This window comes from Saimiri boliviensis, chromosome 1 (assembly GCF_048565385.1).
Source record: "Saimiri boliviensis isolate mSaiBol1 chromosome 1, mSaiBol1.pri, whole genome shotgun sequence".
NCBI classification, from domain to species: Eukaryota; Metazoa; Chordata; class Mammalia; order Primates; family Cebidae; genus Saimiri; species Saimiri boliviensis.
This window is the reverse complement of record NC_133449.1, coordinates 233,395,429-233,944,901: the sequence shown is the minus strand read 5'-3', so window position 1 is coordinate 233,944,901 and position 549,473 is coordinate 233,395,429. Positions and strand designations below refer to the sequence as shown.

General features: G+C 38.3%; 5 protein-coding genes, 1 long non-coding RNA gene, 1 other non-coding gene and 4 pseudogenes across 15 annotated transcripts; 4 read left to right on the top strand and 7 right to left on the bottom strand.

The window, feature by feature from the left end:
- Nucleotides 1–37,460: 37,460 nt before the first annotated feature.
- LOC101034988 (cyclin-dependent kinase 1 pseudogene) lies at nt 37,461–38,018 on the bottom strand (annotated as a pseudogene).
- A 1,605-nt stretch (nt 38,019–39,623) lies between these two features.
- Nucleotides 39,624–41,201, bottom strand: LOC120363584 (protein SET pseudogene; annotated as a pseudogene).
- Nucleotides 41,202–67,717: 26,516 nt separating this feature from the next.
- On the top strand, nt 67,718–95,207 carry HMGCR (3-hydroxy-3-methylglutaryl-CoA reductase). 2 transcript variants are annotated; one of them, XM_003920837.3, is made up of 20 exons: nt 67,718–67,825; nt 73,232–73,419; nt 74,508–74,619; nt 74,895–74,982; nt 76,195–76,279; nt 77,819–77,924; nt 80,519–80,625; nt 80,736–80,852; nt 81,598–81,758; nt 81,877–82,124; nt 82,233–82,411; nt 87,060–87,254; nt 87,631–87,789; nt 87,934–88,091; nt 89,040–89,145; nt 91,420–91,590; nt 91,990–92,130; nt 92,217–92,375; nt 93,131–93,285; nt 93,427–95,207. In XM_003920837.3, exons 2-20 carry the CDS (start codon nt 73,255–73,257, stop codon nt 93,479–93,481), a joined length of 2,667 nt encoding a protein of 888 aa, XP_003920886.1. In that variant the 5' UTR covers nt 67,718–67,825; nt 73,232–73,254; the 3' UTR covers nt 93,482–95,207. The 2 variants fall into 2 exon arrangements, with proteins under 2 accessions (XP_003920886.1, XP_010339420.1); XM_010341118.3 differs by lacking the exon at nt 67,718–67,825 and adding an exon at nt 67,939–68,228.
- A 9,097-nt stretch (nt 95,208–104,304) lies between these two features.
- On the bottom strand, nt 104,305–245,412 carry CERT1 (ceramide transporter 1). 3 transcript variants are annotated; one of them, XM_010341099.2, is made up of 18 exons: nt 244,886–245,411; nt 239,763–239,897; nt 196,354–196,470; nt 163,496–163,603; nt 162,480–162,618; nt 153,713–153,796; nt 151,561–151,718; nt 144,979–145,071; nt 136,310–136,396; nt 133,859–133,951; nt 132,946–133,023; nt 123,346–123,441; nt 119,490–119,622; nt 118,228–118,298; nt 115,575–115,703; nt 114,705–114,834; nt 112,945–113,081; nt 104,305–107,365 (listed from the first exon to the last, which is right to left on the bottom strand). In XM_010341099.2, the coding sequence occupies exons 1-17, from the start codon at nt 244,979–244,981 to the stop codon at nt 112,954–112,956; spliced, it is 1,875 nt and encodes a 624-aa protein (XP_010339401.1). In that variant the 5' UTR covers nt 244,982–245,411; the 3' UTR covers nt 104,305–107,365; nt 112,945–112,953. The 3 variants fall into 3 exon arrangements, with proteins under 3 accessions (XP_010339401.1, XP_010339404.1, XP_039324737.1); XM_010341102.2 differs by lacking the exon at nt 132,946–133,023 and having other exon boundaries at nt 244,886–245,410; XM_039468803.2 differs by lacking the exons at nt 112,945–113,081; nt 132,946–133,023 and having other exon boundaries at nt 244,886–245,412.
- A 141-nt stretch (nt 245,413–245,553) lies between these two features.
- On the top strand, nt 245,554–342,179 carry POLK (DNA polymerase kappa). Of its 3 annotated transcripts, none has more exons than XM_003920842.3 (15): nt 245,554–245,670; nt 290,307–290,454; nt 296,411–296,530; nt 311,866–312,018; nt 315,384–315,515; nt 318,922–319,075; nt 322,812–323,033; nt 324,525–324,649; nt 326,375–326,541; nt 329,027–329,059; nt 332,062–332,158; nt 336,190–336,361; nt 338,528–339,481; nt 340,059–340,101; nt 340,243–342,179. In XM_003920842.3, exons 2-15 carry the CDS (start codon nt 290,320–290,322, stop codon nt 340,325–340,327), a joined length of 2,592 nt encoding a protein of 863 aa, XP_003920891.1. In that variant the 5' UTR covers nt 245,554–245,670; nt 290,307–290,319; the 3' UTR covers nt 340,328–342,179. The 3 variants fall into 3 exon arrangements, with proteins under 3 accessions (XP_003920891.1, XP_074240750.1, XP_074240755.1); XM_074384649.1 differs by lacking the exon at nt 245,554–245,670 and adding an exon at nt 245,726–245,749; XM_074384654.1 differs by lacking the exons at nt 245,554–245,670; nt 290,307–290,454; nt 296,411–296,530 and adding an exon at nt 310,144–310,378.
- On the bottom strand, nt 279,491–279,547 carry LOC120365730 (U7 small nuclear RNA; annotated as a pseudogene).
- A 105-nt stretch (nt 342,180–342,284) lies between the features above and the next one.
- Nucleotides 342,285–408,706, top strand: ANKDD1B (ankyrin repeat and death domain containing 1B). 3 transcript variants are annotated; one of them, XM_074384660.1, is made up of 15 exons: nt 342,285–350,188; nt 355,976–356,079; nt 359,359–359,457; nt 368,067–368,165; nt 368,259–368,363; nt 375,188–375,286; nt 376,109–376,207; nt 383,878–383,976; nt 390,257–390,355; nt 393,087–393,185; nt 396,088–396,186; nt 399,882–399,977; nt 403,295–403,496; nt 406,034–406,165; nt 407,728–408,706. In XM_074384660.1, exons 1-15 carry the CDS (start codon nt 349,813–349,815, stop codon nt 407,787–407,789), a joined length of 1,869 nt encoding a protein of 622 aa, XP_074240761.1. In that variant the 5' UTR covers nt 342,285–349,812; the 3' UTR covers nt 407,790–408,706. The 3 variants fall into 3 exon arrangements, with proteins under 3 accessions (XP_074240761.1, XP_074240757.1, XP_074240768.1); XM_074384656.1 differs by having other exon boundaries at nt 368,067–368,363; XM_074384667.1 differs by lacking the exon at nt 390,257–390,355 and having other exon boundaries at nt 368,067–368,363.
- Nucleotides 408,707–410,778: 2,072 nt separating this feature from the next.
- On the bottom strand, nt 410,779–449,903 carry POC5 (POC5 centriolar protein). 2 transcript variants are annotated; one of them, XM_003920834.4, is made up of 12 exons: nt 449,787–449,903; nt 443,574–443,671; nt 438,164–438,302; nt 435,852–435,935; nt 433,000–433,205; nt 431,154–431,330; nt 428,701–428,805; nt 426,731–426,910; nt 425,311–425,464; nt 421,769–422,046; nt 415,006–415,182; nt 410,779–411,328 (listed from the first exon to the last, which is right to left on the bottom strand). In XM_003920834.4, exons 2-12 carry the CDS (start codon nt 443,655–443,657, stop codon nt 411,185–411,187), a joined length of 1,728 nt encoding a protein of 575 aa, XP_003920883.1. In that variant the 5' UTR covers nt 443,658–443,671; nt 449,787–449,903; the 3' UTR covers nt 410,779–411,184. The 2 variants fall into 2 exon arrangements, with proteins under 2 accessions (XP_003920883.1, XP_010339383.1); XM_010341081.3 differs by lacking the exon at nt 435,852–435,935 and having other exon boundaries at nt 411,001–411,328; nt 449,787–449,893.
- LOC120365670 (U6 spliceosomal RNA) lies at nt 440,188–440,294 on the bottom strand. Its single transcript, XR_005580557.1, has one exon. It is a non-coding gene; the product is annotated as a U6 spliceosomal RNA (small nuclear RNA).
- A 2,254-nt stretch (nt 449,904–452,157) lies between the features above and the next one.
- Nucleotides 452,158–476,610, top strand: LOC120364649 (uncharacterized). Its single transcript, XR_012513452.1, has 4 exons — nt 452,158–452,208; nt 467,269–467,364; nt 468,106–468,198; nt 476,058–476,610. It is a non-coding gene; the product is annotated as an uncharacterized LOC120364649 (long non-coding RNA).
- A 70,076-nt stretch (nt 476,611–546,686) lies between these two features.
- Nucleotides 546,687–548,228, bottom strand: LOC101048678 (importin subunit alpha-8-like; annotated as a pseudogene).
- Between the last annotated feature and the right edge of the window lie 1,245 nt (nt 548,229–549,473).

Genomic DNA, 549,473 nt, shown 5'->3' with positions numbered 1-549,473 from the left:
TATTTTTAATTAGCAGGGCATGTCAGCATGGACCTGTAGTCTCCTGTACTCAGGAGGTTGAGGTGGGAGGATCGCTTCAGCCCAAGAGTTTGCGGTTACAATGAGCTATGATTGAGCAAATGCACTCCAGCCTGAGCAACAGAGTCATATTATGTCTCAAAAATAAAATAAAATAAACTTACTTGAATATTCCTCACCTCAACTATGTAAATTAGGCAGAACAATAATAAATAATAAATATGCAAAGAACTAGACCTCTTTCTTTTTTACAGTAGTCTATTTATATCCTCCATGTCTAAATCAGACCTAAATTTCTATCACCTTTCCTGCTCACCCATTGTTTAACTAACTCATTAGTTCATTCTTCTGTGTTGCCCAAGCTGGTGTCCAACTCCTGGGCTCAAACTGTCCTCCCACCTCAGCCTTCCAAACAGCTAGAAATACAGTCTCATGCCACTATGCCCACTTTACCCACTGTTTTTAGTCGTCCAGCTCTGCTTTCACAGGAATTGGGGGATCATACCCCGTAAGTAATGGTGAGTGGCTCCATTTGCCCCACAGTGAAAGATGACTCCACTAATAACAGCACTTGCTCCTAACAGCTGGTAGCAAGCTAAGTACAGTAAGTCCTCACTTTATGTTCGTTGGTAGGTTCTTGGAAACCGTGACTTTAAGCAAAATGAGTTATAAGAAAACCAATTTTACCATAGTCTAATTGATACATTTGGTCACAAAAACATTACCAAACTTTTAAATAACACAAAAACACCTTTAATATTAAACATTGAAATAAATGTGAGCTATACATATATTTAAGAAAGATTAATAAAAACAAATAAGGTAATTATTTACCCAGTTATTCCAGTTCAGGGTTGAGGGTGGGTGGAGCCTATCCTGGCAGCTCAGGGCTCAAAGCAGGAGCCAACCCCACACGGGAGGCCATTCCATTGTAGAGCACACACACACACACACACACACACACACACTCTCTCTCTCTCTCTCTCTCTCTCTCACACACACACACACTCATTCTGAGACCGTTTAGACAGGCCAATGAGCCTTACATACACATCTTTGAGATGTGGGAGGAAACCAGAATACCTGGCGGAAACTCACGCTGACATGCGGAGAACATGCAAATTCCACATACACAGTGGCCCTGGCTGGGAAGTATAATAATTTTCTTTTTTCATCAGTGTTGAAACACCGTTGAAAGAAATGTTATTCGAGGATCTGCTATGAAAAACTTCTGAGCCTGAAATTTCACATTCTTTTTAAAAATGCTAAAATCATTCATTGAAATGATGATGGGGAATTTTATAATAAATGGATCAGGTTGGCAACACTTAAACCCACTGATCAATCTTAACATCACTAAAAGTAAGACTCCCAGATATGCCCCTCCTGTCATAACACAATAGGAACATATAGCACTACCTATGAAGTATTCTAGGCCAAAAAAAAAAAGTTAAAAATCTAAATTTAATCAAGCCTCTAGATCTAACTACCAGTTATTTATAAAAGGCAGGGTAGAGAAATCTGTAAAACAATATAAAAGGATAAAATTAACAGAATTCAGAATGTGGGAAACTCTACAGGACAAATACACTTCCCAAAAGAATCACTATCTCAAAGACTTAGACTTTTTTAAATAAAAATAAGTTAGTCAAGGTATCCTCCTGCTTCAACCTCCCGAGTAGCTGGGACAAATGTGTACCACCACTTCTTCCTAGAACTGTAAGAGATGAGACTTTCATGGAAGACTTGATTTATCCTAAGTATAACACAATATGAATCTCTAAGAGACTAAATCCAACAGCACTTTTCACCTTAGTAATATTTCTCTCCAAAATAAAGCTATATGTAGTATTTCACCAAGGATTCAATGATAAGTATTTCAAAATACACTTTCCCAGCAGGGCACAATGGCTTATGTTTGTAATCCCAGTACTTTGGGAGGCAGAGGTGGGAGGATCACTTGAGCTGAGGAACCTGGGCAACATAGAGAGATGCCCATTACTACAAAAATAAAAATAAATAAGCCGGAAGTGGTGGCACACGTCTGTCACAGCTGTTTGGGAGGCTGAAGCAGGAGGATCCCTTGAGGCCAGGAGTTGCAGTGAACTATGATTGTGCCACTGCGCTCCAGCCTGGGTAACAGAGTGAGACCCTGTGTCAAAAAAAAAAAAAAAAACAACACTTTCCAAAAGAATCATTTTCTCAAAGATTTACACTTTTTTTTTAAATAGAAATAAGTTACTGATCCATTAACCCAAGCAATTCACATGTTTAGCACAAATTGAAACTGTCATGTAAACTTTTTAAATGAATGGGAATAAATATGTAACAAACATCAAGATATGTGAAATATTTTCACAAAAACTGCAAAGTTTTGGAGCACACAAAGGCAAGTTTACGTTAGGTGTTGGTTAAGTACCTAAATTTGTTTTTATATTTATTTATTTATTTCTAAGACGGAGTTTCACTCTTATTGCCTAGGCTGGAGAGCAATGGTGCAATCTTGGCTCACTGCAACCTCCACCTCCTGGGTTCAAGTGATTCTCCTGCAAGTAGCTGGGATTAAGGTGTGTGTATTTTTTTAATAGAGTTGGGGCTTCACCATGTTTGCCAGGCTGGTCCCAAACTCCTGGCCTCAGGTGACCCGCCTGCCTTGAGCTCCCAAAATATTGGGTTTACAGGGGTGAGCCATTGCACCAGCCTTAAATTTACTTTAGCAGTCATTAAAGCTAACTCATATGTGTGGTTATAAGCCAGCCACAACTCCTATAGGCCATCCCTTCTTCGTGCAGAATTTAATAAGGTCAATTTTACTTTAAATGGCATAAAATGATATAAAACACTTTAGAAACTTTCAAGAACTGTAACCGCCCAATGGGTTCTCCTTGCCTGCTGCCTAGACAGTGCCACTTTATCAAGACAGGGGAATTGCAATGGAGGAAGAGTCACGAAGAGCCAGCTGTGCAGGAGACTGGAGGTTTATTATTACTCAAATCAGTCTTGCCGAACATTTAGGGATCAGAGTTTTTAAAGATAATTTGGTAGACAGGAGCTTGGGCAGTGGAGAGTGCTGGTTGGTCAGGTTGGAGTTGGAATAATTGTGGGTGGAAGCGAGGTTTTCTTGCTGTCTTCTGTTCCTGGGTGGGATGGCAGAACTGGTTGAGCCAGGTTATTGGTCTGGGTGTTGTCAGCTGATCCATCAAGGGCAGGATCTGCAAAATATCTCAAGCACTGATCTTAGGTTTTACAATAGTGATGTTATCCCCAGGCTGCATGACCCCTAAATTGTAATTTCTAATCTTGTAGCTAATTTGCTAGTCCTAAAAAGACAGAGTGGTCCCCAGGCAAGAAGGTGGTTTTTCAGGATAAAGGTATTTTCAATTTTGTTTCAAACCATGAACTGAATTCCTTCCCAAAGTTAGTTTGGCTTACACCCAGGAATGAACAAAGACAGCTTAAAGGTTAGAAGCAAGATGGAATTGATTAGGTCAGATTTCTTTCACTGTCATAATTTCCTAAGTTATAATTTTGCAAAGGCGGTTTCAGTACTGTGAAATTTCAGCTGATAGCCTATATATAATTAGTATTTCCAAGATGAAAAACCTCTGAAGAATTGCTAATGGCATCTGTTACTCTGGCAATTGATTAAAAGATTTGTTATACTGAAGCCCATAAAGTCAGCAGAGGGTGATTGAAAAAGCACTTGACATTTCACAAATGAGAATCAGAGGACTAGACACACCTAGAGGTAAATTACAACAACCCTCCCAGCCCATTGCCCCAGGATGCTTGCAAGATGTTGCTGCTATTCTATGTGGTCTCTACTATTACAGTTATTTGTTGTTCAGTCTTTTAGACTGTAAACAGTGTTTCTTTAAAAGCAGAAACACAAAGGGTACTTGTACACTGATCTTCTGTCTCCGAAGAAATACCTTACAACATTTTATAATTTTTCATGATGTAAAAAAATAATATTGGAACACAGACATTGAACTACTATTATATATCATCAGGATTTTGTAAGGATTCTTACATTACTTTCTCCTTATAAACACAATGTAATGTTGGCATCAAAAATTGGCGATCAAAGTAATAAGGCCATGACAGTCCGTCAAAAAGAATTACAGACTCAAATGCAACAGCCTAGTGAAGATGACACTGATTGTTTCAACTTGTTTAACAGGTTTGACAGCTTCTTCCTTGTCTGCTTGTCCAGGCAAGTAATACTCATTGATGGCCAGAATTCTAAGAAGTCTGTATTTCTATGTCTTTCCATTTCTATTCCTCCCCACATCTGGTCTTTTTCTGTTAGAGTAACTGATCAACACATTGGACTTTAAAACACACTTAACCTAACTCATAATTCTAGAAATATACATTAAAACAGCCATTGACACATTTATTGGTTTATTTAATCTATTAGTCTGGCAAAGATTTAAAAAAGATTGATAATGCTCAGCACTGGCAATGACCTGGGGAAAATAGATGTTCTCATATACTCTTGGAGGGACAACAGATGAGTTCAATCTTATTTGGAGAGCAGTTTGGCAACATCTATCAAAATGTTTCACATGGGCCGGGCACCAAGACTCACCCCTGTAATCCCCACACTTTTTGGGACACCAAGGCAGGCAGATCATCTGAGGTCAAGAGTTTGAGACCGGCCTGATCAATATGGTGAAAACATGTCTCTACTAAAAATACAAAAATTAGCTGAGCATGGTGGTGTGCGTCTGTAGTCCCAGCTACTCAGGAGGCTGAGGCAGGAGAGTTGCTTGAACTCAGGAGGCAGAGGTTGCAGTGAGCCGAGATCACACCACTGCACTCCTGCCTGGGTAACAGAGAGATACTGTCTTAAAAAAAAAAAAAAACTTTTACATGTGCATACCCTTAGAGATAGCCTTTCCACTTTTAGGAGTTTATTCCTATATTGCCAATATGCTTGGACCAACTGCCATTTTGAAAGTTGGAAACACACTAAGTGTTCATCATTAGGGGATTATGCAGTGAAATACTCTGTTGTCATTTCAAAGAATGAAATACAGCTGTATATTAGGACGTGTAGCTGCCCATTTTACATTGTTTATAGAATAAAGCAAAGAGCACAACAGTGATAGCTCTGGAATTTCATATAGGAAAGGGTTACAGGTGAAATCTCCTTGGAAGTGAGGGCTCTGAAATGACACCAAAGCTTGCATTTGAATAGCAAACACGGTTTTCACTTAGCTGCCTACACAGCATATTTGTGGCTTTATCTTAGATTCTGTGTTTATTTGTGGTTGTTTAGGAGGGTTAAAGAGATAAGAGTGTGTAAATAAAGCTCTCCACACATATCAAGATACCACCTGATCCTGATACTGCAGAACAACACAGTCTTTTTTATTTCTTCCTTTTTATTGAGGAATAATTGACATACAATGAAGTGCACAAACCTATGTGTTCAGTTCAGTGTGTTTTCTGAGCCATTCTATATTTCTGTATTTATTTCTTATAAAAGCCTACTCTGAAGGAACAGAATGGGAGTTGTAGGTGGAGAAAAAAGGTAATACACAAGCAATAGCTTGAATCTTAAAAGTAAAATTTGCATGATTAACCCATAATAAAAGAAGAAATTTTAATAGTTTCTGGACTGATAAGATTGCGAAATACATACATAGTAATGAGATCTTCTTTATGTAGAATTGAAACAGCCATATAAACAGGTTTAAACTAACCTGTTAGTAGGTCTGCCACTGCAGAAAAAAAAAAAAAAACAGGAATGCTGGGAAGATGGCCGCCTAAGAACAGCTCAGGACTTCAGCTCCCAGTGAAAGTGCAGAGGGTGAGTGAACGCCGCATTTACAGACGAACTCTTATTGCCCACAGACCAGGAGATACCCAGGCAGAGGGGTCGTCAGTGTCGCAGTCCCAGCTGGTGTGGCTGTTTTGGCCCCTGTGGGGCTGATTCCGCCCGCGCGGCTGCTGTGACCACTCCCTGTTGCTGCGGTTCTCCGTACAAAAACCACTGGTCTGGGAGCCCTCTTAGCTGGCGAGCAGAGCCCTGAGACGGCAGAGTTGCCCATTCATCTGAAATAGCGAGTCAGGCCAGGAGATTCCTAGGCAAAAAATCCGCCAGGAGCCGGCGCCGCGGTTCGAGCCGACTCCGTGAGTCGCAGCACGGGAGATCCCGGCGCCTTTTCAACAAGCGACCGGAACTTGGGATCGTTCAACTTAAAAGAAAAGACTCAGAGTCAGGGAGCCAGGTGATCAGGCTCGGTTGGTCCCAGCCTTCCACCCCCAACAACAACGAAAACAAAAACAGTAATTGGAAACCCTCTGGGTTGAGCCCTTCAAACCAAGCACAGCTGAACCTGGACGGCCCGGCTCGGTGGGGGAGGGGCTTCCGCCATTACTGAGACTCTCCACCGCTACTGAGGCAGGCCCCCGTTGCCGAGGCAACCCGCCGTTGCCGAGGCAACCTCCCACAACAGAGAGAGTCCGCCATAACAGAGGCGGGGCCACCGTTGCCGAGACAGTTCTAACCACGCCCATATAAAAAGGACTACAGGGAAGAGCTCAGGGCAGCTGGGCGGAGCCCACAGCAGCTCAGCAAAGCCCCTGCGGGCAGGCAGTGGCTAGGCCTGCTGCTAGCTGGGCGGGTCAGACCTGAAAGAAAAATCAAAAAAGGCAGTAGTGCAACGGAAACTCATAAAGCTCCAACTCCCTGGGACAGAGACAGACAACAGGGGGATAATCCCACAAAAATGGGAAGAAACCAGCGTAAAAAGGATGAAAACTCCCGAAACCAGAACACCTCTCCTCCTAAAAGGGATCACAACTCCTCACTAGCAACGGAACCAGACTGGATGGAGAAGGAGAGTGATGAAATGACAGAATCAGACTTCAGAAGGTGGGTAGTAAGAAACTACAGCGAGCTAAAAGAACATGTTCTAACCTCACGCAAAGAAAATAGGAACCTTGAAAAAAGATTGGACGAACTGCTGACGAGAATGGACAGCATAGAGAGGAGTATAAGTGAATTGATGGAGCTGAAAAATGCAACGCGAGAACTTCGTGAAGCATGCACAAGCTTCAACAGCCGAATTGACCAAGCAGAAGAAAGAATATCAGAGGTCGAAGATCAACTCAATGAAATAAAAAGAGAAGGCAAGAACAGAGAAAAAAGCACAAAAAGGAATGAACAAAATCTTCAAGAAATGTGGGACTATGTGAAAAGACCTAATATACGTCTGATAGGTGTACCTGAATGTGATGAAGAGAATGAATCCAAGCTGGAAAATACTCTTCAGGATATTATCCGGGAAAACTTCCCCAACCTAGAAAGGCAGACCAATATTCAAATCCAGGAAATACAGAGAACACCACAAAGATATTCCGCAAGAAGAGCAACCCCAAGGCACATAATCGTCAGATTCACCAAGATTGAAATGAAAGAGAAAATGCTAAGGGCAGCCAGAGAGAAAGGTCGGATTACCCACAAAGGGAAGCCCATTAGACTCACAGCAGATCTCTCAGCAGAAACCCTACAAGCCAGAAGAGATTGGGGGCCAATATTCAACATCCTTAAAGAAAAGAACTTTCAACCCAGAATCTCCTATCCAGCCAAACTAAGCTTCATAAGCGAAGGAAAAATAAAATCCTTTGTGAACAAGCAAGCGCTCAGAGATTTCATCACCACCAAACCTGCTCTACAAGAACTCCTGAAAGAGGCTCTACACTTATAAAGGAACAACCAGTACCAGGCACTCCAAAAACACACCAAATGGTAAAAAAGCATGAACACAATCAAGAATCTGCATCAACTAACCAACAAAACAGCCAGGTAGCATCAAAATGACAGTATCAAAATCACACATAACAATACTATCCCTAAATGTCAATGGACTAAATGCCCCAATCAAAAGACACAGACTGGCAAACTGGATAAAAAGCCAAAACCCATCAGTGTGCTGTATCCAGGAAACCCATCTTACATGCAAGGATACACAAAGGCTCAAAATAAAGGGATGGAGGAAGATCTACCAAGCAAACGGAGAGCAAAAAAAGGCAGGAGTGGCAATTCTCATCTCTGATAAAATAGACTTTAAAGCAACAAAGATCAAAAGAAACAAAGAAGGACATTACATAATGGTAAAAGGATCACTGCAAAAAGAAGAGCTAACGATCCTAAATATATACGCACCCAATACAGGAGCACCCAGATACATAAGGCAAGTTCTTAATGACCTACAAAGGGACTTGGACTCCCACACAATAATAGTGGGAGACTTTAACACCCCACTGTCAATATTAGACAGATCATCCAGACAGAAAATCAACAAGGATATCCAGGACCTGAATACAGACCTGGAACAAGCAAACCTAATAGACATTTACAGAACTCTCCACCCCAAATCCACAGAATATACATTCTTCTCAGCACCACATCACACCTACTCTAAAATTGACCACATAATTGGCAGTAAATCACTCCTCAGCAAATGCAAAAGAACAGAAATCATAACAAACAGTCTCTCAGACCACAGTGCAATCGAGTTAGAACTCAGAATGCAGAAACTAACTCAGAATCACACAGCTTCATGGAAACTGAACAACTTGCTCTTGAATGTTGACTGGATAAACAATGAAATGAAGGCAGAAATAAAGATGTTCTTAGAAACCAATGAGAATGAAGACACAACATACCAGAATCTCTGGGACACATTTAAAGCAGTCTCTAGAGGAAAATATATAGCAATGAGTGCCCACATGAGAAGAAAGGAGAGGTCGAAAATTGACACCCTATCATCAAAATTGAAAGAGCTAGAGGAGCAAGATCAAAAAAACTCAAAACCTAGCAGAAGACAGGAAATATCTAAGATCAGAGCAGAACTGAAGGAAATAGAGACACAAAAAACTCTCCAAAAAATCAATAAATCCAGGAGCTGGTTTTTTGAAAAGATCAACAAAATAGACAGACCACTAGCCAGATTAATAAAAAAGAAAAGAGAGAATAACCAAATTGATGCAATAAAAAACGATAAAGGGGATATCACCACAGATTCCACAGAAATCCAAACCATCATCAGAGATTATTACAAACAACTCTATGCACATAAACTAGTAAACCTGGAAGAAATAGATAAATTCCTGGACACCTGCAACCTCCCAAGCCTAAATCTGGAAGAAGCCGAAACCCTGAATAGACCAATAACATGGTCTGAAGTCGAGGCAGCAATAAAGAGCCTACCACCCAAAAAAAGCCCAGGTCCAGATGGGTTCACAGCTGAATTCTACCAGACATACAAGGAGGAGCTGATACCATTCCTTCTGAAACTATTCCAGACAATCCAAAAAGAGGGAATCCTTCCCAAATCATTTTACGAGACAAACATCATCCTGATACCAAAACCCGGCAGAGACTCAACAGGAAAAGAAAATTTCAGGCCAATATCCATGATGAACATAGATGCAAAAATCTTCAATAAAATACTGGCAAACCGATTGCAACAGCATATCAAAAAGCTCATCCACCATGATCAAGTAGGATTCATCCCGGGGATGCAAGGCTGGTTCAACATACGCAAGTCCATAAACGTAATTCATCACATAAACAGAACCAAAGACAAAAACCACATGATTATCTCGATTGATGCAGAGAAGGCTTTTGACAAAATTCAACAACCCTTTATGCTAAAAACCCTCAATAAACTAGGTATTGACGGAACGTATCTCAAAACAATAAAAGCTATTTACGACAAACCAACAGCCAATATCATACTGAATGGGCAAAAACTGGAAGCATTCCCTTTGAAATCTGGCACTAGACAAGGATGCCCTCTCTCATCACTCCTATTCAATATAGTACTGGAAGTTCTAGCCAGAGCAATCAGGCAAGAAAAAGAAATAAAGGGTATCCAAATTGGAAAGGAGGAAATCAAATTGTCTCTATTTGCAGATGACATGATTGTATATCTGGAAGACCCCATCATCTCAGCCCAAAATCTCCTGAAACTGATAAACAACTTCAGCAAAGTCTCAGGATACAAAATCAACGTGCAAAAATCACAAGCATTCCTGTACACCAGTAATAGACTTCAAGAGAGCCAAATCAAGAACGAACTGCCATTCACAATTGCTACAAAGAGAATAAAGTACCTAGGAATACAACTAACAAGGAACGTAAAGGACCTCTTCAAGGAGAACTACAAGCCATTGCTCAATGAAATAAGAGAGGATACAAACAGATGGAGAAACATTCCATGTTCATGGTTAGGAAGAATCAACATCGTGAAAATGGCCATACTGCCCAAAGTAATTTACAGATTCAACGCTATTCCCATCAAGCTACCAATGACCTTCTTCACAGAACTGGAAAAAAACACCTTAAACTTCATATGGAACCAAAAGAGAGCCCGCATAGCCAAGTCAACTCTAAGCAGAAAGAACAAAGCAGGAGGCATCACACTACCGGACTTCAAACTATACTACAAGGCTACAGTAATCAAAACAGCATGGTACTGGTACCAAAACAGAGATATAGACCAATGGAACAGAACAGAGGCCTCACAGGAAATACAACATACCCACAACCATCTGATCTTCGACAAACCTGACAAAAACAAGCAATGGGGAAAGGACTCCCTGTTTAATAAATGGTGTTGGGAAAACTGGCTAGCCATGTGCAGAAAGCAGAAACAGGACCCCTTCCTGACACCTTACACCAAAATTAACTCCAGATGGATTAAAGACTTAAACATCAGACCTAACACCATAAAAACCTTAGAGGAAAATCTAGGCAAAACCATTCAGGACATAGGTGTAGGCAAGGACTTCATGACCAAAACGCCAAAAGCAATGGCAACAAAAGCCAAAATAGACAAATGGGACCTAATCAAACTCCACAGCTTCTGCACGGCAAAAGAAACAGTCAGTAGAGTGAATCGGCAACCAACAGAATGGGAAAAAATTTTTGCAGCCTACCCATCTGACAAGGGGCTGATATCCAGAATTTACAAAGAACTAAAGCAGATCTACAAGAAAAAAACAAACAAGCCCATTCAAAAATGGGCAAAGGACATGAACAGATACTTTACAAAAGAAGACATACAGGAGGCCAACAAACATATGAAAAAATGCTCATCATCACTGGTCATCAGAGAAATGCAAATCAAAACCACATCGAGATACCATCTCACACCAGTTAGAATGGCGATCATTAAAAAATCGGGAAACAACAGATGCTGGAGAGGATGTGGAGAAATAGGAACACTTCTACACTGTTGGTGGGAATGTAAATTAGTTCAACCATTGTGGAAGACAGTGTGGCGATTCCTCAAGGACCTAAAAATAGAAATCCCATTTGACCCAGCAATCCCATTACTGGGTATATATCCAAAGGATTATAAATCATTCTACTACAAGGACACGTGCACACGAATGTTCATTGCAGCACTGTTTACAATAGCAAAGACCTGGAACCAACCCAAATGCCCAACGACGATAGACTGGATAGGGAAAATGTGGTACATATACACCATGGAATATTACGCAGCCATCAAAAAGGATGAGTTTACGTCCTTTGTAGGGACATGGATGAACCTGGAAACCATCATTCTCAGCAAACTGACACAAGAGCAGAAAATCAAACACCGTATATTCTCACTCATAGGCGGGTGCTGAACAATGAGAACACAAGGACACAGGGAGGGGAGCACTACACACTGGGGTCCGTTGGGGGGAAATGGGGGAGGGGCGGGGGGTGGGGAAGTGGGAAGAGATAGCATGGGGAGAAATGACAGATACAGGTGAGGGGACGGAAGGCAGCAAACCACACTGCCATGTGTGTACCTATGCAACAATCTTGCATGTTCATCACATGTACCCCGAAACCTAAAATGCAATAAAATGCAATAAAATAAAATAAAAAAAAAAAAAAAAAAAAAAAAAAAAAAAAAAAAAACAACTATACACTAAAAAAATACCAGCCACAAGAGGTTAATAAGAATCTTCACTTAGTAGAAGAATGCAGTTCAATGATTTTTTGACTCACTCTCTCTTTGTGCATGTGTATGTAAACACACACACACACACTCAGGTAACCACCTAAGTACTTAAAACAAGATCAAGAGTATTTCCATTACTCCTACCCTTTCCTCAAAATTCACCCACAAATAGTTTTTTATATAAATGGAATCATACTGTATACATCTTTTTAAACTGGCTTCTTTTACTTAGTTTTATGTTTTTGAGATTCACCCACATTGTTTACACCAGGTTTTTCCTTTTTATTGCTGAGTATTGCTATACTGCACAAATAGACTGAATTTGTTCAGTACATTCTCTTGTTAATGGACATTTGAGTTATTTTCAGTTTGGACACTGTTATGAATAAGATTGCTATGAACATTCCTATTGAAATCTTTTTGTGGGTGTATGTTTTCATTTCTCTCTGGGTACATAAATACCTAATGAGTAAAATTCCTGGTCATATGATAGGTATATGTTTAACTTCATTAAAAAACTGTCTTAGAGTTCTCCTAAGAGAGTACCACTCCCAAAAGCAATGTATGAAAGTTTCTTTTGCTCCATATCTTCACGAACATTTGTTATTGTCAACCCTTTATGTGCCAGCCATTTAAACGAATATGAAACAATATCTCACTGTGGTATTAATTTGCATTTCCCTCATGCCTAATAATACTAGCACCTTTTTTTGTGCTTGTTGACTGTTGGTATACCCTTTGTGAAGTGTCTGTTCAAATATCTTGCGTACTTTCCCATTTCGGTGTTTGTATTTTTACTGTTGATTTCTAACATTCCTTTACATATTCTCCGTATGAGGTCTTTGTCAAATATCTGTATCATGAATATTTGTTATTAGTCTCTGGCTTGTCTGTTTTTTTTTGTTGTTGTTTTGTTTTTGTTTTTTGAGACTGAGTTTTGCTCTTGTTGCTCAGGCTGGAGTGCAATGGCAGGACCTCAGCTCACCACAACCTCCACCTTACAGGTTCAAGCAATTCTCCTGCCTCAGCCTCCTGAGTAGCTAGGATTACAGGAACTCAACACCACGCCCCACTAATTTTGTATTTTTAGTAGAGACAGGGTTTCTCCATGTTGGTCAGGCTAGTCTCAATCTCCCGTTTTCAAGTGATCTGCCTGCCTCACCCTCCCAAGTGCTTGGATTATAGGCATGAGCCACCTTGCCCAGCCGGAATTTTGCTCTTGTTGCCCAGGCTGGAGTGCAATGGCATCATCCCAGCTCACTGAAACCTCCGCCTCCTGGATTCAAGCAATTCTCCTGCCTTAGCTTCCCAAGTAACTGGGATTACAGGCATGTGCCATCATGCCCGGTTAATTTTTTGTACTTTTTAGTAGAGATGGGGTTTCATTATTTTGCCAAGCTGATCTCGAACTCCTGGGCTCAGGTAATTCACCCACCTCAGCCTCCCAAAGTGCTGGGATTATAGGTGTGAGCCACTGTGCCCGACCTCAAAGATTCTTTGTTTCATCCTTGGAATACAGAACACAAAAGTGCATCTCCATCTTCTCTACTGAGAGCTGTTCACCCTTTGGACTGCCCTATGAACAGGATTTAACCAGGCTGATTCTCACCTGAGCATATCTCCTGTGTGGCTTATAAGGAATAGTTGTTGCCCGAATTAATTCTGGCAGTGCACACTGATCATTCTCTTTGCTCTACCATCATACCATTTATGATCAGAGCCAATCATAGTTTCTTATCCATTAGGTTTCTCAAGTGTGAATAAATAACAGCCTATCTGCAGCCCACCTGCGGATTTCTCTAAATAAATCATCACAAAAATCCCCTGCACACCTCTCCTCTCTCAAACATTTAATATCCTCAGGGTTGATGATGGTTGTTGGTCATCCAGTGTTTAAATTCCTATAGAGAGGTTGATCTCACAATTAGTTACAGTATATGATACCTATTATTTCCTTGTGCCTTATTCAAAACTTTCAATTTAACATAATAGAATATCTTTATAAATTCAGGACAAGGAAAGACTTCTTAAAGAAGATACAAAATCATCATACACTCAAAAGAGTCAACATTGATTAAATTGTACACAAACCATGTGGTAACCTGACCTCCTAGGCCAGGCTAAGCCACGACAGACAGTTCTTTTTCTTAAACTAATGTTTATTTTTTTAAAATACAAGAAATTGATAAATTCTACAAAATGAAAATTAAGAACTTCTGTTTATCCAAAGACATTCTCTTTCCCAGTTAGAGATGCTTAAAATACATATAACTAAGAAAAGATTAAAATCCAGAATATATGAAGAATACCATGCCAAGTGTGGTGGCTCGTGCCTGTAGAACCAGCACTTTGGGAGGCCAAGGCAAGTGGACTGCTTGAGCCCAGGAGTTTCAGACCAGCCTGGGCAACACAGTAAGATCCCATCTCTACATAAAACACAAAAAAGTAGCCAAGCATAGTGATACACATCTGTAGTTTCAGCTACTTGGGAGGCTGAGGTGGGAGGATCACATGAGCTGGGAAGGTTGAGGCTGCAGTGAGTGAGCCATGATTGCGCCACTCCTGGGTGAGAGTGAGACCCTGCCTAAAAATAAAAATAATAATAAAAAAGAATGTCTGTACATCAACATTGACAAGAAAAAGATGAGCAACCCAGTAAAAATTGGGCAAAACTCTTAAATAGGCATTTCAAAGAAGAAAAAACACATGTGACTAATATATTAAAAGATGAAATCGGCCAGGTATGGTGGCTCACGCCTGTGTAATCCCAGCACTTTGGGAGGCTGAGGCAGGTGGATCACCTGAGGTCTGGAGTTCGAGACCCACCTTGTCAACATGGTAAAACCTCATCTCTACTAAAAATACAAAAATTAGCAGGGCATGGTGGTGCATACCTGTATCCTCACCTACTCGGGAGGCTAAGGAACAAGAATCGCTTGAATCCAGGAGGTGGAGGTTGCCGTGAACCAAGATCACACCGCTACACGCCATCTCAAAAATAAATACATAAATGAATAAATAACTAAATAAATAAACAAAAAGATGAAATCATAGAAATGCAAATTAACACCATAATAATATGCAATTTCACAATCAGCAGATTGACAACAATTTAAGTCTAAGAACACCAAGTGCTGGTTGGGCAACAGAGCAACAGGAACTCTTACACACCACTAGCAGGAATGTAAAGAGAGATGGAAGCACTGTGGAAGCAGTTAGGCAGCACTTCCTAAACTGAACATGCATCCTACAACCTAGTAATTCCGCTCCTAGAAAAATCCCTACAGGACACCAGGACACATGCACACCATGTTTTATAACAACCATAATGTATCAGCAACCCAACTGTCCTTACATGGGGGGAATGGACATAAATAGTCATCAAGAGGAGCATGGAAAAATAAATTGCAGTACTTTATATGACAGGGTATCTTATGGCTGAGAAAATGAGTGAAGACATTAACATGGATGAATTTTAGAAACCATTCTGTCAAAGTTTAAAAACAAAAAAACTAAGTAATATGTCATTTAGGACCTATTTATTTGTGATAAAACTTGAAATAAAAGGAATAAATTATATACAAAATTTAGAGTGGCAATTACTTCTTGGGAGAGGCAGATAAATGGTATGGGGAAGAAGTCTCAGGGCACTCAGAATGTGCTCTGTCTTGAGTTGTATAGTACATCACAGGTGGGTTTTTAAAATTATTCTTCATTGCTTCCAAAGGATGAAGATACACACATATAATATATAATTAATATGTTATGTTTGTTAATTATAAAGTATATAACCATATATGATCTATACTATATAATTAATACTAATATATAATATGTTATTATATATTAATTATATATAGTATATTAGTATTAACTATGTAGTATATTATATAGTCACCTTGCGTGGTGAGGTTCTACATTATAATTTTCTATATTTCCCATGAGCCAGGCACAGTGGCTCACACTTGTAATATCAGCACTTTGGGAGACCTAGGTAGCCAGATCACTTGTAGTTAGGAGTTCAAGAACAGCCTGGCCAACATGGTGAAACCCCACCTTTACTAAAAATACAATAAAGTAGGGGCATAGTGGTGTGCGTCTGTAATCCCAGCTACTCAGGAGGCTGAGACAGCAGAATCACTTGAACCTGGGAGGCAGAGGTTGCAGTGAGCCAAGATCACGCCACTGCACTCCATCCTGCATGACAGAGCATAACTCTATCTCAAAATAATAACAATAATAATAATTTTCTACATTTCCCTAATTACTTGAATATTAATGCAATACTGTCATAATCAAAAGACGGTGCTTTTTTAATAATGTCTAGAATGTTTGCACAGTTTTTTGAAACCTTATCTGAACCTTCAGTCTAGTTTCATGCTGTGGGAGAGACAGTCTCTAAAGATTTGACTAGATTGCTATCGAGTTGACAAGTAGGTGTAAAAATGCTAATGCACAAATTTCAACTATGCCAACATTGCCTTTATTTTTTTATTTAATTTTTTTTTAGACTGAGTTTTGCTCTGTTGCCCAGGCTAGAGTGCAGTGGTGCTCACTGCAAACTCCACCTCCTGGGTGCAAGCGATTTTCCCCGTCTCAGCCTACCAAATAGCTGGGATTACAGGCGCGCGCCACTATGCCGGGCTAATTTTTTCATATTTTTAGTAGAGATGGGATTTCACTGTGTTGGCCTGTTGGTCTTGAACTCCTGACCTCAGGAGATCCACCTGCCTCAGCCTCCTAAAATGCTGGGATTACAGGCATGAGCCACTGTGCCCGGTCTCCAACATTGTCTTTAAATATTCAGTATTCCTTAGTCAGTATTCCTCCCTTCCTCTTTTCAAGATATCTTTCCATTTTTATGTTGAGGCTTTTATCCTTACTATTTCCAACATCTCTAAGGTTCCCTTGAACTCTAAAATTCAGTTAACTCAGAAGCCTTGCATGAAAAGTCTTTTTTTTCCCCCAGCCCTTTAGCAACATCTAGTGGGTATTTAGAGACAGGACGAGACAAACATTTTCCTACATAAGGATCAACCATATAGATGGCAAATCCGACTTAGCAAAAAAAAAAAAAAAAAAAAAAGCCTTAAGTCCTCAAAACAAATAAAATCTCTCCTGTGATTAAATAATTTTACATGCATGAGTGTGTATGTAAACACTTAATATAAAGTACAGCTGGCATTTTCTCATTTAGCTTGCTGTAAACAGAGACAGAAGTTTGTTACTACATTACATAATGGCCATTATCATGAAGAACCTTATGAAAGGCCTGAAGCAAGAGTACCAGCACAGTATGCAAACTTCCAAAAGCAAAAAGGAAGAACTTGTGTAGAATGGCATCTTTCAGGAACAGAAGTCTCTAGTAGGCATAGAAGCAGAGAGTAACAGAAGAGAGTGGGCTAGGGAGGGAGCGCAAGAAGAAAAGAATAAAGCAGAATCATTGGGATGGATAGATTATAGAATCCAGAGTTCTTATCCTAAGATAACTGCAGCCCAGTCATTGCTCACTTAACCAAGAGTAGGTTTCTCTTCATCCTTCAAGCCTGTTCTCCCAAAAATCTTTGCCATCTTTCCCTTTGACTTGCTACATTACCTATTTCATCTCACTTTCATTGGGGGTTCTGGTCCTAGGTAGATGATGGATGACAGCTGATAACTGAGAGGAAGGAAGCTCCTAACCTCTGCCTGTAGAAGTAGATAAAGAAACTATGTCTGCAACCTCTTCCGTTCCCATCAAAACTTGAGTCCTAACAAAAGCAGCCCTTTTCCTAGAAAGCTAGTAACACATTCCTAAAAATAGTTTGCATCCTGAGCTTTGTATCATAGATGGAGATTCTCTCCACATTGTCCGGTTATAAGAAGGGGATGGCCTGAGAGTCAGGCACCCTGGCCTCTTTAGCCTCATTACTTTTTAACCCTATTATCGTAGACTCTTTATCTAAGCTCTTTGTGCCTCAACTTCTCTATCTACAAACTAGATGTGAATCATATCCTTGCAATTTTCATAGACAGTTCTCCATGATCAATTAACATTTATGATGTTTTACTTATAGAAAAAAAGTCCGTGCCTAGATAATGGTATTAGCATTCCCATGCACACGCGTGAAACAAATATCTGTTTATGGCTATTCACAGTCGGTGCTGGGCTGAGCTCCACACAAGCTCGGTAAACCCAGTTTTGCAGTCTAGGACTATGTTGTTCCAATTTGGCTTATGATGGGAGAACATAGAACATTATTAAGGAATTTTTGAGGCAGTATGTTGGGGAGTCAGCAAATGTGAGTTAGGGGAAGGGAGGAATTGTCCTATCAGATATTAAAATATATTTTAAAGCTCTGTTGTTTAAAATATCATGATATACTGGGTCAGGGATAGACAGATAGTTCAGTGAAAGATAATGGGGACCCCATAAACAGATCTATGCATGTATAAAAATGCTTGGCAATATAGATCGATAGGGAAAGGAGGAAATATTTAAGGCACAGTGTTGGAACCATTAGTTATTTGTGTGTGAAAAATTGAATCTGGATCCATACCTCAAACTGTACACAAACTCAATTCCAGCCTGATCAATGAAAAAGCCAAATTTTTTAAAAATCTGGAAGAAAATGCAAGATATTTTTATATAATCTGCAGATAGAGAAGATTTCGTAAACAAGACACAAAAAATTAATAAAGAAAAGATTGATAAACCATTTGCTCCATAGAAATTAAGAATTGTGTTCTTTGTTGCTGTTGTTTGAGATGGAGTCTCTCTCTGTCACCCAGGCTGGAGTGCAGTAGCATGAGCTCAGCTCACTGCAGCCTCCATCCACTGGGTTCAGGCAATTCTCATGCCTCAGCCTCCCAAGTAGCTGGAATTACAGGTGTACACCACCACACCCAGCTAATTTTTGTATTTTTAGTAGAGACAGGGTTTTGCCATGTTGGCCAATCTGATTTCAAACTCCTGACCTCAAGTGATCTATCTCTGCCTCCCAAATTGCTGGGATTACGGAAGTGAGCCACCAGGCTCAACAAGAATTATGTTCTTTGAAAAGACAAGGAGAGAGTAAAAAAAAGGCAATGCATAAGCTGGCAAAAAATTTTGCAGAACATATAACCAGGAAATTAATGTCTAGGTTATATAAAGAACTCTTCTAAATCAGTAAGAAATCAAACAATCCAATAAAAAAGGGGACAAAGATTATGAACAGGCATTTCTCACAAGAGGAAATATGAATGGTGGATAAATAAATACATGAAAGGATGGTGAACTTCATTTGCAATGAGTAAAATGTACATTGAAATTAAAAGTAATATCATTCCACATTTACATATATCTAGATACATTCTCTTGGAAGCTTTTACACAGATACATTAAGAAACGAGTTCAGAATATTCACCAGAGCCTTTTTTATTAACAAAAACTGGAAAAAAGTTTAATAAAAGAATAAATAATAAATTGTGATATGTTAATATAATACAACAGCTAAAATAAGTGAACTACAGTTGTATCAATATAAGTGACTTGAAAACATAAAGTTCAGTCAAAAGGAATGTATGGAAGACCATATCCATTTATATAACCTTCACGGAAAAAAAGACAAAGCTACTCAAAATATATTGCCAGGCCAGGAGCCACTGGTGGCTCACACCTAAAATCCAAGCACTTCGGGAGGCTGAGGCAGGCAGATCACCTGAGGTCAGGAGTTCGAGACCAGCCTGACCAACATAGTGAAACCCCATCTCTACTAAAAATACAAAAATTAGCCAGGGGCGGTGGCACACACCTGTAATCCCAGCTACTTGGGAGACTGAGGCAAAAGAATCGCTTGAACCAGGGAGGTAGAGGTTGTAGTGAGCTGTGATTACACTGCAGCACTCCAGCCTGTGCAACAGAGTGAGACTGTCTAAAAAATATATATATATATATATATATATATATATATATATATATATATATATGTATATATACAAATATAGCCTAAAAATACACAGATTGTGATAATATTATAGAGAAAAGCAAGGTGATGGCAGTGACAGTAGCACAGGTTTTCTATATGTGTGTATTACTAAGATATAAAGTATATTTTCTTATAGTTGGTCATGAGCAAAAGTTTGAAACCATACTTCAATGGCTTTCCAAAGTCATCATCTTCTTCCTGTTGTTTTTTTGAGACAGGTTCTTGCTCTGTTGCCCAGGCTGGAGTGCAGTGGTGTGAACATGGCTCATGGCAGCCTCAGCCTGCTGGGTTCAAGTTCCTCCTGCCCCAGCCTCCCATGTAGTTGAGACCACAGGCACTCACCACCACATTTGCTGACTTTTTCATTTTTTGTAGAGCTATGATCTCACTTTGTTGCCTTGATCTCTTTGTTGCCTTGGTTGGTCTCAAACTCCTGGACTCAAGCAATCCTCCTGCCTCAGCCTCCCAAAGGATTGGGTTTACAAGCATGAGCCATGGTGCCAGACCTCAAAATCTTCTTTTTTTTTTTTTTTTTTTTTTGAGACAGAGTCTTACTATGTCCCCCAGGCTGGAGTGCAGTGGCATGATCTCGGCACACTGCAACCTCCACTTCCCAGTTCAAGCGATTCTCTTGCCTCAGCCTCCTTAGTAGCTGGGACTACAGGCACCTGCCACCACACCAGACTAATTTTTATATTTTTAGTAGAAGCAGGTTTTGCCATGTTGGTCAGGCTGGTCTCAAACTCCTGACCTCAAATGATCCACCCACCTCAGATTGCTAAAATGTTGGGATTACAGACATGAGCTAACCATGGCCCCAAAGTCTTAATTCCAATCTTTCTTACTCTGCCTTCAGAATTATGTCCCTAAAACTCTCATCTGGTCTTTTGCTTATCTCCTATCATGGTCTGAGTGTGTCCCCAAAGTGTTCATGCATTGGAAACTTAATTCTTCAATGTGGCAGTGTTGGAAGGTGGAGCCTCATGGGAGGTGTTCAAGGGTTCCACTCTCGTAAAGGGATTCATGAAGTTTCACAGGACTGGGTTAGGTCTTGAGAGTGGGTTTTCATAAAGCAGGTCAAATTGGCTTCTTTGACTCCCCTCTTTTCCATATGCTTGCCTGGTCTTCTGATTTTCTACCATGTTATGATGCAGTACGAGAGTGCTTACCAGAAGCTGCTGCCATGCTTTTGGACTTCTCAGCCTCCAGAACTGCAAACCAAATTAACTTCTCTTCTTTATAAATTACCCAGTCTCAGTCATCCTGTTATAAAGACAGAGAATGAACTAAGCCATCTACCTACAGATTTTCATGCCACTATTTCTCTAAGTGAGATCTTGTGCGCAAAAATCACTGGGGATGCTCTGTTACAAATTCAAATAACTCAGGCCTCTTCCTAGACCTGCTAAATCAACATCTGGGGGAATGAAACAAGAATCTGCATATTAAACAATTCTCCCCACATATTCTTGGGCACAACTAAAGTTGGAGAACATTTAAGTCCTGTTAACTTAAGCATGACCTAAATAGGCCCCTGCCTCCACTCACCAGGCATGCAGACACCATTAGATACAGGACAAGGATGTTTCTGTGGAAGATGGCAGGAGGAAGTAGGAAGAATTGGGGCTTATCTGTTGGTCTTCTCAACCAAGTTTTGAGTACCACTGCTTTAAAATGGATCTTGGTCAAACTAAATACATAAGAGAACTTTTTAATTTGAGCAATAGGTCCTGATGACAATGCAGATTCAGTTTCTATTTGTTCTGGCTTAGATCTACTTGTAGACACCAAGTGCAGAGATGCCAAGCAGCTTTTTGATACATTAACCAAGAAAAGATGTAGAAAATAGTGAAAAATCCTGTCCTGAAACCAAGAGGGGTGAGAGACATTCCCTTTCCCCCCTTTCCATGTTAAAATATCACACAAGTGAAGGTAAATTTGAGTCTTTGACAGAGGGTGAAGGTAGGGAGAAATGGTATTTTTCTTGAGTCCTTTCATTGGGTTCCTGGTGCCTTCTATCAGTGCAGCTTGCATGATCCACCCCAGTAATGGCATCCACTTTCGTATTTTGGTAAAGCATTTAAAAATATATGATCAGCTCTGATATATCAACAAACAAGGACTAATCACTCAGGAGAGATGTGCAACAATTTGAATTTGAAACAAGCATTCCATAATATTTTATCATCATGGAAAAATCATCATTGTATTAATTTTTATCATCAATTTAGGACACTCTGGCCTGAACATAGAAAAGCTGATTAAGAGAATAAGCAATGTAAAATTTTTTATTTCAACCTTTATGCAGGTCAGAGTGAAGGCAGGTGTCCAAGTTGCCATTGTACCATAGATTTGTACAGTTTGTGTGATGTTCACAAGTCAGATTTATTGCATGATAAAGGAAGCAGCAGTGACATGCTTATTTGTACTTGTATCTTTATCTGGTGCCAGCTAATGGTGAAATCCAGCTTCTCTTCTCCAAGTTACACCAGCTAGGAGCACAGCCAAGCAGGAGTCTTCTACTTAGCTCCTTCTGGTAAATTGTGTGAATGATACCACCCACTCACCCACCTCAGTTAAAATCCCTTTGAAATAATAAAGGAAGTCACTGGTGTCCCTTGATACAGTGCCACAGATGGTGGCTTAACAACAGGCATTTACTCTCCCCCAGTTCTGGAGGTGCCAGAAGTCCAGGATCAGGGGTTGTGAAGACAACCCAGGCTCTGGGGCTCCGGGCAGGACCCTCTTGGCATCTTCACACTTCCAAGGTGCCTGGCAATCCTTGAAAACCTCACTGTTCTGTTTGTCTGTCTCTGCTGTTGGCTGAAGGATCCTAGGCCACTGTTTGACATTGCCTGTCACTGTGTGGCTCCACCTTAGATTTCTGAGACCTTCTCCGGTTTCTGGTGTTGATTGCATAGATCTCCCCCAACCACAGCACAATTCCACTGTGATCTGAGAGACTGCTTATTATGATTTCCATTCTTTTGCATTTGCTGAGGAGTGTTTTACTTACAATTATGTGGCCAATTTTAAAATAAGTGCCATGTGGTGCTGAGAAGAATGTGTATTTTGTTTATTTGAGATGGAGAGTTCTGTAGATGTCTATTAGGTCCACTTGGTCCAAAGCTGAGTTCAAGTCCTGAATATCCTTGTTAGTTTTCTGTCTTATTGATCTGTCTAATATTGGCAGAGGGGTGTCAAAATCTCCCACTATTATTGTGTGGGAGTCTAAGTCTCTTTGTAGGTCTCTAAGAACTTGCTTTATGATTCTGGGTGCTCCTGTAATGGGTGCATATATATTTAGGATAGTTAGCTCTTCTTGTTGCGTTGATCCCTTTACCATTATGTAATGCTCTTCTTTGTTTTGACCTCTGTTAGTTTAAAGTCTGTTTTAGCTTTCCATTTGCTTGGTAAATCTTCCTCTATCTCTTTATTTTGAGCCTGTGTGTCTCTGCACGTGATGTGTCTCCTAAATACAGCATACAAATGGGTCTTGACTCTATCCTATTTGCCAGTCTGTGTCTTTTAATTGGGACATTTACTCCTTTTATGTTTAAGGTTAATATTGTTATGTGTGAATTTGATCCTGTCATTATGATGTTAGCCGGTGATTTTGCCCATTAGTTGATGCAGTTTCTTCACAGTGTCAATGGTCTTTAGAGTTTGGTATATTTTTGCAGTGGTTGGTATTAGTTTTTTTCTTTCCATATTTAATGCTTCCTTCAGGAGCTCTTGTAGGGCAGGCCTGGTGGTGACAACATCTCTCAACATTTGCTTGTCTGTAAAGGATTTTATTTCTCCTTCACTTATGAAGCTTAGTTTGGTTGGATATAAAATTCTGGGTTGAACATTCTTTTCTTTAAGAATGTTAAATATTGGCCCCCACTCTCTTCTGGCTTGTAGGGTTTCTGTTGAGAGATCCACTGTTAGTCTGGTGGGCTTCTCTTTGTGACTAACCTGACATTCCTCTCTTGCTACCCTTAACATTTTTTCCTTCATTTCAACCTTGGTGAATCTGATGATTATGTATCTTGGGGTTGGTCTTTTTGAGAAGTATCTTTGTGGTGTTTTCTGCATTTTCTGAATTTGACTGTTGGCCTGTCTTGCTAGGTGGGGAAGTTCTCCTGGATAATATCCTGAAATGTGTTTTCCAGCTTGGTTCCATTCTCGTCATCACTTTCAGTTACACCAGTCAAATATAGGTTTGGTCTTTTCACATAGTCCCATATTTTTTGAAGGCTTTGTTCATTCCTTTTCATTCTTTTCTCTCTAATCTTGTCTTCATGCTTTATTTCATTAAATTGATCTTCAATTTCTGATATCCTTTCTTCTGCTTGATCAATTCACCTATTAATACTTGTGTATACTTCATGAAGTTCTCGTGCTGTGTTTTTCAGCTCCACCAGGTCATTTATGTTCTTCCTTAAACTGGTTATTTTGTTAGCAATTCCTCTAACCATTTTTTCAAGGTTCTTAGCTTCCTTGTGTTGGGTTAGAACATGCTCCTTTAGCTTGGAATAGTTTGTTATCACCCATCTTCTGAAGCTTACTTCTGTAGATTCATCAAACTTCTTGTCTATCCAGTTTTCTTTCCTTGCTGGTGAAGAGTTGTGATCCTTTGGAGGTAAAGAGGCATTCTGGTTTTTGGAACTTTTAGATATTTTCCACTGGTTTTTCCTCATCTCCATGGATTTATCTACCTTTGGTTTTTGATGTTGGTGACCTTTGGATGGGCTTTCTTTTTTTTTTTTTTTTTTTTTTTTTTTTGAGACGGAGTTTCGCTCTTGTTATCCAGGCTGGAGTGCAATGGCGCGATCTCAGCTCACCGCAACCTCCGCCTCCTGGGCTCAGGCAATTCTCCTGCCTCAGCCTCCTGAGTAGCTGGGATTACAGGCACGTGCCACCATGCCCAGCTAATTTTTTTTGTATCTTTAGTAGAGACGGGGTTTCACCATGTTGACCAGGATGGTCTCGATCTCTCGACCTCATGATCCACCCACCTCGGCCTCCCAAAGTGCTGGGATTACAGGCTTGAGCCACTGCGCCCGGCCCTTTGGATGGGCTTTCTGTGTGGATGTCCTTTTTGTTGATATTGATGCTATTCCTTTCTATTTGTTAGTTTTCCTTCTAACAGTCAGGTCCCTGTGCTGCAGGTCTGCTGGAGTTTGCTGGAGGTCCACTCCAGACCCTGTTTGCCTGGGTATCACCAGTGAAGGCTGCAGAACAGCAAAGGTTGCTGCCTGTTCCTTCCTCTGGAAGCTTTATCCCAGAAGGACATATGCCAGATGCCAGCTGGAGCTCTCTTGTGTAAGGTGTTTGTTGACCCCTACTTGGAGGTGTCTCCCAGTCAGGAGACACAAGAGTCAGGGACTCACTTAAGGAGGCAATCTGTCTGTTAGCAGAGCTTGAGCACTGTGCTAGGAGAGCCACTAATCTCTTCAGAACTGGAGATGGCAGGCAGGAACATTCAATTCTGCTGAAACTGCACCCACAGCCACCCCTTCTCTCAGGTGCTCTGTCCTAGGGAGATGGGAGTTTTATCTATAAGCCCCTGACTGGGGCTGCTGCCTTCCTTTCAGAGATGTCCTGCCCAGAGAGGAGAAATCCAGAGAGGCAGTCTGGCTATAGCAGCTTTGCCAAGCTGTGGCGGGCTCTTCCTAGATCGTACTTCCCAGCAGCTTTGTTTACACTGTGAAGGGAAAACCACCTACTCAAGCTTCAGTAATGGTGAACCCCCCTCCCCCGACTAAGCTTGAGCATCTCAAGTCAACTTCAGACTGCTGTGCTGGCAGTGAGAATTTCAAGTCAGTGGATCTTAGCTTGCCGGGCTCCATGAGGTTGGGATCCACTGAGCTAGACCACTTGGCTTCCTCGCTTCAGCCCCCTTTCCAGGGGAGTGAACGGTTCTTTCTTGCTGGAGATATAGGTCCTACTGGAGTATTAAACAAACAAACAAACAAACAAACAAAAACTCCTGCAGCTAGCTGGATGTCTGCCCAATGGCCACCCAGTTTTGGGCTTGAAACCTGGGGCCCTGGTGGCATAGGCACTCAAGGGAATCTTCTGTTCTGCAGGTTTCAAAGACCATGGGAAAAGTGCAATATCTGGGCTGCAGTGCACTGTTCCTCAAGGCATAGTCCTTCATGGCTTCACTTGGCTAGGGAGGGAGTTCCCAGCCCCTTGTGCTTCCTGGGTGAGGTGACACCCCACCCTGCTTTGGCTCACCTTCCATGGGCTGCACCCACTGTCTAACCAGTTCCAATGAGATGAGCCAGGTACCTCAGTTGGAAATGAAGAAATCACCCATCTTCTGCGTTAATCTCACTGGAAGCTGCAGGCCAGAGCTGTTCCTATTCCGCCATCTTGCCCACAATCCTCTGCTTACTTTTGTATTGTGTTACTGGCTTTTTTGTTTGTTTGTTTTTGCTAAAATAGTTATTGCAACAGGGATTACTCGAATTTTTAAGGAAAAGTGTAGTTTATAGTTTAGACACTTAGAAATGACTTGGTTTAAAAAAATTATTTTTTTTTAACTTCACTGTGAAAGTGGTCTAACCTCATAATAATTCTCCCTTTTTGGAGACCCAAGATTCAGTGTGGGCTCTGTCCAGAGCTCAGAGATACAGTTAAAAGGTAGATAGTCCCTATGTAAAATTGGTCTCTTTACAATCCTATGATAGATTTCTATAATTTTATGTTTGATTTGGCATTCATCTTTAATCTCTCTCTAGCACCACCAGACTTTTTCTCCTTATGAGGTAAATTTTGCTATTTGATTTTCACTTGAGTTGTTTCCTTTGATATGGAAATTTGAGGCTATTTAACTGACAGTTGCCTAGGGTTGTGAAATAGTTTATCAAGAATCTGAAAGTATAAGATAGGAAAAGAAAGGATTTTATTAATTTATAGGATGTTGTTCTCTCAGCATGCCGAATACATCTACATATTTATGTGTGTGTACACAGTGTTTTACTACTGAAAATATATAAAAAAGCACTAATATTAATTGGCTTCAGAAAATAAAAACACTTGAATCAAATGCTTTATTGGAAAAAAAAAGACTAGTCAAATGCTTTTTCACATTTATTTAACTTAAGTAAAATCTGAAATAAATAAGCTAGCTTTAAAAATGTTGGTAAAGTAATATTAGAAACATCTTAAGAATTGTCAGCATACATTTCCATTTGTATTTATTAATCAAGCAGTTTTATACTGATTCCTGCCAAATACTATACGATGTCAAAATTTGGCATAGGGGTTACAAGACTATAAACCCAGCCAAAGACAATATGATCTTTGCTTCTGTAATCGTTAATAAATAAGACATTGATACCAGTTTAATACAAATAGCTACATCTTGAATTTAGTAAGAATACCATAACTTCTAATCTTGTGGCTTTAGATGGTCTAGTCCCAAGGCAGTAAGTTTTGTTTTGGGAAAGGACTGTTATCATCTTTGTTTCAAAGCTAAACTATAAAATAAGTTCCTCCCATAGTTAGTTTGGCCTATTCCCAGGAATGAATAAGGACAGCTTGAAGGTTAGAAGCAAGATGGAGTCAATTAGGTCAAAATTTTTTCACTGTCTCAGTTATAGTTTTTGCAATGGTTGTTCAATAACTTTAAATAATGACAATCGAAGTTTTTGTAAACAAATTAGGACAACATAGAGAGGAATATAAGTGAATTGATGGAGCTGAAAAACACAACACGAGAACTTCGCGAAGCATGCACAAGTTTCAACAGTCGAATTGACCAAGCAGAAGAAAGAATATCAGAGGCCGAAGATCAACTCAATGAAATAAAATGAGAAGGCAAGATTAGAGAATAAAGGGCAAAAAGGAATGAACAAAGTCTCCAAGAAATGTGGGACTATGTGAAAAGACCTAATCTACGTTTGATAGGTGTACCTGAATGTGATGGAGAGAATGAATCTAAGCTGGAAAATACTCTTCAGGATATCATTCAGGAAAACTGCCCCAACCTAGCAAGGCAGGCCAATATTCAAGTCCAGGAAATACAGAGAACACCACAAAGATATTCCACAAAAAGACCAACCCCAAGGCACATAATCATCAGATTCACCAGGGTTGAAATGAAGGAGAAAATGCTAAGGGCAGCCAGAGAGAAAGGTCGGATTACCCACAAAGGGAAGCCCATCAGACTCACAGCAGATCTCTCAGCAGAAACTCTACAAGCAGAAGAGAGTGAGGGCTAATATTCAACATCCTTAAAGAAAAGAACTTTCAACCCAGAATTTCATATCCAGCCAAACTAAGCTTCATAAGTGAAGGAAAAATAAAATCCTTTGCAAACAAGCAAGTACTCAGAGATTTCATCACCACCAGGCCTGCTTTACAAAAGCTCCTGAAAGAAGCACTACACAAAGAAAGGAACAACCAGTACCAGCCACTCCAAAAACATACCAAATGATAAAGAGAATCAACACAATGAAGAAACTACATCAACTAATGGGCAAAATAGCCAGCTAGCATCAAAATGGTAGGATCAAATACACACATAACGATTATTAACCCTAAGTGTAAATAGGCTAAATGCCCCAATCAAAAGACACAGACAGGCAAATTGGATAAAAAGCCAAAACCCATCAGTGTACCATATCCAGGAAACCCATCTCATGTGCAAGTATACACAAAGGCTCAAAATAGAGGGAGGAGGAAGATTTACCAAGAAAATGGAGACAAAAAAAAAGCAGGAGTTGCAATTCTCATCTCAGATAAAATAGACTTTAAAGCAACAAAGATCAAAAGAGACAAAGAAGGACATTACATAATGTAAAAGGATCACTGCAAGAAGAAGAGCTAATGATCCTAAATATATATGCACCCAATACAGGAGCACCCATATACATAAAGCAAGTTCTTAATGACTTACAAAGAGACTTAGATTCCTACACAATACAGCTAGTGCTCAACTTAACGACCACGATTGGTTCCGACAGACCAGTCGTAACACAATTTGGTCGTAAGTTGAGTTTGCTCTACCGAATCTGGGATAACAGTTGAAATGGTGCACGTGGAGATGGTAGTGCTGCTGGAAGCTGATCCGCACTGTCGTAAGCCCAGCTGGGCAACGTTTGCGCTGCCAGACGTGGAGCAGTCATGGTTAGCGATTGTGGTCATAAAGTCGAATGGTGGTAAGTTGCATAGGTTGTAAGTCGATCAATACCTGTAATAGCGGGAGATTTTAACACCCCATTGTCAGTATTAGACAGATCAACAAGACAAACTTAACAAGGATATCCAGGACTTGAACTCAGACCTGGACCAAGCAAACCTAATAGACATTTACAGAACTCTCCACCCCAAATCCACAGAATATACATATAGCACCACATGGCACCTACTCTAAAACTGACCACATAATTGGAAGTAAATCACTCCTCAGCAAATGCAAAAGAACAGAAATCTTAACAAACAGTCTCTCAGACCACAGTGCTATCAAGTTAGAACTCAGAATTCAGAAACTAACTCAGAATTGCACAGCTTCATGGAAACTGAACAACTGGCTCCTGAATGTTGACTGGATAAACAATGAAATGAAGGCAGAAATAAAGATGTTCTTCGAAACCAGTGAGAACAAAGACGCAACATACCAGAATCTCTGGAACACATTTAAAGCAGTGTCTAGAGGAAAGTATATAGCAATAAACACCCAATGAGAAGAAAGGAAAGATCTAAAATCAATGCCCTATCCTCAAAATAGAAAGAGCTAGAGGAGCAAGACTAAAAACACTAAAAACCTAGTAGAAGACAAGAAATAACTAAGATCAGAACAGAACTGAAGGAGATAGAGACACAAAAAACCCTTCAAAAAATCAATGAATCCAGGAGGTGGTTTTTCAAAAAGATCAACAAAATAGACAGACCACTAGCCAGATTAATAAAAAAGGAAAGAGATAATAATCAAATAGATGAAATAAAAATGATAAAGGGGATATCACCACAGATTCCACAGAAATACAAACCATCATCAGAGATTATTACAAACATCTCTATGCACATAAACTATTAAACATGGAAGAAATGGATAAATTCCTGGACACTTGTATCTTCCCAAGCCTAAACCAGGAGGAAGCCAAAACCCTGAATAGACCAATAACAAGGTCTGAAGTTGAAGCAGCAATTAAGAGACTACCACCCAAAAAAAGCCCAGGTCCAGAAGCATTCACAGCCGAATTCTACCAGACATACAAAGAGGAGCTGGTACCATTCCTTCTGAAACTATTCCAGACAATCCAAAAAGAGGGAATCCTTCCCAAATCATTTTATGAGACCAACATCATCCTGATACCAAAACCTGGCAGAGATTCAGCAAGAAAAGAAAACTTCAGGCCAGTATCCATGATGAACATAGATGCAAAAATCTTCAATAAAATACTGGCAAACCAATTGCAACAGCACATCAAAAAGCTTATCCATCATGATCAAGCAGGCTTCATCCTGTGGATGCAAGGCTGGTTCAATGTATGCAAGTCTATAAATGTGATTTGCCACATAAACAGAACCAAAGACAAAAACCACATGATTATCTCAATTGATGCAGAGAAGGGCTTTGACAAAATTCAACAACCCTTTATGCTAAAAACCCTCAATAAACTAGATATTGACAGAATGTATCTCAAAATAATAAAAGCTATCTATGACAAACCAACAGCCAATATCATACTGAATGTTCAAAAACTGGAAGCATTCCCTTTGAAATCTGGCACTCAACAAGGATGCCCTCTCTCACCACTCCTATTCAATATAGTATTGGAAATTCTAGCCAGAGTAATCAGGCAAGAAAAAAAAAATAAAGGTTATTCAAATAGGAAAGGAGGAAGTCAAATTGTCTCTATCTGCAGATGACATGATTGTATATCTAGAAGACCCCATCGTCTCAGCCCAAAATCTCCTGAAACTGATAAGCAACTTCAGCAAAGTCTCAGGATACAAAATCAATGTGCAAAAATCATTAACATTCCTATACACCAATAACAGACTTAAAGAGAGCCAAATCAAGAACAAACTGCCATTCACAATTGCTACAAAGAGAATAAAACACCTGGGAATACAACTAACAAAGGATGTAAAGAACCTCTTCAAAGAGAACTACAAACCACTGCTCAATGAAATAAGAGTGGACACAAACAGATGGAGAAACATTCCATGTTTATGGTTAGGAAGAATCAATATCATGAAAATGGCCATACTACCCAAAGTAATTTATAGATTCAATGCTATCCCCATGAAGCTACCAATGACCTTCTTCACAGAACTGAAAAAAAACACCTTAAACTTTATATGGAACCAAAAGAGAGCCCACATAGCCAAGTCAATTCAAAGCAAAACACAAAAAACAAAGCGGGAAGCATCACACTACCGGACTTCAAGCTATACAATAAGGCTACAGTAATCAAAACAGCATGGTACTGGTACCAAAACAGAGCTATAGACCAATGGAACAGAACAGAGGCCTTGGAGGCAACGCCATACATCTACAATCATCTGATCTTTGGCCAACCTGACAAAAACAAGCAATGGGGAAAGGAGTCCCTGTTTAATACATGGTGTTGGCAAAAGTGGCAGCAGTGTACAGAAAGGAGAAACTGAACCCCTTCCTGACACCTTACACTAAAATTAACTCCAGATGGATTGAAGATTTAAACATAAGACCTAACACTATAAAAACCCTAGAAGAAAACCTAGGCAAAACCATTCAGGACATAGGCATAGGCAAGGACTTCATGACCAAAACACCGAAAGCATTGACAACAAAAGCCAAAATAGACAAATGGGACCTAATCAAACTCCACAGTTTCTGCACAGCAAAAGAAACAGTCATTAGAGTGAATCAGCAACTACCAGAATGGGAAAAAATTTTTGCAGTCTACCCATCTGACAAGGGGCTGATACCCAGAATCTACAAAGAACTAAAACAGATTTACGAGAAAACAAACAAACAAACAAGCCCATTCAAAAGTGGGCAAAGGACTTGAACAGACACTTTACAAAAGAAGACATACATGAGTCCAACAAATATATGAAAAAATGCTCATCATCACTGGTCATCAGAGAAATGCAAATCAAAATTACATTGAGATACCACCTCACGCCAGTTAGAATGGCGATCATTAAAAAATCTGGAAACAACAGATACTGAAGAGGATGTGGAGAAATAGGAACAATTTTACATTGTTGGTTGGAGTGTAAATTAGTTCAACCATTGTGGAAGACAGTGTGGCAATTCCTCAAGGACCTAGAAATAGAAATTCCATTTGACCTAGCAATCCCATTACTGGGTATATATCCAAAGGATTATAAATCGTTCTACTATGAGGACACGTGCACGTGAATGTTCATTGCAGCACTGTTTACAATAGCAAAGACCTGGAACCAACCCAAATGCCCATCGATGATAGACTGGACAGGGAAAATGTGGCACATATATACCATGGAATATTATGCAGCCATCAAAAATGATGAGTTTGTGTCCTTTGTAGGGACATGGATGAACCTGGAAAACATCATTCTCAGCAAACTGACACAAGAACAGAAAATCAAACACTGCATGTTCTCACTCATAGGTGGGTGTTGAACAATGAGAACACATGGACACAGGGAGGGGAGCACTACACACTGGGGTCTGTTGGGGGAAATAGGGGAGGGACTGGATGTGGGGAATTGGGGAGGGATAGCATGGGGAGAAATGCCAGATATAAGTGATGGGGAGGAAGGCAGCACATCACACTGCCACGTATGTACCTATGCAACAATCTTACATGTTCTTCACATGTACCCCAAAACTAAAATGTAATTTAAAAAAAAAGAGAAAGAAAACATCAAAGAAAAAAAAAGAATTGTTTGAACAATGACATTTTCTTAAGGGATTGATTTACTCTTAATAAATTAAAACAGATTTTAATTTTTAATTTTAATCCAAAGTTTAACTTTTATTGCGTCTCTCCAGTTTCTGTATTCTCTCCTCTTTTAAAAGGTGTGAAATAGTAACACTCTCCTTCAACTCATTTTCAGTTTATACAAGTTTTTTTTCCTCCTTGAGTTCTGTTTTTGTGGTCTGATACTAGCAATGTTTTCTTGAGAGATCCAAGATGGCTGAACACTAGCAGCTTGGGATTGTAGCTCCCAGTGCAAGCACAGAGAACGAGAGGACACCACATTTTCAGACAAATTTTTGTTGCTCACACACCAGGAGATTCCCAGCAAAGGAGCCCCACGGGTCACCAGCACAACTCTTGTGGCTGTTAAGGCGGTTTTGCTGGCGCCTTGGTTTGGCAGTTCTTGGTGCAGAGTCAGAAAAGCACCATCAATCTTTACGCCACTGTTTTAGCTGGTGCAGTGGGTTGCTCAGATTCCGGTTCTGGGAATCAACAAGTTGGACCTCCACTCAGAAACCCAATTAGAAAGTCGGTAATTACAAAGACGACAGATGGATAAATTTATAATGAAGTGAAGAAAACAGGCTAAAAAGGCTGAGAATACCCAAAATCAGAACGCCTCTCCCTCTACAGGGGATCACAGTTCCTCATCAGCAACGGAACAAGGCCTGATGGAGAACAAGTGGGTTCCATTAACAGAAGTAGTCTTCAAAAGGTGGATGATAAGAAACTTCTGTGACTTAAAAGAACTTGTTCTAACCCAATGCAAAGAAACTAAGAACTTTGAAAAATGGTTTGATGAAATGCTAACGAGAATAGACAACTTAGAGAGGAATATAAGTGAATTAATGGAGCTGAAAGACACAAGAACTTCGCAAAGTACGCACAAGTTTTAACAGCTGAACTGATCAAGCAGAAGAAAGGATATAAGAGGTCAAAGACCAACTTAATGAAATAAAACGAGAAGACAAGATTAGAGAAAAAAAATAAAAAGGAATGAGCAATGTCTCCAAGAAATATGGGACTATGTGAAAAGACCTAATCTACGTTTGATAGGTGTACCTGAATGTGATGAAGAGAATGAATCCAAGCTGGAAAATACTCTTCAGGATATTATTCAGGAAAATTTTTCCAACCTAGCAAGCCAGGACAATGTTCAACTCCAGGTAATACAGAGAACACCACAAAGATATTCCTCAAGAAGACCAACCTCAAGGCACATAATCATCAGATTCACCAGGGTTGAAATGAAAGAAAAATACTAAGGGCAGCCAGAGAGAAAGGTCAGGTTACCCACAAAGGGAAGCCTATCAGACTTACAGCAGATCTCTCAGCAAAAACCCTACAAGACAGAAGAGAGTGGGGCCAATATTCAACATCCTTAAAGAAAATAACTTTCAATCCAGAATTTCATATCCAGCCAAACTAAGCTTCATAAATGAAGGAAAAATAAGATCTTTTGTGAACAAGCAAGAACTCAGAGATTTAATCAACACCAGGCCTGCTTTACAAGAGCTTCTGAAAGAACCACTACACATAGAAAGGAACAAACAGTATCAGCCTTTCTAAAAATATACCAAAAAGTAAAGAGCATCAACATAATGAAGAATTTACATCAACTAATGGGCAAAACAACCAGCTAACATCAAATGGCAGTATTAAACTAACATATATTAGTATTATTCCTAAATTTAAATCGATTAAATCTCCCAATCAAAAGACACAGACAAGCAAATTGGATGAAAAGCCAAAACTCATCGGTATACCGCATCCAGACCCATCTCACATGCAAGGATACACAAAGACTCCAAACAAAGGGATGGAGAAAGATTTACCAATCAAATGGAGAGCAAAAATATATAAATAAATAAAAAGCAGGAGCTGTAATTCTTGCCTCTGATAAAATAGACTTTAAAGCAACAAAGATCAAAAGAAGCAAAGAAGGACATTACACAACGATCAAAGGATCAATGCAACAAGAAGAGCTAAAGATCCTAAATATATATGCACCCAATACAGGAACACCCAGATACATAAGACTTATAAAGAGAAGTAGACTCCCACACAATAATAGTGGGAGATTTCAACATTAATATTAGATCAATGAGACAGAAAATTAACAACGATATCCAGGACTTGAACTCAGATCTGGAACAAGTAAACTTAATAAACATTTATAGAACTCTCCACTTTAAATACACAAAATACATACTCTTATCAGTACCACATCACACCTACTTACAGGTTTAAATGAAATATTGGTTGGCTACTTGTTTCTTATTTTCTTCCCTCATTTTTTTAATGTCTCTATTATTAAGCACAATTATAGGCATACCCATTTTTAGACTGCATTCTAGCCCGGGCAATAAAGCAACACTCCCATTCTCTCTCCCTCTTCCTCTTCCTCTTTCTTCCTCCCCTTCATTCTTTTTTATTATTATTATTTTTTCTTTCTTTCTTTCTTTCCTTCTTTCTTTTCTAAACAAAATTAAAAAAAAAATTCTGAAAGGCTGGCATGTCAACTTGGGACAGCTAGGAAAATTATTGTCTTCACAAGTAAAAATAAGGACACCAGAATTGTGGGGCTAAAAGACTAAGCATAATTTAGAGACTTAAGTCAGCTAAGTCTCCAAAAGCATAAACCAGCTGTCGTGTTGTTGTAGGAACTCCATGGGCCCTGGTGTTTATGGTGACAGCATCTCTCTGTCCCTGTCTTATTACCACCCATCAACCATGTCACCCATTTCCTCAGGTCTATCATACTAATACTTTCTGCTCACTCATGGCTCTGTACGCTATCTTCTGAGTATCTTTTGGATTCTATTCCTGCCAACTGCTTGAGTCTTTCCTCAGATCTACAGTTTAAATTTTCTAGAAAGAGAGTTGGCCTAACGAAAGGTTGTCCCTATTGGAATAGAATTTTCTAATCAGGGCACTTAGCTGGCAGCAGGTCAGTTTCTGGAATGGCTGCCTCTAGGCAGGTGTTCACTCTGTATCCAGTTGTCTGAGGCAACCAGTGGATGAGGGTAACACCTAGGCCCTCTGCAGTCAGCACGATTTTTTTTTTCTGAGACAGAGTTTTGCTCTTGTTGCCCAGGCTGGAGTGCAATGGCGTGATCTCAGCTCACCACAACTTCCGCCTCCTGGGTTCAAGTGATTCTCCTGCCTCAGCCTCCGGAATAGCTGGGATTACAGACATGCACCACCATTCCCGGCTAACTTTTATATTCTTAGTAGAGACGGGGTTTCGCCACGTTGGCCAGGCTGGTCTTGAACTCCTGACCGCAGGTGATCTGCCTGCCTCGGCCTCCCAAAGTGCTGGGATTACAGCCGTGAGTGACTGTGCCTGGCCGGTTAGCACAATCTTTAGGGGAGGGGACTCGCTATCGCAACGTAGAAGCCTATGGACATAGCCACAGGCCGTGCTTGTTCTGGCTGGTACTACAACAAGAAGGAAGGGCAGCTTGCTGGAGTGGGAGGCAAGGGGACACGAGTTAAGTTTTGGTCATGTTTCATTAGAGTTGCTTGTAGTGTGTCCCCATAGATATGTCCTGCAGGTGGCGGGAAATTCTGGCCCCAAGGCTGGGAGCCTCTGTAGCATTTTTCAGGTCCCTCTTGTAGTACCTACTATATTATAATCTAAATGTACTTGTTTCAAGACACCAGATCATTAGCTCCTTGAAGCCAAGGCTTTGGTCCAATTCACCTTTGTGCCCTCAGTGCCTGACACACAGTAAATGCTTAGTAAATATCTGCTGAATGAATAAATTGGATGAGTGATTGTGGGTTGGAGACAATTAAGTTGGTAGAGATAATAATAAGCTATTTTCTCCATCTTGTACTTGAAAAGTATTAGAAGGAAAAAGAAATGCATTCTAACTTTTAACCTCTTTCCGTATATAGGTACAATTTATATAACCTCAACTCAATAAATTCTTTAATTTATATTATCTTTATATGTTGTTCTTTTTCCTATGTAACATTATTTTGTACATGGATTTCTAAATATTGGTAGACTCACATAATGTTATTTTTTCCCCAGTTCCTGGCATCAATATTATAGTTTTATTAGAGTAACAAATAGTTGCTACAGTGAGACCTACGCACATATACAGAATTGTATTTAAATCCATATAGATATTTACATTATACTTTTGAAATTAGAAGATGAAGTACAGCTTAAGTTTGACAACAAAGAAAAATATAAAAGACAAAAATAGAGCTAACAATAAAAACATAGCTATCTGTTCTTGATATAACATGTGGAAACTTTTCGTCAGAAAGCTACATCTTCTTAACCTGATTGTCCAAATCATTAAAATATGGATGATTCAGTGCCATTTTACCAGAAATTCATTTGGCTGGATCATAGATTAACATTTTTTAGAGCAAATCCGGGCCATTTTCATCCAGGCTTTTGACGTGAGATGCTAGGCTTCCTGGTTTCCACTTGGGAAATGTATTCTTATAGTACTGTAAGGATTCCACTTCTGGCCACACTTCATTATTGGGAGTGCCCAAAGCTCTGAAAATCTTGAAGAGTTGATCAACTTCTGAATCCCCCTGGAAAAGTGGTTTCTTAGTTGCTAGTTCAACAAATATGGTGCCTATACTCCAATCACTGGAGTCAAGTAACTAGGTGACCCCAGCAATACTTCTGGCAATCTATACCAGAGTGTTACTACCTCATGTGTATATACTCTAATAGGTATTCCAAAAGTTCTGGCAAGGCCAAAATCAGTGGGTTGAATTGTTCCTTTGTCATCAGTCCAGAGATTTAGAGGTTTTAAGTCTCTGTGAAGAACTCTTCTAGAGTGAAAAAACACAATCTCCTGTAGGATTTGGTACAAATAACTCTTAACAAGTGAAGAATCCATGTGTTGACCAGGAGGAGTAGAATCCAAGTATTTCTTCAGATCCGTGGAAAGAAATTCGAAGGTGAGATATAACCTGGAATCCTCCATAAGCACATCCTGAAGACTGACTATATTTGGATGACGAAGTTGTTTTAATAGAGAAATTTCCCAAATTGCAGTACTAGGAACCTCTTCCTCTAGTCGGATTTTTTTCATGGCTACCACTTGACCTGTAGTTATGTGTCTACCCTTATACACAACTCCATAGGTACTTTCTCCAGTTTTCTCTATTTTGGTATAATCTTCCATAGTTAGTCAATAGGTATGGTAGATCCTGGCTTATTATATGGTGGAGCCGTAGAGGCAACTACCACATCCAAGTCACTTTCTGCTTAACTTCTGAGAGCCCAATATTTATTTTTATGAGCATCCATTGTTTTTTATCTGCTTACCCATATCCTATTTGTTGCACGTTGGGAAACACAATGTCTGATAGCATAAAGACCGTTGTAAATGTGTAATTAACTTTAATCTCACCAAGAGGTAATGTTAACATTTAAAGTATTCATATCAGGAATCCACATTTCCCTTTCCCTTCTGTTCTAACAAATTTCTTTTATTTTTGTCTGATTATAAAAAGAATCAAGAATCATGGTAGAAAGTATAGAAATCACAGAAAATTACAAAGAAACAGATTTTTTAAAAACAATCATAATCTAACTATTCAGAGGCAACTACTGGCAACATTTTGATGTATTTCCTTGGTCTTTTTTGCTTCTCTATGGTGACTTGTTGCTTTCTCCACTCTTGTTCTTCCCTGCATGCCATCAGCGTGTCTTTTATTTGTTTGTTTCTTTGTTTGTTGTTGTTGTTTTACGACAGGTTCTCGCCCTACTGTCTAGGCTGAAGAGCACTGGCACCATCATAGCTCATTGCAGCCTCAAACTTCTCAGCTCAACTGATGATCTTCCCACCTCAGCCTCATGAGTAGTTGGGACTACAGGTATATGCCACAATGCCTCATGATATGGTTTGAATCTATGTCCCCCACCCAAATCTCATGTTGAAATGTAATCCCCCATGCTGAAGGTGGGGCCTGTTGGGAGATGAGTGGATGATGGTGGTTTCTCATGAATGGTTTAGTACCATGCCCCTTCAAGTTCTCATTTCAATAGTGAGTTGTCATGAGATCTGAATGTTTAAAAGTGTGTAACACATCCCCTCTTTTCTCTCTCGCTTCTGCTCCGGCCATGTAAGACATTCCCGCTTCCCCTTTGCCTTCCACAATGATTGAAAGTTTCCTGAGGCTTCCAAAGAAGCCAAGCAGATGCCAGCATCATGCTTCCTACACAGCCTGCAGAACCATGAATCAATTAAACCTCTCTTCTTTATAAATTCCCAGTCTCAGGTATTTCTTTCTTTTTTTTCTTTTTTATTTTTTTAGCAGAGATGGGGTCCCACAGTGTTGCCCAGGCTGGTCTGGAACTCCTGATCTCGAGTGATCCTCTTACCTTGGCCTTCCAAAGTGTTGGATTACAGGTGTGAGTCACTGTACCTTCAGTGCATCTTGCTTGACACTTCCCAAGACAGTTCCCAAGATAGCTATACAAGCATTTTAAATATAGTAATTTGCTGAAATCTATACAAGAGTTTGTTAACTAGCTAGGGGATATTAGATATAATTTTTCATTGGTTCAAAACAGAAAGACTGTGCAGACATCACTGCCCTTACATGAACAATTTTTTTTTTGTGTGTGTACACATTTAGTTTTATTGTAACAAAGCAACTTGTACACTTTTAACGTTTAAAACTGAGCATCATCTTTCCTTTCCAGTGGAACAAAAAGAAAATTTAAAAATAAACAGGAACAAAATTACAATAGAGAATGGCAATTCCAAATAAGATCCTACAGGTTCTGCTGATTCTCCCATTGAGTGGCAGGGCTCAAGTCATCATTAGGAGAGAATTTATTTTAAAAGTGTCATCTTAAACTGCAAGGATGTCTGTCAAATGTCACAATTAAACATGCCAAAGGAGAAGCCATGTTGTCAAAATGCCCACTTACCCCACCCAAACATCTCAAACCCACCCTTTGCTGACCTTCTATAACCCCATTTTTTTAAGTTTTTTTTTTCTTTTTTTTAAACAAGAGAAAGTAGACAGATACATGTTGGTAAATGCTAACTGTCCATATTCACATAGAGACACAGTGTACTCTCAGAGCCCAATATACAGAGAAAGGAGGAAAAAAGCTAGAATTCTATGCACTACTACACAGGGGCCTCGCACCCTCCAGCTTCCAGCAGAGCGAAGGGGGCAGGTTTTTCTTTTTTCCCGCAGAGCTCGGTGGTGTTGATTCCATACAGTTTTTGTTAAGACAGGAAGGGATAAAATGAATTTCAAACAGAAAGGGGTAGAGACTCTTTTCCCATTGTATCCTGCTCAAGATATTTCCCCCAAAATAAGTTGAGAACCATGGTGTAGAGAAAAGAGACCTCAAAAACAGGGTGACTGAGCACAAGAGGGAAGAAAAAAAAAAAAAAAAGAGACTGCAACTTGCTCCCAGGGACTGGAGAAAATTTAAAAAAGGAAGGTTGGAATCCATCAGTGTTCTATTAGTCATCTTCTCCTTCATCCTCCTCTCCTTCCTCCCCTTCATCATCATCTTCATCTTCTTCACCTTCATCCTCATCCCCTTCTTCATCAATATCTTCTAATCCTTCCTCCTCTTCATCATCATCATCATCTTCTTCTCCTTCTCCTTCTTCATCATCCATATCAGGAACCAAGTAGTATTGTAATGGTTTTGGCCAAATATCGTCTTTGATGACCTCTCCTAATTCATCAGCACCTGCATCAGAATGGTCAGTAAACCAGGTAAAGAAGCTCTCTGGTTCCTCATGCTGCCTCTTCCTGCTGGCTTTATTCTGCGTTTGACTTGAACGTTTCGTCAAATCCTTTCCAGATTTCCATTTGATTTCGGTAGACTTTGAAGATGGATCACCACTCTCATTCAGATGAAATTCTTTGGAGAGAACTTTATTTTCAAAGTAAGGATTTTCATCAAAATAAAAATCTATTCTGTAACCTGATTTAATATCTTCAAATTCTGTCACTTCAACTCTGGTCAAATAATGCAGTGCCTCTTCGTCCTGTGCAGACACTTGTGGATGGTTGACAAATGTTGTTACCCAAAAATTTGGGATTTTGGCGATCAATTCTGACCTCTTCTGAAAAAACGGTTGGCGGAGTTTGTTATATTTCTGTTCTACTTTCAAAATCTCCTCACTGGCTTGTTCATTAAGTCTGTCTATTTCATTTTGTACTTCATCAATGTGTTCAATTGCTTCTTGCTGTTCTTTTTCTCCCTTCTTCGGCAAGCCTGCAGAGGCCGATGTCTCCTCCAGTCCCTGGGCAGGAGGTGGTCTTGGTTTCTTCTTTTGAGGCGGGAGTGGAGATTGGCGTTTGGGGGCCATGCTGCTGGGGAAGTCCGAGAACCGGAGCACAAGTCTTATAGCTCGTCCGGAAGCAGGCAGAACCTTACATGAACAATTGTAAGAATCCAGCAAGCCCCACGAGTTATTACCTTATGTGTAGTATCTGAGATCTAGAGCTCTACTTTATCCAGTAGCTGTCACTTCATTAAGGAGTCTATTTCCTGAACCAACCATAATATTGGCAGCTCCTGAGTCCTCAGAGTGAAACTCTCAGGTTGGAGAAAGAGTGCCTGAAGCCAGACACTCTTTTGGAAGGAAACCTGAGCTTAGAAGATCTTGTTATATGATTGCTTGTATTTATTTTATTGTTTTATTTTATCTTTTAGAGACAATATCTTGCTCTGTCACCCAGGCTAGAGAGCAGTGGTGTGATCATAGCTCACTGTAACTTTGAACTCCTGGCCTCAAGTGATCCTCCTGCCTTGGCCTCCTGAAGTGCTGGGATTACAGACCTGAGCCACTGCTTACAAATGTGGTTTGGCAGAATTTGTTTTATGATTTGCCTTTATCATAACCTTGCTTACCACCTAGAAACAAAATTGTGAGAGAGAGGCACAGAGACACTCCACCTAACCTTAATTGCCAGGTTATTGACTTTTACGTGACAATTCTGGAACAAATTGGCTTATGCTGACTCAAAATAAACTGCTTGCAAATGTTTCCTGTCATAAATTGCTGACTAGAATGAGACATTTTTGAGACAGGCTCTCAATCTGTCACTCAATCTGGAGTGCAATAGCACAGTCACAGCTCATTGAAACCTCACCCTCCCAGACTCAAGCCATCCTCCTACCTCAGCCTCCTAAGCAGGTGGGACTATGGGTGTGTACTACCATGCTCAGCTAATTTTTTTTTTTATTTTTTGAAGAGACAGGTTTTACCACGTTGCCCAGGATGATCTCAAATTCCCGGGCTCAAGTGATTCTATTGCCTTGGCCTCTGAAACTGCTGGGATTACAGAAGTAAGCCACCACACTTGGCCTAGAATGAGATTTTTTTTGGTAGGAAAGCACAATACTCTGAGATTAAAGTACAAGCTATACATATAAGCAAACTGAGGTCTCGAAAGTTAAGTGATTTGTTCAAGACTCACACAACTTGTTAGGGCAGGGCTGAGGCTAAACCATAGGGTCTCGTAGCCTAAAATAGTGAAAACACGTATCTTCTCCTTCCATCTTTCCGGGATCATCCAAGTTTTTTTCAACAAAGGGCTATGCGGTGATTCTGAAGGCTACATGAAGGTTTAGTTGGTTAAAATCTGTGTCAAGAAGTTCCAAAGTTGGTATGAGGGTCTGAGTTATTTGATGTCTATGTGTATAATTTGGAGGTTTCTTAAATGCTTATTTTTCTTTTTAAGTTCATTAACCTGCATAATCTCAATTTCATGGTCTAATTTTTAACACTAAACTAAAACAGAATAAAGTCATATAATCATGTTCAACTTCAGTTGTCATTACTACTTAGTCCAGACTGCTACCATGATTCCTGGCTCTAATCAGTTATGCAGCAGTTAATGCCCCCAGTGACCTAAACTATTCATATGAGTTACTTTAATGGACAGTTCTGAAGGTCTAAAATACTTCAGATAAGCCACATATTATATACCCACAAACTATACAATGCTCATTTTTATAATATATCTACTAATTACATCCCAGCTGAATCGTTGCATGAGATGTGTTTTTAGTCTGGCTTCTGTCATTAATGACTCCTAGGTGAGTCATTTAACCTCTCTGGACCTTCTATTGAGAGAATGCAGGTAGACAATCTCTAAGAACAATTTTAGCTTCCAAACCTCCCTTCACTTTGCACAATTTGGGAACCCTTCCATTCACATTTACTTCCAAAAGGGTGCTCTAGATCCCTGCCTTCTTTCCAACTTAGTTTGAGTCTTTTTGAAGGAAACCTGAACATCTCCCTCACTGTTTCCTTTGATTCTAGCACCAGTCCTCAAAAGCCTCAAACTCTTTAAAGCCAAAGGCACAAATAAGGAAGAGAAAACCCTCTTTTCTCATCCAGTGTCTAAATCACTACTCTAGTCAAATTACTTCTTCCCACACCCTCCAGTTTTTCTGGGATTGTAATTTTTTTAAATACTTCTGGGGGAAAAAAAAAACCATTTCTCTGTAAATGTTTTCTACTTCTAAGAAAGGAAGAAGAAATCAACTACCGTCTCTGCCCAAAAGGGAAGGTTTAGTCCAAACTTCAACCAATTTTTTTTTTTTTTTTGAGACGGAGTTTCGCTCTTGTTACCCAGGCTGGAGTGCAATGGCGCGATCTCGGCTCACTGCAACCTCCGCCTCCTGGGTTCAGGCAATTCTCCTGCCTCAGCCTCCGGAGTAGCTGGGATTACAGGCACGCGCCACTATACCCAGCTAATTTTTTGTATTTTTAGTAGAGACGAGGTTTCACCATGTTGACCGGGATGGTCTCGATCTCTTGACCTTGTGATCCACCCTCCTCAGCCTCCCAAAGTGTTGGGATTACAGGCTTGAGCCACCGACTTCAACCAATTTTTAAATCTTTCTTACCAGTTTTCACTCTTTCATCCTTGTTCTATTTAATTAAATTTCTTGTATTTTGTCTCATTACAAAAATAATCAACAATCATGGTAGAAAATATGGAAATTATGGAATACTACAAAGAAGGAGTTTTCTTTAAAAGGTGATAATCTAACTACCCAGAGGCAACCACTGGCAATGTTTTGACATATTTTCTCAGTCTCCTTGCTTGTCCGTAGTGACCTTGTCTCTTCACTTGCTTTTTCCTGCATGCCTTCGGTATCTGGGAACTCTCCATCTACTCAAGTAAGCAGACTAAAATGGATTCAAGAACTTGGAGGGAAATGTGTTCTGGAATATGCAGAACAATTCCTTCATTTTCAGATCATGATTCCTCCCCAATTTTTTTTGATTATGAACATTTCCAAACACACAAAAAAGTTGAAATGGTAGTAAAATAGACATCTGGGCTGGGCACAGTGGCTCACACCTGTAATCCCAGCACTTTGGGAGGTCGAGGCTGGTGGATCACCTGAGATCAGGAGTTCAAGACCAGCCTGGACAACATGGTGAAACCCTGTCTCTACTAAAAATACAAAAAAAAAAAAAAAAAAAAAAATTGGCCAGGCATGGTGGCGTGTGCCTGTAATTCCAGCTACTCGGGAGGCTAAGGTAGGGAGAATTGCTTGAACTGGGAGGTGGAGGCTGCAGTGAGCTGAGATCCTGCTATTCTACTCCAGCCTGGGTGACAGAGCGAGACTCTGTCTCAAAAAAAAAAAAAAGTAAAAAGTATCATAAGAACCCTCACTAGGATTATGAATTTGTCTGTTTCTCCATTTAGTTGTATCCAGTGTTTTTTCCTTTATCCAATTGGAGCTATATTATGGATGTACAAAGATTTAGAGTTGTTATCTTCCTACTGTATTGACTACTTTATCATTATGAAATGCCCCTCTTTTATCTGGTAATCCTTAATTTGTTAATGTAATGCATTGTATCTAGTAATGCTTCTAGAAGGATAAAACATTATATTTAGTAACGCTTTTGTTCTGATATTACTATAGACATATCCACTTGCTTTTGGAAAGTGTTTACTTGATATAACTTCTTTCATCCTTTTACTTACTTTTAACCTTTCTTGTCCTTATATTTAAAGAAGGTCTATTATAAACAGCATATACTTGGGTTTTTTAATCCAGTATGACAGTCCTAGCCTTTTACTCAAATTTCTGTGTAATATAGCTAATGATATGATTTAATTTATATCTTCCATCTCTCTGTTTTGTTTTTAATCAACCCATTTTATTTTCCTTTTTTAATTCTCTTTTGCCTTCTTCTGAATGAATCAATTAGTTTTATTATTTCATTTTCCCTCTACAAACTTTTTATTTATTTATTTTTTTAGACAGGGTCTTGCTCTGTCACCCAGGCTGGAGTGCAGTAGCAAGATCTCAGCTCACTGCAACTTCCATCACAGTTCAAGTGATTCTCCTGCCTCAGCCTCCCGAGTAGCTGGGCTTACAGCACATGCTACCATGCCTGGCTAATTTTGTATTTTCAGTAAAGATGGGGTTTCACCATGTTATTCAGGCTGGTCTCAAACTCCTGACCTCAAAGGATCCACCCACCTCGGCTCCCAAAGTGCTGGGATTATAGGCATGAGCCACCACACCTGGCCCAGTTATATGCTTTTTTGCTGTGCTTTTAGAGATTATCACATGCCTCCTTGACTTCTTATGGTCTAACACAAATTATTGCTTTTAGGTCTTAGTTGATAATGGAGAACCTTAGAACATATTAACTCTCTTTATGTCCTCCTGCTTTTTGCCTTATTAATGTCAAGCATTTTCATTCTACATATATTTTAAATTACACACACACTACTAGTATTATTTTGTGCACTCAATTTTAATTTATATTAGCCACATATTTACCATTTCTGTTGCTCTTCATGCTTTCCCACAGCTCCATGTGTACATCTGGGATTACTTTCCTTATGCCTATAGAACTTTCTTTAGTATTTATTCTAATGCAGCCCTGCTGGTGATGAATTCTTTTTCATTTTTTAACATGTTTCAAAACATCCTTATTTGGCTGGGCATGGTGGCTTACACCTGCAATCCCAGCACTTTGGGAGGCTGAGGCACGTGGATCACCTGAGGTCAGGAGTTCAATACCAGCCTGGCCAACATGAGGAAACCTCATCTCTACTAAAAATACAAAAATTAGCCAGGTGTGGTGGTAGGTGCCTGTAATTCCAGGTACTCAGGAGACTGAGGCAGGAGCATTGCTTGAACTCACGAAGCAGAGGTTGCAGTGAGCCAGGATGGTGCCACTGCACTCCAGCCTGGATGACCAGAGCAAAACTCCATTCCCCCCAAAAAAATTCTTATTTAATCTTCATTTTTGAAGAATATTGTGCTTGGCATAGAAATTGAAATTGGTAGTTGTTTTCTTTCAGCCATTTGATTATGTCATTTTTTTTTTCTTTTTGTCTTGTATCATTTTTGTTGAAAAGTCACCTGTCAGGCACATATAGTCAAACAGGTGAAAACCAAAGACAAAATAAAATCCTAAAAGAACCCAGAATACGAAAGACTGAATTCCTCCAAAGAAGCAACTGTAAGGCTAAGTCTATTTTTCTTAATATTTATCTTTATTTGTGGTAAGTGTTCTTGGGGCTCATTGCTGGGGTTCACTGAGCTTCCTAAATGTGTGGATTTTTTTAAATTGGGATTTGAAAAGTCTTGACTGACAGATTTTCAAATATTATTTCGAACTCATTCTCTCTCTCTCGTTTTTTTTTTTTACTTCTGAGTCTCTAATTTGCATGTATGTTAGACCTTTAGACTGTATCCAAATTTATGTTAATATATTTTTTTCATGTGATTTAGTGTAGACTATTTCTATAGATTCATCTTTAAGTTCAGCAATCCTGTCTTCAGCTGTAACCAAGACACTGTTAACACATGTATTGAGTTCCTAATTTCAGATAGTGTATTTTTTCATCTGTAGAATGCCCATTTGACTTTTAATAGGTTCCTTTAATTCTCCATTTCTTATTAAAATTTTTTCATCTATTTTCTTGACTATATTAATCACAGATATTTTAGAGTCTTTATCTGCTGACTCTAAGGGTGATCTGTATCACCTATGTGTCTATTTATTGCTACTTTTCCTCTTGGTCATCTGTCACATGATTTTCACGTGCCTAATGATTTGTATTGAATTCTGGACACACACATAAAAATTGTAGTGGCTTCCAAAGATGTCATGTGCCACCAAAGAATTTCATCTTTTCCTTTGCTAGACAGAGTAGGGGCCAATTCCATTAATCCAATAGTGAATGAGCTATATTGAGCTAGTGTCACATTTTTAGTAAGACTTAATTTACCATGAATTTTCTCTTATTCCTGGGATGTGATTCCCGAAGGCTTTCAATGGAAGCCCAGGAGGGTTTCGGGTCTCACATGAAGAGACAGTGGAAATTTTATTATGCTTTTCAGAGGATTTTGCCTTAGTTTCCAAATAGTATACCATGACCGACTCTTATTTTGTTGGATGTATAGTCTTAATAAATTATTTTATAATGAGAAAGAGTTGGGGGGAAATTTTCTTCTTTTCCTTTGAGTTCTGTTTTTCTTTTAGAGTAGATACATTATCATCCTTAATTTGTTAGCTTCTTTTCTTTAATTCCTTTATTTTCTGAATATGGTATGTTTACCAAGTTACCATACCATTTCTTTCCTTTTTGCTCGTAGAAGCAGTGGGCTGTGTATCTAGATTCTAGAGTAGTGGTTCTCAACTTAGGGTAATTTTGCCCCTAGACAACTTTTGATAGTGTCTGAAGACATTGTTGGGTGGCTCAACTGTGCTGTTGAGGGTGTTGCTACTGGCATCTAGCAGGTACAGATTAGGAACGCTACTAAATATTCTGTAAGGCATAGGACATCCCCTTCCCCCCACACACAAACACACACCCAAAAGAATTATCTGGCCCCAAATATCAAGTGCCCAAGCTGAGAAAACTTGTTCTAGGGCCTTCTATTTGTATGATATATTATATGAAGAAATTGTTCTTATTACTATTCCCATATTAGAGACCTATTTGCCTTCCTCTATGAACAAAAACTTTAAAGCCGAATGCTGGGTTCTATTCACTATTGAGGACATTGAAATGGGGAGTACTTTTGGTACTACATGTATCTGTTACTATGTCACCTGGGCTTTGCTCTATTTTCTGAGATTTCTTATATCCAGGAAGCCTCCACCTGATTGGAGCAGGCTTCAGATCACTTCCGTAATTCAGGCCACTTTCCTAATTCAGCATGGACCCATAGAAAATGTGAGCCCTGGCAGTTCTTTCTGCTTCTGCTGACATGCTGTGGGTGCTAGTGGCCTCTCTCCTGGGTTTCTTTGACATTTCCCTGGGGTGTCTACTGGCTACTTCAGTTCATTTCTCTCATAAGTAGAAGTTATTAAGGAACATTAGATCAAATTCCCTAATTTCTCTGTCTTGCTTAATGGGAAAAGGGCGAGGTGGGTTTAAAAAGAGGTGAGGGGTAAAATCTCCTGTTTGGTTCCTTGAGCAGTACTTTTTAAAGCTTATGACACAAAATTGTACGTCTCTCCTTGCTTTGTGGCTACAAGTGAAATTTTTGCCTCTTTTTCACTATCTTTTGAAGATTTTGTTAGGTAGTGAGGAAAGGAAACTTTTGTGTCCAGCCTGTCATGTTTAACCTAAATGTTTTTACTATAGTAGTAGGTATTCAAATATTCCAGACTCAGCATTTTATTACCCTAATATTACCTTATTATTGATCTTAGATGGCTCTAAAATTAGGCCAACCAGGAAGCACTAGGTCTGGAAATTTACCCATGGATAACAGTGAGGCAGAGCTATAATCAAGGAATCATGATCAGGTGGAAAGTTTATGTTTGTTTATTTGAGACAGGGTCTCACTCTGTCACCCAATCTGAAGTGCAGTGGTACAATCACAGCTCACTGTAGGTTTGAATTCCTGGGCTAGAGTGATCTTCCTGCCTCAGCCTCTCAAGTTAATTAATTAATTAATTAATTAATTAATTTTTTGAGACGTGGTCTCACTGTGTTGCCCAGGCTGATCCTCCTACCTCGGCCTTCCAAAGTGTTGAGATTACAAGCATGAACCACTCTGCCTGGCCTAATATTTTTTTTACTTTTTTTTTAAAGATGAGGACTGACTATGTTGCTGTGGAGGAAAAGTTAAATATTAAATTCGAACTCAATTAGAGATGGACACAAACAACGGTCACCAAGCCCCGGAACAGGTTGTGTGAGCCCCTGAGGCATTCATCCAGCACTGTTTTGGAGAAATCTCTATTTCAATTTATTCCTATATGTTAGTTACTAAAAAACAATAGACAATCGCAAAAACAAGTTGACCTTTCTGTGTTCCTTGAGCCCAGTGGCGAAGGGCCCTTGTGACTGTGCCTTATGCCAAACAACGCGTTACAAAAGGAGTTAGGGTCCCAGACCGCACCAAAGCTTCACGAGACCTCTCCTCGCCTGTGCACGGACGAGTGGCCAACTATGGAACCCAGGCTGCTGCTTCCCGGTCTGCTGGTGAATCCTCCGTAGTCTGGTGAGTGCAGTGTCCGACTCTGGAACTCAGGCTCTAGCTTCCTAGTCTGGTGGTGAATCCTCTGCCATCTGGTGAATGTAAATCTCTTTTCCCTTCTCCTCTTCCCATTGCAATTTGCTTATTATATCAATCTGCTTATTATATCATTTGCTTATTATTATATCATTTGCTTATTATGTCTGCATTGCCATTTACATGGGATAAAGGTTATTTAACCTTAAAGGTATTGTGTGTGTGTCTTTTCTTCTCCCCTCCAGAGTTTCCTACACAGAACTGTTGCCCAGGTTGGTCTTGAACTTCTGGCCTCAGGCAATCTTCCTGCCTTGGCCTCTCGAAGTGCTGGAATTACAAATGCAAGCCACCATGCCTGGCTGAAAATTTTTTAGAAGAAGCTTGTAGGCCAGGCACAGTGGTTCACACCTATAATCCCAGCACTTTGGGAGGCTGAGGCAGGTGGATCACTAGGTCAAGAGATTGAGACCATCTTGGTCAATACGGTGAAACCCCGTCTCTTCTAAAAATACAAAAATTAGCTGCGCATGGTGGCACAAGCCTGTAGTCCCAGCTACTTGGGAGGCTGAGGCAGGAGAATTGCTTGAACCCAGGAGGCAGAGGTTGTGTGAGCTGAGATCACGCCATTGTACTCCAGCCTAGGTAACAAGAGCGAAACCCTATCTCAAATTTAAAAAAAAAAAAAAAAAAAAAAAGAAGAGGCTTGTAAATACCACCTAACTAGGAAGAAATAGAGAAGTCAACCTAGAAATAGGCAAGTCAGGTAGAATTCCTGTCCAATAAGTCAGGCAAATCAGGGCAAGAAATAGGGTCTTGAGGGTTTGACCCTCAAGATCACAGCTGCTCAGGAGATTGCGTTCCTCACATACCTGTAATCAGTTCTCCTCCCTTTGAAGCACATGACACCTCTTCCTCTAATGCAGTTTACTTCCCTTTTTTTTTTTTTTTTTTTTTTTTTTTCCCGAGATGGAGTCTCACTCTGTCACCCAGGCTGGAGTGCAGTGGCTTGATCTCTGCTTACTGCAACCTCCACCCACAGGGTTCAAGTGTTTCTCCTGCCTCAGCTTCCCCCAATAGCTGGGATTACAGGCGCCTGCCACCACACCAGGCTAATTTTGTATTTTTAATAGAGATGAGGTTTCACCGTGTTGGCCAGGTTGGTCTCAAATGCAGATATAATAAGCATTCAAACTCCTGGCCTCAAGTGATCCATCCGCCTCAGCGTCCCAAAGTGCTGGGATTGCAGGCATGAGCCACCGCGCCCAGCCCCAGTTTACTTCTCAGACCATTCCAGTCTTATTCCACCTAGCTTTCTTAGAGGACAGGGAGAGATGACTTAGAGGACAGGGAGAGATGTCTAAGTTTTCTTGCAAGTCCAGCTCTCCTACCCTGCTCCTAATTAGGTTTTCTGTTTCTGTGGCTGGGACTTCTCTACCTCCAGCTTGGTGTGTTTACTTCTCCCAAGCAACAACTCCGTTTACTTACTTCTCAAATATAGTTTTCAAAACACGTGGAGGAATCCACAAACCTCTGTGCATCAGAGTAGAATTTTCCTGTCCTGAAAAAGGCACGCAGCTGTACACCCAGCATGTTTTGATACCTGGCAAGAGCTTTCTACCTGCCAAACGCTTAAAATCATTAACAGTCATTTACCGAGAATGGCAAGATGTAGGGCACCGTTTGTCAATAGCTATAGTCTTCCCATCTTCTCACCACCCTAGGCAAGACGCCTAGGAGAGAGATTTCCCACACAGATGACCCCAGTCAAGAGCCAAAATACCTTGGCAAGAAGAAGCCACAAAAACACTCCACTCCCTGTAAGTTCTGCATTTGGAACGTCTCTGCAGTTTGCTAGACTGAGTAAATAGAGCTAGCAGCTAGAAATAAGTATCTATTTTCACAGCTAGAAGAGGGACAACTCCACAAGTGTTCATCTCTGTCTGCCTTTGGCTCACTGGTTTTGTTTCCCCAGCTTTGGTTCATGAGGGAACGTCACGCTGGCCTAACGCAGGTGGAAGTACTTCTGGAGGTGCGGGCCTAGGGAGGAGAGATAAAGAGCAGGAAAAACACATCAGCACTTTTTCTCCTAAGAGCGTATGTTCCCAGAAGGCTCTGAAAATTTGAAGAACTTCTGTGAATTTCTCAATCTGTGGTCATAGCTATGTAAGCGGCCACAAATTAAAGGGGAAGTAATTTTGCAGTTACGTTTTTCTTGAAGTTCTAGTGACTAACCCGCTTCAGGTAGGCTGGGGAGATTTGGCCACATTGGATGGTCAGACCCAAAATATCCAAGCTTTGGTTTCTAAAATTAGGAAGATGACCCTGACAGCCCTGCAGATTTGTTTAAGGTGTTTGGATGTTTTTCAGCAAATTGGTCAATTTGGCACATTGACTTTTGAAAAACTTACATTCAGAGATATGACAGAGCCCACTTTTCTCCTTGACCCTGCATCCTCATTACCTACTCGGACCCTAAGTGTGTCCCCCATCCTAGGGTCTGACTCTGCCAAACCACTCCAGCTCTTAGTCTGTTTCTCAGGCATCAGACCTCAGCCGAACAGCTGGCTGAAAACACCTACCTCAGAGCCATTTATCAACTTGCTTGCCATGCCTTAAGGCTTAAGCCCTTCTAACTCTTTATCCACAGCTGTCATTCTTGGTCTCTCTGAACCATGGTCTCTTTCTTAAAGCTCACTGTTGTTTTGGATTCCATCACCACTGTCTCTGACTCACTTTTCCAAATCAAAGCTACTATCCTCTGGCTGAGTAAGCTGGGAGGAGGTCTCTTTTGTCACAGCGGGAGGCCTCCAGGGTCATTCTGACTCCTCCTCTCCTCATTTTGCTTTGTTGGTATCTATCTCTGTTCTGCTTTCACTTACAAAATTTATACATCGAGTGGTATCTTTTCCCACATCACTTCACCAAATTTCCAACACCAACTGGGCATTCTACAATTCAATTCAATTCTAATACTATTTACCTGGAGTTAGCTTCAGATCCCACATGTTAATGAAGTATAACCGAATGCACTTTCGGCCACTCGCCACTTGCAAAGTCAAATAAAAAGAGCAAGGAGTGGTGGAAAGAAAGTCACTTCATTCCAGAGCTAGCAGTGGGAAAATGGCCAAGTTTTCATGCCTTAGAGAAATCATTTCAGGTAGGGCTCAGTGGCACACGCCTGTATCCCAGCACTTTGGAAGGCCAAGGCAGGTGGATTGCTTTAGCCCAGGAGTTTGAGAGAAGCCTGGGCAACATAGTGAGATTCCATCTCTACAAAAAATACAAAAATCAGCCAGGTGTGGTGGCATGACCCTGTAGTCCCAGCTACTTGGAAGGCTGAGGGAGAAAGATTGCTTGAACCTGGGAGGTCAAAGCTTCATTAGAGAGAGGCCCTATCTAAAAAAAAAAAAAAAAAAAAAAGTCAAATTTTGGGCAGAATGCAAGGGGTTAAAAGGGGAAGCTTGCCATGAGTGGAGTTGGGGTGGCAGGCATGCAGAAGGGGCAAGAAGGTATGAGTCTATTTCTTTTCTTTCTTTTGTGATGGAGTCTTGCTCTGTCACCCAGGCTGAAGAGCAACGGCATAATCCCAACTCACTAAAACCTCTGCCTCCCAGGTTCAAGTGATTCTCCAGCCTCAGCCTCCCAAGTAGCTGGGATTACAGGCACTCACCACCATGCCCAGTTAATTTTTGTGTTTTTAGTAGGGAAGGGATTTTGCCATGTTGGCCAAGTTGGTTTTGAACTCCCTACCTCAAGTGATACATACAACACCCTTTGTCTCCCAAAGTGCTGGGATTATAGGCATAAACCACCACACCCTGCTTAAGGTATGAGTCTGTTAAAGGACTTGCCCTGATGACTCATATTGGATTATTGCCCTTTATTGCAGTGAATGGCCTGGTGCCATCTCTAGCACAATTGGGTTGTAAATTCACTGTGGCCTTGAGGTAATCTCCTGGTAGGGGAGAATTCTGTAGGTGACTGAATTGTTTTAAAATTCAGTCCCTGGAACTTTTAAGCAAGCATATAATTTGATAAGGGGAACACTGTGCTTGGTGGAAAGAAAGAGAGCAAAGATTACCATTTTATCCTTAAGAAGTTAAACACTGGCAGGGTGCAGTGGCTCATGCCTGTAATCCCAGCACTTTGGGAGGCCAAGGCAGGTGGATCACGTGAGGTTGGGAGTTTGAGAACACCTTGGTCAACAGGATGAAACCCTGTCTCTACTAAAAATACAAAAATTAGCCGGGCAGGATGGCACCTGCCTGTGCCAGCTACTTGAGAGGCTGAAGCAGGAGAATAGCTTGAACCCGGGTGGTGGAGGTTGCAGTGAGCCGAGATCGTGCCACTGCACTCCAGCCTAGGCGACAGAGCAAGACTCTGTCTCAGAAAAAAAAAAAAAATAGAGAAAGGAAAAAAATTTTGTAAATAGGGTAATTTGGTGGTAGGATCAATCCAACAAGACTGCTACCACTTCAGATGCCAGCCACAAGTTCCAGATTGTCACTGGTACTTCTGACTATCTGGCTATAGATTTATGAGCTCCCACAACCTCCTCCTCAGGTTTGATAATTTGCTAGAACAACTCACAGAACCCAGGAAAGTGCTTTATTTGCCATTACTCGCTTATTATGAGGGATGTAACACAGGAACAAGCAAACAGAAGAGAGGCAGAGGGCAAGATAGGGGTTTGACACTTCCATGTGCTCTGGGCACACCATTCTCCCAGCACTTCATGGTGTTTACCAATCCAGAACTTTTCTAAACCCCGGTGTTTAGCGGTTTTTATAAAGGTTTCATTAAGTAGGCACAGTGGATTAAATAATTGGCCATTAGAGATTAACTCAATCTCTACCTTCTCTTTCCTCCCTGGAGGTTGGGGTATTGGCTTAAAAATTCCAACCCTCTAATCATGCCTAATCATGGTCTTTCTGGTGACCAGCTCCAATTCTAACACTATCTAGGTGTCTCCAGTTGCTAGTCATCTCATTAGCACATAAAAGATGCTAGTAGGCTGGGGGCAGTGGCTCACACCTATAACCCTAACACTTGTGGAGGCCAAAGTGGGAGGATTGCTTGAGCCCAGGAGGTCGAGACCAGCCTCCTCAACACAGTAAGAATCCCATCTCTACAACTTTTTTTTTTTTTTCTTGAGATAGAGTCTTGCTCTTGTTGCCCAGGCTGAAGTGCAGTGGTGCAATCTCAGCCTACTGCAACTGCTCCACAGGTTCAAGCAATTCTCCTGCCTTGGCCTCCCAAGTAGCTGGGACTTTTTTTTTTTTTTTTTTTTTTTTTTTAGTAGAGAACAGGTTTCACTGTGTTAGCCAGGATGGTCTAGATCTCTTGACTTCGTGATCCACCTGCCTCAGCCTCCAAAAGTGCTGGGGTAACACGTGTGAGCCACCACACCTGGCCATTTACTTTTAAAAGTTAGCTGAGCATGGTGGTGCACACCTATAGTTTCAGCTACTTGGGTGGCGATGGCTGAGGTGGGAGACTCGCTTGAGCCTGTAAGGGTGAGGCTGCAGTGAGCTCTGATTGTGCTACTGTACTCCAGCATGGGCAACAGAGCAAGACTCTGTTTCAAAAAAAAAAAAAAAAAAAAAAATAGGTAGTCAGGGAGGGGATTCCAAAGATTTCAGTTTAGGAGCTATGTGCCAGGAACCAGGAACAAAGACTAAATTTTCTTTTTAGTATATCATAGTAACCTAAACAAAACAGAACTAATGAACTCATCACCTGCTAAATTTCTGAAACTGGGAATGCATACACAACCCTCTATTTAAAAGGGCAGTTGTCTTCTCTGGGTTTCTGCATCTGACAACGTACAAGCAGTTATTGCATATCAACATACCAAATTGCTTAAATTTGTATGTAATTTATACTTACATAAACTAAAATATGCCATCCCTTTGCCTCAGGATCTCCAGGGATAATCCCTATGCCCTCAGGCTGGCACTGCATGATCTGACCCCTGCTGTGCCCTGACTAGGAATGGGCAGCTAACCCACACTGGCCCACTTGGCTTCTCATACAAGCATTTGAGCTGAGGGACACAGAAACCAGGAGCTGGAAGCTGCATGCTATTAACAGCAGAGATCCAACGGGAAGATCTCCAAACTGATGCATCTAGGTTCCTTTTCTCCCTGAATCCTGCTTATTTAACTTTTGCTTAGACTTCATAAGATCTGATGCACCATTGCAGACTTGTACCATTCTAGGTATTGTTTGCAGCAAACGGAAATGAGATATGTACCTCAATGTGGCAGATTCATTGGTTAGCCATTCCCACTATCTCTCCCTTGCTATTTCTCCTAACAGAGGTTAGAAAACATCAATATTCTATTTCTCTGCTTCTCTTGCCTTTAAGGGTGCTAGAGCTCTGGTCAAGTACACATACATAGAAGTCTTCCGAAGAAGTTTAGGGAAAGGGTTTTTATGATAAATGAGTTAGGTGCCGCTGGAATGCCTCTTCACCTTATTCCTCCTTTGAACTAAGAAGTAGTACTAGGAGCTTCAGCACCCACCTAGAAGCTATGTGGCAAAGGCCAACAGAATTGTAGAGGTGCTGTCCCTGACACTGTGGAGGTGCTAAATCAATGCCAGGAACCACCTACCTCCAGATTTCTTGATATGAGAGGGAAAAAATGTTTAAGCCCCTGTGAGTTAGGTTCTTCATTGCCTGCTGCTGAAATGAAGAATTCAAAAGCAATTCCTCCGTGAAGACTGATTGCCTTCACGCAAAGAAAAACTTCCTGCTATTTAAGCAGTAACTCAAAAAATAAAATACATTAATTCTATGCTGCCTGCAATTATTTTCTGATCATTATACATGCACTTCCACAAATTGAACTTAATCATGGGAACAAAATCGTCCACTTTATTTAAAATTTCCACAATCCCTGAGCAGGCCGGAATATCGGAAAAACGCTTTTAAAATTCTTTCCATGAGGCACCAGGGCTTCAAATAAAGTACATCCCCAGAGTCAGTAAACAGTTTCAGAAAGTAGTACCTTTGGAAATAAACAAAACAACAACAACAACAACAAAAAAAAACCCTGTGATTCACTACAGGCAGATGTGTTTCACACTGAGAAAGACCTTATAAATGTGTGGCTGCAGGGAACAGAGTGTTTTATTTATAAAAACAAGGATAAAACCACTTGGTAAAAGAAAAAATTGCATCCACACTTCACACCACAAGAAGAGACTACAAAGGGATCAGAAATATTAATATAAAGGATGAAATCAAACAAGTACTAAAACATACTTTTTTTATAACTTACGTGTGGTGAAAGGCTAAGTATAACTCAAAATCTAGATGCAACAAAAGGAAATACTATGTATTTTTAAAATTACAAGTTTTTGCATGGCAAACAGCACCATAAATAAGCAAAGTCAAAAAACAAATGACAAACTGGAAGAAATATTTGCAAAACACATCACAACAACAAGCAAATCTCAAATGCAATAGCATATAGAGGAGTAACAGTGACACAGATTTAGGGCCACCCTGTAGGCAAGCAAGAATATATATTAACGCCACTTACCTGACTTCCATTCATTTAAGGATTTATTTTATTTATTTGTTTTTATTTTTATTTTTTGAGATGGAGTCTTGCTCTGTGGCTCAGGCTGGAATGCAGTGGCATGATCTTGGCTCACTGCGACCTCTGCCTTCCAGGTTCAAGGGATCCTCGCACCTCAGTCTCCTGAGTAGCTGGGATTACAGGAACTCACCACCATACCTGGCTATTTTTTATATTTTTAGTAGAGATGAGGTTTCACCACGTTGGCCAGGCTGGTCTTGAACTCTTGACCTCAATTTATCTGCCTGTCTCGACCTCCCAAAGTGCTCAGATTACAGGTATAAGCCACCAGGCCTGGCCACCATTTTAGGATTTAATAGTGAAATCTTGAAAGCAGAAAGGTTGGAATACTTAACTATTTGTAGGTAGACTCCTTCCAATAGCCAGAGGGTTTCCAACTTAGTGTGTATAAGAATTTTTGTCAAAGCCGTAAAAACAAAATTTGCATACTGTATTTTAAGAAATATAAAGAGATTTCAGCTGGGCGAGGTAGTTCACACCTGTAATCCCAGCACTTTGGGAGGCCAAAGCAGGCAGATTACCTGAGGTGGGGAGTTTGATACCAGCCTGACCAACATGGTTCTACTAAAAATACAAAAAAGTAGCTGGGCATGGTGGCACATGCTTATAATTTCCGTTACTTGGGAGGCTGAGGGAAGAGAATCGCTTGAACCAGGGTGGTAGTGGTTTCGGTAAGTCAAGATCACGCCATTGCACTCCAGTCTGGGCAACAAGAGTGAAACTCTGTCTCAAAAAAAGAAAGAAAGAAAGAAAAAGAACAAAGAAACACAAAGAGATTTCAATGATATTTTTCACTCTGACATTTTTCCTCCTCATTTTTTTTTTTTAAAAAAGGCCTTGAGATCCTGTTGGAGTTAATTGTTATTATTATTATTTTTGCATTGATTTTAGAGCGAACCTAACTCCCACAAATAATAAGCCTCCTCTGTGTGACAAAATGAGATATTAGATGTTGGAAACACAGTAACTCCACCTATATGTCGAAACCATAAAAATCCCTACTTAACTACCCATTAACTCTCTTGTCCTTTCTTTAAAATACTTACTGAAAGAAATATTTGTTGGTTTCACTTGGCTAGAGAAATTCTTGCTTAACAGTATTTACAAAAAGAGTCAGAATTTCACTAATGTTAGGAGCATCAACAAACATACATATTGATCACTTTCCATGAATAATCCATTCATTATTATCCACACTTACTTGAAAGCTTAAAAATGTTGAAGGATACCAGTTATGGAGACCAGGCCTATTCAGAGGCCAAGGACAACCAGATTGAGAAGGGAGGCCTTTAGAATGTGGTCTGTGTATGAAACACTCTTGTCCAAGCTTTAGGAAGGAATCACAAAAATCTCAGGGGGAACAGGGCTTCTGAAACAACTTAGGGCTTGCCATCAAAAGAGGCCCAATGAAAAAGTAAAAGAAATGAAAGTCTGGCACGGCAGCCCATAATGCATTTCCCACAGCAGACACAGGACTCTGCTACGTTTCCTGGCCATGCCTCCTCTTCAGCTGTAGGTGTGGTAGAGTCTACCAGGCAGACAGTTCCTGGCAAGCTGAAGGTTTCCCTGCTCAAGTGCCCACCATTGTCTTTCACCGTTCCTGCCTCAAGACTTTTCTTTTCTTTCTTTCTTTCTTTTTTTTTTTTTTTGAGACAGTCTTGCTTCCTCACCAGGATAGAGTGCAGTGGTGCAATCTTGGTTCACTGTAACCTCCACCTCCCGCATTTAAGCAATTCTCCTGCCTCGGCCTCACAAGTAGCTGGGACTACAGGCGCACGCGCAACTAATTTTTGTATTTTTAGTAGAGACGGGGTTTCATCATGTTGGTCAGAATGGTCTCGATCTCTTGACCTTGTGATCCACCTTCCTTAGTCTCCCAAAGGGCTAGGATTACAGGCGTGTGCTACCACACCCCGCCCACCTCAAGCTTTTTCTAAAGCCCAAATATTGCAGCCTTCACACACACAAAGCTGACAATGTGCCTTAGAGGCATTTCTCAACCAAAGAGAGCTGGAGTTGATGGATAAATGTCTCACCCCACCTCCACCCCCCATCCTTCAGAGGTGCATTCTATACTGTTTTTTAGAGGGTCCCCAGCAGTATTGAGCCCAGTTGCCCACAGTGGTAACTAGCTAAATAATATATCCAACAATGGCCTTTCCTTCTTCCCTGTTAACCTCTCTTTTCATTCTTATTCTGACTTCCTGGGATCATCCCCCAAAGATACGATTACACTCCAGTTTTTTACTCTGTCTTTGTTCTGGGATACCCAAACCAAGACAGTCCTACTCATGGTAGAGAAAGAATAAGATCAACTGAAGACGCCGGTGCAGTGGCTCACACATGTAATCCCAGCACTTTGGGAGGCTAAGGCAGGTGGATCACAAGGTCAGGAGTTTAAGATCAGCCTGGCCAACATGGCGAAACTCTGTTTCTACTAAAAATATAAAAATTAGCCAGCGCATGCCTGTAATCCCAGCTACTCAGGAGGCTGGGGCAGGAGAATTGCTTGAACTCAGGAGGCAGAGGTTGCAGTGAGCCAAGATCATGCCACTGCACTCCAGCCTAGACTGGATTTTTTGAGACAGAGCAAGACTCTGTCTCAAAAAAAAAAAAAAAGATCAACTGAAGAAACAGGGTAAAGTTTCAGACTCAGTTTTCCTTTCTTGAAAAGAATAATAATACGAAGAGAAGTGGGTCTATCTACCTATGCAGAGAAAGAGTGGAGAGGAGTGCTTCTGCTATATTTAAGGCCTGCCAAAAGCAGGATGCCTTTCTTCTCTGTACCAGAGTATATTTCTTTTTCTTTTTATTTCTAGAGGTAGAGATCAGTCAAACTGTTTGACTCTCTTCATGCCCTATTAAGTACATTGCTAAGCAATGACCAGATATTGCCATCTGTTCTTTGAATTCTTTACCAAAATTGGGATTATCTGGTAATCCAAGCAGACTTAGATTCCAAAAGAAAGTTGGTTTTCTTCATAAGGGTTAGGGTAGAGACAGAAGAGTTTGTTCATAGCCTATGGACAAGCTCCTGTAGGATTTCCAAAGCAATTGTTTAAATAAATGGCTGTCAAGAAGAGAGGCTGTCCTGGCTGCTTCCATTACCTTCCTTAGGGCAAAAATTATTGGCTTATTGTGACATCACTTATGCATTTTTAAGTTTCCTTGGTGTACAGGTCACATTTCTTCCTAATTTATTTATAGTGACATATATATGTGCATGTGTGTATATATCTGTATCTATATATCTACATCTCAAAAGAACAAGCAAGCAGGAGTTCTCAACAGAGAGGCACTGAGCAGAGTCTTTGCAGACATTTGGTGTTCTTTTCCTTTGGGGAAGACATGCAGTCTATCATTCTGGAAGAAGCACCAAGGACACCTTGGTGATATCTTGCTTGAGAAAGGTGAATAGTTTGTTAATCCATTTCCTTTTCACGAGAAGGGAAAAATTAGTTTTAGGAGTGAGCAGACCTAACTAGGGAGATTTTACCAAGCATATCTCATACCATGCTGTCATTGAAGTAGCACAAGTTACCCAAAGTCCAGAAAGTACAAAGTAGAGGGGGGAATAGTAAGATTTTAGGGATAAACCCAGCCAGAAAACTTATCAGGGCTCATTGTGACCCCAAAAACATGGGCTTTGGAACCACAGATAACTGCAACTTTGCTTCAGTGCAGCTGGGACATATACGGAAAGAACTGGAAGCCTTCTCTGGGAGGCAGGACTCACAGGCCTGAAATTTCAGAGTGGGAGGCGGCCTGTGGTACAGGTTCAAAGCAGCACTGAGAACCTGCTGGGTATTAAAAAATGCAAATGAAAAAGCAAGAAATCTGGATCAGAGGGCGATCAAGACCACACATTGTTTGGAAAGTGGCTGTAATTCATTCATTCATTGACTGCTATAGGTCGTAGAGCTACTAGAGCAACGAATAAGACCAGTGACGACCTTTTTTTTTTTCTATTTTAAGAGGCAGAATCCCAGTGTATTTCTTTATGGTGCATCAGTTGTAACATTATATATTTTAAGTAGATTTAGCTAAAAATCAAGTCTAGGTGTTATTAAGAGTTCCAAGACCGGGCGTGGTGGCTCACGCCTGTAATCTCAGCACTTTGTGAGGCCGAGGTGGGTGGATCACCTGAGGTCAGGAGTTCGAAACCACCCTGACCAACAAGGTGAAACCCCGTCTCTAAGAAAAAAAAAAGTTCCATCGGCATTTCAAGCTAATGCTTATAAAATAATACATCTTTGATATTAGGCTTATCTCCTTTCCTATCCTCCCCAAATCTTGATAGTAAAATTGTTTCCCATTTTTGAGTTAGGTGCTCAACAAATATATTGTATACTGACTGTGTGCTTACCCAGTATGTGGATAGTATGGAAGATGCTTTCTTCAGTTTTGAGCTGGGCATATTGTTGCAAAAAATAAAGATTATGTTTCCAGCTCCTTCATACTTAGGTATGACCTCTTGTAGTTCTGGCCACTGAGGTATAAAATGTGAGATATAAAATGAGATATTAAAACACAGCTAAGATAAGAAGGGCCTTTTTCCCCCGCTTTTGTCTTTAACCTGTTCCTTCCAGAGGGACTGAAATGCAGATACAAAAGTTAGTGCACCAGTTGCCATCTTGGACCACAGGTGACCCTCGGGATGGAAGCTGCATACTGAGCATGGTGGAGCAGAGAGACAGGAGGGTCTCTGAAAGCGTCATGGGCTGCCAGGCTAGTACTGGATTATCTATCTCCAGTTTCCTTTACCCAAGGAAATAAATAAATGCTATATATATATATATATATATATATATATATATATATATATATGGGGCTTCATCATGTTGGTCAGGCTGGTCTTGAACTCCTGGCCTCATGATCCTCCCGACTCAGCTTCCCAAAGTGCTGGGATTACAGGCATGAGCCACCGCGACTGGCCATAAATACTTATCTTTTTAAGCTTCTTTTATTTTGAGTTCTCTGTTACTTATAGCCAAATTTGTTACTTTGCAGCAGATAGAGTTCCGTAGCCTGTTTGGGTCACTTTTACTTATGAGTGACAGTAACTTTGCATTAAAAGATTGCCTAGCGGAGGTTGCGGTGAGCTGAGATTGCGCCATTGCACTCCAGCCTGGGTAACAAGAGCGAAACTCCGTCTCAAAAAAAAAAAAAAAAAAAAAAAAAAAAGATTGCCTAGCTAGGTATTGCCCTGAGCAATTACTGTGAGGCTACTCCTTCAATGGGGTTGCTCGGAAAAACTGAAAGCCGGTCCCCTTGGACCATTACCCTTCCATCATTTTTTCACAGTTGCTTGGTAAGATCTTATCCAGCTCTTTTCCAAGCTCTTCCTTACTTCCTCCCTCCGTTTCCATTTCCTTCTGATCTCTCTCAACTGATTTCACTATCTGGGAGCTTATATAAAGTTAGGAATGGGTTGGCCTATAATCTCAGCACTTTGGGGGGCCAAGGCGAGTAGATCACCTGAGGTCAGGAGTCTGAGACCGGCCTAGCCAATATGGTGAAACTCCGTCTGTACTAAAAAAATAGAAAAGGGTGTGGTGGCGGATGCCCGGCTACGCAGAAGGCTGAGGCAGGAGAATCGCTTGAACCTAGGAGGTGGAAGTTGCAGTGAGCTGAGATTGTGCCATTGCATTCCAGCCTGGGCAACAAGAGCGAAACTCTGTCTAAAAAAAAAAAGCTGGGAACTTGGCTGAGCCAGCTAGAAGGAGAGGTTGGGATTGGGAAAATGAAAGGCAATGGGAGGAAGGGGGTTGAGACTTGGTAACTCAGCTGCACACAGCCTTTGCACTTTAGTCCACTCCACTCTTATCCACTGGGACCAGAACAAAGTTTGCTCTTTTTTTCTTCTTCTATTATTATTATTATTAATATTAACTGAGAAAGGGTTTTGCTATGGTGCCCAGGTTAGTCTCAAACACCTGGGCTCAAGTGATCCTCCTGCATCAGACTCCCAAAGTGTTGGGATTACAGGCATGAGCCATTGTGCCTGGCCCAAAGTTTGCTCTTGAGGGAGAAGAAGTGGTGCTGATAATTGGGTCAAAATTAGTTATTCTTTGTTCCATCCTTTTTTTTTTTTTTTTTTTTTTGAGATGGAGTCTTGCTCTGTTGCCCAGGCTGGAGTGCAGTGGTATGATCTCAGCAACCTCTGCCTCCAGGGTTCAAGTGATTCTCCTGACTTAGCCTCCCGAGCAGCTAGGAATACAGGTGTGTGTTACCACACCCTGCTAATTTTTGTATTTTGTATTTTTAGTAGAGAGATGTTTCACCATGTTGGCCAGGCTGGTCTTGATCTCCTGACCTTATGATCCACCTGCCTTGGCCTCCGAAAGTGCTAGGATTACAGGCGTGAGCCCCTACACCCAGCTTTTCTTTCTTTCTTTTTTTTTTTTTTTGAGATGTTGTCTCCCTCTGTGGCCCAGGCTGGAGTGCGGTGGCACAATCTCGGCTCACTGTAACCTCTGCCCCCCAGATTCAAGCCATTCTCCTGTCTTAGCTTCCCTAGTAGTTGGGACTATAAGTGCACACTACCATGCCTGGCTAATGTTTGTATTTTTAGTAGAATCGGGGTTTCACCATGTGGCCAGGATGATCTTGAACTGACCTCAGGTGATCGACCCACCTCACCTCCCAAAATGCTGGGATTACAAGCCTAAGCCACTGCACCCAGTCTGTTTCGTTCTTTCCTGACCTTTCATTGACTTCTTTGTGAACCAGTCACCTTGGTCAAAAATCCCTAAGAATCTCAGACATGGACACTTACACATTACGATAGTTACAGGGTTTCTATGTTATGAAGTGTTTCCCAGAGAAAAATTAATTCCTTAAAAGAAAAAAAAATGTATTCTAATACAATTTGTTGCTACTACCCAACTTATTCTACAAAGCTTGGGCAAGGCCTAAAGAGAGGAATGGAGAAAATAAACAAACAAGACCAGTTAAACAGTGAAAGCTGGCTCAGTGGACAGCAGTAATCTTTCTGCGTATCCATTCTTGAAGAGACTTTAGTTCCTAATATCAAGAGAGGCTTCCCCCATACATTTCCTTTTGGGAAGTTTTAGGAACAAAGAAGCAGAACGTTTAGTTTTGTTACTGAGGAGCAGCAGCTGAGACTTTGAGTGAATGTAAAATATCACCAGTAAGGACTTTGAGATCTTCTGCCAACCTGCTCATGACTTCCTTACCTTTTAAATTTCTTGTATTCTATAGTACTTTAGGATTTCTGCCCAATTAAATTTTCTTCTATCTGCATCACCTCCATTCTCATGCTCACAGTATTAGCCTTTGTGCCCAGAATAACCTTCAAACAATTTTCTCCTCTTTTTCAGAACACAACCCAAACTTTTCTCACTGGACCCTGTGTATACCTCACTCCATTGACCATGTTATTTGGGAAGGGTTAGTTTGTATACGTTTTCCTATCTAACTTTCTACCTTGGGCCTAACCCTTTGTCTATCACAGAGTAAGGCCCTCAGTAAATATTTCCTGACCTTTGGCAGCAGTGATAAACAGTCATCATATCTGCCAAGAGCTATATGTGCGATCAAGTATCATTTGCAATACGCTAAAAAAATTATCCTGAAGTTTAAAATTATGAAACAAAACAAAAAAACATTGTGCAGGACAAAGAGAAAGAAAACTGCCCAAAGATGGAAACTACAAATATGAACACAGTTGGAACCTGTGAAGGGAAACAAATAAGTACAACTCTTCACTGATATTATGAGAAGTCTTTTGTAATAAAGCATCAGAAAATTAAACAATCATATGTGTATTAGCACAAAACAGTGCATACTATGCTAATGCAAAAGATAAGACTGTGAAGTGGTTTAGGGCATGTGCTTAGCAGCCACATTCCAAAGTTCATATTCCAGCTCTGCTACTTCCAAGCTATGTGAATTTAGGTAAATTACTTAATTTCTCTGTTTCTATAGCTTCATCATTTGTAAAATGCAGGTTCTACTAATGTTTTCCTCATTGGACTTTTAATAAAAGGAGTTAATATGTCAAAAGCACTTAGACAAGTGGCTAAGACATAGAAACAGCAATATAAATATTTGTTTTAGTATAATGGTTGTTGTTTTTGTTGTTATAATTCCCTGTAATCCCAGCTACTCAGGAGGCTGAGGCAGGAGAATCACTGGACTCAGGAGGCAGAGGTTGCAGTGAGCCAAGATCATGCCACTGCATGCCAGCCTGGGCTCTGTCTCAAAAAATAAAAATAAAAATAAAAATTTTTTACTTTTATAAACTCTGCTTGGAAGGTTAAATGCATATGAGGAAGTAGCACATAGACTTCCTTGGTGCCTCCCTGACCCTCCCATTCTATGTTGTGTTCATACCAAAGTTTTTGATTTATCACTAAGTACAAATTATTAGTTAAATGCTACAAAGATTCTTTTGAATTACCTTTGGGAATGATATAGAATTTATTTTAAGAGCATAAAACTAGACAACTGGCGTTTCTTTATTGCTTGCTTTTGAACTCATATTCCTATTGGAGTTCTCACTTAGGCAGCAGTTTGGGAATGAAAATTTCTAAGTCTTGGGCTAAAGCCTGTTTTGGTAGCAGCTTTATAGTCCTTATTTAAATTACATTAGTGAGCAGGTGTACAATCTGTAATTTCTGAGATATTTGTCCTTTGAGACTTCTAGTGGCATTAAAAATATGACCGCTTCTAAGCTCTTGGTACTTACATTTCTGTCTCTCTCTCTCTCTCGCTCTCTCTCTCTCTCTCTCTGTCTCTCTTTTGACAAGGCTGCTAAGAGAACATTGCAGTCTTTGGGTAGTTCACCTGTTTTCTTTACTGTGCAAGATTCATAAAGGCAGGCACCATGTATGCCATACTGGTCACTACATCTCCCGTGCCAACCACAGTGCACTGCTCATGAGGATTTCAAAAGCACGTTTGGGAAAGAGATATGAATGAAGGTCTTAAACTGGAGCAGTGGGGAACAGTAGAATTAGCGACTAAGTGTTAAACCTGGGTTCAAATTCCAATTTTACTCATTATCTATGTGATCTACAGCCAGTTGCCTGACAAACTTTAATTTTTACTTTTTTGTAAAACGGGAATAATACTTATTTTATAAGGATTATAAGAATCAATAATTATTTATTAAAACTAAGGAGTGCTGGCCGGGCGCGGTGGCTCAAGCCTGTAATCCCAGCACTTTGGGAGGCCGAGGCGGGTGGATCACGAGGTCAAGAGATCGAGACCATCCTGGTCAACATGGTGAAACCCCGTCTCTACTAAAAAAAAATACAAAAAATTAGCTGGGCATGGTGGTGCGTGCCTGTAATCCCAGCTACTCAGGAGGCTGAGGCAGGAGAATTGCCTGAACCCACGAGGCGGAGGTTGCGGTGAGCCGAAATCGTGCCATCGCACTCCAGCCTGGGTAACAAGAGCGAAACTCCGTCTCAAAAAAAAAAAAAAAACAAAAACAAAAACAAACAACAACAACAACAAAAAAAAAAAAAAAAAAAAAAAACACTAAGGAGTGTTTAGTGTTTTCCAGGTACTGTGTACAAAATATAGGCTTTAAAAATTGAGCGAAATACAATTCCTGTCCTTGATAAATTTCAACATATTATAGTAAGAAAAGTCAAAAAAATATGGAAATTTTATGGGTTTTCAAGATAGGGAGTGATTATGTGTTTGAGGGAATTAGGAAAGCAGGTGGTATACGAAAAAGTCCTTAAGGGATAGTTAGGACCTCAACAGTTAAAATGGGTAGGCATATGCAGGGTAAACAAATATAAGCAGTAAGGTAAAAAGGTACTGAGTGTGACTGAAGAAGGGCCAGTTATTCCTGGCTGAAACATAAGCTTCGCACCAGAAAGTAGAGATACGTCAGAAATGTGGGGTGGGGCCATATTAGTGGTGACAGGTTCTTTAATCCAGTAGACAATGGGAAACGCTGATTTGGGCCTATGGCATAATAGGAAATAGTATGCCACATACTGCGTGTGGGAGTTGTGCAGGACAGTCTTCCCCTCTAAGACTGGGAAGACCAGTTAGGAGAGGCTATTGCCGTGTTTTAAGTTTAAGAGATAATAAAGCCCTGCACCAGGCGGAGAGCGGAGGGAACGCAGAGAAGATGCAGGAGAGACACATTTCAGAGAGAATCTAGTATGCAATGGATGTCCCACACAAGAGAGGGAGACGCGGGTAACTGGAGCCTTTTACACTAATGGGTAAATCTCAGGAAAGCGTTGGTTTCAGCTACCGGCCAGCTACAGGTTTGAGGTGCTCGTCGCTGCCACCTTCCCTTTTTTTAATTCCTCTTTTTTTTCAGGGCCGCCTCCACTTCCCTCCAGCTCTCCTCCTCTAGTAACCGCGCTTTCAGTCATCGACCTGACCCCGAGTTTTCCCTCACGCTGCAATTCTGCTTCCTATCACTGCCTCCCGCTGTACTCTCACTGCCAGGACGACCACGGGTCAGGCCCTGGGGCTGTGGGACACTCCACCCGCCAGGTCCCCTATCGCCTTCGCCTAGGCAGCTGCCATGCTTGCGCCCCCAAGGCTCTTGGACCAATAGGCAGGCCCTAGTGTTGCGACTCGAACGGCTATTGGTTGGCCAAGCCATGGTGAGAGATGGTGCGGTGCCTGTTCTTGGCCCGGCAGAGAGCAGTGGGCGGTTGTTAAGGCGACAGTTCGTGACGTACGCCGTCAGGCCGAGAAGCCCCCAGGCGATTGGCTAGACGATCGAACGATCCTCTCTTATTGGTCAAAGGCTCGTTCGGCTCTGAGCGTGCGTAAAGCGAGGGTTCCTGCCTCTCCGTGTCTCCGTTGACTGGAGACAGGCGGAGCGCCGGCGCCTGCGTTCGGTGGCCTCTAGTGAGATCTGGAGGTGAGGCGGGCGGTGGCTGAGAAGGGGGGCCGTGGTGGCGGGGAGCGGGGCAGAGGTGGGTGGGAGCGGGGTTTGGGCTGAGTTGGTGGCAGTTCTGGAGCTTCGCTCGGCCTTAGGAAGTGGCTGCAGGCAGCTCCCGCGGACCTGGAGGGGGCTGCGGTTGCCCCTTGTCGATGTGGCGGCCCAGACCTGCAGGGACTGTAAGGAACGTCCTTGAGGCCCTGCGGGCCGAGCGGCAGCCGGCACTAGTGCCGGAGGAATCTGGGGGCGCGGGCTGGCCTCTTCCGGACTGCGATCATCATCGGTGGTCCCGCGGGGCGTAGCCGCGTTCATCAGCCCTGCTCAGAGTAGGCAGTGCTGGCTGCACGGTCACGATCATCGGGACGGAAAGCGTGTCAGGCAGGTAGGCCTCTGGATTCGATAAATACCAGGGGGCTTTAGGGCTACCGGGGGCAGCAGCTCGCAGAACAAGCGGGAGAAGCGAATGCAGGATCCAGGCATTCACGCCTAGAGCTGCTGTTCGTCAGCATCTTTCTTTTACGTGACGGGAAAGATCTCTGTAAATGCTGCTGACTAACTTAGAGTCATGAAAGAACCGTGGATTGGTGTAGCTGTGTCCAGTTACTTACAGGAGAACGGCTTGAGAGGACGCGGAGCCCAACGTGGGGATTCGCACAAGGACTCAAAGTATTCTTTTTTTTTTTTTTCCCCCCATAAGGGGCGTAGTCTCCTTGGTGCTGATGTCCTTTTAAGAAAAATGTACTTTGGAGATACAGAACTTAATTTCGGCAGTAGGAGGAGATGGATGTACTCCATTCTCAAGTAGTCATTTGAAATATTTCAGGATTTGAGGAAATGCCTTCTTAGACATGGTCCTGCGGAGTCATAGAAAGCATTTGCTTCTGGGCTGTACTAAATGTGCATAATTTCGGCGTCCCGCAAGGTAGAGAATGTACTTTGGTTTACTTATGAATTTATTTTCCTCTCCATGCAATGAAAGGCATTTTGCAATTTAGAAATTATCTAGCAAAGTGCTGGACAGTACAAAATTGCACATAGGTTACAGCATTAACATGAAAATTGCCAGGTGTCCACATTTCAAGATGAAGTGTGTATGCGTGTAAGCACATACTTTTTATTTCTTTATGGTTTAGTTTCTAGACTGTAGTCACATTATGGAATCACATTATGGTCTACTTAGGTTAACCCATGTGAAATTGCCAGTATTTACAATTCGACTTTTTTTTTTTTTTAACCCGACAAAAATAGCAGTTTCATATGGTTCTATTTAATGCTTATCTTTGTCAGAGAACTTTGGAGCTCTAGCTTCATAAGTGAATGAAGAGAGGAGATGGGACTTAAAAACAATATGTAATAGAATATAATATAATTGATTATAGAATTCAGGTTTCCTGATTGCCAGTGCAAGATTTTTTTCTTCTTCTTTCTGGAATATCAGCTTGAGCAGCAGAATGCTAGATCCTGTTGGGATTGAAAATGACTACCATATAAAATGTGGTTCTTGCCTTCAAAGAGACAAAAAGTATTCATTAATTAATTTGAGAACACTGTAAGATAGTATATAATCAAATACTGGAATGTGTAATGCAGATGGTGTGCTGAGTAGGAGGAAGTAGGATGCCAAAGCATCCTTTTCTGCAGTTGGCCATGGTAGGTGGTTTCTATAGCAGACTGGAATAACATTTAAGAATGATCCATTTAAGAATTATCCAATTATCCAGACTGGATTAACATTTAAGATTTATCCTAGGCTGGATGTGGTGGGTTCACACCTGTAATCCCAGCACTTTGGGAAGCCGAGGCAGGCAAATCACGAGGTCAGGAGTTCGAGACCAGCCTGGCTCACATGGTGAAACCCCATCTCTACTAAAAATACAAAAAATAGCTGAGTGTGGTGGTGGGCGCCTTTAATTCCAGCTACTCGGGCTGAGGCAGGAGAATCGCTTGAACCTGGGAGGCAGAGGTTGCAGTAAGCTGACATTGCCCCGCTGTACTCCAGCCAGGGCAACAGTGCAAAAGTCCGTGTCAAAAAAAAAAAAAAAAAAAAAGAGAGAGAATTTTCTATTCTTTTAAAGAATTTGTAAAATGCTGCATACTTTTTAGTATGAATGAGTAAGGCATACCTTGCCTCTTTACTTTCTTTAGGTAAAATTAATTTTTATTGCAGCGTGTCATAAATACTGTCAACTGAATTTGCAGGAGCTATCCTGTAGCCTGCTTGTGTCATTTGCAACTGCTGACAAAGGTGGAAGATTGGATTCTATGGCATGTAAATGCTTTGCATAATCACAGGACAATGAGGAGGATGTTCGTGGGAAATGAGACTGTTTATAATTATGGTTACTTTTGACACACCCTCATACTCAGTTTGATTGCAAATAGGTGGGGTTCTCTGTGTTTAGGAGTGACTGACAGGATCATGTGTAATTTTTTCCTTGAATATTGCAAAGATGACTTTACGCCTAGGAAGAAAAGTCCCAGAATAACAATGCTGCCATGAAATCTTAAGGGAAAACGTAATTTGTCTAATATAATTATGGGTTTATGATGCTAAGCCAATTTGTTCACAAAGTGGTGTTCCTTCTGGTTGCAGCTAAGATTTTAATTCAAATGAATTAATTTTTTAATGACAATGAATCTGATTGACATAATGAGGAATAATCTGAGCCGAAGTGTTTTTTGCAGGGAAGGAGGGTTAGAAATAATTTTGATTTAGTTTTGAAACATGTAGTTAATTCACTTTCTGGAACTTTGATGCTAGTTGATCCTTTAGACCAGCTGGTAGAGTTGTGTTTTAAATGTAAGAAAGAAATTATGTGATAGAATACCGTCATGACAATCAAGCCTTTTAATGAGGCTTTTGGTTATAATTAAGTAGAGTTCAAATCTAAGATTTGATTAAAGATTTCTAATATTTTAAAGTCCAAGTGCTGCTAATTTAATATAAAGTATTTTGTTGCTATTGTTCATTTTCCAGGATGGTTCCAAGTTGACTGTCTCTAATCTGAAGATCTGAAATCCAAAATGCTCCAAAACCCGAAACTTGAGTACCAATGTGACACTCAAAGGAAATGTTCACTGGAGCATTTGGAGTTTGGATTTTGGATTAGGGATGCTAAGCTAGTAAATGTAATGCAGATATTACAGAATTCGAAAACATCCCAAATCTGAAATACTTCTGGTCCTGAGCATTTTGGATAAGGGATACTCAACCTGGAATAGAAAATGTTTCTCCTTCTCCTCCACCATTAATATGTTCCCTGAATGGTCTGCATTCAGCCTTAAACTAGAGGGCATAGATTACATCCATATCTAGGTGCCTTTTAAAAAAGTTATCTTTAGGTCTGTTTCAAGATGTACTGTAAAACACCTGCTACTGTTAAAGAACTGAAGATAAGCCGGTATTCGCTGAGCAATGCTATATATAAGTGCAATGTGCTGGAGGGTAAACTGATGGTTAAGACTCAGGGTGGAAGGTTGAAAAAGCATGAGTAAACACGGGCAGGTTTATATTCCATTAGGTACTGCCAGGCTTTTAAAACTGTGACCTACATGTTAAGTTGGAAGCCAGACACACACTTATATATATGTAGTTTCTTTAAACATAGTATTAAGAAATAATACCTACCCATACTACCTGGCTTACCCAACAGCTATTTTTTTTTTATAATATTGTTTTCTATTTTATTTCATTTAAAAATGTTTGTTCATATTGACAAAGTTGATGTCATGATCTAATTGATCCAGTGAAGGGTTGTGACCAGCAGTTTGAAAACTGTTTAGCTAGTGTTGTGGTATGGTTGAAATGTAGAGAACGTCGAGTCATGCAGTGAGATGACACTTGGTATTTGCTTTGGTTCCTTAAAGCTACTCTTTTTTTTTTTTTTTTTTTTGAGACGGAGTTTCGCTCTTGTTACCCAGGCTGGAGTGCACGATCTTGGCTCACCGCAACCTCCGCCTCTTGGGTTCAGGCAATTCTCCTGCCTCAGCCTCCTGAGTAGCTGGGATTACAGGCATGTGCCACCATGCCCAGCTAATTTTTTTTGTATTTTTAGTAGAGACCGGGTTTCACCATGTTGACCAGGATGGTCTCAATCTCTCGACCTCGTGATCCACCCGCCTCGGCCTCCCAAAATGCTGGGATTACAGGCTTGAGCCACCGTGCCTGGCCTTTTTTTTTTTTTTTTTTGTCTTTCTCCTAACCCTTTATTAATAGTTTAATTCTTTCTTTCTCTTACTTGATTGCGTTTTTATAGTCTGTCTTCAACAAATCAAACACTTTCTTGGTTATTACTAAATGTGAGATTCATTTGAATTCTTGCTAGAGTGGCAGTTAATGAGCTTACTTTTTAAATCTTTTTGGTTGATTTTTATAGTTTACTAATATGCTTTATCACGCATTAATTTTAGTGAAAGAAGTAAGACTTGCAGGTTTCTTGTTGGAGACCAATCATAATATAAGATTTTTTTCAAAATCAAAATATCAGAATTATTATTTAGCTAACAGGAAATTTAGTCATGGTAGTCATTAGATCCAAATCAGCTGTATGTTCTGTTGGGAAATTTTTTGAATGCTAAATGCAGATACTTCAGCCAGTCATCCTCTTCTACTACTGTTCTAGCTTTTGATTAGTTGTGAAAGTTGGGAGATTTTCACAGCTAATGCTTTTCCATTGATCTTCTAGCACTGTTGTTGATGATTCTGCTAGAAGAAAAGCAGCCACCATAACAAAATTCTTGCCCTGTTTTATTAATGTAGAAACTTCAGTCAGAAAAGATCTTTTTTTGTTGACAGCAATGTTAGGAAGGTTTATTAAACATCCTTTTGGTGACATTATGCCATATGTTTTACGGAATGAAAAAGTTTAAAAGGTCCCTGCCTTGAGGATCTTATAAACTAACATGATTTATGGCAGGACACGCAACAAGTAGATTCTTTGGTGTTTCCTTTTGTGTAATCAAATGTAGATGATGAAGAAGGTACTTACAAGCATTTTAAATCTAGGTAATTAGAAAATGGGAATAGCTGTTTCTCACTTATGTTTTCTGCTTTACTGCTCTTCTACTTGGCTCAAATAATAAGGCCAAGATATTTATCTGGTTTGATCTTAAATGCTTGAATTCATATATGTTTTAAGAAATGGCTGCTTTAAAGTTGGTTGCCAGTGAGTAATAAAGGATTTAAGTGTTTGAGTGAAGAAGTAATAACAGAGTTCTCTTAATTTTATAATTATTTTCCAGAATTATAAGGAACACTATCCAATAGTCTTATGTATAGGACACTGTGCATACGAAGCAGGATTTACAGCACACTTTTCCTTAAAATCTTTTCCTAAAAATACAATCAGCTGTATACTAAGTGTTCACATTTTATATTCCTTCCAGGATCCAAGAAGTCTGTAGCCACAATGTTGTCAAGACTTTTTCGAATGCATGGCCTCTTTGTGGCCTCCCATCCCTGGGAAGTCATAGTGGGGACAGTGACACTGACCATCTGCATGATGTCCATGAATATGTTTACTGGTAACGATAAGATCTGTGGTTGGAATTATGAATGTCCGAAGTTTGAAGAGGTTAGTGAAGTTAATTTGGTATTGACTACATTAGTAAATTACATTTTCAATTTCTAAAGAGCCCTTATATGGTCCTTTTAGAGACCACATAATTTTTAAGAGTTATGGTAAAATCTTTATTTTAGTATTTGGGAACTTACCTCAAATTTCTGTTTACTTTTATGGAATGTACTAGAAATACTATTATTTTGCTTTCTCTTCACAAATGAATGTGATTGACTTTATTTGAGAAATAATGTCTAAGTGACTGATAGTGAAAAATGATTGTGGGCCAGGTATAGTGACTTATGCCTGTAATCCCAGCACTTTGGGAGGCCAAAGCAGGAGTTCAAGACCAGCCTGGGCAACCTGGGCAACATAGTATGACCCAGTCTTTAAAAAAAAAATTAAAAATTAGCTGGGTGTGGTCGCATGCACCTGTAGTCCTGCTACTTGGGAGGCTATGGCAGGAGGATCCCTTGAGCCTGAGAGGTCGAGGCTGCAGTGAGCTGTGGTTCCACCACTGTACTCCAGCCTGGGTACCAGCATGTAACCCTGTCTCAAAAAAAAAAAAAAAAAAAAAAAGATTATGTTGATATATTGGCTCACCACAGTGATTTGTTTAAAAGTTGGTTTTAATTTTTGATTTGTATGTTTGATATTTTTATTGGATTTGTATTGTGCTTACATTTGTGTTCTCATGATAATAAATAAATGAATGACACATGCAAAATTAAAATTCTTATTTTTGATTGCCTTTTTTTTTTTTTTAGACAGAGTCTCACTCTATTGCCCAGGCTGGAGTGCGGTGGCACAATCTTGGCACACTGCAACCTCTGCTGCCAGGTTCAAGCAATTCTCCTCCCTCAGCCTACCGAGTAGCTTAGATTACAGGAGCCTACCACCATGCCCAGCTAATTTTTGTATTTTTAGTAGAGACAGGGTTTCACTATCTTGGCCAGGCTGGTCTTGAACTTCTGACTTCGTGATCCACCCGCCTTGGCCTCCCAAAGTGCTGGGATTACAGGCATGAGCCACCATGCCTGGCCTTGATTGCTTATTTTAAAAGTCAAAGCTATTGAAATTTCCTTTTCTGTCTCTCCTATTAGGATGTTTTGAGCAGTGACATTATAATTCTGACAATAACACGATGCATAGCAATCCTGTATATTTACTTCCAGTTCCAGAATTTACGTCAGCTTGGATCAAAATATATTTTGGGTAATAGTTTTACATATTTAACTTGTGGTGTCATCAGATTTTTTATTTGCTGTGGAAATAAACCTGTTGGTTCAAATGATGTATTTGGAAGTATGTGTATTTCTGAAAGCGTGCTGCATGCATTTAATAGTTTCCTTATTATTCGCAATTAGACATTCTGAAATTTGAGATCTTAATCTGGAGAAAACTAGTATCTCGGAATATTGCATGAGGCTGTTACTATTTGTGTAATAAAGGATAAAGTTTTTTCAGTATTGAACTTTTTGTCATTTTAGGAATTGCTGGCCTCTTCACGATTTTCTCAAGCTTTGTATTCAGTACAGTTGTCATTCACTTCTTAGATAAAGAATTGACAGGCTTGAAGTAAGTATTTAAAACCTAAATATACTCTCTGTCAAAATACATTTTAAAAACTTCTTCCCCATGTTGTAAAGATATATTTTCAAAAGTTAAGGAAATAAGGGGAATGTTTTTGTGTAATTTTGCTATTGGCTAATTTCAGTAACTATTAACATTTTGGCATATATCCTTTTCTACTTTTTTTTAATCACTTAAAAAATTTCTGAGATTATATATATTGTTTTATAATTCATTTATGCATAATAATAGTTTATCAACATCTTTCCTTGTACTTTTTTTTTTTTTTTTTTTTTGAGACAATTTCGCTCTTGACATCTAGGCTGGAGTGCAATGGTATGATCTCAGCTCACTGCAACCTTCACCTCCTGGGTTCAAACAATTCTCCTGCCTCAACCTCTCAAGAAGCTGGGATTACAGGCACCTGCCACCATGCCCAGCTAACTTTTGTATTTTTAGTAGAGTTGGTGTTTCCCCATGTTAATCAGGCTGGACTTGAACTCTTGAACTCAAGTGATCCACCTGCCTTGGCCTCCCCAAGTGCTGGGATTGTAGGCATGATCCACTGAGCCTGGCCTCCATGTACTTAATGATAAACTAAATTGTTTGTAATGGCTATATGTATTCTCTTCTATCTAAACATCTTGTAGTTTATTGTCTAATGTTGGACTGTTTGTTTATTTTTTCATTAATAACAATACTGTGTTGAATGTCTTTGTAGCTAAATTTTTGTTCATATTCATAATCATTTTCTTAAGCTGCATTCTTAGGAGTGAGACAGTGGTTTTCCTTTTTTTTTGAGACAGAGTTTCACTCCTGTTGCCCAGGCTGGAGTGCAATGGCATGATCTCCGCTCACTGCAACCTCTTGTCTCCCAGGTTCAAGCCATTCTCCTGCCTCAGCCTCCCAAGTAGCTGGGATTACAGGCATGTGCCACCATGCCCAGCTAATTTTTTATATTTTTAGTAGAGATGGGGTTTCTCCATGTTGGTCAGGCTGGTCTGGAACTCCCGACCTCAGGTGATCCGCCCACCTCTGCCTCCCAAAGTGCTGGGATTATAGGCGGCAGCCACTGCACCCGGCTTTTTAGAGCTTTTTAGTGCTATTATTGCCAATTTAGTCTCCAGAAAGTTTGTTTAGTTTATCCTTCCACAGTTAGTGATTAGTGAAATCATTTTTTTCCCATTAAATGTATCTGATCATTTTGTTCTTTTCCAGTGAAGCTTTGCCCTTTTTCCTACTTTTGATTGACCTTTCCAGAGCAAGCGCATTGGCAAAATTTGCGCTCAGTTCCAACTCACAGGTGAGTATTACTTATAAGCTAGGAATGTGAATAGTACTCTTTTTTTCAGTTTATATTAGTAGGAAGGATTAATAGAGTTTCTTCATAGCCCAAGATTTAAGAATTGCCCAAAATTTTAAGTTTAATTCTCAAATCCCAAGACTGATCTTCATAAGTCCCAGGAACAGTCTCATTTATCTAACAACTCAATTAAAATTATGTAGCTACTGGAATTTGGAACTGCTCCACTTTTCTTTTTGAAAGTTTTCAGAAATTATGGTAATAATAATTTTGGGATAAATAAGAATATTTACCTAGTGAAGCAGATCTGAGAGCAGAACAGGATCTAATGGAAGAGAAACCCAGGGTAGATTGATTGAATTTAATTTTTGTGAGATGTAGTCTCACTCTGTCTCCCAGGCTGGAGTGATGTGGCGTGATCACGGCTACCACAACTTTCGCCTCCTGGGTTCAAGGAATTCTCCTGCCTCAGCCTCCTGAATAGCTGGGATTACAAGTACTCACCACCATGCCCGACTCATTTTTGTATTTTTAGTAAAGACAGAGTTTTGCCATGTTGGCCAGGCTGGTCTCCAACCGCTGAGCTCAAGATTGCCTGCCTCGGCCTCCCAAAGTGCTGGGATTACAGGTGTGAGCCACCGTGCCTGACCAGATTTATTTTTAAACTCTTTAAATTAACCCGGCATTATTTCCTATTTTAAGTTTCATCTTAATATTCACTAGTCACTTTAAAGAACCTAACCTTTTTAACAATACTGTATCAGAGTATCTTGAGTATAAAATAGCACATAATAGCACATAATTCTGCCCTGGTTATTTATTTGATCAATGTTTATGATTTGACCATGTTGACAAGGAAATGAGTTGGGTTTTATAATACTAACATGATCTCATAAAAAATTTGCAACTAAGTTTCTGTCAATGGTAGGCAAAAATATAGAATATTGTAGGATTTAATTCTGTGGGATTAAATGACAGAGTTAATGTACCACCTCAAAGGAATATTCCTAAGAAATATCTTATTCAGTGGAAAGGGAATGAGGGCACCTTAATCTGTTCTTTTTTAAAAGTTGGCTGCGTGTGGTGGCTCACGCCTGTAATCCCAGCACTTTGGGAGGCTGAGGTGGGCAGATCATGAGGTTAGGAGTTCAAGACCAGCCTGGCCAACATGGTGAAACCCCATCTCTACTAAAAATATAAAAATTAGCTGGGCATAGTGGTGCGCACCCATAATCCCAGCTACTGGGGAGGCTGAGGCAGGAGAATGGAACCAGGAAGTGGAGGTTGCAGTGAGCCAAGATCGTGCCACTGCACTCCATCCTGGGTAACAGAGCAAGATTCCGTCTCAAGAAAAAAAAAACTTTATATTACTATCATACTTTCTATCTTGAATACCTGTTTTATCATATTGTGTATTTTACTCTTTGAATAGTAATTTGATACTATTATTATTTGATACTAATATAAGCCATAGGATGCTCTAACATTTTAAAAAGTTTTTTGCACCTTGCCCTCATTGATATGTTTGATCTGTTTTAGGATGAAGTAAGGGAAAATATTGCTCGTGGAATGGCAATTTTAGGTCCCACGTTTACCCTTGATGCTCTTGTTGAATGTCTTGTGATTGGAGTTGGTACCATGTCAGGTTTGTAAGCAATTTCTATGTTTTAAAGTAGGTATGTCACTAAAGAGGAAAAAGAACATCTTGGATTTGCATTATTTATTGTTAAATTCTGACTTTTAAATTACTCTTAGAATAATTTTATCGTATTAGCGTGTGGGTATATCTGGCCTTGTGTCAGTTGGCTTTGGTGAAAACTTAGCAGCAGGTCACTGATTAATTTTTACTCCTGCCATCCTCTGTGTTCTACTTTTTGATATTTTTGTTCATTTGCTTGCTTTTGTTTGATTTTTAACCAATATTATATTCCAAGATTGGTCTGGAAAACACCTTCCAGATCCTGCTGTTACTTAGAGTTCATTTATGACTTGGTTCCTTTGTTTTAATTGTCAGGTAGGGAGACAAGAGTCAGGAATTGGACAGATCTGAGTAAGATTCATCTAATAAGGTGATTGGAGATATTTAATCCAATAGTAAGCAGTACATCTCAGCAAGTACCTAGCATTAGCCTCAACACGTTTCTTCATTCTTAATTGGATAGTAGAGAATTAGATATTAACATCAAACATAGAACTTCATTATGTAGAATAAAAATTACGGCCTGGCATGGAAATTTGCCAGATTGAACGTATCATGCTGTGTGAAGGTCTCCTAATCATTAGGACTATATTTTATGGCTTTCTCATAAAGACCATACTTAGTTAACTACTGTGTATTTCCTGGTACCTTAGAGCCCTCGATGAAATAAATGTCTCATTCTTTCAGAAGTAAATTGTCTAACTTTTAAGGAAGTAGTTGGTTGTCATTAGTTTAGATCTCTTCAGTGGATAGTATATTAAAAATGTAATATTGCTTCTTAGTTTCTAAGAGTAAATTATTATTTAGTTATTCTTTTCAAAAAATATTTTATTTAGCAAATATTTTATTTGCTAAATAAAATATTTTTTGATTTAAAAAATTTACTTACCTTAAAATTCACTTTTGGGAGTACAATTTTATGAGTTTTGACAATGACGTAGTCATGTAACCACCACTACACTCAAGAATAAAGTTGATTAGATGAAAATATACTTGTATGGTTTTATTCAAGCAAAAGAACATATGAGGAAAGGATTAGCTAGAAAGTAATGGTTTGGTCATCAAACCAAGGGATTATTCATGGAAACTTATGTGGAAGGCAGTTGGGTGATATGGTTAGAGAAGTAGACAAAGGAGGTGATTAGATCTGTGGTTGGAGAAGGCAGTGAGACATTTACAGCCATATAGAAATGGTATAGTTAGAGACTTGGGTTAGGGTAGAAAAGGACAGATTTAACACATATTAACTTGGAAGTAACCCTTTGAAAAGGCCAGTACAAAAAGAAGAAAGTCTTAGCTTCGTGGATGTATGTGGATTGGTACTGTTCCTTTGCGTACAGAGAGACTTACTTGAAACACAGTAAGGAAGAATGCCTGGAGAGCGTATGCCAGCAACATGAATGAATATTGCGCAGAGAGAAATAGTAGATAGGTTGTAAAAGCATTGGTCAGGTATAGTTTCAATGGCTTTAAGTTTGAAAGGATTACATTCAGCTACTATTTAAAATGTAGTTTGATTTATAATGCTTTTGTTATTGTGATTTCGTAGTCTCTTGAATTTCCATATTTGAGAGTAATTGTGGAATTAAAAAAATACAATATATGCTTATTCTGGTCGGTCATGATATCTTAAAATTTAGAAAATAAAATATAATTTTCAGTTTTTGATAGTAGTTTTTCTAGTGAGCAGCTTTTATAGGACATTTTAAACTTATGTTTCAAAGCATTGCTATATTTGGGTGACATCAGAAATTTATTTTATATTATACTCAAGTTTATTTGTAAAGTGAGGGAGAAGGATTTGGTGGCAATTTAAGGTGTCTTCCAGCCTCTAAAATTTTGTTGTTTTCTATTTGAGATTATCAGATGATACTTTATACATTTTGTAGTGGAATGTGTTTGTTAATTTTTAATCTTGAGTTGCCATTTTGTATTATATTATTTTCGAAACAGATCAGTGAACTAACCAAAATTATAAGAACTTCAGTAGGCATCATAGAGGTTGTATTGAAATTAGAGTTTGGTGGTACACAAAAAATACTATTTTGATCTATATCAGGACTGGCATAACTGGCAGGATATTCTACTTCTAAGAAATAATCCTTGGTTCATAAGCAAATTGCTTTTCTACTAACAAGTGGGATTAGATCAATAGTGTAACTGAGGTTTTGTTCCATTAGAGTAGCCTGTCGTCTATCTTCTTATTTCATAACAAGGCATTACTGTTGGACAAAAAGGAATTGGAAACATGTATGTTTATCAGTTGTGTATTAAACACTACATTCTGCCTGGTATTGTGATACTAGAGACATGTGAGAAGGCGAGATCTTTGCCCTTGAAGGACTTAGAGTTCTGTGGTTATTCCTGCTGTTACCTGAAGATTGGCATCCCCTCTGAGTTGCTAATTCTATTTCCAGTAAATGTACTAATATTTTCATGTATTTGTCTACCTGCAGGAAGACAAATATATCCTTGTAATATATGCTGCATCAAAAATTTGTGCACTTTACTAGTTATATATTTAATTTTTCTCTAACCAGGGGTGCGCCAGCTTGAAATTATGTGCTGCTTTGGCTGCATGTCAGTTCTAGCCAACTACTTCGTGTTCATGACTTTCTTCCCAGCTTGTGTGTCCTTGGTATTAGAGGTAAGACCAGTTCTTACATATGGCACTAGTAGAAAAGTAAGATTTCTGCTTACATCAGTTTACCTAAACAGAATCAATACCTTCTAACGTCTCACTGACTTAATTTGTAGCTTTCTCGGGAAAGCCGCGAGGGTCGTCCAATTTGGCAGCTCAGCCATTTTGCCCGAGTTTTAGAAGAAGAAGAAAATAAGCCAAATCCTGTAACTCAGAGGGTCAAGATGATTATGGTAATGACATAGTTTTCTTCTCCTTTTAGTATTCTCAATTCCAATCTCATTCTTGTTAAGATTTCTTTTTCTTTACGATTTTTGGTCCATTCAATGATATTGCACCTTTTTCTTCCTTTTTTTCTTAACGTATTCATTTCTTTGAGGCTCCTGGTCTTTACTAGTCCCTCTCCCCTAAACCGACTTTTTATTTTTTATTTTTTTATTTATTTTTATTTTATTTTTTTTGAGACAGAGTTTCGCTCTCGTTACCCAGGCTGGAGTGCAATGGCGTGATCTCGGCTCACCGCAACCTCTGCCTCCTGGGCTCAGGCAATTCTCCTGCCTCAGCTTCCTAAGTAGCTGGGATTACAGGCACGCGCCACCATGCCCAGCTAGTTTTTTGTATTTTTAGTAGAGACGGGGTTTCACTATGTTGACCAAGATGGTCTCGATCTCTCGACCTCGTGATCCACCTGCCTCGGCCTCCCAAAGTGCTGGGATTACAGGCTTGAGCCACCGCGCTCGGCCTAAACCGACTTTTTAAATTCCTCCACCTTATGTCTCTGAAAACCTGTTCTTTGGGATGTTTTCAGTATTTCAGCGGAGTCACTACTTTAGTTAGCTGCATAGCAAGCTAGGGGCTTTCTTTTCATGGTAAGGGGAAGCTATGAGAGATAATGTCTGGTTGTCCAGTTGCTAGAGATAAGAAACTTCGGTTCTGTTGATATGCAGAGGATATATCATTTAAAATTTTTTATTTCAGTCTCTAGGCTTGGTTCTTGTTCATGCTCATAGTCGCTGGATAGCTGATCCTTCTCCTCAAAACAGTACAGCAGATACATCTAAGGTTTCTTTAGGACTGGATGAAAATGTGTCCAAGAGAATTGAACCAAGTGTTTCCCTCTGGCAATTTTATCTCTCTAAGTAAGTTAATCGAAATCTACTTTGTGATATATTAATCATAACACTCTATGCTAATATAAGTTTAGATTTTGACCTTTACATTTCTGAATAATATTTCAATTTGCTTTCTTTTACTCAGAATGATCAGCATGGATATTGAACAAGTTATTACCCTAAGTTTAGCTCTCCTTCTGGCTGTCAAGTACATCTTCTTTGAACAAGCAGAGACAGAATCTACACTCTCCTTAAAAAACCCTATCACATCTCCTATAGTGACACAAAAGAAAGTCCCAGACAATTGTTGTAGACGTGAACCTGCGCTGGTCAGAAATAACCAGAAATGTGATTCAGCAGAGGAAGAGACAGGGATAAACCGAGAAAGAAAAGGTAACTTGTTATTCTCTTCACTTTCAGTCCTTCACTGCTTTGTCAAAAAGTAGTTCATATTCAAAATTATGTGCCATGTTGTGAGATTTCTTTTGATCTCTTGGACAGTTGAGGTCATAAAACCCTTAGTGGCTGAAACAGACACCCCAAACAGAGCTACATTTGTGGTTGGTAACTCCTCCTTACTCGATACCTCATCAGTACTGGTGACACAGGAACCTGAAATTGAGCTTCCCAGGGAACCTCGGCCTCACGAAGAATGTCTGCAGATCCTTGGGAATGCAGAGGTGAGGACGGTAACGGAACTCAAATGTGGCATTTTTCTTTAAAAAGGGGCTTTTTCAAGGAAGAAAAATCTAGTATCTGCTGAACACTACAAGTAAGTTTTGGGTGCCATGTAACATGACTAACAGATAGTGCCTTCTTTATTTCTCACAACCTTGAGAGGTAGGTAGAATTATCTGTTTTTCAGATGAGAACATTTAGGCTCCAAGATGTTTAATTTCCCAAAGCAGTACATCTAGGAAATGGCAAAGCTGGTAGAAGGGTCCAAGATTTTCTGACTCCAGAGTCAAAACTTTTTCTAGTTTATTACTGTTTATCATAGAGACGAGTGACTACTGTATTCTCATAGGTATGTTGAGGCCTACAAAGAATTTAACACAGAGACAAGTTTCAAAGATAGAAGAAAGTTTGTTTTTGTTTTGTTTTGTAAGCTTGATACCCATGAGGAAGCTTACTTTTCTTTCTGAGATTTGAAAAGGATCTTCTGCCTACATGACCATATGAACCTACTTGTGCTTCAGTACAAATTATCATGTTCCATTCATGTTTGCTTAATATGGTTAATTCTTTTTTAAAAATATATTTTAATACATTTATTGGTAAAATGTAATTTTTTACCAGCTTTGTTGAAAAATACCTGACAAGTAAAATTTTATTTTATTATTATCATTGTTATTTTTTGAGACAGTGTCACTCTGTTGCCAGGCTGGAGTGCAGTGGTGCCATCTTGGCTCACTGCAACCTCCACCTCCCAGGTTCAAGCGATTCTTGTGTATCAGCCTCATGAGTAGCTGGGATTACAGGTATGTACCACCATGTCTGGCTAATTTTTGTATTTTTAGTAGAGATGGTGTTTCACCATGTTGGCCAGGTTAGTCTTGAACTCCTGACCTCAAGTGATGCACCTGCATCAGCCTCCCAATGCGCCAGGATTACAGGCATAAGCCACCACGCCTGGCCAAAATTTTATATATTTAAGGTATACACTTGATGTTTTCATGTATGTATACATTGTGAATCAGTCACCACCATCAAGGTACATACACATCACCTCACACAGTGATCTTTTCTTTTTTCTTCTTTTTATTTCTTCTCTCCTTTCTCCTGTCTCTCTCTCTTTCTTCCTCCCTCCCTTGCTTTTCTTCCTTTTATCTGTCTTTCATTCTGCTTTTTGGGAAACATTTAAAATCTACCCTCTTACCACATTTCAAATACAAAGTATTGTTAACAGTGGTCATATTGTTGTACATTAGATCTCCAGAGCTTATTCATCATGCATGACTGAAATTTTGTACCAACATCTTGACCATTTCCTTACCATCTCCCCATTTCTCCTTCCCCAGCCCCTGGCTACCACTATTCTACTCTCTGCTTATATGAGTGTGACTATTGTAGATTCCATATATAAGTGAACTCATGTGGTATCTTTCTGAGGTTAATTTTTTATTTATGTGCATATGAGTAAGAGAGAAGGTGTGTTTTCCTTTCCTTTCCCTCTTTCCTGTTAACATGTATCAGTAACTCAGCTATTTTGCTATATGCAGAGTTAGCAGAACTTACAGGGTGGGCATAGAATCTTAATTATAGATTTTTTTTTTTAAAATGAATCTCACTTGGAAATTTTGATGTTTTAGTCTTACTTGTTTTAGTTTTTATAGTTCTATAAAGAATTTACTTTCCTTTTGATATTCTGATTTCTATTTAAATCCTCTCCCTCTTTAGAAACCCAAAACTCCTCTTACAGTGCTTGTGTTTCAGCTCTGTCAAGTGCTAGTCTCCTCAGCTAGACTACATACTACATAGCCAGGACTTGTACATGAAAGCTTTTAAATAAATAAATATTGATTGCTTTCTATTGATCAGCCCATGGAATAGGCAAATTTATCTTACAGATGAGGTCTCAGGCTTGCAGAAGGCAGGCCTGCAGTAGAGTAGGTGAGCTCTTTGTTTGTTTTTGAGGCAGGTTCTTGCTTTTTTGCCCTGGCTGGAGTGCGGTGGCATGAACACGGCTCACTGCAGCCTTGACTTCCTGGATTCAAGCAATCCTCCCTCCTCAGCCTCCTGAGTAGTTGGGACTACAGGTGTGTGCCATCACACCTGGCTACTTTTTAAATTTTTTGTAGATATGGGGTCTCCCTATTTATAGACCAGGGTGGTCTGAAACTCCTGAGCTCAGGTGATCTTCCTGCCTCGGCCTTACAAAGGGTTGGGATTACAGGTGTGTGTCATCATGCTTCCCAGACATTGGCTTATTTTCCCTTCTACTTAAAAGGATTTGGTATTGAGCAAGGTTTAACGGCTCATTTGTTCTATATTTTTTTATAAGAATATCTGAAGTTTGGAATTTCCAACTCTAAAGATAAAAGTAATCTATTGGTAAGTTAGCTGCTAAATTTATCTGCACTCAACATGAAAATTATTTTGGTTAAGCAGAATATTATATACTTGAATATGTTTCATCTGCAGTTTTTTTTGAGACAGTGTCTTAACTCTGTCAAGCAGGCTGGAGTGCAGTGGCATAATCTCAGCTCACTGCAACCTCTGCCTCCCAGGTTCAGGTGATTTTTCTGCCTCAGCCTCCCAAGTAGCTGGGATTTCAGGCATGTGCCACCACACCTGGATAATTTTTTATTTTTTTTAGTAAAGACAAGGTTTCATTATGTTGGCCAGGCTGGTCTCAAACTCCTGGCCTCAAGTGGTCCACTGCCTTGGCCTCTCAAAGTTTTGGGATTACAGGAGTGAGTCACTGCACCTGGCCTGCATTCTTAATCATATACTTTTTAGCTGAATTTAGTCATTCTTTAAACGTAGTTCTCCACTCTGGGTTCTGTTGTTCCTGTCATGACTTGCCCCCTCTCCAGGTGTTCGTACCTTTAGGGCAAATGTTAGCATCTCTATGAAACGTAGTGCAATTCCTCCAAACAGAAGTAACCTTTCTTTTCTGATGCCTCCTTTATATAGAGACTGTGCTTTTTTTTTTTTTTTCAGACGGAGTCTCACTCTGTCACTTACCCAGGCTGGAGTGCAATGGCCAAGTCTCGGCTCAACAACCTCTGCCTCCTGGGTTCAACTGATTCTCCTGCCTCAGCCTTCTGAGTAGCTGAGACTATAGGCATGTGCCACCACACCTGGCTAATTTTTTATTTTTAGTAGAGACAGGGTTTTACTATGTTGGCCAGGCTGGTCATGAACTCCTGACCTCATGATCCGCCCACCTCAGCCTCCCAAAGTGCTGGGATTACAGGGGTGAGCCACCGTGCCCGGCTGAGACTGTGCATTTTTAATGGTAGTTGTACCTTGTTGCTTATATCACATTTACATGAATATCTTTGAAGTCTGAGTCCATGTCTTAAGAGGGCTTTGGATGTCATAGATGCTCAGTAAATTTTAAAAGAGTGAATGAATTTGCCTTGATAATACATAAACCAGCTAATGTTTATCTTAATATTCTTTGGAAAAATTAGGCTAATATTAACATTTGCAAAGAAAATCCTTGAATAAACCCAGAGGTATTAGTCACAAAATTAATTACTGGTACCAGTTTTGTAGAGGGTAGTGATTATGAGAGTGTGTGTGTGTGTGTGTGTGTGTGTGTGTGTGTGTGTATGTGTATGTGTATTACCACCACAAGCAGAGTGAAGAGACAGCTAATAAACCAAGAGAAAATATTGGCAATTTATATTTAAAGCTAAAGGGCTCATCTCTCTGAGTGCTTACAAATTGATGAGACTAAATTTTTATCTAATTTTTAAGAAGAGCAGATCATATAATCAGTCTGTTGTTAGGAAAAAAGTACATATGGCTCTTAAAAATGTGAAAAGGTGACTAACTTCATCCTAAGAGAAATGCAAATTAAAATTGCACTTGAGATATTTTCACTCATCAGATTGACAGTAATCCCAAAGTTTAGTAACATAATCTATCGAGGTTGCAGAGAAAGGTCTTTATTTACATTGCTGATGAGAAGGCAGTTGGACAATGTTTATTCCAATTAATAAATTTGTGAAAATCATAAAAATTTATAAGCTTATAAATGGTCATACCCTTTGACCCAACACTTGTGTGAATTCATACCTATATGTGTGTGTATATATTTATGCATATTTATAATTACGCATAAAAGAATCTCTGGACAGATAACACAATAAAACAGTGGTACCTATTGATGTGTAGGTGGCAAAGAACTGGACAGATGGTAGACAGGGATGGGATGAAGACTTTTTGTTATATGTCTTTTAATATTTAGTTTTTTAACCATGTGAATATATTGCCTGTTCAGAAAATTAAAAATTGAAAGCTTACTAGAGTTTAAACAATAGCTGTTACATGTAACACACACTTGAAACCATGCTAAATTCATATTTATTTTTCTTTTTATGGTGTATTAGTGCATGTCTGTCTTTGTATTGTGAAGTCTAATGATAGGGTATTTATATTATTTTTGTTTGGTATTATTTGTCTTAAATGAATTGTTTATTTTGCAGAGGTATCTTTTAATTAAAAGCTACAGTAATTTAATAGAAAAAAATCACATTATTGTAATTTAGCATTGTTTGTATTAGATGGTTTATAACATGAAATATAGTCCTTCAAGTCTTCTGTTACCTCTCTCTCTCAGCCCCCCTTTTATTTTTTTCTCCATTTTTTTAGAAAGGTGCAAAATACCTTAGTGATGCTGAGATCATTCAGTTAGTGAATGCTAAGCATATCCCAGCCTACAAGTTGGAAACTCTGATGGAAACTCATGAGCGTGGTGTATCTATTCGCCGACAGTTACTTTCCAAAAAGCTTTCAGAACCTTCTTCTCTCCAGTACCTACCTTACAGAGATTATAATTATTCCTTGGTATGTTATTTTCTTAAGAGAGGTTTGCTTTGTATGTTTTTAATCTTTTTCTTTTCTTGATTAGTTTTGTATATGTGCATAGTTTTTTAAAACATTTTCCTTTTAAATCATTTCCATTTAAAAAAATTTACTGTAATTTTTAAATTCTGCTTGTGATGTAGGTCATAGAAATTAAAAGTATTTTTTCCTGTTTTTATAGTCATTACTCAAAGATTTTAGTATTGTAAACACTTTTTAAAGGTAAATCACAAATTTTGCTTAAAAAGAATACATACTAAAGGACTAAGTTGGAAGATAGTTACTACTGACGAGCTGAGATGAGTTTTTGTGCATTCACTGTATAGATTTTCATTTGGTGCCTGACTTTACCTTTTAGGTGATGGGAGCTTGTTGTGAGAATGTTATTGGATATATGCCCATTCCTGTTGGAGTGGCAGGACCTCTTTGCTTGGATGGAAAAGAATTTCAGGTTCCAATGGCAACAACAGAAGGTTGTCTTGTGGCCAGCACCAATAGAGGCTGCAGAGCAATAGGTGTAAGTTGACATTTATGTATTTGCCAGTTTTAAAATACATCTTAGGTAAAGCAATGAGAAGAGTTTTGGAGACAATCAGGGATACCTTTTGGGTGCAGTAGAAGTGTTTTTGGGTAACGTGGTTCTCTGACATATACCATGTAGCTTGGCGGAGGTGCCAGCAGCCGAGTCCTTGCAGATGGGATGACTCGTGGCCCAGTTGTGCGTCTTCCACGTGCTTGTGACTCTGCAGAGGTGAAAGCCTGGCTCGAAACACCTGAAGGGTTCGCAGTAATAAAGGAGGCATTTGACAGCACTAGCAGGTGTGTGAGTGGATTTGTTTGTACCTTTATCTCTTGTTTATTTTAGAACCAGTGTCATTTTCTGTGATTCCAAACATAGTTGTTAACATATTACCTGCTTAAGAGAACATAACAGAATATCATCGTTAAAGCCCTTTCATTTAAAATGAGTAATGTTTATGATTGGTTGGGGAAAAAAAGAATGTCAATTCAAATGAATAGCTCCATAGAGGTAAATGAGTAAGGAATAAAAAAAAGTGTGAGCTAGCAATTATGATTAGTCTCTTATTTTGCCTAGGAGAGAATTGTCTTAGAAAAAAAGATTTTCCAAATAGGAGAGAAGTATTAGTATAATAGATTTACTTTAAATAAAGTTAAATTTATAAAGTAGCATAATCAACACAAATGATAACCGCAATATAGTTCAAGCTAACACATTTGTTTTTATGCGAATTGTAAGTTTATTAAGAAATAATTGCCTGTAGCCCTCCTCTTGTAGCATTTAGGAATGAAACGGAGTAGAAATAGTACTTAAAGTAAGTAATTTCCATTAGTTTTTCTCTTATGCGTGAAATGAAGTGACTGAACTAGATTTCGAGATAATTTTCATCTTCTTAAAAGAATAAAATACAAGCCAGGCACAGTGGTTTATGCCTGTTATCCCAGCACTTTGGGAGGCCAAGGTGGGCAGATCACTTGAGGCCAGGAGTTCGAGACCAGCCTGGCCGACATGGTGAAACCCTGTCTCTACTCAAAATACAAAAATCAGCCGGGCATGGTGGCCCACACCTGTAATCCCAGCTACTCAGGAGCGGAGGCAGGAGAATCGCTTGAACCCGGGAGGCAGAGATTGCAGTGAACCAAGATCACGCCACTGTACTCCAGCCTAGGCAAAGGAGTGAGACACCATCTCAAAAACAATAAATAAATAAAAGAATAACATATGGTCTTTCCATCTTTTATTTATAGATTTGCACGTCTACAGAAACTTCATACAAGTATAGCTGGACGCAACCTTTATATCCGTTTCCAGTCCAGGTCAGGGGATGCCATGGGGATGAACATGATTTCAAAGGTAAGTGTAGGCAGAGTGTCTGAAAGTACTTTTATTGAAAGGTAAATATTGATTGATATAACTCATGTTGATATCAATAAGGCATTTTTTTGATTGGTATTCCTTACATTTGATATGTTTAATTTAAACTTGGCATTACATATATCCTGGGTTTACTCAGGATTGGGAAGGATCTTAGTGTTGACAGTTCAAAATTTTATCCAGTCAAGAGGTCACCTTTGAAGCTGACTTCTTCCAGAGACTTCAAGATTTGTCTTTAGGGACACCAATATAATCTCAGTGCTTTGGGAGGCCAAGACAAGAAGATTGCTTGGGATCTGGAGTTCAAGACCAGGCTGGGCAACACAGTGAAATGCCATTTCTACAAACAATAAAAAAAAAAAAAAATAGCTGGGCGTAGTGGCACACACCTGTGGTCCTCACTATAGGTGAGGACCTTCCGCCAAGGTGGGAAGATAACTTGAGCCTAGGAGCTTGAGGCCAGCTTGGGCAATGTAGCAAGATTCTGTCTGACTCCATTCATCCATCCATCCATCCATTTTCACTTTAGGATATTTTCTACTTATGTCGGGTTTACAGCTTAATAAGTCTATCAGAAGTCAAGGAGCATCTGTATAAGCTTTAAAATTGCTAATAAACAGTATGACAATTCAACAACTTAAAAATGCAATTACCATACGATCCAGCAGTTGTTATTTTCGGCATATACCCAAAAGAACTGAAAGCAGTTCTCAAAGAGATATTTGTACAACTATGTTTGTAGCAGCATTTTTCATAATAGCCAAGAGATGAATGGACAACAAATTAGATGTATTTGTGTGTGTGTGTGTGTGTGTGTGTGTGTGTGTGTGTGTATGTGTGTGTATGTCTATATGTATATAATATATAAAAATATATGTGTATATAATATATAAAAATACATAATATATATTTGTGTGTGTATGTATATGTCTATATATTTTGTATATACATTTATATATATAATGGAATATTCAGATTAAAGAGGAAGGAAATTATAGCACATGATGCAATATGGATAAACTTCGATGACATTATGCTAAATGAAATGAATTAGTCCCAAAAAGACAAACACTGTACGATTCCACTTGAATGAGGTGTCTACGATAGTCAAACTCATAGAGACAGAGAGTAGAATGGTTTTTATCGGAGATTCTCAGAAAACTAACACAAGAACCGAAAACCAAATACCACACATTCAGACTTATAAGTGGGAGCAGAACAGTGAGAGCACATGGACATAGAGAGGGGAACAACACACACCGAAGCATGTTGGGGGGCAGGGGACAAGGGGAATGAAGGCATTAGGACAAATACCTAATGCATGCAGGGGTTAAAACCTGTATGACAGCCGGGCGCGGTGGCTCACGCCTGTAATCCCAGCACTTTGGGAGGCCGAGGCAGGTGGATCACGAGGTTGAGAGATTGAGACCATCCTGGTCAACATGGTGAAACCCCATCTCTACTAAAAATACAAAAATTAGCTGGGCATGGTGGCACGTGCCTGTAATCCCAGCTACTCGGGAGGCTGAAGCAGGAGAATTGCCTGAACCCAGGAGGCGGAGGTTGTGGTGAGCTGAGATCGTGCCATTGCACTCCAGCCTGGGTAATAAGAGCAAAACTCTGTCTCAAAAAAAAAAAAAAAAACCTATGACAGGTTGATAGGTGCAGCAAACCACCATGGCACATGTATACCTATGTAACAAACTGCAGTTTCTGTACATGTATCCCAGAACTTAAAAGAGTTCTGAGGATTAGTTACATGGCAGTGTGAATATAATTACCACTGTACACCTAAAAATGGGTAGGATGGTAAATTTTATGTGTCTTACCACAATAAAAAATTTTTTAAATTGCCAACAAATATGTTTTGGTTTGTTGGTGTATGAGTTAATTGAATTAATTCTATTTAATTGAAAGTCATTGGAAGGCTTATTTGTATTTTATGTATTACAAGGCCCTACGACTTTGTTTTCACAAAGTATTTTTAACATTATCATTTTTATCTACATCCTATTAGCAATGACCTCAAAGAACTTGGTTTTCATACCTAGAGAGAAACACATTAGGAATCTATACCTGACCAAGAAATTTGTAATTGTGATGGTGAATAAAACACCTGTTACTTTTGTGCTCAGTTTCTTTGAAGTATAGTTATTATACTTAGAAATAGAGATACAAATAAATTATTCTCATCTTATAAGGATAAATACTCATGCATTTTCATGTGTGTATGTTTTGGGTTTTTGTTAATAGGGTACAGAGAAAGCACTTTCAAAACTTCATGAGTATTTCCCTGAAATGCAGATTCTAGCTGTTAGTGGTAACTATTGTACTGACAAGAAACCTGCTGCTATAAATTGGATAGAGGGAAGAGGAAAATCTGTTGTTTGTGAAGCTGTCATTCCAGCCAAGGTTGTCAGAGAAGTGAGTGATTGGATGGATATTTTATCTTTTTATTTTGTAATCTTTAATTGTATTTAAAAATGGGGGAGAGGCCGGGCGCGGTGGCTCAAGAGCGAAACTCCGTCTCAAAAAAAAAAAAAATGGGGGAGAGGAGTATTAACATTTTAAATACAGTTAAATATATGGGACGGTGTTTTCCATTTGTTGTGCCTTGCCCATCTGTTTGTGTGTGGCATCCATAGGAAAAAACTTTACTGATTGTTTTTTTTTGGAATTTTTTTTTTTTTTTTTGGAGGGCAGGGCTTAAATGGGGCCACATCTAAACTCCTTTGTTTTCTGGAGATGCAGAAAGATAGATTTGGGTAACATTTCCCTGAGCCTTCTGGAGGAACATCTAATGTACACAGCTCTGTTTTCTAGGTATTAAAGACTACCACAGAGGCTATGATTGAGGTCAACATTAACAAGAATTTAGTGGGCTCTGCCATGGCTGGGAGCATAGGAGGCTACAACGCCCATGCAGCAAACATTGTCACTGCCATCTACATTGCCTGTGGGCAGGTGAGCTCTCCAGCCTCCACTTCTCTTCTATTATGTTTTTCTAAATGAAAGAAGTATATTGTATATTTTTCTTTCCTTTTTTTCAGGATGCAGCACAGAATGTTGGTAGTTCAAATTGTATTACTTTAATGGAAGCAAGTGGTCCCACAAATGAAGATTTATATATCAGCTGCACCATGCCATCTATAGAGATAGGAACAGTGGGTGGTGGGACTAACCTTCTACCTCAGCAAGCCTGTTTGCAGGTATGATGTACCTGGCATAGAGTCCGCAAGCCCAGTTCTGACTCTCTGTCTGGGACTATGTATCACTTACCTCTGTATTTTAATTGGTCTTTTCAAAACTCTTTTGTCTCATACCAGCCTAATCCATTGTGTCCAGATAAACATGTTTTTTTTTGTTTTGTTTTGTTTTTGTTTTTGTTTTTTTTTGAGACGGAGTTTCGCCCTTGTTACCCAGGCTGGAGTGCAATGGCGCGATCTCGGCTCACCGCAACCTCCGCCTCCTGGGGTCAGGCAATTCTCCTGCCTCAGCCTCCTGAGTAGCTGGGATTACAGGCACGTGCCACCATGCCCAGCTAATTTTTTTGCACTTTTAGTAGAGACGGGGTTTCACCATGTTGACCAGGATGGTCTCGATCTCTCAACCTTGTGATCCACCCGCCTCGGCCTCCCAAAGTGCTGGGATTACAGGCTTGAGCCACTGCGCCCGGCCCAGATAAACATGTTTTAAGCATATGCTTAGGTAAGAAAGTAGATGAAGAGAGCAAATGAATGTTCACCTACTGAGCTAAGGGTACTGCCAGTCAGGCTGTGAATACGATGCTGGCTGTGGTATTACACACTGTCAGTCCTGGCTGTCGAGTCTTGGAAAGGTAGTACTTCAAGTGGAGCCTAGTTCTATTCCAATGCCAGTATAGTTACCCTGTTTTTAGTTGATTTGGTAAGAAATTGTTCATGATTTTAAGGGTGACTCTTGCTGTGTCTCTCTCTGGCTACAGATGCTAGGTGTTCAAGGAGCATGCCAAGATAATCCTGGGGAAAATGCCCGCCAGCTTGCCCGAATTGTGTGTGGGACCGTAATGGCTGGGGAATTGTCACTTATGGCAGCATTGGCAGCAGGACATCTTGTCAAAAGTCACATGATTCACAACAGGTAAGACTCAAAGATATATTTAACATGTTTTCCCTATACTTCAAAACAGATGCAGTATAAAAATTTATTACTCAGATACTGTAGTCCCAAGTTAAAATTCTGCATCCTGATATTTTATATATTCATTATTTTCTACCATAGGTCAAAAATCAATTTACAAGACCTCCAAGGAACTTGCACCAAGAAGACAGCTTGAATAGCCTAACAGTTCTGAACCGAAACATGGGCATTGGGTTCTAAAGGACTAACGTAAAGTCTGTGAATTAAAAAAGCTGAGTGCGGTGTCTTGTTGAGGATGAGCAGATGTGATCAGTGAGACAACCACTTGGTTTTTGGCTGTTTCAGAGAAGTCAGGTTCTTTCCATACAGACTCATCAGATCTGAACACAGTTTAGTGCTGCCTGCTATGCTCTTTGGAAGGATTTCAACATGAATATTGTACGTTAAAGCATCAAAGATGGTAACCTACACCTCATCTCTGAAGGCAAATACAAGCTGGGAAAAAAGTTTTGATGAAAGTTGAAGTTCATGGCGATCAGTGTGCGATTGGCCTTCTCCCTCACCCCTGCTGGTTGAAAATGAATTTTTAAATTATACTGTAGCTGATGAAACTCCTGATTTTATAGTTAATTTATTAAGTCTGGGATGTAGAACTTCCAGAAATAAGAGCTAAGTTCATATTTGTAAATTAATACTTCATTTGGTGCTGGTCTATTTTGATTTTGGGGGTAATCAGCATTATTCTTCAGAAGGGGACCTGTTTTCTTCAAGGGAAGAAACACTCTTATTCCCAAACTACAGAATAATGTGCTCAACAGTGCTAAATAGTTCTATCAGGAAAACAAATCACTGCATTTATCTCCGCAGGCTATTTGTTCAGAGAGGCCTTTTGTTTAAATATAAATGTTTGTCTAGATTGGCTGTAACATGTCTTTCAGCATTAGGCTTTAAGAAACACAGGATTTTGTATTCTTTACTAAAGATGTCAGAGCTCTTAATGTTGCTTAGATGAGGGTGACTGTCAAGTACAAGCAAGACTGGGACCTCAGAACTCAGTGTAGAAACCCAGTTTTGAAAGAAAAACAGCATTTATTTAAGCCAACTTTAATTGCTTAAAAGACATTTTTATTTAGGTGAAAAATCTAGGGTTTTTTTTTTTTTGTAAACTGTATCAAATCTGTATATGTTGTAATAAGCTTCTTATGCTAGTTTATTGAAGGTATTCAAGAAATAAAAATCAACTTGTGTACTGATAAAATGCTCTAGCTTGGGCCAGAAATGATAATGTTCTTTAATTTTGTCCAGAAAACCCTGGCTTGCTTGCTGAGCCTAATGAAAGGGGAAGTCATCTTGCAGAGCCAGTGAAGGAGCCACGTGAATGGCCCTAGAACTGTGCCTAGTTCCTGTGGCCAGGAGGTTGGTGACTGAAACATTCACACAGGGCTCTTTGATGGACCCATGAATGCTCTTAGCTTCCTCAGGGGGTCAGCAGAGTTACTGAGTCTTAATCTTTTTTTAATGTACAAGTTTTGTATAAATAATAAAGAACTCCTTATTTTGTATTACCTCTAATGCTTCAAGTGTTGGTCTTGGAAAGCTGATGTCTCTTGTAGAAGATGGACTCTGAAAAACATTCCCGTAAACCACGGCAGCATGGAGAGCCTCTTAGTGATCGTGTCTGCAGTATTATTGTGGAAGATTTACCTTTTCTGTTGTACGTAAAGCTTAACTTGCTTTTGTTGTGACTTTTTAGCCAGTGACTTTCTTAGTTTTTCATGGAAGTGGCAGTGAAAAGTGTTCGCTGTAATTAATACCATCTTGCTAAATTAATGTTTTGTACAATTACTAAATTGTATACATTTTGTTATAGAATACTTTTTTCTAGTTCCAGTAAATGATGAAAAGGAAGTTAATACCAATAAGTGTAAGCAGTAACTTTTTTTTCTTTGGATTAACCCTAGCCCTGAGGTTTGGAAGCTTGTAAAGTCTGGTCATAGTAGTAACCTGTAATTCATGCTAGGAGTCACATGACCATCTATTCTCAAACTCTACAACATTGACAGCAGTATTCTATTGCATTAAAATGAGCTTTCTTAGAGGGTTTGATTAGTTCAGATTTATCGTCTCAACTGGACATCTTTTGGATAGCGAGAGTGGGAGGGCTAGTGAAGGGGAAGAGGAGCAGCCACAACCAAATGGCCATTGCAAGCATTTAAGCAGTGTGAGCTGAACTGTAGAGGTACAGCTTAGTGCAGCTGAGGATGGCCTCTTTAGGAGAGCTGACTTACATTTATATGAAATTACTGTAGTTAGAGGTAAAAGTATGTATGAGCCACTAAGAAAGAACCAAGGCCCGGATATTAGAGAATCAGTTTGAATTTTTCTCGGAAATGACCTGTGATCACCTGCATGCTCAGTGCTCTCCAGGGTGCAACAGGCTGGACAGAGAGAATTAAAGATCTTCAAGCCTGCTTCTGGCCTGGGTGATTTGCTGAGCAATGAAGATACATGTGGCAGGACAGGATGTTTCATTTCAGGAGATGATACAGGATTAAATCCAATGGGCGCATCTCACACTGAAGGATCTGAGCTCAGAAGAGGGCAAAGAAGAGCAAAACACATCAATACTCATCTCCTGAGCATTATGTTCATTGTGGAGATGTTTTTCAAGACCAGTGTTTCTCAAAGTATGCTCCCGTGCTGGAAACACCTTGAATTTATTTTTGAGACGGAGTCTTGCTGTTTTTGCCCAGGCTGGAGTGCAGTGGTGTGGTCTCAGCTTACTACAACCTTCACCTCCCAGGTTCAAGCCATACCTCTACACTGGAAGCTGAGAAAAGATGGCAGATGATTTAATTTACAATTATGTGTTTAAAGGTTAACGGGTGAGTTTTTTCATTTTGGTGTGCTTGCGACACAGCCCTTCTACCCCCATCCCAGCCATTGTTTCCCATCCTGAGCAAGTTTGAGAGCTACGGAGGGAGGTGCGGGCACTCGTGCATCAGGATGTGTTTTCTCACACCTGCTCCCTAAAGCCAAAAGAGCCTCACACTGACAGCTGGAGTTAGGAGGCAGAATGCAAAAGATGGCTTCAATACTGTAGCTCTAAAATGAGTGTGCATCCACGCAGAGGACCTGCCTAAACAGACTGGTGGACCCTGACCCAGCAATTTCTGATTCCCTTGCTCTGGGGTGGGGCTAGAACTTCGGGAGTTAACAGGTGCTGCTGCTGCTCTGATAGGTTGGAATTTCAGTATGAGGTGCCTGGTGGGGCTGTGAATGAATGGTATTTCAAAATTGGGTTTATTCAGAAGTAGAAGGTTGGAAAACACCAGGGAGAGACCAAGTGTTGGCTAACAAAAATTTAATTGGAATTAACCCAAGAGAGATGTAATAACTGACTAGAAAAATGTTATTTGGATTTAGTGCTCCTCACACGCCCGCCTCCTGCCCCAGAACAACACCGAAGGTCTTCTCCACCTCTTCAACCTGTGGAGTGACTGCCCCAGAGAGAGACACTTACCACCACCTAGTCCCTTCACCCTCCTCCTTGTTCCCTGCATTCTCCTGCAAAGGGCCAAAGAAGAAGGGGGGAGATGTAGTTCCCGTTAGAGGTTTGCATTCATGTATCACTGTCCGCTCCCCATCCTCACCCCACCTGCCCTATGAAGTTTGACTCCTTTGAACTGTAGCTTCCCAGGATTGTAGCACTAGAGCAGGATTACTCTCAGGCAACAGCTTGAAACCTCGGCAGGAAAGCATCAGGAAGTAATCCAAACTAGAAGGGCTAGGGTCATCTAGTCTGTGTTGATGATGGAAGTCCTTTGCTTTCATGTCACTTGCAAATTTGAAGTGGGCCGGAGTGGAGGTGGGTAGAAATTGAGGGGACAATTCTGTCTGTCTCCACTCTAAAATCAGCTGGGTTTATGCTCAGTAGAAGCCTTGGGCACAATCAAGCAAATTCAGAGTATTGATAACCCTGCATGATGTGTGATGGAAGAGTCTCACTCCCTAGTTCTCATGTAGCACTAAAGCTCATAAAGGAATGAACAGAGAAGCCTCTACTTTTCTGCACATTTCACTGTCTAGACTTGGGCTATAACCTCAAAGCGCTCTTATAATGAAATCAAGTTTTGGTGCACTTCTTCAGTCTTTTCTGATCTAGGACAAAGGCTGTGAGCTCTCGTTCTTAAAACTTCATCCGCTAGTAACAAAAGATTCTCAGATCTGTGTGGAGAGTCGCCTGCCTCAGGCCAAGCCTCTTTCAACACATCTAGATGCTCTTACCCAGCGGTCCCCAACCTTTTCTGGCACCAGGGATCAATTTCATGGAACACAATGTTTCTACAGATGGGGTGGAGTTAGGAGGATGATATTGGGATGAAACAGTTCCACCTCAGATTAGGTATTAGATTCTCATGAGTGCAAAACCTAGATCCCTCACATGCGTAGCTCACAATAGGGTTCTTGCTCCCGTGAGAATTCAGTGCTGCTGCTGATCTCACAGGAGGTGGAGCTCAGGTAGTAATGCTCACTCTCCAGCGGCTCACCTCCTGCTGTGTAGCCTGGTTCCTAACAGGCCACTGACCTGTACCTTACTCAACTGTACAACAGAAATAACTGAAGCTGGCTGGTATAGCCAGGAGAGTAGTCATTTTAAATGGAAAGTTCTTGGGGGAAAAGCCATCTTTAACTTGCTCAGGACGGCACTTACCTATGCCAGTAGAATTCAAACCTTGAACACCCCATCAGAAAAAATTTTGGACACACCCCTCCAACAATATTCTGTTTTTTGATACAGTCTCACTCTGTTGCCCAGACTGGAGAGGAGAGATGCAATCTCAGCTCACTGCAACCTCTGTCTCCCAGGTTCAAGTGATTTCCTGCCTCAGCCTCCCAAGCAGCTGGGATTACAGATATGTACCACCATGCCTGGCTAATTTTTGTATTTTTAGTAGAGATGAATTTCACCATGTTGGCCAGGCTGGAAATATTTATTTCTTGACAAATCATACTGAATTATATACATTATGAAACAAAAATTAAATGATAAAAATATATACAAATAAAAGTTGATTTTCTTTTTTTTTAATTTCCTGTGCTGCAGAGATAAATCTTGCCCACATTTTCCTCTGGACTGAGGTCTTAGGAAGGCAGGGACTATGTCTTTTCTTGTTACCTTAAACAAGTGTCTTACATTAAAGGTCCTTAAAGTTTGTTGAATGGCTGATGCAACAAATTAATACACTTAGCACTTATGGCAAACAGAAAAAAGTCACAAGAGAAAGGCAGGCAGTGTTGAGGGAGCTGGAAATCCAGAGACTTCCATTCCAGTCCTTGCTGTGAGACTTTATGCTAACCACTTCCTATCTTGTCATCACTTTCCTTAATTGTGAAATGAGCCGGCTGGATTCACTGACTTCTAAGGCAGTGTCTGTCTAGCTCTACATAATCTATGAAATGCTGTATTTATTGTGTCCTCATATGTAAACACAGAATCAGTCTATTATCCAAAGATGGAAACATGAGGTGTTTTTGTAGTGGTTGATATGAATCTTACGCGTATTGATACTTTAGGGGACAGCCTCGTACCTTCCACAGAGCACCACAGGGATTGTCAGCAGAAGTGACTCAGCGAATCTTCATTTTCATCATCTCTCCTCAGCAGCTGCACAGCTGACAATAACTCTTTGCAGCTCAGACCTGCTGTGGGCTACCCGGCATTTCTTTAGACTCCTTGCTCATCTGCCACTATCTCAGGGCTGGGAGATATGGCATCTCTTTATAAAGCTTAAATCCTGGGGGAAGAAGATAATCGTGTTCCTTTCCTTGGATCTCAACCTTGTACCTTCTCATTGAAGTTGAAAACTCTTCTGCTCCTCCAGTTCCATTTGCTCCTTCTGTTCACAAGCTATCCATATTTTTTTCCCCCGCTTTTTTTTTTGCCACCTCAAACACTCTATTGAAACTACGCTCTGACTTTAGGTGGGGTCCTGTGTTCTACTGGTCAGTTGAGCGAATAAGCTAGAGCCTAGCTTATTAGTAGAGCTTGCAGACTAATACAAGCAGTGTCATGGTAGTTATATAATCCAAATTCAAAGGAAAAGGACGTACAATAGAACTGAAGAACAGTTGGGGAGGTTGACATAATTAAGTTCAGAAGTTGGGACCCCGAAGTAGGTTTTAGCTATTGACTAAGAGGAGGAGAGCAAGCAAGCATTTCCTTTGAAGGTAAGCATGGATTGCCGAGTGACACAATAAATCTACCTGGCTGTGACGATTTATCTATATAGAGGACCAAGGAGAGTCAGGCTAGTAAGACAGATGGGGAAAGGCCAAACTGCTTCAAGATGTCTTTGATGTGAGTCTGAAATCAAGGAGTATGGACTCATTCTTGGAGATAAGGGCACTGTTGAAACATATTTAGCAAGAGGCATGATGTACTATAGTGTCATCGAGCAAATGGGCTCACTGCCCAGTATACACAGAAGCCAATAACTGGCACTGGCTTGAGAGAAAAGAAAGGTTTTATTGCAAAATTGGCCATCAAGACAGACAGGAGTTGGGCACAAATTTATCTCCAAAATTTGGGGTATGGGATACATTTTACAGATCAGAGGGCAAAGGGAAAGGACTCTGGAATGTTGGCTTGGCAAGGTGAGCCTGGCGGGCTTCAAATTTGACCACTTACAGTATGTTGAGGAAGACATGGTCCCCAGATCTTCTAGGCAAACGGACCCCTTGCTTCTGAGAGTCCTGGTCTTCTTGGTTCTGAGGGCAGGAATTGTTTTGGGTGTTGTTAGACGTAAAATCTTTTTCTATTGTGCATACTTGGGCTATATGAGTGCAGTTTTTGGCCGTTATACCTAAAAGGTAACTTGACATTTTGTTATCAACAGAATAGGTCCAGTTTGGGCTGGTCCTGCAGTTACAAATGGATAGTTTGATAGTGGCAGGCGGAAGTGAGTATCAGGAGAAAGTAAAGGCAAATAAAACACTTAGGAGAGTCTCATTTCTACACTGATTCTACAGCTCTGAACACTTATTTAGCTAATATTTTGTAAATATTAGAGTGACTACTGGGCAGCTAGTTTGAGAAACAACCATTTCCACTTCTTGAGTTTGAAAAACTATCAGCTCTCCTAGTCCTCTCTTACTGGTTATGTCCTGGAGGTAGACTAAACCGTAGATAAGCCAAGTAACTTACAGTTCTGCTCAAAGCCCCCAAATGTCTGCAATTTGTCATTATTCTTGTATCTTGCTCATCTTCCTATCTCTACCATTCCAGACTCAGCACCTAGCACGTATTTGTAGTTGCCTTGGTGTTTCTTTGTATTTACATAGCACTTTCAAGTTTTTAAAGCACGAAAATACATGATCTTGCTCTTCCCCAAAGAATCCTGTGATGTAGCCATAGTAGGTGGCTTTGTATTATTTTATAGAAGATTACAATAGACTTAAGACACATTAAAATGATTTGCCCAAGATCAAAGCTGTTCAAGTGAGAGAGCCAGAGAACCTTTGGTCTTCTGGCTTCTAAGTCTCATTCTTCCTCAGTAAGTGGAAAACATGGTACCCAGGAACTTGGAAATTTACTTAGAAATAACAATAACAACAAAAACCTACCAGATGCTAGGAATGAAGTCAGTCACAGGCTAAAAATTGTAGTTTTAAATTAAAATGAATACCATTAAGGTAGTGCTATCAATCTACACAGAGGTTGTTAAAACACAGCAACAACCCTTTTTCTATCTACCTTCTGAGACCCGAGAATCAAGAATTAAAAGACTTTTGTACATCTCAAACGTGACTAAGTCTATTGTTCAATGTACCTCATTCAAATGCTTCTGATCTCAAAGCCTATTTCCTTTTTTCTTTGAAACAGTCTTGCACTGTCGCCCAGGCTGGAGTTCAATGGTGCGTTCGCAGCTCACTGTAACCTCTGCCTACCAGGTTCAAGTGATTCTTCTGATTCAGCCTCTCAAGTAGCTGGGATTACAGGCAACTGCCACCACACCATTCATTTTTGTATTTAGTAGAGATGGGGTTTCACCATGTTGGCCAGGCTGGTCTTGAACTCCTGACCTTGTGATCCACCCACCTCAGCTTCCCAAAATGCTGGGATTACAGGCGTGAGCCACCATGCCCAGCCCAGTCTATTTCCTTTAACTTTGGATACATTTCTTAAAAGCTTGGCTATATGCTGCTCATTGCTGTATCTCCAATCCTTCATGGCATATAGTAGGTGTTCAATAAATACTTGCTCTGGGAACTGTTTCAGGGTGCTGGGGAATTACCGATATCCAAATTGCTAAAGTGTTTTGGACACTGATTACACCTTGATTTAGCTGCTGCACACAGATCCCCCGCTGCTGGACCCAGTTACCATTTAAGCCTCACAACCCTAACAACATTAATACAGAAAAGAACCACAGTAAACGGAGTTGGAGTGAATCCAAAGCTTGCTTTATTTCCTCAGTGGTCCTTCTGTGGCAGGTAGCCAACAAAACAGTGATAGTTACATTGTAGCTCATCCTTGGGTTGAAATTCTGGGATAAAATCCTTGGACTTGTTTGTAGTGGTGTTTTATGACTCAGTTCCCCGTTTCTTCCTCTGAGCTGGAGGACAGGAAAAGTTCAAGCACCAACTGGTGATCAAATTTCATCTTTACTGACCTCCCTTCTGTATCTGGTGGGTTTTATAAGACACTTTGTTACAAAAGACCCTTGACTTCTGATGGGGTTACATACTGATAAGCCCCCACTGTAAGCTGAAAATAAGTTAAAATAATGCACTTCAACAGAAGCCCCTTGATTTATGATCTGGCTATGTACTGATCAGCCCACTCAAGTTGAAAATATCGTAAGTTGAAACTTTTTTTTTTTTTTTTTTGAGATGGAGTCTTGCTCTGTCGCCCAGGCTGGAGGCAGTGGCATGATCTCAGCTCATTGCAGCTTCTGCCTCCTAGGTTCGAAAGCAATTCGCCTGCCTCAGGCTCCCAAGAAGCTGGGATTACAAGTGCACGCCACCACGCCCAATTTGTATTTTTAGTACAGACGGGGTTTCACCATGTTGGACAGGCTGGTCTCCAGCTCCTGACCTCAAGTGATCCACCCACCTCAGCCTTCCAAAGTGCTGGAATTACAGGTGTGAGCCACTGCCCCCGGCTGAAAATGTACATTTGACTCACAGTATTTTCCATTTATGACTGGTTTATCGGAACATAGTGCCACGCTAAATTGGAGGTACTGAATTTGTAGTGCTTTGCATAAAGTCGAAGGATCATAAATCAAACTATCATTAAGGGACTATCTGTATTTGGAATTGTATGAAGCCAATATTGAAGTGTGAGAATAAGACCCACACACCAAAACTGCTAGTCTTCAAGCATGTTGGCTCTTTCTAGTCCATCAAACACTATTCTAGATACTAGACATAGGCATTAAAAAGTAGTCTAATGGGAAAAAATCAAACAGGAGTTAATCAGTAGGTTTGGAAGCCCAACCTCTTCCCTCATCTGTAAAACAGGTGGTACCAACCACCACCACTATCAACTCCCAGGAATGTTGAGTGGGGAGGAGTCTGAAAAAGCAGTCATAGTGCCTGATACACAAAGAACAGAGATACCATCATACAACACCTCATCACCCATAGAGCCTGCGTGACAGGAAAATCCCAGTTCAGCATCTTCTAATAACTTCAGGGATCTTAAAAGATTTGTTCTAGTACTAACCTCACAGAATTCTATGGAGAGAATGAAGAGGCCAGATAAAGTAGCTTCACTTGTATTTGTGCAAGGCTATTCAAAGTATACAGATGCGGAAGGTTCATAGAAAATGTGTTTTAATAGGTAGACGATGTAAATGATAGTATGAACTCTGTTGTAACCAAGTTCAAATAATGGCAAGAAAATCTGGAAGATCTTATAAAAGCAACCCCACTTGAAATTGCCAGTTAGAACTACAGCTTATTTGTGGTTATATTCCAAAGTCAAGCCTAAAACAAAAACTGCAGTTAAAACTGTCCTAGAAAATTCCTCTAGGAATGAGGACCACATATTTATCTGTGAACAAATTCAACACAAGTCAGATTTTCCCTCCAGCATCCCACCAGATTAAGCAGTTGGCTTTTGTTTGCAGATCATATTGTTTGGACGGCATGTATCTTTGAACACTAGGAAAGAAATATGCTCAGTGACTTTAAATAAGAATCCACTGATTCAGTGAACTGCACGCCCATGCTTCCCATTTCAATCCCTGAGTGCAACAAGTGGAGCTGAGATTATTTAAACGAGATTTAAATAAATGAGATTATTTATTTATGGTTAAGTGCATACAGCTCAATTACAAAATCAGTATGTATCATTCACCAGTATGGTGCTTCCATTTATTGACACCCAAGTGAATATGGCTTCATTTTCTAGCAATCTTTTAAAACTTTTGGACACGATCCACAGTAAGAAATTCATTGTAAAATATAACCCACTACACACATATGTGTATAATACATATGACAAAAAGATATACAAAGTATGTATTACATGCCATGTACTTGATGTATTCCATCCTATTATATTTTGTTAAAAAAAAACTGGGCCAGGCATGGTGGCTCATGCCTGTAATCCCAGCACTTTGGCAGGCCAGGCGGGTGGATCACCTGAGGTCAGGAGTTCGAGACCAGCCTGGCCAAGATGGGCAAAACTCCATCTCTACTAAAAATATAAAAATTAGCTGGGCGTAGTGCTTCGTTTCTGTAATCCCAGGCACTCAGGAGGCTGAGGCACGAGAATTGCTTGAACTTGGGAGGCAGAGGTTGCAGTGAACTGAGATCATGCCACTACACTCCAGCCTGGGTGACAGAGCAAGACTCTTAAAAAAAAAAAAAAAAAAAAAAAAAGGCTGCAACTCAGTAGTTTTCTTGATCCCTAACTGGGTTACAGGAAGAACACTGAATTTCAAGCTCTTAACTACTCAAGAGTAGGGCAACATCTCAGGGTTAAGGAAAACAAACCAAGCAAGCACATTTTTCCATAATATTTTAATACTTTTCCACTTTAAATACTGGTTTTAATTTTGTGATTGTAACATGGAAGATCCAACTTTATTATGTTTAAAAAACATCATCAGGATCATAAAGCTATTATAGAAGTTACTCTACACACTCCCAAGGTACTTTAAAATGATTATGTTTTGAGTCTGTAGATGAACCATGACAAAATCCAAATACATCGTCTATACAACTCAGACTAAATACTGGTGAAAAGTGTTTAATTGGACAAATAACTGATAAGCTTAAAGATAACCAGCACAATTTCACAAGAGAACCAGCTTAGCCCAACTAAAGATTTCTTAATAGCAAGTGACACTGATGTTGTACTAGGTGTACAAATTAGTTGATGAAACTGAAGAAAGAGAAAACCCATTCCTCCTTTTCCATACTTTGCCTTCTTATACCTCCCTTGCAGATATAACTTCCCCTTGGTTTAGCTGCTCCTGTGGCAATATCAAACCAAGTACTGCAGTGATCATGCTCCACCTCAAAACCAGGAGTCCTGGATTGCAACAGAAACACTGTGCTCTCTTGTTCTGTACAGTGGGCAGTCAGGGACAAAACCCCACATCACCAATGTATTTCAAGTTTCTAACATAGCACAAAAGAGTAACTGAGTAGAAAAGAGTCAACGGTAGTTTTTTCTTTTCGTTTTGGGGAAGACAAAAATCTGCAGATGAGAAAACATGAATATTCAATACGTAGGAAATAGCTTAGTAATCCTAGAGGGTCTGAATGTTGTCCAGAAGGCCAGTACCTCTTCAAATTCTGACCTCTTTTGTACTCTTTCCATATTCCCCAATTTATTTCTCAATCTGATTGGGTTGGATTAACTCTAGTGAAGTACAAGTGCGGTTATCTAAAGGTAAAATGTATCTTTTCTTCTTTTAATACAAATATTTTAGTGTAATCATTTTATGTACAGAATCAGTTGCAAAAGTGTATCATCACATTTAGTCCAAATGCAACTAATGATAATTAGATTTAGATATTGCTTTGTAAACTTTACATACTTCTGTAAAATAAAGCTATCCAATTTAGTTATGAAAGAGTTAACTGTCTGTGTTCATGATAGTTACCAGAAATGGCAAACAGAGAAACATTTATAGTGAGCATATAGAATTTTTTTGAAGATTCTAATCAGCGGCTATGGTGAATAAATCTTCCCTCCCTAGCCCTCCCATTCTCCCATTCCAACCCCATACCCCACAGCTGATTGTAAAATAAAATACACATTTGAGGTATAAACTTTTCTTTTTTAAACATCACAATATAAAATGTTAACTGGTGATGTAGTAAACCAATATGATAATTTGTCTTATTTGCCTTACTAGCATTACCACCATATAGGCACTTTTCCACATAGTCAAATTATGAACAGCATTTTTCTATAAGGCATATTCCATGCACATCATTTACAGAAAGGTAAATTAAAAAATAGAAAAGATTATGGAGCGTGAAATCTGCGTGCATGTAATGTAAGCGTATGTTTTATATGTATTTTTCTCTCTGTACAGAATAATAAATATCACTACATCTGATGCAAGTAATTCACTTCCAGGATTGTGCATATTAAGCGATCAGACTAATCCCATCATTAAATTATTATCTTGCACTTATCATTAAGACTCCATTACCATGTATGTGATATATACAGGACATGTTCTATGTGACACGACTTTCTGCTTTACAAAATGGGTCTGATTTCTGTGTTTTTACAGAGATAACAAGTCAGCAAAGCATCTACAAAATGCCTCTGATTTGTATAAATACACTGGTGTGTAAACACAGTGAAGATTTTGAAGTGGGCAGTCATTTCAACTTCAGTGAGTACTATTCCTTGCCTCAACTCCATGCTTCAACATTGTTTACAGGACTTAAACTGAAAAACGTATTTTACATTTTAAGTTCTCATAGCAACAAAGAAGAGCATTTCAGTTTGAATCATGTGGAATCCTTACTGCTCTGCTGAAGTTTCTGATCAAGAGGCAAAGAGAAGCACTGCTCACCTTTTCTATGTATACTTTGCAACGTATCTTTTAAACTGACCCAAACTGGAACATATATACCCGTTACCGAATACCAGAAGTACTGAATTAAATGTCAAACTCAGTCTGATTTGCTTTGAGTAATACCATATACTATCTTAGAAATTTCAAGAAAACATAAGCTTATTTTATCTTGACCATTTTCCAGAAAGTAGTCTATACCAACAAGATTTGTACAGATGTTTCTGTTTGGAGACAGGCAGAACCAATTTAGGGCTTACCAAACTGTGTAACAAACTGAAAAAATCTCTAGCACACAGTACACAACTCAAAAATATATTAGAAATATAAAGATATCTGGGGGAAGAAATAAAGCTTTTCACTTTCTCCATCAGAACCAAGGGAGGTTCTTCATGAGAGTAAGACGATAGAAAAGGCAAAATCATAGGTTATTGACAGCCCTCAGTTATTAAGAGACATGTGATAACGAATATAGAAATCAGCAGCAATGGATTCTATGATTATACAAAGCAAAAAAAGTCAAAAAATTCTGGACACAGATTTGACTGTAGGCCTGAGAAAAGAACCTCATCCAGATATTTGGTGCACCGAAAGCACATGCCCCATGTGCGTTCAACTTTTGTGCTTTTCTTCTGTGCACAAATCCTGATACAACAGAGGATCTTAGGCCGGACCATAGTAAATTAAAAATTCTGAAAAAGTATCCAAAAATTAAAGCATCAATTCCTAGTTGTGATTCAAAGTTGATTTTTTTCTCTTCTAGGAGCAAGCAAATAAAAATATAGCCATATACATGTAGTCTTACATGTATTTATAGTTATATGCTGAGCGAGGAAATCTAGCAGGAGATAGCTAGTGTTAGATGTTCAGCTTTGCTATTGCAATTTTTTTGTCATTTTTGTACACAAGGCCAAGGTCTTGGGCCACAGACAAGGCTATAGATCCTATGTTCCAGCTTAGAGCATTCAGGTTTTTTTCTTTTTTTCTCCAACATGGAATGTCACACAGCCTTGCTTCAGTCACTGAAGGGGGAAAAAAAAGACAAGTAAAAAACTCAGTAGTATGTTACTAACAGCTGCAAGACTACCAGAACAGAGTTCTCCCACCCTCCATATTCACAGAATGCATAGAATCTCTATTAAAATTTATCATTATGAATGCAAAACTATTAACCTTACAAATTTAAACTTACTCCATTAGCAAGGAATTGAAGGTATATTTAATCTTTCAAAAGTTAGAAAAAATTAAACAGTAGAATAGTCCTCTCTACGTTCCGGGCCTCCAAGACGACAAAGAAAATAAGAAACAATGGTTATGCCAGAAAGGGCTGTGGCCATGTGCAGCTGCTGCACAAGTTGGCTGCACAAGATCTGTGCCTGATGTGTGCCCAAGGACAAAGCCATTAAGAAATCTGTCATTCGAAACATAGTGAAGGATGCAGTAGTCAGGGACATTTCTGAAGTGAGCATCACTGATGCCTATGTGCTTCCCAAGCCGTATGTGAAGCTACATTACTGCATGAGTTGTGCAATTCACAGCAAAGTACTCAGGAATTGATCTCACAAAACTCACAAGGACTGAACACTTACACCCGGATTCAGACCTGCAGGTGCTGCCCCAGGACACCCACCAAAACCTAGGTAACGAGCTGAGGTCTTAAAGACTAAAGACAAACTATTCTCTGGAGAAAAACAAAACGAACATTGTACTTAATACTGCATGCTGAGTGTATCTGTGCCACACAGAGTGGGAATTTTGTGTGTGTGTGTTAAATCAAGTGTGAAGTGACACAAAGTATTTTCACGGGGAAGAAAGCTTATTCACGTAAATTAAACCTTAATTGTTTGTAGTTACAACCTTGGCCTCATAATTTGCATAGCTGGGTGAAATAAGGGGGTTTAGGCATCTGGGGGAAAAAAGGGCAATATAGTCAAGCAGAGGGAATCAATGAAAGGTCTCTGGATTTTTACCCTACAACATGGCATTTCTTTCCTCTTTAGCCTGCAATAACAATTATGCCATATAATACTATTTAAAAAGAATTTAAAAAATGTATTCAAGCTATCAGAGAGAGGCCCGCCAGAAAACAAACATGCTCAGACCTCTTTGTCAAAAGAGTTTAAAAGTTTTTACTGGCTTGGCTACATGGCTCACATCTGTAATTCCAGCTACTCAGGAGGCTGGGGCAGAATAGCTTGAACCCAGGAGATGGAGGTTGCAGTGAGTTGAGATCGTGCCACTGCACTCAAGCCTGGGTGACAGAGCAAGACTCTGACTTAAAAAAAAAAAAAAAAAAGCCAGATCTGAGGTTGGGCCAATGAATTTTTTCAGTACAGCTTTGCACACATATATATGTATTCACAAACAATCGACCTCTCTTCCCCAGAGATGATTTTTTTTTTTTTTTTTTTTTTTTTTTGAGACGGAGTTTCGCTCTTGTTACCCAGGCTGGAGTGCAATGGCGCGATCTCGGCTCACCACAACCTCCGCCTCCTGGGTTCAAGCAATTCTCCTGCCTCAGCCTCCTGAGTAGCTGGGATTACAGGCACGCACCACCATGCCCAGCTAATTTTTTGTATTTTTTTAGTAGAGACGGGGTTTCACCATGTTGACCAGGATGGTCTCGATCTCTTGACCTCGTGATCCACCCGCCTCGGCCTTCCAAAGTGCTGGGATTACAGGCGTGAGCCACCGCACCTGGCCATGATTTTTTTAAAAAAAGATTTCAAGCTCCTCCCTCCTAGGTCCACAAATGAAAAACTGCGTATCTGTGCACATACAGATGGACGCACACATACAGAGTCAATAAAACACTGCTCGAAATCCAACAGGACGCTGCTCGAAATCCAACAGGATATTAGCAGCAAACACTATCTACCATGTACCTTTAAAATGTTTGAAAAAGTTATTCTTCTCAAATATAATCAAGAGCATGTTTTACAACTGCATTCTGGTTTCTCTTGCTTTAATACAAAGTTGCATTTTCTGTCTTGCTTAGTTGAATATCCAAGCCCCTCTCGTAAGGAGGTCATCATAAAGCATCAAGCGAAATGCTCTTTCAGTGAGGTCATGGTGAAGAAGAGAGAAGACAGATAGAGTGAAACCATATCTGGTCTTGGATAGAGTGGAACAGCACCACTTTAAACACCTAGAGGCCATGACAAGAGACACAGCTAAGCAGGGTGACAAGCTTGTTGCTGTCACATGTCATCAGTTTTCTGGTTTATTTGATAAATATGGCACAGACTCAGAATCAGTAAGAAGTATGTATCCAGGTCTAGCTATAACAATTCTAAAGTACAAGATAGTATAAAAATTGTCAGCACACTTAATGCAATATACTTGTGCCTGAAGAAAGAATCCCTAAAGAGTCAGGCTATATTTCAAAACACCAATCATTCAGGTAAGTAAGACTGGAACCTGTTTAATATATTTAAATGCCCTTTTTTCCTGGGAAAAAGCTAAATATCTAAAACATCAATGCAATGTCCCCTATGTTAGTATCAGACAACAAATTTAGCCTTCACGTTTTAAAGAAAGACATACTGTAAACATCATCAGAAATCAGACTTGTTTAAAATTATTTCATTATATAATTATTATTTTTAGCTAAAGAGAAGGACTCAAGAATATACATTTCTCAGCCAATTATATAACATTCAGTGTAGGTGAGAACGAGAGAATATTCGTATTGCTTTCCATTTGTGTATCATAATGGGCAATATCTACTAATGTTTTAAATGTTAACATAAAATAGAATTGATAGAAACAGTATTATACAAAGGATTCTCAATGGACCGAAGCAGGCTTAAACTCAGTCTTAAGAGGAATACAATTAAAACTACACTGAGAGGGGCCGGGCGTGGTGGCTCACGCCTATAATCCCAGCACTTTGGGAGGCCGAGGTGGGTGGATCACAAGGTCAAGAGATCGAGACCATCCTGGTCAACATGGTGAAACCCCGTCTCTACTAAAAATACAAAAAAAATTAGCTGGGCATGGTGGTGTGTGCCTGTAATCCCAGCTACTCAGGAGGTTGAGGCAGGAGAATTGCTTGAACCCAGGAGGCAGAGGTTGCGGTGAGCTGAGATCGCGCCATTGCACTCCAGCCTGCGCAACAAGAGCGAAACTCCGTCTCAAAAAAAAAAAAAAAAAACAACTACACTGAGAGGGTATTTTTCACTTAATGAGTTGGCAAAATTGTAAAGTTTTGTTTTACAGATTATATGAAAAACCATGAGAAATAGCCAGTCCAATCCATTATTGCTGTTGAGATGGTCAATTAATATAACCTCTATGAAAAGCAATATCTAAATTATAAATGCACATACCCCTAGCAGGGCCAGTAGTACCACATCTATTAATTTTTCCCACATATAAACTTGCAAGTACAAAATGACATATGGATATGACACTGTTCTAGCAAAAACTCGAAACTGTAATATTCACCAAGGTAGAACTGATTAAATAAATTATGTACATCTATACAATAGGATACTGTATAACCATCAAAATGAGGAAGCTCCTTACAAATATGTGAGACCTTCAAGATAAAATGAATGCAAATATAAGATGACGAACAGTATTTACAGTATGCTGCTGCCTCTTTAACAACAACAAAAAGTGTATGTGTGTAGAAAATACACTTGAATTTGTTCACTCAAGCGTTAAAAACTTCCTGGAAGAAACTAGTTAATAGTGTATGTAATGGTGAATGCAGGACGGGGTAAATTTTGTTGTATAACTTTTTCATACTTTTGACTTTTTTTATTTTAAAGAGACATTACCTCTGTTGTCCAGGCTGGAGTGCAGCTATGTAATCACAGCTCATTGTAGCCTCAAACTCCTGGACAAAGCAATCTTTCTGCTTCAGCCTCCCAAGTTACTAAGAGTACAGTTGCATGCCACCACACCTAATTTTTTTTTTTTTTTTTATGACAAGATGGAATCTTGCTATGTTACACAGGCTAGACTCGAACTCCTGGCCTGAAGCCAGCCATTCTCCTACTTCAGTCTCCCAAAGTATTGGGATTACAGGTGTGAGCCACAGTGCCTGGCCATTTTGGCCTTTTAATCATGTTAATGTATCACTTATTTTAAAAAGTTAAAGATTCCAGGCTGGGCATGGTGGCTCACGCCTGTAATCCCAGCACTTTGGGAGGCCCAGGCAGGCAGGTCACCTGAGGTCAGGCATTTGAGACCAGGCTGGCCAACATGGTGAAACCCATCTCTACTAAAAGTACAAAAATTAGCTGGGAGTGGTGGCAGGCGTCTGTAATCCCAGCTACTCAGGAGGCTGAGGTAGGAGAATCACTTGAATCCGGGAGGTGGAGGTTGCAGTGAGCCCAAATTGGGCTACTGTACTCCAGCCTGGGCAAAAAGAGAGAAACTTCACCTCAAAGGAAAAAAAAAAAAAAAAAAAAAAGGAAAAGATTCAACCTCCTTGCATAAAGGTGTTTAGTGCTATACTGGTTGACAGCAAAAACATGGAACCGAGACATTAACATGGGACTCGTTAATAAATTCTGCAACATGCATATAACAGATGTTAAAAGAATGAGGTATTTTACACATCTCATGTCTTATAAAGAAAGATAGTCAAGATACATTGTTAAGTGAAAAAGCAGGCTATAAAACAAGTATTTTGTTATAACAGTAATCTCAAAAACATGTCAGTACATACAAAGAAAAATCTGGAAGAATATGCAACAAAAATAACAGTAATTTCTAGGAAAGAAAAGAATATAGGGAGTTTGTACATGTGCAGTTCTATAATATCAAAATTTCTTTTTTGTTTTTTTTAGATGGAGTCTTGCTCTGTCACTCAGGCTGGACTGCAGTGGCATGATATTGGCTCACTGAAAGCCCCACCTCCTGGGTTCAAGTAAGTCTCTGCCTTAGCCACCCGAGTAGCTGGGATTACAGGTGCCTGCCACCACACCTAGCTAATTTTTGTATTTCCTTTTAGTACAGATGGGGTTTCACCATCTTGGCCAGGCTGGTCTTGAACTTCTGACCTTGTGATCCACCCACCTAAGCCTCCCAAAGTGCTGGCATTACAGGAGTGAGCCACTGTGCCCAGGCAATATGAAAATTTCTTTACATAAGCATTAGAAGAAAAAGTAAACAATAAAACAATTAAGTTTTAAAGGCTATAAACTACAATTCTCAAGACCAGGCGTGGTGGCTCATGCTTGTAATTCCAGCACTTTGGGAGGCTGAGGCAGGAGGATTGTTTGAGGCCAGGTTCAAGACCAGCCTGGCAATACAGCAAGACCCAGTCTCTACAAAAAATAAAAAAATTAGCTGAGTGTGGTGGCACATGCTTATGGTCCCAACTACTGGGAAGGATGAGGTGAAAGGATGGCTTGACGCCAGAGGTCAAGGTTGGAGTGAGTTGTGCTGGTGCCACTGCACTGCAGCTTAGGCAACAGAGCAAGACCCTGTTTAAGACAACAAAAACCAACAAAACAACAATACTCTATCGAGAAACATCAACAAACGCAGCAACTACTTACAACAACTAAATTGTAGTATCGACAGAGTTATACTAGTTAAATAAAGTTTAGAAACAAAAAAGGTAAAACCTATCTTCCAGTACCTGTTAATACTAGAACAAAATAGGCTTTCCTGCAGTTTTTTCTTGGACGTAAGAAGTAAAACGTTTTAGAAATTTAGGATACTCTCGCTTTGCCACTGCTCTTAACACTGAGGCTGGTGCCCATCCTCCAGGGTTCACTGCAACATAAAAGGAAAATCAAATGTATTAAGATACAATTCTCCAAACACATGTGAAGCACTTAAATTTGTTCTCTTACTTTAAAAATATTCCTCACATTGGACCAATTAGCATCTTTTTTTGTTTGTTTATGTTTTTAGACGGTGTCTCGCTCTGTTGCCAGGCTGGAGTGCAGTAGTGCAGTCCTGGCTCACTGCAACCTCCGACTCTTGGGTTCAAGTGATTCTCCTGCCTCAGCCTCCCAAGTAGCTGGGACTATAGGTGTGCGCCACCATGCCCAGCTAATTTTTGTATTTTTAGTAGCAACGGGGTTTCACCATGTTAGCCACGATGGTCTGGTATTGATCTCTTGAACTTGTGTTCCATCTGCCTCGGCCTCCCAAAGTGCTGGGATTATAGGCGTGAGCCACCAAGCCCGGCTGGACCAATTAGCATCTTTTAAAGTCCCAACCCTTCATTCCTTAACACTATCCATCAGACATAATCAGACAGCACATAAGAAAGCATTTATAACCTTTCTAAAATGTTCTTGGTTCCCAAAATTACCTGCAGAAGTTAGTAGAGCAGTACTTAAGGTCATTTAGGGCAGATTTATTCATAAATCTGTAATATAATTAAATAGTAACTTACTCAGGTACAACTGTTTCTTTAAACATACTAGCAGTTATGGCCCTATATAAAGAAGGCTTGACTTTCGATGAGAAAGGTTGGTGCAAAGTGGGTGAAGTAAGGACCCAAAGCAAGCAATGAAAAGGGCTACCCAAAGTGAAATAAACATGTAACTAGTAACTAAGAAGGACTAGGAGCACTGATTCAGAAAACAAAAAGCCTGACAATGAATGCCAAAGAGAAATAAATATGTAACTAACAACCAATAAGGACTGGGGTGGGGTGGGGAGGGCACTGATTCAGAAAGCTAAAAAGCTTGACAATGAGTAAAATAACTGTTAATTTCCTTACCTCTGGAGCTTATATTCCTAACTATAAATACCTTCTATTAGGCAAATAGCTAAGAAAATTATGCTTAAAAATGAAGGCTAAGCCGGGTGTGGTGGCTCATGCTTGTAATCCCAGCACTTTGGGAGGCTGAGGTGGGTGGATCGCAAGGTCAGGAGTTCAAGACCAGCCTGGCCAAGATGGCAAAACCCCATGTCTACTAAAAATACAAAAAAATTAGCCAGGCGTGGTGGCGGGTGCCTGTAGTCCCAGCTACTCAGGAGGCTGAGGCAGAGAATGGCTTGAAGCCAGGAGGCAGAGATTGCAGTGAGCCAAGATTTTGCCACTGTACTCCAGCCTGGGTGACAGAAGGAGAATCCAGCTCAAAAAAAAAAAAAAAAAAAAAAGAAGACTGCTATATCACAGTGACCTAGGGATGAAGTTTTAAGATTTACCTATTCAGCTCCAGCTTCAGAAATAATCATATGGTAGTAGTTTCAGGGTGAAATTCAGATATCTGTATTTTCAAAGATTTTCTAGTAATTCTGATAGACCTTTCTCCAAATTAAAAATTAGTATTCTAATGGATAAGAACTAAAAGGGCATTTGTCCAAATTGTTTTCATATAGGTCATGAACAAGAACAGCCACATTATCAACCATACAAAAAAACAGTAAAATACATACCATTAGCTACATATGTAATCTTGCATAGAATGTTGTCCCTGCTAATCTCCTGGTTTCCCTCTGGTGGGCTTACCAAAGTTTGACAAATCATAGCAACATTTATTTTGGCACGGACACATCGGTTGTTTAGCTGCCAAAACAAAAACCAAAGCATCAGTAGATACCTAGCATTTTGTAATCTCTGCTGGTCTAACAGTATACTAGATTAACCAAAACTCTAACTCTTAAAAATATCTCCAGTGAAATCTTACAAGCACCAAGCTGATATGACACCAGGATTCCTCCCCATCCACTTTTTTTGAGGACAGGGTCTTGCTCTGTTCCCCACTCTGGAGTGCAGTGGCACCATCATAGTTCACTGCAGCCTCAAACTCCTGGGATCAAGCAATCCTCTCACCTCAACCTCCAGAGTAGCTGGGACCACAGATATGTATCAACAGGCCTGGCTAATTTAAAAAACTTTTTTTTTAAAAATAAAGACGGAGTCTCACCATGTTGCCCAGGCTTCCTTCCTCTTAAGTAGTAAATGGAGCTAAATTGTGGTAAACCACAGAGGTTTGGCTGGTAGTTGATAATGGCTTAAGAGATAACTGTGGAAAGCAGCCGACATACACTACTCTTTTGGCTGTTTCACCAAACCTTAGAAGGAAAGAAAAATAGCCCTGGTGGAATGTTAATAGCCATGATCGCTGTCCTCAGACAACACATGGCCCATACTGTTCCTAGCAGTCACTCCAACATAAAACAAAATCTAAGAAGCGTTAACAAATTAAGTATTGTGTGTGGGTTATGTGTTTATCCTCTATGTCCTCCATTGTGTATTTAGCTTTATATTGTTTACTTATAAACATTTATATACACTGTACTTACAGGAGCACTGTCATGATCCACAGAAAAATTACAAACTATCCAAGTTTCAGGGTCATTTTCAGTCAAGGCTGATATCTTTCGAATGGCAGAAAGATATAATACGTCTCGCTGGGAAGCAGGCCACACCCTCTGTGGAGAAGTAAAAATCTTCTGAAAAACAGGTCTAACATGGAACTAACAAGAGAAACAAATGTAAAGCCAAAAAAGTCTTAATTGAAGGCGAAAACTCAAATTTTAAATGGAAACCATCTGAGGATATCTACCAAATGAGGAATTATGAACAGTTAATAGCTTTGCAGAACAATATAATCAAAGGAATAATGTTCTATTTTTTTGAATTGTAGTAAAATATATACATGTATAATTTGCCATTATAACTGATTTTTAGGGTACAACTCAGAGACATTAATTACATATACAATGTTATATAACCATACTGCTATCTCTAAAATGTATCATCATCCCAAAGAGAAATTCTGTATCCATTAAGCAACAGCTCTCCATTCCCCTCTTCTCATACTCCATGATTATGTTCCACTTAGATTCAAAAACTTAAAAAAAAGAATCAAATCACATTAGAAAGAATTTTAAGTCACTTAGATTGAATACTTCAATATTAAAGTATGTAAGGAGACACATACACTATGGAAATGACATGGAAACTAGGTCTCCAATAACTGGGACTACCTACTTTAAATGAGAAAAAAACAAACTTTTATCCTGTTTAAGTTACTTTTATTTTGTTTATCTTGTATACATACCTGAACTAGTCCTTATTATGCAGTGTCATTCCTGATTACTGAGTGTAATAAATAGTATACAATACAAATCATTTGCAAAATGGAATAATTCATTTTTTAAAGATGCAAACGTTCAAGCAGTTGACGAAGACAGTGTTGGGTAAATTGTGTGGAGACAGTAATACATGAAGATTTGGCAAATTTAGACCTAATAAATACAAATCCACAGGATAAGACAGAAATTTAAAGAATGAGAATGACTTAAATATCACAAGACTAGTAGCCCTCTTTTAAGACCATATTGTAAAATAAGTCAAATTTAAAGGGAAAAAGATGGTAGCGTAACTAACACTATAGACTGAGCCTAAGCAGATTATCATGGAGTCTGAGGAGAGGAGAATGGAGAGTGTTACTTAACGAGTGCAGAGTTTCTGTTTGGGGTGATGATAAATTTCCGAGATAGTGTTAGTGGTATGGTTACATACATTGTGAATGTAATGTGATTTTCCTGAAAAAAATTATTCCAGGACAATTTGTTTGTTCCAAGAATTGACAAATCCTAACTGTAACAAATTTTGTTACATATAAGATTTTAATAATTTTTAGTTTCATTTTTCAATCCTGATCCTCCCTCCATCTACTATTTATCTAGCAGAATACCTTCAGCAGATAGTTTTCCATAATGGATTATTTTCAGATAATAAGGTTATTTTGATTCTCAATTATTGGGCATTCATCTTCATTCCAAATTATAGGGTGATTAACTGATATTCTGACATTTACTAAATTTAAAATTTAAAATTTGACTTCAAAATTTGTATGCTGAAACAAAATCTTAATTGTTATGCATTTCTGAGCAGCTACTGTGTAAAATGAAGTATGGCTCATAATTATTAGATATAAGATGTCTCAAATGACAAAACTGAGCTTAAGAAACTCGTAACAAACCTATAATGTTTTCATATATTCCATTCAATTAACAAATTATTTAAAAAAAGAAAAATAAGCACTCACTGAATTGGAAAAACAAAGTACTTATTAAGTCATTATATTTCTTTTATAATGTTTAATATCGTTTTTGGTGGATATCTCCAAAATTTTAATTCCTTTTATTATGCTATACACAATATATTATATTACTGGGTGGTTTTCAGATGAGAGAGAGCAGAAAAAGGCAAGAGAAACATTAATTCTATAATTTTAAATATCAAGAATAGCAGAAGAAGAAATAAGGTGAAACGGAACTAATTTAAATCCTGTTTCTATGTGCTCTGGTGTATGACTAACCTCTCAAGTCATGTTCTGCAATTTTTCTTTGCTTTCAGATAATCCATTTACTTTTATCTCTATTAGTCTTAACATAGGCTGATACTCTACTTGCCTTTACCCTCTTGTTGTCACAGAAAGCCATAATTCACTTTCATATTTGGTAATATCACTTACCTCTTATAGAGACTAGATACTAGAAATGTTTAAATGGATTCAGCATTTCAGAAGGCTCTTTTCTAGCCTAAAAATTTGTATAAAGAAAGCCGAGAGTGTGGCATACACCTGTAGTTCCAATTACTTGGGAGGCTGAGGCAGGAGGATCACTTGAACTCAGAAGTTTGAGACTAGCCCGGGAAACATAGCAAATCCCTGTCTCTTTAAAAATCAAAAGTGCATAAAGAGAACTAACTGTTGATCTTTACCGAGCACTCTGTTTCTAGATTGTATCTCTCAGATTCTTGCCTGCACACATTTCTGTTCAACAGGTTGATACACTTTTCAAATACATGCCATTCATGAATTATTAATAAAGTCTTTGGATTTATGTGGCTTTTAATTTTCTGCCCAATTTTACTTCAGATAATTTTTATGTCTGAGTTTGAACTACACTGAAATCCTTTTAGGATGAATAAAGAGATCTTTACCTTGTGTGTTTGATAAATGATGATTGCATTATCAGCTAATGTTTCCACCACATGAAAGTTTTCTATAGTTGCTGAAATGAAGAGAATAATATTAGTAGCGAAAAAGATAATACATTATCTTTTCCTAGAATGTGATCAATTAACTTATGTTGAAAGTCAAGTACGGATGGATAGTACGGTAAATTGAACAGGATCCTGCCCTATCTAGGCTATATTCAAAATGAAAGGTTGCTAATACTTAGTATCATAGCTGCAGATGAGGGAGGTGAGGTCTGATCACCAGGAAGCCTGATTTTCTTTGGCCCAGTATCTACTTCCACAGCAAGATAGCAATTCTAATCACTACTGCATCACTCAGGCTCAAATAATTCCCTAACACTAAAACCCTTCTCTTTTCCCTGATTCATTATTAAATAAATTGTTATATCTAATCTTAGGTGACTATTTCTGTGAAAAAGTGATGTCAAACTCCAATAATAAATGTCTTATGATGTTGAGAACTATCTATACTTAGAAAATTTTGTGTCTAAGGGGAATATACACTAAGAATAATTCTAGGCTGGGTGCAGTGGTTCACGTCTGCCACTTCACTTTGGGAAGCCGAGGCTGGTGGATCACCTGATGTCAGGAGTTCAAGACCAGCCTGGCCAACATGGCAAAACCCATCTCTACTACAAATACAAAAATTAGCTGGGCGTGATGGTGGGCGCCTATAATCCCAGCTGCTCAGGAGGCTGAGACAGGAGAATTGCTTCAATGGGTAGCTAAAGGTTGCAGTGAACTGAGACTGCGCCATGGCACTCCAGCCTGGGAGACAACAGTGAAACTCTGTATCAGAAAAAAAAATATATAGAGTAAACATAAAAAAATTTACCTAGGATTTACCATGGAAATAGTTTAGGAAAGAGTAGATGAAACAGAAATCTTCAATTTCAGTCTTGGCTTTTCCACCAAATAGCCCTGCTGCCTTTGACAAGTCACTTTGCCTATTTGAATTTTACTTTATTTGCATGTAAAATAGGCAATAATAAGTACCTATCACTGTAGGATTACTGAGGTTATTGGATCAAATTACATACTGGGAAGCATTTTTGTACACTAAGAAGCTCTATATAAATGTACTGTTAGCCCTATATATGATTTTTCAAATATTTTCTATGTTGACTTTGTAAACTATGTATGAGACGCAGAAAACTAGGCTGGATTTGATATTAAATACAAAACAATAATTAGATTAAAATATATTAATAATGAAAGCTTACTTTCCCAGTCATTGCGAACGTCAACATTCCAGAAGTAATTGCAGACCTCGTGTCCTGTGACACCTTTAACTGCATGGGTAGCTTTTAAAGGATCCAGTACAATCCCATTTTCTTCTACTTCTCTTCTATATACCTAAAGAGAACATAATTTTAAAACTGTTTGAAAATTAAAAATCAATCCCTTAAAAGCATAAACTTGAAAGCATGCTTTTAAATTTGGCTGCTCTTTACATTTTTATGAAAATTTATTTATAGAACATATTCTGCTAAAAGAAAACTAAAAATTTCAAACAGACAATAAAAAAATACTTAAAATTACAAATCCAAGGTAAAATTCATATGAAAACATGCATGTGATAAATGACTTATGAGTTGTTTAAAAATAAACATATCAATTTGAATTAGCTATTATTTACTAAACATTCTCAAAGACTGTTTAACATGGCTAAGAAAGCCAAATAAACCTGGTTAGAATATATTCTCCTTAAAGATACTGAATTAAGGCTGCTTTGTTCAATGTAATATCCCAAACATCTAGAACAGTATCTGAAACACAGTAGGCACTCAATTATTTGTTAAATCAATGCATGAAAGCTAAGAGGGCAAAAATAGAAATATAGATCTTGCTTTAAATACTGAGGTTATACACTTAAATGCTAAGTAAAATGAATTATTTTAACATTATGGGGAGTTTGCTACTTTAAATAATTATGTGATAAATACTATTGAGAAATGAAGAAACTTGTCATAATGGGGGAGAACCAACTGTCAATTTATGAAGGACCTATGGGGCTAGACACTCTTAGGCATTTCACATAGTTTCTCTTACACTATCTCTCAACAGACTATTTATTTACTTGCTTATTTATTGAGATGCAGTCTCACTCTGCTGCCCAGGCTGGAGGGCAGTGGCACCATCTTGGCTCACTGTGACCTCTGCCTCCAGGGTTCAAGCAATTCTCCTGCCTCAGCCTCCCGAGTAGCTGAGATTATAGGGGTCCACCAACATGCCCAGCTGCACCAATATGCCCAGCTAATTTTTGTATTTTTAGTAGAGACAGGGTTTCGCCATACTGGCCTTAAACTCCCTGACCTTGTGATCCACCTGCCTCGGCCACCCAAAGTGCTGGGATTACAGGCATGAGCCACTGGGACCAGCCATATTTATCACTCATTATTGGGACCACTGTTTTCCCAGCTACCCAAACTAAAAACTCTAGACTTCTGATTCCTCCCTTTACAATTCACACAGCTAGTAAGCTTTTTATTAATCTTTTTTTTTGAGACAGAGTTTCACTCTTGTTGCCCAGGTTGGAGTGCAATGGCACAATCTTGGTTCACTGCAACCTCTTCCTCCTGGGTTCAAGCGATTGCCCGTCTCAGCCTCCTGACTAGCTGGGATTACAGGTGCCCACCACTAAGCCTGGCTAATTTTTGGTATTTTTAGTAGAGACAGGGTTTCACCATACTGGCCAGGTTGGTCTTGAACTCCTGACCGCAGGTGATCTACCCGCCTTGGCTTCCCAAAGTGTTGGGATTACAGGCATGAGTCACTACGCCCGGCCTACTAATCTTCTCTAAGACATCCCACACTTGGACTTTTCTACTGTTCTAGGTAGGCTTTCATTACTTTGTGCCTGACTCTTTTAAGTAGTCTTCTTGTTCTCCAGTTTCTTCCCTGTTAGGTTGATCTTAAAATAATACTTTTTAGGCCAGGTGTAGTGGCTCAAAACTCCATCTCAAAAAAAAAAGGATACTTTTCATACAGTGGCTAATATACTGTTACAGGCAAAGAGTATTCTCTTTAGCGAGTAACTTTATGCTCCCCATAATCTAGCCCCAATTTATCTCTCAACGCTGTGGGCTGTAGGAATACTTCTTTTCTTTTCTTTTCCTTTTTTTTTTTTTTTTTTGAGACGGAGTTTCGCTCTTGTTACCCAGGCAGGAGTGCAATGGCGCGATCTCGGCTTACCGCAACCTCCGCCTCCTAAGTTCAAGCAATTCTCTTGCCTCAGCCTCCTGAGTAGCTGGGATTACAGGCACGAGCCACCATGCCCAGCTAACTTTTTGTATTTTTAGTAGAGTCGGGGTTTCACCATGTTGACCAGGATGGTCTCAATCTCTCGACCTTGTGATCCACCCGCCTCGGCCTCCCAAAGTGCTGGGATTACAGGCTTGAGCCACCACGCCCGGCCCAGGAATACTTATTTTCTACTCCTCATTCCAGGTGGAGGAACTTCATCTAGACCATCACTCCTGGCTTTCCTTCGGTGCTTCACTTCCTCCTTCCTAGAAGGAGGGGACTCTGCGGTGACTGAATGATGACTACAGAAGAGGAAATAAGGCAGGTCTGGCTCAGTCCTTTCTTCAGCAAAGAACACACATCCTGACCTGCTTCTGTAGTGAAGGTCTGGGATTATCCAGCAATGCCAGAAACATGTTTAATTCTGGGATAACAAGACCCTGTGGCAGCTGATCTCAAGGTATTTTCTATAATCAGCTTCTCAGAATTATAGCTAACATTCTGGTATCTCATTAATCTGTCTCTTTTATCTTATGTCTTAATTTGTTCCTTATTCAAGAGGAGAGGAAATCCCAGTATCTATATTATATCTCATTTGCTAGAATAATTCTGGTCAATACATATTATATAAAAATCTCGACTAAAAAGTCTGCTTTTAAGTTTTTGCTACATTATTATTTTTGCCTAAAATGCCTTCACCTCACCTAGTCACAACTTTGTTTCTATTTCTAGATGTGGTTCAAATGCTTCTTTGCATTGTAAAACAACCTAATTGTTTCAAATCAGAGATCTTTCCTTTCTCTCTCCACCACTCATCTACACTCTGCACTCAGTACATTATCAGCTGGAGCCAAGTAAGAGTGTGTGTGTGTGTATGTGTGTGTGTGTATTTCAAGACAGGGTCTCACTTTGTCACCCAGGCTAAAGTGAAGTGGCACAAATGTGGCTCACTGCAGCCTTGACCTCCCTGGCTCAAGGGATCTTCTGCCTCAGTCTCCTGAGTAGCTGGGACTAAAGGTGTGTGGCACTGGACCCAGCTAATTTTTGTATTTTGTTGTAGAAATGGGGTTTTACCATGTTGCCTAGGTTTGTCTTGAACTCCTAAGCTCAAATGATTCACCTGCCATGTCCTTTTATCTGCTGGGATTACAGATATGAGCCAGTCAGTCTGGCCAATAGTATCTTTTAAATATCAGTATTATTTTTCCTCAACTAAAGCTTTGGCTTGGAGTGTCTTATTATCTTTGTATCTTTATTTAGCATAGTTCCTTGGGCATGAGGTAATCCAAAATTCAATGTTGCTTTTGCTTTTCAAACCATCTCTGTATCTCTCATTCTTTGCTCTTATTTTCTGTCTCTGTGTTTAGGGATATAAGTAAGATTAACTGACCAATATCCAAACATCAAATAAAGGTGCAGTAAGAGAAGGGATAAGAAGGAAGGTATGGACCAAAAAGGGAGAGAAATAAAAGTGTCATCTGGGCACAACATTCAATATGTTAAAAAAAAAAAAGGAAATATCCAAATAGAGGACCATCAGCTAATTGTAACCTGTTCATAGCTAATTCTCCAAATTTTATTTTCTTCATGGCCTAGTCAAAACAGAAAAGTTATAATCATATATTTACATTATAATCATAAATAAATTTTAGTAAAGGCAAAACCAGGGAAGCAAAGACATTTTATTGCTCAGTATCTGGTGCTTCTTTGATCACATGTAATAATTTGTTTTGACGTTAAGTTGAAAGTGCTACTGTTATTCATATCAATAGTAATGATAATATGACTGAAACAGCTGCAGTTGGCAATCTATAATATTTCAGGGGGAATTACCTTCATTTCTCCTTCTTCTACAACCAACTGCCAATTGGCATCTCCGCCTACATCTTGTAATGAATATGTCATGTGGTTCTGCACCATCTCTTCAACCTTGTGAGGGGAGGAAAAAGGCATGAGAATCCAACAGGTATATCATAATCTCTAAAACAGAAGGGTACTCAGTTAACTTCAGTTCAGAAATGGTGCTCTTAGTAAGCTGAGCAACCAAATGCACAAAGTTTAGTAGGTTTTACATAGTGTTTGAAGAGTTTAGTCCACATTCCAGATACCCAGGTTAGTGACAGGAGAGAGAAATGAAATGAAGAAGATGGGTCACTCAAGTAACACATATTGGCCTAATGTGTATCAAGTGACCAAAATAAGCATTTTCTGGAAAAAAGAAATATTCCATTCTATATCATAAAACAGAGATGATGTATTAAAGTATAAAATCATGGAAGAGTAAGGACAAAGGGGGCAAAGAGATCATCCAGTTGAATGTTCTATATTTAAGACTATGTAGAGATAGCAGAAAGGTTCGATATAAACAAAGACATATGTATACAGTGTACCTTTGCTCATATATCTGCTCTCATATGAGCAAAGATACACAAAGATGAGCAAAGATATATATGTATATGTCAAAGATTTCAATGTAAAAAAGGTAAAAAAAAACCTTACATCACTGATAAATCTCTTTTATCATGGAATATAAGCCAATTAAAAAATAAACCTTTACTTATTTGATTCCGGTTTCATTGTTTTAAATTCTTTTAGGAACAATGTTAATATTCATATATGCAAGCATTTACACATAATCACCTTTTAGTTCATTCTTTTTTTTTTTTTGAGACGGAGTTTCGCTCTTGTTACCCAGGCTGGAGTGCAATGGCGCGATCTCGGCTCACCGCAACCTCCATCTCCTGGGTTCAAGCAATTCTCCTGCTTCAGCCTCCCGAGTAGCTGGGACTACAGGAATGCGCCACCATGCCCAGCTAATTTTTGTATTTTTAGTAGAGACGGGGTTTCACCATGTTGACCAGGATGGTCTCGATCTCTTGATGTCATGATCTACCCATCTCGGCCTCCCAAAGTGCTGGGATTACAGGCGTGAGCCACCACGCCCAGCCAGTTCATTCTTTTTAAATTTCTAACAATATCCTCTAAAAAATTTTAATGTAAATTTCTAACAATTTCTTTTACTGATATTTAAATGTAACTTTTAATTATCACAAATTGTCCTTATACATTTTGTGTAAATAAGCAAAGAAAGTTAAATATTTCATACTACCAGAATTCCCAGATTTATTGGAGAATTGAAGTGATACAAAGATTGTGGAAAAAAGTAATTTCATTTTATGTAATAAATATATTAGAGAAGACAGAAGAGCTGGAAAATATGTATATTTCCATTAAAATTATGTCCTGAAGTTTGTTTTATATAAAGTCTATTCTGTTCATTAGGAATATAGAACAAGAATCAGTTTTAAACATATTTTGAAGTAAATAATCAACTCCCCCCCCCCAACCCCTGAGACAGGGTTATTCTGTCACTCAGGTTGGAGTGCAGTGGCACAATCAAAACTCACTGTAATCTCTAACTTCTGGGCTCAAATGATCCTCCTGCCTCAGCCTCCTAAATAGCTAAAACTACAGGCCTGTGCCACAACGTGCAACTAATTATTATTATTATTTTTTTAAGAGACAGGGTCTCACTTTGTGGCCCAGACTGGAGTACAGAAGCATGATCATAGCTCACTGCCACTACAACTTCCTAGGCTCAAGGGATCCTCCTGCCTCAGCCTACAAGGAGCTGAGGCTACAGGTGGGCACCACCACATCCAGTTAATTTTTTGTAGAGACACGGTCTTGCCATCTTGCCCAGGCTGGTCTCAAACTCCTGGCTCCAAGTGATTCTCCCACCTTGGACTCATTAACAGTTTTAAAGAAGAAACTCACTCTGGGAATATAATTTTTCTATACTGAAAGATGTTATCAATATGTTATAGTGGTATATACTTCTGCCACCTTAAGTTTCTGGATCTTAAATGTATTTTTTATTACTGAAAGCAGGTATGGCCTTAAGTGTCCCCTGATTTGTCAATCAGCACAAAGAAAATTTTAGATGAAAATGTTGAGATTCTATAATCTATTTTTTGTACTAAAATAGTTGTACTAACAATATTTTATTCCTTTATTCATACTTCTCAAAACAGTGTGAGTTACTGACTTGAGAGAAATTAAAAAAAATTAACAGAACATTCTACAATTTTACAAAGCCTTAGGAAACATAACTTTTGGTGCAGCACGGAGAAACCGTACACCTTTGGAATTTCAAAATGTGCTTTGAGAGGGCAAGGATAACTAATGCAGGATTCCAAGTTACTAATACATACAAAATGTATCTGATTTCCAAAACAGGAAGAACAAGACAAGTTCCAGTTAGTAGGCACAAATAAAGGTAGCATTGGCTTAATTCATTTGTCTGTATCACATTGTGATTAGAAGAAATGTTTACACTCTTCAGATTCCAAAATCTTAAAAATCTGAAGACTGAAGCATGTGCTTTGAGGTAGGAAACTAGCGGTTAAGCACAGCTGTATTTATTATGAGATAAGAGACAGAAAGAAATGCTTCCCTCAAATAAACCCTACTTTTAATAGGTTACTTGTGAAAGAAATAATGTGAAGAACAGGATTTTATTCTGTTAAAAATCAGAATTGGGTTTAAAATAATTTTTTAATGCTACTTAGCTCTGACGTCAAAAAATACGCAGGTAGTTCTGTTTCTGTTTGGGAGATTATTCCTGAATTAGGTATTTCAAATGTCTGAGAAATGAGGTGTTTTTGATTTGCGGTTTTGTCCAAAAGAAACCAGATTCCACAAATATAAAAAAATAGTAGGCAGCACAAGTTAAAAAAAAATAGAAAGCACATTTAACATTGTCTTTCTAAACAGGCAAAAAATGCAATTCCTTCAATGGTAGGCCACGAAGGAGGCCCAGGTTCAATTTTCAGTCATGCTGTATAAAAATGTTTTAAAAATGATATATTCCTGTAACAGTTACACTGAATCAATGGAAAACCAGTTTTCAAAAGGTCCAGCAGGGAAACAAACATTCAGTGCTGTGCTCCTAAAAAAACTAAAGATTCTAATAAAGTACTAAATTACTGTAATAAACTCTGCGAAGCTTTCATCATGGAATCGTCATTCATTATAGTATCTTCCTTGAGGTAATAACATTAAGGTTAAGAAGAGAGGTGTACAGGTAAAAATCTCACTATAACAAATTTTATATTTGCTGTAGGAAAATATGAAGTAACCAATATTGCCATAGGGCCAGTGACTTGGGCACTGGTGACCAGACTGATACTTCAGATCTAACCTAATAATCTCCCCACTTTACTGTTTGGTTATGACTCTACATATTAAAAAGAAGTGAGACACAAGGGAATACTAAGTTTCATTACAAGAACAAATATACAAAATTTACCATGCTATTAGGCTCAAAATTTGATATTCTAGGAAATAATGTTATAGTAACACCTCCTGTCACTTATAAATGAAAAAGACTCAGTCAAAAACATTGAAGAAGGTGAATAGTGTTTCTAACTTTTAATTAGGCTAAGTGTAATTTCAGAAATCATGCCCTTAATTTTTCTGGAACTAGAGTTGAAAATGATGAGCTGACATACAAAGCATCTTCATACTAATAAACTATGAAATAAAGTGAAGATAAAATACATTTGAGATAAGAGGGCACATTGGCTCCAATTCTAACCTTTTCTTCCATCTCACATTTGAATCACTCACTAGGATGTAATTTCTGGTGGCTACCAAGTAGGATTTTTCTAACACTATTAACCCAGAAATTTGAAAAGAAAATTGCCTTTTGATGGTAAGACAAAAGTCTATGTTGGACATGGCGGCACACGCCTGTAGTCCCAGCAGCTTGGGAGGATTGCTTGGGCCTAGGAGTTTGAGGCTAGTCTCGGCAACATAGCAAAACCTAATCTATTTATTTATTTTTTAAAGCGAGTCTAGAAGGGTTCAAAAACAGCTCAGATCTCTTTCTCTTAAGCATGTAAAAGAAATACAACTATGCTGGTCAGGCGCAGTGGGTCATGCCTGTAATCCCAGCACTTTGGGAGGCTGAGGCGGGCGGATTATGAGGTCAGAAGATCGAGACCATCCTGGCTAACATGGTGAAACCCTGTCTCTACTAAAAATATAAAAAATTAGCCGGGTGTGGTGGCACACTCCTGTAGTCCCAGCTACTCGGGAAGCTGAGGCAGAAGAGTCGCTTGAACCCAGGAGGTGGAGGTTGCAGTGAGCCAAGATCACACCATTGCACCACTCCAGCCTAGGCAAAAGAGCAAGACTCGGTCTAAAAAAAAAAAAAAAAAAAAGAATAAGACTATGCTTACTACAGAGTCACAAAGCCATAGAGGGGCTTGTTAGAATACCTTATCAATAACAAATTAATAGTGCACTGTTAACCCAAAAGAGAAATGGCCAATAACTTAGCACTTTTAGTCCATCGGACTGACAAAATTTAACTGAATTATAATATTCAGTGCCAATTTATCAACAGAAAACTGGCCTGGGAGTATAAGCTGGTTCAACTTTTCTAATGAAGTGTTTGACAGTAAGAATTTTTAACACTTGGCTGGGGACTGTGGCTCATGCCTGTAATCCTAGCTAGCACTTTGGGAGGCTGAGGTGGGAAGACTGCTTGAGGCTAGGAGTTTAAGACCAGCCTAGGCAACATAGTAAGACTCCCATATCTACAAAAAATAAAAAATAAAAAATAAATTAGCTGAGAGTGGTGGTCCTTGCCTGTAGCCCCAGCTGCTCAAGAGGCTGAGGCAGAAAGACTGCTTGAGGCTGCAGTGAGCTATGATCGTGCCACTGCATTTCAGCCTGGATGACAGAGTGAGACCCTGTCTCCTAAAAAATAAATAAATGCCAGCCTAGGCAACATAGTGAAACCTCATCTCTGCTACAAATAAAAACAATCAGCTGGGCATGGCAGTGTGCGCCTGTAGTTTTTAAGTCCCAGATACTTGGGAGACTGAGGCAGGTGGATCGCTTGAGTCCAGAAGGTCAAGGTGCAGTGAGTGGTGATTTCACCACTGCACTCCAGTCTGGGCAACACAGCGAAACCCTGTATCAAAATAAATAAAAATAAAATAAACACTTGAAAATGTTCATGGCCTTTGTTCCCACAATTACGTTTCTAGGATATTCTAAGGAAATAATTAGATAAGGGTACGAAGATATATATACAAGGATGTTTTATATTCCAGGATGCTCACTGTAGCACTATATGTAACAGAGAAAACCCGAAAATAAGCTAAATGTTCAATATTGGGTGAGTAGATAAATCCAGCCATGCATATGCATAAATCGACAAAGACATGTAAACTTCTATTTACTGATGGGAAACAGAAGTTTAAGATAAAGATTATAGAACAGTTTATATAGAGTTATCTACTTTGGTGGAAGAAAAAAGACAAATATTAAGGTGTATGTACTTATCAATAGGTGCCTGATTCAAAAAAATGTCATATATATATAAGAAGATAAATGGGATATTAAGTAAATTATTATTTTAATTTATCCTACTTTCAAGTTCTGTTAAAATTAGCATGTATCCCTTGTACACTAAAAAAGGGAGAGGGGTGAAATAATCACCACAACAATAATGTGCTCCTATGGACACAGAATGGGAAAGAGCTTCACACAGAACCATTTTTTTTTTTTGCAATGATGCTCCCCACTGATTAAGCTGCAAATGTACTATATATCCTTTGATTTCCGATTCCTTTCTTTTTCAACACAGGATGATGCTCTTTCCCCTTTGATTTCTGAGGTGACATCTTTAAATGTGAACTGTGTTATGCTAACAAATGGACTAAAAAGATCAACTTATAAATCTAAGTTCTATTCTCTGTAAACCTTAAAATTATTTTCTAGTTTGTGGCTACAGCCATTATTTCAAGAACTTATTTGTCAGCCTGGGCAACATAGCAAGACCCTGTCTCTACAGAAAATAAAAACAATCAGTTGGGTGTGGTGGAATACCTGCAGTCCCAGCTACTTGGGAGGCTGAGAGACAGGAGGATCACTTGTGTCTAGGAGGTCACAGGTCAGGTTATAGAGCTATGATCATGTCACTGCACTCAGCATGGGCAACAAGTAAGACCTTGTCTCTTAAGAAAAAAGAAAAAAAGGCTGGGCGTGGTGTCTCATGCCTATAATCCCAGAACTTTGGGAAGTTGAGGCAGGCGGCTCACTTGAGGTCAGGAATTTGAGACTGGCCTGGCCAACATGGTGAAACCCCATCTCTATGAAAAAATACAAAAATTAGCTAGGTGTGGTAGCACATGCCTGTAATCTCAGCTGAGATAGGAGAATCACTTGAACCTGGGAGGTGGAGGTTGCAGTGAGCTGAGATCGCATCACTGCACTCCAGCCTGGGTGACAAGGCCAGACTCTCAAGAAAATGAAAAAACTAAAATAAAAACAAAACAACAACAAAAAAACAGAACCTGCAGCCCTTTACAACTTTAATGTCTCAGATTTGGAGTGACTTAATTCCTAATATCTGCCCATCAGACAGATTCATCTGTTGGAACTAATTTCCTAGATTTACATATTTTATTTTAAGTTATTTTCAGGGCATCTCTCAGTGGTACATTTAATTATTTCCACCAATTCAAGACTATACAACATAATTTCAACATGAACAAGATAGTCATGAGCCAACACTTATGTAAACAGTGAAGTGAAATTAACAGAGGTTTAGACAGCTTTTGTATGGGAACTGATATAAATGATCAAGAAACTAGATATGATACCTGTATCTATTTGGACTTTAAACATTTGTTGGAATAAATAACTGATTATATTATGCTTATATAATATTTTGGCAAATCATTAAAAGTGATTAAAAATGTTCACTTAGTTTTTAAATTAATTATGAAGATACTACAAAATGAAGAATTTGGCTACTTTGACTATTTCAAGTGTTGTGGAGTAACTCATATATACTTATGTATTAAGAATGATGTAGGCTGGGCACAGTGGCTCACGCCTGTAATTCCAGCAGTTTGGGAGGCCAAGGCAGGTGGATTACCTGAGATCAGGAGTTCAAGACCAGGCTGGCCAACATGGTGAAACCCCATCCCTACTAAAAATACCAAAAATTAGCTGGGCATGGTGGCAAGTGCCTGTAATACCAGCAACTTGGGAGGCTGAGGCAGGAGAATCACTTGAATCCAGGAGGTGGAAGTTACATTGAGCCAAGATCATGCCATTGCACTCCAGCCTGGGCAACAAGAGAGAAACTCTGCCTGTCTCGAAAAATCAAACCAAAACAAAAAACAAACAAATGATGTAATATAACATATGTGTTTCTAATGTTAATGAATAACCTTTGAGCCTCTTACTTTGCCTAATTCGTAAGTCTCCGTAGGATGTGAAAACTGTAAAATGTACCACTACTGTACAGTCACTACTATACTTACTACACTGTGTTGAACTGAAAGAGTTTTCCAGGTAACACAATGTTTCTCAGCTAATATTAACTCTGGATCTACATCCAATGCTATATTCTCAAGCGTGACTATGAAGAATCAATTTGCTAGATCCTTTGACAATGGGTGATAAGGCAGTGGAATATCCTCTGAAACAAGCAATCTCATCAATTGGGAATTAGTCATCTCTTCTAAAGGTGCTGCCGAACATAAGGTACAAAGTTTAATCACAACAGTTAACTGCTAGAGCCCATGGTCTGCTGATGACAACTAATGCTTTACCAAGGACAATAAATACTCGAAGACCTTATTTTATTCATTTTTACCTTTTCTGGCATATAAAACAGTATATAATCAAAAGCTAAAACAAGATCTGATCAATCATGAGCACCATATATTAGAAAAAAGTCTGCAGCAAGATTTCTCTCAACTTATATACATCAGTTTTACAAAAAATTCTATGAAGAAGTAAGCTGTAATTCAGCAAAATCTTGTAAAAATATAGGCACCTGCTTCTCAGTGATATAGTTACCTGTACTTAAAAGCCATTCAGCTGTTCTACAGCACTATAGCGAGGGCCCTGGTTTGGGTTCTGAACTCCTAATTCTTAGGCATTCTCTATCACTGGCTTACATTCTTTTCTTGCTGACACTGTATTTTCTTTCATTTATAGCCTATGTATTCCTACATTTTTGGTTAGTCTGTGATATTATTTTAAAGCAACGTGGAGCTTAGTAGAATAAACCAAAGTCTCCTAGTATTACGTAGTTTTGTCACAGATTATGAATATGAATCTCTTTTATTACAAAAGTGCACAGATGGACAAGCAAAAGGTTAAAAAAAACCTGTAGTATATTTGGTTATGAATGATTTCTCATCCACAATTGCTAAATCTTTTTCTTAAAAGTATTCAAGGAGAAAAAAGCTACACAAGTCAGAAAAAACCAGTAAGTCTTAATATTCTCTACCGCAGGTTAAAAACATAAATTTTATATATGTAAAAATAATAGAAATTTGCTTTAAACTATGACTTTTACAAACTTTTACAGGAATATTCTCATAGAGGAAAAATATAATGATGCAGATAACTTTTATTAGCTCAAAGAAATCACGTTACAATGCCAATAAAAGGTCACACTTAATGAGCACTTACTATGTGTCAGGCTCTAGCTAAATCACAAAAATGAAGCACGAAAAGTTAGAAAACTTGCCGGGATCATATAGCTAACCAAAATTTAAACTTAGTCATTCTGACTAGAGAGCTCAGGTTCTTAATATAAGATTAATGTAATATAATCTAATTCAATAAAATGCATTCACCAGAAAGATACAAAGTTGAATGGCAAAAATGTGAAGATTAAGAAAATTAAAAAAAAAAAAACGAATGCTGACACCAAAAAAAAAAAAAAAACAATTATTCAATGGTATTTGATTTTATTTTGAGGGTAGAGACTGCAAGCACTCAGCTTCTTGTCTTAAATTCCTAAACTCTTCCCAATGCTAAAAACTTAAAACAAATTTCCATAGCTTTAGCATATAAACAGAAATATTCATTTATAATACCCAAAGGTAATTTGCATAAGGAAAATGCAATCTGCTCAATGGACCTTAGTATTATAATGGAAACTAAACATTATTAAAAAGTAATTTCCTTGCTAAATATAATTTGGAAGTACTTTAAATCAGATTAAAAGTGAGAGTGCTGAAACCTGCTTTTCTGCTATAATGTATCATATACACCATGTCCATCAAAACTGCTAAATCCTGTCTGAAGAAACAGATATTACATGATATACAAAATCCAGTATCTTGTATTTGTTTCAATTCAGTTTGAAAATCTTTCTGGAGTACCTCCTATATGACAAAATTCCAGGCTGTGAATAGTAAAGGACACGTGCAAGCCTGACATAGAAACTATTTAGTAGACAAGGAAGACCTTTTTAATGCTTAATGTTACCATTTAAAATTACTATTTAGAATCAGTGGCCTAACCAAAAGATTTCTAGGAACTGGGAAAGCAGGCTGAAATATAGCACAGAAAGACTCAAGTCCACTCAATACATTCATACAGTACCTGGGAGCTGAATCTGTGAACATCATCAGAGGCACTGACTAGATCAATGGAAGACATGGAGGAAGAGCGACTATAGGGCTACCAGAGACAGACAAAGAAAAAACCAAGTAATCAGAACAAAGGCACAACAGAGCATTCAGTACCAACTTCCAAACACAAGATAAAGGGAAGAGAAAACAAAGCACTATATGAAACAAGCACAGCAGCAACTGCTGACTTCATGCACCTATTATGTATTATGTTCCAAAATCATTCCAAAAAGAATGTAGTGCTGCAACTAATGCAAAGTAATACCATTTAATACCAAAGAAGAAATAGGTTTAGTATAAAACTGGAAATACTTCTGGTTAACTATTTTGGACTAGTCACTCCCTATTTGCCCACCACCCACTTTCCCCTTAAATAAAAATGAAAGAACATTATGTTCAGAACAAGATTTCTAACTGTTTTAGAGGATGAATATGGAATACAATATATAAAAGCAAAAACAATCTCATTATTTAAATTCATGAAAAGGGGAGAAAACTTATACTACAAGGTATTTCCGGCTGGGGGCGGTGGCTCATGCCTGTAATCCCAGCACTTTGGGAGGCCAAGGTGGGTAGATCACAAGGTCAGCGGATCGGGACCATCCTGGCAAACATGGTGAAACCCTGTCTCTACTAAAAATACAAAAATTAGCTGGGTGTGGTGGTGCGTGCCTGTAATCCCAGCTACTCAGGAGGCTGAGGCACGAGAATCACTTGAACCCAGGAGGCAGAGGTTGCAGGGAGCCAAGATCGCATCACTGCACTGCAGCCTGGCAACAAAGCAAGACTCCGTCTCCCCCCCAACAACAACAAAAAAAGGTATTTCCACCAACAGTGAAGAACAATACAAGGTGTACTTTTAGTAAACTCTGACATTAGCTTACCTTTTGGACAAACCTATGTGTCCCCACAGAAGAAAAGGCATCTCCAGATGGCAAGGATGTAGGCCAATGTAATCTCACCTTTTCACTCTGTGACTAAAAAAACATATAATGGTAAGATGGGAAGGTTTTAAAGCGTATTTTGCAACTGAAGAATGGATAATGTAACCTGGAACTACCAATATTCAGTGAATGCCTTAGTGCTTACAATCATTAGAATTATGAAACTACTATACAGACATGGCAAATCCTGATACTTGCCTCAGATATTCCAATTCAATCTCTTTTTTCTGACTCCACCGATACTATGTTAGGCAAGGGATAAGTTCTTTGATTTTGCTCCTAGTCAGACTCCCTCCTACCTGCATAGCATTATTTATCATGGGTCAACACTGCTGCCAATTTCTCCTATCCAAACCCTGGCCAAATCATTCCAATCATTCTACCTTATCAGGCCCCTGGAGGGCTAACCCACAGATTTATCTATAATTAGAAATAATACCATTGTATGCTTCAGTTATGGTTCCTAAGAGCATGTCACATATATCTCTTTGCCTCCTCTCCATGAAGGTATTCTGCCCTTCATTTCATCATCCTACTCCTGTTAAGCTGACACTTTACCTCCTTCTTCATCTTTAGTTTGCCTCAGTTGTTCTCATTTATTTCAACCAACTGCTAACATCTCATTTCTCATGCACCAGTTTACTGCATGTATCTTTCCCGATGTTTGCAAATAACGTAAACTACAAAAAATGTGTGATATGAACGTCACTTGGAGAATGTCTATTTAATGGGCGTGTTGTTGAGAGCTCTGAAGAGGGAAATGATCTAAATCTATGGAACTGATTTTACGGATTACTGAAGCTTACTACACTATAGAGTACTACCACACTGTATCTTTGTCATATCAACGTGCCTAACTATTAGGCAAGAAGAACAACGGTCTGTTCAATGACTATTTTGCAGAGCATCTACTATAGTGTTAACAGTAGAAAGAAATTAAATGATTTGATGGCCCCATGAGTATTTCTTTTTCTAAAGCTTACAGGTTTCATCAATTCTCTCAAACCCACCTCAACCACTGTGCTGATATTCAGTAGAGTAGCATTTTAGAGAGAAAAGATGTTTTGAATCATCTTGTCTACCTTGTTTCACAGATTAGAAAACCAAGGCCCAGAGAGTTCAGTGATAAGTTCATAGCTACAAAGTTAGTTAGAGGTAAAATTAAGAGTAAAACTCAGGTGTCTTGACCTCACAGTTCACTACTTTTTCCCAAAACAGCAAATCTAGACAAAAAATGAAGGGAAACAAAACAAATAATGCTATTTCAGGTAGTAATTTAGGTTTCCAAAAGTAGATCCTAAATGAGGAACTGAAAGTTCCCACTCTTCTTGAGTGGTACATAGCATCTTTTGGGTATAAAAAAATGAGCAATAAGTTTTACAAGTTAATGTGACATAAACTTTTTATTAATAATTTTTAAAAAAATAATGAAAGTTAAACATGAGAAGCAGTTACTACTGCAGGTGATTTACCTGTAGCTAGGTAGACCAATATAAAGGCAAAATAGCTACGACTGCCTTAGCAATGACAGGAAATGAACAAGCTAACTTTTCTATGCAAATTCATTGGTAGTATAAAACTGACACATGATTATTTGGCAAGATACTCTGTAGCTACAATGTATTAATACTTGCCACCCCCCACCACCTCCCAAAAAAGGTTAAGTTTCCACCATAAGTAGTATAACTTAAACAAGGGGAGGAAATAACAAAACTCAATCCTTAAGTACCACCTAGTGGTAACATACAGTAACTGTATTGTTGCCAAATTAAAGAAGACAAAGTATCAAAGTAATCTTGAAGCTAATCAGTTTAAGAAATACTTTTCTTCAATTTCCACAGCAGCTGTGTACAACGGCTATAAATTCAATAATGATGACAAAATACTGAACAAAGTAAAAGTGAGGAAGAAACTGAAGATCAAGGCAGGGAAAGCAATAAAGCGGTTAATAAAAACAATGATACTAATATAGATGAAAACCTTTAAGTTTTTGTCATCTTCCTTTTCATATTGTACTTGGTGAAGACAAATTCAAAGAAGCTTTTTACTTAGAATAAATATATGCTTTATATTAAAAGAATGGTTCAAGCTGGACACTTGAAGGGAAATAAGCAGAAAAAACATTTCTATTTAAGTTCATGTTAATTATGCATGGTTCCTTTAAACAATCATGGTCTTCTTTCTACAGCTTGGAAATTCACATATAAAGGAACTGACTTATAAATATTATTTTACATATGTGACTCAATGTATTCACAGTTAAGTTTCTAGGTTAAGTTCAGAATTTTCAAATTCTATTTACGTGAAATAATATAAGTCAAGGAATGCCTAGAGTGTTAAAATAAATTTCAGCTTAAAATTTTCAATAATAGATATTGAAAATACAAATACCTGTTCTTCTATCTTATCTTGTCTGTCAAGAGCAGCTTCAACGGCATCAAAGAACTCTTCTTCTTTAATGAGACTGTTAGGGCCTTCCTATGCCAATACACGGGGGAAAAAAGCAGTTGGTTTAAAGAAACAGAAAACTCTAATAAACTCTGGTACTAACTGGAGGTTGAAAATGGACCTAATAAACATTTATTGAACACATATTTATAAACCAGTCAGTATACTGGGTCATATATCTATATGTGTGTGTGTGTGTATATATATATATATATATATATATATATATATATATATATATATAATCTATGTAAAATCATGAGTGTTACAATTAATTCACTCAGTACTCATATATTTACTTACTCCATATTGACCAATATTGTGTTGGGATAATAGTCTAGAGCAGGGATTGGCAACATGGTGGCCCGCAGGCCAAATCCAGTCTGCTGCCTACTTTTGTATAGCCTATGAGCTAAGAATTTCATTTTTAAATGGCTGGAAAGAATAAAAGTAATAATATGACATGTAGGAATTACTTGAAATTAAAGTTTCGTGTTCATTCATCTATATATTATCTAGGGCAGGCGTCCCCAAACTATGGCCCGCGGGCCACATGCAGCCCATTAGGCCATTTATCTGGCCCCTTGCCGCACTTCAGGATGGGGCACCTCTTTCATTGGTGGTCAGTGAGAGGAGCACAGTATGTGGCAGCCCGCCAATGGTCTGAGGGACAGTGAACTGGCCCCCTGTGTAAAAAGTTTGGGGATGCCTGATCTAGGGCTTCTTTTGTTGTAGCAGAGTTGAGACTTACGACAGAGACAACAGAGATATAAAACTGCAATGAGGTAAGTAAAAAGGTACAGAAGAGCTCTAGCTAATGAGTACAACTAGGCATCCAGAGGAGGATCTTCCTAAGCATGGGTAATTGTTTCTTGGGGAAAGAAAAGTTGAGCTGATGCCTGATAGTCTGGCTAGATGGCAGAATAATGGCCATCAATCACCTGGGGAATTGTCTGGAGGGCTTCTTACAATGAAAATTCCCAGGACTCCATGCCCATAATTACTTCTCAGTAGGTCTTCAGTGGAGCCTTGGAATATACATGTTTAATAATTCCCCCAAGTGATTCCCATAACAGCAGAACCTCAGCTGCATCAGAAGATAAACATATAAAGAACAACAGCAAAATATAAACAATCAACATGTTTCTGCTGTAATGAACCAAGTAAGTGGACAATAAGTGGAACAATAGATAGCTTTGTATTACGATAAAAGAAGATATGCTTTTGTATTATGATAAAAAAAAGAGGTAGGCTTGTGTTTAGAATTTCTTAAATGTTAAAATATATAAAATAAGACACACAATTGGTGAACTCTTCCCAGTTAAACTGATAACCCCAAGTTATCATTAGTCCATTAAAAATTATCTGGCAACATCATCCTATCCCCATCATAACCTGGAACTATACTGGAAGGGTAGGAGGTATGGGGTAATGTTCTTGTCATTTGGCGTATAAGAAATATTGACTTAATGCAGTTCTTCTTTTAGGGTTATGAGGACTCAGTCCCTCACAACCTACTTCAAAAAAACAAAAAAAACAAAAAAAGCTCCAACTTTCTATTCAGATACAACAAACATACACAACAGTGCACATCTCAGTGAAGTATCATAATGTGAGTATAACCATCAAATAATATCATAAAGTGAGTATAACCATCTGGGACAAGAGGGTCATAAAAAAATTATGACCCTAGAGTAAAAATGGGTCTAGGAAGTCAAAACATTTCAAAGACACTCAAATGACAGCAAGATAACTTTGCTCTCTATTGATCAGAGAAAACACAAAATATCCAAACTCAAGCATATTTTCTAATAATTTTTAAAACTATTAAAATCATAACCACATCTACATTTTAAAAATATTACTTATTCAATGTACAGCGATTTAGTACATATGGATTTCTAATCCTTAAGCAATCATGTCAGAGCCTCAGGAGTCTAACTGAAAATTACAGCATTTAAAAACTCTGGCTGGGCATGGTGGCTCATGCATGTAATCCCAGCACTCTGGGACTCAAGGAGGGCAGATCACATGAGGCCAGGAGTTCAAGATGAGCCCAACATGATGAAACCTTATCTCTACTAAAAATACAAAAATTAGCTGGGTGTGGTGGTGCACATCTATAAACCTAGGTACTCAGGAGAATGAGGCACAATAACTACTTGAACCTTGGAGGCGGAAGTTGCAGATGTTGCAGTGAGCCAAGATGGCGCCAACGTACTCCAGACTGGGTGATAGAGCCAGACTCAGTCTCAAAAAAAAAAAAAAAGAGAAAAGAAAAGAAAATCTATTTTGCCAAATGAAATGGTTTTTCCTTTAATGGCAAATCTTTGGGAAAAGAACTAAAGGAATTGGCATAGAATTTTCTTTGTTAAAAAGAACTTAAAAAAAAAAAAAACCCTTTCATCTCAAAGGGCAGGAGTTACTTTGCCCCGTTAGAACAGCATTTCTTATGTTAACAACTCTTCTTGAAGAGTTCTCTACCGTTAGATTCCTAAATTCCCCCCTTCCTCTCTAAGCACTCTTACAGGGCTCCTTTGTAGGTTTCCCCTTCTCTGCCTATTCTTTAAATGTTGGTGTTCCTCAGGATTCCATACTTTCTCTCCCCATAGCATTCTTACTTATATCCAAAGCTTCAGTCATCCTTTGATGACTCCTAAACTCACAAGCAGACCATCTGTCTTCTATCTTCCTCATGTGACTCACCTCAACTGCAATCTCTTCTTCTCCTATCTCCACACCTATCTGCAGAAACCTGGGTCTAATCATGGATTCCACCCTTTTCCTTCATTCAATCATCATACCTTTCAATTCTACTTTCCAAATAAAATAGCCTCCCCCATCTGTGGTTTTGTTTTCTGTGGTTTATATACAATGAGATATTTTCAGAGAGAAAGCGACTACATTCATGTAACTTTTTACTATAATATAGTATAATTGTTCCATTTTATTAATTTTAAAATAAAAAAATTAAACTTTATCACAGGTACATACACACAGGAAAAATTATTGTGTATACAGGGTTCAGTACTATGTGCAGTTACTGGCGGGGGGGTGTCTTGCAATGTATCCCCCCCCAGCCACTGATATGGAGTGATTACTATATCTAATTTGTCAGTGCCTCTCTATTCCTCCTCCTTTGACTATAATTTAGGCCACCTTCAACTCTCCTCTGTATTATACAAAAAGTCTCCAAGACCCTAGTCACAATTGTTACCTTCAATCCATTCTTCTACTGCAGGGAGAATGATTTTTCTAAACCGTAAATCTGAAAATGTCATTTTCTTGCTTAAAATCTATTGTTTCCCTGAAATCCCAGCACTTTGGAAGGCTGAGGTGGGCAGATCATGAGGTCAGAAGATTGAGACCAACTTGGCCAACATGGTGAAAGCCTGACTCTACTAAAAATACAAGAAAAAAATTAGCCAGGCGTGCTGGCACACGCCTGTAGTTCCAGCTTCTTGGGAGGCTGAGGCAGGAGAATTACTTGAAACCAGGAGGTGGAGATTGAAGTGAGCCGAGATCATGCCACTGCACTACAGGCTGGGTACAATGTGAGACTACGTCTCAAAACACAAAACAAACAAAAAAAAGCAAACCTATTGTCTCAGGATCTGAACTAATTCTTGTTGATCCTTCCAGCCAGTCTCTTACCGTTCTTTCCTCTCAATTTTGTGGAGGCCCTACCTTCCACAGAGAACTACTTTCAGCTCCCCTGAAACAAAGTACTCTTTTGCTTCTGACCTCCAGAAAACACTCTCTACTCAATTTACTCATTCTTTTTTTGTTTTTGTTTTTGTTTTTCTTTTGGCAAATGATTAGCTGGTTGAATTTACTTATTCTTAAGGTTTCTGCTAAGACGTTCTTTCCTCCCAGAAGATGTCTCTGATTCAACACCTTCTCTGTGTTAAAACTGTTTCATAACATACATTATGATAATTGCCTATTAACTAGTCTTTGTTGCCATTATACATTTGGGTAGGGCTCTTAGGCAGGATCCTTGAAAGCCTCATTCCTTGGTGTATTCTCCATGCCTAGTACAGTGCTCTATATTACGGTAAGTCTGAAGGAATTTAAGATTATAATTTCTGAGGCTATAGATGTCAGAAACACTTAAAACTTTTTTTAATAATCAGAACATCATGAATGTCTGATTATAACAAAAAAAGTCATAGTTTGGATTACTGTCTAAAACCCATATGACTATAATATCAATACAAAAAAAGATGATTTGAAACTCTAAAAGCAAGAAGGGGGACGTGTAAAAACAGGCCCCAGTTTATATAAGAATTGTATATTTAATTTAACTTAGTGAGAAAAAATACAGAGTACCCTTAACCAGTTTCTTCATTAAGAAAGAGTAAAGTGTATTTTGAATAGGTGAATAAAGGATGTTTATTCAACGAATGCTGGTGAAATAAAATAGGTTTCTATATCATACCATCATTTTTTTTTTTTTTGAGACGGAGTTTTGCTCTTGTTACCCAGGCTGGAGTGCAATGGCGTGATCTCGGCTCACCGCAACCTCCGCCTCCTGGGTTCAGGCAATTCTCCTGCCTCAGCCTCCCGAGTAGCCGGGATTACAGGCACGCACCACCACGCCCAGCGAATTTTTTGTATTTTTAGTAGAGATGGGGTTTCACCATGTTGACCAGGACGGTCTCGATCTCTTGACCTCGTGATCCACCCACCTCGGCCTCCCAAAGTGCTGGGATTACAGGCTTGAGCCACCGCGCCCAGCCGCATACCATCATTTTAAAAACTCCAGATGTATTAACATATTTAGAAGACACCACTGGAAAATAAAAAAAAGTGAGAGAAATAAATAATTATTCAAAGTAGAAAATGCCTTTCTAAGCATGATACCAAATGTAGAGAAAAGTGTACCAAATGACTGAGAAGTTAATTACGTGAAGGTTTAAAACTTTTACATGGCAGGTCAGGTGTGGTGGCTCACACCTGTAATCCCAGCACTTTGAGAGGCCAAGGTGGGCAGATCATGAGGTCAAGAGATTGAGACCATCCTGGCCAACATGGTGAAACCCGGTCTCTACTAAAAATACAGAAATTAGCTGGGTGTGGAGCCAGGCGCCTGTAGTCCCAACTACTTTTGAGGCTGAGACAGAAGAATTGCTTTAACCTGGGAGGCGGAGGTTGCAGTAAGCCAAGATCGCGCTACTGCACTCCAGCCTGGCAACAATGCAAGACTCCGTCTAAAAAACAGAAAACAAAAAAACTTTTATATGGCAAAATCTACCAGACTTTTTAAGCTATGAAAGAAAAAAAAAATTTTTAAGCAAATTCTATACATCTTCTAAATCAAAAGGGGGAAAAAACCCTAGTAAAACAACCAAAGGACATGGCCAAGTTAATCATTAAAGAAACATGGCAGCCATAAAAAAGAACAAAATTGTATCTTTTGCAGCAACATGGATGGAGCTGGAGACTATTATCCAGAGTTAACTTGTCACAGTCCAGGTCTCACTAACAACCATTTCAGTACTGACTGAGTGGTTAAGTTAAATATTAAAAGCCAGCGCCCTTATACAAAGGTTGGGATATAACAAAAGTCCATCATGAGTTTTGCCTAGGCCTTTCCTGGGCCTTAAGGCATGACAAAGTAACTAAGGAATTCTTAACAGGATTCACATAGGTATCAACAAGTTTTATTCTGAGTCTGAAGAAACTCCCCAGGCCTCCACAAACAAGTTTATTAGGAGTCTGAAGGATCTCCTCAAATCTATATGATTTAGTAGGAGACAAGGGTAATCATCTCAGTACTTTACTAAGTCTCCAGGGGAAGGTCTTCAGGACTCAGACGTTAGTTTTAGATTCAAAGATGTCAATCACTTATATCTTTAGATGAATGCACACTTACAGGTAGACATATAGCTTGGAAGGTATATAAGCTCTGGAAAACTTTGTAATTTGAAGTTGGTCTGGTGATAATTTTCAGCCTTTCTTACTGTAACCAGTTACAGAAATAAAAACCCTCGGCCGGGTGCGATGGCTCAAGCCTGTAATCCCAGCACTTTGGGAGGCTGAGGTGGGCGGACCATAAGGTCAAGAGATTGAGACCATCCTGGCCAACATGGTGAAACCCCGTCTCTACTAAAAATATAAAAATCAGCTGGGCATGGTGGCCTGCGCTTGTGGTCTCCGCCATTCGGGAGGCTGAGGCAGGAGAATTGCCTGAACCTGGGAGGCGGAGGTTGCAGTGAGCTGAGATTGTGCCACTGCACTTCAGCCTGGCGACAGAGTGAGACTCTGTCTCAAAAAACAAAAACAAACAAAAAAAAACCTCTCTTCCTCCCCAGTTCATCTGCATCTCATTATTAGGCCATGAGAAATAGCAGCTGGACCCTCAGAGTTTGGTCCCGGAACAAATTAACTCAGAAACAGAAAATCAAATACTGCATGTTCTCATTTATGAGTGGGAGCTAAACAATAGGTACACAAAGACAAAAAGATAGAAATAAGACACTAGGGACTCTGAAAGGAAGAAGGGTGGAAGGGGTGAAACTTAAAAAATCAGCAATTTAGGCTAATGCCCTTTTCAGCCTTAGCCCACCTGCACCCAGGTGAATATGATTATTAAAAAAAAAAAACTGGAAATTTGATATAACGTTTACTGTTTGAGTAATGGGCACACTAGAAGCCTAATCTCTACCAGTATGCAGTATATTTATGTAATAAACATGCATGTGTACTTCCAATGTAAAATTAAAAAAAAAATGAACGTCTGTTAAACATAATTTTTAAAATGCTCAGTTACATACATAAAGCAATTTTTTGGCTTTGAAACTAGTAAATGCAGGTACTTAGCACAAGGCCCCTCTTCCCTTCACCCTTGTCCTCTCCCCCTGGAAAAAAAAGAAAAAACCTGTGGTGATGGAAGCAGGGATGAATATGTATACGAATTATACTTACATATTGCTGGTAGGTAATAAACTGTACCATATATTGTTAAATATAAAACAGCTTCAGTGGCCTATTTACATTTTGTATAATCTTCCTATAATGAATATACATTTTATTTATAATATTAAAAAATAAGGTACTTTAAAAAGTTGGTATTCCTTCCAAAAAATAAACCTAATATGGCAAAACAATTGCTTAGTTTCAGAATAAAAATCGTCATGATAATACCTTATATTAAAACCTCAGGGGATAGCTAATTATGTGATTTTTAATGTATTTTAGAAGGGATAAATTGACAACATTAATTAAAAAATATTTACAGTTTCAGTCTCATCAGAATGCACTCTTAGTTGGAAATTGACTCCAACATAAAAAAAATTCAGCCAATAGTAGAGCAGCTATTTAGTTTTCCTTTCTAGAGCAGAAGTGGCAAGAAATTTTTCTTCTGTTTTCATAAATATAACTACAACTATTTTATTCTTCTGTTCCACTGCAATGATAAGTCTTTGATACCCCATTTTTAAACTGCTTATTTCAGGAATATCAACACTGTTTTTTTTTTTTTGAGACGTAGCCTTGCTTTGTCACCCAGTCTGGAGTGCAGTGGCACTATCTCAGCTCAATGCAAACTTTGCCTCCCAGGTTCAAGTGTTTCTCCTGCCTCAGCCTCCTGAGTAGCTGGGACTACAGGTGTCTGCCACCATGCCTGGCTAATTTTTGTATTTTTAGTAGAGATGGGGTTTCACCATATTGGCCAGGCTGGTCTCAACTTGTGACCTTGTGATCTGCCCACCTCTGCTTCCCAAAGTGCTGGGATTACAGGCGTGAGCTGCCACACCAGCCAATGCTTTTTTTTTAAGAGACAAGGTCTCCAACTGTCACCCAGCCTGAAGTGGAGGGGTGCAATCATAGCTCACTGCAGTCTTGGGCTTCTGGGCCTTGGCTTTCTCAGTAGCTGGGACTATAGGCATATGCCATTACAACCAGATATTTTTTGTATTTTATTTTGTAGAAGTGGATGAGGTCTTGCTTGCTGTCTAGGTTGGTCTTGAACTCCTGGCCTCAAGTAATCCTCTTGCCTTGGCCTCCCAAAGTACTGGGATTATAGATAGGAACCACTGTGCCTAGCCTCAACATTGTTTAATGACAATTACCAAATATATTTCTTATGCATTTTTTCCCTTAAGAAATACAGAAAGATAGCTTATAAAATTTTAATGTATGTGTGTATATACATGGAGAAGGAGAAAAAAGCTAGTTTCAGACATTTCCAAACATAAAGGCAATTAGAATAGTTTATGTTTGTCTATGGATAAGATCTCACAGTATAGTATAGACTAAAATCTTCCCTCTGTAAAATACTCAGATTTTTTCCTTTATAGCTTGCTTTTATGTTAAAAAATAAGTGGATAACATTAAAAATGATAATCTTTACAGGGGAGATACACATTTGTTCCATGAAGTAAACAGGCCTAATATTAAGCCTTTTAATGCCTAAACTTTGTAGGCAGTAAGAAATATATATTTGACTATGCCACACATTTATATATCACAAAATATACACTGAATTAAATGCTGAGGACAAATTATGTATTTAAAATATTTAGAGGTGACAAAAGTATTATTAAAAAATCACTTTTGTGATAGACATTACTTATGTGTTTCTCTAAGACCAAAATATAAAATCATACTTCATAATCTGGTCCTCCAAAGTGGGATTTTTTCTTGAGTTCCGTCCTTGCATTTTTACATGATTCCTCTGCTCTTCTTCTCTTCTCTATTTCCTATTAAAAAAGAAGTGAAAAATTTACAATTTGAGGCAGGCATTTTAATTACAATGAAATCTTTTAGGTGGAATTCCTCTATATTTCATTGAAATTTTACAATTTGATCAAAAAATAATTCCACTCCTGTGAAAAATAAGATTATTCTGCCCAAGAAAACACTTTTCTCTAGGCTATAAATTGCTTATAACCTCGATCAATTGACTGATTGACTGATTTTTTGAGACGGAGCCTCACTCTGTCACTCAGGCTGAAGTGCAAAGGTACAGTCTCGGCTCACTGCAACCTCTGCTTCCTGGGTTCAAGCAATTCTCCTGCCTCAGTCTCCCAAGTAGCTGGGACTACAGGTGCGTGGCACCACACCTGGCTAATTTTGGTATTTTTAGTAGAGACAGGGTTTCACAATGTTGGCCAGGCTGGTCTCAAACTCCTGACCTTGTGATCTGCCCGCCTCAGCCTCCCAAAGTGCTGGGATTACAGGTGCGAGCCACCGCACCTGGCCAGGACCTGTGATTTAAATCACTACTAAGATTACCTTAAAAGTAGATTTTGTGTTTAAATGGTTAAGTAACTGCATGTATACTTAAACAAAAACAAAAAAAAAAAAAAAAAAAAGAAAGAAAGAAAAGAAAAGAAGAAAAAAACCCAGGTAAATTAGCACCAGAAAAATACCTACTACACATTCTTATATTTTCCCCCTTCCCACCAACCCTAGCAAGAGCTATATTTATTTTGGTATGAAGAGAAACAGCAAGTAATACCAGAAAAGAACTCTGTAGGTGGGATCAATGAATGCTAAAAAGATACTCTAAGAAAGAAAATCTTCTTAATACTTCTCACCTCTGCTTAAGACTGTTTTAGAGTTGAAAAGACTTTAGATATCTATTTTAACTCTCTCCTTTTAGTGATAGGGCCTTTAGCTCTAACAGGTTAAAAGACCCAAGGTCAACACTTAAAATAACAAAGGCTGACCCCTTATAAAACTTATTTCCACAACAATGGGGTCCATAGGGTCAATACTGACACTGAAGTCCAGCAAGTCCAGCACGTTTATAAATAATCTAATGCTGTTATTTATTTCAAATACAGGCATACATTGCATTTTATTTTATTTTTTCTCTCTCTCTTTTCCCTTGTCCAAATTCCATTTTCTAAAAGACTGATTTGCTTGGTCCCACTACTGGGTAATCTAAGCATGATGCTTCTGAGAGTAAAAGGGAATGTTATTAATAATCTTGCCAAATCAGGATGCATGATCACTCTGGCTATAGGAAATGTAAACAGTTCTTCCTATTTCTCCTTATTCCCAAAAAACCCTTACTCTGAAGAGTATGATCATCAAAATCATAATAGATTATGCTTGTGATCTAAAGTAGACTGATGAGAGCCACATGAATTGACTGTCACATGTTACTTCACCATGGGGATACAGTCTGAGAAATGTGTTACTGACGACTTAATTCTTGTACAAACATCATAGAGTGTACTTATATAAACCTAGATGGTATAGCCTATTACACATCTGGGCTATAAACATTTACAGCATGTGACTGCATTGAATACTGTAGGCAATTTTGACACGTTGTTAAGTATTTGTGAATCTAAACATAGAAAAGGCACAGTAAAAATATGATATAAAGAATAAAAAACAGTACATTTGTGTAGGGCACTTATGAATGAAGCTTGCAGGATTTGAAGTTCTTCTGAGTGAGTCAGTGAGTGAGTAGTGAACTTTTAAACACTGCATACTTAGGCTACACTAAATTTATTTAAAAATGTTCTTTCTTCAATAACCTTAGCTCGCTGCAACTTTTACTTTATACACTTTTTGTTTAAACGTTTTGAGTCTTTTGTAATAAGATAGCTAAAAACATAAACATATTGTATGGTGGCACAAAAATACTTTTTTTCTTTATACTGTATTCTACAAACTTTTTTCTATGTTTAAAAATTTTTATTTTATTTTTTACTTTTTAAACTTTTTTGTTATAAATGAAGAGACGACAAACACATTAGCCTAGGCCTAACACAGGGTCAGGATCATCAAGATGTCACTAGGCAAAAGGAATTTTTCAGCTCTGTTATGTTAAGGGACTACAGTTGTATATTTGGTCCATCATTGACGGAAATGTCATTATGCAGTGCATAACTGTACTTAATGGCTAAATTAAAGTCTTAACTGAACTCACACAAAGCGAATTACTTCTAAATACCACATCAGCATTTAAAATAGTGGCAATCAATGAATCGATGGGTTTAGTAAACCCAAAGATTTCATTGATTTTTGTGTACTAAAGAAAAAAAATGGGACTACAGACCTACCAGAATGACCAAGCCAGGTGCAGTGGCCTGTGCCTGTGGTCCCAGTCATTCAGGAGGCTGAGGCAGGAGGATCACCTGAGCCCTGGATTTCAAGGCTGTAGTGTGCTAATGGCTGTGCCTGTGAATAGCCATTCCATTCCAGCCTGGACAACACAGTGAGACTCTGTCTCTCAGAAAAAGACCCCGCCCCCCCAAAATCAACACCACCACCACCACACATAAACACACACACAATACTAAGTACTGTCAAGAGTGAACAACATCAACAACACCCACACATCCTTAACAATACCAAGTGCTGTCAAGAATTAAAAGCAATTGGAATCCTTCCTTACTGCTGGTAGAAATATTAATTTAATCACTCTGGAAAATTGCCAGTATCCACTGAAGTTAAACATATACCCCCATGAATTAATAAGTCTACTCCAAGGTATGAGAAATATACCTAAAGATATACCCCCAAGGACTCTCATAGCAGTTTTATTCACGATAGCAAAAAAATGAAAACAACCTAAATGTCCATCAACAAGAAAACAGATAAGCAAATTGAAGTCATACAATGAAAAGTTACCATACAATAAAAATACTGTATAGCAATAAAAAAGAAAAACTATTAAATATAACAACATGAATGAATATCACAGTCAATGTTGAGGAAAAAAGAAGGCCTGACTCAAAAGTATATTGTATCATTTCGTTAACATGATATTCCAGAACAGGCAAGACTAATCTGTAATAATAGGTTAAAACTATATGATCATCTTTTGGGATGGTGGTATGATATGGAATAGGAAGGGGCATGAAGGCACCTTCTAGGGTGCCTAGAGAAGTTATACATATCTTGGTCTGACTGTGGTTACAGGGGTGTATAGAAATGTTAAAGAAAAATCAAGTAGTATACTTAAGATTGGTATACTTCACTGTATGTATGTTATACATTAATTTTAAATTAATTAAACAAAAATGCACAGCAATAATATTAAAGACTTACGGGAAAGTGAAAATGTATGTAAAATTATACACCTGTGAATCTATTAATGTAAGCAAATGTATCTTCAATGAAAAGATTGTCTCTTATTAACATTGTTAACCATAATTGCCTATTTTTAGAATTTTTGGTCTTCCTGGACATGACTGGTTAACAATTAAGTACACCACTTCTACGGTAGAAAGAATTATTATTATAGGTAACCAAGAAAAATCATCATTACAAAATAGCATTTTCAATTAGCTGAAAGAATTCTGGAACTGACATTATAACAACATAAAAGTATCATATAGACAATTCTTCTATTAAACAGCTGTTACTATCACCTATTTAATTTTTCTTATTAGATTTTAAGCTCCTTGAGAGACTTTTTCCTGCTTATCACTGTTTCCCCATTACTAACTTAGAGTCCAGCACACAGCAGGCATGCACCTGAATGAAACAATTTCAATGAAATCATATTGTTATGATTGTACTTTCTTTCCCAATTCTAAGAATTACCTGAAAGACATATTTGTTGATAAACAACTTTATTCAAGAACTTTATAGTCTTTAATGTGTGTGTATATATATGCACACACACACACACACACACACACACACACACACTTTCTCTCTCTCTCTCTCCCCACACACAAAAGATTAAAAGTTCTTGAATAGAGTTGCTTACCAATAAATACACACATACACTGCATATATGTGTATATATTTATGAACACACATATACTGTGTGCACGCACATGTGCAAATACACACACACTTACATTCCATGTAAAATGTAACTGGGATCCAGTTATTTCAACCTTGAGAAAAAATTACAGTGGAAAAGGTTAATAAAATTTGACATCAGCTAGATCTGTAAGAAGACTATAAAACACAGTAGTGTCCTGATTTCAACCAATACTGCTATATTTTCTGGCCGTTCTTTGGTGAAGAGTGTTGCATGAGAAGCAACAAAAGTGTTTTTTCCCCACAGATGTTTGGTTTGCTCTGCTTATTGCTACCCAATAAAAGAGAACTGGTAAGATTAACAACGCTGAAAGCAATCAAAACTCTATCTCCCTTTTTCAACATAGCAAATAAACTTGAATGCTAAAATAATCAGGATGTCATGTTATATAATGTGCAAAGGTTTAAAAAAATTTTTTTTAGGCAATGTGGTTAAGAGTATATGACTGGCCGGGCGCGGTGGCTCAAGCCTGTAATCCCAGCACTCTGGGAGGCCGAGGCGTGTGGATTACGAGGTCAAGAGATCGAGACCATCCTGGTCAACATGGTGAAACCCCGTCTCTACTAAAAAATACAAAAAATTAGCTGGGCATGGTGGCACATGCCTGTAATCCGAGCTACTCAGGAGGCTGAGGCAGGAGAACTGCCTGAACCCGGGAGGCGGAGGTTGCGGTGAGCCGAGATCGCGCCATTGCACTCCAGCCTGGGTAAAAAGAGCGAAACGCCGTCTCAAAAAAAAAAAAAAAAAAAAAAAAAAGAGTGTATGACTGAAGAATACGATCCCTTAGTGAAGGAAAAAGAGACTAAAGAGAAAGTTGCCCAAAAGTTGTAAATAAGCTAGTCTGAACAGGTTGAATGATTTTCTTGAACCGTTACTCTAATGTATTTAGGGAGTTGTCCTGTTTTTCAATACATTATTTTTTGTGTAAACAGGGACTATTCTAATAATTCGATTTGATCCACACTGAGTATAGAGTTGAAATCTTTGAAGATATAATAGTTTGGCTCCAGGACGATAATAAATTTTCTATACCTTAAAAAAAAGTTTTCATTGCCTATTTTAAAAGAAGACATATTGCTAGTCAAAATGCCTTACTCTCACCTGCACTTGCGCATTCTAAACAGTTCTTTCTTCTAAAACATGGGAAACTTCCTAAACACATAGTGCTAACATTGCTTTCCTTAGTGTCCCGACCAAATTCAAAGGCTTTCAAACTCTGCAAGCAATATAGCTTGAGAATGAATATGATTCTGGCTAATGTCTAATTTGGTGTCCAGAGCTGATATAGAAGACTAGAGAAAAATTCCTCTAACTCTGTTAATCAACTTTTGATAAGCTTCTGAGCCTCACTCAATTCCTTCTATAAAATGATGGCACTGGATTAGAACTTTAAGGTATGTTTCAATTCTAACATTTTACTATTTTTCTAAAGTTGAATTATAAATAGAAGTTTTCCTACTTAAATCCACTGAGCCATACCTCACACTAGAAACTAAAGAGTCATACTGTAATATTATTATCAGTGCTGTGTTTAAATAAAGGTGGGAAAATGTGAACATAGGGCAAATGATCAAACAACATAATGTATGTTAAATGTTATCACTGATCATTGAAAAAATATGTAAGTGTTGCTGTAATAAGTAAATGTTTAACTGTGTAAATTGGCATATAAGTTAGTTCATATACCTTAAATGCAGTTTCATTCGTCATACACTTAAAGGCAGGTAATGTTCAAACACCGCATATTCTAGCTCATAGGCGAGTGTTGAACAATGAGAACACATGGACACAGGGAGGGGAGCACTACACACTGGGGTCTGTTGGGGGGAAATGGGGGAGGGACGGGGATGGTGGGGAAGTGGGGAGAGATAGCATGGGGAGAAATGTCAGATACAGGTGAAGGGGAGGGAGGCAGCAAATTACACTGCCATGTGTGTACCTATGCAACAATCTTGCATGTTCTTCACATGTACCCCCAAACCGAAAATGCAATTAAAAAAAAAAAAAGACAACCAAAAAAAAAACCCCATTTTCACATGGAAGGGCAGTGGGTTGAAAGATCCTCATTATTCAAGAGAAAGGAAATTTATGAAGGCAGAAATTAACACCAAACCCAAACTGCTCATTAAATAAATAAATTAAGAAAAAAAAAAAGGCAAGTAACGTTAAATGGCTTAACACTTCTATTCCAAAGCATCACTAACATCAGCATAAAATGAAAGAAAGCTTTCAAGAAAGCATTGTATAGTAACAAAACAAGTAATCGGTGAATCCTGTTACACAAATGAGTTTAAGATGCCCATAAAGCTTCAGAGGAGTAGTATCATCGGAGATTTCTATCAACCCAAGATTCTTCCCTAAGAAGTTAGCTTGGCTTAAATATCCAAACAATCTATAAAACTTAAATAAAATATGATTATTTTTAAAAGGAAAAAAACCCTAGTCTTACCTTATCCATTCTCTTCTGCCAGCTTTCCTCACGTTTAACCATTAGTTCAATACAATGAGAAAGTGTTGCAAGGATTCCAGCAGTAGTTGCTTTAAAAGTTATTGCTTCCCCTTTAAAGTCTATACCATTAATTCCTTTTGGTGTCACATGTGGAAATACTGAAAAAGAAAGTTATTTACTGAAAATATTTCCAATAAAGAAATAACTCATCACAATTTAAGATCAGAAAATGTTTAGAAAATTAGCAAATATGAAAACAGGTTTTGGGGTTTTAATTTTCCTTCTGTAGGCCAACATTTAAAAACCTCCTATCCAAGCTCTATGAGCAAAGAAGCTTTGTGGCAGCATACGTACTTTCAAGTCCATTTTTCTAGATTCTGTTTCCTGAAAACTTATTTGCTGTGCTGCACCCAACTAATCAAGTGGTAAGAGGAGTAATACTTTAACAATAACATTCTGATAGCTTAGAGTAACACCTAATTATGGCAAGAACTACCTTGTATTTTGAGAAACCTAGAATTTATAAAATATCTTAAGATAAACTACAGAGTCTAATAAGGTAATATACAATTTTAAAATGAACATACAAATTTAAATCTAGGACCAATGCACTATTTAAACTCAATGCCTTTTATGGTTAAATTTTGTTTTAATTCATGGTTAGCTTTTGAATTAAACAAAAAAATCTTAAAACTCACAAGATACAAACAAGAAAGCGTAATATTCTATAGTTAATAAGAAATCATTTTAGTAGAATCCTTATAAATTAAATAATGACACTTCCGACTTTAAAAACTATTAGAGACAGAACAGGAAAGATATAACCCATCAAGAACAGACAGACAAACTTAATCAAAATGTAAAATTTCTGCTCTTGTAAACGTTGTTAAGAGGATAAAGAGATAAGCCACAAATTGGGAGAAAACCGTTGCATGGCATATATTTAATAAAGGACTTCTATCCAGAACATATGAGGTAATCTCAAAGCTCATTAATAATAAACACCACCCCCTATATGAGCAAAAAATGTGAACACACATTTCATTAAATAGAAGATAGAAATGGCAAATAAAAACATGAAAAGATGCTTAATATCACTAGCTAGTAGGGAAATGCAAATTAAAACCACAATGACATATCACTACACACCTATTAGAATGACTGAAATTTGAAGACTGACCATCTTAAGTGTTGGTGGGGATGTGGAGGAACTGGAACTCTCATAAATGGCTGATAAAAAGCAATCTGGCATTTTCTTTAAAAATTAAACACATACACCTGCCATATGATTTGGACATTCTACCCCTAGGTATTTACCCAAAAGAAATACAATAGATGTCCATGGAAAGAATTGTATATGAATGCTCATAGCAGCTTTATTTGTAATAGCCAAAACTGCAACCAACCCAAATATCCACCAATGAATGAACAGATACACAAACTATGGTATATCTATACAATAAAATACCACTCAGCAGTGAGAAGAACTCAACTACTGATACATGCAACAATAATCATGAATCTCAAACTAAAAAAAAGCCAGGTCAAAAATGAATACATACTGTATGAGTCAATTTACAATAAATTATAGAAAATACAAACTAATCTATAGTGACAGAAAATAGATCAGTGGCTGTTTGGGAATGGGGGAGAGAGGAATGACAAAGGGGATGGAGAAAACATTTGATTGTTCTGATAGTTTCATGAAAATATCCAAATTTATCAAATTATACACTTTAAATGGTACGTCAATTGTATCTCAATAAAGCTTTTTTTAAAAAACTTGTATTTTCTTAATAAGAATAGACAAGTACATCAACTTAACAGAATTGAGAGTCCAGAAATAAACCTTCACATTTATGGTCCATCAGTTTTTCAAAAAGGTGCCAACCAATTCAAAGCAGAAAAAAAAAAAATGTCGTTTCAGCAAATGATGCTGGGACATCTGGACATCCATATGTAAAGGTTACCATTATTACATAATGTCAGAATGTGATATTACCTACATGTCTTGGAAGATATTTTCACTTGGATTCCAGCAGTTCTATTGCTTTTTAAAAAATTACTCAATTAGGTAATTATTCTTTGTGAGTTGTTACGTAACTTCTGAAAGTGTATTTTATCCACCTGAGGTGAAAAATGTATTACTTACACTTTTCTTTATTGCCATTGGTATTATGCAAGAAGTCACTATCAGAACGTGTTGTAGGGAAGTCATCTTCATCATCTTCTACCACTAAATAAAACACATTTAAAAAATTAGGATAAAAAAATAGAAGTTAATGTCTATTCTTATGTTCAATGGAATCATTTTACTTTGGATTCTGATTCTGTGAGTAAGAGGTCTTACTAAAGCTTGTATTTTCACTGGTAATCAAGGTATGCTCAATAAATATGCGGTGGAATGTCTTTAGATACATTATTTTTAAATCATATTCATTCTCATTTGTGTAAGGGAAGGTTACTGAGCTATGAATTATTTCACCCTGTAGTCATCCTATCTCTTACTCCCTTCAGTGAGGACACTTCAACTCTCTAAGAGGACCAGAGGGCTGAAGAGCTCTATAAAAAGTACCTTCCATACAGAAGACACCTTAGCTTGCCTCTGAGAGTTCTTTTTTTTCTTTTGAGACAGTCTCATTCTGTCACCCAGGCTGGAATGCAATGACATAGTCTCGGCTCACTGCAACTTCTGCCTCCCGGGGTCAAGTGATTCTCCTGCCTCAGCCTCCCGAGTAGCTGGGACTACAGGTGTGTACTACTACACTTGGATATTTTTAAATTTATTTTAGAAGAGATGGGGTTTTACTATGTTGGTCAGGCTGGTCTTGAACTCCTGACCTTATGATCTGCCCACCTCAGCTTCCCAAAGTGCTGGGATTACAGCCGTGAGCCACCACGTCCAGCTGAGAGTTCTTAAATATACTATTTCTGGACGTGCAGGGAAAATATAACAGATATGATATCAATTTTCATTCATCCCAGTATATATCTGTTCCTGGACATCCCTTTTAACTTCTCTAAGTCCAGAAAAAAACAGAATCTCTTTTGTGCTACTTTAATGTAACTCTTTCCTCTATGTGCTGTCCCTTTTTCTCTACCTAACATACTTTAATTCTTGTACTATGTATTCCATTCATAATGCAAATTCCTGCATCGTAGCTCCCAAGGTGATGTGCTGCTTTTATCAAGCTTTTGATGGTTTCATCTTCTTCTTCTTTGTGAGACAGGGTCTGACTTCGTTGCCTAGGCTCAAAGTCAGGCTCAAAGATGAGTGGCATGATCTCATCTCACTGCAATCTCCACCTCATGGGCTCAAACAATCTTCCTACCATAGCCTCTTGAGAGGCTGGAAACACAGGTGTACACCACCATGCCCTGCTAATTTTTTTTGTAGAGACGAGGTTTCACCATGTTGCTCAGGTTGGTTTTGAACTCCTGATGTCAAGCAATCTACCCACCTCTGCCTCCCAAAATGCTGAGATTACAGGTGGAAGCCACTGCACCCAGCCTACGTAACTCCTTAATTTATCTTCTGAGGAACTCCCTTTCTAAAGAAGGAAGATTTGTTTTAAACTAATGTCTTATTTATAGCCTGTATCTTTTTACCTCAGGAGTACTTTGGCTCTACAAGAACATCTCATTTACTTTAGCTGTCTTTTTTATGGATGCAGAGTCCCAGTCGATACCTCATTTCCCTCCTTTGACTAAATGGTAAGAATCACCATGGAAAATCTTCCCTACTGCCATTTTCTAACTACTGGACTATTTAATTTTTTAATAATCACTTGAAAATGTTGCCAATCATCTGTAACAATTTTTACAAATCACAAACTGCTATTACTTTGTATTCATTTCTACCTGGCTGTGATCTCAATATGCAATTGTTTTTCTTTTCAATTTCCAGCATTCCTACAGACTTCTATATGAGTATACCTTGATTACCAATGAAAATACAAAGATGAGTAAGATCTCGTATGCTCAATAAATATGCTGTGGAATGTCTTTGGATACATCATTTTTAAACCAAATTCAGATAAAAAAAACATGCTGACCATCAGCTGAAGTTACAATACAACTATCCCCAAATTAGTTCTCTGGCATAATCCCATAAAGATGACCTTCAAGTACCTTTTGAGATCTTTACTTCCTGGGGCCTTTTAAAATTTCCCTATTTTTTTTTTTTTTTGCATATCAATGAAAAATTAAAGCAGTTTGTTACTCTTCAATTCTACCTTCATGCATTCTTTTCTACAGAAGCAGCAAGTATTTCGTTTGCTCTACATCTGACATATTCACAATTTGATGGATTTGTTTTCTCGGAAAACTCGAAAGCCTTCGGTAGAGTATTTGTTTTCCCCTTTCTGCTGTGCTTTCCTTCTGCCTTCAGAAGGCTTCTTTACAACGCTAGCTTATACTTCTACTACAAGAGGGTATCCACATATCAAGGAACATTTGGTTATCCACCTATAAAGGAACTTTTAAAGAACAAAACCTTAATCTCTCTCTCTCCCCTCAACCCCTGAATGTTCTGGTTTAGTGGGGCTATGGTGAAGGGTATGGTATAATTGTTTCCTTTTTAAAGCTCCCTGAGATGATTACAATATCAGCCAGACATTTATTTATTTTTGCCACCCAAATATTTCTCAGCCACTAGCACATTAAATCTTCCTCTCCAACTACACCTTTAACCATAACCCTCCACCCCCAAACAGACACAGAATAATTTTTTCAGGCTGAGTGTTGTCACGTCTGTAATCCCAGCACTCTGGGAGGCCTAGGTGGGAAGATCACTTCAGGTCAGGAGTTTGAGACCAGTCTGGGAAACAGCAAGACCTCATCTCTACAAAACAGCCCAGGTGTTGAGGCTGCAGTGAGCTATGAGTACACCACTGCACTCCTGCCTGGGTGATAAGAGCAAAGCCATGTCTCAAAGAAAAAAAAAAAGATTTTTCAAAGGTTAACGATCTTTTAATAAAATCTGTTTTTATGGTTTGCCCCCATCTCTTTCTTGACTTCTATGCTGTATTTGACACTGCTCATGCTTACATGTCAAATTTCTACTTGACAAGACCAAACAGTCTTGATGATTCTCACATCTTGCTAACATGACCCTAATTTTATGTTTGTTTTAAAAATTAAATTTCCTTTCCCTCTTTAGCTGTGGGCGAACTTCAAGTCTCCTTCCTTAGATATTTGTTCTTCTAACCCATGGGAATTTATTCACCATTATAACTTCAACTATTTTTTATGCTAATGACTCCTTAATTTATTTTCCTGTGACTTCTTATACTAACACCACGTTCACATCTCTCATAGAATTTCTCCAAAGAAATGTCTACTACTAAAAATATATCTAAAAGTAGCTCCATAATCAAACCAGCTATGCAAACATTGCTGCTTAGCTTCTCTGGGCAGTTCTCTTATCTATAAAAAGGGTTTAAAATATTTATACCTACATAATAAGGTTATTATAAAATTATATCAGATAACTGAAGTATTTAACACATTACATAGTAAATACTATAAAACATTACAAAAATTAATCATGACAACTCTCCTCTATGGATTTCCTCTATTTTTCATGCTTGATCCAGAGGCTGATTTACAGATGCTCACATTACTACAATGATTTTCTCCTATCTAAAGTTTCTCACCATTCTAATCTATGTTACAATTACCTACAATCATTAATCTTTTAAAAATATTAACTTCAACTTATATCCTTGCCTAAACAGTAACTTTTCAAATTACCAATGTGAACATTATTTTTTACATTAAATCGTTAACTGTTCTTGTGTTCAATATTCTCTACCTAATAGCCTACTAGCATCAAACAGGGATTTTCAGCTTTTGATTAAGGCCAGTAATATATAAAACTGATGAAAATAAGCTACTCTTGGCTGGGTGTGGTGGCTCACGCCTATAATCTCAGCACTTTGGGAGGCCAAGGCAGGCAGATCACCTGAGGTCAGGAGTTCAAGACCAGCCTGGCCAACATGGTGAAGCCCTGTCTTAAAAAAAAAAAAGAAAGAAAGAAAAAGAAAAAGAAAATAAGCTACTCTCACTAAAAGAGTGGCCTTCCTTCCCTGCCCCTCCACTGCCATCAAAGAACTCCTTGTGCATCCCTGAGGCAACTTTATATCTTAGGGATATCTCACATGGTTTGAAAGCCTCATCCTAATACAAAGTTCCTCCATTCTAATCAGACTGGTGTCCCTTACCAACATTTGAGTCTATTATGCTGAATTCCACCTTTGGACCTTGTACATTCCTGCTTCCTGTTACCCCAGCAACAATTCAAATTAACCATATTAATAATAACAGCTATTATTTATTGAGTTTTTGCTTTTAAATATAGTGCTAACATATATATTACCATTTAATCCTCACAATCACAGGTGCTAGATATGATAACTATTTTATAGTTGAGGAAACAGGTGTTGAGAAATGTAGATTTCTACTTCAAGTCATTAAACAAAAAATAGAAGAGCAAGATTAGAAGAAATTTTACTTTTAATGTGGTATATATGTCTTGTTTTTAAAATTAAACCATGTGTTTAGGTAAGAGGTGATGTCTTCCACTTCTGTAATCCTCACAGTATCCAGATTTAAAGTGTTAATTAAATATTACTGAAGGAGACACATAAAGAAGGACAATGATTCTTAAAATCATCTAAGTCATTAAATTAGTTTTGATAATTTAATGACAGTATATTCACAGAGATTCTTAAACTCAGGTCAGCAACTCTGCTCTGCCAAGTAGGAAATTATGGTCCATGTCCTTATTTCTCCTTTATCCAGCATGTATTCTCAAAAACATCAGCATTTCAGGCTGGGCATGATGGCTCACACCTGTAATCTCAGCATTTTGGGAGGCAGAGGCAAGCAGATTGCTTGAGCTCAGGAGTTTGAGACCAGCCTGGGCAACATGGTGAAACCCTGTAGTCCCAACTACTCGGGGAAGCTCAGGTGGGATGATTGCTTGGGCCTAGGAGTGGAGGTTACAGTGAGCCAAGACTGTGCCACTGCATTCTAGCCTGGGTGACAGAGGGAGACCCTGTCTCAAAAAATAAATAAATAAAAATCAAAGGATCAGTCAATCAATCAGTATCTCATAAATAACATTTGTAGGGAAATCAGTTATGGTCTGAATTGTATCTCAGAAATTCCTACGTTGAAGTATTTAACCACCAGTACCTCAGAATATGGCTGTTATTTGGAGACAAGGTATGTAAAGCAGTAGTTAAGTTAAAATGAGGTCATTAGGATGGGCAATAATCTAGTATGACTATATAATATGCAGAGGAAATTTGGACATAGACACATACAAAGGGAAAGATGCTGATGTGAAGACACAGGGAGAACATGGCTACCTATAAGCCAAGGAGAGAAGCCTGAGATAGGTCTTTCCCTCACGCCCCTCAGAAGAAACCAACCTGCTAATAGTATCTTTATCTCAGAACTGTGAGAAAATAAATCTGTTGTTTAAGCCACCCAGTCTGTGGTACTTTGTTATGGCAGTCCTAGCAAACTAATACATTAGTCTATATTGTTGCTATTTATTTAAACATGCAGCAAAGATTCACTGTAATGTCTAATATTATTTTTCAAATCATCTACACAACCTGGTTATCACTGCATTCCAACTTCTACTTTTTTCACCATCACTTTTGTCCTTCAAATACTATACACTATTGGTATGGACCATTAAAAGATAAATAAGGCATCATATTCTATATGTATCTTGTTTTTGCTTAAAGGGCTATTTGCAAGCATAATAAAGCTAACATGTAATTTTTAAATTGATTAAAAGGTATCCTTTTTTAACGGAGAAACAGAAGTTCAAGTGTTTTTTATTCTTAGAGGAAAAAAAAAAGTCACACATTAATGAACCAAAAATTTCAATACAAGTTTTTACATTAACAGAAAAAACTTCAAGGCCAGGCACAATGACTCAAGCCTGTAATTTTAGTACTTTGGGTAGTTTAGGTGGGAGAATCCCTTAAGACCAGGAGTTTAAGACCAGCCTGGGCCACATGGCGAGACCTCATCTCAACAAAAAATTTAAAAATTGGCCAGCTGTGATGGTGTATGCCTGCAGTCCTAGCTAGTTGGGAGGTTCAGCCCAGGAGTTTAAGGTTATAGGAAGCTATGAACATTCCACTGTACTCTAGCTTGGGCAACAGAAAGAGACTCTGTCTACTACATCAGTCAGTCAATGAATGAATGAATGAATCAATCAATCAAACAGAAAATAACTTCCAGGCTACTAAATTTACACAAAATTGAGAACTTTAAGAGGAATATGGATATCTGCTTCTGTTCAAGATGAAATAATAGGGACTGAATTTACTCTCTAACATAAAACTAAAAAAACTGGCAATATATGAAACAATGCTTTTCAAGACACTGGCTACCAGACAACAAAGGTCAATGATTCCTAATAGGAAACAAATGAAGTGAGCTCTATGCCTGCTCTAGCTCATTGTTTTGGGAGTTTCCAAACTATACAATAAGCACAGGGAACCCAGGAGGAGCCTTGTAGATTCCCTGTAATGAGGAGATGAAGCTGAGTGTCCAGAGACAAAGGCAACTAGAAGTAGTTTACAAGGCAGAGTACTGGAGAGAAGAGAACTGGACAGAGAATGCTGGAGATCGGCAGAAAGATACCCCTGGGTATTCTGCAGAGTACTGACAGCACGTGCAACTGAGCAAACAATAAAGGCAAGGGCGTGCACGTGCAACTGAGCAAACAATAAAGGCAACCTTCTTAAAGGATTCTAAGAAACAGCACCTGAAGCGTACATGGGAGCAGGGAAAAGTATCTGCCCTACAATGCAGACTGGAAAACCTAATAATTCACAGAGAATTGTTGAGAAATCAGTAGAGTCTCACCTTAGGACTGAGGAGAAAGAAATATATTTTTGGAAGGTTCTGATACTACACATAAAGTGGTAATTACTTGAAGGTAGACTGTAGTAAGTTAAATATGTAAACTATAAACTTTAAAGTAGCCACTAACATAACAAAACCAAGAGTTAAGAAGCCAACAAAGGAGATAAAGTGGAATTATTAAAAAAAAAAAAAAGAAAAAAGAAAGAAAACTTAATCCAAAGAAGGCAGAAAAAGGGAATATAGAATAGAGAAGACAAAAAGAACTTGGATCCAGATCAAACACATTTAATAAGAATGAAAAATGAAACCACGTCAAGCAACCTAGTTATACTGGGGATGAACTAAGTCCTATATGGTAATAATGGTACAGCAGTTCATTTTTGCCATCACAATAAATTATGTGAAAAGCTGAAGAACAATGTTAACATCAACAGTGTTTTCAGCACCAACGAAGGAAAGTTAAACTATAAACCTAACACTAAAAGTTAATTGAAGATACCTTGTTTCTTTTAAATAGAAACTCAATAAAATTACTATTATTATTATTATTATTATTTTTTTTTGAGATGGAGTTTCGCTCTTGTTACCCAGACTGGAGTGCAATGGCGCGATCTCGGCTCACCGCAACCTCCGCCTCCCGGGTTCAGGCAATTCTCCTGCCTCCACCTCCTGAATAGCTGGGATTACAGGCACGCGCCACCATGCCCAGCTGATTTTTTTGTATTTTTAGTAGAGATGGGGTTTCACCATGTTGACCAGGATGGTCTCGATCTCTTGACCTCGTGATCCAGATCCACCCGCCTCGGCCTCCCAAAGTGCTGGGATTACAGGCTGAGCCACCGTGCCCAGCCACTATTATTATTATTATTTGAGACAGTCTCATTCTGCAGCCCAGGATGGAGTGACGTGGCACGACTTTGGCTCACTGCAACCTCTGCCTCCTGGGTTCAAGCAATTCTCCTGCCTCAATGTCCAGAATAGCTGGGATTACAGGCACTTGCCACCATGCCCTGCTAAGTTTTTTTTTTTTTTTTGGAGAGATGGGGTTTTACCATGGTGGTCAGGCTGATCTTGATCTCCTGACTTTGTGATCTACCTGCCTTGGCCTCCCAAAGTGCTAGGATTACAGGCGTGGGCCACTGTGCCTGGCCTCAATAAAATTATTTTTAAATGTACATAAAATTATTATTTTCATTTCTATTACTGATTTCTTCTTCTACGAGAAAAAAGGCAGAGAAAGGGAGAGATTAAGAGAGAGAGGAAAAGACAGAAAGGAGAGGGAGAAAAAGAGAAACAAGAGGGCAAGAGGGAGAAAAAGAGATCAACTGGTTGATTTCAGATCTGAAGGATTTAACAAATGCTTGTCTCTGGGGCTCATCATGGGGTAAATTTATCAGACACAATAATAATAATGTGAAATGCTCCATATTACCAAGATAATAGATGCCATTTTAAAAAAATGAAATAAAGAGTATAATTTGAAAGTCTTCGCCTGGTGTGGTGGCTCATGCCTATAATCCCAGCACTTTGGGAGGCTGAGATGGGAAGATTGCTTGAGGGCAGGAGTTCAAGACCAGCCTGACCGACATAGTGAGTCCCCATCTCCATAGAAAATATATAAATAAATTAGCTGGGTGTGGTGATGCCCTAGCTGTAGTCCTAGCTTCTTGGGTGGTTGAGGTGGGAGGACTGCTTGAGGCCAGGAGTTCGAGGAGGCTGCAGTGAGCTATGATCACGTCACTGCACTCCAGCCTGGGCAATAGAATGAGACCATGTCTCGATAAAAAAGTAAATAAATACAATAAAGATCTTCAATGGAATCTGGTATGGATGATCAAAATGAATTAGTATGTGTAACTGAAGTACTCAAGTTACAAGGACACTGAAATCTGTTACACTGTGGGTTTGTAGCAAAAATGACTATAAATACCTTTATCACGTAAAGACATTACCCTTTGAGATCAAGAGGCTTTTAATCCATTCATTCTCCAAGTAAAAATAGTGGTAATAGCCTAATTAACCTTTATCCCTTTGAAGTTCATCCTTAGAGACAGCATCAGCACAGACATCAAAGTACTTCTGTAGCGTGTCAACTTGTCTACATAAGATGTCTCTAAATGTTTCCATTTCAGCCAACTTCTCACGTAAACTGTGGCCTTTCTGCAAAACACAAAATAGAGGGATGTAATTCAAGTAAAACAAAACTGGATTTTATTTGGTCCTATGGTATTTTATCAACCTTTAAGGTCTGCACCTTATCACTGAGGGCATGGGATAAGGAGAGCTGTTTAGTTCAGTATAGTACTTCTAGAAATAGGCTTGAAACTTAATCTACTGTCTTGATAGTGATAAGCCACTTCTGAGTGATAATCTGGTAAGTGATATCACTTATAAATGATAAGCCTTATTTTTTATAAAAAATAAGAAAGCATTAATACCTGACAGTCTGCTAATATAACATTTGATATTTTCAAATTAAATAAATTGTGAGAAACAACTGTGAAAGACTTTGAAATGGGCAAAAATATTAACAGTGTCCTTTCAAACTAATGGTGACTTGTCACCTATGCTACCCTTGGGAGAGTACTGTTTGATCATATAGACATTTTTGCCTTTCATTGCATTTGAGCTATTTTGCAACTGTTTTAGTAGAAAACTGAGTAGTATAAATAATTCTTGTTCATAGAGATGCAAATAAATTTTGTTTGGTGCAGAGGCATTGACTAGTAATCTGAGGATATTGACCAATTTTGCACATATTCACAAATCATTTCAGTATTCTTCACATTTTCCTTTGAACCAGTTTTTTTTTTAATAGTTTACAATGAATAAAATAAAATCAGTGACAAAAATAAAATCAGTGACACATGTTCATTTTTATGAGTTATTATTTTATACCTTAAGAAGTACTTCTCTAATAAGTTCAAATAAATTATATTAAAGTTTGTTAAACAATTATCAAATATGTTCCTTTCACACATCCAATACTAAACTCAATTTACGTTGCTTTAACTTAAGGCATCCATTAACTACACACCTTGAATGAAGAGGTGGATGTTGCAGAATAGCCACTTGCTCCAGATACCAGTGACACCATTGAGCCATGTCGACGCAAGCTGGACTCAGATCCATATCCAGATTCAGTCTAAAAAAAAAAGTAAACTAGGTGAAAAAAATTTAAATAAAAAATACTTGAGAAAACAAAAGGTTTCCTACAAATTAACACGATTATTATAACAATAACTGGCAGTTTTGGTGCACATAAGATATACAGTCAATCCACTGACATAAGCCATGCCTTTCAATTCCTAATTGACATTTAATTAAGAAATTTATTGAATACCTACTATGTGCTAGGCTATTGGTCAAAAAGACTGTTTAATAATAGGAAAACTAGCCAGAATCATAGACAGAAAATAGAATAGTCGTTACCAGGGGCAGGGAAAAGAAGAATGGGGAGTTACTATTTAATGGACATAAGAGTTTCAGTTGGGGAAGATAAAAAAGTTCTGAAGATGGAAGATGGTGATGGTTGAAAAATAGTATGAATATACTTAATACCACAGAACTGTATATTTAACAGTGGTCAAAATGGCAAATTTTATGTATTCTCACCCACTGTTAACACATGACGATTATAACATTTGCCATTCACTTACAATATAGTTTGTGTTTTGTTATTACTACTGGACTTAGATATTTCTGGAAGCAGCTTGTACCTTTGATTTTTGTAACCACCTCAACAGTTCACGGCACAAAGTTTTCAATTTTGCTAGTCTGTTAAGTCATCATTCCATAGAAGATAATTGATGGGAATGATACACTTCAGAGCATGAATTTTATTATATTTTACCTTCTCTAAAACAAATGCAATATAACAATATAGACAAAGGAATTAAACATTTGAACTTCCAAGTAACTGAAACCAGGTATTTTGAATCTCTGATTATTTTCCACTGTTACTTTTTAAAAGTACAGTGAATTGGGTCGGGAGCAGTGGCTCATGCCTGTAATCCCAGCACTTTGGGAGGTCAAAGTGGGTGGATCACTTGAGGTCAGGAGTTCAAGATCAGCCTGGTCAAAATGGTGAAATCCTGTCTCTACTAAAAATATAAAAATTAGCTAGATGTGGTGAGTGTCTGTAATAGGTGGCTGAGGCTGGAGAATTGCCTGAACCCAGGAAATGGAGGTTGCACTGAGCCGAGATCATGCCACTGCACTCCAGCCTGGGTGACAGAGTAAGATTCTGTCTCAAAACAAAAACAAAAACAAAAAACCAGTCAATTAATATGCTTGTGTGGAAAAACCAAGGAGGCATCAGTAATATATCCTTTGACAATATATCACATCATATCATTATCTATTATGGTTTGACTGATTGATTTCAATCCTGCTCCTCTTCACTATTATGGTTCTAGATAGGTATTCATATTTAGCAGCTTTCCTTCATTTGAATGGGGAAAAAAACCCTAGGCTTGGTAAACATTACTTTTTTTTAATACTTAAAGAAACAAAAAGCTACACTGTATTTAATTTTAATTCTACTCAACAAACGAGGTAAAATAGTATCTAATTATTTTTAATATCAAAGCTATGGTGACAAAAATTTTAAGTTACATAAATTTCAACATTAATATTAGGAAACAAAATTACATACGATGTGTTATGGAAAATATATCCATTCACATTTTAAATCCTCTGTGCTCCAATTCCTGAAAATACATTACATTTCCTATACAGCTGTTGGTTTACCCATGATATTTTTCTCATTAAAAAATATTCTTTTTAGCTATAAGAATACTACGCTTCTATGGTTTAATATATAAAATCTTTGTCCTCATTTTTATGTAAATGATATTAGCACTAGTTCAAAACATTTTCCTGGTAGTATCACTTCATTTATCTTAACTTTAATATTCTAGAATCTCAGAGCTTCTGGAGTCAATTAAAAAAATAATAATAAATTAATGGGCAATTTGTAACAAAATGGAAGAAAGCAAATTTACAAAGAAGGGAGGAGACTCTGAGCACACATTAATTTTAAAAAATAGTTACAAGAGGCAAAGATTATAATCAACACCAAGAAGGAAAGAAAACGAACTCTCATTAACTGAGTCTGGGCTTGTAACTAACAATTACAACCAAATTGTTAATTCATTGACCTTAAATTCATTTAAAGTTGCAGAGGACTAAGGGTACCTAAACTTGAACTAAAGCTGTATCCCAAAAATCTTCCCTTGTGTATCTATTATCTCTTCAAGGTAGATTGGCTTTATATTTGTATGAGAATTACATTTTGTTTCTTATTCCAAATAATCTCTCATCTTTATTATCTTTATCCAGAAAAGAAATGTTTATAAGTCCCACATTACACTAAGTGATAGAAATTCAGTGTTCTAGCCATCTAGGATCTTATTAGTAACCTCTGGATTTTCCACTTCTCAGACTAACAGTCTTTTTGTCTGTTATTGTCAAAAACTATCCCTATCTCTCCACCTCCACCTCCAACCTACAGTACATAAGATTCAGGTTATCTGGGATCTTGAAAACTTCTAAACAGAAACCGAATAATTATTATTATCATTGTTTTTCTGAGACGAAGTCTTGCTCTGTCTTGCCCAGGCTGGAGTGCAGTGGTGTGATCTTGGCTCACTGCAACCTCCGTCTCCTGGATTCAAACAATTCTCCTGCCTCAGCCTCGAGTAGCTGGGATCACAGGTGACCGCCACCATGTCCAGCTAATTTTTGTGTTTTTAGTAGAGACAGAGTTTCATCATGTTGGCCAGGCTGGTCTTCGAACTCCTGACCTCAGGTGATACACTCACCTCAGCCTCCCAAAGTGCTGGGATTACAGGCATAAGCCACCCTGCCTGCCCCAAATTATCCTGGAATTCTTTAAACAATCTGCCTTGGACCAGTGTGGTGGCTTGTGCCTCCAGTCCCAGCTACTTGACTGAGGCAGAAGAACAGCCTGAGGCCAGGTGTTTACCGCCGTAGCAAGCTATAATCACACCACAACACTCAAGCCTAGGTGAAAGAGCAACAAGATCCTGCCTCTTAAACAAACAAGCAAACCCAAAATAGTCTGCCATCCTCTATATTACTTTCAAACAGTAAGAGCCCATAGTCACCATGAAGTTTGGTTCCTGTTATGTGCTGAAAAGCTATCAGAAACTATATAATATCATCCAAATGTAAGAAAAAATGAAAAAGAAAAGCAAGAGTAAAAAGAATAGTAGAAGGCCGGGCACGGTGGCTCAAGCCTGTAATCCCAGCACTTTGGGAGGCCGAGGCGGGTGGATCACGAGGTCAAGAGATCGAGACCGTCCTGTTCAATATGGTGAAACCCCGTCTCTACTAAAAATACCAAAAATTAGCTGGGCATGGTGGCACGTGCCTGTAATCCCAGCTACTCAGGAGGCTGAGGCAGGAGAATTGCTTGAACCCAGGAGGCGGAGGTTGCGGTGAGCCGAGATCGCGCCATTGCACTCCAGCCTGGGTAACAAGAGCGAAACTCCGTCTCAAAAAAAAAAAAAAAAAGAGAATAGTAGAAAATAAAAGTGTAGTAACGAATAGCAGCAAAGCGGGACAATTCCATGAAGGTACCACAGTAACCACCTCAAAGGAGGTGCAAACCTGCCCCTACCACCAACATCAATAATTGGATGGGTTTGGGTTACAAAAACAAAAACAAAAAAACGGGGTGGGGGGTGAGAAGGAAGAAAAGCAAAGGAAGGGAAGGAATCTATAACTAAAATAACGAAACAGCTTATGAACAAAGAAATGGACATCTTCAAGCAGACACTAGGAATTTATCCTTACGAAAACAAGTGGCCTCTTAAGTTTCAAACCAACACCTATCAGCTGCCAAAATAAAATGGTCACACTTTTTAACAATGCTTGCTTATAATACATTCTATCTATAAAAGTACTTCAATATGTTCTCAACTCTGAATTGACTAACAAATTACATATAACTTTAAGACAAGGTGGAATCAAAGCTCTTCTCTGAGACTTACATGGCTCTACATCTTTAAGTAATGTCTTAGTGGTGAAGGAAAAGAAATGTTCTGGTGACAGGAAATGATTAATGAAAAGGCAATCAAAAGGATGTACTTTATAGTATGCAAATTACACCTCATGGAAACTGATTTTTTTAAAAAAACAAATCTATGACAAGCAAGAGCAGGCCAGAATAGAACGGGGGCACTGAATACAAAGAGGTAGAAGAAAATGTGGAAGTGTAGACTACATTTGTCAAAACTCAAACTGTACAATTAAAATGGGTACTTTTTAAGAATGTAAATTGTACCCCAATAAAGTTGATAAAGAAAAAAATGTAAGCCTGTTTCAACGTAACAGAATCACAGCAAAAAGGAATTCAAACCACAGCAATCAGACAGCTCACAAAAAAAGGGCTCTTGACTAGGTGCGGTGGCTCATGCCTGTAATCTCAGCACTTTGGAGGCCAAGGCTGGAGGACTGCTTACGCCCAGGAGTTCAAGACTAGCCTGAACAATAAAGCAAGACACCATCTCTACAAAAGTTTTTTGAAAAGTTAGCAGGGGGGGCCGGGCGCGGTGGCTCAAGCCTGTAATCCCAGCACTTTGGGAGGCCGAGGCGGGTGGATCATGAGGTCGAGAGATCGAGACCATCCTGGTCAACATGGTGAAACCCCGTCTCTACTAAAAATACAAAAAATTAGCTGGGCATGGTGGCGCGTGCCTGTAATCCCAGCTACTCAGGAGGTTGAGGCAGGAGAATTGCCTGAACCCAGGAGGCGGAGGTTGCGGTGAGCCGAGATCGCGCCATTGCACTCCAGCCAGGGTAACAAGTGCGAAACTCCGTCTCACAAAAAAAAAAGAAAAGAAAAGTTAGCAGGGCATCATGGTGTGGTCCAGTAGTCCCATTACTTGGAAGGCTGAGGCAGAAGGATCCCCTGCGCCCAGGAGTTCGAGACAGCATTGAGCTAAGATTGCAGCACTGTGTACTCCAATCTGGGCGACACAATAAGACTACTTCAAACAAACAAAGGCTTATTGTTTCTTTTTCAATTTTAATTTTAGGTTCAGGCAGTACATGTGCAGGTTTCTTACACAGGTAAATTACATGTTGCTGGAGTTAGTTGTAAAATAATTTCATCAGCTAGGACATGAGCATAGTACCTGATAGGTATTTTTTTGTCCCTCACCCTCCTCCCACTTTACCCTCAAGTAGGGCCCAGTATTTATTGTTTCCCTCTTTGTGTCCATGTGTACTGAATGGTTACCTCCCACTTTTAAGTGAGAACATGGTGTTATTTGGTTTTCTGTTCCTGTGTTAATTCACTTAGGATAATGGTCTCAAGCTGCATCCATTTCATGAAGGGAATTAGCACCCACTCCAGACTTACCACACTGAAGAGGGTCCAGAGGGCGGAGGGAGCTCAGGAAGCACTTTGGATGGATCATGCTTCAGTGGCCCTGCTACGTGGGCTCTGCCTGGCTTCTATGACAGAGGAGCAGGAATTGTTGGCATCACCCATCTGATTCCCTCCATAGGTTACAGGGTTGGAAATGAACTAATTAGAGCTAATGTTGGAAATAAACTTATTAAATAAGCTCTACGATTTGGTCCGGGTGTTCTCATTATTGAGCTCCCACTTACAAATGAAAATGTGCAGTATTTTTTATGTTCCTGCATTAGTTTGCTAAAGATAAGGGCCTCCAGTTTCATCCATGTTGCTGCAAAAGACATGATCTCATTCTGTTTTATGGCTGTGTAGCATTCCATGGGGGGTATATGTGCCTCATTTTATTTATCCAGTCTACTGTTGATAGGCATTTAGGTTCATGCCATGTTTTTGCTATTGTGAACAGTTTTGTGATGAACATACACATGCACATGTCTTTACGGAGGAATGATTTATTCCTCTGGATATATACGCAGTAATGAGATTGCTGGCCAAATGGCAGTTCTGTTTTAAGTTGAGAAATCACCAAACTACATTCCATAGTGGCTGAACTAATTTACATTCCCACCAACAGTGTATTCCTTTTTCTCTGTAACCTCACCAACATCTGTTATTTTCTGAATTTTTAATAGTTACTCTGATTAGTGAGATGGTATCACAGTGTGGTTCTGATTTACATTTCTCTCACAAACAGCGATACTGAAACCTTTCTCATATGCTTGACGGCAGCATGAATGTCTTTTGAGAAGTGTCTGTTCATATCCTTTGCCCATCTTTTAATGGGGTTGAGTTTTGCTTGATTTAAGTTCCTTATATTCTGGATATCAGACCTCTGTTGGATGCATAGTTGGCAAATATTCTCTCCCTTTCTGGAGGTTGTTTGTTTACTCTGTTGATTCTTTTGTTATGCAAAAGCGCTTTAGTTTAATTAGGTTTCATTTATCAATTTTTGTTTTTGTTGCAATTGCTTTTGGAGACTTCCTCATGAAATCCTTGGCAAGGCTTATACCTAGAACAGTATGTCCTAGATTTTCTATTTGGATTTTTATAGTTTTGGAACTTACATTTAAGTCTTTAATCCATCTTGAGTTAATTTTTGTACAAGGTGAGAGAAAGGTATCCAGTTTCAATCTTCTGCATATGGCCAGCCTACCACATACTGAATACAAAGCCTTTTCCCTATTGCTTGTTTTTGTCAACTTTTTTGAAGAACAGATGGTTGTGGTTGTGAGGCTTTATTTCTGGGTTATCTAACCTATTCCATTGGTCATGTGTCTGTTTTTGTATCAGTACCATGCTGTTTTGGTTACTGCAGTATTGTAATATCGTTTAAAAGTAGGCAGTGTGATACCTCTTGTTTTGTTCTTTTTGCTGAGGACTGCTCTATTTGGGACTTCTATTGGTACCATATGAATCTTAAAATGTTTTTTTCTAATTATTAGCAGTTTGATAGGAGTGGCAATCAATCTGTAAACTGCTTTGGGCACTACAGCAATTTTAACATTGATTCTGCCTATCCATAAGCACCAAATGTTTTTCCATTTGTTCGTGTTGTCTCCAATTTCCTTCAGCAGTGTTTTATGATTCTCACTGCAGAGATCTTTCACTTACCTGGTTAGCTGTATTACTAGGTGGTTACTGTGAGTGGGACTGCATCCCTGATTTGACTTTCAGCTTGGACGTTATTGGTGTACAGAAATGGTACTGACTTTTGTTTTATTGAAATAGGGTCTCACTCTGTCACCCAGGCTGGAGTGCAGCAGTGTGATCACAGCTCACTGCAATCTCAACTTCCTAGGCTCCAGTGGTCCTCTTGCCTCAACCTCCAAAGTAGCTGCAACTATAGGTGCATGCCACCACACCCAGCTAATTTTTTGATTTGTTGCAGAGACAGGGTCTCACTCTTTTTGCCCAGTCTAGTCTTCAACTCCTGGGTTCAAGTGATCCTTCTGCCTCAGCTTCCCAAAAAGCTGGGATTACAGGCATAAGCCATGGTGCTTGGCCTCTGGGTACTGATTTTTGTACACTGATACTGTACCCTGAAGTTGTTCATTGGTTCTAGGAGCCTTTGGGCAGAGACTATGGGGTTTTCTAGGAACAGAATCATATTGTCTGTGAAGATAGTCTGACTTCCTCTTTTCCAATCTGGATGCCTTTTATTTCTTTCTCTTACCTCATTGCTCTGGCTAAGAACTTCCAGTATTATGTTCAATAGGGGTGGTGAGAATGAACATCCTTGTCTTCTGGTTATCACAGGGAGTACTTCCAGCTTTTGCCTGTTCAGTACTACACTGGCTGTGGGTTTGTCAAAGATGGCTTGCATTGTTTTGAGGAATGTTCCTTCAACGCCTAGTTTTTTGAATTTTTTTTTTCTTTTTTTAATCATGAAGAGATGTTGAATTTTATCTACAGCCTTTCTGTGTCTATTGAGATTATGTGTTTTTGTTTGTTTGTTTCTAGTTCTGTTTATCTGATGCATCACATTTATTGATTTGTATACGGTGAAAAATACCTTACATTCCAGGAATAAAGCCTACTGAATTGTGGTGATGTTTTGACGTGCTGCTATATTCAATTTGCTAATAATTTGGCTGAAGATTTTTGCATTTAAGTTTATCAGGGATATTGCTTGAAGTTTTTATTTTTTGTTGTGTCTCTGCCAGGTTTTGGTATAAGAGTGATGCTGGCCTCATAAAATGAGTTAGTGAGGAATATATACTCCTTGATTTTTTTTTCAGAATAATTTCAGTAGCATTGGTACCAATTCTTCTTCATTATGTCTGGTAGAATAGAGCTATGAATTCATGCAGTCCAGGGCTTTTTCTGATTGGTAGGTTTTCTGTTTTGTTTTGTTTTGTTTTTCAATTACTGATTCCATTTCTGAACTTGTTATTGGTCCATTCAAAATTTCAGTTACTTCCTGGTCAAACCTTGGAAGGTTTATGTTTCCAGGAATTCATCTATTTCTAGGTTTTCTAGTTTTGGTGCATAGAGGTGTTTATAGTAATCTCTGAGGGTTTGTTGTATTTCTGTGGGATGGGTGGTAATGCCATCTTTGTCATTTCTAATTGTGTTTATTTGAATCCTGTTTTCTTCATTAGCAGTCTAGCTAGCAGTCTATCAATCTTATTTATCTTTCTTCCAAAGAACCACGTTTTCATTTTGTTGATCTTTTGCATAGATCACGTCTCAGTGTCATTCAGTTCAGCTTGCATTTTATGTCTTTTCTCCTGCTAGCTTTGGGGTTGGTTTGGTCTTGTTTTTCTAGTTCATCATAGTGATATCAGGTTGCATTATTTGTGATCATTCTAACTTCTTGATATAGGCATATTTTTTGGAGGTTTTGTTCATTATTTAAAATTCTATCTCTTTTATTTTTGTCTGTCTGCACAGATTCAAAGAAGTGGTCTTCAAGCTCTGATATTCTTTTCTCAGCTTGGTCTTTTCTGTTATTAATATGTCCACTGTGTTCTGAAATTCCTGTGGTGAATTTTTCATTTCTAGAAGTTTTGTTTGTTTTTTTCCTAAAATGGCTACATCATGTTTCAACTTTTGGACTGTTTTACTGTGTTCCCTGGAATTCACTTCAACCTTCTATTATTTGTCAATGACCTTCCTTGCCATCCAGATTCTGAATTCTGTGTCTATCATTTTAACCATTTCAGTCTGGTTAAGAGCCATAGCTGGGGAGCTAGTGTGGTTTTTAGAGTTGCTAGACTTCTTGTGCTAATTCTTTCTCAACTTTGTGGGCTGGTGTTCCCTTAATCTTTGAAGCTTCTGTCTTTTGGATAGGGCTTTCTTTTTTTAAAATACTGTTTGAGGCTCTTGAGAAACTGTGGTATAAGTTGGGTTTAGTTGATTAGCTTCATCATTTCTGGACACTTTAGGGGGGGCCAAGGCTTAGTTCAGTACTCCTAGCAATGTGTTCTAATCCTAGGGGGCTGAGACCAGGATTACTGTCTGGCCCCTAGAGATTAAGCTGTGCTGCAGGGACAAGGTGCTCCCAGTCTGCTGGTAAAAACACTCTGACAGAGGCTGCTGGCCAACACACTCTGGGGTAAGGTGGTAGTCTTACCTTGCACATGTGCACAGGTGGGGCAGTGGGGGTCCTCAGTGGTGTGCACACCAGAAGGGTACCCACAGGCATTCTCATACATTTGTGTATTTGTAGGGGTCTGTGCATGCATGCATGCCAGCTAGGGCAGTGGCAGATCTCTGTGTGAAAAATTCTTATGAAATAATGAGGTGTATTAAAATTCCTAGAGCAAAGGTATCATGTTAGGTCCTTTACCAAAAATAGCTCTAGTTGTTCCTTTTCTCTTTTGAGACACAATGCTACCCTTGTAAGTGTGGTACTCTATTTCTTATACTGGTTTTGGTAAAAGTTTCTTTCTTTCTTTTTTTTTTTTTTTTTTTTTGAGGTAGAGTCTCGCTCCATCACCCAGGCTGGAGTGCAGTGGCATGATCTCAGCTCACTATAGCCTCCGCCTCCTGGGTTCAAGCAATTCTTGTGCCTCAGTCTCCCAAGCAGCTGGGACTACAGGCATGTGCCACCATCCTGGGCTAATATTTGTATTTTTAGGAGAGACAGGGTTTGGCCATGTTGGCCAGGCTGGTCTCAAACTCCTGACCTCAAGTGATCTGCTCGCCTCGGCTTACCAAAGTGCTGGGATTACAGGTGTGAGCCACTGTGCCTGGCTTTATTTAATTTTTTTAAAATTAGATTTAAATACGGAAGACTATAATAAAAGAAGAATTTCTCTGTAATAGATAAAAATATGTTTCAGAAATTACTTAAGACACCTTTGTGTGATTCATTTCTAAGCAAAATCTGAATTGCCCTTTTAAATATAATATCCCCTATAACTTATAATCCAAATGTATAAACAACATTTTGGACATTTATTTGAAAATATTCAGAATTCAATAGTTTGAATACATATATTTTTTCTTTTGAGACAGGGTCTTGCTGTTACCCAGGCTGGAGTGTAGTGGCAGTCATGGCTCACTGCAGCCTTGGTCTCCCAGGCTCAGACAATTTTCCCACCTCGGCCTTCCAAGTATGCTGCATGGTGGGACTAATGGCATGCAGCAAGATGCCCAGCTATTTACTTATTTATTTATTTATAGACAGAGTCTCACTCTGTTGCCTAGGCTGGAGTGCAGTGGCACCATCTTGGCTCACTGTAACCTCTGCCTCCCAGGTTCAAGAAATTATCCTGCCTTAGCCTCCTGAGTAGCTGGGATTACACAAGAGTGCCACTACGCCCCGCTAATTTTTGTATTTTTAGTAGAGACGGGATTTCACCATGTTGGTCAGCCTGGTCTTGAACTTCTGATCTCGTGATCTACCTGCCTTGGCCTCCCAAAGTGCTGGGATTACAGGCGTGAACCACTGCACCTGGCCTTATTTTTATTTTTTAAAGACAGAGTCTTACTATGCTGTCAAGACTGTTCTCAAACTGCTGGGCTCAAGCGATCCTCCTACCCTGGCCTTTCAGAGTCCTAGGATGACAGCCAGGAGCGACTGCACCTGGCCCAGTTTGAAGTTTAAATCCAAATGAATCCACCCTATCCATATCCATATCAGTGAGTCTTAAACAGAGCAAATTAAAACTACTGATTTGAAAAATAATCTTAAAATAAAATATAAACATTAAATGCTTTACTAAAGATGTCTTCACTATCTGCCTTATACCCTTAGGTATTTCTTCAAGTTCCACTATTTCAAAACAGGTAACATCATCTTTCAAAAAAGACATGATAAAACAAGACTCCATTGCAGCAAAATAGATGGAACACATTTTAAGTAATCGGTAACAAATAAATGTGGAGGCTACAAGTTTGGTACACTTATATTTGGAAGTCTAAAATTTCATCTAAATAAGCTCCATTATATATTGTATAAATAAATCCAATGAAAAGGAAAACAGGCCAGGCATGGTGGCTCATGTCTGTAATCCCGACACTTTGGGAGGCCAAGGAGGGTAGATTACCGAGGTCAGCCTGGTTAACATGGTGAAACCCTATCTCTCCTAAAAATACAAAAATTAGCTGGGTGTGGTGGTGCATGCCTGTTATCCCAGCTACTCGGGAGGCTAAGGCAGGAGACCTGCTTGAATGTGGGAGGCAGAGGTTGGTGGGAGGCAGAGGTTGCTGTGAGCCAGGATTGGACCACTGTACTCCAACCTGGGCAACAGAGCAAGACTCTGTCTCACTAAAAAAAAGAAAAGAAAAAGAAAAGAAAATATAGTACACTAATGAATCCTACTTCCACTGTTATGCAATAATGAAGGTTCATTATTCCAGTAACTACAATAACTATAAACATAAATATTTTGAGTTTTTAACAAATACACATATGCACACAAATACACCCTCACTGTTTAAAAATTAGTCACTCTGCTAATATCTACAATTGTGCTAATGATGCTGTTGTTGTGTGAAATTTCCCTAATAGTACTAGGATAACCATATTGAGAGCAATTTATTACACAAAATCCAGCTATTTCAAATCATTTCGGTAATTTTAAAATAAAAATTAAAGTCTCATCATATTAAAGGAAGAGCTTAAATTGATAGTTTTTATATGACATGGCTCTGAATTAGTTTTCAATTTCTTTCAAAAATCAAATCTATTATCAAAGACATCAATATCTTTAAAAAGTATTATAGAGACCAAAAAACAGTTCTAGAAGAGAAGTTATCAAACTATTCTGAAAAGTGATAAAAATCTGTTAACACATCTCTTTGGGTTCCCAAGATATCCACTTTGAAAAATGACAATTTTTATTTGCATATATAAGGTCTGCATTTTGAGGGTGAAGCAGGGTTAAGGAAGTAAGAATGAAAATGAGAGAAAAATTACTTAATGGTCATAACTGATACAGTGTTAAATGTTCTTAAAATTTGTAACATGCTTTCAAAATCCCAATGGCATGGTTTTTGGGGACAATACTTTAAAGGCATGCTTGCTTTTTCTTAATTCCACTTACTCTTCCACACACAAAAGAAGAAGAACTCATGTACAACCTCTAATTACCAATTCATTATTTTGAAAACACCAAATTCTACCAAAATTAATAATCTGGAATTCAAATATAGTTACTATAGTAGTATGTTTCTATTTCAACATTTCTGTTTAAGATCCCTCATACAAATTGTTTTGCAAAAAAATTCCTTCCCAAATTTGCTAGTGTTTTGTAAGCAGTATTCCTAAGCATGTTCTGCATGAATGTAAAATAGTATCTTGGGTTGATGAAGTGCTTATTGAAACACCTCCTACATAAAACATTGTTTTATGTTCATAAAACTTCTGAATACTATAGTAATGAGACTACACCTTTGTTGCATTAGGACATGCCTTTTTTTTTTTTTTTTTTCCTTTTAACAGCAATACTAGCTTCAACATTTTTTTACATGGCAATCTTTTGGCCACTAGAGGAGGTCAGTAATAGTTTTCAATTAGTAGTACACTTTGAAAGCTGATACAAAGGTTACTACCAGTCAAACAAATATAGTAACCTTTAGACTAAATCTGATATATATCTTTATGCTTTAGATCTTGACTTTTTGAGAACATTTAAAAGCATTTCAAATTACATACAGTTCAAAGTTACCCATTAAATAAAATGCCTAAAAACTGATTTGAACAAAAAGAAAATGACAAAAAAACCTCTCTTAAAGTTACAACTAAATTTAGTAGCTTGGTTTAGTTATGTAGAAGATAAACTTGTACATTATCATTGTGCACAGTCTGTTCATCAGTCTATTTACCCTCCAAAGAAAGTGATATAAAACATAGCAAAAAGGTTGGCTTTAAAAAAAAGTAGCACTTGCCTTTTGAAAACCTTCTTCTTTTTCCTAATAACACTCTGTAGCAAGAAGCACAGCAAAGAAATTGAGAGAAAAATTAAGTAACTTCCTCATGGTGTCAAAAATTACCTAGTTATTAACGTCACAGTTCCTCACTCCCACTCCCTCCACCTAACCTACAGTGTCTCTCTCCATTTTAATTATGGAAAATGAGAAAATACAAGATTAAATGTTAACAAAGGAACAATAAAGGATTTTCCTGAAAATAAAATTCTGAAACCCATAATAAAATCAAATAAGCTGACTGTGTTGTAAGCATCCATACATTTAACTTCGATATTATTATTTAAAAGTAAATAACATGAGAATCAGATACAATATCTAAGAAAGCAATTTAACCAATAAAATTGTAATGTAAAATACACAATGGGGCGGGTGCGGTGGCTCAAGCCTGTAATCCCAACAGTTTGGGAGGCCGAGGTGGGTAGATCACCTGAGGTCGGGAGTTCGAGACTAGCCTGACCAACATGGTGAAAGCCAGTCTCTAAAAAAAAAATAAAAATAAAATAAAACAAAATAAAAATTAAAGTTAAAAAAAAACCAAAAAAATATGCAATGGGAACAATTTTAGCTTGTCCACGTCAATATAAACATATTATGTGAGATAAAATTTAGCATGACAACTTCATACTCATTAATATTAAAATTTATTTAGGCTTTCAAATGCTTATCAGTCCCCCAATAGATAAATTATACTCTGTAACAAAAACCCCGACAAGACTATGAGTGAGAAAATGGGCTTCTGAATTACTGTAACAGACAATTAGACACATTACTTATTACCTTGCCTGGGCTTCATTTTATCTTTAAAAATGATATGGCTAGTCTAGAACTGTATTTCTCTATACTTAACCTAAATACCAGAACTCGGGCTACAAATGTACATATACAGTGGAAACCATGTAAGACAGTCCCTTGCTGAACTAGTTGGGGAGATACAACACACAACTCATCAAGAAAACTAACTTTATAATGTATCACATAAGAAAAGGCTCAACTGACAATGATTTCCAAGAACTGAACCACTAATGAATCAAATAAATTTTAAAAGACATATTTTCAAATAGTATTAAGCAGGATTTTTATATTTCAATGGTCTAAAACCTAGGTACAGTACAATTAACTTCACTGAGTACAGTATTTGCTTACTGTCAAGATACTTTTCTCAAATCATGCTGAAAATCAGAACATTTGTAAAACTTAGCCCATAAACTACCATGAGAGAGTTTTTCCAAATCCTAGTCTTTCCTGTATCATAATTTAAAAACTAGTAAAAAATATAGTAACTCATTTGAAGGTCATTTATGGGACTTGGTTATTCACTTGGCATTTTCTTCTACTAAACTAGAACATGACATAAACTTTCCTTTACAGAAATATCTGAATAGGCAAAATGCTGAAGTTAGATGAAGCTGGAAGGATTAACCAGGACCTATCAGAAACTGTAGTTCCTGTGTCTTAAACAACAACCTACCTAAGTCAGGGCTAAAAAGCTGAGTGTTTCAAGTATACTAGAGAGGAAGAAGATAGTAAGACATTGCTTATGACCATCCAAAGTAAAAAAATGCCCAAATATAATATGGTACCATAGAAGTAGAGGGCCATAATAGTTGCCTCCATTCTCTGCTTGGTTTCAACCTTCTTTTGTTTTTTTTTTTTTTTTTGGAGACGGAGTTTCCCTCTTGTTACCCAGGCTGGAGTGCAATGGCGCGATCTTGGCTCACCGCAACCTCCGCCTCCTGGGTTCAAGCAATTCTCCTGTCTCAGCCTCCTGAGTAGCTGGGATTACAGGCACACACCACCATGCCCAGCTAATTTTTTGTATTTTTAGTAGAGACAGGGTTTCACCTTGTTGACCAGGATGGTCTCGATCTCTCGACCTCGTGATCCACCCGCCTCGGCCTCCCAAAGTGCTGGGATTACAGGCTTGAGCCACCGCGCCCGGCTCTTTTCTTACACTTATAATTCAGGGCTTTTGATTCCATAACATAATGTCTCTGTATCTATGGCTCCCTGATTCTCTTAGGACCAAGTTTACACATTGTTAATAAGGTCTTGGTAGTGGTAGAAATACAATTACACTCAACTATCAGCCTCTATATTCATTTGGTATCCAAAATTTAAAATGTGTCACAACAGTGTTGGTGTAACAGTGTTTTGTTCTAGCAAACAGTCATGTACAGTTGTGTACTGCATAATGTTTTGCCAATGACAGACCACATATATGATGATGGTGCCATAGGATAACATCGTATTTTTATTGTACCCTTTCTATGTTTCAATACACAAATAATTACCATTGTGTTATAATTGTCTACAATATTCAGTACAATAGCATGCTATACAGGTTTGTAGCCTAGGAGCAGTATGTTCTATCATATAGCCTAAGCGTGTAATACACTACACTATCTAGGTTTGTGTAAGTGCACCCTATGATGTCTGCACAACAACAAAATCACCAAACTACGCATTTCTATGTATCACTATTGTTAAGGATGTGAGTATTTGTTATAAGGATATATTACATGTTTTAAAACAGTGGAACTATCTTAACCATTAAGAGTGCAGTTCAGTAGTGGTAAGTCTATCCACTTTATTGTATAATCAATCTCCAAAACTTTTTCGGCTTACAAAACTGAAAGTCTATGCCCATTCAACAGCAACACCCCATTTTTCCCTCCCCAGTCCCTGGCAACCACCATTCTACTTTGTCTCTACGAATTCAACTACTCTATGCACCCAGTATGGGTAGATAGTATTTATCTTTTGATGACAGGCTTATTTCACTTAGCACAGTGTTCTCATCATTTGGTAGCATGTGGCAGAATTTTCTTCTTAAGATTGAGTGATATTCCATTTAATGGATGTATCACATTTTCTTTCTTTATTTAATCATCTATGTATCCACAGGTTGCTTCCAAGTTTCTGCAATTGTGAATCATGCCAGGAAGATTTCTCTTCAAGATTGCTCTTTCATTTCTTTTGGGTATATACCCAGAAGTGGTAGATCATATGCTAATTCTATTCTTCATTTTTTTTTCAGAAGTTGCCATACTATTTTCCACACTGGCTGTACTATTTTACATTCCTATCAACAGAGCACTGGGGTTCCAATTTCTTCACATCCTTGCCAACACTTGTTATTTATTTGATAATAGCCACCCTAATGGGTTTAAGGTGGTATCTCATTATACTATTCATTTGACTCTGTCACTCAGACTGGAGTACAGTGGCGTCATCTCAGCTCATTGCAATCTCTGCCTTCCAGGCTCAAGCGATCCTCTCACCACAGCCTCTCAAGCAGCTGAGACTACAGGTATACACCACCATGTCCAGCCAATTTTTGTATTTTCTGTAGAGATGGGGTCTTATTATGTTGCCCAGGCTGGTCTTAAACTCCTGGGTTCAAGCGATCCACCCGCCACTGCCTCCCAAAGTGCTGGGATTACAGGCAAGGGCCACCGTGCCCAGCCTTTCTGATTTAGTCTTGGTCAGTGTTGTTTCTAGAAATTTGTCCATTTCATCTAGGTTACCCAATTTTATGGCATACAATTTTTCATAGTAATGTCTTACAATTCTTTTTACTTTGCACAGTCAGTAGTACAGTAATCCCCTCTTTTCCATGGTTTGATGTGCATAGATTTAGTTACTTGTAGGAAATTCTGATCCAAAAATAGGTGAGTATAGCATAGTAACACATTTTGAGGGAAGGGAAGAAGGGAAGGGGAAGATGAAGGGAGAGCAGGGAGAGAGAGGAAGAGAGCCAGAGCGAGCACACACGTGCTCATATTCATATAACTTTTACTACAGTATACTGTTACAATCATTCTATTTTATTATTTGTCATTGTTGGCAATCTCTTACTGTGCCAAATTTCTAAAATAAACTTTATTATAAGTATGCACGCATAGAAAAGAAGATTTTTATATATAGGAGAGTTTGGTACCATCTGTGGTGTTTCAGGCATCCACTGGGGGTCTTGGAACATATGCCCTTGTGGATAAGGTAGGACCCCTATAACATTCCTACATTAATTCCTGAAGTTAGTAATTTGAGCGTTCTTTTCCTTAGTCCATTCTGCCTAAAGGTTTGTCAAACTTCTTGATCTTTTTAAGTAATCAAGTTTTAGTTTCAATGATTTTTCTCTATTATTTTTCTATTCTCTTATTTTGTTGATTTCAGTTCACATCTTTATTATTTCCTTCCTTCTGCTAGCTTTGGCTTTACATTATTTTCCTTTTAATTTATAAAGCTAGGTTGTTGATCTGAGGTCTTGTTTACTAATGTAAGTGTTTACAGCTATACTTCCACCTTAGCACTGCTTTCACTGTGTCCCCAAAGTTTTGGTAAGTTTTTATTCAACTGTAAGTATTTTCTAATTTTCCTTGTAATTTCTTCTTTGATCCACTACTTGTTTAACCTCCGTGATTCTGTAAATCACAGTTTTATTTCTGTTACTGATTTCTCAAGTCACTCAGCTGTGGTCAGAGAGGATACTTTACATGGTATTTATCTTTCAAAATGGAGTAAGATTTAATCTGTGTTCTAATATATGATCTATCCCAGAAAATGTCTCATGTGCACTTGAGAAAAATGTATATATTATAGTCTGGTACAGTGTTTTGCATATGCCTTTTTGACCTAGTTGGTATACTGTGTTAAGTTCACTGTTTCTATACTTAATTCTGTCTGGTCTATTACTGAAAAAGGGCATTGAATTATTGTTGTAGAATTGTTTATTTCTCCTTTCAATTGTTTTTGTTCATATATTTTGACAGTCTGTCATTAGGTATGTAAATGTTTATCATTATTAAAGTCTTCTTGCTGCAGTGAACCTTTTATTAATACACGATGTCCTTATTGTTTCTTAAAACATTTGTTAACATAAAGTCTATTTCCTCTGATATTACTATAGCTAACCTTGCTCTCTTTTGTTTGCTATTTGCATGAATATTTTCTTCCATTCTTTCACTTTCAGTCTGTTTGTTGTCTTTGGATCTGAAGTGTAATATAGACAGTGTATAGTTGATCTTGTTTTTTCATTTTCTTTTTTTTCTTCTGTTGCCCAGGCTGGAATGCAGTGGCACAATCTTGTCTCACTTGCAACCTCCACTGCCCGTGTTCAAGTGATTCTCCTGCCTCAGCCTCTGGAGTAGCTGGGATTGCAAGCACCTGCCACCATGCCTGGCTAATTTTTGTAGTTTTAGTAGAGACAGGGTTTCACCATTTTGGCCAGGCTGCTCTTGAACTCCTGACCTTGTGATCTACCTGCTTTGGCCTCCCAAAGTGCTGGGGCACCTGGCCTGATCATGTATTTTAATTCATTCTGTCAGTCTCTTTCAACTGAAGAGTTTGATTCATTTACATTTAAAGTAATTACTGATAAGGAAGAACTTACTCCTTTTTGCTATTTTCGACATGCCTTATTAGCATTTTTTGCCCCTCATTTCCTGCATCATTGTCCAGTTTATCACTGTTCAGTTGATTTTTCATATTGAAATGTTTGCATTTTTTTCATATTTCCTTTGGTGTATTTCTATAGCTATTTTCTTTGTGGTTATCATCGGGATCATATTTAACATCCTGAAGTTGTAACACTATAATCTGAACTTACACTAGCTTAACTTCAGCAACATACAACAACTCTACTCTTTTGCAGCTCTGTCCTCACCCCTTTCAATTGTTGATGTCACAAAATTACATCTTTCTATTCTGTGTGACCAAAAAAATAAGCAAATATTCTTTTAAATCCATTAGTCTACTACACAGAAAACAAAATCTAAAATTACAAACAAGTTACTATACTACTAGCTTTTAAATTGTGTTATTAAACATGTATTTTTAAAATCATGTAGAAAACAAAAAGTAGAATTACAAATTGTTGTTACAATAATTTTAACTTTCATAATTGCTCATGTATTGACTTTTACTATTTCTTCATACAGCTTAGAGGTATTGTCCAGTATGCTTACATTTCACTTCAGAGGACTCTCTTAAGCAGTTCTTGTAGTGCAGGTCTAGTTAGTGGTAGACAGCAAATCTTACTCCTTTAGTTTCTGTTTACCTGGGCATGTTTTAATTTCTCCCTCACTCTCTCCTACTCCCAACTTTTTACTGCTGAAAAACTAACTTTTTTTTCTTTCTCTTTCTTTAAGAGACAAGGACTTACTATTTTGCCAGGCTGAATTTGAACTCCTGGGGCTCAAGTGATTCTCCTGCCTCAGCCTTCCAAGAAACTAGGACTACAGGCACACACCACCACACCTGCAATTGCCTTCCCTTTTGAAGGACACTTTTGTCAGATATAGAATTGGGTTTTCACTGAGATAGGGTATTGCTATGTTGCCAAGGCTGGTCTCAACCTCCTGGCCCCAAGTGATCCACGTGACTCAGCCTCTTGAATAGCTGAGATTACAAATGCAATACCACCATGCCTGGCTCCACAAATACAGGAATCCTGGTTGACAGTTTTTTCCTTTTAGTGCTTTGAATATATTGGCCCAATACCTTCTGGCTTCTAAAGTTTCTGACAAGAAATCTGTTAATAATTATATTGAGGATTCCTTTTATACAATGAGCTGCTTCTGACTGACTTCAGGATACTCTATGTCTTTTGAAAATTGATTATATCTGTGAATCTCATTGATTTCATCTTATTTGGAGTTTGTTAAACTTCTCACATGTTTATATTCATGACTTTCATCAAATTTGGGAAGTTTTTGGCCATTATCTCTTTGAACATTCTTTCTGATCCTTTCTCTCTTCTGGTGCTCTCAAAATCTGTATGGAAGTCTACCTGATGTGTCTCATAGCTCTCTAAGGCTCTGTTCACTTCAATCTTTCTGTCTTCAAACTCGGTCATTTCCATTGTCGTATATTTAAGTTCATTGATTGTTCTGTTTGTGCAAATCTGCCTTTGAATCCCTCTAGTGAATTTTTCATTTCAGTTACTATAGTTTCTAGCTCCACAATTCCTTTTTGGTTTCTTTTCAAGTTTTCTGATTCTTCACTGACATTTCTATTTGTTCATTTAATCTTTTCTTAACTTTCCCCACATCCTCCTTCAGTTATGTGAGTATTGTTAAGGTAGTCACTTTAAAGTCTTTGCCTAGTAGATCAGCCATCAAGTCTTTTTCAGGCACAGCTTCTGTTGATCTACATTTTTACCTTGAAAATGCCACACTTCCCTGTTTCCTTCTATGCCTTGTGTTTTTTTTTGTTGTTGTTGTTGTTGTTGTTATTGTTGAAAACTAGAGCTTTGAATTGACTCTGGAATTCAAGTTCTTTTTTTTCCCTCAGGATTTGTTATTTTTAATTGTTGTAGGCTACTTCTGTTCCAAGGATTCAGACTGAAGTGGAAAGGTAAGGTCTTCCTTTTTTTTTTGAGACGGAGTTTCACTCTTGTTACCCAGGCTGGAGCGCAATGGCGCGATTTTGGCTCACCACAACGTCCACCTCCTGGGTTCAAGCAATTCTCCTGTTTCAGCCTCCTGAGTAGCTTGGATTACAGGCATGTGCCACCATGCCCAGCTACTTCTTTGTATTTTTAGTAGAGATGGGGTTTCACCCTGTTGACCAGGATGGTCTCAATCTCTTGACCTCGTGATCCACCTGCCTCGGCTTCCCAAAGTGCTGGGATTACAGGCTTGAGCCACCGTGCCTGGCCTGTAAGGTCTTCTTAGAGTCTCTTCTAGGCCTGCACCTTTTTCTGAGTACATACTGTCATCATTTTCTAATTTTTCTTGTATATGCAGTTGTTTATGAATGTCCTAGTCTTTAATGTCTGGCTCCAAAAGGAAAGGAAAAACTAAGGAGAAAGAGGGCATCAGTCCTTTACATCCCCTGGAAATCACTTCAGCCAGAGGGGGAAGGAGCTGCCAACAACAATGGTTACTCACCTCTTAGTCTGCATTTCTGTGATAAGAAGTCATAACTGGCAGTGAGAGCATATATCCCTGGTATTTGGAGGAAAGGATCCTTTGTGCTCACTCTGGCTCCCATAAGTTGTATATATAGATTGCTCTAGAACACATGCACACCTGCCTGCCATGGGGTTGGGATGGGTGGAGGTATAAGAAGCTACTACTGTGCTAAGAGCTGAAATTAACTGAAATTAACAGTGATTTACCGTTCAAGCCTTCCTTGGAACTTGCAAGCCTTCAGTAGACTCCAGAATTTGAAAATAGTTATATCAGCCGTATTTGGCTAGTGGAATTGTTGTCATAATTGGCTAGTGGAATATGTCCAAAAAATATCACACATACTTGGCTAGTGGAATTGTTGTCTAGGTGGGGAGACAGATTCTTGGTGCTTTCTGTTCTGCCATCTTCTCCAAATCCTACCTCCATCCATAATTTTTTTGAAGGAAAAGGTATACAGAAGAGGAAAATATACTACTGTCTGGGTTATAAGACTGAAGGTAGTTTCTATATATTGTTGTTGGTTTTTTTTTTTTTTTTTTCTTAAAGAGACAGGATCTCATTGTGTTTTCCGGGCTACAGTGCAGTAATATGATCATAGCTTACTGCAGCCTCAAACTCCAGGTTCACGCAATCCTCCTGCCTCAGGCTCCCCAGTAGATGGGACTATAGGTATGTGCCACCATGCCCGGCATTTATTTTCCTACTTTATCATTAACAAATATTACTTTAAAAAACCATGGTTGAGGAGTCAATAAAATTTATTTAATTCAACAATTTGCAGGAACAGTTTTAAGACTTGATAAGCACTGTCAGAGCTAACTGTATGAGTATTTAGGTTGCTGTTCTTGAAATAATAATGTTACCTACCACTTATGAATCAATGTTCTCATAATCCATTCAATTTCATTTTTATGTAAAATGGGGGCTTCTATGAGAATTAACACATTAAAGTACTGAATTATGCCTTCTAGCCCTCTACAGATCATAGGAGTACTATTAAAAAGAACAAAGGCTAAGAACTGAACAGTGATATAACCATTCCTGTATTAATCATTATTTGCCTATGAAGTACATGGCCTTTCTGTGTGACTGAAAAATGACAGAATTGTTTTCAGCTAGGGTAATATTTTAACCTGTGGGATACTAATTTACTTTGCTTCCTATATTTATTATTCCTACCCCAATGTTGTTTTTCATTCTCAGTATCAGACAAGCTGAGAATATGTACCAAGAAATAAAGATAATATAAGCACAATACTTTTTTTTTTTTTGATATGGAGTTCGCTCTTGTTGCCCAGGATAGAGTACAATGGTGTGATCTTGGCTAACTGCAACCTCTGCCTCCCGGGTTCAAGTGATTCTCCTGCTTCGGCCTCCTGAGTAGCTGGGATTATAGGCATGTGCCACCATGCCTGGCTAATTTTGTAGTTTTAGTAGACAGGGCTTCTCCATGTTGGTCAAGCTGGTCTCAAACTCCTGACCTCAGATGATCCGCCTGCCTTAACCTCCCTAAGTTCTGGGATTACACTCATAAGCCACTCTGCCTGGCCAAGCACCATACTTTTAAGCGATTGGTTAAAAAGATTTATTTGATGAAAAAGAGCAGTTCTGTGTTGACTCTGGGAAACATTTTCCCCCAGATAATGTCCAATATATTCAGCAAGTAAAATTATTGCTATCATTTTGTGTTTCTATTGCTATCATTATGTGTAAGCCATGTCTCCCACCATTACTTTTCCATATTAAATATAGAAAAAAGCAGAATCTGTCGGGCGCAGTGTCACGTGTCTGTAGTCCCAGCTACTCAAGACGCTGAGACTGGAGGATCGCTTGAGTCCAGGAGTTCGGGGCTGTAGTGTGCTATGCCTATTGGGTGTCCGCACTAAGTTCAGCATCAATATGGTGACCTCCCGGGAGTGGGGGACCACGAGGTTGCCTAAGGAGGGGTGAACCGACCCGGGTTGGAAATGGAGGTCAAAACTCCTGTGCTGATCAGTAGTGGGATTGCGCTTGTGAATGGCCACTGCACTCCAGCCTGGACAACATAGCAAGACCCTGTCTATAAAAAAAAAAAGCAGAATCCCATTTGTCCCACTGACTATCCGAAATCTTTCCTCTTCATTAAATAAAAATTTAAACACAACATTAGGACATTGTACAGAAATAACTCTGGCAGTATATACCTTATTTTCTTTAATATCTTCTGTAAGAATTATATGGAACAGTTGACTCTACATTAACTGTTTTTTTAAATAACTTGTTACCTAAATAGTTTACAAATTACAGACTAAAAAAGGATAGAGAAATAAGCTGAAAATCTAGTCACAGTAACTTGTTAGTGACAAACATATAGTAAGCATTGTAAAAATATGAAAACCTGGTAAACTCTTATGTATAATTATAAAATGCATATTCAGGACATTATACTTGTATAACTGCCAATCCCACCCTTTCCTTTAAACTTCCTTTTTTTTTTTTTGAGATGGAGTATCGCTCTTGTTACCCAGGTTGGAGTACAATGGTGCAATCTCGGCTTACTGTAATATCTGTCTCCCAGGTTCAAGTAATTCTCCTGCCTCAGCCTCCCGAGTAGCTGGGACTATAGGCTCGTACTACCATGCCCAGCTAATTTTTTTGTATTTTCAGTAGAGACGGGGTTTTACCATGTTGACCAGGATGGTCTCAATCTCTTGACCTCGTGATCCACCCACCTCGGCCTCCCAAAGTGCTAGGATTATAGGCGTGAGCCACTGCGCCTGGCCTAAACTTCCTTTAAAACTAAATAATTAACAATAGTAATGTGGTGTGAAATGGTAATTAGACATTTTTCTTTTTACTTTGGAACATGCTAAGAGATTAAGGCAGTTAGCAGTTGAAATCAAAAAATAGAAAAATGACAAACCAAGCAAACAAAAACAAAGAATAGGAGAGTAAAAGTTATGAATAAACAGGAATTACAAATAAGAGAAAAGAAATAATCAGATGAAACAGATACATTAATTGTAGCTGCGGGTAGTTGACTGGAGTTTTGTTAACAATAGAGAGCACTGGAGTTAAGTATACAATTCAACCTTTCCTTGCAGGTAGGGTATTCTAAATTTTCTTGGTTGCTGGGAATTTTCCCATTTCTCAAGGAAATACAGGTTGGCCTCTATTCCTAAAGAGCTTAATTAAAATGCATGGACCTATGACATTAATACTTGTGAGATTTTCAAATTTTTAATATGCATCTGAGCAGAGGGCACATCTATGCTCAGCTTTAGTAGGTACTGCAAAATTGTTTTCCAAGTGTGTGCACTATTTACAACTTCCATCAGCACTGTACGAGATTACTTGTTGCTCCACATCCTCATCAATACTTGGTGGTTTTTCTTTTTTTTTTTTTTAAAGCCATTCTGGTGGGTACATGGTGGTATCTCACTGAGGTTTAAATCTGCATATCTCTGATGATTAATAGCATGGAGTACCTTTATTCATGTTTATTACCCATTTGGACATCCTATTATGAAGCAGCAGTCAAATCTTTTGCCTTTTTCCCCCCTTAACTGAACTGCCTAAACTTTTTGTATTGATTTGTAAGAATCTCCCCATCTTTTTGACATAGTATCTTACTAAGTTACATCTCTTTGACTGGCTTTATTAGTTAATATGATTAACTCTCTAAGTACCTTCTTTCTTCACTATTCAACGTACAATCTTTCCAATCCTTTTACCATCTTGGTAAAAGCTAACCACCTTCCCAGACAGAAGAACCCACTAAAAAAAAATCACTGAACTTTCTTCTCTCTCCAAGATTTACTTTTTGAAGTATTTAGTTGTAAACCAAAAATAAAATTCTAGGCACCCCCCACAAACGGCTTAATGTATCCTCTTCCTTGCCAAAGGGACTCAACTAAACTTGAAAAACTAGTTCAGACTATGACTGAAATGGAGATGGGTCAGGCATGCCTCATTGGGAGTTCAGGTTTGGGCTGACCAGCATTAATATTAAAATAGAGATTCTATGACTTGACAGAAAAGACTCCATAGCAAGAAGATACCAAATTCCAATCTGACTCTAGTATTAACATCACATAGCAGAGAGTAGGGCCCTGAAAGAAACCAAAGTGTTTTACGTCAAAATACATTCCTACATATTTTAAAATGGCCCCGCAAAACTGTCTCTTATAGGGGAAACTTACTTCCTATAGGGAATACTTTTCCCTTTCCAGGTCTTTTTCTGATACTGAAGAAACTGAGTCTAGAACCTTTTAAGGGTGTGTATAAGAAACATTTGCCTTCTACTGCCTCTGGTGGGGCAGCCACCTATGAGACTTCATCTACCTAAGAAAGAACCTTAGTCTCCACAATCCCTTATCTTAACACAGCCACTTCTTTCTATTGATTCTAAGCCTTTAGATAACTCTTTCAACAAATGGCCAATCAGAAAATCTTTGAATCTACCAATGACCCTGTAAACTTCCCACCCCTTCCAAGTTTTCCTGCTTTTCTGGACTGAATCAATGTATGCCTCACATGTACTGTTGATATTTTATGTCTCCTAAAACATAATCCAAGCTGTAACCCAACCACCTTGGGCTCATGTTCTCAGGACCTCCTAGGGCTATGTCATGGGTCATGATCCATAACCTTGACAAAATAAACTTCTAATGTCTCATATACCAGTTTTCAAATATTGCAGGCAAGAAAAACTAACAAATATGAAGTTACTTTATAAGCCTTTGACAACTGAATTATTTTTATTCTAGATAAAAACTAGAGGGTTGGTTGGTACCTTATTTTTCTCTTTGATTTCACCAACCTCAAAAATGCTGGTAGTTTAATATTATCTACTTTGAGGCGTTTTTAAAAAATTTAACCATGTATGGATTATTGCATGCAATTTAACAGTTAACTCCCATTATTAGGAACCAAATTGTTGATTTTAATGACTGAAACATCCAGAGACAACATGAAGTTTCTTTGCTGGGTAATAAAGGTCAGTTGTGATTCTATGTACTGATTTTTCTACAACTTAAATGAGAAAATGGCAGAGCCCTAACCACTGTGAGAACCATGTATTTATACTTCTCTCAAGATTTAAAACTCTTGAATGTAGGTAGGAAGTAAAATGTGATCCTCTGTCACCATCATATGATGCTAATAGGTAAATGGAGACTTGGTTCTAATACACCCATGAAATTAATTGTATGAAGTGTACACTCAAAATAATGTTATATTTGCATTCTTAAACACTTTCCAATTAAACCATATTCAAATGCAAAGCTAAGTTTTATATAATTTATAAAGCAGACAAGTAAAGAAAGGATATCTGTTAAAATCTAATATTGATTTAAAATGGCATACACTAACAGTATGACTTTATATGACCTTGATATTTAAAAACTACTAAGAATTAATAATTCTGCCACCTAGCTACTTTAAAACTTTCCTAAGCTTAAGTCGAATTTAAGACAAAAGAAATGAAAGTGTCAACTAAGTAGAAATTGCTCCTGAAATTAGAAAAAAAAGTAGCAAGTCAAACAGACTCTGACAGAGCATGGGGGAAATATTTCATTATGGCAAAGCAACAAAACTTGTGTAACCAATGCTTTGCTGATTCCTACAAAGAAGTTTAATCAGAATATATCTGAGTCTTTAAGAAGCTACGGTCTAAATAATATAGATATGAGGAATAAACAGAAAATATGAGAATATTGTGATTCAAGAAGCCCATGATTTATGTCAACAAAACATAATTCACAGAAATACATACTTAAAGCACAGAATTGTTTGCTGGCCAAAAGTCCTGGTTCTTGGGTCAGGAAGACCTAGGTCTGAATGCTGGCTCCTTCGCTAACTGATTGACCTTGGATAAGTTATTTAACCTCTCTGTGCCCCAATTTTTAATCTGTAAAAATAGGATAATAATGCTAATCACATGATAGTGAGAAAAAAATGAGATAATATATATAAAGATATAAAGAGCTTATCGTATTAGGCATATATGAATCCTCAAAAATGTTAGCTATCTTCACACCATCATCATTATTATTGTCTAGAAGTCCTGTAAAATAAAACTCCTTTTGTTTGCACATGCGTATGTATGTATGAGTAAGTGGGGAGTGTGTGAATGCGCATGTGTAAAATACATCAGTACAAAGAGCTTACAATCAGTATAAGAGTCTCCAGAGAAGGAAGGAAAAGAAACTCCCAACCTTTTCTTCCAGATGTTGAAAATAACTAAAATCTGCCTGGTAAGCCCTAACAAAAGCCCAACAACAAGAAAAGGCATTAAAAGCCCATCTAATGGCATCAGAACTACTAACGTCAAGTGTACTACTAATGTCAAGTGGTACACTGATGAAGTAACTGAAATGAACTGAATAAGCTGAAATGTTGGTGCCCAGGCTAACCACAAAGTACAATACTCTTGGTTTATCATGGATAGGTTATTTTGTTTGCTTGTTTTTGTTAGGGTGTGAGAGGGTGAGGGTATGGTAACACATACCATAAACTATCAATTTTTCCTCCTTTAAATAACTTACCAAGGCCACTCAGCTAGTATTAGGTTGGTGCATATGCAATTAAAGTTTTTGCATTGTTGAAATTTGCCATTTGATAATGGAATACATTCTTAAATAAGTGTGGTTACATTATAAATCATTTTAATGCGCATTTCTTGCTTTTTTTCCTAATGACTTAGTACTGCTGTTTATGTATTTATTTTAGACTATGAAAATGAAGTTAGACAAAAAGCAAATAAAGCAAAGTCAAGTGATTTTCTTATTTGAGTACAAAATGGGTCGTAAAGCAGCGGAGACAACTTGCAACATCAACAATGCATTTGGCCCAGTGCTAATGAAAGTACACTGCAGAGGTGGTTTAAGAAGTGTGCAAAGGAGATGAGAGCCTTGAAGATGAGGAGCGCAGTGGCTGGCCATCAGATGTCGACAATGACCAACTAAGAGCAATCATGGAAGCTGATCCTCTTACAACTACACTAGAAGTTGCCAAATAACTCAATGTCAACCATTCTATAGTTGTTCAGGATTTGAACAACTTGGAAAGGTGAAAAATTGGAAAGGTGAAAAAATCTGATGAGCGGGTGCCTCATGAACTGAGTGAAAATAAAAAAAACTGTAGTTCTCAAATGTCAGTCATCTTCTCTTATTCTACGTAACAACAAAGAACCATGTCTTGATCAGATTCTTATGTGTGAAGAAAAACTGGATTTTATCCAGCAACTGGTGACGACTAGCTCAGTGGTTGGTCCAAGAAAAAGTTCCAAGCACTTCTCAAATCCAAATTTGCACCAAAGAAAGGTCATGGTCACTGTGTGGTGATTTGCTGCCGGTCTGATCCACTACAGCTTTCTGAATCCCAGTGAAACCATTACATCTAAAAAGTATGCTTAGCAAATCGAGATGAACAGAAAACTGCAATGCCTGCAGCTGGTTCTAGTCAACAGAAAGGGCCCAATTCTTCCCCACAACATCTGACTACACGTTGCACAAGCAATGTTTCAAAAGTTGAATGAATTGGGCTACGAAGTTTTGCCTCATCCGTCATACTCACTTGACCTCTTGCCAACCGACTACTACTTACTTCTTCAAGCATCTCGACAACTTTTTTTTACAGGGAAAACGCTTCCACAACCATCAAGATGCAGAAAATGCTTTCCAAGAGTTCACAGAATCCCAAATCATTGAGTTTTATGCTACAGGAATAATCAAACTTATTTCTTATTGGCAAAAATGTGTTGACTGCAATGGTTCCTATTATGATTAATAAAGATGTGTTTCAGCCTAGTTAAAATGATTTAAAAAATCATGGTGTAAAACTTCAGTTACTTTTGTACTAATCTAATACACAGTAGTGCCAGGATTCAAATCCGCATTTGCCAGACTTCAGAATCCAGTACTGAAACAGTTACCAATATAATATACTCGCCTTTTTGACAATCCATAGGCAAAAAAGAAAAATAAGTTCGTATTTATCTCCCATTGGTATAGTAGCATAGAACTCAGATGATACACTCTTAATTCGCAGGAGGTTAGCTCATGGGAATTGTTTATAAACAACTGGTTTATTAATGGTAACACATAGACAAGAGAATTAACACAAAATTGAATTCTCAGAAATCCTGAACTAAAAGACAGCACAGTGTTAGGTAAATTACTTAATTTGAATTTAAATCTCAGTTTCCTCTCCTGCAAAATAATACGTCTTTTATTTTTCAGGATAGTAGGGAGAAAACAAAACACACAAAACACTTAATACAATAATTAGTCCTTGCTGATCTTCTGTAAGTGACAGCTCCTACCATTATCACTATTATGCCTGTACAGTTTTACAGAGAGTATCAAGACAATGATGCATACTTAAATAGTAAAATTACTAAACTTAGCTTCTACAGTATTGACTTAATGATACTGAAGAATGAATCAAGAAACATCTCACTAGCCCTGGTCTATGAGAGAGAAAAGACCAATTGTGTTTGGTGATAACATTTGACATTTCTCCCTCTTACATGTTAAATAACTCAAAAATTTACTTTTAGAATTCGTATCCTAAATATAAATTTACTTAAATATTCACTGATAGGCTGCTCAGTCGGCATACATACATATTTTACTTTAGTACGTTAAATAACATTAACAACAACAATTAACAATAATTTCTCCTTGTCTATGAATAAATTTTCTTTAAAAATAAGAAAGGGCGGCTGAGTGTGGAGGCTCATGCCAGTAATCCTAGGACTTTGGGAAGCCTACTCCGGCAGATCACTTGAGTTCAGGAGTTCAAGATCAGCCTGGGTAACATGGTGAAACCCTGTTTCTACCAAAAATACAAAAAATTAATTAGTTAGGCATGGTGGCATATGCCTGTAGTCCATCTACTTGGGAGGCTAAGGTGAGAGGATCACTTGAGCCCAGGAGGCAGAGGCTGAAGAGAGCCGAGATCTTGTTCCATGTTAGGTGACAGAGTGACCTCATATCAAAAAAAAAAAAAAAGAAAAAAGAAAGAGCAAGAGTGTACAATGTGTAACAACCCTGCAGTTGAATATTTTTTTCAAGAACTTAAAATCACTGGAAATTTGTTATCTCAGCTTAAGTCCCACTGTTCTGAGGACACCCAAAGATTAAATGTATCCATTGTTCAAAGATGTAAATAAATCAATAGTATAGGACAAATAGATGCTTTACGCATAATCTTCACTAAAGGAAAAAAAACACAAAACAGGAAACTTGCAAAGGAACTGCCATTGAACTTTACTGAGAAAAGTGAGCAAAATAAAATATGTTTAATTAAAACAAAAAAACTAGCCCTGTAATTTAAATAAACTGATTAAAATTGCCCTTAAAGGTCATCTCAGTTAGAAATATAGAAATTGTGGGCCGGGTACGGTGGCTCAAGCCTGTAATCCCAGCACTTTGGGAGGCCGAGGCGGGTGGATCACGATGTCAAGAGATCGAGACCATCCTGGTCAACATGGTGAAACCCCGTCTCTACTAAAAATACAAAAAATCAGCTGGGCATGGTGGCGCGTGCCTGTAATCCCAGCTACTCAGGAGGCTGAGGCAGGAGAATTGCCTGGACCCAGGAGGCGGAGGTTGCGGTGAGCCGAGATCGCGCCATTGCACTCCAGCCTGGGTAACAAGAGCGAAACTCAGTCTCAAAAAAAAAAAAAAAAAAAAAAAAAAAAAAAAATATATATATATATATATATATATATATATAAATTAATTCTACTTAATAACATCTTTAATCACTAGTGAGACAGCCAGCCCTGATTAAATAACATGAAACAGGCTGTTCTCCTTATATGCACATTTAGCTACTCTCAAATGCAAAACCCTTCATCCGAAACAAGATGGTATAATTTAGTGAATTTAGTTGGGACTCCAAATCTCTTGCTTTTCCCTATATGCCATAAGTGGGAAAATATATCAGTCATTCTGGTAAGTAACTTTGCATGTTATCTCATTTATATCTTACAACAACTTTGAGCAAAGAACCAGCATTGGCAGCTGAGAATAAACACTAAGAAGAGGTTAATTACCATAGCCAAGCTCACACGTCATACATGGCAGATACTGTTGCATGTAAGGCCTGGCTCCAAAGCATTGAGATTTTTGGAATACTAGCTCATTTCTCTCTTAAATAATAGAAAAATAGTAATTGTTTTTCCATGTTTAGACTTTTCTGAAGTAACATTACAAAGTTAACTAAGACTTAGAAAATGTTTAAACATTTAATATTAAAGTTTAAATATATAGTCCTAAAGCTAAAACAAAGAAAAACAGAAAGGTAACACAGTCAATTTTGTTTAGGTTGGGGGAAATCTTTTTTTTTTTTTTTTTTTTTTTTTTCAAAGACGGGGTTAGGTGATCCGCCTGCCTTCACCTCCAAAGTGCTTGGATTACAGGCATGAGCCACCGTGCTGGGCCTTTTTATTTTTATATTTAAAGATGTGAAGCTGGGGGAAATCTTAATCAATAAACCAAGAAACAAAGGTAACATGATTGATATCAAGAAGTATGTAATTGTGAAATCTCAGGCCAGACTGGTTTTTCTTGGGTGTATGTGTGTGTGTTTTGTGACTGTTAAAAATAACCAAAACAGGTGTTTCAACTACAACTTTGTGAAACTCAAACGAACAAGTACAGGCAAGTATATAAACAAGCAAAACTTCTTTTAAGTCATACTTAAGAATGACATGGTGGATTTAGAACTTTGTCTGTTCTTTGTTTTATCTTGATATTATTGAATTAGCTAATAATGCAGATTTAGTAATATATATTTCTTTAGTCTACTTAATATTTATTAACAAAAGACAAAGACTAGCTTTAAATTATATAAATGTACCTTATATATTTATATAAAAAAGACTTTCCATAGGTTTATCACTAGATAGCTTCACATTTACAAAGATTAACTGATTTACAAATGTTTGCACTAAGAATTTACCCAAATAGTTATTACAAAAGTCAACACTGAAGCTTTTACAAGTTAGGATTTTATAATCCAATGTTATTTCAAAAATCCTTTTCTTTAGATCATAAAAAAGGTATTTATTATGAATCAAATCCTAAATGAAAAATCAAAATATGTTTTATGAAAAGGGATGTTTTTGTTTTAATTAACAATGAAAAATATTTATCTTTTTTTTTCTTTTTAAATGAGACAGAGACTCGCTCTGTTGCCTAGGCTGGAGGGCAATAGCTTGATCTGGGCTCACTGCAACCTCCACCTCCCAGGTTCAAGCAATTCCACTGTCTCAGCTGCCTGAGTAGGTGGATTTACAGACATGTGCCACGACGCCTGGCTAAATTTTGTATTTTTAGTAGAGAGGCGGTTTCACCATGTTGCCCAGGCTAGTCTCAAATTCCTGACCACCTAGGCCTCCCAAAGTATTTGGATTACAGGCATGAGCCACTGTGCCCAGCCCAAAAATATTTATCATAGCAACTATCCTTAGTACAACTAAAGTGTTAAAAATAAAATCATTTCAAAAATTTACATATGAACTGCTTTAATCTTTACCACCCAAATAGTGTTCAATGTTTCAGTAACTAATGCCACATGTCAATTTTTTTTTAAGGCAGTGTCAACAATCTCTTACCTCGTCCTCCATGGACAGGTAAACATTAGGGATCTTACCTTGTGCTGTTCAATGGCATCTATCCATTGCTGTCTATGATCTGGATCCTGAGCACGAAGATACCAAACACTATCATTTACACTAATATCAAATCGACATTCATCAAAATCATGAGGCTGTGGAGAAAAAGTAGAAAATGAAAAACAAAGCTAATTATATCCTTATAAGTGCTACAGCCCAAAGCCAAAACATGAACATATTCATTCTGTGCTGGTGGGAGACTTGTTACTTTTTATTTTTCCACTCAAATAACTTATCTGAAGATGTCTCAGATAAGAATGCATAGAGGCACAGTTAATGAAAGCCAAATTTCACTCACAACTCTTACAAATGAGTTGTCACATATGCTACAAACATCTACTTCTAAAACAGAGCTGAGATTTTTTCATCAAATGCTTTGAGTTGACTAGTTAGAATACCACCAAATGGATACCTTTTATTTTTATTTATTTTAGAGATGAGGGTCTTGCTTTACTGCCTAGGCTGGAGTGCAATGGCATGATCATAGGCTCACTGCAGCCTTGACCTGGGATCAAGTGATCCTCACGCCTCTCAAGTAACTGGGACTATTGGCACACACTACCATGTCCTGCTAATTTTTAATTTTTTTTTAAAAAGATGGAGTCTTGCTTTGTTTGCCCAGGCTAGTCTCAAACTCCTGGCCTCAAACAATCCTCCCACCATGGCCTCTCATGTTACTGGGGTTACAAGCAACAGCTACTTGTGCCCAGCCAACTGCATACTTTTTTTAAAAAAAGCCAAAATAAGTTTTAGAATAGATATTTACTACTTTTTTCTTACTCCATTATTCAAAAGTAAATTCCCATTTTTAATAATTTTATTTCATGAAGTATTCTTGATATGTCATTTATCAAATTTTATGAAATTTAACAAAGCAAGATAAAAATAATGTTAACATTGTCCTTTAAGTATCTAAAATTAACCTCTAGGTTTTTACATGTGTTTGACAGTAACTACCAGGAGCACTTCCAGCTAAAGGAAAAATAAAATGATTATCACATAAGATCTATGTGAGCTATCTAGAGCAGGCATCCCCAAACTTTTTACACAGGGGGCCAGTTCACTGTTCCTCAGACCTTTGGAGGGCTGCCACATACTGTGCTCCTCTCACTGACCACCAATGAAAGAGGTGCCCCTTCCTGAAGTGTGGCGGGGGTGGGGGGGGGCGGATAAATGGCCTCAGGGGGACGTATGCGGGCCGTAGTTTGGGGACGCCTAATCTAGAGAAACTCTGCACTAAGGTGTAAACATTCAGTGAAAATGTCAACTTTTTGATTCAGTGCTCTTGACTCTTAAGAATATGTAAAATGAGTGTTTTACATCCTTGCTTTTAATTTCAATAAATGAATTAAAATAGGATAGGAATACATCACATTTACCACCTCTTCTTCCACTGGGAGAGTCAATCAACATCCTTTCCTGAAAAGGTTCTTAACCTTAGAGAGAAAAGAATCTGCTCTGGGCAACAAAACAAAAAACTTATTTGTTCAACAGAATTGCTTGTACTCCTCCCAGGGTTTACTTTTTATTCTCTCCCTCCCTTAACAAAATCCATCTTTTATCTCATCAGTTTATTTAGCAAAAACAATATAAACTAACTCTACAATCTTCTCTAGGCTATGAAACAATTTCTCTTTTAAGATTAAGACAAGAAATCACAGTTCAGACTGATTGAAGGATTCAGATTAAGTATTTCCTGAATCAGTATATGCTGGGCGGTAAGACTACAGTGAGAGGTAGAGTGTGTTAGAAGCAAAAGGAAAAAAACAAGACAATACATATCCTGCTTCAGTAATTATAATTACAGAAAGACGTAAGTGATAATGTCCAACATTCATAAAGAAAATAATGATAATAAATTTAACCAAATTCTAATTATTCAGGAATTTAAGAATCAAGTCTAATTATTGAGAATAGCTTCTTGGAGAAAATGAAACATATATGCTATGTAAAGCAGGGGCCCCCAAACTCTGGGTCACAAACTGGTACCAGTCCATGGGCTGTTAGAAACCGGGCTGCACATCAGAAGGTTAAGCAGAAGGCAAGCAAGCATTACCACCTCAGCTCTGCCTCCTGTCAGATCAGCAGCCACATTAGATCCTCACAGGAGCACGAACCCTACCATGAACTGCGTGTGCAAAGGATCTAGGTTGTGCGCTCCTTATTAGAATCTAATGCCTGATGATCTGAGGTGGAAGAGTTTCATCCCAAAACCAACCCCCACCACCCATTCCATGGAAAAACTGTCTTTCATGTAACTGGTTCCTGGTGCCAAAAGACTGGGGAATGCTGATCTAAAGAAACAAGTAAAGAAAATAAAGCAGATGATCAGTCTAATGCTATAAGTAGCCCAGGAGTTTTAAACTTTTACTGCATGATCATTCCCATTAAATTTTCAGCCAGTAGTTCTGAGAATGTTTCACATTTTGTATTGTGTTAAACATCCTTATTAAAGCTTTAGAAAAATAAAATAACATACAGCTCATAATTCACCATTTTCTCTGGCAAACACCTTCCTATGCAGACAAGGGAGCCATTTCTACCATGAGTGATCTGAAGCATAGGTGATGCAGAAGTGAAAAGCATGAATTTTAAATGATGCAGAAAGTCTGTGAATAACACAGAAGTTTTAAATCTCAACAAAGTGAAAAAAAAGTAAGAATGAGTCTAAAGGGCAAAGGAAATGACAGATTTGGTTAAGAGGATATGTTATACAATAAAGCTCACATCACTATATTACACACACATATGTTCCCCAAACTTGTAATAGATTGCTTCATTCAATGACAATTGATCCTGTCTTTATATAAAATTTTGATATTTTGCTCACATACAGTAATTTAGTCTTGTGAAAAATATTGCAATGAAATATTTATCTTGATTATTGAGTTTTTTCTTGCTTCCTTTAATTTTGTGATTGAGGTAAGTCCCTCACTGGTCTCATCCTCCTTGTCTTGGTGCTGACAGGTAATTATTAGAATGAAACAAATGTAGGATAGAAGCCAAAATTAAATGGAAAACATTGAGAGGTGATAAATATATGATCTAAGGCAGCAGTCTACAAACTCTGGTACCAGGGACCAGTTTCGTGGAAGACAATTTTTCCTCAGACAGGTTGGGGAGATGGTTTCAGGATCAAACTGTTCCACCTCCAATAATCAGGCATTGGATTCTCATAAAAAGTGTGCAACCTAGGTCCCTTGTACACACAGTTCAAGATAGGGTTCGCACTCCTATGAGAATCTAATGCTGCTGATGATCTGACAGGAGGCAGAGCTCAGGAGGTAATGCTGGCTTGCCCACCACTCACCTCTGGCTGTGCAGCCTGGTTCCTATCAGGCCATGGATTGGTACTGGTCCATGGCCCGGGGTTTGGGGACCACTGATCTAAAGGCAAAAAAGACTAAAAAGTTTAAAGAATTAAGGTGACAAGTGATGAAAAGACAAGGGATGAAAAGATAGCCGACAGAGCTAAGAAAAAAGAAACAGAGTTAAAAATGTGGGAAGCAGCAACAAAAAGCCAGGTTAAAAAAGTCATGGGCATGTTAAACAGATTTGAGAAAAGCACAAAATGAAAGAAATATAATAATGAGTATCAAAGGAGATAAAGCAAATACTTTTGCTGGTGTTTTCAAATGTGAGAATATAACACTTATAACAGAAAGATACCCTATGCCCAGGAAAAACAGACATAGAAAGATCAATACAAATATATATTCGGTAAAGTTAATTTATTTCAAGAATAAAGGAAATGCTATAGAACACTGTTTCTCAAGCTTTTTGCATCACCACACCCTCTACCCCAAAATTAAATACAAAGGATAAGATTTTTGTCCATTAGAATTTCGGGGGCTATAAACCACTGTTTTATCTAAGATTTCATCCCTCCTCAAGAACCAAGTATCACCACCACTGAGAATGCCATGCTACAGGAAAAAGACATCTATAAAATGGTAGGTTGCATATTTTCTCATGTAACATTCATTGTTAAGGACAAAAAAATTTCAAAAGGTGAATGAATACATGGCACTTATATCTATTCCCTACCAAAATAACCTTACAGGAACAAAAGAGATATAAATGTCCAAAAGAAAAACAAAAAACTTATCACCAAAATTCACAGTTAGAATGTGGTAAATGACTTAACAGGTGTTATCAAAATACCAGGGGTTTCACTAAGTCCTGCTGCTCACAGCACAGCAAGCCAATCACTGAGACGATTACTGCTAGGGAAGAAGCCTTTAATAGGGTGCTACAGTTGAGGAGATGGGAAGTCATTCTCAAATCTATCTCCCTGACTGACTAAAATTAGGGGTCTATGGAGCAGGGAAGACATATAACCATGTGTGGAAACAAGAATTTGGGTGGGGGTAAGGAAAAGGAGTTGCTCAACAGGAAGTAGGTGGTTGGTTAGGCACTTACGACAGGTAAAAGTTCTGGCAACTCATTGCCCAGGTGCAGTGATCCGTAAGTTTCCAGTTCTTTGATACTACCCAGGAGGTCTGATAGATGGCTTCCAGAGAAAGCACTTCAGATAAGACAAATGTAACTTTCTCAGGTTTCAAGACTAGGAGGGTCAATTGCTAGGTTTATGCAAAAGAAATCATAAACATCAGTTCTATGGGAAAACTGGGCCAGATTCACAGGCCTGAGAAAACTGAAAATTAAAAATCTACAAGAGAAAAGACAAAAATATCAAGCCAATTTGCAGACAACACTGGAGAAGTAAGGGAACTGGAGGCATCAGGTAGCACTAGAGGCCAAGGCATGGATGGAGCTGAGACCAGAATTAATTGAGTCATTAAAAGGTGCAACAAGACCCCTTAAATCCCACATGGCCATCCCAAGCATTGGTGACTACTCACCTACTGCCACATAGTAACATTAGAGGCCCACTCTCCACCCTCTGGAGAGATTAAATTAGACATCCCTACACAGAATAGGATAGAGGGTGCTATGGGAGACGGGGGTGAAAGGAAGCAGATAAATAAAAGTCTTCATATTAAAGACTTCTTTCCCCTTGTTGGCACCCAGAAGGCTAGGGCCCACACTTGCTATGTTGTGCAGGGTGGTCTGATAAAGACTTGAGCACTGGCGTGTGTGTGTGTGTGTGTGTGTGTGTGTGTGTGTGTGTGTGGTGTGTTTGGACACAGTGTCTCACTTTGACACCCAAGCTAGAGTGGTGAGATCTTGGCTCACTGCAACCTTTGCCTTCTGGGCTCATGCAGTCCTCCCACCTCAGCCTCTGGAGTAGCTGGGAGCACAGGTGCATGCCATCACATCTGGATAATTTTTGTATGTTTTGTAGAAACAACGTCTTGCCATACTGCCTAGGCACGGGTCTTGAGCTCCTGGACTCATACCACCCACCTGCCTCAAGTGCTGGAACTACAGGTGTGCACCACTGCAGCTGGCCCAGAGTTTTATAATCAGAATTTAAGGTTCTCTTTCTCGGGCACTCTAATTTAGGATTATCTCCTAGGTTCTTTTGCCTGGTTCCTATAGAAAAAATGATGGCAGGTTTTCTTTAATGGAGTTTGAGCTCTCTCACATCTCTGCCATGATAGACAGTGACTGAGATCATGGTTCAGGATACTCTGTCAGGTGAACACATATGTGGTTCAGAAGTCAACCAGAGACTTGGGGAAAGTTTATATATACAATTTTGAGATCCCTGTCTCTAGCTCTCTCCTTTTTTTAAGTTTTGAACTTATTTTCTAATAGCACTGGTTATGCCAAGTAACTTTACCAGGTTCTACCAGTTAGAAAAATGGTTGGCTGATTTTTCTGTATGAGTTATAGACAACTAGCCCCACCAACACAATGGAGATTTGACCCTATTCTACCCTGACAGTAGGATACCTCATAATTTCCAGATACCCTGCCAAACACTTGTGAAGGCGAAAGACTTAAAATTGTCTAAACCTAGCATCTCTCTTTTTTGTTTTAACAAATAAACGCAAAGTATTAAAATTTCTTTACTCAACAAGACAGTTAAATAAATCCTATTAGGTTCAAACAAGATGACTCAATCAGTACTCCAAATTATAAGCCACAAAAATTGATTCTTGCTCACTTAAGAAGGAAAGAAATTCATTTAGAAGGTATTAGCAGTTCACATTGCTAAGAAATACAAAGAACTGAGATCAGAAAATGGAAAGGAGCCAGGGTGGACTGGGCAACAAAACCCCTGCTAGGACTGCACCACAGGTACCATTTGTATAGACAGGACTGCTTCCATTTCTGGACCTTGTAAGCCTCTGCTGGCACTGCTGCTACTGGAAACTTCATACTCCTGCTGCCAGCAGTATCAGAAGAAAAACTTCCTGTCTCTTGATTCTCTGTATTGGTCCGGTTACAGAATCAAAGTAAGGCAGGAGAGGAAAACAAGGTGAAGGGGTTGGGGATAGAGAAGGATAGCACAACAGTCTGATAGGTTAGGCCTAATTCATATGGTCTATATGCTAACTAAGGGGAGTCAACAAGATGGGAGACTATAGGATGGAAGAAGCAATTAAGTATCTGGTCTTTACAGATTATTTGAAGGAGATCTTCCACTCATGTGGTGGATAATTCCTCAAAAGCAAAAAGAGGATTTTTATGAGCATGTTACTTAACAACCTATTATTTCTCTTAAATCCACCCTTCTATACGGTTTTGTGCTACTGGAACTGGGATGCTGCAAACTACATTTTTCCTTTGCCAGCTGCCTTTTATTTGGTTCTGTCAATGTGGGAACATTAGTTAAGGATTAGAAGCCAGGAACAAGATAGAAAGAACTTGCACATTCCTGTTTGCATATTGTTTCCTTCCATCAGCATCTGCCCAGCAAAAGTCCTTAACTCTGGCAGTGACAGTCAGTTCTACTCAACAGATTCTTTTAAAACTCCCTGAACCAGCTTCATCTAGACACCTCAGAGGTACCAATAACAGCTATGCATGACCCACTTCTTAGTTACATGAGGTGTCACTCCATAACATTTCCTTTACAGATTAGTGGGATATTAGAGTATAAGTTACAATGGGTATAATCTCCCTTCTAGATGTCTGAGACCCAGCTGCACAAAGCATTTCCTTTAAGCTTCTGAGACAACAACAGCAGATGAAGAGCAACCCCCTCCAGCTGAGCCTCAACTCTTCAGAGATCCTTTCTCTGAGTTCCAGAAGAACTCATCAGCTAGATGGCCCTTTCAATTCAGAGGTTTAAGCCTCATTCCAGGCGGGTCCTAAGGTAGGTTCTTTGTTGTTATACTGACCACGGTAGTTCTAGGTGTAGAAAGTCTAATGCCAGCAGGCAGCAACTTTTTTTTCTGTGTCACATCTCTGTAGGACTATCCCTCCAGACTTAAAGGTTCTGATAATCCTAACTACTTCCCTTTGTTCCTACAGTTTAAGAATTAGAAGCTGGTCCTTGAAATGATCACCTCTGTATTACCTCAATGTTTTTCTTTCATTCTTTCACTTCTCCCACAACTGTTTGAACAATTTCCTATATTAAACACTTTCTGTTAAAATACCTAATGTGGTTTCTAGTTCCAGGTGACCCTCTTAATTGAATGCTGAGAATAAAATTCAGAAAACTAATGTCCACACAAAAACATACAGAAAGATATTCATAAAAGCTTTATTTGTGGCCAGGCACAGTGGCTCACACCTGACATCCCAGCACTTTGGGAAGCCAAGGCAGGTGGATCACAAGGTCAGGAGATCGAGACCATCCTGGCCAACATGGTGAAACCCCGTCTCTACTAAAAATACAAAAAAACTAGCTGGGCATGGTGGCACATGCCTGTAGTCCCAGCTACTTGGGAGGCTGAGACTGCAGTGAGCCGAGATCACGCCACTGCACTACAGCCTGGGCGACAGTGCGAGACTCTATCTCAAGAAAAAAAAAAAAAAGCTTTATTTGTAACAGCCCCAAACTGGAAATAACCCAACTGGTGAATGCCTAAACCACGGTACAGAGATGGAATACTACTCAGCAATAAAAAGGAACCAATTATTGATATATTCAACAACTTAGTGGATTCTCAAGAAAATTATACTGAGTGAAATAAGCCAATCTCAAAAAGCTATATACTGTATGATTGTATTTATATAAAATCCTCAAGATAATAAAATTATAGAACTGGAGAACATCTTAGTGGTTTCCAGTGGTTAGGGATTAGAGAGTAGAATGAAGGGAGAGAGTTGTAATTATAAAGAGGTGGCATAAGAGGCTGGATGTGGTAGCTCACACCTGTAATCCTAGCACTTTGGGAGGCTGAGGTGGGCAGATTGCTTGAGCTCAGAGTTCAAGACCAGCCTGGTCAACCTGGCAAAACTCTATCTCTACCAAAAATACAAAGGTTAGTTGGGCATGGTGGTGTGTGCCTGTAGTTCCAGCTACTTGGGAGGCTGAGGCCAGAGGACTGCCTGAACCAGAGAGGCAGAGGCTACAGTGAGCCAAGACTGCATCACTGCACTACAGCCTGGGCAACAAAGAGATCTTGTGTCACATACACACACAAAAAGTGTAGCATAGGAAATCTCTGGGGTGATAAAACAGTTCTGTAATTTGATTGTGATGATTTTCATAAGAATCTAAGTGATATAACTGCATAGAATTATTCAGATGCACAGATGAGTATATGTAAGACTGGTAAAATAGAATGTACAATTATTTTAAAATTTTGCAGAAGATTTTTAAGTGAAAAACTAGAAATTTGTTTTTAAGTGGAAAACTTAAAAATTCAATAAAATGAAAGCGGTGGTTGGCCCTTAGTGTTAGAATTACAAGTGGTTTTCTTTTTTTAGAAATTTTTGTATTTGATAAGAGTTTGATAATGGATAGGCATTACTTCTGAAATGAAACAAATTGATGTTATAAGAAGGCAGAGCCAGACGGAGAAAAAGGACTCTCCAGTGATTATCCCTCTGCAGAAACATCATTTGGAATAACGATCCATGCAATGAAAACCCTTCAAAAGAGCTAAGAAAACCAAGTAAAAGTTCACAATACCTGTTTATGGCATACTAATAAGAAAATATCCATTAAAGACGGTAAAGGATAGTTTTACAGTATTTGTGTCAACACTCCCACAATGCAGAGATATCTCATCTAGGCAGCAGAATGCAGAGATATCTCATCTGCTTGGGGTAAAAAGAGAGAAGTGTAGGACTTTCCCTTGGTCCCCAATACTGGGTCTGCCATAGTAAAACTCCAGTGCCAGGCAGACCCACCACGGTACCTGCATCCAGGTTGGTATCTGTGAAATGAATCTCCTCACTTATCCCAGTGCTGGGTGGTAAACTGTAGCCATTGTAAAATGGACTCAATTTTTGGCTCCCATCACTACTGGATGATGACAGTTGCCCCAGGTTTCAGTCAAACCTCAGCCACAGGCAGGCCTCATGATTTTCAGATGCATCCCAGTGCTGTGCCAGCTGTGCTGGCAACAGATTTTAGTCTGCTGTTATACTGACCACGGTAGTTCTGGGTGTAGAAAGCCTAATGCTGCAACAGTTGCAATAGTCATGGGCTTAGAGATCACACCAGACAATCTGCCTAGGTTCTACCAACTGGCTTACTGATAAAGAGTCAGATAAAGCCAGGTTGCAAAACTTGCAGTAAATACCTACTTCTTCAACATGCAGATATAGATGCATAACAGCAAGGATCAAGAACAATCAGGGAAACACGACATTATTAAACAGACAAAATAAACTTCCAATGACAAATCCAAAAGAGATGAAGATGTTTCAAAAGTCTGACAAAGAAATCAAAATAGCTGTTTTAAGGAAGCTCAATGAACTTCAAGAAAATGCACAGCAACACTGAACAAAATGAGGAAAATAGTAAATGGCCAGAATGAGAAAATTAACGGATTGTAATAGTAATTAAAAGAAAACGGGCCAGGCATGGTGGCTCACGCCTGTAATCCCAGCACTTTGGGAGGCAAGGTAAGCAGATCATGAGGTCTGGAGGTGGAGACCAGCATGACCAACATGGTGAAACCCCATCTCTACTAAAATGACAAAAATTAGCCAGGTGTGGTGGTGCACTCCTGTAATCCCAGCTACTCAGGAGGCTGAGGCAGGAGAATTGCTTGAACCCAGCAGATGGAGGTTGCAGTGAGCCTAGATCTCGCCACTGCACTCCAGCCTGGGCGACAGAGTGAGATCATTTCAAAAGAAAAAAGAAAAGAAAAGAAAATCAAACAGAAATACTGGAGGTGAAAAATAAATGAATAAAATGAAAAATGCAATAAAGAATATCAATAGCAAAATCAATGACTCAAAAGCATCTGTGAACTTGAAGGGAGGTTATTTGAAAATTTATGGTCAGAAAAAAAAGAAGACTGAAAAGGAATAAAGCAAGCTTATGGAATTTATGAGACAGCATTAAAAGAGCAAATTTTTGAGTCATTAGAGTTCCAGAGGGAGTGGTAGAGAAAGACAAACAAGTAGAAAGGTTATTTCAATACGAACAGAAAACTTTGCAAACCTAGAGATATATAAATATTCAAAATTTGGTAAGGCATATATATTGCCAAATATTCAAAATTTGGCAATAATGATGAAAATTGTAACATTAAAAATTCAAAACATTGAGGGGTAGTAGAGCAGAAAGAATTTATTTTTAGCTTGTTATCAGTTTAAAATAACCTTTTATAACTATGCTTTTTGTAAACCTTATGGTAATCACAAAGCAAAAGCCTGCAATTAATACAAAAAATAAATATAAGGCAAGGTATCAAATGTACTATTAGAGACGATCACTTAGCCACAAAGACAATAAGAATGGAAAACAATTAGAAAGCAATTAAACAAGTGGTAGCAGTATGTCCTCACCTATCAATACACAAACATCTTAAATGTAAACAGATTAAATTCTCCAATCAAAAGACAGAGAGTGACTGGTTGGATTTTTAAAAAGGCCTATCTATATATTGCCTATAAGGGACTCATTTCAACATATATATACTGAAAGTAAAGAAATTTAAAAAGATATTCTATGCAACTGGAAGCCAGAAGACAGCAGGAATAGCTATACTTCCATCAGACGAAATAGACTTTAAGTCAAAAACTGTAAAAAAGAGACAAAGAAGGTCATTATATATTGATAACTCAGCAAGAGAATATCAATTATAAATAATATGCACCCAACGTTGTAACACCTAAATATAAGGCAAATCAAATATTAATAGATCTGGAGAGAAACACTACACACAATAATAGTAGAAAAATTCAACACCCCACTTTCAGCAATGGACAGATGATCTAGAGAGTAAATCAACAAGAAAACATCAGAATTAAACTATACTTTGGACCAAATGGACCTAACACATATGTACAAAATATTTCAGCTACAGAATATATTATCCTTCTCAACTACACATAGAACATTCCTCACAATCGATCATATATTAGACAACAAAACAAATGTTAACAAATTTAAGAAAACTGAAACTATATAGAGTATCTTTTCTGACCATAATAGTATAAAACTAGAAGTCAATAAAAGGAGGAGCTTGGAAAATTCACAAATACATGGAATTTAAACATCATAATCAAGTGATACAATGATGCAACAATGGTTCATCACAAACAAATCAATAAATGTGGTATAATACATGAAAATTGATGGACAAAAACCATATAATCAATAGATACAAAAACAGCACTTGACAAAATTCAACATCCTTTCATGATAAAAACACTCAACAAATTAGTTATAAAAGAAAGTACCTCAACACAATAAAGGCCATATGTAACAACCCACAGCTAATACACTGAACAGGGAAAAGTTGAACTTTTCTTCCAAGATCCGGAACAAGACAAGAATGCCAACTCTTGCAACGTCTATTCAACACAGCACTAGAAGTCCTAGCCAGACCAATTAGGCAAGACAAAGAAGTAAGTTAAATTTTCCCTGTCTGTAGATTACATGATCCTTATATATAGAAAGACCTAAAGACTCCACCAAAATACTGTCAGAACTAATAAATGAATTCAGTAAACTTGCAGGAAACAAAATCAACATAAAAAAAATCACCAGTGTTTCTGTACAATAACAGTGAACTATCTGGGGGAAAAAAATGAAGAAAATCCCACGTAGAATAGCTACAAAAAGAAAAGGAAATACAAATCAATTTAACCAAGGAAGTGAAAGATCTCTACACTAAAAACTATAAAACATTTAAGAGAGAGATCCAAGATGGCTGATCACTAGCAGCTCGGGATTGTGGCTCCCAGTGAAAGCACAGAGAATGAGAGAGTGCCACACTTCCAGACGAATTTTTCTTGCTCACATACCAGGAGATTCCCAGCGAAGGAGCCCCATGGGTCACCAGCATGATTCTTGTGGCCAGCGAGGTGGTTTTGCAGCTGCCTTGGTGCTGCGGTTCTTGGTGCAGAGTTAGAAAAGCACCATCAATCTTAACGCTGCTGCTTTGGCTGGCGCAGTGGGTTGCTCAGATTTTAGTGCTGGGAATCAACAAGTTGGACGTCCACTCAGAAATCCAATTAGAAAGACAGTAATTATAAAGACCACAGATGGATACATCTAGAATGAAGGGAAAAAACCAGCCTAAAAAGGCTGAGAATACCCAAAATCAGAACGCCTCTCCCTCTACAGGGGATCACAGTTCCTCATCAGCAAGGCAACAAGGCCTGATGGAAAACAAGTGTGTTCCATTAACAGAAGCAGGCTTTAAAAGGTGGATAAGAAACTTCTGGGAATTAAAAGAACTTGTTCTAACCCAATGCAAAGAAACTAAGAACTCTGAAAAAAGGTTTGATGAAATGTTAACAAGAATACACAATTTAGAGAGGAATATAAGTGAATTAATGGAGCTGAAAAACACAATACGAGAACTTCTTGAAGTATGCACAAGTTTTAACAGCCAAATTGATCAAGCAGAAGAAAAGATATCAGAGGTCGAAGACCAACTTAATGAAATAAAAAGAGAAGACAAGATTAGAGAAAAAAGGATAAAAAGGAATGAGCAAAGTCTCCAAGAAATATGGGACTATGTGAAAAGACCTAATCTATGTTTGATAGGTGTACCTGAATGTGATGAAGAGAACCAATCCAAGTTGAAAAATACGCTTCAGGATATTATTCAGGAAAACTTTCCCAACCTAGCAAGGCAGGACAATATTCAACTCCAGGTAATACAGAGAACACCACAAAGATATTCCTCAAGAAGACCAACCTCAAGGCACATAATTGCCAGATTCACCAGGGTTGAAATGAAAGAGAAAATACTGAGGGCAGCCAGAGAGAAAGGTCAGGTTACCCATAAAGGGAAGCCTATCAGACTCACAGCAGATCTCTCAGCAGAAACCCTACAAGCCAGAAGAGAGTGGGGGCCAATATTCAACATCCTTAAAGAAAAGAACTTTCAACCCAGAATTTTACATCCAGCCAAACTAAGCTTCATAAGCGAAGGAAAAATAAGATCTTTTGTGAACAAGCAAGCACTCAGAGAATTCATTACCACCAGTCCTGCTTTACAAGAGCTTCTGAAAGAACCACTACACATAGAAAGGAACATCCAGTATCAGCCTTTCTAAAAAATACCAAAAAATAAAGAGCATCAACATAATCAAGAATTTACATCAACTAATGGGCAAAACAGCCAGCTAACATTAAATGGCAATATTAAACTCACATATATTATTATTAATTCTAAATTTAAATCGACTAAATCCCCCAATCCAAAGACACAGACAGGCAAAAAAAAAAAGCCAAGACCCATTGGTATGCTGCATCCAGACCCATCTCACATGCAGGGATATACAAAGACGCAAAACAAAGGGATGGAGAAAGATTTACCAACTAAATGGAGAGCAAAAATAAATAAATAAATAGAAAGCAGGAGTTGCAATTTTTGCTGATAAAATAGACTTTAAAGCAACAAAGATCAAAAGAAGCAAAGAAGGATATTACATAATGATAAAAGGATCAATCTAACAAGAGCTAAAGATCCTAAATATATATGCACCCAATACAGGAATATCCAGATATATAAGACTTATAAAGAGACTTAGATTCTCACACAATAATAGTGGGAGACTTCAACATCAATATTAGACAGATCAATGAGATGGAAAGTTAACAACAATATCCAGGACTTGACTCAGATCCAGAACAAGTAGACTTAATTAACATTTATAGAACTCTCCACTTTAAATACACAAAATACATACTTTTATCAGTACCACATCACACCTATTTACAGGTTTAAATGAAATATTGGTTGGCTGCTTGTTAGTTATTTTCTTCCATCATTTTTTTTTCATGTCTCTATTATAAAGCACAATTATAGGCATACCCATTTTTAGACTGCATTCTAGCCCGGGCAATAAAGCAACACCCTGGTTCTGTCTCCCTCTTCCTCTTCCTTCCTCTCCTTCATTCTTTTTTTTCCGTTTCTTTTTCTTTCTTCTTAAAAAAAAAAATTTAAGAAAGAGAAGACAAAAATAAAAGGAAAGAGATCCCACGTTCATGAATCAGAAGAATTTATATAGTCGAGTTTCACTTAACAATGGGGATATGTTCTGAGAAATGTGTCGTGTGGTGATTTTGTCAGCTACACATATCTAGATAGTATAGCCTATTACTTCTACCTCTCAGCTAAGCTATGTAGTATAGCTTATTGCTTCCAAGCTATAAACCTGGACAGCATGTTACTATACTGAATACTGTAGACAATTATTATACAAGGGTAAGTATTTGTTTATCTAAAAACAGAAATAGTTATGTATTAAGCTGTGACTTTACCATGGCAACAACATCATCAGGTGATAGAAAATTTTCGGCCCCATTATAAACTTATGGAACCAACAGAAATAGTTATGTATTAAGCTGTGACTTTACCATGGCAACAACATCATCAGGTGATAGAAAATTTTCGGCCCCATTATAACCTTATGGAACCACTGGCTTACAAATGGTATGCTGATGACTGAAACATCTTTGTGAGACACATGACTGTATTGTTAAAATGCCTGCAGTACCCAAAGCAACCTATAGATTCAATGCAATTCTTCTTAAGATACCAATGACATTTTTCATAAAAACAGAAAAGGTAATCCTAAAATTCACGTGGAACCACAAGACCCCAAATAGCCAAAGGAATCTTGAGCAAGAAGAAAAAAGCTGGAGGGATCACACTACCTGACTTCAAAATATACTACACAAAACTATAGGAATCAAAACAACAGGTAACTAGCATAAAAACAGACATAACAGAGAGCCCGGAAATAAATCCGTGCATTTACAGCTAAATAATTTTTGACAAAGATGTGAACAACACACAATGGGGAAAGGACACTCTCTTTAATAAATAGTGTTGGGAAAACTGGATATCCACATGCAGAAGAATAAAATTAAATGCTTACTTTTCATCATATGCAAAATTCAACTGAAAATGGATTAAAATCTGAAATATAAGACCTAAAACTATGAAACTACTAGAAGAAAGCACAGGAACAATGCTCCATGACATTGGTCTGGCAAGAATTTTTCAAATAAAATCTCAAAAGCACAGGCAACAAAATAAAACATAGATAAATGAGATTTCAACAAACTAAAAAGCTTCCGCGCAGCAAAAGAAACAATCAACAAAGTGAAGAGAAAATCCATAGAATGGGAGAAAATATCTGCAAACTATGTATCTGGCAAGGGATTAATATTAGAAAAGTATCAGGAACTCACCTCAGTAACAAGAAAACAATCTAGTTAAAAAATGCACAAACACTAGAACTAACATATATCAGAAGAAAACATACGAATTGCCAACACGTATATAAAAAATGCTCAATGTCATGAATCATCAGGCAAACGCAAATGAAAACCATAATGAGGTATTACCTCACTCCTGTTGGAATGGCTAACAGCAAAAAGATGAAACAGAGTAAGTGTTGGCAAGAGTAATGAGAAAAAGGAATCCTCCCACACTTGTTGGGAATGTGAATTAGTAGAGCCACAAAGAAAAACACTATGGAGGTTCCTCAAAAAATTAAAAACAGAACTACCATATCATTCAGTAATGCCACTCCTTGGTATGTATCTAAAGTAAATAAATTCACTATGTTCAAAAAACATGAGTACTTCCTACTTTTATTATATCTCTATTCACAATAAGCAAGACATGGAATCAACCCCAGTGTCCATTAACAGATGAATGGATAAAGAAAATGTAGTATATGTACACAATTGAATACTATGCAGCCTGTTTTTTTTTTTTTTTTCCAGACATAGGGTCTTGCTCTGTTGCCCAGGCTGGAGTGCAGTGGCATGATCATAGCTCACTGCAACCTTGAACTCTTCGGCATAAGTGGTCCTCCTGCCGTACCCTCCTCAGTAGCTAGAACTCCAGGCACATTCTATCACGCCTAGCTCATTTTGTTTGTTTGTTTGTTTGTAGAGACAAGGTCTTGCTATGCTATGCTGCTCAGGCTGTCTTGAATACCTGGCTTCAAGTGATCCTTCTGCCTGGACCTCCCAAAGTACTGTAATTATAGGCATGAGCCACCAAAGCTGACTGATTCACAATTTAAAAGAAGAAAATTCTGTCATTTTTGACAACATGAATGAATCCAGAGGGGATTAAGCGAAATAAACCAGGCACAGAAAGACAAGTAATGCATTATTTTCCTCATACATAGAATCTTACAAAAGTTGATCTCTTAGAAGTAGAGAATGGAATGGTAGGTACCAGAGTCTGGAGAGTTTAGCGGGTGAGGAGGGTTAGGGAGATGTTGGTTAAAGGACAGATACATACTTACAGTTAGATAGGAGTATTAAGTTTAAGAGATCAATTGTACAAAATGGTAAATATAGTTAATGATTACATACTATATTCTTTTTTTTTTTTGAGACGGAGTTTCGCTCTTGTTAACCCAGGCTGGAGTGCAATGGCACGATCTCGGCTCACCGCAACCTCCGCCTCCTGGGTTCAGGCAATTCTCCTGCCTCAGCCTCCTGAGTAGCTGGGATTACAGGCACGCGCCACCATGCCCAGCTAATTTTTTGTATTTTTAGTAGAGACGGGGTTTCACCATGTTGACCAGGCTGGTCTCGATCTCTTGACCTCGCGATCCACCCGCCTCGGCTTCCCAAAGTGCTGGGATTACAGGCTTGAGCCACCGCGCCCGGCTACATACTATATTCTTAAAAAATGCTGAGAGTGGATGCTCAGGCTTCTCACTGCGAAAATGGTAACTGTGAGTTAATATATTTGTTAGCTAGATTTAACCATTTCACAATGTATACGTACTTCAAAAAAGCATGCTGTATACAATAAACAAGTACTTTTATATCAACTTTAAAATTAATAATTTTTTTAATGTAAAAAAATGTTACTTTAAAGTAAAAAGACTGGCTGTCAATCTTAATCATTGTTATATGTTGGTGAAATAAAGTTGTAATCAAAATACCTGCTAGTAGAACCCACAGCTTAATCAAGTAGAAGAACTATTTTCTTAGTACGTCAGGAAAGTCAGTTAAAAATAAATGACTTTAGGCACGAATCCAATCTGAAGAATAATGAATTTAGCCTTAGTAATAATGAAATTAGCCTGCCGATGGATGAGGAGGGTGGGACAGGAGGATCACTTGAGCCCAAGAGTTCAAGGTTGCAGTGAGCTATGACCATGTCACTGCACTCCATGTAGTCTAATAGACTAGATGAGATTATCATACACCAGGCAGGCTAATGACACAATGAAGACTGAGGTGTTAAAAGGAGGCCCACTGGCTATATCCAGTACCTAACATACATGGTATGATCTTGGGAAAATACCCACAGTCCAAAGCATGTAAAGTTTTACAAATCCATAAACTAGATCTTGTCACTGCTCCAGATGTAGAGAGACTTTAAGTCTAACCTAAGATGCTTCGAAGAGATTTAGGAATGTATCAATAAACATACCATACTGACAATTTAATGATTTATAGCAAGGGAACAAATGCCATGATAACCAGCCATTTCAATTTTCTGGTAAATGTGCTCCTTGTAAGAATCCTATCCAGAAAAATCTAATATAAAAGCTTCAACATGGGATCAAGATAGAGTGAAAAAACTTTTAGTGGCCAGTAGCCCCCAATTTAGTGTTTTTTCCAATTTCCATTTTAAGTGATAGAATCCTGTCTGCTACTGCCCCACCTTCCCAAATCTTAACTTTAATACCTACCTATTTTTAAAATGTATGGGAATGGGCAAGGAAAGAAGAGCCCTATTAGTTTTATTTTCCCCTCAAGATCATTGCCACTCTCACTAAATGGCCCCTGAGGCATTTTCACAAAAAGGGTGATTAACATGTCCTTTGAAAATTATATTGTTCCTAGGTCCCTTTCCCTTAAACTTGACAAAGGGTCTGTTCTTTCAGATATTTGTTTTCCTGCTTAGGGGCTTACTATTAGCTTTTTTTTTTTTTTCTTTTTTCAACAATTACCAATTTAGCTTTCTCTGTAATCAGTATATTCATATACGGAACTCTTCTATGTTACTTTCCAGCCTATCAAAGGTTAGAGATGGTATACAGACTTTTGTAACCTTAGGCAAATTCACTTAAACTCCTGAAGTTTCAATTCCTTATCTATGAATGTGGGGGTAATAATAAAACTTATTTCATTGGATTTTTGAGAGGGCTGAATGTGATAATCTACGTTTTCTATGTGCAAACAGTGAAAACATTTTGAGCAATGTTTGGCATAGCAAAAGCACTCAAATGTCAGCTACATACTTTAAAAAACCTATTTTTAATTTATTCAAAAAAAATAAAATCAAGCTTTAAAAAACACATTTAGCTTTAAAACAATACAATCTTCTCTAAAACATCTGTCTCTATCAATTCATAGGGATTATTTATGTAACATAAAAACACAAACAGGTGGAAAAAGGAAACATGTTTTCGATAATCTGGCAGCATAAAGCATTTTAAATTGTAGATGAATTAAATGATAAGTTAAAGAGGTTGTATTTTTTATTCCAATTTGTAACGCTGGGCTTCAGAAAACCGTATCCCAACTCTGGGAAGACATAAGAGCACAGAAATCGTGATTTTTTTTTTGTACCTATCACTACCTATTACCATATATTTAGTATATACAACAGAATGATTAAAAGGAAAACCAAATCATGTCATTCCTCTGTTCAAAGTCCTTCAATGCTCTCCATGACAAACTCTATACCCCTGACTTAATCTCAGAGCCACTCTTTCCTCTTCCTAGAATACTCTTCTCCAAATACATTCATTGTTTATCTGTTGCTTCCTGAAGGTACTGACTCAAGTGAATCCCTTCCTTTGTAACCTTATCTAAAATTTCAACCTCTAACTCCCACCTCTTCACATATGCTTCCCATCCAATTTAACGGCTTGAAAATAAGAAACTAGAGCAAAGGTAGTTAGGTGATCAAAATGATAACTTGTTGGATATAACAAAACCGTAAGGACTGGATAGTAAAATATTCTGGCTGGTCAGGGAACTCCCTACTCTAAATAACACTGGAAACAGTGAAAAATACTTATGCTTTTCTTTTCCATGCGTAATGTCCTTCTTTGGAGACAAAACTGATGCCTTGTCCTGTGTAATTATGGAAAGTCTGCACATTACACTAAAAAAAATACTGTGTACTCTGAGATGGAGGAAAAAAAAATCCAGTCATCCCACTTAGATTTAAAGTCCCCCAGATTCCCAAATTAACAAAACCTTGAACTATTTCTTTAACTACTGACTCCCTAACAACCCCTTTATCTTTGACTTCTGCAAAGCGGTTATCTGAAGATCTATGATGACCTTTGCAGATATGATAATCAGATGAAAAGTATGAAAAACCCTTGTTTTTCCTACTATGTAGAGACTAGATGTAAACTTTGGAATCTTATTTCCCCCCCTTTAAAACTGACAGTATTTTTATTCGGGGAGTTGGTTCTTTGGAAGTCTGAATTCTCTTGTAAACCTTCTTTGTAAGTAAATTTCTAAATCTCTTGGTCTCATTTTGATACTGCTCTGCTTATTGGCTCTCCCTTTACTTGTCTTTCCCTGATCCATAACATCAAGGGTACAGCTGGGCTGAAAACAGGGCAGGCTGAAATATGTGACACAGAAAGTCTTTTTTTAGATAAAGTATAGTAAAATTGGTTAGGTTTTCTCTCTCAGTTGTGTTTCCATGAAACTACATCCTAGTTCATGAAAGACATGAACTATAACACTATCAAAATCTCCTCTGACACAGTCTTTAAAACCTCTTAGTGTTATTTCTAAAAATTTCTGGGGTTTTGTAACTGCCTTATTGCTTACCCCCAATGTCCCAACCATAATGATATATAGCACAAATAAGTTCACAGAAGGTCAGTTCAATGAGAGCAAAGGTCTAATAAGACATAAAACAAACAAACAAAAAACCCAAAAACTAATAGGATACCAACTCCATAGAATATTATCCAGCTATTTTAATAAGCAAGTTTGTATGTATAAAAAAACACATCAAGGATTAACAATAACTACCTATAAACTATATGAGTAGAGCTAATTGTTTTCATTTGCTTACCTGTATTTTCCATAAATCATACATAATACTTTTGTTAAAGGAGAAAATGTTCATTTTAAAATCCCTAAGACTGAGATGGGCGTGGTGGCTCACGCCTGTAATCCAAGCACTTCGGAGGCCAAGGCGGGCGGATCACCTGAGGTCGGGAGTTCAAGACCAGCCTGATCAACATGGTAAAATCCCGCCTTAAAAAAAAAATAAGTAAATAAAATAAAATACATAAAAGACTGGTGGTTAAATATGGCAGATTAATATATTCATCTTTACTTACCTAACAAACCCCACTTAAAAGATAAGAAAAGACATCAAACTAGAAATAAGAAAATAAGGAGGAAGAGGAGGCTGGGCACAGTGGCTCATGCCTGTAATCCTTGCACTTTGGGAGGCTGAGGTGAGCAGATCAACTGAGATCAGAAGTTCGAGACCAGCCTGACCAACATGCAAAACCCCATCTCTACTAAAAATAGAAAAATTAGCCAGGTGTGGTGGCGCAGCACCTGTTAATCCTAGCTACTCTGGAGGCTGAGACAGGAGAATTGCTTGAACCCTGGAGCTGGACTCTGCAGTGAAACAAGATGGTGCCCCCGGGCAACAGAGAAAGACTCTGCCTCAACAAAAAACAAACAAACAAACAAAAGAAAAGAAGAAGGAAGAGCACAACAACAACAAAAGAGAATTCAATAAATTTCAGATATCTGAAAGCAAATGAGCAAATTAAGATGTTACAGGTAACTAGGGAAACCTGTGTGCAGTGAGGGAGGACAGGATAAGAAGCAATCCTATGTGTTCCGAAGACCCACAGAAAGAATAAAAAGAATGAGAATCAGCAATTTCTAACTTCAGATTCCTCTGAAGCTATAAACAGAAGAACCAATTAAAAGTAAGAAGCAATTAGTCTGCTCAAACACCACCCTTAAAAATAGCCAAATTACCCTTCTAGCAGGACTAGAGGTTTTCTATTTGGCTATGTTGAATGGAAAGAACCCTAAAGTAAGTGCTATCAAAGAAAGCTGAGGAAAGGGTTCAAAACAAATAGATCAAGGCAAAGCCTAACTTGAGTAGTGAAACTCTCACCCTCTACCCCCATCTGATACTATTTCCCCATCCAAAGCAAGCAAGGCTCCTCAGATAAATGGCTAACTCCAGGAATGGGGCAGGGGAGGTATAAGGTAAGATGAATCTGAAAAATCCTGAGCTTGAAAGTAAGGGGAAAAAAAAAAAAAAAGCCATAGGGGTATGTCAAAAGGACCAAGGAATCAGCTCAAAGGTGCTTCCATCTAAGACAATTTGATTATCAAAATATATGAGTACAGTAATAGATAACACATTCAATATTAAGTAGAAACAGGTAAGTCCCCTATGTTATTTAACAGGACAAAAAAGGACTGGATTTTGTTTATTTTTATTTTGTTTTTTTCTCAAATGACTGATTTGTACTGTTTGCTTTTTAATAGTAAAATGCTGGCTGTTTAGTTTTCTGTTCTTGTGCACCCCAAAATCTAAAAGGCAATAAAATATGTATATAAAAAATGCTGGCTGATAAACTCTGCAATGTTTGCAGCATTGAAAAAATCACTACTTTGCAAACGTTAAAAAAAGACTGAGTCGGGAATGCGTCATAAATAATTGCTAAATAAGAGAAAATGATGATGAGGGAATAAGATTATTATAGTCTTTTTTAATTTTAACTTTTATTTGGGGTTCAGGGGTACATGTGAAGGTAGGTGAATGTGTAGCATAGGGATTTGTTGTACAGGTTATTTCACCACCCAGGTGGTAAACCCAGTACCTAATAGTTACCTTTTCTGCTCCTCTCCCTCCTCCTACCCTCTACCCTCAAGTAGACCCCAGAGTCCATTGTTCCCTTCTTGGTGTTAATGAGTTTCCACCATTTAGCTCCCACTTATAAGTGAGAGTATGTGATACTGTTTCTGCATTACTATGCTAAGGATAATGGTCTCTAGCTCCATCCACATTCCTGCAAAACACATGATCTCATTCTTTTTTATGGCTGCATAGTATTCCATGGTGTCTATGTACCACATTTTCTTTATCCAAACTGTCACTGATGTACATTTAGGTTGACTCCATGTCTTTTTTCTTCTTTTAATTGTGAACAGTGCTGCAATTAACATTCAAGTACATTATGTCTTTACGGTAGAAGGATTTATATTCCTCTGGGTATATACCCAGTAATAAGACTGCTGGGTTGAATGGTAGTTTTGCTTTTAGCTCTGTGAGAAATCACCATGCTGCTTTCCACAAGCGTTGAACTAATTTACACTCCCACCAACAATATACAAGTGTTCCCTTTTCTCTGCAACCTGAGCATCTGCTGTTTTTTTGACTTTTTAATAATAGCCATTCTGACAGATGTGAGATGGTATCTTACTGTTTACACAGTTTTAATGTATCTTCCATGGACCTTACCTTCTAGTTTCAAGGATACAGAAACTACAAAGCAGAAAAACTAGACAACCCTTGGTCCTTTGCTGAATTATTGAAATTAATGTCAAATGAGGGATCAACACTATGTCTCTGATGTGATACTCTGAGAAAAACACTACATCATTTATATAATTGTCTGAACTTAGGTACTTATAAGTTAGATACACCATTTTTGCAACTCTTCTATGTGAAATGATTTCAAAATAAAAAGTTAAAAAATAAAAATGATACTTAAAAATAGACCATTGGTTAACTCTATTCTTTCTTCCTTCACAGAAGTCCTTTACAGAAGCCAGCTGCTTAATCTCTCCTTATACCTCATTGCTAAGGACAGCCAAAGCTCATCAGACATTTGAAGAAAACCTCTAATGATAAAATCACAGAAAACAGAAGGGGAAAAATGGAATTCTGAAGCAACAGTCAACAATGCAAGAATCAAACGATAAACTCTCACACATACATGCCCTACGTCAGGCGTCCCCGAACTTTTTACACAGGGGGCCAGTTCACTGTCCCTCAGACCATTGGAGGGCCACCATATACTGTGCTTCTCTCACTGACCACCAACGAAAGAGGTGCCCCTTCCTGAAGTGCGGCGGGGGGCTGGATAAATGGCCTCAGGGGGCCGCATGCGGCCCGCAGGCCGTAGTTTGGGGACGCCTGCCCTATGTTATACACGCACACGTGTGCACACATACATATAACTCCAACTGGGCCCTCTACCCTCGTCTCTAGACTTTTACTCAGTTGCTCTATTAACTTCCTGTAATGCCTAAGAGGCTTCTCAACATAATCCAAAACTGATCATCTGATTTGCCTTCCTCAACTTCTCCGGTAGGATTCCGCATTTCTCTAAATGGTAACAATACGGTTGCTTAGACCTGAATCATCTGATTCATCATTTCTCTCATACTCCATAGGAATTCATTAGCAAATTTGCAAATCTTGTCAGTTCTGCCTTCAAAAGAAATCCAGAATCCAAGTGCTTTTCATAATCTCTACCACTGTAACTCTGATCCAAGCCACCATCATCTCTCATCTGGATTACCTGCAACAGCCTTCAAAGGCTGCCTGATTCTATTTTCCTGCTTCCATCCCTGTCTCCTACAATCTATTCTTAACACAGCACCCCAAGTGATCCTGTTGCAAGGATGAAATCACTCCTCTGCTCAAACCTCCAGTAACTTCCCATCTCACTTAGCATTAAAGTCCAAGTCCTTAAGGATGATCCGCAAGGCTCTCCACAACCAGGCCTCACTACAACTTTCCTTTCCCCAGTCTACTCTGCTCTAGCCATACTAGCCTTCTTTCACTAGCTGTGGTTGGCCTTTACAACTAATATGCCTTCTTATCTGGTCACCACTTCCTCTAAATGGCATGGCTTCTCAAATTCCCCATTTCACTCATTATAAAAACTCCCCCAACACACACATTTTTACATCTCTGAAACAAGCATGTGTTTTACACCTGATATAAACTTGAATAGTTAATAAAGTATATAATTATATGGTGCACCTTAAGTTTGGTGGCATCGAACTCATTAAAATACACTAATACTTTGTCAGAGAAACCTTCACAGCCCACCCTACAATAAAAGATGTTAAGATAACAAAAGCTGGGCCGGGGGCGGTGGCTCAAGCCTGTAATCCCAGCACTTTGGGAGGCCGAGGCGGGTGGATCACGAGGTCAGGAGATCGAGACCATCCTGGTCAACATGGTGAAACCCCATCTCTACTAAAAATACAAAAAATTAGTTGGGCATGGTGGCGCGTGCCTGTAATCCCAGCTACTCAGGAGGCTGAGGCAGGAGAATTGCCTGAACCCAGGAGGTGGAGGTTGCGGTGAGCCGAGATCGCGCCATTACACTCCAGCCTGGGTAACAAGAGCGAAACTCCGTCTCAAAAAAAAAAAAAGCTACTTAATAAAAATGTGCTAACAGCCTAAGAGGAATGGACTCCCCAGACAAAGTTAGTCTGAAAAATAACATAACTCCAAGTGTAAATATCTTCAACAATTTGTTTTCTGTTTGTAAACCTTACTTGCATTTCTTTTCAGGAAAATACATAGGAAAGCTAAATATAACTATTCATTATTCATTTCCAATTCTTTCATATAACGCATTGACTTGATGTATCTACCTCATAGTTTATTCAATTCTGAGAATCTCTAAATAAAACAAAACCCTGTCTTTAATTTTTACTCTCAAATAAAGGCATAATATGGACAAATTATATTACTGTGATTTTTGGCTACAATGATAATAAAAGAAAATGTTAATTTTGTGGTTATACATGATCTCTCCTCTCATAAGAATCACAATCTAGTAAGACTAGCACCCAAAATAATTGGATGTCAGAGATCCCAAAACATATTTTTGCAATGATACTGGAATGCTACAGGACCTTACCAGAACTGATTTGATTATAATTACTTGATAAAAGCGTTATTTTGATGACCTTAACTTAAAGTTTCTAAAACTACTACTTTCCTGGGACAGAGTACCATATGGGCTCCTGGAGTCCTCAATTCCAGTCCTTGGCTCTGGGATGCCATTTCTAGACCAGCCCTGGGCCAGAAGGGACCTCACTACCCTAAAAGGAGAGACCCAGGCCTGGCAGCATTCACCACAAGATGACTAAAGAGCCCTTGGACCTTGAGTGAACATCAGCAGTATCCCGGCAATACTAATTACAGGTCTGGGGCAGTGGCTGACACAGGACGACATTCTATCATGAAGAAAGGTGAGAGAAGAGTGGGAAGGACTTGGGCTTGAGTGCTAATTCAGCCCCAATAGACTAGAGCATCAAGTAGATACCTAAGGCTCCTGACTCCAGGCCCTGGCCCAGGGGGTAGCTTGCCACCCTGAAGGGAAGGCAACAAGCCTGGCTACATTTGTCACCTATTGACTGACACCTATTGGGGAGCCCTTAGGCCTTGAGTAAACATCAGCAGTAGCCAGGCAGTGGTCACTGTTGGCCTTAGGAAAGGCCCAATGTTGTGGTGGCTTTGGGTCTGACCCAGTATAGTCCCAGTGGTAGTGGCCACAGTGGTGCTCTGTGTCACCTGTATTCCAGCCCCATGCAGCTCAACACAAACAAACTCCATTTAGGGGAAAGGGTAAAAAACAAGAGTTTCTGCCTGGTAATCCAGGGAATTCTCTTGGATCTTACCCAAGACCAGCAAGGCAGATCTCATAAAGTCTGCAAGAGTCACAATATTACTAGGCTTGGGGTACCACCTAATGCAGATGCTGCTGCAGCAACTAGAGACTTAGATCACAACAGTCTGTTCCCATTGAACACTTGGAAAACCTTCCTAAGAAGAATGCATACAAAGAAGCCCACACTGCAAGGACTATAAAAAATACCTAACTTTTAATGACCAGAAATCAGTGAACAACCATAAGTATTAAGAACATCCAGGAAAAGAGATGACCTCACCAAACAAACTAAATAAGGCAAAAATGATAAATCTTGGAATGACAGAGATATTGGCTTTTAAGATACAGTATTCAAAATAGCTATTTTTGAGTTAGCTCAATGAAACTGAAGATTGTGTAACTCAGATGAAATTCAGATTCCTATTAAATAAATTTAACGGACTGCACAAATTTAATAAAATTAAGGAGAAATTCTGGAGTCGAAAAATCCATTGATATGATGAAATATACATCAGGGTCTCTCAACATCACAATTTATTGTGCAGAAGATACAGTGAGTAAGCATGTAGATAGACTATTTAAAAATACAGAGTCAGAGGAGATAAAAATGAGTAAGAAAGAAATTAGCAAGCCTACAAGACCTACAAAATACCCTCAAAAGGGTAACTCTAAGAGTCACTGGTCTTAAACAGAAAATAGTGAGGTGAAGGTATGAAGTTTATTCAAAGGTATAACAACAGAGAAAGAGATCAATATGAACATATAAGAAGGTTATAGAACATCAAGGAGATTTAACCCAAATTAGGCTACCTCAAAGCACTAAATAATCGAACTCCAAAAGATTAAGCATAAAGATGCTAAAAGTAGCAAGAGAAAAGAAACAACATACAATGGAGCTCCAATACATCTGGCAGAAGACTTCTCAGTGGAAACTTTACAGAACATGAAATATTTAAAATGCTGAAGAAAAATCTCTTATCTTAGAATAGTTTACAAATCTCCTTCAAATAAAAAGATTTTCACGGAAAAACAAAAGCTGAGGGACTTCAACACTAGACCTGTCTTTTAAGAAATGCTCATCTGGAAAAAAAAGGACATTAACAAGCAATAAGAAATCATCTGAAGTTACAAAACTCACTGGTATTAGTATGTACACAATCACAGAATATATAACACCATAATTGTGGTGTGTAAACTATGCATATCTTGAGTAGAAAGACTAAATGATGAACCTACAAAAAATGATAACTATATCAACTTTTGAAGACACAGACAGTATAACAACATATAAAGAGAAACAATAAAAAGTTTAAATGTGGGGGGGTGATAAAATTAAAGTATAGAGTTTTTATGAATTCTCTCTGTTTCTTTGTATCTTTTTGCAACCAACGCTAAGCTGTTATGAGTCTAAAATAATGGTCTGTTATTTGAAAGCCTCATGGCAACATCTAATCAAAAAACCTACAGCAGACAAAAAGCAAAAAAGTAAAACATACCACCAGAGAGAATGACCTGCACACATACACAAAAAGAAAACAAACAGGAAGGAAAGAAGAAAAAGAAGACCACAAGGCCGGGCGCGGTGGCTCACGCCTGTAATCCCACCACTTTGGGAGGCTGAGGCAGGTGGATCACGAGGTCAAGAGATTGAGATCATCCTGGTCAACATGGTGAAACCCCGTCTCTACTAAAATACAAAAATTAGCCGGGCATGGTGGCGCACGCCTGTAGTCCCAGCTACTTGGGAGGCTGAGGCAGAAGAATTGCTTGAACCCAGGAGGCGGAGGTTGCGGTGAGCCGAGATCGTGCCATTGCACTACGGCCTGGGTAACAAGAGCGAAACTCCGTCTCAAAAAAATAAAAAAGAAAAAGAAGACCACAAAATAATCAGAAAACAAATAACAAAATGGCATAAGTCCTTGCTTATTAATAACAATATGAATGTATATGGATTAAACTTGCCAATCAAAAAACAGAGTGACTGAATGGATTTAAAAAAAAAAAGCAACACCCAATGATCTGTTGCCTTCAAGAAATACATCATCTATAAAGACACAGACTGAAAATAAAAGAATGGAAAAAGATATTCCATGTCAATGGAAAGCAAAAAGAAGCAGGATTAGCTATACTTATATCATATCAGACAACATATATTTCAAGACAGAACCAACAAGTACGGAAGGTTATCATATGATGATAAAGGGGTTAATTCAGAATGATATAACAAAAGTAAATACATATATGCAACCAACACTAGAGCAATGAGATATATAAAGCAAATATTAATAGAACTAAAGAGAGAGACAGCCATAATACAATAAATGGAGACTTCAACACCCCACTTTCAGCACTGGACAGATCATTCAGACAGAAAATCAAGAAACAAACATCAGATTTAATCTACACTATAGACCAAATGGACCTAAAAGATAGTTACAGAACATGTTAATACAACAGTTGCAGAAGACATATTCTCCTCAGTGCACATGGATCATTCTCAAGGAGAGAACATATGTTAGGCCACAAAATAAATTTAAAAATTCAAAATAACTGAAATTGTATCAACCTCCTTCTCTGACCACAGTGCAATAAAACTACAATTCAATAACAAGAGAAACTTGGAAATAAATGATATGCTCCAAAATGACCAGTGGGTCAAATGAAAAAATTAAGAAGAAGAAAAAAAAATTGTTTAAACAAACAAAGATGGAAATACAATATACAATAACCTATGGAAGGCCAGGAGTGGTGTCTCACACCTGTAATCCTAACATTTTGGGAGACCAATGCAGGTGGAGTGCTTGAAGGCAGGAGTTTAAGAAAAGCCTGAGCAATAAAGCAAGAGACTGTCTACACAAAGAAAACTTAAAAAAAAAAAAGAAAGAAAGAAAGAAAAAAGAGCCTACAGTATACAGTGAAAGTATTACTAAGAGTGACATTTTTATCAATAAGCACTTAGATTAAAAAAAATGTAGAAAACATCCAAATAGACAGGCTAATGATGCATCTTAAAGAAAGAAAAAAGCGAACCAAACTCAAAATTAGTAGAAGAAATAATACAGATCAGAGCAGAGACAAATGAAATTGAAACAAAAAAATACAAAAGATCAATGAAATACAAGTTGTTTTTTTTTGTAAAGATAAACAAAATTGACAAATCTTTGATAAACAACCAAAGTAAAAAAGAGAAGACCCAAACAGATAAACTCAGAGATGAAAAGGGAGACATTATAACTGATACTGAAGAAATTCAAAGGATCATTAGAGGCTGCTATAAGCAAGCCAAGAACTGGAAAACCTAGAAGAAATGGATACATTCCTAGACACATACAGCAACCAATACTGAACCAGGAAGAAATTAAAAACCTGAACAGACCAATAACAAGTAGTAAAATCAAAGCTGTAATAAAAAGTCTCTCAGGAAAGAAAAGCCTGAGGCCCAATGGTTTCGCTGTTGAAACTTACTGAACACTTAAGGAAGAACCAAATGAATCCTACTCAAACCATTCTGAAAAACAGAGCAGAAAACACTTCGAAACTCATTCTATGAGGCTAGTATTACCCTGACACCAAAACAGACAAAGACACATTAAAAAAAAAAAAAAAAAAAAAAAAAAAAAAAAAAAAAAAAACCCAAAAAAACTGCAGGCCAATATCCCTGGTGAACAGTGATACAAAAATCCTCAACAAAATACTATCAAACTGAATTCAACAAAATACTAAAAAGATCATTCATCATAACCATGTGGAATTTATCCCAGGGAAGCAAGGATGTTTCAACATATACAAATCAATGTGATATATCATATCCACAGAATGAAGGACAAAAACCCTAAGATCATTTAAATTGATGTTGAAAAAGCTGATCAAATTCAATATACTTTCATGATTAAAAACTCTCACAAAACTGGGCATAGAAAAATCATACATCAACACAACAAAAGTCATACACAACAGACCCATGGCCTGTATCATAATGAATAGAACAAAACTGAAAACCTTTTCTCTAAGATCTTAAAGACAAGGATTTTCACTTTCACCATCGCTCTTCAATATAGGACTGGAAATCCCAGCTAGAGCAATCAGAAAAGAGAAAGAAATAAAGGGTATACGAATTGAAAAAAAAGAAATCAAATTATCCTTATTCGGAAATATGATCTTATATTTGGAAAAACCTAAAAACTCCGCCAAAACTATTAGAATTGATATTCAGTAAAGTTGCAGGACACAAAAATTAATACACAAAAATCATAGCCTTTCTATACGCCAACAAAAAGTTGAAAAAGAAATCAAGAAAGTAATTCCATTTATAAGAGCTAGACCTCTAGGAATAAACTTAACCAAAGAAGTAAAAGATCTCTACAATGAAAACTATAAAACAGTGATGCAAGAAACTAAAGAGAACACAAAACAATGAAAAGATATCATGCATTCAAGGACTGGAAGAATCAATATTGTCAAAATGTCCATATGACCCAAAGCAATTTGCAGATTTGATGCAATCCCTACCAAAATAACAATGCCATTGTTCACCAAACCATAAGAAACAATCCTAAAATGTATACAGAACCACAAAAGACTCAGAATAACCAAGGATACTCTAAGCAAAATGAACAAAACTGTAGGAATTCCACTACCTGACTTCAAATTATACTACATAGCTATAGTGGCCATAACAGCATGGTACTGGGATATAAACGGATAAACAGACCAGTGAAACAGAATAGAGAGTTCAGAAACAAATCCACACACCCTACAGTAAACTCATTTTTGAGGAAAATGCCAAGAACATACATTGGGGAAAGGACAGTCCTTAATAAATATTGCTGGGAAAACTGAATATTCATAAGCAGAAGAATGAAACTAGACCCTTATCTCTTGATATATACAAAAATCATATCAAAATGGATTAAAGACTTAAATCTAACTCCTCAAACTATGAAATTACTAAAAGAAAACACTGGGGAAATGCGCCAGAAAATGGTGATGGTCAAAGATTTCTTGAGTAATACCCCACATGCATAGGCAACTAAACCAAAAATGGACAAATGAGATCATATCATGTTAAAAGGCTTCTCTACAGTAAAGGAAACAATCAACAAAGTGAAGAGACAACCGACAGAATGACAGAAAATATCTGAAAGCTATCCATCTGACAAGGGATTAATAATCAGAATATACAAGGAGCTAAAACAAGTCTAAAAGAAGAAATCTGGTAATCTACTTAAAAAATGGTTGAAAGATCTAAACAAACATTTTTCAAAAGACGACACACACTGGGCAAGCAGGTATGAGAAAAGATGTTCAACAATACTAATCATAGAAATGCAACTCAAAACCACAATGAAATATTATCTTATCCCATTTATAATGGCTGTTATAAGTGTCTATTAACAGATGAATGGATAAAGAAAATGTGGTAAATATAAACAATGAACTATTAAGCCCTTAAAAAGGATGTGATCCTGCCATTTCAAACAACATGGAGGACATTATGTCAAGTGAAATAAGTCAGGCATGGAAAGACAAACTTTGCATATTCTTACTAATTTGTGTAAGGTAAAAATGAAAAGAACTGAACTAATGGAGATAGAAAGTACAATGATGGTTGCCAGAGGCTGGGAAGATTACAGGAAGGGAGTACGGAGGGTTAATAAGTACATAAATATAGTTAGATAGAATAAGATCTAGTATTTGATAGCACAACAGAGTGACTAGAGTGAACAATAATTTACTGTACATTTAAAAATAACTAAAAGTATAATTACAACATTCATAACACAAAGAAATGATAAATGCTTGTGGTGGATGTTGCATTTACAGTGATGTGATTATCATACACTGTATGCCTATATCAGAATATCCCATCTACCCCACAAATATCTACTATGTACCCATAACATTTAAAAAAAAAATTCTTTCCAAGTGTTCTAAACAGCAAAAATGGCAATGGCAAAAAGCCAAAATTGACAAATGGGGTCTAATTAAACTAAAGAGCTTCTGTGCAGCAAAAGAAACTATCATCAGAGTGAACATACAACCTACAGAATGGGAGAAAAATTTTGCAATCTACCCATCTGACAAAGGGCTAATATCTAGAATCTACGAGTAACTTAAACAAATTTACAAGAAAAAAACAAACCCATCAAAAGGTGGGTGAAGGATGTGAACAGGCACTTCTCAAAAGAAGACATTTATGCGGCCAAAAAACATGAAAAAAAGCTCATCATCACTTATCATTAGAGAAATGAAAATTAAAACTACAATGAGATACCATCTCACCCCAGTTAGAATGGTGATTAAAAAGTCAGGAGACAACAGATGCTGGAGAGGATGTGGAGAAATAGGAACCCTTTTACATTGTTGGTGGGAATGTAAATTAGTTCAACCATTGTGGAAGACTGTGTGGAGATTCTTCAAAGATCTAGAACTTGAAATACCATTTCACCCAGCAATCCCATTATTGGGTATATACCCAAAGGATTATAAATCATTCCACTGTAAAGTCACATGCACACATATGTTTACTGTGGCACTGTTTACAGTAGCAAAGACTTGGAACCAACCCAAATGCCATCAATGATTGACTGGATCAAGAAAATGTGGCACATATACACCATGAAATACTAAGCAGCCATAAAAAAGAATGAGTTCATGTTCTTTGGAGGGACATGGATGAAGCTGGAAACTATCCTTCTCAGCAAACTAACACAGGAAGAGAAAACCAAACACTGCATGTTCTCACTCATAAGTGGAAGGTGAACAATGAGAACACAAGAGCACAGAGAGGGGAACATCATACAAAGGGGCTTACTGGCCAGGGGAGAGGCAGAGGAAGGGGAGGAAGAACATTAGGAGAAATACCTAATGTAGATGACGGGTTGATGGGTGCAGCAAACCACCACGGCATATGTATACCTCTGTAACAAACCTGCACGTTCTGCACATGTTTCCCAGAACTTAAAGCATAATAAAAAAATTTTTTTCTTCAGACTCCTGTAATATGAAAGAAAATCAGTGCTTCTTTGTTTGTTTTCCATTTTCAGTAATTTTTCTGATCCTTTCTTTCATTCTCTTGGTTGTTATCTATTCCTTCTTTTTTATTTGTTTCTTTTCTTTTCTTTTTTTAGAGATGGGGTTTCACCATGTTGGCCAGGCTAATCTCAAACTCCTGACCTCGTGAATCCACCCACCTCGGCCTCGCAAAGTACTGGGATTACAGGCATGAGCCACCACGCCCAGCCGTCTATTCCTTCTTTAACATCTGCACATATTTTCATTTGACTCTATTTTCAGTATCTGGCATCTTATTTTCTTCATTTAAGATAATCTACTGTTATTTTCTTTCATCTCTTTGAGGACAATTCTTTTTTTTCATTTTTTTCCTGTTTTTTTTTTGTCCATTTTTGTTCTTGATTTTGAATTTCCGACTCAAGGTGCTTCTTCTTATCTTCAAACCCAAGTGTTGTATACTTTGAGTTCTATTTGGAGTATATACTAATAGTTTTCTTTTGCTTGATAAGTCATTTTACGGGATTAGAATTTTCCTTACTTGATTTGTATGAATTTTTTCCCAATTTCAAGCACTAAAGGAAGGATTTAACTTTCCTTTTGTTTATTTTTGTGATTGGGGACATTTTTACAATATCCTTAGTATAATGGCATCTTTTTCTTTCTGCCATTTGCCAAAGTCTGGATACTTGAGTGGAGTTTTGTTTTGATAGCAGAGAAGAGAATTGTCGGACTTCTATTTTTTTTTTTTTTTTTTTTTTTGAGACGGAGTCTTGCTCTGTTGACAGGCTGGAGTGCAGTGGAGGGATCTCGGCTTACTGCAACCTCCACCTCCCGGGTTCAAGCGATTTTCCTGCCTCAGCCTCCTGGGTAGCTTGGACTACAGGCATGCGCCACCATGCCCAGCTAATTTTTGTATTTTTAGTAGAGATGAAGTTTCACCATGTTGGCCAGGATGGTCTCAATATCTTCATCTCATGATCTGCCCACCTTGGCCTCTCAAAGTGCTGGGATTACAGGCATGAGCCACCACGCCCGGCCTGGGACTTCTAATTTTTTGGTTTCTTTTTTTCTTGCAGGTCCTTAAAATTTTTCCTTGACCATCCAATTTCCAAAGAACTCTTCTGTTTTCAGTCTTCCAGAAGCTATACATATTCAGAAATCTAACTCTTTAAATCATACTTAAATGGCTGTCTAGTCCTTTAAAGTGCTCATACTTTGAAATCCTTTTCCTATAGCTCTGTTCTGATCTGCCTGGTTAGTTTTTTGTATTAAAAAAACACACAAAAAGGGTAGATTTAATCTTTCTGATGGTTCTTCCAGCTCTCCTCACTAATGTTCCTTCTGTCTTCTCAAAGAACGTATGTTGATCTAACTTTCCTTGCCACAGTGTCCTCTTGTGGCAGTGGGGTAAAAGTGTGTAGGACCACTGCACTGGAGTGTGTTACCTTTTCCTTACATGATTATTTTGCAGTTTTGGCATTACCTATCTACAAGTAACGCTGAAGGTGTTGTTTCATGTAGAAATGATATACACGTGGAGTTATTTTGTATCTTTTAGGGAGAGAACATTTTGGGATGCTGCTTACCACAAGCCTACCACCTACCACTTTCTTCAGCTACCTGGAAGCCCATGCACAGTTTAAAGCAGGTGTCCCCAAACTTTTTACACAGGGGGCCAGTTCACTGTCCCTCAGACCGTTGGAGGGCCGCCACATACTTTGTTCCTCTCACTGACCACCAATAAAAGAGGTGCCCCTTCCTGAAGTGCAGCGGGGGACCGGATAAATGCGGCCCGCAGGCCATAGTTTGGGGACGCCTGGTTTAAAGAGTTAAATCATCTAGGGCTGGGCACGGTGGCTCACGCCTGTAATCTCAGCACTTTGAGAGGCCGAGGCAGGCGGATCACGTGAGGTCAGGAGTTCAAGACCAGCCAGGCCAACATGGTGAAACCCTGTCTTAAAACAAAAACAAAAGAGTTAAATCATCTAAACTCTTTGAATTAAGGTTTGATACAAAAACCAGTTGTAGCTCTTCTCACCTTTACTTCTCTCTCTCCCTAATCATCTTCACCTTTTTCCTGATAATACATAAAATAGCTAGCACAATGTATGTCACAGTTGCTCAGTCCCTATTTGTAGTTTTAAAAATCTGATAGTAATGGCCAGGTGCAGTGTCTCACACTGTAATCCCAGCAGTTTTAGAGGTCAAGGATGGAGGATTGCTTGAGCTCAGGAGTTTGAAACCGGTCTGGACAACATAGTGAGAATCAGTCTCTACCAAAAAAAAAAAAAAATTAAAAAATAGAATAGCCAGGTACAGTAATGCACCTACAATCCCAGCTACTATGGAGGCTGAGGCAGGAGGATCATGAGCCCAGGAGGTGAAGGTGGCAGTGAGACATGATTGCACCACTTCACTCCAGCCTGGGTGACAGCACCAGGCCTTGTTTAAATAAATAAAAATCTATAAATCTGATAGTAGATTCAGAAAAATGAGAATGAGATCTAAAGTGATTCCTTGAAAAGCTGTGGTTTAGTTGATCCCAGGTGGAAAGATAGGCTTTTAATAGTAGAGGAGGAAAAGGCATTCCAGATTAATAAAAGTTTCAATTGGTAAAGTCAGCAAAGAATGTCAACGTGCCAGTTAGACAAGCAGCCAGGTTGGTATAGGACGTGTTCATATGTTCCCCTCATACCTCTTCCCATTTCTAATACAATCACTATACTTGAGTTCCTTAAATCTGAACTTTTGCATCTATTTTTCAGATTGTTAGAACTAGTAGAACAATGTAGTATTTTTTATGTATAACAACTTGATTGATTTAATAAATGTCAGAGCAACTATCGAAGTCTAGAGCAAGCAGTTAAGAAAATGAGATGATACAAAACAGCAGTCATGTCCATTCTCTGCTTGAGCACAGCTATTTTTCCTGCTTTAAGAAAGTCGTTCTCAAATTTTAGGATGCATCAGAATCGTTTGAAGGGTTTGTTAAAGACAGAATGCTGGACTCCATATCCAGAGTTTCTGATCCATTAGGTCTGGGGCAGAGCCTGAGAATGTGCATTTCTAACAAGTTCACAGCTTACACTGATGTTACTGCCCTGGAGATTACACTTTTGAGTACAATAACCTCTATCACATCTTCCTCTTGTTTATTTAATTCTTCCTTGTTTTGATGGGGCATATCTTTCAGCAGAAGACAGATGTCTGTGTTTTACTTTTTATTATGAAAAATGTCACATATATGTAAAAAAAAAATAGAACAATGAACCCTATTACCACTATTTAGTTTCAATAATTATTAACTAATGGTTATTCTTTTTTAAAATTTATATTCTCAATTCGCACCCTTCCAAAGGCATTATTCTGAAGCAAATTCTAAACATATGTAAGCATGTATCTCTAAAATATTTTTTAAAACAACAAAAGGTAAATTTGTAGAGACCATATTTTAAAATGCTTTTAGTCTGTCCTTATACTCGCTTGGTGGTTTGGCTGAACATGTAATTTTCACTGTTGAAAATAATTATTCTTCAGAAGAATGTAGGCATGATCCACTGCATTTTAGCTTCCAGCATTGCTTTTGAGAAGTCCACAGGCATTTTGAATCCTTATCCTTTGTTGTAATGCTTTTTCCCTCTGTAGGCATCCAAGATCTTCTTCCCAGTGATCTGACTCGACACAATGTGTCTTTAACATCAGTCTTTTAAAAATCTATTACACTGGATCTTGCTCAGCCTTTTCAATGTAAAACTCCTGTCCTTTATTTCTGTGAATTTTTCTTTTATTCCTTCACTGATACTCCTGTTCTTTCTTCCTGGAGCTCCTACTGTTCAGATGTTAGAACTCCTTGATCATTCCTTTAATTTTTACCTATGTCCTATTTACTACCTTTTTGGGGGTTTTTGTTTGTTTTGTTTTGTTTTTGTTTTTTGAGACAGAGTCTTGCTCTGTTGCCAGGCTGGAAGGCAGTGGCACAATCAGCTCACTGCAACCTCTGCCTCCCTGGTTCAAGTGATTCTCCTGCCTCAGTCTCCTGAGTAGCTGGGACTACAAGCATGCAACACTACCATGCCCAGCTAATTTTTGTATTTTTAGTAGAGATGGGGTTTCACCACGTTGGCCAGGATGGTCTTGATCTCCTGACCTCGTAATCTGCCCACCTCAGCCTCCCAAAGTGCTGAGATTACAGGTGATTTAAAAAAATATTTTTCTTTATATTCTGCGAATGTCTATAATTCTACCTTCTAACTCTTTCCATTTCTTTCACCACTGCTACCATATTTATAATCTCCAAGTGCTCTTTTTTTAAACTCTTCCTTTTTTATATAGTTTTTTCATGACTTCAAAAACTATTCTCTTTAAAAATACTGACAAATTTCCTTCTTTATTTTTGTTGGACATCTGAATAATTTGTCTTCTAGTGTTGCATTTATTCTCTGGATCTCTTTCATATTGAAAACTTTCTTCATATGACTGGTAATCCCCGGCTGTCTGCTCATTGTTAAGGATAGGGAATCTTCTGACTGGAAGCCCAAAGGCTTTGTAAGAGTTTACCAAAAATGAGCTTCACAATAGGATAATCCAGTTGGGCTACCCTTTTATGGAAGCTATATTGTTATCCTCAGGTCAAAACTCTTAGACCCCAGCAACCTCCTGTCCTGATCCTATTTCCAGCCTCTGAAACTGTGAAACAATAAATTTCGGTTGTTTAGGTCACCCAGTTTATAATGCTTTGTTATAGCAACCCTAGCAAATGAATACATTTTATAATTACATAATTTAAATTATAATTTTCTGTGACTTATTTCTACATTCTGAGCCCCAGATTTCAATAGGTATCCTTCTTCATGTTTTTCTTCTTCAAGACTTCTTAGCAAATATTTAAAATACTTTCTACTTCATTCATGCTATTTGAGTTACATTAACTGAATCATGTATTATTGAAAGATGGAATATATTCTTTTCAAGTGAACTGTTAAACGGATAAATTATGAGTTCTTCAAGGCATAAATCTTAGCAGAGCAAGATTCTTACTTCTTTAAAAATTCACTGACAAATGTTCCTCCAACGAGAATTAACAACTAGTTTCTTATCTAGTGCTTTTACTTGCTGCATACCTTCCTCTTTCCTTTAGTTCTCACTAACACAGTTCAAAACAGTAAAACTGTACACTTGAGAAAATGCCTACTTCTTGGATTTCTCACTAATTCGGAGTTCTTATAATGACTATTTATGGCACTGTCATCTTTGGTGATATCCAATTTGGTGAACATCATTTCCATAACATAATTTCTCATTTTACAATTCCACATGCAAAAACTTTTTAGATCTGACTATTCTTTATCTGGCACTTTATAAATTTGTTTATTTTTATGGTTGTCTTCAATTTTGAACACTTTCTTCCCTTGCTTTTGTATCTTGTCTTTTTTGGGGGGACAGGGTCTCACTCTATCTCCCAGGCTGGCAGGTAGTGGCACGATCTTGGCTCACCGCAGCCTCCACTTGCTGGGCTGAAGCAGCAGATCCTCCCAACTCAGCCTCCAAAGCAGCCGTGACTACAGGTGCATACCCCTACGCCCAGCCGATTTGTGTATTTTTTTTAAATGTAGAGACGAAGTTCGATCAGTTTCTTTAATTTTTCCAAGATCTTTCAACCTCCCCTCTTGCAGCACCACCCCCTAACCAACTTGCCTAATCACTATTGGTCTTAATTTTTTTTTAATCCAACAGTAACATTTTCATTACCTTTCAGTTTTCCTTCTAAAAATATTAAAACATGAAATTGGCAAATAAATTTCCCTAAAACCAACCTATAATAAGAATAATAGGAATTCTACTCATTTGGTGATTTCAAAAGTTTAACAAGATATTAGGTATACAAAGGCAGATGCCCAACATGAGACATCAAACTACAGAACTTATGAAAATCAATTCTATCTAAAGTTATTATACCAAAAATCTCTACCAATTTTGCAAAGTGTCTTCTAATTTTAGTAACTGCAAACAAATTACATCAATTTTCACAAATGAATCATTAGTAATTTAAGGAACTGGTTGAAGAAATACTCACAATATAATTTTAAACATGGACTAAGAAGGACAAGCCAAATGCCCAAAAGAGAGTCCAGAAACAACCTTAAATAAACACGGGACCGTAATATATAATAAAAGTGGTGTTTCAAACCACTTGGAAAAAGGTGAGTTATTTAATTAATGCTACTAGAATACATAATTAGTCATTTGGAAAAAACTAAAAACATCAATATCACTCCTTAAGCTAAAATAACTTCCACAGGAATCAAAATTCGAGTGTAAATTTTAGATGAAAATGTATCTACATTTATATAGAGAGATAGTCTTTGAGAGGAAAACACCTATCTAAACAAGTAAACATAGAAGCCATAATAAAAGATGTCAATAACAGTATGTAAAAAATCTAAGATTTTTGTAGGGCCTAATATAGACTATAAAAAGAGCAAAGAAGAAACAGACCAGTGACAACGGGGAAAATATTTTCAACAAAAGTGCCAAATGGCTAATTATCATGTAAGTAATTTCTACAAGTCGACAAGAAAAACAAACACAAAAGTGCATAAGCAATTGGAAAAGAAAAAATAAATAAAAATGGGCTGTAAATTATTAAGTTACTCAACCTTATGGATAAGAAGTGCAATTTAAAATAAGATACCATTTTAATACAGCAGTTTGACAAATACTTTAACATTTGCCAAAATCCAACTTCCTAAATACTTGAGGATAGGGAGAAACAGAGGCACTCATTCACTACTGGTAGGAGTGACGAGCGTTACTCTTTTGAAGGAGTATTTGACAATAACTAAACTAAAAACAAATTTTAAAGTACATATTTGTTTCAATAATGGTTGTAATAAAAATGAGAAATGATTTAAATGTGCAAAAACAGGGAACAAGGCAAATAAACATAATATATCCATATGATTCAACAGAACATAATAATGTAAGATGTATTAAAACAAGGTGCAGAACAATAGACTTAATATGATACCATTTGTGTAAATATTTATCAAAGACATAAACAAACACATCCTTGTACAGACCTACACATTTTCTGAAACAACAACCAGAAATTTTCAGTGTAGTTGTCTCTTTAAGTGCAAGACTAAAAAGAAGCATGTATTTCTTAAACTGTTTAATGCCACAAATTATATTTTTTATCGTGTACTTTATTTAAAAGATAGAATTTAAAAAGTAAACAGTGTAAATATTCCATAAACATCTGCTTTTAATTAAAACAATTACGACTAACATATTGAGAGTTATCTACTAGTGGCAAATTTTGTAGCAGAGGCTGGGTCTTCTAAGCATCAAGCTATAATAATTGAGCAATTCAACTGTCTTTCTACAAACGCTTATTCTACATACAAACAGCTCTTTTTACACAAAATAAGGGAATACTATTTTTCCTCTCACCTACTTACTCTCAATCCCTTCACACTAAGGAATAAATTCTCCCAAGATATACTTTGTTCCATGAAATTATTTCACCCACTTTATTATCACACAGCTAAAGAAAACTGTTTTTATAAATTAGGAATGATTTAATCATTAAACTAAGAATGAATTTAAAATGGATCAGGCTCTATCAGGAATATGGGCTCAGACGCTAGGTTCACCAACACCAACAAATAATAATGAATGGTTATAGTAAAGTCACATCAACTCTTCAAGCCCAGATTTCTTCATATGTGAATATTATCAATTTCATAAGCGTGCCATAGAAAGAAATTAAACATTAATATGTATTCTTTGTATTAAGTGATATAAGCAATAGCTCATGTTTAAGGAAAAAAATACCAAGAGATGCCTATTAAAATTTAATGATGACTATTACTATGACATTTATTTATTTAACTAAAGTACATACTCTAATTTGTAAACTTTATCCTGAGTTCACTGAATTCAGTTCTATTTTGTAATTTTCTTTAAATATGTAACATGCAGTCTGTGAACCCACAGGGCAAGGAAAGTTCAAGTTCAATAACATAAACGCTTGTGTTTCTTCCTATCATGTTTCACTGTACCTACAACTATGATACAGATTTTGCTGCCTCATTCATCTTTTTACCTTTACTTCTGTATCTCTCCTTCAAAGAATTCAAATTGTTTCATGTTCCTCCCCATGTCTTTTACTATGTGCCACAATGAAAGTTATGCATGTAGATATAGTTATAACAAAAACCATTTACAATGAAGTAAGTTTTCTTCCTGAGAAGATGGAATTAAATGTTTATTAAAAATTTTATTTTCTCAAAATAAGCCAGGCAATAATATTATAGTCCATAATTCAAGACAGAATAACAACATTTAAATCCACAGAAACTAGCATGGTACTACAGGAATACTACTACTTAGGGAACAACAAAGATAAAATTTAACTCCTCCCCATTTTTGTATCAATCATTATACTATTTTCAAAGAGTTAAGCATTGCAACTAATAAACATCCAATAATATGTAAAAGAAGGGGAGTGGAGGACCACAGAAAAACACTTCAAGATTGCAAAGTACATTCTACAAATGCAGAGTACTAGTTTCATTATCAATACTACCAAATGTTTCTTCTGTGTTTCTCTAACTTGATATTCAATTCTAAACTTTTCAAACTCTGAATATACAAGAGGGGAAACAATGTATGAAAAAAAATGCGAAAATACTGTAAGATTTTCCCTAAATGCATAACAAATGTTAAGTCAGAGTAAGATATTAACAGAAATCTGAAGTATTATCTTTCACTTTTAGAAGCAAGATAAATTCTACCACAAAAAGAAAACTGACTTCTCTTTGAATGGGTTAGTAAAATCTGTATTTTTATTTTAACATACCCATTTTCATATTTTAACTACAAGATTTAACTGTCTGGCTTTAGCCAACACCTTTTTGTTTTTGCTCAAGGCATGCAGACCATTCTTAACTAGTATGCTATTTTTGTATAATCAGGCACTTCTGTTCTCACTAGTTGGGTTACATGCTTAACAAGTCAGTTGGTTGTTCCCAAACCTGTTTATGCCCGTTTACTTGTTACAATCCTTATATGACTTAAATATTATTTAAGCCTATGTACTGTAAGTGCAAAAAGGAATAATTGTTTCTGTATAAGTTAAATGTAAACTAAGTAGGCCGGGCGCAGTGGCTCATGTCTGCTATCCCAGCACTTTGGGAGGCTGAGATGGGTGGATCAGTTGAGGCCAGGAGTTTGAGACCAGCCTGGCCAACACAGTAAAACCCCATCTCTACTAAAAACACACAAATTAGCTGGGCATGGTGGCATGCACCCATAGTCCCATCTGCTTGGGAGGCTGAGGCAGAAGAATTGTTTGAACCTGTGAGGCTGAGGGTGCAGTGAGCTGAGACTGCACCACTGCACTCTAGCCTGGGTGACAGAGCGAGACTCTGTCTCAAAAACAAAACAAAACACAAAAAAAAGGACAATAACAAAATATAAACTATATTGAATGACTCAACAAAGGTGAGTTACTCTTTTAAACTGTGTTGAATTAGATAAAAGTGACATAACTGCAAAATATAAGGGGAAATCCTAAAAAGTTAGAAGGAGCCTATACTTAGGTTTTTCAAAAGTTATCTTTAGGCTTTTATTCCATGTTAGAGAAATCAAAACTGGAAATAGCAAATCGTGTATTATGAATATAAGAAAAACTTCTCTCAACTCCACAAAGAGACGGCATTAGCTCAATGTTAAACAGTTTATAAATGAATGTACATTTACATGTTTTAAGTTAAAATTTTAAAATGTTACCTATAAGATGTATTATTTTAAAATTTTCAGTAACCTACAAAGTAACTGTTCCAGTCTCAACAAATAGAAAGGTTTCAAATATTTTTTTTCCTGAAGCCCTTAAGCTGGTTTGATATACCCACTAGATAAAAACTACATGTCTATTTCCAAGGAAACCGAGGATTAAAAAATAAATAAAAATACATAAATAAGATAAAAACTACATGTCTATACAAAATAACAATATTTAGCAAAACGCAAAATAATACAACTTTATGGAAGCACAATAAAATAACTTTATGGGAAAAAAGTATTAGAATGTATGTTCTACAAGGGCAAGGACCTTTATCTTATTCACAGATGTATCCTGAACATGTAGAACAGTTCCTGATATGTAGTTGACACTCAATAAATATTTGTTGAATGAAGAAGAAAAGGAACTTACTGTGATGACAGCCTTGCTAAGACAGATGGATCCCCTGCAGCCATACTCTGTTTCATCTTCAGATTTGTAGTAACTCAGAGCATTATTTTTCAAAACTACCCAACGATCCTGCCATCCATGAATGTAGTTTGTCCACTGGGAGTGGGAAGGAGAAGGGAAGGAAGAAGAAAACAAAAAATAGAAGTATTTTAGAAATCCAAACTGTTTGAAACAGCAATCTAATTTTAAAACCAAAATGTGAAAAGTCCAACTTAATTCTAAGCATAAACAGTAAAATGATTACAAAAGTGAAAAGCTGACATTTTCTAGATTGCATTGTGATTTTCAGTGATTTTTACAATATCATATATAAATCAGTAAGAAACAAAATATACCATTTTCTTTTAACATTTTAAGAATAAAACCAAAGCCAGATTTTGTTTAAAATTATTGTTTGTTGTTTATGTGCTTTCATCCTTTTTTAAGTATCTTCATGATACTTGTTTTGGTCCTTGTCATAATTAACATATTCAACAGAGAATTATGTTCAGTTAGGTATGTATGTAGTCTCTCATTCTCTGACACCAAGGGCTGCAGGAAGCTTTCTAAATCAACACAAGTATAAAGTCAATTACTGCTAAAACTTTAGTTTTGTTATTCCCATATGAAAATTTATAATGGTCATAACTATATCGAAGTAAAAATAATAGATAACTAATCTGTAGTAAGCCGTCATCAACTTTGACTTTTCCTCCACAGAACTGAATAATATTTTATATGGCTAATTCACTTTCCAAGTTTCTCTGAACATATATTTTTCAAACCCAAGAGTAAAAATACCAAAATAAAATTGGTTTTCAAAAACATATTGGATTGTCTGTCTTCAGTATTCTGAGTTTCTGTGTTGCTAAAGTCTTGCTGTACAGTGAAGACCACAATAAACTGGAAAAGACAGAAATGTAATCTTTATGGGAATACTTATTTTTGCATGTTTTTTATCTATGCTCTGGGGTTTGAAGTATAGAAAAATCCCAAAACCATCTGCCAATTCCAGAAACTAATTCAAAATGGATTGCCAAAATATACTGCATTTGCTCAGGTTCTTTATCCACTGAGAAATCTTCATTTTTCTATTCTCTAAGCATTTTTGAGACTGACTCAGTTCTTAAATTTTCTTTTATTTTGTATTTTTTTGAGACAAGGTCTCACTCTGTCACCAGGCTGGAGTGCAGGGGCACCATCTCAGTTCACTGCAACCTCCACCTCTTAGGCTTAATCCTCCCACCTCAACCTCCTGGGTGACTGAGGCTACAGGTGCACGCCACCAGGCCTGGCTAATTTTTTGTAGAGTTGGGGTTTTGCTGTGGTGCCAATGCTGGTCTCAAACTCCTGGGCTCAAGTGATCTGTCCTCCTCAGTCTCAAAGTGCTGGGACTACAGGTGTGAGCCACCATCCCTACTCAGTTCTTAATTTTTCTAAGTCCCATCATTATAACTCTTCTCTGAGAACTCAACCATGCTGACAATTTAACTCATTCCAGTGGCTCCTAATTACCATTTCCTTATGTCTAACTGCATGTGATGTACCACCACTTAGACACAGGCTTGAAATAAATGATAGTTACCAATAAAACTGAATTCAACTCTTTCTATAATGTGTACTTCCTTTCTATTTTCCTATTTCCTTGGCTGGACTGCCACTTCTGCTCAGTGTTAGTGTATTATATATACAATCAGATTAGCGGATACAGGATTAAATAGGCTCAACTACTTTACAATTCATGTGAAGAGTTTTGACAAGTTACTTTTGTAAGCTTCAGTTTCTTTGCCTACTGTTTGAAGGCTGAATAAAATAACAAAATTGCCCAGCACAGTCACAAATGATACTCAATACCTGAGTATTCCTTCTCTATTTTTATAGCCCATTACCAAAACCCGCTTATCTTTCCTTCATAGTAAACCCTTAAATTTGCCTCCTCTTTTCATTTTCAACCATTCCAATCAAATGATCCAGTTCCTGAATTCCTTAAAAGACTTAATAATCTTTTCTTTAGTATCTTGTTTTTTTCATAATTTACACAAATTTATTTACTTACTAAGCATATTTGCCTACTTTTCTTACATATTGATGGTATGGAGTCCCCAGCTCTAAAATTCCATGGACGACTTCCCACTGACGGTCATACAAATTGTTTAGTGCATTCAACACACTCCATGGATTAATCCTGCCTCATTTACAATTACCACACTTCATAAGGCTAAACTGTGTGACTATGGTCAAGTTACTTACTCTGTGTTCTTTTCTTTGTCAAACACTATCTCTTAGAGTTAATTTTAAACAAGAATAGACTTAGAACAGTGCCTGGACACAGTATTTTCTGAGTGTGAGGAAGAGTTATACAGAGCTAATGAAGCTTAACCTTCAGCATTTCTCAATAGAACAGAACTCTTTCAAAGTTAGAGGAGGGGCTCCAGCATTATGTATCCATAACTTAATATCATGTTCTTATAAGGGACTGAACAAATTATAACAGCTTCAGTACTCTTTAATCGGTAAGTGTTAGCTGTCATGAAACCTGGAAGGCAGGTTTTTGTCTTTTGTCTGCTCTCATAATGTTCCCTCACTCTTCCCCATTTAACAAATACAGACAAGGCAATATGCTAGACACTGCAGGAGAATCAAATATTACTGTGGCCAACAGGACAGCAAACCACAAATTCAAGAGAAAAAAATATATTTAGAATAAGAGTCAGAAGCAAGCCACAAACAAAATGCTATGGGAATTCTAGTGAAGAAGATCTTGAATGATGGCAAAATAATAAAAGCCTTTATGGAAAAGACAGTATTTGACTTAGACTCTTAAAGATGGATAGAATTTCAAAAAAGGTGTGTAGAAAAACAGAAGAAGGTAAACACTGAGGGACGGAGGAAATTCAGAAATTGAATGAGACTTATTTTATCCAGACTTAGTTGCTTTTAAGTCCAACTAAGGCATGAATCTTTTCCACACCATGATCCACCATGATATTTGTTATAACCAGATAGAACTATTGTATATCCATTATTTTTGGAATCTATACTCAAGTGATTTCTAAGAAATATGCCTCATTGGTATTTTCATGTATTTCAGACTACCAGATGGAAAATATGCTTTGAACTGTATATTTTTAATATAAATTTACCTCAGCCCATTCTAAATCCACCCCATTTTGAGGGAAAACAAATTGCACTGGGACTTATTTTCATTACTCAATAAAAGAAAAAGAACAAAAGCCGAGTTCTGACCCTTGTTTAAATTACCGGGTGAATACAAAGAATTCAAAATATATAGTTTACATTTAAAAACATGTACCATACTCGGTATAAGTATACATATTCAATTTAGAATACCTTTGATTAAAAAGCTTCCAGAAAACACTATATGTAACCATAAATTGGTAAATCTCAGGAAAAATTTCCTTCAAAGCTATTACCAAGAATAATATCAAAAGCTTTATTCCTATTGATTCTACATAAGCATCAACAGTCAAAATTTAAGTTACTCGCCTTCTATAGAGGTGTCAAATACATTTTTACACATTTAAATATCGAGATTGGTCTTCCGTTTTTTGATCTATAGTATACCTACTCCACATACAGTAAATACTTAGAACACTGGTGACTTTTCCCTCAGTCACTCCACTCCCCCAACCCCTAAAAAAGTAATTATCAGTAGGTTAAAAGTACAATTTGTTTTGTAAAATACTTAACACACCACAGTACTAGTATGGCAGTCGGCTTCCCATCTTATGAGAAGTGATGAAACTATCAAAGGCACTGAGAAGCAAGTAACCCATTTCACAACTACTACCAACTGAAAGTGTATACCTATTACAGAATGTGTTCAATAGAGATTCCTAAATTATAGGATACATTTAATCTAAAGAAATCCTGAGGAGCTTCACTTTACTGAAAACCTTGCACTGAAATTTCAAGAATGATCACAGCATCAATATATAACATAATTTTTCTGCTATACAAATAAAAGTCAACACTTGTAATCCTTAGTTCTGACTACTCACGCCTTTCCTGGTCCCCTTTCTAAAGACATTATAAAAGCCTAATATGAAACAATTCCACAAATAATGTCCAAGTGATTTGCCAAAGTACGAATACTGGAAACAGGGTGATTTCTTAACAGCCAGTCTGCACATGACATAGTATCTTATGACCAGCTTGTTGTGGGACTGGCCCAGCTCTCCCTTTCCAAGTTAACTGCTAGCTCCAGCCATTTCTAAAAAAGTTTAACAGGAAGGGAGAGAGAAGTCAAAAAGGCTATGTGAATCTTCTTATTGCAAAAACTTAAAAATAAAAAAACAAAACAAAACCCCCCACACCCATGTATTATCAAGAGGTCACCCATCTGAGGTCCTAGAAATGACTGCTTTGCTAAAATTTTGATACAGGGATTGTAAATAACATATAAAAGGTAAAATATCTTTTCCTTACCCTGGACCCCTTACTGCAAAAATATTTTATTATTAAATAATGCTCTTCTTCCTGGACTAAAGATCATTCTCCATTCTCAGGTGTTCCAAGTTACTATGAATATTTCTTGTGCCTATCAGGTGCTGATTCAGTATCTCTATTCTAAACTGGGGTATAGGGTGAGGGAGAAAGTCCTCCACATTCATCTGTCTCACTACATCTAACCTGGCATAGTTTAGCACCTCAGATTTCAACACCAAGCCGAGTCGTTCCGGCTTCCATCGAAACAGTTGCGTCCGAAGTGCCCCCAAACCTACTCAACTTGGCATCGTCAGACAGACCAACCTCTTTTAAGAGGTCCGACCTGAACCACTCCCAGTCGTTCGGACACCACTGAAGCCCAACCCGGATTCCTTAGACCCGAGACAGCTGCTGCCCTGGGTCCCAAGTCATCTCGCCTCCCAAACCGGATCCCAGGTTGACACACGCTTTCCCTGGTCCTCGGCTGCCCCCGACAGTACCCCGATATCCCCACCTCATCCCCAGTCGCTGCGGCAGTACTCAGCCCCGCACCCGGCACGTTCCGCGCCTCCTGCCAGCCCCACCCCACGGCCTCAGCGGATTGCCTTGCGGCAGGTGAGTCTGGCCAGGATCTCTTGGCACCGCGGGTTGCTCACCTTACTGAGGACCCCGCAGCGCTCCACAGGCGGCCCAGACTCCGTCTCTGGATCCTCCTCCGAGCCCGACGAGTTCCAGCTCTGATTATCCGACATGGAGGCGCGACAGCCGAGCAGGAGACCGGCCCCCACTCCCTCAGCTGCGCCGGAGGAGGCGCCCAGTCCTCGGGGTGAAGGGTCGGGGATGGCGAAGCGAAGAGTGCCCGTTCCGGTGTAGGGGTGAGCAGGAGGAGGAACGGAGTCCGCCCGCCGCGCCTGACACCGAGCGGAGCGGGGAAGGAGGACAAGCGGTGAAGGAAGTCTACCCTTCCAGCCGTCAGCTGCCGTCGCCGTGACCCCTGCGTTGCGCCCGGCGCCGCCACCTGAACTTAGCCCCCTCGATGCCAATTTCAAATAGGGAAGGAAAAGGGAGAAGAAGGGAAGAGAAAAATCCGGCCGCCGAGACCCGCGTCCACTCACACCTCCGCTACAGCCGCCATCTTCCTGCCTGGCCCACTATTTACCCTCCCCTCCCCTGTCCTTTCCCCTCCTCTTCGTCCTCCCATTCTCCCTCCTACTCCCCGCCCCGTTCCCCTCCCGGCGTCTGACGCAACACGCCGAGCGTTCGGGATCCTCCTCCAGCACCCTACCTCCGGCTCTCCTGGGTGACGACGGGTATTAAAGTAGGAGGAGCGGCGCGAGGAGAGGGCGGGAGAGGGACGCCTCTCTGTGGTATTCTGGGAAGGGCGCTGGTTTGTCGCTCGCGCAGCCTCCTGGGAGTTGTAGTTGCGATCTCGAGGTAACTGGTGAGTATCCCGCGCGGGCATTGAAGCTTGTTGTCTTCGGGACTTGTCAGTCGGTGGGTGGGCTTCGTTTGACAGTTGTGTGAGTTGCCCCTCGGCCTCGTTTCTACCCTTGCCTTATGTGTTTATGACAAACTTTCCGGGCTTGCGGGCCCGGACGCGAGGGAACTTTCTGCTGAGGATGACGGGCCTGCTTTCTTGGGCGGCTTTTCGAAAGCCCGGGAGCATCTGGCCGCTTCCGCTTCGACCACGAGCTGAGGGTTTTCTTTCCGCCTAGCCGTAAATCTCAAGGGTCTTGCTAATTAGAAGTGAGACTTCACATTTGACGTTTACCGTATTTAAAGGCAGAATTTCCTCACTCCCTTCTCACAAGCACGCACTTCCCATTTTTTGATTTCTAGAGTTTTCTTTGTGGAAAGTAATTTTGAGGTTTTCAGATAATAAATGACGTTAGAAGAGTTGTGAAAGTAAAACAAGGCTATCGGACGATAGCCTGGAATTTTCTTTTAATTGTAAATGGATATCTTATTGAGAAACAAATTAACCATGACTGCCTCTCAAAGATAGGAAAGGTTGGACATCCAGGAACTTTTCGTGTTAGGAATACCTAAGTGCAATGGTTTTGTGTACACAAGGGATTTGGCAATAGGAGGCTATTTTTGTTTTAAGACTAGGGTTGAATTAGCTGAAAGACCAACGGAAGATCTAACAGGTTTTGTCGGTTATCAAGGATAACTTTGTGAGACCTTTGACTTTGTAGCTTCAGTAATATCCTCTCGTTAGCTATTTTAATATAGTCGATTTCCTGATAATTGACAGGAGTAAAATTTGTTATTAAACCTTAGAAATAATACTTTCTTATTACAGGGATGGGACAATAGGAGCGAAATTTCGAGTCTAAGGGAAAACGCTGGCCAGGCGCGGTGGCTCACACCTGTAATCCCAGTGCTTTGGGAGGCTGAGGTGGGCGGATCACTTGAGTTCAGGAGTTTGAGACCATCCTGGCCAACATGGTGAAACCCTGTCTCTACTAAAAATACAAAAACTATCTGGGCGTGGTGGCACGCACCTGTAATCTCAGCTCTTTATATTCTGGTTTCAAATCTAGGCTTGATGACGTTTTACCATATACCAGTCTCATATATTTTGTTTCCTCCATGAAGAATTAATTACGATTCTAAAGGTTAGTAGCATGAAGCTAGGTTATCCCTATCATGGCAATGGATAGTTAAGTAGGCATTGCCAATATTTATCTTGCTTTCTTTTATTTCTTTTTCTGACCATCCACACTCCAACTATATTGATGAGTTCTTTTACTAATATCAATGGTTGTAATATTCTCATAGTCTTATTCTGCAGCTTTGATTTTTAAGGTGCCTTTGCATATCTGTCTAAGATTCCTTCATCTGTTGATTTTTTTTTACCTTTTAAATCTTCAACGGCAGTTGTATTTTTGGAAAAGTGGGAGGGAAGAGGTAGATGGGGGTACTCACTGATACCTTAATGCACTTCACAGCTACTTGAGAATCTGTCAGATCTCATAAAAAGTTCTAACATTCGAGAATAAGGCAGTGATTTCAGAAATGGAATTTCAAAAGTTGTGTAGGCCAGCGTTTTTATCTTATTTCCTGTTGTACAAATGAGAGCCAGGTTAGGCATGTTTCAAGCAGAAATATTCTTACTATTGAATGACATTGAAAATATATTTCAATATCTTTTAATCTGTTTGGTTTATGGGATTAAAAACTTGTTAGGGTAGTTAGTATTTCATAGGCTTCACTATAACATTGAAAAATCTTTTAGTCTAAAAAGCACACAGTACACTACACATTTATAATAGATGAACAGTATTAGAAATTATAATACAAATCAAAACATAGCAAACCCAAATTTTTATTCCTTATTTTCTTGAAGTAGGGAGGCCTCAAGCGATCTTCCTGCTTTGGCCTCCCAAAGTGTTGAGATTTGACATGAGCCAACATGCCAGGCCGAATATTCTTTTTTTATGGCTAAATTGCATTGTGTGTGTGTGTGTGTGTGTGTGTGTGTGTGTATGTGTATGTATATATATATATATATTTTTTTTCTTTATCCATTCATACATTGTTGGTTGATTACATATTTTAGCTATTGTGAATACTAGTGTAATGAACATGGGAGTGCAGATATCTCTTCAATGTATTGATTTCCCCTTTGGGGAACCCCCATACTGTATTCCATAGTGACTGTATTAATTTACATTCCCACCAAAAGTGTACCAGGGTTCCCCTTTCTCCACATCCTCACCATCATCCATTATTCCCTGTCTTTTTAATAAAGCCATTTTAGGCCTCACATAGTGGCTCATGCCTGTAATCCTAGCATTTTGGGAGGCTGAGGTGGGAGGATTAGTTCAGCTGCTCAGGAGTTCAAAATCAGCCTGAGCAACATAGACCTTGCCTCTATAATAATAATTAAAAAAAAATTGTAAAGCCATTTTGACCAGGGTAATATGATATCTCACAGTGGTTTTGATTTGCATATCTATGATGGTTAATGATGTTGAACATTTGTTAAATTTACCTGTTGGCCTTTAGTATGCCTTCTTTTGAGAAATGTCTATTCTTTTTCTCATTTTTAAACCAGATTATCTTATTGAGTTATTTGAGCTCCTTATATATTCTGCTTATTAATCTGTTGTCAGATAGATAGTTTGCACATATTTTCTACTGCTCAGTGGGTTGTCCCTTCACTTTGTTGATTGTTTTACTCTGCTGTGAAAAAACTATTTAGCTTAATATAATCTTGAACTCCCGACCTCCGGTGATCCGCCCCCCTTGGCCTGCAAAGTGCTTGGATTACAGGCATGAGCCACCGCGCCCGGCCGGAGCTTAATATAATCTAATTTGTTACGTTTGCTTCGGTTGTCAGTGCTTTTGAGGTCTTACACAAAAAAGTCTTTGGCCAGGCAAGGTTCCATGCCTCATACCTGTAATCCCAGCACTTTGGGAGGCTGAGGCAGAAGGACTGCTTGATCCCAGGAGTTTGAGGCCAGCCTGGGAAACAGGGAGACCCTATTTCTGCAAAAAGAATTTTAAAAGTTTAAAAATTAAAAAGTTAAAAAGGTAAAAATAAAAAAGTTTTAAAAATTAAAAGTTTAAAAATAAAGTTAAATAAATAAATAAAATTAGCTGGATATGGTAGCACATAATTGTGTTCCCAGCTTCTCAGGAGGCTGACATGGGAGGACCGCTTGAGCCCAGGAGGTCAAGGCTGTAGTAAGCTATGATTGCGCCACTGCATTCAAAATTTGGGTGACAGAGTAAGACCATGTCTCAAAACAAAACAAAAAAACCTTTGACCAGACCAATATCCTGGAGTATTTCCCTAATGTATTTTTCTAGTAGTTTCACAGTTTCAGAACTTAGATTTAAATTTTTAATCCATTTTGATTTGATTTTTGTGTGAAAAATCAAACAGAGATAGGGAAGAAATATCTTTGAGAGATAGTCTTATTCTACTCTGGTTATCCAGTTTTCCCAGCACCATTTATTGAAGAGACTATCCTTTTACCATTATCTGTCCTTGATTCCTTTGTCAAAAATTTGTTGGTTGTAAATGTGTGGATTTATATCTGGGTTCTCTATTCTGTTCCATTGGTCCATGTGTCTGTTTTCATGCCAATATTATGCTCATTTGGTTACTATAGCTTTGTAGTGTATTTTGAAGTCAGATAGTGTGATGCCCCCAGCTTTGCTATTTTCCCCTAGGATTGCTTTGGTTATTCAGGGTCTCATGTGATTCTATATATATTTTAGAATTCTTTTTCTATTTTTGTGAAGAGTGTCATTGGTATTCTGATAGAGATTGCATTGAATCTGTAAGTTGTTTTGGGTAGTATTGTCATTTAACAATATTAATTCTTCCAGTTCCACAACTTTGGAATAGTTGTCTCAGTTGTTATGTCTACTTTTTCATTTTTGCTTTTATTTATTTGAATTTTCTCAGTCTAACAAAAGTTGTGTCAATTTCATCTAGCTTCTGAAAAAAACTTTTGTTGATCTTCTGGAATTTTTTAGTCTCAATTTTATTTACTGCTGCTCTTATCTTTATTATTTATTTTCTTCTACTAATTTTAGATTTGGATTGTTTTTGCTTTTCTAGTTTTTGAGATGCATGGTTAGGTTATTTGAAATCTTTCTACTTTTTTGATGTAGACATTTATTATTGTAAACTTCTCTCTTAGTACTACTTCTTTGGCTATAGCCCATAGATTTTGGTATATTGTATTTCCATTGTCATTTGTTTCAGAAAATTTTTAAATTCCTTTCTTAATTAGAGGCAGGGTCTCAGTTTGTCATCTCGGTTGGAGTGCAGTGGTGCGATCATGACCCACTGCATCCTCAATCTCATTGGCTCAGGGAATGCTTCTGCCACAGCCTCCTGAGTAGCTAGGACTATAGGCGCAAACCTCTAAGCCCAGCTAGCCCAGGTATTGCTATGTTGTCCAGGCTAATCTCAAACTCTTGGCCTCAAACATTCCTTCCACCTTGACCTCTCAAAGTGCTGGGATTACAGGCATGAGCCACCGTGCCCTTCCAGGAACAAGTCATTTGATTTGAACTTGCTTGAAATTAAAGCAAGCAATTAATTAATTTTCTGTATTGTTTCCCAGGTTCCTCTTGTTAATGATTTCTACTTTTATTCTATTGGGGTTACAAAAGATAATGTGATATGATTTCTACTTTTTTGACTTTGTTGAGATTTGTTTTGTGGCCAAGATGTGGTCTGTTCTGGAGAATGTTACATATGCTCGTGAAAGGATTGTTCTGCAGCAATTGGGTGAAATGTTCTTTAAATGTCAATTAGGCCTATTTGGTCTAGTTTAACCCCCTGTTTTTTTGTTTATTTTCTGTCTGTATGATTTTTCCTTTACTGAGAGTAGGGTGTTGAATTCCCTTACTGTTATAATATTGCACTCTATCTCTCCCATTATGTCCATCAATATTTGCTTTATATACTTGTGTATTCTGGTATTGGTGCTTAGATATTGTTAATTGTTATATTCTTTTGCTGAATTGACTTGTTTATCCTAATATTGTGATCTTCTTGGTCACTTTTTGGAGTCTTTGACTTACAGTCGTATTTTATCTGATAAGATAGTTACTCCTGCTCTTTTCTGGTTTCTCCTTGCATGGAATATGTTTTTCTACCCATTGACTCTAGTGTTACATGTGTATCTATAGGTGAAGTGGATTTATTGTGGGCATTGTATGGTTAGGTCCTGTTTCCTTATCCAGTCAGCTACTCTATTTGGAGACTTGAGTTCATTCACATTTAGTGTTGTTATTGTAAGTAAGAACTTATTGTTACCACTTCATTGCATGTTTTCTATTTTCCTCTATTTTCCTTTCTATGTTCTTTTATGGTTAAGTGATTTTCTCTCATAGTATGTTTTCATTTATTGCTGTTTACTTTTAGTGACTCTATTACAGGTTTTTGCGTTGTGGTTACCATGAGGTTTATTAAAAAGTTTTAGAGCTATGACAAGTTATTTTTATTTTTATTTTTATTTTTTGAGACGGCGTTTCATTCTTGTTACCCAGGCTGGAGTGCAATGGCGCGATCTTGGCTCACTGCAACCTCCGCCTCCTGGGTTCAGGCAATTCTCCTGCCTCAGCCTCCTGAGTAGCTAGAATTACAGGCACGAGCCACCATGCCCAGCTAATTTTTTGTATTTTTAGTAGAGACGGGGTTTCACCATTTTGACCAGGATGGTCTCGATCTCTTGACTTTGTGAACCACCCGCCTCGGCCTCCCAAAGTGCTGGGATTACAGGCGTGAGGCACCGCGCCTGGCCAACAAGTTATTTTTAAATAATGACAACTTATCTTAGATAATGAAGAAAAAATAGAAACTAACAAAGAAAGAAACTTAAAAAAAAAAAAAACTCCTGCACTTCAACTCCATCTCTCCCAAAATTTTGACTTTTTATTTTCTCAACTTATATATTTTTATATTGCCTATCTTTCAACAGTTTGCTACAGCTACTATGGTTTTTAACAAGTTTGTCTTTTAGTTCATACTAGAGTTATGAGAGGACCAACAACAATTATAGTATTATAGTATTTGAGTATCCTGGGTTTATCTGTGTACTTACTTTTACCCGTGGATTTTATTTGTTTTATTTAATTTATTTTTGTTTTTAGAGACAGGGTCTTGCCTCATCACACAGGCTGGAGTGCGGCGGCATAATCATAGCTCACTGTAGCCTCAAACTCCTGGCTCAAATGATTCTCCGCCCTTAGCCTTCCAAGCATCTGGGACTACAGGCATTTGCCACCACGCTCAGTTAATTAAAAAAAAAATTTTTTTTTTTTAGAAATAAGGTTTTACAATGTTGCCCAGGATAGTCTTTAATTCCTGGCCTCAAGCAGTCCTCCTGACTCAGCTTTCCAGGTAGCTGGTATTACAGGCATGAACCACAGTGCCTGTAATAGACTAGGAATGGGTTTTACACCTTTTAAGTGTTTTCTTTTTGCATACTTTTTTTCTTCTGAGACTAAAGAACTCCCTTTAGTATTTCTTGTAAAATGAGTCTGGTGATGGTGAATTTTTTCAGCGATTGTGTGGGAGAGACTTTATCTTTCCTTCCTAGTTGAAGGATAGCTTTTCTGAATAAAATATTCTTGAATGGCAGTTTTTCTTTTTCTTTCAGGGCTTTGAAAATGTCGTCACACTCCCTCTTGGCTTATTTGGTTCCCATTGAGAAGTCTGTTGCCAAACAAATTGAAGCTCCTTTATATATTATTTTCTTCTTTTATCTTGCTGCTGATAAGATCCTCTTTTGTCCTTGACATTTGAGAGTTTGATTATTATATGCCTTGGAGTAGTTTTATTTAGGTCCAATCTGTTTGGTGTTCTGTGGCCTTCCTGTATCTGAATATTGACATTTTTCTTAGATCTTGGAAAGTTTTATTTCTTTGAATAAGCTTTTTACACCTGTTCTTGCTCAGCTCCTTGAATACCAGTAATTCTTAGATTCGGTCTTCTGAGGTAATTTTCTGTATGTTCTAGGGAATCTTCATTCCTTTTTATTCATTTTTTTTCTTCCTCTATGTTTTAAAATAGCCTGTCTTCTAGCTCACGAATTGCTTTTTCTGCTTGGTCCACTATGTTGTTGACAGTTTCTAATGAATTTTTTATTTCAGCAAACATATCTCTCAGTTCCATCAAGATTTGTTTGATTTTTTTTTTATTGATTGAAACTCTTTGTTAATTTTCTCTGATTTTTTTTTTTTTGGTGTTATTTTGAATGTCACTGAGTTTCCATAAAATCACTAGTTTGTATTTGTGGTCCAAATATTCACATATCACTGTCTCATTAGGATTAGTCACTGGTTCCTTACTTTTTCCATTTGGGGAGATTGTGGTTTCCTGTTTGCTGTTATTTCTTTTGGATGTATATGTATCTTTGCTGTATCTTTGCACTGAAACATTATTTATTCATTTTAGTCTTCTCCGAGTAGTTTGGTTTTATTGGACATTTTTACTGAGAGATTCTTTGTGATTTACCTGTTGAATTTCTTTTCTTTTCTTTTTTTTTTTTTTCTGCTAGGTCATTGCCTCTTTTTTGGCACTAAATGAAGGCTTAATTCCAGGTTTGCCTCTGGAAAAGTAAAGGATCAGAGTGTTGCCTGTTAGACATTGAGGAGGTCCCAAAGGGGATATCCCAGTAGTGTAGAAAGGCTGGCTAAGGGTTTGTGCCCAGGGCACCTGTGGAACATACCTCCTACCTAGTGGTCCTGCTGAACAAGTACTCTGGTTTGGTGTCTCCTTTGACTAAGTTAAAGAGCAGAGTTTCCAAGACTGGGAATGGTAGTCCTGACTTTCCCCGTTGTCTCGGAGTATCCTCATGGCTATTTCTCCCTTTGGGTACTTATGATGCTTCCCATGGGTTGAGTCAGGGACAGGTCTCCTGTCAGGACCCTAAGATGTTTGGGGAAGCTGGTTGTCTACTTGAGTCTCACTGTTTCCAGTTTAGGCAGTGTAAGTTAGGGAGATTTTCCACATACTTGATGTCAGGCAGGTTGTGGGGAGGAGTGTCATAGACACTGAATTCTGATTTGTTTTCTGTCTGCTTGGAGTTTTTGTGTGTGTGTGTGTGTCCCTGGGAACCATTTCATCTACATATTTGAGTTCTGGGATATTACTGGCAATAATCTCAGCACCATACATTTTTTTTAGTTTTCTGTAGTGGGAGATTGAAGCCAGCTTGCTTCTACTTACTGTTTTGGAACCCAAGACTGGTTTCAGAACTCTTGATGGTGTTAATGAAAGCCACTAAAAAGAAGACTGCAAAAATGGGGCTTCTATGGTTTTTCTGCTTTTAAAGATGTTATACTGTGGAAAACACAATATGAAAGCTATAGTATGGTATAAAAATGATTTCTTTTCCTATTGGATCATGTTTTTAGGTGATTCCATTTTATTTTTTAATTACTGTATTTTTAGCATATCTCCTAAGAAATAATTGATGAGTAATGGTTAAATAAATCCCAGGATGATGAAATACTAAAATATAGAGTATAGGTAAAATAGGATCCCTAAGATTATATTGTGCATCTTAAATTTATAAAGGGGATTAATAAATTCATATAGTAAATGTAGGATAGAAAGAATTTTATTCTGTTAAATGAATCCTTTTTTTGTTCCTTGGATGACTTCTAAGAAAATAAGATATGAAATATTAATGTCTACAAATAAAGTTGCTCAAAGAAAAACCTCAAAAGTAAAAGACCCTTGTGGTATATGAGGGCTACTGCAACTACATTCTTCAATTTTTAAAAAAATTTTACAGCCAAACCTGAGCTGGTTTATATTTCCTTCCTCTATCTCAGGGTTAGCTGTTGTAATTCATTCCAAAATAAGAATAATTTGCCTAAATAAGGCACTGTTTATCTTAAAGGTCAAAGCACATCTTTATTTTTATTCTTTTTAAAAAAATTTCATTATTTTTATTTTGTGTGTGTGTATATATATATATATAATTGTATATATTATATATATATAATATATAATTATATATATATATATATATATAAAATTGCACTTTAGGTTCTGGGGTACATGTGCAGAACATGCAGGATTGTAGCATATGTACCTACATGACAATGTGGTTTGCTGCCTCCATCCTCCCATCACCTATTTCTGGCATTTCTCCCCATGTTATCCCTCCTCAACCTCTCTACACCCTGCTGTCCCTCCCCTGTTCCCCTGCGACAGACCCCAGTGTGTGATGCTCTCCTCCCTCTGTCCATGTGTTCTCATTGATCAACACCGCCTATGAGTGGGAACATGCAGTGTCTGATTTTCTGTACTTGTATCAGTTTGCCGAGAATGATGATTTCCAAATTCATCCATGTCCTTACAAAGGACATGAAGTCATCGTTTTTGATGGCTGCATAGTATTCCATGATGTATATGTGCTAGATTTTCCCTGTCCAGTCTGTCATCAGTAGGCATTTGGGTTGGTTCCAGGTCTTTGGTATTGTAAACAGTGCAGCAATGAACACATGTGTGCATGTGTCTTTATAACAGAACAATTTATAATCCTTTGGATATATACCCAGTAATGGTATTGCTGGGTCAAATGGAATTGCTATTTCTAGGTCCTTGAGGAATCACCACACTATCTTCCATGATGGTTGAACTAATTTACACTCCCACCAACAGTGTAAATGTATTCCTATTTCTCCACATCCTCTCCAGGATCTATTGTCTCCAGATTTTTTAATGATTGCCATTCTAACTGGCATGAGATGGTATCTCAATGTGGTTTTGATTTGCATTTCTCTAATGACCAGTGATGATGAGCATTTTTCATATGTTTGTTGGTTTCATATATGTCTTCTTTTGAAAAGTGTCTGTTCATATCCTTTGCCCACTTTTGAATGGGCTGGTTTGTTTTTTTCTTGTAAATCTGTTTTAGTTCTTTGTATATTCTGGATATTAGCCTTTGTCAGATGGGTAGATTGCAAACATTTTTCCCCATTCTGTTGGTTGCCAGTTCACTCTAATGATTGTTTCTTTTGCTGTGCAGAAGCTCTGGAGTTTAATTATATTGCACTTGTCTATTTTTGGCTTTTGTTGCCAAAGCTTTTGTTGTTTTAGTCATGACGTATAAAAACCCTTCAACATGAAGTTGTTGCCTATGCCTATGTCCTGAATGGTTTTGCCTAGGTTTTCTTTTAGGGTTTTTATAGTGATAGGTCTTATGTTTAAGTCTTTAATCCATCTGGAGTTAATTTTAGTGTAAGTTATCAGGAAGGGGTCCAGTTTCTGCTTTCTGCACATGGCTAACCAGTTTTCCCAGCATCATTTATTGAACAGGGAATCGTTTCCCCACTGCTTATTTTTGTCATGTTTGTCAAAGATCAGATGGTTGTAGATACGTGGCGTTGCCTACAAGGCCTCTGTTCTGTTCCATTGGTCTATATCTCTGTTTTGGTACCAGTACCATGGTGTTTTGATTACTGTAGCCTTGTAGTATAGTTTGAAGTCAGGTAGCATGATGCCTCCAGCTTTGTTCTGTTTGCTTAGAATTGTCTTGGCTATATGGGCTCTGTTTTGGTTCCACATGAAGTTTAAGGTGATTTTTTCCAGTTCTGTGAAGAGGGTAATAGGTAGCTTGATGGGGATAGCATTGAATCTATAAATTACTTTGGGCAGTACGGCCATTTTCACAATATTGATTCTTCCTAACCATGAACATGGAATTTTTTTCCATCTGTTTGTGTCCTCTCTTATTTCCTTGAGCAGTGGTTTGTAGTTCTGCAGGTTTGTAGTTCTGCTGGAAGAGGTCCTTTACATCCTTTGTTAGTTGTATTCCTAGGTATTTTATTCTCCTTGTAGCATTTGTGAATGGCAGTTTGTTCTTGATTTTGCTCTCTTTAAGTCTGTTATTGGTGTATAGGTATGCTTGTGAATTCTGCGCATTGATTTTGTATCCTGAGACTTTGGTGAAGTTGTTTATCAGTTTCTGGAGATTTTGGGCTGAGACGATGGGGTCTTCTAAATGTACAATCATGTTGACTGCAAATAGAGACAATTTGACTTCCTCCTTTCCAAATGAATACCCTTTATTTCTTTTTCTTGCCTGATTGCTCTGGCTAGAACTTCCAATACTATATTGAATAGGAGTGGTGAGAGAGGGCATCCTGTTTAGTACCAGATTTCAAAGGGAATGCTTCCAGTTTTTGCCCATTCAGTGTGATATTGGCTGTAGGTTTGTCATAAATAGCTTTTATTATTTTGAGATACTTTCCGTTGATACCTAGTTTATTGAGAGTTTTTAGCATAAAGGGCTGTTGAATTTTGTCGAAGGCCTTCTCTGCATCTATTGAGATAATCATGTGTTTTTTGTCTTTGGTTCTCTTTATGTGGTGGATTACATTTATAGACTTGTGTATGTTGAACCAGCCTTGCATCCCTAGGATGAAGCCTGCTTGATTGTGATGGATAAGCTTTTTGATGTGCTGTTGCAATTGGTGTGTCAGTATTTTATTGAAGAATTTTGCATCTATGTTCATCATGGATACTGGCCTGAAGTCTTCTTTTCTTGTTGAGTCTCTGCCAGGTTTTGGTATCAGGATGATGTTTGTCTCATAAAATGATTTGGGAAGGATTCCCTCTTTTTGGATTGTTTGGAATAGTTTCAGAAGGAGTGATACCAGCTCCTCTTTCTATGTCTCGTAGAATTCAGCTGTGAACCCATCTGGACCTGGGCTTTTTTGGGGTGGTAGCCTCTTAATTGCTGCCTCAACTTCAGCCCTTGTTATTGGTCTATTCAGGGTTTCGACTTCTTTCTGGTTTAGGCTTGGGAGGGTCCAAGTGTCCAGGAATTTATCCATTTCTTCCAGGTTTATTGGTTTACTGGTTTATGTGCATAGAGTTGTTTGTGGTAATCTCTGATGGTAGTTTGTAATTCTGTGGAATGGGTGGTGATATCCCCTTTATCATTTTTTATTGCATCTATTTGATTCTTCTCTTTTTTCTTTTTTATTATTCTGGCTAGTGGTCTGTCTGTTTTGTTGATCTGTAAAAAAAAAAAAAAAAAAAAAACAGCTCCTAGATTTATTGATTTTTTTGAAGGGTTTTTTGGTGTTACTGTCTCCTTCAGTTCTGCTCTGATCTTAGTTATTTCTTGTCTTCTGCCAGCTTGTGAGTTTTTTCATCTTGCTCCTCTAGCTCTTTCAATTTTGGTGATAGGGTGTCGATTTTAGATCTTTCCTTGCTTCTCATCTGGTCATTTATTGCTATAAATTTTCTTCTAGACACTGCTTTAAATGTGTCCCAAAGATTCTGGTACATTGTGTCTTTGTTCTTGTTGGTTTTGAGGAACATCTTTATTTCTGCCTTCATTTCATTGTTTATCCTGTCAACATTCACGAGCCAGTTGTTCAGTTTCCATGAAGTTGTGTGGTTCCGAGTTAGTTTCTTGATCCTGAGTTCTAATTTCATTGCACTGTTACGATTTCTGTTCTTTTGCATTTGCTGAGAAGTGATTTACTTCCAATTATGTGGTCAATTTTAGAGTAGATGTGATGTGGTGCTGAGAAAAATGTATATTCTGTGGATTTGGGGTGGAGAGTTCTGTAGACGTCAGTTAGGTTTGCTTGGTCCAGATCTGCGTACAAGTCCTGGATATCCTTTTTAATTTTCTATCTCTGTGATCTTTCTGATATTGACAATGGAGTGTTAAAATCTCCCACTGTTATTGTGTGGGAGTCCAAGTCTCTTTGTAGGTTGTTAAGAACTTGCTTTATGTATATGGGTGCTCCTATATTGGGTGTGTATATATTTAGGATCATTAGCTCTTCTTGTTGCATTGATCCTTTTACCATTATGTAATGCCCTTCTTTGTCTCTTTTGATCTTTGTTGGTTTAATGTCTATTTTATCAGAGACTAGGATTGCAACCGCTGCTTTCTTTTGCTCTTCATTTCCTTGGTAAATCTTTTTCCATCCCTTTATTTTTAGCCTCTGTCTGTCCATGCATGTGAGATGGGTTTTCTGGATACAGCGCACCAATGAGTTTTGACTGTGTATCCAATTTGCCACTCTGTGTCTTTTGATTGGGACATTTAGCTGGTTTACATTTAAGGTTAATATTGTTATGTGTGAATTTGATCCTGCCATTTTGATGCTATCTGGTTGTTTTGCCCATTAGTTGACACAGTTTTCATTGTGTCAATGCTCTGTACCATTTGGTATGTTTTTGGAGTGGCTGGTACTGGTTGTTCCTTTCTATGTTTAGTGCTTTTTTCAGGAGCACTTGTAAGGCAGGCCTGGTGGTGACAAAATCTCTCAGGAATTGCTTGTTCGTAAAGGATTTTATTTCCCCTCTGCTTATGAAGCTTAGTTTGGTTGGATATGAAATTCTAGGTTGAAAGTTCTTTTCTTTAAGAATGTTAAATATTGCCCCTTACCCTCTTCTGGCTTGTAGGGTTTCTGCCGAGAGATCTGCTATGAGTCTGATGGGCTTCCCTTTGTGGGTAACCTGATCTTTCTTGCTGGCTGCCCTTAGCATTTTTTCCTTCATTTAAACCTGGGTGAATCTGATAATTATGTGCCTTGGGGTTGCTCTTCTTGGGGAGTATCTTTGTGGTGGTCTCTGTATTTCCTGGACTTGAATATTGGCCTGCCTTGCTAGGTTGGAGAAGTTCTGGATAATATCCTGAAGAATGTTTTCCAGCTTAGATTCATTCTCTCCATCACATTCAGGTACACCTATCAAACATAGATTAGGTCTTTTAACATAATCTGATATTTCTTGGAAGCTTTGTTCATTTCTTTTCACTCTTTTTTCTCTAATCTTGCCTTCTCTTTTATTTCATTGAGTTGGTCTTCAATCTATGATATCCTTTCTTCTGCTTGGTCGATTCTGCTATTGAAACTTGTGTATGCTTCACGTAGTTCTTGTGCTGTGTTTTTCAGCTTCATCAATTCATTCGTATTCTTCTCTAAGCTGTTTATTCTCGCTAGCATTTTGTCGAACCTTTTTTCAAGGTTCTTAGTTTCATTGCATTGGGTTAGAACATGTTTTTGTAGCTCAGAGAAGTTTGTTATTACCCACCTTCTGAAGCCTGTTTCTGTTAATTCATCAGACTCATTCTCCATCCAGCTTTATTCCCTTGCTGGTGAGGAGTTGTGATCCCTTGGAGAAGGAGAGGTGTTCTGGTTTTGGGTGTTTTCATCCTTTCTGCACTGGTGTCTTCCCATATTTGTGGATTTATCTACCTGTGGTCTTTGCAGTTGGTGACTTTTTGATGGGGTCTCTGAGTGGACAACCTTTTTGTTGATGATGAAGTTTTTTCTTTCTGTTTTTTAGTTTTCATTCTAACAGTCAGGCCCCTCTGCTGTAGAACTGCTGGAGGTCTACTCCAGACCCTGCTTGCCTGGGAATCACCTGCGATGGCTGCAGAACAGTGAGGGTTTCTGCCAGTTTCTTTTTCTGTTATCTTCATCCCAGAAGGATACCCAACAAATGTCAGCCTGAGCTCTCCTTTATGAGGTGTCTCTTTGGATATATAGGGGTCAGGGAGCTGCTTGAGGAGTCTGACCCTTATAGGAGCTCAAGTACTGAGCTGAGCTCTGTTGGTTTTTTCAGAACTGCTGGGCAGGTATATTTAAATCTGCTGCAGCAGAACTTATAACCGCCTTTTTTCCCAGGCGCTCAGTCCTGAGAAGGTGGGGTTTTATTTATAAATTCCTGATGTGCTGCTGCCTTTTTTCATAGATGCCCTGCCCAACGAGGGGGTAGCCTAGTCACAGTCTGCCAACAGAGGTGTTTCTGAGCTGCCATGGGCTCTGCCCAGCTGCTATGTCAACTTCCTTGTGGTTTTGTTTATAGAGGTATAGTTAGAACTGCCTCAATAATGGCAGTCTGCCTCAGTAATGGCGGATTGCCTCTGTAATCGTGGATTGCCTCGGTAATGGCTGATTGCCTTGGTAATGGCAGACGGCCTCGGTAATGGTGGACTGCCTCAGTAATGGTGTACACCCTTCCCCCACAGAGCTGGACCATACCAGGTCCAGCTGCACTTTCTATGAAACTTTCAGTCCAGAGTGTTTCAGATTGCTGGTCTTTGTGGGGGTGGGACCTGCCGAGCAAGATCACCTGGCTCCCTGTTTCAGCCCCCTTTTTTTCAGTTGAATGGGCGGCTCTGTCTCCCAGGCATTCCAGGTGCCAGCTGAAACAGCTGCCCAGATTCATGTGAGTTCTTGTGTGGAGACCTGCTGTGCCAGCTGAAACAGCTGTGCTGGAAACTTGTGGTGTTTTTCAGCCCAGGAAGCTCCTGGTCTGTGGGCAGTAATAACTCGTTTGGAAATGCGGTGATCACTCACCCCCTGCATTATTCTCACTGGGAACTGCAATCCAAAGTATATCTTAATATACTACTAGTTGATTTATCTTTGTCCAATCTAGTAAAAATTTTTTGCATTACAAGTAGAAAGTCATATATATGATGTATTTAATAAATAGTTGTCCATTTGGGATATCTGAAAGTCATTTTCTTAGAAATACCTAAAGAATTAAAATCATTTTTCAGGTTTCCACATAAGAAAGGTATGTCTGTCATGTAGATTGCACTGTAGAAATCAGTTGGTAGTAGAACCATCCTGTGTAAATTGCAATCTAAGATAATTATCAAGGACCAAAGTAAAGTCAAGGGGATCAATGACTAATGTGCAGTAATACTTACCTTAGCCCTCAGGCAGATATATGAAAAGATGTGTAAAGAAATACCTGTAAACTCCAGAGACAAAGGCTTTCTGCAAAGGCCTTTGCTTCTTTCTAGGGATTATTGCTGGTTTTATTGTGGAATGAGAACCCAAAAGTTAAACAGGTACATGATTTAAGCAGTAAGTTTTGTAGTTCGTATTCTTGAAAGAAAGCCTGAGAATTTAAGCCTTGTTTTTTTTTTTTTTTCACTAGAGGGTGTTTTTGAAAAATAGAAAACAATTTAAATATATGCATAATGTGGATGCTGGGGAGGTGAGGTGGACATCTTTGCTGCATGTCAGAGACAGATTAAACTTTCAGATTGTAAGCTGGGCCGAGTGGCTCAAGCCTGGAATCCTTTGGGAGGCCGAGGTGGGCAGATCACCTGAGGTCAGGAGTTCGAGATCAGCTTAGTCAACAAGGTGAAAACCCATATCTACTAAAAATACAAAAATTAGCTGGGTGTGGTGGCAGGCGCCTGTAATCCCAGCCACTCAGGAGGCTAAGGCAGAAGAATTGCTTGAACCCAAGAGGTGGACGTTGCAGTGAGCTGAGATTGAGCCACTGCACTCCAGCTTGGGTGACAAGAGTAAGACTTCATCTAAAAAAAAAAATATTCAGGTTGTAAAAAGGGCAGATGAGAGGAAGCAGTAGGAGGATGTTCTCATGGAGAATACGATAACCTGTTTTATTTCTGTATTTGAAGGCAGGGGTGGACAGTTCACTGAACAGGTTTAAATCTAGGAACTGAGTCAGTCCCAAGTGCCTCCCTTAAATACTTGAGAGTTTGAATGAGCGTGTTAACCCATCTGAAACCAACATAGGATTAAAATTTTAGAAGAGACTGGAGTTTAATTGGCTGCTCTCTTCCCTTTGGATCTTGGAGAAAAGTCAGTGCTGTCAGCAAACATTTGTTTAAACATGTGGAATGGCCACACTATGGAGAGCAAAAGTTATTTTAGTACTTTAGGAATATGAATTAAATTATGTATAAATTTGCTTTTAAATTTTTGAGAAACTTTTACTTCCAGTATGGTTAAGTAAGCTCCTACACATGGCTGAAAACCTAGAAAAAATACAAAAATCAATTACTTGAGGGGTCTGGAATGAAAAACAGATTTTAGAGGCTATCAAACTTGGACAAAATAGCCCTTAAAGAATGAGAGTTTTTTGTTTGTTTGTTTGTTTGTTTTTTGTTTGTTTGTTTGTTTTTTGAGACGGAGTCTCACTCTGTAGCCCAGGCTAGAGTGCAGTGGCATCATCTCAGCTTACTGCAACCTCCACCTCCCGGATCCTGGTTCAAGCAATTCTCCTGCTTCAGCCTCCCAAGTAGCCGGGATTATAGGCATGCGCCACCATGCCCAGCTAATTTTTGTATTTTTGGTAGAGACAGGGTTTCACCATTTTGGCCAGACTGGTCTTGAACTCCTGACCTTTTGATCCATCTGCTGGGATTACAGGCGTGAGCCAGTGCGCCAGGCCAGCATTCTCATCCTTTGCAGCTTTGCCCTGAGGGCAGGAACAGTATGGCATAACTAATGTTCCATTAGAAAACCCACCATTATTTTGTCCAAAAGAACCAGGGGAAGAGGGCCAGGGCTACCAAAGAGTAGAGAAGGAACCCAAGAAAACAGAGAGCCAGAGAATGGAAATTCTAAATGCCATATAATAGCTTCACCTGCCTCTCTGACTGGCATAGTCTACATTCATGCTCAGGGCAAATTGAAAGCAGTCTGAGCTGAGATCTGAGTCTCTCTCTCCTCACCAGACATTAGAGAGTTTTCAGTTAGAGTTTATTTGCCTGCTAAAACCAAAATATTAACACTCTTCAGAAAGATGAAACAGAATCCAGAGTTTTCACAACATAGCATTTACAATATCGAGGATATAATCTAAATACTTGATATATGAGCCAGGAAAATGCGAACTGTTTTCAAAGATAACCCCAAGGTGATCCAGATGTTGTAACTATCTGACAAAGACTTTAAAGCAACTATTAAAACTGTGCTTAACGAAGTAAAGAAATATGTTCGTATCGCTAAAAAGAAAGGAAATCTCAGCAAAAAAGGAAAATGTAAAAAAGTCAAATGGAAACTTTAGAACTAAGAAATACAATATCTGAAATCAAAATGATGTTACTAGATGGACTTAATAGCAAAACGGAAACGACATAGGAATTGGTCTGTCAGTACCAAGATAGAGCAATGCAAAATAGCCAATATGAAGAAGAGTAAGGGAAAAGAGTGAAAAACTGAAAAGGAAACTCAGGTGTGGAACAATTGTAAAGGAGAAATAACAGGAGTAACAGGTAATTGAACCTCCAAATGGAGATGAGAGAGAGATTGTAGGAAGAGGAAGAAATAATAATAATGGCCACAACTTTCTCAAAATAGGAACACATACATAGAAGGAACAACAATTTGAGTGATCATGGCCTTAGGAGAAATAATAGAGGCTAGAAAACAATGGAGCAACATCTTTAAGATACTGAAAGAAAAGAAATTGTCAATTCAATTCTATATCTGATGACAATATCGTTATTTGAGAATGAAGATAAAATTAAACTGGCATCTTAGGTGTAGTTATATATTTGGCATACTGATAAAGAATGTGGGCTCTGGAGACAGAATCTAGATTTGAGTTTTAGCCTGGGTACCTCTTGTGATCATGGGTGAATTATATAAATTCTCTAACCTCAATTTCCTTATGTATTTTATTAAAGATTCTTTGTTGAAATATCTATACTAATGAGTAATCATGAGTAGCAATGAGAGGATGCTTTTTGAGTACTTAATATCTGCTTGGTGTATGGTAAATTGTTGGAAAATATTAGTTACCATTTATATATGCATATTTTAGCTTTCATAGTAAATACAACCAACCTTTATAGAATTTCGTATTTTCCATTTTTATCTGTTTCATTTTTGTTCAACTTTAGAGAGATTGGCTCTATTTCGAAAAGGGAAGAGCGAGACTCCGTCTCTAAAAAAAGAAAAGGGAAGAAACCACTAGTAGTATTGTAAAAGAGAAATCACTTTTGCTACTGCTTTGACTTCAACAAAAACAAGATTTAGGAAGCTCTCATTTTCAGAAAAGGAAATGAGAGGGGAAATTTTTCTCTCTTAGAAAACAAAAAAACCTCAGTACCTAATTATTAAGACTTTGTTACTATGTAAACTAAACTTGATCCAATCATCCTTTTGTTCATTTGCTGCCTTTTTGTTTGTCTCCTAATTTCTTTTTTAGAATTTTTTTTCATGGTATTTTCAAAGCGTGATTTAAACAGTTGGAGATAAACTTCTGATTTAATGTGATTTTTTTTTTCTTTTCTTTTTTTTCTTTTTAGACAAAGTTTCCCTCAGTCAACCAGACTGGAGTGCAGTGGCGTGGTCTTGGCTCACTGCAACCTCCTCTTCCCAGGATCAACTGATTCTTGTGCCTCAGCCTCCCGAGTAGCTGGGATTACAGACGTGCACCACCATCCCTGGCTAATTTTTGTATTTTTAGTAGAGACATGTTTTGCCATGTTGGCCAGGCTGGTCTCGAACTCCTGGCCTCAAGTGATCTGCCTGCCTCAGCCTCCCAAAGAGCTGGGGTTACGGGTGTGAGCCAACACACCTGGCCTAATGTGAATATTTTAAAACCTAAAACCATTTATTTTTCTTTGATGTAAAAGGTAGAGATATCTAAAGTAGATAAAGAGAGTCGCCTAGGTTTGTTAAGTTTCTCTCAGTCTGATTTGAGTTTTAATGTTCATAAGTATAAACCATAAGATGCCCCTTTTGATTTTGTTTCTGTATTTGATACGAATGGTAGTGAAAGATATTATGTATTAAATTTGGCTTTTTAAATACATAATTCATGGCATGAAAAGTCTCCAAGGAGGATATGCTTTGTTTTGTTCCCGCTAAAAAGAATTATATAATCAAACATGTTTTTTATTCCATTTGCTGGAAATCTTAAGATGTAGTTTTGGCCAGGTGTGGTTGTTCGCACCCCTAATCTCAGCACTTTGGGAGGCCAAGGCAGGAGGATTGCTTGAGCCCAGGAGTTCTAGGGCCTGGGCAGCACAGTGAGACCCCGCCTCTAACATTGCTTGAGCCTGGACAACACAGTGAGACCCCACCTCTAAAATAACTAACTAACTAAATAAATAAAAATTAGCTGGTCTTGGTGGTGCACGCTTGTGGTCCCAGCTACTTGAGAGGCTGAGGTGGGAGGATTGTGTGAATATAGCCTGAGTGACAGAGTGAGACCCTGTCTCAAAAAAAAAAATACATATATATGTATATATATGTATATCATGTATATACACCTGTACATACACATATATATGTGTGTATGTGTGTATGTATAGTTTTATTCTTAGGTCAACTATTTGCACTTTACTGTTGACATACCTGCTTTTCTTCTCTTAACCTGGTAGTTTTACTTTCACTTTTATATTTAATTCTTTTTATAAGGTATCTCAAAATCATTTTGCAAAGAAATAGATAAACAGGCAGGCTGATAGGTAAGAAGACCACTTGTTAAAGAATTCCATGTGTTGCTTTTAAAATGTCTGTCTTATTAAGACCAGTGCCTAAAAATCTATGGGCTTAGATATTCATCCCAGCATTTTTTATAATAGAGAAAAATTAGAAACAACTCAACTGCTGTCATTAGGGATCTGTTATATAAAATGTAGTTCAACTATACAGTGTATACTGCACAGTCATTAAAAATGATGTTAGAATATTGGTAATCTCAGATAAAGATTTTGAAGCAAGAAGTTAAAATTCAGCCATCCCAAAATGGCTAAACTCAGATGCCCAGACACATCATGATGGCATGGAAAATTTCCCTTCATACAGTCTTAAGTAAAGAACATAGACTAAAGTATTATATGTAGGATGAAAACTATGTCTAAAATATATAGATGATATATTACATATAAGTAGAAAAAATTATGGAAGAAAAAATGATTCTGTAGTTCTATAATTATTTAAATAAAAATAATTCCATGTTTAAGAGGGGAAAAAAAGGTTACAAAGCAGTATGAATAGGATGATATCATTTTTGTATAAAATGTATGGAGAAATAGACATAGAAGAAAGTAATGAAGTATCCCAAAATATTTTATTAATGATCATTCTTTCTGGATTGTTGCATGATATGTTTATTTTCTTTGTTTCCATTTTATGCATTCTGATATAAAACTTTTGTAGCAAGCATGAACTTTTATCATTGGTAGAAACATTGGTACTGTATTAAAATTAGAGTATAGTGGAACATCGTGGCTCATGTCTATAACTCCAGCAATTTGAAAGGCCTAGGCAGGAGGAACACTTGAGGCCAGGAGCTTGAGATCAGCCTGGGCAGCATAGCAAGAACTCTGTTGTACCAAAAAAACACAAATTTGGGCATAGTGGCACTTACCTGGAGTCCTGCCTACTCTGAGTCTGAGTCAGAAGGATCACTGGAGCCCAGAAGTTCAAGGTTACAGTGAGGTATTAATGTGCCACTGCACTTCAACCTGGGCAACAAAGCAAGATCCTGTCTCTTAAAAAAAAACAAAAAAAAAAAAAAAACAGAGAATGTAATGAAATAGATATTATAAAATATAAAATTATGTGTTTTTATGACATTAGGTAAGTACAGTTATCCCTTAGTGTCCATGGGAGATTGGTTCCTGGACGTCCCACAGATGCCAAAATCCATGAATGCTCAAATCCCTGATATAAAATGGGATAGTATTTACATATAACCTTCATCTGTTCTTCCATAGATTTTAAATCATCTGTAGATTCCTTAGAATACCTAATTATGTTAGTCCATTTGTATTGCTTTAAAGAAATATCTAAGACTGGGTAATTTATAAAGAAAAGAGATTTATTTTGACATATGGGCTATAAGTTCTGCAGGCTATATAGGAAGCATGTGCCAGCATCTGCTCCTGGTGAGGGCCTCAGGAAGCTTCTAATCATGGTGGAAAGCAAAGGGGAAGCAGGCACATCACATGGAGAGAACAAAAGCAAAAGAGAGAGTGGGAAGGTGCCACAATCTTTTAAACAACCTGATCTCTTGTGAACTCAGAGCAAGAACTCACTTATTACCACAAGGAGGGTGCTAAGCCATTCATGAGGGTTGTAGGTCATGACCTACCCCCATGACCCAAACACCTCCCACTATGCCCCGCTTTAACATTGGGGATCACATTTCAACATGAGATTTGGAGAGGAACACACACATACAAACGATGGATGCATAGTTTGGATGCTGTATAAGTATTTGTTATATTGTTACACAGCATATGCTATGTAAATAGTTGTAAATGCTGTATAAATAGTTTTTATACTGTCGTTTAGAGAATAATAACAAGGAAAAATGTCTGTACATGTTCACAGATTTTTAAAAATTTTCTTCGATATACAGCGTGTTGAATACACAAATGTGGAACCCATGGATACGAAAGGCCAGGTATACAGATTATAATCTTGTAATATATGTATAAACATATCAAAATGTATACTGGAGTATATAGAGACCTTTTACATTGAAATAGAGTAAAAAATACTTAAAACATTTCAATTATATAAGTACATACAAGAGGCATTTAAGTATAAACATGTACACATAGATGAAATTGTTCCCTTCACATCCAATCTTACATTCCAGGAGATACAGTAGAGCTATCAGTGCAGATTGTGCGGTAAATCTTAGTTCACTCAAATTCGCATGAAATAGCTAACAACAATAAAAACTTTCTTTTTGTGAATAATGCATTCCCTTTACTTTCCCTTTTCCTTTAAATAGAAATATGGGGCCCCTTTTTCTTGATTGTTGATCTTTCGGTTTTTAAGTTAGGTAATGTCTGGTGAAAATAAGCTGTTTTAGATGCCAAGATTGTTGAAGAAATTACCCCTTGGGTTACTGGGAAGATCTGCAGTTGATCCAAAATCTGTTTTTCTTTATGCTTCTCAATTTGAGGGTATTCAAAAAGCTGAATCTATTTGTATTTCTTTTTTGTTTTTTTGAAATGGAGTCTCGCTCTGTCACCAAGGCTGGTGTGCATTGGTGTGATCTAGGCTCACTGTAACCTCTGCCTCCCGGGTTCAAGCAATTATCTTGCCTCTGCCTCCTGAGTAGCTGGGATTACAAGCATGTGCCACTGTGCTAGGCTAATTTTTGTGTTTTTAGTAGAGATGGGGTTTCAGCATGTTGGCCAGACTGGTCTCGAACTCCTGACCTCAAGTGATTCGCCCACCTCAGCCTCCCAAAGTGCTGAGATTACAGTCGTGAGCCACAGCACCCAGCCTTTATTTGCATTTCTTAAATCATTCCATGGTTTTTAGTAAAGTCTAAATGGACATTGTATTTTCATAGTTTTATTTGCGTTTTCTTGTCACTGTTTCATATTCTTCATTTTAAGACTTTTAGAAAGTTGTAAAAATCATGTCATTTAAAAATAAATTATACATTTTTTTGTTACAGAATGTATATTTTGTCTATTATTCATACCACTTTCATGTTACTTCTGTTATCAAGCTACTGTTTTACTGCTCTTTTTCTGTATGAGTTCACTAACTGTATTTTACCCTCTTTATATTTATAGGGTAGTGGTTAAATGTGAGATTTTAACTCATTTATATCTAATGTTCCATTTTTGGAATGCCAAGCTTGTGGGAGTTATTTGTATCCTACTGCTCAAGGTCATGGTCAAGGTCTGATTTTTCACACACAAAAATTGCAACCTCCAGCATAAATGGGTTAAAGCCACTGAAGTACAATCCCAAACCTGCCAATGATTAACTATATTACCTTATCCAAGTTACCTACTAAATTCATACCTCAGTTTCCTCATCTCTGATGAATACTAAATCATGCATGTAAATGACTATAGGATCCAAATGTTAACTTTTACAATTATTCCATTTATAAAAACTTAACTGATATATTGTTATTATTTTTGTCCGTATATTAATCTGTTCATTCAACAAACATTTAATAATTAACAGGTCTAATGGCCTAGGACTGTAGCAGTTTTTGCCCTCTTGAAGTTTATATTTTAGTTGAAATATAACTAAAATGAAAAACGTTTTCTTTTTTGCTTGCACAGATTCTAGGGGAAAAAGTTATTTGGCATCAGTTATTCTGTTGGATCAGTTCATTACTGTGCTTTAAATTCTTACCTTCATTCAAATGAAAACTGTAATCTTCCATATATAGCTATTTATACCAGTGCCACCCAAAGTGTTGGCTGTGGACCAGTGCTAATCCATATGAGATAATTATAAAACTTCAGAGTAAGCTATAAACTTACAGTTTCTGAGGGTCAAGGATTTGAGCATACCATAGCCGAATGCCTCTGGTTTATGAGGGTCCAGTCAAGTTATTATCTAGGGCAGTAGTCTTATTTGAAGACTTGACTAGAGGAGGATCCACTTCTATGGTCACTCACATGACCTCCTCACAGGGCTGTCTCACGTGGCAGCTGGCTTCCCCAGAGGTAGTAATCCAAGTGAGAATAAGAACATCTAAAATGGAAGTCACATTCCTTTATAAACCATTGTAGTTTTTTTTTTTTTAACTTTTGTTTTAGGTTCAGGGGGTACATGTACAAGTTTATTAGATAGGCAAATTGCATGTCATGGGGTATGGTGTACAGATTTTCACCCAGGTAATAAGCATAGTACCCAATATGCAGTTTTTCAATCCTCTGCCTCCTCCCACCCTCCACCTGCCCAGTGTCTGTTGTTCCCTTCTTTGTGTATGCAAAGTTTAGCTCCTACTTTTAAGTGAGAACATGTGGTTTTTGGTCTTCTGTTTCTACGTTAGTTTGCCTAGGATGATGACCTCCAGCTCCATACATTTTGTATCAGAGGACGTGATCTCATCCATTATTATAGCTGCATAGTATTCCTTTATATATATGTACCACTTTTTTAAAAAAAAGTCCAGTCTACCATTAATGGGCATTTAGGTTGATTCCATGTCTTTGCTATTGTGAATAGTGCTGCAATGAAAATACACATGCATGTATCTTTTATGGTAGAACAATGTATATTCCTTTGGATATATACCCAATAATGGCATTGCCAGATCAAATGATAATTCTGTTTTAAGTTCTTTGAGAAATCGCCAGACTGCCTTCCCCAATGACTAAACTAACTTTCATTCCCACCAATAGTATATGAGTGTTCCCTTTTCTCTACAACTTTGAAAGCATCTGTTATTTTTTGGTTTTTTTAAAAATAGCAATTCTGACCTGTGGGAGGTGGTATCTCATTGTGATTTTGATTTCCATTTCTCTAGTGATTAGTAATGTTGAGCATTTTAAAATATACTTGTTGGTCACGTGTATGTCTTTTTTTGAAAAGTATCTGTTCATGTTTTTGCCCACTTTTTAATGGGATTATTCCTTTTTTTTTTCTACTTCTTTTTTTTTTCTTTTAAAGATGGGGTTTCACCATGATGGCCAGGCTGGTCTTGAACTCCTGACCCACCCACCTCAGCCTCCCAAAGTGCTGGAATTACAGGCGTGAGCCACCATGCCTGGCTTGATTATTCTTTTTTTGCTTTAAAATTTTGTTTCAGTTGCTTATAGATGCTGGATATTAGACCTTTGTTGGATGCATAGTTTGCAGATATTTTCTTGCATTCTGTAGGTTCTGCTTATTCTGTTGATAGTTTCTTTTGCTGTGGAAAACTTCTTTACTTTAATTAGGTCCCATTTGTCAGTTTTTGTTTTCATTGCAATTGCTTTTGGCATCTTCATCATAAAATCTTTGCCAAAGCTTGTGTCCAGAATGGTATTTCCTAGGCTGTCTTCCAGGGTTTTTGAAGTTTTAGGTTTTACATTTAAATCTTTAATCCATCTTGAGTTGATTTTTGTACATAGTGTAATGAAAGGATCCAGTTTCAGTCTTATGCATCTGGCTATCCAGTTATCTCAGCAGCATTTATTGAATAGGGAGTTCTTTCTCCATTGCGTGCTTTTGTTGATTTTTGTCAAAGATCAAATGATTGTAGTCATGTGGTCATATTTTTGGGCTCTCTATTCTGTTCCATTAGTGTGTATGTCTGTTTTGTACCAATACCATGATGTTTTGGTTACTGTATCCTTGTAGCATAGTTTGAAGTCCAGTAATGTGATGCCTCCAGCTTTGTTCTTTTTGCTTAGGGTTACCTTGGCTATTGAGGCTCTTTTTTGGTTTCATAGGAAATTTAAAATAGTTATTTCTAGTTAAAGTTTTTTGAAGAATGTCATTTGTAGTTTGATAGGAATAGCACTGAATCTATATTTGCTTTAGGCAGTATGAGTCTTTTAACAATGTTGATTCATCCTATCCATGAGCATGGGATGTTTTTCCATTTGTTTGTGTTATCCCTCATTTATTATAGCAGTGTTTTTAAATTCTCACTGTAGAGATCTTTCACCTCCCTTTCAATACCTGGTTAAATGTTTTATTCTTTTTGTGGCTATTGTGAATGGGAGTGCTTTCCTGATTTGGCTCTCAGCTTGGAGGTTATTGGTGTATAAAAATGCAACATATTTTTGTATATTGATTTTGTATCCTGAAGCTTTGCTGAAGTTTATCATATCAAGGAGCTTTTGGGGTCGGACGTGTTGGCTCAAGCCTGTAATCCCAGCATTTTGGGAGGCTGAGGCAGGTGGATTGCTTGAGGTCAGAAGTTCAGTACCAGCCTGACCAACACGATGAAACCCTGTCTCTACTAAAAATACAAAAATTAGCTAGGTGTGGTGGTGCATTCCTGTAGTCCCAGCTACTCAGAAGGCTGAGGCTGTAGAATCACTTGAACCCAGGAGGCAGAGGTTGCAATGAGCCGAGATCATGCCACTGCACTCTAGCTTGGGTGACAGAGCGAGATCCTGTCTCAAAATAAAAAAAATAATAAAACAAAGAGATTTTTGGCTGAGACTATGACGTTTTGTAGGTATAGAATGATATTGTCTGCAAAGAGGGATAGATTGAATTCCTCTCTTCCTATTCTTCTATATGCCTTTTATTTCTTTCTCTTGTCTGATTGCTTTGGCTAGGACATCCAATACTGTATTGAATAGGAGTGGTGTGAGAGGGCATCCTTCTCTTTTGCCATTTTTCAAGGGAAATGCTTCCAGCTTTTGCCCATTCTGTATGATATTGGCTGTGGGTTTTTCATAGATGGCTCTTACTATTTTCAGGTATATTCCTTCAATGCCTAGTTTGTTGAAGGTTTTTAACAGAAAGAGATGTTGAATTGTAACAAAAGCCTTTTCTGCATCTGTTAAGATGATCATGTGGTTTTTGTTTCTAGTCTGTTCATGTGGCGAATAACATTGATTTGCATTTGTTGAGCCAACCTTGCGTCCCAGGGATAGAGCCTACTTGACCCTTGTGGATTAACTTTTTGATGTGCTGCTGAATTCTGTGTACTAGTATTTTGTTGAGTATTTTTGCATCTGTGTTCATCGAGTATATTGGCCTAAAGTTTTTGAATTGTGTCTCTGCTGGGTTTTGGTATCAAGATGTTGCTGGTCTCATAGAATAAGTTATGAAGGGGTCCCTCCTCCTCAACTTTTGGAATAGTGTTAATAGGAATGGTATGAGATCTTCCTTATACATCTAGTAGAATTTGTGAATTCATCTGGTCCTGGTCTTCTTCTGGTTGGTAGGCATTTTTTTTTTTTTCTGATTCAATTTGGAACTCATTATTGGTCTGTTCAGGGATTCAGTGTCTTCCTGGTTCAATCTTGGGAAGATATATTTTTCCAAGAATTTGTTTCTTTTATGCACATAGAACCATTAGGTTTTCTAGCTTACCTGCGCAGAGGTCTTCATATGTGAATATTCACTTAGGATGGCTGGCAAAATATTAAAGATATATTAGGAAAAGTTATAGATTAGTCTCAAACTGTTTGGAATGCTGAAAGGTTTTATTGGAGCAGGCCAAAGGTGGCCGGCTGGTCCATTAAGCTAGGGAGAAGATAGTGACCAGGCTTTCCCAGTTAAGTCTGTTTACTCCCCATCCCTTTATCTCTAACTGTTTACTCATGTAAACTTTGTGCTGGATAGCCCTCTGAGTGGGAGATCAAAGGGAAATTACCTGTTAGTAGTGTTTACTCTGTGCCCAGAACCTAAAGCTTTTATCATTCATAAAACCACTCTTTTAGCCATGTTAATTATCCACAAGTGTGTTAACTTAGAACCTCTGTTGTAAAATCTTGATGGAGTAAATGTGTGGATGGACAGAGGGCTTTGGTCAATAGGTTGCATTTTGCCCTCTGAAAGCAGCCAATGGCCATCCCTAGCCCATTTGTATCACTGTAACGGTGTGAAAATGCATTCATTCATCTGTTGTTGAGTCTGGGTGTGCAGGTCAGACTTCCTCAGGTGGTTGATGTCTCATTCATAATGACCTCTGATGATTTTTTGTATTTCTGTGGGGTCGGTAGTAACATACCCTTTGTCATTTTAAATTGTGTTTATTTGGCTCTTCTCTCCTTTTTTCATTATTAGTCTAGATAGTGGTTTATCTGTCTTACTAATTCTTTCAAATAACCTACTTCTTGATTCACTGATCTTTTGTATGGCTTTTCACGTATCAGTTTCCTTCAGTTAGGCTCCGATTTTGGTTATTTCTTGTCTTCTGCTACTCTTGGGGTTGGTTTTCTCTAGTTTTTCTAGTTTCTGTAATTGTGTTTTTAGGTTGCTTATTTGGGATCTTTTTTCTTTTTTCTTTTTGATGTAAGAAAAGAGAAGAAAAAAGTAATTTCATGCTATAAACTTCCCTCTTAACGCTGCTTTGGCTGTGTTTGAGAGATTCTGGTACATTGTATCTTTTTTCTCATTAGCTTCAAAGAATTTTTTGATTTCTGCCTTAATTTCATTATTTGCCTAGAAAACATTCAGGAGCAGATTATTTAATTTCTATGTAATTGTGTGGTTTTGAATGATTTTCTTAGCATTTATTTATATTTTTGTTACACTGTGATAAGAGAACGTGGTTGGTGTGATTTAGGTATTTTTGAATTTGCTGAGGATTGTTTTATGCCAAGTGTGTGGTCTATTTTAGAGTATATGCCTGTGCCAATGAAAAGAATATGTATTCTGTTGATTTGGGGTGGAGAGTTCTGTAGATGTCACTGAGTCCATTTGGTCATATGTAGAGTTCAGATCCTGAATATCTTTGTTAGTTTTTCACCTTGATGAGATGTCTAATATTATCAGTGGGGTGTTAAAATCTCTCACTATTATTGTGTGGTTATCTAAGTCTCTTCATAGGTCTCGAAGAACTTGTTTTATGAGTCTGGGTGCTCCTGTGTTGAGTGCATATACATTTAGGAAAGTTAGGTCCTTTTGTTGAATTGAGCCCTTGGCCATTATGTAATGCCTCTCCTTGTCTTTTTTGATCTTTGTGTATTTAAAGTCTGTTTTGTTGAAATTACAATAGCAATCCATGCTTTTTTCTGAGTTCTGTTTGCTTTAAAGATTTTTCTTCATCCCTTTACTTTGAGTCTGTGGGGGTCATTGCATGTGAGATGGGTCTACTGAAGACAGCATACCATTGGGTTTTGCTTCTTTAGCCAAGTTATCATTCTGTCTTTTAATTGTGGTGTGCATTCAAGGTTAGTATTGATGTTTGCAAATTTGATGCTGTCATGTTGTTAGTTGGTTATTATGAAGACTTGTTTTTGTGGCTCTTTTATAATGTCACTGATCTGTGTAGTTAAATGTGTTTTTATAGTGTCCACTAACAGTCTTTCCTTTCCATATTTAGCACTTCCTTCAGGACCTCAGTAAGGCAGGTATGGTGGTAATTAAATCAATTAGCATTTGCTTGTCTGAAAAGGATCTTATTTCTCTTTTGCTTGTGAAGCTTAGTTTGGCTGGATATGGAATTCTTGACTGAAAATTTTTTTTTAAAGAATGCTGAATATAGGACCCCAATCTCTTCTGGCCAGTAAGGTTTCTGCTGACAAGTCTGCTGTTAGCCATTTAATAGGGTTCCCTTTGTAGGTGCCCTGCCTCTTCTCTCTAGCTACCTTTAACATTTTTTCTTTCATTTTGACCTTGGAGACTCTGATGACTATGTGCTTTGGGATGGTCTTCTTGTTCAGTATTTCATAGGGATTCTCTTCATTTCCTGAATTTGAATGTTGGCCTGTCTGGTGAAGTTGGTGAAAATTTCATGGGCAATATCCTGAAATATGCTTTTCAAGTTGCTTACTTTCTCTCTCTCTTTTTCAGCATTGCTGATGAGTCATAGATTTGGTCTCTTTAACATAATCCCATATTTCTTGGAGGTTTCGTTCAGTATTGTTTTTTTTCTTTATTATTGCATGACTGGATTATTTCAGAGAGCTAGTCTTCAAGCTCTGAGATTCTTTCCTCAGTCTGGTGGATTCTGCTATAAATACTTGGGGTTGCATTATAAAATTCTTCTGGTGTGTTTTTCAAGTTTTATCAGTTGAATTTGGTTCTTTCATATAATGGCCATTTGATCTATTACCTCCTGCACTGTTTTATTGTAATCCTTAGATTTCTTGGATTGGGTTTTAACCATCTGCTATGATCAGTGATCTTTGTTCCTATCTATATTTTGAATTCTGTTTCTGACATTTCAGCCTAGTTAAGAACCATTGCCTGGGAACTAGTGTGGGATGATTTGGAGGTAAGAAGACACTCCGGCTTTTTGAGTTGCTAGAGTTCTTGTGTTGGTTCTTTCTCATTTGTGTGGGCTGATGTCCCTTCAGTTTTTGATATTGTTGTCCTTTGGATTTTTTTCTTTTTTCTTCTTTGATGCCCTTGGGGATTTGCTTATGGTATAAGGTGGGTTCAATTGACTAGCTTTGATTCTAATCTGCTCCTGGGTCTTGGAGGAAACCCCTCTGATTACTGTCTCTATGCTTGCATTTTTTGGGGGGTGTTCTTGTCATCAGGGGCCTCAGTTGGCAGACAGACTGCACTCTTGCCACATCAGCCCTAATCTGCTATTTGTGTGCTTCCTGGGAAAACATGGGGTTGCGCTTGCTTACAGAGTTCAGGTGGAAGTAGGAACCCTGGGTTGGAACTTCTAATAGATGTGGCCCATCTGGCTAAAAGAGGCAGGGTGGGTGAAATTGCCTGCTCTGATATCTGGGTGTTTCCAGGGCAACAGGAGGCTGTACCCCTCAGCAAATTCTCGCAGAAGTAAGACCTCTGGGCCAGAAGCTCTAGCAGGCATAGCTCTCCTGACTACCAGTGGTGGGGGTGGGTAGAGCCACCCACCCTTACCCCTGAGTGTTTGCTGGGACAGACACCACTGTGCCCACCACTAGCTGAGTTCCCACAGAAGCAGGACCCCTGGGCTAAAGCTTTAGCGTATGTTGAACCCCTGCTCCCCCAACCCACCCCAGCTACCAGAGGCAAGGGTGGTGGTAAGGGTGGCACACTTTCCTGTCTGGGTATTTACTCGGACAACAGGAAGCTGTGCCCTCCTGCGAGTTCACACAGATGTGGGGCCTCTGGGCCAGAAGCTCTTGCAAGCATCACCTGCCTGGCTACCTGTGACAGGGGTAGGTGGAGTGGCTGGCCAAATTCTGGCTGAAGCAGGACCACTGGGCTGGAAACTGTTTCTGAGCCCCATCCAGCAAGGAGTAGTAGAACAATCTTAATGCTTTCAGGCACTGCAGCTGCGGCCCTTACTGGGGCTATAAAGCTGGTGCTGGTCTTCTCCAGGGCCCAAGGCTTGTAGAGGCCCTTGGACTTCAGAGTTACCTTTACCAAACATCCCAGTGGCTCTCTGCCTCAGTCTAGAAGCGTGGGGAGTGAGGAGATGAGGGGGCCAGGGAAAATCTCCCAAACTGTCTTGCACAGGACCCTGCGGAAAGTGTAAATCTCGCTGAGGCCTCACTCACCCATTCCAGTGTTGGTTAGGTTCTCTTGGCTCTGTGCTCAGCCCAGACGGGGTACTTAGCTTCATTTCTCCTGCTCTCTGTGTTCCCCTGCTGCCTTGATAGATCTCAGCATTGTTTCTCAGATGATCAGCCTGCAGGATCAGTGTTCATGAGCTGTTTTGCTTATTCTCTGTGAGAGCAGCACACATGAGCTGCTTCTAGTCTGCCATCTTGGCCCCACTAACCTAACTCATTTTTGGATGTTACATTCCATCACTTCTGCTTCTGCTATATTCTATTTGTTAGAAGCAAGTCTCTTAATTACACATTATGGCATTAGTTTGTTGTATCTTTCTTGCCTTTCCTAGCATCTGGGAAGTATTACTGAAAGTAATTATTTTAGTAGTGTCAGAAAATGTATATTTTATAATAATTATTTTAGTAGTGTTAGAAAAGGATATTTTCTTTGCAGTTCAGATTTTATTTTCTAGTGCATTTTGTAGTATAGAAATAAGTGCTTTATATGCTGGAGGTTGCTGTTAACACTTTATGAATTTTCATAATGCTATACCATGTGCACATAGCAGTGTCAGAATTAGCCTTAAACAATTTATTGGCATTGGGCAAATGGTTTTTCTCAAAAACATTAATTCAGTGGGCTTTGCCAATATGCTAATGCCATTGTGATTTAAAATTCTGATCTGATAAATTTAAGCTCTTGCCTTTTAATAAAGATGATTATTTTGACCTTTTAGAAATTATAGACACATAGCCAAAACCAAAAAAGGAAGAATTTTTCATGGCTTTTAGAGCTTTAACATTGACATTATCCTAAAATTGAAATCCAGGTATTTTAGTTTAATTTAAATTAAAAAACCATATTAAGATAACCAAATTTAGGCCACGTGAAGTGGCTCACACCTGTAATCCCAGCACTTTGGGAGGCCAAGACAAGCAGATCACCTGAGGGCATGAGTTTGAAACCAGCCTGACTAACATAGTGAAACCCCATCTCTACTAAAAATACAACCGTTAGCTGGGCTTGGTTGTATATGCCTGTAATACCAGCTACTCAGGAAGCTGAGACAGGAGAATTGCTTGAATCCAGGAGGTTGAGGTTACAGTGAGCTGAGATCACACTACTGCACTCCAGCCTGGGCAACAGAGTGAGATTCTGTCTCAAAAAAAAAAAAAAAAAAAAAAAAAAAAAAGATAATCAAATTTAGACACATAAAAATTTTGAAACTAATACCTAATGTTGAATTTGATCTCCTGATGTTTAACTGTGTTAATGCATTGTCATAATGTGCTTGGAATGACTGATTTAAAAGTCACACCTATGACTGTCTAGAATACTTGTAAAAACACTTTATATTAATGAAACCTGATTCACTTGTCAATGAAACCTGACAAGTGAATGCATTTTTATGGAGTAGGTACCATTTGTTCTTTCTTACTTCCCTAAAGTTAGTTGGTACTTTGTGTATGTGTGTGTGGCAGGGGATAGAGGGTGATATTTTTTCAAGTCATTTATTTAGCAATAAAGATTTTTGTTGGTGTTCTGTGATTTCTCAATTATTACATGCTAATATTTGCAGCCAGCCCTGTGGGCTTGATCACGTTTTAGAGAAATAAGTAATAATGAAAGTGAGTGGAGAGAATTCACATCTAATATATGCTTATTGTGTGTTTATGAGGTACATGTTATCACACATTTACGCCTCAACAACCCTGAAAAGTAAGTTTTACAAACAAGAATACCAAGATTCATAGTCTTTGAAATAACTTAAATTGCCCAGGAAGACACAGCTAATAGCTATCTAAGTAAGTTTCAGAGTTTAAATTTAAATCCAGGTCTATCTGGTTTCAAAGCATATACTTCTTACGGTATATCATAATGTCTCTTTGGGACTAAACTTTTTAAAAGTCTTCTTAAACAGCATATTTAGATCTCATTAATTTAAAAAAAGTTATCAGTAATCTGGACTGCTTTTTCTTTTATGAAAAAAATTAAGCTAACATAAACCACATGTTACGCTAACATAAACCACATACTGTGATAACTTATGCTCTTTTTCATAAACCTTCCATTAGTGTTTTTTGAAACTTCAAAAAAAAATTACCAAATAAAAACCAAGTTATGGTATCTCAAAGGTGAGAGAGATATCATCTCATCAATTTTTGAAGGGACAGGGTGTTGGGAGCTTTCTGGTGAAGACCAGAAAACCGACTAAATTCTAAAAAACTGTAACATTCATCTCATCAATTGAGAATATTTTTACTAATTTAGTATAAATCCCAGATGCCATTGTTTAGTATCAGATGCTTTTTATGTAATATGGGTTTAAGTGTTTTTGTTTTGTTTTTTTTTTGAGAGTTTTGTTCTCGTTGTCCAGGCTGGAGCACAATGGCGCAATCTTGGCTCACTGCAACCTCCGCCTCCTGGATTCAAGCAATTTTCCTGCCTTAGCCTCCTGAGTAGCTGGGATTACAGGCCCACACCACCATGCCCAGCTAATTTTTTGTATTTTTAGTAGAGACAGGGTTTTGTCATGTTGTCCAGGCTGGTCTTGAACTCTTCACCTTAGGTGATCCACCTGCCTCAGCCTCCCAAAGTGCAGGGATTACAGGCATGAGTCACTGCGCTCTGCTGTTTAAGTATATTTTTATAGCACAGGGTTAATAATAGTTTCCAAATTGACTATCAGTATTTTAAAAGTAGAGCTCTTTTTTTAACAGTATGATCTTGGAAAAAATTTTATCAAGGATTTTTGTTTTTTAATTTATTGGGCAGGAGGAAGGTGTGTGAGTATGTTTTTAAATCATTTTGGCTTAATCACTCTAAGACCACAACTTCTTGCTGGTGGTTTTTTTTTTTTGTTTGTTTTTTTTTTTTTTTCTTCTGCCATGTTTGGCAAGTTCTGAAGCAGCATATTTGAGATGTTTCATTTTTTTTTTGTTTTTGGTATTTAGGCATGTATGATACGACTAGGAAGATAACAATGATTTTCAGAGTTTACTTGTGGAAACCATCTTTTAAAATTCTTCAATAGTAAACAGCTGTTACTTGAAACTGTTATTGCAGTCTTTGAGTTGGTAACAATCTCAGTATGTTAGTGTTCACACAAATACTTCTTACTTTGTTTCTTTCTTTTCTTTTTTTGAGGTAGAGTGTCACTTTGTCACCCAGACTGGAATGCAGTGGCACTTTCATGGTTCACTGCAGCCTAGACCTACTAGGCTTCAGAGGTACTCCCACTTCAGCTTCCCAAGTAGCTGGGACTGCCCAGCTACTTTTTAAATTTTTTTTTAGAAACAGGGGTCTCACTCTGTTGCTGGGGCTGGTCTTAAAACCCTGGGCTGAAGCAATACTCCCACCTCAGCCCCGCAAAGGACTGGGATTACAGGAATAAGCCACCACACCCTGCCCGCATACATGCTTCTAAGGAATTTGGAGAATCAAATCAATGAAGGTTACTATGAGTGTTCCCCTTTTTGTAGGCTATCCATTTATTCTTTTATATTAGTGATAGAATACATATGAAGAAATTATAGAAGAGCTGTAGAGTAGCATTAGTAGAAAAGAGATCTAAGAAAATATTTGAGGTTTTTATCTAAAATTTCATTTGAACAGAGTTATGTTGCTAAGGAGTTTTAAACCCCTACCATACACTATTAGACATGTAAGAAAACTAAAAAATCAGTAGCAGTGGATCAAGAAACAATATCAAGATTAGAACTCAGAAGAAACTTAGGAGCAGTTTGGCAAAGGGGACAATTGAAAGGATCATTTTTTCAGGACAGGAAAATATTAATAGCTTATACAATTCTTTTTCATTTTATTAGATATCTTCCTTCCAATAGTGTGGAGTGTAGAGATAAATAGTACAATATCTCGATTTCTTACTCATAGTGTAATGCTAACCTATTATCCTGGCTTCTGTTGTAATTTTTTTTTTTTTTTTTAAAGACACAGGTCCTATCACCCTGTCTCTTAAAAACTCTTGCTCTGTTGCCCAGGCTGGAGTGCAGTGGCATAACCATGGCTCACTGCAGCCTCCAATCAACTCCTGGGCTAAGTGTTCCTCCTGCTTCGGGGACCCAGGAAGGTAGGACTACAGGCACATGTCAACACACCTGGCTGGTTATTTTTTTATAAAGACAGGGTCTCACTGTGTTGCCCAGGCCGGTATTGAGTTCCTAACCTGAAGTGGTCCTTCCACACTTAGCCTCCCAAAGTGCTGTAATCACAGCCCTGAGCCACTGCACCTGTCCTAACTTTATATTAAAACCATAATATTCTAGATTATAGAACTTAAAAAATAACAGTACCAAAAAAGGTACTACAGGAGAAACATTTTCTCCTTTTCTAAGGACATAGTATGAACTATCCCTTAAGACCTGTACACTTTACTGAAACAAAATTAGTCTGTTTAGCATCCCTTTTTTATAGATAGATATTTTTGCTGATATCTACTGTCCAAAGAAATAAACTCCCAGCCTGTCTCCTTCATGTTGAGTCAACATTCCAAGAAACAATCAACTTCTATAAGATAAAAACTTAAATTTTCACAATTATTAAATGTCTTAAGTATGTTTATTTCTGAGTTAAAGTTTTCATTGTTAAAGAGCCTGGAAGAATTTTTATAAAATATGCAACTCATCATCCAGGTAGAAATTTAAAAACTTGGAGCTTGGGGAATTTGCCTCTGAATTGACACAGTAGGTAATATGTTTCTATCAGATTATGTTCATTCTGTCAAAAGAAGATAATTTCTGTTTATTGTTCTATAAGAATGAATTTAATGTCTTTAGGATGAGATAGAGTGTAGGTTTTTAAATTGCCCTCTGTCCCATTCTTCTTCATTAGAACCAATTAAATGAATAGAAAAAGGAAAAAGTCAGAAAAGAATATAGGCATGGTTCTCACAAGACAGGCCTTCTGTCTCTGGTAAAAAACTTGAGTTTTCTTTTAGCATATATGTTCTTGGTTTAGGATCTATAGGGTTTCATTATTTCTGTTATTTCTCTCAGTGACACATATAAATGAGAAAATCTTTCAAATCCAGTCTAAAATATTTTTGAAAGTTTTTGCCTCTTATTTTGCAAAAATATTAAAAGCTAAAGTTAAAAATTCAAAGTCGCACCTGTACTTTTATTCCTGTCATGTAAAAATTGTGGCCATGTGGTTTCCATGTTTGTTTTCTTGTATCTGTTTGTAAAATAACTGACGAACATGGAAAAATAATTTGTTAAAGTCTTGAGATTGTGATTTTTTATTTTCTTGAAATTTCAAAAAGTATTTTTACAATAAATGAAACTGAAAAAGAAAATTTTAAAGTAGATCATATAAAATGTATTGGTTTGAAACTTACTACTTTAAATGTAGAGTAATATTCCTAATTCAATTAATTTTATTTATGGAGAGTAAAAAGAACATTTAATCACAGTCTGAAATTTTGTGTTGGGTACTTAATCTGTTCAGAGTATTAAATATTTGAATATTTGGGAGATTTAAAATAGTATTTGTTCTTAAGTTTAATAAAGGTTTTCTGAGGAAATTATTACATTTGATTATTTACAGTGTATTAGAAATAGAAAACAAGCTCCACCTAGGAACTTACTGTAGTTTAGCTTTTCATATTCATACTTCTTACCTCTCTCTCCTTCTCTCTCTCTTTCTCTCTCTCCCTCCCCCTTTCCACCTCCCCTTCTCTCTTATTACTTGCGGTGTGTTTTGCATATTTTCTGGTAGATTAATTCCAGGTGACTTTGATCACAGTGTGATATTTTCTGCATAGTTTTGTTTACATTTCATAGGTAGAAGGACCCCTACCAACCTAAAACCTTTTCCTTGGAATTCCTTCTTAAAAATCCTAAGTTTCATTGTCCAACACCCACCTATGAGTGAGAACATGTGGTGTTTGATTTTCTGTTCTTGTGTCAGTTTGCTGAGCATGGTGGTTTCCAGGTTCATCCATGTCCCTACAAAGGACACGAACTCATCATTTTTTACAGCTGCATAGTATTCCATGGTGTATATGTGCCACATTTTCCCTGTGCAGTCTATCAGCATTGCACACTGGGGTCTGTTGAGGGGAAGTAGGGGAGGGACAGCAGGAGGTGGGGAGTTGGGGAGAGATAGCATGGGGAGAAATGCCAGACATAGGTGATGGGGAGGAAGGCAGCATATCACACTTCCATGTGTGTACCTATGCAACAATCTTGCATTTTCTTCACAGGTACCCCAAAACCTAAAATGCAATAAAAAATAAATAATAAAAATTTTTTAAAAAATCCTAAGTTTCCATCTTTACCACCAGAAACAAAAGTTTGCCTTATATGTGTGTATATAAATATGTGTGTATATTATGTATGTTTGTGTGTGTGTGTGTGTGTGTGTGTGTGTGTGTGTATATATATATATATATATTTTTTTTTTTTTTTTTTTCTGAGACGGAGTCTCATTCTGTCTGGCCCAGGCTGGAATGCAGTGGTGTAGTCTTGGTCCACTGAAGCCTCTGCCTCCCAGGTTCAAGCGATTCTCCTGTCTCAGCCTCCCAAGTAGCTAAGACTGCAGGTGTGTGCCACCACACTTGGCTAATTTTGTATTTTTATTAGAGATAGGGTTTCACCGTATTGGCCAGGCTGGTCTCAAATTCCTGACTTCTGGTTATCCACCCACCTTGGCCTCCCAAAGTGCTGGGATTACAGGCATAAGTCACCGCTATGCCTTATATTTTTAACTAGTAACCTGAGTAGTCAGTGGTAGAATTAGACTGGAAAGAATTTGAGTATGTTCAGAGAAAGCATTCTTTTAGACTAATATGCTCAGAGTTTGTTCCTTTGAGTTGTGTATTACTCTTTGTGCTTCTGAGCTGAAGTTAAACAAACTGTATTCTGTAATATCAGGCTATAAAGATGTTTGATCTACCGATGCAACAATCTTGCATGTTATTCACATGTACCCCAAAACCTAAAATGCAATTTAAAAAAAGATGTTTGATCATTTCCTCTTCAAAAAAACTTGTTTATAAAGTCGTAGTTAGGTCCACTTATAGGATTTTTGGACTTTGGATATGATAGTGCCTAGTGATCATATGAAAAATACTAATTTGGAAGCAAAACAAAACAAAAATTCATCTGTAATATCTGTGAACTTTGACTTTTTCTTGGGGATACTTACATTGTACCCTGTTCCCTTGTATAGTCTCTGGTCTTCATTGTAAAGGGAGAGAATTAGGAAAAGTGAGACCAGTGATTTTCACAGTTATACACATTTGGCTTAACTTTTTTTATTATTATTATTATTTTAGAGAAAGGGTCTCACTGTTGCCCAGACTAGAATGCAGTAGCACAATCATAGCTCACTCAAATTTTTTGTGGAGATGGTGTCTTGTTTTGTTGCCCGGTGTGGTCTCAGACTGCTGGCCTCAAGGAATCCTCCTGCCTTGGCCTCTCAAAGTTCTAGAATTACAGCCCTGAGCCACTATACATGGCCTGGCCTTAACTTTTAATGGTAATGACAACTATTGACTGAACACTTATGTGCCAGATACTATACTAGGCACTTAACTTACATTATTTGCTGACCTCACAAGGCCACATGAAGTAGAACGAAATCTTCTTTTCCAGGAAAATACAGAAAAATCATTATACTTTGTAGTATTGTATGATCATCTCTACTAGGAGCTCGCTTTCAATTTTAGGATTTCTAGAAAAAGAAATTCATTGAAGAACTAATGGGAAAAACGAGGGTAATCAGGACTAATGAGAGATTTTGGAAATCTGAAAAAATAAAAGAAATACTAACCAATAAAAAACAAAAGCAGGCTCAGTACAGTGACATAAATGATAGTGCTAAAAGAAACTCATAATGATCCCAATATATTAAACTTTAGTATGTTGTTTATTACCTTTGTTGTCCAATGTTTTTTCTTTGGTTTACAAATAATCGAAAAGGATTGCCAGGCGCGGTGGCTCACGCCTGTAATCCCAACACTTTGGGAGGACGAGGCGGGCAGATCAAGAGGTCAAGAGATCGAGACCATCCTGGCCAACATGATGAAACCCCGTCTGTACTAAAAGTACAAAAAATTAGCTGGGCGTGGTGGTGCGTGCCTGTGGTCCCATCTACTTGGAAGGCTGAGGCAGGAGAATTGCTTGAAACCGGAAAACAGAAGTTGTAGTAAGCCAGTATTGTGCCACTGCACTCCAGCCTGGCGAGAGAGCAAGACTCTGTCTCAAAAAAAAGAAAGCCGGGCGCAGTGGCTCAAGCCTGTAATCCCAGCACTTTGGGAGGCCGAGGCGGGCGGATCACAAGGTCAAGAGATCGAGACCATCCTGGTCAACATGGTGAAACCCCGTCTCTACTAAAAATACAAAAAATTAGCTGGGCATGGTGGCCCGTGCCTGTAATCCCAGCTACTCAGGAGGCTGAGGCAGGAGAATTGCCTGAACCCAGGGGGCGGAGGTTGCGGTGAGCCGAGATCGCACCATTGCACTCCAGCCTGGGTAACAAGAGCGAAACTCCGTCTCACAAAAAAAAAAAAAAAAAAAAAAAGAAACAAAGAAAAGGATTTAATCAAGTAAATTATACAACATAATCTCCATAAGAATAAATGTAAAGTAGACTCTTAAATATTCTAATGTAAGTCCCTAAAGGCTTTGATAAATCAATGTGCACATCAAATATCTGAGGAAAGTAATATTTATAAACTGTGAGGTTATTTAGCACATATACTTACTGCATGTTTAATGTTGAAACAAGGAAACACTAGAAGTATTTTTAAATTATTAGCTTCAAAAAACCAGTTTTTCTCCTGATTTTTATTGTGATTATGTGATCTTGCTTTGTGAATTAGAGAATGAGAAAAATGACATAAACTGAGATTGTTCAGTCATTCAACAAGTACCTGTTAAGCACCTACCCTATGCCTATGCCAAGCATTATTTGAAGTATTTTGGATATATCATTGAAAAGAAAATGAGTTCCCTGTCTTCATGGAGCTTACATTTTCACAGGGGAGATAGACAGTAAACATAACATATCTTAGAAAGTAAGAGCTGTGAAAAAAACAGGGCATTGGGAAGAGCAGGTGAGAGGGGCAATTAGGCTATAATTTTAAAGAGGGAGGTCAGGGTATGCCCTCATTGACATTTAAGCAAAGGCTTGGAGATGAGGGAGTTTAGTCAAGAGGACATCTGGCATAAGAACCCTCCAGGAGAAGAACAGTCAGTGCAAAAAGACCTCAAGATTACAGTGTACCTCAGAGAGTTGAGAAACAGCACAGAGACCAGTGTGGCTGTAGAGTAGGGTGCAAGGCAGAATATTAGACAGACAGGAGAGTAGACAGGTAGCAGGGATCCAGATTCCACAGGGCCTTGAAGGTCACTTTAAGGACTTGGGGTTTTATTCTCAAGTGAGATGAATGGCACTGTACAGTTTTCAGCAGAAAAATGACATGATCTTACTTGTGATTTGAAACAATTCATTGTGTTATTGTGTTGATAATTGGCTATAGGATAAAAAGGGCAGAAGCAGAGAGACTTATTTAAGAGACTACTGCAATAATCCAGCAAAAGATAATGGTGGTTCAGATGAGAGTGAATGCAGTGAAGAGAATGAGAAGTGGTTAAATTCAGGGTGATTTTGAAAGCAGAGTCCAAAGGATTTCCTGATAGTTTGGATGTGGGTATATGAGAAAGAGAGGGGTCAAAAATGACTACTGGGTTATTTGCATGAGCAACTGGAATGGATTGGAGTTGCCCTCAGTGGAGACCAGGAAGGCCAGAAGTGGATGGAGCTGGTTGGAGGGGTTGGGGGCAGATTAAAAGATTAGTTTTAAACATGTTAAATTTGAAATGTCAGACAGGTATTTGGATTGGTGCTGTAAACCTGTAAGTCACTGGCATGTAGATGATATTAAACATATGCCTATGAAACTGGACAAAAATTTCATGGTAATTAGGTATCAGTAAGCAGGAAGGTAGTCAAAAACTACCTATCACAATTTTGCCTTGTCCCAGGATTGCCAGTAGCCTAGTTCTTCTGACTCAAGCACCAAAACCAACTCTTAAGAGTTTTTTTGGTTAGGTTTAGTTTCACTGAGACAGGTTCTTGCTCTGTTGCCCAGGCTGGAGTGCAGTGGCATGATGGCCTTGACCTCCCAAGCTCAAGTGAAACTCCCAACTCAGTCTCCAAAGTATCTTGAACTACAGGTGCTCATCACCACACCTGGCTCATTTTTTACTTCGATTTTTATTTTTGTATAGACAGAATCTCACTGTGTTACCGGGGCTGGTGTTCAACTCCTAGGCTTAACCAATCCTCCTGCCTTGGCCTCACAAAGTACTAGGATTACAGCCATGACATGAGGCACCTAGCCTCTTCTCAGTTTTTTGGCTAAGGCATTAATGTATCATATATAAGGAAAAGGCATTAATAATATTTCTTTACCTTTTATACATTTCATTATTTAAAGGGCAAGACAGCCAGGATTTGTGGCATGTGCCTTCAATCCCAGCTATTTTGTAGGCTAAGGTGGGAGGATCACTTGAGCCCAGGAATTCAAGTCCAGCCTGGGCATCCCACTCCTGTCTCTAACAAACATCAACAGCCAGGTGCAGCCTCCCAGCTATTTCGGAGGCTGAGGTGGGAGGATCACATGAGCCCAGAAATTCGAGTCCAGCCTTGGCATCCCACTTCTGTCTCTAAAAGTCATCAACAGCCAGGTGCAGTGGCTCACACCTGTAATCCCAGCTCTTTGGGAGGCTGAGGCAGATGGATCACTTGAGGAGTTTGAGACCAATCTGGCTAACATGATGAAACCCCGTCTCTACTAAAAATACAAAAATTAGCCAGGCATGGTGGTGTGCGCCTGTAGTCCCAGCTACTTGGGAGGCTGGACTCAATATGATAGTTGAAGACAAACAAAAATCAAATGATGAAAACAAAAAACTAGCTTATATTCCCCTGGGCACTGCGAAACAACATCTATACCAGTGGTTCCTGTACTTTGGGACACGTTGGAATTACCTGGACATCTCTTTAAAATACTCTTGTGTGGCTCCTACTGCCATACATTTTGATTTATTTGGTATCAGATGAGCTTTGGCATCACAGCTCTCCAGGTGGACCTAATGTGCAGCAAAGTTTGAGAACTACCAAGATGTACACTTTTTTTCCTAGTGGAACTACCAGTAATAGCCACAGTATTCACAGTCCCAAAATTCTTTTTATTATTTGCTGATGCCAAAAACAGAAGAAGCATTGTTAAGGGAAGATCCTCAAGGCAAAGTGGAGCAAATGAGCCCTCTCTAAATCATACAAATAAGTCACAATCATAATTTGTTTTAGATTCATGACTACTGTTCACCTGACCACTTATTTGTAGCATACAGGAACCCCAAATAGGAGGCAACTATGATGTCATGGAGTCTGCATCAGAGTTGAAATAAGAAGGCTTGCATTCAAATCCCAATTCTTCTACTTACTAACAGTTATGATGGGCAATCCATTTAATCTTGCTTAAGTTCTCATTTTTTTCTCCCTCATATGAGAATAACCAGATTTGTTTTGCATGGTTATAAAATATCTTTAAAAGCTAATGTATGTGAAGGTAAACTATAAAGAAGTATATAAAGATATTCAAGAATTATTATTTGAAAGGATTTTTTAAACCTTAGAGGTGACTTATTTTCTAGGTAATATTTTTCTATATTTTTTCATTGCCTAAAAATGGAGATCTGCATACAGTAGATAATAAATACACTTGAGCTTAACATGTGTAGTAGAGGAAGTATTATTCTGTATTTCTAAACCATGTTTTAATCTGGGGGGAAACTTAAGTTTTTGACTGATACTTGGGTTCCAACACGTGTGTGGCCACTTATGAGCAAATTTGTGCCAACAGACATGTTCTAAGTCTCAGTTTGTTATCTTTTTGTATGGAGAATAATATCTATCTTTCAAGGCTATTATGGCCCTCACATGTAGTGCCCCTAAGCATAGTAGCTAGAACAGACCATACAGAAAATGCTAATTCCTTTCTTCCTTCCAAGAATATCATAATCTTTTGATAGTACAGATGACCCTTGAACACCACAGGTGCTAGGGACCCTGCCCATGCACAATCAAAAATTCACATACAAGTTTTGACTCAAGAACATAACTACTTATAGCCTATTGTTAACCGGAAGCCTTACTAATAAGATATACAGTTGATTAATACATATTTTGTATGTTATGTGTATTCTGTACTCTATTTTTACCAGAAAGCCAGAGAAAGGAAAATGTTATTAAGAAAATCATAAAGGAGACAATATATTTACTATTCACTAAGTGGAAGTGGATCGTAAAGATCTTCATCTTCATTGTCTTCACACTGAATAAACTAAGGAGAAGAAAGCACTGGGATTGATCTTGCTGTCAAGGGTGACAGAGGCAGAAGAAATTCAAATATAAGTGGATCCTCTCTGTTCAAGCCTGTGTTGCCTAAGAGTCAACTGTAATTTTTAAAATCCGAGTAATAATTTTTAGTAGCTAAAAATTCTTAACGGTCATTTAAATTTTTGTTTTGCTGATTTCTATATCATTTGATGTTTTAAAAACATTTTTTGTTGACGCATAATGGATGTACATGGTGTCCCCCGCCCCTCCCTCCAACAGATGTTTTTTTTTTTTTTTTTTTGGAGACGATTCTCGCTCTGTTGCCCAGGCTGGAGGGCAGTGGTACCATCTTGGCTCACTGCAACCTCCACTTCCCAGGTTCAAGTAACTCTCCTGCCTCAGCCTCCTGAATAGCTGGGACTACAGGCACACGCCACCATGCCCAGCTAATTTTTTATATTAGTGGAGACGGAGTTTCACCATGTTGCCTAGGCTGGTCTCCATCTCCTGAGCTCAGGCATTCCACCTGCCTTGGCTTCTGAAAGTGCTAGGATTACAGGCGTGAGCCACTGCATCCAGCCACAGATGGTTTTAAAAGCAGTGTTTATCTTTATGTTTTTTCAGATAAGTTTATACCATGGATGGCACAAAGGAGAAGAATGATGGTTACAAAGATGATCTTCTGCTTAGGATGGGACTTAATGATAATAAAGCAGGAATGGAAGGATTAGATAAAGAGAAAATTAACAAAATTATAATGGAAGCCACAAAGGTATGTTTCTTTTTTCTTTTGATATGTGTAATTTAATGACCTTTTAACTTTCTGTTTCAAAGAAAATCATTTGAATATCATTTTTATTTAAAATTTTAATATTTATTATTTTTAAACTACAAAAGGTTATGAAATAATCTCCCTTCTATTCTGTTGCTCTTGCCATCCAGCTTTCTATTTTACCTGCATATAACGCGCATATAAAAGCAAAAAAAGTACATGTTCCTCTTCACTTTTCTTTTTTTTCTTTTAACCCCAATGAGAGAAATTGTTTTGGTGTTTGGATTTTTTTTCAGTTAATATAACTCACAGGTCTTTCTCTACAAGTAATTAAAGATCTTCATTCTTTTTATGCCAGAGTGTGTGGATATAATGTAATTTATTGAACCAGTCCAAAAGTTAATAAACATGTCATTTGTAGTCTTTTATTTTTACTAGTGAAGTAGTGAATAACCTTGTACTTTATAACTTTCTATATGTGCAAGTGTAACTGTAGAAGAGATTCCAAAAGTGGATTTGTTCCAACAACTACACATAGCACAAAAGAATATATGCATGTGTGATTTTTATGAATTGCCAAATTACCCTCCGTGGTGTTTCTGTCAATTCACACTTCCACGACAAATCTGTGAGAGTATGTATTACCATACTGAAACTGTGCCAACACTGTGTATTACTAAACATTTGTATTCGTCAATCTGAGGTAATATAGTATGGCATTATTTTGCACTCCTCTTATGAAAAATGATATTGCATATCTTTTCTTTTCTTTTTTTTTTTTTTTTTTTGAGACTGGATCTCACTCTTCCACCCAGGCTGGAGTGTAGTAGCACAATAATAGCTCATTACAGCCTCACCCTCTCCGGCTCAAGTGATCCTCCCACCTCAGCCTCTGAAGAGTTAAGACAATAGGCACATGCCACCAAGCCTGGCTGTTTATTATTTAGTAGAGATGAGGTCTCACTGTGTTGCCTAGGCTAGTCTTGAACTCCTGGCCTCAAGCAGTCCTTCTACCTTAGCCTCCCAAAGTGCTGGGATTATAGACATGAACCACTGTGCCTGGCTGCTCTTTTGATATCCTGAAAATTATTTGTATTTCCTTTTTTACGAACTCTGATTATATGTTCTGTACACATTTGCATATTCAATAATTAGTTATCTTTTGACTTTGCTTATGGTAGTGTCTCCTTTGCAGAAATTTTTTGTTTGCTTCATTTTATGTAGTTGAATGTCAACTACATACGGCTTTCTTCAAGGGCATAAACGAATTCTTTAAATTCTTTAATTTTTTTTACCACTTTTTTGTTTTATTTATATATTATAGAATATATATGTATTAATGTATTATCAATGTATATCAATATTAATATACATTAATATATAAATAATATATAATGTATATTGGCATGTTATATATGTTATGTGTATCAGTAAACATAATACATGTATTAATATGCATGTAGAAAGATGCAAACTGTAAGATTCTTAGGAAATGCATGCTGATGTCCACATCATCTTACTTTCAAATGGTTTAGCCAAAAGGAGGGCAAAGTGTGTGTGTGTGTGTGTGTGTGTGTGTGTGTGTGTGTATGTGTGTACGTGTACACTCTTGCACACATACATACACAGAAGTTGGGGAAGAAATCAAATGTAGAAGGATATTAATTGATGAATCTAGGTAAGGATATATAGATGTTCATTGTACAATTTTTTCAACTTTTGCAGATTTGAAAATTCCAAGATAAAAAGTTAAGGAATTATCGTTAATTTTGTTTGCTATGAAAATGTTTCTATGATGAAATGGGAAAATTGCCTTATTTTTAAAAATGCATACTGAAATCCTCTGTGGAACAGCTAAATATCTTGATATCTATAATTTCTTATCTCTGTGGAGCAGCTAAATATCTTGATATCTAAAATATTTCACTTGTAATGAAGCATATACACTACAATGTTAATAGTTGTTAAATTTAAGTAATAGTTTTATTTGTGTTTATTCACGTTTTTTCTGTGTTTGAGAGTTTTTTGATATTCTCATCATAAAAATGTTCAAAAAAAGAAAAAGAATAAACCTATGGATCTAGTTTTTAGGTCAAGAAATATATTATGTAGGTTATCCTAGATGTCCCTATCTGATCCTCCCTTTCTATACTCTGTCCAGTACAGTTTATTGAACAGTCCATTATTTTCCTACTGATCTGCTGTGCTTTCTCTTCTGTTCCACTGAATCATTTGCCTATCTTTGTATGTATACATGTTCTTTATTGTCTTACTTTATAATAAGTCTTGATATCTGCTAATACAATTTCTTTTTTTTACACTTTGTTCTTTTTTAAAGAATATCTTGAGTATTCTTAAAGCTTTGCTTTCACATAAATTTTATGTGATATGTGTTAAAAATATATAGGCACATATATGATCGATATAGATTACATGACTGGTATATAAGCATATATAGAATAATACATATTCCTCTAGTGTATAGTGAGCTTATCATAAATGGTATCTTGTTTAAATTGCAATTTTCTAAGTGTTACTATTCCATGGCAATGCAATTTACTTTTTTAAAGCTCTTACCAGAAAATTTAAAATATACAAAAAACTGTAGAGAATAGTAAAGTAAATCCCTATATAATCATCACCTACCATCAACAATTACCAACATTTTTGCATATATAGTTTTATCTGTCTTACCCTTCCCCTACTGACTATTGGAGCGGGCAGTAGAGTATTTTAAAATAAATCCTAATAAATTGGACATGTTTCTAGAACTTTACAATTTTTCAAAATGGACTCAAGAAGATACAGAGAATCTAAATAGACCTACAGTAAGGAAATAAATTAGTAATTAAAAATCTTCCCATCAAAGAAAAAAGACCAGGTCATGTTGGCTTCTATGGTGAATTTTATCAAATATTTAAAGAAGAAATTATACTAATATTCCAGAAGCTCTACTAGAAAATAGAAAAGAATGGAACACTTTCCAACTCCTGTGACGCCAGTATAACCCTGATACCAAAGCCATTATGAATGCAAAAGTCCTCAAAAAATATTAGAGGACTGATTCCAATAATATATCAAGAAGATTAAGTACCATGACCAAGTGGGATTTATTTTAGTAAAGCAAGATTGGTTTAAGATCTAAAAATTGGCCAAGCTCATGCCTGTAATCCCAGCACTATGAGAGGCTGAGGCGGGTGGATCAACTGAGGTCAGGAGTTCAAGACCATCCTGACCAATATGTGAAACCCCATCTCTACTAAAAATACAAAAATTAGCAGGGCATGGTGGTGTACGTCTGTAGTCCCAGCTACTCCCAGCTACTCGTGAAGCTGAGACAGGAGAATTGCTTGAACCCAGGAGGCGGAGGTTGCAGTGAGCCGAAATCATGCCACTGCACTCCAGCCTGGATGACAAAGCAAGACTCTGTCTCAAAAAAAAAAAAAAAAAAAACACACAATCTAAAAATCGATTAATATAATACACCATATTAAAATAAAGGGCAAAACCTACACGATCATCTCAGTAGACTCAAAACAAGCATAGTTGATTAAAATCCCACCACCATTCATGCTAAAAACTCTTAACAGACTTGAAGTAGAAAGGTACTTCCTCAATCTAGTAAAGGGCATCTATCAAAAAACCTATAGTGAACATCATACTTTATGGTAGAAAGCTGAACACTTTCTCCCTAAAATTAGGAACAAAGCAAGAATGTCTACTCTCATCTGTTCTATTCAACATAGTCCTAACGTTTCTAACCAGTGCAGTCAGGCAATACAAATAAATAAAAGGGCCAGGTGCAGTGACTCATACCTGTAATCCCCCAGCACTTTGGTAGGCCAAGGTAGTAGGGTCACTTGAGCCCAGGAGGTTGAGACTAGCTTGGGCAACATAGTGAGATCCCATCTCTTAAAAACAAAGCAAAACAAAACAAAACCCTCACACCATACACAAAATTAACTCAGAATAGACTTAAAGAGCCCAAACAATACAACTTTTAGAAGAAAATGTGAGAAAGCCTCTGAGAACTTCAGTTAGGCAGAAATTTCTTAGATACGATACCAAAAACACAGTCAATAAAAGAAAAAGTTGAATTAGTCCTCATTAGAATTTAAAATGTTTATACTTCAAAAGACAGCAATAAAAATAAAAAGATAGGTCAGGTGTGGTGGCTCACGCATATAATCACAGGGCTTTGGAAAGCTGAGGTGGGTGGATTGGAAGTTTGAGATCAGCCTGAGCAAGATAGCGAGACCCCCATCTCTTTAAAAAAAAAAAAAAAAAAGAAAGAAAGAAAAAGAAAAAGAAAAAGATGAGCAACATACCTTGGATAAAGTATTTGTAAAAAACATATCTGATAAAAGACTTACATCCAGAATATACAGAAAATGTCTATAACGCAGTAAAGCAAGCAACAAATCAAAAAAATGTTCAAAAGATGTGAATAGACATTTCAGTAAAGATGATATACAAATGGCTCTAGGCACATGAAAAGGTGGTCAGTATCTGCTGGGCATGGTGACTCATGCCTGTAATCCCAGCATTTTGGGAGGCCAAGGTGGGTGGATCACAAGGTCAGGAGATTGAGACTATCCTGGCTCTACTGAAAATACAAAAAATTAGCCAGCATAGTGGCACGCACCTGTAGTCCTAGCTACTTGGGAGGCTGAAGCAGGAGAATCGCTTGAACCAGGGAGGCAGAGGTTGCAGTGAGCCAACATTGTGACACTGCCCTCCAGCCTGGGCAACAGGCGAGACTCCGTAAAAGAAAAGAAAAAGAAAAAAGATGGTCAGTATCATTAGTCATGAGGGAAATACAAATTTAAAAACCACAAAAACATGTCATTCGTGCTACTGTTGCTTAGAATGGCTATAATAAATAAGATAGTCACAAATGTTGGCAAGGATGTGGAGAAATCGAAACCCTCCTACATTGCTGATGAGATTATAAAATGGTTCAGCTACTTTGGAAAATAGACCGCCATTTCCTCAAAAGATTGCATATAGAGGTACCATATGACACAGAAACCTCACTCTTAGGTACATACCTGAGAGAAATGACAACATATATCCATGCAAAAACTTGTGTACAAATGTTTATGATAGCATTTTTCACTGTAGCCAAAAAGTAAAAATAAGCTAAATGTCTATCAGCCAGATATATGGATAGACACTATGTTCAGTGATGGAATAGTGAGCAATTTTTTGAATTATTTTCTACATTTTCTTTAATGACTTAACATTAAATATTTGAAAATACTTTCTAAGGAGTAAATTCTTTTTCTTTTTTTGAGATGAAGTCTTGCTCTGTCACCAGGCTGAAGTACAGTGGTGTGATCTCGGCTCACTGCAACTTCTGCCTCCTGGGTTCAAGTGATTCTCCTGCTTCAGCCTCCCAAGTAGCTAGGACTACAGGTGCATGCCACCATACTAGCTAATTTTTTGTATTTTTAGTAGAGACGGGGTTTTACAGTGTTACCCAGGATGATCTTGATCTCTTGATGTTGTGATCCACCCGCCTTGGCCTCCCAAAGAGCTGGTATTACAGGTGTGAGCCACTGTGCCCAGCCTCTAAGGAGTAATTTTTAATGCAGCAGGTAACTGATGATCCAACCCACTAAGGCCTTTGTTATGCCCTGTGGATCCTAACTAGGATATACTGTTCTTTTCTGAATGCAAATGCGTGTTCATCTCAGAGAGCTTGTACTGTGCTAAGTACTGCCTCACAATAATCCTATGATTTAGTTAATTACTAATGAATTCATCTTATGAATAAAGAAAGAGATGTAGAAAGATTAAATAATTTTAGGGTCACCTAGCTCGTAAGTAGTAGAGCTAAGTTTTACATTTAATCTTCTGGTTCCCAAGTTTGTGCTCTTAGCCACCAGGTTATACTACAGTGATGCTTTCCTTCAGACATTTTTCATATGCTTTGTTTCATTTTCCTCCGTAGGGGTCCAAATTTTATGGAAATGAGCTCAAGAAAGAAAAGCAAGTCAACCAACGAATTGAAAATATGATGCAACAAAAAGCTCAAATCACCAGCCAACAGCTAAGAAAAGCACAATTACAGGTATTAATTAAATTGTTAAATAGAGCAGAAGCTGGTAGAATAGTAATTGACAGTTAAAATGCATTATCAAGTCATAACTGAAAACAAGATGAAATATAAATCTTCATTATATTGTAAAGCATATTTATTCAGCAAATGAATATACTGTGCTGAGTGTTGCTCTATTCACTTACATGAAGACTCCACACCTAGACATTGTTAGTTCTGTTATACAGAAGAGTAAATGAAATTTTAATTAGGTCAAGTAACCTGCCCAGGTTGATAGGACAGGTAGTTGGCAGTTTAGGATTTAATCCAAAGCCTATGTTCTTTTTATTATATATGTACTTGGCAGCTAGAAAAGACCACAGGATAAATGTAGCATGTCTTCTGCAATGCTGATTTTGCAAAAAATATTTGAGGAATATGTTAATTAAATTGGAGAGTAACTTAAAACATAATCAGGTTATAGTAAAATAAAAAGTCACACTATAGATTAGAATGCCAAACATACATGAACTTTTAAGACAAAACACAAGACTTCTAAAACCTTGGAGGCTTTTTGCCTTCTCCAGGATCTTCAGGAAGTAAATACTCAAAGTTTCCTCTTATGTTAAAAGTTATTTCAGGAGAAAAAAAAAAGAAAAAGTTATTTCAGGAGAAAAGTTTGGGAAGATCCAACTTGCCAGGGCACTGTGTGGTAGGTTGACAACTCAAAGCAGTCAAAGCAGTCAAATTTCTGCTAGCAATACAAGTCATGGCAAGAGGAGTTTACTCTTTATCAGAATCTGATCCAATGTTAACAAAGCTCTAGTCTGTAAGGTAACAATAAAATTGTATTAACCTAATATAATACAAAATCATTCTCTTGTGATAAAGAGTTCAGAGACCATAAATTTTATGTTTTCTTTACCAGACTATAATGTGTCATTTTTGATCATATGCCTTCTCAGAACACAAGATAATTTTTAAGTGGTCTTTTATTATGATGAAAGATGATTTATTTGTTATATCATTTTTAATGCTTCACAGCATTCCACTGTATGGAGATACCATAATTTGTTTACCATATCCCACCTTGATTTCAATTTTTTGTTTCATAAGCAACCCTGTGATTATCATGCTTTTTTGTTTTTGTTTTTGTTTTTGTTTTGTTTTGTTTTGTTTTGAGACGGAGTCTTGCTCTGTCACCAGGCTGGAGTGCAGTGGCACAATCTCGGCTCACCGCAACCTCCGCCTCCCGGGTTCAAATGATTCTTCCGCCTCAGCCTCCCGAGTAGCTGGGACTACAGGTGCGTGCCACCACCCCTGACTAATTTTTGTATTTTTAGTAGAGACAGGGTTTCACCGTGTTTACCAGGATGGTCTCAGTCTCTTGACCTTGTGATCCGCCTGCCTTGGTCTCCCAAAGTGCTGGGATTACAGGCATGAGCCACCGCCCCCAGCCTGTCATTCTTCTCTTTGCACTCTAGTGCTGTTATTTTGACCAAAGATGCTGTCATTTTACATTTTCTGCCTGAGAGTATTGATTTCCTCTTACAGTTGTAAGCCATTAATATTTCCTTATTGTGAAAATTTCCTCTTTTATTTTGTTTGTTAGTATATAGCCTAAGTTGCTAGCACAAGAGAGCAAAAATGTACTATTTTAAATAAGAGCTACTTTCTTTCCCACATAAGTAAGTAGTTCTAGCTGGTCAGTGACTCTGATCATCATTTAGAGACCGAGGTTCTTTAGATCATGTTGTTCCATCATCCTCCGGTGTTATCTTTACCTGAATAAACAAAACCGAATTATCTCCAATCCATATTTCATCTTCTGGTTAAGAAAGAAAGAAAGAGAAAAAATTGAAGGCAAGCACAGTAATTTGCTATTAAACAAGTGAAAAATAAGTTGCACACATTACTTCAACTCACATTCTTTGGCAAGAATTTAAGTTTCATGGCCACACCTAACTGCAAGAGAAGCTGTAACTTTAGCTGGGTGGCCATGTGCCCAGCTGAAAATCTGCTGCTATGGATGGAAGGAAGAATGGATTTTGGGGTTCAAGTGGCAATCTGAAGCAATATCCTTTCCCCACATTTCTAGGGGATTTATATCTATTTCTCTTGACTTATAAGGTCTTATATGTTAGATATTTTTTTCTTGCCATTTGTTATGAATATTTTTCCAATATATTATCTTTTAATTTTACAGTTTTTCTCATATAATTTTTAATGTTTATGTAATCAAATCCAGTGATTTTTTTTTTAAAAGACTGTATATCTATCTAGATTTCCCTTTCACTTCAAAATTTATTTTTTTAACTTTTAAGTTCAGGGGTACATGTGCATGTTTGTTATATAAGTAAACTGGTATCATGGAGGTTTGTTCTACAGATTATTTTGTCACCCAGGTATTAAGCCTGGTACCCATTAGTTATTTTTCCTGATTCTCTCCCTCCTTCCACCCTCCACCCTTCACCCTCCAGTAGACCCCAAGTGTGTGCTGTTCCCCTGTATGTGTCCATGTGGTTTCATGATTTAGCTCCCACTTATAAGCGAGAACATGCAGTATTTGGTTTCTGTTCCTTTGTTAGTTACTAGGGATAATGGACTCCAGCTCCATCATTGTTCCCTCAAAAGACATGATCTTATTTCCTTTTTATTGCCACGCAGTATTCCATGGTATATATGTACAACATTTTCTTTATCCAGTCTACCATTGATGAGCATTTACGTTGATTCCATGTCTTTGCTGTTGTGAATAGTGCTACAGTGAACACACACATGCATGTATAAAAAGACCTTATTTTTCAAAGCAGTTTTAGGTTCACAGCAAAATTGAGCAAAAGGTATGAAGATTTTCCATATACTCCTTTCTCCCCACAGGCATAGCCTCCCCTACTATCATCATCCCCCACCAGAAGGGGTACATTTGTTACAGTTGATGAACCTATGTTTACACATTATCACCCAAAGTTGATAGTTTACACTAGGGTTCAATATTGGTGGTGTACATTCCATGGGTTTAGACAAATGTACAGTGAGGTGCATCTGGCATTATAGTATCATACAGAGTAGTTTCACTGTCCCCCCAAGAAATACTCTGTGCTCCATCTATTCATCCCTCCCTCCCCGACTAACTCCTGGAAATCATTGACCTTTTTACTATCTCCATAGTTTTCCTTTTTCCAGAATGTCATATGTTAGAATCATACAGGATGTAGCCTTTTCAGACTAACAACTTCTACTTAGTAGTGTGCATTTACCTTTCCTTCATATCTTTTCATAGCTTGATAGTTCATTTATTTTCTGTGCTGAATGTTATTCATTTGTCTGGATGTACCACGGCCAATTTTATGTATTTATTTATTTTTGAGATGGAGTCTCTCTCGCTTTGTTGCCCAGGCTGGAGTGCAGTTGTGCGATTTTGGCTCACTGCAATCTCCACCTCCCAGGTTCAAGCTATTCTCCTGCCTCAGCCTCCTGAGTAGCTGGGATTACCCGTGCCCACCACTATGCCTGGCTAATTTTTGCATCTTTTAGTAGAGATGGGGTTTCACCACGTTGGCCAGTCTGGTCTTGAACTCCTGGCCTCATGTGATCGCCTGCCTTGTCCTTCCAGAGTTCTGGGATTACAGGCATGAACCATACCACAGACAATTGAATAATATTCAGCAGGTAAAATAAATGAGCTATCAAGCTATTTGTCCATTAACCTACTGAAGGTCACGTTGGTTGCTTCTAAGTTTTAATTTGCTTGATCATTTATTTTATGTGCTGAATGTTACTCATTTGTCTGGATGTACCACGGCCAATTTTATGTATTTATTTATTTTTGAGATGGAGTCCCTGATGACATATGATGTGGAGCATCCTTTTGTGTGCTTTTGTATATTTGCCATCTGTATATCTTCTTTGTTGAGGTGTCTGTTAAGGTCCTTGACCATTTATAATCAAGTTGTTTGTTTCCTTATTTTTGGTTTTTGAGAATTCTTCGTGTATTTTGGGCAACAGACCTGTATCGGAGATGTCTTTTGCAAGTATTGTTTCCCAACCTTGGCTTTTCTTTTTATTCTGTTGACAGTATCTTTCACAGAGCAGAAGTCCAGTTTATCAATTCTTTCTTTCATGGATTGTGCCTTTGATATTTTATCTAAATAGTCATCTTCAAATCCAAGTCCATTTAGATTTTTTCTTCTGTTCTCTTCTAGGAATTTTATAGTTTTGCATTTTACATTTAGATCTGTGATTCATTTGAGTTTATTTTTGTGAAGGATATAAGTTCATCTTTTTTTTTTTTTTTAACATGTAGATATCCAGTTGTTCCAGCACAATTCGTTAAAAAATTCTTTTCTTGCTAGGTGTGGCAGCTCATGCCTGTAATCACAGCACTTTGTGGGGCCAAGGCGAGAAGATCGCTTGAACCCAGGGGTTCAAGACCAGCCTAGGCAAAATGGCAAGCCCCTGTTTCTACAAAAAAATATAAAAAATTAACTGGGTATGGTGGCACATGCCTATGGTCCTAACTATTTGGGAGGCTGAGGTGGGAAGATTGTTTGGGCCGGGGAGATTGAAGTGGCAGTGAGCCGTGATTGCACCACTGCACTCCAGCCTGGGCAACAGAGTGAGACTGTGTCTTAAGAAAAGAATAAAAAAGAAACTCTTCTGCATTATATTGAGTCATTGCTCTTTTGTCAAAGACCAGTTGTCTATATTTTTGTGAGTCTATTTCTGGGCTCTGTATTCTGTTTCATTGGTCTATTTGTCTTTTCTTTTGCCAATACCACGCTATCTTAATTACTGTAACTTTATGGTAAGTCTTGAAGTCAAGTAGTGTCAGTTTTTCAGTTTTGTTCTTCTTCTTCAATATTATGTTGGCTAGTTGGATCTTTTGCCTCTTCATATACATTTTAGAATAAGTTTGTTGATATCCACAAAATAACTTGCTGGGATTTTGACTAGGACTACATTGAGTATATAGATGAAGTTGGGAAGAACTGACATTTTATAATAGAGTGTTCCTATTCATAAACATGGAAAATCTCTCCATTTAAAGATGCTCCTTGACTTACAGTGGAGTTACATTGGGATAAACCCTTTATAAAGTTGAAAAATTGTAAGTCAAACCCCATCATAAGTCTAGATGCTCCCTGACTTACGTGGGGTTATATCCAGATAAACCCTTCATAAAGTTGAAAAATCTTAAGTTGAACTATCATAGGCCAGAGACTGTAGTTAGTTCTTCTTTGCTTGCTTTCTTCAGACTTTTGTAGTTTTCCTCATGTTGATCTTGTATATATTTTGTTATATTTGTACCTAAGTATTTCATTTTTGGAGGTTCTAATGTAAATTGTAATGTGTTTTTTTGGTTTGGTTTGGTTTTTGAGACAGTCTCCCTCTGTTACCCAGGCTGCAGTGCAGTGGCATGATCTCGGCTCACTGCAAGAGATTCTCGTGCCTCCACCTCCTGAGTAGCTGGGAATACAGGTGCCCACCACCAAACCCAACTAGTCTTTATATTTTTAGTAGAGACACAGTTTCACTATGTTGGCCAGACTAGTCTTGAACTCCTGAACTCAAGTGATGCACCCACCTCAGCCTTCCAAAGTGCTGGGATTACAGGCATGAGCCACCATGTTCGGCCTGTGATGTGTTTTAAATTTTAAATTTTACCTGTTCATTGATGGTATATAGGAAAGTGGTTGACTTTTTTATATTAATCTTATATCTTATGACTAATTATTATCGCTTATTGGTTACAGAAACAATATTATAATGGTTTTTATTTTTATTTTTTTGGTACGGTACTTGGAAAAGTATTCCTTACAACCATGCCTATGTCTTTTTTTTAGTATTTTTATAGCTCTTGGCATACTGAAGTCTTTAGTCAATTTGGAATTTGTTTTGCTGTAAGGTGTGAAGTATGTTTTTCTTAAATGGTGTGATATTTTTCTTACCATATATTAGTATTATTTTCCCTAAATGGTGATTCACTTGTCCCAACTCCATTTATTGAATCACAAATCCTTTCTTCATTGAGTCGAAATGAGGCACTTCCAAATGAAAAGATTCTCGTTGTTCTTTGATTTATTTCTGGACTCTCTCTTCTAATTAATTCAGTCTTTTCCTGTATCAGTACCATACAGTTTAGTTGTTGAACAGTAGGAATATAGTTTAATATTCTCTCTCATAACTCTTTAAAAATATTGTTTTGTTTTTCTCATGCATGTTTCTTTCAAATAAACTTAGGCATTATTTTATCAAGGTTTTAAAAAAATCAGTTCTAGCCACAATCATATTATTTTTAAATTGATATTAATCCTTAAGTAATGTACTTTCTGGACATTTTTGTTTTATTGATCTATAACCTACAAATATATTTAACAGTTTTAATGATACAGTATGTGAGTGATGCCAACAACTGTTAGCTATTCATACTATTTTTAAAGCTCATATCCCTAAATATACTAATAATCTGAAGGAATAAAAAGTATCTTTCACTGTGTAGTAGAATTTAAGATTTCGTTCCAGTTTTGGTTGACTATTTCTTCAGAGGCTCTCTGGCATCTTTTGCAACAGGAATGGCAGGAAATGTGTTTTATGTTGATTGTTGGAGTGTTTCATGTGTTGAGCTTCCTCCAAAAGAAGTTGTATAAATGGGAGAGGATTGAGGAAGTTTAAGAGTCAAGAAGGTCTGAGAGAACTTGTTTTCATAGGAAATGTGTTTCTATTTTAGAGTCTTAAAATTTCCAAGTACTCGATTTTATTATGTGTGATATGATAGTATGAACTATTTGCTAGCTGAGCTGAGGTAAGCAACTTCTGCAGGCATGAACTCCCAGGGTGCTGAAAACCTCTCTAAGTATACTCCACCCTTTCCCACTCCCATTGGACTTCTTAAAGGCACCATCATTTTTGTAACTGACAAATTGTCATACAATAACATGGGTTCATAAATTGAGTAGCCAAATGTTCATGTTCTGTTACATGACAGCTATACAGAAAATCAGTGCATTTTGACCATTTTAGCAATTTATTGATTTTGGTTTTTTTGTTTTTTGTTTTTTGTTTGTTTGTTTGTTTTAGAGAGAGATAAGGTCTCTCTCTGCCACTGAGGCTGGAGTTCAGTGATGCTATTATGGCTTACTGCAATCTCCAACTAATGGGCTCAAACAATCCTGCCTTGGCTTCCCAAGTAGATGGGACCATGGGTACACACCTCCACACCCAGTTAATTAAAAAAATTTTTTTTGTAGAGACAGGATCTCACTACGTTGCCTGACTCCTGGCCTTAAGCTACCCTTCCAATTCAGCTTTCCAAAGGGATTAGAGGCATGAGCCACTGGGCCTGGGCAACAATTGATTTTATTAACTCAGATTTATTCAGTAGTCTTGGTAAAATACTAAGTTAAGAAAACAAACCAAAAGTTATTTCTGAAATAATCTCCTCAATGTAATAGAAATGGGGGATTTTTAAAGAAAATAAGATATAATATGGATAGAAAATATACTATTACGGTTTCATTTGAGTGTATTTCAACATTACAGACTTTTAAAAATCTATTACAGGGAAGTATTATAACATAATCAAAAACAGACTTCAGAGTAACCTGGTTTCAGTGTTTAGTGCTAACATTTACTAGCTCTGTGATTTAGGGCAAATTACTTACTCTTATTTACCTTTAGCTTCATCTATACAATGGGAACAATAATTATGATCTCAGAATTATTTTGACCAGTAAATGAGTTAACATAGGAAGCCCTTAGCATATTATATGACAGATATAATATGCTCAATAAATGTCACTTCTACTTTTATAATTACAGATAATATCATTAAACCCTTATTGTATCCCTAGATAGGCGCATTTTATGAGTGTCTCTTTTAATTCTTTCAATACCCTGTTGAGGTTGGTTTGGTACCACTTTACAAATAAGGAAAGTAAGCATAAAAGGGGTTAAATTGCTCCCTGCGCTGTAACTAATGAGTTGCACTACTAGGACCCAAACCAAAGTCCTTAATTCTTTTGATTGATTTCTTTAAAAATTTTTTTTATTATTATACTTTAAGTTCTGGGATACATGTACAGAAAGTACAGGTTTGTTACATAGGTATACATGTGCCATGGTGGTCTGCTGCACCCATCAACCCATCATATACATTAGGTACTTCTCTTAATGCTATCCCTCCTTTTGTTCTCCAGACCCTAACAGGCCCCAGTGTGTGATGTTCCCCTCTCTGTGCCCATATGTTCTCATTTTCACCTCCCACTTATGAGTGAGAACATGCAGTGTTGGGTTTTCTGTTCCTGTGTTAGTATGCTGAAAATGATGGTTTCAAGCTTCATCTGTGTCCCTGCAAAGGACACGACCTCATTCTTTTTTATGGCAGCATGGTATTCCATGGTGTGTATGTGCCACGTTTTCTTTATCTAGTCTCTCATTAATGGGCATTTGGGTTGGTTCAAAGTCTTTGATATTGTGACTAGTGCTGCAATAAACAATAAAATAGTGCATGCCTTTTTATAGTAGAATCATTTATAATCCTTTGGCTATATACGCAGTAATGGGATTGTGGGATCAAATGGTATTTCTGATTCTAGATCCTTGAGGAATCATCACACTGTCTTCAACAATGGTTGAACTAATTTACCACCAACAGCGTAGAAGCATTCCTATTTCTCCACATACTCTCTAGCATCTGTTGTTTCCTCACTTTTTAATGATCACCATTCTACCTGTCATGAGATGGTCTCTCATTGTGGTTTTGATTTGCATTTCTCTAATGACCAGTGATGATGTGTTGTTTTTTCATATATTTGTTGTTTGTTTGTTTTTGTATAAGGTGTAAGGCAGGGGTCCAGTTTCAGTTTTCTGCATATGGCTAGCCAGTTTTCCCAAAACCATTTATTAAATAGGGAATCCTTTCCCCATTGCTTGTTTTTGTCAGGTTTGTCAAAGATCACATGGTTGTAGATGTGTGGTTGTGGATCTGAGGGCTCTGTTCTGTTTCATTGGTCTATGTATCTGTTTTGGTACCGGTGCCTTGCTCTTTTGGTGACTGTAGCCTTGCAGTTTAGTTTGAAGTCAGGTAATGTGATGCCACCAGCCTTGTTCTTTTTGCTTAGGATTGTCTTGGCTATACAGGCTCTTTTGTGGTTTCATATGAAATTTAAAGTAGGGTTTTCTAGTTCTGTGAAGAAAGTCAGTGGTAGCTTGATGGGAATAGCATTGAATCTGTAAATTACTTTGGGCAGTATGGCCATTTTCATGACATTGGTTCTTCCTATGAATAGGCATGGAATGTTTTTCTATTTGTTTGTGTCCTCTCTTATTTTCTTAATCAGTAGTTTGTATTTCTCCTTGAAGAGACCCTTTGCTTCCCTTGTAAGTTGTATTCCTAGGTATTTTATTCTCTGTAGCAATTGTGAATGGGATTTCTGTCATGATTTGGCTCTTTGTCTTATTGGTGTATAGGAAAGCTTGTGATTTTTGCACACTGATTTTGTATTGTGAAACTTTGCTGAAGTTGCTTAACACCTTAAGGAGTTTTGGAGCTGAGATGCTGGGGTTTTCTAAATTTGCAGTCATGTTATCTGCAACTAGAGATCATTTGACTTCCTCTTTTCCTATTTGAATACCCTTTATTTCTTTCTCTTCCCTGATTGCCTTGGCCAGAACTTCCAGTACTACGTTGAATAGGAGTGGTGAGAGAGAGCATCCTTGTCTTGCACCAGTTTTCAAAGGGAATGCTTCCAGCTTTTGCCCATTCAGTATTATACTGGCTGTGGGTCTGTCATAAATAGCTCTTATTATTTTGAGATACGTTTCATCAATACCTAGTTTATTGAATGTTTGTAGCATGAAGGGGTGTTGAATTTTATTGAAGGCCTTTTCTGCATCTATTGAGATAATCATGTGGTTTTTGTCATTGGTTCTGTTTATGTGATGGGTTACGTTTATTGATTTGCATATGTTGAACCAGCCTTGCATCCCAGGGATGATGTCACCTTGATCATGGTGGATAAACTTTTTAATATGCTGCTGGATTGGTTTGCCAGTATTTTATTGAGGATTTTCGCATTGATGTTCCTTGGCCTGAGATTTTCTTTTTTTTGTTATGTCTCTGACAGGTTTTGATATCAGGATGATGCTGGTCTTATGAAATGAGTAAGGGAGAAGTTCCTCTTTTTCTATTGTTTGGAATAGTTTTAGAAGGAATTTGTACCTCTGGTAGAATTCGACTGTGAATCTTTCTGGTCCTGGGCTTTTTTGGTTGTTAGGCTATTAATTACTGCCTCAATTTCAGAACTTGTTTTTGGTCTATTCAGTGATTTGACTTCTTCCTGGTTTAGTCTTGGGAGAATGTATGTGTCCAGGAATTTATCCATTTCTTCTAGATTTTTTATTTATTTGCATAGAGGTGTTTGAAGTATTCTCTGATGGTATTTTGTATATCTGTGGGATCAGAGGTGGTATCTCTCTTATCATTTTTTATTGCATCTATTTGATTCTTCTCTTTTCTTCTTTATTAGTCTGTCTAGCAGTCTGTTTTGTTAATCTTTTTAAAAAACCAGCTCCTGAATTCATTGATTTTTTTGAAGGGTTTTTTTGTGTCTCTGTCTCCTTCAGTTCTGCTCTGATACTATTTATTTCTTGTCTTCTGCTAGCTTTTGTATTTGTTTGCCCTTGCTTCTTTAGTTCTTTTAATTGTGCTGTTATGATGTCTGTTTTAGGTCTTTCCTGCTGTCTCCTGTGGGCATTTAGTGCTATAAATTTCCCCCTTAACACTGCTTTAGCTGTGTCCCAGCGATTCTGGTACATTGTGTCTTTGTTCTCACTGGTTTCAAATAACTTGTTTATTTCTGCCTTGATTTTGTTATTTATCCAGGAGTCATTCAGAGCAGGTTGTTCAGTTTTCAGGTATTTGTGCAGTTTTGAGTGAGTTTCTTAATCCTGAGTTCCAATTTGATTGCACTGTGGTGTAAGAGACTGTTAGGATTTTCTTTCTTTTGCATTTGCTGAGGCATATTTTATTTTCAATTATGTATTGAGTTTTAAAACAAGTGCTGTGTGGTGCAGAGAATATGTATATTCTGTTGATTTGGGGTGGAGAGTTCTATAGATGTCTATTAAGTCCACTTAGTCCACAGCTGAGTTCAAGTCCTGAATATCCTTGTTAATTTACTGTCCCTAATGTTGACAGTGGGGTATTAAAGTCTCCCACTATTATTGTGTGAGAGTCTAAGTCTCTTTGTAGGTCTCTAAGAACTTGCTTTGTGAATCTGAGTGCTCCTGTGTTGGGTGCATATATATTTAGGATAGTTAGCTCTTCTTGTTGCATTGATCCTTTTACCATTATATAATGCCCTTTGTCTTTTTTGTTCTTTGTTGGTTTGAAGTCTGTTTTATCAAGACTAGGATTGCAACCTCTGCTTTTCTTTTTTTTTTTCCCTTCGCTTGACAAATCTTCCTCCATCCCTGTATGTTGAGCCTATGTGTCTTTACATATGCGATGGGTCTCCTGAATACAGCACACCAATGCGTCTTAACTCTTCATCCAGTTTGCCAGTTTGTGTCTTTTAATTGGGGCATTTGGCCCATTTCCCTTTAAGGTTAGCATTGTTATATGTGAATTTGATCCTGTCATGATGCTAGCAGGTTATTTTGCCCATTAATTTATGCGATGTCTTCATAGTGTTGATGATATTTACAATTTGGTATGTTTTTTACAGTGGTTGATACTGATTTTTCCTTTCCATATTTAGTGCTTCCTTCAGGAGCTCTTGTAAGGTAGGCCTGGTAGTGACAGAATCTCTCAGCATTTGCTTGTCTGTAAAGGATTTTATTTCTCCTTTGCTTATGAAGCTTAGTTTGGCTGGATATGAAATTCTGGGTTGAAAATTCTTTTCTTTAGGAATGTTGAATGTTGGCCACCACTCTTTTCTAGCTTGTAGGGTTTCTGCAGAGAGATCTGATGTATTTTGATGGACTTCCCTTTGTGGGTAACCCAGTATTTCTCTCTGGCTGACCTTAACTTTTCCTTCATTTCATCCTTGGTGAATCTGATGATTATATGTCTTGGGGTTGCTCTTCTCTAGGAATATCTTTGTGTTGTTCTTTATATTTGCCTGCAGCTTTGTTTACACTGTGAAGGGAAAACCCTTCTGCTCAAGCCTCAGTAATGGTGGGCACCCCTCTCCGTGCCAAGCTTGAGCATCCCAGGTCGACTTCAGACTGCTGTGCTGGCAGCGAGAATTTCAAGCCAGTGAATCTTAGCTTTCTGGGCTCCTGGGGGTGGGTTCTGCTGAACTAGACCACTTGGCTACCTGGCTTCAGCCCCCTTTCCAGTAGAGTGAATGGTTCTATCTTGCTGGCATACCAGGTGCCACTAGGGTACAAAAAAAAAAAAAAACTCTGCAGCTAGCTTGGTGTCTGCCCAAATGGCTGCCCTGTTTTGTACTTGAAACACAGGGTTTCAATTCAGCCAATTCCCTCAGGTGCCAATACCTAATGGTATTGGCACCTGAGGGAATCTCCTGGTCTGCGTATTGCGATGATAGTGATAAAAGCTAGTATCTGGGCCGGATAGCACCATCCCTCACTCGTGGCACAGTCCCTCATGGCTTCCCTTGGCTAGGGGAAGGAGTTCCTGACTCCTTGGGCTTCCCATGTGAGGAGACACTCCACCGTGCTTCTCCTCACCCTCTGTGGGCTACACCCACTGTCTAACCAGTCCCATTGAGATGAGCTAGTTACCTTTGTTGGAAGTGCAGAAATCACCCACTTTCTGTGTTGATCTCTCTGGGAGCTGCAGACAGGAGCAGTTACTGTTCGGCCATCTTCCCCAGGAATCAACAAAGCCCTTATTCTTAACCAGTGTGGCACATACCAGTTTTGAACAGTAGCAAAAGGAACAATGTGCATGTTGACTCAGATCAGAACTTGAAAGTTATTGGAAACTGGAATTAAGAGAGGACAATATGAATGGGGATTTCCGTTGAAGAAACTTTTAAAAGCAATAGTGACATGCATCTGGTTGATGTAGAAAGAGAAGAGTTCAGAGAAGGATGACTAATGAGAGATAGTAAAGGAAAGTGGAATGTATGAGTCATACAGTGGGGAGGTTTCCTTTTGGCAGCTATGCTTGCTTTAAGCACAAAAAAAGAGAATAGCTTGCTGAAGACATTATAGTTACATTAACATATTAGTCTGAGGAGAATTTTTTCCCATTTGTCTATTATCTTTTTCTTTTCTAGATGATTCCACATCTAAGCATCTTAGATGCCACTTCCTTATCCTCACTTGACTCTTATATCTTAGGTATATTTTCTGGATTAAGGTAGAGTAGCTTTTAGCTTACATTTGCTTTTATTAGTCTCCATAATTTGTTTATATCTGGTCATGATGCTATTCTCTGGTTTAGAATTGAGGTACTAAAATAAGTAGGTTTTAATTAGCATGTTACATTGTAGCAGTATTTAAAAGTTCCATGTATTAGGTGTAGGATTTTACTGTAAGAAGTTAGATTTCTTCAAGATTTTTCTACTATTACTGCTTTCTGTTTTTAAACTACCTTTAATATACTACTATACATTTTATTCTTTTTCTTCTAGTCTCCCCTCGCTATTTCTCTTGTGAGAAAATAATTTGAAGTCAAATAAGGTTTTTCTCCTGAAGGAACTCACAATTTAATATCTAATACAATAACTGCCATGCAAGAGCAGGAAAACAAGGAACATTAAATTCCATGGCACAGAGGACAGAGATTCTGTTGGGTACCAAGAGATATTTCAGCTGATCCTTGAAAGCTTGTGACAGAGCTCAGAAAGGCATTCCAGACAGAGGAACAGCCTGAGGAAGGCATAGAGCAACCCAGGTCATTCGGTGAGCTGTATCCTAAACAAGGGGAGGCCTTCTGCAGATTTCACTGTGCTTTTTGGAGACAAACATGAGTCAGGGTAATTGCCTCTAAAAAAGGAGTTACAGTTTTGACCTGCGACTAGTGGGCAGTTAGTGTCACAATAACACTAAGAAGGAGGGACATAAAAAAATTCTGCATAGTAGAGGCAAAGTTGGAGTCCAGCATGAGGGAAAAAGCCACATATACTTCTGTAGCTCTCCACTTTTGAGAAAATTTGCTAGAGGGAACTCCACATGACAGAAGTTATTTTCATTCTATAGATCACCCCACTTGCTCATTGCTGGCTGGTTTTCTCTGTTTTTGATGTTTTATTATACAGCTATCCATTGATCCTTTAAATAATAGATGCATTTATTGAACTTGTACTGTGTACCTGGCACTGCTCTATGTTCTCTATGTTTTCCAGCTCATTTAATAGATTTCTTCTCTTATGATTTTACTTTAATGATCTTGGTAACTTCCTTATATGTTGCGTAGATCACAGCTGTTACACAGCCACCTCTGGCTGCAGGGTAAGCTGGAAAAGTGAGTATTTAGCCTTTCTTGCCTTGATAGTGGAGGCTGGCCACAAAAATGGAAGTTAGAAATGAGTATGTCAGCTACATACTCACTTTTCTTACTTGCTTCCTTTGTTTATTTCTGTCCCCTTTCATTTCTTTCTTATTGTAAATCTAACTCTTTTTCTCTGAAGAAACTAAAATTCTTTAAAGGTTAAAATTCTTCACTATCATGTTTGACATATAAAAGTTCATGAAGAATAAATTGCAGCTTGGGTTTTAAATTTTACATGTATAGATTAACATCAAATTTTAACATTATAAAAGCAGTTCTGCAGAGGGAATGTTTACATTATGCTTCAGTATTTTCAGTTGTTCCTTACTGTTCAACATAAGCATCATATGCCAAAGAAGTATAGTTTTTTGTTGTATATTTCCTTGGTTGCTCTTTTAAGACATAAATATTATGAATCAAATGGCAATCTTACCTACATTGAAGCTTTTAATTGCAGTGAGTTGAACTCCAAATTTATAAAGCAGTAGAATCATTTGATAAAAACAGTTGGATTAGCTCATTCAGTCATTCATTAAATATTAAGTTTCTGTCGTGTGCCTGACGGTTTGGAGAGATGAAAGGGTTGATAGGGAATGATATTTGAGGACAGGCTGTCTCTACGAAAATAAAAGCAATTACCAATTTTAATTTTAAAAAAGTAAAATATATATATAAACACTCATAAACAGTAATAAGATATAAACTCATAAACACCCTTGAACAACAAAATGTACACCCCCTAAATAAGTAGGTGGGTGGATGAATGAATGGATGGATAGATGGGTGAGTGGACAGAGACTGATAGATGAATACTTACTAAATTAAGATTACTGTTATGATTAATGGTGTTTCAATATTATGTTGTCTAAATATGTGTTAACTTTTTAAAAAAATTAAGGTTGACAGATTTGCAGTGGAATTAGAACAGAGCCGAAATTTGAACAATACCATAGTGCACATTGACATGGATGCTTTCTATGCAGCTGTAGAAATGAGGGACAATCCAGAACTGAAGGATAAACCCATTGCTGTAGGATCAATGAGTATGCTGGTAAGATCAAAAACAAAAAGGAAATTCTGTAACATATTCTTAAGTTTACTGGTTTATGAAAGGGGAATTCTTTATTGAGGTCTACCAGTTTGCTGAGTATTTTTCTGGGTGCCCTATACATGACTGAATTACTGAATCCTTTTAACATACTTTAAGGCAAGGGTCCAGCCCCCAGTTCACAGACTGGTATTGGTCTGTGGCCTGTTAGGTACTGGGCCTCACACAGTAGGTGAGCGTCAGGCATGCGAACGAAGCTTCATCTGTATTTATAACCACTTCCCATCACTTGCATTACTCCCTGAGCTCCGCTTCCTGTCAGATAAGTGACAGCATTAGACTCTCATAGGAGCACAAACCCTGTTGTGAACTGCACATGGGAAGATCCAGGTTGCCTCCTCCTTAAGAGAATCTAATGCCTGATGATCTGTCACTGTCTGCCATCACTCCCAGATGGGATCGTCTAGTTGCAGGAAAACAAGCTCAGGGCTCCCATTGATTCTACATTATGGTGAGTTGGATAATTATTTCATTATATATTATAGTGTAATTATAATAGAAATAAAGTGCACAATAAATGTAACATGCTTGAATCATCTCAAAACCATCATCCCTACCAGTTCATGGAAAAATTGTCTTTCACGAAACCATTCTTTGGTTCCAAAAAGGTTAGGAATTGCTGCTTTAAGGTACTAGTTTTTATTTCCATTTGAGAAAAAAGAAAAACTCAAAGATGTTTAATTACTTGCCCAAAGTTACAAACCTAATAATTTACAAGGCAAATTAAATTTTTCCTTAAGTAACCATTCTAGTGAAAGAGAGTTGAAGAAGAAGAAAAAAATTATATTCTAAAGTATTAATAAAGATTTTCAAAGTGGTCTACAGGCCAAACCCAGTTTTTTATTGGAACAAAGTCACACCCATTTATTTATTACTGTTGTTGCACTAAAAGAGCAGAGTTCAATAATTCAATGATCTGCAAAGCCTAAAATGATTACTATTTGGACTTACACAGAAAAGAAAAGGTTTACCAATCCCAGTTCTGGAATAACATATTTTGTTAATATAGTACATTTAGAATGCAATTAAATTGTTTTTCCCATGACTTGGAACCTTTGCTTTTCTGATTACTATATTGCTCTTCCTTTTTACCACTCTAACCTTAGAAGGTAAAAATGACCAGGATAGCTCTGTGTGGCTGAAAATGTGTTGGGAATTAAAAGTAGCAACTGGAATAGATGGGTTTTGGTATTTAAAAAGTATTAGATAAACAAGAAGACTTTTTCCCTGTTCCTAACTCCTTCCCATGCCTTAGATAGCTATAAAACTAATTCTTACTGAGTTATGATTTTATTATAAAACTATAATCTGTTTTTTATGTCTGCCTCTATGAGTATGCAGCCAACTGATAACTCTGATTCCAAAACACTGTTTTTTGAAAGGAAACTCCCCTTTCCTATAAATCATCAATAAATATTTGAAAAAATATATTTAATTTTATTAAAATATAACACTAAATTTATGTATGCTTATGTATGTATATATATACATTCAAACTTGCTGTAGGCATGTTAAAGCTAAACCAACTGCTTTTGAAATCTACAAAATATTTCCTTTCCTACAATTTCTGTCCTCCTAAAAATCAGTTATTGTTTCAAAATTCAAAATTACTATTTGTTATAGTTAAACAAAGATTACCCCTTTTGTATGTTGAACAAATTGGTTTCCCTTCTAATGAGCATAATTTTTTGTCCTGTTAAACCTTATTCCTACAGGTAAAATTCTTTTTTGGTGAATTTGATAGATTTTTGAAATGTTCTAACTTGGCACTGAGAGTTGCAACTGAGACCCTGTAGCAGTGATCTATTGCTGCATAACAGTATTTAGTGGACAGTCAAAATTTATTTGCTCATGATTCTGTAATTTGAGCAGAGTGCAATGGTGATGGCTCAACTCTACTGTATCTGGAATTGGCTAGGGCAATTTAACTGACGCTAAAAAATCCAAGATGGCATCATTCACAGGTCTGGCACTGGGACTGAGGAGACTGGAATGGATTCCAGCCTTAGAACTTTCTCCATTGTTGCCTCATCGTTTATTAATCTACCCCAAAATATTTACAGTAGTTGCTGGATTACAAAAAGCAAAAGCCTAGGTTTCAGAACTCAGTGTCACGACCCTCACATTATTTTCATCTAACCAAGTCACAGGACAAGTCATGTGGCATGAGGAACTAGAACCCGTTTTGAAAAGAGTAACTATAAAGCACTATGGCTGTGATCTACAATATACCACACATCTAAAAGTTAGAGAAACTCTTATTTAAAAGTTTGTTTCTCCTCTACCATAGATCTAGCTTTTATATCAATTCTATTAAACTTATTTACTTAAGCACTGGTTTTGTTTCCAGCACTATCTGCATTTTCTGTTCCAGAACACTGACCAAGGATTAGTATAGTTTTGAGTACTATCAAGATGTTTTAATTGCCATTTGAAAATCATTATTGGAAAATTGATATTATTCTGAAACAATTCCTTCATTTGGTTCTGTTTTGCATTTTTTGAAATTTCACTTGAGATTCCAAATAAGGATTCAATTTGTGATAGAATTCATTTTATAAATAGTATTGTGGTCTACCACATTCACATAGACTTTTGTCAGATGTCGTCATCAACAGGATTTAATAAATAATATTCTCCTTTTTACTCTCATACTTTTGTAGTTCTATCTCCTAGTCAGAATGTTTTCAGCAAAAAAGATAATTAAACCTTAAGGAAAAAAACCTTAATTTCTAAACTTACTTTAAGCTTCAATCACTTCATTTTGGAGACTTAATTCGGCTGACCACATAGTAGACCTTATATTTTTGTTCTAGATGAAAAATTTCCAAAATCCCAAATACAGCAAATTCCAAAAGTATACTGTTACGCTATACTATTACTTTGTATAATGTAACATCTATACTATTTGTACTACACTATTATTTTATGACTATTCTTTACTATTTACTATACTATTACTTTCATGTAATGTAACTCACTACCATCCAAACTTTGATATTTATTCTATTGCAAGTAGGCCTTAAAATCAATGAAGTTTAGTTACTGGAAATATAAGAAAATATTTTTATTAGCACCGTCTTGCATATACCTGGTATCACATTATAAATATAGGGATAGTAATGAAAGAGGGTCATGGTATCAAAATACCATGACAGAATAAGTGAAAACAGGTTAAAACAGTGGCCTATAAATGAAATGTCCTTGAATTGAAAATGCACATATTAATATGTCTTATGAATGCATTGATCAATATATGCTCATTTAGGTTTGTATATATTTTTTCCATGTGGTGAATTCTCTTTCAGACTACTTCAAATTACTGTGCAAGGAGGTTTGGTGTTCGTGCAGCTATGCCAGGATTTATTGCTAAGAGACTCTGCCCACATCTTATAATAGTGCCCCCAAACTTTGACAAATACCGAGCTGTGAGTAAAGAGGTAAGTTAATGTCTCACCCCTACTTTAGCCTTTCACTGATTTCCTGTCACCTGGAGAGTCAAGTCCAAGTGCCTTAGAACGTCAGAATTTGGTCTTAGCTTATCCTTTCAGTCGAGCCTCCTACCACTTTTTCAGCTTGTATATTGAATACTGAGCTGCATATAGTATCCAGAATACATCATTCTGTTTCCCAGTTCTTTACCTTTCCATGCAGTTTTCCTTTGCTTAGAAAACTCTTCCTGTTTCCTCAAACATTGAACTGCCTTAATGACAATATAAAATTAAATTTAGCTATTTTTTTTTAATATACATTTTTTTCTATAACCACATTTTATTTATAACCTACAGAGTCTGCTCATCATTTAATAGTATCCAGAATACATCATTCTATTTCCCAATTCTTTACCTTTCCATGCAGTTTTCCTTTGCTTAGAAAACTCTTCCTATTTCCTCAAACATTGAACTGCCTTAATGACAATATAAAATTAAATTTAGCTATTTTTTCTTAATATACATTTTTTCTATAACCACATTTTATTTATAACCTACAGAATCTGCTCATTTAATTTCAACATATTTTCTGAGTAATTCTTTATTAATGTTGTTAAACAGTGATAAAATTCAATTTTGATTAGTCTATTTGCCCCACAATTATTTACTAAGAGACTGATAATTAAAAAGGGAGTAATCCATTGCTTCAGGAATGATCTTTGAAGTAGATCTGAATATTTACTAAAATTGCCAAACTGTCATATGTGAAAAACTGCCACTTTTAAATTTTTTTATGACAACTAGCCTTTCATGCAGTGCTGGAATTTAATTTTTGAATTAAGATTTTAGATTGCTACATCAAATACTTTTAGACTGCTATAGTAAAATGTGTTAAAGACTACTTTCTGAATAGAAACACTTAAAAAACTGTGGCCTAATACTTACTACTCTTTAGTTATGCCAGGGGTCTTTAAATTCACCCCTCTTACTTGTATTCTACCTCATTTTCCGTAGAAGTGACACTATCCCAAGTTTAAAAACAGGTGTTTTTTTCCTTCCAAGGCAGTCTTTGACAGCAAGTGCTTTGTGCATACCTCTGAAAGGGTGATGGGGCAAGAAGGGAGCACACTCATGTTTGGTTCCTGTTTATCTCTTTTATTGTATTCCTAATTAAAATGAGAAAAATGCTAATCATAAATATAGCCTATTAAGTTTTAAAAGTGCTACAAAAATTTAGTAAGAAGGGGTGTTTTTTAAAGTTGTGGTTTAACTCAGTAAAACTTCTGGCAGTATGCCAGTGAGAACCAAAGTACTTTTAGTTAGTTTAGTCTGGTTACTTATGTAAGTCAGAGAACTCTTCACATTTGAGCAGAATCTAGCCAGTTTATTAGCAGATAACAAATGAGTTCTTACGTGTAAATAAACTGTAGAACAAATTTATCACTGACTTATGGATACATTAATATTCATGACTTGGTTAGAAAGTTTAAGAAGGCTGGGCTAGGTGGTTCACACCTGTAATTCCAGCACTTTGGGAGGCCAAGGCCATCCTGGCTAACATGGTGAAACCCTGTCTCTACTAAAAATACAAAAAAAAAAAAAAAAAAAAAAAATTAGCCGGAGGTGTCATTCTAGCTACTTGGAAGGCTGAGGCAGGAGAATCGCTTGAACCTGGGAGGTGGAGGTTGCAGTGAGCTGAGATTGCACCACTGAACTCCAGCCTGGGCAACAGAGACTCCCATCTTAAAAAAAAAAAAAAAAGTTTTCAGAAAAAACTCCTCCTTTCTTTTTTTGAGACAGGGTCTCACTCTGTAGCCCAGGCTGGAGTGCTGTGGCTGGCTCGATCATACCTCACTGTAACCTTAAACTCTTGAGCTAAAGCAGTCCTCTGGCCTCAGCCTCCTGAGTGGCTAGAATCACAGGCATGCATCACCACACCCTCTTCATTTTAAAATATTTTGGCAGAGTTAGGGTTTCCCTCTGTTGCTCAGGCTAGTCTTGAACTCCTGGCCTCAAAAATTAACCCACCTGGGCCTCCCAAAGTGCTGGGATTACAGGCATGAGCCACCATGCCCAGCTAGCCATTTTTGTTTTATCTAAAATATCAGAGCATTAAGTGCTTGATTTTTACTGGAATGTGACTGTTTTAATCCTTTGCAGTATCCTATGTAAAGGAAGTTAATAAATACTCAACAGTGTCTCTAGGGAGTACTTTTCATTCAGAATCTTAGTAGGCTGCCAGTTACAGACTTCCCAGAGTTTCATTTTCATTGGAAAGATTCTGTTTGAGCACATTATAACAAGAACAAAGCTAATTAAGGCACTCTCTGAGTAAAACTTGGCCAAGTTCATATCACCATTTTCTAAAATACCTTTTGACTCTGCTGTTCATAATTATATTAAGCTAAAAAGCTTTCTTTTTATAAAACAAGGAACAGTTTTCTTGTGATACAGCAGACAGTTTTAAAAGCTAAATGGAAGCATAACGTAATTCAGCAAAGATGTTTTCTAATATACATTTTTTTTGAGGCAGGTTCTCACTCTGTCACCAAGCTGGAAAATATGCATGTTATTTTGAGAACCATTGCCCCCAGTTATAGCTGATACTTCAGCGATTAGAAAAAAAGTCATAGTTTTATGTAATAACACTATCTTATATAAAAGGCATTTCTGAATTGTAGCATCTATATTTCTAATCTTTATATGTATTTCTTTTATCCTAAGATGTAACTCCAGACTGTTCCCCATCATTTAAGGTATTCATGGAAGTACACTGCAGATTGGTCATTTTTCCCACTCAGGATCCTAATAAGTAATAGGAAATGGAAAAACATTTTTCTGTATGGATTAATGCATTAATTAACGTATGTAGTAAGTGGATTCATGCATTAATTAATGTATATAGTAAGTGGAGTTTTATGTGCATGTTATAATTAGTTGAACTATTTCTAAAGCAATATAGTACCTTTACATGAGATTATTCCTTTTTAAAATGAACCGAAAACAAAAAAATGACAAAAGGTAGGAGGGAATACAATTCTGTCATTCCCATTTCAGCTTCTGACTAGCTCCCTAAAATGTTAACCATTTTTTTGTATGTGCCTAGCAGATAATGTTATCTGAGATTTATTTTAATTGCCTGCTATAACTAGATATAGGTGGCCAAATAGAGGTGGTATCAAATGAAGCTATTTCATTATCTTCTGCCTTCATGGTCTATTTTAAGACAAAAGGAAATTTTGACAAATATTCCCTGGTAGTGGATTATTTATGCTTTAAATCCATGAGCTATTGATTGCAGGATTGTTACTGTAGTTGCAAACTAAGAATATTAACATTTCTTATCAGCTACATATGACAGAAGAAATTTGCTATCACAGTAAAATTTTAAACTTTTTTTTTGTTTTATTTGAAGGTTAAAGAAATACTTGCTGATTATGATCCCAATTTTATGGCCATGAGTCTTGATGAAGCCTACTTGAATATAACAAAGCACTTACAAGAAAGACAAAATTGGCCTGAGGATAAAAGAAGGTATTTCATTAAAATGGGAAACTCAGTAGAAAATGGTAAGCAACTTATTAAGACTATCAAACCAAGAAGGAGTGAAAAAAAAAGCATAACTCTTTGAGTTAACCCAGTTAATTTATTAGCCTGCATAGGTAGAAGGAATAGATGTACCTTTATAAAAATGTAAAATCAGAAATTTAAAAAATACCAGTGGGTTTTCTGAGTTAAACATGTAGAATATCACATATAAACAAAATGTGATTGTTAAATCTCTAAGCTTAAGAGTCTGAGGAGTCCCTGAACAAAATAATTTTATAGCAGTTATTTTCCTAAAAAATGTTTAGGTGGCATTGAAGCTGAGAAAGTTTTCTGTTTAAGGTGGCCTTTTGTTGTTGTTAGAAAAGACTAGCCTCAAATATATCAAAACATAGGACGATTCTATTTTTCTTCATTGTCCTAATTTTCTGTAATCTATTATAGCAATTATGACTGTTTTCAGCTCTGCCAAAATTAATGACTTTCCACCCCCTTCTTTGCCTTAGACTTTGTAGTTTCAAGATTCCAGGGTTTTTTGTTTTTTGTTTTTTTTTTCTTAAATAATACCTTTATTACCTATCTAAAAGCAATACCAAGAAACATGCAGATATTACATATACTGCGTAAAACATTTTGTCAAAAGTATGATTATTTCACACGTCTAAGATGTTTTGGATCTCTGAATAAAGTTCACCTGGATGAAAAAGTGGCACAGAAGAGTTTGCTCACAACCCACAAGAACATTTCATGTGTACAACTCATTGCTTCAGAGGGGCCAGGCAGTGTTAGGGAAAGCTGTTTGTAACTTTCCCTGAAACAAAAATGGTAGGTCCAAAATGACATTAATCTTAACTCTCTCACTTTGTGACTCACATAATTTGGAGCAAGTTTAATATGGGCATCAAATCACAACTTTATTACCTTATTTAAAGCCCTAAGGGATAGGTCTCTCTTTTCTTTTATTAGAAACATTAAAAAATAATCATTACTTCTGGACACAGAGGCATAGAGCAAAGGTTTCCCTTACTTAGTATTAACTTTATTGTTTGAGGATGTGGTACATAAAACCTGATGTCACTTTGCATAAAATCTTAGTTTATTAATTCCTTACTTTCACAAGATAATGAGGGAAAATCATTAAATAATTACATCAAAGCATCCCCTGAGGGCCTCCTATAATAATTACTTGCATGATATGTTTTAAAATTTTTACACTGGGATTAAAGTAAATGTTTTCATTTTCCACTACTGTTCTTCTTCTTCTTTTTTTTTTTTTGTTTGTTTTTGAGACAAAGTCTCACTCTGTTGCCCAGGCTGGAGTGCAGTGGTGCAGTCTCGGCTCACTGCAACCGCCACTGCCCGGGTTCAAGCAGTTCTCCGGCCTCAGCCTCCTGGTAGCTAAGATTACAGGTGCCTGCCACCACGCCTGGCTAATTTTTTGTATTTTTCATAGATGCGAATTTTCACAATGTTGGCAAGGCTGGTCTCGAACTCCTGACCTTATGATCCACCTGCCTCAGCCTCCCAAAGTGCAGAGATGACAGGCTTGAGCCACCATGCCTGGCCTACTAATGTTCTTTTCATTTATTATAATGTCCAAACTCACTATGAGTATGTGAATTTTTAATATCTATTGCTTTTAACGTATTTACTTGTATAGTGCCTCTTCATGTATTTTCATATTCTCAAGCAATTGAAATAGTTTAACTTTTCTTCTCATGTATAAATCCCTGTGGGCTGGACTTTCAGGCATGTCTGACCTCACATTATGCCATGGGAAATTGTCAATAGTGCATTGGAACTATGGCAGGCAATTGATACATCTTCCTCTAAAGTTGTCTAAAGATGTCTCTAAAGTTCAAGACATTTTCTGCTGTTTCCCTGTTTTCTAGAAGGTGTTTGTCTTTGGAAGTGTATTGCTTACTACCATCTCTACATACAAATTTTTAAAATAATAATTTTAAAAATATTTACTCATCTAAATCTGGATGGTGAGTGCCAGACAATATAAGAAACTGAAAGAGCATACACTTTTTAGCACGTGTCGTCCAAAAGGCGTGCTTTAATCTTACCGTTATATTCTGATTACCTCAAGTTATGGGGGTTATAAAGATATTTCTGTCAGAAAGCAAATAAGAAACTACTTCCGTGGTTAGTTACACAGCCAGGCCTCACAGAAAAGTAGAGTGTAGTTCAGATTGAAAAGGTACCTGAACATTCTGTAGAAGCCCTGATAATGTACCAGAAGGCAGCATTCTTTGCTTCCTGCTGTATAGTTCTGCTCTCACAGTGATTCACCTGAGAGCAGGGTGGTAGAGGCAAGAGGTATAAAACATGGCCTAAAAAAGTCTGCAGAGGGTGTTTATGAATGTGACACATCAACTTGGTTTGCAGTTTTTCTATAGCTCTCTTTACCTTAACTTTTACCCATCCAGATGGGGAAAGAGCTCCAGGTAGATAACGTTTCAACTGTTCCACAGTCTTTTTTTTTTTGAGATGGAGTCTCACTCTGCCACCAAGGCTAGAGTGCAGTGGCATGATCTCAGCCCACTGCAATCTCCACCTCCTGAGTTGAAGTGATTCTCCTGCCCCAGCCTCCCAAACAGCTGGGACTACAGGTGTGTGCCACCATGCCTTGCTCATTTTTGCGTTTTTAGTAGAAATATGGTTTCACCATGTTAGCCAGACTGGTCTCGAACTCCTGACCTCAAGTGATCCCCCCGCCTCAGCCTCCCAAAGTGCTGAGATTACAGGTATGAGCCACCTTACCTGGCCTGTTTTTCCTCTGAATTGCTCTACATTTTAAAACCAGAATATTTTAAAATGACAGGAACTGAAGCACATAAATAACAGCTAATGTAAGTTTGAAAATAAGGCTTATTGGTGAGGCAAGATGATTCACATTTATAATCCTAGCACTTGAAGGGGCTGAGGCAAGAGGATCAGTTGATCCCAGGAGTTCAAGACCACCCTGGGCAAGATTATGAAATCCCATCTTTATTTACCAGAAAATTATAAAGTTAGCTAGGTGTGATGGCTTGCGCCTGTTTTCCCAAATACACTCCAGCCTGGGCAAGAGAGAGAAGAGACCCTGTCTCAGAAAAAAAAAAAAAAAAAAAAGGAGAGAAAGAAAATAAGGCCTATTATGTATGTGCCCTGGGAATTTGGAAAATGTCTGACTGAATTAACATCTATGACTTAATTCACACTGCATATTTTAAATTTTTTAGTTAATCTGATGTCTTTGGTATTTATTTTATATTATCTTTATTTATATTACCTTTAAATTTTTTCCTAAATAGCCAAGTTCATTTTTCAAGTAATATACGTTCATATGCATCTTGAAACTAGAAATTTAATTTTTGCTTCTGCATTTGCCTTAATTCAGAAAATGTTTACATGTAATAAAATTGTGAGATTGGATCAGAAAGCTTTGTTGCTAACCTTGGTTGTTATAAATACATTTAAATTGTATTTCTTCTACATTAAGCCCAGAAAAATAGACTTTAATGGATTTGTTCATGGAGACATTTTTAGTATAAGTATAGATTTAAGTATATTTTACAGTCCACTTATGAAAAATATAAATATAATGAGGTAATAACTAGATTGGTATTTTTACCTTGTAATAATAGTAATTTCTGTTTACTACGGATGTGCCCTTAGTCAAAGTGATACTTTATAAACAAGCAAATCAAAATTTTAAAAGTATATACTTGTTAAAACAAAGATGAGTTACTCTTCCTGTTTATGATTTAGATAATCCAGGAAAGGAAGTTAATAAACTGAGCGAGCATGAACGATCCATCTCTCCGCTACTTTTTGAAGAGAGTCCTCCTGATTTGCAGCCCTCAGGAGATGAAGAGCAAAACAATCCTCAAATACTCCAAAACTCAGTTGTTTTTGGAACATCAGCCGAGGAAGTGGTAAAGGAAATTCGTTTCAGAATCGAGCAAAAAACAACACTGACAGCCAGTGCAGGTATTCAAAAGGATATTGATGGCCACTATAGTTACAATTTTCCGACTGGCTAATTCAAGTGTAATTTTAGTAGTTTCTCATTCATTTTACTTATCTAGTTGGTTCAACTTCTAACAATTTTACCTATTCAGAATTGCTGTGAACCTAGTAACTAAATTGTAAGTAAGCAGATTATGAGCCTGGAGAAGAAAAAAAAAGATTGTAAATTTTATATAGCTATCTTTTTTTAAGCACAAAATATATTTTTATTGGTTTTGCATGTAATACTTGATTATTAGTTTGCCTTGGGAGACTTCAGTCCTTCCAAGATTACACTGCAGGAGAGAACTCGGATGACCACAAGGTAGGAGACAAAAGAAATAACCAACTAGCAACATAGCAATCCAGGACCATGTAGTAAAAGGAAAAACAAGTTTACATATGCTGATAATCCATGAGGCCATCACTGTCTCTTAGCATAATAACTGTTATTCATCATGAGGACCCTGAACTATCTTGTAAAAGCCATATTGTGATTAGGTAAATCTTTTTTTCTATATCAAAGCATGTGAATGAATAATGCATCTTAGGAAGTCGTATATAACAATTGAAATGAACTGTTTAATGAATATATTTGAATGTACCCATTTCAAATTATCTTAATCAGGACTCCCAGAAATTGTAAAACATCTTTCTGAAAAATAGTAATTTGTTTTGTGAATAACATAAAAAGGATGCACCAATCTAATTATCATTATTTTAAATATACTGTAGTCCAGAATCTTTGATTTTTTGCTTTATGTGAATAATCTATGCAAAAGACCTTTTCAGAGAGTAAATATCCATCCTAAATTATATCTGGATCTTTTCTGAGAAGTAGATACAGAACCACTATAAAAATAATCTGGGCCAGGCGTGTTGGCTTAAACCTGCAATCCCAGTACATTGAAAGGCCAAGGCAAGTGGATCACCTGAGGTCAGGAGTTCAAGACCAGCCTGACCAATATGGTGAGACTCTGCCTATACTAAAAATACAGAAATTAGCTAGGTGTTCTTAGGAGGCCGAGACAGGAAAATCACTTGAACCCAAGAGGTGGAGGTGGAAGTGAGCCAAGATCGCGCTGCTGCACTTCAGCTTGGGCAACCGAGTGAGACTCCATTTGAAAAAAAAAAACAATAACAAAATCTGTATTCCTACTAAAGGTAGTAAGTAAACTAATAATAACACTTAATATTACTCAGCTCAGAAGTTACTCTTACATTTTAAAATATCATGGAGAACTAAACATTCCTCATTTTTGCTGCCACAGTAACTAATACAATCTCTTTTTCTAAAACCATATAGCAGGCCCTGGGGAAGTAAGATAGATGGTAATCAGATGTTATTCTTAAAGTAGCACTATAAATCATTTGAGATTTTTTGCAGTTAACATTTTTTTCTGTTTTGTTATTGCATATTTAAAAATCATACATATCAACTTCTTTGAGTCATCGGAGTATTCTTCTTTTAAGGCATTGCCCCAAATACAATGTTAGCAAAAGTATGCAGTGATAAGAATAAACCAAATGGACAATACCAAATTCTCCCCGATAGACAAGCTGTGATGGACTTCATCAAGGATTTACCCATTAGAAAGGTAAGATTTTGTATAAAGTTCATCATCTATAATATGTACTCCAAATTCTGAAGAGATAACTATGTAGGCCAATAGTTAATCATTCTTTGCTAAAAAGTTTTAAAACAATAGATAACAAGCAAGAAGTATAATGGGTGATTGAATTTAGAGTTGTAGAAATCTTTCTATGAAACCCTAAAAGTGAGATTTAGTTTATTTGCTGTAAATTTTTAAGAAAGTAATAATTACAGATTTTTAAGTGAACTCCTGCCAAGCAGAAGGGAAATTAAAATAATATTTGTAACAGTCCTTTCATCTGTAACTTAGTGCTAGCTTAGTTCTGAAGTCCAGATTGCTACTAGATTAATGGGCATGATGCTTCAAAGATATTTAGAATTTTAATGTTGTTGACAAAGAGTAAACCAAAATACTTCACCATTTTAAAAATGGTAAAATTATCCCTCAGGGCTTCCAAAAAGTATATACCTTATTTTTTTTAAGCTTCTAGATTTTTTAAAGCTTCTAGATTTTTTTTTTACAGCTTCTAGATTATTTTTTAAAGCTTCTAGATTTTTCTGAATATATACACTTTTTTTCCCAGTAATTGCACTACACACTACTGTGTATGATGTTCTAGGACTTGCTTTTCTCATTCAACATAATGTACATGAATGAACTTAAATATTTTTCCAGTGCTCAGTATATAACATATAAATGATTACTGACTAGTATATGTAAAGTGTAGCTGCAAAGCAGTGTTTTCCAATATGTTTTTCAAGTATGAATATGAGCCGGGCGCGGTGGCTCAAGCCTGTAATCCCAGCACTTTGGGAGGCTGAGGCGGGTGGATCATGAGGTCAAGAGATCGAGACCATCCTGGTCAACATGGTGAAACCCCGCCTCTACTAAAAATACAAAAAAATTAGCTGGGCATGGTGGCGTGTGCCTGTAATCCCAGCTACTCAGGAGGCTGAGGCAGGAGAATTGCCTGAACCCAGGAGGCGGAGGTTGTGCGGTGAGCCGAGATCGCGCCATTGCACTCCAGCCTGGGTAACAAGAGCGAAACTCCGTCTCAAAAAAAAAAAAAAAAAAAAGTATGAATATGTATTCTCTTTAAAAAGGTTCTGGGGTCAAATACCTTTGGGTGTGTCACACACTCTTGTGTCACTATGCATATTGATATGTTAAAGATTCATAAATCTTGCAATTAAAAGCTTCACTTAAATTTGTTAGTCCCACCATTCCCCAAGTTTATATGACCACAATACTCCTTTTTTAAGCCTTTTGTAATTCCATGAAATGCTAGTTTAGTAAATGTGGTCAAAAGTAATTAAAGGAGTTTTCTTGCATGACTTATGAAGATAGTCACATTATTTATACCTTTAATCATTTATAAAAGGTATAATAATTTATACTTTGGGAGGCCGAGGTGAGTGGATCACCTGAGGTCAGGAGTTCAAGACCAGCCTGTCCAACATGGAGAAACCTTGTCCCTACTAAAAATGCAAAATTAGCCAGGTGCGGTGGTGCATGCCTGTAATCCCAGCTACTCAGGAGGCTGAGGCAGGAGAATCATTTGAACGCAGGACGTGGAGGTTTCGGTGAGCCAAGATTGCACCATTGCCCTCCAGCCTGAGCAACAAGAGCGAGACTCAGTCTCAAAAAAAAAAAACCTAATGAGATTATAATCTCAGTTTTTAGCTCACCTTTAAAATCTATTAATAATAAATATTGATTCTTTTCTAGGTTTCTGGAATAGGAAAAGTTACAGAAAAAATGTTAAAGGCCCTTGGAATTATTACATGCACAGAACTTTACCAACAGAGGGCATTGCTTTCTCTCCTTTTCTCTGAAACATCTTGGCATTATTTCCTTCATATCTCTTTGGGTCTAGGCTCAACACACCTGACAAGGTATCTATATGTATTGTCATTATGTTTTTTCTTTAGCATTTACTGCAGTATCACTTTTAACCATTGATGTGAGGCTATAGGATAACATGTTTTAAAATTCTTTTAGGCTAGTTTAATTCAGAATATAATGTTTGAATTAGAGTCAACAGATTGGATGTAGGAGAAAAGGAAAAGAAGAATAAAGAATCACTGCTAGGTTGTTGGCTTCAGCAGTTGGGTAGAGAGACCAGAGGAATGATAGCTACTTTCTTTTTTATCCTACCTGTTCTTTGTTCAGAACCCAAGAGGAGGCTGGGCACGGTGGCTCATGCCTCTAATCCCAGCACTTTGGGAGGCTGAGACCAGGGTGGATCATGAGGTCAAGAGATAGATAATATCCTGGCCAACATGGTGAAACCCCATCTCTACTAAAAATACAAAAATTAACTGGGCATGGTGGTGGGCACCTGTAGTTCCACAGCTACTAGGGAGGCTGAGGCAGGAAAATCACTTGAACCTAGGAGGTGGAGGTTACAGTAAGCTGAGATTGCACCACTGTACTCCAGCCTGGTGACAGAGCAAGACTTCATCTCAAAAAAAAAAACCAGAACCTAAGAGGAATGCCAGCAGTCAGGTTGTTCAGCCTGGCAACAGAGCAAGACTCCATCTCGAAGAAAAGAAAAAAAAGAAAAGGAAAAAAAAAAACCAGAACCTAAGAGTAGTCAGATTGTTGTGGAAAGAAAGATGGCAATATTCCATAATACACACTTTAATAAAGAAAGGAAATGTGATGATTCTTTGAAAGCCTTTAACTACATTTCTTTGGTTTTCCAAATTTGTAAATGATTCATTCATTCAGTACTGAGTACTTTGTGTTAGGTACTATTCTAGGCACTATGGATAACAGCAGCAAATAGGCGTTTGCTCCCTTTATGGAGTTTACAGACTAGTGTGAGAGATAGAATATAATCAAGTAACAAATGAAGAAAGTAAAGCAGAGTGAGGGCATAGAAAATGACTTGGGGTAAGTGTGAGGGATGGCAACCATTATCCAAAGGGAGAGAGACCTGTGGGAGCCAGTCATGCAAAGGCTGAAAGAGGGAACAGCTAGAGGAAATACCCTGGGTTTTCTTCCCTGCCACTCTTTCATCTAGGTCTTAAAAAGAGGAACTCTAGAGTTAGAAGGTAAATTGCTGAGAGGATAGGTGAGAAGAAGGGAATTTTAAAAGACTGGGAATCATGGAAGTCAACACTGGGCACTGTTTTTATAATTTTGTCATCATCTTGTCAGGCTGTCCTCAAAATGACTCCTTTATATTCTTGTGTTTAAACTAAAGGACAACAATAAAAATCAATGGGGATGCATATAAAATTGATTGACCAATTAAACCTACTAAATTTTACAGAGATTGCCAGGCTTGTTGTAATACTTTACTCATCTCTTCCTGCTCTTCAATCTTTTGAGTCCACAGTTAGCTGACTTTGATTTTCAGTGGACATAATGAAAGACAAAGATGTCACAGCACTATAAGTAATTATATTTGAAGATAGCAGGAAATAAAACTTTATTTTTAATCCAAAATTTTTTTATTTCCATAGTGCTTGAAAACAATATAGTTCTGATATAACATAACATATATTAACGTGGTATTTAGAGATGTGGGTAAAGCTTTTACGTGAAATTCATAGGTAATTTATAATAATATATCAAGCCTGCCTTTCCCTCTGTTCGTATTCTCTATTCCCTTACTTTGCTTTGTTTTTTAATCTGAGTACTTCTCCCCTTCTATCTATTCCGTATTTACTACTGTATTTGTTTATCTGTCTCTCTTCAGTGGGATATATAAGTTTCCTTAGGGCAAGTACTTGGTCTGTTTTCTTCATTACTATATCCTCAAGTTCTAGAACAGTGCTTGAATCATAATAGATTCACTAAATATTTGGAAAATGAGTACTCTACATGTCATTTCAACTTTTTGGTTTTAACTACTCCTGTTGAGCAGCTAGAATACAGCCAAACTAGGTAGTTCAGATTCCCAGTCTTCATCCTATAGCTCTGTACCAAATTCCGACTGAGGTTTTCTAGAGTGCTGTAAATGAATAATGAATAGGGTATGGGAGAAAGAAGTTAATATACTAGACCAAAAACTAGATAAATGATTTTAAATTTTTAAAAATTTAATTGTATTCTATAACTGGAAGATACTACATTACCACTTTCTATTTGTTTTTATAGCTTGTGGTTTTTGATAGTCAGGTTTTTAATAGAAGCAATTTCTAATATCTACGTATTTTCAAGTTTGTTCTCTTCAATAGATATAGACTTGATTAGCCTCTTACCTATGTGTGTTCTTTGTTTATTTTTAGATAAAAAACACTGTTTTTCATGATGTATAAATTTTAACTAAAAATTTGAGATCTCTAAAAGGTAATCGATATGTTAAATCTTGGTTAACTAAAAAAAGTCAGTCTTTGAAAAATAAAGACCTTTTTTTTTCATTTTAAGGGATGGAGAGAGGAAGAGTATGAGCGTTGAGAGGTAATATTTTGTTAATTATTAATTGTGCATAATTCATGTTATTTTACTAATTTTAAATTGATTTTTAATAAATATCACTGAAATAAGAAATCTATTTGCAAATTACTATAACATTTTTTAGTAGTTTACACTCCCTGAAGTAAATGCCTTAGTATAAGACTATTATTTTCAGTTGCTATAATCTCAAAAATAAACTTCAGCAATTTTTTAATGTTAGTTTTAATCCTTAGTGAAAACAAAGCATTTTAGAATTTCATATTTTAATTTCTAGCTTGTTTATAAGGACAATTGAGTATTTACCTCGGAAATTTAAAAAGTAACAATGGTAATTCTTCCTAAAATTCTTTCAATATTGGTGATTAAGCAGAAGCTTAATCACATAGTAAAATATTACTAATGAAAGAGAGCTTAAAGATGATCTAGTTTAGTGGATCACAATCCTGTTGGAAAACCAGAGAAAATCTTGATGGAAACTTACTATTTGGGGAAATAAGTCATTGTTTGAAACATCCCTCAATTATCTTCTCAAAGTAGCAATGTTCGTTCCACTGAGACATTTAAGAAACACAGACCTAGGGCCTGGCAAGGTGGCTCGTACCTACAATCCCAGCACTTTAGGAAGCTGAGGCAGGCAGAACACTTGAGGCCAGGAGTTTGAGACCAGCCTGGCCAACGTGTCAAAACCCTGTACCTACTAAAAATACAAAAATCAGCTGGGCATGGTGGCTCAAACCTGTAATCCCAGCTACTTGGGTGACTGAGGCTCAAGAATTGCTTGAACCTGGGAGGTGGAATTTGCAGTGAGCCAAGATGGCAGGCACCACTCCACTCCAGCCTGGGCAACAGAGTGAGACTCTGTCTCAATAACAAAACAAGACAAAACACTGACCTAGTCAACGTGTGTTCATATTTCACATATATTGTTTGTGGTCAGAAAAGCTAAATAACTTTTACAAGACAACACAGTAAATGGCTTTGATAAAAATGGCTATTTTAGGTTTCAGTCCATGTGAAAGCAATCAAAGAGAGAGAAAAAGCATCCAAAAGCAAAATAGTATTGTCCTATTAATAAAATACTCTGCCATTTTGTCTGTTATTGAGGACACTATTTGATATACAGGAATATGTTCTCCACTGTTTTTCTGGAAACTGTCTCTCCTTGCTCTTTTTTAAAATGGGCCATATAACATCAAATTTGGTATGAAGTTGGAGCAAAGGAGGTTGCAATTTATATCACACACTTCTTTAATATAGAAAGAACTCTTATAATCAATAAAATAGAAAAAATGAATAAAGGTCTAATTAACTAATAGAAAAGGAAATACAAATGGCTCTTAAAACAAGTGAAAATATTGCCATTTTTATTTATAATTTAAAAAATACAGATTGAAAGTTCTCTCAAGATACCTTTCTTTCACTGGTTGGCCAAGATTCTAACATACTCTATTGGCAAGACTGGGGGAGTGAAAAATGTATAAACTTTAGAGGGAGTACATTAGGTTTTTTATTGCCATTATAACAGATTTCTACAAATTTAGTGGCTTAAAACAACACAGATTTATTCTCTATCATTCTGAAAGTCAGTGGTTCTAAAGTTAATGTGTTGGTAGAGCTCTGTTTCTTCTAGAAGCCCTGGAGGAGAGTCCATTTCTTTATGAAAAGCTTCTAGAGGCCACCAGCATTCCTTAACTCATAGCCTCAGCAACTTCTTTATCTGACTCTAACCCTCCTGTCTCCTTCTTATAAGGACCCTTGGGATTGCATTGGGCACAGCTGGATATTCCAGAGTAATCTCCATCAGAATTTAATCACATCTGCTAAGTCCCTTTTGTCATATAAGATACTAGGTTCACAGATTCCAGGGATTAGGATTTGAACATCTTTAGGGACCATTATCTGGCTTACCACAGGGAGAAATTTGATAATATATATCAAAATCACAGATACGCATGTCCTTTGATCCCATAATTCTTTTACTAAGAATTAATACCACAGATGTAGTCACCTGTCATTTTACATATATACAGCGTTACTCACTGCATTTTTTATGATAGAAAAAACTTGAATATCCATGAATAGAGAATTGGTTAAATTACCTTATATTTTTAAATTAGAATATTATGCTACTGTATAAAAATGAGGAAATCATTTACTCATGGGGAACTCTCACCAAGATAAATTAAGAAAAGCAGGGTATTAATGTATCTAAAATTCTACTCTTTATATAAAAAAATGAGGGGGAAATCTCATGTTGTTTGCATATATATGTGGGATATATCTAAGGAATTCATAAGAATAAGAAGCTGACTGATTGATTGTTACTAGGGAAGAGAACTGAGTAGCTGAGGACAAGGTTAGAAGTAGAAAGGGGACTCTTTTCTGATGGGTCACTTGCCCAGGGTCCATACTCATCATTCTGACCTCTTTCTATTTTCCTCTTTTATGTTAATATCACCTATCAACTTTCTTCAGTACTCTTTTGCAAATGAATTCAAAATATCTGTATTTAATCTTATCAGCCTTTATTTTCAACTGTCTATTAAATAACTCTGCCTAGGTTTCATGGGCCAACCCTTTAAATCTACTTAAAGATGTTTTCATCCAGAGAATCTATGTGCAGTAATTGGAATGATATTCTCATTTGGACTTTCTTAAGATAATCTTTTGTTAACAAAGTTTATTTATATATATATATATATATATATATATATATATATGCTCTAATCTATTTTAACTTCTGGAGGTGTTACCATTATCTGTTGGTAACTTTATCTTTTTTGTGATATAATAGAGCAAGAGCATAAAATTGTTCCTTTGCTAATCAAGCATTATTTATATAGATCTTAGATATTTTTACTTAACTAAATCTTAGTTCCTCTGAAAACTTTATTTTGTACTGCAGAAAATATAACTTAATGCTGGCTATATAAACATGCATACCATTTCCAAACTATCCTGAATTATGATTTACTTTGTGCATCAAAATCTTCTTGTCTTTTTAGGACTTTCAGTGAGATAAATAAAGCAGAAGAACAATACAGCCTATGCCAAGAACTTTGCAGTGAACTTGCTCAAGATCTGCAGAAAGAAGGACTTAAGGTGCTTTATTTTTATATGCTGTCCTTAGTTTTTAAGTTTTTTAATAATGCTACCTTAAAGCTAGAGTTAAATTACACATTTCTTAATGATGACTACAAATTAATAATTGTTAGAATGGTGTATTCCTGCCCCCAACAGTCAGACAAATTCAATTCTGACCCATATCTGAAGTCTGTGATGAGGTGATTCTATGAAGAAGCAACTTACGAGGTTAGAGTGGTTCATTATAATTCAGAGGACTTTACTCCTGTACCTCAGGAGTACATTTGAATAAGTTCAAAACCAGAGTTACACTGGCATTAGAGAATAAAGCCAAATAAAGTGTTTCCCAAGAATTGTATTCACATATTACAAATGTCTTTCCAATTGTCCTTTAATGTTTTTCTTACTTAGACAATGATCTTCTAAAATAGGCGTTTTGTTTCAAGGATGTAATCCAGGTTGCTTAACACAGGACAACAAAAACCTGTAAGGCTTTAATCTTGCTATTTTATAATCTTCAGTCACAACAATTTATATTTAGTATATTCCCAATACTCTTAAACCATAGGTAGAGTGAGTGCAAAGTGTAATAAAAAAGTATTTTTAAATTACTACACAGATACACAAATATGGTTTGATAGAAGAAGTAAGACCTAGTGTTTAATAGATCAGTAAGATGACTATAGTGTACAATATTCTATTTTACATATTGGAATAGCTAGAAGAGAATAATTTGAATGTTTCCATCATAAAAAAAATACAAATATTAAAGGTCATAGATATCCCAAGTACACTTATTTGATCTTTATGGAGATCAAAACTGTGAGGTACATTTGATAATTTACTGTGTTCATACTATGCATCAGTAAAAAATTTGTTTAAAAAATTATGACAAAGTATGGGATATCTGATGAGTATTTTTCTTATAATCCTTCTCTGTCATACCTTGAGTTTAAGAATTTTATTTATAAAAAATATTTAAATGTTTAATTTTATGATAATTTTACATTTCCAAGAAAGTTACAAAAAATAATAGAATTTCAGCATACTCCTCATCCAGTTTTCTCCATTATTCATGTATTACCAGAATACAGTTGTCAAAAGTAAAAACTGACCTTAGTACATTGCCAATTATTAACTCAGCCCCAGACTTTATTAGGCGTTTACTTATTTTTCCATTAATGTCCTCTCTGCATTCCACAGTTCAATCTGGGGGACTATGTTGCATTTAGCTGTCATGTGTCTCCAGTTTTCTGGTCTATGATAGTTTCTTAGTCTTTCTTTCTTTTTCATGACCTTGACAGTCTTGGGTAGTACTATACAGGTATTCTGCAGAATGTCCCCCAATCTTGGTTTTTTGTCTGATGATTTTCTCATGATTAGATCAAGGTTATGGATTTTTAGAATACCACAAAGAGAAAGTGCCCTTTTCATAACATCCTATCATGGGGTATATAATAGCCACATGACATCATGGCTGATATTAACCTTCAACACTTGGTTAGTGTTCGCTAGCCTTCTCCACTGTGAAATTTGTGTTTTTCCCTTTCGAAGTAAGTTAGTAAATCTAATCTACCCTCTGATGGGAGAGAACAGGAATTAACTTCCTTCTCCAGGGGACACTAAAATATACATAACATAAAATTTACGACTTTAACCATTTTTAAGTGTATGGTTCATATTGTTGTATAACCATCACCACCACCCATCCCTAGAACTGTTTCATTGTCTCCACTGAAACCCTGCCCTCATGAAACACTTAACTGCAGGCGGAGGATGGCAGATCACCTGAGGTCCGGAGTTCAAGACCAGCCTGACCAACATAGAGAAACCCTGTCTCTACTAAAAACACAAAATTAGCCAGGTGTGATGGCACCTGCCTGTAATCCCAGCTACTCAGTAAGCTGAGGCAGGAGAATCGCTTGAACTCAGGAGGCAGAGGTTGTGATGAGCCAAGATCGCCCTGTTGCACTCCAGCCTGGGCAACAAAGAGTGAAGCTTCGTTTCAAAACAAGACAACAAAACAAAAACAAACTTAAATATAAAGGGAATTCTTATATGTAAATTGTTTGGCATAGTATCTGACAATATAGAAGGCACACAATAAATATGAGCTATTCTTAAGTCCTTTTCAATGAGACACTTTGAGAAAGATTTTTTTTTCCTTCCTTTGTATGAATCAACCTCCAAAAGAGAGTCAGTAAAAATGAAAGTGACTTGTCGGGTGCGGTGGCTCACGTCTGTAATCCCAGCACTTTGAGAGGCTGAGGCAGGCAGATCATGAGGTCAACAGATTGAGACCATACTGGTCAACATGGTGAAATCCCATCTCTACTAAAAAATACAAAAATTAGCTGGGCATGATGGCGCACACCTGTAGTCCCAGCTACTTGGGAAGCTGAGGCAGGAGAGTTGCTTCAACCTGGGAGGCGGAGATTGTAGTGAGCTGAGATTGCGTCACTGCACTGCAGACTGGCAACAGAGTGAGACTCTGTCGAATGAATGAATGAATGTGATCATTTAACCTTGCCCTTAATGTAAATGTCTTTTATATAAATTTGTTAGGGGGCCAGGCATGTTCCCTCATACCTGTAATCCCAGCACTTTGGGAGGCTGAGGTGAGAGGATCCACAAGAGGGCGAGAGTTCGAGACCAGACTGGCCAACATGGTGAAACCCCATATCTACTAAAAATACAAAAAATTAGAACAAACAACAACAGCAACACACACACACACACACACACACACACACACACACACACACACAGAGAGAGAGAGAGAGAGAGAAAAAAAAATAAAAATAAAAAAATTACTGCATTTTTACAGTATAATAAAATAAAAATCTGTGAGAGAGTGTAGTGCGGAGCACCTGGTCAAGGCCAGGGCCTGGTCCTGGGCTTCTGTAGAGTGATGTCAGCCTCCCTGGCTGGCTTGCTGCGATCCGGAATCTGGATTTGCCTCTTGCCAGAATCTCCACTCATCTTCCACTTTGCTGAAGTGTATGGGTCAGCTTGGTGCTGATGTGCGTGGTGGTGTGTGCAGGGAGTGTACCTGTAATCCTAGCTACTCAGGAGGCTGAGGCAGGAGAACTGCTTGAACCTGGGAGGTGGATGTTGTGGTCAGCTGAGAGCACTCCACTGGAATCCAACCTGGGCAACACAGTGAGACTCTGTCTAACATAAAAAAAAAAAAAAAAAAAAAAAATTCAGTTGGGAAGGGGAATAATAATTACTGGCTAAAATGGGATTTTAAGTCAAGCATAGTGGCTCATGCCTGTAATCCCAGCACATTGGGAAACTGAGGCAGAAGGATTGTTTAAGCCCAGGAATTCAAGACCAGGCTGGACAACATAGTGAAATCACGTCTCTACAAAAAATTTTTAAAAATTAGCTGGGCATAGTGGCACGAGCGTGTACTCCTAGCTACTTGGGAGGCAGGAGGATAGCATGAGCCTGGGAGATTGAAGCTGCAGTGAGCCACGATCACGCCACTGTACTCCAGACTGGGCAACAGAGTGAGACCGCCATCTGAAAACTAAAGTGGGATTTCAGCTTATGTTTGGAAAGGGGGAGTAAAAATTGTTGGCTAAAATGGTATTTTAATTATAATAGTTTTTATCACCATGTTTTATAAATAATTGGTTATACTTCATATTCTTGTGTCCATAAACCTTTCTGAATTTTTCTAACATGACTTTTTTCTACAAGTTAGGACATCTTATAGAATAACATATTCTGGTGGGTGCGGTAGCTCGTGCCTGTAATCCAAACAGTTTGGGAGGCCAGGATCCCTGGAGGCCAGGAATTTGAGACTAGCCTAGGTAACACAGTGAGATTCTGTCTCTACAAAAAAATTAAACAATTAGCCGGGTATGGTGGCATGCACCTGTTATCTTAGCTATCAGGAGGCTGAGGCAAGAGGATCACTTGAGCCCAGAAGTTGAAGGCTGTAGTGAGCTACAGCTGTGCCAGCACACTCCAACATGGACAACAGAGAGAGACTTTGTCTCAAAAATAAATAAATAAATAACGTATTGTATATGTTATAGGGTAGAACTGTTACCATTAAGTTGAAGAATGTGAATTTTGAAGTAAAAACTCGTGCATCTACAGTTTCGTCTGTTATTTCTACTGCAGAAGAAATATTTGCCATTGCTAAGGAGTTACTAAAAACAGAAATTGATGCTGATTTTCCACATCCCTTAAGATTGAGACTTATGGGTATGACTTTTAATTTTTATTTTTGTTTTTTCTTAAATCTGCTAGATTTTACCAAATAATCAACTATGGGAATACAGGCGGCCCCCAGCTTAACAGTGGTTCAACTTACTGATTTTCAACTTTGCGATGGTGGGAAAGCTGTATGTTGTTTTCAGTACACTCTCAACTTACAATGTGGTTATGTCTGATTAACCCATCATGAATTGAAAGTATTCTAAGTTGACTTACTATGTTTTCAATTTACAATGGGTTTATCTGGATACAATCCTAATTTAAGTCAAAGAGCACCTGTATTCTCACTTTCATTTTATTTCTTAAACATGTTTAGGAAGTATTTCCTTTGCTACTGCCATTTATCTTAATTATTAGATCCTGATTTGTGAAGCCATGATCAACTAATTCCAGTAAGAGCCAATTAAAGTTGTTCTTTTCCTTATTAATGAAATTCTTGAGTCCAGGTATGTTTCAAAATTCAAAACTTTTCAGGTTTTAGAAATCAAATTCAATGCATGTGTATTATGTAATACTTCTCTGTGGATCTGGGGCAACATTGCCAGTTTAAGCACATTAATATTTCTGTAGCAAAACAAAATAGTCAGAGACTGTAAAGATTCTAGTCTCTCGTTAATTTAGTCATCAGTTATCACTTGTTTACAGTTTTCAGTTTTCAGAACTTTTTGGATTTGGAAATTACAGATAAAGAATTATGATGAATGAAATCACATCTCTAGCCATTGCACGGTAAAAACTAACAAGCCATGTTTCCAAAGTGAACTGGATCAAATTATGTATATGGATCAGCGCTCCAAATGCCCACTTTACTAGTAGGAATGGATCACTAGCCATACTTTAATATAAGAAAGATACGTACACACTTAACTGAATAAAATGTTAATTAAAAGAGCTGGGCCGGGCACAGTGGCTCACTCCTGTAATCCCAGCACTTTCGGAGGCCAAGGTGGGTGGATTGCCTGAGGTCAGGAGTTTGAGACCAGCCTGGCCAACATAGTGAAACCCCGTTTCTACTAAAAATACAAAAAATTAGCTGGGTGTGGTGGTGGGCACCTATAATCCCAGCTACTCGGAAGGCTGAGGCAGGAGAATTGCTTGAACCCATGAAGCAGAGGTTGCAGTGAGCCAAGATCACACTATTGCACTCCAGCCTGGGCAGCGAGAGTGAAACTCCTTCTCAAAAAAAAAAAAAAAAAAAAAAAAAAAAAAAAACAAAGAGCAGATGTCTATAGAAGCTTAATTCATACTTGCCAAAACTTGGAAGCAAGCAAGATGTCCTTCAGTAGGTGAATGGATAAATAAACTGTGGTACATACAGACAGTGGAATAATATTCAGCACATTAATGAATTATCAAGTCATGAAAAGGCATGAATGAAACTTAACTGCCTATTGTTAAGTAACAGAAGCCAATCTGAAAAAGCTAAATACTGTATGATTCCAACTATATGAGATTCTGGAAAAGGCAAATATAAATACAGTAAAAAATAATTGATTGCCAGGAGTTAGGAGGGAAGGAAGGGATTAATAGGCAAAACACAGGAATTTTAGGGCAATGAAATGATTCTGTGTGATTCTATAATGACGCATGTCATTATAAATTTGTCCAGGCACACAGAATGTACACCAAGTGTGAACCCTATGTAAGCTATGGACTTTGAGTGACAATGTTGTAGCAATGTAGGTTTGTAGATTGTAACAAATGTACCATTCTGGTACCACATGTTGATAGTTGGGGTGGAAGGGTGTACATGTGTAGGGGAAGGGGATCTATGGGAAGTCATTGTACCTTCTGCTTAATTTTTCTGTGAATTTAAAATTCCTCTAAAAAATAAAGTTTATTGGAAAAAAAAAAAAAAAACTAAAGAGTCTGTATAGTTGACACCAGTTAGTTACATAGTATTTAATGGTATTATGTGTCATATATGAATTAAAGTCCTACATCATCCTGCTAACTCCAAATAGTTAACATTTAATGGTATTCTTTTATAAAGGAAAGTAAATTTTCACTCATAATACTAGCTTTGAAATGTTACTTATTGTTTCTCTGTAGCCAACTTTTTGTATATGTCATAGCACGAGACAAAATGTTTTTATGCATTGTGAGTGAATTGGCTTTGTTGAATTTGAATTGATTGTGATTGATCTAATTTAGGTGTTCGGATATCTAGTTTTCCCAGTGAAGAAGACAGGAAACACCAACAAAGGAGCATTATTGCCTTTTTACAGGCTGGAAACCAAACCCCATCAGCCAGTGGGTGTATACTAGAGAAAACTAACAAAGATAAGTTTGCAAAACCTCTAGAAGTGTCTCATAAGAAGAGTTTCTTTGATAAAAAACGATCAGAAAGGAAATGGAGCCACCAAGATACATTTAAATGTGACACCATGAATGAACAAAGTTTACAGACATCACAGCTATTCCCAGTTTTAAAGAAGATGAATGAGAATTTGGAAATATCAGAGAATTCAGATAACTGTCAGATATTTACCTGCCCTATTTGCTTTAGGGCGCAAGGATACATCAGTCTGGAAGCCTTTAATAAACATGTAGATGCATGTCTCGATGGATGTTCAATCAGTGAAAACTCTAAAATGTTCTCATGTTCACATGTTTCTGCAACCAAAGTTAACAAGAAAGAAAATATTTCTTCTTCTTCACTTTATGACAAGCAAGGTGATGAAGCCCATCCAAAAAATAAAGAAATATCTTCAGTAGATTGTGTAGATTTAGTAGATACTATACATAACTCATCTAAAGCAGAAAGCATAGATGCTTTAAGTAATAAGCATAGCAAGGAAGAATGTTCTAGTCTCCCAAGCAAGTCTTTTAATATTGAACACTGTCATCAGAATTCTTGTACTGTTTCATTGGAAAATGAAGATGTTGGATTATTAAGTAGACCAGAATCCTGCCAGCCTTATTTATGTAAAGTGGTAACAGGCCAAGCTCTAGTTTGTCCTGTTTGTAACGTAGAACAAAAGACTTTAGATCTAACCCTGTTCAATGTGCACGTAGATGTTTGCTTAAATAGAAGTGTTATCCAAGAACTAAGAAGGGATAAAGTTAACCCAGTTAATCAACCCAAAGAAAGCTCCAAAAGTACTGGTGAGTATGTAGTCATTTTAAACTACGTGGTTTTCTAGGAATAAGTTTTATTAAAATTAATGAGATTGTCGTTAAATCTGAAACACACTATTAAAATGGGTAGTTGGTGTATGCTGCTATTTAGGAAAATGTTAGTTACCTTGCCATAGTTTAGAATTAACTCAAGCCTATAGATTGTGAATCTTGGGAAAACTAGTTTGATCTTGATTTAGTACAGAATGAACTCAAAGGTTTAAAGAGTTGAGTGATCTAATCAAAAAAGAAATTCTTTCAGAGAACATCTGTGAAGGCACAGTGGTAAATTAACTATAATTGCATAACAAGAAAGCCTCTTCAACTTGTTTTTTGGTAATGTTGAGTCTACCCAAATTTCACCAATAAAAGTAAGTGTAATGCTAATAAAACTAGTAAGTTACAAAGAAATTATAGTTTTTGGTGTGTTTACATGTGAACTATATAGTACCAAGGAAATTATTATCTTTAATCAATTAGTTTTAACTTTTTAAATTTTTATACAACTTTTAAATTATTTCATATTATTCTTTATGGAATTTCTTGACTTTTCTTTCGTCTAAAGGTAGCTCAAGTGGAGTACAGAAGACTGTAACAAGAACAAAAAGGTATGGCTAATTTGAGCTTTAATAAAGCTGGCTGCAATATGAAAATTCACTTTTATAAATTATTAAGTAATCCATATTAAAAATGAATTATTTTCTTGAATCTCTTCCTGCATTTTAATTGTGTATTCCTTTTCATTCTAGGCCAGGATTGAGAACAAAGTACTCAACATCAAAGAAAATAAAACCAAACAATCCCAAACATACCCTTGATACATTTTTTAAGTAAACATTGAACATTTGATCATTAATTTTTAATTGAAACTTGTTGTTTTATAATCAATGAATTTGTTTTTCCTGATTTTAAGTTTGCAGATTTATTTAGTGAAGGCAAGTGCAATAATCCTTCCTCAGATGACGTTTGCTTTTCTAAGAATTTGGAATATATACTAATTATTTATATCTTTTTTATAACCATGAGAATTTACTTCTGTTATACATCAATTAGAAATTAATCCGGTTAAGAGATAATTTTTAAAAAAGAAATTAGGAATTCGATCAGAAGGTGATTTTTAAAATTATTTTTATACTAATTAGAAAAACAGATTTGTAAGGGCTTTCAAAGATTCATGCAAACCTATATTATCCTAAGGATTTTTTACCACTTAACTACTTTGTTGGCATTGATCCTAGTATCTTTAGATACCTCATGAGCATTCATAATTAAAATTTATCTTAAGTTCTATGAAGAGTATTAACATAACTAGCATAAGTGGTTTTCTTACCTTCAGGAAAATAATATAGTATTATCTGTGTTAAAATGGTTTTTGCTTAAAATATAATTTTTAATTTGGCTTTTCTTATTTAAAATTCTGTTATGAATAAACACTTGAATCACTTTTTAAAAATATTTAGTCCAAGATGATTCAAAGTAGTTTTATTTTAATACAGGACTTTTAAATGGCAGTATTTCATTTCTTGTCAGTTATGTTGGTACTTTCTACAAATCTATAAAGAAGAATGAATTGTATAGCCACTTTATTATAGTCTTCAAAAGAAAATGTGTAATCCAAAAGATTAATGTATATTAAGACACATTAAGTATCTTAGTTACATTGCTATCAACATTTTTATTAATAGCTGTGAAAGAAGACAGCTTATTAGTAGTTAGCTTAAGTAGTTTCTCAACATACTTTTGTGCTATCAATGAATTCTTCTCAGATAATCATTATTTAGGCCAAGCACGGTGGCTCATACCTGTAATCCCAGCACTATGGGAGGGGAAGGCGGGCAGATTACTTGACAGGTCAGGAGTTCCAGACCAGCCTGGCCAACATGGTAAGACCCTGTCTCTACTTAAAAAAAAAAAAAAAAAAAAAAAAAAAAAAAAAAAAAAAATTTAGCCAGGCTTAGTGGCAGTGGCACTTGCCTGTAATCCCAGCTACTCAGATGGCTGAGGCAGGAGAACCATTTGAACCTGGGAGATCCAGGCTGCAGTCAGCCAAGATCTTGCCACTGCACTCTAGCCTGGATGACAGAGCAAGACTCTGTCTCAAAAAAAAAAAAAAAAAAGTTATTGTTTAATTGCAACATGAAGTTGGAAACCATTTTCTGTTACTTCTTTAAGGAATGAAATCATCTGTTCTCTTATATTTTTGTTTTCTCTCCCCTTGCTTTCATATTTTAGTTTATTATCTATATATTTATGTAAATATATATTTTATATATTATAATATTTTGGGAATAGCATAATTAAGAACGCACAGACTTTGGCAAAGTGGTAACTTGACTTTTAATTACTAGATTGTTTAAAGTAAGCTTAATGCCTGTTAGCATGCCAATTCAATCCCATGACTGATGTTATTATATACTATGACAAATACAAAGTTGTAGTGTTATGGTTCTTGATCATGTGATTTACTTACATAAATTCTGTACAAATTTAAGTTCAACAAACACTGATTTAATGTACTGAAAGGTAAATAGTACTATATTCAGTTCTTTTCTGTCTTGCCTTGTTTATTTTTATTATTTTCAATATTAGCATAAATGCTAAATTATTTTATTTAAGGATTTATTTAGTTGAATGTCATCATTTAGTAATATTTAATAATCATTTGAAATAAAATTTAGAACTTTAATTGATGTGAGAAGCTTTTCTTACTTTTCTACTCTTCCTCCCTCTTACACCTTTACTTTTGCTTTCTCTGCCCAGAATTTTCATCACATTATTTACTACCTATTTTGTTTAGTATATCCAATCCATTTTCTTTTTATTATAATTTTGATTTGGAGCATTTGAAGAAAATAACAGCAAAACTACAAGGACCAGTAATAAGCATGCATAATCTTACCTACTTGGTGAACCTAATATAAACCTAGTCATAAAGAACTACCGTATTTGCAATATATGTAACTCGTGAAAAACTAGTATCCGGAATATATAAATGATTCCTATGAATCAGTAAGAAAAAGACAGTCAATAGAAATTTGGACAAAAGACTTTATATGGCATTTCAAGTGAAAGGAGATCCAAATGACCAAGAAACATGAAAGTATTCCCAGCCATATTAATATTTGGGAAGTAAAAAATAAAACTACAAGGAGGTATCATTACATCCTTACCATTTTTACAAAAATGAAATGATCTAATGATACTAAGTTTTGGTGATGGTGTCAACTCTTACATTGAAAACAATCACTGTGGAAGATAAACATGCCCAAAGCCCAGCAATTGTACTCTGAGGTATACATCTTTGCAGGTTATCTTTCATTACAGTTAATTTTTTTCCCTGCTAGGACCCTAACTAATACAATGCCTTGGGAAAACCAGTGAACATGTACCCTGGGAAGCATGTACAAGAAAGTTCTTCCCAGTCAGGAAGATTCCCCCAAAATTTTTTTCTTAATGTTCATAGTAGCACTGCAATAACCAAAAGTTGGAAATGAAGCAAATATTCAGCAGTGGTAGAATGGTTAAATTCTACTGTGGTATTTATATTAAAACAATAGAATTCTACACAGCGTGAAAATGAAGGAAATAGCTAATCACAACGTAGATGAGTACCACAGACATATTGTGGAGCAAAAGAAGCAAATTGAAGGATGCCATCAACATAATTCCACTTGTATAAAATTTAAAACAGTAAAAACTGAACAACTATCTTGCTTTAAGGGTATATATTTATGTCTATGAGATAAAACTATAAAGAAAAGCAAGTGTTTTGCTGTCCTCAGAACCAGAATAATGATTTCCTCTGTGGAAACATAAGGTAATTTGATTGGGGAGTGGTACCTGGTGATTCTGGGATGCTGGCAGTGTTCCATTTCTTGTCTTGGGTGGTGAGTGCATGGATGTTTACTTTTAAAATACTCTTTATACATATATATTTTACATATTATTGTTCATATGTGACCTTTATCATTATAAAAATAAAAAAGGCAAAAACTGTTTTCATTAAGATGATATTTTCCTCCATCTCTGCAGGCTAGCTAGTTTCAATCGAGAAAAAAAATACATGTCTCTCTTCTAGTACCTTGCTGAGCACAGCAAGAAAGAACCATCCAAAGGCAAATTTTTAGTTTTTCTCCTAACATTTCCTCTAATGCTGCAGCCTCAGTCAGCATTTGGTCTACTTTGCAAAGACAGATGTTGACAGTTTGACCAAATGTTTTCTTTCCATTTGTGATGGTTAATGTGAGTGTCAACCTGATTGGATTAAAGGATGCAGCAGATTGTTCCTGGGTGTGTCTGTGAGGGTGTTGCCAAAGGAGATTAACATTTGAGTCAGTGGGCTCAAGAGGCAGATCACCCTCCATCTAGTTTGGCATCATCTAATCAGCTGCCAGCACAGCTAGGATAAAAGCATGCCAAAGAACGTGGAAGGACTATACTGGCTAAGTCTTCTGGCCTCCATCTTTCTCCTATGCTGGATGTTTTCTGCCCTCGAACATCAGACTCTATCTTCAGCTTTTGGATGAACACCAGTGATTTGCCAGGGACTATCAGGCCTTTGAAGGCTGCACTGTTGGCTTCCCTCGTTTTGAGGTTTGGGGATTTAGACAGGCTTCCTGGCTCCTCAACTTGCAGACAGCCTCGTGTGGGACTTCATCTTGTGATTGTGTGAGTCAGTTGTCCTAAGAAAGTCACCCTCGTATTTATATCTATCCTATTAGTTCTGTCCCTCTAGAGGACTCTAATATACCACCAAACAAGTCACCAGTTTTCCAGCATGTGATATTTGTGTCCCCACTCCCTGAAGTCTTCTCTCCAACCATAAGGCAATTTGTTATATTAGGTTTTGTTACTTGCAGTACCCTATTTATGTATCAATTCAGACACAAGCCTCCTGGTGCCTCTTCCTCATTGAGTCACATGGGGATATGCTTAATTCTTCCAGAAATGTGTGATAATGTGTGCAAAATATTGTCAACCAGGGAAGCTCAATGAATCCTTGGTGTCTAAGGTTTTACTGGTAGTCACATAGACATGCATCACCCATGTGACTGACCTTACCTAGTCAGTCTCAAGACCCCCAGAGATGTAATACCTAATGGCCCAGGGCTTCAGCCATTCAAAAAACAGACATTCACCATGAGTCATACTGTTAGCATAAACTATCTCGTCAAACTAACAAAATGCAGTCCAAGGCCTCAGGCATACTAGAACATTGTTATCAAACTGGAAATTCCAGGCGTTCAGGTCATTTCCCAGGAGCTAGTCAAGGGCCAGTACTACCATGCGTGCGGCCGCAGGTCACACTGAGTGCTGGATTAGGTGTTAAGTAATATGCTGAAGCAGTCACCTTAGTGGAAAAATGTAAAGACCAAATTGAATTTTAAGCTAATATGAAATCAGAGAATGTTGTAATAAATAAATGCCTTAAGAGTTAAAAAAAAAAAAAAAAAAAAAAAAAAGACACCTCTCATTGAAAAGTGCAGGGCTTGAGTAACCTGAGGCTGCTGGCTTAACCCTTTACTGCACACTTACAAAATGCTAATTTATTAGAATTATATTCAAATAAAATGTAAAAAAGATCTCTTAGAGTAACTTTGGCCTGCCTCACTTGACTAATGCAGAGACACTTCAAATTCGTAACACGTTTAAGGGATCTCAAGGAGGATGGGCTATGCGTTTGGAATATATGCATATTAGAGTATAAAACAACAAATGATGTAGGCCTAATAATTGTTTGCATGTGTATAACCCTCTCTTCAATGTAATTCAAATGTCTCTTTTTTAATGTCAGTCTTTACATTGTCCCTGAAACAAAGAGCTGCACACCTTTCCTCAATCTTATGTAATAGTAGGAAAAGTAGCATTATAAGAAGTATTTATAAATTTAATTCACTCCACCAGAAGTGCTTTACTTTAAAGTTAGTATGGGAATTGTATCCACAAGGTGAGTGTCTCCACTGAAGAAGTGACCTCCTAGAGTAAGAAGTTTCAGCATCAACAAGGGTAATTGAAGCCATATAACAGAATTTAAAAGGGAACTTTGTGCTAAGAAAATGTAGACAGTGGTTATAGGCATTTATGTAAGAAGGCTGTAAGTGAAAGGCAAGAGAGATGTAGCAATTAATAGGAGACACTTTTTCTGCCCTCATTAAAAACTCTATTTCTTTACTACTACTTACCTTTTTTTTTTTTTTTTTTTTTTTTGAGATGGAGTTTCGCTCTTGTTACCCAGGCTGGAGTGCAATGGCGCGATCTCGGCTCACCGTAACCTCCGCCTCCTGGGTTCAGGTAATTCTCCTGTCTCAGCCTCTTGAGTAGCTGGGATTACAGGCACGTACCACGATGCCCAGCTAATTTTTTGTATTTTTAGTAGAGACGGGGTTTCACCTTGTTGACCAGGATGGTCTCGATCTCTTGACCTCGTGATCCACCTCCCAAAGTGCTGGGATTACAGGCTTGAGCCACCGCACCCAGCCCTCCTCCTTACCTTTTAACTCATCCTCCTTATATCCACTGCTACCTCTGCCAACCCTGTATCTGTTATTGAATTCTGTCTACTCTTGTAGGGCCTCTTGAAAATACCTATTTCTGTCCATTTCTCTTGTCAAGTCCTTATCAGTTGTCTAAACTCTGACCTTCCAACTAATTTGTCAGTTTTCCCTGCTCTAAACCATCTTACGCATTTTCTACAGATTAGCTATAAACAACATGAGGGTGCTATTATGCTATTCCCATAATGGCACTCTCATGTCAAAAAAAAGAGCAATTTTCAAAAGCTCTCAAGTCTCTCCAAGATGAGCAGTGGAATGGGTAGGAAAAAGGAGTGATTTTTAGTGTATAATTATTTCTGAGGTGTATATACTCCCACCATGACAGATTTCAAGTTATGTGATGTCAACCAGTTCACAAAATTCCTGAAACTTTAACAGCTCTTGCAAGCCAGTACAAGCTAGCTCCTATATATCACTGTCCATGATACACTCTAAACACTGGTTTGGCAATCAGGGTTTCCTGAACAGACCAAGCTATTTCTCCTTTCTGGCATCTGTGCTCCACTGCTCCCTCTGCTCAGAATATGCTTCCTGAATGCCCCTTTTCTCTCTCCCACCTACACAATCACTCATCTTTCAACTCAACTCAAGGACTACTTTCAGAAAATGGTTCCTTGCCCTCTGGAAAAACTGATGAATCACTATTTTGTGCTCCTATTTCTCTACAAAGACCCTGAAACATTCTTTGCATGGTTTCTGATGTTGGTTTCTCCCTACTGGATTGTAGGCCCCAAGAGATCCTGGGCTATCTTTCACTTATCTCTGAATTCCAAGTATGAAGTGTATGGCCTGGCACACAGTAAATGTTGAGAGTCATTTGTTTACACACAAATGAATAAATAGTATGTGTCCAAGGGCATTTACTATTATTGTTCTTCTCTGGGAAGACAGAATGGTGGTTAAGTGGCTGCACTCAAACCGAGTCCTAAGGAGTGGACATTTCAGAAAGAGACAATTGCATTTCTTTCCCTTTATTAAATAATGCCTAGCTTTATACGTGTTTTATTATTATACTGTGCCCTTTTGGAGTGGCTTGGAAGTATCTGGAAGAAAACTTAAAATATGACTATTAACCTGGGGCTAAACAAAACTTTTTTGGGGAAAAAAAACAAAACAAAGCAAAACTATTTTTTGAGGAAATATTCCATTAAAAAAAATCATACGTGGTGTAGCTGGTGCTGAACTGTTGTTTGTAGAGAAAAGGTCTTGCTGTCATCCAGACTGGAATGCAGTGTCGTGATCATAACTCACTGCAGCCTGGAACTCTTGGGCTCACATGATCCTCTCATCTCAGCCTCCCGAGTAGCTAGGACTACAGGCTGTTGCTACCATGCCCAGCTAATTTTTTTGTATTTTTTTGTTGAGGTAGGATCTTGCTATGTGGCCTAGATTGTTCTTGAACTCTGGCTACAAGCAATCCTCCTTCCTTAGCCTCCCAAAGCTTTGGGATTACAGGCATGAGCCATCACTGAATTTTCTTTGAAGTAATGTTCCATTTTGAAAGGCAGCGATACATTTAAACACACTTTGTGTTGGTAAGATTTTAGTAAACTTTACAGAGAGGTGATGTTTATTTCCCTGGAGCAAAAACTGTTCTTTCATTGTGTAATTAAGGACTAATCACTTTTGCTTTGTAATACATAGCTGAATTAACTCAAGAAAAACTCAAATGACATTATGGTGAGTACTGGAAACATGATTCCATTTATTAAGCAAACCATAATATTGAACTGTTCCCCTTACCAGTATGAGGTAATTGTGACACTCTTATTTTGTTAACTGCTGCTGTCTACAGAGTGCTCAGGGAGATAAACGATAATTAAGAGACAAATGGTAGTAACCCTTTTCTTCTAACTTCAGTCTCTAAAGTGTAGTATTATTTCAAACTCATTCCTGTATACACACACGCACATACTACCTCTGCTAACCACATGCCTATCTGAGTTCTGTCTACTCTTGTGGGACCTCTTGAAAACACTTGTTTCCATTTCTTTTATCAGGTTCTTAACAGTTGTCTATTATCTGGCCTTCTAACTCATAGCTTAACTTTTGCTAGTTTCTTTCCCTGCTCTAGATCATCTCATGCATATTTATAGACAATGCTTTCCTAATATCACTCATGTTCTTGGATGTATGTGGAGAGAGGGAGAGAGAGATTCCCTAAATTAGAGACAAAAGGCGGGGGGAAAGGTGGGTCAGTTCTGGAATCAAATCTAGTTTTCTTTTATGAAGGCTCAGAAGTTTTTTCTCTCCTAGAATATGCTAAACTTCAAATGTGATCTCTGAAACCATCGCAAGTGTGAGATGCGCCAAGGTTTTTTTTTTTTTTTTTTTTTTTTTTTTTGCTAGCAATTCTGGGCAGAGATCCTGGTTGTCCTTCAACATTCTACTTTTCTGTTATATTATTAGAATTTTAGCTAGGCACATGATCACCCAGAATAGACTACTGTATTTCATCAATTCTTTATTTTATAAAGCGCTAAGAACTAATACCTAAGATAGGGAGTCTAATAGGTTGCCACTGCATAAATATGGGACACCAAGGTTTCTACCTTAAGAGTAAGGATAAAGAAGAAAGAGGGAGCAAAGCAACCTGGCATGCTCAACCTTGGCACTGGTTGGAAGGAGGAACTGCCAGTGAGAATTTAAACCACAAACCGGTACAAATGTGGGCTTGTAATCTGAATTCATACAAATGGTATGATCCTAAAGAGCTCAAGCAGAAAATGTAATTGAAGTATTGTCCCTAGTGACTGGCAGAAGCATATACAAATCCTCTCTGGCAGAACTCAACTTCAATTCAGGCAGATAATTTAGTATCTCAATTAAAGAGATGGGATAATGTGAAAAGTAGGTGTTACAGAATTGATTACTACAGTGTATCTCCCATCCTTCCAGCTCACACCCTCCCAGCTAGGGTAGCTGTGTGACTGAGTTTTCACTAATGGGATATAAAAGGAAGTACTGGTCAGGTGTGATGACTCATGTCTGTAATCTCAGCACTTTGGAAGTCCAAGGTGGTGGATCACCTAAGGTCAGGAGTTTGAGACCAGCCTGGCCAAGAAGGCGAAACCCTGTCTCTACTAAAATACAAAAAGTCACCGGGCGTAGTGGCACACACCTGTGATCCCAGCTACTCAGGAAGCTGAGGCAAGAAAATCACTTGAACGGGGGAAGTGGAGGTTGCAGTGAGCTAAGATTGTGCCACTGCACTCCAGCCTAGGTGACAAAGCGAAACCTTATCTCAAAAAAAAAAAAACAAGTACTATGTGTGGTTGCTTCTGGGAACCTTCCTTTCTGGCAGCTGTAAAGGAAAGTTTGAGGTTATGGGTGGTGTTCTGTTACAGTAAATAATATTTTGTCATGTTTGTTTTTTCATTGATAAGGAAACATTGTTTTGAATTTAATGCCTCTTTGCCCCTTCTATTCTTCTGTTCCATCCTGCTGCCTGGAAGCAGAAGCTGCCATTTACACCTGAGCATAAGGGTTGCACATGTGGATGGTGGAGTAGAGGGCTGCAGGGGCTGATTCCTGGGGGCTTTGTAAAACAGACATTCTATCAGCACTGGCCTGCACGCTTTCAGACTTTCACAAGAAACAAACAAAAACTTCGTTTAAGCCGTAGTTATTTGGGTTTTCCTATTATAGCTAAATCCTAGCTGATATAGGACATAAAGATTATTAAGACATGTTTGTCCTCAAAAAATGGAGAGCCAATCCAGGAACAGTTTCCATTCAATGTAGGAAGGGCTATAATCAGTGAATATGCAAAGTGGGAATCTCGAGAGAAATCGTCTGGTACAGGAGGACAAAGAGAACCAGGGGCTTGTTACCCAGCGAATCGATCCGGTGCTTCGGCCGGGCTCAGCTGCCTGCGTCCAGCCCCGCGCCCTGGGTCTGGGTCTGAGTCTGGGTCTTGTCCTGCGCAACGGGTCCGCGGAGGCGACCATGGACGCCGCCGGCCGCGCCCGGAGCCACGGGGCCACGGCGAGGGGACCGCTGTTCGGGGCGGCTGCGGCCGCCAGGGGGCTCAGGGAAGACCTGAGGGGCGCGGCCGCCCTGCCTTGGAGGGGCCCGTCCCGCACCCCGAAGCGGGAGGGGCTTGGAGAGGAGGACCCGGCAGCTGCCGGACACGAGCTCCGTGAGTCCCGGGACGAGGTCTCAGAAAATCAGGCTGCTGGGCGGGCTGGTTCGAAGGGACCTGGGAAGGTACCCAGTGCAGCGACTCCGCCCTGGGACCCCCGAGTCCCAGCCTCCGGCCACTGCCTTCCTGGTTGGCTGGTTTTCAGCTTTGGAATCCACCCCCACCATGTACTGTGGGTTGAAGGACAGTGTTATTCTTCCGAATTAAGGAGGAGGCTTTTAAAAATAATGATTAAGTCCTTTTGCAGATAAGTTTCGTGCTCTTATCTCCTATATCGAGACTGTGCGCCGATTTATTGTCTGACTTTAAATACGTCACTTAACCTTTCTGCACTTAAGTTCTTAAAGCATGGAGTGGATCATCTATGCCTTGGAAATAATGTATAGAATAAACTGAGGCAGCTGTTAAACAGTTCAAAAGTTGAAAGTGATTCAAGCCTCTTTCTCTCCCCACTCCCTCCAACCCCGTTACCTTTCCCCAGCAGGGTCTTGCTGTGTTACACAGGCTGGAATGCAGTAGTGCGATCACAGACCTCCTCAGGCTCAGATGATTCTGCCACCTGAACCTTCCCAGGACTCAAGTCTCTACACGGGGCACACCATCCAAGTCTGATAGCTGGGATGGCCTTATTTCCTAAACCAGGCTCGGAAGCCGTACACCAATTCCTCAATATAATGTTTATTCAGTCGTTCTTGGAATATTTTCAAGGGCTTAACTATTTGCTAGGCATGGAGAGAAAAAGACAACCCCTTTTCTGGTGGAACATTCTGTTGTGGTGGAGGGGTGATAGACAATAAAAATAAGTACAGAAATAAATGAATAAGATAATTTAAGTTAATAGTGCTGTGAAGGCTGTGAGACAGGGTGATGTGGTTGGACTCAGGCTGCCTGGGACAGTTCTATCACTTATAAAGCATGAGCAAGTGGTGTAAATTTTGAAGATCGCAGTTTCCTCATCTGTAAGATGAAGGGAATCATGCCTACATCATCAAGTTATTTGTTTTATATAAAACCTAGGGCATTCTGATATTTGGAGGTCAAGCAAAGGAAAAAGAGCCAGTAAAAAAGACTATAAAGCAACGAGTGGTTTACCAGACCACTAGAGAAGAACATGTGACAAGGAGCGTGTGTTCCTTTGCGTCCCAACTGCCAGGAGCTCAATGCACGTGACAGAGGCATGATGACTAGGTTTTGGCAAGACGGAGTGACCTCAATGAGAGCAGTTTCAGTAGAGGGGTGAGACAGATGTCTGATTAGCATGGGTTGAGACAAAACTGTGAGATGAAGAAATGGAGACAACAATGATAGAATACTTAAGTTTGGGGTAATGGAAAGTTGAAAAATGCAGCAGCAGTTGGAAAGGAAGCCAGGGTCAAGGGAAGGTTTTTGACACTTACGGGATTATGGCAGCTCCATATTTTTTGAGGGGAGTGATCCACTGGAGAGAGATTAAGTGATCTAGAGGAAAGAAGAGATCATTTCCAGGAGACTGACATGTGAAACACTTGAAAAGATAAGAGGGGCAGGGATCCAGAGCCCAAGTGTAGAGGTTGGCCTTTCCTAGGCACAGGGATGCTTCGTCCTGTCTGTATACATGAAGGTAGGTTGGTAGACTCGCCTAGCTGGGAAGATGTGGGAATTTGTGTCCTATTACTTCTGTTTTCACTGTGAGGCAATGGTATTAACTGAGAGTTAGGTGACGGTAGTGGGAGGAAGTAAATTAGGTAGATTAGTAAATTCAGATATTTGAGGAGAAAGGAAAGGATGTGATATGCTGAAGAAGGGACTAGGGAAATGTAGAGGCTAGCTAGCAGTGCTGAGAGTAGTTGGGAAGAATTTAAGAGACCTGTTAGCATGTGTATAAGTCAGGACAGAGTAAGCTTTTCCTGCAGCAATAAATGACTCTTATGTCTCAGTGACTGAACATAAAAACAATCTATTCCTGCCCAGATATGGTGATTCAAACCTGTAATCCCGGCACTTTAGGGAGGCCCAGGAAGGAGGATCACTTGAGGCCAGGAGTTCAAGACCAGCCTAGGCAACATAACGAGACCCCCCTCCCATCTCTACATTTAAAAGAAAAATCTATTTCTTGCTTGTGTAGCATGTCCAAAATAGGTTGGAGAGGGTCTCTCATCTTCTTAGTCTCTCAGGAACCCAGGTGTCAAGGATCACAAAGGGACAGATTTTACCCTACTTGTAATATCACAAGGTAGCTTAACTAGGTGATAGAGATGCTGGCAGAAGACACTTTTGGATTAGAAATGATGGATTTCATTACGCACAGCAGTAGCAGTAGGCAGAGTGTTAGCATTTGTGTCAGTTCTCCAAGCCCCAATTCCTACAGGGAAATGTAAAGAATGCCCAGTGACACCTGCCCACACAGTGGGTTGTGTTACAGAAAAATCCTGCATTTACGGAACCCAAAACTTTTGTAATAGTCAGTAAGCATGCTTATCATTGCTTTCTTCAAAGGCTGCAAGCAGACCTGCCCTTTGCTCCAGAGGAAGATATTATCTCTATTTTCAAAGGCTTTTCACTCTACAAACATCCTTGAAAAGATAGTAAAGAACAAAGCCAGTCAATGCTTTTGCTTAGGAGATGTGAAGAAATGTGACAAACCCAGGGAGAACTGTCTCCCAATACCAAGTTGATGGAGGTACCACTATCTCATGACCCCTTCATTTATACACATGACTTCCAGGGTTCAGGCAAGAAAAAGACACCTGGAGGGTGACACAGGCTTTTCACTGACTCAGCCTCAAAGTGACATGCCATCACTTCTGCTTTTAGTCCATTGGATAGATCTCATCTAGCTGTATCCAGGCTGGGATATGGGCTTACCCATGTGACCAGGTAGAAAAGAAGAAGCAGATATTGATGAACACTAGCAATGTCTACCACAGCATGTCTGTGCATTTTTCTCCAGAACCATTTAGCTGTTCAGATACAGAAATAAAGCAAGTAGCAGTTGGATTTGGTCTCAGAATTAGGATTCTGACGAACTAGTCTAATGGAAGAAAAGATTGGTGAGGGAGGTAAATGTTTGCATAGAAGTGATTTCATAGATGGACCATGTGGTATGGTCTGAATGTGTGAAGTAAATCTCTGTTCTTTTTTAATTACTCAGTCAGGTATTTTGTTATAGCAGCAAAAACAGTCTGGCACCATGAACTCTTAAACATGGTAAGGGGAGAAATAAGGATATGGGGATGAAGAATATGAAAAAGGGTTAGAACTGTGGATTGGAGGACTTAATAAGGTTGCAGAATTTCTGGACTTGGAGAACTAGAGCAGCTGAGCTGAATGGATGAGAAGTTGTGGTCAAGGAATCGGATTCTGGAAGTCAAGATTTCAGAGGTAGTGCGGTTTGAGTGATAATTAGTTCAGGAATGTGCCTCTGAAATTGGATGACTGAGGCCAGATCTGGTGAAGATGATCAGAGGTGACAGAGTCAGGAAACTAAGAGGCAAAGGTGTTGGATTAATCATCTATGAGGAGGTTAAAGTCACCTAGAATAGTGACAAGAGTCGGGGTAGGAAGGAAGAAAAGGATCCAAGTAATAGAAAGAATGAACATGTGAATCTGAGTCTGCTCAGGCTGTCATGACAAAGTACAGCAGACTGGATGGCTCAAACCACAGACACTTACTGTCTCACAGTTGGGGAGGCTGTAAGTCCAAGATCAAGATGTTGGGAAACTTGGTTTCTTCTTAGGCCTCTCTCTTTGGCTTGCAGATGGCCACCTTCTCCCTGCTTTCATGCGGTCTTCCCTCTGTGTGTGTGCGTGTGTGTGTGTGCGTGCGTGTGTGTGTGTGTGTGTGTGTGTGTTTCTAATCTCTCTTCTTACAGGGATGCCAATCATATCAGATTGGAGCCCCCTCGCATCACTTCATTTTACCTTAATTACCTCTTTAAAGGCTTTATCTCCAAATATGGGCAACATTTTGAGGTACTCATGAAGCAAGAAAAGTGAGACACAAACCTTTTGACCACCCAACTGGGGAAGGAAGTGGCTTTTTATTTGGCTGGGAGCTGTGGGGGGGCTAGAGCCTCATTTACCGAGCTCCCTGAGAAGCAGCTTCTTTCTCCTTTTATAGGCTTACAATGCTAAAGGAGAAACTGAGGTGAAACTATGTCATTGTCCATTGGCTGGACATCTGACCTTACAATCTTTGGGCTTCATTGATTTGCTAGTTCATATGCAGCGTGAGTAGGAACAAGCAGGGGAGGGATCTCCGCTCTCACTTGGGGTTAGGACTTCAACATAAGAATTTTGGAGAAACACGAATGTTCATTGCAGCACTGTTTACAATAGCAAAGACCTGGAACCAACCCAAATGCCCAACGATGATAGACTGGATAGGGAAAATGTGGTACATATACACCATGGAATATTATGCAGCCATCAAAAACGATGAGTTCACGTCCTTTGTAGGGACATGGATGAACCTGGAAACCATCATTCTCAGCAAACTGACACAAGAGCAGAAAATCAAACACTGTATATTCTTGCTCATAGGCGGGTGTTGAACAATGAGAACACATGGACACAGGGAGGGGAGCACTACACACTGGGGTCCGTTGGGGGGAAATGGGGGAGGGACAGGGGGGTGGGGAGGTGGGAAGAGATAGCATGGGGAGAAATGACAGATACAGGTGAGGGGACGGAAGGCAGCAAAGCACACTGCCATGTGTGTACCTATGCAACAATCTTGCATGTTCATCACATGTACCCCAAAACCTAAAATGCAATAAAAAAAAAGTAAAAAAAGAAAAATAAATAAAATAAAAAATAAATAAATAAATAAATAAAAGAATTTTGGAGAAACGCAATTCAGCCCATGACAATATTTCCCAAGAAGATACTCCTTGGTCTTTGATTGGACTTTGCAGTATTCTGAAGGGTCTTTGCTTCAGCAAAAATTTGGGGAACATTGAATGTCATGATGGTATCATTTAAAAAACAAACAAACCCTTGGGAAACTACTCAGCAGCACATCTACAAAAACCTCTCTTATGAGCCTTTCTTTTTGGAGATGGTCTGTGGTTGACTCCTACTTAACCTCAATTCTGGTCTTATCCCCTGATGCTTGGCTGTCCTATGAGAGCCCTCTACTCCCCTACATAACAAAAACCTCAAATCCTGTAATCTTCTCTATCATAGTTAATAAAGCCTACCATCTGAATGTGTATATGTGTGTGAAATGTGATGTTTATAGTAGATGTGAATCTACTTTTATGTCTTTTTATACAAATGAGAATAAAACATTCTCATCCCATTTACCTTTGTGTCTGTATGTATGACAGGCTGCATTTTGAAATTTTGTTCATGCAGGCCTGATGTCTGTATGGAGTTCAGAAGACAACAGTTTAATCTCTGTAAGCTGTATGGAGCATTTGGACCCCTCCCTGTCTAATCTTGTACAAGGCTTTTTATAAACAATACCCCCTGGGAATTCTATGGCCACCTTCTGACCTTCTAAGCCAGACACCACAATGCTGACTTCAGGGTGGTCCTCATGAATAATGTTTTGTTTGGGGCCAGGAACATTTTTAAGGGTGTGGAAACCCTTGCAGCATGAGGAGAAAGTGGAATCTTGATACTACAGTTTTATAAGATACCGAAGCAAAGTTCCCGTGTCCTAAATGAAATAGCAAAATGTGAAAGACTCAAGGCTGTTGTTTCATTTCAAGGCTGTTGTTGCAAGGTTTGTCCTATGAAATATGCTTTCTCTTTGGCCTCCTTCAATTCCCTCAGTCATGCTTTCTTGCTTTCTTTCAGTACTGCCAAATGAAAGAAGCTTTCAGAATGCTGCTAAAAGCAATAACTTGGATCTCATGGAGAAGCTGTTTGAAAAGAAGGTTAACATTAATGCTGTGAACAATGTGAGTAGAAGTCATAAATGTGGCAAGTGACTATTCCAGTGATGGCTTGGGTTACACGGGACACCTGAAATAATAGTAAAAATAAAAATCATGGTGCTGGCTGAGATAAGAGAGATCTTCCAGGGTGTTTAATCTAAAAAGTGGAGTCAAACAGTGGAAGAGGCTCTGGGTGTTTTAATTCCTCTTACAAGAGGGGGAGTGCACAGAATCTTCATGCATATCTATGCAAAGTCTGTGGGTGGGCAGTAAAGCCAGCTGTCAGGGTTACAGGCCTGGACTTGGTCCTGGATTGTCGCCTGTGGGTCAGTTTGGCCTCACACATTCTGGAAAGGCAGAACATTTTTTGCTATATAATCTGGGTTGTTTTCTTGCCAATTATGTCGTTTGTGGTTCTGTTTCTCCAAATTGAAAATCTAAAGGCATGTGTGGATTTTCATTGTACTGGTTTTGAAATGTAGTGCATTTACCTCTTGGGCAATGAGATGTTATCTAAAACCTGGCTCTTACTTGTTCTTTAACAAGATAGTCCTTTGAGGCCAGGTTTATCAAAGTGAAAGTTGAAGGCTGTGTCAATTGCTTAGGACAATTTGTGGAGTGGTTCAAGGTGGGTGTGGCAGAGGTGGATTTAATGGTAAATGAAGTATAAGCTTCAGGGCCCTTGTATGCACAGTCCCCTTGTAAGGCACTGAGAGGACTCTAGTAATATGTTCCTATGACTATATAACTTTGTAAAATCTGAAAAAGGTAGGGCATTTTAACTGCAATTAGTTAAGCTTTCTGACTCTGGCTTTAAAGAGGACTCCTAAATAGTCTAAACTCAGGTTCCACAAAACCTATGTCTGTCCCAGGCAGTAAGGTCCTAGAAACTGAAGCTGCAGAATCTGAAATCATGTAGCATGTGCAGTGGAAGAATGTTGTGCACGTGGGGGGCGGTTTGTGCTTCTGTGTGGGGATGAGTGTGGGGACTGGTATTTCTGTGTGTATAATGGCGTGTGTGTGATGTGTTATGGGTGTATATAGTGTTCATGTTCCATAGATATCCTAGAACAGGAAAACAGCAAAATTTTTTAGCATAACAATTTTAGGTACAAAAAGAAAAAAAAAATCAAGAAAGCAAGGAAGGGCAAAAAGGAGAAAAAATGCAAAGGAGGGAAAACAAAAGAAGTAAGTCTCTTTGAAGGGAATATTTGCATAGTTTCAAAATTTTTTGTGGATAGATATCCTTGAAGATTATTGTGACCATGGAAGGTTAATTGTGGGAGGAAGTGAAGCAAAAATCACTTTTCCAAGTAGCAGGAAATAGATTCTCCAGTATATTATTCAAACCATTTAACATTTTTCCATATATAACTTTGTTATTTTAAACATTTTTAAAAGTTGATTAAAGTACTTGGAGAGAGAGTACAATCTAATACACTTTAACTTACAGTGTGGCAAATTATTATGAACTAATGAACTGTATTATACTTTCTAATGATATCTGTTTACTGTTTACAGAAAATTGTTGACATGGTTACTTGTAGAGTTCCTTAAAATCTGTGATGATGGAGATTTTTAAATTATAAATAATTTTACTGAATTATTTTGGGTGCAATTTTGGCTTGCATCCTTATTCACAAATCAAGTTAATAGTGGAGCTTATAAGCCCAAAGTTGACATAGTGGAGCCATATACCTCATGGGTTTTTTTGTTTTTTGTATTTTGTTGTTTTTTGAGACATCGAGTCTTGCTCTGTTGCCAGGCTGGAGTGCTGTTGCGCAATCTTGGCTCCCTGCAACCTCCACCTCCCGGGTTCAAGCAATTTCTCCTGCCTCAGCCTCCCTAGTAACAGGGATTACAGATGTGCGCCACCATGCCTGGCTAATTTTTGTATTTATACTAGTTACGGGGTTTCACCATGTTGGCTAGGCTGTTCTCAAACTCCTGACCTCAGGTGGTCTGCCCACCTCGGCCTCCCAAAGTGCTGGGATTACAGGCATGAGCCACTGTGCCCAATCATAACTCATGTTTTGTCAAACTTATTTTATCACTGAGTTAGCAACTGTAAAAGTTTTCAGAATCAAAATGGGGTCACCGATACTAAGAAAACCTTGACAAACAGAGCTGGGGAAGGCCATGAAGCCAGGGTTCTCATGCTTGTATACTTGATAACAAAAACTATCACAAAAGCCTGCAAACCCACAACCTTGCACAAAGGCCATCACAGCCTTGCACAAAAAATACTTCTGCAAGGACATCTGCCCAGCAACTGCCTTTCTAATCTCAGACTGGCGTCAGCTGGTTATTGAACTTTGTAGCAAAGGATAATTATTTCAAAAACAATTATGTAGTCCTCTTCACTTTTTTCCTTTAAAAAGCTTTGTCTTCTTTTACTTTTCTAAATACACACAGAGTTTGCTATAATATGCATATTTCTGTTGCAATGCTTTATTCCCAAATAAATACCTTTCTTTTGAAAGTCTCTCTTATTACTTAGGTTGACACTATCAAAATAATCAAATATTTAAACAGTTCTCATTTTTTAAAATTACTTATGTGTAACAAAGAATAGTAAAGCCATGCCCAGGCATCTTCTTTGGGAGCAAAAACAGTGTCTAGAATATGAGAAATGTGGCACATATCACTTCCAAGCACAACTTCCATTTTCTGAAATGGATTAGACTGTCTGTGGGCATCCCGGGAGCACCATGTTGACTTTCCTTTGGAGCAAAAGATAGTCATAGCTTTCTTTCTCTGCCTTTCTCTTTCTTTCTTTCCTTCCTCTTTTCCTTGCTCCTTTTATTCCTTTCTCCCTTCCTTCTTCCTTTTAGAAGGACTTTATTTGCTTCAGTAAAATTTGCAGTCCAAACACTTACAGAAGAACGAACATGAATGGATTGAACTTCTGGGTAAATTTTTGCTATGCATTATTAATATATTCTAAGCAGAAACTTTTACCATTATTAATGATTGCATAAGGGGAGAATCCAACTTTTACTTTCTAGGCAAAACCCCTTATATTGCTACGACATAATGTTACAATATAATACAATATAAGCTGAAACAAGAATTTCAGCGTGAGGCGAGTCCTTCAGTGGATTGGCAAATTCTCTGATGTTATCTCATAATGAAGGCAGAATTCTGCTGGACACACTTCTCATAACTTTCAAAGGCAAAGAGTGGAGCCAAACTCTCAAAATAGAAACACTTGTTAGAAAAATATGGCCATTCAAGAAACAGGAAACCTAAAAAGGCTAAATAATGATCAGATGACTAAAAACATAAATTATGCTTCTGCAGATGAACCGCACAGCCCTGCATTTTGCAGTGGGGAGAAATCATTTATCTGCAGTGGATTTCTTGCTTAAACACAAGGCCAGAGTGGATGTTGCTGATAAGGTAAGCTCATATTGAGTAGGACAAGCTGGAGCATAACCAATGGACAGGGAGAATCTGATCACTCCAGACATCTTTTCTTCACATACACACAAAATATTTTAATTGGGAGTGCTCGTTTTGGAAAGGTCTCTTTAGAGAATATACACATATCTGCTCTTTGTATTTGGGAACTAAATTGTTTACCCATTACTTATGGGACTTGGGGTTTTGCTTATTTTCTCATTTTGACCTATGGCCAATAATATGCGTTTGTAAAAAGAAGATCATTGCCCAGAGTATAATCTGGGATGTGGAAGAAGCTAATTGGCTTCAGAGACATTAAATATTGACTTTGCCCTATGAACTCTCTGATAATAAATAAGGCTTATTAAACAGGTGCTAGGTGCCAGGCACAAGTTGGAAGACTTTGATAATAATCCTCCCCCTGTAAGAAAAGTATTATTATAGTAATGAATTATAGTAACTCATTTACAGATGAGTATCTGAAACAGAGAGATTAACTATATCCTGCCCAAAAAATTATGTCTAAGAAGGGTAGAGGCAGGATTTGGACCTAGCCTGTCTCATTCCAGAGACCATGCTGTTAGCGTAACTATTTATCTGCCTAGATTTCAAAACCCACACCAGGGATTTTTCACCTACTTTTCCCACCTTCATTTAATACTATACCATAGCACAAGGAAACCCACAGAAGAGACCCAACATCCTGTTCATCATCACGTTGCAGAACAAGATGATAGCATTGTTCTAAAGTTCTTGGTTCTTAATTAATACAATGGACCATGATTCTTAAATTGTTCAGAAGATTCCCACAGAGGTATTCTCTTTTCTTTCTGGACTGTGACTTCTTGGAGGATAAGGTTCAGCATTGCTTTACCTTCCTGTCTCACAAGGTCTGGGTTTAGTATGTACCTTGCACATTTCTGGAAGATAAATGATTGAGGTCATAATACCAAATGGTCATCTTGTTGGTCTTGTTGGCAATCATACACAACACCTAGACTCGACAGTGATGAGAGTTTCTCTTTGTGTCACCAATGGGGCACATCCCTTTCTAGTTTATTGCACTGGTATTGGTGGGCAAGTAGTTTGTTACATTGGCAAACCAGAATTAAAAATTGGCACTGAAAGAACTCTGACTGTGAGTGTAACTAGTTGTATTAATGGCTGTAGTAATTAAAGAACATATATTTTAGGATTTGCAACATTAGCCTACAAAAGACACATTGGTTAAGACACATTGGACAAGATTATCCAAGTGTATTCTTATTTCTACACTGAAAACTTGATACAGTATCCTTTTATTTTACTTTCACTTTTAGATTAATAAACTGTACAATTAACTTTCCTTTTTGGTACACAATTCTATGAGTTTTTAACACTTTGTATGTGGCCAGGTGCTATGGCTCATGCCTGTAATCCCAGCACTTGGCAGGCTGAGGCAGGTGGATCATTTGAGGTCAGGAGTTCAAGACTAGCCTGGCCAATGTGGTGAAACCCCGTCTCTACTAAAAATACAAAAATTAGCCAAATGTGGTGGTGGGTGCCCATAATCCCATTTACTCAGGAGGCTGCGGCAGGAGAATTGCTTGAACCTGGGAGGTGGAGGCTGCGGTGAGCCAAGATTGTACCACTGCACTTCAGCCTGGGAGACATAGAGAGACTCTGTCTTAGAAAAACAAACAAACAAAAATATTTGTATAAATTTGTGTAACTATAAATAATCAAAATGCACAACAATTGCATCACCCAAAATATTCCCTCATGACGCTTCTTTGTAACCATCTCCCACACTAGCAACCACTGGTCTGTTTTCTGTCTCTGTAGTTTTGCCTTCCTGAGAATAACACATAAATGACCTTTTGAGACTGGCTTCTGTTACTCAGCGAAATGCTTCTGAAGTTCATCCATATTTTTGTATGTATCAATAACTCCTCCCTTTTTATTGTTAAAATTATTCCAGTTTATGGATGTACCATCATTTATTGATCCATTCACCAATTGAAGAACGTTAAGGTGTTTCTTTTTCCGGATTTTGATTATTACAAATACAGCTGCTATAGACATTCATGTATAAGTATTTGTGTAAGCATAAGTTTTCATTTCTCTAGTGTAAATACCTAGGAGTGAGACTACTGGGTCATATAGTAAGTGTATGTGTAACTTTTACAAGGAGCTGCCAGACTGTTTTTGAGAGTAACTATGTATAGAGAGCCAGAGTAGCCCACCCCCTCTGGGGGATCAGCAGCAAGGCTGCTGGGAACTTTCAGTAAACTTCAGAAAAGTAAAACCATAGTAGGAAAATGTGTATGTCTCAGAGAAAAACAGAGAGGCCTAGAAAAAGATAACCAGCTCTCACTAACCTTGCTGCAAAATAGTTGTTAGCTAAAGTATGTTAACCGAAGTGTAAGAATTATAATCACAGGCTGTTCTAAGTAACTGCATCCTCCCTCTGCTATATGCTTTGTAAACATAAAATAAAATACTCTAAGGCAGGTCGGGGCTGAAAAGACTAACATCATCAGCTTTTCAGACCCCCCTCTGGCCCAGCTTTCTCTGTGTCTGTGTGTGTGTCTTTCTTTATCCCCCCGCTGTTCCCTCTTAGGTCTTTAAACCCTCGTGCGGCGTAAAACGCAGCACACGCCAGAACTATGCCATTTTCCTTTCCACCAGCAATGGCGTTCCGCTTGTCCATATTCTCATCAGCACCTGGTATTGTTGTTTTCTCCCCCTTCATTTCAACCGTTCAAACAGGTGTGTTGGCATCTCATTGTGGTTTTAATTTTCATTTCTCTAATAGCTAATGACATTGAACATCTTTTCATGTGGTATTTATCATTTGCAGATCTTCTTTGGTGATGTGTTTGTTCACAAATCTGAGCATTTAAAAAAAATTGATTTTTTGTTTTCTTACTGTTGAGTCCTTTATATATTCTGGATTCAAGTCCTTTGTTAGATACAAATATTTTTTGGCTTGCAAATATGTCTCACAGTCTGTACTCTGTCTTTTCAGTGTTTTTCAAACAGCAAAAGTTTTAAATTTGGATGAAGTACAGTTTACCTATTTGAAAAAAAATGAATCCTGTTTTGGTGTTATATCTAAAAATGATTGCCAAACTCAAGGTCTGAGATTTCTCATATTCTTCTTCTAACGTTTTAAACCCTTGTGTTTTATATTTGTATCTATGGTCCACTTTGAGTTAATTGTAGTACATATAAGGTAGAAATAAAGTAGGTTGAGATTCTCTATTCTTTTTCTTTTTTTGCCTATGGATGACCTGATCAATTGTTTCAACACCATTTGACACCAATGTCACTTCAGTTTTCTTTTCCTTTTCTTTTTCATTTTTATTTTTTGAGACAGGGTCTCGCTCTGTTGCCTAGGCTGGAATGCAGTGGCATGATCACGGCTCACTGCAGACTTGACCTCCTGGGCTCAGGCGATCCTCTCACCTCAGCCTCCCGAGTAGCACGGATTATAAGCATGTGCCAACACGCTCAGCTAATTTTTTTATTTTTTATTTTTGTAGAGACAGGGTCTTGTTATGTTGTCCAAGCTGTTATTGAACTCCTGGCTGCAAGCAATTCTCCCACTTTAACCTCTCAAAGTGCTGGGATTACAGCTATGAGTCACTGCGCCTAGCCCTTACTTCAGTTTTCAAAACCTGCGTAGTTCTATTCAGATTTGTCCCATGTGTGTACCATCCAGGGACCAGTCTGAAACCTAGGTAGTGTGTATTCCATAGCTCAGTTCTCCAAGCCTTCATCATGCTGTTTAGCGTCTGTCCCTGTATAGCTCAGGGGTAAGCCTAGGAGCACACACACAACTTTATGCCATCCCTTTCTCAAGCTCCATCCTGTCCATGATCAGCTCCCCTTCATTTTCCAGCTCCCGGCCTTCTTTTCCTGGTCGTCTGGCTGGAAAGTCAAGGTTGTAGTCTCCCAGCTCTGCTGTGTACTTTCTACAAGAAAGTCTGCCTCCAGGACCACGTCGAGGAGGGTAACGAGAGAAAAAAAGAGACATGGATTCTCCCTGCACCCTGCTTTATGACCACAGTTCCTCTGGCCAGAGAGAAAGATTCTCCTCTGTCAGAGTTGAAGGTGCTTGCCCAGCCACTGTTGCTACCCTACCACTGTCAAATTGTAGCTTTGAGAGTAGGGCTTGGCTCGGAGGAGGGGGCAGGGCCAGTGGAGAAAAATGAAGCAGAGAATTTCCCCTACTTTCTCTGTTCTATAGGGGCTCCCTTCTCCTCCTTAGAACAAGAGCTTCTCTTGGAAACCTTTCTGAGTGTGCCCAGGGCACAGTTCCATGATGTGTACTGCCTTGAGTCCAAGTTGGAAGGTATGGGAGGAAAAAAAAAAAAATCAGGAAAGCCACTGCAGGATTGTTCTTACTTTGAGTTCTGATTTTTCCCCCCAATCCGCCTGTTACTATTTACAAAGTCCTCAGCTGTTCCATGCCTTCTTTTAAAAAAATTTTTAATGTAAAATGTGTGTGACATAGTAGGTGTACGTTCCATGCATTCTTTCCAGAGATTTTGTTTCCGTGGGAGACACAGAGTGGACTGTGTTTACTTCGTTTCAGCCAGAACCATAACCCCAAATCTTTAACATATCAAAGTAGAGGGAACCATACAGCAAATACCTATGTATCCAGGTTAGATATGTGCCCAGATCAGATTGCATCTTTTCTTTTAAACAGTATTATCTGAAGATTGCCATGTTTCTAATATATTAAATATAGGATAGGTTTGTGTCAGAGTACAAGCCAATTATTCCTGAAATGATGGAGAGAGATTTCACCAACCTGTCTTCCCTGAGGTTTTTCTAAACATATATTTGTATTACCTTGTCTCTCAAGCATGATTCAGTTTCTCTTAACTTTGCTTGAAGATTGAAATAATGTCAGGTGAGAAATATAGTAATTCCTGCTGTGTCTCTTTTTCCTGCTTTGAAGGTTTACTAAGTTACATATGTTTATAACTGATTAAATCATCTACAGTGGCATTACTCCACAACTAGTAAAATGTTTTTCATAATTCAAGCAAAGTCCTGTTTGACCCAATCTGGCAGTTTCTTTATCTGAATTATGAGCCTTGAGTTTGACGTCTTCTAACACCATTTGCAAAGAGCCAACAGTTGATCCCCTTCACTATCAGTATTTATTCAGTGGCCATTGTGGGTAAGTCTCAGTGTCAATTACTGAGGATTCAACTAGACAGAAGTTCTTGCTGTTTAAAGTGTGGTCTCAGGACTTGAAGCATGCACATCACCTCCAAGCTTGTTAGAAATGCAGGATCTCGGGCCCCGCCCCTGGCTTGCATCAGAATCTGCAATTTAAAAAAAATTTCCAGGTGATTGTTTTTGGGACGCACTGATATGAGACAGAGTCGTGGCTTTGCAGGGCCTACAGTCTCTCTGGGGCGCAAGGACAAAGACTGTACCAGCTGAGTACCATTCAAGGCACTGCATGCTAGGGACCAAAGTGAGTGGCACCCCTGAGTCCTGGGAAGAGGCAGACTAGATAAATGGAGGCTCTTACTCCCGACAGGAGTAAAGGATCCCAGGTTGGGGTGCAAGTGATGCTCAGAGGATAAAAACATCTGTTCACAGAGCTTCTTATCTCTGGGAAGCTCCTAATACGTAAGTGTTCCCCAGAGGAAATTATTGACCTCACTTAGGATGAGACTGGCAACGAGGACAGACTGTCACTGATCGGTGGGGAATGTATACTTTACAAAGCTTCATGAGCCAACCGTGAGTGTAATTGATGACACATAGTCTTAAGTAGTCTCAGGCATGCCAGTTTCATATCAGAAGAATTTGTTTTATGGAAGTGCTTCTCGGGGAGTTTGCATCTGTGAGCTGTGATTCATTGCCTCTGAGGAACAATGGCTCCACTCTGAATTTGTGGTGTTAGTTGTTTGCAGCTTGAATTCCCAGGTTTTAGATTTTGTGATCAGAGCTTGGAATTTTAACATGTAGTCTGCTTTGAAATCAGGAATGACCTCTTAGGGAAAAAATAGATCTCCTGTCAAAGTGTGATTTGTCACCTGTTTCAAATGTTTCTGGTCTCCTTTATATGTGAAAGCAGATTTAGTATTGCTGAATATAAAGCATTGACTTGTAGGGAAGGCCAAATTAAGAGGTGGAATTGTATTTAGGAAACATGTTTTGAAGAACATCAAGTAGTTAGTCATTGTACATCATTGCTCTTTGGGTCAAAGAGTCCAGAAATGAAGAGCTTTCTTCGTGTTAGAATTGGAAATCTACAGATGGACCAACTCACCATCTAGTGTGTATAAATATAAACTTGATAGGATAAGCACATTAAGAGATTTCTCAACAGCGGTGCTCTTGACATTTTGGGCCAGATAATTCTTTGTGGTTGGGGCTGCCCCGTGTATTGTTAGGACGTTTGGCAGCATCCCTGGCCTCTATCACTAGGTACCAAATTAACCTGCCCCCACCCCAGCATGGCAGTAAAACATATCTCCATACATTTTTCCAAATGTTTCCTGGGGACAAATCACCCCCAGTTGAAAATCACCAATTTAGAGTTAAGCCTCAATAATTTGGACTTGCTGTTTTATTTTCCCAACATGAATTCTACTGAGAATAAGAGAATACATTAATGCAACTTGGTGGGGGAGCCAAAATAAATGCCAAAAGGCTGATGCATTTCACAAATAGAAGTGTACCGCAGGCCCTCATTCCTTATGTATTTACTCATACTGTGTACATCTCACAAACTGTTTCCTAGATCACAAACAAAACTGATTTGAACAGGCAAATAAAATGCAGTGTGAGAGCTTACTTTGGATAGGCACTTGTACTGAGGAAATGGATTACTTTTTCATGAGGCCAAAGGAAACAGAAAAGCAGACGCGCGAGTTTGCAGACAAGGAAGCTGAAGCTGAGAGGTAGAACTAAGTTCACCAAGGTTCCCGTACTTGAAAGTGACAGAAAGTGGCCAGAATTTGAGATCAGTTCTGTTTGATCCTGAAGATCAGGCTCATAGTGTCTGCCCTACACTGCTTCTGTAACTTAGGGCCCGGGGTGCAGATGCATTTTTATGCTTATTTCCCTCAAGTCTCACCTTCCTAAAATAGCCAATGTTAACTGCTGGCTGTGCTTCCTTCCACACTCACTTTTCTTTCTGCTTCTTTGGTATACACCTGCCCACAGCGTCCCTACAGGTCAGTAAGTCCTGGTCTCTTTCAGTCTAACAACTTTGTGCACACGTGTTTACACACACATAAATGTATATAATTTTGCATAAATGAAATCTTTTAAGTAGTGTCTATGTAAGTGAGATCCTTTTAATAACTTTTTTTTTCACCTTTATGTACCTCTCTTCCTCTGGTAACTGAGACATGTGTGTTTATTTCTGTACTTTTCTGCTGTTCACGTAGTCATATCTATATTAATCAATCTACCTACCTACCCACCAGCCCACCTATAGATAAGATATAGATACATACATATACATGTACAGGGTTTTGTTAATCACTCCTTTTTAACAAATGGGATTATGTCACATTTATTCTCCATATTATTTTCCATATTTAGTAAAGCTCATGGAAATCTTTCCAAGTCAATTGTTGTAGCACTAATTCATTATTTTTATGCTTGCATTATATAGGCTGATTATTCTTATTCAGCATTCTCAATGTTCATAGGCTTTTATCTTGCTCCCAGTTTTTATTACAATTAATATCCTTGTAAATATAACATTAGGTACGGAAATCTTTATTTTCATGGGATAGATTCACAGGGGTGGGATTGCTGGTTGTATTTTCAGTTTTGATTGATATTGGCAGATACTTAAACAATAATCATTTTCATTTCCTTTCTCTGTCCATTTTTCCATGAGTTTGTCTTTTCCTTCTCCATGTGTAAATATGCTTCATGCATTGTAGCATAGCCGTTCATCTTTATTAAAGATACATTAAAGACCAGGTGCGGTGGCTCATGCCTGTAATCCCCACACTTTGGGAGGCCAAGGCAGGCGAATCATGAGGTCAAGAGATCGAGACCATACTGGCCAACATGATGAAAACCTGACCTGTCTCTACTAAAAATACAAAAATTAGCTGGACATAGTGGCACGCACCTGTAGTCCTAGCTACTCAGGAGGCTGAGGCAGGAGAATCGCTTGAACCCAGGAGGCAGAGGTTGCGGTGATCTGAAATTGCACCATTGTACTCCAGCCTAGTGACAGAGTGAGACTCCATCTCAAAAAAAAGGATACATTTAAAAAAATCTGTCATTTGTAATTGACTTTGTTTATTATCTATCTATTCTAACTGTGGATTAAGAGACTGTACATTATAGTCTGGATTTTATTCTAATCGCTTATTGTTTGTGAATGTGGTGTAATATAGTGTTTCATTTCATTTTCTTTCAGATGGAGAACCACATGTGCCTTGCACCACTTATTAAATATACCCATGTTTCCCCATAGAACCAAAATATCACCTTTGATGCGTATTAAATTCTCTGTCTTAGTTTTCAACAGTCTAGCATTAATTTGGCCTTTGTTGATGAGACAGTATGCTGCAGCTCATCAGAGTAACAGATTCTCTTTTTCTGTCTTCTTGGGGAAGCACGGCTTGACAGTAATTCACCTTGCAGCCTGGTCTGGGAGCCTTGAGATCATGCTCATGCTGGTTAAAGCTGGAGCAGATCAGAGAGCTAAGAGTCAAGTAGGTATGTTGGTCACACCTGGACAAAAGCTCTTGCCTCTCTCCCTTTGCAGGAGAGAGGAAGTTCTGAGGTCACTGTGTATCTCTCTTCAGGATAGAATGAATGCCCTCCACTTTGCCGCTCAGAGCAATCATGTGCGCACCGTGGAGTATCTTATTCAAGAGCTGCACCTCAAGGACCTGAACCAGCCTGATGAGGTGTGTTTGCTTTGGTTGTACAGGTCTTACATAACACCCCTATCAAAGTCCACTTTCTTCCTGCCTCTGGTAGACCTAAAGCAACCAGCACAGACAGACCTGGCCCTGTAGCCAGCTCCTCTATCACCATGGCCAACCACAGAACCAAAGGGGAGTGTTATATTAGCGGTGCTCCTGGCCCCTGGTCATAGGGAGAACAGGAAGTATTGAGAAAGTACCCAGATTCCTTCTTCCCATTCTACTCCCTCATCCTGGCCAGGGTGTAGACAGTATGCTATCCCCTTTAGTAATCGGAATGTGTACCTAAATTTTATTACGCTTGGCCTTTTGGAAATATATTTGACCCAAAGCGATACAGAAATGAACCATGACATACAATGCAGTTTTATTGCATTTATCAATATTCCTTTTCTTTACCTAAGGGGATACATAACAATACTAGCTACTATTTAATGAGTATCTATTAATATGCCAGGTACAGAGGAAAGCTATTTACATATATTATTTCATTAAGAGGTTTTGGGCCTGGCACCTACCAATGCTCAACAAATCATCTCTGAATGAATGAATGATCTCATTAACCCCTACAATAATCCTATAAGGTAGAAAATATTTTGCTCATCTGTAGAGGAAAGGAAGTTGAGGCTCAGAGAAGCCAAGCAACCTGATCAAGTCTTACAACTAAAAAGTAACGGAGCCAGGACTTGAAGCTAGGTCTGGCTGAATCCAGCCTTCACACTGTGCTGTCTCCCTCCTCAGATTGACAGTGGGCATTGCTCATGTCAGGGACTGTCCTTTCCCTGGATATCTCCCTGTAGGTATGTTGCTTTTTTTTTTTTTTTAATAGAGTGGTAGCCTTTTCTTTCTTTTTTTTTTTTTTTAATAGAGTAGTAGGCTTTGTGCAATTGGCATTTTGATTTCTCAGCAGGAGCGTATACTTTGTGAATGGGACTTCTTTTTCCCTGTGCCACCAGAATACTATACCATAAAACTTTCTTTAGAAGCTCATCAGTAATATTCACTTCATTTCATCTCTTTTTAAAAACTTTTACATTTTTTTCTGACCTTATTTTTGAAAACAATATCAACAACCAAAAGTATTTCTTCAAGTCAGGTCTGTAAACTTCTTTGACTTCCTCTATATATGACTAAACAACTATACATTTATAGCTTAGAGGAAGACAGACTTGGGCTGTGGTCTTGTCAGTACCACCGTGCACTAGTCGTGTGGTTTTAATAAATTTTTCAACTGCTGAAAGCCTCAGTTTCTTCATCTTTACAATGAAAACAATAAAATCTACTTTGGTAACAAGAAGGGTTGATAGAAGTCTTGTCCCATATACAATTTTTTTTTTAAATCAGCAAACCTCCATTCTTTGATGTATAATGATTGACATTTCCTCAATCTTATGTAAAAGTACCTATGCAAATGAGTTCATGATGAGCCATTCCACAACCCCCTTCCACCCCCTGCCATTCCTATGTAGCAATATTTAAGAGTAGCCACTGCTAAGAGGCTTAAATGAGCTAATGACTATAAAGCACTTAGCAACAAGCCAGGCACGTTGTAAGTGCTCACTGTTGTAACAATTGTTATAGGATAGAATATCCTATCTTATTTTCTCAAAGTGACAATCATAGTCACATGCCATTTAGTATTCAGGTGAGGAAGTTGGATCTTTCTGATTTTATCTATGCCAACTAGAGATATGGCCAATGAATTAATTCCATTCAGTTCAGTTCAGCAGATATTTGCTGACGGCCCATTATGGATGAGACACAGTTATCTCCCCATTCAGTGTGCTCTGATTGCTTCCATGAAAGACAGCAGTGTGTGGGAAGGATCAGGCAGGCTGATGGGGTTCAGAAACCATAGTAGGTTTGCAGGGAGCCTTCCCTACTTCTTGAGTTCCTGCTGGCCGGCAGCCATCCTGTCCATAACTCTTTTCAGCTGATTCTGAGCATATTGTCTCCCCTCACCTTCTTCCTCTTCCATCTGTTGGGAAAAGGAGTTTAGGAACTGGCAGCAAACTGCAGAGCGGTATGTCCTGCTGCGAGGTCTTAAACTGAGTTCAGAGACACACAAGGAAAGAGCAAATAATGAATCCACTGGGTCATCTAGGGATAGAAGACTCTGAGCTGGAGTCCAACTTTAGTCTTTTAAGAAAACTAAATAGATGAATAGAAAAGACAAAAAAAAAAAATCTACTTTTTTCCCTAAAATCTGTGAGTGGGTCACATATGTTGGCAAAAGCCAGTTGGAATAGTCGTTGCTAGGAACTAGGAGGAAGGGAAAGTGGGGAATTGTTGTTTGATGAGTACAGAATTCCAGTTTTGCAAGATGAAAAGGGTGATGGAGATGGATGGTAGTGATGGCTACACAACCACATGAGTATACTTAATACCACTGAACTCTACACTTAATAATGGTTAAGATGATAAATTTTGTTGTGACTACTTTACCATAATAAAAAAAATGCAGGGTCGGGGGAGGGTACGGAGGGAAAGCCAGTTGCACCTGGGATCAGAAGCTTAAGGTCCATTGATTTAGTGCTGGGTTTCCCATTTGCATCTGCTTAAAGGTATTGTGAAGCTGGTGAAATACGTTTGATATTAAAGATGTCTTCACCTTCACAGTGTTACTCTCTTGCCTAGTTTCTCATAAACAGATAGTGACTGAGAGCCTGTGTACTTGCCAGGTTTGGTAAAATCCATCTCTTTGGTCTGGAGGGAACTCCAAAATCTAACAAGGAAAGCTTTCCTGGGAGGGGGCCCTTTAAACAAACTGGATTTAACTAAGCCAGGTGGAGTTTGGGTGGGGAGAGATGGAGGATGCTGGGAAACCTTTTGAGATTTCCCCCAGCTCCACACCCATAGAAATCATTAAGGCCTCTCCAAGGAAGAGAGATTAGAGCAGCCAGGAGTTATGAGTAAAGCATAGATATTTCTAATCCACATGTAAATGTCCGTATGGTGATCAAAAATAAATGCTCAGACTAACATATTTGGAGAGGGAGGGAAATAGGAAGGCCTTACATACCATTCATATATTTGTTGGATATTTACAAGAATTTGGTGTGGTATAATGTTAGGTTGGTTTCAGCTATGCATATGGTGGACTTCCATGGTTTAAATTCTCCGGAAGTCAAAAGGCAAAGAAGCTTCTTTTTCTGGAAGGGGTGGGAATAGTGAGTAGAAGGAGACTTGAGAAGACACCTGTTTTCTTATATAGACACAGGCAACATTTAACAGCTTTGGATTTAATCAAATCTATTATTTCCTTTATGTAAGGGGAAAACTAGCCCAGTGTCTCCCACCCTACCAGTGCCACTTTTTCAAATTTAACACACTGCTTTCTTTTTTGACCTCATGACACATATTTTTTTTAACCTCTGAAGTTTCTAGTTATTCAGGGTTTTCCCCTGGCTCAAGTGCCTGATCCCGGGGTGATGGGAAGTGTTGTGGGGTGGGACCGTGCACTGGAGGCCCACCCAGTGCCCTCTCCTCAGGGGATCCTCAGAGATCTCAGAGATCCCTGTGGTAAAGGAAGGTCAGGTTGAACTTTGAATACCCACTTAATGGCTATTGATGAAATTTTTGCTGAATTTGATGACATCAAATTTGGTAACTTCATCTTCTCAGCAAACTTAAAAATTGTTTATAATGAACAATCCCAATCCCTCAGACTTACATGCAAACAAAAAATTAAATGCATTGCATTAAAACATATCAGGTTAGTCAGGTACAGTGGCTCACACTTCTAATCCCAGCACTTTGGGAGGCAGAGGTGGGAGGATCTCTTGAGCTCAGGATTTCAAGACCAGCCTGGGAAGCATGGTGAAAACCTGTCTCTACAAAAAATTAGCCAGTGTGGGGTGGTGCACACTGGTGGTCCCAGCTACTTGGGAGGCTGAGGTGGGAGGATCACCAGATCTCAGGAGGTGGAAGTTGCAGTGAGCTGAGATCATGCCACTGCATTCCAGCCTGAGTGACAAAGTAAGACCCTATTATAATCAGGTTAAATATGCATTGAGTTAATAGAGGAAAAATGGAACAGGAATCCTGGACTCACATTATTTTAGTACTTACAGGGACAGGATCTTGAGCCAGGGAGTCATTGTGATTTGCCCTAGAGCCCAGAGCTCTGACACCAAGCTCCACCATCTACCTGGCTAGAAAAGCTTCCTGCCTTCCAAGTAAGGGAGGTCCTGTGAGACTGCCCTGGATAGAGGCCTACTTGAATGTGATGAAAAAGGATTGATTGAGTGGTTAAAAAAAATAAAGGACATGATAAGAAACTATATTTTTTACAAACCACATATATCTTTGAAATTCCTATTGTCATTTTGTCTAATATTGTGGCAGAAGGCAGGCAGGTAAGGCCTGAAAATGAACAGCACTAAATGCACTAAACGGTAGGGTGTGTACGTGTATGCGTGGTTGCTCTCCACAGTAAAACGAAAGTGCTGTTACTAGAAAAAAGGTAAATATAAAGCCAAAAGCAACAAATGCCACACTAGGCCACAACACCTTCATGTATAATTTGTGGTCTCTGGGTAAAAAGCTAACAAAACCCCTTTCCTTCTTTATGAGAATTTAAATTTTGGTTTAACTTTTTGCCTCTGTGTCCTTGCAAACTAGATAGATTATTAACGATGTTACTAAGCAGCATAGATTATGATAAAATGACCCCTAACTGGAAATTCCATCTTCTGGGAAGAACTACAGAGCAACTACAAATACCAGTTTGAGGATGAGCAATGTATTTCTCAGCTTGGTCACTTTATTGCTTAGCACATTGTTGAACAAATGAATAAATGATTTATGAGGATATGTGACCAGATGTTTTCATCTAGTATATAATCACTGTTTTTTGTTCCCTCTTTTGTGATTTGTTTACATGAAACTTTACCTGTAGTCACTATTTGCAGATATTTATATATCAGACACAATGATTTTTGGTTTGTTATTTATGAAGAGTTGCTCATGGCTCAAGATTAAATTTTACCCTTCAATTAATGCTTACCTTGAAAGCAGCAAACTGTGGTTCCAAGCAGTCTCTGTTTCTTCCCTTTGCCATTTCTTACTGATTTTCTGAGAAGAAATCACTAAACCCTTTGAAGGGTTGAGGACGTAGATCTCATTGGTGACATATATGGCCCAAGAATGATGAATTAGATGAACTTTTTGGAGCAAACTGTTTTCTCCAGCTTCCATGCATGCATAAATACAGACCTCTGTAGGACTGATTTTATAGATTTGTTTTTGTTTTTGCCTTTATTATTTTAGCATTTTTTTTCTTCCTTTTTTTCTCCAGTTACTGGGGGCTCCTGAGTTGTTATCTCAGGTTAACAGTGACCATGATCATTACCCTATTTTATCAAGTCTTAGATAACTAATCTCAGATTTAGGACCTTTTTATAAAGAGGCTTGTGTCCATTTTTTCACATTAAGACACCTTGCTAAGCTTTCAGTAACACACTAAGCCAATTTGTGAGCGTTTTCTTCTCTTTAATTGAAGAAAATACTTCTGCTATCATATTGCCACCACAACTTTCTTTCGCTTCTTTTAATTATCTCAAGTTACAACATTACACTTTCTGTGGATCTGCTATAGTTTGGCTATGGTTTGTCCCCATCAGAATTCATGTTGAAATTTGATCCCCAATCTGGTTGTGTTAGGAGGTGGGACCTATTGGGAAATGTTTGGTCATGAGGGTGGAACTTTCATGAATGGCTTGGTGCCATTCTTCAGGTAGTGAGTTCTCACTTTGGTGGGACTAGATTCATTCTCATAGGAATAAATCTGTTCCCACAAGAGTGGGAGCTAGGATGCCCCTTGAGTTTTGTCTCTTCATACATGTTCACATCCCTCTGATCTTCTCTCTCATGTTATGGAACAGTGTGAAAAGCCTTGTGGGAAGCCAAGACCATGCCCTTGAACTTCCCAGCCTGCAGAACTATGAGCTAAATAAATCTCTTTTCTTTTTAAGTTACCCAGCCTGAGATATTCTGTTATAGCAACACAAAGCAGACTAAGATATGTCTTTCACTTTTCTTGATGACATTTTGGCTATGGCAAATGCAGTCGCCAATGGCAACATGAAAAGTAGGAGGAATTCCATAATCAGAAAATTCTATATTTGAGCTTATCTTCTAAAAAAAATCAAACCTAAACGTTTCTCTACATCTATAGTCTCTGGATAAAGCCCCATTTCTTATTTCCATTTCATATTGACCTATTCTCAAGAGCTTTCCTATTGATTCTTAGTAGATATTGTAGATAAGTCTGTGAGGAAGCAGGGAGGGCCTAAGGAGAAGTAGTTCATCAAATGTCATGTCAGAATGAGCCACATAAATAATTAGCCCCAGAAAATTTCTGTTTCAAACATTGTTATGAGTAAGGGAAGGCTTAGTATGATGTGCAGGTGCCTGAGACAGGGTCTGGCACATAGTAGCTTCTCAGTAAATGGTGAAAGAACTATTGAATAAATAAAGTTCATAATATTACTATATTTGAAAGGGAATCTTGTCATCTGACTGTGATGTTGCTTGATCCTCCCCTGATACTCGAGAGGAGCTTTTCTGAACAGTATTTGCTTTCCCCCGTAAAACAGATTTCATGCTGATGTAGAGTCTCCCACAGTCTTGAGTGAAAACTCAGAACTGGATCTGGTTTGGAGTCAGAGACAGCATCATCTTTCTCCCATAGGAAGGGCCACCTTGGACTCCCCATCATCCTTAAAATGCCACTAGCTTTGTCCATTGTTTGGCTTGTTCACTAAGAGTGTCATAAATGCTTGAAGTTTGTGATTGATTTTTAGAAAGGAAGAAAACCATTTCTTTTGGCAGCTGAGAGGGGCCATGCTGAAATGATAGAAAAACTTACCTTCCTAAACCTGCATACTTCAGAAAAGGACAAGGTGAGTTGGAGTTTTATTTCTTTGCTGAGAACAAGAGAAAGGGGAGTAACAATTGATGTAGAGGAGTAACAATTGGCATGTAGATTTGGTGAGGGCATTTCAGGCAGCAGGAGAGTTGTTAAATTGTTACTGTACTCAGAGAGAATCATGAAATATCCAGGCAAAAATCCTTCCACTATTTCTGTGGGTTGTCCAGATTGGTATTTTTTGCTTCATAAATGTTTGTGAAGTCAACAGACCACATGAATTCTTCCATGATCAACTCCACCCCTCTCCTCCCCTCCCGTGAGGTCTCCTGGAGGCTCAGCCCTATATGAAAGGGGAGGAAAAAATCCTGGGGTAGACGTCTATATTTATATATACATCTTTGATGACTTTCTTAGGAGAAATTCCTAGATGTAGAATAGTGGGTCAAAGGCTTCTGCACATTTTTAAAAAGTTTTGATATATGATATTGCTAGTGAGCTCATGGAACTTGTTCACCATTTTAGCCTTACAGAGGTTAAATGGGATTTCTTTTGTTGCTCCACGTGTTGCCAGCAATTGGTGGCAAAGTTAGGACAAGGCACGTGATGTCCAACATCACAGTCAGATGACAAGGCATGGATGGCTTTTTTCCCACTGGTTCAAAAAGCTATGCCTTTTTATTTAAAATGTAAAAATACATAAATTTCACTTAAAACAGCAGATGCTGTCGTCCACACTCTAGACTGCAACTTTAACCAAAATGGAAGCTTCCAGAAACTCCACTGCAGCCTTGCTATTGAAGGAGCCTGCTCTCCCGGCACAGGGGATTCTACCTCCAGTATGTCTCTGTTGCAGGAGGGAAACACTGCCCTGCACCTCGCTGCGAAGCATGGTCACAGTCCTGCAGTGCGGGTGCTGCTAACCCAGTGGCAAGACATAAATGAGATGAATGAGGTATGTGGAAATGCTCACGATGGGCACAGGACTTAAACAGGGAAGGGTTGGAGGAATGGCTTTCAAAAAAAGAGTGGGAGGAAAACAAAAGTGTTAGTGCCATAGGGTGGACGATGTGATACTGAAAGATTCTTACTTTGTTCTTCAAAGTATCTCACAGCACTTCATTTGTTAAGCCATTCATTTATTTACCCATTCATTCAAAAAAAAAATTTATGTATGCCAGATGAAGTATGTATTCTTATTCTAAAAGCCCACAGGGCAAAAAGGACATGCAAAACAAATAATATACTGGGTTACATGCAATAATAGAGGTCTACAGAGAATGCCATAAGAACACGTTTTTCAGAAATTTCAGTTTTTACAGAAGAGGTAATATATTATCTGGGTCTTGGCGTTGCAATGAACATTAGCAGGAGGGATTTTGGGGATGGCACAATTATAAAGTATTTCAGACAGACGGAAGGGTCCAAGTAAAAGAACCAAGGCAAGAGTATGGTGTGTTCTGGGACTGACAAGTTCAAGGTGGCAGAAACCGAGGATAGCCTGGGAAAGCCAGAAGCTTAGTGGGCCAAGGCAGACAGACGATGAAAGGCCATGCTTTACAGGAGGGAGGGTTTGGCTTTGATGTGCTTGCCAGAAGAGACCTTGAAGGGTTTTAAGCAGTGAAAAGGGATCAGATTCATCTTAGGTGTGGGCAGGTAACTGCCACAGCCATTTGAAAAGTAGACTGGTGCCAGGAGAGCCCAGAACAGGGGAGGACCAATCAGGTCACTGCCAAAATGGAGGAAACAAGACCTCTAGAAGGCCTCTCACTGAGACGGTCGTGAGCAGCAGACAGGACGAAGTGGTAGGAGGAGGCAGAGTCCTCAGGACTTGTCACCAGGACTTAGGGAGAGGAAGGACTTTCTGCCCCCAGCTGTCTGGCTTGGGCTGTTGCTGGGGGGTGCAGGGGAGGAGTAGGTGAGTGGCCTGGGTCATGAGGGCATGAATGGGTTTTGTTTGAGGCCCCTGGGAGGTGGGTACAGTCAGGTGGAGTGTTAACCAGCTAGAAACTGGTTCTGGAGCCGGGCGCGGTGGCTCACACCTGTAATCCCAACAGTTTCAGCAGCTGAGGTGGGCGGGTCACCTGAGGTCAGGAGTTTGAGACCAGCCTGGCCAGCATGGCAAAGCCCCATCTCTACAAAAAACTTAAAAAATTAGCTGGACATGGTGGCAGATGCCTATAGTCCCAGCTACTCAGGAGGCTGAGGTGAGAGGATCGTTTGAACCTGGGAGGCAGAGGTTGTAGTGAGCCGAGATCACGCCATTGCACTCCAGCCTGGGCGACAGAGCAAGACTCCATCTATTAAAAAAAAAAAAGACACTGGTTCTGGATTTGGTGGAGGAGATATGGCTGTGGCTGTGCAGGCAGATTTGTCAGTCAGTTGCCCCTTGATGGTCATTTCTTAACCTATGGTACAGTGACTTTTTGTCCGGCTCTTTGGAAACTCAGGTCAGTGGAATCCTCTTGTATTTCACAGTTTAATGTTCTGATAATTTCTAAACTTGATGCCTCTCCTGAGAGCTACCAAAATAACTAATATCATAAGCATTTACCTTAAGATACCATTTATTGTAAGGCATATTATTATTTTATGTAACACTCAGAAAAATCATGCTGCCATTTAACTATGACAAAAAACTTTATTATCACTTAAAATATTTATTTTTTGCTGCCCATTTGAAGATGTTTTTAGACTTTTAGTTTTTTTCCATGCATGTATAAAGGAAAAAAATAAGCAAGATAACTCAGTTAATTGTTTCTAAACTTCATGCTGAATTAGATTCTTCTAAATCACTATCCTAATCAGTCTTGATGATTTCTTTCTTTTTTCTTTTTCTTTCTTTTCTTTTTTTTTTTTGAGACAAAGTTTCACTCTTGTTACCCAGGCTGGAGTGCAATGGTGCAATCTCGGCTCACCGCAACCTCCGCCTCCTGGGTTCAGGCAATTCTCCTGCCTCAGCCTCCTGAGTAGCTGGGATTACAGACACGTGTCACCATGCCCAGCTAATTTTTTGTATTTTTAGTAGAGATGGGGTTTCACAATGTTGACCAGGATGGTCTCGATCTCTTGACCTCGTGATCCACCCGCCTCGGCCTCCCAAAGTGCTGGGATTACAGGCGTGAGCCATCGCGCCGCAATGTCTTGCTTTGTCACCCAGGCTGGAGTACAGTGGCATGAGAGATGCAGCATTTCTTAAAGAGTGCCCCACTATTGTTTCTAAGATGTTCTTCTAAGCCACTGATACCCATTCCAATGTAATGCATGTGCTCAAACAATGACAATTCTATCAGCCTGGTTGACTGAGCTAACCTTCATGACCTAATCACTTCATAAAGGCGATCTCTTAATCTTATTGCATTGGGGATTTAAGTTTCAACATGAATTTTGAAGGGACATGAACATTCCAACCAGAGCAGAGATCAAGTCCTGTAGTCACAGGATTGACAGTCTTAGTTATGCTTTCCCTGTTCTATTAAAACGTATTAAAACCACTGCAGGCCGGGTGTGGTGGCTCACATCTGTAATCCCAGCACTTTGGGAGGCCGAGGCAGGGGGATCACAAAGTCAGGAGTTAGAGACCATTCTGGCTGACACAGTGAAACCCTGTCTCTACTAAAAATACAGAAAATTTGCCTAGCATGGTGGCACACGCCTGTAGTCCCAGCTACTGGGTAAGCTGAGGCAGGAGAATAGCTTGAATTCCGGGAGGCGGAGGTTGCAGTGAGCCGATTTCGCGCCATTGCACTCCAGCCTGGGTGATGGAGCAAGACTCCATCTCAAAGCAAACACTGAAATGTGTGCATGCATGTGGATTTCATCTATCTTTTAGCTATTTTGGAGTCAAGGCACATTGGGGAAAACTCATAAAGCCCAAGAAACTTTAATTTCAGATTATGATAGTTTCATTTGCACCAAATTAAGGGCACAGTGATGTTATCTTTTTGGATATGATTGATAATGTTTGGGGCTTCCTCGGCCTCCTGATAGAAGATATTGCCAGACCCGAATGCTGGGAAGATGGCCACCTAAGAACAGCTCAGGACTTCAGCTCCCAGTGAAGGTGCAGAGGGTGAGTGGACGCTGCATTTCCAGACGAACTCTTATTGCCCACAGACCAGGAGATACCCAGGCAGAGGGGTCGCCAGCATCGCAGTCCCAGCCGGTGCGGCTGATTTGGCCCCTGTGGGGCTGATTCCGCCTGCGCGGCTGCTGTGACCACGCCCTGCAGCTGCGGTTCTCCGTACAAAAGCCACTGGTCTGGGAGCCCTCTTAGCTGGCGAGCGGAGCCCTGAGACGGCAGAGTTGCCCATTCATCTGAAATAGCGAGTCAGGCCAGGAGATTCCTAGGCAAAAAATCCGCCAGGAGCTGGCGCCACAGTTCGAGCCGACTCCGTGAGTCGCAGCACGGGAGATCCCGGCGCCTTTTCAACAAGCGACCAGAACGCGGGGTCTTCAACTTAAAAGAAAAGACTCTGAGTCAGGGAGCCAGGTGATCAGGCTCGGTTGGTCCCACCCCTCCACCCCCAACAACAACGAAAACAGAAACAGTAATTGGAAACCCTCTGGGTTGAGCCCTTCAAACCAAGCACAGCTGAACCGGGACGGTCCGGCTCCATGGGGGAGGGGCTTCCGCCATTACTGAGACTCTCCACCGCTACGGAGGCAGGCTGCCGTTGCCGAGGCAACCCGCCGTTGCCGAGGCAACCTGCCACAACAGAGAGAGTCCACCATAACAGAGGCGGGGCCACCGTTGCCCAGACAGTTCTAACTACGCCCATATAAAAAGGACTACAGGGAAGAGCTCAGGGCAGCTGGGCGGAGCCCACAGCAGCTCAGCAAAGCCCCTGCGGGCAGGCAGTGGCTAGGCCTGCTGCTAGCTGGGCAGGTCAGACCTGAAAGAAAAATCAAAAAAGGCAGTAGTGCAACGGAAACTCATAAAGCTCCAACTCCCTGGGACAGAGGCAGACAACAGGTGGATAAACCCACAAAAATGGGAAGAAACCAGCACAAAAAGGATGAAAACTCCCGAAACCAGAACACCTCTCCTCCTAAAAGTGATCACAACTCCTCACCAGCAAGGGAACCAGACTGGATGGAGAAGGAGGGTGATGAAATGACAGAATCAGACTTCAGAAGGTGGGTAGTAAGAAACTACAATGAGTTAAAAGAACATGTTCTAACCCAACGCAAAGAAAATAGGAACCTTGAAAAAAGATTGGACGAACTGCTGACGAGAATGGGCAGCATAGAGAGGAGTATAAGTGAATTGATGGAGCTGAAAAACGCAACACGAGAACTTCGTGAAGCATGCACAAGCTTCAACAGCCAAATTGACCAAGCAGAAGAAAGGATATCAGAGGTCGAAGATCAACTCAATGAAATAAAAAGAGAAGGCAAGAACAGAGAAAAAAGCACAAAAAGGAATGAACAAAATCTTCAAGAAATGTGGGACTATGTGAAAAGACCTAATCTACGTCTGATAGGTGTACCTGAATGTGATGAAGAGAATGAATCCAAGCTGGAAAATACTCTTCAGGATATTATCCAGGAAAACTTCCCCAACCTAGCAAGGCAGACCAATATTCAAATCCAGGAAATACAGAGAACACCACAAAGATATTCCTCAAGAAGAGCAACCCCAAGGCACATAATCGTGAGATTCACCAGGGTTGAAATGAAAGAGAAAATGCTAAGGGCAGCCAGAGAGAAAGGTCGGGTTACCCACAAAGGGAAGCCCATTAGACTCACAGCAGATCTCTCAGCAGAAACCCTACAAGCCAGAAGAGATTGGGGGCCAATATTCAACATCCTTAAAGAAAAGAACTTTCAACCCAGAATCTCCTATCCAGCCAAACTAAGCTTCATAAGTGAAGGAAAAATAAAATCCTTTGTGAACAAGCAAGCACTCAGTGATTTCATCACCACCAAACCTGCTCTACAAGAACTCCTAAAAGAGGCTCTACACATATAAAGGAACAACCAGTACCAGCCACTCCAAAAACACACCAAATGGTAAAAGAGCATCAACACAATCAAGAATCTGCATCAACTAACCAGCAAAACAGCCAGGTAGCATCAAAATGACAGTATCAAATTCACACATAAAAATACTATCCCTAAATGTCAATGGACTAAATGCCCCAATCAAAAGACACAGACTGGCAAATTGGATAAAAAGCCAAAACCCATCAGTGTGCTGTATCCAGGAAACCCATCTTACATGCAAGGATACACAAAGGCTCAAAATAAAGAGATGGAGGAAGGTCTACGAAGCAAATGGAGAGCAAAAAAAAGGCAGGAGTTGCAATTCTCATCTCTGATAAAATAGACTTTAAAGATAAATCATTCTACTACAAGGACACGTGCACACGAATGTTCATTGCAGCACTGTTTACAATAGCAAAGACCTGGAACCAACCCAAATACCCAACAATGATAGACTGGATAGGGAAAATGTGGTACATATACACCATGGAATATTATGCAGCCATCAAAAACGATGAGTTCACGTCCTTTGTAGGGACATGGATGAACCTGGAAACCATCATTCTCAGCAAACTGACACAAGAGCAGAAAATCAAACACCGTATATTCTCACTCATAGGCGGGTGTTGAACAATGAGAACACATGGACACAGGGAGGGGAGCACTACACACTGGGGTCCGTTGGGGGGAAATGGGGGAGGGGCGGGGGGGTGGGGAGGTGGGAAGAGATAGCATGGGGAGAAATGACAGATACAGGTGAGGGGACGGAAGGCAGCAAACCACACTGCCAAGTGTGTACCTATGCAACAATCTTGCATGTTCATCACATGTACCCCAAAACCTAAAATGCAATAATAAAAAAAAAAATTCAGATGGGATCTTCTTTCAAAAAAAAAAAAAAAAAAAAAGAAGATATTGCCAGACCCATATGAATGTGCTCTAGAGCAGTGGTCTCTAGACCTTCTTGGTAGCAAACTCACGTTGGTAAAGAAAGTTTGAGCTATCATATATACATTTATAATTCAATTAATTCATTATAAAGCTTATGCTAGAAATACACATTTTAAAAATGCAAGATAAAAAATAAATAGCAGTATTGTATTTTCTCTAAACTCAAATAATTATTATTATTAGAAATAGGGTCTCATTATGTTGCTCAGGCTGGTCTCAAACTCCTGGCTTCAAGTGATCTTCCCATCTCAGCCTCCCATGCAACTGAGATTACATGTGTGAGCCGCCATGCCCAGCTCAGAGGATGATCTTATACACATCTGATGTATTTTACTTCCAGTTTTCTTTGTGTTCCTATACATTCGTGTACAATATATTTTTGTAGCTGCCCCAAATTCATTTACTATTGTTTAGCGCTTCGATATTTAGTTTCAGTTTTTGTTTATTACAGGTAGTGCTTTCACAAACCTCCTTGTATATCAACTGTAGTCTGAATTCCTCACAATTGCCTTTGGGTATATCCTTAGAGGTAGATTGTAAGATCCAAGATATGAAACCTTATCAGGCTCTTGATATATTAAGGACATCAATTATTTCCTTTACACATTTTTTACAAATATTTCTCCGCTGGGATTTGTCTTTTTGCATCTATTTTCCCAGAAAAATGAAAAGAAAGATTATAGGAAGAAATTCCTTTGTAAGCAGATAGCTGTTCCAGGCACCCAGGTAAAGCAGCCTGGAATATGATTTTCCCACCTTGCTGGAATGGAACCACTGATTTCTGTGCTCTTGTGTTCCTGCTAACATGATTGTTCACACCTAGTTAGCTGCGAGTAAAGCCTTCTGAATTTATCCTAAGGAGGGAAATTGTTAGGGAATGGGGAAGGAATTCTGCATTTCTTCCCAATATTTTTAGGAAAGAGTCTGCGTGAGGGAAGGGAAACAGCCAAGTAGCTACTATGTGGGAACAGCTCCTTCTTTCTCCTCTATGTTTTGGCCTGTATTAAACTTTTACTTTGTTCTCCTAATATTTATCTTGAGTTTCAGGAAACTGAAGTACTGAGTTTTTTTTAAAATTAATGTAATTTTAAAAAAAGTCATGTCATATTTAATCAGTTGTAAAGATTAAAGCTATACTTAGTACAAATGTACTTCTAATTTTGTGTTTCATACTGCACTATAATTCCTTATTTTTGAGATTATTTTTCTTTTCTTTTTTTTGGAGACAGGGTCTCACTCTGTTGCCCAGGCTGGAGTGCAGTGATACAATCCTGTCTCACTGCAGCCACAACCTCCTGGGCTCAGGTGATCCTCTTGCCTCAGCCTCCTGAGTAGCTGGGACTATAGGCATCTGCCATCATGTCTGCCTGAGTCTCTGGAAGTGCTAGGATTACAGGCTGAGCTGCTGAGCCACTGAGCCCAGCCACTTTGACACTTTTCAGCTGAGGTTTAGTTTTCTTATCTGTATCATGCAGATAATATTAACCCTGCTCTTATAGCATTGTGTGATTTAACTGTGCTGAAGCATATAGTCTTGGCAGTGCAAGTTGACACATAGTTGTTCAGTAAATGCTATCCGTTATTAAGAGGAATGCACAAAAAACAAAGAAAAAGCATGTTGTTTGTCAAGTAATTTCGTTCCATGACAAGAGGCAATTAAATTTAACTTATTTCTCTTTTTGTTAGAGTGGAGAAACACCATTCTTTCTGACTGTTGAAGGAGGTCATGAGGAGTGCAGTAAAGTGCTGCTGGCAGCAGGAAGTGACATCAACATTCCAAATAAAGTATGTGTTCCAGACCATGTTCACCCACGCTGTGGGAGGGAGACTTAAAATGCTTTTTGGAAACTCTTGTCCTACATGATCCATTCACTAGTACTTTAGAATTAATATTTATAATATGCTTTATTTTTGGTAAGAATTAATGATTTACCTCCAATATTCCTCAGTTACTGCGTCCTCAAAAGCAATGCCATTCTTTTTATTCTTTGGGGGAAGGAATAATTGAAAATGGAGCAAAAGGAGCAAGTACTTGTCAGTTCTTAGAAACAGACACTCTGTTCTACTGTGTTTTCTCGTAGCAACTAGTGCGCACCTGGGTTATACAGAGAAGATGCTGAAAAAAAAGTTTATTGTGTGAAAGCTCAAGTGGTCAGCCTGGAGAATGAAGAAGGAAGGATGGTCCCTTCCTCTAAATAGGGAATACTCATGTATATAGTCATCATGCTGAGAGCCTTTGCAACTTTTGAGACTGTGTTATTATTTTCATTTTTTTTAGATAACAAAAATAGAATTTAAAAGTTAAGGAAACTCATTCAGGATCATACTAGTCAATGGCACTGCAAGGATTCAAACTCATGTCTGTCACCAGTGCCTTAGCTTTTAACCCCTGCAGTGACTTTGTCTTTAGATGGTTTAGTTTCTTTTTCTATTTTTCTAATTAATTATAATAAAAACTCATGACAAAAAATTTGAATAGCACCAAAGCGTATATGATACAAAAGTGTCTTACTCCAACTCCACGTTGCAATTTTACTCCCTAGAACTAACATCCTTAATAGTATACTTAGTCCAGGAATTGTCCATGAATCCACATGGAAAATGTGATGAAATGCACACACATATGTACACCAACACCAAACAAACAGTGGTGCACTGTAAAAACAATTCCTTTTCAAACAAGTGCAAAGTTAAGCACTCAAGAATAAAGTCCCAATCAAGAATAAAGTCCAAAACTGGCATGTTTGATACCCTGTATTCTGCTGGTGGGAGTGTATGGTTGCATAATCTTTCGAAAAGCAATTTGTCACTTTCCTTTTACTCACATGTGGCAAATTGTGTTAAGGAAATAATTTAAAAGGCAGCAAAAGCTAGCTGCATGCATTCAGATAGATGATAAAGTTAGCTCCAGTGGTCAATGATTAGATACAACATATATGTGGAATGAATGGTAGGAGAAGGCGGAAAGAAAGTTTGGTGCATCTACTTGGAAAATTACGTAGCTGTTAAAAATTATGTGATAAATACTAAAAATATATTGCGATATTGAACGTATTAATCATAGAAAAACACTAATTGAAAAAATATAGTCAATATTAATATGATATTGGATTTATATATACATGGACAAGGATTGTGAGAGAGGAAGGTCAAAATAGTGTGAGTTAATTCCCGCTGAAGTTGCAAGGTTATTGATGCAATAAATAAACACAAAGTTAAGAATTCATGGGAGCCATGAAATATTCAGAATGTGGACAGCCGGGCTGCTGGTCGGTCATTACACAGGTGCCTCCTTGTCCCCAGTCTGTATCCCCCTTCAAGATCCTGGGAAGGCTTCCCAGACGAGCAAGACCCTGTCAGACTTATTCCATTATTTTGTATCCTGCCTCATTCTTGTTCTTAATTATTTTGCCCTTAAGTATTTTGCTTTGTAAGGATTTTCAGTTGCTCACGTTCTCTCTATCCGACTAAGACTGCAGGCTCCATATTGTCCCCATGCTTACAGCCAGTGGCCTCAGCTGCTCTAGGCAGCCTGGAAATTATTGTGAATCTGTTTCTTAGCTTTTACTTCTCGAGTTTTTCCCAAGTTCATCAGCACACTTCTCCATCAGCAACCTCAGCCCCCTACCTGCCATCCACACTGATCTGTCCACCCCAGTGACAACCCTGGGGAGGAAAGCAGTGTGAAGAAAAGGCTAACAGCAAGGACACGCATGATCCCGGGATGGGTTGGACTTCGTTTTGCTTTCACATTTGTAGGTGATTGCTGTGTTCGATCGTGGACATTCTTCACCTGCCTACACTGATGAGCCTTGGTGTCCACGAGATTCCTTTTGTGCTCCCTCCCACCTTCCCATCAGCAAGGGGAGAGGGTAAAGGGTTGAGTCATTTCTAAGGAGGATGTTGGAGGGAGATTATGAATTGAGTTGACAGCTAGCTTCCTCCATTTGCGTTGGGTGGAGGTGCTGCCCAGGGTTAGGGCAACAGGCTCTCTTTAGGGCCTTATTAACTGCCCTGGGTTCAATGAAGACTTTTGTACATCCTAAGAACTCATATTCCTGGAGGTCCTACCTCACATTTTATCATACATATTTAAATGCTCCCACGTTCTTCTTTACTTTTTTTTTTTTTTTTTTTTTTTTGCTGTTAATTACTCTAAAAGCCTTTTTTGTTTTTGCTTTTTTTGCAATTATTTGGCTATGACAAACTCACCTAATTTATGATTGACTCTGATTTCTTAGAACTCTGTGTACATAATTGGGAATTTGAGGGAGGTGAAAAATACTAGCTACAAATTGTTTATAAATATAATGAATATTTTATGAATATTACATTTAACAATCAATGAAGTATGAATGTCAATTAAATATTTATTCACTTCAATTTTGTGGTTTTTTTTCGGTATCGTGGAGCCAATAAATTTTTTCTTTTTTTACATTTTAACGATTTCTTTGGCTCATAAAAAGTCTGTAGGCCCCATACACAGAGCCCACGATGCCTAGAGGTAAATGCTGCGGACTCTCGTGGCTCTTCCTACTACAGGATTCCTGCTTTGAGTTTCTCGTAAATTTGTTTCTGCTTTAGGTGGCTTCTGATCGTCCCAGTGAGAGCACTTCTGACCATTTTGATCTCAGTTTAAATGTCACCTTATCCAACAAGGCTTTGTTGATCAGCCATGAGAAAGTAGCCAACCAGTCATGTTATGTCTTTTATGTCTTGTAGAACTTACAACTAGATAATGTTATTCTTCTAACAACATCTAGAATCTAACAAGCAGATTTAATTTAAGCCCACTGATTTAACTGATCTACCAGTCTACCAATCTATGGATCGATTGATTGTCCACCACCACCGAAATGTAATGTCAGGTATCTTGTCAGTTTTGTTTACCAGCATATCTCTTCACTATCATAGTGCCTGGCACAAAATAGGTGCTCAGTATTTTGTGTGTGTGTGTAATGGATAAAATAATAGTTATGGTTGCCATACACATTTAGTGGCTCATATATCCTCCCAGTAGTACTGTGATTTCAGAGAAAGAGGTAGGATGATGTGGTAGGTAGAATCAGGCTCCCCACCTCCAGAGAAGTTCACATCCCAGTTCCTGGAACCCGTGAATATGTTATGTTACATGGCAAAGGAGAATTTAAATTGCAGATGGAATTAAGGTTGCTAACTGGCTGATCTTAAAATGAGATTCTCTGGGATTACTAGTTGGACCCAGTGTAATCTTGAGGGTTCTTTAAAATGAAAGAGGGAGGCAGACGAGGATGTCACTGATGCAATGTGGGAAGGACTCAGCTAACTATTGCTGGTTTTGAAAATGGAGCAAGACGATATGAGCCAAAGAACATAGGAGGCTTCTAAAACCTAGAAGAGAAAAGGATGTGGAGCCTTCAGAAAGAAAACACAGGCCTGTGAACATTTTTTTTTTTTTTAGTTGCCCAGTCGGATCCATTTCAGACTTCTGACCTCCCAAACGATAAGATAATTCATTTTTATTAAGCCACTCATTTTGTGGCAATGTTTTATAATAGAAAACTAATATAGGGGGTTATGCCATTTTTACAGATGAAGATAAAGAGGTCCGTACTTGATAGGCCACTTATCCAAGGTCATATAAGCATTTAGCATCATGCAAGCTAGATTTCAGTTGGTCAGAGATAGGTCATTCCTGTTGGCATCTGTTCCATTATCTATTGGTTCATAACAATCCAACCCAAAGTCCAGGGGCTTAAAATAACAGTGTATTATTATTTTCATGGCTCTGTGGGTTGACTGGGCTCAGTTGAGAGGATTCTTACTTTGAGTTTCTTACGTGATTACAGTCGGAAGTTGGCCAGCATTTTGAAGGCCTACCTGAGCTAGACATCCAAGAGAGCGCCCTCACATGCCTGACAGTTCATGCTGGCTGTCAGCTGGGAGCTCACCTGGGCCTCACCATGTGCCTTAGCCTACAGCCTGGAAACTGTCCTCTAAGAGGAAGGATTCCAAGAGCAGGCATGACAAAAGGCAGAGAGCAGCAGCTGCCAGGTTAGTTAGGGGCCTCACCTGGAACTGGCACATTGGAACTTCTGCTATATTCTATCGGTCAAAGCAGTTACAGGGTCGACCCAGATTCAGTGAGGTGGAAAACCCCACCTCTTGATGAAGGGAGTGGCAAGATCACTTTGGAGACACGCTTGTGGGACAGGAGATGCAGCCATTTTGGGAGAACAGTTTCGAACAGCATCCTTACTTGGAAGATGTAAAAATACTTCATAGCAGTCTTACAGTTAATCAGTCAACAACCAATTCATTGACCTTGTATTATTGTAAGGCACCATGCTGGGCCATTTGGAGTATGGCAGGAGCGCCCAGAGCTGACCATCCCCTCAAGCAGTGTGCCATCTAGCTACAAGGTGTCTTCACATAGTGAAGGGGCTGAATAAGAAGATGAAGGGGGAATGCTGCACATAGAAGCTATGCTGAGCGTTGAATGTCTGCCTAGCACAGGGGACACTGGCAGTAAACAGACAGGCCTGCAGGAAATGGAGGCCTTTCCTGGGGCCGATACTAAGTCACCTATTTTGGTTCGAAGAGGGGTTTTGCTGAGGTGCCCAGAGAGAAGACTTGGTTCTAGTCCACTTCATACCTCCTGGGAGAAGGGAAATGAGGATTTAACTCACATTTGCCCTAGGCATAGTATCCTAGTCAGCTCAGGCTGCTGTAAAAAAATACCTTAAAACTGGGGGACTTAACAAACATTTATTTCTCAGCGTTCTGGAGGTTTGAAGTCTGAGATCAGCGTGCTAGCAGATCAGGTTCTGATGAGGCCCTCTTCCTGGTTTACAGACAGCTGTCTTCTTCTTGTAGCCTTGCATGGCACAAAGAGAACTAGCCAGCTCTCTGACCTCTTTTTGCAAGGGCACGAATCTCATTCCTGAGGGCTCCACCCAGGGTTCACCTAGATTCAAAGGAGTGAAGAAATAAACCCCTCCTCTTAATGAGGGGAGTGGCAAGGTCATACTGCCAAGAGCCTGTGGGACAGGAGATACTGATGCAGCCATTTTGGGAAAACAGTTTCCAACAGCATCCTTATTTGAAAGACCTGAAAATACTTTGTAGCAATCTTACAATTAATCAGTCAACAGTGTTAGGTAATTCGACCTCTGAAAGGCCCCGCCTCCTATCATCTGCACACTGCGATTAGAGTTTCAACATACGAATTGTGGAAGGTACGCAAACATTCAGTCTGTTGCACATATGTTCCCTGGGGCTCTGACACTTTTATGGGAAATACTTAGAAAAAAACAGACAATTAGGTAAAACCACAATTGCTTTTCCACCAACCTATTAATAGCCCCCCCAACTCCAATAATTGAAAACACAATGGATTTTGTGTTTATTTATTTCAAGACTGGGTCTCACTCTATTGCTCAGGCTGAAGTGCAGTGGCAGGATCTCGGCTCACTACAATCTGCCTCCCAGGCTCAAACCATCTTCCTACCTCAGTCTCAGCCTCCTGAGTACCTGGAACCACAGGCGCACACCACCAAGTCCAGCTAATTTTTGTAGAGACAGGGTTTTGCCATGTTGCCAGGACTGATCTCAAACTCCTGGGCTCAAGCGATCTACCTACTTTGGCCTTCCAAAGTGCTAGAAATACATGCATGAGCCACTGTGCCCAGCCAGATTTTCTTTTTTAAATATAGCCATGCATCTCTGAATGACAGGAAAATGTTATGAGGAATGCCTGATTTTATTTTGCAAACCTAGTAGAGTGTACTTACGCAAATCTAGATGGTACAGCCTGCTATTACTCGTAGGCTCCTATGGTATAGCTATTGCTCCTGTACAACATAGTTAACACAATGGTTAAGTATTTGTGCCATAGGAATTTTTCAGCTCCATTGTAATCTTATGGGACCACTGCGGGTCTGTCATTGACCAAATCACTGTTACGTGATGCATGACTGTAGTTGTACTGTTTCATTGTATTAACTGATTACTGTGTGATAAACTCCAGAAAGCATGCTGAATTATAATGGGAGTTCCTCCCTGCCCTCTCCATTGTCTCTTGCAGCTCAATAGCAGTAGTTCGCAGGTAGCAACGAGGAACGGCCATGCATCCCTTGTTAACTTTCTTCTCTGTGAGAATGTTGATCTACACCCGAAAGTGGAAGTGAGTTTATTTTAATGACACAAAGGTTTGGTCCTGGCGCCATGAGGTTGGCTGTGCCAGGGAGATGCCCCTTGCAGATACATGTAGGAGATGAGATGTTTCACAAGGGAGGAATTCTTTCTGGGAAGGCTGGCTGACTTCTTTTGGAGGCTGAGTCTTAATCTTGAGAAATAAAATCCGAGGGATGAATTTTAGAAAGTCATTGAAGTTCCTGAACAAAATGAAATCTTTGTGTTTTAAATATTTGTATTTGCTGCAGTAAAGCTTTCTCATATGTCTAGAGATGCCATTATGCTTGTATTAATTTTATCAGCCTGGGAAAATAATGAAGCAGCTATACATATCAAGAAGAGTGATAATTTTTCTCCCTTCACTGAATAATCTTGCTTTTCTTTTGAAAGCCAATTCTTTTTACTGATTCAGGTTTTCTGACGTTTGAATTGGCTTTGGCAGAATTAACAAAAGGCTCTCTGTGTTGGAATTAAACAAAAAACATGCTTCTATTTTTCCATACTATTTTCATTTCTCCGTTGAGAATATGATTTCCTCTGATCTTGCTGAGCCATTACTATTTATTGTATTAACTCGAGAGGAGGGATGTGATTTAAACCATGTCTGATAGTTTTCGGAGCATGGTGTTGGTGGAATTGGCTCTGAACTTACCTGGTTCAGTCCAAGGACGCTTCCTGTTTCCCAGGAGGAGCTGGGCCACTGCAAGGCGGGTGGCCCCGGCAAGGACAATGCCCACTTCTTTGCAATGTGGATGTTTTCTCGGTTTTCATGCTTAGTGCCTCAAGGAGGTTATTCCCGGGCAGAAGGGATCTATACAGAAATTCTTCCCTTCATGCTGCCTTCATGGCCCTGCTCACACCATCTGTCTGCTTTGACCTTTGTTGGCCTCTGACCATCTCTGACTTACTCAGCTGTGGTCTTCTATCTGTCTCCTTGTCTCCCCTCCCTCCATCTGCTGGTGACACTCTTGCCAACTCACTATGGTCTCTCTTCCATCCACCTACCCCCATCTCCTGAGACGGAGCCTGGTACAGATGGCAGAGTCAGAAGGGTCTGGGTTCAAGTCCTGTGTCTGCCACTTCCTTGCTGCATGGCCTTGTGGAAGTTACTGATCCTCCTTGCGTCTCATAAATGAAGTGGGGAATATGAGATCAAACTTCTAGGGTTATTAACATGGTTTCTGAAAAACTGTCAGGCTGGTGCTTAAAACAGAGTATAAACTGTTAGGGCAGCCTGGGCAACATGGCAAGACCCTATCTCTCCAAAAATTTAAAGATTATCCAGGCACAGTGGTGCACACCTGCAGTCCCAGCTACTTGGGAGGCTGAGGTGGGAGGTTCACTTGAACCCAGGAGTTTCAGGTTATAGTGAACTATGATGGCTCCACTGCCCTCCAGCCTGGGCAACAGAGCGAGACCCCATCTCTAGAAAAAAAAAAAAACTGTTGGGGAAATGAGTGTGTAGCATGCACCACAATGAGAATGTGCTGAGTGTGTCTGACGCGTATCGTTAATATCAGCTATTCCACTGGAGCAACGCTGAACTCGACCTAATCACTCTCCCTTGCAGGTACCTGTTCCCTCTCTCCGCTTACTCCACACGCAGCTCGGCTCCTGATCTGCACAATGTCGCTGGATCTTCAGCCCTTGCTATCACACCCCTTCCCACTTTCCCCTGGCATCCCCCTCCCTCCCTCGTCATCATGCTGGATGATGCCTCCTTCTCTCTCATATCTTAATTGCTTTTGCCCTCACTTCCCTTCATTGCTTCTTCCCTCCCTTTTTCCCCCTCTCAGCTGCAGTCTCTACTGGAGGCATGTCTTCTCTCCACAGGCCAGTGGCAGCTGGGTGGGATTGCAGCAGCAAGGGAGCCTAGAGATGAAGGGCCGGGGAAGAAGCCAGTGGTGGGAATCAGTGAGTAAGAGGGTCCGGGGGCTCCATGAAGAGCTGTGGCTGGGAAGGCAGGTGGTTTAGCCACAAAGGAAGGGAACAGAAGAGCAGGCTGCAGAGGGCTTGGTGAACACCCTGTGGCTGGACTCTATGCGGGGAGGGTTGAGCATGAGGATGGTGCCCTTGAGCAAGGGGGACATGCTAAGGAGTCAGGGCTCCAGAGCAGATCAATACGGGAAATTCCAAATGTGCAGTGGTTTTACCCTTGTGGCTACTCTCATTGCCCTTTAGCTCTTTGAAGGCTCTGAGAAGTCCTGTGGTTCAGCCTACTTAACACTTATTTATCCTTCATATCTGAGCTTAAATGTCAGTTCTTCAGAAAAGTCTTTCCTGATCTCCTGAAAGGTCAGTCTTCCCCTTACCCCACACTGGCTCTTCTACCTCCAAAGCACTTAATTGTATTCTGTATTTATGTGACTTTAAAAAAAAAAAATCAATATTTCGTTCCCCCATTAGATTGGAAGATTCCTGAGAATGAGCTTTGTTCACACGAAATCCCTGACAACCTGAAAAGAGCTTGGCCCATAGTAGGTGCTTAGTATGTAGTTCCAGAAAGAACAAAGTGGATGAGCCATTTGCTGGGGAGCAAGTTTGCATCAGAGCCTTGGGATGACAATAAATGCTGAACACTTACTGGGGGTCGCCACTGGGATGGGCAGTTTCAGTACTTGGGAGATCATCAGGAAATAGCTGCTGAAATGAGTTGGTTTTTGATTTGAGTAATAAAGCCAGAACCTTTTGCATTTGACATTTTTATTTATCTCTTGCAGCCTAAGGAGTCCCCTCTTCATTTAGCTGTTATCAACAACCACATCACAGTTGTAAACAGCTTATTAAGTGCACAGCATGATATTGATGTCTTAAATCAGGTAAGCCAGGCAAATCAGAACTAGGAGGGTCTGTTTTCTCATGTTTCAACACAATGTGTGTTTATGGGGAGTTTTGATCAAGTTCCAGGTACCTAAAAATTCCTGGGAGGAACATGTGCATCCTTTTAATCCTTCTCCTTCTCCTTCTCCTTCTGTAAGTCCCACTGCATCCCCATGCCCACACACATACTTTTGTCTTTCTCAGCCACACAACTGGAGTTCAGCCAGTGCATGACTAAATCCTTCATTTTTAACAGACCCAGCACTTTCGATAGAAAAGCAGTAGCTTAGAGCTAAATGGCCGGAGGCTCTTTAAATCAAAAACCACTCCTCCAGAGTGAAATATTGTAATTGGCAGGGAGCCTTTCCCCCACAAGAAGGAAGCTTTGTTTCTATATTAAATACAGTAAATGTGTCTTCTCTTTGCCTAAAGGCAAAAGAGATCTCTTGCAATAAAAGAAAAATCACCACAAGTTCAGTCAACTGGAGCAGAGTCAAATGACTCATTAAAGCAATCCATCACTGGCTGAAAGCGGGAAAGCCACAGTGGAATCACGAAGAGAATGGGGGTGGGCACTGGATGAGCCTGCTCTCTGGGGCTCTTCTGGGGCTGGCCTGCCTTCTTCCAGGAGATGTAGGGGAGTGGGAAGAGGAGCCTTTCTGGGGTCCTGAGGCCGGATGAGTTCTTACGGCTGCCTCTGCCCAGAGAAGCCTCTGCGGTGCCCCTTCGGCTTAGGAAGGAGCCACAATGCAGTGGGCATGCCTGCATGTCCTCCTGATGCACTGTGAAACCAGAGCATTGACTCCTGTCTCTACGGTCTTCTCCAGTTCCCACCTATAAGCTAAGTTTTGCTCTGAGCTGAATGAAGATTTACGTGGAATTCGGTCCCTTCCCTTCTCCAGAGAATCTAGCCTCCTCCCCTGCCTTTACCTATCCCAAAAGTTTTTTGAGGAAAAAAACAATCTCCTCTTGTTATTAAATATACTTATGTATTCAACTGTATTAATATCTAAAATCTTTTCCAATGGGCAAAATCTTTGCTAAATAAACAAGCCTTGTGCTCTCATGTGATACTGGTTTTGACAGAACTGGCTAGGTGCACTCTAGGGAAGGAGTGTTTATTAGGCTTGTTATCCTTTTACAGAACCAGACTTTATCACTTCAGTTTTTTTATTAGACCAATAATACACATAGAAACTAGGAGCATTTATATTTTAAATATAAAATATGTATGTAAAATTTTTAAAAATATAAGCTAAAAAAACACTGAATGTGTTTGAAGTCCCCAGCAAAGAGAGATAACTCTTGTTAATGTTTTAGTGCATTCCCTGCCTTCTAGGCTTGTAGCAGTGTTGTTAAAATGGGTTTTGTTGGACTTGATAGATTCCGTTTCCGCCTTTGTTCCATGGCGGTACAGATCTTTGATAGGGTTGTCAGTATAAGTGGAATGCCTTGAATGACAAACACCTAGACACACTGCCACTTGAAGGTGAGCCTTTAGGAAATGCTTTTTGGAGGCCAGGTGTGTTGGGTCATGCCTGGAATCTCAACACTTTGTGAGGCCAAAATAGGGGGATCACCTGAGGCTAGGAGTTTGAAACTAGCCTGGGCAATATAGTGAGACCACATCTCTAAAAAAAGAAAGAAAGAAAGAAAGAAAAATTAGCAAAGCCTATAGTCCTAGCTCCTCAGGAAACTGAGAAGGGAGGATTGCGTGAGCCCAGGGGTTTGAGGTTACAGTGAGCTATCATCACGCTACTGCACTCCAGTCTGAGTGACAGAGTAAGAAACTGTCTCTAAGAAAATAAATAAATAAATAAATAAATAAATAAACAAATAAATCCCGTTTCGTAGCATCTCCAGCATGTTGGCCCTGTGCTCTGGTGGGAAGAGTAGTGGCCCACATGCCATTGCCCACCTCTGTGACCCTGGGGAAGCTGCTTTCCTTTTCTGGTTCAGGAGTTGGGCTAGATCACATCTAAGGCTCCTCTCTGCCCGAATATTTTAGAAATGTCTTCACATCTGCATTCCTTTTGGTGAGAGGTTAAGATAGGTGATTTTCGTGTGATTTCAGATATTTCTTTTGAAACTCTTATCCTCTTGATAGGAAAATGATTACTCCAGAAGGAAATTAGAAGGCTTGTACTCCTTTATACATTATAATGTAGAACATTTAGAGAGCAGAGAAACGCATTAAGAAGGCAATAAAAATAAACTCTAATCCATTCGTCTAGACCTTAGCATTAACATTTTTATGTACTGTATTTTCTTCTTTCTCTATATGTATTTTAATTAAATCAAGCGCAACCAGATAGTATTATTTCCTAAAGTTTCAAACATTATATCAAAAGTATTTTTTTATTTTCAAAAAAACTTTGAAATAATTTTTATTGTAGTAAAGCACACATAACAAAATCTACCACTTTAACCATCTTAAGTGTCCAGTTCAGTGGCATTAATCACATTCATTGTGGTATAACATCACCACCATCCATCTACAGAACACTTTTCATCTTCCCAAACTGAAATTTGGCATCTATTAAACAGCAACTTCCCATTTCCTCCTTCTCCAACTCCTGGTCACCACCATTCTGCTTTCTGTCTCTCTACACTTGACTACTTTAGGCACCTAGTATTGAAATCATTTTTTAAAGATAATTTTTTTATGGTTGTCTATTATTCTAGTATGTAGATGTATCATAATTTATCTAATGAGTCTCCATGTTAAACATGTAATTTCCTTTCCGTTTTTCACTATTGCAAATAATACTGCAATGACTGCCCCCATATCCATTTAAAAACATACGACCTCTGTTTTCCCTTGAGCCTAAATAGGATGGCTCTACTTTCGCCTTGTCTTTTAACCATCCAAGTTGGTTCCCTTCCTTAATTTCGTGGCAGAGGCAGCAAACCCCTCTGCATGTAGCTGCTGATCGAGGAAATGTGGAACTGGTGGAAACCCTGCTGAAGGCAGGCTGTGACTTGAAGGCTGTTGACAAGGTAAGTGAATGGACTTCATTCAGCTGAGATGGTTGCTGAGACCTTCCTGTTGGCTGTCAGCCTTGAGCAGTGACATTGGAATAGCCTTTGTGAAATGGGCACAAACTGGAGAAACCATGTATCTTCATAGTCAGTACAATATCCCAATTTTGAGCTATGACAGTAAGAATTTTTATTTTGAATAACAATTACATGGTTTTAAAATTCAAATTCTTCATTAAATTTTTGAAAAGATTATAGATTCTGCCAGACACAGTGGCTCACGCCTGTAATCTCAGGACTTTGGGAGGCCGAGGCAGGTGGATCACCTGAGGTCAGGAGTTCAAGATCAGCCTGACCAACATGGAGAAACTCCGTCTCTACTAAAAATACAAAAAATTAGCTGGGTGTGGTGGCGCGTGCCTCGAAACCCAGCTACTTGGGAGGCTGAGGTGGGAGAATTGCTGAACCCGGGAGGCAGAGATTGCAGTGAGCTGAGATCGTGCCATCGTACTCCAGCCTGGGCAACAAGAGGAAAACTCCGTCTCAAAAAAAAGAAAAAAAAAATTATAGATTCATATGGTCCAAAAATAAAAGAATATAACTAGCAAGTGCTTAGCAGTAAAAAATTCCCACCCACCCCGTTCCTACTTGTCTGGTTACCAAACTACCTTGCCATATGTATCCATTACTATAAATTATTTCTGTTCCTTTTAGAGTTCTTTATGCATATGCCAGCAACCATAAACACATTATACTCTTACTGCCTTCCTCCGTCCTTTTTAGACACTGATGGCTTACCCATAACGAGTATACTGTTCTGCATTTAGCTTTTTTAGCATTATTAAGTGGAGATCTTTCATATTAGTACATGGAGAGTTTCTTCTTTTTTTACAGCTGCATAGTGTAGCATGGCACAGACGTATCACACTTTGTTCAACTACTCCTCAATTTATGGACATTTAAGTTGTTCCTAAAGTTTTGCTCTTACAAACAGAGCTGCAATGAATGACTTCACATACGTCTAAACTTGTTTTATAAATTAAAAAATTTGCGGTACAGATACATGAAATGCACTGTCTTAACCATTTTTAAGTTCAGTATGATTAAGTATATTTACATTGTTATGCAATCAGCCTCCAAAACATTTTCATCTTGCAAAAGTGAAACTTTATACGTGTTCTGTAACTCCCTATTTCTTCCTTCTCCCAGTCCCTGGGAACCACCATTCTACCTTCTGTTTCTGTGAATTGGACCACTCTTAAGTATCTCATATAATTGGAATCACCTGGTATTTGCCTTTTTGTGACTGGCTCAGTTCACTTAGCGTAACGTCTTCAAGGTTTATCTATGTTGTAGCATGTGTCAGAATTTCATTTCTTCCCAAGGCTGAATAACATTTCATTGTGTGTCTATGCTACATTTTGTTTGTTCATTCAGCCATGGATGGACGTTGCGTCATACGCATAGTAAGAGGCAGAGCTGGCTTCAAACCCAAGTAGTGTCTGCTCTGTCATCTGGTGCTTTGCTACAACTGTCAGCAAAGATGACCACTTCTGAAACTTGCAGTTTTCCCTTCCTTATTTTTACCCACACTGTTCAGCGGAAGCCTGAGTCCATCCTACTCTGGTTCAGAATCATCCATGTTACATGCGTAGAATCTAAAAAGTATTTATATGTTATTTTACTTTTCTCTGTGTGTCAGTTTCTAAAATTAACTTTTTTTTTTCTTATCATAAAAGTAACACAGGCCCACCGTGGACAATTTAGAACATGTAGAAAAGCATAAGGAAGGAAAACACAAGCACCCATGTTTTATCACTTCTGTAGCATTCCACCCCTTTCACTGCCTGGTTAACTTGGTTTCACACTTAGCATTAGTATTTTCTAATGTTGTCTTTTTGTAATTTATTCTAGTTTTTCATGAACACTTAATACCCTGAAGACCATTCTGTGGGTAGAAAATCTATAGCATTAGGCAGGAATTGGTGTTGGGCCCCTCGTGCTCAGTGCAGTAGATATTCCAGTAAACACAGTCAATGCTACCAGTTGACTTTGTTTTCAAAACAAGAGCTCACAGTTTGTGGGGCCTCATAATTTGATTTCCCCAGATTTCCCTTCTCCTGTCTTTTTGGGGTCTGGAACTTAGTTGGCACCCAATATATAATTAATGACTAAAAAGTATCTTTTCTATTGGATCCCACAAGTTTTGTTGTCAAAGAAAAGTGTTTCTAGGACCATGTTAGGGTCTGCTTAGGAAATAAGGAGCCAAAATTTGGTGTAAATTTGACTCTCCCAGCAGCTTTTTCTCTGCTGGTCCTTTTGGCCTGAAGTGTTGCAAAGCTCCCAGAGGATTTTCTATCCCTGCTACCTCCCAATTCCTAAGGGCAGAAGTGTTTGGATTTTTACTCCAGCGTGTATTCCCTAGGAAGATTTTCCTATGAATTTGAAAACTCCGGCTCTCGGAATGCTGCCTTCTCAAAGCAGGCTAATTATAGTGATTCAAATGGCTTTACAAGCCAGAATGTAGACAGCATGCAATTAGAGGCTTGCTAAATGCCTGCAAAATGCAGTTCTTCCTAATTTCATTACTGTCTCTTTTGATTAGAGGCTGATTACTTTCAGCCCTAATTTTTCTGCTCGCCTGGGTCTTAGTGCCTAGACTAAGAACCAAATCATTTACATTGGTGGGATTTGCACTTGTTGCAAATATCTAACCATGTAAGATAATACTTGGGATGTATTTCTGGATCCATAAGGGTAGAAACACAGGTTCCTAAGATTGGAACTTCTTCTTGGGTCATTTCTGACCATTAATTTTAATTGTTTTCTGAGCAAATTCTTCATGGGTCACTTGAAAAGCAAATGAGAACCACCATCCTTTGCTCAGGGAAAAATGTTTAGATGTAGAATTTGTACACTGTATGAACTCCAGGGGATTCTGCTTACCAAGCTGTGTGCCCTGGCTTTAACCTCTGTCCGTCTTGAGAAAGGTGTACCTTTTTGTAATTTGTCTACAATACCATGTGGGCTCCAGGCAGAGCATTCCCAAAATTATGTCCAGAACAGCCCTTGTTGATCATTCCATTTGGTTAAGATTCAAACCTCTCACCCATGGTTGGAGGCAGTATGGTATAATAGAAAAAAATTCTAGATGGGGGTCCAGTGAGCTATGAATGACCAGTGTTGCCATTACTGATATTATTCATAATAAAATCCAGCCCTTTTCTGTCTTACTACTCAATGCTCCTCAAAACATGGCTTCTACTTCCTGGTCTAAAGAGGCTGTTCAGGCTCCTGCCATCATGTCAGCATTCCACTCAGGAGGAAGGAGAAAGGAAGGAAAATGCCATTCATCCCTCTTCTGCTTAAAGATACTTCCCAGAAGTTGCATGTCCCACTTCTATTTACAGACCATTGGCCAGAACTTAGGTCACATCCCTAACTGCAGAAGAGGCTAGGAAATATTCAGGGTTATTAGCGTATGTTCTAAAGGCTTTATATGCGTGATCACGTTTACTCCTGACCACTCCACTATGCGGTAGTTATAAAAACCCAAAGAGAAAAGGACTGGCCTAAGTTAACACAGCATGGGGTCGTAGAATCAAGATTTGAACTCAGTTCCCCTTGTTCCAAAACCAGAGCTCCTAATCGCTAATCGCTGGGCCATACCGCCTGATTTTTTTTTTTTTTTTTTTTTTTTTTTTACATTTTAGCAAGGAAAGACTGCCCTGGCTGTGGCCTCCAGGAGCAACCATAGCCTTGTGGTGGACATGCTCATTAAAGCAGAGAGATACTACGCCTGGAGACAGGTAAGGAAGGACGAGCCCAGCACAGCACAGACTCTCCAGGCAACACCCATCTTCTTGAGGGGTCATGTGGGGGCTGTGTCATACTTTGCTCTAATGAGCAGAGCCCTGGTCAGTACAGTTAAAACTGTCCCTTCTGTTTTGTGTTGCCCCCATTCATGGAATGAATAGCTGCCTCTTCCTTTGCCGACATCAGATGTCAGAACTGAGAGTGCGTAGACTTCACTTGGGTCAAGTGGCGTTGTCCATGCCAACTCTAATGGACCTGGCATGTGAACTCCTGATGGGCGACACCCTGGTTGTGCCCTCTGTCCACAGTCTGGCCATAAGCTATTCCCAGGAGCGCTAATGAGTGATTCAGAAAAACTTCTTTCGGTGGCTTGGCAGTTTTCAACACACCCCTGTGCTGACTTTCCGGCACTCAAGTATTCTGCGAGAGTCACGAAAACTTTATTCACTTGAGAACACACACAAAAAACTGTTGTCTGGAAGTCATTCTTTTTGGTGTTCTTTCATTTTTATTTCCTCTGATATCTGCTCCCCGTGCAGCTTCTCAATAGACTGCCCTCCCCTGCAAGACTCAGGTCTATGCCTTCAGGCAAGAACGGCACTGCCAGACACCGTTCTGGACTTATAGTGACGTGTTGTTTCCATTCTAGGCTGCTTGGCGATCCTGGGCCCAATGTGTTAGCGCTGGAATTCCGGCCCTAACCATGTGGGGGCTCACCCTGAGTTTCTGTGAAGCTGGATTGCTGTCCATCTGGCCAATCCTGGGAAATTTCTCTTAAATCCTTAAAGCAGAAAGCATTGACTCATCTTCTCTCTCACAATTCTGTTTAATTAGCTTGCTAGTCTTGACCTATATGGATTCTTTTAAAGGTCACACCAACCTCCTTGCGGCTTTTCTTGCCTGTAAAACCAAAAATGAAAGTGCTTTGCTTGTACAACTTTTTTTAAAAAAACTTTAACAATTGGAATTCTCTCTTTCTTCTCCCCCATTCCTCATCTTTCTATGTTCTTTCATCTCCTGCCTCTACCTCCTCCTCTTTTCTTATCCTAAGGCTTATTTTCTTAAATTATCATTTTTTTTTTAATTGAAGACAACTTTACCAAGTGCCATCTTTTCTCTTTCTCTTTAACTTGCTTTCACATTTTCTTTGGAAATAGAAATATTCATTGGTTCTATTTTTAATTCCTGGAAGCTTTAAAAACATTCTTTTGGGTAGATAAGAATAAATTATTTTCCCACCAAATGAATATGCCCTCTTTCCTGACGAATCTTCAAGACATAAGAGTTAGGTAAACTTTGAAAGCCACATGTAATACATAAATATAGCTAAAGGAGACCCCCCCAGAAATGGTAAGAGTTGTTTACTCTGGTGACAACTGGGGTCCTGGGGGCTGGAGTTGGAGAAATAGTTGTCTTTTAAGATACATTTTTCAATTTTTTAAAACTAAATGCATTTATTATTTTAAATTCTCTTTGTTCATTGAACAAGTTTATATCCTGCCTGATATAAAATGGTTCCTAGTAAAAGGATTAAAGAGGTGATTTAAACTTCCTCTCTTATATCCATTTATCCATTAACATAACCACCCAGTCATCCATCATTAAATTCAGTGGTTCAGAGGCAAATGGGAGCTTCCTAAAATCTGGCTTACGTTATTTTAATTTCCACCAGTTCTGGCTCATGTTATTCCTGCAAATAGTTCAGTGCTTTGGCAGGCAAGCTATTTAATGCTTTCACTGACTGCTGAAAAAGACCTAGGCTTTCCAAGTCTCCTGCCCTTTTTGATGGAAGCCTGAGGGACCACCCAGCCCAATCCTGAAATGCAAAACCATGTTAAGTTTCTTGAAGAACTAAAAATGTTACCGCACAAAGATAAATGCGGAAGCATTTTGTGTTCTTCCCTTTCCCTTGTGACGTTTAGGCTTTTGATCTTGCTGGATTCATCATTGTTTCAGAAGATGGAATGAGGAGAAAAGGACAAAGAGAAGTGGCCCACAGTACCCAAGTTTGTTGATCTCCCCATCCTCAACCTTACTTCCTTTGGAATTCCTGGGAGCTAGGCACTGTGGAAGTAAAGCTGAGGCTGGGTTGGAGAAGACCCTGCCTTTTAGTCTCTGAAACGATTGTGGGTATTTCATGCCTCCCATTCCTCTTCCAACTTCTGTACACAAAGTTCAGACAGTAGAGGAGGGTTTTGCCCTTCTTGGCCAAGCTTCCCAGGAGGAGCTTATTGTGCTTCCCCTGTCAAGCTTTCTGGAGGAGGTTGCTGGTGCCGTGCAGGGTGCAGGCTGATCCATGGTGGGGATGAGCCTGTCCCATCAAGTTCTCATTAGTTTTGAAATCCAGGGTCCCGTTCCCTTTTGATCCATTTCCTGCCCCAGCCTTGACTCTCATCTTGTTGCGAAGAATATTTTCATTAAGATACACCTTTATTTAAGTGAAAGACAAAAATAGAAGTCGCTATACATGAAAAAGGAGAGGTAGACAGGAAGCCCCAGACTTCTTGGTGGGCCACGCGTCCTGGATGTCCTTAACTGATTTGCAGCTTTCTGCAGGAAGATTACCTGGAGCCTGAGTGGTGTAAGCACAAGAGGCAGTTCTAGGAAGAGGTGCTCCTGCTTTCACTCAGGGATTTTTCTCCAGTGTTTTTGTTTTAATTCTGTAGGACTCTGGTGAATTCTGTGGAACCTTTACACAGACAGAAAACAAGACGCCAATCTAGGCATAGTGCTGTTGGGCTGAGCCTGGCTGCAGTGACTTTAAATGATATCCACTCCTGTCCTCTCCACCCCCTTGGTCACCTGTTCCCCAAGTCCCACCCGGAGTTAGGCTCCTGGTTTCCTCTCCTCATGCTTACTAGACAGCAGGATGAATGAGGGACCAGCTATGTGATCTTATAAGGGATACACCCAATCTGGGCCCACTGAAGCTTTGATATGAGAACATCAACTAAACAAAAGAAGAAAGGGGGTATGGATTCAAACGAAGTCCATTAGTGATGGTTTTGTTGTTGTGACACACCCTTCTCCAAGACAGCCTCTCTGTTCTCATTCTCTGTTCTAAGCAGCATGGAACACAATAGGCAAAATCCCTCCCATTTTCTATGTCGGACGGACGATACCCAAACTTTTGATTTCAAGCATTTGTTTCCATTTTGGATGGCAAAACCATGATCCAGTGACAGATGGCATCGAAAACATAGTCTTGGTTACTGCCTTACCAGTTATGTTTGAAAAACATATATACTATGAAATAAGGTAGTAAGTAGAACATGTCTGAAATCTTCTGATACAATTATTTTCACTTTAGGAGCATCACGAGAGTATCAGGGACCCATCAACAGGCTTTACTCTGACATTCAAGCAAGATCACAGTTTGGAGACCAGACATATTCGCACGCTCCTTTGGGACCTGGCTTATCATCAGCTGAAGGCCAATGAGTGGCAGAGGCTGGCCCGTTCATGGAACTTTACAGATGACCAGATTAGAGCCATAGAGGAGCAGTGGTCGGGTGAGTACAGACTGGATGATGTGGGCAGGAGGAATTCACTGTTAGGAACAGCAATGCCTCCTGGTGTGAGGTCTTCCAAGAAAGTACATGGCACTCACAGTAAGCCGCAGTCTTTGAGGGCCCAGGAATAGGGGCTGCTAGCTTAGGTCCACACCAGTGATTGGACGTTAAGATTTGCAGAAAAGTGAACACCATGGTTTGCAGTAAACTGGTTTGCAAGGGATGATTATGTTTACTGAGCCATATCAAACGTGGCATTTAGAAAGAAATTAGGGTTCCCACTGGACAGTCACTAAGGAAGCAAGGATTTAACAGTTGGTGTGCCAGTGGGAAGCCAATCTGATTTCTAGTGTTCCTTGAGACTGTCCTGGGGTGAATGGATTTATTCTGTAATCAGTAAGCTCACTGTTTAAGTTTGCACTCCAGAAAGAGGAATTCCTTAAACCAGGTGGGTGTGGGGGAAGGGGTTCTTGTAGGACTCGGCCTTATGGGAGCCTTGGCTGTCTCATAAGAGATGAGACCCAGGGCTGTCTTGCCTAGATGATTCAAACAATAGAATCATTTCAGCTGGACTCAAGCTGTCAGAATTGGTTAGGTCAGATCAGCTGGATTCCTTAGTTTTGCTTTTTTTGTGGTTAGACCGAAACCTAGGAAATACAGAAATTTGCCTGGCATTAATAAACTAATTCAACAATGAAGCAGCCGGGCACGGTGGCTCACACCTGTAATCCCAGTACTTCGAGGTAGGCAGATCACGAGGTCAAGAGGTCCAGACCTGGCCCACATGGTAAAACTCCATGTCTACTAAAAATAGAAAAATTAGCTGGGCATAGTGGCGTGAACCTGTAGTCCCAGCTCCTGGGGAGGCTGAGGTCGGAGAATTGCTTGAACCAGGAGGTGGAGGTTGCAGTGAGCCGAGATCACGCCACTGCACTCCAACCTGGCGACAGAGGCAGACTCCGTCTCAAACATAAAAAAAAAAAATAAAATAAAATAACCAATGAAGCAAATACGTTTCTTGGCAAAGTTTTCTATTCAGAGCACTGCCCTCTCGTGGACATCCTAAGACGAGACGGTGTCCCTGCTCAGGGATAGATTTGTATTAGTGATTGCTGGGAACTGGGGATGGCAGAAGCACAGCCCTTGAGCACATGCTGTTTATACCACATACAAGTAAATTATGGGACTGTGTATTGCTCATTCTTAGGATACATTTTCACATGAGAGATAGAAGATAAGGTATTGAAAACATGGAATACTAGCTAGTTTCTAACTAGAAAAGATTTTTTATTGTTAAGATTTCTTTTTCATCATGAATAAGGCTTATAGTGAAGTCTTTAGGAAAATTGAGTTGCCTCCTGGAACTCTGTCTTGACCTAAAGAGATGACTTGTAAATACAGTGTACCCTCAGAGTACTTGCCAACAGGATAAGGGGGATTTTAAGGTGTTTCGATGAAACCTTTACGGAGGGCCTGGAGTGTTTATCTCTGCCGGATGAGGGATACATACATCAGCTCTCTAAGCCATACATGTTTCAGGGAGTTTATAATCTAGTTGGCACAATAACAATGACATTTACAATTCAATTATGTTGTGATCTAGGGTAAGGTTACTAGCACCAGGGAGTTTGTGGGCTTTTGAGCAAAGAAGTGACAGATTCATGATGGTATTTAAGAAAAATTAGTGTATCAAGAGCAAGATTAGGAAAGGAACAGAGGACCTGCCCAGGAGTACATTCTGTAAGCATGCAGGTCCTCTCCCTGAAATGCCCGCCTCTCTAACAGTCTGTCCAGTGAACTTCTCCCTTGCGCCCCCAGAGCTAAGCTTCTTTCCTTGCACAGCATGTCTGCTCCTGCACACTCTCCCTCACAGCAAGGAGCATGTAGTGTGTTGGTAACTGAACTCCTGTTGGGAACCACAGTGGCTTTGTGGCTTCCAATCCCAGTACTTACCCCGACACCTCTCCAGGCTGAGTTATCCAGTGAGTATTTGTCAAATGAATAATCCTGGCCCAGGGATGCAAACTTCCATCAGAGTAGCTCCCTTGGAACTGGAGTGGCAGAATGAACCGTGCGTGCTTGCAGCTCAGAGTGGTGAACATAGAGCAGCATTAGCGGCAGCACCCGAGAGTTGGCGAATGCATGGATTCTTACCCCGGATCTACTGAATCTGAACCTGCATTTTAGTAAGATACTCGGGTGAAAGAGGCACTGTGAGTTTGAGGAGCATTGGTCTATGAGAAGTTGCACATCTCATCAAAATTGTTACCACTGGGCAGGCACTACAACTGTCCTCTCTCTTGTACACTCCTTTGGGTGTGTGTCAAGCACAGCAGGTGCATCATGGCAAGGGCTGGAGGGCATGCAAATGCTGGTCACCATAAGGCAGTCCAGTGAGGGCACTGGGAAGGGCTTTATGCGAAGAAGAACGGACTTGCAACCACAGTCATTCAGAAAGTTTAGTTGGAATTGAAATTACAATGGAAAGAGATAGCAGCTCATGGTGTTTTACCTCGGACCTCTTGTGCTTGGTGCAGGAAATGAAAGCTTCCGGGAACATGGCCACAGGGCTCTACTTATCTGGCTACACGGGACCCTGATGACTCAGGCTGATCCGGCCAAGCACCTGTATGAAGAGCTGGTACGCGCAGGTTTCTCCAAACTAGCTGGTAAGTGACAGTTTCAACAGAAATTCTATCTCCCTTAAAATGTCAGGGAGCAGTCTACAGAAACACCATCCTGACCAGCTGCAGTCCCAGCGTGGTGTTAGCTGTGGTTCACACGGAGTATGGAACTATGCAAGGGGCTTGTAAGCTGTCAGCAGCTTCTTCTTTGGGGAATGACCCAGTGAATACTGGTCACCTGTTAGCCTGGCAGTTCTACGTCTCCCCCTGCCGGGCATTTGAAGAACTGTGGGAGTGTTTTTGCTTCTGTGTACGTGTGGTGGGGGAGGAGGGATGGGGCAGAAGTGCTAAACCATCCCGTGCAGTTATAGGATTGTTCTCCACCAATAAGAGTTGTCTTGCTCAAAATGCCATTTTGCCCCTGTTAAGAAACTGCACGTTAGTGGATCTGAAAATGTTTTCTCTAGGTGGAACAAAAGGAGCAGACAGGCCACCTGAGGTTATTGCTAAAAATCACTCTGCCAAAATGACTGACTATATTGTCAGGAAAGATGCTTTAAAAACTTATAAATTAGGAGGTGTTGTAACTCTCATATAATAACAAGCATTCAAACAAAGTGTAGGAACATCTGCCATTATTTTTACGAAGCAGTTTTACCTGGAGCAAGGAGATAAATGACTGAACACCGAGTGATCTAGTAGTTCCCAGCAGTAGCAGGTACAAGGAACAGTGTGTGGATACCTACTTTTCATCACATTATATCTTAAGATTGGAAATTTTCTCTTAACCCTGTTCCCATTTGCCCCGAGAATACTCACCAGCGGTGCTTGCAGCATTTCCCCTGAGGAAACTGTGCCATGAATTATCTTACTTTTATTATTATTTTTGCATCGCTCTAGTACATTGACTTTGGAAACAAAAGACATCATTCTACTTATAGCATTCTGTTTTTAGTAGTGGCATTTCCATGTACAAAATATGGAAACTCTTGATTGTTGAAAAATGTTAAGTCCTAGAAAATATAGCATTCCTACATGCGATGTTAACATCATTCTCAAATGACTGTCGGCTGAAGATTCATTCAGTGAATCCAATTTTGCAGAAATTGACAATTCGGATGATTCAGACTATTCTGATGTTAGTTCTGTTTAGAAATAACTCCAAGAACAGTTTTTATATTTTTCACATTGAAAATCAGTCAGATTTACTTCTGCCTCAAAGAGCGTGTTTATGTAAAGCTGAAGCCCTGGCAGTGAGCTGCACTTTTTTTCTAAATGGGAAAAGGATTAAATGTATTCTTCCTCTGAAAGAGGTTTCAAAAGAACTCTCAGAGAAGACGATGATGCAGCCCACTGAACTGGCTAAGGGTATGTGTCCTGATGCAAGGCTGTGTGGGTTCACTCTTGAACTCCAAAGCTGACTGGTAGTAAATCTTGAGCAAGCTCTGTGACCTCCCTGTGACAACCTTCTCATTTATTAACTAGGAAAGAAATAAAAATGTTTACTTCAAAGGACTGTTGTGGGATTTAATGAGCAATAGTGCCTGGTACAAAGTAAGTGCTTTAAAAATGTTAGGTATTAATATATGTCATCTTATTTTTTCCAGAAAAGACTCGTCATTTCAAAAGCAAAACTGACTCAAACTCCAAGAAATGTGCAGTTTCATAAATGTCTAAAGAAATTGTATTTACATGATTGTCCACTCAGCATTCAGTTCTTTTAATGCCATAAATTTCTTCCAGCAGTAGGGAGTAGCATTGATTTCCAGCTCTGAGGATGGTGGTGATAGGGTGCTCTGACAGATGAAAGAAGAGTAATCCCATGATACTTTTCAACCACTGAAAAGTCAAATAGCTTTTTTTGCTGAGGGAAAGTTGTGTATGATTTTCCCATTTCTGTCATTTGATGGAACACATGTAATAAGATAATCTAGGAGGGTTTTGCTGTCTTTTTTTTTTTTTTTTTAACTCATGGGAGCAGCATCATGGTACAGCAAAAAACCAACGGTTTTTACAATCGACAGATGTGGTTGTGAACTTGGTTTTGCCACTTATTAGATGTGAATCTTTGAGCATGTTCATGTTATCTAAGTTCTTAGATCTTCAGTTTCCTATAAAGTGGGACAAATGTCTATCCAATCCATAGGGCTGGAGTGAGGATGAAGGGAAAATGCCTAGCTAGCCTCATGCCCACAGTATGGAGATCCACTGTTTCAGTAAGAGAAACTGGGTTTGGAAATTTACAGTCATTGCTGACTTTAAATCACACATAATGTGTAATATGTTACTTAGAAAAGACCAGAAGTATGTACACCAATTTTTAAAAACATCTCTTGGTGTTGTAATTACAGATTATTATTTTTCTTGTACTTTTGGGCACATTCCAATTTCTTTACAACAAACAAGCATTATTTTTGAAACCTGAGAGTTATGAAATAAATGTAAAATCAAGTATGAATTTGTGTCAGTTTATGTCACCTATTCATTAGAATTTAAGACTCCATTCTCAGATTCTGACTCTAAATTTACAAGGCACATAATAAAATCATGAACAATTTCAATGCAGTTATTCTATCATGAATTTGTAGTTTTATGTCTTTGTCTCATACTGATTGTAAATGGACAACTTAATATTAGGAATGTTTAAAACAGGTAATCGATTCACATGCCTCCAAAACATTTTTCAAAAATTTATTGAGAAGTCTTGTCCCATCTGTTCTTCAGTATGGTCAGTTTCCACTGACCTCTCTATTGCTGCTCCCCACCAGATTGGGGCAACCTCTTTATGTGAAAATAAACAAATATGAATACATACTATAACTGTGTAAAGTGTTTGTTGAATTTACGTTAACTTAGGCCAACATTAATTGCTTGGTGCTTTAGACAACATACATTTCCAGAGCTTAAAGCTTAAAAAGATGTTTATAATATTCTTAATCACAGCATTCATAATATTCACTTTAGTTTGTCCATACTGTTTTGGCTTGAATACTGAAAACCATTCCTAGTTGTAGTCTAGATTCCTCAAAAAGTGGAGCTTAAGGCCGACGTTTACGTGCAACAACCTTTTCAGAAGTGTACATATAGGGAAGCAGGAGTGGAGGGAAAGGGGAGTTGTCCAGGGAAGGAGAGAGAATGAGGAGGACAAAGTGAATTACCAAAGTTGCCACCACCACTTGGTACTTGGTACAAGCATAACTGATTATTTAATCGTGGGCTACTTTATTCTGAGAGACACGATGTACTAATACATTTCAGGACAATTCACACAGGGGAGAAGGAAGGAAGAATTGGTCTGTTTACCACAATGTGGGTGTTAATTCCCGGCTGCATGAGTGGGCTCCCCAGTGGAGCCTGTACTCTCCCAAATCAATTGGGAGTGAATGGAGAAGCCCGGGAAGAGCACGCACGAGATGAGGTGCTGGTGGTTTGTGTTCATGAAAAGCTTGCTGAAGCCCATGATGGGTGGAGCCGTTTGCCACAATGGTAGCTGGGCCAGAACCCGGAACAAGTGTTGTGTAAGTATCTAATACTCTTTAAGAAACAGCCTGATAATAATTCAGAAAGGCCTTAGTGGGCCCCATTAGAAAATGGGATACTATTTGCCTGTATCGCATTTATTTTCCGATGTCCTGTGAACATGTGAGGCAGCAAGAAAACCTCTTTCCTATAATAAAAGTTAGTGCAGAGAACTTATATTCAAATTAGAAGAGGCTACAGGTGATTAAGTCCATCCACTCTGTTAAGGATATGGAAATTGAGGTCCTGGACAGACTCTTTAGAACCTGCTCATTTTTATGTATTACGTAAGTACTTGTGAAATAGTAGGTAGATTTTACTCTTATTTCACAGATGAGGATCCAGAGGTTCATTTAAATTGTGTGACCCACACAATCAGTCAGCAATAAAACCATTAGAATCCAGGTTTCATTCACCTAAATCAGTTCTGCCCAGATGGTTTCTTTGTATTGGCCAGCCATTGAACAATTTCTGCCCAGGCCTAGGTTTGCTGAGTTGCACAAGGCTGTATCATCACAGGACAGTGTTTAGATTTTTTGGGGGAACAATGTCAGTTCAGTGCTGCAGAGTTTCAAATAAGGTGAGAAAGAATAATAGAAACAGGATCATTCTAACAGGAAACTTCTGATACTTCAGTAACTCTGTTCTAGCATTAAAAATGTTTTCCCTTTTGGCATTAAACATAGGTGTTGCCATTTCCATCTATTGTCAACTGTCAGAGTTCCGAAAAAATGAAGACTAATAGACAAAAGCTACAGAAAACTTGAGGCTGGGTATAGTGGCTCATGGCTGTAATGAGAACTTTGGGAGGCTCAGCACTTTGGGAGGCTAGGGCGGGCGGATCACTTGAGGTCAGGAGTTCGGAACCAGCCTGGCCAACATGGTGAAACCTCAACTCTACTGAAACAGATACAAAAATTAGCCAGGTGTCGTGGCTGGCGCTTGTAATCCCAGCTACTCGGGAGGCTGAGGCAGGAGAATCACTTGACCATGGGAGAAGGAGGCAGTGAGCTGAGGTCACACCACTACATTCCAGCCTGGGTGACAAGCAAGACTCTGTCAGAAAAAAAAAAAAATCCTTATTACACTTGGTCTTTAACTTTTTAAATTAAAAATAAAAATATCACAGTTTCTACTAGTTCTAATAGTTTTCTAATAGTTTAAGTAAGGTTCCCTCTCAACACTTTGAGTTAATTACAGCTGTGTAACATTGGAAATGATTTAGTGTTTTATAAATAGTGAAAATGAATTTATATACTTTGATGATATAATCAGCAACAGGCTAAACATATTAAAAAATAAAGTCCAGTTTCTTTTTTAATTTAAAAAAGTTTTACTTAATTACTTAAATAAAAAATAACATTAAAATAATTTCTACATATAGTTACAAAGCATGGTAGAGCTTGAAAAAGCCTCTTGTAATTTTGAACAGATGAACATGATGCAGCCATGATGTTCTAACAATATGGAAAGTTAAAAACAAAAGACTTCTAACCCTTAGTAAGTCCAGAGGAATGAAAAGACCCCACTATGGGCATATTCACTTCAGTCAACCACTTTTATGGACTGAACACTTGTGAGAGACTGGGCGTGAGCTGATCTGGTTCCAAGTGATCTAGAAGCTGAGGTACTACTTTCAGGATGAATGGTCCGGGGATATTTTGCTGCAGTTGCTTGAGGAATGGTTTGCTGAAAAGAAAAAAATCTGCTTTAATAATACCACACGACTATGTATACTAAGTATCATTTCATCATCTATGATCTATAATTTAATCCAACAAACATGTGTTAAGATCCAGTAGAGAGAAGCAATGAGCGGAGCGAAGCAGCCGTTAAATGAGACAAGGCCGTTCTCTGTAAGGAACCCAAACCCAGTCTGACGGATGTGTTGAACACCCACAATGTAATAGCAGAGCTGTATCTGCAAGGATCATAAGAAAAGCCGTGACAGCCATTCCTCCAGGTAGAATCTTGTAATGTGTATAGAGGTTCTGTATATAGGGAGGAACTCGGTGGTGTGTGGAAGAGGGGTCAGTCCTGAGTCCTCCCTTTCATTCCATCCAGCTTCCTTCTCTCCGCTTGACTGTTACTATGTGGAGACCAATCCCAGGGACACAGGGAAGCCCTCAGATGTAGTATGATCCTTGCTTTACATCAGAGCCCTCATATTTAACCTGTTTCACCCAAGAGCTGACGAAAATTTTCATGCACATCACCTCAGAGCTCAAAGGAACACCTTAGACATGAGCACTGAAGTAAAGTCAGGACACACATGACTCAGTCCACACATGTGATATGCATGTAATATGTATAAGTACACACTATGTACACAAGTACACATTACATGCAAACATATGCACAATATGTATCAGTACAAGGCTTTTCCCCATTAAACCTGATAAAGCTTCTTAGCAGCTAGCAGTGGGATTTGTTACTAAGGTAAGTTCTCACTCCATGTCACTGACTAGGACATGTCGAGTTCTACCAGGGTCTTCCACTTAGAAAAGTCATTGTTAAAACACTCGAAGTAAAATTACATATATTTGGTCAGAACATTCACTACATATTTAAAAAACTTCAAGCTGTAGTTTTTGCTTAAAAAAAAAGAATGAAACCTCTTAGAAACAAAAGATCCTGTCAGATTCCACTTTAAAAAGAACAGAACTGTTTTTTTTGAGACAGAGTCTCTGTTGCCCAGGCTGGAGTGCAATGGCACGATCTTGGCTCACTGTAACCTCCACCTCCCAGGTTCCAGTGATTCTACTGCCTCAGCCTCCCGAGTAGCTGGAACTACAGGTACGTGCTACCACGCCCAGCTAATTTTCATATTTTTTAGTAGAGAGTGGGTTTCACCATATTGGCCAGGCTGGTTTTGAACTCCTGACCTCATGATCCTCCCACCTTGGCCTCCCAAAGTGCTGGGATTACAGGCATGAGCCACTGTGTCTGGCCAGAACCCCTTTTTAAAGAAACAGAAAAATAACTTAATTTCTTAAAGTACTTTATATAAATGTGACTTTGTACATAAATAACTGAATAACCATTATAAATAGGAGATACTCTTCCAACAGATAGGAAATTTTAGTTGCCAGCCACCTAAACTGAGCCTACCGAAAAGGCTTTCTCACTGGGGAGGATGAGCAAGAGGAACCGTAGAAATAAAGCTGTCACTGAAATTATGATACACAAAATATGACAAAGAATGAAATAGCTCTAGAAGCATGGAATCATCCAGTAGATGGGGCTACGATGTCACAAATTGTATCCTTGGTTTTTTAGTAATAACCATTTCTGGTAGTTTTAGATCTTGATTCCCGAGGTAAAATGAAATACAGTACAGACGACTGCCACTGTGTCTGTCACATAATCCAAATTCAGTGAGAATGGAAGCAGCTGATGGCTATCTGATTCATATGCAATTAGTGGGGAGGAAATGCATATACTGAATAAAGGGAGGGCAGCACAGGAGGTAAGTATCAGAAACAGGGGTTTGAAATTTTTAGTTCTTTATTTTTTCTTCTGTAAAATATGAATTCCTATCATTATTACAAAACAAAAGGTTGTGCTCTCTTTATGCCTTCTTTACCTCACAAATGGACAGTCTCTCACCATCTCTATACATTTTTATGCCTGAAAAAACAGAAATGGGTTTCTTCTCACTTTTGATAACTTGTCTTCCATATTCAAAAATATATAGAAAAGTCTTCTATGAACTTTCAGAGCCTGTCCAATTTATAAAACATGAATCTTAAGATCATCCTAAAGCAAATCCTCCATCATCTCCAAGAAGACTTGGACAGGTGCTTCTATCCCTAGCCTTCCACTTCACTAAGGTACGACTTCACCTGAAGTTCAGTTCCAATCAGTCTAGCTTGTCTTCATTTAATCATCTAGTAATCATCTAGTATTCAGGAAAAAAAGGATTTAAAATCATTCCATATACTTTTGTTAATAGTAAGTACACAGGAATGCTGTCTAATGCTGAGAATTTATAGAGAGCACTCTCTTTTAAAATCAGTTCTTGAAATTAGCAGGTGTGGTGGTGGGTTCCTGTAATCCCAGCTACTTGGGAGGCTGAGGCAGGAGAATTGCTTGAATCTATCAGTGACCCAAGATTGAGCCACTGCACTCCAGCCAGGGTGATAAGGGCAAACCTTTGCGCCCCCCTCCCCTAAAAAAATCCTTCTTTCTCTTTAGGGATGTTCTTAGCACACTTATGATACTTTTTGAGATAACTGTTGATTTGTATGCATGTGTAGAAAATAATTCAGAGATATCCCATGTATCTTTTTCTAGTAACTTTTAGTAAATTTGCTTATGGTTTTACAGTTTAAAAAATGCCTTAATACGTCTCATTTAATTTTTACATTATCTCAGTTAATCTTGAATCCTAACAATAACCCTAGGAGCTAACTATTCTTATTAACCCCATTCTACAGAAGAGAAAGTGGAGGCTCAAATATTTTATTTGATTTGTATCTATTACAAAGGCAATAAGTAGCAGAGTTGAAGCACTAACTTAGGTTTTAAAATTTTTGCTTCAAATTCAATGCACCTTCATTATATCAGGTGCATTGGTTGCAACTTAAATTTTGTTTAACTAAAAACATGCTGACAATTGTATTGAAAAAAGGAGAAGACTTTTTTATAAAAGAAACAAAAATTAAAAACGATAAAATGTAGGTAAATTTACTGACAATCAAGTATCTGCTACATGAGCAGCTAGTGAGTGAACAATTTTTGTCTCTTTTTTTTTTTTGGAGACGGAGTTTCGCTCTTGTTACCCAGGCTGGAGTGCAATGGGGCAATCTCGGCTCACAGCAACCTCTGCTTCCTGGGTTCAGGCAATTCTCCTGCCTCAGCCTCCCGAGTAACTGGGATTACAGGCACGCGCCACCATGCCCAGCTAATTTTTTGTATTTTTAATAGAGACGGGGTTTCACCATGTTGACCAGGATGGTCTCGATCTCCTGACCTCGTGATCCACCCGCCTCGGCCTCCCAAAGTGCTGGGATTACAGGCTTGAGCCACCGCGCCCGGCCCTTCTGTCTCTTTTTAAACTGATAATAAATCATTTACATATTTTACCCTTTTGACCACAAACACACTGGATTCCTTTTAGTATTTTATAATTTTTACACTGTTTGGAAGAAACAATGTTTCTGAAATTAATTTCCCAATGGCGGAAAGGTAGATTTATAGCAGGTCTCATAAATACAAGTATTAAAAAAACTAACAGGAAAAGGCAGAACAAGTACCAGTCATCATGAATTTTTATCTTCTCAACATGCTATGTAAGTGTTTACTAGTTTATGAACTCTCAGGAAAAAGACTTTTTGACAAAAGGTCATCAAATGTGAACTCACCACTGTGACTGGATGATGTTTTTCCACAACAACAGAGCTCATGGGAGGAGAAACTCCCATTATAGCTAAACTGCTGCTAATTCTATTTTTTGAAGCAAAATCACATCTTCCTGTGATCCGGGCTGTAATAGTTCTTCCTGCTTTCTGTTGTGCAGAGGTTACAACTCTTGGTACATACTAAGAAGAAGAAAAAAAATAAAACAAGTGACAAGGTGGCAGAAAATCTGCAGCAACATTTTGGTTACTTTTGATTCCATAAATTATGAAGACAATACACAGACACTTAAAATAACTGTATGTTCAACAACTTTGACATGGAAAAAATAAACCAAATCACATGCCAACAATTTTATAAGATTTTAGTAACTTAAAAAACTACCTTTTTATTTTGAAATAATGATAGATTTATAGGAAGGCGCACGGATCATACTGAAAAGCCCTGTGTGCTCTTCACTCAGTTTCCTGCCATGGTTATATCTGACATAATTAAAATAAAACAAAGTCAAAACCACAAAGCTCACCATGAGATAATGCCTGTGTATAGTTTTCTGTCATTTTATCACCTAAGTTCCCGTTAACTATCACTCAATCAAGATACAGAATACTCATCACCATGAAGATCTCCCTCGGGTCGGCCTTGACACTCATACCCATCTCTCCATTCCTTCCCCAACCATCCTTAACCCCTGGGAACCATTAATCTGTTTTATAGACTTTTTGATCCTTATTAATTAATGATAATTAATAATATCATTACACACATGCTTCTGTGTTCTGCCTTTTCTCTTCTCGTTAATGAACTTCTTTTCATGAGGTAGTACACAGACCAGTATAGTTCTTAATGAGATGGTTTTTATGCCAACAAACTACATTGTCTTTTTCTATTACATTTAGCACATTTTGCAAAAGAAAAATCCTATTCTGAGAGTTATTTCTGTATAATATATTGCAAAAGATGGGTCGATCATATAAAAAGGTATTATCACAACTCTTATAGCTTTTGTTGCTTACTGCTGAATGATACTCCAGAAAAATATTTACAGCAGGAATAACGCCTAAGTGGACTATTTTTCCACTGTCAATCAATTACACAGCTGCTCACTGAAGTCTGAGGTAAAGGCTATTATTCAATTTGTGGTTCTTCATTAATGTTTCATATTTGTATTCCATTTTGTCAACTATCCTCTTTATTTGCCAAGAATTGAAAGGGTATTAATATTTAAAATTTTTTGATAGTTCCTGATGAATAGTAAGCTCATTTAATAATTACAGATACTTATCTAAGAGTGTAAACATTTTCCCTATTTGATTTGTTTTATTTTTCAATGCACATACACTTTTTTTAAGTTATGGTTAAACCTGTCGTTCATTTCCTCTTGCTTCCATGATGAAACCAAAACAACCAGCTTTGGACAGCTGGGGCAGTTATATTCTTATAACATTTACTTATTTTGGCTTAATTTATTAAAACACTTGAAATTTCAGTGTGAAGTATTAATCTAAATTCATTTTTTCTCGAAACAGTTTTTTACAAAAGCATTTATTAAGTACTGATCTTTTCCCAATATGTTGTAGTTCATCTCTGATTCTCCATATAGCTGCATCTAGCTACATGTAGTCACAGCTGTATACAGAAATGGGAAGACAGTGGGCTTCAGGAGAGATGTTTCTGGGAAAATTAAAATGACGGAGTATTGATATTTTTGGAAGACCCTGTGGAAAACAGCATTCAGTGGGGTTTTATAATCTCTTGGAGAGTTTGGAAATAATTCACTATAGTTGGATAAAAAAACCAAAGATAAAAATGAAGCAATTAATTCTAAGAACAAACCATTATACTAGAAAGGAAATGTGGTCATAGTATACATTCATGGCTTAGCTATATTAGTCATCATAAATGATTTAATCTGAAATTGGAATATCTATAAATATTTACATACAGGGAGGATGAGGAAAGTGAAGAGAGAGAGAAGGAATAAGGTGGTATCAGGAGGCCAAATCCTTTTACCTGTAATAAGTTAACAAATAATGTCTGAAATTAACAAATGTAGAAATAATGATATAAACATATTATTTAGGAAAAAACGGAAAACAGAAGAAACATCTAACAGGGAGAGGGATTTAGAGGAGCGTTTCTCACTATAGTCCTTGTAAAAATGATTTGACTTTTTAAGCCATAAACTTTTATGGATCATATAAATTTGATAAACTAAATCTCAGATTTAAAAATGTTTACAAATGTGTTTTTGTGGACTAAATTTATGCTTCCGGCCTGAGGGAATCTTTAACCCATTACTTATAACAATAAGGGACAAAAAAGATTGTATAGACTCCTAAAGATGCTTAAATGCTATTTTAAAATAGAAAACTAATTGCTGGTAGGAATATTCATTGCCAAAATGTGGAAAATGAAGTACAATTGAGTTTATAACTTTCGCCCTGCACAATCAAGCCTAAAGAGTGTCTCCTCAGTAGCTGAGATTCTCACCTGAAGCTTCAGGTCTGAATGAAAAACTAGAGAAGTCTGGATTGAAGAAAGTTAGAGTAGCGGGAAAAATACTCATAGATGAGAAGCTTCATTCAACCCAGCTCAGAATTGCTTTAGAATACCTTCAATAATTTGAAAATACATACTCCTGTCAATAAAATGACTTTATTTATTTATTTTGAGATGGAGTCTCGCTCTGTCACTGGGATGGAGTACAGTGGCCCGATCTTAGCGCACTGAAACCTCCGCCTCCCGGGTTCAAGCGATTCTCCTGCCTCAGCGTCCCTAGCTGGGACTACAGGCATGTGCCACCACGCTCGGCTAATTTGGTTGCCCTGGATAGTTGGCCAGGATAGTCTTGATCTCTTGACCCCGTGATCTGCCTGTGTCGGCCTCCCAAGTGCTGGGATTACTGGCGTGAGCCACCGCACCCGGCCATAAAATGCCCTTTAAAAGAAACCTCAATACACTCATTTGAATTAAACAGAAGTTGTCAAATGGTTTGTTATTTGTACTTGTTAATGATACTTACGTAATGTATTAAACATTTTATAAATTGAAAAAGTTGTTTTGAAAATGCATAAGGACATTTTAGAAAGAATTCATATAGATAAGTTAGAAAAAAGCTGCTGCTAAATTAGGGGGAGGAAAGAAAAACCTAGAAGGATTCTATAATCAGATTGGAAAGTTTTGTTAGGTTCATGCTTTATAGAAACTGAAACTAGAAATCATAGAAAATATATTGGGTGTGGTTTATATTTAAAAAGATGACAATTACAATATTTGAACCCACATCCAGTTTGGCTCCACATTAAAAACTAGCAAGCTGGTATTTATGATTTAGGATAAAATAATGTATTAGGTATGTATCATTCTCTGCTTTAACATACATTTTAAATTAAATGATCACTTACTGATACCAATAATGTTAGAGTTCATTAAATTTATCAGCTTAGCAGACTTTAAAAAATACTATAAAAATAAAAATTCTAGCATTTTTAGCCATATTAACATAAGCAACAAAATTGAAAGGAATAAGAAAAAAAGAAAATGACATTAAAAAGAGTTTATCTTAATGTTTGACAAGAGACAGTAGAGATTATTGGTTAAAAGTAAGAGGTCTAAATCAGATTGTCAAAGTCTGAATTCCAACTCAGTTACTAATTGTGTGCGTAGGCAAGCTGCAAACTCTCTAAGCCTCAATTTCCTCATTTATAAAATGGAGAAAGCAGGACCAACTCCCTAATGATACCCTTTCACTTTCTATTCGAATGAAGAGGAAAGTTAGAAGACAAACCTCACTAAAGGGCTTTACCAAATAACTTTAAAATTCAAAAAATATTTCCCCTCAATTATTCCAATTAGAGTTAGAAAAAGAATAAAATGCCATCTACTGTTCAACTTTATGAACTGCAATATGCTTGCTTGTATTAACTGCCTTTTTTCAAAAATGGTTTCCACCATGAAATCCTGATATTGTCTTTAACATACTGAGGATGACTGCATTAAAGAAAACCATTTTAAATATGAAATATATTATTTTATTAGCATGGTAATCTTCCTTCCTCCAGTTATTTGATTGCTAATTCTCTGTACTTTCTGCACCTATCTCCTGTTAGCTACTGGAAACACCAAGAAAACCTGAAAAAACAAAAACAAAAACAAAAACAAAAAAAACAAAAAACCCTTGACTGTTCATAGGAAGACTCTGTGATTAAAATAAAAAGAAAGATAACTGAGCCAGGATTGCAAATCTCTCTCTTCTTTTCCTATTCCCAACAATGACGATTTCACAGTAAGTTAGCCAACTACTGGATTTGTTCCTACTTTTGTTACCAAGATTCTTTTAAAAACAAAAAGACATATTCGAGGCCAATCTGAGTATTTTAATTATATAAGGAAGGAAGAAAACTAAGATTATACTTAGATTTAACTGTGATTCTCTTTTCTCCCTGGCCCTAAAGGCCACTTACTTATGTGAGTGAAATAGAGTGTGTATCTGCTTTTGAAGAAGTGGATATAGTGGGGTGGGACAGATGTAGAAGGGCTGTCTACAAAATATCATGTTTTTAAGATTTCAAAAACTTCAACATTATCTCCAACGACCAGATTAGTCGAAAAATTAGCAATAAAAAGGGTGCTAAGCAAATTCATTCATTCAGTTCTTTCCACACATATTCAGGTTTACATATAAATGCAGAGGTACCCATGTAGTCACATTTTAGGAAGAGAATTTTGACAAATCTAGCTCTGCATGTGTTATCTGCATATGCAAGATGAATGAGAAACCAGAACATAAACACAATGAGTGAGTGTTTAAATGAGGTCATCTGTACAGGATCACACTTCAAAATGTGTAATCATGGAAAATAAACACAGCTGAAAATATGTCACAGTTGAATTTTAGTGTCTTTTTTTTGGGTGGGGGGTGGGCGATGGGAGTCTTGCTCTCTCACCGAGACTGGAGTGCAGTAGCATGATCTTGGCTCACTGTAACCTCTACCTCCTGGGTTTAAGTGATTCTTCTGCCTCAGCCTCCCAAGTAGCTGGGACTACAGGCGCATGGCACGACGCTAGGCTAATTTTTTTGTATTTTTGTATAGACAGGGTTTCACCATGTTGGCCAGGCTGGTCTTGATTCTCCTGCCTCAGCCTCCCTAGCTGGGACTACAGGCATGTGCCACCACGCCCAGCTTGTGATTCATTGCCTTGGCTTCCCAAAGTGCTAGGATTACAGGTGTAAGCCACTACGCCTGGCCAGTGTCTTATTTTCTAAGTCAAAACTCCCCCACACAAATTTCTCTTAGCCATGCGCTAGATATTTTTCAACCTCTTTGTGTCAATAATTGACAAATAATTGATTTCAATGTATTTTCCTCCAGTAATTGTTGAATAACTGATTTCAACATATTTCTCCCCAAAGTTAGAGCTCTTGAAAGGTAAAAATTCAAATCTTCTAGGATGCTAAAGATGACCACTTGTCTGTCTCAATGTCCTTTAGCTACAGACAGCTGCCCAGGGCAATAGCACCTTCTGATGGCCTGCCAAGGGAACTTTAAGACCTAAAACTTATTCTGCCTCTTCTTTCCTCTTATGTAAGTGGTTAGGAGTTGGGGAGAAGAGGAAGACAAGCAAATCGGAATCATCTCAGGAACTTTATAAAACTATACATGCCTTTATGCCACAGCAGGAAAGAAGTTCATAGTGTTTTTTTGGGCAGGGGAGGGGGAAAAAACCTCTGCACAGGTGAGTCTGATAAGCTTGGCTTGCATCCATACTCCACCCTTATGTGAGAAATATGATTTCTAGAATATAAGTTTAACAACAGGAGGCTAAGGAGTTAGAGCCACGGTGTGTTTCATCTGAAACTATAGTTAAAAAAAAAATTTTAAAGACAGGGTCTCGTTCGTTGCCTAGGCTGGAGTGTAGTGGTACAATTGTAACTCGTAGTAACCTTGAACTCTTGGGCTCAAGTGATGCTCCTGCCTCAGCCTCCTCAGTAGCTGGGACTACAAATTCACAGCAACACACCTAATTTTCTACTTTTTTGTAAAGATAGGGTCTCACTATGTTGCCCAGCCTGGTCTCAAACTTCTGGCCTCAGGCAAACCTTTCACCTCAGCCTCCCAAACTACTGGGATTACAGGTGTGAGCCACCATGTCCAGTCTCTTACCATATTAATAGCTTGATCGAGTTCGCTTCAGGCAAATTCGTACACAAATCTTCCATCCCCATTCGACACTATCCTCTTGGCACTTCTCTAATAGAAGCTCACAGATTCTAGGAAAAACTATTTCTATCTCCATTCCAATTACCAACTAGAAATTAAAACTCAATCAAGATGTAGTTACTATAGAGCAGTGTTAGTGATATATCTGCTTTCAGGAAAAAGGTTAGCTGAACCGAAAATGTAAAATAAAATTAAATCTACATTAACCTTCCATGCCTTTGAAAACACCCACTAGTGTTCTTCAAACTTAAAGTCTGTCATTAGTTCTTTCTCAAATTAAATCTACTTTTCCTACATAATTTTTGAAAAATATAAAAATGTTCTTAGTCTTAATTATCACTACTATGATAGCACTTTCAGGTATTTTCATTACAATTTAATGTTCTAGTTACTTTGTATATTAAATATTTTCTGTGACTTTGCCTAAACACCACACAGATTTTTTTTTCCCTCCATAGGAAACTATTTTATGAGTTCAAAATATTCAATTTACAAACAAGCTTTTGAGCCCTTTTTAGGTGCGACCTGTATAAACTGTACTAACCATTTCTTCTGGTGCAGCAGTAGCTGCAGATCCTGCACCAAGAACAGAAACAGGAACGTGAACAGAAGATGCGGAAGCAGCCCTGGTAGCAGTCATCGAAGCAGCAGAGGGAACGGCATTTGCGCTGGCTCCTCCCACCGCAGCTTGTGGGGATGGCAGCAGTGGTGACGTAACCGGTAATGGGATCGGAGGAGCTGAAGTATCCAAATGAGCAGAATGTTCTTTTCCTTGACCACCAGGACCATATTCTTCATTTTTATTATTTGTGGAGTCTATCCCTATAAATCACAAGTTAATTCCATTCACATTATTCCAGGTTAGGACTACCATTATCCTTCAAACAACGAAAATGCATACTGGCTAAAGTTTGGTCCTAACAAAAATTTAGATATTTCTTTACAGTACATTAGATACAATGTTTAGTTAATACAGTTTGTCAGTATTAACTGGTTAATGTCAGCATTAACTACTAAAAACTTCAGACTACTTCCTTCCACATGTTAGTACATAAACTGTACTCACCATTTCATTCTTTTATATAAAAGGTGAAAATAAATTATGTACTCAGCTGGGACTTTAGCTAAGTAGAGTGTGTACTGCTATCACAACTGTCACAAAAATATGGTCACAGTGAGCCTAGAGGTCTAGGTCCTTTTGTATTAGTTCATACAAATATCCTGATAAATGGCCAAAATGGCCTGGAATAGACCTTTGGAACCACTTTCTGGTATCACTATACTCCCTCATGTTCATAAATTGCGCCTATCCTAAAAATTTGTTTTTGTTCTTGAGTCATCAGAAAACAAAAACAAATCAATAAAACTAAAATCTTCACTTTTTACACTGTAAAAGAAATGGGTTCTTGCAGATAAATTATATAAATATAAATCAAGAGCATATTTGTGCACTGATTTGTAGTGACACCTCAATCAGTAACCTTCCTTCAAAACTGAAACTTAATCTTGATCTAAGGAGCTAATAATGTCAAATTCCAGAGGCAAGTACAAAGGGCTTCTTCCAATTTTAGATGTTTTCTCTCTAGAATTATAATTTGGTTAGTTTCTGCTTAAGACTGTATCTGTGTGGTACCAAACAGTATGGTGAGGGTTTAGAAATTCAGTCAATGAGCTGTTTCAGAACATCTCAACAGAGGGCATTATGTAAGTCCTATGTTTAAACAGTTTTCTATGCAGTTTTCTTTCCATCCAGAAATCTGGACTTCTGCATAAGTCTTTACCTTAGACTATCTGTATAGAAAATTTGTAGAGTAATAGTTACCTTAAGAAGTTTAACAATGATTGCAGTGCCTACCTAGATCTTCTGAACTGAACTCCTCTGATGAAAGGGACTAATTCGATATAAAATACTTTCAACTTGAAAACAAAACACACATTGAGTTTTAACATGTTTTGATAGAGATTCTGAGTGTCTATCTTTAGATGGTGGCAGACATTAAGAGACGTAGAAACAGTATGAAGGTCAGGTCTGGCCATGGGATATTTTGGAAGAGAAGCGGGTGACCAACTCTTGCTATTATGGGCTGATTTATGCAGTTCCTGTTTATCAGATAACTCAAGTTTAATAATTAATCTCATTTTAGCTGGGATAAATTTTTCAGTTGTCAAGTATTTTTTTTACTGTGCCTAAAATTGCTTTTAAAATTGGCAGACATCATTTTAAGGACGTTTTTACTGTCATGTTCTAACTTCTTCATTAAAAACCTCTAATTTATGATAAGATTTAAGATACTGCACAACATGAGAGGCTTTACAAATTACAGACATCAAATAATAGGGACAAATCAAAAACCAAATATTTAGCTTGCTTTAACAAGACAGGTGCATTAGGAACTTTGTATTATTAAAAACTGCATTATAAAAAACAATTGTTTTAATAGAAGTGGGCCAGAAGTAATTTTTTTCTTATGAGAATTAAAAAAAAAAAGGTGTCATTAAAATGTCATAAAACCTAAATATCACAAAGGAGATCCGCTGAATTATACTGAGCTTTGCTTTTGGTAGCTCTACCAACATTATTGCTCATGCACGTTTCACTATTCTTCTCATCTTTCTCATCATTTTAAAAGTAACAGGAGCAAAACAAATCATGTTGTGTAATTAGCAGAAGACATTTTCTTCAAATCCTGTTATGGATATTGGCCTTAGGAGACACAGCTGTATTTCAATTTTAATTTTAAGATGGTAAATTTATTAAGGTGGGAAACACTCTCCTAAGTCAATTCAAAATCTTCTTAGGTAGATTATAAGAAACAGGTTTCTTGTAATTTAATGTAAGAAGTTCTAATAAGAATTTGTCACTTTACTTGTGAAACCCATTATTTCTTTCGAGTAAACAATTAATTTCTCAATTTGCAACATACAACTTGCTAATACTTAGAACTGAAACAAACTATTCTATCATTGAAGGTGGTGAGTTGGTTTTCAACATTGATACTCAAATAAATTACCATTTACTGACGAAATCAAGTACTCATCTAGGCATTAGCAAGATAAACTATTCAGCCTTGAGATTCCATGATTCTCAGCTAAATTAAATATGGACCACACAGCACAACCACTTCATATAGAAAGCAATTTGCCTAAACTTACTACTATCCACACACAACACGCATGCTTTAAATAATAAATGTTTGTTGATGTTTTAAAATAAGGGCACCACAAGCACAAGAAGTTATTCATTGGATTGAAGTCATGTTAATGATTTACAAAATCTTGAGAGGTTAACTTGAATTAAAACTACAATAATTACATCATGACTATCATCTTACATGTTAAAGTGGATTTTATCTTTCAGAGTGCTTTCAGATGTTTTACTGCATCCCACAAGAAGCCCCTAGGAAGCAGGTAAGGAAGGTTTATGTTATCTCCTTTGCTCAGAGAAGAAATCTAAGGCCCAGTGAAGAAAATAGGCCCCTAGGTAAATTGGTGGCAAAGGACTCTAGTTATGGGCTTTTCTACACCATGCTGACAAAACTACTACACAAACTACTCTTATGTCAGGCAATATGTGGATTTAAAAAAAAAATAAAATAAAATTACTTCTATGGATAGGCCTGTATTTACGTTTGCTGCAATGAGTTTGAGGCCTTCCTTCAACTCGAAGACTAGGAATTTTTAAAATAAGAAACCATGACTAGATAGCAAATGCTTACCTTAATAGTCCAAGAAATTTGGCTACTTAAGAAAAGACAAAATTAGAAATTTTGTACTTAAAAAGACATTATTATTCTTAGTTAAAAGAGCCTTAAAATCAGGTTATACATTAAAATATTACTTTAACATTTAGCTTAAATACTTAAGAGTGACAGTTTATTTGATCAGCCCTAAGATACCATAAGTAAACATGACTGAGCTGATTTTCAGGGCAGATTTAAGGCTGGATATGACATGGAACTAAGAATATCAGCACCTGGATGAAACATATTTACTGCAGATTATTAGTACTGCAGACCACATCAATCAACAAAATCTCCTCAAATCCTTTCTTGAAAGTAGGCAGAGAATCTTCAGTGAAACACTAACCTGTATCATTTCTGTTCTGAAATATTGTCATGGCTTCAAGATTTAATGCACATACACCCCTCATGAAAGCTTTTTTCATGGAATCTTCAAAGTGCTCTTTTTCATGTTGCATTCTTTGAATCTCAGCTTTTGCATTTTCCAAAGCTCCGGATAACTACAATAAAAATTTTAAAAAACAAAACAACTTGAGATACAAGGAAGAATACTGTCAAAAAAAAAAAAATAGATATATACTCTAAGATTATTTGCATGTGAAATATTAAGAAGTCTGCCACTTACCTCTTCTGCTGTGTTCAATCTATTTTAAAAGGTACATCCTTGCTGTACTTTATTCAGTTATAGCCAAAAAAAAAAAAAAAAGAAAGAAAAAAAGAGATAAAAAGAGGTACATCTTACCTCTATTATCTCCATCAACAAACTGCTTTCATTCCTAACCTTAAAATCAAGGCTCAAACAAGGGGAATTTTATCTAGTCCCATTGAAGATTGCTGATGTATTTTTCATTTTACAAAAAGATACGCTATTTTTTTTTACCATAAAACTTTTATGTAGGATGTTAAACAAAATACATTAAGAGCCACAGATAGCCCTCTCAGAAAAAAAATTACTACATATCTGCAATACTAACAATTTTTATAAAGTAAATGTTACCTTCTGTACTTGAAATGCAGAGTGACACAACTTTCCCCTAGGCCAAACCTCAGGGAACTGCATTTTTTTGCATGTCATTTTGAATTGCAGAAAATTATTTGTATTATGGAATTTATTTTTAATCTTAATAATCTAATAGTATAATGATGAGCTATTTTTTTCACTTTAATATTTAACTTCACGAGGCCTATTGCATTCTTTAGAATTGTTTTTATTTCATTTGGGTTCCAAATGTTTACCCTTGAAAACAGTGTTAATTTTATTATTAAAAGCCAATGGGAAAAAATAATTTCAATTTCTTTTTTTTTTTTGAGACAGAGTTTCACTCTCATCACCCAGGCTGGAGTGCAATGGCGCAATCTTGGCTTACTGGAACTTCTGCCTCCCAGGTTCAAATGAATCTCCTGCCTCAGTCTCCCAAGTAGCTGGGATTATAGGCATGTGCCACCACACCCAGCTAATTTTGTATTTTTAATAGAGATGGTGTATCACCATGTTGACCAGGCTGGTCTTGAATTCCTGACCTCAGGTGATCCACCCGCCTTGACCTCAGGTGAGCCACTGCGCCCAGCCAATAATTTCAATTTCGATACAACTATTTATATTAATCTTTTAAGAATATACAATAAACATTAATGTAAGAATAAACATTTTATATTTCTGTTTTCATTCTTGATTAAAGATCAAAAGAAGTCTATTCATTAATAGTGAGTCTACCCATCTTTTTATTCTATTAGAAGAAAATGAAAATCCAAAAAAAGATGCTTACCATAGCAAATTTGGCTTCATAATCATTGGAAATCTGGACACAAACTTCTTCAGCTCTTGCTTGACAAGCTCTTTCTACCACATCTTTCCACTGCTTTTGGACTATGGAATGCCAGCCTTTCCAGACTTTCTTAAGTAAAGCTCTCTGGTAGTACTGGTCAGCTAGCTTACCTTCATAAACCTAAATAAAAGTAAAAGATAACTTCAAAACACAGTGGGCTGCTGAATATATTGGTAGTAATAATAAATATAACATGGTGATAAGTATACATATATACATTATTTAATCCTGTACTATTTAATCCTGTACTATTCTCATCTTGCACACAGGAGAACAGGCTTAGAGAGGTTCAGAAACCTACACAGGTCACACAAAGAGGATGAGTAAAGCCAGACCTGCGTGACTCCAGAGACTGAGCTCTTATCCATTATATCATTGTTTTACACAACTAATCAAGTTAGGGGAAAAAAACCAAATGAAAGAAAATGAGCATATCACCACTTGCCATCTTAGTTATGAATTTAGTAGGACCAGGAGAATGACAGAGTGACCAGAAGGTAGGAAAAGGTGGTGGCTGTGGCTTCCGATGACACTGCTTTCTCTTCAGCTTGATGGCCACCACAAGCAAGATTAATTTATAATCTTGCCATCCTATATGGTGCCAATCCAAATAAGAATATACGCTATTCTTTTCATCAATGAGTTTAAATTCCTTTCAACAAGTAGTTCCAATTTTCAATTTCTTAAGTTTGAAAAACTATCCAAAAAGTGACGGTAGCCTCAACTATTCTGGCTAACGTTTAAAAATAAACATATATTCGCATTATTTTACTTGACAAGTTTCAGAAGAGAGTATATTCATTTTAACCAGCTTATGTAATGTGGATTTAATCTTTTGGGATTAATTTAAAAAATGAAAAAAACAATGTATTCTTAAAGGAGAAATCTTATTTCAGGATAAAGTAGGGCATCCCTAATCCAAAAATCTGAAACTTTTTGAGTTCCAGCATGACACCACAAGTGAAAAATTCCACAAAGAAGTATTTAACACAAACTTTGTTTCATGGACAAAATTATTAAAAATATTGTATACGATTACCTTAGGCTATGTGTATAAGGTGAAATATGAAACATAAATGAATTTTGTGTATAAGGTGTGATATGAAATATAATCTAAAATCCAAAATTCTCCTGGTGCCAAACATTTTGGATAAGGGACACACAACCTGTACTAGCTTTTTCCTTAAATACTAATCTCTTGGAAACTAAATACACAGAGATTACTCCATAGCTCACATGAATATACATGTAAAACATATATATTCATCTCCTATACTTACGTGTCTCTAAACTCTGTCTTCTTGTGGGATATAGATATACTCTCATACTTTTCCACTTTTGATACAATTTATTATTCTCTTTCAGTTCACTATTTACTGATATACCAAAACTCAGCTCTTAATTAAAAGATGTCCAAGTTTAACTGATATACTATAAGCTAAAGATAACTTTTAAAATGTTATACAGGCATGGCTTTCTCTAATTCTCACTCTATAATGAACTTTTATACTGTGATTTAATGTATAAATATAGTAAAGCCTCTGTATTCAGGCATTTAAAAAGTAGAAACAATACAGGAAGCATTTGATATGTTAAAGACTGTAATTTCTTTCTCCACATAACCATAACTGAGGGCCCATTTATTAAAAGGGTTCTATTACCAGGGCATTTACAATTTAGGAACAATCCTTATTAACCTACTATGAAACAGCAAATGATATATCTATTGTAATATATATTATATGTCTGTAAAATCTAAAATGTATTTTTCAAACCATATCGAAATCAAACTTCTTTGAAATAAGAGGAATATTAAATCGCAAATTCATTTTGAATTATTAGAAAACAATTATAATTAGTGATCCTGAACACTTTTGAATTCATCAGTGATCTTCTGCTTTTACACTTACGTCCTGTCTGGCTCTGACATGGCCGATTCGCCAGTGAAAGAATGTTCTCATCAATTCTATCTTTTCCTTTTGCTTGCCTATGGCATGAGACAAGCTAGAAATCACCTGTAAATAGTAATTAACCCAATTATTGTGATATTACAAAAACAGTAATTGGTAAAGTAATTTTTTCATGTATCAAAAAATGGTAGAGAGGATAGCTATGGATCACTACTATATTCATCAGTTAACCTCATAATTATCTTAAAAAATATGATAAAACTTTCTCACATGAATACACTAGCTATTAACTAATGAAAGGGAACAAAAGAAAGAAATCTTCATTATGTGTATATCTTGGTAATCACCAATAAAAAGTTTATGTATATGCAAATTAGATATTGACATTCAATTCAGGTAAAATAATTATACATTTGAAATTTCTGCTATATACACCATGTCTTTATTCACTAGATTTGAGGGCAGGGGCCAGAATATTTAGATATTTAAATATCTTTCTAGTCCCTATTGGATATAGAAGTTCCCCAAAAACTGTTCAATGATTTTCTGGATTAAACCTTTAAAAGCAAATAATAATTATATTATTTGCTTGTTAGTTATATGTTATACATATATAACTAACATGTTATACATATAACATTAATAACATATGACATGTTGTATATCATGTTATTAATAGTTACATGTTGACTCACTTCTTTAGTGACATTATTCTTGTTCTTAAAAAACAATTTAGAAGGCTTTAAAATCCTAACATTCTCTCTTATAAAGAACTGAATAACTGAAATACATTTCTAAAAATAGTTACATTAAAAAGAGATTTTGTAAATTGGGCACATTTACCAAGAGATATTTATACCTGTTCTTTAAATAATTTCCAAAGAGGAAAAGGGCATACATTCTAAGATACTGAAAATATTCTATGTATCAAGCTGAATGGTAGTACCTGTCTATCCACTGTATTCATTCTCATAAACTGAACACGATATCTACATTCTTTGTAATATTTCAAAATTTAAAAATTAAAAGTTAAAAACCATAGAACAGAATATTTAATATAACAAAGAAAATGACTGACATTAAAATCCATTGTTTCAAAAAAATCAAATTATATAAAATGTTCAATTTTATATGAAATCAAGATATATTTAAAAAAATTATAATCTTTAATTCATGAAAACAGTTAAGTGCTGCTTCTGCAGACAAGCAGCTGAGGCGTCTGCCCAAGTCCTCCTCCGCTGACCACCACCACCCTCCTATCTGTAAGTGGATGCCCTTCCAGACACCCATTTATATAGCAGGGCACAGACCTTTGCCTATCTGCTTTGTTCCAGGTACCGTGTCAGGAGGCAAAAAATTAGCACAGACTTGAATCTTACCCTCAAATTCTTACGAAGCTAATGGAAAGTGAAATAAAAAAAGTTTTCTGTGTTTATCAATAAAATGAAGAAAGCCTTCATTAATGAAAACACACCCATCACAGATAGAATTTGAGATGCTTGTAGCCAGTCATGGTGGTATGCATCTGTAGTCCCTGGAAGGGGCGAGGGCAGGAGGATCACTTTAGCCCAGGAGTTTGAGGTTGCAGTGAGCTATGATTATGCCTATGAATAGCCACTGCTCTCCAGTCTGGGCAACATAGTAAGACTCTGTTTCAGAAAGAAAAAGAAAAAAAAGAGTATGAAATGCTTAAAATGACCCCTAAAAGGATGGTTTAAAATGTAGATAATGCTGGTTCCCTGATGGTCTCTTAAGGTCAGTTTTAAGAAAGAAAAGATCTAGTTGTTTTTTTTTTTTTTTTGAGATGGAGTCTTGCTCTGTTACCTAGGCTGGAGTGCAGTGGCGCAATCTTGGCTCACTGTAACCTCCACCTCCCGTGTTCAAGCAATTCTCCTGCCTCAGCCTCCTGAGTACCTGGGACTACAGGCACACACCACCACACCCGGCTAATTTTTGTATTTTTAGTAGAGAGGGGGTTTCACCATGTCGGCCAGGATGGTCTTGATCTCCTGACCTCATGATCCACCTGCCTCGGCCTCCCAAACTGCTGGGATTACAGGTGTGAGCCACCACACCCAGCCAAGGAAGGAAAGATCTAAGGAAGATTAGAAAGAAAAAATTAGTGTATTTACAGTTAGCATATGCTCTTTTTAAAACAATTGTTTTAAATTGACAAATCACAGTTTTATACATTTATGGGTTACAAGGTGATGTTTTAATATAGTTTACAAAGCAAACACCCTTAAAACATCAAGAACATTGAAGTCAATGGTGAGGGTAAAATGACATTATGCTAGTATGTTTAATAGGAAGAATAAACCCAATGGCTATGAATTTTTTTTATCAGTTTCTTATAGAAACTGTATCTTGTATGAGCTAAATAATCATTTCTTGGAATTTTTTAGCAAGAGATTTAGTGAATCTCAGTTAAAAAGAAATATAAAAAAGAAGACCTCATCTTTTCTCTCAATGGAGATTTCAAAGGTTTTTTGCAGCTCCTTCAAGTCATTGATCTGATTACACAGTTGTTTTACATGTGCTGTGTGTTTTTCTTTCTCTTTTTTCATTTCCATTCGGTGCCAGTCAATAAAATTAAGTCTCCATTTACTTAGTTCAGATATGATGTTTGTCTGAAAAATATTGTGACAAAATTCATTAATATAACTTCTTAAAACTACACTGAAATTAAGAAACATTAAAAAAATCAGAATAAGCAATCAACACAAAAGCCATAAAACAATCAGAACACTCTAATAAAAATCATATGTAAGTTCAACAGTCACAGGTCTTTGCACTTTACATTCATACTACAGAAGCTAATTTTTCCCTATTTTAAGTAATTTTGTGTGAAATCGTGTTGTCATTTAAAAAAAATTCCAGGCCTCATTCACTATGTTCCTTTGTTTATTCAAGGATTAAATGTCCATATGAAGATGGATCAGGAATAAAGGGAAACACAGAACTACAGCATAGGCTAAGCCATACTGACCGGGAAGTTATTTAAATACAGGTGACAGTGGAAACCATGGGAGTTGATACTTTTTTCCCAAGCCATTTATCACAGATTGTTATCTGTTATAATAGACTAAGTTCTTTTACCCTACTGACTGGCATAAATAAAAAAGACCAAATAATCATTTGTTATTAAAAAAAAAAACCCAACAACATATTAACTAAACTATAAAAATTTAAATGGCTGGTGGTATAATAAATACTCCAACTGACTTACACAAGTATGTAACCTGTTCCAAGGTGGAAATGGTAAGAACTATGCTGAAGAATTATTTCTAGAATTTAAGGTTCCAAATGAGAAAAATATAAATGCCACAGAACTCATATGGTTATAATTTCTCTATGTATGTGAATATGCAACTTAGTTTTCTCAAATTATATGTTTCAGAAAAACAGTCATTTTCTCCAGTTTTTTAATAATAGCAAAAACAAAAACAAAAACAAAAACAAAAAAACTTGCCATTTCTGTAATACTTTGTTTTACTTAAAAAACAGTACTATCAAAATAAAAATCAACTTTTATAGATTTATCACTTATATATCATGGTTGCTGTAAGAGTAGCTATAAAATGAATATCCATTACAAAAATTGGATCTTTTGTTTAACATAAAAGGAGACATTGCCATTATCCACAACTATGATATGGTAAAGGCTCAGTATGTCTGTTACACACAGGCTTAGCCATTCAAAGCATCTTTGAAATTCAGTGGAGCATGTAGAACTGTTGCAGCAACCACTTAAAACCTGGCAACTCAAAGTACAGTTTCTGAACCAGTAGCATCACCTGGGAGCCTGACAGAAATGAGATCACATGGACACAGGGAAAGGAACATCACACACTGGGGCCTGTCAGAGGATGGGAGAAAAGGGAGGGAGAGCATTAGGATGAATACCTAATGTGGGGCTTAAAACCTAGATGACGGGTTGATAGGTGCAGCAAACCACCATGGCACATGTATACCTATGTGTAACAAACCTGCAAGTTCAGCACATGTATCCCAGAACTTAAAGTAAAATAAAAAAACAAACAAGAGTAAAAACAAAAAAAGAGAAAAGCATAATCTTAGGCCCTGCTGAAGACCTACTGTGTATGAAGCTATAGTTTAACAGGCTCCCTCATGATTCATAAGTACATTAAAGATTGAGAAGCAAGACTTAAGACACTGAACTGATCTCAGGAAACAAAAGATAGAAAAAGTTTAATTCAAAAAAAAAAATCAACATATAAACGAGAGTAAAACAATTACATTACATATTAAACAACTGTAATTGAACAACTGCAGTACCTTAAGACCTGAACTCCAAAGATCAAGTACGTTTTCCATCTTCTGAAGGTTTTCATCAGAAACAAGAAAATCGCTCACAACTATTTCAGGGACATCTGTATGACTAGAACTTGTTGCTGGTGAGGAAGAGTCAGCTAAAAGGTGTGAACTGAAAAAATCCATGACTGGGTGAGAAGGCTTCCTTGGTGATAATACTGGTGACGACTCTAGAATAAAAGAAAAGTTGTAGCCGTGAAGCCAAATTGAAAATAACTCAAGTTGGTAAGGAACGATACTGGAAGGCTAAAAGACGTCTGCTACCTATGGAGGCTGAGAAAAATGTAGAGAAAACTACCTTTCAGGTGTACCTTAATCTATTTTTAATTTCAGTATTGCCACTGATTTAGCATGGACTGGCATGAGATACCTCCTATATTCCCAATCCCTTCTCCCCCAGCAAATGACCTCTATCCCAAATACAGATCCTTCATATATCCAGGTCCAGCCGGAGCTGAAACTATCATCATCTGTATCATATCACCATTAATGAAGTGCTGTTTCTGTAATAAAAACATTATAAAGATTAATTCTCATAATACATGCTACCCCAAAAAAATAGGTATTATTATCTCCATTTTACTGATGAGAAACTGAGGTTCAGAAACAGTTAAGTAATTGGCCAAGGTCAGTGTGGTTGTATATAGGTCAATATTACTCTATAAGTTCATCACTGTAATTGGTTTTAATACTACTAAAATTCAACAATGTAAGTAGAAAAAGACTCATAATTTAGTTTTTCAGATACTCTGTTGTAAGTACTCTGTTAGGCTTCAATATATAGGTGAGAAATATACACATCTCTATATGTATGTACAAATATATAACTCAAATGCCCTGGCCACATACAGGGAGGTGGGGGAGAGTCAGGGCCCTAAAGAGGACTGGAATCTATTTCTAAAAAAAGTACTGAAAGGCTGGGCGTGCGGCTGACACCTGTAATCCCAGCACTTTCGGAGGCCGAGGTGGGCGAATCACAAGATCAGGAGTTCGGGACCAGTCTGGCCAACATGGTGAAACCCCATCTTTACTAAAAATACAAAAAATTAGCTGGATGTGGTGGCTCATGCCTGTAGTACCAACTACTCTGGAGGTTGATGCAAAAGAATTGCTTGAAGAATTCTTTTGTTCGAGCCAGAGGTTTCAGTGAGCTGAGATCACACCACTGCACTCTAGCCTGGGTGACAGAGCGAGACTCTGTCTCAAAAAAAAAAAAAAAAAAAAAAGCACTGGAACACAAAAAAGGTAATATTTTCTCACACATTTATGCTGGAATTACACTGTCATCATTTGTCACATATCTCACATTTGCTATGAGCATCCCAATAACAAAAGATGGAAGAGCTTTCTTCTTACTTGAATGAAAGATGAGTCTATAACTTGTTACTTATAAGTAAATCTTTCAAGAACTGTTTTTAAACATTTTTAAGATTTTAATTTTTTTTGCAAACATATTTCTGCTTATGTAAAGGCTTTTCTGCAAAGGGGAAAATAATTCCTTAATATTTGTGTTGTGTATAAAAAATGTAACACAAGGTTTGGGGTAGTCACACTAGGACTACATGTTCTGAGGATGGTTAAGAAACCCAAAGGACAGGTGAAATGACAAAGTACATGAATATTCTCTTTTACTCAATTTTGCCAACTAGATCTGTACTCACAAAGAAAGTAATATACTCAATAGACTGAAAATGCTTTTCAATGAAAAAAAAATCTCAACACTCACCTTTTAAGAAATGCAATCATGTAACTTCAAAACTTGTCATGAAAGGTTGTACATGAAAGGTTGTCAGAGATTATGCTGCCTAAGACTTCTACTTACAAGTGAGGAAACTAAGGGATACAGGCATTACTTAAGTGGTGGCAAAAATGGTTACCACATTAAAATAACATTAAATAGAAAAATATTAAACAATATTACATTTTTATTATTTTAATTATTCTGACTAGTCAAGAAAAAAGTTTCAGTGCAGTTCTAGTATGCTTTTCAAAGCTCTTTAAGGCCAGGCATGGTGGCTCATGCTTGTAATCCCAGCACTTTGAGAAGCCAACAAAGGTGGATCACTTGAGCTTAGGAGTTTGAGACCAGCCTGGGCAACATAGTGAGATCCCATCTCTACAGAAAATTTAAAAATTAGCTGGGTGTGGTGGCATGTGCCTGTAGTCCCAGTTACTGGGGGAGGGGGTACTGAGGCAGGAAGATTGTCTGAGTCCAGGAGGTTGAGGCTGCAGGGAACTCTCCACTCAAGCCTGGGTGACAGAGTAAGATTCTGTCTCAAAAACAAAACAAAATAACAAAAACAACAACAAAAAATCCCCCTCCACAAACCTCTTTAAGGCTTGTTAATCTTTCTTTTCAACAAAGACAAAGCAGACTTTAAAAAAAAACACTAAATGATAGAACAGGTGGCATAAAGATAGGATGAAAATCCTTACATTGGTACGCAAATGCCTGAAAACTGGGAAACAGTGCATTGGTTTACATAAAAACTTGAATTGGCCAGACCATCTAATATCCCATTAAATCTTTTAAAAGTTAGATTTGTAACTTAGCAATTTTAAGAAAGGATATTACTCTAACTTAGCAATTTTAAGAAAGGACACTACACACTATAATGCATTAACCTGTCTTAATTGTACTATTGTCAGATCTTATAAAATTATTTAAAATATTATCATTTAAATTAGCAACAACAGCATTTTAAAATCCTGCCAATAAGTAATATGCTGAAATTATTTCTCTTACTACATAGAAAATAATCATTAAACCACAAAATGTTGTATATTAATACAAATAAGCTAAGGAAAAATCATACCATCTGTTTTTGAATTACTTGAAATATTAAAATCACATCCTTTTCCAACTTCCATTGCAGGTTCTCTTACTTCAGAGTTACTTCCTGCCAAAAGGAAAGCTTTTTACAATTAAACTGAACCACTCTTAAATAAGAGGTCTAATCATACATAATTTAAGAAGGTGGCAATACAAAAGTAAGATTTTAGAACAAATAAAGTACAACATGCTGTGGATGTAGGACCACTAAAACAAAGAACAAGAAGAGATAAAAATCTGAGACTAGAAAAAGACTTAACTGTATCACCGATAAGCTCCATCTTACACACCAAATATAGATGAGAGATAATGTAGTCTACTATAGCACTCAGTTCACACTAAGAGCATAAGTGGGTGAATGACATTAGAACTTAGAAAAGGATCTGCTCTTTTATGACACTGAGTATTTCCAGGGTCCTGCTCCTTTTCACTAGCTGCAGTCAAACTAAAGTGGCAGGGCTGTCTTGCTTCCACTTCAGGAACCTGTAGTCAACAGATAGCAAAAAGGAAACTGGGAAAAACCTCTCAAGAATAGCTGTTACAGGCTTGTATTTACTTTGCCAGTTTCCACATAACATGCCTTATACCAAGCAACTGAGATACCGAGAATAAAGAGAAGGTGTGATGATGAATTTACATAGCAGAGTTGAACAAAGTCTACTTGTGAATCAAAACGACTAAAGGATATCTAAACTTACTATATATTGTTATGTTTTAATCTCAAATCCTTTTTGGAAATGTTAAAGAATAAATAAATGAATAGTAACTTACATAGCGGTCTTAAATCCCAGGTGATTACCTTGAATTGCTGAAAATTTGGAGCAAGGGAAGGCCCCCGTGCTGGGTCACTGGGAACAACAGTACAGTAGTACTGTTGGTAGTGGAAAAGGAAACAAGCTTTTGGTAACCCCCTTAGATACAGGGTTACAATGCTGATTTCCCTATTTAAATTTATAGAAGAGTACACAGTGCTTTGAGTTTGCTCAGCAGGAATTGTATGCTGAGGGATGTAATCAAACTCAAGATCACTGATGTAGAATGAATTATATCTAAGGTTCATATCTCTTGAAGATCACTACAATTTGCGTAGCGTTGAAGTAAATACTTTTATTTTCAATTACAGTATCATGAGAGTTTTTTTTTTTTTTTAAACAGAGTCTTGCTCTGTCACCCATGCTGAAGTGTAGTGGCATAATCATGGCACACTGCAGGCTTGAACTCCTGAGCTCAGGCAATTCTCCCACCCCAGCCTCCCAAGATGCTAAGACTATAGGCTGCTATGCCTGGCTAATTTTTTGGTTAATTTTTTTGTAGAGGTGGAGTCTTGTTATATTTTCCAGGCTTGTCTCAAACTTCCGGGCTCAAGCAGTCCTCCTGCCTCAGCCTCTCAAAGTGCTGGCATTATAAGCATTAGCCACTGCCTGGCCTATACTTTTAAGGCTTTCATCCTGTGGTCCCATTTGTTCTTCCACTGCAATAGGCCAAAGACCGAGGAGCAGTGAAAAATCCAGTCTACAAAGAGTGAGACAACAGACACTAGGGCTATGACTTTGCAGAAACCCAGGAGCCTTTGGCCTGAGTAGCCTGTGTCATGTGCCTTCAAGGACAGGGATCCTTGGAGTTATGCCTATAGTGTGATGACTGCTCCTTATCAGGGCTGTTTTAGGAAGGCTTTCTGTACCCTTTGAAAGAACATTTATTTAGAGTTTGGGATGCTGTCTTTACCTGAATAAGGAATGGAGGAAAAAGGAGCTTCATCCTCCTTTCTCCACTGTTCACTTATCTGTCAACACACATCCTGGTTTGTAGTAGCTTTCAGTTCTGTTGCTAACATGGTCCATAGATGGGTTCACCTTTGTGATAATTATCCAAACAGTCCTCCATGCCCACATAAACACTGCTGATAAAGTAGCATGTGGTTTGTAATTTAAGGGACTCTCGGGGCTACCATCTTTAATTTTAGGCTTGGGCATTTAGTTTTCAAGTTAATCCTGATATAAAACTGTTGGAACAAGTACTGAGATATGACATACCTAAAAGCCATGCAGTTGCTATAGTGTTGCTTCAACTTTATTATTCTTCATAAAAGTAACAGTCAAATGAATTTCAAAGAAAAATCAAGCTGTCATACAAGAGTCAGGAATAACATATTAAAATGTGAGAAGCTCCCCTAGATGATATTAATACACATAAATGGTTGAGAAGAATCACTGACCTTAGCATTTTCACAATCCTAAGTATCATTAATAAACTCAATATCTTAAATTAAGATATAACTTGAAAAATATATATAACCTTGACCATGAAGAATATCATGAACTGAAGAAATTCTGACATCTGGCACCACTTCTGCCTTAGGATGAGCTGACTGTGAAGCACCGGAATCAACATTTGGAGTCATTATAGCATAACGAAGCAGTTCTTCATATTCTTCCTAAGAGAGGCAGATAAACAATAATGTAGCATAACAGTTACAATGTTATAATATATTCAACCGAATTTTTTAAAGAAATTTAATTACCATAATAGAGTCACATGCTGATTATATCACAAGGTTTTAGCACTTATTCCAAGCTTGAGTTCTTTGAGTGCTGCTTGTGTGATTTTTACGTTTATGATTAACAATTTGAAGAGGGCTATGCACAGTGGCTCATGCATGTAAACTCAACACTTTGAGAGGCTGAGGCAGGAGGATGGCTTGAAGCCTTAGCAACAAAGTGAGGCCTCATCTCTATAAAAAAATTAAAAAAAAAATTGCTAGGTGTGGTGGTGTGCCTATAGTTCCAGCTACTCAGGAGGCTGAGGTAGGAGGACTACTTAAGCCTAGGAATTGGAGGCTGCAGTAAGCGATGATCATGCTGCTGCACCCCAGCCTGGGTGACAGAGCAATATCCCATCTCTGGGGAAATAACAACAAAAAAGCCTGAAGAGGTGATAAGATTTGGTGAATCAAAAATTTTCTATCACTTATTTTCCTGTCAGAACAGTTCAATTGAAGATGAGACATGCTACTAAAAAGATACCATTTTCAGAATTTTAAAAATAATATGTAACCCAAACAAAATATAGAAGCAAATTGGATATTTAAGCTCATAAAACTGCAATGGCCTTCTATCACCCCCCAGTTTCAAATGAGCATTTATTAAGACAGCTTAATTGTTTTTATTAACTGACGCTATAAGAAGCAAATGTCACATATTTGAATTAATTTACAAAATAAACCTATACAATTGTAGTTGTTTTTATCTGCTTTTTATATTGGAATTTTAAGTAAAATTGTTTAAAAAGAGGTTTATGCTTTTACATATTTGAAAACTGCTAGCTTTTATGGCAATTACATGTACAAGAGTGACCTGGTTTGCACTTCAACCTTAATTTACCTTTTTTTTTTGAGACTGAGTCTTGCTCTGTTTCCCAGGCTGGAGTGCGGTGGCACGATCTCAGCTCACTGCAACCTCTGCCTCCTACGTTCAAGCAATTCTCCTGTTTCAGCCCCCTGAGTAGCTGGGATTATAGGTACATGCCACCATGCCCGGTTAATTTTTGTATTTTAAGTAGAGACAGGGTTTCACCATGTTGGTCAGGCTGGTCTCGAACTCCTGACCTCTTGACCTGCCCACCTTGGCCTCCCAAAGTGCTGGGATTACAGGTGTGAGCCACCGTGCCCAGCCTGATTTACAAATTTAACATAGATACTTACACAGTAAACATTAGGTATAGCAAATACTGATATTTATATATTTTAAGGCTAATGACAGAAGAGGAAGAGAGAAGTATTTAGAAAATTCAACCAGAGGCTGGGCCAGGTGGCTCATGCCTGTAATCCCAGCACTTTGGGAGGCCAAGGTGGGCAGATTGCTTGAGCTCAGGAGTTCAATACCAGCCTGGGCAACACGGTGAAAGCCCATCTCTACTAAAATACAAAAAAATTAGCCGGGTGTGGTGGCATGTGCCTGTAGTCCCAGCTACTTGGGAGGCTGAGGCAGGAGAACTGCAAGTACCTGCGGGGGGCAGCGGTTGCAGTGAGCTGAGACTGCGCCACTGCACTCCAGCCTGGGTGACAGAGCGAGACTCCATCTCAAAAAAAAAAAAAAAAAAGAAAGAAAGAAAGACAATTCAACCAGAATTTCCTTCATATTGTTAGTGATGTCACCTTCATGAGAATAAACATCTCAGTTTTTAACTTACATTTTCTAGCAGCAAGTAAAAATCAGTATTTACATAATGGTTTCACTAAGGCAGAAGGCTCTTATTAGGAAACAAATCATTTAGGATATCACAATACAGTGTTTATTTATAAAACTTAAAAAAATTCTTAAAAAATTATGGAATGCTTCATGAATCTGTGTGTCCTCCTAGCACAGGGGCCACACTAATCTTCTCTGTGTAGTTCTAATCTCAGTATATGTGACACCAAAGCGAGCACCGACACTGAGCTTTTACATTGACGAAAGTAACTATGATTATTTAAATAGATGTAAATATTCTTAAGTTAAAAAAAATACACTCCCTAAAGCATATTGGTTTTCCAGTTGTTAAAATAAAAGGAAATTCCCAAAGAGTTTGACAAATTGGGGCCATAGAGAAGACATTTACTAGTTCCCATAAACCTGAATATGTGAGTTGGTCCTAATACACTAATACATAAAATTTCAAGTGCATAGAGACTGTAACGAATCCAGCAGCATCCATTTCTTTTTTATTTCTTTAAGTTAATAAAGCCCCAGGGTTTGATTTGGGCAAATGGCTACTCGGCTACATTTCCCAGCCTCCTCTGCAGCTAGGTGTGGCCAAGAGACTGGTCTCTGGGATTCAAATGGAAATGATGTGTACCGCTTTAGGTGAAGTACTTAAAAAGGAAGCTACTTCCTTCTAGTCCCCTCTTCCCATGGGCTAGAGGTGGTGCACTGTCAGTGCACCAGCACCTGACAATGCAAACACTGTCAACAGCTCATGGCACAGCAACAAGAGAGAAGGGATTGGGTCCTCAGATGACCTCAGGACTATGTATCAACTCAGAATTTACAAGAGAGAATCAAACTCTAAGGCACCCACTTGAGTCACCCTTATTTGGCTTCTGTTAAAGCACTATTATACATCCCAAACAGCCTAAGTAAATGTTTGATTTTGGCTAAGAATATATAAAAGTGTGGCTGTTATGGAGTTTTGGACGCTGAATGTTAGTGTCCCTCCAAAATTCATATGCTGAAGTCCTAATACCCAGTGTGGCTGCATTAGGAGATGAGGCCTCTAAGAAAGTAGATGAGGTTAAGTAAGGTCATTGGCTGGGGCCCTGACCTGATAGAATTAATGTACTTATCAGAAGAGACACCAGGAAGCTTGTGCTTTCTCCTTCCCCCTATACATACTGTACTAAGGAAAGGCCATGTGAAGACACACAGCAAGAAGGCAGCTGTCTGTAATCCACGAAGAGAGCCCTCACCAGAAACCGACCCTACTGGACTGTGATTTGGGACTTCTAGCCTCTAGAACTGTGAAAAAATAAATGTCTGTTATTTAAGTCTATGAATTTATGGTATTTTGTTATGGTAGCCTGAGCCGATTAATATGATGGTGATCTTATATTGTGAGGTTCATAAACTTTTTATAGAGTGTCCCCACTGTGGTGGCAGTTCCAACTAGATTTAGCCAAGTTAGCTCTGCTCAGAGTTAGCCTATCACCACCTCAGGCCTGTAGGAATGGAGAAAGAAGTGGAAGTCAGTGGCTTTCGCTTATGGCTTCCCTAGTCTAACTCTGCTCTGGATAAGAGAAGGAAAAAAAGACACAAATGTACATTTCAAATCATATATTTTATACATATTAACATTTTTCGTGTATTTTTCCACAATTGCTATGGCTTAAAGGGGAAATAAATAAGTATATGTCAACAGTATTCCATGACCATATATTTCAACTTATTTCAAGAAAAGCATTTAAAAAAATCAGTTACTTAAATGACTGTTTTAGAGTTTCATATATGTAGATACAGGCCAAATGAGTTATTTAAAAATAAGAATTTAAAATTAAGAATTAAAATAAATAACATTGCTTTTCTTGATTGCCAAACATAACCTGTGTTAAGATAAAGAATTCTGGAATAACATTCAAAACTTGTAATTTTGTCCCCCTTTCTAACCCCCAAGAGCTGAACTTATAAGACTCTGAAATATTGCTCCATCCATGCCTCAACCATTATAGTCAGGGCAACTTGGCTGACAGGAACTGCGGTTCGAGGAAATCTTTGGTGTGTAAGCACTATGCATGCTGCCCATCCCTCAGCATTTACCATCTTCTGGCTTGTGAAGCATTTGCACAACAGAATGTCCCTTAAGAGGAATATTGATTTATGAGGGGCTTTGGTATTAAATATTTGGATTTACTTATTTACTACATATGTAAAAATATATATTTTATGTTATTTTTAAGATTATTTTTTGTATTTATATTTTGAAATGTTTTCGGTAGTGAAACCCAAACTAATGACACTGTATCTACAGGGAATATGGAGAGGCTTTCAACTTCAGTCCAAGAACAAGCAGGATCATAAGCTGAGGGTTACTAATAGACTCTCAGTTGGGCTTACGTTATAAGCGGGTAATCAATAACACAAAGTGATTTCTGGCAGGGTCTTCTTCCATCTCTCTAAAATTCCACTCTAGAGATTTATTCTTTTGATTTAAAGCTTTGTCTCTTGACACAATGACAATCTGAGTGCTCACAAGGTGTTTACATTTTAGTATAAATGAGTTAATCAGTTCTATCTTGAAGTTTTAATCAGACAGCTATGAAGGGTGGAGGGAGTACCGGCACCTGAAGAGAGGACTACATGGGAGAGGTACCATCAAAAGGAAAGGCTAGGGTGCAACAGCTATGTCACAACTCCAGACTACTTTTATCCTAGTAAATATTCAGATATTTCCCAATACCTTCCCCATTTCAAGATCCACAATTTCAATTAAAGGAACAAATTTGATTCGTAAAATATTTTCCTAAAGCTTTTCTCATTTTATACAGAATCAATAAGAATTTCCCATGCTTAGGCATAAATAGCCTTTTCCCCTTGAGTAATACAACTATAAAATTTAAGATATACCATGTCATTATTTTCTCATTTAAAATCTACTCCAGAAATCTAAATCCATATTTTTGATGATGAAATATTTAGAAATAAAAGACATTTAAAACTCTTCATGTAAATACCATACCTTCTATAGTCAACTGACCCATTTCATTTTATCTGTCAATGTCCAGATCCTGGGCAGCAGACTGTACTGAATGTTGTGGCAACAGAGACTAGACCTCAGCAAGTAGAACACAAGGGAATCCTGAGCTCTAGAACTGGATGGCCTGATACTGTATTAATTTGCATTAGAAGTGAAAGTAGCATTCACAAGAGGTAGCTAAAATGAAAAAAATTTAAAGAAAAAAATGTTTCTTGAACATTTCAGTTTCGCCTCTTAACTGTGTTGGTCAAAGCCTTTGTATAGAGTGTTTGAAGAGTTCATCAATATTTTCTGACAAGTTAAAACAATGTAAAGTAACTCCTAATATTGGTACAGTAATTCCTAAAGTTTGATATTATTACAAATTGAAAAACTCCTTTATAAATGGAATAAAAAGATAAATAAAAATTCCTAGTTTTCCCTTACATTCATTTGTTTAAAATAAGAAAAAGTCATGACAAATTTAGAAATTTTTTCCTACCTGAAGATCCAGAGAGACAACACTGCCTTGATGGGAGTCACTTTGTACAACTGGAAGTGAGTATTTCTCCTCATCTGTTGACATTCTGCACAAATACTCTAAAACAAAAGAAGCTGTTAGCTTTTTTCCTTGACATTTAAACTAAGATAAAATGCTTTCTAGATATATATAAGTGCAACAGTATCCAAATCTGCAAACAATCTTAATGTGATATATTAAAATCATTCATTCAACACATTGAGTGTCTATTGGCAAAAATCACTGTGAAAAAAAATAAAGAACCAATTCCAATATTGGTGAGTTTATAATATAGTCAGGGAGATGAGACAAATACATGAAAGGTTAAAGAAAAACAGAGGGAAAATCCCCAGTGGGGCCTGTTGAGGATAATAGATGGTGATCACTGTCCTTAAGCAATGTGTGACAACCTGGGTGTTGTGTACTTTCCTGTAAGATACTGAATCAAGAGAGAACAAACAACTTGTGCAAATTTCCTTCTAGGGAAACTTACATTTAGAAATATTATTTTAAGAAAAGTGAGCTTATACAGAACAGAATCAAATACAAGCATAGAAAATTTGTTGACAGCCCTAAGCAAAATATTATTGAAAGTACTTTTAGTAGTAAGTAACCAAATAATTTAAAAAACAAATAGTGACTATTTGAATTATCTGTATATGTAATATGTAAGACATAGGTCAGGAATGTAAAATAAGTCCTTATTCTTAAGGAGTTTACAATCTGTAAAGAGGGCCAGACTTGTACATTATGTAAGTGATCAACTGATGACTAAACTGCTGATAGGCCCTAAAATAACAGAGGTACAGAGTAGAGAGGTAGGTGTATCTATTTTTCATGGGGTAGGATTGCATGACTGTAAATAAGCAGGAAAGGAGGAAGAGAAAGCTTTTAGAGACGATGACCCAGGTATTGAGACCTAAAAGATGAGCAGGTCTCATCCTGAAAGATGGAGAAAAGGTATAAACAGAAGTGAAGATATTCTAGGCAGTAGAGTAATGTAAGCAAAGACACAGAGTCATGGACACATATGTCAGGAATAGCAAGGAGTTTGATAAGGCTAAACCAATGGGTGCAAAGCAAAGACTGGCTAAAGATGAAACAAAAAGTAAAGAGCAGCCAGTTGGAAGGTCAAGATTTATCATATTAAAAATCGGGGTGTTTATTCTATACAAGTTATTAAAATATTTTTTTAAAAGTTACATGATAAGAAAGATCATTCCAGCAGCACTGAGGGTTAATTTGGACATGAAGAAAGAGAGATCAGGCCGGGTGCAGTTGCTCGCACCTGTAATCTTAGCACTTTGGGAGACTGAGGCGGGTGGCTCACCTGAGGTCAGGAGTTTGAGACCAGCCTGGCCAACGTGGCAAAACTCCGTCTCTACTAAAAATACAAAAAAAATTAGCCAGGTCTGGTGGCAGCCACCTGTAATCCCAGCTACTCAGGAGGCTGAGGCAGGAGAATTGCTTGAACTCTGCGGGTAGAGGTTGCAGTGAGCCAAGATCACACCACTGCACTCCAGCCTGGGTGACAGAGCTTGACTCTGTATCAAAAAAAAAAAAAAAAAAAAAAAAAAAAAAAAGAGAGCTCTTTTTTTTTTGGATCAATTGAGAGCTGACTGCAATAGTCCAAGAGATAAATGTTCTCTTTGATAGTACTTAAGGAAATAAATGACCTAAGTCTAGGAAGATCAATGGGAAGGTGGTGGAGGGTGTGACTACAAGACAGCTGTGCTATGGTAAGAGAAAATGATCAATGATTGATCAAGGGGTTAAAAAGAACTGTTGATGGCTTCTAGATCTCTGGTTTGGGTAACTAGATGGATAGTGTCACTTACCAAGGCAAGGAAGGTAGGAAGATGAGCAGGTTGGGAGGAAGGACAATGAGTTCCATATCAGATGAGTTAGGTGTGAGGTTGCCTCTGAGGCACCACGGTAAAGCTGCAGGTATGTAGTCTGTGGTCACACTGGCTATACAGTAACCCACTCCAAGGACTGCCATTCACAATAGCTACACTGTGAATGGTGTTTCCTGGAGTTAAGCATTGTGGGAGCCCTGCATTGGAGGTATAAGTTAGAGATCCAGTTTGAGGAATTATCAGCATAATAGGAACTGCTGAAAAAAGGGAATGGATGAGATCACCTACAAAAAGAAGTGTGAGAAAAAGTTTTTAGCCTGAGGTCCTGTATTAGTATGTTCTCACACTGCTATGAAGAACTGCCCCAAACTGCATAATTTATAAAGAAAAGAGTTTTAATTGACTCACGTTCTGCATCTCTGGGGAGGCCTCAGGAAACTGACAATCATGGCAGAAGGGGAAGCAGGCAAGAGGACTGCCCTTATAATCCAATCACTTCCCTCCCTCTACACGTGGGGATTACAATTCAAGATGAGATTTGGGTGGGAACACAAAACTAACCATATCATGTCCATACACCTGACTTGTATGCAATATTTTATCATAAATGCTTATGTATATTTTTCTAGAAAGAAGATCTTTAGCTTTCAATATATCTTCAGAGGGGACCACAGCCCTAATACAGTTAAGGACTACTACTGTGAATGAGAAGAGGGTTAAAGCCAGAACCATTAACATCTAAAGGGCAAGAGAAGAAGAGCAGTCAGCAAAGGAAGTCAGAACATTAGAACTATGGGAGCAGGATCATAAAAACTTTGAGAACAGAGTTAGTTAGATGCCAAAGAACCATGAGGACTGGATAGAATTTGGCAATTTGGAGGTTGCTGAAACATGTGCTTGAACAATTTCAGTGAAAAGTAAAACCATTTTAGGTCTCAGTCACAGTGGGCTGAAAAATAAATAAGAAATCTCTTTGTAGGTCTCTAAGAACTTGCTTTATGAATGTGGGTGCTCCTGTATTGGGTGTATGTATATTTAGGATAGTTAGCTCTTCTTGTTGCATTGATCCCTTTACCATTATGTAATAGCCTTCTCTGTCTTTTTTGATCTTTGCTGGTTTAAAGTCTGTTTTATCAGAGACTAGGATTGCAATCCCTTTTCTTTTTTGTTTGTTTTGTTTTTTTGCTTTCCATGTGCTTCGTAAATCTTCGTCCATCCCTCTACTTGGAGCCTAAGTGTGTCTTTGCACATGAGATGAGTCTCCTGAATACAGCATACTGATGGGTCTTGATTCTTTATCCAATTTGCCAGTCTACGTCTCTTAACTAGGGCATTCAGTTCATTTACATTTAAGGTAAATATAGTTATACATGAATGATCCTATCATTATGATGCTAGCTGGTTATTTTGCCCATTAATTGATGCAGTTTCTTCATAGTGTGGATGGTCTTTGCAATTTGGTATGTTTTTGCAGTGGCTGATACTGGTTTTTCCTTTCCATAGTCAGTGCCTCCTTCAGGAAGTCTTATGAGGCAGGCCTGGTGGTGACAAAATCTCTCAGCATTTGCTTGTCTGTAAAGAATTTTATTTCTCCTTTGCTTATGAAGCTTAGCTGGGTATGAAATTCTGGGTTGAAAATTCTTTTAGGAATGTTGAATATTGGCCCCCACTCTCTTCTGGCTTGCAGGGTTTCTGCAGAAAGGTCTATTATTAGTCTGATGGGCTTCCCTTTGTGGGTAACCCAACCTTTCTCTCTGGCTGCCATTAACATTCTTTCCTTCATTTCAACTTTGGTGAATCTGACAATTATGCATCTTGGGGTTGCCCTTCTTAAGGAGTATCTTTACGGTGTTCTCTGCATTTCCTGAATTTGAATGTTGGCCTGTCTTGCTAGGTTGGGGAAGTTCTCCTGGATAATATCCTAAAGAGTGTTTTCCAGCTTGGTTTCATTCTCCCTGTCACTTTCAGGTACACCAATCAAACATAGGTTTGGTCTTTCAATATAATCCCATATTTCTTGAAGGCTTTTTTTGTTCCTTTTCATTCTTTTTTCTCCAATTTTGTCTTCATACTTTACAAAAGCAATGGCAACAAAAGCCAAAATTGACAAATGGGATCAAATTAAACTAAAGAGCTTCTGCACATCAAAAGAAATGATCATCAGAGTGAACAGGCAACCTACAAAATTGGAGAAAATTTTTGCAATCTATCCATCTCACAAAGGGCTAATATCCAGAACCTACAAAGAACTTGAACAAATTTACAAGAAAAAAACAACCCCATCAAAAAGTGGGCAAAGGATATGAACAGACACTTCTCAAAAGAAGACATTTATGCGGCCAAGAAACATATGAAACAAAGCTCATTATCACTGGTCATTAGAGAAATACAAATCAAAATCTCATTGAGATACCATCTCATGCCAGTTAGAACAGCGATCATTAAAAAATCAGGAAACAACAGATGCTGGAGAGGATGTGGAGAAATAGGAATGCTTTTAATACGGTTGGTGGAAGTGTAAATTGGTTTAACCATTGTGGAAGACAGTGTGGCAATTCCTCAAGGATCTAGAACCAGAAATGCCATTTGACCCAGCAATCCCATTACTGGGTATATAGCCAAAAGATTATAAATCATTCTACTATATTGACACATGCACACATGTTTATTTGCAGCACTGTTCACAATAGCAAAGACTTGGAATCAATCCAAATGCCCATCAGTGATAGATTGAATAAAGAAAATTGGCACATATACACCATGGAATACTATGCAGCCATAAAACAGAATGAGTTCATGTCCTTTGCAGGGACGTGGATGAAGCTAGAAACCATCATTCTCAGCAAACTAACACAGGAACAGAAAACCAAAGACCACATGTTCTCACTCACAAGTGGGAGCTGAACAATGAGAACACATGGACACAGGGAGGGGAACATCACACAGAGGGGTCTGTTGTTAGGGGTATAGGGGCTACGGGAGGCATAGCATTAGAAGAAATACCTAATTTAGATGACGGGTTAATGGGTGCAGTAAACCACCATGGCACATGTATACCTATCTAACAAATCTGCACATTCTGCACATGCATCCCAGAACTTAACAATATAATAAAAAAATAAATGAGATATAAGGAAACTGAAACAGAAAAGGAAGACACAGGGAAAAGTGTAAAATTAGAATGGAAACACAGGCTGGAACTAGATTGTGCAAAGGAAATTTCAACTTTTTCCGGTGAGTATCGCTGTGCATACACATGCTAAGTAAACTAAATCTCAGCTTGACTGTCTTTAGTTAAGCCAATTAGGGAGGATAAAATAAGCACATGTATCTGCAGCAAGGAATGGCTGCTTCACTGACTTCAAATCTACCACTGTGATAACTTGATCCATTTATATTTTTATTCACTTCTTCCTTCAGGATTTGAGACCAGGCAGGAAACAGGAGTGGGGAGCAGGGTGGTGCTGATTATTTTAAAAATGAGCTGGTAAGTATGGTCAGACTTCAAAAATTGTTTCTTAATATGGACACTGCAGACACAAAAAAACCCACCGCACTTTTGAAAATATGCCTTGCTTTATGCCAATAAGGTATGAGTTATTTGAAACTCTGGAACAGTAGCATTTTCCTTACTGTTTTTAGGTTCAGAAACAAAGGAGAAAAATGAAAACTGCTTTAATGGGTGGCAGATGTACATTAGCTCACTACATTTTCAGTTGTCTCTAACCCAAAGTATCAGAAAACAAGATCAAAACTTTTGTGTGCTTTTCTGTTGCCAGAGACATAAAATAACATCTTGGTAATTACCTGGCTGGCAGGAAAACAGGGGTATGGGAATTCAAATGGAACCCCCAAGAGGCAAAGGAAGAGTGAATTAACATGCAAACTAGGAGCAGGGTGACGTCCCCTGTGCCCTTCGCCAGGCCTAGCTGCACATAAGGAGGGGGGTGCGCCAGTCCCTCCAAAGGCAGGGACTGGAAGCAGAGGGGAAAAGCCGTTGCGGTAAGCAAATGCCAAAAGTTTTCTTTCATCATCTTCCGACCCAGCCTGTTTCAGCAAAAATCTTACTTAAGCACACAGAACTTTATACATGGTTATTCTTTTCCTACGTTTAAGTGACCAGAGCCTCTGGTGACAGTAATTGGTCAGCATCCCTCACTCCTGCCCTCTTCCCAGACGCTTCGGAGGGGAACCTTTGGGACCTTACAGCACAACCGCAGAATCACCGGTGTCTGAGAAAGAGCCCCAGGGGAGGAAGCCCGCGCCAAAGAACTTTAAATCTCACTCCACTACTTCCGCCAGGGACGCAAGGTCTGCTCGGAGCTCTGCTACCCACCGTCGCCAACCGCTACCAAATCCCGACTCTTCACTCTGCGCCTCCCAGCCGCCTGGCAGCCGCAGCCTCAGCAAGTACAGCCGCTACCTAGGAAGCAATCTGACAGTTTCAAACTGCAGGGAGGAATTAAGTACAGCCCTGTGCATTGGGCTTTTGCTTTAGCAATGTGTCATTTGATTGGTCCGCGATCTGGGGGGCGGAGCGTTGGGCCGCTCTCAGGGGAAGCCGGAATTACTTTGGAGAGCCCCGCCCCCTGGCTCCGCAGGTTGCGAGGGGGTGGGGTCCTAGGGAGCCACACCCAGCGCCCATGGGGTTTAAATACTGCGCGTGCTCGGATCTGTTGAGCGATTGCAGGCTGCTAAGCGGTTCCTGGAGCAGGTTTGGTTAGAGAATGTTGAGCAGGGCTGAAGTTTGCTGATGCTGTGTGCTGCTGGCTTTCAAGAATTCTTGTATCCTACGCGTGAGTCCTCATGCTTAAGTCTGCATAAGAACAATCCAGAATTTTGGGCCAGGTTTGGTGGTTCATGCCAGTAATACCAGCACTTTGGGTGGGTGGATCGTTTTAGCTCAAGAGTTCGAGACCAGCCTGGGGAACATATGGATACCCTTTCTGTATAAAAAATGAAAAGCAAAAACATCATCTGCATCCACAGATCCCCTGCAACAGAATCTCCTGGAGGTGCTTTTTAAACATAAAGATTCCTGATCGTTCTTTGTTGATTCCTTCCGTCGTGGGTACTGTCAGGAAATCTGAGTTGTTAATACACACTGCCAGTGATTCTGATGCAGGAGTCTGCAGGCTACGCTTTGAGAAATTGCTAGTGTGGGCCGGGTGCGATGGCTCATCCCTGTAATCCCAACACTTTGAGAAAACGAGACAGGCAGATCACTTGAGGTCAGGAGTTTAAGACTAGGCTGGCCAACATGGGGAAACCCCAGCTCTACTAAAAATACAAAAATTAGCCCGGCGTGGTGGCTCATGCCTGAAGGCTGAGGCAGGAGGATCTCCTGAACCCAGGAGGTGGAAGTTGCAGTGAGCTGAGATTGCACCACAGCACTTCTGCCTGGGCGACACAGTGAAACTCTGTCTTTAAAAAAAATCGCTAGTCTAGTTTTAACTAATTTCAAACGTGTCAGACTTCAAGGTGGCCCTTCTGGCAAAGTATTGACCTTAGACTCAGATCGTAATTATAATCTAGCTCTACCATCTACTCACTCACCTCGGATAATGCTACTCACATACTAAGGTGGTAGGAGATTAAAGGCATTAATACTAAAATACCTAACACACAAACATATAGTCTTTCAACTTATATTGGCAACAGATAGGCTAGAGGACATGAGGACCCAGATGGCAAATGTACCTAATTAGCCCAGACTGTGGTTCTCCAATCTGAAGAATAGATACTGGGATCTGGGTGAGTTTCCAGACTTTCTTGTGTTACCTCCAGGATGAGGTTTCTTTTTCTATGGATAGAAATGGCATAACCTGGGTCTCACTTATTTCATGTTGACAGAACCAGACTTCTACTTATACAAACAATGAAGTAAGAAGAACACCAGAAGTTTCTTTGGTGTAAATTATGTTTGTTACCTCCCACTTTTTTCATGCTTATTATAAAGGACAAATTCCTACTAATAGCTGCAAATTCATACTTGGTTCTAATACTTGTTTTTTAACTGAATTGCCTTTTGGTGCCCCCCAACACTATAATTGTTATGGAATCAACTTCTGGTGCCCTCCTGCCACTAGGTTCCAAGTTTCTATTTCCTGTCTTCCTTTTGGGGGAGGGAGGATATTTATTAAAAACAGTTTAGTGAGCAATTCCCATTCTTCTGTAAAACTATAGAGAGAAAGAGACAGAACCTGGTCTGGATGTTATGAATTTATAACTGATATCTTTCCCCAAAGTTCCTAGAGAGGGAGGGAAAGAGAGAGAGAATTTTAACCCCCCACCCATAATAACTTATTTGCCAGCTTGAACCCTTCATAATTATTTATTCATTCAACAAATATTTAACATCCATCATAGGCAAGGCAAATTTTTGTTGGTGCTAGGGATAGAGTGATGAACAAAACACAGTCTGCCCTCGTAGAAGAGTCTAATGGGAAAAACTGATATCAAACCAACAAATCCATCACACATATGAAAAAATACTTAACAGCTGTGTGAACCTGGGCAAGCTGCATAACCTCTCTGCACTTCAGTTTCTGTATCTGAAAAATGAGGATAGGAATTAGCTCACTGAGAATTAAATTAACGTAGGTGCTGTTTCTATCCTAATTTTTCAGATGGAGAAACTGAAGCACAGAGAGGTTATGCAGCTTGCCCAGGTTCATGCAGCTGGTAAGAATAGCATCGGTGTCCATGTTCTTGTCACTCAAGATGTTCTGTTGGGACAGCATGCCATGGGTCTTGAGGTAAGAAGGGGCTTGTATCTGGATAATAGCAAAGGCTAGTAAGATTGGAACTTAGTGATTGAGGAGAAAGTGGCACAAGATGAGGTTGCAGTTGGAGGTGGGGGCCCAACTATGCAGGACTTGTTAAGGATTTGAGATTTTAAGTTAATGGGAAGTATTTTAGATGTTCAGGAGAGAGATGAGGGGCTTTTGCATATAGATATTGTGGGGGATTGCAAAAATGGTTCCAATTCTGTATCTCTCCAGGAATTTATGTCCCGTTTCACATAACTTCACTCATAGTGCTTCTCTGCTAATGACCAACAGAATGTTAACAAATATGATGCAAGCAGAAGTTTCAAAATACTTATATGCTTGGCTTAGCTTGCTCTTGCTTTCTATTACAACCATGAAAATACGCCTGGGCTAGCCTGCTGGAAGTTGAAAGACACGTATAGTAGAGCCAAGTTGCTCCAGTCATCCGAGTCAAGGCCATCCTGGATCAGCCTGTAGCCATTTGATTCCCCAAAAGGGAATCAAAGAACCACCCACACAACCTACAGAGTCATGAACTCAATTAATGTTGATTGTTTAAAGTCACTGTGTTTAGGGTGGTTTGTTATGTAAACTTATGACAGTAGACTACTGTTACAGATGCAATTTAAAGCCAAATAACTAGATGAGACAATCTAGTTGGGGAGAGCAAAGTGAGTAGAGAAGATGATTTGGAATTGAACCCTGATGTCCTCTAATGTTTAGAGGTCGGGTAACAATGGAGGAGCCAGCAAAGGAGTCTGAGAAGGAGCTGCTGGAGAAGTGGGAGAAAAACCAGCAGAGGCTTCAGTAAAATGCTAGTGAAGTGACATTGTGTTTGACAATATGGAGGTCCCCCACGTCTTGGCCCTTCCATGGGCCCCAAGTTCTGAACCGCCTCTAGTCTGTCCTTTTCTCCATCTCTAATGTTTTTGGTTAAGCCACTGCTGAATTTGGCTTGGGCTGTTTCTTGATTGTATACCTTCATTTCTTCTCTCTACAATTCACTCTTCACAATGCTGATAAATGATCTTCTTAAAATATCACGAGATTGCATCATCTATCCAAAAGCCTTTCATGGTATTGAATAGCATTCAAACTCTCCTAAACTAAGCCCCAGCAAACACCAAAAGGTCCATGCTGGAGTCCGCAAAGGTACTGCTTATCAGGTAGGAAGCTTTGGGGCAGGTGTATGACATTCTTTACATGGTTGAGTTTCATCTCTTTAAAACTGAGAAAACATTAGAGCATATAAAATCTAAATCTACCTCTAGACCAGGACCAAAACCTAAATCTGTTCTCTCTCTCTTCTCTTTCTGTCAATATCAGTTCCCTCCTGCTTTAGTAAAATTATTAAAACTGAGCACATGGCTGCATAGCAAGACTACATTTTCTACCTACCAATCAGTTAAGTGAGGCCAGAGGTCATCGAATGTGAGTGGAAGTGAAGTGTACCACTTTCTGAACTGGGATTTAAGACATTAGGTATGCTTTCTCCAAGTCATCTTCACTTTTCCCACTATGTTGTGCTGCATGACCATGTGGAATATAATTCCCCTTCCAGTTCTGTAGTATGAAAAAACATCTTTTTAAAAAAGTCCTTCTATTGGGGGGTCAATTTGTTATGCCTTTTAACTAACACCTCATCTACACCTGTAAAGTTGTTGAGAAGTAATTTATGTGAAAGCACTTTGCAGAATTTTAAAGTAAGGCAGGCAAGTGAGGTAGCAAGAACAAGCGATTTGGATTCCTAAGATCTGGGGTCCAACCTTTCCAAAGATTTAGGCATGAAGTTAAGATGACTTTAGGAACCTGTTTGGAAGCATCCATTAATTCCCACTGATATGATTATTAGTGGAAATTATTATTACTATATTAATAATAATATTAGTGGAAAGAGTTGATACCTATGTTATTTTTGCTGAATGTGTGTTAGGGCACTGATTTGAAACCTGTTTCTTTTTAAGGTCATCCATGACTCACCTAAAAATCCTTTACCCTATTATTTCTTCACCCCATTATCTCTTTACCCTATTATTTGTTTAACTGGGATTATAAGAGAACATTCCTCACTCTAGGGATCTTTAACACTGATGACTCTTGTCCAGGGTAGCAATCACAGTCTAGTCTATTACTTCCATTGTATGAAGAAGGAATTTAGACAAAGAGAGATCTATGTTGGCTTTCTTTGAATTGCAGATCTGGAGAGAGAGAAAGAGAGAGAGAGAGAGAGAGAGAGAGAGAGAGAGAGGAAGAGAAGAGAGAGAAGAGAAGAGAAGTGGAAGTGGAGATAGGTGCAGATTTTAGGACAGGGCTCTTACTAGGGCCTACATCTAGGTAGAGGCTGCCATGATGTCCCCTAATAATTTTATTTTTTAAAAATATTATTTCAACTTTAATTTTGGATTTAGGAGGTACATATGAAGGTTTGTTATATGAGTATACTACATGATGCAGATATTTGGGATATGAATTATCCTATATGCAGGTAGTGAGCATAGTAACCATTAGTACTCAATAGCCTTTCAGCCCTTTTTCCCCATCCTGCCAGTAGTCCATCAGTGTCTATTGTTGCATCTTTATGCCCACGAACACCCAATGTTTAGCTCACACTTGTAAGTAAGAACACACAGTATTTGGTTTTCTGTTCCTCTGTTAATTTGCCTTGGATAATGGCTTCCAGCTCCATCAATGTTGCTGCAAAGGACACATTTTCATTATTATTATTATTATGATTATTTTAACAGATGGAATCTTGCTATGTTGACTAGGCTGATCTTGAACTCCTGGCCTCAAGTGATCCTCCCATCTCGGCCTCCCAAAGTCCTGGGATTACAGGCATGAGCCCACCATGCTGACATGATTTATTCTTTTTTATGGCTATATAGTATTCCATGGTGTATATGTATCACATTTTCTTTATTCAACCCAACATTGATGGACACCTGGATTGATTCCATGTCTTTGCTATTGTGAATAGTGCTGTGATGAACATATGAGTTCAGGTGTCTTTTGGAGGAATGATTTTTTTTTCTTTTGGATATATACCCAGTTATGGGATTGCTGGGTCAAGCAGTAGTTCTGTTTTAAGAACTTGATTCTTTACAAGCTAGCCCCATAGCTGCTTTTCTACTAGATTTCTAGACTCACAGATTATCTTTCCTTCTTTTTCATCTTACCTATGCATCAATTCAAATATACCTGCCTTTGTTATAGCCTCCCAGGCTGGACTTTGTTCCTTCAGGATACAAGCGGCTGACATAATAACTTAACCTCCACAGACAAGAGATGTGAAAGCCTCCAGAGCTTTCCATTCCTTGTGAATTTTTTAACATTGGCATACTGGAAACAATGCTCTCGTTTTTTTCTAAGTTAGAAAAGTGACTTGATGGTGAACTCTGAGTTCAAGAAGGAAGGTGTGCAAAGATAGTGGTAAATTAATTTTGACCAAGGGCTCACAAAACAGGTCCCAAATAGAACTTCTGTAGTTAGACTACACAGTCTATTTATAACCTTTTCACACTCTGAGAGCCATTAAACTGAGGCAGAGCAGAAGGAGAAAGACCCTATTACTTAGGCAAAAACACAGGGCAAATGATGGTTATTACGGACACAGTGGTCTACATATAAGGCAGTTCACCACTTTGCTGTGGATTAGGGGCTTATTCAGAGTATTTTGATTCTCTGGATTCTACAGCCTGGGCTCTGTTGTTGCAGAAGGGAATTCATTTCTTGGCCCTCATTGTCAACCTTCTGCTCTTCCTAATTACAAACACTCATTCTTGAATCTCTCTAGTAGCATCTTCTAGCCATATAAAAACTTTCTTACCCTTGCCATTTCTTTCTCCTGATAAAACAATCTAGCACTAGCTGTGAGAAGCAGGATAAATTTGCTTTTCAGAGAACAATATTACTGAGTTTGAGTGCTATACAGATGCTGTATTCTTGGATCTTTAGGGCTTCTGAGAGTGAGTTTGCAGATCAGGGTCTTCCATTCATTCTTCTTTCTTACCTTTCTCTTTTTCCTTTCTTCTTTTTTTTTTTTTTTTTAAGTGGAAGGAAGAGGAGAGAGGCTAGATCTAGCCTCTCAAAGCAGATTTCAAATGTTGTGGAAGAACTTGCTTCCTGTCTTTGAAAGCACCATTCTAATTGATTGTTTTACAGTTGCCTTTTGTTTGTGAGGGGTCATGCCAATCGATCCACTTCGTGTTTATAAACACATCCCAAAGCTTAATTGTAGATCTATTGTCTGTAACTTGAAATGCATTTTCCTACAGAAAAATGAAAATGTTATAATTCCAAGGTCAGCTCAATTATGAGTCCATAGTTGTTTGCAAGCAATAAAAATGTGTAGAAAACCATACTGTTGCAAGTCTAGTAGACTTAATGAACAGGAGCAATAATGCTCAATGAGAAAAAGCTTACTGTATTTTTATCTTGAATGGTGATGAAAAAGAAAAATAACAATATGGTCGGAGTGGGGATACACTTAGAGGAGGCTACAGAAGATGTATTGAACTTAAGAAATGAATGGGGAGGTGGCAGGAGAGGAATAGATAGGATGAGCTTAGTGGGAAACAGATAGGTGTTTTCTGCTCTGAGATGTATCCTGTGGCTGCCATGCTCCCAGCCCTTCTGGAGCATCTGTACCTCCAATCTCACATAAGTTGCCATATGAGTTGAAATATCAGCCTCCCTATACACAGCCTGCACGTGTCTTAATATGTCTCTCATTTCAGAGTCTGTGGGAGGATAGGTAAAAGGAGATTGGGTATCCCAGGTTATAGTCTCCATCCTGTAGCCCACAAGTTGGGGTCCATTTTAAGTCAGATTAATGGAGACTCTTGGTTAACAAATAACTCTTTTAGTTATTTTTAAATGTACAATTAAGTTATTTTTGACCACAGTCACCCTGTTGTTCTATCAAACAGTAGGTCTTACTCATTCTATTTTTTTGTACCCATTAATTGTCCCCATCTCCCTCGACAGCCTGCCAATACCCTTCCGAGCTTCTGGTAATCATCCTTCCCCTCTCTATGTCCATGAGTTCAATTGTTTTGATTTTTAGAGCCCACAGATAAGATAAGTGAGAACATGCAATGTTTGTCTTTCTGTGCCTGGCTTATTTCACTTAGCATAATAATCTTCAGTTCCATCCATGTTGTTGCAAATGATAGAATCTCATTCTATTTCTGGCTGAATAGTACTCCATTATGTGTATGTACCACGTTTCCCTTATTCATTCATCTGCTGTTGGACACTTAGGTTGCTCCCCAATCCCAGCTATAGTGAGCAGTGCTGCCGGAAACGTGGGAGTGCAGATATGTCTTCGATATAATGATTTCTTTTATTTGGGGTATAAACCCAGCAGTGGGATTGCTGGATCATATGGTAGCTCTAGTTTTAGTTTTTTTTGAGGAACTTCCAAACTCTTCTCCATATTAGTTGTACTAATTTGCATTCCCACCAACAGTGTACAAGGTTTCCCTTTTTTCCACATCCTCACCAGCATTCGTTATTGTCTATCTTCTGGATATAAGCCATTTTAACTGGAGTGAGATGATATCTCTTTGTGGTTTTGATTTGCATTTCTCTGATCAGTGATGTTGAGCACCTTTTCATATACCTGTTTGCCATCCGTATGTCTTCTTTTGAGAGATGTCTATTAAAATCTTTTGCCCATTTTTGATTAGATTATTAGATTTTTTTTCCTATAGGGTTGTTTGAGCTCCTTATATATGCTGGTTATTGATCTCATGTCAGAGATTAATTCTGGTTAGTTTGCAAATATTTTCTTCCATTCTGTGGGCTTTCTCTTCACTTTGTTGATTGTTTCCTTTACTTTGCAGAAACGTTTTAACTTGATGTGATCCATTTGTCCATTTTTATTTGTAAATCTTTTTGTTAAACTCTGATGAAGAAATGTGCTATTTTATGTAAATCTTTATATTTAACTCTGATGGAGAAATGTGCTATTTTACATAAATCTTTATGTTTAACTCTGATGAAGAAATGTGCAATTTTACATAAAACTTTATGTTTAACTCTGATGAAGAAATGTGCTATTTTATGTTGCAGAAGCACAGCCTTCTGTTGAACAGATCTTTTAGAAGGAAGTCCCTTTCCAGTCTTGAGTCTTCATAGAATTAGTTTGCTCTCTTCTAAAAATATCTGCCCATCACTCTTATTTAGAATTCTTCTTTTCCTGAGACTGTTCATGTATTAGGATGTTCTTTCCCCAGACTCTCTGTTTTTCCCTTTACTCCTCAAAAAGAACAGACTGTCTTTCATTTTAAGGTTTAAAAACAAAACATAAATAAATCATGATAAATTGATTGGATTATAAAAACCAGTCAATTTGTACAAGTTTCAAAACTTCCTGAAATGTTAAAAAAACTCTCATAGTAATTGTCCGGCCTGCCTGGACCACTTGTTTGCTGAGACCCCAGGAATTAAGCCAATTGAGCCAGATAGAGCCGAATGGACAGGATGTTCAGGCTTTATTGGAAAATCCCCGGGCGGACTGACTGGACCCGTCCAGCAGGGGAGGGTCAGCAGTCTCGCGCTGGTTTTCTTTGTTCCGTGATTTTTATAGAGGTGGGGGAACCGGGAAGTGGAGGAGCTGATGCGACAGATGGTGATTGGTCAGTTTGACCATCAGGCGGGAAGTCAGTGAAGGGCTGATGAGGTGGTTTGTGATTGGTCTGATCGGTTGCTGGGCAGAAAGTTGCTGAGTTACCTAGGGTCGTTTGTGCTTGGGGCTAGGACGCTGGGCAGCGCGAGACAAAGGATGTCCACGTGGTGAGGTTAGGTATTTTCCACGTGGCCGGGGGCTGGGTGGGAGCAAGAGGGGATCCAAGGGTCCTCTACCAGACAGTAATTATTTACCATTTTCAATTTCCTGAGTTCTCTTCTGAGGTGGTAAGTACTGACTCCAGTTTTTAGTTTGGGAATCAGCGTATTTGTTTGGTATAGGTGCCAAACTAAACTAGTCTTACTATAGCCTGGAGTTGATATAAGATAGTTTTATGGACAGGCCTGAGCAATGGTCCCTTTGAGATGTGCTTTCAGCTTCTACTTTCAGAGAATAGGTTATTCTTATCCCCATGCGTTTCACTCCATTTCCTCCCTAGGTAAACTCCCCCCCCCCCCACCCATCATTGCTTGGGTCTCCTGTGTTCCTTAGTGTGCATCAAAATAACCTGTGTTGACCTAAAAGGAAGACGCTGAAGCAGAATTAATATAAGTAGTGAGTTAATTTGGGCCAAATTTGAGGATTGCAACCTGGGAGCACAGATTCCATTTCTCCTGACTATACACTCCATTTAGTAGCACTTACAAGTAGATTTTTGAAGGCAGAAAGAAGGGGCAGGGAGTGGGCTGATACAAAGTCATCTGCCAGGAATTCTTATTGGTTTACAGAAATAACATTGATTAGTGATTGGCTAGACATTTTAAACTATAGGGTGTTGGTTATAGTGTCTGGTGTGGCATTAGGTTAATTTATAGCAAGCAATAGCAGGTAGTTTCAAGATATGAATATATAGCTCAAAGAAGGGAGTAGGGTGTGATTGCTATCTCATTTCAATGCCTCTCTGGGCCTAATAATTTGAAAGGGCTCACATTCCTTAGATGAATCTTTTTTTCTTTCCTCACCTAGTAAGGACATGGGTTGCTGGGTTTCACTTTGGGAGTTTCTGATTAAGTAGGCTTGAAGTTGGGCCCAGGAATGTGTATTTTGAACAAGTTCCCATGTAATATTGATACTTCTGGCCACAGAACCACTTTGCCCTAGGTCAATCAGGCTCCTAGCTTCTAGCAAGGGCAGTTTTCTCTCTGGCTCTAAGCTTCAGTCTTATTCACCCTATCACAATCAGGCCTCTCTATAGCTCTGCTCTAGACACTCCAAGCTTCATAGCTGGTTCCTTGGAGGTTGAAGTCAATTTCCTACCTAAACCCCAAAGACGCTTTTCCTGACTTCAGACTGTAGAGTCCAGTTCTGACAGCTGTGCATGTTGCAAGTCTCCAGGGTTCTGGGCTTTTCAAGTCTCATCCTCTCTTCATTCCAGTTTCCTGTTCTTTTCAGTTGTCAGCAAATCCACCCTGCTGAAGTTCAGCTTTTCACCTCCTCTTCTAAGTAACACGTTAATTCTAATTCCTTCATGATGGGTGTGTGATCCTGAGAGCCATTTTGTGTTTCATCTTTTCCCTCCATAGCTTATCTTAGTCCATTTTGTGTTGCTGCAACAGAATACAACAGCCTGGATATTTTTTAAAGAAAACAAATTTATTTCTTACGGTTCTGGAGGCCGGGAAGTCCGAGATTGAGAGGCTGGCGTTTGGTAAAAGCCTTCTTGCTGCAGTTAGCCCATGGTGGAAAGTGACAGGGCAAGAGAGTGAAGGAGAGCAAGAGGGGGCCAAACTCACCTGTATAACGAGCCTGTTCTCTTGATAACTGTTCTCTTGATAACGAACCCACATCTGCAATAACAACATCAATCCATTCTTGAGGGCAGCGCCGTCATGACTTAATCACTTCTTAATAGGCCCCCCCTCGAAACACTGCTGCATTGGGAGATTAAGTTTTCAACACTTGAACTTCAGGGACACATTCAAACCAGAGCATAGCTTTTAGCAGATGTTCATTGCCTGCCTCAAAGCTGCTGTAATTGAAGGTGGGAACTGGGTTCCAGGGCTTACTGTGGCTCCTAGATCTGTAAGTTATTTCCCACATGCTATTCCATTACTCAGACATTGATATTTCTGCCAGGGAAATGGTTTTGCAGAATTGCAGTTTCAGGCTGATAGCAGCTTTGGAGTAAAGCCAAGGTCTCAATAATATTTCTTTTATTTGATTCCCACTAGTCTGACAACAAAGCCTTTGTTCTCTAGATGAACTGTATGTGTGTGTGTGTTTATTATAAAGAATTGGCTCATTGGGTCATGCAATTATGGAGGCTGAGAAACTTTACAATCTGTCATCTGCAAGCTGGAGACCCAGGAGATCTTGTGGTGTCCAGTCCAAGTACAGGATAAGACTGGTGTTCCAGCTTGAAAGCAGGCAGACAGAATGAATTCTCTCTTTTGTTCTATTCAGGCTTCCGAAAGATCGGATAAGGCCCATCCATGATGGGAGGGGCAGTCTGAGACTAAGTCTGCTGACTCAAATATTAACTCTTCCAGAAACCTTCACAGACTCATTGCAGAATAATGTTTAACCAAATATCTGGGCGCTCTGTGTCCCAGTCAAGTTGACACATAAAATTAATGATCACAGCCTTACCCCTAACTAACTCCTGTTAATCACAGGGGTTCATATAAATGAACAATCACACAGAGCATCTTCTCAGGTACCATGAGAAGCTTGCCATATTTTTCCTCTCCTTCAGGATTGCCCTCTTCTTAGATGACCTGCTGTTGACCTCAGATACCTACAGAGACTCTGTTGCTGCCTGTCAAAGATGCTGTCACCTTCCACTCACCAAAAGCGCCTCTGTTCTCTCTCATCTACTAGGTAGCAGTGCTGGAAGTCTTGTATGGAAGTGGAAGGTCTGATATCTTTGCTGAATATATTGGCACCTCTGGTTGGCAAGGTTGCTAGTGTTCCACTCTGTTGATGCAGGCCCTGGTGGTAGCACTGATGTGATAAAGATTTCAAAGCACCAACAGGTTCTCTACTGAAGTAGAAAGGATCTTTTTATGTCTTTTGTCTTATATTTCTACCTGGGCTCCAAAGTCATGCTTCCTGGTGTTGCCAGTGAGCAGAGAGAATTGAGGGAAGAAGCTTTTTGCAGAGATGGCTAGCTGTTTGCTAAAATTCCACTATGTAGAATGAGTGCCAAGAAGTAGCCACACACATATTAAAAAAAAATTCTGAGGCCCTGTACTCCACCTTTGCATTTGGTGGAGTCATAGGACTCGCTCACACTGATGTGAACAGAGCTGATGTGTCTGGTTTCTGGGCCATAGAGTTTAAGAAGTGGTGTGTGTCTCCTTCACATTCTCTCTTTCCTCTTCTGCCAGCTCTAATACCTCAAGGAATGTCAGAATACAGGACAGAAGGAGCAGTACATCCATCTTGGACTGTTCTGGGAGCAAGAAATACATTTTCTGGGCTGGGCGCAGTGGCTCATGCCTGTAATCCCAGCACTTTGGGAGGCTGAGGTGGGCGGATTACCTGAGTTCAGGAGTTCGTGACCAGCCTGGGCAACACGGTGAAACCCCGTCTCTACTAAAATACAAAAAATTAGCCGGGTGTGGTAGTGTGCACCTGTAGTCCCTGCTACTCAGGAGGCTAAGGCAGGAGAATTGCTTGAACCCAGAAGGCAGAGGTTGCAATGAGCTGAGATTATGCCACTGCACTCCAGCCTGGGTGACAAAGCGAGATTCCATCTAAAAAAATATATATATGTTTTCTGTATATTTAAAAATAATTAAAATGATAAATTGTATCCTTGTGTCCTTGTGTTATGTGTATTTTACAATTTTAAAAATTACATTTCTACTATGACAAGTTGCTGAAAATTTGAGGTCTATTTGTTACAGCTGCTAACTAATGGTACCCTAACTGATTCTCAGCTGCTTACATTTGTTCTCATTTAGGATTCATTTACCAGGATATTGGCACGAGCCACACACGGAGTGCACTAAGAGCAATTCTCAGAATTTTCTTTCTGTTTTCAACTTGGCCCTATGCCCTTGGCAAGTGTTGCTTTCTTTTTTTTTTTGAGACGATGTTTGCCTCCTGACCTCAAGTGATCTGCCCTGTCTCAGCCTTCCAAAGTGCTGGGATTACCAGTGTGAGCCACCACACCAAGGCTGCTTTACAAGTTTTAGCTCTGTTACTGTTGATGATGTACCTCACAGACCCTCCAGTCATGCCACATGTGAATCTTTAGTGAACAATTTAAGTTTGAGTTTCTTCCAAGAAAATAATAAAATACTATAGGAACAACAGATGTAATTTCCAGAGAAAGGGCAGAGGATAGATCCTTACATTTTTTTGGGTACTTAGTCCAAAGAGTATTTGGATACTTGCTATACGTCAAGCAATGTGCTAGCCCATTTTATATTTTACTACTATAATAGTTGTTACAAAGTTCTGCATAATTAAACCATAGGACAAAAAAGAATATATTCATAATAAAAATTTGGTTTGAAACTACATGGAGAATTGTGATGCAATTATTAACTGTTATTTATTTATTTTTTTGCTGCTCTTATGGTGGAAATTTGTTCATTATATTAACTGTTATATTATAATACAATTTTGTACATGCATCTCTAAATTTAAGTATTATTTTATACAATGTTGTTTGTCCTTTAGAATTTTTACTAATAAGGAAAAAAGTAAATACACAAAACCAAATTAAATGAAGGTTACTCATATTTTAGAAGTGCACCAAAAGAAAAATGACATTTAAAAATGAGATTTTGCATTCCTCCTGTCACTTTTATTCATCAAGATACAAAGATAAAGAATTTTAACGCTATACAAAACAAGCTTGATCATGTCCCCTTAACACTAAATAGATTTTGATAATATAAAAAAAGCAAATGTTTTAGAAGTTATGGCTTGAGCTGGGTGCAGTGGCTCCACCTATAATCCCAGCACTTTGGGAGGCCAGTATTGACACATAGCTTGAGCCAAGGAGTTTGAGACCAACCTGGGCAACATGGTGAAACTCTGTCTCTTCAAAGAAAAAAAAAAAATTAGCTGGGCATTGTGACATGTGTCTGTAGTCTCTGTTACTTGGGTAGCTGAGGCAGAAGGATCCCTGGAGCCTGTGAAGTTGAGGCCATAGTGAGCCATGATGGCATCACTGCACTCCAGCCTGGGTGACAGAGCGAGACCCCATTTCAAAAATAAATGAATAAATAAATAAATAATAAAGTTATAGGTTGATAGTTTTATATTTAAAAATCATTTTGCATAGGTAGTTATTCAACTTACATAAATCATTATTTTCCCAAGATGAATGTGTATGTGTTTATTCCATCCAGGCTGCTTTAACCAAATATAAACTCAATGGCTTATAAACAACAGAAATTTATTACTCCCAGTTCTGGAGGTTGGGAAGTCCAAGGTACTGCTGGATTCAGTGTTGGGCAAGGGCTTTCTGATTCACAGATCATTCCTTTCAGCTGTATCCTCACATGGTGGAAAGGGCAGCCAAGCTCCCTCAGGTCTCTTTGATAGGGCACTAATCCTGTTCCCGAGGGCTCCATCCTTATGACCTTATCACTTTCCAAAGACCCCACCTGCTAATACCATCACCTTGGGCATTAAGATTTCAAAATATATATTTTGGGGAGACAAATATTCAGACCACAGCAGTATGTATTCAAAGACTATTCTAATAAAAATTCAAAGGTTATTGCTTTCTTACTACATTGAACATTTATAAAATTTTTGTAAATACCCTGAAGTCTAAGAAAAATATGCCGGGAACATATTTGACAAAATCAAAATTTATACTCAAGAGTACGTGATAGCCCTATCTAGACCAGGATTTAAATAATTGAAATCACCACTGAAGATAGAAAAATGTACAATATCTAAGCATTAATTTTACCATAAGAATAAAAGAGAGGATGATGCTGATTTGCTGAATTTCTAAGAATCAGGAGTCTCATAGATTATCTGAACTTTTTTTAAAAAAAGCTTGAAAAGTGAACAACTACTAATTTTGCTGAATTTCTAAAAATCAGGAGTCACACAGATTATCTGAACATTTTTTATAAAAAGCTTGAAAAGTGAACAACTATTAATTCTTTTATGTCCTATGAATATTTAATATATATTAATATAATATGAATTATGTGATAATGATAATATGAATATTTAATATAACTTATTTAAAACTATACATAATCCTATCTTAATAAAACTTTGTAAAATATATTTGGGTGAGCTTTTTCATCTTTTGCTTTTTTTTCAGGCAAAAAAGATTTGAAGAAAACTTAGTAGCAGAATTGCTATTAAACTTCGTCATTTAGGATTTACTTTTTAAGGAAAGAAAATTAATTGTTAGTATTGCAAATTAAATATCTTTCACCTTTCTAATAATCAAATCCTAATCACATATGACTCGTGAAAACTATAAATTTTCTCTTGTACACTTTGCTGATAAAATAATGAGAAAAATAAAATAAGACTCTTTTTTAAACTAGAGGTTTTAATTTATTATTATTGGTATATATTTTTCCCGCTCCTCCTCACTTCCCTTATCTCTGCCTACAAAGTTCCAAACTTCCTTTAAGGTCTATCCCAAATGCCACTTTCCCTAAGAAGTCAAGCACATTGCATGCTTAGCTCGTGTTGTATTCTGCCTTTAATTACTAGATACTCTGGGGCAGAGATTGTCCCTTCCTCATTCTTGTGTCACCAATGGCACAAAGCACAGTCCTTAAGTTTGATGAGACCTAAGTAAACATTTGCTGAATTAAAATGCTAAAGACTTATGATTTCCCCTTCCTCTATAAAATAATTTGGGTGTGCTGTTGATCCAAACCTCTCTCCTCATTTTACATAGGCATGCAAATTCTTCAAGAACAAAAGTCAGCCTGGGCGTGACTCAGCAATGCTGGGTCAGTGTGTCGACCCTGCTCTGGTAGCTTCCAGAGAGCTGAAGAAAGTTTGTTCCAGCCACACCAGGTGGCAGTGTGAACCGTGTCTGCATGGCTGGAGTATGAGCAAAAACATTGTAGACATTCTACCAAAAAAGACATTTAAAAACAGTTTAACACAAAACAGATAAATAAAGTCAATCTTCTATATTTTAGGGAGAGATTCAAAGACTCACATGATTTATACAACTGCTGTTGACACAGAAAAGTGAAGAAATAAGTTTTATTATTTGCACTGGCAAGAGGTCCAGAGAGAAATAAGTATGTATCCTGGCAGACAAGAATAAATCTTGGCATTTATATAAAGGAATGGAAGTGATCATAATGAAAGTTAACATTATTATACTATTTTGCAAATATGAGAATAACTGTAAAAGTCACAATTATTCCTTGAAACTCAACTGGTCAGACTATTTCACTTATTAAAAAAATCAAGAGATTAATCTGATTTTAAAATATAACTGATTTTGGCATTATGGTTGAATTTTGGTGCAGGTAAATGATTTGTGCGAAGTATTTTTCATGTATATGAGTACCCTTACTGTCTTAAAGTTGGGATTCTGGGTTAAGTCCTACTGAATTTGGGATATGGAGAAATAAGAAACAATTGCATTATTCTGGTATCAGTAACGTATTCCTCCATGAAGTACTCTGCAGTACTTGATAGATATCAGCACTTCCACCTTTGAGTTGATCTTCTGAGTATTTTCTGCAGCTATAAGGTAGTGGGGAGCACTAACAAACAGAGAGAAATCTCTCCTTTAGACACTTATTATTATGGACACTCCTGATTACTCAGCACTCCTTGAATGCTCTTTTAATGCTTGGAAAATTTCCTGTCGTAGGAGTCTCTCTTTCCTAGGTTGCAGCAGGAAACTTGCTTCCCTTGGGGTCATGGGTGTGCGTCCTGGATTCTACCAATTCCCAGCTTCCCTGGGGTCGTAGGTGTGTGTCCTGGATTCTACCAATCAGATGCACTCTCATGTGGCTTTAACTCAGAAGTGAGCAATGGGAGAAAGGAGGCATGTAGAATTTGTCCTTGAGCAAGGGTGGCAACAAAGATGTTGGGGCTCTTTAGGATCTTCGATGCCGGAGTTTCTGGCATCTGATTCCGAGAAAACCCCCGTGAGCTGAGCAGCATTTGTGCAACTCTTGGTAAGATGCTGACCGTACATCAGGGATGCTTTGGTTGTAGTAGCTCCTGCAGAGGAATTGGACATTGTTCCTGACTGCCCAGCATCCAAGCCTTGTTCTCAACCCCTCTCAGAGCATCTGTGAGCTACCTACCAGTCTTCAATTCCTTTTTCACTTAAGCCGCTTAAAACCCTGACTGAAACAGGAAGAAGAAGAGACACTCTTTTTTTTTTAGACACAGCTTTTGGGATAATTTATAACATTTTTGTTGTGTTATAAACCTAGGGAAATTTTCATATGAAATTCCTGGCCTCAAGAAAGGAAGAATGAATACAATATAATGGCTGTAATCTGGAATTGATTAAAGATCCAGTAAATGAGGTAAAGCAATAGCGATTGAGTAAAGGTAAAGTGATTTCAATATTTATAAGTAGATGCTTTCTATAAAAAAAGAAATAATTTTAATGTTTAAAACTAGAGCAATATTAAGAAACACCTAAATTTGATATTAAGGAATAATTGAGCAAAGTCACACTTTAAAAACAAGCAGAATAGAAGACTATTGTTTTTGTCTAACTAGTATGCTATTTCCCTTTGTTAAATGGAATCCTTCTTTATTATGGGGAACCCTTAGCATGGGACTAGCATCAGGCTGTTCCACTGTTTCCCCATTACCCCAAGGAAGGAAGGTGACCTAGCTCTGGCTAATCAGAATACTCCCCTCCCTGTCCCATGTTCACGTATGGGCAAATGATCCAAGCAGGGTGCATCAGAATCTTACCTGGGATTTTGTATGTGGACTCTGGGACAGTCTCTAGTCCACTGGAATTGCAAGCTCTAAAGACAATGTAACAATTCTCCCTAGCCATTTGGAAGAATTTGCTTATTGTGGGAGGGAAGGAGGCAACAAACGAAGAGAATGGGCATGGAGGAGAGCTGGAGGGCCTAAGACCCTAATAGCATTTTTTGAGCTTTTAGTCCAGTTATGCCTGGGCAATTTCACTTAAGCTTATTTGATTGAGTTTCTGACACTTGGCAATCAAAAGAATCCTGGTAACATGATGAAATCTGTTATTCTCTATTTCTTTTTAACTTCTTTCTTTTCTTTTTTTTTTTTCGTAGAGATGGGCTCTAAGTATGTTCACGAGGATGGTTTTGAACTCCTGGCTTCAAGCGTTTCTCCCACCTTGACCTCCCAAAGTGCTGAGATCACAGGTGTGAGCCCCTGCACCTGGACTTATTCTCTATTTTTTCTTTGCTTTTCTTATCATTATGCATAGTAGGAACAAAACCAAAGACAGAAAAAAAAACTGCTTCTAGCTTTTTTTCTGATTATAAAAGTAATAAATGCCTTTTCTAAAGAAATTGAAAGACATTAAAGAGTGCATGGGCACAAGCACACAGAGAAAAGCTAGACAAGTCAACCCATAAGCCCATCGCCCAGAGAAAAAGCACTTTTATTTATATCATCCCACATACCTATGTATATGAGTCACTGGGAGCATACTGTACTTTCATAATCTGTTCTTTTAATTTAATAAGACATTGTGAACATTTTCTTGCATCATTAACTTTTTTTCTCCTGCATCATTCAATTGCTAAACCATTCTGGAGAGCCATGGTTAAAAACTGTCACTTGACAAGCACCAGGAGAGTGAGTGTGTGGTAGACAAGTTTTCCAGCATGATACAAGAACAAACTTACTGAATCTGTCTCCCATCACTCATCAGTCTTGTCCTAACAACTCTCACTCATTAAATACATTTTAGGGCTTCAGAGAGTAGAGCAGACATGTTGTTGAGCCTCCCGTTTACCTGACTACAGGGCATCAAACAGATATGATGGCCTCATGTGGTAGAATGGAGATGATGGAATGGGGTTTGGGGAGAGAGAGGAGCCTGTGGAAAGACAGTTCAAGTGCTAGTGGGCCTAGTAGTGGGGGCTTCTGTGTAGCCTTAGAAGAAGACAATAAACCTTCCATGATATGTTGAAATTCAGTACTAGCTCAGAAGACATAAGTTAGCTCAGAGGCTAGCTCAGAGATGTACTAGCTCAGATGCTACACTGTCTAAGGAGGATTTGATTGCATTTCCCAGTTTTGACATATCCAAGGTAAGTCTAGATGCCCCATTCACTGGTGTCAGTGAGTACCAGAGTAGCTATCAAAAATACATTTAAGAAATATAAATGTGTGTGTGTATGTATATATATGTTTATACAGTCATGTGTCAATGATTGGGATGAATCCTGTGAAATGTGTCATTAGGTGATTTTGTTTTTGGTGAGCATCATAGAATGTACTAGATAGTACTAGACTAGACTACATAGCATACTCTAGTATAGTCTGCACACCTAGGATATATAATATAGCATTGCTCCTAGGCCACAAACCTGTTCAGCACATGATTGTGGTAAGTACTGCAGGCAATTGTAGCATAATGGTAAAACATATCTAAACATGGAAAAGGTATACTAAAAATATGGTATCATAATCTTATGGGACCACCATCATATATGCTGTCCATCACTGACCAAAATGCTATAATACAGGGCATGACTCTATGTATGTGTATGTATGTGTGTATCTATATATGAGATTCTTGCAGGTTTAAGAGGTATAGACTGATGATAACCTCCTCACACTAGATCTTGTTAGTACTAAGTTGGATGCTCTAGGGTAGCTCTGGTTTGCTATTCTGATAGACCATAATTTCAGGGCTTGTTATTAGTAGGGGGTCAGCAGCAGAGATGTAGATGCTCTGATCTATTCAAGCACTGCCCAGGTCACTGACAACATAGTAAGTGCAGAGGCTTTGGAAAAAGGGTTATATTCCCTGAAGGGAAGGATATAGTTCACAGACCTAGGTTTTCTCCGTGGCTACGGTGAGTACAGTCATTAATCCAGAGAAGGATAGAGGATTGGTTTGATTTAGATCTCATGGGAAGATTTCTTTTGCCATTGTGGGAAGGGGGGGAGAAATTTCCCTGTGGGAATGGTGCAAAGTTTCTCCAAAGATATGTGAGTTCTGATCCAGAATTTGAAAAATTTCCCTCAAATTCAACAAATATTTATTGAGTAGCTATTATGAGCCAAGTGCTCTCTTGGTGCCAGGAATTTCAGCTGTGGATAAAAACAAAGTCCCTGCTCTTATGCAGCTTACATTTTAGTTGGTGGAGACAAACAATACACTGACCATCACATAAACATTTTATTGTGGCTAATGCAGAGTGATACAAAGGATAAAGCAGAGAAAGGGGATAGTGATGGAGGCAAAATTGTGTTTTCTATGGAGTGATAAGACAGTACCTGAGCATAAGCCTGAAGGAAATGAGAGAGCACATCACATGGGCCCCATGAGAGGAAGAGCATTCCAGGCAGAAGACTACATAGAGGCAAAGGCTCTGAGGTTAAAGAGTCTTGGTGTGTGTGAAAAACAGCAAGAAGGTGAATGTGGCTTAAGTGGATTGGGCAAGGGGGGATTAGCAGAAGATGAATTCACAAAGACTATAGGAGCAACAGATCATACAGGGCCTTTCAAAACAATGTAAGGGGCTGGGTGCAGTGGCTCATGCCTGTAATCTCAGCACTTTGGGAGGCCGAGGTGGGTGGATCACCTGAGAGCAGGAGGTCAAGACCAGCCTGGGCAACATGGTGGAACCCTGTCTCTGCTAAAAATACACAAATCAGCTGGGTGCAGGGACACATGCCTGTGATCCCAGCTGCTGGGGAGGCTGAGGTGGAAGACTCACTTGAACCCAGGAGGCAGAGGTTGCATTGAGTCAAGGTTGTATCACTGCACTCCAGACTGGGCGACAGAGGGAGACCCCATCTCAAAAAAAAAAAAAAAAAAAAAAAAAAAGAAATGTAAAAAAGAATGTAAGGACTTTGGCTTTTACCCTGATTGGGATGGGAAGCCATAGGATCATTCTGGGCCAAGGAGTGACATAATAGGATTAGACATTACTTTGATTGCTTTGTTAAGAATAAATAGTGGGTGGAAAAACAAGGAAGCAGGGAGACCAGTTAGGAGGAAAAAATGCAGTTGTAATCTAGGTGAGAGGTTGTGATAGCTCAGACCAGAATGTGGTGGTAAAGATGGTAAGAGCTGACTGAATGATGGATATATTTTGAAGGTGGAGTCCAGATTATTAACTGAGACAATGTAAGGGAAAAAGAGGAGCTAAAGATAATATGGCAGATACTTCTAGATGCATCTTTTTTCCCCCTTACTGTTAGAATCCTGAATTTGTTGGGAGTGGCAAGTTAAACATGACATTTCCCAATTGAATATGGATGCTATCTTGTAACCGTGAGGAGAAAGCCAAAATAATTACACAGACTTTAGTCTTAATGTTCTTGGGCCACTGGAAAAGATTCCAGGAACTGTCTACTTACAACAGCTTGAGAAAAGCAATATGATTGTTCGAGTGATTTGGGTTTTCTGATCTCAACTGAAATCACTTCCTATCTGAGACAACATCAAGGTTTTTGGCTTGAAAAGCTGATATAATGGAATCATCCTGTCCTAATATGGGGAAAACTGGGAGAGAAGTGAGTTTGGGTGGGAACTTCAAGTTCTGACTGTAGACGTGTTAGTGTGTGTGGATGTCCATTATGCAGTTGACTCTACAGTCTGGTTGTTTGGAGACTGGAGAGAAACATAAAAGTAAACAGTGTCCACAGGAATAGAAAGCCATGGGGTGGGAGGAGATCTTCTAGTGGATTAATAAAGAGAAAACAGTAGGTCCCATGGCTGAGCCCAGGAACACTCCCAAGTTCAGAGGTTGAGAAATTTTTTAAAAAGTAGATAGGGAAACTGGAAAACAGTGGCTGTAGAAGTAGGAGAAGAGCTGAGAGAGAGATTCAGGAGGCCAAAGAAAGTGATCAGTTGTGACTTTGAAGTCGAGAAAAAGCCCTAGGAGTTGGCTATGTGAAAGGCACTGTGACCTTGATGAGAGCAATTTTAGCGTACTGATGTAAAAGGGACCTCACTGGTGTGGGTCAAGAGAGAAAAGGAGGTGAGGAAAATAGAGATGGCAATTACAGAAAATTATTTTGATGAGTGTTTCTATGAAGGGAAATATGGAAATGCAATGGAATCTGAAGGCCAGGGAGGGTTTTTTTCCTAATGATATTGAAGTGTGTTTATATGCAATTGGAGATATTTAGAAGAGGTGGAAAGTCTGATGTTGATGTTGAAGGATAGAGGACAATTGCTGGAGTGATGTCTTTGGTAGGTCCACAAGGAAAGGGGTGGGCATTAAGGAGGTGCATAGACAATCAGTTGCATGTAGCAGGTGTGCGAAGGCAGAGACACAGGCAGATTTCATGTTGGGAGTGTGCTTAGAAATTCTCCTCTGATATCATCTACTTAAGCAATAAGTAGCAAAATTTCGTTGAAAGTGAGGAGGTAGAGATTTGAGTTTGGAATATCCAAAGAGCGATGACATTGTTGTTGAGAAAAGCAGGGCAGAGCATTAAATGGAGCAATGTTGGCAGCAGTGGGGACCTCCTGGGGCTGGTGATTGTGCATTTAGAATGAGTCTTGTCAGCCTGGTTGTATGGTTTTCTTCAACCACATTCAGCTGAGGAGGTGCAGATGGAGTAAGTAGAGCAATTTAATGTGGGAAACGGTCTATCCAATTGAAATGTAGAGCAAGAACAGTGAAGGATGCAAGAGAGTGATTTATAGACCATGAAATCTAAGTGGAATAAGGGATAAAAGGAGGTAGGTCAGGGAGAGTAAAAAGCTGGTGAGCTCACTGGGGACAAAGAGTTGTTGTATTGGTAATGTAAGGAGTGAGTAGGAAAGAAAGAAGATGGTCAGAGAGTGGAATCATGGAAATTGAGATAAAAAACCTTTCTGTAAAAAAGATATTGTGTATTTTTCACTTTTAAATAATATTCTTTCTTTAAATATGTTTCTTAAGGCACAATATATAGTAAAATTCACATATTTTAAGTACATAGGTTGATGGCTTTTGACAAAACTATACACCTATGTCATTGCCATCAAAATGAAGATATGGGAGAGTGCCCTCTCTCCAAAATTCACTTTTGCCACTTCGCAGTCTCCTTCACTCTACACCCGACTGAAACACTGTTTTGTTTTTTTTTTTTTTGAGATCGAGACTTGCTCTGTCATCCAGGCTGGTGTGCAATGGTGCGATCTCCACTCACTGCAACCTCTGCCTCCTGGGTTCAAGCGATCCTTCTTCCTCAGCCTCCCGAGTAGCTGGGATTACAGGGATATGCCACCATACCTGGCTAATTTTTGTACTTTTAGTAGAGACAGGGTTTTGCCATGTTTGCCAGGATGGTCTCAAACTTCTGACCTAGGGTGATCTGCCCGCCTCAGCCTCCCAAAGTGCTGGGATTATAGGTGTGAGCCACTGTGACTGGCTGACACTGGTCTTTAAAACAAAAAAAATCTCCGTAAATGTGTTTTAACTATTCTAGAATTTCACATAAATGGAATCATACAATATGTACTTTTAAAATGCCAGTCCACTTTTGCCCAGAAAAATGTCTGTGAAATTCATCCATGTTTATTTTGTGTATTTGTATTTTGTTCCTTTTTATTGCTGAGTGATATTCCATTGTGTAAATAATACAATTTGGGTATCCATTCACCTGTGGGTAGATATTGGTTTATTTCCACTTAGGGCTATTATAATATTAACGTTCATGTACAAGTCTTTTTATGAGCATATGTTTTCACTCTTTTAGATAGATACCTAAGACTGTAATTGCTGCTATATATTATCTGTTTTCGCATATTGTTGGATTGGACTCACTAACATTTTGTTTAGGATTTTCAGGTCTGTATTCATAGAACTGAGAGAAGTCACCACAATTAGTCTAAGAGGGAAACATTTAGTCCTTTATTGGGAGATGGGGGCAAAATTCACCCTTTGGCTCTTCCTTTACTTGTGTTGGAGTCAACGTAGCAAGAGTCTCTTGATCCTATAAATAATGGTAAACTGAACCAGAATGCATATAAATCAGATGAATTCATCTGCCACAAAACAAAAAGCATAAAAATGCATAATGGAGTCACGGCAATGAGGGATCATGTAGAATTTCAGAAGGTGCAACAGCTCATCCTTATAACTAAGTAATGTTGCCCTATACTCCTTCCAATCTCTGTTTTTATAGGGGGGTCTCTTTAATTATATTCTTAGACAACTAGTCCTTAAGTTTATTACCATCTGATGGAAATACAGTCAGAGAAGATCCATGGGACACTGTTTTAGGGGGACGAATGGTATGATTTGAAATGTGGTTATGTGGCAAATTGTTTTCAGCTGTGTTGTAGCAATGTAACTACTAAACCATAACACCTAAAGCTGTGTCCCGAGAGAAGCACAGGTGCCCCGGGTCCTTGATGTTACAGCTCTTGACACTTGGGTGAAATATCCTCTTCCTTAAGTGTGAAGTGTCTCTGGAGTATCACAGTTTTGAAGACTGTCAAGTTCCTGAAAAGTAAAAAATACTTATTTCGTAGTATATAATTCAATTTGCAGGTTAAGATTTATAATGAATTTGCTGAAACTGCTCTTTCCTACATACTCCTTAAATACCCCATAGAACCTCTGGCAGGTATTGAGGCAATCAGTAGATTTTGAAGAAAGCAATATTGCAAAATGTCTCATCACAAAATAAGGAATTACGTGAAGATAATTGAAGTAAATGAAAAATAACACATTGTCCTCTTGACTCATTTTGGTTCTTCCCTGGCAATGAATTTGTATGAGCTGCTTGGACTATTAAGGTAAATTGATATTTTAAAGTCTGTGATTATGTGTGACAGGAGTACAATATTTGTAGGCTTTTATTTGTGTATTTATATATACAAAATATCTATGACCAATGCGAGTAAAATACCCTCTGTATTTAAATTGCTTACTTAGTAGAATACTTGCCAAACATCACTTAAATGAATACTTATTATATGTGAAACACAAGTGCTTTATAACTTGCTTTAAAAATATTTAATTAAGAAATGGAAAGGAAGGCTGGGCATGATGGCTCGAGCCTATAATCCTAGCACTTTGGGAGGCCAAGGCAGGCGGATCACCTGTGGTTGTGAGTTTGAGACTAGCCTGGAAAAGATGGTGAAATCGTGTCTGTACTAAAAACACAAAAATTAGCCGGGCAGGGTGGTACACACCTGTAATTCCAGCTACTCAGGAGGCTGAGGCAGGAGAATCGCTTAAACCCAGGAGGTGGAGATTGCAGTGAGCCAAGATTGTGCAACTGCCCTCCAGCCTGGGCAACAGAGCGAGACTCTGAGAAAAAAAAGAGATGGAAGGGAAAGTATCTTAGAGCACAATATATGTCAATAGGGTATATGACTTACATAGTCAAGGGGTTATATGACTTTGGGGCAACAATCTGTTAGAATAAGTCTTCTGAACACCTAGGGCTTATGCTGTTAAAAGCTTTTTTTCTTTTAACCAGTTAAGTAATATGTATTTTTAAAAGTATTGTTGGATTTCCTGCCATCTCAGGCAGACCATATCGAATATAACCTATGATTTCTGTAGGTGATGATTATGTGTGTCAGTTCACCAACGGTGCACACCTTGAGGTTGATTAAAGTGCATAGACACATAGGAAGAGATCGGGAAATGAAGTAGCGTAGTAGTTTGAGGCCATGGATTTAATGATGTGTCTGCCTCCTCTCTCCTTCCTTTCCCCTCCCTCCCACACCCATTTGCTTCCAATCATCTACTCATTTAAACTTAGCAAGATGGAGGATGGTTACAAGAGGTTGGTTGACCTTGGTTATTCCATCACTAACTTCATTTTATGTTTTTACATTTTGGTTTTGGAGGAGGTCCCAAGGCTGACTAAATACGTCCATGTGGGACTCAGGTGCATATGTTTATAGGCCTTTATCTCTCATTTTTGTGCACTTAGGTCCTCTACTTTCTTAGTTAGCAAAAGAATGATTTCTGGTTACATGGCACCTTGCTGGAATAAGCTCTGTGTACTTCAAAGTGCAGGAAAAGCATGACTGGCCTGCTCAATACACGTCTTTCCAATTCTTTTCTCTCTCTTTTCTTAGAAGCAGACCCTGAGACAAAGATTCAAATAAAAGCAGTTTGCTTGGCAGGTGAAGGAAACACCAGCAGGTGAGTGGGATGTGAGAGAAGATGAAGGCAGTCGGTAAAGAGAGTGTTACAAGCCAGCCTCCACCATGGGCAACTGGAGCTGAAGCCTGCTTTGACAAACAGTGGCAAACACTCCCGAGTCACCACAACCAATTCCTGTAAGTCAATAGTTGAACATTGATGGGCTGTTAAAATTTTCGCGCTTTCAGCCTGCCTGCGTGGGTCAACAAAGTGTGCTTAGGTGGCTAAAGAAAGTGGAAATCGGGCACCACGAGCTGACGTGGTGATGGCAAGGAGATATGAGTGGGGCACTTACAGTGCCGCTGGAGTTGGTGACATGAGAATGACCCCTACTCCCAGCTCATTGATTTACAGACTTGCATTGCGAGAATGAATTAAGAGACCGCTATGACTTTCCTTTACCTATAGTAGTATCTAGAAACACTGGTTTCCAATGTTAGTGGAAGAAAAATATAATTGCTACTAAGTAGAACCACATTCTACCTATTTATGCAGCATTTCTGGTTTATATCCTGCATATGTTATCCCATGAATTGCCTGACTCAGCCTTACTCTTATAATAACTTGTCTACTGACAATTTGAGTTTCTTTCTTCTCTCTTGAATGGTCAGATAGGGGCGTGTGAGTAAGAAGTGATTGATTTCCTAGTGTCAGTTTACTTCACTCCCTCAAACCAGACATTTCTTGAAATTATAGAGTAGTGATTTTGAAAAATACAAGTCAAGCACTGCCTATTTATAAAAATTCTCTATTGTCCTTATAAGGTTCTTAGCTGTGGGAGCAGGGTGTACAAATACACAGGGATTCTGTCTCATGTCGTAGTGGAGCACTGTTTTTTTTCTGCCAACATCTTTTTCTTGTAGAAACGTTTTTCCTCAAATCCATTTGGCTGTGCATGTATGTGTGTGTGTTTGCATATACGTGCACGTGTGCATAATGAGTCTCATAAATATACATCCCACTTCCAGGGTTAACATGTCGCTGGGGCTGGACCCATCTTACTAGTATTTGACTGGGCATACAGAGGTGGAAACATGATCCAATTATGGCCAGAGTATACAGTGTGTGTAAGAGAGAGAAAGAGAGAGGAACTATGGATACTGCGGGACTGAAGCTCTCCTTCTTCCTTGTTTGCTCATCCAGGATCACGTAAGGCTGGGGATGATTCTGGGCACTTTAGTGACTCCCTTAGGTGGAGAGGCATAACATGCTGAATGCGGCCAAGTGGAGACAAATAATAGAGATGAAAAGTCCTGGCAGTTTAGACCCTGGAGCTGGCTTGATTGAACTTGACCTTGGGGCCTTCTGAACCAATTTTTCTACTATCTAATAGTTCTTCTTCTCTTTTTTGCTTAAGCTAATTTAAATTAGGGTGCTAGCACCTGCAATAGAAAGGCTTCTAACTAAAACAGTCAGAGCTGGCAAGAAACTGAGAATGAAAGAGAAAATGTATCAGAAAAAAGTTTTGAGATACTTAGCTTAATAATGAAAAATCTTAAACACAATAAAATGCATTCAATATCAATAATGAGATTTTTTATGAAACCAGAGTATGTATAAAATTATGACACAATGGCTGGGCATGGCGGCTCATGTCTGTAATCCCAGCACTTTCAGAGGCCGAGGTGGTCAGATCCCTAGAGGCCAGGAGTTCAAGACCAGCTTGGCCAACATGGCAAAACCTGTCTCTTCTAAAAATACAAAAATTAGCTGGACTTGGTAGTGCATGCCTGTAATCCTGGCTCTCGCAATGCTGAGGCAGGAGAATCTCTTGAACCTGGGAGGTGGAGGTTGCTGTGAGCTGAGATCGTGCCATTGCACTCCAGCCTGGGCAACAAGAGCAAAACTCTATCTCAAAAAAAAAAAAAAAAATTATGACACAACTGGCAACAAACACTGTCCATTGTTTTCCTTAAAGTGACTGGAATAATGGAATACAAAGTTAAATGTCCGTCAATATCCACATCTGAATAACCATACTTTTGCCAGTCAGTATTTTTTCAAGAAAATATGGTGTTAGATGAAAAAAGTGTCTAGTTCAGCGTGCAACTCCAATACTCACACAAATTGTTTGCCTCAAGTCAATCAGTACTTTGGCATGCAACAAAAGGGCTTTACAAAAACTTTCCATTTTGTAACAGAATATTAAAAAACAGTACACTCAAAGGTTTACAACTAACAATTTTTAGTGCTTTATCAAGGGCATTCCTAAGTGAAACTCTTTTTTCTTAAAAATTTTTATTTTCTATAACCTTGTATTAGAAGACACATTCTTTTCCTTTTAAATCATGAGTGGCATGGCAGTGAAGAATATGACTATCTGGCCAGTGCATTGTTTCATGCCTGTAATCCCAGCACTTTGGGAAGCGAGGTGGGCAGATCACCTTAGGTCGCGAGTTTGAAACCAGCCTGGCCAACATGGCGAACCCCCATCTTTACTAAAAATACAAAAATTAGCTGGGCATGGTGGCACATGCCTGTAGTCCAAGCTACTTAGGGGACTAAAGCGGGAGAATCGCTTGAACCTGGGAGGTGGTTATGGTAAGTGGACATTGCACCATTATATGTCGGCCTGGGCAAAAGAGTGAGACTCCATCTCAAAAAAAGAAAAAAAAAAAAAAAAGAATATGACTATTAGAATAGTTTGGCACCACTGCCTTGGGTGTGAGGATTCCAACAGTTTTACCCACCAGTGCTTTTGTACCTTCAGTGCAAATGTCAACACAGACAGTGATATAGTTTGGATATTTGTCCTCACCCAACTCTCATGCTGAAATGCAATCTCCAGTGCTGGAGGTGGGGCCTGGTGGGAGGCATTTAGGTCATTAGAGTGGATCCCGCATGGTTTGGTGCTGTCCTTGCAATAATGAGTGACTTCTTGTGAGATCTGGTTGTTGTAAAGTATGGCACCTTCCCCTCCTTCTCTCTCTTGCTCCTGCTTTGGCCATGTGATGTGCCTGCTCCTGCTTCAGCTTTTGCCATGAGTAAAAGTTTCCTGAGGCCTCCCCAGAAGCAGATGCTGGTGCCATGCTTCGTGCACAGCTGACAGAACCTACAGAACTGTGAGCCAATTTAACCCCTTTTCTTATCAATTACCCAGTCTTGGGTATTTCTTTATAGTAATGCAGGAACTTCCTAATTCAGAGCAAGACATAGCTATCTGAATATTATTATGAAAATAGTGTTACTGGCAATTTCCTTGAAAGAATTTGGGGAGAAACCCACAGGAGTGGGTGGACCATACTTTGCAAATCACTGGTAAAAAATGTGCTATTATTCTATCATTGAAAAAAAGACTTATCCAGTACCTATGATTGCCAGGCACTTTTGAGAACATGGAATATGCCAGTGAACAAAACAGGGAACTCTGCTTTCATGGGGGCTATTTTCTAGCAGGGTAGCAATAGACAATAAGACAGCAAATATACTATGTTGGCAAATTAGGAAATACATTAGGAGATGATGGTGCTATGGACAAAATAAAAATAGCAGAGCAAGGTAAGAGTGACTGGGAGTGCTGGCGGATGACAGGTAGCAGGTTGAAAGTTTCGAGTGGTCGGCGTAGACCTCATTGCAAAGGTGATAATTATGAATAAAGTCTTAAGGTGAAGGAGTTAGTCATGTGGCTTTCTGGTGGAGGAGCATTTCAGTTAAGGGAACAGCCAGTACAAAAGATATAAAGTAGGGGTATGACTGGTATGGTTAAAAACATGAGGACACTAGTAGGGAGGGAGTGGAGAGATTGAATGTAAAGTACTAGAATATACGGTCAGAGAAGTAAGGGAGGGAGCACATCATGTAGATAAATGGGAGACACCGGAGGGCAGAAAAGTGATCCAGTTTCTCTTATGCCTTAAAAATGGTCAAGTTTGGCCAGGCATGTGGCTCATGCCGGTAATCCCAGCACTTTGGGAGGCTAAGGCAGGAATATGGCTTGAGCCCAGGAGTTTGAGGCTGCAGTGAGCAATGGTAGCACCACTGCACTCCAACCTGGGTAACAGAGTGAGATGTTGTCTCTGAAAATAAGGAAGGAAGGAATGAAGGAAGGAAAGAAGGAAGGAAGGAGGGGAGGAAGGAACAAAAGAAGGAAGGAAGGAAGGAGGAAAGGAGGTAAAGAGGATGGGAGGAAGGAAGGAAAGAAGAAGGGAGGGAAGGAAAGAAGAAGGGAGGGAAGGAGGAAGGAAGGAAGAAGGGAGGGTGGATGGGAGGGAGGGAGGGAAGGAAAGAAGGAAAGAAGGAGGGAAGGAAGGGAAGAAAGGAAGGGAGGAGGAAGGGAGGGAAGGGAAGGAAGGAAGGAGAAATGGGAAGGGAAGGAAAGGGAAGGGAAGGAAAAGGAAGGCAGGGAAGGGAAGGAAGGAGGAAGGAAAGAAAAAAGGTCAATTTTGTAGCTGTGTTGAGGATAGAGGACAAGGATAGAAAATGAATGTATGATAATAATGGGCCAGGCCAGAGTGGTAGGTATGGAACTGGTGAGAAGGTAGACTTAGTAGAAATTCCTAATGGTTTTGATGTGGGGTGTAGGAATAAGAGAGAATTCAAAGATAACTTCAAAGCTATTGACCTGAGTAACTGAGAATATAGTGAATCTCTTATTCAAAACCAATTCAAAATTGGCCATAAATCAAAGTGTAAAATTATAAAACTTTAAAAAGAAAATACTGAAGAAAATCTTTATGACTTATAGATAAGCAAAGAATTCTTAAACATGGGCCAGACATGGTGGCTCATGCTTGTAATATCAGCACTTTGGGAGGCCAAGGCAGGCGGATCATGAGGTCAGGAGTTCAAGACCAGCCTGATCAATATGGTGAAACCCTGTCTCTACTGAAAACATAAAAATTTTCCAGGTGTGGTGGTGCATGCCTGTAGTCCTAGGTACTTGGGAGGCTGAGGCAGGAGAATTGCTTGAACCTGGGAGGTGGAGGTTGCAGTGAGCCAAGATTACCACTGCACTTCAGCCTGGGTGACAGAGTGAGACTCTGTCTCAAAGCAACCAAACAAACAAAACCCCCCAAAACCCAAACAAACAAACAACAAACAACAAACAAAACAAATAATTCTTAAACATGACAACAAAAACATGATCCATAAAAGAAAACAATGTACTAGACTTGTCAAAATTAAAAATTTTTGCTCTGTTTAAATATTCTGTTAAGAAAATAAAGTCCTTCTTTGTCTCTTGATCTTTGTTGGTTTGAAGTCCACTTTATTAGAGACTAGGATTGCAACCCCTGTTTTTTTTTTTTTTGTTCTTCATTTGCTTGGTAAATCTTCTTCCATCCCTTATTTTGAGTCTGTGTGTGCCTTTGTATGTGAGATGGGTTTCCTGAATACAGCACACCGATGGATTTTGACTTTTTATCCAGTTTGCCAGTCTGTGTCTTTTGATTGGGGCATTTAGGCCATTTACATTCAATATTAATATTGTTATGTGTGAATTTGATCCTGCCATTTTGTTACTGGCTGGTTGTCTTTCCCATTAGTTGACTCATTTTCTTCATTGCATTTTTGGTCTTTGCCAACTGGTTTGCTTTTGCAGTGACTGGTACTTGTTCCTTTCTGTGCTTAGTGTTTCTTTCAGGAGCTCTTGTAGGGCAGGTCTGGTGGTGATAAAATCTCTCAGTAATTGCTTCTTTGTAAAGAATTTTATTTCTCCTTCACTTATGAAGCTTAGTTTGGCTGAATATGAGATTCTGGGTTGAAAGTTCTTTTCTTTAAGGATGTTGAATATTGGCCCCCTCTCTCTTCTGGCTTGTAGGGTTTCTGCCAAGAGATCCACTGTGGGTCTGATTGGCTTCCCTCTGTGGGTGACCTGACCTTTCTCTCTGGCTGCCCTTTGCATTTTTTCCTTCATTTCAACGCTGGTGCATCTGATGATTATGTGCCCTGGGATTGCTCTTCTTGAGGAATATCTTTGTGGAATTCTCTGTATTTCTTGAATTTGAATGTTGGACTGCCTTGCTAGGCTTGGGAAGTTCTCCTGGATAATATCCTGGAGCGTGTTTTCCAGCTTGGATGGTAAAAGGATCAATCCAACAAGAAGAGCTAACTATCCTAAATATATACGCCCCAACACAGGAGCACCCAGATACATAAAGCAAGTTCTTAATGACCTAAAATGACAGTTAGACTCCCACGCAATAATAATGGGAGACTTCAACACTTCACTGTCAGTATTAAGACAGATGAATGAGACAGAAAATGAACTAGGATATCCAGGACTTGAATGCAGAGCTGGACCAAGTGGATCTAATAGACATATACAGAAAGCTCCAACCAAATCCACAGAATATGCCTTTTTCTCAGCACCACATTGCACTTACTCTAAAATTGACCACATCATTGGAAGCAAATTACTCCTCAGCAAATGCAAAAGAATGGAAATCATAACAAATGGTCTATCAGACCACAGTGCAATCAGAATAGAACTCAGGATTAAGAAACACTCTCAAACCCACCCAACCACTTGGAAACTGAACAACTTGCTTCTGAGTGTCGACTGGATAAACAAAGAAATGAAGGCAGAAATAAAGATGTTCTTTGAAACCAATCAGAATGAAGACACAACTTACCAGAATCTCTGGGACACCTTTAAAGCCGTGTTGAGAGGGAAATTTATAGCAATAAATGCCCACATGAGAAACAAGGAAAGATCTAAAGTTGACACCCTGTCCTCAAAATTGAAAGAGCTAGAGGAGGAAGATCAAAATTCAAAAGCTAGCAGAAGATAAGAAATAACTAAGATCAGAGCAGAACTGAAGGAGTTAGACACACAAAAAACCCTTCAAAAATCAATAAATCCAGGAGCTGCTTTATTGAAAAGATCAATAAAATAGACCACTAGCCAGATTAATAAAAAAGAAAAGGGAGAAGAATCAAATAGATGCAATAAAAAGTGATAAAGGGAATATCACCACTGATCCCACAGAAATACAAACTACTATCAAAGATTACTACAAACAGCTCTATGCACATAAATCAGTAAACCAGGAAGCAATGGGTAAATTCCTAGACACCTGTACTCTACCAAGACTAAACCAGGAGAAAGTTGAAACCCTGAATAGACCAATAATAAGGGCTGAAAGAAGCAGCAATAAATAGCGTACCAACCAAAAAAAGTACAAGTCCAGACAGTTCACAGCCAAGTTCTACCAGACATACAAAGAGGAGCTGGTTCCATTCCTTCTGAAATTGTATCAAACCATACAAAAGGAGGAATTCCTCCCAAACTCATTTTATGAGTCCAACATCATCCTGATACCAAAAACCAGCAGAGACTCAATGAAAAAAGAAAACTTCAGGCCAATATCCATCATGAACATAGATGAAAAATCTTCAATAAAATTACTGGTAAACAGATTGCAACAGTACATCAAGAAGCTTATCCATCACGATCAAATAGGCTTCATCCCAGGGATGCAAGGCTGGTTCAACATGCACAAATCCATAAATGTAATCCAACACATAAATGGAACCTAAGACAAAAACCACATGATTATCTCAATAGATGCAGAGAAGGTCTTCAACAAAATTCTACAGCCCTTCATGCTAAAAACTCCCAATAAGCTAGGTATTGACAGAATGTATCACAAAATTATAAAAGCTATATATTACATACCTACAGCCAATATCATACTGAAATGGCAAAAGCTGGAAGAATTCCCTTTGAAATCAGGCACTAGACAGGGATGCCCTCTCTCACCACTCCTATTCAATATAGTATTAGAAGTTCTAGTCAGAGCAATCAGGCAAGAAAAAGAAATAAAGGGTATTCAGTTAGGAAAGGAGGAAGTCAAACTGTCTCTATTTGCAGATGACATGATTGTATATCTGGAAGACCCCATCGTCTCAGCCCAAAATCTTCTCAAACTAATAAGCAAATTCAGCAAAGTCTCAGGATACAAAATCAATGTGCAGAAATCACAAGCATTCTGATATACCAGTAACAGACAAACAGAGAGCCAAATCATGAGCAAACTCCCATTCACAATTGCTACAAAGAGAATAAAACACCTAGGATTACAATAACGAAGGATATAAAGAACCTCTTCAAGGAGAACTACAAAACTGCTCAACGAAATAAGAGAGGACACAAACAGATGGAAAAATTTTCCATGCTCATGGTTAGGAGGAATTAATATCATGAAAATGTCCACACTGCCCAAAGTAATCTATAGATTCAATGCTATTCCCATCAAGTTACCAATGACCTTATTCACAGAACTGGAAAAAGCCACTTTAAATTTCATGTGGAATCACCAGAGAGCCCGCATAGCCAAGACATTTCTAAGCAAAAACAACAGAGCTGGAGGCATCACACTGCCAGACTTCAAACTATACTACAAGGCTACAGTAATCAAAACAGCATGGTACTGGTACCAAAGCAGAGACGTAGAACAGAACAGAGGCCCTGGAAGCACCACCACACATCTACAACCATCTGATCTTTGACAAACCTGACAAAAACAAGCAATAGGGAAAGGACTCCATGTTAATAAATGGTGTTGGGAAAACTGGCTAGCAATGTGCAGAAAGCAGAAACTGGACCCTTACCTGTCACCTTACATTAAAATTAACTCCAGATGGATTAAAGATTTAAACATAAAACCTAACACCATAAAAATACTAGAAGAAAACATAGGCAAAACCATCCTGGACATAGGTGTAGGCAAGGACTTCATGACTAAAACACCAAAAGCAATGGCAATAAAAGCCAAGATAGACAAATGGGATCTAATTAAAATTCAGAGCTTCTGTACAGCAAAAGAAACCATCATTAGAGCAATCAGCAACTAACAAAATGGGAAAAAATTTTTGCAATCTACCCATCTGACAAAGGAATAATATGCAGAATCTACAAAGAACTAAAACAGATATACAAGAAAAAAACAACCCCATTCAAAAGTGGACACAGAATATGAACAGACACTTTTCAAAAGAAGACATATATGAGGCCAACAAACATATGAAAAAATGCTCATCCTCACTGGTCATTAGAGAAATGCAAATCAAAACCACATTGAGATACCATCTCATGCCAGTTATAGTGGTGATCATTAAAATATCTGGAGACAACAGATGCTAGAGAGGATGTGGAGAAATAGGAACGCTCTTACACAGTTGGTGGGAGTGTAAATTAGTTCAACCATTGTGGAAGACAGTGTGGTGATTTCTCAAGGATCTAGAAATAGAAATCCATTTGACCCAGCAATCTCATTACTGGGTATATACCCAAAGAACTATAAATCGTTCTACTATAGAGACACACGCACAGGTATGTTCATTGCAGCCCTGTGCACAATAGCAAAGACCTGGAACCAACCCAAATGCCCATCAATGATAGACTGGACAAAGAAAATGTGGTACATAAACACCATGGAATACTATGTAGGAATAAAAAACGATGAGTTCGTGTCCTTTGTAGGAACTTGGACGAATCTGGAAACCATCATTCTCAGTAAACTGACACAAGAACAGAAAGCCAAACACTGCATGTTCTCACTCATAGGTGGGTGTTGAACAATGAGAACACGTGGACTCAGGGAGAGGAGCATCACACACAGGGAACAGTTGGTGGGGGTAGAGGAGAGACAATGTGGGGTGGGGAGGGAGGGAAGGGTGGGGAGGGATAACATGGGGAGAAATGCCAGATATAGAATGCACCTAAAGTAAAATTAAAAAAAAAAAAAAAGAACAGCCTGGAAAACATTAAAAATTAAAAAAAGAAAGTCATAGCCTTGGAAAAATTACATGCAAATCACATAACCCATAAAGGCTTTGTCTCTAGGATCTATCTACCTATTGATGTATCTGCTTATCTTTCTTTTATCTATCACCTCTCTCTCTATCTATCTCTCTATGTGCCTATCTTTCTTTTTATCTATCTGCCTATCTTTCTTCTATCTATCATCTATCTATCCATCTATTTATCTATCTATCTATCTATCTCTCTACCTATGAGTATAAGTACATACTCTTTAAACTAAACAAGAAAATAATCCCATTTGAAAATGGGAAATGATCTGAACAAATACATATCCAAAGGATGGCAGAGAAGCACATGAAAAGATGTTTAACGTTATTAAACCCGTGGGGAAATGCAAATAAAGCCACCATGAGATATTCCAGCATACTTTTAAAAAGGCCTAAAGTGAAAAATACAATACCAAGTGCTAACAAGGATATGGAACAACTAGGTCTCAGATATTGTTGACAGAAATGTAAAGTGGTGTGGCTGGTCAGGAATACAGTTTAGAATTTCTTATAAAGTTAAATATATATTTCCCATATGATCCAGCAACCCCACTCCTGGATATTTATCCTAGAGAAATGAGAACTTATGTTAAACAAAATCCAGTACATAAATTATTCATAACAGCTTTATTTCTAATAGGCAAAAAGTAGAAACAAAACAAATGTCCTTCAACAAGTGAATGAAAAAACCAACTGTGATGTATCTATATAAGCAATACGCTGAGAAAAAAAAAATAAAAAGAATGCATGTAACAACTTAAATGAATGTCAAGGGTATCAGGGTGAGAGAAAAAAATCAGTCTTAAAAAGCTACCTATCATATGATTCAATTTATATAACATTCTCAATATTACACAATTATAGAGATGAGGAGTGGATCAGTGGTTGCTAGGGGTTAGGGTTGGAGGGGAGAGGGCATGAGAGAACTTCTTTGGGATAAAGCAGTAATTTTACATACTGATTGTATCTACTGCTGGGTTCAAACATCTCAACATGTAACAACATTTCATAGAACATTGCATACATCAATTAAAAAGTGCATATAAAAACCAGTAAAATCGAAAATGGTCTATAGTTTAGTCAATAGTATTGTATCAATGCCAATTTCTTTGTTTTTGTTACTTGTACTGTAGTTATGTAAGATGTTATTTTGGGGGGAATCAGTGAAGGATTTGCAGGAACTCTGTACTATTTTTGCAACTTATCTGTGAATCTAAAATTAATTCAGAATAAAAAGAAAAAAGCTAGAGTTTCCATTAACCAGGATTGAAAAGGCTGCATATAGAGCAAGTTTTAGAGGAGGAGATGAAGGGTTCAGTTTTTGACATTCTAAATTTCAGATGTCCAGTACAAATACTTATGTACATGTCTGGAGTATGGAAAGGGAATCTGACTGAACTATGCATTTGGGAGATTATATTTAAAACAATGAGACTGGATAGGCTCATCCAGGGCAGGAATGTAGATCAAGAAAAAAAGAGCAAGGACTGGCCTAGAGGTATTCCGCTACCAGACAGCAGGAGAAAACAGAGTGAACTCTTGGGAGGTAATAGATCCACATTTACAATTTTCCTTTTTGTTAAAGCTCATTAGGGTGAATTTGAGTGTGAGTGTGTGTGTGTGTGTGTGTGTGTGTGTTGACAGAGCTCTATTCCATTCTACCAGATTTAATGGTAAATTTGAATGTCTTTCAGTTACTGTGAATTTCTTTCTACCTTAGATATTTTTATTTGTTCGTATTTGTTACCTATCAGGAATGATGGAAATAAAAAATGTAAGAGTCCCATAATTATCATCATCACCATCATGATCATAGAAATGGCTTTAAGTGAGAACTGGTCATATGAATATTATTGCTTCTGAGTTTCAACAGTAAATGGTTGCCATTAATAACTGCACAACCAGAATCAATCAATAAGGCTCAAGATTTTGTATAATATAACATGCCTGTTCACAGGGGGGAAAAAAAACAGGAAATAACTAACGTGTACCTCTTTATGTCATCATATAAGACAAGCACAAAAGCACCACCCATGCCTCTGAGAACATTGGCCCATGCATCTTTGAGAAAAGCTTCCTCTCCTTCATCACAAGCAATTTTCCTCCAGCAGTTAAGGATGTCTGTGTACAGAGTATCAGTTTCTTCGCACCCTGACTGCGTCATCATGTGGTGGCAAACAGTGTCAAATGGATAAGAATGAGTTTCTATTCTAGTAATGGCAGTGACAGATTGTGCAATCATTCAGCTGATGAAGATGTCAGCATTCTTGGGATCTGGAAGAATTCCGTTTTGCCATGTCACAGATACAAAAGTAGGAAGCTTGGTAGATGATGATACCCCTCACAGACACATTAAAGCCTTGACGCAGCCTCTTAATTCCATCGGATTTGTAGATCTTAACCAGGCGGTTACTGAGGCTTCTGGATTCCCTTTCACCTCCAGCTTTACCCATAATAGTTGCTAGACAGGTACAAAGTCAAGCAGCTGCAAAAATCAAGAGGGTACATCATACACAAGGATGTAGCCCAGTGGCATCACTGGGGGCCAGATTGCCTGCAATGTAGTGCCACAACTGGGGCCTTTTGCCCACCCCACCTGGGAAGATTTGCTTCTATGTACCTTGGGCAAAGTTAACAGCGTAGGTGGGTAAGTGTCTGATGACACTGGTCCAGGTTACTGGGCCAGAATGACAGGACTCCCTGCTCCATGGGGGTATGAACCACAGAGTCTGTAACGCCCTTGCATTGCTTATCTGTGGAGGTCTGTTTGCTGGCATGCTGCATCTGCAGCAGCAGCTTGACCCACTTGATGGATACTGCTGTGGTCTTGGATATGGCCTCAGCCACCCATCTGCCAGAAAGTCCTTAGTGAACATCATGGTGGCATCTGTCATATTGAAAGGAAAGAGGAGGCTAGCAACTGTGGGATGGAACTGGGCTGGGAACCAACTTTGATTCTGGGGCTCTGGGAAGACTTCTTTCTCTTTTCCTCTGTATTTTGTCAATTCTGGTAAAAATTTACAGGAGATCAGTAGGAATACCCCTCTCTTTCCCTCATCTATTTAACTTGACTCAATGATTTTACAAACTGTGTGTGTGTGTCTTTTTATTCCCTGCTACCACTAGGGATCATGTGTGGTAATATCAAAGCTTCGGGAAAAATAGACATCGGTTCCATTAAAAGAATATGGAACATCTGTTGTGAGACTACTTTACCTAAACGAAAGATAAACACAAAAGCTGATTCACATTTAGGAAGTTTTTTTTACTTTCCTGAAATCATTGTTCATTTATGATCAGTATCTACTCTTACCATTTTATTTTTAACCAACAGTTCTATCTCCTTTGCCACCATTTTTCCATTATCATTGCCGTTAAAAAATTAATCCACCTAATTATTTAACTTCCACTTAATGAACAGGCAAATCACAATAATTGCTTTATAAGTTTAGGGATGTAGGCTTGCTTAGAGGTAAGTTTATAATGACTAATGCGTACTTTAGGAAACAAGAAGGGGTTGAAAATCAATGATCTTAGCATCCATCTCAAGAAGTCAGAAAAAAAAAAACGGCAAATTAAAACCAAACAAGGGGAAGAAAAGGAATAATAACAATGAAAGCAGAAAATAATGAGATATAGAACTAACATATAATGTAATGGAAAGTTTCAACCTAAAGTTATTTCTGTACAAGAAAGTTTGACAAAGATATAAGAGAAAAGCTACAAATTGCCAATATCAGGAATTAAGAATGGAACATCACTTTAGATCCTATAGACATTAAATTATGCATAAGGATATTATAAAAATTAATTCCAATGAATTAAAAAGGGCACTACTTAATTACTAATAAAAAAACAATTTATCAAACTGACATCTATTTCTGACATGAGTAAGAGTAGAATATATAAGCAGTCCTTTTGTAAGTCGCCTATTCATATTCTCAGTCTATTCAACTGGGATGTTTTTTTTTTTTTAAATTGATTCATGGAACTTTTTAATATATTAATATGTTAACTCTTTGTCATATACATTGTATTTCCCTCAGTGTTTTTACCTTAACATTTTTTTCATAGAATATACAAATTTGAAATTTTATTTTATACTTAAGTTTGTTGCAGTTTTTCTAAAATTTTTGCTATTATTCTCAGGCTATTCTTAAATGTTTTCTTGCAGTTTATGATGATGATGTGTTTTTAAAATTAATTCTTGAAAACTTCTGGAACTTAATTTGATGTGTGATGTGAAGCAAAGGATTGTTTCCCCCCACTCCCATAGCTGATTTTCTCACCATCATTTAAAATATAATCAATATTTTTTTCCTATTGGTTTGCAGTGCTCCCTTGGTCAAATACTTAAAGTTTGTGTACACTAGTTTCTGTTTCTCCTTTTACTCTTTTGTGAATTCTTCTGTAAAATTACTCTTTAAATTTTTTTTTGTGCTCTTCACACCTTTTAGAAGAACATTAATTTTACCATGTTAAAAGAAAATCCTATGGAATTTATTCAGGGTTTTTTTAAACTATATGCTTTGGAGGTAGAAATCCAGATATTTTAACCAAGTTAATGTATCAAACTGAATAAAAGATCAGATTTTGTGCTCTGACATGCATTATCTCTAAAATATCAATAGTAATATTTTATAGATTTATTGGAAATATACAATAAGATATAAAATATATAAAATATCTTGAACAATCCTTGGTATAGCTGGGTAATAATAACTCCCAATATTTATTGTCTTCAATGAATGCTGACTATTGGCTCATATTTCTGTTGATAAAATTAAAATAAAATTTGCCTTTTATTAGCATTAGAAGTATTGGGTCTTTACATCCTTTTATGCAGCATCTCTCTCCTTTTATATAAATATTTTATTCCCTTAGCAAAATGCCATCATTTTCTTTATATTAATCATGCATTTTTTGGTTAGGTTTATTCACAAATATTTTATGTTTTATATTGTTGTTTTGTATAAATTTGGTTTCCTCTCATTTTGTCTTTTTGGTTATTGATGCTATGTTAGGCAAGACTGAAAATGTGTATTTATCTTGGATTACTTTGCTGAAGTCTAAAAAATTAATTTGAGACATTTTCAATTAATTGTCATATGGGCTATAAAAGTTGATCTTGTGTCCTTATTTGGAATAAAGTGTTTATTTTTTGTTTCTATTCCTTAAGTTTTGAAATTGAATTCAAAAGAAGAATGAGAGTAATATATTCTCTTGTTTTGATCCTTAATTTTAATGGGAGTGCCTCTATCATTTTACTCTTAAGTTACTGTGTTAGCTGTTGGTTTACAGTAGGTATTTGTTACCATGTCGAGAAAGTACCAGCTATGACCCTCAGGCTGCAAACTCAGGTATGCAAGAAAAGTGACTGAAGTAAATTTGTATTTCGAGCCTTTCTTCTGCCAGATGGCAAGACATTAATCTCAGTTAATTAAGGATTTGTCCTCTCTTTTTCCAGAAAACTTACATTGGGCCAAGGCATGGGGGGAGAGTGGGCATCAGATCCTGTGCAGTCTCCTCTGTCTCTCATCTATCCCTCTATTTCTCTCCTCCCAATTCTTGCTAAATCAGTCAGCAAAGAAGGGGGAGTCTGGGTAGGGAGGAACAGCAGAGGTTGGGATATTCTTTCTTGTCTCTTTCTCTCACAGATTGCACTGGGGTATGGTAGAAAGCAAGAAACATTCAGAGAAGTTTTCCTTGCCCTGATTCCTCTTCTTTTTCTTTATTTTATTTTATTGCATTTTAGGTTTTGGGGTACATGTGAAGAACATGCAAGATTGTTGCATAGGTACACACTTGGCAGTGTGATTTGCTGCCTTCCTTCCCCTCACCTATATCTGGCATTTCTCCCCATGCTATCTCTCCCCACCTCCCCACCTCCCCATCCCTCCCCCATTTCCCCCCAATGGACCCCACTGTGTAGTGCTCCCCTCCCTGTGTCCATGTGTTCTCATTGTTCAACACCCACCTATGAGTGAGAACATGCGGTATTTTATTTTCTGCTCTTGCATCAGTTTGCTGAGAATGATGGTTTCCAGGTTCATCCATGTCCCTACAAAGGACACGAACTCATCATTTTTGATGGCTGTGTAATATTCCATGGTGTATATGTACCACATTTTCCCTGTCCAGTCTATCCTTGTCCCCTACCATAAGTTTCACAACTCTCTGTCTGTGGGGTGAAGTCAAAAGTGGAGCATGGAATGTGGAATGGTGGGAATGAGAAGGTGGGGGAGGATCCAGCCAACTGTGGGAAGAGAGGGAAAGATAAGAAGGAAGGACAATTCCAGTAGCAATTAGAAAGAGGGAGTAGGCCTAGGTCAGCATAGGCTGGCTACTGTTCTGTTGATAAAATTAGAAAAATAAAATAAATTTTGCCTTTTATTAGCATTTCACATAAAGAAATTTACTGGCTATTCCAAGTGTGGGACATCCTTGAATTCAATCAGAAATTATAAAAAAGGAAAAAATAGGTGTAACTTAAATAACTTTCTCTTTTAAATATTTCATATATATGTAAATATAGATTCCATATACATATAAACACATACATATGTAAATATAGATTTCATGAATTATATATATATATATATGTTCTGTAAATATCCTGAAAAAATATGTAATATTTGTATTTTGGGCCCTCATTCTGTATGAGCCTTCATATATATGTGTGAAGCTTTTGTATAAAGGGCAGCTTTGATGTATGCCATTGATTTTGATACAACATGTCACTTGGAAGAACAGAGATAAATGATTTATTTTGTGAGAATGTATTTAAACAACAGACTGTTTTGATTTCCTTTGCAAGAAAAGCCTGCTGTTCATTCTACCTGTCTTGGAGAATGCAGAAGGCAGGGCGACTGCACTGGGGGCCACGTTCAGCAATGCAGTCTCCTTTCTCCAGATCACACATTGCCACTTATTTTTGAAGCCGCAGTTTTGTGCTGTTATTTTTTCCTCTCCATCTGATTCATTGTGAGTCATGGGAAGCACGTTCTCATTGCTATGGGGTACGCTGCAGAGAGGGCTCACTTGCTCGTTCTGCACCATTAAATTCTTGCTTGTGTCTATCAGAAATGGTTTGAGGAGTCACAGCACAGAAAAAAAGGGAGTATGAGGATTGTACTTGGGAAGATTCAGACTAGAAGAAATAAGATTAGAAAAGTGTGTGTGTGTTTTTTTTTTCTGTGAATTAATGTGCTTTATGGACAACTAAATCTCTTTGTCTTTCATGGTTCTCAAGCAAACAAGGAGCCACTCAACAATGGCATTCTCTGCTGATAAAGGATTTCATTTGAACATGTCACTTTCTCAGGCAAGGGGTAAGGTGGGATCTTCTTAGTGTCAGAACAGCATTATCAAATGTCAAATGTCCTTGGTCATCATCTTCCCCAAATATGTTAGCTTATCATCTGTCATCAAGGAATTGAAGGCTATCATTCCAATCATACTGAAGGGACATGATTTTCCAGAATATAGGAGGTTTCGGTTTATTAAGAATCCACTTGAGCTTCTCATAGCTTGAAAATTTTAATTTGAACAAAACTGGTCCTGTACTCAATGAGAGTTACTGCCAAGGAGATAGAACAAGGGCAATATACTTTGAGGATATTAAAAGCTAGGATAGAGTGAAAGTGTGGTGTGGTTCTCTCCTTTTTTCCTTTTTCTCTGTGCTTACTACAATCATTTAAAACACAAATATGGTGCATTTTAGAACACAGAGACAGTGGATAAAAACTCATTCTTTGACCTCTCTTTTGCCTCAAAATATTTAAATCTAATTGATTTGCTGTAGTAGTAATAATTCCATTCACAAGAGAGAAGAACCGTCGCATCAGTAAAATGATAGACAAATGCAATTTGTTATATTAGGGGCAAGCAATTGGAACAAAATATATTAGTAATTTAGAAAGCATTCTGTATTTATGTACATGCTTTCTATTAAAAAGAAATGCACAGAATGGAAGAACGTAGGGGATAATGTATTTTCCCATTGGGATGAGTCCTTTTGAGATTTCTTCTATTGTTGTAAGTTACAAAAAAGCATATTTGCCCCTGTAACTGCAGCTTGCATTAAAATCTATTTTCAGCATTTTTGAATTCAGCTCACATAGCCTTCTTGTAGGCTATGAGGAGGTTCAAGCTGTTCTAAAATAGTCATCACGATCCATTACACTCTGTTCCCTGTAGCTTTTGTTCCCAGTTGTGTGTGATACTGTAATTGTGAAAGAAAATTTAAAATACATGCTGACTTTACACATGGAAAGGTTATAGTTTCATTTTTTCAAAGCATTCTTGCATATACTATCCCATATCTAGTATGAATTACTTTGGAAAAGGTAACATCTCAAAACAGGACATATCAAATAAAGATTTATTTATGTTAAAAGAAACACCTGAGAAAAATATCAAGTTTACATGTGGCATTTTGTCTTGGTTTACATGTGGGAAATAGAAAATTCAAGCCACTAATTTAAACCCTGAGGATTTACGACAAATATCTATATCACCAAAACAAAAGCATTTTGCCTAAGAACACATTTAAAAATTCTTTAAAAATTGTATTCTTGGCCAGGCGTGGTGGCTCACACCTGTAATCCCAGCATTCTGGAAGGCTGAGATGGGTGGATCACTTGAGGTCAGGAGTTGGGGACTAGCCTGGCCAATATGAAGTGCTGTCTCTACTAAAAATACACGAAATAGCTGGGCATGGTGGCAGGTGTCTGTAATCCCAGCTAGTGGGGAGCCTGAGGCAGGAGAATCACTTGAACCAGAGTGTCGAAGGTTGCAGTGAGCTGGGATCACGCAACTGTACATGCCAGCCTGGGTGACAAAGTGAGACTGTCTCAAAACAAAACAAACAAAAAAAAGATTGTATTCTTGGAGATTGTATTTATTCCATTTGTAAATAATAGTGAAAGACAATGTATGATATTTTAGATTATATTTGGAATAAAATTATCCTCTTTTTGGATGTTTTAGTTTATAGGGAAAGACTTTGAAAGTATTGAAAAACAACATAGAGAAAACACTTCCATTCTAGTTTCTGACCTCACACACATTGTAGGGAAAGCTTAACATTTTCTCCCAGGAGCAGTCCCCTATTCCTTATGCCCATTTTTTGCTTCATTTCTTCCAGTCATCCAGTCTTCCCTGACATCCTTCACTTTTCCCTTCTCTATCCAGTTATCAAGTCCTATCACATCTTCTCTTGCAAAACTGCTCTCCTTTAGAGAATCCCAGAGTTTTATGTCTTTGAAGGAGACTCCTATAGTCCATTTTTTTCCTGCAAAACTTTTTAAGTAGCAGGAACTTCCCCCAAATATTACACAGAAGTCCCCAAATTGATAGTAATTATAAAATAAAACAGATAAAAGAAAATTCAGTTTGGTTGAAGCAAGACTGTGGGGGCACGGACTCATACCTATTTTGTCCATTCGTGCTGCCTTGCTATTGTCTCCAAAGATGCCTTCTCTAACCCCAAGGGATCCTTGGAATGAAGAAAATAAAGGTCCAAAGAGATTAAGTGACTTGTCCAGGATCATGAAGCCAGTTAGTGCAGAGCTGGTCCCAGAAGTCTAGGTAACGTTTAGTGCTCTTTTGGCTACATCAGGCAAACTCACTATCACCACCACCACCTGACCCAGCTTATTGTAGTCTCTAGTCTCTCCTGTTAAATGTCTCCATTTACAGAACATAAGCTGTTTTCCATCATTTGTATCTGTCCCCTGTGCAATAGGCTCCCAGGGCTCTCCACTGCCCCTGAGATCAAGCACAAGTCTTTATGGGTTCATTTCAGGCTCTTTGTAATTTGCTCATTTTCTTACATTGCTCTCCAATTCAAAGCCACTGTGCCAGCCTGGTTGATTTCTTCACTGACCCTTGAAGCACTTCGAAGTCTTTCTTTCACTGTTCTCTTGCTGCAATGCTGTCTTTCTGTCTAAGGTGCCCTTCAAGGCTCAGATCAAGATTTTTGTAGCCTTTTCTGAGTATACCAGTTAAGTTACCCCTTTTGTCTTTTGACAAACTGTAATTCTGCAGTTCTTTTACTTTTTACTTTTAAATTTCACATGGGTAAGAATATGTAAAAATGTAAGTTCTTCCAGAATTGTGTCGTATTTTGTACATACTACTGGCATGCTACTTTGTGAATACCACCTGTGTTTTGTGGGTTAATTACGGTGGACTGCGTGATGAAAAATAATACCCCTTTCTTGGTCACCGCGGAAGAATCCACTGCAGTCTTTTCTATGTAGCTGATAGTTACTTGAGTTTACTATTGTGTATTTTTCTTTCCCATCATAGGAAATAGGGTCTAAACAGGTTTTCTATTTGATCTTACTCTGTAACTAACTATGCCATCAGCCTAATTATTAAATAATTCTAATTGAGTATAAATAAATGTCAATAATATTTTTAATGTTCTATGCAGTTACCTATTTCTATATGTTTTCAATAAAAGTTTTAAGTTTTACAGTGCAGTGATTATAATTGCTTTTCAGAATATAAAGATCACACCAAAAACCATATTTGTTCTTGCTATCCATACTTCATTCTTATCTGGATGACAAACTCAGGCAGGACTCCATTCCTTATTACCTATATAACTATAATTAGAACTAGAGAGGAGTTGCTGTCACAGGGTTATTTGAAATAAAAAACGAAGTCAGAATTCTGATTGGTTATTTAGTTTGACAATGATGAATAGCTTTACTAATTAGATTTCTATAATAGGTATTTTTAATGTGCATTAATACATTTAATAAAATTTCAAGCTACAGATTTAACTCAATTTATTAAAAGCATGTTAACAATATTCGATATTCTTAACAATATTTTAGTTTTCCCAACCATTTCTGAGTATATTAGGTTAACGAGGATGCCTCTCAGTGAGAGACTGAGAGGTGTAATTAATAGTCTTTTGATCAGTCTTGGAAAAGTCTTTTTGATATATTTCTCAGAAATTGTGAAATTGATGTCTCTAATGATGGGTAACAAATCTCTTTACAATTTAGGATGATTTCCATTTCTTTGCTTTCAACAAAATTGAGGAAGACCAAATTGAGTTGTCAGCTGATGGATCACAAAAATAATATTTGAAGATGTGCCACTGTGTAGTTTTGGCATGTAAAGTGGAAGACGTTCAAGGAATTGAATGACATTTCTATAGAAAATCTTGCCCCAATTACATCTATTTTTAATTGTGAACAAAGATTCTCAGAGCTTACAAAAAACACGTTAGAACTGATACTAAACCCGTTCTCATTATAGCAATAAATAATATTCATCCACCAAAACATAAGTGAAATTAAAAATCTTCATCTGTCCCATGAAGAGAAATAATTTCTCAGTTTTTTATGTTTAAAATGTAAAATACATTTATATCATAACAGTAATAATTATTATTATAACTTAATACTGAAGGAAAATATTCTTAAATTTTATTTTAAGTTCCAGGATACACGTGCAGGATGTGTAGGTTTGTTACACAGGTAAATGTGTGCCATGGTGGTTTGCTGTACCTATCAACCCATCACCTAGGTATTAAGCCCTGCATGCATTAGCTATTTTTCCTGATGTTTTCCCTCCTTCTGCCCCACCAAGAGGCCCTAGAGCATGTTGTTCCTCTCCCTGTGTCCATGTGCTCTCATCGTTCAGCTTTTGTTTTTGCTTTTAAATTTCACATTGGTAAGAATATGTAAAAATGTAAGTGAGAACATGAGGTGTTTGGTTTTCTGTTCCTGTATTAGTTTGCTGAGGATAACAGCTTCCAGCTCCATCCACGTCCCTGCAAAGGACATGATCTCATTCCTTTTTATGGCTGCATAGCATTCCATGGTGTATATGTACCACATTTTCTTTATCCAGTCTATAATTGATGGACATTTGGGTTGATTCCATGTCTTTGCTAATTTGAATAGTGCTGCAATGAACATACATATGCATATATCTTTATAACATAATAATTTATATTCCTTTGGGTATATGGTCAGTAATGGGATTGCTGGGTCAAATTTATTTCTGGTTCTAGGACTTTGAGGAATCGCTACACTGTCTTCCACAATGGTTGAACTGATTCATATTCCCACCAATAGGTTAAAAGCATTCCTATTTCTCCAAAGTCTCGCCAGCATCTGTTATTTCTTGACTTTTTAATAATCGCTATGTTGACTGGTGTGAGATGGTCTCTCATTGTGGTTTTGATTTGCATTCCTCTAATGATCAGTGATGTTGAGCTTTTCTTTGGTATGTTTGTCGGCCACATGAATGTCTTCTTTTGTGAAGTTTCTGTTCATATCCTTTGCCTACTTTTTTAAGGGGCTGTTTTTGCCTTGTAAATTTGTTTGAATTTCTTACAGATTCTGGATATTAGAACTTTGTCAGATGGAGCAACTGCAAAACTTATATCATTCTGTATGTTGTCCATTCACCCTGATGATAGTTTCTTTTGCTGGGCAGAACCTCTTTAGTTTAATTAGATCCCATTTGTCAATTTTTGCTTTTATTGCAATTGCTTTTGATGTTTCTGCCATGAAATCTTTGCCTGTGCCTATGTCCTGAATGACATTGCCTATCTTGTCTTCTAGGGTTTTTATAGTTTGAGTTTTACATTTAAACCTTTAATCCAACTCGAGTTAATTTTTGTATAATATATAAGGAAGGGGTCCAGTTTCAATTTTCTGCATATGGCTAGCTAGTTTTCCCAGCACTTTAAATAGAGAATCCTTTTCCCATTGCTTGTTTTTTGTCAGGTTTGTCAAAGATCAGATGTTTGTAGATGTGTGATCTTATTTCTGAGATCTCTATTCTGTTCCATTGGTCTATGTGTCTATTTTTGTACCAGTACCATAACGTTTTGGTTACTGTAGACTTGTAGTATAGTTTGAAGTCAGATAGCATGATGCCTCTGAAGGAAAAATTTTCATCCTCAAAAGCTTTATGGGTTAATAAATTTATACATTAATACATATATTTGGTTGCAGAGAAAGACGAAAGATGATCAATAAAATATTTTCAAGTATAAAATATTTTACATGAAGATATTCTGTGGGGAAAGCAGAATGGAAACACAAATTCAAGGAGAAAAAATGATGTAAAATATATGGGCATTAAAGAAGAGCTTTTTATAATATACTTTTTCTTTTTTCTTTAGTATTTTATTATTATTATTTGAATAGGTTTTTGGGGAACAGGTGGTGTTTCATTACATGGTTAAGTTTTTTAGGAGTAGTTTCTGAGATTTTGGTGCACCCATCATCTGAGCAGTGTAGTGTACCCAATATGTAGTCCTTTATCCCCACTCCCCTCCCACCCTTTCCCCTGATTCCCAAAGTTCATTGTATCATTCTCATGCATTTATGTCCTCATAGCTTAGCTCCCACTTACAAGTGAGAACATACAATATTTGGTTTTTTATTCCTGACTTACTTCATCTAGAATAATGGCCTCCAACTCCATCCAGGTGGCTGTGAATGCCACTATTTTTTTTTAATGGCTGAATAGTATTCCAGAGTATGTACATATAATTTCTTTAGCCACTTGTTGATTGATGGGCATTTGGGCTCATTCTGTATTTTTGCAATTGTGAATTGTGCTGCTATAAACATGCATGTGCAAATGTCTTTTTTGTAAAATGACTTCTTTTCCTCTGGGTAAATATCCAGTAGTAGTGGGATTACTGGATCAAATGGTAGCTCTACTTTGGTAGCGCTTTAAGGAATTTCCACACTGTTTTACGTAATGGTTGTACTAGTTTATATTCTCACCAGCAGTGTAAAAGTGTTTCCGTTTCACCACATCCATGCTAACATCTATTATTTTTTTGATTAAGGATATTCTTGCAGGAGTAAGGTGATATCTCATCATGGTTTTGATTTGTATTTCCTTGATAATTAGTGATGTTGAGCATTTTTTTCATATGTTTGTTGGCAGTTTTTATATCTTCTTTTGAGAATTGTCTCTTCATGTCATTAGCCCACTTTTTGATGTGATTTTTTTTCCTGCTAATTTGTTTGATATTTTCAAGCTATGCAAATTCAATGCATAGTTTAAAAATATTAAATTATGTCCTTTGTTGGATGCATACTTTGCAAATATTTTCTTTCATTCCGTGGGTTATCTGTTTACTCTGCCGACTATTTCTTTTGCTGCTCAAAAGCTTTTAAGTTTAATTAATTCCTATGTATCCTTTTTTTTGTTGTTTGCTTTTGGGTTCTTGGTCATAAAGTCTTGGTCTAAGCCAGTGTCTAGAAAGGGTTTTCTGGTGTTATTTTCTAGAATTTTTATGGTTTCAGGTCTTAGGTTTAAGTCTTTGATTCATATTGAGTTGATTTTTGTATAGGGTGACAGATGAGAATCTAGTTTCATTCTTCTATATTGGCTTTCCGATATCCCAGCACCAATTGTTGAATAGGGTGTGCTTTCCACACTTTATGTTTTTATTTGCTTTGTCAAAAAACAGTTGGCTGTAAGTATTTTGCTTTATTTCTGGGTTCTCTACTCTGTTTCCTTGTTCTATGTGCCTACTGTTATACCAGCACCATGCTGTTTTGGTGCCTATAGCCTTATGGTATAGTTTGAAGTTGGGTAATGTGATCCCTCCAGATTTGTTCTTTTGCTTGGTCTTCTTTGGCTATGTGAGCTCTTTTTGGTTCCATATTAATTTTAGGAGTATTTTTCTAGCTATCTGAGGAATGGTGGTGGTATTTTGATATGGTTTGGCTGTGTCCTCACCCAAATCTCATCTTGAATTTTATTTCCCTTAATTCCTAGTGCTATGGGAGGGACCTGGTTAGAGATAATGGCATTATGGGAGTGGTTTCCCCATACTGTTCTCGTGGTAATGAATAAACCTCATGAGAGCTGATGATTTTATAAGGGGAAACCCCTTTCACTTGGCTCTCATTCTCTCTCTTGCCTGCTGCCCTGTAAACATGGCTTTCACCTTTCACCTTCCTGCCATGAGTGTGCAGCCTCTCCAGCCATGTGGAACTGTGAGTCCATTACACCTTTTTTTTCTTTATAAATTACCCAATTTCAGGTATGTCTTTATCAGCAGCATGAAAATGGACTAATACACATTTTAATGGGAATTTCATTGAATTTTTAGATGTGTTTGGCAGTATGGTCATTTTCATAATATTGATTCTATCCATCTATGAGCATGGGATGTGTTTCCATTTATTTGTGTCATCTGTCATTTCTTTCAGCAGTGTTTTGTAGTTTTCCTTTTAGAAGTCTTCTACCTCCTTGGTTAGGTATATTCCTTAGTATTTTATTTTATTTTCACAGCTATTGTGAGAGGGCTTGAGTTATTGATTTGATTCTCAGCCTTGTTGTCATTGGTGTACCGCAGTACTACTACTTTGTGTACATTAATTTTGTATCCTGAAACTTCACTGAATTCACTTATCAGTTCTAGGAGCTTTTTGGATGAGTTTTTAGAATTTTCTAGGTATAAAATGATATCATCAATTAAAAGCAACAGTTTTCAGTTTTACTTCCTGTTTACTGATTTGGATACACTTGATTTCTTTCTCTTGTCTGATTGCTCTGGCTAGGAATTTCAGTACTATGTTGAATAAAAGTGGTGACAGTGGGCATTCTTGTCACATTTTGGTTTTCAAAAGGAATGCTTTCAACTTTTCCCCATTCAGCATTATGTTGGCTGTGGGTTTGTAATAAATGGCTTTTTATTACTTTAAGATATGTCCCTTGTATGCTGATTTTGCTGCAAGTTTTAATCATAAAGGAATGCTGGATTTTTGTCAATGCTTTTTCTGCTTCTATTGAGATGATCATGCAAATTTTGTTTTTAATTCTGTTTATGTGGTGTATCACACTTATTGACTTGTGTATGTTGAACCTGCATTCCTGGTATAAAACCTGCTTGATCATGGTAGGTTGTCTTTTAATATGCTGTTGGATTTATTTTAGCATCTATGTTCATTAGGGATATTGGTCTGTGGTTTCTTTTTTGGTTATGTCCTTTCCTGGTTTTGGTATTAGGGTGACATTGATTTCATAGAATGATTTAAGGAGGATTCCCTCTTTCTCTGTCTTGTGGAATAGTGTCAGTAGGATTGGTACCAATTCTTCTTTGAATATCTCACAGAATTCAGCTGTGAATCAATCTGGTCCTAGACTTTATTGTTGGCAATTTTAAAAATATCATGTCAATCTCACTACTTGTTATTTGTCTGTTCAGAGTTTCTATTTCTTCCTGGTTTAATCTAGGAGGGTCGTATATTTCCAGGAATTTATCCCTCTCCTCCAGGTTTTCTAGTTTGTGTGCAAAGGTGTTTATAGTAGTCTTGAATGATCCTTTGTATTTCTGTGGTATTGGTTGTACTATCTCCTGTTTCATTTCAAATCGAACTTATTTGGATCTTCTCTCTTCTTTTTTTGAATAATCTCACTGCTCTGATCTTGGTTATTTCTTTTCTTCTGCTGCGTTTGGGTTTCGTTTGTTCTTATTTGTCTAGCTCCTTGAGGTGTGACCTTGAATTATCTATTAGTGTTCTTTCAGATTTTCTGATGTAGACATTTAATGCTATGTACTTTCCTTTTAGCACCACTTTTGCTGTATCCCAGAAATTTTGATAGGTTGTGTCACTATTACTGTTCAGTTCAAATAAAAAAAAAAATTCGTCTTGTTTTTATTTTCCCAATGATTATTCAGAAGCAGTTTGTTTAATTTCCATACATTTGCAGGGTTTTGAGGGTTCCTTTTGGAGTTGATTTCCAGTTTTATTCCACTGTGGTCTGAGAGAGTACTTGATATAATTATGATTTTCTTAAATTTATTGAGACTTGTTTTTTGGCCTATCATATGGTGTATCTTGGAGAATGTTTTGTGTGCTGATGAGTGGAATGTATATTCTGCAGTTGTGGGTAGAATGTTTTTTAAGTATCTGTTAAGTTCATTTGTTCTAGGGGGTAGTTTAAGTCCATTGTTTCTTTGTCGACTTTCTCTCTTGATTACCTGTATAATGCTATCAGTGGAATATTATTATTATTATTATAACTATTACTATGTTGCTGTTTTATTAGGCCTAAAGTAGTAATTGTTTTGTAAATTTGGGAGCTCCAGTGTTAAGTGCACATATATTTAGAATTGTGATGTTTTCTTGTTGGATTAGTCCTCTTATCATTATAAAATGTCCCTTTTTGTCTTTAAAAATTTTTTTTTAATAAACCAGTCAATATTATAACTACTTTGTATATAAAATTTGGAAGGTGATCCTGGAAACCTTATTCCCATCTTGCTGTTGCTACTAATTAACTGGAGTGTATCCATTAAATTTCTTCCACATGCAATTAATAATATGGTACTAAATTACCTTTGCCTCTCTTCCATCTTTAAATGACATGAATCTAGTCCATCTCTAATATTGTTTATAAAACAAACCAAGAAAATATCTGGGGATGGGGGAGCAGAGGAAAAAAATGATCATACCAAAGAAAAGTTATAATTGAGAGATACAGCATACAGTTAATCTGACTCAATAATCTTCCTACTTTCTCTTAAAATTTGCTACAATGAGAAACTCTTAGCAATAAACACGTCCCAAAGCATGGAGAAGAAACTTACCCAGATAAACAGACAGCTAGCTGGAACAGAGAGATAATAGATAAAACAGCTCTTTCCTGCCAGATTTTGGATTTGGAAAGAGATGAATGAATAACTAAGTGTCTTTCATCATCTGCCCTTAACTATTTATCTTCCTGAATTTTCTTAAAATCTGAGCTGATCCTAGAATGATGCTACAGACCTTGCCCCTAGAGAGGCCATTACCTTTCTGAGATTTGACCTTACTTTGTGGGAGAAAGATATCTATTGCTTAAAAGCACATAGCAAGAAGCACTCAGTTACGTCATTAGAAGGTATTTCCAAGGAATAGGGACCAGGAAATATCAAATCATGGGATCATTGGAGTGTGGGAAAAATTTCTGAGAAATAGAGAATTTGTAAACTGGAAATGCAGAAGACAGTTATTTGGTCAACTTTCTGGCCAATGGTCAGGCTTATAATGTAAGGAAACAAAACATTACATTTTATGTTTGCAAAAATAATGATACTACAGTTGCAACTCATATAGCTACAACTACTACTATTACTGTTAATACCACATTTTAAAAAAAAATTTAAGTTCTGGGGTACACGTGCAGAGCTTGCAGGGGTGTTACATAGGTATACACATGTCATGGTGGTTTGCTGCCTCCATCCCCTTGTCACCTACATTAGGTATTTCTCCTAATGTTATCCCTCCCTAATCTCCCCAGCCCTCAGCTATCACTCCCCTAGCTTCCCACCCACCAGCAGACCCCAGTGTGTGATATTCCTCTCCCTGTGTGCTGAAATGTCTTTTTAAAATTCATTGTCGTATTGTTTTATCAGTCCTGTGAGATTTATGCTTTAAGGAGATTCTATTTTGGTGTATTTTGAGGATTTCTTTCAAGATTTAGAACTCCTTTTAGCAGTTCTTATGGTATTGATTTGGTAGTGATGAATTCCCTGTGTATTTGTTTGTCTGAAAAAGACTGTATATTTCTTTTATTTTTGAAGTCTAGTTTTGCTGAATGCAAAATTCTTGGTTCGTAATTGTTTTGTTTAAGGAGGCTAAAGACAGATTCCCAATTCCTTCTAGCTTGTAGGGTTTCTGCTGAGAAATCTGCTATTAATCTGACAGATTTTCCTTTGTGGGTTACCTGATGCTTTTGCCTCACAGCTCTAAGGATTTTTTCTTTGTCTTGACTTTAGATAATCTGATGACAATGTTCCTAGGCAATGATCTTTTTGCAATGAATTTCCTAGATGATCTTTGAACTTCTTGTTTTCGGGTGTCTCGATCTCTAGCAAGGCCGGGGAAATTTTACTTGATTATTCCCTCAAATACATTTTCCAAACTTTTAGATTTCTCTTCTTCCTCAAGAACACCAGTTATTCTTAGGTTTGGTATTTTAACATAATCCCAAGCTTCTTGGAGGCTTTGTTATTTTTTTGTTTTCATGATATTTTTTACTTTGTCTTTGTTGGATTGGTTAACTTGAAAGTCTTGTCTTCAGACTCTGAAGTTCTTTCTTCTACTTGTTTAGTTATATTGCTGAGACTTTCCAGTGCATTTTGCATTTCTCTAAGTGTGTCCTTCATTTTTAGAAGTTGTGATTGTTTTTATTTATCCTATGTCTTTCACCAAAGATTTTCCCTTTATATACTGTATTATGCTTTTATTTCTTTAACTTGTACTTCAGCTTTGTCTGATGCCTCCTTGATTAGCTTAATAATCAATCTTCTGAATTCTTTTTCTGACAATTAATAGATTTCTTCTTGGTTTGGATCTATTGCTGGTGAGCTAGTGTGATCTTTTAGGGGTGTTAAATAACTTTGTTTTGTCATATTACCAGAATTGTTTTTCTGTTTACTTCTCATTTGGGCAAATCATGTCAGAGGGAAGATTTGGGGCTCAAGGGCTACTGATCAGATTCTTTTGTCCCATGGGATTCTCCCTTGATGTGGTGCTCTCTTCCTCCCCAGGGATGGGGCTTCCTGAGAGCCAAACTGCAGTGATTGTTATTTCTCTTCCGGGTGTAGCCACCCAGCAGAGCTACTGGGCTCCAGGCTGGTACTGGGGAGTGTCTGCAAAGAGTCCTGTGATGTGATCCATCTTCAGGTGTCCCAGCTGTGAATACCAGCACCTGCTCCAGTGGAGTTAGCAGGGGAGTGAAGTGGATTCTGTGAGGGTTCTTGGCTGTAGTTTTGTTTAGTGTGCTGGTTTTGCATTGTTTGGCTTCCAGCCAGGAGGTGGCACTTTCAAGAGAGCATTAGCTGTGGTCGTATAGAGAGCATACAAGCTTGCCCTAAGGTCTCCAGGGTAAGTATTTGGGTTTCTCAGGTGGTGGAAGGGGCCATAGAGCTCCCATGAGATTATTTTTTTTGTATTCAGCTACTAGGATGGGTAGTGAAAGACCATCAGGTAGAGGCAGGATTAGGTCTTTCTGAGCTCAGACTTTGCTTGGATGAGGCTTGCTGAGGCCACTGTTGGGGATGGGGCTGTGGTTCTCAGGCCAATGGAGTTCTGTTCCTCAAGGGATTATGGCTGCCTCTGCTGCTTTGTACAGGTCACCAGGGAAGTGGGGGAAAGCCAGTAGTGACAGGCCTCACCCAGCTCCCACACAGTCCAAAAATCCAGTCTCATTCTCAGCATGCCTCCTCAACAGCGCTGAGTTTATTTCTAGGCAACTGGATTGCAGGACTGAGAACTTACCCCAGGCTACAAACCTCCCTGCTGAGAAAGCAAGCAGGGCTGTCAGGTTTCATGCCTTCCTGTCTACCATACTTTCTGTGCTGGTATTTGCACTTCTGGTTTGCCCCGTACCCCAGATTCTGTTCAGGAAATTTTGCATTGGGTCAAAATTGTTAGAAAGTTTAGCTGGAAGTTCCCTTTTCCCTGTGGCCTTTCCCCAGTTCCACTGGCAGCCCTGTCCAAGGACTCCCATGAGACAAAGTCAGAAATTGTAGGGCTGAGGGCCCCACAGGGTCATAGGGTGTCCCTTGTGCTGTGCTAAGGTGCAGGATGCGAGAAATAAAGAGACACAGAAATACATGAAAAACGCAGGTGGGCTCAGGGGGACTATGCCACCTATAAGCAGAGTCAGGCAAGGCCCCAAATGTTCAGAAGCATAAGTATTTATTGTGTATAGGTTAAGGGGCAGGGCAGTGAGTGAAGTCATCTTTAAGGATAGTGATATAGTCATGAGCAATGAAACAAGGGGTCCATCCCCATTAGGTCACGTAGGCTAGGAGGTGGACAGTGCACAGCAAAGGGCCCATTCTCATTATGTCATCGAGGCAAGGAAGTCGGCCATGTGCAGTAAGGGGTCCACCCCCATTAGGTCACGGAGGCATGGAGGTAGGCCATGCTCAATGAAGAGGGTGCAGTATGCAATACCGCTATCTATGGGCATGCTGCTTCTAAGAAGATTTATAGGAGGATGCTTTAAGTCACACGGCAGTGAAAGAACTGTCAGCGTTACCGCCACCTACTGGCAGCTTCTAATGAGTTCTGTAGGAAGATGCTTTTTGAGTGGCACAGGAACAAGAGTTGATAAAGTTCATTTACAAAGAACTAAAACAGATCTACAAGAAAAAAAAACAAGCCCATTCAAAAGTGGGCAAAGGATATGAACAGACACTTTACAGAAGAAGACATACAGGAGGCCAATAAACATGAAAAAATGCTCATCATCACTGGTGATTAGAGAAATGCAAATCAAAACTACATTGAGATACCATCTCACACCAGTTAGAATGGCGATCATTAAAAAATCTGGAGACAACAGATGCTGGAGAGGGTGTGGAGAAATAGGAACACTTTTACACTGTTGGTGGGAGTGTAAATTAGTTCAACCATTATGGAAGACTGTGTGGTGATTCCTCAATGACCTAAAAATAGAAATCCCATTTGACCTGGCGATCCCATTACTGGGCATATATCCAAAGGATTATAAATCATTCTACTATAAGGACACATGCACACGAATGTTCATTGCAGCACAGTTTACAATAGCAAAGACCTGGAACCAACCCAAATGCCCATCAATGATAGACTGGACAGAGAAAATGTGGTACATATACACCATGGAATATTACACAGCCATCAAAAATGATGAGTTCGTGTCCTTTGTAGGGACATGGATGAACCTGGAAACCATCAATCTCAGCAAACTGATGCAAGAGCAGAAAATCAAACACTGCATGTTCTCACTCATAGGTGGGTATTGAACAATGAGAACACATGGACACAGGGAGGGGAGCACTACACACTGGGGTCCGTTGGGGGGAAATTGGGGAGGGATGGGGGTGGGGAGGTGGGGAGAGATAGCATGGGGAAAAATGACAGATATAGCTGAAGGGAAGGAAGGCAGCAAATCACACTGCCACGTGTGTACCTATGCAACAATCTTGCATGTTCTTCACATGTACCCCAAAACCTAAAATGCAATAAAAAAAAAAGTTCAGTCACCAAGGTGTGATTATCCAGAGGGGTTTTGAGCACTCAGATGCTCCAGGGATTGCTGGTCTGAGAGTAGCCCTCCACAAGAACTGGAGCAAGGTCCTACAACTCCTTTATCAAGAGGAGTGGCTCTTGCCCCAAGCCTGCCATACAGTGGGTATCTTTACAATACTGAATGCTGCCGCCTGGGCCATGGATTCTTGTCCTGGTATAACTGTTTTCCCTTAAATCATGCTCTGCTTTGTGTCTGCTCCAGACATTCTTCCAACTATAAGCTGCTTATTCCTTAATTCATGCTCTGTCTACTCATGCTCATGAGTACTAATTCATGCTCATTCCATGTCTACTCTTAGGCATTCCTCTGAATATGAACTAAGATATAGTAATATATATATATATATATATATATATATATATGGAAATAACTGAATGGTAAGATATTGTTTAGGCACTCATTCTATGAACTAATATATGAATATATATAGAGGATTATATAAAGGGAAGTAACTGAGTAGTAACACTATAAACTGAGATAATCTTCAAGCCCTAATTTTATAAACTAATATATGATTATATATAGAGGATTATATAAAGAGAAATAACTGAGTAGTAACACTGTAAACTGAGATAGTCTTCAAGCCCTAATTTTATAAACTAATATATGATTATATAAAGGATTATATAGAAGGAAATAACTGAGTGGTAATACAATAAACTGAGATATTCTTCAGATCTTAATTGTGCCAGGTTTCTGCTTAGCTCTCTTTCCTAGGTGCCTATATGAGGGTTACCCACAAAAAATGGCTTCCCTGAGGACCCAGAGTGCCACAGGGCTCTTCCCACTGCTTCCTCTACCCCTATATTTTGCTTGGTTCTTTAAATTCAGCTGCAGGTGAGGTCTAACTTCTTCTATTATTTTGAGCTGCAGGTTCCCCAGTGAGGATGTCTGTCCAGGGCAGATGTTCCCCCTCACACTTTGGGCACTCACAGTTTTTCAGCTGTCTAGCAGAGCCTGCAGAGGCAAGCTGCTTTTTTCAAGGGATTTGTGGAATATCTTGGCTTTCCTGGTATGTTCTTGTGGTATTTCTTGGAGTGAAAGTTTATGATGTGAGTCTCCGCATGCTGCTCTGTTTGTCCAAGGGGAGCTGCAAGTTAGTCCTGCCACCTATCTGTCGTTTTCCTGCTTCTTTCCACAATATATGCTTTCAAGGGATGGTATTAAATATCAATAGCATTGGTATTTATATATTTCTGGGATACATTATTCCATTATTTGTGTTTTATTAATTTTTAATATTATTTTAAAATATCAATACTTTTACCAGAAATCAAATCCTCTGCAACTGTGTATTCAAATTTAAAATGGGAGAATTTAGGTGTGAATTACCAATATATAAGTGGGCACATAGTTTTTCATAATTATTTTAGAGGGATACAGAAGCGAAATATTGGAAACTCCTCTGGTCTAGAATTACTGAGTGACACAGCCTCTATCTGCCTGGCCAGCCTTATCTGGTGCCTTCTACTCATCTGATGATTTATATTAACACCTAGTTCACTAACAGTCTGTTTCCTCCTTTTTTTTCTTTTTTTATTTAATCAGGAGAAATGTGGAATTTTATAAAAAGTTTACTTTCCTCTTTAAATTTTTCAGGCATATAATTCTGTTTCTTGTTTTAGGTAAATCTTCAGGATTTATTGGTGGTTTTAAGAAAATGGTAGTCCCTTTATTTTTTGTTCTCTGCTTTGTGACAGGAGACTACATGTTGGCTGTCCTTTGTTTGTCCCTCGTATTTTTTATTGTCATTAGGTTGTTTTTGTCTCTGTCTTTTATCTCTTCCCTTGTATGATTTTCCCCAAAGCTGTCTTACAAATCAATGACTTGGATTTTTGCCATGTTGATTATATTCCTTTCTGCATTTAGCTTATTGCTTTTTTCCCCCTTAATTCTGCAATCTCGCTTTTAAAAATTAAATTCTGCCATTTATCATCTAATTGTGATCCTTTAAAACACACACTTAATATTTTCTTAAGTGTGGAGAATTTATTTAAGATCAGGAAAGATTTGTGTTCCTGAAATTTGTTCTGTTTCTTGAATATGTCTTCTCTCTGAGTGTATTATATGCCTGTTTTTTTTTTTTTTTATGCTATGTTCAGTTCCATCCCATTTTCTCTTCCACCCCATTGCCTTATTTTATCAATTGCTTCATGTACTTTCTTTTCAGCTCACTCAAATTTGTTGGGGGCAGCCATCATTAGGACTTCAATTCACTCACTAACATATGGGTGAGTTCTTTTTAATTCACTTCCCACTTAAGGTAGAGAATATGTTGTCCCTCAATATTCATTTCTCTTTCTCCCTCTGTAATAGAAACCCTGAATTTGAGTTGCACATGTGGTGACTTCTTTCTAGAATGACTGACAAAGAGAATGTTTACTGTCTTTAGGGGGAAGCCCACACTACAAAAGTGTGGCCAGGGTTCCATGACCCTATAAAGCAATATTTCTTATGGGGATGCTACAATATAACTTAGACACAACTTTGTTAGTCTTATTGCAAGAGGAATACATGTTCATTCAGCTAGGATCTATTCCTGTGAAATTTTTAATAATATAAAGAGGCAAAAAGAAATATATTAAAGTCATCATAATCTCACCACTCATAGATAACCCCTGTCAATATGTTATTGGATATCATTTCGGTATTCTTGCTAAATATACACATGGCTTTTCCAAGGTAAAAATGAGATAATACCATTTTACAGCTTCGTATTTTTTACTTAACAGTACAAGTACATTTGCTTTTCATGTATTAATACTTTTATACAATTATTTTTAATAACAATAGTTGATATTTATTGAAAACTTACCTGATGCCACATATTACTGTAGGTTTTTACAAATAGTAGCTCATTTAATCCTTACAACAACTTCATAAGGTAGTACTGTCAGTATCTCCACTTAATTAACCAGGAAACTGAGGTACTGACAAGTTAAGTAACTTCATTTACAAAAACTTTGAGCAATGCCTGGCACAGAATGAGTGCTCAATTTGAACTCATTGAATGAATAAGTAGACTGAATCAGGGTAGCACAGCTTGGATTCGAACCTAGTTAGTCTGGCTCCAGACCCACTAGTCTTTGCTACTAGCTTTACTATAACTTTCTATCCATCTTCACATTTCCTCTTCTCTCCCTTTTCTTCTCTCCTTCTCTCTAAATATCTTAGCTTTTAAAATTATTTAATTAACTAATTAATTTGAGATGGAGTCTCACTGTGTCACCCAGGCTGGAGTGCACTGGCATGATCTGGGCCTACTGCAGCCTCTGCCTCCAAGGTTCAACCTCTGCTCTGAGGTAGCTGGGATTACAGGTGCCCACCACCACACGGCTGTTTTTTGTATTTTCAGTAGAGATGGGGTTTCATCACATTGGCTAGGCTGTATCAAAACTCCTGACCTCAAGTGATCCTCCTGCTTTGGCCTCCCAAAGTGCTGGGATTACAGGTGTGAGCCACTGCAGCCCGGTCAATATCTTAGCTTTTAAGAAATAATAGATTTTCATAAACAAAGTAAGAAAAATAAAAACAGAGATCTCAGTTACTCCTTGTATCAGGTAGGAATTTGTTTATAATTGTGTATGATACAACTGGCTACAGTTGGCTTCAACAAACAAGGATTTACATTGTAAACCTAACAAGAAGTCTTGAGGTTGGCAGTCCAAGGAAGGTAAGTAATGCTCCATCATACTTCATAGATGCAGGTTGTACAATTTGTAAACTTCATTTTTTGTTGCCTTTGAATTGTAAGATGGCTGTCTTTCCTGTGGCATCATCTCTGAATTCCAGGTAGAAATAAGAAGAGAGCAAAGGCTTGCTAGCTGAGTCTACCCTCTTTACAGAGGGTTCCTGGAAGCTCCACCCGATGACTTGTGCTTTCATCTCATTGGTCAGAGCTCAGTCACACAGACACTGCTAGCTTCAAGGAAGGCTGGGAAATGTAGCTTATCAGCTGGGCACATTCAAAATTAGGATTCTGTTGGTAAGGAAGAAGAATGAATATTGACAGACACTCGGCAGTTTCTGCCACATTCCTGTTCTTAGCCATTTTCTGTTTGTAATGATGTGATCAGAAACATCTGATTTTCTTATTCAGTGTAATATTAAGGTACGTTCACACTCTTCAGTTCAATGCCATCCATTTTGATAGGAACCAGTTTATATGCAAATGTGTGAGCTGAAACATAAGATTCCAAAAACCATTACATCTATTGTCTTTTCATGTGAACCATCATTGGGAAACACTAACCTTTTCTGCTTTGTTCACGTTACCCAGTGCCATTCATGGCATATGTCTATTATTCTACTTACCGAACATGAATTGAAGATTATAAATTTGAAAGAAAGAGGAAAGTGGCAAAGAAAATGGGAACAATAAGGGAAGTTTCTCAAGGCTGTATATCCACACTTAATTGTTAAATAGCACTGGTTAGAACTTTACTGCACAATGCATTGACTATAAAATATGGTTGAAAGAATAAAATGAATGTATAAATGACGTTAAATCAGAAATGTTAATAATTTGTCTAGAGAATATTGTGCTGCTAGCACAGACCGCAGCAGCATGCACTAATATTCAGGAGAATGCTGGGTTATTTTCCTCTACGAACATTCCCTGAGAATGTATGATTTTCTTACTACAAGCATTTCTGTCTTGAAAGACACTCTAGCCATTATAGACCTCTAATACAATAATAAGAGTTTACACATCTCTTTTCAAAGTGTGGCTCTCATGGGTGGATCTAGATTTTGTAGTGCATGAAGATCAGTAAAATGTTTAGGCCATCTTTCAGAAGATAATGTACAATCAGATACAAATGTGATACTTTATTTGGAATAATGGAAGATATCAAAGCAAATTATAGATGATAAAACCTGACAAATACACAAGCATCACAAAAATCTAGAAAATATCATAGTTTAATTAATTAACTGCTTGAAATACTTCTATAACACTTTTTTCCCTTGGGTTTTTTTGGCTGCATAATCTTTGATCACATTTTTTATGTGAAAATAATTTTGTAATATTTTCTCTAGAGAGAATAGATCATTTAATTTTTTTTCTATCACAGTTGATTAAAATTTATCTGATGGTAGCTTAGTAAAGATTTGTTCCATTTCATTACTCATTGTTGGTAATGTCATGTACTATCTAGAATTGTTGCTAAATTTGGGGAAATCTGGGAATTTTCTTTTACATATGAACTATAAGATTTTAGGGCATTTCAAATTTTCTTGTGTATTAACTAATCTTAAATACTTTTTGAACTGATGACACTTATTTGCCAACTTATCATCAGTTGTCTTCATTGTCCTGGCATATTATGAGTTTCATGTTATCTGACAGAAGTGAAATTCCATTTCGACTAGGCATTGATGAGAATCATATCTTTTATTTGTTATTTTATATGTCTGATGCTGAAAGATTTTCCACAGATGCTTTTGGCTCCCTACATATCAACCTTCCTCAACACTACCCACAAAATTCCAGTGCCAAACACCATAGAACATATTCACATCTCAATATGACATCTGTGCTTGCACCACTGTGTCATAACAGCATTCCCAGATGGAATAGCTATCCATAACTTACAGAAAGTCTGTACAGGAAGTGCCTGTGATAAAAGTAACCCATCAACCCAGATAAAATATATTCCTTCCTCATCTTATACTGAACTGAATCCTCAAATGCCCATAGCTTCTCTACCACCACACAGCATGATGAGAAGCATGAAAGAGAAGATGTTGCGATAGAAAGAGAGAGCAATATTAACCAAATCCAGTTAAAATAGCTTACTTTTGTAATTTTGCTGAACGAGTAGGTATAAGATTAGTGCCCCAGGTTGGCTCCCCTGGGAAGTGTATTCTGAGAAAAAATGCAGTAGTTTTATTAGCAGGTGCCCTCAAAGGATGAAATTTCAACAAATTTAAAGTTCTAATTTTCTTGAATTACTTGCTTTATTAATAAAAATTGTATGTATCTATCATCTATGAAATGTTGTTTTGCAATTGTGGAATGGCTAAATTGAACTAATTATTACATCCATTACTGCATGTGCTTATTTTTATTTTGGTGTAGTGAGAACATTTAAAATTTACTCTCCTAGCAACATGTACAAACACAATGTATTGTTATTAAATATAGTCACCATATTGTAGAATATTATCTCTTGAACTTACTTCTTTCTTTTATATATATATGTATATTATTGCACTTTATGTTCTGGGGTACATGTGCAGAACATGCAGGATTGTTGCATAGGTACCTACATGGCAATGTGGTTTGCTGCCTCCATCCCCCCGTCACCTATATCTGGCATTTCTCCCCATGTTATCTCTCCCCAACCTCCCTACCCCACACTGTCCCTCCCCTATTCCCCGCCCAACAGACCCCAGTGTGTGACACTCCCCTCCCTGTGTCCATGTGTCCTTATTGTTCAACACCCACCTATGAGTGAAAACATGTGGTGTTTGATTTTCTGTACTTGTGTCCGTTTGCTGAGAATGATGGTTTCCAGATTCATCCATGTCCCTACAAGGACACAAACTCATCATTTTTTATGGCTGCATAGTATTCCATGGCGTGTATCTACCACATTTTCCTTGTCCAGTCTATCATCGATGAGCATTTGGGTTGGTTCCAGGTCTTTGCTATTGTAAACAGTGCTGCAATGAACCTTCGTGTGCATGTGTCTTTATGACAGAATGATTTATAATCCTTTGGATATATACCTAGTAATGGGATTGCTGGGTCAAATGGAATTTCTATTTCTAGGTCCTTGAGGAATCGCCACACTGTCTTCCACAATGGTTGAACTAATTTACACTCCCACCAACAAGATAAAAGTGTTCCTATTTCTCTGCATCCTCTCCAGCATCTGTTGTCTCCAGATTTTTTAATGATCGTCATTCTAACTGGTGTGAGATGGTATCTCAGTGTGGTTTTGATTTGCATTTCTCTAATGACCAGAGATGATGAGCATTTTTTCATATGTTTGTTGGCCTCATAAATGTCTTCTTTTAAAGAGTGTCTGTTCATATCCTTCGTCTACTTTTGAATGGGTTTTTTTGCTTGTAAATCTGTTTTCGTTCTTTATAAATTCTGGATATTATCCCTTTGTCAGATGAGTAGATTGCAAAAATTTTTTCCAATTCTATTGGTTGCTGGTTCACTCTAATGATTGTTTCTTTTGCTGTGCAGAAGCTCTGGAGTTACATTAGATCCCATTTGTCTATTTTGGTGTTTGTTGCCAATGTTTTTGGTGTTTTGGTCATGAAGTCCTTGCCTATGCCTGTATCCTGAATGGTTTTGTCTACGTTTTCTTCTAGGATTTTCATGGTGTTAGGTCTGGTTTCTTCCCATCTTTGTGGATTTATTTACCTGTGGTCTTTGTAGTTGGTGACTTTTCAGATGGGGTCTCTGAGTGGATGTCCTGTTTGTTGATGATGAAGTTATTTCTTTCTGTTTCTTAGTTTTCCTTCTAACAGTCAGGCCCCTCTGCTGTAGGGCTGCTGAGGTCCACTCCAGACCCTGCTTGCCTGGGGATCACCTGCAGCAGCTGCAGAACAGTAAGGGTTGCTGCCAGTTTCTTCTTCTGCTATCTTTGTCCCGCCGGATGTCAATCTGAGCTCTCCTTTACGAGGTGACTCTTTGGACATACAGGGGTCAGGGAGCTGTTTGAGGAGACGGTCTGTCCTTTATAGGAGCTCAAGTGCTAAGCTATGAGCTCTGTTGTTCCATTCAGAGCTGCTGGGCAGGTACGTTTAAGTCTGCTGCAGCAGAAGTCATAACAGCCTTTTTATCCCAAGTGCTCTGTCCCAGGAAGCTAGGACTTTATTTATAAGTTTCTGTCATGCTGCTGCCTTTTTTCAGGGATGCCCTACCCAGCAAGGAGGCAGTCTAGTCATGGTCTGACAGCAGAGGCATTGCTGAGCTACTGTGGGCTCTGCCCAGCTGCCATGTGAACTTCCCTGCAGTCCTGTTTATAGGGGTATAGATAGAACCGCCTCGGTAATGGCAGCCTGCCTCGGCAATGGCGGGCTGTCTCAGCAATGGCAGGCTGCCTCAGTAATGGCAGATGGCCTTGACAATGGCAGACCACCTCAGTAATGGCTGACCGCCTCAGTAATGGCAGACTACCTCGGTAGTGGTGAACACCTCTCCCCCACAGAGCTGGACCATCCCGGGTTCAGCTGTGCTTGCTGTGAAACTCTCAATCCAGAGCGTTTCAGATTGCTGATTGTTGTGGGGGTGGGACTGGCTGAGCCTGATCACCTGACTCCCTGCCTCAGACCTCTTTTGTTTCAATTAAATGGGTGACTCTGTTTCCCAGGTGTTCCAGTCACCAGTTGAAACGGTGCCTAGATTTGTGTGAGTTCTTGTGCGGCGACCCACTGTGCTGGCTGAAATAGCTGCACTGGAGACTTTTGGCACTTTTTTGCCTGGGAATCTCCTGGCCTGGCTCCCTGTTTCAGTCCCCTTTTTATCAGTTGAATAGGCAACTGTCTCTCAGGAGCTCTAGTCACCAGCTGAAATGGCACCTGGGCCTGTGTGAGTTTTTTGAGGAGACCTGCCACGCTGGCCAAAAGAGCTGTGCTGGAGACCTGTGGTGCTCCTGTACCCAGGAATCTCCTGGTCTGTGGGCAATAAAAATCTGTCTGGAATTGCAGTGACCACTCACCCTCTGTGCTCTCACTGAGAGCTGCAATGCAGAGCTGCTCCTACTCGGCCATTTTGGATCCCTCCCAAATAGAATTTTATTAATATTTCAGGGATTCATTCTAGAAATCTGAGTTAATGGCGTTATATTTGTTCTTTACTCCAGAACTGTTATAATGGCCATTATGCTGGCTGCAGCTGGGTAGCCCATCCCTTAATGCAGTTCTGGGATATCCAAATTCTAACAATGTGATCAGAATTACACTTGAAGAAATAGGATGGAAAGAGATAGTAATTCTCAGTTTAACTGTACTGAAATCTGTCTGAAGAAAAATTGTGTTAACAGAATATGAGATGAAGAGGCTAGAGAGTCAGCAGTTACTGAGTAAGAATTTATTTAGTGCCCAGCAGCAGTGCTGAAGAACTTGAAGTTACTGTACTTCTGAGTGTTTACACTTTTGCCTCTATGGTTTTGATAGCTCTCATTTTCTCTGTAATAGGAATAATGAGTCAATGTGGGGTGAGGGGAGAATGTGTTGATTTCTTCAGATCAAATGAACAGCTTCATTTTCAAGCTCATTAAGCATTCTCCCACTCCCTTATGAGTTTTCTTTAGCTCAATAATGAAGGAAACCCATCCTGAAGTGTACCAGAACTATGAGTATTGATTTGTTGTCTAATCACTAAAGCCAATTTTACTTATTTGTAGGTGAGATTCAAAATGACCAATAGTGAGGAAAAATATCTGCTAGTTTTCTCACTATTCAAAGTACATTCAATAACAACAGCAAAATAATAGCATTCAGCTTATCTCCATTTCTCTCCCACTCTTCTCCAGATATTTGACAGGCTAAGTAATTGGTCACTTTTATATTCCAACGTGATTTATAATAGCAATATAGTTTCTGACTTGGGAAAAGTAGGTATTGATTTATGACTTTAAAAAATGTTAAAACGTTGATGTGCTGAAAACATATGAATAACAAGTGAATCATTAAGACTGACTAGGAATTCTGGATATATTTAATTGGATGTGAAATACTGTGAAGCCTTTGGTAGTGACCAGAAGACAACAATGAGAAGGAAGAGGTCCAAGTCTCACTGTTCACTCTCGGTTCTAATGAATGAGGTTGGATGAAGCACTTCACCTTTTTTACATCTTGGTCTTTTCATCAATAAAACACAATGTAAACACCGTCTCTGACCTTCTGAGTAAGGATTTCTTGGCAGTGCTGAACCCAAAATGTTCCTAGGGCTTAATTCAAGAAAGCTGGTCTCAGATAGCCTGGGAATATGGCACATTATTAACAGTGGTGGCATCATGGATGATTTTTATTTCCTGTAGTTGCCAAAATTTCTGCCATGAACAAATTGATATTATAATTAGGAAAAAGTTAATACATAGAATTCAAATAAGAAAAATGGATTTAAGCCTCACCAGTGAGCATTGTTATGTCTAGAAGGGCATGTGTGCGCACAGCATTACAGAGAGGACAATCTGAGGTGCACAGGAAGGGATCTGATGTTGTTTGCTCTTTGCAGCCCTTCCAGACCCAATAGCAGGCTGATTTCCCCCCTTGTCTTGGTACCCTTCCTTCTTTGCTTTCCTGTGTTCTCCCTTCCCCCACCTGCCCACTTTTATTTCCCTAGTGGGTAAAGGGAGGAGTCATGGTTCTTGGCTGAGATATGCTGAATAATGGCTCCCGAAGATATCCAGATCTTAATTTGTAGAAACTATAAATATAACTATGTAGGGAAAAATGGATTTTGCAGCTATGATTGCAGATATTGAGAGGGGGAAGATTATCCTGGATTCTCTGGGTGGGCCCTAAATGTAATGATAAGTATTCTTAGAAGAGGGAGGCAAAAAGAAATTGGACTCCAGAAGTAGACAACGTGAAGGCTGAAGGAGGATGCTTCTCTGCTGGCTTTGAAGATGGATAAAGGGGCCTTGAGCTAAGGAATGCAAGGAATGCAAGGCATGCAAGGAATACAGATCTAGAAGCTGGAAAGGGATTATTTTCTAAAGCCTCTGGAGAGAGTGCAGCCCCACTAACACATTGATTTTTCAGCCCAATGAAATCAATTTTGGACTCCCGACTTCCAGAAGTGTAAACTACAAGAGAATGTACGTGTGTTGCCTTATGCCATCAAGTTTGGAATGGGCAATACAGGTTCTTGGAGTCAGCCGCTTCTTCATGTCCCCCATTGTAACTAGAACACCCATAACACAAGCAAACCTTTCTATTGCTAGTAGAATCAATTTTCCTGGCTTACCAGTTTTATTAGTCTTCTAACTATGTAGGAAGGAATGAGACATCTGAAGAGGACTGAAAACTCTACCAGGCTACATCATAGGTTGGACACTTCTCACCCAGTGCCTCGTTTCTATATGTTAATGCTGGTTCTGGCCCCATTTCTCTGCCTGGTTAGGGAGATGTCATAACTGTCCAATCTGCTCTAGTTGGCAGGCTGGCAGCATAGAGAGATTGTCAGTTCCTGGACAGTCCTCTCTAGTAGAACTTCTTAGGGCAAGTTTGTTGTCAAGTGTTTGTCCTGATTCTCTGTCTGTTCAAGATGTTATAATTGATCACATTATTTCCCCCCTGGAAATGAATGCCTCTCTCTACAAAGCTCTCAGTGGTTCTGCCACCTGAAGGAGGATCAGGAGGTTTTGCTTCCTAGCTTGAGGGCCGGCCAGTGTTAACAGCACTCAGGACAGTTCCAGGCGGACCACATTCCTTCCACCAGGCAGTGGACTGAAATGACCTGATTTTATTTGTAAATGTTTTTTCCCTTTTAAAAAAGATTCCTTTGGTGTCCCGTCTATGACTCATGAATAGCATCCCTGGAATATCTTAATTATACAAAACCTCAAACTGTGAGGACTAATTAGCTGTGAGTGTTAATTGTTTTGCACTCATCAGAGAAAGAGGTGTTATAGAAATAAAGATTTTTAGCTATTTTTCTTTAAAGTTGCAAACAAATTATCTAACATTCATTCTCTTCGTTGGTTAGTTTTTCCATGTTGGATATCAAATATTATTGTGTGCTGCTCTGTGTGTACTCTGTTAGAGTACTTCCCCTTTCAACTTTGAGTCACATCAAATTCTGATTTTGTTTCTACCTAAGGTATCCAGTGTCCTTCCTGTGTCTCTGATGGCCTTCAGCTCAGCATTGCCTCTCCTCAGCCAGTTGTGTCACGATCCCCACTGGCTTTCAAGGTCATGGGACATTCATTATCTCTACTAGGTCCCCAGAAGCCCAGAAAATGAACTCTTTGGAGTCCCTGGTTGCCTGTAGCCATGCCTTCTTGATTTCTACAGAGGAACTTAAACTTAGCTAAAATAGGTTTGATTTACTTGAAGGAAAGATACAATTTATAAACTAGGCTTTCTGTTTTCGTAAATTCAAGGTTAGCAGAGCTGGCTTAATTGAATTTGTTTTCTGTCTCTACACTTTAATGCATTTCCTTTGTACGTAAGTAGTTTAAACAAAAGCATATTTTGTAAGGACCTATGAGACAAAAATTTTAAATGGGAGCATGCTTTCTACATTTGCAATTGGTTCACTGCAATTGGTATATTCCTAGAAGTCACAGAATGGCATTCATTTCTTTTGGACAACTTTTCTCAGTACCTACTATTTGCTCCATAATAGCCATTATTCCAGAAAACTAGAGTAATTCTAGAAACTGCAGTCATCAGATAATTAAAGCTGTCTGCATAAAGGAGAAGCTGACATCTTAGTTTTAAAGAGAAAAATTTCTTGACAGGTTGACTGCTACTGTTGAGACCCATTTTATTACTGTTCTTAAAGATTCAAGTTTTAACTTGATAGGAAGAGTGAACACATATGGTTTCAGGAGAAATGCATAAAACAGGATGGCTATGTGTAAATTTACTAAAAATATCCCTGAATGTTTTTAAAGGAAGCACGTCATGTTCTGTATATTTGCATATAGAGAATATATGTATATTCTCTAAAATGTTTCATGGAAGCAACTGGCTTTTCTTGGCAAGGAAAAGAAATTGTTGACCTTTGACATTTAACAACACAATTTCCTCTCTGTATGATCTGGTAGGACCCCAGTGCCATTAGGTTCATTTTTGTTTCCTGCTCCAGATTACTATCGTTCCGAGGCATGGATCCTATTCTGAACTTTTGTTGTGGATCCTGGGTGTGTGCAAATCAATGCAGCTCTGAAATCCCACTCTTCCGGATAATATTATGAAATCTATATTTGCATAACCAGCTTTCAGGCATATCTACTTTTCTGGTAATGGGCTTGTTTCTGATACATTGCCTGCTGTAACTAAACATCCTTCAAATTTCACTTTTTTTCTTTTCTGAGACGTATTCTCACTCTGTTGCCCAGGCTGAAGTGCAGTGGTGTGATCTCAGCTCACCGCAACCTCCGCCTCTCACATTCAAGTGATACTCCGCCTTAGCCTCCCAAGTAGCTGGAATTACAGGTGCATACCATCATGCCTGGCTATTTTTTTTCTATTTTTAGTAGAGATGGGGTGTCAACATGTTGGCCATGCTGGTCTTGAACTCCTGACCTCAAGTGAACTGCCTGCCTCAGCCTCCCAGAGTGCTGGGATTATAGGCGTAAGCCACCATGCCTATCCAAATTTCACTTTTGATTCTATTCTATTGATTTAGCCTAGGCTGCACTGGGGAACGTTCATCAATTCAAGGTCTCTTTTCTGATGTCTTGGTTCATCCTTGCCCATCATCCTCCATCATCTCTAGCTGCGCTGAGAAGATCGACACTTTAGGTTGGGTTGATGAATGCAAGTGGTTTATCACTTTGGGGAGTGTGAGTCTGTCTGTAGGGTGGTCCTTCAAATGAAGAACTGAGGGGTGTATATTGTATATATGCACGTGTGCACACAGCCATGAATCTTGTGTGCATCTCGGACCTTGGAACAAACAGCAACAATAATAATAGTGATTACGATGGGAATGCTAGCTGCCTTAGGTCAGATTTCCCAAGATGGAGATGTGCATGCAGAGGGCTTATGAGGATGAGTTCTTGGGAACAATATTTATAAGGGAATGAGGGAAGCAAGATTGGGCAGAAGAAGAAGTTGGAATAAGATGCCATTGCAAGAGGAATCTGCCAATCCCATTGGGAGCTCAGGAGTTTTCTTGGTTAAAGCAAGGGAATGGAGCACTGATAGTCATTGTTTACTGGTTGGTTCCAACTATTCTGTGAGAAGAGTATTATTATTATTATTATTCCTATTTTACAGTTGGAGAGCCAGGTCCAAATGAAATTAAGAAATGTGCCTAGTGGCAAATGACTAGTAAGTAGCAAAGGCAGATAGATTTTGAATACCGATCTCCGGTAAACGGCCCATAATTTTAACACCTTTCTCTACTTGTCTTGTATTTAGTCTCCTGGAGACAGTCACTTTGTTTTAAAAAATTCTGTATATTTGAAGTGGTGATTTTTTAAAATTAAATTTCTTAAAATCTCCATGGGTTATTGGCGGAACAGGTGGTGTTTGGTTACATGGGTAAGTTCTGTAGTTGTGATTTGTGAGATTTTGGTTCACCCATCGTCCGAGCAGTATCTGCGCTACCCTATTTATAGTCTTTTATCCCTCACCCCGTTCCCACCCTTTCTTCCTGAGTTTCCAGAGTCCATTGTGTCATTCTTATGCCTTTTCATTCTCATAGCTTAGCTCCCATTTATAAGTGAGAACATACGATGTTTGGTTTTTCATTCCGAGTTACTTCACTTAGAATAATAGTCTCCAATCTCATACAGGTCACTGTGAATGACATTAATTCATTCCTTTTTATGGCTGAGTAGTATTCTATCATCTCTCTCTCTCTCTCTCTCTCTCTCTCTATATATATATATATATATATATATATAGGTATATATGTATATATATAATCTATCTATCTATATATCTATATCTGTATCTATATCTATATCTATATCTATATCTATATCTATATCTATATCACAGTTCCTTTATCCACTTTTTGGGCATTTGGGTTGGTTCCACATTTTTGCAATTGCGAATTGTATAAACATTCATGTGCAAGTATCTTTTTCATATAATGACTTCTTTTCCTCTGGGTAGATACCCAGTAGTGGGATTGCCAGATCAAATGGTAGTTCTGCCTTTAGTTCTTAAAAGAATCTCCACACTGTTTTCCATAGCGATTGTAATAGTTTACATTCCCACAAACAATGTAAAAGTGTTCCCTTTCCACCACAACTTTGCCAACATCTACTTTTGAGTTTTTGATTATGGTTATTCTTGCAGGAGTCAGGTGATACTGCATTATGGTTTTGATTTGCATTTCCCTGATCATTAGGGATGTTGAGCATTTTTTTCAGAGGTTTGCTGGGCATTTGTATATCTTCTTTTGAGAACTGTCTCTTCATATTGTTAGCCCCCTTTTCGATGGGATTGTTTAGTTTTTTTTGTTTGGTTTGTTTTTGCTAAGTTGTTTCAGTTTGTTATAGATTTCAGATATTAGTACCTTGTCAGATGTATAAATTGTGAAGATTTTCTCCCACTCAGTGGGTTGCCTGTTTACTGACTGTTCCTTTGGCTGTGCAAAAGCTCTTTAGTTTAATCAAGTCCCAGCTATTTATTTTTGTTTTTATTGCATTTGTTTTTGGGTTTTTGGTCATGAAATCTTCTCCTAAGCCTAAGCCAATGTCTAGAAGGGTTTTTCTAATGTTATCTTCCAGAATTTTTAGTTTTAGGTCTTAGATTTGAGTCCTTGATCCATCTTGAGTTGATATTTGTATAAATTGAGAGATGAGGATCCAGTTTCAATTCTCCTACATGTGACTTGCCAATTATTCCAGCACCATTTGTTGAATAGGGCATCCTTTTCACACTTTATGTTTTTGTTTGCTTTGTTGAAGATCAGTGACCTGTAAGTATTTGGGTATATTTCTAGGTTCTCCGTTCTGTTCCATTGGTCTTTGTGCCTGTTTTTATACCAGTCCCATGCTGTTTTGGTGGCTATGGCTTTATAGTTTGAAATCAGGTAATGCGATGCCTCCAGATTTGTTCTTTTTGTTTAGTCTTGCTTTGGCTATATGGGCTCTTTTTGGGTTACATATTAATTTTAGCATTGTTTTTTCTAATTCTGTGAAGAATGATGGTGGTATTTTGATGAGAATTGCATTGAATTTGTAGATTTATTTTAGTATGGTCATTTTCACAATATTAATTCTACCTATCCATGAGCATGGGATGTGTTTCCATTTGTTTGTGTCATCTGTGATTTCTTTGAGCAGTATTTTGTAGTTTTCCTTGTAGAGGTATTTCCCTTCCTTGGTTAGGTGTATTCGTAAGTATTTTATTCTTTTTGCAGCTATTGTAAAATGGGTTGTGGGTTGTGTTCTTCATCTGATTTTCAGCTTGGTTGCTATTGGTTTATAGAAGAGCTACTGAATTGTGTACCTTAATTTTGTGTCCAGAAACTTTGCTGAATTCTTTTATCAGATCTGGGAGCTTTCTGGAAGAGTCTCTAGGATTTTCTAGGTAAACAATCATATCATCAACAAACAATGACAGTTTGATTTTCTCTTTACCTATTTGAATGCCCTTTATTTCTTTCTCTTGTATGATCATTCTGGCTAGGAATTCCAGTACTATGTTGAAGAGGAGTGGTGAGAGTGGGCATCCTTGTCTTGTTCCAGTTTTCAGAAGGAATGCTTTCAACTTTTCCCATGTTGGCTGTGGGTTTGTCTTAGATGGCTTTGATTATTACATTGAGGTATGTCCCTTGTATATTGATTTTACTGAGAGTTTTAATCATAAAGCGATCCTGGATTTTGTCAAATGCTTTTTCTTCATCTATTGAGATAATTATATGATTTATGTTCTTAATTCTGTTTATGTGTTGTATCACATTTATTGACTTGCAGATGTTAAACCATCCCTGCATCCCTGGTATGCAACCCACTTGATATGATGGATTATCTTTTTGAGATGTTATTGGATTTGGTTAGTTAGTATTTTGTTAAGGATTTTAGCATCTATGTTCATCAGGGATATTGGTCTGTAGTTCTCTTTTTTGGTTATGTTCTTTCCTGGTTTTGGTATTAGGATGATACTGGCTTCATAGAATGACTTAGGGGGGTTCCCTCTTTCTCTGTCTTGTGGAATAGTATCAGTAGGATTGGTTCCAATTCTTCTTTGAATGTCTGGTGGAATTCTGCTGTGAATCCATCTGGTCCTGGATGGATTTTGTTGTTGTTGGTAATTTTTAAATTACCTTTTCAGTCTTGCTGCTTGTTATTTTTCTGTTTAGGATTTCTAATTCTTACTGATTTAAGCTAGGAGGGTTGTATCTCTCCAGGAATTTATTCTTCTCCCCTAGATTTTCTAGTTTATATGCATAAAGGTGTTCATAGTAGCTTTGAATGATCTTTTGTATTTCTGTAGTATCAGTTGTAATATTTCCTATTTTGTTTCTAATTGAGCTTATTTGGATTTTCTCTCTTCTTTTGTTGGTTAATGTTGCTAATGGTCTATCTATCAATTTTATTTATCTTTTCAAAGAATCAGCTTTTTAAAATTTTATTTTTTTATTTTTATTTTTTGTTTATTTATTTATTTATTTATTTTTTGGCAGAGTTTTACTCTGTTGCCCAGGCTGGAGTGCAGTGGCATGATCTCAGCTCACTGCAACCTCCACCTCTTGGAGAACCAGCTTTTAATTTCATTTATCTTTTGTATTTTTTGTTTGTTTGTTTCAATTTAATCTATGTCTGCTCTGATTTTGGTTATTTCCTTTTTTCTGCTGGGTTTGGGGTTGGTTTCTTCTCATTTCTCTAGTTTCTTGAGGTGTAACCTGACACTATCTGTGCTCTTTCAGACATTTTGCTGTAGGCATTTAGGCTATGAACTTTCCTTTTGGCACCACCTTTGCTGTATCCGAGAGGTTTTTCTACATTGTCATTCAGTTTGAAGAATTTCTTAATTGCCATCTGGATTTCGTTTTTGATCCAATGATCATTCACAGGAGCAGATTACTTAATTTCCATGTATTTGCATGGTTTTGAAGGTTCCTTTTGGAGTTGATTTCCAGTTTTATTCCACTGTGGTCTGAGAGAATGCTTGATATAATTACAATTTTCTTAAATTTATTGAGGCTCATTTTGTGGCCTATCATATGGTCTGTCACCGATAAAGTTCCATGTGCTGTTGAAGAGAATGTATATTTTGTGGTCGTCAGGTAGAATGTTCTGTAAATATCTGTCAAGTCCATTTGTCCCAGGGTATAGTTTAAATCCATTGTTTCTTTGTTGACTCTCTGTCTTTTTTTTTTTTTTTTTTTTTTTTGAGACGGAGTTTCGCTCTTGTTACCCAGGCTGGAGGGCAATGGCGCGATCTCGGCTCACCGCAACCTCCGCCTCCTGGGTTCAGGCAATTCTCCTGCCTCAACCTCCTGAGTAGCTGGGATTACAGGCACGCGCCACCATGCCCAGCTAATTTTTTGTATTTTTAGTAGAGACGGGGTTTCACCATGTTGACCAGGATGGTCTCGATCTCTTGACCTCGTGATCCGCCCGCCTCGGCCTCCCAAGTGCTAGGATTACAGGCTTGAGCCACCGCGCCCGGCCCGACTCTCTGTCTTAATGGCCTATTGAGTGCTCTCAGTGGAGTACTGAAGTCTCTCACTATTATTGTGCTGCTGTCTATCTCATTTCTTAGGTCTGTTAGTAATTGTTTTATAAATTTGGGAGCTCCATTGTTAGGCGCATAAAAATTTAGGACTGTGGTATTTTCCTGTTGGACAAGGCCTTTTATCATTATATAATATCCCTGTTGTCTTTTTAAACTGATGTTGCTATAAAATTTGTTTTGTCTGATATAAGAATAGCTACTCTTGCTTGCTGTTGGTGTCCATTTGCATGAATGTCTTTTCTACCCCATTACCTTAAGTTTTTGTGAGTCCTTATGTGTTAGGTGAGTCTCTTGAAGGCACCAGATGGTTGGTGAGTTCTTATCCATCTGCAATTCTATATCTTTTAAGTGAAGCATTGAGGCCATTTTCATTCAACGTTAGTATTGAGATGTAAGATACCATTGCATTCATTGTCCTATTTCTTTCCTGTACATCTTGGAATTTGATTTTTCAATTGTATTTTTGTTTTATAGTTCCTGTGAGATTTATGCTTTAAAGAGGTTCTGTTTTGATGTGTTTCCAGGATTTATTTCAAGGGTTAGAGCTCCTTTTAGCAATTCTTATAGTGGTGGCTTGGTAGTGGCTAATTCTCTCAGCATTTGTTTGTTTAAAAAGACTGTGTCTTTCTTTCATTTGAGAAGCTTAGTTGCACTGTTTACAAAATTGGCTGATAATTGTTTTGTTTGAGGAGGCTTAGGATAGGGCCCTAATCCCTTCTAGCTTATAGGGTTTCTCTTGAGAAAGCTGCTGTTAAACTGATAGCATTTCCTTTATAGGTTATCTCATGCTTTTTCCTCACAGCTTTTAAGATTCTTTCCTTTGTCTTAACTTTAGATAACCTGTTGACAGCATGCCTAGGTGATGATCGTTTTGTGATGAACTTTCCAGGTATTCTTTGAGATTCTTGTATTTAGATGTCTAGATCTCTAGTAAGGCTGGGAAAGTTTCCTTAATCACTCAAATATGTTTTTCAAACTTTTAGATTGGTTTTCTTCCTCTGGAATGCTAATTATTCTTAGGTTTGGTCATCTAAAACAATCCCAGACTTCTTCAAGGCATTGTTCTTTGTTTCCTTTCTCTTTTTTGTCTTTGTTATATTGAGTTAATTCAAAGACCTTGTCTTTGATCTCTGAGGTTCTTTCTTCTGTTTATTTGATTCTATTACTGAGATTTTCCAGAGCATTTTGCATTTCTGTAAATGCATCCATTGTTTCCTGAAATTTTGATTGTTTATTTATGCTATATATTCCATTGAATATTTTTCTGTTCACTTGTATTATTTTGTTGATTTCTTTTTTATTTTTATTTTTATTTTATTTTAAGTGCATGCTATATCTGGCATTTCTCCCCATGTTATCCCTCCCCACCCTCCCCATTCCTGCTGTCTCTCCCTTACCCCCACCAACTGCCCCCAATGTGTGATGCTCCTCTCCCTGAGTCCACATGTTCTCATTGTTCAACACTCACCTATGAGTGAGAACATGCGGTGTTTGGCTTTCTGTTCTTGTGTCAGTTTGCTGAGATGATGGTTTCCAGATTCATCCAAGTCCCTACAAAGGACATGAACTCATCATTTTTTATGGCTGGGTAGTATTCCATGGTATATGTATAACATTTTCTTTGTCCAGTCTATCACTGATGGGCATTTGGGTTGGTTCCAGGTCTTTGCTATTGTACAGAGGGCTGCAACAAACATACGTGTGCATGTGCCTTTATAGTAGAATGATTTATGGTTATTTGGGTATATACCCAGTAATGGGATTTCTGGGTCAAATGGAATTTCTGTTTCTAGATCATTGAGAAATCACCACACTGTCTTCCATAATGATTGAACTAATTTACACTCCCACCAACTGTGTAAGAGTGTTCCTATTTCTCCACATCCTCTCTAGCATCTGTTGCCTCCAGATTTTTTAATGATCGCCATTCTAACTGTCATGGGATGGTATGCCAATGTGGTTTTGATTTGCATTTCTCTAATGACCAGTGATGATGAGCATTTTTTCATATGTTTGTTGGCCTCATAAATGTCTTCTTTTGAAAAGTGTCTGTTCATATCCTTTGCCCACTTCTGAAATGGGTTTTTTTTCTTGTATATTTGTTTTAGTTCTTTGTAGATTCTGGATATTTTCCTTTTGTCAGATGGGTAGATTGCAAGAATTTTTTCCCATTCTGTTGGTTGCTGGTTCACTGTAATGATGGTTTCTTTTACTGTACAGAAGCTCTGAATTTTAATTAGATCCCATTTGTCTATCTTGGACATTGCTTTTGGTGTTTTAGTCATGAAGTCCTTGCCTATGCCTATGACCCGATGGTTTTGCCCACATTTTCTTCTAGTGTTTTCATGGTGTTAGGTTTTATGTTTAAATCTTTAATCCATCTGGAGTTAATTTTAGTGTAAGGTGACAGGTAGGGGTCCAGTTTCTGCCTTCTGCACATTGCTAGTCAGTTTTCCCAACACCATTTATTAAACAGGGACTCCTTTCTCCATTGCTTGTTTTTGTCAGGTTTGTCAAAGATCAGATGGTTGTAGATGCGTGGTATTGCTTCTGGGCCTTTGTTCTGTTCCATTGGTCTATGTCTCTGTTTTGGTACCAGTACCATGTTGTTTTGATTACTGTAGCCTTGTAGTATAGTTTGAAGTCTGGCAGTGTAATGCTTCCAGCTTTGTTCTTTTTGCTTAAGATTGTCTTGGCTATGTGGGCTCTCTTGTGATTCCATATGAAGTTTAAAGTGTTTTTTTTTCCAGCTCTATGAAGAAGGCAATTGGTAGCTTGATGGGAATAGTGTTGAATCTATCAATTACATTGGGCAGTATGGCCATTTTCATGATATCGATTCTTCCTAACCATGAGCATGGAATGTTTTTTTCATCTGTTTGTGTCCTCTCTTATTTTGTTGAGCAGTGGTTTGTACTTCTCCTTGAAGAGGTCCTTTACATCCTTTGTTAGTTTGTTAGTTGTATTCCTAGGTATTTTATTCTCTTTGTAGCAATTGTAAATGGGAGTTTGCTCTTGATTTGGCTCTCTGTTTGTCTGTTATTGGTATATAGGAATGCTTGTGATTTCTGCACATTGATTTTGTATCATGAGATTTTGCTGAAGTTGCTTATCAGTTTGGGCTGAGATGATGGAACCTTCTAGATATACAATCATGTCATCTGCAAATAGTGATAGTTTGACTTCTTCCTTTCTTAATTGAATATGCTTTATTTCTTTTTCTTGCCTGATTGCTCTGGCTAGAACTTCCAATACTGTATTCAATAGGAGTGGTGAGAGAGGGCATCCTTATCTAGTGCCTGATTTCAAAGGGAATGCTTCCAGCTTTTGTCCATTCAGTATGATATTGGCTGTAGGTTTGTCATATATAGCTTTTATCATTGTATGATGCATTCAGTCAATATCTAGTTTATTGAGAGTTTTTAGCATGAAGGGCTGTAGAATTTTGTCAAATGCCTTCTCTACATCTATTGAGATAATCATGTGGTTTTTGTCTTAGGTTCCATTTATGTGATAGGTTACATTTATGGATTTATGTATGTTGAACCAGCCTTGCATCCCTGGAATGAAGCCTACTTGATTGTGATGGATAAGCTTCATGATGTGCTGTTGCAATCTGTTTGCCAGTATTTTATTGAAGATTTTTGCATCCATGTTCATCATGGATATTGGCCTGAAGTTTTCTTTTCTTGCTGAGTATCTGTGGGGTTTTGGTATCAGGATGATGTTGGTCTCATAAAGTGAGTTAGGGAGGATTCCCTCTTTTTGTATTGTTTGATACAGTTTCAGAAGGAATGGAACCAGCTTCTCTTTGTACGTCTGGTAGAATTTGGCTGTGAACTCACCTGGACCTAGCCTTTTTTTGGTTGGTAGCCTATTGATTGCTGCCTCTACTTCAGCCCTTATTATTGATCTATTCAGGGTTTCAACTTTCTCTTGGTTTAGTCTTGGTAGAGTACAAGTGTCTAGGAATTTACCCATTGCTTCCTGGTTTACTGGTTTATGTGCATAGAGCTGTTTGTAGTAATCTTTGATAGTAGTTTGTATTTCTGTGGGATCAGTGGTGATATTCCCTTTATCATTTTTTATTGCATCTATTTGATTCTTCTACCTTTTCTTTTTTTATTAATCTGGCTAGTGGTCTATTTTGTTGATCTTTTCAAAAAAACAGCTCATCAATTTATTGATTTTTTGTGTCTCTATCTCCTTCAGTTCTGCTCTGATCTTAGTTATTTCTCGTCTTCTGCTAGCTTTTGAATTTTTTTGATCTTCCTCCTCTAGCTCTTTCAATTTTGAGGACAGGGTGTCAACTTTAGATCTTTCCTTGTTTCTCATGTGGGCATTTATTGCTATAAATTTGCCTCTCGACACTGCTTTAAAGGTGTCCCAGAGATTTTGGTAAGTTGTGTCTTCATTCTGATTGGTTTCGAAGAACATCTTTATTTCTGCCTTCATTTCTTTGTTTATCCAGTCAACACTCAGAAACAAAGTTGTTCAGTTTCCAAGTGGTTGTGTGGGTTTGAGTGCGATTCTTAATTCTGAATTCTAGCCTCATTGCACCATGGCCTGATAGATGGTTTATGATTTCCATTCTTTTGCATTTCCTGAGGAGTGCTTTGCTTCCAATGATGTGGTCTGTTTTAGAGTAAGTGCAATGTGGTGCTGAGAAAAATGTATATTCTGTGGATTTGGTGTGAAGTGTTCTGTATATGTATATTAGGTCTGCTTGGTCCAGCTCTGCATTCAAGTCCTGGATGTCCTTGTTAACTTTCTGTGTCGTTGATCTGTCTAATATTGACAGTGGAGTGTTGAAGTCTCCCACTGTTATTGTGTGGGAGTGTAAATCTTATTTTAGGTCATTAAGAACTTCCTTTATGTGTGTGGGTGCTCCTGTGTTGGTGGCATATATATTTAAGACAGTTTGGTCTTCTTGCTGGACTCATCTTTTTACCATTATATAGTGTTCTTCTTTGTCTCTTTTGATCTTTGTTGGTTTGAAATCCATTTTATCAGAGATTAGGATTGCAACTCCTGTCTTCCATTTGTTTGGTAAATCTTCTTCCATCCTTTTATATTGAGTCTATGTGTGTTTTTGTATGTGAGATGGGTTTCCTGAATACAGCACACTGATGGGTTTTGACTTTTTATCCAGTTTGCCAGTCTGTGTCTTTTGATTGGGGCATTTAGGCTATTTACATTCAACGTTAATATTGTTATGTGTGAATTTGATCCTGCCATTTTGTTATCAGCTGGTTTTCTTTCCTGTTAGTTGACTAATTTTCTTCATTGCATTTTTGGTCTTTGCCAACTGGTTTGCTTTTGCAGTGACCGGTACTTGTTCCTTTCCGTGCTTCATGTTTCTTTCTGAAGCTCTTGTAGGGTATGTCTGGTGATGATGAAATCTCTCAGTAATTCCTTGTCCATAAAGGATTTTATTTCTCCTTCACTTACGAATCTTAGTTTGGCTAGATATGAGATTCTGGGTTGAAAGTTCTTTCCTTTAAGCATGTTGAATATTGGCCCCCACACTCTTCTGGCTTGTAGAGTTTCACTGTTGAGATCCACTATGTGTTTGATTGGCTTCCTTCTGTGGGTGAACCTGATCTTTCTCTCTGGCTGCCCTTAGCATTTTTTCCTTCGTTTCAACCCTGGTGAATCTGACAATTATGTGCCTTGGGGGTGCCCTTCTTGAGGAATATCTTTGTGGAGTTCTCTGTATTTCTTGAATTTGAATGTTGGACTGCCTTGCTAGGCTTGGGAAGTTCTCCTGGATGATATCCTGGAGCATGTTTTCCAGCTTAGATTCATCCTCCCCATCATATTCAGGTACACTGATCAAGTGTAGATTAGGTCTTTTCACATAATCCCATATTTCTTGGAGGCTTTGTTAATTTCTTTTCACTTTTTTTTCTCTTGTCTTGCCTTCTCTTTTTATTTCATTGAGTTGATCTTCAATTTCTGATATCCTTTCTTCTGCTTGATGGATTTGGCTATTAAAACTTGTGTTTGCTTCGTGTAGTTCTCATGCTGTGTTTTTCAACTCCATCAAGTTCTTTATGTTCTTCTCTAAGCTTGTTATTCTAGTTAGCATTTCGTCTAACATTTTTTCAAGGTTTTTGGTTTCTTTGCATCGAGTTAGATGTGTTCCTTTAGCTCAGACAAGTTAGTTATTATCCACCTTCTGAAGGCTGTTTCTGTTCATTCGTCACACTCCTTCTTGGTCATGTCATGTTCCCATGTTGTTGAGGAGTTGTGATCCCTTGAAGGAGAAGAGGTGTTCTGGTCTTTGATGGTTTCATCTTTTTTGCACTGTTTTCTTCCGATCTTTGTGGATTTATCTAGCTGTGGTCTCGGGGAGCTGCTTGATGAGGTTGCTTGTCTGCCTGTTGAGGCACTACTGGGTTTCTAGGGACTCCTTCCAGTTACTAGGGAAGCTTCCTGTGTTTTTTTTTTGTTTGTTTACACTGGGGGTTTAGGCCCGCCTCTTCTGCTGACCTGGCGGGGCTGCTGGTTGGTCAAGAATGCAGTCCCATTACTACATAGTCTTCCTGTGTTTTTTACTAAAACATGTTAGCCCAGTCCTACACCTCTAATGGTGGTTTGTGCCCTTCCTCTACTGGGCTGTATCACTCAGGATTCGGCTGGGACCATGGCACTGGCTGCACAACCTGCTAGAATCAGAGCTTCAGCCTCCTGGGGTTTGTGGGGGAGGGTAGGGACCTGCCCAGCTGCACCTGGCTGTTGCCCCCTTTCAGCTTCCTCTCTCTCCGGTCATGGGGTAGGAGCCTGTCCAGCTGCTCCCTCTTACAGCTCCCTCTCTCTCTGGGTGGGGGGAGGGGGTGATAGCTTGGTCCACAGGCTCTCCTGGCTGCCTTTGGTGCTTATTCATCTGTTTAGGTCTGTGTGCCAATCTGGGACACCGTCCTGGATTATTATTCAACTCTGCACCTATAATTCCTGGGGCTTGACTGGCAAAGATCCCCTGTTCTGTGTATTTCTGAGGCTTTGGGGGAAGTGCTGTATCTGGACCAGAGTGCCAGAGGGAGAACCTCTGACTTGCCAGTCAGATGCACTTTCTGGGTGAAGTAGCACCCCTCCCTATCTCAGTCTGCCCTGCGTGGGCTTTGCTCGCCGTTGGACCAGATCCATTGAAATGTACCTGGTACCTCGGTTGGAGCTAGGAGATCTCTGGATTTCTGCGTCTCAAGATCTTGCTGGGTGTTGTGTGCTGGAGTTGTGTCTATTTGACCATCTTGAAGAGTCTCTCATTTTGTTGATTTCTTTAGATTGAGCTTTGCCTTTCTCTGTTGCCTCTCTAATTAGCTTAACAACTAAGGTTCTGAATCATTTTCCGGTAAATCAGGGATTACTTCTTGGTTTGGATCTATTGCTGGTGAGCTAGCCTGATTTTTGGGGGGTAAGAATCTTGTTTGTCATATTATCAGAGTTGGTTTTCTGGTTCCTTCTCATTTGGGTAGGTGCTATCAGAGGGAAGGTGTAAGGCTCAAGGCTGTTGTTTAGATTTCTTTGTCCCATTGGGTGTTCCCTTGATGTAGTACTCTCCTCCTTCTCCTAGGGATGTGGCTTCCTAAGAGCTGAGCTGTAAGTGATTGTTGTCTCTCTTCTGGATCTAACCACCCAGCAAGTCTACCGGCTCTGGGCTGGTACTAGGAGTTATGGGCACAACGTCCTGGGATGTGAACCATCTGTGGGTCTCTCAGCTGTGGATACCAGCACCTGCTGCAATGGAGGTGGCAGCAGGGTGAAATGAACTCTGTGAGAGTTCTTAGCTTTCATTGTTTAATGCTCTATTTTTATGCTGGTTGGCCTCTTGCTGGGAGGTGATGCTTTTAAGAGAGCATTAGCTATGGCAGTATGGGGAGGAACAGGTGGTAGGCAGGGCCCTAGAACTCTCAAGAATATATCCCCTTTGTCTTCAGTTCCTAAGTTGGTAGGGAAGGACCATTAGGTGGGGGCAGGGCTAGGCTTGTCTGAGCTCAGACTCTCCTTGGGCGGGTCTTGTTGCAGCTGCTGTTGGGGATGGAAGTGAGGTTTCCAGGTCAATGGAGTTATGTTCCTAGGAAGATTATGGCTGCCACTACTGTGGCATGCAGGTTGTCAGGGAAGTGGGGGAAAGCCAGCAGTTACAGGCCTTACCCAGCTCCCACATAACCCAAAGGGCCAGCCTCACTCCCACTGTGCCCCACCACCAACAGCAGAGTCTGTTTTCAGGCAGTGAGTGAGCAGGGCTGAGAACTTGCCCCAGGCTACCAGCCTCCCAGCTGTGAAAGCAAGTAGGGCTTTCATTTTTCCCCAACCTGTGGAGTCTGCACACTGGATTCGTGCCCTCTTCCAAATTCTGGTCAGGAGACTTCTTGATTGGTTTGAATTGTTACAAAGTTCAGCTGGAGGTTTTCTTCTCTCTGTGGCCTTTTCCCAGTGCCTCCAGCCATTCCCCTACCCCCACAAGGACCCCTGTGAGGCAGGGCAGAAAGGACTGCTAGGAACCCATTGAGCCCACAGAACTGTTCCTGTTGCTGCTTCTACTCCTGTATTTTACTTTCTCTCTAAATTGATTCAGCTGCAGGTAAGGTCAGAATCTTCTCCTGTAATCTTTACCTCAGGTTCCCCAGTGAGGGTGTGTGTTCCGGGGCAGGTGGTCTCTTTCTTACTTCCACAGTTTGGGCACTCAGAGTATTTGAGTGTCTCCTGAGTCTTGCAGGACCAATCTGCTTCCTTAAATGATCTGTGGGTTCTTTTAGCTTCTTAATGTATTCCTGCAGTCATTCTGGAGCAATAGTTCACAATGTGAGCCTCCATACACTGCTCTGTCTGTATGAGTGGGAGCTGCAATCTAATCCTGCCTCCTGTCCACCATGATCCCACTAAAGTGGTGATATTAATGATGCATCCTCTTCTTCCCTGATAAAATATTGGTATATATAGGATTAAGTATAGATTTATTTGCTTAATTCTCCCAGTAGCCTTTTACAGTTAGAGGCTTCCCAGTACATGCTGCTGTGGTGTATTAGCTGTGCAGGGGAGAAAAAGAATTACATTTTTGTGTTCCCTCAAAGATAAGTGCTGTCTCCACACAATTACAGAAGATCATTGTTCATTTTCAAGAAGGCATAAACCATGGAAACTGAATGTCTACCTAATCCCCACAATGGAGCTGTTCTATAGCAGTAAGATTCAGTGTTGAAGGCTTGCCTTTTCTCAAAGTTAGAAAAATGTCATTGGAACTTTTATTTATAGCTGGTGGAAAAATGTTATAGCCTCCTTGGAAGATAGTTTGGCAGTTCTTATAAAGCTGAACATAGTCTTACCACATGATGCAGAAACAATGCTCTCAGGTATTTACCCAAATTAGTTGAAAACTTGTGTCTGTACAAAAACCTTCACACGAATGTTTATAACAGCTTTATTCATAATCTCTAAAATACCTGGCACAACTAAGATGTTCTTCAACAGGTGAATGCATAAACAAATTGGTACATTCATACAGTCAAATATTATCTAGTGAAAAACAGAAATGAGCTCTCAAGCCACAAAAAGACATGGAAGAAACTTAAATATTTATTGCTATTTATTTATTGCTTCTGAATCTTGCAGTAGCAATCTGCTTCCTTCTTTGTGAAAGAAGTCAATCGGAAAAGGCTACATGCTTTGTGATTCCAATAACATGATACTCTGGAAAGGCAAAAGTATATATATAGTAAAAAGATCAGTGGTTGCCAGGGATTTGAGGGGAGAGAGGAAGGATGAATAGGTCAAGTACAGGTGATTTTAGGATGTTGCAAATATACTGTATGATACTGTAATAGTGTATCTTATACATTTGTCAAAACAAATAGAACTTTAGAGCAAAAAGAAAAAACTTTAATATACATAAATTGAAAAAATCATTTAGGAGATCAAGGAGACTCAGCATGGAATGCAGCCTGTGACAAGAGAATCTAAATGTATCACAAATGTTTAAAATAACTTTACTAGAATGGGAAGGGTTGGGGGAAAGTGCAGACCTAATTTTGGAAGTGAGAGGAAGCGATAAGACTAAAGGCAATAGGAACTGTATATAAACACTGTACTCTAGTTGATAAAGTTGTGTCTCAGGGTGGTATAGGTTAACAGTTTTGTTGCTTCTATACTTGTATTTAACAATTTAACAATTAAGTATCTCCTATGCAGAAGAATTCCAAATAATTTATATAGGTACTTTGCCCTAAAAGAGAGGAAGCATAACACCCCAATCCTTAAGTGTGGGCTGTGCATGGCAATTTGCTTCCAAAGAATGCAGAACAAAAGGGGGTGGGGCTAATGAGAAACTTGACAGTGGAGAAACCTGACAGACACGACTTCAGGAAGGTGATGAAGGTCAACATCAATGGTCATAAATCATGTTGATAGTATATACCCTTGATATCATGTGGTGAGAATGGCATTTCACCTCTATGACCTTTCTTCCCAAAAGTATACTCATGAATAAAACATCAGACAAATAACAGGAAATCTTGCAATTTACCTTATCAGTACTCCTCAAAACTGTCAAGGACGTCAAAAACAAGGAAAATCTCAGAAACTGTTATAGCTAAGAGGGTCTAAGGAGACATGACTACCACTAAATATAATGTAGTATCTTGGATGGGATTCTGGAACAAAAAGAGGACATTAAGTAAAACTAATGAAATCTAAATAAACCCTGGATTTTAGTTAATAATAATATATCAATATATGCTCATTGATTGTAACAAATATATCATGCTAATGTAACTTTTTTTTTGTTTTTTGAGATGGAGTTTTGGTCTTGTTATCCAGGCTAGAGTGCAGTGGCGTGATCTCGGCTCACTGCAACTCTGCCTTCTGGGTTCAAGCGAGTCTCTTGCCTCAGCCTCCTGAGTAGCTGGGATTATAGGCATGTGCTACCACGCCCAGCTAATTTTTGTATTTTTAGTAGAGATGGGGTTTCACCCTGTTGGCTAGGCTGGTCTCAAATTCCTGACCTCAGGTAATCTGCCCACCTTGGCCTCACTTTACAGGCATGAGCCACCACATCAGAAACTGGGTACCCAGGTGTATAGGAACTCCTTGTACTATCTTTCCAATTTTTCTGTAAAACTAAACTGTTCTAAGAAATAAGTTTACTTTTAAAAAGATCTGTTGTCCAACAAAACACATGTTCAGGTTAACTGAAGTTGGAAAATCGTGAAACAGCTAACAGGGTTAGTCTACTCTCATGACCTGCTAGTAAATAATCGAATACAATCTCCAGCCTAAGTGGTAGTTCGGGGACAGGTAAAAGTGTTTTGTGTCAGCCTTTTTGTGTGTGTGAGTTATAGGTTTATTCTATTTTGAAGCAGTCAAAATAGATTATAAAGAGACTCATGTGCTTCTCCTGCTAGCCTTTGATGCCCAAACATAAGCCTTAGAAAGATCTCTGTTGTACCTGTTTGTTTAGGACGAAGACATGAACAGGTTTGCTTTTCATCATTATCATGAGATTTACATTTCACTATTAGAATAAATGGTGGTGAAGGTACAGTACTTACATTGCTGTCTCAAATGTCCATTTTGGAAACTAAAATTTTGTAATAATAGAACACCATTAAACTGGTAATTTTTCATATGCAAAACATAAGACAGCCAGGTTATGAGGGAGTTCTGCCAATAGTATGGGAAACCTTCACAGTAACAGCCTATGTCACCAAAATGATTCACTGAATCCACTCTATTCTTTTTCGTATGTCTTGACTACAGTATTTCTTGACCAAGACAATGCTATTGTTCATAAATTGGTTTCTTGTGAAAAATATAATGATGGTATTGTCAGCAACTGTCAGCCATAGCTCCCTGATTGTTCAGGGCTGCCAATCATTCTATGAGGGGAAAGATGATGACTCTGGAATTGTTGGATTCATAATACAAATTAATAGATCTACTTGGTAAGTGAAAAATAGAACACTAAGAAGGATGTCATATAAAATGGCAGAAAACACCAAATCCTGCTGGAAAATGTGAAAATACTGAAAGTGAGATGGCAACCCATTTAAGCAATTTATTAAATGATAACCCCTGAAAAAAAATTTGCATGTTGAGCATGGAAGTTTTCCAGTAGCATCTTTTACTACTTTGCCAAATTTGACATGTATAGTGTTTCAACAAAAATTCATGGCCTGTAATTCTAGCACTTTGAAATGCTGAGGTGGGTGGATCACTTGAGATCACATAAGACCAGCCTGGCCAACATAGTGAAAACCCAGCTCTACTAAAAATACAAAAATTGGCCAGGCATGGTGGTGGGCACCTGTAATCCCAGCTACTTGGGAGGCTGAGGCAAGAGAATCACTTGAACCCGGAATGTGGAGGTTGTGGTGAGCTGAGATCAAGCCACTGCACTTCAGCCTTGGTGACAAACAAGACTCCATCTCAAGAAAAAAAAATTTATGGTCAGTCAGACTGCTGTAACATATACAGTGGGGCAAATTAAACTCGGTCTCTACCCCCATAGTTAGGGAGGAAATAAAGAGATTAGAATTTGTGCATGGCAGAACTTATAGTCAGTTAACATAGAATGCTTTGTTATGTAATCCAGGACCAGAAGGATCAAATATTATCATTTTAACAATGCCATGATATTTGTTAGTGTAAAATAAGATCAAAGTTATGCTATCAATTTATTGTGTGGAATTGAGGTTGAAAATTAATCCTATGGTGATGAAATATGTTCAATTGTTTTGATCCTTTAAGAGAGGATCAACTTAAGCGCAGAGTAGAAGTTTCCTTCTATCTTCCAGTGCAGCCCCCTCAGCTCAGAACTAACAGAACTCACCCTTGCCCTTTGCAGAGCAGTGGTAAATGGATGCAATAGAAACTCTCTGGCATTAAGAAACATTTGAGGTTGTGGAATCTGCAAGACTTGAGGGGAAATGATGGTGATTGAGATAAGACTATTTCTCAGGAGTTGTGGTGAACCCCAGGGGAGAAGCTTGTGGAACAGGGATACCAGAGGAGAAAAGAATTAAAGGAAGAGGGCTCTGGGAGGAGGAGGAGGAAGAGGGAGAATTAGGAAAGAGGAAATGTTCAATGAGACACTCCCCTAACACCCTCACTCCCAACCTGAGCTTGGGCCCATCTTCAAGGTCTCTTCACCTGAAGGCCAATGTCACAGACACAGCTCTCTCTGGAGGACAATTCAAGGTATTCCTGGTCAGGGGGCCCACTTCAATGCAGAGAGCAGATCCAAGGAGCTGCTTCTCACAGAAATGTGGCCCACAATATTCACACACCCACTGTAGCCATAAAGACAGAGTAGTATTTTGCCTTTTGGATTTGGTTAGGCTATTCTGACATGGGAGACATTTGATGATGCCATAATTTGGAAGCACAGACTACAAATGACTGAATCTAATACAAGCAACCAAAAAACATATGAAAAAATGCTTGGCATCACCAATCATCACAGAGATGCAAATCAAAACCACAGTGAGGAAACCGTCTCACACCAGTCAGAATGGTAAAGTCAAAAAAACAACAAATACTGGCAAGGCTGCAGAGAAAAGAATGCTTATAGACTGTTAATGGGAATATAAATTAGTTCAGCCTCTGTGGAAAGTAGTTTGGAGATTTCTCAAAGAACTTAAAAACAGAACTACCATTCAATGAAGCAATCCCATTACTGGGTATACACCCAAAGGAAAATAAATTATTCTACCAAAAGGACAGAAGCACTTGTATGTTCATTGCAGCACAACTCATAATAGAAAAGACATGGAATCATCCTGGGTGCCCATCGATGGTGTATTGGATAAAGAAAATGTGCTACATATACACCATGGAACACTATTGCCGTAAAAAAATATCATGCCCTTTGCGGTAACATAAATCCAGTTTAAGGCCATTATCCTCAAGTGAATTAATGAAGGAACAGAAAATCCAGTAATTAATGCAGTAACATAAATCCAGTTTGAGGCCATTATCCTAAGTGAATTATTGCAGGAACAGAAAATCAAATACCACATGTTCTCACTTACAATGGGAACTGAATGCTGGGTACTCATGGACAAAGATGGGAGCAATAGACACTGAGGGCTACTAGAGTGAAAGGAAAGAGAGGAGGGAATGGGTTGAAAAACAAATCATTGGGTACTAGGCTCACTAGCTGGGTGACGGGATCATTAGTACTCCAAACCTCAGCATCACGCAATGCATGCATGTTACACACCTGCACATATACCCCCTAAATCTAAAATAAAAGTTGATTTTTTTTCAAAAAAACAAAAACAAAAACCAACCAACCAAGCAAAAAAAGACCCAAATGGCTGAGTCTAAATGTAAAAATTTTGCCTCTTATTACATAGTATTGAACTATTTTAAGTAGACACCTTATACCCTAACCCTGAGTTGCAGATATATTTGAACATAGGAGACAGGCTAGGAGTGGAGAAACAATATGTTTTCTTCCTAATAAGATGAACGGTGGGCCTTTAGTTCCACCCTTGTACCAGTACTTATCGATTCTTCCAGAAGCTACGGTGCTAAAGAAGCATAGAACATGGCTATGAACAGCTTCCATAAGAATGTTCCATGCAGCAGATTCCATACATAGAAACATGGAACTATGGAAAGATTTTAAAATTGCTTATTTAGAGGCAGAACTGTGGGAGTGGGATTCAGAGGAGCTAGGTTGCAGCCAACAATTATTCCAGGAGGAATGTGAGAGACTTCTAGGACTCAGAGCTTAAATTCTGGGCCAGCTTATATTCTTAGTAAAGTACTTTCTTTGCAGTATAAAAAGTTTCATTTAGCTTTCAGAAAAAATGGATTCTATGTTGCTAAATTACTATTCTTCAATCAAGTGATCTCTTTTTTTTTCTCTTAAACTGCATGTAGTTTGCTGTTAGCATTTCTGCTTATCTGGTGGATGTGATATGGCATCACATCATAGTTCTTATTTTTCTCTCTTCGATGTAAACCTTAGGTGCCTACTTTTTGGCAGTAACATATATCAATTCTAGGCAAGATTATTTGGAGGCCTCACAAAGGACTCTACAACAGAGTTAGACTAGCGTTTCTTTGCAGCGTTCACTGGGCCTGGATATTAGAGCATGTTATCGTGACTGACACTAGAAAAATTTTATCCCTGCCCTATTTCTTTGCATCCCTAGCTATACATCTAAAATTTTAGTTTCTATATGTGATTACTTTCCCCTGGGTCAAATGCCCTAGGTCATGTGCTACCACTAAGACTTATCAGGAAGGAGACACAGACTGTTAGACAGCTCCAAATCCCAACACATTCCCACTGTAGTCCACAGTATTTGACTACCTGACATCAAAGCACATCTTACTTCACATGCTCAGTTTCTGAAAAAAGAATGAAAGAAAGAAAAAAACTGCCTTCCTTACATCATGCAATTTTTTCTGCATACATCTGAAAGTACACTTGTTCCTTTCTAGAGGTAGGCAGGACAAATTTCACCAGTTACCACATTTCCAAATCCAGCACCATCTAGCCCTGCACAACTCACATTAGTGTTCTACAGTTTCTATTCAGTAATGTGAAGTTCACCACCATTAACAGGTTGTATAAGATACTGAGTCCCATTGCCTCTCCCCTCTTGTAAATGGAGCCCATGACCAGAAACAATATTTTATGGGCAACCATTATGGGGAACGAGCCATTCAATAAGACCAGGGATAGTTTTGCTGGCAGAAGCATAGCAGGCAGGGACAGCAAACCTAGATCCAGAAGATCCAGAGTAAGTATCAATTATAGTAATTTTAAATGGCTACCCCTTTCATGACAGAGGAGATCCAATGTAATCAATCTGCCATCAGGTCAGTCTTGGGCTCTTTGGGGATACTGGTATCGCTTTTCATTTTTGTGATTCAACCCGAGATTTAAATTCCCAGGAAATAGAGATTGAATTCTGTACCCATCCACTGGTCAGGAATGGAGGCTTAAAGGGATTATGATAGACAGAAACAAAAGGTTTGATTAACAAATAAAGGGATAGGGATGCTTGGCAGGCAGAAAAACAGATCCACATTCAACGACTCTGAGGCTCAGTTACCCTCCCCCTCCCTCACAGATGGATTTTCGTGCACTTAGGTTTTTAAATGTCTCATTCTAACATAAGGAAATCTATCTTATGCACAGCTAAGAATACTTTAGCCATTATTGTATCTAGCTTCAAGTTCAGGCTCTTGGGGTGAAGTCTGGCCCTCTTCTAGTTTCACTGTGATTCTGCCTTAATATTCTGAAATCTGAAACTTGATTTAAAAAACACTTAATGTATTAGAGAGTCATCTATACTGACACATGTAACTCAAAATCATCCTTTTTTGCTACTATATGAATAGTCTATGATTTACCCATATTTCTATTGGAGAGCATTTGAATTTTTCTATTGTTGACTGTTATAAATAATAGAGCAGTAAACATTCTGTGTCTCTCTGTTAATACATGTAAGAGTTTTTCTCAGGGAAAAGTTTATCCAGGAGAAGAATAGCTGAATTAGAGTGTGTGCATTTCTAACTTGTTTGGTTTTAAAATTACTTTTCACATTATAATGCTATTAACATTCTATGAGAATTATATTTCCTGACCTCCCCAGCAACACATGTTGTTATCAAATTTTTAAACATTTTTGTTTATCTGATGTGTGTGACATGGCACCACATTATAGTTCTTATTTTCTTCTCTCTAATGTCAACCTTAGGTGGAGAGTATTCTTACTAAGCCCATTTTACAAATGGGAACTCTACGGCTGAGGAAATAATCTGTCCGAGGCCTTACAGTTAGTAGGATACTGGAAGTCAGGAATGGTCCTGGAGCAACCTAACTCCAAAATTCATGCTGTTAATCTCTTGCTGTAACTTTTTAGCTTACACTTCACTGTTAGGCCAGGGTGCATCCTTATGGTGAAGAAACAGAGCCTGGGGTTGTGTTTTTCTTCTCATTCTGTACCCTTCCTGTAGTCTCCCCTCTATGCATTTTGTCTGCACCTTTTCCCATTCATTTTTTCTATCCTTTCCTCATTTCCTTTCACTCATCTTTTCTCTTCCCTCTCTCCCACTATGTTCATATTTTATTTTATTATTTATTTATTTCCACGTTAATATTTTAAAAAGTGATTTTAGCTTGGTTGTTCTGCACAGCTATTCATAGGACTGAGAAAACGAGGAGAATAGACACAATGAATCTTGAGATATTAACTTATTTTTCTTTACATCGTATGTGAAAAAATTACAAACCTACTCATACCAAGGTTGAAGTGGAAAGAAACAATGCTGAATGTCTTCACGTATGTGTAATTTGGAAATGACTGTTAGCAAAAACTCTCTCTGGGGCAGCTGATTCTGATCATATCACTTGTCTCTTATAATTAGTAAAAAATTTAAGCTTTTTTTCTTTTTTTCTTTTCTTTTTGAGTTGGAATCTCACTCTGTTGCCTAGCCTGGAGTGCAATGGCGCGACCTCGGCTGACTGCAACCTCCACCTCCCAGGTTCAAGCGATTTTCCTACCTCAGACTCCTGATTAGCTGAGATTACAAGTGCCCACTACCATGCCTGGCTAATTTTTGTATTTTTAGTAGAGACATGTTGGCCAGTCTGGTCTTGAGCTCATGACCTCAGGTGATCTGCCCACCTCAGCCTCCCAAAATGCTAGGATTACAGGCATGAGCCACTGCACCCAGCCAATTTTAACTTCTTTAGGAACTGAAATTATGCAGCAAATTTATAATTAACAATAAAATGTTGAATGGAGAATTATCCCACCATTTATTCCTGCATTAATTTCTTTTACATTTCTTTGGTAAATTCTATTATTAGCTAATAAGAATTAACCACCTAAGCAGGTAATATGAGAAATATGGTTGCAAAACAAAATTGCAAACTCAGGATGCTCTAAACTTTGTGGTTGAAGAGCTGTGAAGCAAGTTAGATTCAGTCACAAAGCATCAGCAAATTTCTAGCCCTCAGTGTTTGTTAGAAAGAAGATACAGAAGTTAAATCAACATTATGATACAGAATGTTAAAATTGTATCTTTCTCATGTTGCTCTTTTTCTTACCTAAATAGGAACTCTTTCCTCTGTGCCCACACAGACTCTCTGTGTACTCAGGACATTCTGCCTTTTGTGAAACATTTGCTTTATATGGTTGCCATTGCCATAGTATGAAAAAATTCATGAGAACAGAGCTGTGACTTCTTCATCTTTGACTCCTCATAGAAATTAGCACCTTGGCTGACACATCGTAGGTGTACAATGTATAATTCTCAAATTAAGATGAACTCAATTCAATCAAGGTAGCAAACACCTGCTTTCTAATTCTGATCGTGACTGTAAAGAGCTAGCACTGAGCACATGTTGTGAGTGCTGGTATGAATACAGCAAATTGTGCAATCGCTAACACCCCAAATTCTGGAATAAAACTCTGTTACTAGAAAAATTAAAGTGCCACGGATGGAATATTGAGAGTGAAGTTGTGGTATAGATGAGCAGATAGCCAGTAAAAGCAAATCTATTTCTTGTGGTATGCCTTAACAAGTGGAGATGATACCTTATTGCTGTACAGGTAAATTCAATCTTGTACAAGATGTATTCTCTTTAAATTAATACTCATAAGAGTTTTAGTGGTGGGGAGGAGATTGAAACGATTATTCACAAGTTACTTTGGAATGCAGGAATTCACCAAAACTATTAGGAAAAAGTAGAAAACATTGTAGACTGGCTAGGCAAGGTATTAACACATAATATAAAGTGTAGTTGCTAAGACCTGGTGGTACTGCTGCAGGACTAGATCAACTTGTTTATCCATTCCCGTTTGATAGACACTTGGATTGTTTCCAGTTTTCAGCTATTATGGATAGAGCTTCTGTCAACATTCTTGTACAATTCTTTGTGTGGACAAAGAATCAAGTAAATACCTAAGGGTAAAATTCTAGGTCTTGTGATAAGAGTATGTTTAATCTTATAAGAGATGGTTACACTGTTTTCCAAAGTGATTGCACAATTTTGCATTTTCACCAGCAATGAATGGAATTTTAGTTGTTCCACATATGCCCAATGTTTGGTAATGTCAATATTTCTATTTTTAACTGTTTTTGTGGGAGCATAGTGAATCTCAATGTAGTTTTAATTTGCATTTACTTGATGACTAGTAATGTTGAGCATATTTTCAGGAGATTATTGGCTATTTGTATATCTTCTATTGTGAAGAATCTTTTTAAACGTTTTGCCCAATGTTGACTTGAGTTGTCTTCTTGTAATTGAGTTGAAGAGTTCTTTATATATTCTGGAAACAAATGCTCTGTCAGATGTATGTATTGTGAATTTATTCTTCCAGTCCATGGTTTACCACTTTGTTTTCTTAATGGCTTCTTTAGAAAAACAGAATTTTGAGGTTGGGTAGCATGATACTTTCAGCTTTGTTTTTTTACTTAGGATGTTCTTGGCTATACAAGCTCTTTTTTGTTCCCTATGGGGTTTTAAGTAGTTTTTTTTTTTTTCTATTGCTGTGAAGAATATAAACCTTAGTTTGGTGGGAATAGCATTGAATCTATAAATTCTTTTGGGCAGTATGGCCATTTTCACAATATTGACTCTTTCAATCCATGAGCATGGAATGTTTTTCCATTTGTTTCATTCTCTCTTATTTCCTTGAACAGTGGTTTGTAGTTCTCCTTGAAGAGGTTTGTAATTCTCCTTGAAGAGGTTCTCCACATCCCTTGTGAGCTGTATTCCTAGGTATTTTATTCTCTTTGTAGCAATTGTGAATGGGAGTTCACTCATGATTTGGCTCTCTGCTTGTCTGTTCTTAGTGTATAGAAATGCTTGTGATTTTGGCACATTTATTTTGTACCATGAGACTTTGCTGAAGTTGCTTATCAGCTTAAGGAGATTTGGGGCTAAGATGATGGGATTTTCTAGATACAGGATCATATCATCTGCAAACAGAGACGATTTGACCTTCTCTCTTCCTTTTGGATACCCTTTATTTCTTTCTCTTTTCTGATTGCCCTGGCCAGAACTTCCAATACTGTGTTGAATAGGAGTGGTGAGAGAGGGCATCCTTGTCTTGTGCCAGTTTTCAAAGGCGATGCTTCCAGCTTTTGCCCATTAAATATGATGTTGGCTGTATAAATGGCTCTTACTGTTTTGAGATATGTTTATTCAGAGTTTTTAGCATGAAGGGGTATGGAATTTTACTGAAGGCCTTTTCTGCATCTATTGCAGATAGTGTTTTTTTTTTTTTTTAAAGTATTGAACATTTTATTAATGTTAAATTTTGAAAGCTTTACATTTAGGATACACTAAGATATAGGACTGCTGCTTCTTAAAGAATTTATCCTTTAGTGTTGGGTTGTTGGTTTAGGAGTTATGGAACTTGGCTGTTTTTTGCTAAGCATTCGTAATATATGATTTCACAATGTTGGTCTAGGACTTGGCTCAGTAAAATTAGGCTCTCATCTTCTTCCTCACTAAAGTGCTTCTCGATGATGTTCAAAGCAGACCAGCAAATCTGACAGTTCTCATGCAGTTGTAAAACCTCAATTCTATTGATTCCACTGAGTTCTATAAGAAGACACAGGATTTCCTTCTCAGCCTCTTTTATGCCACTTGGAGGATGCAAGAGATGACATCTAGGATGATAACAATTTTAACACCTGGGACAGTAAGCAGATTCACCAGTGGTTTCAGGACCCCGGAATGGAGGAGCTAGATCAGCTGATTCATGGTGGCCCCCATTGCAAAGTTAGCCACCATCCAGACAGCCTCTTTGTGGACTTTAAATTCCATTTTTTAACAGAGCCACTAAAGTAGGCAAAACGTCATAGATAAACAGCTACAGGATGTAGTGAGAGGTCTCTGCCACCACATTGATTAGAGCCCAGGCCCCCTACTTTTGGGTGGAGGGCTTTTTGTGCTACAGGAGTGGGGGCAGCACGTTCAACATGCTCATGTCAATGGCCATCTGCTTCTGCTCACCTGTGCTGTGACAATGTTCCCCATGGTGGGACAGAAGGGATCAAGACATTGAGTTCTGAGCTGGTCATCAGTGCTACCAGCCTGGGCAGAACCCCCGTGTCAACCACTTGGCTGATGTGCTTGTTGAAGCCATCAGTGAGATAGGACAGTGGCCAGTAGGCTTCCAAGAGAAGCTTACTATTGTGGTGCTGCAGGAGGTGGAAGAGGGCTGGCAGCATCTGCTTCACTGTAAGGGTACGGGTTCTTCTTTGGGCACAGGTTCTACAAGGTCTACGTGATGTTCTGCAGAAATGTGATCAGTAGGGTGGGTGAAATCAAGGACAGCAGATATGGGATGGCATTGCTTGAGATGACGTTACCTCTGAACTCTGGGTCATCACTGGCTATATTGCCAAGAACCCACACTGCCTGTTCACACACAGCCATGTTGGGGAAAGACAGGAGCTGCATCAGGGCTGGATGCATCCCCCTTCTACCATCACTCGAATCTGCTCAGAAGTCCCTCAAGCAATGTTGGTCAGGGTCCAGGCAGTGTCAAACTGCAAGCAGGGGTAAAGTGATAACTTCAGAATCTCCACCATCCTGGGAATGAGGCCCACTTCAGTGATAAATTTCAGAGGGGATTCTTTTCATGGGATAGCATTTTCCTGGCTGTCTGGGTGGTCTGGAAACATAGGACCAAATCTGAGCTATTTATACCTTTGATTATTTCACCCAGAATGAGGCTGACTGCTACCCCTTTGGCTGTTTTTTCAGAAGCTGTGTCAGGGCAGAAGCTGGTGATATTCCTTCTCTTTAAGGTCTGTTCATCTTTCTTGGCCTTTCGGGACTCCAGGCTGATTGCCATCCTCTGCTGTTGGCTCAGAAATGCATCTTTGTCTCAGTACTTAAATTTTCTCAGCCTGTCTTCTGGAGCATCTAAGGTCAGTTTTTGTCATTAGTTCTGTTTATGATGAATTAGGTTTATTGATTAGTGTATGTTGAACCAGTCTTGCTTCCTGGGGATGATAGCTGACTTGATTGTGGTGAATACGGTTTTTGATGTGTTGCTTTTTGTTTGCCAGTATTTTATTGAGAAATTTCACAGTGGTGTTCCTCAGGGATATTGGCTTTAAGTGTCCTTTTTTTTTTTGTCGTATCTCTGCCAGGTTTTGGTATCAGCATAATACTGGCTTCATAAAATTAGTTAGGGAGAAGTCCTTCCTTTTAAATTATATGGAATAGTTTCACAAGGAATGGTACCAGCTCCTCTTTGTGCTTCTGGTAGAATTCATCTGTAAATCCTTCTGGTCCTGGGCTTTTTTTTTTGGTTGGTAGGCTGTTAATTACTGTTTCAATTTCAGAACTTATTATTGATTTATTCAGGGATTTGACTTCTTCCTGGTTTAGTCTTGAGAGGGTGTGTGTGTGCAGGAATTTATCCATTTCTTCTAGATTTTCTAGTTTATTTGTGTAGAAGTATTTATAATATTATTCGATGGTTGTTTGCATTTCTGTGGGGTCAGACAGACTAGTGGAACAGAACAGAGATCTCAGAAATAAGGCCACACATGTACAACCATCTGATCTTTGACAAACCTGACAAAAACAAACAATGGGAAAAGGATTGATTTCCTATTCAATAAATGGTGCTGGGAAAACTGGCTAGCCATATGCAGAAAATTGAAACTGGACCCCTTCCTTACACCTCATACAAAAATTACTCAAGATGGATTAAAGACTTAAATGTAAAACCCAAAACTATAAAAACTCTAGAAGAAAATCTAGGCAATACCCTCCAGAATACAGGCATGGGCAAAGACTTCATGACTAAAACATCAAAAGCCATTGCAACAAAGGCAAAAATTGACAAATGAGATCTAATTAAACCAAAGAGCTTCTGCACAGCAAAAGAAACTATCATCAGAGTAAGCAGGCAGCCTACAAAATGGGAGAAAAGTTTTGTAATCTAGCTATTTGACAAAGGTCTAATATCCAGAATTTACAAGGAACTCAAACAAATTTATGAGAGAAAACAAACAACCCCATCAAAAAGTAGGCAAAGGATATGAAAAGACACTTCTCAAAAAGAAGACCTTTATATAGCCAACAAACATGGAAAAAACCTCAACATCACCGACCATTAGAGAAATGCAAATCAAAGCCACAATGAGATACCATCTCACACCAGTCAGAA

What these genes read in the sequence shown, in the direction of transcription:
- HMGCR (XM_003920837.3), top strand. Translation starts at nt 73,255, where the DNA reads ATGTTGTCAAGACTTTTTCGAATGCATGGCCTCTTTGTGGCCTCCCAT. An exon ending in AAAGAATTGACAGGCTTGAA is followed by an intron (nt 74,983 to 76,194) that starts GTAAGTATTTAA and finishes GTTCTTTTCCAG; the next exon opens with TGAAGCTTTGCCCTTTTTCC. An exon ending in TCTACATTGCCTGTGGGCAG is followed by an intron (nt 92,131 to 92,216) that starts GTGAGCTCTCCA and finishes CCTTTTTTTCAG; the next exon opens with GATGCAGCACAGAATGTTGG.
- CERT1 (XM_010341099.2), bottom strand. Translation starts at nt 244,981, where the DNA reads ATGTCGGATAATCAGAGCTGGAACTCGTCGGGCTCGGAGGAGGATCCA. An exon ending in GCTGCGGGGTCCTCAGTAAG is followed by an intron (nt 239,898 to 244,885) that starts GTGAGCAACCCG and finishes TCCCACTCCCAG; the next exon opens with TGGACAAACTACATTCATGG. An exon ending in TTGGAGGACCAGATTATGAA is followed by an intron (nt 136,397 to 144,978) that starts GTATGATTTTAT and finishes GTATTGGCATAG; the next exon opens with GAAGGCCCTAACAGTCTCAT.
- POLK (XM_003920842.3), top strand. Translation starts at nt 290,320, where the DNA reads ATGGATGGCACAAAGGAGAAGAATGATGGTTACAAAGATGATCTTCTG. An exon ending in TTATAATGGAAGCCACAAAG is followed by an intron (nt 290,455 to 296,410) that starts GTATGTTTCTTT and finishes TTTCCTCCGTAG; the next exon opens with GGGTCCAAATTTTATGGAAA. An exon ending in AGAAAGCTCCAAAAGTACTG is followed by an intron (nt 339,482 to 340,058) that starts GTGAGTATGTAG and finishes TTTCGTCTAAAG; the next exon opens with GTAGCTCAAGTGGAGTACAG.
- ANKDD1B (XM_074384656.1), top strand. Translation starts at nt 349,813, where the DNA reads ATGCAAAGTGGGAATCTCGAGAGAAATCGTCTGGTACAGGAGGACAAA. An exon ending in ACATCAACATTCCAAATAAA is followed by an intron (nt 383,977 to 390,256) that starts GTATGTGTTCCA and finishes TGTCTCTTGCAG; the next exon opens with CTCAATAGCAGTAGTTCGCA. An exon ending in ACTTGAAGGCTGTTGACAAG is followed by an intron (nt 396,187 to 399,881) that starts GTAAGTGAATGG and finishes TTTACATTTTAG; the next exon opens with CAAGGAAAGACTGCCCTGGC.
- POC5 (XM_003920834.4), bottom strand. Translation starts at nt 443,657, where the DNA reads ATGTCAACAGATGAGGAGAAATACTCACTTCCAGTTGTACAAAGTGAC. An exon ending in ATGAAGCCAAATTTGCTATG is followed by an intron (nt 425,465 to 426,730) that starts GTAAGCATCTTT and finishes TTTTTATTGTAG; the next exon opens with TTATCCGGAGCTTTGGAAAA. An exon ending in TCAGAACAGAAATGATACAG is followed by an intron (nt 422,047 to 425,310) that starts GTTAGTGTTTCA and finishes TGTGATTTATAG; the next exon opens with GGATAGACTCCACAAATAAT.